Genomic DNA, 478,589 nt, shown 5'->3' with positions numbered 1-478,589 from the left:
TCTGAGGCAACACTGTGTGTGTATATGGGTGGGAATCTTACTTCCCTCATTGTTCCAAAGCCATCACCCTCAGGACTTGAGAGCTTTTCCTGCCAGCTGCCTTAATAATCGTAATGCCTGCACCCAGCTCCAGACTATTTGTGAGGAAAGTAGAGCTGCCTCATCTATCTCCTGTTCCTTTTTTCCTGTTTTTCACCCTGATGTTCTTCTTGCAGCAGCTCTAGATCCACTTGCTTACCCAGGGGATGCTTCTGCAGGCTGCCATGGCCTCTGCAGCCTGCTGTGGAATGGAGAAACACCCTCTGGAGCTACATAGCTGTTTGCTGGAGACCTGTGAGGCTGGTGCTGCTTGTCACTAAGCTTTGCTGAGGGATTTTGTTGGTGACAGTAACAATCCAGGGTCTTCTGGTGGTGGTGAATGAAGCAGATTGACTTTTGTTCTCTAGCAGAGGGGTTGAGACAAGTAGTGCTAGAGGGGAGGGCAGAATGGGCTGCACTCAGCACTGCTGGGATGACACAGGAGTGGACTCCATTTGATAATTCACAAGTGAGTGTTGTGTTCTGTGTGACATTATCCATGGGGATGTGCTGCTTTCAGAGAAAAATGTATTTCCCTGCCATGGAAAACTTGTGGAGCAAATGCTTTCTGCGCTCAGCCTAAGCACCAAGCTCTGGTACAAATGTTCCAACTGACTTCAGCAAGTGTTGCTCCCACACTGGCTGATTTCCTCTTACGTTGAGCTGTGCCATATCCTTACTGCTCTTCAGAGAACTCTTAACCTAGTTTTGGTATTTTCAAGCTAAGTTTACAGCAATCTTCTAATTCTCTCCAAGCTAAGTGGAGTATGCCATCCAGAACTTCTTGCTGTGTTTTGTGAAAATTTATGTTACCCCTGGCTTGGGAAGGTCCTGTTTATCCCCAACATGTTCTTCCAGCAGCATCAGGACACAGCTTTTCCTCATGACTGGCCTTAAACTGCCTCACACTGCTAGGATGCCCTGCAAAGCCATTTTTGGAGTGCTTTATCAGCAGAGAGCGTGTTCCCTCCCATCCCTACACCTGCTTTCAGATCCATTGCAATGCATGGAAGGGAAGCTGTAAAAGTGCCCTGTTCTGAGCAATTTACTTCAAGATTTACTTGAAACTGGAGCAGGTTCCCACTCCTGCAGAAAACACCATGAGGGTCCTAAAGATTTGACTATCCCACTTCTTTTCACTTTAGGTCTAAACAGCTTGGGCAGCTTTGAAGGCCTTCATGCCACTGTTTCTCACCAAATGTGGTGCTGGAGCAGCTGATTTCCCCATGCAGTTGCATTTCAGCAGTGATGTCTGCGCTGGTGGCATGAACACAGTCCTAAGGCTTGGGCTGGAAATGCCAGGACAGTCTGTCTGATCCTAACTGGAAACCTTGCTGGCATATCAATGAGCTCTGCTGCAGTCACAGGCTGTGACTGTGGATTTATAGGGGAAGGGATCAGATTAATTGAGCGGCAGTGGGAGTGTTCAATTACACTGGCTTCTGATTAATCACCCTTTGTTGAGCCATGTCAGCACACGTCCTGCTGCCAAAAGCATTGCCTGAGGTGTGTGGAGCAGCAAGGCCTTTAATTGATGGCAAAGCCATGCACTCCTCAGCACCAGCAGTTCCTCTCCTTCCTTGTTGGTTCTGTGGAGAAATTTGCAAAAGTCTCAGCCAAGAATTTGAAACCATTTTGCTTTTGATTCTAAAAAAGCTGGGGTGATGAAGGAGATCTTTAGGAAATCAGATGGCAACTTGGACTCCTCTCCTTGATAAGGAGACGTAAGCTATCATCAGAGCAACACTGCCAACACTGACACCTGAAAGTGATCCTGCTAGTGTTGGTGTGCTTTCCTTCCACACACATCACCCCAAGGGATGCTGATTTTAGGGGATCTCTGGGGACAACACTAAGCTGGCACCAGAGCCTCTCCAAGATGCTCCATCTCTTCAGCCTGTTTCTCATGGCATCCCTTCCCTTCTTTATAGGGCTGGAAGCGATATAAGCTTGTGTGTTGGGACTAAGGGCTACTTGCCTTTCCCACCTCCAAAGCCATATCCAGATGCCATGAAAAGTTTGGGCTGTTGAGAAGGTTCCATGAAAATTTTGGGCTGTGATTGTTGGAGGGGAGCCTGAAGAAAACATCAGAACACGTTTGTAGGCTCTCTACCCCTTAGTCCATGCAATAACCTCATCTTCCAATGTGAGTATCTCTACTTTTCTCAATGTTATTCCTTGTAATCACACTCCTTCTGAGCCCTCGTGTGTCCAGGTAAATAATCTCAGGCCTTTGGGTGGGAACCTCCCCATTCTTCTTCCAGCTGTGTGCACCAAGGCAAGTCACTGCCTTACACACTGCCCTGGTGCCTCCCTGCTCCACAGAAAGCTCTCAGCTGACTGTGTAGGATTTCTCTGGTATCCTGGTATCTGCAGCCACTAGCTTGCTTCTGTTTATCCAGTCCTTTCCTCCCCCCTAGGAGCAATAGACCAGAGGTCAAGTTTTCACAGCAAAAATTCTAATTGCTCCCTAAGAGCAGGGCTGGCTGCTGTTGACTTTCAGCCCTGTTACATTACTGAGGTGCTCTTTAATATCATGCTTGTGATATTCCTCTTCTAAGTGAGTACTCAGTGTCATCACCAGATCTGACTGCCTGGCTTCTCTTTCTGTCTGGGTCATCAGCTAAAGTGATTTAATTGCTTCCATTCCAATGGAATTTGATTCCATTGTTCCTGCTTTCTCCTCACTTGTTAGATCCTGTCCTGTTAGCCATGACCATGGCATAATTCTGGCTTCTGTGCAGATTCCTCCCAGGGGTTCACATCACCAAAGTTACTTTTCCACAAAATGCGTGTATGGACCAATCTCCTCACAAAAATATACACAAATCTTTCTGTTCCTGGGTGAAAGGGAGAACCTGCCTGGGAATGAGTGTGGGTGGCAGCCCACTGCATAAGCAGTGCTGCTCTTCCAGGCTCTGCAGTAGCTAAAGGATGTGCTTTCCTGTTCTCTAGACTCAGGTTTTACCTTCCTAATATCACGTGCCAATTAAAATAAGCAGATGCCTATAACTTAAGAAATTTTATAAAACTCCATGCCTTTTGCTTTATAACAGGAAATTACATAAACTGTAAGAAAAGTCAGAGATCTCTGTCCTCTTTTCTTCCTAATGTTTGAATATTTTTGCTTTGAGAAGTCCAAATTCCTCCTCCTTTTGATTACCAGTTGATGCCTAAATCACACAGTCCCTATTTGTGCTTCAACTCACACACTTCTCCCTGTCCATGTTGCTTCTGGAACAACAGTTGTCCATGCTCTTCTGTGCCATCCAGTCTGAATACTGACTTCTGCAGGGGAGGGCTTGGTCCATAATCTGGAGGCATTTCCAGCTCTGTTTTACCTCTCATCTCTCTCAGGAGTTAAGACTGAGGCTCCAGGTTTTCCCACTTGCATGAAGCTTCCCAGCAATATGAGGATCCTCAGGGTCTTCACCACCCAGCTTAATTCTGTGCCTGAATCAAGCACTTTCTCTTTTTAGGTTGCACAAGAACAGATGCTGGGCAATCTCGACTTTCCCATCAGATTTTTTGGTCCGGTTCACATCTTTGTTGTGGCACAAGATCTCACATGTCATCTCCTCTTGCCACTGGCACATGTGAGGCAAGCCTCTCCTCTGCCATGGGTGGTTAAGCTCCCCTGAATTGCACAGTATTTTTTGCACAATAAGAACACACACAAACTATTACTGTGACTCCTCATGGTGACTTGCTTCAATGCTTAAAGCCTGTGGCTGCATATGGAAGATTTCCAATGCCACCAGTTACTCACAAACTGCACACAAACAGATCCCTTACGTTATGGTTTTGGAAATATTTCCCTCTTGGGCTTCTTCATTATCAGTTGAAGGCAGCAACAATACAGTTCTATATCTGAATTATGAATGCCAGTCTCTGTCTGCTGCTGTGCAGCCTTTCAGCCTTGCCGGAGCTCCTTAGATGGCTTTAATCTCAAAATGAGTTTTGAGGAATGCTGCCAAACTTCCACAACAGCACCAAAGTCGATGGACTGCCCTTCCCTCCCTACTCTTGTAGCTTTTTATTATTTTTATTTGTCATGTGGTTTTTTTTTCTTCTGTTGAATAATTCAGCTAATAGGCTGGCACTGGAGCACTTGAGAGCTGTTCCCTAATGAGGGAAGCAGCTTGCCAGCTTTTTATCTTTCCAGTCGTTTGACTGCAAACCCAACATTATTAACAAATCACCATGGAAGAGCCGTGGCAATACAGAACAAAATGTTGTCTTAACTTAAGGGCAAGGAAGAAAAAATAAACAAAATAAAAGAAACCCAAGCTCTGGGAAAACAAAGTGTGAAAGTGAAGCGTGCGTGGAAGGAAGTGATGGTAATAGAAATCTCTTTGCAGCCTCATTCTGTCTCAATATCTGCAAGCAGGAAAGCTGGATGGGAGAAGGGATGTTAACTTGCTGAGGAGACCGAATTCAGAGGATGAGTGTAGGTGTAGCTGTTGGCAGCTCTGTTTCTTGCCATGTTTTAATGAATAAAGGTTTGTATGGAAAGCTTTTTATTTTCATTGCCAACTTTATTATTTTTTAGAAAGCTGGATGATTTATGGTCCATGTGATAGAGATGGGACTAAAAAGTAATAAGTATGTGATGCCTTTTTGCACATTGCTGAATCCCCTTTAAAATGACATTTACATCGCTTTGCCCTGAGTTTGTTCAGATAAAGATCCACACTGACATATTTCAGATAAACAATTTAACCTGTCGTCCTCTCTGCATTTGTGCTTTCCTGGTTGCCCAGGGTTCAGCAGCTCTGGGTACCTGAGGAGTCCCACTAGGGAAGACTTCACAAGGTCCCTCATCTCCTTTGCAGGGCAGTAAGTGCCACAAGTGGGGAGCAGGCAGAAAGCCAAGCTGAGGTGGCTCAGATGAGTCCTCTCCCAAGCCAGCAGCTTGTCTGACATCAAAACTCCCATCTCAGACTCCTGCCCAGTGAAATTCTGCAGCAGAGCTAAAATTACACTGAGTGCTGCTTCTGAGTTTGATGTTGTTAATGTTGTGCTGTTTTCTGCCACACAGGGAAGATACTCATCTTAGGTCTTGGGGTCAAATTCTCACCCGTGGATGTAGGATGAGATGCTTAATTTGGTAAGGGGATTTTATCTCAAATCCTGACCCAAAAACGTACATCTGAAAACCTCATAGATGGCAAGGTCCCAGTTATACTGTACAAACATGGGTCCAAGAGATTGTTCTGATCTCAGGAAGTGTGTTCTTCTTTTATCATATCTTTCCTGTTATGTTGCCAGCATTTGCAAAAAATGCAGAACTCTAAGCTGAATGGCACAGCTGGGCAAAATTTGGCAGTTCTGAATTGAGCTAACCTGGCTTGACTGGAAAATAAAATCCCACTCATCTGGCCTGTAATTGCTATTGCAATTTGGTCCTTTGAAGACACAAGGCTGACTTAAATCAACCTTGCTATATGGACATGCAGGGAATTACATCAAATTAGAACGGTTAAAGATCTGACTTGCTGTGTTTGTACTCAAAGCCTGGAGAAGGGAAACTGAGATGAGAAAAAATGATGATGGTAAGGAAAAACAGGGGAAAACAGACAAAAAGAGTGATTGAGAGCTCACGGAGCATTGTTCAAAATGGGCCCTCAGGGAATGCAAACTCACAATTGTTGCTTCTGGAAGACAGATCCCCTTTTGTTTGCATGGATGTATTGCTGAGCACGCTCCCTCTGCTTCTTGCTCGGTTATAATCTGTCTTCTGTTTCACATCAGTCTTGCTCGTGTCTTGGTCCATCCTTCAGCTGTTGGTGGCAGGAGATGAAATACCCTTTGCTTTGCCTGGCAGGGATGTGTGTGATGTGAAGCCAGATGGCTGCCAAGATGAGCTTTTGAGAGTCTCCACATTATTAAGTTGCAGCTGCTGTATTTGCAGTCAGAGGTGATGGGAGGGTTCCCAGCAGCAACCAGGAGCAGATGGACAAAAAGGGACATGTCTTGGTGGGGTGTGATTAAAATCCTCTGGAATGAGGTGTGCTCAGTCCCACTCCAGGCTTAGGCTTTCTGTCAGACAGTGGGATCATAGGAATGGGGGATATTCTTCCTGCCCATAAAGGTGGTGACCAGGAGCTTGCTTTGATGCACCAGTGTGATCCCAGTGTAGCTGGTTGAAGCCAAACTGATTTCTGTTGTTTCTTGCTCTCTTTTCTTTCTTTTCCTCTTACTGCTGCATTACCTTACTAAAAATACCTAAAATAATATCATTTTCTGAGCTGCTTCCTCTGCTTGTTCTTGTTCCAGGCACAAACATCCATCTCTCTCTAAACACCTCTCTCCTCTGCCCAAATTAAGTCATTGCTTCAAAGCAGAACTTCATCTTTAGGAAATCATAGTCCTGACTTGCCTCCTCCTGAGCTAACAGGAGATTTGGCCCTCAAGACAGGGGTCTGGCTTGGTAATAGCTGAAGGGAAGGCTGATAATGCCATCATCCTCACTTCTTGCTGAGAATTAGAGGGGCTGTTTTGGGTCAAGGTGAATCCTATGTAGCTCTGGATCCTTTTTCAGTCAGAGGCCAGGAGCACATGCTGAAAGACAAAACGTAATTACTGTACTTCTGCTGGCAGCCCCCAGCCTTTGGCAATCAGCAGCTTAAGGACTTCGTGTGGGCTGTGCAGTCAGGAAAAGGCAGAGATGTTTGTTGCCTTTATGAAATTTTAAAAAGTCCTCCTATTCCATGTTTCCCTCCTGTCTGATTCCCCCATGGCACAGCCCCTCTGCAGTCTCATGGCTCAGAAGACAGGCTGAATTTTAGCTGATGCTGTTCTTGAATCAGGATGTTTCAGGGTGGGTCCTGTTTTGCTGTGTCCTGTCTCCTGAAGTTGTAAGTTGGCAAGCTGCCCTCTAGATTTGGACTGATAGCAGAGGTGTCAGAATGTGATGTTTTCTGACTGGGAAATTTTCATGGAAACTCCTGCTCTCAGGCAAAAGGGAACTACAACAAACCAAAAGCCAGCTCAAGAGTCATTGTAAAAGGAGCCTTTGATGAAACTAAGTTAATGTAAAACTATGGAGTTTTGTTGATGATGTCATGAAAACGATCTCAGTTCAAAGCAGGAGAGGATCTGGCTTGTCACTTTGGAAGCCAATAGTGGTGACTGTGGCCTAAGGTGGTGCCTGACTGGTGACCACTGTCGTGGTTTAACCCCATTGTGAAGTGAAGTGCAGCTGCTCACTCCCCCTGTACCACTATACCACTATAGGAGACAGAACTGGAGGAGTAGGAGTGAGGAAACTCATGGGTTGAGATAAAAACAGTTCAATAGGCAAAGGAAAAAAAGCCATGTACACAAGCAAAGCAACACGAGTAACATGTTCACCACATCCCATGGGCAGGCAGGTGTTCAGCCATCCCAGGAGAGCAGGGCTCCATCACGTATGATGGTAACTGGGAAAGGCAAACACCATCACCCCAAATATCTCCCCTTCCTTCCTCTTTCTCCAGCTTTATATGCTGATCATGACTCATGAGCATGATGTGGAATGTCCCTCTGGTCACTTGGGGACAGCTGTCCTGACTGTCCCCTCCCAGCTGTGCACCCCCAGCCTCTTTGCTGGTGGGGTGGTAGGGAAAGCAGAAAAGGCCCTGACTTAGTGTAAGCAGTGCTTGGCAACAACTAAAACATCAGTTAGCAACATTATTCTGGTATCAAATCCAAACCACAGCACTACACCAGCTACTTGGAAGAAAATTAACTCTATCCCAGCTGGAGAGAGATACCTGGATCCCAGGGAACATGCTTAAGGGATGATATCAGAGCTCTTGCATTAGGACACAACTGAGTTTTCCCTGTGTTTCTTCTACAAAAGAAGCCTTGTTTCTGGAATGGGATGGAGAATGAGCTGACAGGCAGTTCAGGATGGGGTAAGGTCCTTCTCCAAAAGGAAGGTATGAAATTTGTACACTGTCCTTTCCCTAGGATGTCAATAGGCTCAGTTACACTGCACACGACAGCTGTGCATGGAGCTATCTGTGTTCTGTGTGTCTCTGAGATCACATCAAATTTGGTTCTATTTCCTCAAAAAGTGTATCCTCCATTTTAAAAGGTCTTTTTTTTGACATTGGTTACAGCCACGTATGCGATTGCATGTTTTCCATGCATGTGTTTGCACATACAGTCGCTCTAATTCTGAGCGTAGCTATTTCCTATCTGCTGTGATCTGACTACAGCAAAAATTAAAATAAAGATTAGATTAGTTACCGTGGTAACAGCTACCCTTACTTCATATGACGCACAGATTCTGTGAAGCAAAGGAGCACATATCAATTTGTGCTCTTAATTTTTGGGACACTCGGGGCTCAGCTCTCCCCAGGAGGTTCTCTGATGACAGCAAGTGATATCTTCCCATTCCCAGCAGGCTTATCCTCTTTGACATTCAGCTCATGAAAGCTTCAGAGGTGCTGACACCATCTCTTGGTAGAAACAATCTCATTTTGGTTTCAATTTATTTCTTAAAACAACAACAGCAAAAAGAGCAGGAGGATGAGGGAAGAAGTCTGGCCTAGGGGATAGTGAGGCTGTGAGAGGTGTATTTGCCCCCTGGGAAAGGGAACAGCCAGGATCTCACAGGGCATCAGTGAGGAGGCTGAGAGAGCTCTGTGGCTAATAAGGAATTGTTAATGAGGGGGAGAATTGTCACATAACATCAACGGGCATGAATTAGCAAAGTGTGCGAAAGAGGGGAGCTGTCAGATGCGCTGGGCACGCGGTTCACTTGTTCTCCTGGCTGCACATCAAGGTTTTGAATGTTTCTGCTTTGCATTGAAGAAAAATAAACAGCCTTGAGTGGAGGCAGTCAGACTAATGGTGTCTTGTGGCGTGAGATGTCACTTGTTGCATCTCCCAGCTGTGGGATGTTTGAAGGTGTAGGATGAGATGAATTGTTGGGTCTGCAGGAGAAGAGCACATGAGGAGATAATGCACTGGGCTGCAGTTAATGATTGCTGCTGCGTGTCTGCACACTCCACGGGGATAATGGCTCTTTTTGCTTCTTGCCCATCGGGCACATATTCATGTTGTCTTCCAGCCTGCATCCTTGGTCCTTCCTCAGGATTTATTCCAGAGCTATTTGGTGCCAAGGTTGCATCTTGCAGCGCAAAGGGCACAGCTGTGAGTCTGCTGGTAATGAAAAGGTGAGAAAGGAAGGTCTGGGGGGTGCCTCTGCCTGCGCTCTTCCCACATTTCCTATCCACTGTTCCTTGCCATTTTTGTCTCTGTCACCCTAACAAATGTATTTTAAGTCCCCCACCTCCAGAAAAAAACCTGCTACCCTTGGGGACATTAGGTGTCTTGTCCAAGCACAGATGGAACAACCCACCAACCTAAAAACCCACAGGCCTTGGCAGGGTGTTTTGAAAAGGGGAAGTGGAAAATAAGTTTAATAACTCTTCAGCTCTCTGTGTCTGGCTTGCTCATACAAATCAATCCCTGTTGATCTGTCTAACAATGTGTGAACCTGCCTGATAGCACACCTCAGCCCTCTCAGCTGGAAGCCCAGCTCAGGGCTTCTTGCAGCCTTTTCCAGGGATGCAGACTGTGGCACCTGCTTGTCCACTTCAGGGAGTGGGAAACATCCTGGGGCTCCTCAGCAGCGTGGTCAGGACTGGATCTAACAAGGCTCTTCCTACAGCTGTGATATGGAACCAGAGGCTCTTGTGAAAAAAAAAAAAGCTTTTCAGTCATTCACATAAGGACTTCTAATTCTGATCTTTAAGTTTTGCTTAATTCTCTGTTCTTCAAGACTTTCCCTTGAAGAACATTTAGGAAGAACTTCCTTTGGGCAGTGGCATAATGTGCTGAAAAAGGACAAAGCGTCCCAGCTCACACCACAGAGGCAGCAGTGTAGATTGAGGTGTCTGTGCTGTCACAGCTGTAAGAACAGAATATATTATGAGTGCTAATTATATTAATTAAAGTTGTGCTGCTGTTTGTGGGAACATTTCCAGAGAGGAATGCAGATTTCCCCCATTGTTTTATTTCCAGACAGAAGCTGGAGGCCCGACAGGGGCCGAGTCTGTACAGCACAAGAACATACGTGCTGCGATTTCTGAAATGTAATAAAATACCCAAAATGTTTTGAAAATGCAGTCGCTGAAAGCAGTATTCCTTTCTTTTGGATTGATTCCCTAGAGATTTTGAGGCATGAAGCACGTTTGCTTTCTCTACCACCCTTAACTTGAGCTGTGCATGCTCAAGTCCTGGGAGCTGCTTTGTGCCTCAGTTTACCTCCAGTTTCGAGAGAGGAAATGCGATAATTAATCTCCCTCTTTGTTTTATTTGGGACATCCTCTCTTCAGCGCCTTAGCCTGTGTTTTTACGTAGCCTGTCACAACGGGACTGTCGCTTTTTCACTCTGACAAGGCAATGTCAGCACTAAGGAGGCGCTCCTCTGTACGGTGTGGGAGAGTCTGGCAGCGTGGAGAGCCCCTCCGGCTCCAGGGCTGAGCTGAGATGTTCATTCATGATGCCACGGCCTGGGCTGCCTCAGCTCCGGGCACTTGCACAGCAGCCTCTGACCCGGCCGAGACTCGGTTCCCATCTGGATTCACTTAACAGGAGCCAACTCTTGCCCTTTCTTCAGCAAGAGAATTTCTCCCTCTCTGCCATGCAGCCTGTTTCCTTAAAACCTTGTAAGAGCACAACCTCTCTCCCAGATTGCCTGGGGGTCTAATGAGCTATCACAGAGCCTCGTCCTTTTCTGTTCTGAGCATCTGGATAAGTTAATGCAAAAGGTGAAACTAGTGGAGGGGCCAGATCTAGTAAAACCTGAAAAAAAACCCAATATCTCCAATGTCATTTGTAAGACTGGCAAAGGAGGAAGGAAGATGTGTGTGCTGTGTGCAGGTCAGCAGTGCTTGTGTTTGCCTGGCCTTGAATTGGCATTCCTTCTTTGTCTGACCAGAATGAGAAAACCTGCTCAGCTCCCTCACAGCTTCTGACTTAAGAAACAAGAGCAGAAATAGATTTTGGGACTGGAAAAATGGCTTTGTGAAGACTCTCCTGGAGCCCCAAGGTAAGCTTGGTGCATTATTAGGATCAGCACATGTACTTCTCTACATTACTAGATGCAATAATAGTTTTGTGTCTTTACAAGCTGCAGATACAGATCGATCAGTTGGTATATGGCTTGCTACACAGAGAGAAAATGAGGACTAAGACCTTACCAGTATGATCTGGCTGAGGGAAAATGGTTGGGAAAAGAGCAGTTTTAGTCCTCAGCCCTACTACAGCCAGGTGATGAGATCCAACAAAAGCCATTTCATTTCAGCATGTGAAACAGGGCCAGGGGGATTTCTGTTGTGGCACATCCGAGCTGCCTGTCAGCGCCTCTTGGAGGGACTGGATCCTGTCCTGAGGAGCAGATACAGCTGCACTGACCACACTGCTCGTGCCCACCCCAGGAATCTTTGCAAGGCCTCAATGTGGGACACAGACCATGCTCATCAGAGGCAAGGGAGCGGGTAGCAAGGTGTTTAAGATATCCTACATGTGCTCCCTCACTGCTGCAGCCCCTTGCTTCCACTCCCCCAGCAGCTCTGGCTTAGCAGTGTCTGAAAGATGTAGTGCAGCCACACTCACCACTGCTCTCCCTAATCTTCCCTGTTTCCAGGGACATCCAGCTCTCTCTTTATTTTGCTGCTGTTTGGTATACCAAAGATTTGAGCCTTTCCATCTTTCAGCTTGATACCTTTCTGGGCAAACGTAATCTAATGCTTACAGCAGCTTTTCTGAGGCACAATGTGTTGTCCTCTCAGTACAAGCTGTCTCTGTTGGCTCAAAACTGCAATAACAATTATCTTTAATAGTCTTTCTTGTTCAGCTTGTGTAAGGCAGCTTAACTACAGAAGATGAACTTGAGAATTTTCCTATCCCACATCTGATATGATCCCAGGCTGGCTTCTATTTCCTACCCCTTTGTAATAATTAGTTGTTGGTGAAATCTGAGTAGAAATTGTCTGGGCTCAGAGAGCTGATGCCTGCTTCCTGTGACATATGAAAACAGGAGGACAGTGGGTAAAAAACCCCGGGTCACTCTGCTCTCACAAGACTTAGAGAGACAAACAGCAGCTCATCTTCATCCTGAAATAATCACTTGCAAAGTTAGAGCTTTACAGGTGGGATGTGTCAGCTGCAGTTTTGGCAAGAGTTCCTGACTTCTGAATCAGTGACCAGACAGTTCAGCTCAGCAGGTGATGAATATCTGCTTCCATCTTATGCTTTCTAGTTGCAGTTCTTCACCAAAACCCGTCACAAAGTGTTCCTCTCCCTCGTGGCCCCCTTCCCCAGGCAGCCTTGCTCTGCTCTCACAGCCCAGAGACCCAGGATGGTGTCATCCATGCATGAAGCAGAGGTAGGAGACCAGTGTGGGGTTCTAGGAGGCTGTGGGTGGGGAAGAGAGGAGGGAATCACGCTGGTACCAAAGGCTGATGGAGCCCCTGAGAGCTGGCAGGATGGGCTGGGATGGTGTTCTGGGGTGAATGCTCTTGGTAATGCCAGAACTGTCTCCCCCATCCTCACACCTACAGCTGAAGGGGTTGCTCTGGCTGGAGCTGATGGGAGCTGCTGGCCACAAAACTGTCTTGTGTCATTGAAAATCAGGGAGAAAGAGGCGACAAACAGCATTTCTCACACATCTGGAGAGTGCAGACTCTGGGGACTGCACATGGGCTATGGGAACATCACAGGATCCTGACTGATAAAGGGCTTGCAGGCTGACCACAGGCTGCCTTTACTCCTTTGCTTTCTGTGTGTTCACCTGTGGGTGAGCTGAGCTGTGCTGTTTGACAGAAGTTGTTTCTGACACAGTTTATTTCCCCTCTGGACCCAGGAGACCAGAGAGTGCCCACACAGCAGGGCTGGGGACGGGAGTGCAGCGGGGCTGGGAGCCTGCAGTGCTGGACACGTGGGACTGCACTCCAAAAAGCACAAAAAGCAGCTAAAAGGGATGTCTTTAGAAGGGTCTAAAACACAGTAGTGCTGCCCTGCCAAGGGAATTTTACAGAAAGAAAAAAAACCAACAAGCTTAAGTGTGGGCTTGGGCTCATTTTGCAAACTGGCCTGAAGTCAATCTGTGTCCTTCACATCCCAATGAATCACCCCCAGGCTCTGGGTGTCTCACCTGTAACATTCACTGTGTGTCCAGGGGCACTTGGCAGGGAAAAGAAGGCTTCAGCAGGTGTCAGAGCTGATACCTTTCTGTGGATTCCTTTTCCAAACAAACCGATGGCTGTTCTGGTCTCAGCCATGCTGATTTCCTCCCACCACAAAACATCTAAGCAGCCACACAGATCTTATTTATGTTGGGGGATTGCAGCTCTCCTTGAGAGTCTAAGGCAAGCTTAAAAATCCAATTTTTCTTCAGGATAGAAGACTTCAGCTCGGAGTCATGTTTTTGTGTGAGCTCGATGCTCTCAGGCCTGGTATCTGCTTGGGATGTCTGTGGGTTTTGCAATGAGTGTGGCTTCCTTTAGCAGCTGCTGGAGCCTTTTAGGGGCTGATGCTTCTGTGGGATCTCTGTAGCCATCTCCAGGCTCCGAGGTCTCTGCTGGAAAGCTGGGATCTCTGCCCCGTTTAATCCACATTCCAGCAGGCTGTGGGACATTCCAGCACCTGTGGGTGCCAGTCCTTGGGCAGTCTAGGAGGGGAGCAGGCATCCAGTGTCTGCAAAAAAACCAGCTGAGATTCGTGAGATCCAAGATGTTTTGCATGGTTTTTTTGGTGCAACAAGGGGTTGAAAGGCCTCTGATCAGCTCTGCCTGGTTCTGCTCCTCACATCTCCACCTGGTATCCAGTGCTGCACTGCAAACACAGGGCAGAGAGCTTCCTGCCTTGAAAAACTGGGACTTTCTGGTGTGGCTTGGGCCTTCTGGGTCCCAGGTGGGTCCCCTGTGTGATCTGTATCTCTGCATTGCTCCTGTCACGTTTTAGCTTTGCTCTGTGGACTGTCCTGGCTGCATTGTGATTTTTAATGCTGCTGTTAGCAGCAGGAAGCAAGACACGGCTTATGTTCAGTATTTTCTCAGTGAAATCAGCAGTTTTCCGGGCTGTGCCCCAGTCTGAGTGTTGATATGTTTCTCTCTGCTCCAGGCTAGAAGCAGCACCTGCACAGCAGTCAGCTCTGAGATGATACTTACTGGGCAGCCTGCTTAACAAATTATAGGTTGAGCAAATTAAAAGCAAATGGAAAAGGGATGATAACAGGCAGAAGGGGTGGTTGCTGGCACTTTCTCAGGGTATTTAATTCATGGCTGATTGCTGCTGTTTTCTCCATCTTTCACGCTGTCTTCCCTGTCTCGCTTTGCTGCAGAGGGATCTCTGGGTGCCTGGTGGGGCTGGATGCAGCCGTGCTGGGGCAGGCACCTGGGTGGCCCCTGCTCACTGCAGGGTGAGGAGGAGGCTCAGAGCATCACCTCTCCCTGGTACCATCCCCAGCACACCTGGCTGCTCCTTGATTGCCACAGACCCGTGGTTGTTCTGAAACGAGAGCTCTGAGATGCCCGGGCAGAGACACGTGCCTGTTGCTGGGTCCAGCTGGCAAGGGTATGAATAGGTCTTAATTTGTTTTTGGGCCAGGTTTCCCTCAGAACTGAGTGCTGCTCGTGTGTCTTTGTGTGTCTCCCTGCTTTGCTTTTGTTTCTCTCTCTGTTCATCTCTGCTCTGTGCTGAGGGTGCCCTGCTCCTGCCTTTCCTGCCTCCTGCTCTCACAGGCACTGGGGGTACTGTTGGGAGGGGTCAACTAAAACACTCATTTGACTTCTGCTCAGGAGGGGGAAAAAGCCACATCAAAAGCTGATTCAACGTGTGGGGCAATTCTGCCTGGCCTGGAGGGACCAGCAATCAATCCAAATGCTCTGTACCTAACTGGCATAATGCTAAATCCCACAGAAATTCCTGCCACCCCAAGAGGGGCTTCTCTCCCTTTATTTTTCTCTTCCTGCCTGGAGAGCTGAGAGAGCTTCCAGCCCACCCAAGAGTCTCTCTTCTGGAAATGAGCCTCAGTACTGAGAATATAAAACTTTGCAGCAAGCCTATAAATTCCCATGTAATGTTTCCTATGAATCCTCCTGCATTATACTGCAAGTTTTATTAATGCTTGCTTACAAACCCTCCACTTGTGGTACAAGAAGTCAGCCACACGCTGTCTGGGAAAGTGCATTGCATCAATTTTTGAAATTTCTTTATTTCTCCTGCAGTCAATCTTTCTGCTCTTCCCTCCCCTCACAGACACTTCTGCCACTAAAGGGTATCAGAATCAGCTTTATGTTGTCTATAAAACCAGGTCATTGTCAGTTCAGTCCCTCTGCAGCTGTTTCTCTTCCTCTGGTCATGCTGCAGACTTGGAGCAAGATGCAGAGCAGCAGAGTTTACTGCTGGACAGATGAGCCAGGGAGGTTGAGAGGCTCAAAATATAATTATCCATGTGTTGCAGAAGGGGTGAGCAAGGTGCAGAGAGATCGTGCCATTCCAAAGGTGTGGGATTCAGGGCAGAGGCAGGAAGAAAAGGGCACATCCCCTCACTCCCAAAGTCCCAACAACATTTTCTCAGTCCCTGCCTGGTGCAGGAATCGCTGCTCTGTGCTGCGGGTGGTGTGGAAATCAACAGGAGCTGAGGAAAATCTCCTGACCAGGAAAAACAACCAGAACTCTGTTGTATGATGAGCACAGGGAGGGCTGAGGTTTGCAAATGCCTGTTGGTCCCTGGGCTGCTCCAGAGCCCCTTGAGAGTTTTCCTGCTGGGAGCTGTGGTCATCAGGAGCCCTGGTCCTTGGCTCCCTGTCAGGAGTGGGCTGAGGCTGTACAGGAGCAGATTTGGAGGAAGCACAGCAGTGAGTTGGGTGAGAAAAGCATCTCTGTGTGTGCTACACCCCCTGGATGACCTGCTGGATGATCCCTGGAGGGAGCAAATGAGTGAACTGAACCCAAAATGCCAGAAAACAGCTCTCTGGCTGAGCCAAGGGCTGAACTGTTTCCTTAGCAGCGAGGATGTTGCTGTGTTTTGGGGGATAAATAGTTACACCTGAAATAATGCTCATAGATTTCCAGGCATTGATCTAGCTTGGCTTGCAGGTCTCAGGCCTGGAAAAAATAGGCTCGAATGATTATAAAAGGTATAAATTTCTTTAAATTAATCATTGATTTAATCTGCCTCTCCAGAACCTGGGTTCACCATGCTATTGAATCAGGAATAAGCTGCAGTTGCATAAAGAACTATTTGAAAAATGCACATACTCAGTACTCTGGCTTTCTGCTCTTTCTGTGAAGCACACACCAGTTCCCACTGAGATGAGTAGGTGTTGTACAAGCCCCAGCAGCAAACAGAAAATCTCACAGGGAAGTGCTGGTGCACTTTCAATCCACCCAGCACCAAATTGCACCCGTTTGAACAGGCAGGGGAGCCAGCAGAAGATTCCTCCCAGGTGAGTTAGGGATGGGGGGAGAATTTGCCTCTGATTTTACAAAGTGGGGTTAAATGTGACAAACACCCAGGTGAGTCAGTGATCCTTCTGTGCCTGGGGATGCCCTGACCATCCTCGTGGGTGATATGGTGGTAAAAGCCTGGAGACAGAGAAGATGGGGGGGCCCTTGGTAAGGTGGTAAGGTGGTATTGTCAGGATGCTGGAGGCCTTGGAGACCATCTGATGAGCTTCTTCCCTGCCAAAGCAGTGCTGACTGCTCTTGTGGGCAGCCTGGGAGCTGGGGGAGCAGAGGGGGAAGGCTGGGGACACACAATGAGTCCCCCTGAATAATTCCACTGGGGGAAAGATGACAGCAAGGTGATGGCTAGGCTAGAACACTTGCTAAAGGAGCAGAAAGAAACAATAAGGGAAATGCTTAATAATTTACAGATTTTTGTAAAGATGTGGCAAGTCATTGAGCTACTGCACTTAATGAGGCAGCAGTCATCAGCAGGCTCCTTTCAGCACTGCCTGAGAATGCTCCAGGCCTCTGCCTTGGGTGCAAAGGGAAATACATCAGCTGAAAGCTCTCCCTGAGGCACCTAATGAGCTGCCCCCTTGTTAGCTGAGTCTCCAGAGCTGCCTCTGTGTGTGCTCCCAGCCTGTGCCATGCACAGTGGAACTGATGGATGGTGCTGCTAACACAGCTCAGCCCCTAATTGGGAAGGGATGGGAGTGTGCAGAGTCAGATCCTGAGAAGGGATGAGAAGCAAGTCTGCAGGGAAACCAACAGCAGTCATTAAGAAGGGGGTTTCTTCAGTGGAGAAAAACTCTGCACTGGCTGGGCAGGGGCCACAGGTCAGAACTGCAAATGAACTCTAAGGGAAAACTCAGATCCCCATCCCTGTTTCTGTGGAGGCAGGGAATGTTCTGTCCTCATCTTACCACAAAGCCAGAGGAATGCTTCCATACCCCCTGTACTCTTTTAGAGCAGTGCATCAATTAAAGAGCACATGTGAAGGATGGAAGGGGAATCTCATGTTCAGAGGAGACCTTTTCACTCTTTCTATATAGTCACAGAAACAGTCTTCCAGTGTCTTTTCATCTGTTTGGTTTATTCATTTTTCTTTCTCTTCTTTAATCATGTTTGCAGCATCTCAGGTTTTTCAGAAAATGGCTGGCAAGTTCATCCTGTGTCCAAACACGTTGCAGTATTTTTAGGGCAATCTCTCACTTGCTGGATGTGAGAAATGGGTGCAGTTCTACCCTGGCTTCATTAGGTCCTGCAGATCTTTCCCCAGCAGTTTGCTTTAGCACCTCCCTCAGTCAAACCAGTGCCAGCCAGGCTTTCTCTCCCAGCCCCAGTTTCCCACCCTCAGCTTGACCTGCTGGTTTTTTTCTTTTTTGTTGCACAGTTTGATCTTCCAGATGTTGGATACATGGACTGCTCTTTTCCAATTTGCTTAAAATGGTGGTGGATAAATTCTAGGCTACTTCTACTGCCCAAGGAATAGATGAACAGTGACTCCTCACACAGACATGTCCTTACTTTCTTTTTACAAATGATTTAGTGTGAAAAAGTGTGAAACCCTTTATCTTCTGCCGACCTTAGAGAGTGCTCAGCTGGTGGCTGCCAGTCCCCTTGGCAGTGGGATGGGGTGGGGTGTTCACAGTATCTTTGCAGTTCTGCTGTGTTTCTGGAGGATGCACAAGCTCTGGGAAGCCTCTGCCCCTCGCTTTCCTCCTGTGCCAGTTGTGTGCATCACCATTCCCCTGTGCTCTTTGAGACAGAAATCCCTTACATCCATGTGTTTATGGAGCACTTGGCACACAAACACACATTTGGTCCCTGAGGTGGACCAAAGGTGCTGAGGGAAGGGCAGTGTGGCTGTGACCACATCTGTGCTGCTGGAAAAGTGCTCCTGGTAAACCAACATCTGCTTTCAGTAGCACATTATGATTTCTCAGCTCTACACATCTTGCTAAAGTGTATGCCAGATTTAATCAGAATTTCACGTTATGCTGGAAGTGATGATAGCTGAGCACCCTGTGTTTGATTCTCACCTGGTCTGAATCAGTCTGCAGGGTGAGGAGTTAGCAGAGTCTCACTGATGCTCAAGGCAGATTTCCCCTGCCTGCACTGTCTGCGTGTGGGATGGGAGAGGAAAATAGTGCAATTTACAAAATTAGATAGCACTAAACAGTGTCTGCAGAAAGGTGTCTCTGTCCTGCCCCATCAGTATTCTCTCAGCACTTCCTTGTATCAGCTGGCAGAGTTACAGGCTGGTGGTGCTCATCCAGATCCCTCTGCTCCAAACCCACCTCCTGACAGGTCTCTGAAATGGTGTCACAGGAGAGAGCTGCATTTCCTACCTCACTGCTTTATGGACCCCATCACTCTGTAAGTGGTGTGGTGAAACAGGAACCTCTGCTGTGTTGTTTAAAAAGAGGTGACTGCTCTTTCCAGGATCTGTGACTTGTTTGACTTGGGTTACCTCACCTCTCTCTTCAGCTACTGCAGACAAAACTCTGCAAGAGTTATCACAGTGCTGCTTTCTGCTGAGGATCTGATGCCAAAGCTGAGTTAATCATGTATGAGCTGCCATCATCTTCACAGCACATAATTATTATGGGATTTCTTTTCCTTCTCTGGATCCTGCCCTTGAAGGCTCCAGCTGCACGTCTACCACACGCAGCAAATCCCAAACCTGTGGGAAGCAGTTGCTCCCTATGGACCAGTGGGTGGTTATGGGGACTTGAGGGGGCTGCTCTTCTCTGTGTCTGCTACAGACAAAAACAGGACTTCTGGCCCGTGGTGTCTGAGGCCTGAATTCCCCCCTGACAGCAGGTGCTTGGAGGGAGAGGAGAAGCTGCTCATTGTGTCTGCTGATGACACTGGGAGGGCGATGTAGGAACTGAGAGGCAGAAAAATTAAGTGTATTAGGGGAGAGGCTTTGTGGCAGAGCTAATGAGTTGGAGCCAAGTGCTTTAAACAGATGCTTCCCTGGGCTCTGTGTAAAATAAAACTTGTGCAGGCACAATGGTGCTAGGCAGGGTTTGACGTGATGACCTTATAACCACTTCACTGAAGGATGTGATTAATGACCTGTGCTTTGTCATGGTATAACTTGATAGCCCATATTGAGGTGGCAGACATCTGCTCTCTGCCAGAGGGTACATATTCACAGGACAGCATCCTACAGACCTTGCTCACAGCCTGCTGAAATCACTGCAGCCACCTCCATGAAGTTCTGTGGGATCTGGATAAGCCCCAGAAAGATGTGAACAGTCTGGTTCTTCATGCACCCCGCAGCTGAGGAGATAAGATACTCACTGAAAAGCTTTTCAGTCATTCACATAAGGACTTCTACTTCTGATCTTTAAGTTTTGCTTAATTCTTGCCTATTCTTCTGCATTGAAGAGTCAAGGACTCACCCTTGGGAAGTGTTCTCCTGTTATACTGCAGATCAAGCCATGGGGGCCCAAGAGTTTTTGCAAGCCAAACTTATAAGAGACCACACCTGTGTCCAAGCTGTTAGATATTTTGAAGAGACATGGACTCTATCACCCTGACATTGCTTTTCTGCCTTTATTTCCAGGTCCTGTTCATCCTTGCAGACTCTGGGCTGCCTTGTAAAGCCTCAGCCCTTGGGTGAAGACTGTTGGGCGAGAAACAAAAACGTCAGCGCCCTAAGCAGTGACAGACTGATCAAGGACATGTCTCCTCTTCAGACAGAAACACCATCTGTTCATGATGTTGAGTCTGACATCCCTCAAAGCGAGATTTTCCAGGAATCCAGACTGGAGAGAGTAATGTGATTTGTGCTGCTGGTAATTAGTATCTCTTGTGGTCTGGCATGCTACAAGTTGACCATCAGGTGGATATAACAGGCAGAAATTCGGGGATTTTTTTTTTTTTGTTGGCTCACAAAGCAGCAGCAGATCTGTTCCAAATGGGGTTTGGTCTCCAGGGACAGGTTGGATGTGGAAAGTGATAATCCCTCATTTTACTCATAGTATCTTAGCCTGCTTCCACTGGGAAATCAAGTCTGTTGGTCTAAATCACCGTGTGGCTGCTTTTCCCCACGGGGATGAGGAATGAAGGTGTTTTCATCTGAGGCACCTGAGAGCACGTTTGCAGTCAGGCTCTGATGTTGTCCATGGCTCAACTGGGCAGCAGTGCCTTGCTCAAAGGGGTGCTGGAGTGCCTGGATGGACAGGAATTCTCTGTGGGCAGGACAATGAATCCCTGGGTGGATTTGGTTCCCATGTGGATGATGGACTCAGGTGGTCCATCATCCACAGGCAGAAAGTGGCACGGCTGGCTGACTCTCCCTGTGTGTAGGGCTCAGCCCTGAGAATGGTTATTGCTTTCCCTCAGATTCCATCATCTTTGTTTTTCTCCATCATCAAAATTCCAGGGCTGGTTTGTGATGCCGCCTGGATCCCATCCTCAGGAATGTCCTCAAACTCACCTAAGGCACACTCCCAATAGCAGAGCATAAATCCTCTTGGAAGAGCAGGTCCTTGCTCACATGATGCCTCCTGTTTGGGGCCTGACTCTGCTCCCACATACAGCAGTGGTTCTTGTGGTGATACCCAAATGCAGATCAGATGTGTTGGTGTATTCTTCCTGGAGAAGCAGGGGAAAATAAGGAAAACTGTTCTAATATGTAACATGTAACATCCAATGTGTAATCTCTTAGATGGGAAGCACATTCTGATTTCAGTTTACGAGGAACAAACAGTCAGTCCTTCAACTAAAATCTCTACCAGCACTTCTTTTAAAGAAGATGTAACACTGAAGTGCCTGATGAACAGCATTTGAAATGATGAAGTAGAGCTACTGATGGGCACAGTGTGTGGTTTTGTCTCTTCCAGATCAACTGCACTTTGGTGTGATCTGCCTGGCAGAGATGATGTGACAGAGGAGGATGAAATGGGTGTTTGCCTCCTGGGTGAATAAAACCACATAACTTCAGGCCTTCTCTTCCAGTGGTGCTGCTTGCTAATTAGACTGTCAGTGGGAACCTTTGAGAACTAAACAGAATAGACCCAATCCTCCCTGCAAGGTAATTAAAAATATTTGCCCCTGGCTGATAACTAACCCACTGATTTCCTCCTGTTTGAGAAAGCTTTATGAAAAATTACTAAGCTGTTTGTGTAACAGGACAGCCACTTGCACAGATGCTTCCTGTCCACTAACCTTTCAGTGTCATGAGAAGATGTTATAGGAAGGAGAAACTTGTTTGAAATTCTGGAAGCCTGTTTAATTTGTTTGTTTGTTTGTCTGATGGGGGAAAAAACAATCTCCAGATTATTTAAAAACCCGTAACAAACCACAGAAGTGTTCTGGTAGACCAGCAGATCAGAGGGTGGAGACAAAGCTTTAGTGATGCTGAATGTCAGGCTGGTGGTACCTATTATTCTGCCTCAGTAGCTGTCAGTATCACAGATTAGGAGGACAGTGGCAAACCTAGAGCAGGCTCTTCTCCCCAGATCATTCCCAGTGATAACATTGTGTGCCTGGAGCTGCAGCTGCAGGTCCAGCTGTGTCTGTGTTCTGGGTCTGAGCACATTAATCCTGGTGTTGTCCACAGTAGAGTTCTGTGATTTTAATTACACAATGTACAAGGAGGTGTGTCCTTCATGGGTTTAGATCTTCTGCATAGTAATTTCACAGCTGCCTCTAGGAATGACAAATACTAATTTTTTTGCCTCCTTTTTGAGGCTATAGACACACAAACATTGCAGAAATTGGCCTTTGCCTCTTCTGAATTCCCAGAGGCAGCACAGAGCACAGAACCACGAGCCAGTGAGGATCCTGACGTAGTGCAAACTTTCACACAGGCATGGTGGCATTTAGAGCTGGCTTGGAGCAGCAGCAGGTACAGCCTGGCATTTCCTTCCCTTAAGAGGCAATTAAACTGTAAACTCACAGAGAGGTGCCAGATCTGGAGACCTCATGGAAATCTGCAGGGGGAGGTTGCAGCAGTGACCTTTGTCTAATGATCTTGTTAAGGGACACAAACTCCCTGATGCTGTGTGTCTGTGATGGGCATGGTCCAGCAGGCAGCAGCATGGGCTGTGCACTCTGCTCCTCTTGTGATGAGGGATTGGGCTGCTGGCCTGCTGCTGTTCTCGTGGATGCTGCTTGCATGCCTTCCCTCAGGCATCAAGGCCCAACCAAAATCCTTTGAAACCTCTGTGGAACACTCTCACCCTTCCCACCTTTTTTCAGTCACTCCCACGTGGAGAAAAACCCCTCATAAGCAGTGTAATGTGTAAAGGCTTCGTGCTGTGGCACTCACCTTGCTGACCTGCTCAGGGCAGGACGTGGTGGCACCACTCAGGTGGGATTTCTTAGGGCTGAGACAGATTTCTCAGGGCTGAAACCAGGGTCAGGAACTGACAGTGGGAAAGGACAAGAAGGCAAGGTTCCCTCACATTCAGGAATTTCTGACTTCAGCTAATTCCTGAATCCAGCAAAAGCTGGGAACAGTTTCTCCCAGAGGAATATTATTTCTAGTCCGCACAGGGTTGGGATCTTTCCTCTGAAGAAGGCAGGGCTTCCCAGTTCCTGGCAAGTTTGAAGCTAGAAACCATCACTCTGGCAGAAACCCCTTGGCAAATCATGAATGCTCATGAGCTATCAAAGCTCTGGAAGGAAATGAATCTGCTCTGATTTATACCGGTGGGAAATCTAGCCTTTAATTTTAGTTCTTGAATTAGCAGTTGTTTTAATCACATGGATGCAGTCTGCCAGTTGTCAGGGCCACATATGCCAAGCACAGAATTACTGCTTCAGTGGAGCCCGAAATATGTAACGTTTCAGTAAAGCCTTTTTTGGGGGTTTATGGACCATTAAGAAGAAAAGTGTGATGGAGAGTCATGCCACAGCCAAAAGGAAGCAGGAGCAGCCTTCTTCATGGCTGCTTTGTGCAATTAGGGAACAACTGACAGGTCATTCAGTATTAATTGGCCCCCTTGGAGCCTGAGCTTTATGAATGCTATTACACAGTGTGAGAGCAGTGGGCTCGAATCAATGACCCTGATGGTCTCTTCCCCTCTGACAGACACTGTTCCAGCATAAACATGGCTTATTGGACTGCTCCTGCCGGACTCTGGGGTGTTACACCAGGAATGAGTTCAGCCACTCTGGTTTTCTACCCAGCAACAGTCAGCAAACACTGAATACCAGTTCTGACACACATGGAACTGACTCTCTCAGAGGTGCCAGGGGGGGATTTTCTCCACAAAATCTTTCATTGTCCACTCTCTCATCACTTTTCTGGTAGGGCTGAATACACTGAGCCATTTTGGACTTCATGTTACAGGTCCAGGGAATCCCTAGAAGAGATGCTGTATCCCTGGAAATTGAGATTTCCCAATTATTTCTTTCTATAAGCCCAGGCAGTCAACACATCTGATCAGTGCTGCTTTTCTGATATTCTCCTGCCCTCTTGCTTAAGCCACTGAGTGTGCTCTTGGCGTTGTTCAAGCTAAGGAGAAAACAGAGTTGTCTTCCTCAGCAGAGATTGAACTCCTTTCTGTGAAGTTTGTTTTTACCTGAATTTCCAGGATGACCTGTAAGGTGAAATGCAATATGGTGCAGTAGACGATGCTGCTGTTTTAAGAATCCTCAGGCTGAAGTGGTGCCTGGAGAACCGAGAGAAGTGTTCATTCCTCCTCAGTGATTTCTCTTTTTGACCTTTGTTTTTCACTGCCTCTGTTACCTTTCTCCTCTCTCTCTCATGAAAGCAACAATCTGAAAGAGAGGGGAGCATGATTGATGTTCAGTGAGCTCCAGCCTAGTTCGAAGAGGATTCTTCAGCAATAAATTGGAGAAGAGCCCGTGCCCAGCTGTCACTGGCAGCAGCCAGGCTGGTTACAGCGGAGTGGCCATGGGGAGCAGACGAGGACAGCCGAGTGTCAGCATGTCCTGAGCTCTGGGAGAATGATCTGTGCTCCATCCAGTGCACAGCTCGCAGTTTGCCATGTTTCCTGTGCTCACCAGCTCTGCAAACAGACAGAGCTTGGCCTCTTAATATGGGAGTTAAGATTTGGCCGTGCTTGCAACAGGGTCTAGCATGAGGCGTGGCTTAAGACCAACTACCTCTAAGTGTGCCATAGATCTGATTGTTTCTTTGAAACATTAGTTTTACATCTGGGGACGGTTTTTTTGGGGGTTTTTCAATTTATTTTTTAGCACCTCCCCGCACTCTGGGGGTCCTGTCTCAGCACCTCTCACTGCCGCCCGCCCAGCAAAGCCACCCCGCACGCATCCCTCCGGCATCCACAGCACCGCTTGGATTTGTGGCGTTTTTTATTCGTTACGGGCGTTCCAAACCTCTGAGAGATCCGTGCCTGGCTGCAGCAGCGGCGAGCATCTCTGCATCCCGTTCCCCGGCGTCGGGCGCTGTGTCCGTGCCTGCCCCGCTCCCTTCCCCGCCGGGCGCTCAGCCTCGGGGAGATGCGCTCCCGGGATTTTCCTCTCCCTGGGGGAAAAAGGGGCTGTTCTGCTCCGGGCACCTCTGTCAGCTGAAGGGGGCGGGAGCTGCAGCCTTGAAGTAGAAAAGGAAGAAGGAAAAGCAGCGTGTGAGCGGTGCCGGACAGCGGTGGGCGGCGGGCAGAGCGGGATGCAGGAGAGGATGCGGCGGGGCAGGGATGCTGCGGCTGGACACCCATCTGCCTGAGGAGAGCAACATCGTCCTCCGAGGGGAGGGAAGAAAGTGGTGGGAAAGCGGCGGAGCTCGCACGGAGCCCGCTGAGCTCTGCCGGGGACTGCCCCCCTGACACCCCAGCAAAGTTTCCTGAGCTCGGTGGCAAGAGGGGAGGAGGGATGTGAGATCCTTCTCCCCGCAGAGCACTGCTGCGCTTCCAGACCCCGTTCTAGCCGCGGCTTTGTCATCCCTGACTGAAGGGTGAAGGTGAGACCTGGGACAGCCGATCTCTCCATCACCTTCCCCGGCTCCACGCTCCAGCCCAGGTAAGCGTCCTCCCCTTCCAGACACCGAGGCTTTCTCTGGCCCTGCCAGAGACTTTCCCAGCAGTTTCCCCAGGAAAAAAAAAAGAAAAAGTCTTGTGCTTCTCCTGGTAGCTAGATGTTACGTGCCTGTGTGTTTGTGAGCCTGCCTGTGTGTGGGGTGGTTGTAGCTGTCTGACTGCAATTTCAGTTTGCTGATCACTGTCATTATTTTTCTGTGCCATCACACCTCTGGAAAGGAGACTCATCTGTGGTCTGTCAAATATTTTCATTGTGCTGCTTCACTGAGACGGTGTGGAAGGATGACAGCTCAATTTCTCTCCACTACAACTAAGAGGGAAGCGTGCTTAGCTGTACATGCTGCTGTACATGCTGCTGTGGCTTTAAACAATGCTCCTAAAATGCTGGCTGAATATGTCAGTATGCCCTTTGAGCTCTAGGAACTCTCAGAGATAGGGGTGAAAGTCTGCCTTTGTCCCTCTGAGATTATAAGGGGGGCTGGCTATTCCCCTGGAAGGAATCATTATTGTCACTGGATTTCCATCCTGCCAGCTTGAGTGTGCAGCTTTTATTTTTGCATAGCAGTGCTTGCAGTAGTGCATTTCAAGCTGAAATATTGTTTGGAGAAGAAACCTACACTCTAACTGGTAAGAAAAGAACCTGTTTCAAACAAAGAGCCCAAAGAGAACTTTTTCCACTCCTGATGGAACAGAAGTTGGTCATTTTGAACAGAATCATTTGGTTGAAAAGTTGATAAATTTTTTAGCCATTGATTTCACTGTAGTGAAGAGTAAAAGCTGCCAGATATCCTCAGGCAGGTCAGCAGTGGGAGCTGACCCACGTCAGCCCACCCTTGTGGCTAAGAAGGGGATGGAGAAGCATCAGCCTGTGCTTTAGGAGATGACAGAAGAGCAAAGATGCCTCTGTTGTACATATCAGAATAAACATGGACTTTATGTTGTCATGGGGCCTTGTTAGGTAGAGGATAGCGTAAGGCATTCTGTGGCTTTGGTTTGTGTCTTGCTTTATCCTCCACTGCTCTGCTGGCTTTCTCATCCCCGTGTCCTCTCATCCCTGTCTAACAGGGATCTCTTGTGTATAATCCCTGATGTTTCTTATGGAGATCAAGACAAAAGCAAGCACTGATCTAGTTTCTAAGTGTTCCCAGTCCAAACATTCCTGTGTGCTGTGAGTTACCCTGTGGTGCTGTGGTGTGTGTGCAGATCACATTCTAGCCCTGCAATCTTGACTTCCAAGACTTTCTGCCCCCAGGCTGATGGGAGAGGTTCCAGGCAGGAATCTCCAGTGAGCCCATTGCCTTTTGCAGGGAAAGCACCATTACCCCCTGTAGGTGCTCCAAGCAAAGAGGATTGGAAAGTTTTGCCTTGGACACAGCATGGTCAGAACACTCCTCGTGCAGCTGTAGAGAGAGGGTGTGACACGCTTAAGCCCCTGTGCTCAGGGATCTGAAATGATGAGCAAAGACTGCCAGGCAGAGAAAATGAGCTGTGAGGGACCATGTTGGGTAATATCACTGCAGCCTTGAAAGCAGCCAGAAACCAGCAGGGTCTCCTTGGAGAGCCTACAGGTTCCCACTGACAGATGGGATGGGCAACAGGTTGCAGTTCCTCTTGAAAACCTCAGTGGCAGCCAGACCTCTGGTGATGCCTTGCCTAAGAGCAGAAGCAGCTGGAATGTTTAGTGTCCTGCTAGAGCCCAGCTGGACTCTACCAGGAGGGAGAATTCCTTCAGGCTGGAAGCAGATGAGTGCTGGGAAGCCAGGAGGAAGAAAGCTGATGGAGTGAATCTGTGATGTTTTTTAACCACGAGAAGCCACACAGTTCCCTGGTGGGCACTTTGCAGTGGGAGAATGTGGGGCAAACCAAGGCAAAGAGCCACACTGGGGTGTCTGCAGCCTCTGTGTGCTAAAGGTTTGGACTGGCATCTGCAGGAGCTGGTCTGCAGACACTGGTGCATGTGTGTCTTTAACCTTTAATCTTGCTGCTGGTCCAGGGCTGGTGAAGGAGGCAGAATCAGGGCTCCAGCTCCCATCAGCATGCCAGGGTTCCCAGGCAGAACAAAAGGACACTGCCAGGGAAACATGCATATGTGTCAGCCTGGCTAATGGAGGAAATGCCCTTTCTCTCTCACAGGCTCTCAGTATCCTGAAAAAGCTTTTCCTGCTGAGAGACCCCTTCCCAGTCAGGCATCCTCAGATGAGGAAGGATTTAATCCTCTGATGCACCTGTTCCTGTTGGCTCCAGCTGATGTCTCACTGATCAGAAACTCTGCTGAAAGTTGACTGCTGCACACATTCAGGTCAGCCTAAGCCAAGGAAATGAGATATGACACCCAACAGAGCAGCAGAAAGCTTTGCCTTAGCTGGAGGTGCCAGAAAATTTTATAACCTAGGAAACATGGTGAAAATGCCCAGCTGATCCCACTGGTGTGTTTCAGTGTGATGGGTGATGGCTTATTATTTGTTGTTTGTGTTTATTTGGTTTTGGTTTTTTTAATTTAGTGGCTACAGAGTGTTGATAGCACAACAGAGATTCTTGGCTCTTGCCATAGAAACTGAGTGGTGTCAGTTTTTTGCTGACAACACTTTTGAAAGGGATTTTACAGGAGAGGAGGGAAGAAGCTACAGAGCTAGGCAGGGGAGGGAAGGAAGAGCAGACTGCTATTGTTTGCAATCAGGCTGGGAAGAGAAATGCTCTCCTGCCTGCAAAATCAAAGACATCGCCAGCGAACTGCTGACAAATTGGCTTCTGGCAATTTGACTTCCCAGCAAGTATGGCAAACACAAACCCGGCTCTCATCACATCCAATAATCTCCTCCATGGAGAAGCTGCTACTGTCAGTCAGGGCTGAGTGTTTCTGCCTTGGGTCCTAGACAGATCCCCACACAGGCTGTTTTTCAACTTCAGTGTCTCAGTTTCCATGAGCCTCCATCCTGGAGCCGATACTGCTCATGCTCCAACCTTGCGGAAGTTTGGCTTCACGGTTGCCAAGATTCCCAGTCCCCTTCTGTGGGGTCTCCTGTGATCACACCAAAGATGGTGACAAAGCATGGTCTAGCTGACAAAACAGCCACATTTGCTTCATTTTATTGTAGACTTGTGTGACTGGCAGGGTGTCATTCAGTGTCTGTGGATGGCATTTGTGTCACTGAGCATCCAAGTGTTCCCTTCTCGAGTGATCTCCAGGGTTACCTCTGTAGTCAGCTCCCAGTGTAGACACCTTTTGGGGATGTTCTGGGTCATCTTCTGGGACCTTTTATTCTCCACTGGCTGGAAAGGCAACCTGGATGACTCATTTCAATTATTGGGAAACTGAGACATGGTGGAGCAAAGCATCCCCCCGTCTGTCACAAGTGTGGGCCACTACCTATTCAAAAATACATCATCCTCAGATTGCAGCAAGGGATGTTCAGGGCAGCAGTGGACTCTTGCTTTGGGCAGGTGGTGTGTGGGTGGTGACAAACACTGTGACACCAGCTCAGGCACAGGCTCTGGCCATTGCACGCTCGGATTCACTTGGGCATCGTCCACATGGATAGCAAAGGACACGGAGCACAGCGCTCCAGCCTGAGGGTGACCACGTGTGACCACCACAGTCAGGGGGAGTTCAGCCTTGAAAGCAGCCTTGGATTTGTGCTTGGCAGTCAGCAAACCCCTGGTGCTGAAGAAGATGCCAGGAATGGTGGGGGAAAGGTGCTTTGGTTCATTGCTCTAACAGCTGCTTCTTCATTCCTCTCCAGGATTTCAAGGCAACAGGAGACTGGATACAGCCTTCTCGACACATCATTCACCCTGTGAGCACTGGGGTGACCTCCAAGACTCTTCCCAGCATGTTCAGTGAAAAGAGCAGCGCCTCTTTGTCCCAAAAACCCACCCAGAAGAAGACCCGACCCCAGGGCCTCCCCTCCCCTGCTCTCTGCTGCGCCTGTGGACTCTGCATCATGCTTGCAGGGATCAACATCACCTTAGTGGGAGCATTTGCCTTTGGGACCTTCCTCCCTGTGAACAACCCTCCCATCATCATCGGACCCATCTTGCTGGTGGTGGCCTTCACATTCTTCGGTGCCTGCTGCATCTGCAGCCGGAGGCCCCCAGCCCACGGGGCGCGGAAATCCAAACCAGGTTCTAACATTGGGCTCATCAAACCTGGCAACACAGCCTTTGAAATCGAAACCAGCGAGCACACGGTGCAGGACACCACTGCTGTCCAGCTGAGCCCCACAAATTCCCCCATCTCCTCCAAAAAGTCCACACCGGTTCACGAGAACGCCAAGGCGTGCAAACTCTTCACCATGGAAGGCAACGGGCCAGTGGCCAAATACACCACAGGAGGAGAGGCCATACAGCTCAACCTGCCCAGGGACATGGCCACATCCTAAACCCGGGCAAAGCTTTTGTCAGCAGCCAGCCAAACCCTGCAGTGGGTGGGCTGGAAATGTACCATCAGTCAGAGGTGTGGGGAAGGTGCTTGTGAAAAACCAGCAGACAGCCAGGTCTCTCTGAACCGCTCTAAGGGAGATGGATGAAACAGCAGAAAAAAAAATAGCCCAGATTTTTGCTGAGACATGCCCATTATACAGTTTAAAATGAAAACTGGTAATGATGTTGCTGTGAAAAGATGATCTCAGTTCCTAGAAACACGCTGCCATTTTTGGGGAGCAGATAGGAAGAGGGGAATGAATTAATTTGTCTGCTATAATGTAGAAATGTGTCAGTTGGAAGGAGAGGCTACATGGGACTGACAAATGACAGCTCTTTCTTCTCACAAGTGAAGCAATTCTTGGACATAAAAGAAGCAGGAATGCAGTAAATTACAGCTTGCTGCCACTCAGTCACAAGAAGATTTCAGCATTTTTAGTGCCAGACTTTTTGGCAGTAGGTACAAAGCTGTGTCTTTGCTATTGAAAAAGCAGTAAAGGATTGCAAAGGCTTTGTGTTCTTCTCTGGGTGACTCTGGCTGGGAACACGGTGCTGTGTTGATGGGCTTTGCTCTGACTCCTGTTCACATGTGGGACCTGGGACCAGTGTGGGGAAGGACAGCACTGCTAGGCAGGACCTGTGTGTGGGGAGGCAGCAGCAAGAGAGTGGATTTTGAATAGGAATGGCTGCTCAAGTCCTCTGTTTATGGTCACTCTGTATTTGAAAATGAGATTTTTGGGACTTTGAATGACAAGGAAATCATCTGGACCATACCACATCACTACAATGGCCCAGCTAGCCCAGAATCCAATTTCTGACAAGGCTGAGAGCAAGGTCTGGAGAGGAACATAAAGACAGGATGCTGCTTGCCCAAAGTGCTTTCCCAGCTTCCAATGTGCTATTGCTTAGGAGCTTCCTGAGCTGGAAGTGGTGCCTGTATGTAGTAGCCCTGGATGGATTTCTTCTCCATGAAACAATCCATTTGCTCCTTGACTGTCTGTCAGTTCTGATCATTTGTGATCCTGCAGCAGGGTGTTGCATACTTTGGCTTATTTTCATCCTGCATCCTACTACCTCCCTTTGATGGCCCAAATTTCCCAGTTTAGAAGGGTCAGCAAGCAGTCCATGCCCTCACCACCACTTGGGTTTTCTGAGCTGTTTTCCATGTCATGTTCCCCCCAGTCACCTCTTTCTTACACTACTTTACATCTCTTGTTGCCAGAGGGAGGTAACACTTCCCACCTAGCCCAGCATCAGCTGCTTGCTTGACTGAGGACAACACAGCCCTGAGGTTTTATCCATCAGAAATCCATGTAGAGAGAGGTGGGAGGGCTGAAGGGGAAGTGCTGGAGGAGAGAGAGGGGTTGTGGCATGGCCAAGGCTCCCCTGGGCCACCAGGTAGCTCTGTGTGGCCAGGCTGTGAGAGCCACATGGATGCCGTGCTGTGAGCCACGTGTGGCCGTGTGGGAGCTGGAGAGAAAAGCCATGGTGCTGTACAGGAGGTGTCCTGGTTGCTCTGGGGGGACACTGGGCAGCTGATGGTCCCTGATGAGCTCAGGTAGGGTGAGGTTGAATTGAAATAATTCCTTGACAAGAGGTTAACCAAAGAGTGAGTTCTTGGGTCCTCCTGCAGTTTGCTGTCTTCAACAGCTCCTTCTCCACTGAGGAATTGCATCTTGATTTTATCAGGGCTGGTCTGTACTGGTTAGGAGGAGAAGAGGCAGGTTTGGGAGAAGGATGTTTGTGGAGGGCTGGGTAGATGGGGGTTCAAGTCTTTGGTGCAGCCTCCAGGTCCTGGGCACTTTGTCTTGTGGTGTGAGAGGGCAAACAGCTGCTCCCAGCTGCACAGAAAGCTGCTTTAGAGATGAGCATTGCCAGGGAGCAGGGCTGGTGTTGGCACAGCTGAGAGATTGCTCCGAGGTGGATGGGTCTGTACATCCTGATCCCTCTGTGATTTCCCTTGGAGCTCATTTTCTTGGGGAGCTCTGCCCCCAGCGCTGCCTGCCCTTTGGAATGCAGGATCTGCTGTGCTGAGAAAAAGGCTCCCATGAGTCTTTCCTGCCCATGAGTGCAGTAGCAATTAAGCAGAACAGCTTGCTGATGTAGGTTTGATTCCCAGCTTGCTGGCCTCACTGGCATACAACAGCTTGGAAGTCTTTTAGAGGCATTTCCCATGTGAATATGGTTACTGCAAGACTTTTCTTTGAGCACTTGGAGCCAAAAAATTAGTAAAATCAAGTGATAACCATACAATTCCTTTCTTTGTTCACTGAAGTCTTGAAAGCCAAGTCTGGAGACCATCCTGGAATCACTCCTTATCACAGCTGCCCTGTGAAATGCTACCAGAGATGGATAATACAATGTCTGACCAAGAGATGACAACAGAGATGGCATCAGGGCAGGCAGAGAGGTAGGACCAGGGAGATGCTGATCCCCTGGAGTGGTGGGTGTGCCACCAAGCTGTGACCCCAGCTGCCTGCCCAGCGAGGTGACCATGAGAACTTCCACTGCCCTCCTGCTCTTGCCTTTTTCTGTCTTTTGTAATTTCCATGTCTGTCTGTCTGTTCACCCCCATGACCAGCTGTGCCTGATGTTGTTGTGAACCTCGTGCCTCCTTGTGTAGTGGGAGATAAGGAGTTCCTGGTACTCCAAGTCAGCATTTCTGGTGTGAGTCTTTTTGTTTTTTTAAATTGCTATTTCCGTGTGTGCAATGTGGAATTTGGAAAAGACAGACATATTAAAATAATTGCACTCAGAAATGTCCTGCCTGTTTCTTCCTTCTAACAACCTCCTTTTCCTTTATCCCAGACTGTGTGTGCCCCAATCCTGTCTGTGTTCATTTTGACTCGTGCTCCTCACTCTCCTGCTTGTTTTCCCAGACACTACAAGCAGTTGTAAGGAAAAGGTGTCCCTAAGAATTCACACTGCCTCTCAAATGCCACTTTTCCTTGAAGTCCTGGTTGCCTAAATCCTCGTCCCACTGCAGACTCCCACTGTGATTGCTTTGACTAACATAGCAATAACCAAATTCAGCCTTTTCTGCCTGCATGTGTGTGTTTAACCCCCAGCTGGGTGCCTGAAGAGGACAGATGTGAATTGTGGGTTCTCAGGGACACGGGAGGAGCAGGGCTGTGGGCTGGGATGGGTGAGGACTGTGGGCCTGATTCAGTGTCCCTGGTGATGGAGGACTGGAGTGGATTATTTCAGCTGATCCTGCCCAGTCCTGGGTGGAAATGATAATTAATTTGTGGTGCAGGGGAGGGCTGGGAGCTGTATCTGTGTGTCTGGGATTGGTGCTGTCACCTTCCCGTGCTCGTTCTGGGCTTAGCCCAACATGGTCTCTTGGAGATGAGTCAAGGAGGGATAGCACAGCGAGAATAAAGAGGATTTAAGAGCCTTGCAAATTCACCTCGTCAAAGGGCTTCTCTCCCATGTGCAGCCAAGTGATTTGAGATGAGAGGAAATCTCTCCATTCCAGGCAGCCTGGCTGGTTAAAGACCTGAGAAATGAGCTGGCTAAGAAGGCTCCAGTGACAATGTGTGTAAAATGAAAACCTTTTCCCTCCAGAAAGGATTTTTTTTTTTGGCCATTAGGAAAAGCTCCCAGGAAAGGTTTTTCTTTTTTAAAAGTGGGACCAGAGAGAAAAGCACAGAGGAGGTTTTGCTGAGCATCCACTGCCACCCTCCCGGACTTGCAGCCTGTAGCATTCCTGCCACAGCAGCTGCTCTGCACTAACCTGGGCTCCTCTTTCCATCTGGAAGAATAAACCAGAAACATTATATGAAATGTAATTAGCTTTTTCTAATTTCCAGCCCAAATTTATCTGTGGCTGGTTTATTTCCTTATATCCTTTTACCAACAATGGTTTTTAACCAAGATACCTTTTAACTTCCTGGAAATTTTTATCCCTGAAGCATTTTAGGTTTACTGCAGATCTCCTAGAGCTTTTCTTTTGTTAGACTGAGTTGGCTGACTCCTTCCATTCTTCCCTCCCGTGAAATGCTCACCTTTGCCCAGGAGCCCTACTCTGCTTTATTCCTCTGATTTTGGCTCAGCAGCTCCAGGAATGCTCCTGAACACCCATTCTTTTGCAGGACTCTCAGGTCCACAGCAAAGCACAAACCTCCCAGGTCTGTCTTGTGCAAGAAATTGGGCATTTTCCTTGGATAAGGAAAGGAAGAGGAAAAAATATCCCTGAAAGAGCAAAAATACCCATGAAAATGTGAAATTTCCATTTGCAGAGTCCCTCTGCTAAAAAAAAAAAAGAAAAAAAAAAGAAAAATAAAAGAGAGCTTTTATGTCATTAGTCTCCATTGAATCCATGGCAAATGTGCTCGATTTAAAGGCTGAAAGGCTGTTTTGCTCCAGCTGTCAGATGCTGTCAGCTCAGCTGAGCTTCCAGCAGCCGTGGGAGAGACCCTCAGACTCTGCCAGCAGCCCCACTACAACATGCTCTAGGAGAGGTTTGAGTATTTGTTTAAAACTCCTGGGCTTCAGCCTGATGAGCTCCTCGTTTGGGGTGGCCTCAGAGCGATGTGCAGCCACAGCAGATGTCCATCCTCTCCAGCAGCTCAGCCCTCTGAATGCATCAAGGGCATGGGGCATCTCCCTGCTGCTGTCTTGCACAGTTTGCTCTCACGTTCTTCCTAAGGAAGCCAGGAGCTTGGCTTCTTTAATTTTAAAATGAATTTGAAGGTCTAGGTAACTGACCCCATGCAGTGGAGGCCAGTCTAGAGGTTGGTGGTGTCCCAGCTGCCCCCAGTGCTGCCCCAGAGAGCTCCAGCAAGGAGGTGAGCCCAGCTGAACCCCCCAGGCTGCAGAAGGCAGCTGAGCCATCAGGGCTGGGCAGCAAGGATTGCTCCATACAGGCTCCTTCCCACAGCTCTGTTCCATCTCATTTACAATGCCTGGGCAGAGGAGATTGTGCTGTTTCCAGCAGCAGATCTCCTGCTACTCATCATCACCTTCAGCGTGTCTCTGCAGGACCTGCACACACGGACAGCGTCAGGCCTGGGAGGACAGATGATGTTTGTCAAGGCATCTATGTGCACAGAGTCCCCAGGAGTTTTTCCAGGGAGCCCAAAGTCATCTGGAAATTTTAATTTCTTGAAATTGGCCTGTCCTGAGAATACCCTTGTTCTCATGATGCTTTTGCCAGGAAATAAACTTCCCAGGTTCCCGATGAAATTTCCGATCCAAACACGTGAGCGTTGCTCTATTACTCAATCCTCCAGGCACCCCTAAAAAAAGATCTTGCTGAACTCTGTCTCCACATAGGGACCAGGCTTCAAAGGCAGCTTTGGGACTACAGCTCCTTATCAATCAAATCCAAAAAAACAGATTTCTCCACAACAGTGCTTTTAATGAGCCATGCCTCTGAAGATCTGTGTACCCTCCCCAAACTATCACAGTAGGTCCCTCCTGCTGAAATCTTCGCTGGAGTTTCCTCAGATCCATCTGCTGTGACAGTGAATACAACTCCATACATAGTGCTCTGGCCTGGTGCCAGATGGATATTTGATGAAGTTATAAAGTCAGACAGAAAAATGATTTCTTTTGCTGGCACGCAGGCAGAAAAGATGCTTCTATTGGAGACAAATCCCTCTCTGTTGTTACCTCGGCATGAGAAATCAGTATGATCTATAGTTCATCTTTTTATCTCCAGCTGAGCCAGGCAAACATGATGCTATCATTAGGAGCTGATCCGCCTTCTCCCATGGCAAGCAGCTGGTGCTTTATCCCGTTTGTTGTCTCCAGGTCTCTGTACTCTCCATTTGGAGGCAGATTTTCCACGTGGGAATGACGTGCTGCTGGCAAACCCAGGGGTTCCGGCTTCTGCAGCTCGCTTAGGGGTGGGCACCTCACTGCTGCCTGCACCCCACGGCTGTTTGTGAAAATCAGTAGCCAAATTTGTTTTCTGGGAACCTTTCACAGGGCCATGGAGTTCACTGGATTAAAAGAACCTTTACCTGGCAGCTACAGCTGCACCTGGGAGTGGCAGAGCTGTTTGCTCCAGAGAGGTAAACCCAGAAAACTCCCTGGGGCTTCCTTTTCAGATTCATCCCTCATGGTGGTCTACAAATGGCTTTGCTTTCTTACCCTTTGTCTGAAAACACCAACCTGTCCCCAAACGTTTTCTGCATCCTTGCTGGATAAATGGATTCTTGTGGCCATAAATCTCTGGAAGTCTCTGAGTGTGGTCTGACACCATGTAGATGACTAGCAGCCCCCTCCATGCCCCTGGTGTTTTGTTGTGTGGGTGCAAGTAGAGCAGTCCCTGCTCTGGGTAAAGAGAAAGACAACAGGCAAGAAAGGAAATTGAGACACAGAGCTGAAAAGGGGGAGCTCAGCTTTTCCCAGGGAAAGAATAAAGCCACAATTCTCGACATCTGTAACATTCCAGGGCAAGCACTTCCCTGCCTTAATCCTGTGTTGGGTGGGGATCCACCTGCTCATGTGTGCTGGCTTCCTCTGAAGGAGAGGGAGGAAACACCATCTCTTTTCCTGATTAAACCCCAAATTACACCTTTTGGGTGGGCCAGATTCAGACACTCAATAAATGCATGTAGATCCTCTTGTTCAGGGCAGCAGTTTCTGAGGGTCAGAAACACAGAAGTGGGTTTTCTCTTCAGGGAAATGAGGGATGAAGTGACTGAGTGATCCTACTGGATGTTGTTTTCCTGACTTGATGCATTTCTCTGGCACAAGGCTGAATTTCCCAGCAGCTCTGGGCTACATGTGTTTTCATAGAGCCTCATTAAATACATAGCTTCAGTTCTGAAAATCACATTTGTTCTAAATAAGAGCTGTCTGCTGGGAGAATTAATTCCTCTGACTTAAGTCACCTCCCTGGAAGTGATGCTGTTGTCTTCGATTTCATGGCTTGGATGATTACACTTTTCCAACACGCAAGAATAACGAGATTAGGGAATTTGTGGCAATGAAGGCAAAGAGGAGGGACTGGCTAAGGAAAAGGGAAGAGAAATTGAATTTTCCTGTTAAAAGAAAAGGAAAAGCCTACTTCACAGAAACAGTTTTGCTTTGGGGCATAACAGTGGGGAAAACTCCTTTTGAACCAAAGTCTCCTATTGAACCTATCAGGTTTGTTGCCACATTCAAAAAGCTTTGTGATAATGGAAGTTACCAGCTACCCATCAGCAAGGCTGTGGGTAACCCTCTGTCCCTGTGAAACAGGGAGGAAAATCCAGGAGTGTGTTTTCCCTGAGGATTTAGGCAAGCTAGCAGTGAGCCTGTGGGCTTCTGGCAGGGTGTGGTTGGTGGAGAGGCATTCCAGGATGTAGGGGCACTGGGGGGCTGCCAGACCACACTTAAACTGAATTTGTCAGAGTTTGCTGGTTGGGAGCAAAGGTGTTTGTCAGAGTCACTTTTTACACAGGCAGATAGTGATAGAACAGGGTGGAAGTGGTTTTAAAAGTCTTTTTAAAACTGAAAGAGGAGAGATTTACATATTATTATTTATTTCTTCTTCTTCTTCTTCTTCTTCTTCTTCTTCTTCTTCTTCTTCTTCTTCTTCTTCTTCTTCTTCTTCTTCCTATTACTATTACTATCACTACCACTACCACTATCACTATCACTATTACTATTACTATTACTATTACTATTACTATTACTATTACTATTACTATTACTATAATTAATTCTACATTATTATTAAGAAATTCCTGACTCAGAGAGTGATGAGGAACAAGTTTCCCAGGGAAGCTGTGGATGCCCCATCCCTGGAAGTGCTCGAGGCCAGGTTGGATGGAAGATGGAACCCTGAGCAACCCAGTGGTGGCATCCCTGCACATGGCAGCAGGGTTGGACCTGGATGGTGTTTAATGTCCCCTCCAGGGCTGGAATTGCAGCCCCACAGATTCTATGACTCTATTCTGAAATGGGGATGATCTCTGCCCGTGCACACCCCACACTCCTACTGCCAAAACTCAAAGGACCAGCCAGCTGACGTTCCTCTGTGACGCCAGCAATGGGAAGAAAACAGCCCCTTGGGAGGGACAACTGCTAAAGGGAAAGGCTCTTCTTTGGTGACACTGGGAACACTTTAGCACTCGCAAAATCATTAGGTTTAATGTTTCTGTTATTTTGCTGTCAATTCTCCTAATGGCGCTCCAGCAGCATGCAGTTGAGTGAGTCATAGAAGTAATTATTAACTAGGCAATGGCACTGAAAAGGCATTCAAAGTTCAATTCAGCACCAGCCCCAGTCGATGTGCAGGGTGTACATTCATTAATGAGCAGGTGCTAAGTGCGTTTGCTGAAGAGAGAAAAGGAGAGAGCCCATTCCATATGAAATATTTTACCTCATTATTCCCCACAGGGAGGAAAAGGTAGCAGCAGGTGGAGGGAGTGAATAGGAGTAAGGGCATACATCTTGTTCCTCACATTTTTAAGGGCATTTGAAAGACAGGCACTCTGGGTTTTACTACATCAGTGCTCAGACTGATGCAGGGACCCAGAGGTGTTGGGATCCGTAGGAGCAAAGCACGGCAGGAAGCTGTTCCAACAAAACTTGGGAGTCTGAGTGGAAGTAAACAGGCAAAAGGGATGTTTTGGAGCTTGGGAACTGGATGTACCAGGAGATGAAATGATGTGACTAAGGTCACATAAGGATTTGGAGGCAGAGGAGAAAACACTGCTTAGAGTTAGTGCATCTTGTGACTCACCCACCAGACTTCCCCTTTTCCTAGATGTGCTTTCTGCTGCAGGCACATGGCCACCCTTCCAGACAGACTTGTAGCTGGGGTGACAGAGGTACATCAGCTCCCTCCCAGTCATCTGTCCTTCCTCTGCCCAAGGCTCAGTACCTGCAGGAAAAAAGCAGAGCAAAAGTTCACAGCAACAGTGCCACAGTCTAGCCTGGGAGGCTGGGCTTGTGTAGGACTTCTTTATTCTGGGGTTTTTTTCCGAGTTCTAGGGAAAAGGTTTTGTTTCAGTTTGGAGAGCAGGAGTGATAAAACACATTTCTAAAGGCACGAAGATGATATCTGCTGAGATGAGCAGCAGCTGCCTGGAACAGCAATTACAGACCCTGCAGGTGTGTCATGGGTCTGGCCAGGGCAGGCTCCAAGTTTGCATTTCATGAGCGTGGATCTGTGTGAACAAAAGTGGAGTCACTCAGAGGAGGTGATGGGCTCTCTAGAGTGAGAACAGCAGTGATCTGTGTTCTTTCATGAAGTGTGAAGCAGGGTGATGGTGATGGGATGGAACTTATCTGTATCAAGCCACCAGCAGCTGGACTGAGTCCATCCCCATGGCCACAGCGGGGAGGTGACCAGCTCGTGTGTCCACGGGAGCAGAGCTGTGGCAGACAGCTGTGGCTAGGGCTGGACAGCCTTCTCCAGGGCCTTGGGGATGCTGTGCATTCTACCACAGGGCTCTTGCACATCACCTGGCAGCCAGGGAGGGCCTAAGAGCCTTCTTGCTCTGCCCCTGCAGCAGGTCAGCCTTTGCACTGGAGGTGTCATCAACACAGGTGGGCTCATGGTGAATCCAGATCACATTCACAGATCCCTGATGCTCTCTGGTGCTGTCATGGGGTGAGGGAGCCCTGGGGGAAGGGGATTCACCAAAAGGATGGATTGAAGGATTGAACTGGTTTTTTTTGTTGTTGTTTTTCATATGAGTGAACCACAAAATACCTCAAGCTCAATTGACTGTCACAGTTTCATCATAATCTTCTAACCTTGCCTTTCCCCTCTGTGTCCAATATCCCAGACCAATGATGGTCTTGCAGAAAAAATGTAGTGGAAACCAAGGAGTCTCACCAAATATGTAAGTCTCAGGGAATCAACATATTCTAATGAAACCTGCTTTGGTGATGGGTTCTAGACAAGCTCTGAGCAAGGTTTCACATTTTAGCTTCATGGGTTATTTGGACTGCTGTGATAACTCTGCTTTTAATTGAAAGCAAGCCTGTGTGGGCTCCTCAGATTGTTTCCATTCAGACTGACACCTCCAGTCACCCCTAAAAGCCGAGTTCCAAGGCAGCAAAAAGAGCTTTATAGCCTTGGCTTTAATTAACTCCCTACAGCAAGAGACACTTCGCTGTAACGCGCCAGTGGCTTTCAGATACGCCATTTATCAGCTCCCTAAATGCAATCAGAGCCAGTTTGATCCAATTAGGCAGTGGCAGTACAGGATAGCACCCTGCAGCCTGTGTGCAGCAGCACTCAGCACAAGGAAATGCAATGCACTGCAACCTCCCCATCTAGGACACAGTGCCATCATCCTTCCATGAGATCACATCAATCCCTCTCTGTGATTAAGGTTAAAGTCCTCAAAAAGCACTTCAGTGTTTGCAAAAGGATGAGCATGTAACTCTTGCATGTCATGTAGACAAGCCCATTTGTCTCTTCCAACCTGCAAGGGGGTTTATGGTGCCAAGAAATTTCAAGGATCATCCATATTCAACCCCTTGCCATGAGCAGGGACATTTTCCACTACACCAGGTTGCTCAAAGCCCAATCCAACCTGGTCTTGAGCATTTTCAGGGATGGGGCAGCCACAGCTTCTCTGAGCAACCAGTGCCAGTGCAACCATAACCTTTTCCTATCGCTATCTGCCCATGTAAAGGTCTCTCTTGCTCTGTTTTATAAGCTCTCTTCAAATACTGGAAGGCTGCAGTGAGGTCTCCCCAGAGCCTTCCCTTCTCCAGGCTGAGCCACCCCAACCCTCAGTCTCTCTTCCTACTCTGAGCATCTCCATGGCCTCCTCCAGATTCACCCCAGCAGGTCCCAACACCTGCCCCTTCTGACCTTGAGGACTTACCTGGGGGACATTCTGTGAGCTGGGGAGGGTTTTCTCCTCATCAGCTGAGGCTGCAGTGGGCACACAACAGGTGTTGGAAAGGTCTCATTGGTGCATGGATTCTCCCTGTTGTGTTTTTAATGGTGCCCATGGAGGGACCAGTGAAGCTGCTGTTCCCCCATTTTCTGTGTGCTTTTGTCTGCACAGCTCTTTGCTGGTCTCATTATGGGTTCTGTCTTTTTGCCAGAGTCCAATCTCTACCATCTTAGGCCAAACTTATAGGGCCAAATTGCACCCAGAAACACCCAGCATCACCTCAAATGATGGTGTCACCCCTGAGCATCTGTGGTCACCAAAACTGTCAAACCAAAATTTCCTGCAGCTATTCAAATATAGGAAGCCTTGCACTACCTTAGATAAAGTTGTGCAATTTCCCCTCTTCTTACAAGAAGGAAATCAGCCACCACAGGTCAGATATCTTGCTTCTCTCTTTGGTTTTGGCCCTGGGGAGCTGACTCCATCCTACATCAATCTGTTGGGCTGCTTGCAAGTCCATCCTCTTTAATGCTGAATTAATTTGCATTTCTTTTAAGTGCTTGTGTTTGCTTCAGCAGAGAGGCTATGAGTTATTGCCTGATCTGCTTTTCTGTTCAGGAGGTTACAAGGGCCTCATTAAACAGGACAGAATATGCAAAATGAAAGGTGACTTACCCACTGAGTAATGCTGAAGTTTAGAAGCACCAGGCACCAAGACAAGAGCTCTTGCATCACTGCCTGCAAAGCTTTTTGCCCTGAGTTCAGGGCTTAGATAAAATTATCATTAAGCCGTGAATTTACCTGGAAACTGACAGCCTGAATGACTGACACCCCAGCAGTCAGCACATGAAATAGATCCCACTCAGGTGAGCACCAGCTGTGCAGAAAGTGGGTTTTATCCAGACTGATTGATGAGGAGGTACCAATACCAGGAGCTGTCTTTGATTTGATTGAGGGATGAGGCACCTTAAAGCAGTGGCTTGGTTTTGATGGATGCCAGAGATCAGATTGTGAGGAGCAGAGCAGATCAGGTGGGATCTGGGCAAGGAGAACCTCGATGCTGCAGGAGATGCACTGGCAGAAGAGCTGAGAGCCAGCAGGCACAGCCAAGGGGCTGGAACTGGGGCTGGGGATTAGACCAGAAGGGTTTTCTGCTGCCTCTGATACATCAGGTGGGAAGTGTACCCAAGAGGACCATTTAGGCTGGGTGGTGCCAAGGTCTGCTCTGAGCAGCTTCACCAGAGGTTAAAATCAGATGCACTGAGCACCAGGGGGGCTGGAGTAATTTTGGCACTGGGTGCAGTGGTTCTTGCAGCAGCAAGTGCAGCTACCAGTGCCTGAGAGATGCTGTGAAGGTCCTGGGGCAGTGAAGGCAAACCAGCACAGTGCTGGCATTTGGCAGGAAGAGACAACATTGATTATGAGTCTCTTTTCCCACTGAGTCGCTGCTTCCCACCAGATGAAACCAGATTTATCACCCTTGGAGCTCCTGGGCTATTGGGCTGCTGTCCTGTCAGCCTGGTGAAGCCTGTGCCAGGTCTGTCCCTTCTCTGATGCCCAGAACAAATCCCCAAGTGTCACCTCCTTCTCCTCTGTCCCTGCTTTGTTCCCCTCTGCCCACAGCTCAGGGGACAGGGCAATGAGCTTGTGAACCAGGGAGCTGCTCTCCCACCCCCCACACACCTTTTTTTTTTCTTTTCTTTCTCTTTTATATTCCTCTTTTAGCTTTATCAGGCAGTCTAATAAAATATATTGTCTCTCCCTATAAACCTTGCCTCCAGAGACATAGCCGCACTGAGGTTGCTATAACAACAACCGAGCTCTCTGCCAGCAAGAATTGAAGGGAAAAGGAACTGGGAAAACCAAGGGGGAGTTCAGCAGACAGACCCCCCTGCATGTGTCACTTTACCCCTGCGAGGGGCAGGATGAAGCAGAGGAGCAGGAAGGAGAAGCAGCACCTCTAGGGGAAGAAGGGATTAGAGCCCCAAAATCTGCTGGGGATGTGCTGCAGGAGCCTCCCCACCGAGCACACAGAGCAGATCTCCCGAGTGAATGTCTGCCCTGCTCAGGTGGAAATCCAGGCTCAGGAACACCCTGACATTGGCAGTGCAGGTCCCCGGCCACTGGGCTGCTCCCAGCATCATTCCCAGAGCAAAATCCCCATTCCAGCCAGGAAGGAGGTGGGTGTCAAGGACTCTGATGGGCAAACCAGGCACTTTCAGAGGATAAATGGATGCCACATCCTCCTGCGACTGCAGTTGGCCAGGAAAGGTTTCCCCTGTCCCTGAGCAGGGATGCTGAAGCAGCAGGAGAGGGGCTGCTGTGGTTCCTTGGGCTGAGAAGAGCCAGGGAGGGCTCAGGTGAGGGAGAGGGTGTGGAAGTGGCTGGCAAGGGCATGCAAATGTTTGTAGAGGATGCTTGTCCTAGAAAGTAGTAAATTAAAAGCATGAAAAAAATGGTAGGAAAGCTTATCTGGAGTAGCTACAGATGCCTAAAGGCAGGGACACTCTTCTCCATCATTCTCTGCTATTTTTAGCTGATTGCAAATGCCACAGCGAAGCTCCTCTAACTCCATCAGCCAGGGATTTATTCTAACCAAATCTTAATTTTTCCCTCCCAAGTTATGGATTAGGGGCTCTGAATTGTTAAACATCTGAGGATTGCCAAGAATAGTGAGTTGGTTAAGCGCCCTGAGAGCTGGGCATTAAAGAAAGTTAAGTTATTGTTCTCGGATCCACTGCAGAGATGAATATTTATGGCTCAATCTAGTTTCCCAGAGTCTCATCATTTCTTATGTCAACTGTATTTTATAGAAATGTCCACAGGGAAGGAATTGACTTTTGTCCTGGGCCCAAACCAAACAAGCTAAAGCAGCGATTATTTGGGTTTTGAAACAGTGGGATAATTTAATCTCAACATCTATCGACCTCCTTCTGCACTGGAATCCTATGGTTAAACATCTGCAAGGCAATTAATAGCCTAGAGCACAAATTCATTATGGAGTTATCAATAGATACTGAGTTTTAGACTGAGGAAAAAAAAATATAATCTGATTACTTTGGAGTAAAAAATAATAAAATGCAACTTCACTCAGCTAAAGATACATCTAAGGCCATGAGGGAGCTGCTTAGCAAGGTTTGAAAAGCAGATCCATTTCAAGCCACATGGTTCCCAGTTTGGGACAGACATGGGTAAATCTTTCAGGAAAATAGCTGGTGTTTCCCCCAAAAGTCAAATCTTGATATAATAAATTTAAAAACATAGTTAAAACTTGGGGAAACAGTGGCAAAGCCTGGTGTTGCTGACCCTGATCCCTTTAGCTGGGGACGAGTTTTGTGAGCCCTTCCCTGGCTGAGCTCCCTCCTGGAGGCAGCTGCCTTGGGTGGTGAGCAAAGTGATTCCCATATCAGCTAATTAATTGGTGCAATCTGTTAATGAGCTTTATAATGTACTTTGTGGGCCATCTGGACAAAAGATGATTTCGAGGATGGCTGCAGCATGTCCCTGTCTTTTATTAACTGTAATGGTTAAATAAGGACTAATTAGGGGGGACACACAAACCAGTTGGAAAGGGCTGGGGCTCTCACTGGTGGATCTATCATCAATGAGTGGGAACTGCAGCTAGCAGGGAAATCTGTGCCTTTCTGAGCAGGATGGGGGAATTAATCCATGCTGAGCAGCATGGCAGACCAGACCATGCAGTGGACCCAGGGCAAAGCCCAGGGTGCAGGAGATGCAGGGCAGTGGCAGGACTGCTCCTCCTGGTTTCAGGCACTGTGGATGCTTCACAATCCTCCCCCTCAGCAGCTTCTCGGGATCCTCCTGCCAAAATCTGGCCCATACTTCACTGTTGTGGTTGGAAATCTAAAGGCAGAGGGCTGTCAGTTGTTTAGAGCATTACAGTGCAGTAATACAATAATCACCAGGTGCCTGGAATATTATTTAAATGTACAAAACAAATATTACAGAGTGGGGATGTAAAAAAAGAACAACTGAGAAGAGATAGACCCAGGCAAAGCCAGAGAAATCTCTTCTCTCTGGCCCCTGCCCTTGTCTCAGCCCCGAATAAAGTGATGTTCATCTCATCCCTGTTTGTCAGAGCTCATTTCCATTGCAAGGAAATAAAAAGTGCTCAGCTCTAACATCTAGCAGGGAAATACATGAGTATCTGGAAGGGAATCTTCTCAGTCAATCATGTGCAATGTAAACCCTTGGTGAAAACACCCAGGATCCACTTTGCAAAATGACCCCAATAAATGACAAAACAATATGCATGCACTCTTAAGGAAGTAAGAGATTAAACAAAGACCTAGAGCTTATAATCATTAGTGCTTTGGGGCAGGAATTATTCACAGTAAAAGACACCTGCCTGATGTGTTGTTTAGCAGTTTTGCAAGTTTTCTCATTTCCATTTCCTAGACAATGCTTCAAATTTGTTTGTAACCAGAATAATTTGAAAAAACTGGTCCCTTCTATGTACATCCTCTTCCACTTAGCAGTGAATAGATCTGCATCCACAGCCCATTCAAGCAGAAATGGCTGCAGAATGGTGGCCACCCAAATTAACAACTATTTCTTGCAGTTGTAACCCAAAACCCTCTGAGCTGAGCAACTGGCATCCTCCAGAAGACAGCCCTTTTTAGGACTTGGATTTAAAAGCAGTTTGGCTTGGATTCTTAGTGTCAATATACTCCCCTGAGGAGGAAAAAGCTCAGTAGCCTACTGTCAGATTGGGTGTGGGAAGTGGTATTTGTCAGCAGTGAGAATGCGGACCAACCTGAGTCATGGTCCTGAAACCTTGGGATTGGTGAGATTCCTGCTTCTGGGGGCTCATTCCCTGCAGGAACATCATCTGTATAAAAAAACAGCACCTGCAAGGACTCCACAAATACGAGAGTTCCTGCACCCCTCAGGCTCAGTCTTTGCCTGCCCTCATTCACCGGTTGTTCCCAGTCTCCACCACACAGACTTTCATTCAGCCTCTGAATGATGAGCTGCAAATACAAATTGCATTACACCACAACTCTAATCCCTGTTTTTTATACCTCAGATTCTCACCAGGCTTCCTCTTAAAGCAATAGGGATGCTTAATAGGGGGCTTGATAATTCTGTGTGGGGTGGAGTGATTGGAAATGAGCACCCCTCCCTGTGAAAGCAGCACTTCCAGCTGGTCACTGCCTCTTCCCACTGCCCTGAGAATGAATGGAGCTTTATTTATAGGCAAGGCACAGAGCTGAAGGCCCAGGATGAGAGCTTCCAGCTCCAGAGAATAGAAATAATATCTGTGATTGACCTAAATGTCCAAGGCAACCGCTGACAGCCTAAACAGAGCACAGGAGCAGAGCCTTTAATGAATAAACGGAAGGAAATTTATACCCAAGGCTGCAAGAGAAGTCCTTGGGAAATAAATCCCCTCAGCCTTTCAGCAGCAATTGCTGGAGGTAGATGATCAGATCTCATCCTGCAAACATTCACAAAAAATTACACAAACCTCCCCGAGCAAGGCAGAGCTTCTAGACCAAAGCCTCTGACCTGACAATATGCAAACACCAAAAGAGATCCTGAACTGGCATTTCAGTTCCCAAATTTTGCCTGGGCCAGGTCAGAAATATCTGGGACACGGCACTGGGAGGCTGTGAGCCTTCAGGGTGGCCCCAGCAGCTGGGCACAGCACAGTGGGGAGCTGCCATCAGCCAGGGGAGCCCTAAGCTCAGCCTCTGGTGAGTGATGGGTGATGCCCAAGCATTTGATGCCTCAACAACTTCACGCATCAAGGTGAGAGCCAAACACTGCTGGAAGAATTTTCCTGGAAGCAATTTAGAGCACAGCAATGCAGATCTGGGGATGTCGGGGAGTTTCTAGACTCACAGAACAACCCTGGAGGTCATTTATTTTATGGAGGTCATTTATTTTATGGAGGTCATTTATTCCCCATATCCCACCTTCATCCCTAAAATCCTTCCCCAGACTTGACAAAAAGCAGCACACTCCTGACACCCCCAAGCCAGAGAGCTTTGCTGCAGCTGTGAGGTGGAAAAGCCCCTGGGGCTGAACTGAGACCCTCAGACTCAAATATAACCTTGGCTAAGACCTGATGCTGCATCCTGGGCACGGAGAGCTGTAGGAAATGTGAACCCTCCTCAGAGCAGAGGGAAAGGAGGCAGCTCTCATTGCCTGTGCTACCAGAGGGAGCTGGTAGGTGTCACTAGCCAAAAGCACAACAGAAAAAAGAAGAGCAGGAATGTCCAGTTCAGATTTCCCATCCAAGCCTTCACTGCAGGGTCGGGGTGTGCATTTTTGGCACAGCACAATACTGGGGGAAGCACAGATACTGCACCAGGCAGATTGGGCTCATGATTCAGAGGTGGCCAGAGCACTGTGGTGTCTTTTGTCTCCAGCTAAAGTTACTGTCCACAAATGGTATTTGCTGGTTGCTGAGAGCACAGCTAAAAGCAGAGGGCAGTGGGATGGGTTCTGGTGGCCAGCATTAGGATAAGCAGATGTAACAGCTGTCTTTCAAACTTTGCAGCAAAATGTGAGTGGCTGTGACAGAGTATCTGAGACAGACACACTCTAATCCAGCCCAGCCTGAGCTGACAGGAGCTGGGCCACAGCCTGACAGTCACTTCCAGCTGGTCTTAGTCTGCCCCACTGCCATGAAGAGGGTCCTGCCTCCTCTGTCATAGCTGACCCCTTCCTTCTATCAATACCAGAAACCTCATTCTGGCTGAAAAGTCCCATCTGATCTCCTTTTCTCCCCCAAAAATGTTAATTTCCTGCTGGATCCTTTAATAGCATCCCAGAACCATAGATTACTCTGAGTTGGAAGGGACTCAGAAGGATAATTGAGTTCAACACTTGAATGAAGGCAGCTCCCTGCTCTGTCCCTGCCATGTACATCCACTGAGGAAAACTCCAGCCCTGGCCACCACAGAATCCATCAGGTCTTTTTTATTCCCATTTTTTTTCCCCCTGTGCCATCTCACAAGCTTGGACTTCTGCAGCCTGTGCTCTGAGCCGTGGTTATTGCACACAACTTCCCTCTCAAACACTCTGACAAGTAATAGAATTACCCTCCTTCCCCAGCTCCTCAGCCAGGAGCTCTCCAGCTTTAATGCAGCGCTCAATTCCTGCTCCCTGGAAGAAGAAGGGCAAGAGAGGGGGAGACAGAGCAGAGCAGCCACAAAGAGGGAGCTGATAAAGGCTAATGAATTTATAGGGATTATAGCAATCCTTCAGCCAAAGCCAGGGACCCACATAGCTACACAAGCCCATGTGATCTGCCTGCAAGAAATCACTCAAAACACAGGTTCTTTTTGCTCTAATTATTAAAAGTCATCCTGTCACTCTGCTAATTATGGCTGGCAGCAACAAGAAGACAGGGTAAATATTTCACTTGGCTGCAGGTGGACAGACGTGCTGTGACCCCAATATGCTGTGACCCCAATATGCTGTGACCCCAATATTCTGTGATCCAAATATTCTGTGACCCCAATATTCTGTGATCCCCCACATCTTGAAAGCAGAGGAGCATTTTGCCCAGGCCAGGCTGAGCCCTGCAGCCCCAGCTCCCCAGGGCTGATGCTGGGGGCCAGCAGGGGCTGGGAGAGGCCGTGCTGGTGGCAGTAGGATCCCAGTTAAGATGCTAAAGCTTATGGGATGCAGCGGGTCCTGCTCGGATTTTGGTCTCGAGAGCAAAAGGCTGGGGCTGTGCCTGCTGCTCGCATGGATTTGGGCAGCAGATGGAGCTCGCTCCGCTGCTATGAGCAATTCCTGGCATTTCCTCACCCTGGGCTGGGATTTGGCTGCTCTGAGGCTGTGGGTGCCCTGGCCCTGGCCAGCTGAGGACTGCCAGCTCGCCCACAGCTGGGACAGGGGTGCCACCCCTGCTGCATCTTCTCAATTTGGGTAAATCCCGACCATCTCCGTTTTTACCGTGTTTTTTCGTGGTGTGGTTGCGCTGCCCACTAAGATTGGAGTCCCTGCCCCACTAGGCAAGACCTGAAGGAGATTTGGCTACCCAAATACCTGGCCCAAATGGCAAGCTTGAGGCCAACAGGTTAAAAGCTGAGCTCCAAATGTTCCCATTGAGGTGTCCCACCTGACAGAGGCACTCTGGTCTCCGGCCACCTCTCGAGGACAGGAAAGCTGTGGCCATGGGTGATGGATGTGGCAGTGCTGGAGAAACCCTGGCCTTCTCCTCTGGCCATGAACTCACTTCACCAGCCCTGGGGTTTTGAATCTAATAACTTTTTTTGTGTGTCAGGTCATCATAAAATGCCTTGAGCTTAAAGGGCAAGTTAATCTGTTATTTTGTCTTTTAGTCCAGTGAAATGCTTTTTTTATTATTATTTATTTTTATTTTCACACATTTGCATGAACTTCAAGGCACAAAAAAGCACAAACTTCTTTTTTTCTTTTTCCTTTTTTTTGTTTTTTCTTCTTTTTTCTTCTTTTTTCTCCTCATCTCTGCTGGTTTTGTCTGGGATAGAATTAATTTTCTTCCAAGTAGTTTGGCTGGTGCTCTGTTGTTGGATTTGTGACCAGAGCTGTGGCCAGAGGGGGATGTTGTAGCTATTGCTGGACAGGGCTTACACAGACACAAGGGCTTTCCTGCTTCTGCCACCTCCTTCTGAGGAGCATGGGGGTGCACAAGGGGTTGGGAGGGGACCCAGCCAGGACAGCTGGTGACCACAGTGACCACAGGGGTGACCCTGACCATGTGATGCTGTGCCCAGCAATAAAAGCAGTGTGAAGAAAGAGGAAAGAGGGATGTTTGGAGGGATGGTGCTTGTCTTCCCAAATCACTTTTACACTTGATGGAGCCCAGCTGTCCTGGGGATGCCTCAGCACCTGCCTGCCCATGAGAAGCAGCAAATTAATTCCTTATTTTGCTTTACCTGCACACAAAGGTGTTAAACTGTCTTTATCTCAGCCCCATGAGCTTCCTCACTTTTACCCTTCCAGTTCTCTCTCCCCCATCCCACTGGGAGGTGGTGAGCTGTGGTTAACCCACACAACCTCACATTCTCTGGGAAAAAACAGCCTCCATTCACACCGTTTTCGGAGTTCCTGAGCAGACAGTCGAGTTTCTCCCATCACCACCTGCCCACAAACACCTGCATCCAGAATTCCAGGCCAGCTGCTCCTGGGGGCTGAGCTCCTCCAGGCTTCGTGGCAGTCCCTGGAAGACGCGGTAGATGGCACTCCGAATATGACATTCCGGGCTTAAAACTTCACTCCTGAAGTTAAACTGAAATTAAAAACCTGGAAAAGTTCAGGAGAGCTTTAAGCCTCTTAATTTAAATACAGATGCTGAACGTCTGGAAGAAATTCCTGACACTGGAAGCTGCTTTTCCCACCTTGCTCAATAAGAAAGGTTCCATCCCCCAGTTATCAGCACAGGTTGGGTGTGGGACCCCTGAAGCAGCAGGTAACCAAACAGAGATTTGGGGGGAGGCAGGTGGAGAAAAGGGCATGGCTGATTTCATTATCACTAATAATAATGAGCCCTTCTCTCTAAAAAAAGATCTCATTGCAGAAAAGACCTGATATAAAGCTGGGTGGGGAAATGGCATTGGATGTGGGTGCTTTTCTGGTGGGTTTCAGTGCTGTCTTCAGAGAGGTGCCACATCCCTGACCCATTTCCTTGGCTGGATGGAGGAGTCTTCTGAACACCTCAGCCCCACACAGTCACTGGGACTCTGCTCTGTCCCTCTGCTGAAATGCAGTAGGAGGCATTGCTGGTGATAGAGGTTTGACAAAAAGTAGGCAAATTATGTCTAATTGATTCTTAAATCCTGCTGAGCAGGATCACGAAGGTACAGTGCCATCTCAGGTACTGAAACAGCAGGACAGAGATTCACTTGAGTCAGGGTTAGCTGTTGACTCCAGAAAGAAACTGCTCCCATTGCAAGTGCTCCTCCAGGTATCCTAACTTTTACTGAATTTCCACTTTTTTTTTTTTTTTTTCAGGAGGTGCAGTGATCTTCATGTGTTTCCAACAGTGTAGGTCAACAGACTCTGTTACATATTTTTGGGATGCAAGAGTTAAAACTAGTTGTAGATATTCCTTAGAATGTGACACTTGAGGGTTTTTTAAAGCAAATAAGCTGTTTGTAAATGAAACGAAAGGCAACTATATTTTTTAGTCTGTTACTAAACTCTTTCATCTCAGGGGGAAAAAAATGAGAAAAATACTATTATCCTTGTAGTATTTTGACTTTTTTCTCTACATTTATTTAGCCAAATATCAGGCAAAAGGCATAAAATCATCTGATACTAAGCTTAGGTTCTCTGAAGGTGAATTTTTCCCAGGTAAAATCCCCCAGGAAGCAAGGCAGGGAAAAGTCTCTTTGACTTTGAAGGCTCTCACTTGTTCTTCACACAGGCTGCATTTGGGGAATGTTTTCAGCAATGTCTGGTCCAAGATGGCTTTGAGGTTAGAGGCACCCAAATCCCACTGAAAGGCTTTAAAAAAAAGAAACATGGGAATAGTTTCTTCATGGATAAGCAATATCCTGGTTTGGACAGCTTTCCTTGGATTCCAGCAGAAGAGGAAAGATGCTAAAAAACCATAGGATTTGCATGCTCACACCTTTCCTAGCACTGGTGTCATTGATGCTCCAGCCACCTGAGACCTTTGTGCACATGTTTTCCACAGAGCTGTCCAGCAGAACATTCATTGGTGCCTTTTTGTGGGATCCACCAAGAAAAAAAAAAAAAAAATCCACATTTCTGCATCTCCATCCGAAACATGAGCAGCTAAGCCACGGGGAGAGCAGAGCAGCAGCCCTGCTGCAAAGGTGATGTACAACCTTCAGGTCTGTGCGTGCCTTAGCAGGTCTGAGGGAGGCTGGGTTATAAATGTCTGCTCCTCTCTGTTCTTGCAGGACATTTTATATTCTGCAGGCTGCGCCCTACTTCAGCGAGCCAGGTGCGAGAAACCTGATATTAAGTAAGCTGGGGAACTTGTGTTTCTTTCCTAATGGGATTCCAGCTGTCATTAATCCTTTCCTGAGATGTGTGTTTCCAGAAGAAGGCGTGGGCAATCAGCAAGACTGATGTGCTGCTTCTTGGATGAACTATGCTCAGTTGCCATGGTGTGGAAGGCCCTGCTGGGTTAATTCGCTCTGCAGAGCCAGATCAAGGAGCCATCCCCAGCCCAGAGGTTGTGTGGGGAAGGCAGCATTCCCTCATCCTTTGTCTGGGGGATGGAGGCTCAGGAAGAGCAGGTGACTGGCCAAAAATGCTGTGCTGAAGTAGGCTCTTCAGTGGCACTACATGGAGATGTCCCACTGTCTGATTCATTTCTGATACGTGGGTTTTAGAAAATTAAGATCCTCAGAACAAAGAAGTGAGTATTATTGGGTATTTTTCCCTCTACTGGGCAAAACCCACAGTGAAATTCTTCCTGTGCTGCAGGCCAGGAGTGGTCAGGACAAGAAGAGCCAGTCAATGTGTGAAGGGAGACAGGGCTGTGGCTCATTGCTGACCTCATGCTGTATCCCATTGTCCCAGGAGGACCCAAGCAGGATTTGGCACCCGTGCATGGCCTGGCACAAACCCACCAGGTCCCTCTGTGTCCCCTACACCTTTGTCCCTCCCCTGCCGTGTGGCTCAGCCTCACCTCTGTATAGCAGTTCAGCTCTTCAGGCTGGAGTGAAGGATTACCAGAGGTAAAAGCTGTGTCCTGCCTCTCCCAGCAGCCACTCAGGTGGTCTCTGCAGGTTGCATCCATGTAGGATCCCAGATCTCACATTTGGCCGTGGTGGTGAGCCCTCTGCCGTAGGCAAGGTCAGAGGGGAGGCAGGTGGCTTTTGATCTTCCCTCCTATTTTCTTTCTGAGCCTCGATTTACTGACAGAATGCTTTGTGGTTGTTTTTGGCAGGAAAGGGGTCGTTTTCACTGAAGACAAACCTGCCCACAGGGTTGCAAGCTCTCCAAGACCAGCCTAGCTGGAGAAGAGAGCTCCTACCTGAGTGGGAGGAGGGGAATAACTGGGTTGGGATCTCCCTGGAAGCCCAGGGCACTTGTCAGGTGGCAGCAAGAGCTGGAGATGTTCCTGGGTGCTGCTCAGTGGGTGTCTCTGCTTTTTTTTTTCCTGTATAAACCTGCAGAGTCTTGGGGAGCACAGGTATCTTTCAAAGAGCAGAAAGATTTGCAGTGGCAGAAATCTACTTCACATCCCTTTTATACACATCAGCCTTCTCACAGGGGTTGTTAAGACCTCCCAAAAGCTTCTGTACAGCAGAGTAGCTGCTGAAAAAGCGCTGATATCCAGGAGGGTGACATTTGCACTGAGATGTGCTTACCTCTTCATTGTGTACCAGAGCAGAGAGTAACTAAATCAAACCCACAGCAAAATTCCCAGTGCCACGTACACCATGATCAAGGGGAATTTAGGGGCTTGCTGCACTTCAAATAAGACAACAAACCTGCATGCCCCACATAAAGGTCCTGAATACAAGCACAATAATTTGCTGAAATTCTTCTCCAGCACTCTCATGTTTCAGCCACCACATCAGCAAATATTTAACAAGTCTGGGGAAAAAAAAAAAAAAAAAAAAGACAAGAAAAATTAATAGGATTTAAAAAACATCTTTAAGTACTTAAAGAGCAGCTTACAATCAATTAAAGACCTCATAAACACGAGAATATAAACAATACCAAAAATTTTCTGCACATTATAAAATGATTTGCCATAGAGTGGCTTGCGTGAAGAGATTAGATATGCTTTGCAGCATAAAACATTATTCTGTAAAGGCATTATGTTTCAGCAAATACACCACGCTAATTGTATTAGAGGAAGCTCAGGTGAAGCATAATTCCTGGATTAAAAAATTTGAGACACAGGTTAAACAATATGTGTTGGTCAGGCTGCTTGAAATTTGCTGGCAAGTCTGAAATGGGATTTATTTTTTTTTTTACATTGATTGAATTACTGATATTTTTTTGGTAGTCTCTAGGGTTTGTTTTTTAAGGGTACTACAATTTTGAGCCAATATAATGGAATATATTATGTATATGAAAGCAGGAAAAAAAAAATTGTTCTTATTTCAGTATTTAAGCAATCTTACTAATGATAGAGTTGGAAACAAGTCTTAACATTGCTGTTATTCTAAAAACATTTTCCCACTGGCAAACTCTTTTAATTTACTTAATTATTTCTCAGACCTGAAAATAATTAACACTTTCTACAGTGGACTTAGGAGAAATACAAACCCTACAACCATCCAGAAGAGGTTTTTGGCCAGCAATGGATATGATCCACATCTCAGGGCTGGGGCTGGGTGATGCATCGTCGGTGTCAGTGAATTTTTCAAGCATTGGTGTGTGGCAGTTCACTCATGTGTGCAGAGCAGGTGTTTGCATGTGCTGGCACTCACTCTTAGTGCTTTTAGATGAGCCAGCCTTAGCAAACCACTTTTTAACTAAAACCTCTGCTTCACCCACCCACCTATACTCTAACTTCATCTCAAACTTTCTCAGATGGAACAGGGAAAAAAATCTACAGAGTGAAATAACTTCTTTTTGTTAAGTGATGTGCACTGACTGTAGAAGCTGTGGGATGCAAAGAAATTCATTAGGGTTCCTTCACCCCTATTTTTTGACGGGGAGCACAAGCACAAAAACTCCTCACTGAAAAAAATTTCCAGACTTTGTCTTGTCAAAACGATCCTGAGCTGGTTTTGTATGACAGGAACCCACAATAAATAAAAAAAAAAGACAAAACACAAGAAAGAGAAGAAAAATGGCAGTCACCCTGGGAGGAAGCTTCCCAGCGTATGATAAATTGGAAAATGGACATACAGAACATGCTGACATACATTTTTAATGGCCCAATTGCTCAATTAATTCTTTCCCTTTTCCCTTTTTAATGTGAAAATCGTCATAATTCCTCCCAGATTAGTATAGATACAGGCCGACAGTCTCTCCTGCTCAAGGTATTTGCAGGACATAATTCATTCATAAAGCCGTAATGCACTCATCTATCATCTGAAATATTTCTTTTTTTTTCCTTTCTTCTTTTTTTTTTTTTTTTTTTCCCTTTTCCTTTCCCTCTCTCCCATTTGTGCTTGGGGCTCTCGCTGAGTCTCTGGGCACTGATGTATTAGCTGGCATATGCAAGCTATGAATTATCAACTGAAAGGAGTCAATTATCCACTCTAAAAATGAGTGTCTGGGCACCAATAGCCTGAGGGGCCTTTTTTGTATTTACGAAATGATTTCATGGCAAGTAGAGGTGTGTGTGTGGAAGGGGGATTGAGGGAGGGGGGGGAGAAAGGAAAAGCTTTTTTTTTTTGTTATTTTCCTTTCCTTTTTTTTCCTTGTGTCCACCCCGAGAAAAAAAAAAAAAAAAAAAAAATTAAAATGAAACAAAAAGAACATTTTGAACTTTTAATGCAGTAATCCATTTTTCTACACGGCGACTTTTTAGGTTTCAGCTGGCTGGAAAGGAGCCTCGCCTGGTGGCCATGTTTCCCGGGCTTCTCCTCGTCTATCTGGTCTCAGCTAAGCCTTCAATCAAACCCAGAGCCCTGGCTGACTTCAGCTGCTAATAGACTGGATAGGAAATGGGATATTGGATAGTTTCTTGGTCCCCAGTCTCCGGCTGTGTGCCTTGTCATCTCCGCAGACATTGATTTCTCCCTCTCTCCCCTCCCGCCCCCTGCTCTGCTCAGGGGCTGCGGCCCACCAAGAGGTAACTCCGCATCAGCAAACCTCGTGCCGAGTTCTGCTTAGGGAAATGAGGTCATTAGATGGAATTACAGCGGGTTTTGATAGCTCGGTAATAGGTTTTAATGATGGAATTTAACACAGGACCCCCACTAGGGACAAGGCTGATATACATCCAGACAGGTCACTTAATAAACCTCCACTCAGCACTTGAGTTGAGGAATTTAGGAGGCTCTGAAAACACAGCCCTTCTTAACCAAGCCAATACATCACTGGCAAGTAGTCTCTTTGGAAGGCTTTTTATTATTATTTTTGAGGGGTTTGATTGACTTAAAACATGATGTTCCTTTAAATATGCACATTCATTTCGCCAGACGCATTTTTTGAGGAGGGTTCATTTAGGCAGCAGATGTTTTCCTTAGATGTGAACAGACTGTTGTGCTCTTGGATGCTAAAGAGCCCATCTGATGGTGTGGTAAATTGTTTGGAAGTTTGAAGAGCTTAGCCTGCCTTTTATGTATTTGTTACTGACAGGTAAATTGCAGGTTAAGTGCAAAAGCAGCATTAGCTGAGGAGTCCTGGCTTCCACAAATCTACCTTGGCCTCTAATCTGAATACAAAAGGAAGGAAGGAATTAAATTTGACCCCTCGAATACGCTGTTTGCTCAATCCTAGACTTACTTAGTAAGCTCCTTTAAGGTGCTTTCTGTTTGTTCTGGCCTCATCTCAAGCAGGTACAAGAATGCCCACAAAGGAGGACACTTTACAGGTAGCAGAGTGGATCAAAGGCAGAGCCACTGCTTTGTGTGTCCCAACAATGCCAGAGGGGCAGGCCTGAGGCTCTCCTGGAGAAGGATTCACTCAATTTGTTCTCCAAAGGCTGTGACACCACGGTGGCTGCTGCAGGTCTCCCCAAGCACGGGAGTCCCATGAGAGCCACCAAACCTCATGGAATTACAGAACAGTTTGTGTTGGGAGGGACATTAAACATCAGCCTGTTCCAACCCCCCCTCCATGGGCAGGGACACCTTCCACCAGTCCAGGTTGCTCAGGGCTCTGTCCAACCTGGCCTCGAACAGTTCCAGGGATGAGCATCCAGAGCTTCCCTGGGCAGCCTGTGCCAGGGCCTCCCCACCCTCACAGCCAAGATTTTCTTCCTAACCAGGGGGAGCAGAGGGTGCAGCTGTTGAGCCGTGGTGATGACAGACTTACGGATCAGTCTTTCCTTGTTTGTCTTTGAAGCTGAGCTGCAAACCCCCGGTCAGCAGCAGAGTCCTCCATGCAAAGGGAGTGGAGCACTCCCTAAACAGCAGAGCTAAGAAGAAAGGGTCTGGTGACTGGGGACAGCCTGCTGGGACAACAAAGATGAAGGTTTTATTGACTGCTTCACAGGCAGCTCTGTCTGTTATGGATTGCTCTCCTGAGAAAAACATTTGGAAAGCAACAAGGTGATCTCCTTATGTGGTCTTCATATTTTATGGAAAATCAGAGAGGCTATTCCAGAAGGTACTCTAGAGCCAAAGTAAATATCTATGCATCAATGTCAATGAGAAATGTGTCCTTCATGGTGTTTGATGTCCAATTTAAACTCATTCCAAGGCTTCCTTGACAATCAAGAAGGATGGTTTGATGAAAACTGTGGTGAACTGATCCAAACCCACCTTGAAGAGTGTCCACACTTGACTAAAAATGGAAAACTGGATTATGGTCAGCTGCTAAAGGGTCTTAGCACTCAGTATCTCTTCTAGATTTTTTGCCTAGCAGTGCTACTGGCTCCCAAAGGCAGATCAAGAGTCTTATTTAATGTCTGTGTTACAAGCAGTCAAAGATTCAAATATTTTCTGGGACACCAGCTTGGGGAGCCCAGGCCAAGAAGCTGTGGTGCTTCCCCTCAGCATGCTGGGGTTGGTGTAGTGGAGATGCACATCCCAAAACAATTCCTCAGAAGAGAGGCTGACAAGCTCTGCTCATGGGAAGTCAGTGGATCCAGCAGCAGAAGACCAGGATTGTCCTCACTGCTCTTCTTCAGCCTTCAGCAATCCCAACCACAAGAGGATGACGAGTGCTTTTATGGGTGTTTTGAATTAACTAAATTTGGCTTTGTCTCTCTTGTTGTTACCACCTGCTAGCAACCCTCCCCCCTCCCCCAGCCACAGAGACTCTGATCTTCTCTGTAGTCTAACCTTTTTCTTCTTTCTTCCCGCTTTGCTCGAACAAAGGTGTCATAAGTGATTTGCCAGCTCAGATGATATTTGCTCCAAGTGTGAACTATGTGGGCTGTGGAAAGCTGTCTGTTTAATTTTGAAATCCCTGATGAAGCTAAGAAACAAGGCCTGGAACAAAGAAGAAACTGCCACTTTTTGGCAAGAGTGTGCTGATTTACAAAGGGCATCCTTCAATTATTTAAGGAGCAGTCAGCAGTGCCATAACTTTAAGTATGAATCAAGTGGCATGACTGAAAAATTTGTCACAGTGTGTTAGATCAATGGTAATTACCTTACTGACATGAGTACTGTTATTATTTTACAGGGCTGCAAACAGGATCATGGACGTGAGGAAACACAAACTGCACTGTGATCAATACTCTCTGAAATATGACTCTCCGCGGCCCAAAATGGAGTTTTCGAGCCAGGCAAACCATTATAGCCTGATTCTCTCTCCCTGCCTTTAGATGGATACCCTGAAGTAAAACACAGCAGCAATTGGTCAACTTGTTTCTGGCTTTGAACAGGCAAATAGTCACTTATTATTTTTAAGGACAACTGTGTGCAAATAAAAAGTCTGTGCAACCAAACTGTGGGTGAGAAGAGAGCTTTGGAGGGGGCGTGGGGAAGGAGGGCTCTGGCTCATGCTGTGCCTGGTGTTTAAAACCTAGGACTAATCTGCTGCAGCACACATTTGGCATCAAAGGTTTTCAGGTTCTCCCCTACCTGTGATTCCAAAGGGTCGTGGGGCTCTGATCACTTGGAATCACAGTTGGGATTTGCACATGTACATGGCACAGCCACCCGCCACACAAAGTGTGTACAGCACCTCCTGTACAACCCCTGGAACATGCTTGGACTCTGGAGCTTATTGGGGATGTTCTCTCCAGGCAAATTCTAGTAGTAGGGATGGACTTGCCAAGTCTGTGTGAGAATTTGCCCCTCAGATGTGAAGGAGATGAAGAGGGATTGACAAGAGACAAAATGGACACACATCAAGGCACGGGGATGGCTGGGAAAACACAGCTCCAGGGAGGAGAAGGGGTTAAGTGAAAGGAAGGAAGAGTTTTTCTTGGCCTCTGAAGAATGAGTCATTGTCAGTAACTGAGAAAGGAGCTCACTGAGAGCTCAGCTCTGGAGGTGTGATGGGGAAAACAGCTTTGGCCACAGCTTGGAAATATCCCAAATGTGGTGACGAGGCACTCCCAGAGAGAGGAGAGAACCAAGACCAATGGCAGATCAGAGCTGAGTAGGTAATGTGGGAGTCAAACATCTGGAGATAGCCAAGTGAAGAACTCCTTATGAAGAACTGGAGGAAGGGAAGGCCGGTGGTGAAAGTCACCAACAGAACAGGGGAATGTTGCATCTGATCCAGGGCTTTGAACAGCAATCCTCATGCTAAAACATGAGCACAGGGGAGCCTGATAACAAATAAAGATGCAATACTCCCAGTTTCAGTGCTTTCAACAAGTCAAAGAGTAAACTGATGAAGGACACAAGGAGAGACTTGGTCTCATGCTGCCCAACATCCTAAACATCACCTATAGTACAACAAAAAAAATGAGAAAATTGAGAAGGTTACTTGGGAATATCTGAATTCTGGCATTCCTATTGTTCTGTGGATGCTATTAGGAAATCTTGGTCTTCATAGCAGGAAGACTAGAGCATGTCTTTGGGTTATTTAGTGTCACTTTGTCATGTTATGTTCTTGTTAAATTCCAGAGTTCCCTAAGGAATGAACTGGATACAGGAAAGTTTCATGCCATTAATGGTTTATCCACTTCTCTGTGCATGTGTTGAGAGGATGAAACAGTTGGATGGCACATGATATTAGGACACTGTCTGATGAGAAACAAATATTGAGGGCAGTAGGAAGCAGCAAAAATGAGCAGTGCCTCTTGTGAGGTGAATAGTTCAGAAGTGGCTATGTATTATTTTGGAAAGGGTCACAAATTAAGGTGTAAATTCATGTACACCTTAAGTTGTGACCCCATAAAAATGATCAATGGTTAATGGTGCAGATAACAGGATTCATAAGAGAAATTTATTGGCCACTTTTGGGAAATAAATATATTTATACCATACCAGTGGGAAATAAAAACACATCAATAAATCACATGATATCTACAACTATACTAATAGCATGAGTAGCTGTTATAACCAACATTTTTAGACCTGCAGACACCCCCTCTGGCATGGTACAAATATAATACATGTTAGCAGCAAAATGTGGTTCAGTAAGAGACGGGCATGTATATCCCACTTGTGAGTTATCTAGGCAGGCACCCCTCATGAATTATGGTCCCTCCTCAAAATATGAGCCACAGAACAGCAGAATAGATACTCCACAACCACATAAAATGGGTCAGAAAGCACAGTGGCAGAACAGGGTTGTAATCATAGAATCATTGAACATCTTGAGTTGGAAGGCACCCGTAAGGATCATCGATTCCAGCTCCCATCAAGTCCAACAGTTGCACTTATCTGTTCAAAGCAAGGAGCTTTGAAACAAAGCTCCCCCTGCTTGCTCTAAGCAGGAGGAGATCTGGGCAACAATACCCATTTCACTGCTGGATTTGTATTCTTTTGTTTTTCCAGCCCGCTACCAGCTAGGACAGAGCTCAAGGTAAAATCTTGCAGAGCTGTCCAACAAAAACACGCCCTGGCTGTGTAGGACTCTCCTGTGGTGTCAGGCAGTAGAAGTTCCTATTTCCTGGGAGTTCTCAAGCAATTTTCCCATGTTCCACGGAGCTGCAAGGTTTGCCTGACCTTGCCTTCAGCTTTGACAAAGTCTCCCAAGAGAGACGTTCCCGTTCCAGGAGCAAACCTGAGCCTGCCCTGCTGGCTGCACCCACAAGCCCCATTTGTGCTGAAGTCCAGCAAGGACAGGTTGCACAGTCGAGCCTCCCACATAAACCCCATCCTCTGGTTTCAGGTTGCAATTTCAGCTTCTTCATGGCTTGTCTACAGGGCCTTCATGAGGTTCCCACCTCGCCTTAAAGCTCCTGAAGTTCAGCTCAGCCTTGTTTCATGGCTTGGACCTCTCAGCCGAGAGGTAAAAATGTGCAGTACCATGTGGCTCCCCCGAGGCACCTCCTAAGCAAAACTCTGCTGAAATCCATGCCAAAAAACATAAAGAAAAAATCTTGGCTTCAGCAGACTCTGGAACTGACACATCTGGAGAGCTCAGGTGTTCAATGCCACATTGTTGTATCTCTCCCCAGCACCAATTCGCTTGGAATCAGATCAAATCAAATACTTCTTAGGACTATCTGCATTTTCCAGTGAGCATCAGCTTCTGCCATGATGGCAATAAATTCATGCTGTAAAGTGATGTGTAGCAATATGCTGCATTGGCAGGGTGGAGGCAGGCAGAATTTAAAAAAAAAAACAAACCACAACTCCAAATATAGCCAAAAAATTGTTTGTTTGCATGAATTTGGGAGGCAATTATTCAAACACCAACATGACTGAGTTTATGAAGGGGAAAAAAAAGTCTCTTTTCCACTAGCAGAGAATAATAAATTGTCCTTGTGGCTTTTTGTGTATTTTCAGCTAAGCTGACTCCTTTAAAAAAAAGTAGTTATGAATTTGCTTTCCAAATGTATTTTTCATTGTGTATTTTATCATCTCTAGTCCAATAAAATTTTCTTTAGAAACAACACATTATTGTGTCAGAAGGGGAGGAGGATAAGAATACACCAGGGAACCTTTCAAAAATGTTTAAGTATTAATTTATTTCATGATGAATTTTCCACTGTCATTTTCTTAATAGCATGCACATGAAATAATCATGTCTTAAAATGCTCCATAATTGAAGGACATTTTCATTTCCTGATTACTGAGGGAATCCTTCTTTGAACCTTTATGACTAAATGATGTAAGCACCAGGCTTTCTTTCTATTTTTTTTTTTTTTCATCTTTTAATTTATGTATTTATTACCTCTGCCAGTCGGTTGAGACAGTTCCATTCAGTGATAATTTTCACAAGCATGGACCTCTCCTTTCAGCTGAGAACAGATCCTGGTAAGTCCCTCACTAGTACAGAGTGAGGGCTCAGTGGGAGCTGCCTCTCTTACTGATTTGTATTTTGGTTTACAGGCAATTTTGAGGTCACTTACAGGTAGGTTGGCAGCTTCAACCACTGGATTTTGGATGGTGTAGGCAAAGTTTGCCTGATGGGATCTTCATGGAGTTGTGTATGTCAAGGTCTGGTTCAGGAGTCAGAGCTGGGCCAGAGCCACTTGTCCCAGATGATCTCATTTCTCTGTTGCCCCAAACACTGGCCCAGGCGGCTCTCTGCTAGCCCTGGCACGCTCATGGAACCAAAGATGGGGCCACAGTGAAGCTCTGAGATGAACATGCTGAACACACCCCCCTGTACCACAACTCCCCTCCCTCCCCAGAGGTTAAGGGCCAACCCCAGAACCCTGGAAGCCCCTTTGCACTCCCGGGCTTTGGGAAGTGGATGGCCATCACCACTCGAGAGAGGTGAAACTGAGTCCCCACTCAGCCAGCAGCAGAACTGGGGATGTCAGGGCGGGTGGGAGGCTTTGTAAGCCCCTAGCTCAGAGGTTTTCCCCTGCCAGACCCCTGCCCATCTCAAGGCTTGGCTCCCATCCCCATCCATCTCCCTGCACCCTGAATCCTCCTTTCCTCCCTCTCCCCTCGCACCAGCGTGACAGGAGAGACGGGGGGCTGGGGAGGCAGAGGAAGCACCACTTGCCATGACGAAAAGGAAGATTTATTAGTGTTTATCCAGAAATACCAGCTAGCCTGCTGCTGATCCAACCGAGCCCAGCAGGCTGCCGATTGGGGATTTGCAGCGCGCCCGTTCCGTGCCAGCCCATCCATCACGGCCGGGCCAAGGGCCGGCAGGAGCGGGCTGGGAGCCCCGGGGGCTGCCAGGGAGCGGGGGTGGCGGAGGTGGGGCCGCTCCCCACGCCTTGTGCCCCGCCAGCATCCCCGGCCCCTCCTCTCGCCCCCCTTCCCCTCGCCCCCCATCCCCAGCTGGCTCCGGCCCGCACCGCACAATCATTTTTCTCTCCCGGACTCGCTGAAGCAAGCGAGACGTGTCAGTGCCTGATGAAACCCCATTTTCACTGATTAGCTCCCTTAAAAATATTTCATTTATCAGTGCCAAGATTTAAGTACTTCCCACTTGCAGGCAGCCGAGTGTGTCTTGTTGACTATGTAGCATTGCCATTTACATAGGCGGTGACAACGCCAGAGCAGCGCTAATGTCCCCTCTCCCCCCGCTCCCCCTCCGCCTCCCCCCGCAGCATCTCCGGGCCGAGCTTAGACCTGTTTTATTGCAGACCTGTCCTCCTCATCTGTGGGAAGAAGAGAAAAAAAGGGGGAGGGAGGGGGGGGATAAAAAGACATCTCTGATGTGTGCCTCTCTTTGCTACAGGAGTCATTTGCAAAGTCATAAATTTCAATTTTCTCCCCTGTTCTATTATTACCTGGGTCTCAAACAAGTTTTACATTCATTTATTCCCAAACAGAAATGCAATTTCCCCGGCAAATGATACCTAGCTAGAACTCCATTTGTGCTCCACCAGGAAGACTTATTTTCTTCTTTATATTTCCTCCCTTTCTTTTTTTTTTTCTTTTTCTTTTTTTTTTTTTTTTTTTTCCTTTTTACACCTTTGGGATGGTCCTTCCCAATCCCATCCCCTCCCTTGAGGGCACATAAAGGAGACAAGACATTTTACTTTCTGTCCCAAGCATCTCACCCAAGGTTTCCACTGTTCAGGACCTGAGAGATGGGATTTGGGATGTACATTTTTGTTTGTGAATGACAAAAAATGGTGGAATTTGGGAGAAATAAACAGAATTAAGGACAGCTGTGTGCCTCAGGGTTTCTGGCAGAGCATGTTAAATATTTTTTGAAGCCTCATCTTAGGGGAGAGGCAGCACTTACATCAGGACATCACCTAAACGTTTGTACCTAGTCCCTAAATCCAGTGAGAACAATAAAATGGAAAAAAAACTTTTCACAATGTGGAAAGGACAAAATCTAGTGTGTTGGGAAAATTTAACAAGAAGGGGACAAGATGGATAATCCAAAATTTCCATGGTTCCTGGGAACTGATCCTCCCACTGGAATAGAATGAATTTCACACTGGTTTTTGATCCAGCTACAGTTGTTTAAGTACAGGTCAGCAGAAACAAAAAATGAAATTAAAAAAAGACAAAAAGAAATACCATGGTTGCAAAGGGATAAAAGGTCTGATAGATAAGGCCCCTTCTTTTGTTTTCTTTGGGCCATGTTCTCATAGCAACAATCGTGGCCCAGAGCAGAAGTCACAGAGCCCTGGGAGCTGGTGGCTGAAATGTCTGGGGGAATTGGGTGATCCCAGAGGTACAAGTGGGAGATGAGGGAGATGATGAGGGAGATGAGGGAGATGATGAGGGAGACGATGAAGGAGATGAGGGTCCCGTGGTAGATGACAATTGCTGCACGTATTTGGGGTGTGCAGGTCCTTAGCCAGCTCCCGTGGGCTGGACTGTTGAAGTCAGCTCTGGAAGGGAGAGTTAAGTGTTGCAACTTCAGGAGAACAAACTCAGACCTGTAAAAGACTTTAAAGTGGGTTTAAAGAAAGTATTACCTGTGGGACTGATTAGCTGGACATGAATGGTAGGAACCAGAGAGGTGGAGAACCTGCTGGGAACATGGTAACTGGGTTGGCATACACTGTTGTGTATGAACCAACACATAGAAGAACCTACGGTCTCTGCCTGTCTTGTTGGAAGAAGGAAGATTGCTGCCTCTACAAAACAATTCCCACAACTCCTTTGAGACTTTGGAGGGTGGTGTCTGGAGGGATTATTCAAGATGTTTTTAGAGTCCACATCCCAGCCTTGAGCTGTCTTTTGTTCCCCTTGGACAGACCAGGAGGCTCAGCTGTGTGCCCTGGACAGCCACATCACCTGTGTGAGGGCTCTTACAGCTGCAGCATCAGCTCAGGTGATGCTCCAGACCTTCATGCAACAAATCCCAGTGTGGCAGTTCCCAACTTCACCCTGAGGTAATCAGTTCCTAGGCTGGATTGAGATGCCGCTTGTGTGACTTTGAAGTCACTCCACTGATGTCAGGACATTACCCTGGAGCTACTTCAGCCCAAACAAGGGCCACATCTGGCTTATTCAAAATATTCCCTGTGGATGAGTGACTTGCTGAGGAAGTCTGACTTTCCTGCTAGTGCCAAGGTAGTGGTTTGGCCGTGAATTTGCCTTTGGTTCTGGCTCTGGCTCTGCTTCCTGCTACCCACCAGCTCAGCAAACTTACACAAGTGCAAAACTTGTTTACTGAAGATTTTCTGAAGCAAGGCTTATTCAGCTTTTATTTTTTCCCTATTCATCCCACATTTCACACACTGCTGAAAGTAAGCACTGAAGAAATACCCAAGCTGAGATCCCATCACATTGACATTTTGACTGATTGTGCAAGACCAAAGTCGCACCCAGTGCCACTGCCCATAAAAACACTACATACATATTCTTAGGAAGAGAATAAAGAAAATCAGCCATCCTTTTAACTTCCATCTTCCAGCACTAGATTTCCCATCCCAAGATTAAGAGCCTAGAAATACTAAAGGATAAATGCCAAGGAGATTCCTTTCATTGGCTCATTGGCGTCCTGACATCTCTGCCGAAAACAGAGTGCTCTGATAGAAGAGAACACAAAATGCCCAAGCCAACACAGCAGGGGTGTGAAAACCAATATAGTCTTATAGCTTTTGGCATGTTGCAAGTGACATAGTCAGGCACTTCTCTAATACAGGATAATATTGCTCTATCTGCAAGAACATACGGGGGAAACATTGCATTTAGCGCTGAATTGGCTCCATGCTGGCTCAGCATGGAGAGGTAAATCTGGACGGGGGGATCTCCACCTCAGGTGCTGTAAAAGGGCTCAGGTTACGTGAGGATTTAACTGTGCAGAAGATCTTTGGCTTTTTGAGAGCTGAAGCTGCCCTGGCTGCATTCATGTGGAATGTTGGTGAGACAGGCAGAAAGAGGAGGTGAGCCTTGCAGGTGGCAGTAACACCTTTTATTACACAAATTTAAACTTTATCTGCCTGCTAAGGTGTAATTTTCTTCAGCAATATCAACTCAGCACACAAACAGGCTACACTCATTCTGCAAGCCTGTCTCATTTGACATTTCTGTGATTTGTTTGAATTTTCTGAGCACAGTTGTGTGTGAAGGATTAAACAGCCTCAAAACAAGGCTGGAACAGGGAATAAACAGGACTAATGTATACTGTGTTTGCTTCTCTGCCTCTGCCTGCAGGACACCAGTCCAAAAAGTCCTTCTGGAAAGTTCTGGAGCCAATCTTCAGCAGTGAGATTTCCATGCATAGAGCATATGGTCTGACCTCATTCCCATCATCCCAAAAATGGAGCAGGAGGATGGGGCCAGACTTCATCTTCTCCCCAGGTACCAGTGACCAGCCACAGACAGTGCTTCAGACAGCATGAAGAATATTTGTTTTGTGCAACAGCCCATGCTTCTCCTCTGCTGTAACTGCTTCCATCCTTTCTTTGAAGATGTCCATACAGGAGATGTTCATTAATAAATTCCTCTTCAGCAAAGCCTTGAGTGTCCTGAGCTCCTGCTCTGACTCCTTTACTCCTTGGTGACTCTATTGCATGCAGCACAAGGAGCCTGGCAGACACTGTACAAATAAATACAAAGTGTGTAGATATCAATACAAATAAATACAATGGGTATAGATACTGGACTAGACCAAGCTGGCCATGCTGCATGGGCAGGCTAGATATCTCTGCCATGAGATTGATTCATTCATCTGGCAAAAAAATACCAAAAAATCAGCAGCAAACCCCAAATCCATCAGTCCCATCTTCAGCACTGGCCCTACCTTGGATCTGAAATATTTCAGACAGCCCAGAGCAGTGACTATTTTTCCACTTGTCTCCTAACCTTGCCCCAGCCTCTCCTGGATGAGCACAGCGTTGGTCCATCCCTCACCTCCCCTCTTCAACACCCCTGGCCATTTGATGGTGTAACCATCACACCACTGTGCAGAGATCACTGGTAAAACAAAGGCTGCAGTGCTACTGAGAGAAATTCAGATCGAGTCCAGCTCTCAGCTGCTGTGCTCAGCATCCCCTTCAGCAGCCAGGATGCAGCATCCTGCAGGCAAAGCCACACACACCTCCTAAAAAACCTGTTAGCAACACACAGCTGTGTGCTGGGCCAGCACACAGAGGATTTGGGGCTACCTCAGAGACCGAGGGGCTAAATTCAAGGTGGGGGAACCACAAGATTTGGATAGGAATGGGCTCCATCCCTTCTGTCACTCACAGAGCAGGGAGCTTTGCAGTCTGTGTGGAGGAGGGCGGTAGCTTTAATGTAGTTTTGCACCTATTTGCTTGTCCGTTTGTTTTCAAACTCCCTTAGAAGTCATGATGTTTAGTGTGACACATTTATTTACTAAGCTAGTAACCACAAAAATGAGCTGTGTGGCAGCTCCATTGAGCACAATGCTAATAATTGACAGGGCAGTCCAGATGGTGAAATAGAGGTGAACAGAATGGATTTTGCCAGATATTAAACTTGACCACAGATGTAGGTGGCTATTTTTATTAGTAAGCTCTGAAGGGGAAAAGCCATGCACCCACATTTACACTGCTATAACACTTCTGCTTTTAGCTTCTATGAATCTTATTTTCCTTCCACAGATCTGAAAGGGCTTTATAAAGAAATTGCACCGAGGAACAGAAACCATGTTGCTTAACTCCTAGATCGATGTGCAATCTGTTGAACAACATTTCTCAAACACTTCAGCCATGTTATCTTTCTTGGATCTTGTTGACTTTCTTTCAGTGATGCCTTGGAGTGGCTACCTGGAACGGGCTAGACAAGATTAAGAGAATAAAAGCAGGTATTTATTAAAGGCCTTCAACAGGTGCACCTTGGGCAGTCAGAAACCTCTGACTGAGAGGCTGCACCCGAGATGGAGTCATGAGATTTTTAGACAGAAATAAGTTTGGTCCATTTACATATCAGGGGTTAATCCTCCAATTACAGCTTCAGGTAGTGAAGTCATATATCCCCAGTTTGCTCCCCACCCAACTCACTTTTGTTTATACTTTTCAGGGACTGAAACAGTAAGGTCCTTAAGTTTCAGGCCTAGAGAGGAATTGTTTTGAATAAAGAAGGAGAACAGTAGCTGACAGGCTATGGAGTTTTAGAGTTACACACTAAAGCAGTACAGGACCTGACAAATATAAAAGCTAAATCCTAAGGCATCAACAGGACAGTCTGTATCACAGTTAAATGTTAAGATTTTGCACTGAGGGATGATCCAGGTCCTGAAGGCTTTGATGAAACATTTAGATAGGCATATGGAGGGAAAGTTTGAGAAAACTATGTTAGGCTGCATTTGTTATACTCAGGGTTTTCATGAGTTCATACACTAGGCCTGTATCACTTTAATCTCTTGTCTCTAAGAATTTTCACCTTGACACAGTCACAAACAAAACCAGAAATCAGGTCAACATCCATCCACTTGACAAAGAGGAGAAGTGAACCTGTAGCAGTGCCACCCTCAAGTGGGCAGAGGCTTGCCTGGGGAAGAGGCAGAGCTGCTGTCCCTGCCAGCATCATCGCAGGGACTCTTTATCTGATCCAGCTCCATGCTGTTGGCTGCTGCTGGTTTGACCTCTCTCAAAGCCATGACTTGCTCCATGGCTGGGAAAGTGGGAGCTTCTTGTGAGACATTCCTGTTAACACAGCCTTGGCTATGACTTCATGCTCTTCCTTCTCACAAATATCTGTGAATGTGACATTGCTGGGATGTTCAGGGAACAGCAAAAAAACATCTTCTGGTGTCCCCACAAGGCTAGAGGGTCATACTCCCTCCTTTTCCTCCTCCATTCCATGTTCTCCATTCCTAATCCCTCCTGAAATACCATTTTTTATTCCAATGTCTAAGTAGACTTATTGCCCATGGGTGCTCCATGTCAGCAGGACACACTGCAACCACCAAAGTCCCTCTGCCATACACAGGCACAGCTTCACCAGCAGCACTGCTGGCACAGAAGTCATTAGTGTGGCCAGTGACAGCACTGAGAGATCTCCACACATCCCATGTGAAAATTACTAAGTAGCTGCCCATGGCAAGGAAGTTAAAATAAGGTTGGATGGAGCCCTTGAAAATGATAAGAACTGAGATTTAGCTGATCTCCACTAAATCCCTGTGGGATCTGGGGAGATGTTATTTCCTTCCTCAAATTTTTTTTTCTTCCTTTAAGCTTAAAACCAAAAGTAAATGCTTTCTCTTCTTTTGTTCCCCCTCCTCCTGAAATCCATAATGTTATAATTAAAATGTCAGAGTGAGACCACTCAATATTTATCAAGAGTCGGATGCTGGCAGGTACAGTTTGGGATCCAGATCCAAAGCTAGCATAAACTGGTAGAGCTAATTTACCCTAGAAAACAATCTGGCCTGAGGTTTCACATTTTCTTGCCCATCCCTGAATATATAAACACCGGATCAAAACTGTGTTTTCAAGAAGTTTCCTGTGAGTATTAATTTGAACAAGAGCAATCAAAAATCCCAGGTATTTCATGGAGGCTGCATAGCTGCAGTTTCCCACTGCAGGAGGGCAGTAAGGTTTCATTTGCAGAATCTGTCCTTTTAAATGGAAGAATAATACTTGTCTTCATCTGTTTTTATTTAGCTTACTGCTGTTGTCATCCAGTACTTGCAGATTGTGGCTCACCATTTATTGTTCACCCAACCATTCCACTTAGGCAAAATGCCTCTTAATATGCTCCATAAAGAAACTTTACCCATTTGGCTCATGGTGCTGTTAATTTGCATATCATTACAATCTCATTAGATTTATGGTTCTGATCGAATACTTCCGCCACCCTGTTACTCTGTGCTGGAAATCTACAGGCTTTTGTTAATGCTCTGTATCTCTGAAATGCCTCTTTTCTCTCTGTTTGGCTTCTTTTTTTTTAATTTTTTTTTTTTTTGCTTTTATTATCAGAAGGATTTGTGCAGAAATGCATATTCAAGGCTGGGGAAGTCAGTGCTGTATGCTTATGGGGATAGGAAGAAGATAAAAGAGTCAGGAAAGACAGAAAAAAATGTGTCCAATGATGGTGTGTGGCCCCTTTGAGTTGCAATTTAATAAAGTACCAGCCACATGTAAATTTAATCTCCAGGCCCTCATTTGTCTTTAGGCTTGATCCTTCTTCCAGACATGAACCACACCAAAGGTAATATTTTCGGCTCAGGTATCCTTGAAAAAAAATAACACTACAGAAGGGCAGTGACTGCCACCTCAATGCAAACATGTTCATGCCAGCCAAGCCTGGCAGCCAATATTCCCACTAGTGAACATGTGCTCTTATTTAAAATATTTGCACTCATTTAATTCTTCATGTCTCTGGTGATCACATACAAGTGATTCACACTGCACACTCAGTCCCTGAAGAGCTTGTGATGATCATAATTCAAACAGATCTATTACCTTTTAGCTTTCCAAATGTAATTATAATCCAATTAATTAGGTACTCTCAGTTGATTCTGGGTTTCTTCCTCCAATCTCAGCTGTATGAAACTGATGGCTGTGAGTGCTTAAGATCATTCTCCATTAGTGCTCATTCTGCAGGAGAGGTTAATGATAAAGTCAGGCAGGTATTTGGCAGTCAGTGGCAGGAAGCATTTTTTTAACACAATGCTCAAACAAATTTTGCATCCCATTCCAACTTTCTGTTATTTGATTCAGTTCCCTTTTCTGTGTGAAACGCTTTCTCCAGGAGTTGCAATGGGTTAAGAAGAGGGAAAGAAAGGAAAAAAAGGCTGTTCCATTATGCAGCATCTGTTGATTAACAAAACTCTGTCCCCATTAAACATGCCTCAAAGATAGAATGCTGCAAGCTATGGGAAGAGCAGCATGTGGAATATCAGCTGAGGGCACAGCAAGGCAGGAAATGGTTTCCACTGTAGTGAGAAGGAAGGAATAAGCCCTCATCCCACCTGGGAAGGTGACCCAATTAAAGTAACCAGGAGGTAAAAAAAAAAAAAAAAAAAAAAAGAAAAAAATACAGGAAAAAGGCATTAAAAAATTTATTTCCTTCCTTTGCCTGCTATATCAAAGGTTCGAGGCATCCTTGTCAAAATCCAGGATAAGCCCAGAAGGAAGATCCAGGACTGGTGTGGCCATAGCCATGAGGATGTAACCTTTCTCCTCAAAACCAGGCTGGTCACAAGCACCAATCATCAGTCACAGAGGGTGAATTGTCCCTGGATAAGCTCCCTCCATCTCACCAGGTCCTGGACAAATCTTGCAAACACCTCACTCAGCAACTCCAGGTGCTGCAACAGGGCCTTGCAGCTCACAGAACCAGCATCAGCCAGAGACCAGGACAAGGGAATGTCCTCATGGAACCATCTCTCCACGGGTGACAGGGTCTAACCCTGCAGCTACAGAAATGCACATCTGTAACCTTCTTGAGCCTCAGCAATGTCCCTGCAGTCTTTGAGCCCCTGGGAATGGGTCATCCAGCAGCATTTATTCAGAAATAGTGTGTGAAAATGAAAGGAGGAGCCACGCATCAGCTCAGCTCTGCCTGTGACATTGGACAGCTCACTTTATCCCTACTGCTGTACCCATCATCTCAGTTATCAGTTCTTGTTAGATGTGGAAAATTACCAGTGCTCTGGGACTCTCATTTTCACCTGAAATTTCTGAAGGCTTCAAAACAGAAATTATGAGCATTTAGAATGCTCTGGATTTCACTGAGAATGCTCAGTAAGGTCACTTGCTAATTATAACACATCACACACAGACCTCAACCCAGCCATAACCTTCTGGCAATATCAAGTTTTTAACTGATGGTCCTGGGCTAAAATCATGGACATATTGCAGGCTGTATCTGCATGTGAGAGAATACCTGAACACGGGAAATCTTACTCAAAAATCAAACCACGAGGACCAGAGGAAGAAATTTCCAAGTAGAGCACTCATTATAAAAAGTCTTCTTCTCTTCTCTTCTCTTCTCTTCTCTTCTCTTCTCTTCTCTTCTCTTCTCTTCTCTTCTCTTCTCTTCTCTTCTCTTCTCTTCTCTTCTCTTCTCTTCTCTTCTCTTCTCTTCTCTTCTCTTCTCTTCTCTTCTCTTCTCTTCTCTTCTCTTCTCTTCTCTTCTCTTCTCTTCTCTTCTCTTCTCTTCTCTTCTCTTCTCTTCTCTTCTCTTCTCTTCTCTCTTTTCCCCTTTCTCTTTTCATGTCTTTTCTTTTTGACGCTTGTCTTTTAATCTCTTGTCTTTTTTTCTCTCATCTTTCCTTTCCAACTCTTGCCTTCTTTCCTCTTCTTTTTTACTTTATGTTTTCCTTTTTCCTTTCATCTCCAAAATGCTGCACAAAAGACCTTTAAAAAGTGGGCGGCGGCGGAGGGCAGCAAGAGATAGCTCTGAGGTACATTTCAATCTGCATGGTTCAGGAAGGAAGGAATTTTCAATCTCCTCTCTATCATTTTCGATATCATTAATCCCGAACACTCCATTTTCCATGCTCGCCCGCCCAGGCCCGGAGAGTGAGCGACACATAAAGTGACACATATTCATCACTTGGCATTCAGCGCCGTGAAGGCTGTAATATAATATTAGTGTTGTGTTATCACTGTGTCTCTCTCGCCAGCCTTGGCTGCGGCGACGGTAGATGACATGAATCGATCACCTGTGACATTTTTGATGTGGTGTCACTTTCCCCATTTCTGCCATTTGTTTTGGCAGTTAAGAAGTAATTGTGTGACATTAGCATGGAAAGACTCACTTTCCCAACCCCTCTTCTCAAGCAGGAAGAGGGGGATGAATCTCTTTTGTCTTGTTCCATGGGTTCAGAGAGGCTTGCAAGAGATATGGTATTTGCTGCAGTCTCATTCCCAGGTGGCCCCTTGAAGCCAGCAGGGGATGCAATGTGTGAGCCAGGGATGTCTCCTGCAGAACTCAGGCGAGCTGCTCTCCTGAGCTGGGGAGCGCAGTGGGACAAGGTGGCATAGGACACAAACAAGCCATGGGTTCCTGCTCTGCCACAGGTTTCCCTGGGTGATTTTGGGTATGTCACTTAGTCCTCACTGAGGCTGACACCAGCTCCCCAGGGGCTGCTGCTCACTGAAGGGCACTAAGAGGATCCCCACTCAGGTCAGGCCTGGGGGCTTTGCTCCACTGGAGTCAGAGTGCCTCATCCCTCCAGCTGCAGATGTGCTCCATGTGAGTGAACAACATTAGTAATCAGGGGAGGTATCCATCAATTTGCACTGCAGCCCTGGAATCTCCAGCACCATCACACCTTGGACATTGCAGCATTAGCCTCCCCTTCATACGTACTCAGCTGTGGGAAGTCAGTCACTGCTCTCTCAGATGTCATGAGGGTGTCATGCAAAGGCAAAAGAGGAAGGCCTAAACCATCAGAGTGCTGGGAATGGGCTCCTGAAAACAGGAATATGCTGAGGTTGTCCCTTGAGATTTTAACCAACCAGATATTAGCTGGGACCACTACTACGAGATGAAAAGTGCAATGGGGTGGCAATGGGAGGCCTTGCTGTGACATCTGGGCATTCCCAGCTTAGGGAAGAACCATACTTCAGTGCTGAATCACGTGAGCTGGGCTCACAGCAGCACCTCTACAATGATGGCTTTTAAAAGTTAATGTTTTGCACCAAATCCTTAATTTTTTGTCAGGCAAACTGACGTGCAGAGAAGCCACAGTGTCAGCCAGTAAAACGTTAAGAATCTCAGCCTTTTAATGAGTTTTGTCACGGCAGGTAGGGTGGATGTTAATACCCCCACACCAGGGACCAGAGACATTTGGTTAATTTAGGAAATGCCCTCCCTGAAGGGAGAATCTTTTGTAATTGTCCACTGGGAGCTTTCTTACAAGTTCTGCTAAAGCAGCTTGCACGCAGTCAGAGACAAAAACCTTCTCAGAGCCAGCTGATCTGGTCCCAGGTGAGGCCTTCACGCCACACGTGTGGCACACGGCGTGCTCCCTGTGCCGTGTGTCCCTCGCGTCTCTCAGGGCAAGCTGGGGCTGCACCCCGGCAATTTCACACTTCCAGCTGCTGGGGCAGAAGCTGAGGGGGGAGGCCAGGGGACATCAAATGTTGGGGAAACCCCCGGCTGGTCCCCCCCGACACGGCTTTGGTGAAAACCCCCTCCCTGCAGGAGCCTCCTGCCAGCTGGACCCGTTAACCCAGTCACCAGACAAATTGTTCCACGTGTCAATTTTCCATTTAAAATGCAAACTAGATTTGACAGAGTAAACTGAATAAAGATTTGGATCGGATAATCCAGTAAAAGCTAATTACTAAAACAAAATGAGACACTGAGACGAAATCTCCCCCCTCCCCCCTCTAACGAGGTTCATTTGATGAGTTCTCTGCCTCGAGTATTAGCACTTTCTACCAAGAAACACAAGCTATTAACTCCTTTTAACAATTTATGATGTTCAATAAACTGATTAGGAGCCCATGGTACATAATTTAAAACCATTTGGATGTCCTATGGCCATTAAAGAGAAAGCAATGAGTCTGAACAACCCTGCTAATTATAGGTCTTGATGACTCCTGATTAGAAATCCTAATTAGGTGTCCTAACTAAATCTTTTCTTGTTTTCAAATTTATTGTCTTCATCTCCTCACCTTGTTTACCAGATGATTTAGGAAAGTTAAAAACAGACCTTCCCTAAACTAAAAATTCATTAGCCAAACAGAGAAAGGTTGACAGCATCACCAATAAAAATACCTTAACACAAGCTCCTAAATATTCTGAGTTTGGTTTTATTCTGAAGTGTAAAGCTGGTTACAGAATTTGTGGGCTGGTTTGCTTTCTGTCTTTTATTCTTCAATTTATTGCATAATATTGAAAAGCCCCAATAAATGAAAAGTTAAAAATTGCTTTTCAGTCCTCCTTTTGCTCATCCAATGTGAAGCTTCCCTAGAAAAAAAAAAAAAATTATTATTTTTACTCTAGGTTCAAACTACAAACATTTTTTTTCCCTTGGATTTATGATTCTGTTTTAGAGGTTATGTTTACTGCTGACTCAAAAATCTACCATTTCTTTCATATTAATTAATCTTCAGAATCAGTTCCACTGTGATAAAATTATTTGAAAACCTATAATCAAGTGTGTATTTCTGATGCAAAGCTTAGAAATTACTGTAATCTGAATTTTGCAGCTTGGTTTTTGTGTCCAGCCTCTCCAAGCCTAATTTTGTGCACTGGGATGATCTGCAGGGAAGGAAGCACCAGTGGAAAAAGGAGCTCATGCAAACAGAGGTACAATGTGGAAAGAAACCAAAAAAGATTTCATCTTTCCACAAAGTCCTGTTGCAAACTGTTTTTCCTGGATTCAGGGGAAACAGAAAGTTGGTGCCACCAAGAAGGGAAAAGCAGAGAACCCAATACCTTTGGAATGGTTCATTAATGGATAATCCTCCTCCCTCCCAAAAATCTGTCCTTCATTTCTGCTCTAAATTCATCTGCTTTATCTTCTAACCACTGGGCTTTGTTCAGCTTTTGTCTGCTGGATTAAAAAGCTCTCTGCTACCAGAACTTTGCTTCCTGGGAAAGTATTTATAGATGAAAATCAAGTCACCATTTAACCTTCTCTTTGTTAACTCAAACAGATGAGCTTAATCTAGCTGGAACACTTTTATACAATAGCAGAATGATGAGTGTGGGTGATGATATCCTCCTTGGCATTCAAGAACAGATCTGTGTAGAAGCCTTTCCTAAAATTTCAACCAATAGAGTACCAAAGTTAAAACAACAGGAACACCAATGGTTTTCCAATGACCAGAAAACAGCAAGGGTACATCAACATTTTCAGCAAACCTGGGAAATGGATCCCAGTCCTATCTCCATCCACCCTGTGCAAACACACTGTGGGACCAGGGATGGGTTTAGCCCATCCTTCTGGGGTGGAGAAGCCCAAATTTAGCACAGGTGAGATGCTCTTGCTTAGGTGATCTGGAGGGAGACTACGACAAGACAGGGCTTGGCATCTGGTACCTCAGTGCCCTAGGAGATACCCTGTGCTCAGATACTAAAAAAAAATCACTGAAGCTTTAAATTATTTGATAAACACTGGACAATAGCACAGCAAACACAAGATAGCAATTTAACTGGACTGGTCATTTTCTTTCATTCCTGGCAAGGAATCTGTTGATTATAGGTATAGATAGATACAAGCGTTTATGGACATACCATACAGAACCCTTGTCTGTATAAATTTGACAGCCTGATGGAAAGGCATAGATCCACCCTCTGGGAAAACTGTTGATCAATCAAAAATTTTTGCAGTTACTGAAAATTTTGTGCTTACACTTGCATTTTTTTACAGCAATTGACAGCTGACAAAGAAGCAAAGTATTTACTGCAAGAATAGCAAGTTTAAAACTGGGAGGAAGTATTTCAAATTTGAAAAGAAAAAAAGAAGGCAAGTAAGGGGGGATCAAGAAGAGCTATTTTGGGAGAGAAGTAGCTGTGAAAAAGGTTATTTGACATTTACAGAAATTTCACATCAAATATGCACTGCCTGCACACTTAGGCCTGCTGTGAGCCACCCCACACCTCCTTTCCAAATGACAACGGTCCTCCTCATGGATCCACATCTCTTGGCAAGAAGCAGTGGCCTGTACCTGGTGACAGCCAGCAGAATGCCCCCCCCCAAATGCAGCCCAGGAGAAGGCTGGTCAGAGCCAAAGGCCTGTTGTTTGTGTTGGTTTGACGTGTCAGCCAAGAACATCTCCATCCCTGCCTTGTAAATGCCATCACAGCACGATTGGGAAAGGCAAAATCCTCTTTTAGGATATGATGTTCCATCCTGTACAAAGCCATCACGTGAGTTTTAATCTGAAACTTTGCCCTTTAGTTGTGTTTGACATGAATTTCACTTTCAGTAATACTGACTTAGCACGCAAAAGCCGTAGGTGTTATCGGCATGATCTTTTTTTTTGGGTGATCCACATGTGGAATATGTGACCTTTAACTCTTTTTAATACCCAGCAGAAAGAGGCTGCCTTTCTCCCAGTGATCTGAGCTCTTCATTTGTTATCTCAATCTGGGATTTAGCAGGATTCAAAGCTGATTAATTTAGAAAGCATATGGGCGATGAAAGACATTTTATGTAATGGGTTTACACATCCCATTTGGTAAACAAGCAACCACATTGTTCACTCTGAAGAGTTAATATTTTCATGCTTTTTGTTTTTAGAGTAGAGTTTTTCCACTGTGGGGTATTTTCTCACCCAAGGTGCTGTTGGACTCCAACCAATCCACCTCTCCAGGCAAAGCAGCATCAAAGAGGTTTTCCATTATTTGGTAGCAAGAAACAAAAGAGTTTCATTGGGAACAATGGCCAGTTGTGAATCATTGAAGTGAAATGTTTCTGTGTTCCCTTTTTATCAATTTATTAAGCAGTTTGACAAAACTGACACAATTTCCTAGTCTAATGTTCCTCCAAATCTATACTTTCTTAGAAAAAAAAAGCCAACAAAAATCATCCCTCTTTATTTACATTCTAGACTTGATGATTGCAATAGAAATAATTCAGTATTGATGAGAAATTGACAAATTCAGTCCTCTTAATCATCTACAGGATGAAGTCACAACCACTAAGGCTTGTTTCAGTAATATGGCACAGGACATATTGCTAAAGCAATCCTATTCCTTATTTCCTAGCCTTGTCCTTTAACAGGTGTGGGTGTGATTTTTGTTGTCTGTAGAACACCAGGGTCAAGGTGACGAGTGCAGGATCACTGAGACGTGTGTGGAACAATTGCTCTTTCAGACACATGATTTATGGAGCATCTGACTCATGTGGTCATGGGAGCCTGAGAGGAAGGCAAGGAAGCTGGTTAAGAAGCACTTAGCTCCCCTCTCCAGACCCACATTTGCATCCCATACCCACAGTGGCATTCATCTCACTTGATGGTAGCTGTTTCAAATTTAGGCATTTCATTTAAGCCAGCAGTCAAAGTTCCTTCTCAATCCATGGAGGGATCAGCAGCTGCAGATGATGATTCATCCCTCCTCTATCAGGCACCATCACCTGCCCACAGATAGCCTATCCCACACTCCTAGCAAATGCCTAGAGACAAAACCCCAAGTGCCCATTTAACTTTGGGCCCACACAGCTCTGCCATTCACATTTCCCTGCAGCTCAGCTCACCGTGGTATATCTGAGATGGGACAGGAGCAGGGCTGACCTCACACCAGGAACGTTTTCACCTCTCACCCAGCCTTCTAACACACCCCTGAGAGCAGAGCAGCCCCTCCTGAGGCATCACTAAGGACAATGGCTCCATGTCCAGCTGGAGGCTGGTGACCAGTGCTGTCCCTCAGAGCTGTGTCACAGGACTGGCACTCTTTAATGTTTGCAGGTGACACCAAGATGAGTGGGTGTGTTGACACTCCTGAAGGATGGGATGTCACCAGGGGGACTTGGACAAACTTCAGAAGTGGGTCCAGGGGAAACTGACAAAGTTCAACAAGTCCAGGGGCTGCACCTGAGTCGGGGCAATCCCAGACATGGGAGAGGATGTCATTGAGAGCAGCCCTGTGCAAAAGGACTTGGGGGTTCTCATGGATGAGAAGCTGAACATGATCCAGTGATGCATTCTTGCAGCCCAAAACAACAGGACTGTCCTAGGCTTTCTACCTGTCATTGGGATGATGCTGGCATGGAGATATTGACTGTAACTGGCAGGTGCTGAAATCACCAGCCTACACCCTTCACCTCTGATTTAGGGGAAAATTGTCCTTGCTATAGCTACTACAAAATAGGAATAATGGCCTTTAATTAGCAACCAGAGCTGAACTCTTTCTGCCTGAAAAATGGCCATTGTTCTTAATTAGACTCCCAGGGCACTATCCTGCCATCCTGGTCCCCAACTCTGCTGCTGTCACCAATAAAATACAACAGAAGATCTAAGCAGGTCCTATTCTCTGCATGCAGCTCAACAGCTCTCCCTGTCGTATTCTTCATCTCCAACAAGTTCTGGGCTCTTTGTGGGTTTTTGTTTCTTGCTGGCTTTTTTTTTTTTTACATACCTAAGATGAATATTCAAGGTTTTAGCCCAATTTACACATCTGTAATCTGACAGTGAGAATAAAAGGTTGTCAGACAAAATAAATGTGTGTCTCAAGGTCAGACCAGGTTGAAACCGATAATGGTGCTTAACAGCCACTGCCATGCTTCTGCAATGATCAGCATTGCTCTAATTGACAAATTAGCTGTCCATATGGGCTCAGAGGCAATCATACATCCATAAATCCCAATAAATACAAACATAATCTGATCTAAGTTGGATCAGCCAAATAAGTTAAAGCAAGATTTAACACCTTAAAGGATTGCATTTAAGGAAAATCACTGTTAGACAAGATTCATGTAGCCATATGGTCAGAACAGAGGCCACCAGGGCTCATCCCTACCCTGCCTCTGTCCTTGTCTCCTGCCAGACTGTGTCGAACCAGACATGGACCAAACAGCCTGTGCTTGCCAGGGGCCAATGGGATGGGGGTCCCTCCCCCAGAAATTTGCATGGGAGATTTCTTTGGGACAGGAGAAGAGCCAGCTCTGGATTGGCTGCTGCTTCCCCAGTGGGCTGGCAGTGTCCAGGGGTGGCTGGAGCCTCATGGTTCCATGGGCAGTGCTGTTGGTGGGGGATTAACTGAGGGGAGGAGGAAAGCTGGATGAACCTTGAGATTATCCGTGTTTGTTTCCTCTCATCTGCAAGCAGATGGGGCTGTTCTGCTCACTGCAGTGGGCTCTGTGGGATGCCCATGGAATCTCGTGTGTTGCTGTAGTCACAACTTCCCATGGTTTCCTGAAAAAGAGATCAATGCAATCAGCCAATGTGTGTGTGTGTATCCATCTGTGTTCTTCTCAGCTCCTTCCCCATTTTCCCTCCCCAAACCCCCTCCTGAATCCCTTGGCAATGTCAACCACTGAGGTCTCCAAGAGGTGCTTTTCCTAGACAGCTGCAAATTTCTGGAAATCAGGCAGCCTGGTAGAGCAAAAGGACTTTGGAAGTTCTTTCAGGAGAGAGAGGCTGGGACTGTATTCAACATCCCAGACCCCACACAGGTGAGTGGCAGTGTAGCAGAGATCTCACCTGCTAAACAGGCTTCAGAGTTCATGGTGTAACAGGGGTTCCCAGCACCCAGGACCTAGTAGGTCCAGGCAGATTCCTAAAGCCCCATCCAGGTCTCTGTCCTGGAAGAAGCAAGGCTGCTGGCTATCCTTTGGTGGGACCAAAATGTGTGGTTCCCCTGAAAGCTGAGGATGTTGCTGAAGGCATTGAGAAGAACATTTAACCCTTTATGGTTTTAAAAAACCCTTTCTGCATACTTATCCTGGCTGTTCTTTGAAAAACAGCTTGACTTTTTCTGGGGACATCATCAAAGTGTCCCAGTTTTTGTCACTTTGTCTCTCCCACTCAGGATAACCTCCTGGTGCTTTCTGGGGCCCTGAAGTGCTGGGGGTTTATTCATAACCCCAGAGGCTTGGAGGGTCTCACCTCAGGGACAAGATAGAAAGATGGACCTTGAATTATCCCAGCAGCTGGGGAAGGGTGTAGTAGACTGAGACTGGGTGATGTCATCTTCAATTCCTCTCACTGGGGAGAGGATGAATATTAAAGACAACAGCTGTAATGAGTTCCCCCACTTGGGTAGGAAATGTGGATGTCAAGTACACAAGTTGAAACCTTGGATCTTTCTCAGACCAGATTCAGCTCAAGTCAGCTTCAGCAGAAGGAGAATATCCCCTATCCACCTCACCCCTTCCTGTGGGAATTTCCTGCCAGTCTGTCCCCTCTCTCATGGGACAACAAAAACTTTGACACTGACTGCTTTGCAGACTTTGGAGTCACTGAGGACATGAGAAATCCAGGAGTGGGATGGGAGAGAGAAACATAGAGACATAGATCAAAATAAAAAATAGTGGAAAAGGGCAACAGGAGGTTCATGTCTATAAGTCCCTCCTTCAATAAGTCCTGCCTAAACAGCCTTAGGAGCTGAACTTCTTGATGCCAACCTCCCGACTTCAATTGACTTTGGATGGAGTTCTGAATTAAGCAGTAAATCACAGTGCTCATCCCAGGCACTGGATGGGTGATGCAAGAGTTAGACAGTGATTTATGAGGGATTTGACCCAGGGCCAGGATGTTCACCTTGAAACAGAGCCTTCACCTTTCTGGACTGTCTTATGAAAAGAAACTGAAGTCTCTGGCTTTGCTGGCAGAACGGTTCTTCAGAGGACTTTGTCAGCAAAAAGGTTATCAGAAACACTTGTGGACTGGTGCAGACAGTTTTGGAAGTCCTTTTTTGCTATGTTGTGCTTGCTCAAAAAAGACTGCCAACTGTCCAATGGATTAAGTGGAAATTCACTACAGCACTCTGCCCCTTTCCCTTTGGCATGCACACAAGTACCCCTGTGTGTTATCCACTCATCAAAATTCACCAAGGTTTACACTATTTCAAATGTGAATTCAAATGACTGCACCATTTTTACACCATTCTTTGCTTAGGTGCCTCAATTGCCAGCTCATTATATAGACCTTTCAAAGAGATGGAAACAAAATTATGTAAGATTCAGGGAATTCCTTGTGCTCATATGTTCCTGGGAAGACATCTGAAATTGCTCTTGTATATCTACAAAGTGGCAGGAAGCTCAGAGACAGCAAATAAAGGATGTTTGTTCACTGTCTCTTCCAGTACAAGAAGTAGACATAATCTAATGACACTAACAAACAGGGATCCAAACTAAACACAGTCAGAGCTTGTAAATACATTGAGGAACTCCACAATAAGTGATGGTTTGGATGTAAAGATTTTATTTTACTTCAAAATGCAGCTGAACAAATTTATGAAAAAAAAGAGATGCTCCATTCCAAGATACCACTGCTGGCTCTCTATGTCTGAATGACAAAGTGACAGAGAGTACTCTGGAAAAGTGCTCCCCATTCTTCCACATACCCTCCCTTTTGGGCGGTTTCAGAAATAGGGTCAATACTGTTTCCAGAAGGCGTTTGGCCTGATACTGTACATCCATTCCAGTGCATTTAGATCCTTTTGTTCCTGGGGAAATCCCACTGCATGGTTGGTTATTCTGCTGAGGCTCATTTGGTGACAAAAAGTCTCCTCATACGCTTCCAAGGTGGCTGCACACATGGCCTTCTCCTGGATACAGCCACAGCTCAACAGCTGCTATTGGGTAACCCCTCAGCTCTCTTCTGTTGCTTACTGCTCACATCCAATAGGGTCATTCCAGTGCAGCAGCTTCCTATATTTTGCTATTAGATTAAGGGATTATTGATGATGATTCCCTAAGTAAACACAGACCGCAGCTCTCCTAGCAACAGGCTGATAAACCTCGGTTCCATGTTTTAATTCCTCAAATTCCATTAGAAGACATTCTTACAGTTTAAGGCATAATATGTTTGTTTTTCCAGCTATAATGAGGATTATTAAGTCCAGGGGCTGCAGTAAATATGCTTGTCATTAGCAGTCTTTATATATCCACTTTCCTAGGCTCTCTATCACAAATTTACTACCCTTTAGATCTTTCAGCTTAAAGAGAAACACTAAGATAAGGAATGAAAAAATAAATCTGTGTATGTATGTCCAGACATATATAAAGCTCTCTTTCCTGGACTTATCTTTTTTCTCTGTTTCCATGTGGGGCAGATTCATTGTCAGATGGAGTTTGAAGGCCTAGTCTATTACTCCCATTGACAAAAATGGGCTTTAGCTGAGACTGCCTGAGAATACAAAGAAAGAGAGCTCTGCAATTGATGGGGTGGAAGATGAGAACAGAAAAAGTAGCAAAGAGACATATGGCAAGGGCACAAAGAGACACACAGAGACAAGACAAAGCTGCAGGGTTGAAGTGAGGCTTCAAGTTCGCCTATCATACACACTTCGTATGAAATGACCCATTTAAATTACCCATTAGCTAATCCTCCCAGCCACTTTCAGGCTTTCAGTGAGCATTAGGGCAGAGCATTGTATGGAGAGATGTGAAGCCTGGACCTCAGCCCAGGTAGAGATCCCCCTTAAAGCAGATCAATCTCAGGTTTAACTGAGCGTCTTTGGAACACGGTGGATATTTCTGTTGTTGCAAGAAGGCTTTAGGAAATAACACTGGAAACATCCCCCTGGCAGAAGGGCTCCAAGTCCTTTAATACCATGTGGGAACCCACTAGAATCAGTAGGCAAACATGGGTTAGAAGCCAGAGCCAGGAATATTGGCCTTCTGCTGGTCTGGATGCTTTGAAGACCTTCCAGCTGCAGCAGAAGACCATGGCAGGTGCTGTGGTGGCAGAGCTGTGGTTGGAGAAACACCCTCCAAAAACAACTGGAGGCACCTTTCCACAACAAATGGCCTTGCTATGGGAGCAGACTTCATTTGGTAGCCGTCACACACCTTCACTTGAGCTCTGTCAGCCCCACCCCTGAGCTCACCTGGGATACAAATCCAGGTCCCCACGTGCAGGTCAGGGTGGGCAGAAGCCAGATCTACACTGAGCACAGCTGCAGGCAAAACAAATCCTGAAGGATCTCCTGCAAAGAGGGAGAGTGAGACTCTCCCGCATCTTCTTGGTCAGGGTCAGCCTTCTGCACACTGAGGGGAGCATGGCCAGCAGCCTGGGGTGCTCACTGCAAACACACCTGCTAAAACAAAGGTTTCATTGTAGGCCATCTATATTTTCATGTCATGGCTTCTGTATTTCTCTTCGGACCTCAGAGTGCATGGGGAAGGGGCAAGGGACAAGAAGAAATATAAAGCCCATAGGGACTGTAAGTAATAAAAGGCTGCAGCAGATTTGTTACACTATTTCACTTCTTATTAAATTGAATGGTCTCAGTAGAGAGAGACATAAAAGAAAACACAAATTCAAATACCTCTGAAGTCTGGAAATACTTGGAGATAGCTCTAATTCTTCATTTATCATTATTATATCTATAAGGGAAGAGATGTATTTTTTAATTCACATCCCAAATTATTTTTGAAATACTTATGTTAAACGAACAGAACTGCTGCAAAACAGTTTTTATTTTCTACAACAATCTTTTCATATTGTCCCTATTAATCCTATTTAAAAAAATAAAATGTTCCAGAATAAATATTTTATTATAATTTTTTTGAGCTGTGAGCATTGAAACCTGTAGGTGCTGGAGCTCCCCATGCAGCACAGCTGCACTGATTCTCAAGGTTATGTGCATTTTTTGTGATAGAAGACCAGAGTTTAACTGAGTAAGAATTAGAAATAGAGGAAATTCAGAGGCTTTTTTTTTTTTATATTAAACTCAAAGCTTTCCCAGAGCTGAGTGTTTCACTTCAGCTGGAATTTGCCTGAACTCATTTCTGGATTTGAAAGTGATTTTAGAAACCAAAGCCTAAGTGGGGAGTGATTTACCAAAGAAATACTCACTTCTGTGCAATATTCTTAGCAATAGAAAGGACTATTTTCTTTTCTTTTTAAAATGCCATTAGAAGTCAGATTCCTTATTACTCGTAGTTCCTCCCTGCCCCAAGATCAACCCCATGGAACCAGCTGTACTTACAGCCAGCAGGATATTTCTGCATGAGAACCCAGAGAGTGGTATATTGCAAAAAAAAATAAAAAAATAAAGATGATGTTCCCCAAAATCAAAACTGATAGTCCTGTGTAAGGCAGCTGAACTTGGGCAAGTAAAATGCAAAAAATAAACCGTATAAAAACCCCACTAAACCTGAAAAGCAAAAGAGGTAAAGATAGATCTACAAAATAAACATGAAAAACTATATGGGATTCTCAAAAATGGTCTCTTTCAACATAGCCACGTTGGTATTAGCTGTAATTTGCCAAAACCTTTTCCACCTGAGTCTTGTGATTACAGAGAGGAGTTGTCACTTCACAAGGTGTTGGGCAAACAAATAATCCTGATCCTGACTCCAGGGGAGTCACTGGGACTGGGAGTGGGTGGATCAGCAGGCAGATGCTGGGCGGATGTGACCGGTCGCCCTTCTCTAGAGAAGCAAATAAACAAAATTTCCTTTATTTACCAAAGGTCTTAAATAAAAGCTTGGCTTTCATGGCACCACAGCTGAAAAGAAAATCTTCTGAAATATTTTATTTTTCTACAGGAAAGCACAAGGAATGTGCTTATTTAGCTGAGATAAAATGATAATTCCTAAGAAATCATTGTGGATTAGGGAGCGAAGCGATTAGAGAGAGATGGTATATTTATGAATGTGTGCATAGCCCCGCTGGTTAAAGGGGTATTAATCCCTCTTAGTCTGCAAAAGGACCTTCAGACTGCTCAAGCAAGCAGGGCTTAGGCACTGCAAGCTTCCTAGAAAGTCCTAAATCTTCACATTAGCTCCCTGCGTTTCCTCATCTTAAAGTCTAAGCCGTTTTCTAAAGGATACTTCCATAAACAAGCCCCCTCAGAATCTGCAAGGATTTGGAAATCCGGATTGGTGAAATTTTTTAAATCCAAGGTCCAAGTGGATAGAAGAAGATTAGGTTGCAGTTAAAAAGGCCACCTTTAAAGAGACAGTGCTGTCCTAGATCATTATTTAGGCTGAACTGAAAAAGAAAAAGAAAGAGAAGGGAAAGAAAAGAAGACACAAAGGAAAGAAAGGAAAAAGTGTTGTATCTGTGATCCAGTTGACTCAGAGTCCTGCACGGCCCCAGAGCCTGTCGGGGGGAGAAAATATGTGCATCTGCCAAAAACAACACTGTATTTGTCACACAGTATTCAAATGCCTTTGTGACTGCTCTGCCAGACCTTCCCCAGGGGGTTCAGTGGGGCTCTGTCCTCCTTTTTGTGAGGTGTCCCTGGCTGCCACCAAACCGCTCCTGGAGCTCTCTCTCTGCCGAAGGTGCACGGCACTCGTGGCAGTTCACATCTGCAAATTCCAAGGGCATTCCTCAGGGAAACTGGGGGCATCCTACAGGGACATAAAATAAGCTTCACTTGTCCACAGGGTGGGTGGCTCATGAGACTCACGAGGTTGTCCTGTCTCTTCCTCCCATAAAAGTGCTCTGCTGCAAGGGAGGAGGGACAGTGAATCTACAGGGCAGCCAAGTTCAGAAGAAGACAGTGAATTCCTCTTTCTTCTCACTCTCCAGGACTGATGTCCACCAGATTTCCAGTGGATTTAATTTACAGTCCTGGTTATTCCACCAGAACAGCCAAAGAGCATAGAAGCCCTTCCATACCTGCCCACTTTGCCTTAAGCAGGGAAAAAATCAAGCAGATATTGAAGGGAAAAGGAAACAGATTACATCTGCTGATGACTACAGAAGTAAGAATGACATTTGACACCGAATTGTGGTCCTGGCCGACTCCTTAGCTATAGTTATACTTAGGAATTATAGATAGTCTCATTTCATCTGAAAAAAAATGTGTCCTGACACCAAAATAGGGCTCTGCATCATGTTTGTAGTGTTCAGAGCTGCTCAAAAAACACAGGTCTGGGCTTTGTTTCCTTTCCTCTTAGCAGCTGGTTAAGGTGAATTTTACAGGCCACTTCAGAAGAGGCTCTGCAGCTGAAAATTTGGCAAAGTCTCTCTATAGTGCTGCCAATGTCTCTAAAATTGGCAACAGCTCAGCATGATGGGATTTGCCATTAGTATGTGATTAGACCTCAAAGTGGGAGGATTGGCAGTAAATCCAGAAGAAAAAGTCCTGTGGATGCCTCTGTGAGAGTGAGGAAGATCTTGGAGGTTTTGGGGGCTCTGCTTCATAACATGACCTGTCTGCAGTCGATTGTCTCCAAGTCAAAGATGCCAGGGGTGAGATCTGGGAAAAGATCAATCCATCTGCTCCTGCAGAGAGCAGTGGGGTAGCCAGGGAGCAAAGCCTGAGGGTGGCAAAAGAGCACAGCTCACTGCACTCCATGGTAGGACACCTTGGCTGCTCTCAGGCTCACGAGTGGTGAGAGCCCACTGGAGAGCAGTCATGGCACAGGTGATTCCCAGAGGGAGACTTTATTTTTCCAGTCTTGCTGCAGACTTCCTGGATAATGTGCTCCTCTTTCAACCCAAGGTAGAAAGTCCTGGTTTTGGTCCACAGCTTTCATCTTGTTTGTGAATTTATACTGGGACACTGCAGGCCATCACTGAGGGTTAAACAGTCTCCTCCTTCCACAACCTTCTTCAATCCACATTTCTGCTGTCTTTTCCTATTGGTCTCAAGCTTGGCTTTACATTTAATCTGCTCTCCCCTTCTTTAAGTACACTGATAACACTTATAAATCATATACACCCAGTGTTTTTAAGGCACGAACCCTCCCCTTTTGAGTTGTATTTATCTTGTTACGAGCTTTGTGTGGAACCTACATGTGACATATCAAAAGACAAAAAGACAAATGTAAGGTCTGTCAGGACAATGCAACCCCTCCTCCATCAAATCAGAATAACAAAACATATGAAATGAGATTGTTTAGCATATTTGTGACTCTTGTAATTAGGAAGATGAATGGATTTGTTATGAAGACTAGAGAAAAGGACTCAAGAGGCTTCAGTTCTTGTTCTAGCTTGTCTATAGGGTTCCTGTGGGGTCCCAGACGTATCCCTGAAATGTTCTGTGCCTAAAAAATTCAGAATGAATGTGGCAGTGTTCTTTTGTCACATTTTCAGGAATCACTCTGAAGGATGAACTTTCCAGGGCAGCAGTCTGCTTACAAGCTTGCCTCCATCCTTCCCAATCAAAAAGCAGATTTTGAGTGTTCCCCTCCTGCAAGCAGAGCCCCTGCCTTAAAAAGGAGCATTGTAGGCTTTTATGAGTTTAAGCCCTGGCGCCTCCTTCTCCCAGACAAAGTTGCAGAGCCATGAAATCTTTAAAGTGTTCCAGCATGTCTAGCATCACTTTGCAGACAAATGCTAATGAGATCATAAGCAATTGACCAGAAACAAATAAATAATTCAAAATCTACTGCAAGTGTGAAAAGTATTTAAATGCTATTGATAAACTAATCTACAGACTCCATTAGCAATTCAGTCACACAGCACCTGTATTGATCAGGGAATTTAAGCACACGCAGGAAAACAAACCCCAAAAATACAGAGAGCAAAAGCTAGTTTGTTTGGCAGTTCTTTAGCAAGCAACTCCATTAACATTTAGGAGTTTACTGTGTCATTTGCTCTGGGAGTTTTCTTGCCTTGCTGTTTTACAGGCTGCAGTAATAGCCTGAATACTGTATCTGTGGAGTAATTTTTTATAAGTTTATATATTTATCTGTAAAATGGATTAAAAATCATGTGCTCATTGCTCCTTTTTAGTCACCTACACGTTGCTGGACTAGCCAGTGCCACAGGCCTACCCTCCAAAGTCTGTTTTTGGGTTGCAGACAGCATTGCTTTCTGATGTGCTGGGCTGTTCAGCCTTTTCCCTCGCTCCTGAGAGTGTAACATTGAATTTCCTGCTAAAATACCTCATTTGAGTGGGCCCTTCAGCATCAGCACGGGCTTGCTGCAGGTCTGGATCATCCCACACACTGCAGTGGCAGGGGAAGCCCTTGAGGAGGGCTCAGCACCTGGGACACATCCACGTGGAGCTGCTCAGGGAGCCCCATTTCTGTCTCAGAAAAGTCCCACGTGGCATGGCACACCCTATCAGGCCTTCACCTGGCCCAGTGTCCCTGGTTTTCAGCCCTTGTCACTTGTCCCCCACAGAGGAGGTGAGGGCTGGTGACCCACCAGGACAGCAGGGGTGGGGCAGGACACCCAGCACACCTTGGAGGGGTCTCTTAATTCCCCCCACCTTTCCTAATTGCTGAACACACCGATGTCTTCAACTCAAGGAGCGTTTTGCAGCGTCGGCTTCATTCCTGAAGACGTGGTTGAAGGCTGGAAAAAAGCATCAGGCTCAGCAGTGGTCCTGACAGATGATATTTGCAGCTAGGTCTCCGTCTCCTCAATCCACCCTTAGGCTCAGCCAGACCTGCCAAAGCTCCCTTCTTTGCTCTTTCCTGCTGTCACCCAGCAGCCTGCATCAGGGCAATTACCAAAACAAATCAATCTTCTCTTGACAGTTCATTTACACTGAATTAATTTGGAATTAGAAACTGTTATTGCAATTGGCAGCTCCTGATATTCCCAATACAACACGGCATCTGCAGGGAAAACAACTCTAGACCCCGGCATTTGAATTAAAAAGGACAGTTCTTCTTGATTGAGATATAAAACCAGAAAGGATTTTTTTTTTTTTCCCCCACTCCAAGTTCCTGTTAGTTTTAGGCTGCTGGCAGCAAATCCGGATCTGCAGTGTCCTAAATAAAACTCTCCTTATGGTGGCACAATTTTTCTCACTCAGAGCAATATTTTTGATACTGCTGCATAGGGATAAGACACCTGAGTCCTAATTTGCACCTTCTATGCCACATTGGAGCCGACAGGGGCATGCTGGAAGAGGCAGTCTAAGCAATCTGGTGCCCGTTTCACAGGTGAAGAAACTGAGACACAGAGAGGTTGAGAGGAGAATTTGCCAGATCTGGGTTTTCCCTCTGAGGCTTGCAATCTGAGATGCTCCCATTAACAAAACGTCCTGCTTTTCCTTCTCAAAAAACCAACAAACCAAACCAAACAAAAAAAGAGCCAAAAAACCACCAACCAAACCAAAACAGCTCCACACAAACAAATGACCCCAAAGCCTCATGTTTCATAAGAAAAATTATGAAGTTTCCAAGCAAATATTTCAGAATCCTAAGGCTGATCCCGCAACATCACATTACACTTCTTCATGTTACACTCCCTCAAGGTATTTATTTACACCCCTGTCTGAGGGGATTTGACCCAATATCTCCCACCTACAGGCACTCATGTATTCAGCTCTAGGATAACCTTAACTCTTGGATTTACTTTAAATTTTAGTCAGCCCTGACTTGGTCAGACAGCTGGAATAAATGGTCATTGTAGGTCCCTTCCAAATGAGATATTCTCTTCTCTAACCTATAGCACTTCTTAAAATTGTTTGCCAATTTGCTGGACCAGAGCAAAGGCACACAAATAAAGAGGATAAAAATGGCAGCCATGAGGTTTCCCAGCACTTTCTCTGATCCCTACCACCACCATCACTGTTTGCACTTTGTTTGCCTCTTCGGGAGCTCTCCTTAGCTGAGCTTTGTGGGTGAGGAAGGCTGAGAAGCACCTCAAGGACCAGATAAGGGGCACTGAGCTGCTCAGCCAGGCATGGCAGGGGTGCTCCCAGGAGCAGCCCATCTCTCAGCACCTGGGAATTTTAGCATTGCAAACCAGCACACCAAAAAGATTTAAGGGGCACCCAAGGTCAAGCAGGAGCTGGGTAGTGGTTGGGAGGCTTTACAGCTGGACTGAAGGGCTTAACATGGTAATTGTGAACCTATGGCCCTTCGTGGCTCTAATCCCTGATCTGTTTCCTGCTCCACCTTTGCTAGGGCTGGGCATGCACCAGATTTCTTGGTTTCAGTGGGTTATTCTGTAATTCCAGTATGTCCCTCTACTCTCAAGTAGAGCTGGAAAGTGTCCCATGAAGGGAAAGGAGGAAAAATAACTCTGTGGAGTTTCATACATTGCTTCCTGCTGCTTTATGTTGCCCTATTCCACAGCACATGGGGTGAATGGGATATGTCCTCAAATATTCTGGACCTGCATCCATCCATCTTGCACAAAAATCTGTGCTGTACCCCAATAGTTCCTCCACCCTGTCAATCACGGGCTTGTGAACCAGGAGACACAGATCATCAGCATCCTCCTTGTGCAAATTAAACCTGTACCCCTGTATAGTTTATCCCTGATAAAATTCCATTTTATCATTCTTGCTTGCTGCTACAGAAACCACCAGGGTGAATGCTCATGCCTTCCCTGGATTCCTTTGGATCTTTCTAGAACATGAAATCAAAATGGAAGTAAACAAAATGTTAAATGGGAATATCTGGTGCTGAAACCTACTCATTTTTATGGGGATGAAGTACATGAGCAGGCAAGCAGGAGGGCATCAGAAATTCAGACAACTGCATTTCTGTCCCTATTGGAGACCCACAAACTGGCAAAAAAAAAAGAAGAAAAAAGAAACAACAGCAGAGGACCTGACCAAAATATCCCCTCTAAATTTTCTAGTGATCCTGCCCCCAGTGGGACTTTTTCATTGAAACTCAGTTCAAGGAGGCAGCCTCAAGGATGCTGGTGTTGATGTCACCATGGGCTGCAGGCCCTGCATACACAGGAGCACTTTGGGGGCTCCTCTGCCACGCTCAGCCCAGCACAGGGGTGAATTTTACCCCAGGAGGCATCAGCAGCCCAGCCCAGCCCACTGTGCACACTCAGCCCCAATAGCCCCACACGCTGCAGATGCAGGAGTTTACTCCAGGCAGGGAAAGGAGGGCAGGATGGAGCCCCAGAAGCCTACAGAGACACCAGCAGCATCTCTCTGTGCTTTGGGATCTCACAGGCAGCCCAGCCTTCTGTGCCAGCATCCAAGAGCTCAGAAACACACGGCAAATTTGGGTGAGGGGCTCACATCCCAGCTGCAGATACACTGACTTAAACATCTGCATGTGCCAGAGCAGCTTCCTCGGGCTCTGAGCTCCCAGTGTCTGCTGGGATCTAAGCACTTACATTTCAGCAGATGCCTAAACACTGCCTTTAACAGGGATGCTTTGCTGAATAGGTGGAAAAGCCTCGGCTTTACACCAGCAGAGGATCTGGCCCACGGGCTATCAGGCATATGGCTATCACAACAATGCTGAATTAAGCTATTTAAATTGCCTATGGAATGCCACAGGGTCCACGTGCTTTTTTTTTTTTTTTTTTTTTTTTTCTCCCTTGGTAAAAGTCCTCTTTGTTATTATTCTGATGACCAACTTGGGCTGCTTTGCTTTGTCATTTTTAGTCAGTCCACAAATTCCCTGAGCTATACAATTTATGGTTTTATCACCAGTTCCTAAGCTTTTCTACCCCGTCTCTCCTGCATCTCAAATACTTCTCCCCTTTAAATAAACCTGCTTCATTTTTTTTTCATAACTTTCCAAAGCAGATAAAAAATTCTTGAATTTCTGAAACATGCAAACTGATCACTGTGGCATTAAGAAATCTTAAGAAGACTTATTTTAAGGGGTTTTATTAGGGAAATTCCTGCTCTTTAAGATATCTGTACGGTTGTCAAAAGCAGTCACTTTTGCAGATGTTGGGGCTTTTCTTACACTAATCTCCGAGGAAAGCCTGAGCCTCAGAGATCACTTAGCAATTTTTAGATTTAAGGAGATGAGAAGAAAAAGCCAGGGAGCTGGTCCTTCTTAGGGTCAAGTCTTATTTGAATTCAGATATCTCTTCGTCTAACACGCAACAGTGTCGTTAAGATGACGGCTAATTAATGCGAGATGACTTTGAGATTGCATTGAAAAAAAGGAGAAAAAAAAATAAAAAGGACAAAGAAAAAGTGTAACCTAAAGAAAGCCAAGCCTGGCCCCTCCCTGAGGAGAAGCAATGGCACAAAAACTCTGTTTCCACTGGGTCACCAGTATCAAACCATCAACAAAGCTAAGAGCCAGCAAAAACTCATCTTTCCTTACCCAGATCAAGACTGGGCTGGGTGTAAAATGTTTTTTTGATATGCCTCAGCTCTCAGCTCTTTCTCCCTGGTCAGGCTGCTATCTGTCCATCAATCACAGTAATGCCACCCTTCATTTTTGTCTCTCAGTGTAAAGGAATTAAATAACCATACTTATTTAAGATCTCTATTAGTTCTGTATTTGTAATTTGCCAAGTCCTTAACACCTTTTTAAGCTTGAAGAGCACTAAGCCAGATCTGTTCTTCTCTAATCACATCAGCTTATTTCTGATTTCCAGAAATTACAAGGAACACAGGCAGGGGAAAGGCCAGGGTCTGGTGTAAACACACAAAGCCAGCTCTGCTCCCCTCATCACCACCTTGCAGGAGGTACCTGCCTCCAGTGGGAGCCACCCCGGGGAAGAGAAGGCAGCACCCTGCCCTTCTGATCAAAAGCCATATCCAATGCACTTGATACTCGAGGCACTTGGGAATATCTGCTCCCAACCCAATCCCTGCAAGCAGATGAGCTGCTCAGACTGTCAGATAGCTCACTAACCCCAGCCTCCTCCTCCTCCTCTTCTTTTTTTTTTTTTTTTCCTTTTTAAAGCAACACAGATTAGAGGAAGCGTGTTTCCATGTGGTATCCATTTGCAAATTAGCCACAGTTCTCTAACATTAGTGTTATTAGGTATTTAACTCCTGCCTCTTCCTCTTTTCTTCTTATCCTACCCAATCCAGTTGTTCGAAACAGAACAATAATACACACGTACACACAGTAATTGTATATAGGTACACATAACATTCAAAACCAACCCCAAACTATGCCCAAACGTGTATTTCTCCCTGTCTCACAAGTCCTTTAATATCTGATTAATGTCTATTTTACTCCTTCCCCCCAGAGTATTTAGCGTCTGCCTGTATAAATCTGCATATATTTTGCAGATCCAGTGGAAGAAGTGGGAAAAGCTCCGTTGGTTTAACTGAGGAGACTCACTCAGAGGAGCCAGGTCAGATGATGGGAGGAGCTCCACAGGCAGTGAAGTGCCCATGTCTGGGGCACAACGTCAGAAGTAATTATTAATTAATTAATTCTCATTTATGAGCGCATGAATTTTATTCTGTGACATTAACATAAGTATTTTTTTCCTTTTTCATTTGGAGCAGTGCAGGATTGGCACTTCCTAGTGTGGCTGCAGCTGTGGTACCATTTGGAAGCAGTGATTTCCCAGGACAAACCTGCTACAGCCTGGTGGAATTTGGGTAGAGAGTGATACCCATCTACATGACCCAGTGGTTTCATGGGGAGGCAAAGAGCACTCAGATGGGTGTGCTGACATGTGAAACAACACACATTTGTGAGTCTGCAGGGAATTATTGATTGTAAGGATTTGAATTTTCTTGGGAGTTTGCTGTTTTCAGCATAGATTGTAAAAAAGGTCTTTGCACTCTTGGTGCTTTCATCCTCCCTTAAATATTTGTTCCCTTTGATATTCCTGGTCAGATCCTCTTCTGTCTCAGTTTGGAAAGGCCTGATCAGAAGAGAGAGAAAGGCTTCTCAGGACCACCCTGGGCATTCACATCTCCAGATGTTCTGCTCAGCTACTCTGTCAGTTTGTGCTATTGAGAAATCAGTGGCTACATCAAAAACTTCTTGCTCAGTTTGTCCAGACTGTGAAAAAACTCAGCTCAATGTCCTGGGGAGTACTTACAGACAGAAAATTGCAGAAATTTGGTGTAAAAAAGAAGATCAGGTGTGAACCCATGCTTGGGATGGGAGTGTGAAAATAAGCTGACTCTCTGTTAACATGACTGGTAGTAATTACCAGTCATCCAGTGACAAGCCAGTGTTTTGTTTGAACTCCTCACATAACAAAAAATTCTTGGTTGATCTGAGGCTTTTTTACTCTTGCATCATTGTGATAAGCATAGTTTTAAAAGCTTGCCAGAATGGGGGACTTTGGAGTAAGCAGCACTGGGAATTGGGATGCTGCCATGATAAACACTTAGTGATCACATCACACCATCTTTATTGCTGCTGCTGGATCTGACCTCACTGCAGCTATGGTGTAGTTTCACATTCCCTTTGTTTTATGAAGGCAGACAATGCTGAACTTCCTGCCTTTCCCACAGAAACCTGGTGATCAACAGAGAATTGTTTGGGGTTTTTTTTTAATCAGGGGTAAACAGATATTCAAAATTGATTGTATGTGAAAGAAGGAAAAGTCCTAGGAGCTGTTGATGAAAGAGTTCAGCTTTTGGAATAAAACTGTCATCAGTCTTAATTACCTCTGATGTTTTCTGTAGGAAAATCTTCATAGCACTTCCATGTTCTTCAAACTCTTTCTCCTTTGCCACTGAAGATGAGAGCTGAATAAAAATAAGATGAAATTATGTAATCTGTAGCTTCCTTAGAGGAGAAATAGCACTTTGGAGGAGACGTGAGGACAGCCTTATCATACAAGAGAAGGTTTGGAAGACTGAAATGATCTCAGCTCTGGATAGAGTACAACTGATGAAGAAAAACTTTGGCCCTAGAAAGATGGTGTGTTTGCATGTAAAACCATTCTCCACAAAAACTGGTGCTCCACCTGGTCAATGCAATGTCACACACTGCTAGATCTAATCCTACAGCAATAAATTAGAAAGAATATCTCCAAAATTTTATTGCCAGCAAACCCTAACCTATGGTCTCCACTGAGGTTACTCACTTCATCAATAAAGTTTGAGGTGAAATGAGTTACTTTGGGTATCTATCCTCTTATGGGTGGCTTCAGGGACATTTCCCACTCCCACATCACCCTCATGCCTGTATAAGGGTGGGTTATTGATAGTGTAGAGGTCACTGGCTGCAAACCTTCCCATTGTTTTCAGTCAGGTTCTTCATAGCAAGTGCAGGATTACTTTAGCCATTACAGAGTTTAGATACCTTCTCACTTGTTTCTTGGCCATACTTGGCATACACAAGATAGATAAACTCATTTTTACACAAATGCAAACCAGGATCTCCTTGTATCCATCTGACTCCCAGGCAGGAGGCTTTAAGAATAAATACAGATGTTCAACCAGTGTTGGCAGGCATTAATTCCATACAAAGAAACTTCACTGCTGCCCTTTTCCACTTGTTTGTGCTACACTCCAGAGTGAGAAATTCTGATTGTTTTCCATGACAAATTATGTCTGGCTGTGGTTATTCTGCAGGCATCTCCTTCCAAGGGCAGCACAAACCCTTCACTGACCTGCATGGTCAGGCTCCAGAACACTGACCATCAGTAGAAGAAAACTCCATCAGTTCATGGGTCCTTTTCTTCCAGGACTGAAATCCTGGGGGGAAAAATATCTGCTTCTGTGTCCCCACAGCCCTTCTGCTGCAAGTCTGCAATCAGCTTTTTAATACAGGGCAAGGACTGGTCTGAGAATTACCCTCAAAACTCCCAAATAACTCGACCACCTATAACTCTAAAATCTTTAGACTTTTAATAAGATAATAAAAACAAACAGGGAAAACAAACCACCGGAGGTGAGAGAGGTGGAGGGTGGTGGAGGGTGATTTTACCTGTCACTGCACCAAGCTGGGTGTTGATGAAGTTAAAGTCATACAGAACACCTGATAGATGTACAGAGATAAAATGAGAGAGGAGAGAACACAATGCTGTCAGTTCATCTCTGAGCCAGGATAAATATTAACATTATCAGACTACTGTGAAAAAGCCCAGAGAGGGATTACAACCAGAGATTCCTTAGAAGAAGAACGGGTGAAAAAAGAAAAGAGAGAGATAAATGGATGCCTTTCTGAATGCTCTGAAGGCAGTGAGTATCACTTTCTCTCAACACATTGTCAAGCTCTTTCACAGAGCAAACAGGTCTTTCATTTCACTGCCTCTTCTCCCTACTCAAGGGCCATGGGTAGATCCTGGAAAGAAAGAGGATTTTGGAAACTTGTCAAGTGGCGGGAGGGGTTTTCAATTGGTGTTTGAAAAAGGACTCGGTGAAACCCGATCTCGTGTTATCACAAGCACCACTTTCCTTTCCATCATCCCCCGCACCCGCACGCTCGGGTTTGCTTTCCCCCAAGACCTGGCATCAAAGGGAAGTTCAGGGGAAGTATGTGGGGTGACAGCTTCAGGTGTTGGCAAGATTCTGTAAAGGAGTGAACGAGGTGCCCAGGGGTGAGGACACAGATGATGCACCCCAGCAGCTCCAAAAGGCTTTAGCAGGTGCAGGGGCAGGTCTTTGCCCAAGGATTGCAGTGTCCTGACCCAGGAGCACCTCAGCTGGAAATCCATGCTCCAGCCTAAACAGCTCCCAGACTCTAGCCCTGGCTCTAGAGCTGTGCTTTCATCATTTCTGCAGTGAAAGCTGCTCCCCCTCTTTGCCTCGCTGCAGTTCTCCACCATGGCTGGGCTGGGAACCGAGAAATGAAAAACAGTTTAAAACTGAACCCTTTTCCATAACCATGGGTTATTGTTAACCTGGATCATGTCATGATGGGGAAGAAAAATAAGGGTGAGTAGGACAGGTTTTTTTATTGCTCTCACACTGCAGGATAACTCCACAGTTGCACAACCAAAAGTACAGAATTTCATCAAAAGAATTTGTTTCATCAAAGCACCAAACAGAGACCGGTTGAACATCCAGGAGGTTTATTAGTATTTGAACCAGCTACCAACAGAGAACAGAAGAGTCTCTGTATAAGAAACAGTTTCAGTGACAGGGTTTTCTTATCTCTGGAAGGGAAATTATTGATGAGGAAGTGATAAAAAATAGACTGAAAAAATCAAACAGAAAATAGCTGTTCACCATTTCTCCTTCTAGAAGAGCTGAAAGGCAGCAGCTGAAGCTTGCAGACCAGCTGGAAAAGGAAAAATAATTTTTCACACAAAGCCTGCTTAGTCTGTAGAGCTTTTCACCACTGGATGTTGTGAATGATCAAAGGCAAATGGAGAAATTAATCAAGGAAAGAAATTAGTTTTGGTTCCATTGGAAAGACCCTCAACCACACATCTGGGGCTTGGGAGGCTGTTCTGGTGAAGGATCACTGTGAGTTTGTGGTGTGACATTCCCTCATCAGTGTTCAGTGCTGGCCACAGCTGGAGACAGGATGCTGAGAGGGATCAGCCCTTGTATAGAGATTGGCTGCATTTATTGGCCTTTGAAATGGCCAGTGGAAATGTCACTGTCATTTAGTACAGCACTAACAGATAACACGTTCCTGTTCACCATCCTGCCAGAGCCCAGATTCCTCAGCACTTGTTTTGGGTGATGTTAAAACTACCAGGTCCAAGTTTTCAGCTCAGTGGTGAAGGTAGGGATGGCCAGCCAGAGCCCAGCTCCCAGGCCCTCAGATCCACCATGGGCAATGCACTCCCCACTGATAAGTGGAGATCTGGGCTTCCCACAGCTGCTGTGCTCACACTGATTGTTAATCTGAGCAAAGACCCAGGGCTGATTTTCATAAGTGCTGAGTACAGACAGCCCTGACTTAAGCCAAAAGGAGCTGTGAGCCTTCAGCATCCAAGGCAACGAGGATGAAGCGTCAAAATCTCCTCTGCTCAGAAACTCTGTGGTACTACAGAGTCAGCTCCCAGCGACCTGCTGCCTGCCTGTGACTGGGTTGGGCACGGAGCAGGTGCTGGGGATGGGGTGGGGATGCTCCAGGGACTGGCAGAACTGTGCCACGTTCCTCTGAAAGTGGTGGCAATGCCAAGCTAATCAATCCTATTCCAGCCAGCATCTTGGGAAAGAGGCTGCTTAGCAAAGGAGGGCTTGTGGGACAGTGGGGACTTGCTGTGGGACCTCACAGCCTCACATCTAGGGAGAGTTCTAGTCAGGGTAACATGATGGGAGTGCTCCCCATGAGAAAGAAAGAAAGAAAACAACCCCCTTGCAGTTTGTTTAGCCCTGGACTCTACAGCATTAACCCCACAACACAGGTTTTTCTTCCTTACCTCCAGGCCTCCCTCACACTCCTCCCAGCAAGGAGGGCTGATGGGTGTTTTGTAAAAATCCCCTCCTTCTGTATTTACTTCCTAACCCAAATGCCAGGAGATGGTCGACAGCTGGCTTAAATCTCTTCAGCTCAGGAGATCAGTCCCAAGTCCCCCCACACCACCCCCCCCGCTGCCTTTTCTAATAAAAATTAATTTATTATGATCCAGAGAGTTGAAATTAATCTGCCTCCGGAGAGGCTGTGTCTGGCGAGGCCCAGTGAGGAGGAGGCAGAGGGCTCCGGAGGGCACATTAACAGTATTGTTGTGCTTAATGTTGTGTAGCAGCAACATCTGCTAATTTAATGCACGAGCAGCCAGCTGCCTCCGACAGCTCCTAACAAGGAGCGGGCAGTGGGGAGAGGGGAGGCAAGGGGAGCTTAGCAGGAGGGTGAAGGTATGAGGGGCTGGGCTGCTCTCCAAGCCCCCCCTCTCCAGATCCTGTGTACTGGCAGCATTAGCTGATTAAATCCTTGGGGACCACCCCACGTGTTTCTGCAGGGGTCCAGGTGACAGCCAGGCTCTGCAAAGGCAGTAGTGAGGGGGTCACTGGTGGCTTGAAAGCCCAGTTTCACCCTTCATTTGTTGGGACAAACAGAGCAAGGAGTGGAACAAGTTCTCTGCTTAATCCAGAACGTGCCCAGAGCAAATGGAGTGAAGGATGGACATCAAGCCAAAAACAACATGGAATGGTGTAAGGAAAATCACACCTGTACCCAGCTCGGTGTTAATCCCAAGTGGTTCATCCGAGCACTGGGTTCTTGTGAGCCACTTTAGCAAAAGTTCTTCTTCTGCCAAATGGATGAAGCTTAAAAAGGAAAAAAATAATCCCAACCCTCAGACGACAGGAAAGGATTCCCATTTCTGGGATCATAATCAATGTAAAGCTGTTCAGTAGTGTCATGGAGGCGATGTCGTCATATGGGATTCGTGTGGCTGGCGGGTCTCTGAGCTGGGCACAGTGCATCTGCATTAAATAAATAGATATGGAAATTGCCTGGGTGCTCATGGACCCTGCTCAGCACAGGCAAGGACCTCAGAGGCTCACACTGGTCTCAGACCCGTAGATGGCTCAGAGGTTCAGACAGGACCCAGGACAGAAGCAAGGGCCCCAAGCTGCAAATTTCAATATGCTGGCCCTGAAATGAGCAGGGAGGAGTTTTTCACCCATTATGGCAGTGGGAGAAAGCTGCAAATTTCAGTTTCAGATCTTGCTGGGGGTGGAAGAAAAGGCAGAGGGGAGGTTTTGAATGCTCCTGTACAGAGTTGCTCAAAGAGTGAGTCCATGTTCCTTCCCTAATCACACCCGGTGTTACCTGTGTCCATTCCACATCTCCATCATCAAGGAAAGGCCCAAGGCCTGACTGCATCCCTCCCATCACCAGAGAACCCAGCACACACAGGGGAGTATTGGTCACTGGGGAAGAGGCCAAGGGTGGACAGCAACTCTGACTTCCACTGGGAAACAGAGAAATCCAAAGGGGTTTGAAAACCAGGAGTGAACAAGTGATGGCGTGTTCTCTGATACACAGTGTAGTCACAGCAGAGACCTGGACAGGCCCCTCAAAAGAGGAGGTGATAATTCACAGCTGCTTGCTGTATTGTGGGATTCATGTCCAGTACCTGACATAGGAAACAGTGGTAGCTCCATGGGAAGAGTAGCTGTGAGACCCCAGACATTCAGGCTGTTCATACCTTTTTGGTGAATCCCATAGGAATATGAGGTTCTTGGTCCTAAACTTCTGGGACACCCCCATGTCCCTTGGGCAGAACAATTCAGAGCCATGACAGATCCTGCCTCCAGGCAAACCAAGGGCAACACAAACAGAACGGGAAGAGATACTGCATTGGGATAAAAGAATATGGTAAACCTCTTAGGGAAGGGAATGAAATGATTTTTTCTCAAATAACCAACATAAGGATTTGAAAATGAACATCTCTTAGTATTAATTTAATTAAAGCAGCATGCTGCCGTTACTTATAAAGCTAGAAGAATCAGTCTGTTTAATGGGTTCTCAGCTAATCAAAAATTAATTAAGCGTTTAGTGGGGATTCCAAATCCCTGAATTGGATTTAAAGAAGCCTGTTTCCATGTCTTTTTCAAGTGTTGCTTGTTTTACTATAACAGGAGACGTGTTTGATTGTGCAGACCTCCCATTATCCCTGGCTTGCAGGTGATCAGCCTTGAAATTCATTCTTGTTAGTTGATAGCTGCTCCATTCCCGAAATGACTGTGACAGAGCATCACTAAGTCTCTGCCAGCCCTGAAAGAGGGCTCAGAGTTTTCCTTTGAGCATCTCCTCACTAGTTCACAGGTGATAAAGAGCAAAGAGCAGAGCAGGGCTGAGAATGGGGAAATCTCCCCTTTATTTCTGAGGTTTCTCGGTTATGTTGGGGGAGTGGCAGTGCATTAAATGGGCTCTCTCCTTCCGCAGGTCTGCTTGCAGGTGTCCTACTGCCTTTGTCCTCAGTAAATATTACCTTTTTCACCCTTCTCCCCTCTCTCAACCCCTCTCTCAGCGCTCTGCAAGGCAACATCCAGCTCTGAGTGATGGAGGCCATTCGCTGCAGGCAGCAGCATCCACAGCCCAGTCCTGAGCTGGATGAACACAACTCCCAGCAGAAACGTGTTTAACTCCCAGCAGAAACGTGTTTAACTCCCAGCAGAAACGTGTTTCAGGAATTCCCTTTACCCACACCCATTTCTCCTGCCCCTTTCCTCACCACCGTGCTGTGCATTCTGTCTCCATGCAGAAAACCACCCCAGGGAGCAGATTCAGCTGGAAAACACCCTGTCCGCTGAAAGGCAAAAAATCAAAATAAGACATATTTTAACAGCTAACAGCTCTCCAATCCCTTTGGCAGCGAGAACAGCGAGGTGGGCAGCCAGGCCCTGGGAGGGAAGGTGGTGCACAGGGAGATGTGGTGCTGCTGGAGCTGCCTGCCTGCAATCACTGCTCATCAAACTGCAATGGAAAGCTCAGCCCGAGCCTGCAGCTGGAGACAGCTCCATTTGCCTTTCATCTCCGGAGGTCCCTTTTTTTAGCTATTCTGCATGCTGACAATGTAAATAATACCAATAATATTTTTTAAAAAAAGAAAAAAAAAAATAGCATCAAGTGTCAGGCAGGATGCAAAATTTTTCTGCCTCTTTTTTCGGATGGGGGGTAAGGGGTGGAAACTTAGTAATGCTCTACCTGAACCCCTTAAAGCACAACATCTTTGAAGTAGCAAACTGGCAAATACACTCAATCAATTATAAATGAAATAATCTTCTTAAAATATTAGAGATTTGGGTGCTAAGCAATACTGGAAGATTATGGAGAGAAAATCAGTTTTAGAGCTTCCTAAAGTGACAGAAAGAGAATAATCGGAAGAAATGGTGAGAAGTTTAAAACGATTATGTAGATTTGTGTCAGTGAAAATGTCCCAGCAATCCTTAGCCGATCTCTCGTACGCTGGAAATAGATTACGTTCAATCCTTTCTTAAAGGGGTAGGTTTCTTTCAAGTGTGGGGGTGGTTTAATTTCTATTTTTTTTTTTTTTTTTTTTTTTTTTTTACTTTTCTAAGCACCTTTGTGTTATTTTTAACCTTCAAATGAGGCTGGACCCAAGGGCATGTCTGTGTTTCTTTGCAGTACTGGAGGTGTACGCACTGGAGAAGGAGTTGGGGTGCACTGGTGGGTATGGGGGGCCCTGTCCTCACCTTCGAGCTCTACACCCCACATGGAGCAGCCACCAACTGGAAAGAGACATCAAGCCTCAGATATCCACAAGAGCAGGGCACTCAGTCCTCACTCTGCTTGAACCAGGCAGATACAGAGAGTTGTCATCAAAGCCAATTGGCTTTTTCCCACTGGAAAACCATTCTTCCAGGGAAAAAAGTGTGTCTTGGAAAGGCTGGGGTACCCAAGTTGTTGAGCAAAATTCATTTCCTGTGGCACAAGCAGCTCCAAAAGGAGAGAGAGGCAGCCTGGGAAGGGAACAGAGACACACAAGGGGCAGTTTGACCCAGGTTTTGGTACAAACAGGCCATGGAGAGTCTGCACTGCATTTTCTTTTGTTGCTTTTGGGATTAGGATCCCACCTGATCCTTGTCTGGCTCTGTGTTTCATATTTACAACCTCAGTACAGATCGTTGGGGTAAGTCAGAGCCTACCCTTCACACAGACATACACTTTTTACACAACCTCCAGAGAGATCCCCAGTAGAAAGGACCACACGACCTGGAAAACAGCTTTTCCACACAGTCACCCCCTTTGGTTTCATGAGATTGCTTGAGTTTGAGGTACAAACCATGGGGACTTCATGTCCTCAGGTGAGGTGCTGGCACATGTGTGTGAGGAGGCTCCCAGAGCCAGGAGAGGAGGGCAGGAGCCCATTAATCCCCCAGGATTTCAGTGCTGGTGTTTGCAGTCAGAAGAAAGAGAATAATTCAGAAGGAGAAACTAAAATAGGAGAAAAGGCACGTCAACATCAGGGTTTCTTTTAAAGATGGTGCAATTAAACCGAGAGGTTGGTGAGAGCTGTTGTTAATTGATAGCAAAGGAGAGGAAGCTGTCTCCAGGGAGAGGCAGATAATGCAGGTAATCTTCAGAGAGGATTTGCCTAAAGAGGTTTGGGAATGGAAATTCCTGGAGTCAAGTCGGGGTGGAAGAGGAAGATGAAATCTGGTTTGTCAACAGCCATCAAGGAGATACGTGGACCCACCAAAAATCAGCCAGGCTGTCTAAGATAACACTGCTGCCTTTGCTTAGGAACCACAAATCAGTTCATCTTCTGAGTCATAGGTATTTTCAGTATAGAAAAAAAGCTTTTTTTTAATTTCCAAAATGGATAATTTCAATAGCAAAAAAACCCAGTCTTTTTGATAATGTGGATTTTTTTCCCCCCTAAAACAAGAAAAATTCATCCCTCCATCATTTGCTTATTGGTTTTCCTACCTTTTTTGCTCTTGCTTCTTCTATTCCTGAGGGCCAAAATGAAAAAAGAAAACAAAAATAGGCAGAAAAGGATTTCCAGATGAAAACCTTTCTTAGAGATTCTTGCCAAATCTCTAAGAAATGTCAAAATGCAAAACTTCCATTTAAAATGCTTCAAAAAAATGAAATTGAGTACAAAACATGGAATTTCTTAAAGGTCCTATTTTTCAGTATCTCTGAATACTGGAAGTGTTTTTCTTTGGGTTTGGAGGAATTTGGGGGTTATTCCAAGTTGTGGCCACCCTCTGTGCTGCTCACCCCCTGTATGGCCATGGGTGCTTTGGCCTCATCATCTACAGCAGCTTCCCCAGAACACCTTCATCTAATCCCAGCCCTCCCTGGGGATTCAGACAGAACTGCAGCCCTTACCTGTCGCTGATGGAGGGTAGGCAGAGTGAGCTAATGTTTGTAAAGCTCTCAGCAGATGACAGTGCTGTTGTGTGGTGCTACACCCATATTAAAGCTGGATGCAGCTTGATAGTCAGGCATGGAATCAACTTTTGAATAATGGATATTAAAAACGTCAACTCTGACACCCAGCCATAATGCCTGCCGCGCGCTGAGTGCCTGTATATTGTTTCACACACTTAATATACAGTGGAGGCACTGTAATTACTCCCTGCTAATCCCCACACTTCCTAATCTGCCCGTCCGCAGGAAACCTGGCTGCCTCTTCCCACCTCAGCGCAAAGATTTCAGAGCACAAGCTGCACCTAGCTGTCACTGCTCTAAGACACCTCTCTCTCTCTTTTTATTCCCCCCAAAATATTGTGAGTTGCCAAGCAAAGATTTGCTAATTGCACTTATCCAGATCCCTCGACCTGCTCTGGCAGGCTGCACTCGTTAGCAGCAGTCACTTAGCATCAGTGAACAAGTTGTTTAGCCAGGAAAGGCAAAGGCCCTCAAAGAAATCGTGTTAGGAATTATGCACAAGAGAAATACGTTTATTTGTGGCATAAACTGTGGGAAAAGTGGGTACAGAGGGCTCAGCCTCACTTGGAATTAACCACCTGAAAACTGAACACAAGGTCTAAACAAATCTAGGCAAGCTGTCTTTGTTTGGAGTTCCTTGGACTTTGAGCCAGCTTGTGTTGCCAGTCTTTTCTGCCAGGTTAGGGAGGTTCACCCTTTTTCTGCCAGACCCCTCCACCAACACACATGAGGGATAGGTGTGGTTGAGACTGGGACACTGACTAGCTGGGAAGTGATCATGAACCTCTGCAAACTGGGAAAGAGGAACCTTTTCACAAACAGAAATACCTTGAACCAGTCTTTCCAGTTGGAGCAGAAGGGCCTGAAACAATCAAACCAAGCTTCATGTGCAGCTTGATAGGATAACAATAATTTAGATGGGTATGGACTTGTCCAGCCTCCAGTTCAGCCTCCTGCTGCAAACAGAGACCACTCTGGGGTTAGATCAGCATTGTATCAGGCTGCTAAGAGCCTTGTCCAGCTGAGTTTTGAGTGTTTCCAAGGATGGAGAACCCTCAGCCACTCTGGACCTTTCTAAAGGGTTAACAACAGACTGTACAACATGGGTGATGGGTGGTGGTGAGCAGGAATGGGGTAGGAAGGGGAGAAAGCCCAAAATATTGGTATTCATCTGCTTCTGTCCAGCTCACCTGGCACACCCCACATACACACTCTGTTGCAGGAAAGCAGTTGTGCACATCCCATCCCTCTGGAAATGTCCCAGTCTGTCCTCCCAGTCCATCTCAGTGCCTGCAGGCAGCAGCACAGGCTGCAGAGGACTGCTATTAGGGAATATAGCTTTAATTATTAGATCCATGCCTACTTTTCTCACAGGAGAAGGAAATTACCTGCACTTGAGCTGAGCAGAAAAAGCCTCTTTTCTGCTCCTATTGCACTTTTCATCTCCCCCTCCACCCAGGCGTTTTGTGCTGTGCCAGAACCCCTGTATGGGAAAATCCTGGCTGGTGGCTGGAACTGGGGCACCTCAACACCCCTGAAAATGAGTCAGAAGAAGAAGAACTTAGGTGGGATGATGACTGGATTTTACCCCTCAAATTCTGTCTCTGACAACTCCCCACTCTGTGAAACCTTTAGGCCTTAAATGAGTTGAGATATGCCACCATAGATCAGGCAGAGCCACACTGCTGATGACCTGAGGGCTCAGAAATAAAAGAAAGGTTCCTAGAGGTAATTTTCTCACAGTCACCTTAGACATAAACCCTCTCTGCTTGAGAAAAGCAGCCTCTGTGTGTCTTACACACTATAGAGCTGCTCCTGCATCTCAAAACAAGTCTTTACTTACACATCACAGAGGTAAACTGAGGCATGCAGCAGCAGAGAGAGAAATGTAAGTTGGACCTGTCTACTTTCCTTTTCAGTGGAATTGCTTGGATTTCTGTGTTATATCACTTGGAGATAACTCAAATATAGACCTGGGCCCCAAAATGCTGCATGGTGTCACATAGCAGAAAGCCAAGTGCCTTTCATTCCCCATTCATACTGATAGAGCAGGGGTTAGAGAATGGAAGATCTTTCTCTTTACAAGAAAGCCACAGTTTAAAAATAAAAAAAAAAAATTTACAAGGCTTCACAAAACGTTCTCCTCATTCAGGTGCTGTTCTCTCCATGTTCATCCTCTTTGGAGTCGCTTATGGGTTTAGCCCAGAGCTGCACACTACCAGGCCCTGGTGCACAGCATCTGAGGATCCAATTTGGTTTACTTTAAGCATGGGGAGTGTTGGGGAAACAAAAAGCTAGCAGTTGCAGCGCCGTGGGTCCCCGCACAGCCACAGCAGGGTGGGTGCCAAGCCCCCACGCGCAGCCCGGCGCGGCAGCCCCTGAGCCCTGCACGCAGCCTGAGACAGGCAGCACGCCAGCCTGAGACGGCTCTGAGCCCAGAACTCGATTATTGCTTAACTTTCCTGCCAAGCCTCCAGCTCCCTCCGTGCTAAATCATTCCCCATCGATCCATTCCCATTATAAAGCTCCTGTCTCCCCCACGAGCACGCGACTCCATATGACTCGACTTCCAGCACAATTGAGCTCGGACCCTAAAAATCAATACTGCAGCAACCCAAGGATCAGAGGCCAATGAGGTCTTTAACAAACGTGTCTGGTGCTCTTGACTTGAGTAGGCTTCAGCCTACTTTGAGGTCCTTTCTGATCCATCATGGGTTTGTTCGAGTTGTCATAAAGCAAATTTGCAGTCATTGATCCAGGCAGAATGAAGTTGTGAATATCAGATGGGGGATGGAGGGGGGAGAATAACCCTAGAGAAAGAGTTTTAATAGCTTATAGGCAACACATGTCTGAGCCAGAGAAAAGCAAATTAGGAAAATGCAAACGAAATAAGCTTTTTGTAGTTTGTTTTTTGTTTGGGGTTTTTTTTTTCCCAGCCTTTCTTCCCTCTAGAGAGGGAAGCTGCTCTGGGTCTTAAGAAAAACAAAAGGAAGCAATAAATATTATAAACTATAATACAGGGCAGGGCTTTCTGTAATAGATGAGAGTTATGGCTAGATATACTTGGGATATTAACTGTAGACCATGTTATATAACGATAACTTATAAATATATAGAAAATAACAAGCCAGATTCTTCTTTTCCATGAAACCCTGTGGCTCCTCTGAAGCCAATTCAGCTCCTGCCAGCAGACAGGACCCAGGGAAACTCATTTCAAAGCAAAATAACTGAAGAGGGAGGAAAGTGGCTTTCCATAAAGTGCGATTCTGATGACAAATGACCCAACCACCTGCAAAATGTATTAACGAGGCTTCTCTATGCAACAAATTGCACAAAAGCCAATTGAATTTAATATAAGGGTCATTCATCTCCCTGGCTTTTTGTTACTTTTAATTCAGCTCCAAATCTTTTCAAAACTCATTAAATGAAACATAATCAAAATTCACATTTCTGTACCTTTTCCTTTATTTCCAAATCAAAACCCTACATCCCAACACCCCCAGCTTTGCTCATCTCTGCTTTCAGAGCTACCACCCATCCTCTGCAAGGATAAAACTATTTGAACTTTTGAAGATCACGGAGAAATGGGGGATCCAGGCTGGAATTCTTGTGCAGGAAATTTCCACTTCACATTACATAAAACATTGGTGTGTTCAGAGCAAATACAAGATTTAATGACAGTTCTGGAAAAGGAGAAGTAGCTGGCAAATGAGGGACCTTCCATTGCTCTTCTCCCACAGGCCCTGGGAAGAGAAGCAGTCCCTGCCATCTCCCCACAGTCTTCCCCCGACACTTTCAGCTGGCAGGCCCCAGTTATAACCCCACTGAGCTGTGATGGTTTGCTCCCTGCTGTGCCAAGTTGCTGGATTCGTGGCACCCATCACTCCCACAATGGTGATGCAGCAGCTGAGCTCCAACAGGCGACTCCCTGGGTCACCTGTCCTCTCACTGTCTAGTTCTCCCTCCCTCTCCATCCCTCTGAACACATCAGGAATTGGGCAGCCTCTTCCAAACAGGGCAGAGGCAGGGCCAAGTGAGCAGCTTCCATTTCCATCCATCCATCCATCCATCCATCCATCCATCCATCCATCATCCATCCATCCATCCATCCATCCATCCATCCATCCATCATCCTGGTGGGAGCCACTGAGTACTGAGGAAATTCAGCTGGGTCCTGTGAAGTGGAGAGGGTGTTGGGAAAGGAACCTAGCCAGCACCTCAGAGAATTTTGGGGCTCCCCAAAAGCTTCAACACTGGAGTCACCCTGGGTTGCATCACCAGCAATTCAATTCCCCAGGCCTGTATCTACAGCAGCATGGGGATATTGTGTTCATCAGCCTTCCAGCTCCCTGCTCCATCCCAGGTGAGATTTGAACCCATTTGGTACCACAGAGTGACATGAGCTTGCTCCATCTTCTTGCCTGATCTCTGAGTAGCAGCTTCTGACTGCTCACAGCTTTCCCTGTCATTCAAGATTTGTCCCTTAAGTCCCAGTGAAACTACCCTTGGGTTCACTCATCACTGGTTAGGACCAGAAATCCCAGTCTAAGAAAGATTTTCAACTTTTCTCCCGTCACTCACTGTGGCTGAGGTGACAGGAGTGTCCCTTTTACAGGAAAACCGATGATTTCATTTTCCCTGACAGTCCAAACTGTAATGAAAACAAAAAGTGCTGCAATTTCTCATGCTGCTCTTCCCTGCTGAGTAAAAGTGGCCCAAGGTGGATGAAATTAAGTTTCCTTTCCAATTTTGTTTGCATTTTTCACCAAAGAGTTTTGTGTTTATGTATATTTTTAACCAACACCTGTCCTGTCGCAGTCTGTCCTGTCATTCCTGTGTTAATAAGACTGAAACAGTTTCCCCTTCTGGCCAGTTCTTCTCTAAAACCTTTTGCACTTCTCATATCAACATTATCTGTTGAAAACAGGCTCAGAGAGAAATTTCCAGCTGGGTGTATTTGCATCTTTGCACACTTGGCCATTTCCAGGCATGTCAGTAGGGCAACACAGCAATTTCAGCACCTGTGTGGAGTGGAGCCACAGTACCTACACTGTCCCTATCTCTGTTTTACATTGCAGTGATGGAGGAGCAAACAAAACATCCATTCCTGATGAACAGAGAGAATCAAGGATTGCTTTCACTGCCTTTGATCCATTTGGCTGAGAACATCCTTCCCTCAAATTCATTCCCTTTTAGAGCCATCTTTCTTCAATTGAAATTACTCCTTAATTCCTCCTTTTTCGATCACACCTGCCTACTTGCTTTTCTTCATATCCATCAGCCCTTGTGCTCACCATAAACAGTCTGCCTGAACGTTTGCTCAAATTGCTGCTGCTTCCAAGTGATGCAGCCTCCACCTTGCACTCTCTGCTCCATCTCCATCTATTGCTTCACCCCGCTGCCTGTCTGAGAGCGGCTGCACACACTCCGCCAAAGCGTTATCTCATTATTTCAATTCTATCTGCTAAAGCGTTTGGAGAGACAGTGTATTAAAGACACGATATAAAAATAAATTGAATCGAGAGGAAATCTATATACCTAAAGTTGTAAAAAGGAATAGTCTCCAGTGATGACTCTATTTCCAGCAGCGGCATTGCAACAAGCCAGAGCCCATCTCCCAGCTGAATTTTAAATAGGTCTGCTCAAATTGAGCAGAGCTGCCAGGCTGGCAAGGCTGGGGCTGTGTCCTGGGGAGCAGAGCCTCGGGGAGCCCCGGGAGAGGGGTGCATGGAGCAGGGAATTGGTGCTGCAGCCCAACCTGCTCCCTCCCTGGGCTCCTCCAGACCAGCAGCACTTGGCCAGCTCAGCTGGGAGTTGCAAAGAGGAACAGACTGCCTTTTCCTCAGCTGCTCCCTTGGGCATCATTCCCCCCATTCTGCATTCCCCCCATCACCAAGGCAGCAAGCCCTGGCAGCTGGCCCTGTGCTGGTACAGGGAGCTGACACTGCCCAGATGTCAGACACCCTCACAAGCCTCTCTCCCACTGCCCCCTGCAGCTGGACAGGGGAGAGAAAATATAACAGAGGGTTCATGAGCTGAGATAAGGACCAGGAGATCATTCAGTAGATACCCTCATTGGGAAAACAGGCTTAAATTAGAGCTATCAACTGAATTTATTGCTAACATGATCAGATCATGAGAAGTAAAAGAAAACCTTGAAAACACTTTCTCCTCCACCAGTCCCTCTTTCCCAGCTCCACCTCCTACCCCACGATGCAGGGGAACACAGAGTGGGGGTTATGGTCACTTCATCACCTGTGGCTTCTCCTGCTGCACCGTGAGGTCCCTCCAACAGGAGACAGTTTTCCATGAACTATTCCAACAGGAGACCATTTCACAAGCAGCAGTTCTCCATAACCTTCTCCAGCGTGAGTCCATCCCCCTCAAATTGCTGCAGCATGGGCCACTCTTCAATCAAGGACAGGCTGCTCCAAGGTGGGCTTCTCTCTCCATGGGTCTCCCACAGGCTCACAGCCTCCTCTCAGACACCCCCCTGCTCCCACCTGGGTCTCCTCCACAGGCTGCAGGGGCACAGCTGCTTCACCATGGTCTTCATCGTGGGCTGCAGAGGAATCCCAGCTCTGGTGCCTGGAGCACCTCCTCCTCCTCTTTCTCCACGGGCTTTGGTCTCTGCAGAGTTGTTCGTCTCACACATTCCCACTCCACTCTTCTCTGGCCGCAATTACAACTGCACAACAACTTTTTTTTTCCTTTCTTCTCAAATCTGTTATCACAGAGGCGTTGCCACCACTTCTAATTGGCCCAGCCTTGGCCAGCAGCACGTCCATCTTCTGGAGCCACCAGGGATTGGTTCTGCTGGACATGCAGGAATCTTCTGGCAGCTTCTGACAGAATCCACGCCTGTAGCCCCCCTGCTACCAAAGCTTGGCACAGCCAGTACAGCTGTCAGGGAGACAGCCCAGCCTTCCTCCCTTTGCAGACTGCCTCAGCAAAGGGGTCAGGAACAGTTCTTACACGTGGAAAAGCAAGACAGTGGTGGTTTTGGATCCCACTAAAACCAAAACTAAAATGGGGTTGCCACTCTGCTCAGTGACTGTGAGTCAAGAACTTGTGTGGACAAGGGGTCCAACAGGGACCAGGTGCAGGTTTCTGGGCCACGCTGGCAACCCAGAGCCAAAAGAGGCTGATTTATGTCTAAATGTAAATATTCCTAGCTGGAAGAAATATTCCCTCAGCCTTGCATAGTGACCACCAGCACCCACACAAGGCTGTTGCAAAGGAGGAGAGACCTGTAGCAACCACAGGATGCTTTCTGCACCTCATGCACTCTGCAGCCCTGAGGAGCAATAATTTGACTTGTGTCTAATAATAATTTGATGAGGTGTCCCCAGCATAATTTTTTCTCTCTGTTTTCCCAGGACGTGAACCATGGTGCCAAAAATGTTTTCTTCAACTCTTTCAGGGAGCAACCTGCAACCCAGTATTTAATGAATCAATTTAGTGGCTTTGCTCAGGTGCTGAAATTCAGACCATTCAATTGCTCAAGACTCCTGTATTTTAATAGAAATTAAATCTTTGAAAGGGCAGCAAGGGGAACCAATGGAGTAGGCTATAAGGTGGCAAAACATCTCCCCCCCAAAAAAGCAACCTTTGCAAGTCTTGATCACAGCTATAGAAACAAAACAAAACAACAGAAACAAACAAAACAAAACCAATCTAAAAAGAGCAATAAACCCCCCAAATATCTGGAGGAACTTCTCCATTTCTTCCTCTCTTTCCAGCTCATTATTTCTTTATAAGGCTCATTACTAGCAGGTCTGAGACTCGGGCACTGACCCACGAAGGCCTGGAGGGAGGAAAGCTTTCCAACACTGTCAGAGCCAGTTGGACTGATGGAAGAGAGCTGCAGAGAGGCAAGTGAGATGACAACCAGAGGGCTGAGTTTCCTGGAGCCCTCAGCTGGAAGTGGCAGGATCAGGCTTCACCAGCACCTGCTCAGTTCTGCACGGCTCCAGCATTTCAGCTCCACTGGGAACAATGATTTTACAGTATACCAGATCCTGAATCCAAAAGAGGTTTACTGAAATCCTAGGGGGAAAACTTTAAATGAACAATGTCCAACAAACAGTTTTGTCATTTCTATGACCATTCACCCGCTCAGGAGGGGGTTCTGCCCTAGCTGAAGCCTCCTTTTATCAGGACTGCTGTGCTCTGCTCCCTTTCCCATACTGCAGTTCTGTCTATTCCTGTTGCCCTCCTTGTGCCTCCTTGAGAACTGAAGGAATTGGTCTGGTTGAAAATTAAAAGAGCTGGAGAGGGTGAAAAGGCAGGAAGAGAGAGAAAAACTAAGCATTTTTCCTGAGCAAAACACACTTCCTCTGGGAAACATCACCATGTTAAAGCATCTTGTTTATTGTTTGGGTTCCTCCTGAGCAGGCAAACCCTGGGGGATGGAGCTCAAGCCCTTGCTTTGATACAGTACTGACACAGAGGCTGAATGGCTCTGCAGGTGCCCCTGCAGGACCACTTCTCCATCCTGACATGGGATGCTAGGATTTTTGGTTCTTTTGGGGACAGAAACCTTCTTTGGGTTTTGAAACCTTCCAGGGAGCCTGTGATTGTAGCCTATTTGCATTCTTATTCCTGTGAGAGCTGGAAAGGTTATTTTCCTCATTTTTACTGTCCTTTTTACTAATCTCCAAGATTTTCTGCTGGAGCCTCTACTTCTTTCCCCATTTTCTCTCTAGGCCCATTCCCCCATTTCCTTGGCTGGATTTTCTCTTTCCAGTACATCCCTACCAGCTCATTTCAACCTGTGGTTTTGATTCTCCCTGCAGTGGAGCCTGTATCTGCTTTTTTGCATTCAGTAGCACACCCCAGTCCTTCTTGCATCTGAATTTTGGTTTTGCTAGCAAGTGAGGGGCAGCACTTAACTGAGTTTACAGCTGAATAAGCCTTTCTGCTGCAAACTCCTGGGAGAGAACATTATCTCCTAGTGGTGTGGTGTTTCGGAGAAGGGCCTACAACAAGTTGGTGGAAAAACACGGTAAAAAATTACATGCCTGATGGTCATACCAGGCAAGTGAGGACACCTGACATAGTCAGGGATAATAAAGAGTCACAGCAGGCTTTCAGGAGCATGGGGCTCAGGGAGAGACACAGAGCAACAAGCCAGTGCCGCTGCCAGACTCATTCCTTGCTGCCAGGAGTGAAACAACTTCATTCCAGCTACTGAGAAGTGTTTTCCAGGAGTCTCGGGTATATTCACCAGGGAGAAAATTACCTGTCAAAAGAATGACAAAGCCACAGTGTGCTTTGCTACTGGAATCCATTTGTTCTCCTGGGTGATGGGGAAGAGCTCAGGCTGCATCATGTTCCTCTTCTCAGTCTCTTGCTGCTGAAAGGATGGATGCAGGGGAAAGTATTAAAGAGTAATGTCCACATTTATATCATGGTGAGATGTACCATTGAAACAAATATCCTTTCTAGTGCCATACCTAAGGTTAAACCCGTGTGTTTGCAAGCCTGAACCTGCAAGCAATATGAACTTTGTAAGGGCTGCTGTGGCCCTCGGTGTGGCTGTGACAGGGAAAATGTGTCACACGCACAAACCAAAACATGAGCAGGCATCACTTGTGCTAGGAAAAATCAGGGCAAATCACACCCATTTACACCATGGAGCAGCTCTGTAGATGTCCCTGTCCAAGTGCCCGTGGGCAGCTGGGATGGTTTCATGACGTGGGCCTCCTACTCACAGAAGCTAAGGTGGAAGGCACTTCAAGAGGTCACTTGTTTCTGTGTTTCTGAGCAGTGGTCTAATGTTTCTTACAGCTAACTGGGGGTGTTCAGAAAGACAGCAGGACCAGAGCACTTCTCATCTGAGTGCCAAACAAAGTAAAATGGAGAAATATCCACAAGCTGTGGCTTGGGGGTTCAGGCTGGAGAGCAGGAAACAATTACATACCATGCAGGTGGTGCAGGACTCAGACAGGACACCAGAGGTGGGGGGGTCTCCATCCTTGGAGGTGTTCAAGCCCTGCCACAGCCACAACCAACCTGATTCTACAGGGGAAAATAAACAATGTGAAAATAAAAGCCAAGGCAAAACTCTTGAGAGCAGACAGTAAAAGAGAAAGGAAAATGTTATTGTCATTCTTCCACATGAGAAGAGTGACAAAGGGAGACCTCCATGCCCACCCTTCTGTGTCCTGCCTAGATTTGCCAGCAAGGTCACAGTAATAAGCAACCAGCTGATTGAAATGCCATATTTCAGCCAACCAGGAGAATAAGAGGACTTTCTATCAGGATTCTCCACAACAGAGCACTCATGGTGATAAATGAACTGGGGAAGAAGACAAATGAATATAACCTACTGCTAAGCATGGATTCATCAGCACAGAGAAAGCTTCTGACAGAGACAGAGGGAAGCAAAAGACACTGCACAGGGAGATTTGGGAGGAACAGGGACACAGGAAGGTTGAAATGAGCTCCTGAGAAGCACATGGGTGGGAAGGAGAGACCTCTGTTATGTGCAGAGGTGACCAGAAGGTTATGGGGACAAAGGAGGAGTCTGCTGGTCTGTGGTGGCTCAGAACTGGTGTTGGGCAGAGGGAACCACACCTCTTACACAACGGGTTCTTAATGGGTTTCTAATCTTAACTCCCTGATGTGTGCACATGGATCAGACCAGCCAAGTCAGGGTAGTCCTTGAGCAGGTATAAATATATGAAAAACACCAGCCAATTTCCTGCATGATCCTGCTGTTCTCCAAGGCAGCCTCTGGGATGACAGGACTTCCACCCATGGATATGCCCCTCCTGCTTCCCATGAACCACAGACAGGGTCACAGTCTGTGGTTCCTTCACATGGCATAAAGCGCTTTTTAACCTGGAAGACAAAGACACAGTGACGTCCATTGCTGGCAGCTGAAACCAACAAGGTTCAAACCAGTCAGAGCTTGCAAATCACTGGCAGTCAAGGTAATTAGCCATTGGAATGGATTGCTAGGAGTTGGAAGGAGCCCTCCATCACTTACCTGCTTCATTACTGACAGCCAGGAAACTGGGAGCAGAGGTTTTCTATAAGACACAACTAAGTGTGGCCAAAAAATGCTGCAATAGGTTCAGGAAGGAAGGAGAAACATTTTTTGTGGAGTGACCCTAGAAAATTGCAGCAGGCCTTGCTGGTTCCTTAAATGTAATGCTGGTGACTCCCATTATGCCATTCTGCAGTGTCCAGTCACCAAATGGAGCTAGCAAGGAGCTGGGCTCAACAGAACAGTGTGAGAAGTCATTGAAGTTGCCTCTGTTTCCAGAATTAAACTTTTGTCAGGTGTCTGTTTTTTCAAAAAAAAATTTAAATTCACATCATTGCAGATCTTAGGGTGATTCCCCCCTCCCCTCCCATCCTTACAATGCAAAAATAGCCTGCAATGAGACTTTGTTTAAATCCATGGAGTTAATTTTCTATAATAATTGTTAACAGTTGGAGTTTTTCTTTCTTCAAGCTCAAGGGAGAATCACGGACAGATTTATTAATGGTGTCCCCTGTGTGATTGATGGGCTGTCGAACAGGGAAACTTCACACCTGAAAAAACTTGAAGCAAGAACACTTATACCAAAAATAACAATGTCTGTGCCTGGTAGCTCTGCAGGTCTCTCTGTAGTGACTTGTGGCTGAGCCTTCTGCCATGCCTTAACCCCAGCTGGCAACTCAGCCCCATGCACCACTCACCCACTCCCCACATGGGGTGGGAGAGAGAGTTGGAAGGGTAAAAGTGAAAAAACTCCTGGGTTGAGATAAACACAGTTTAATAGATGATGTGAAAGCCCCATGTGTGAGCAAAGCAAGGAATTAATTCACCACTTCCCATGGACAGCCATCTCCAGGAAAGCTGGGTTCCATCACATACAGCGCTTCAGAAAAGGCAAAGACAATGCCACCTCCCCAAATTCATCCCCTTCATCCTTCTTCCCCCACCTCTATATGCTGAGTATGACGATGCAGGGTCTGAAATGTCCTTCTGGTCAGCTGGGGTCAGCTTGCCCAGCTTATGGCATCACAGATATAGTGATGGATGATGGGAAAGAAGTGAGATTATCTCTCCAAAAGGGGGAGCAAGCAAAGAATAGATTCCCTCTCTCTTCCCAAAAGTGTTTCCTGCAACACAAGTCTCTATCAGAGCAAACAGGACTCACACATATGATTTCCATACATGCACACAGTGATGTATGGGCATATCTGAGGTCTTGAGAACATCCCTTTCCCCATCTTTGATAACAGGCAACACCCAATATCAGCCACTTGGAGATTTCCCAGTAAAACAGATTACACACCTCTGCTCAAGAAACCACCAGCAGCTCTGAGATTAGGCTGGGCAAGTAAAAGTATGAAAGCTCTTGTCTTAGTTGCCTGGCTCAAGCCTTTCCCACTGATCACAATTTCTACTCCAATGACAGAAATAATCTGTTTTAATAATCTTAATAATCTTTCTCTAGTATCCTTTGTCCATATGGCTGGTAATCTGGCTGCTTAGGAATGAATTATAAAAAAATCCTCAAATAGGGATCTGAGGGCTTAGCTCAGAGAATCAAAGAAATTAGAGGCAGAGGAGCCCTAGCTGGCCACTTAGTCTTCCTTACCCTCCAGGCTGCCTTCCCACAGGATTCTACCAGCTGGAGTGACAGTACTGGATCAGACTCATGGGTGGAAATCACATCCTCTTCCAGGATCTTCCCAGGCCTCCCATCACTGCAGCCACTTCTGTCCCACTTACCAAGACCACGTGTTCTTCAGGCCAGTGACTGTCCCTCACAGTGACTTTACACAAATCCCAGAGTGCAGGGACCATGATCAGGGCAGACCCTTCCCATGCTGTGCCAACACTGACAACAAAGTTAAAAATCCTTCTGCAAGAGGATTTTTGTCCTCTTTCAGGGATGGCCAGGGTCTCAGACAGGATCCCACAAACGTTTCTTTCCATTTTGTCTTTAGCATAGGATGTGGGCAAGGAGGGAGCTGGTCCAGCTGCCCTATGGTGCACAGCCAGTGGCTTCACTGGTGTGACCCTGCTCTGATCAGAGGATCTGGCCCAGGCACTTGGTGCTGCTGGAAGGGGGAAGCTCCTACCTCACTTATTTTTACTTGTGAAGATTCGTCCTGACCAAACCAGAGCCACCCTGGCAATACTGACACACAGAGAGTGATACCAGTGTGCAAAGAAGACCTTGGGCAGAAAGCAGGGCCTGCTGGTGGTCTGCAATGGGCTTTTAATTTATTTAACCATTGGTAAACAGATGTAATCAGCACAACCTTCCCCATCTCCTTTGGCACCACATCAGAGCCACAGCCAAGCTCCGCTGGGGACCGGCCGTCACGTTGGGATGAGGCTGCGAAGCCTGGAGGTTATGAGACCACTGCTGTGAGTTTTGCCCAAATCTTTACATGCCCAGTTGGTCTCAGCAAGACACCATTAACTTACAGAGGAAGAAGAAAGGAGCCCCATCTGGAGCTTAGAAAGCACAAATCTGCCATTCTCTCCTCACAGGCTGGGGCCGTCTGAACAGAAGGTAAAGGTTGCAGGGAGATGCTTTCATAGGGAACAATGCATGGGAAACACAGAGACAATACACTTTGCTCTTTCCACCCCCCCAGCTACTTCTCTTGGGGAGCAGGTACCTAAAACCAAGAGCAAGGAAAACTTCAAGCTAGGAACATCAATCCTGCTTTCAACAATTCTTCCCTTGCTCTTCTCTGAGCTAGTAAATATTTGTAGCGTTGTACCAGTGCAGCATTATCGAGTCCTGTGATTGAAGAAAATACAAATCTACCCCTGCTCTGATTTTATATTGCAGCAGCCAAACCCATAAAACAGACCCTGGCCACAGTCACTGCAGGTAGTGAATTACATCAGCTTGCTCTTAGGGGAGCTCCAGGCTCAGGACTTTAAAGGATTTTAAAGAAGAAGACTGTCAGAAATGCTGAAATCTGAGTGTTTTCTTTCCCTTACAGAAGCTGTCCAAACTGACAGTAGTGTTGTTTGTCTGCTCTGCTCCGAATAAATCAGTAAATGAAGTTACTTATTTTTCCCTTTTTATATTTGCATAGGCAATCTCTGTTTTCTGTACTTATTTTTGAAGCATGCAAATTTTTCAGTCACTTCGGAAAACAAGTCGGGTGTTACAAGTCCTTTTTCTCCCTTTCAGCATTTCCAAGGGATGATTGTCCAAGATGTGTAAGAGCTGCTTTGATTCCGAAAGGCAGAGAAAAATTCTCTGTCCAGAAGATGCCCTGATTTCTTCTGTTGTTCTAAATATGGGAGACACAGCCACTCCTTAGGGTTGGCTTAAGGAGTTTCTGCCCCTCCATATCCTCCACACTGATCAGCCAATTGATCTGGGATTAAATCTGTCCTCAAAAAAAACCCCAAAAAACAAACAACAAAAAACCCAAATCCAAAAATTAAAAAAAAAAAATAAAATCCAAAGGAGAAGAGCGTTTTTCAGCTTAATTGTTTTGGTCACTGAGATAACAGCAGTGGCTCAGCACTGACGGGGCAGGAAAAGACAGCAGAGCAGACAGGGAGGAAGGTGACTGCTTCCCAAGCTGTCATGGTGCTGGAGGACAGATTTTGTTAAACAATGGTGTAACTGATGTAATTAGGAAACTAATTATTTCCTCCAAATATTCAGTTCTGGGTAGCCAGGAGTTACCATGTTCTGGCTCACATATCCCATCCCAACCAGGAACCAGCACCAGTGACTTTAGCAGGAGGTGCTGTAACACAGTTTGGTGGCAGACAGACCATGACTACACAGAAATATCCTCACACCTGGAGATCAGTTTAATCCTGAAGCAATCAGGATTTTTTTTCTTAAAAAGAATCAGTTTCATCCCTGAAGCAGGAGGTTTTATGTCCCTTACAAATCACTGACTGTCATTAAGGCTAACCATGAAAATGCCCAGATATCAGCACCACAGACATATGAAGCTCTTCCTTTTAATATCACATTGCAAGGAGGGAAAAAATTTTGCTTCTTATTCTTACTTTTTTTCCTACTTTTTACACCTCCTTCACTGTAATTACAGTCAAAAAATCTCACCCAGTGGTTTCCAGACAGGTATTGGTGTTCAAACTTCACAGCTTGGGCAAACAACCTGAGGTGAGAGATAGCCATTAGCTTGCCCTGAGCTAGCAAGCACATCAACAGAATAACACACTGTACAGTGGGCTGTGCTGCTTCTCTCTGCTGTAAATAAACCTCAGGAAGCCCAGTCTAGCAGTAAATAAAAGCTGGACTGCTGTGTGCTGTGATTCACCAGAGGAACAAAGGAGCTTACCAGTGATGCAAAAAAAAAAAATACAGAAAATCCAGTTGTACTTCCAGAAGGGACTAGAGACCAAAGGGGAAGAGATAATCAGATGGAAGAAACATCTGAAAGCAAATGGTTTTTAATTATCATCATTTCAAGGGAGAACAGAATGACTCCACATGGTCCCTCATGGTTGTAGAGAAAGACCCAGGTCAGGGCAGAGGGCAAACCCAGGGTCAGTTTCTTATTGAAAGCGAAAATTGTTCTTATTGTGCTTAACACCAGCTTTAGGAATATTAAAGAACAATTTGGGTTTTGTCAGTTAATACACTGTGGCCTGTGGTTAATGTGGCACTAAAATAGATTTATTTTTTTTTAAAGGCTATTAATCTAGCAAGATTTTTAAAAGCTCAGCAAATATAATGTGACTCTAAAATACTCCACCTAGAAATTAGCACCAGCCTCTTTCAGCAGTGCAGACAATAATGGTTCTGATGGACAGGTCATGGTCACCGACCACAGAGAGCTTGAAAAGACTGGAGGCAGCTCAGCACCAGTATCTTGTTTATTTATAGGCACTCTCAAAAGTTTTTTCACTTTTACAGCATTGGAAGATGACCAAGGGATCTTTGAGAGCCTCCAACTCTGAACTTTGCTCAGGTCTAGGCTCATCATCCTGTCATTTCTCTGACAGTGGCAGATGGTCTTGTCAAAGGGGTTATATCCAGGTCCAGGACACTCATTTCCCTACTAAACACAGTCCTGTCACATGCTCCTAAAAAGCACCATTAAAAGAGTGTGTGCCATTAAAAGAGTGTGAGGTCATGAAGAAACTGATGCAGTTCTGGTCCAAGATTCCTGGACATGAAATGCATTGGTTTAGTCTCCAGCAGAAGAACACACAGCTTTGCTTCCATGAGGAAAAAAAAACCCAACAAACACCCTACAACACAGTATAACAGTGAAGGAAATATCTCTAAAACAGAGCCAGATTGCCAAAAAGAGTGCATTAACAGAGATTTTGGCTTGAAATTTTACCAGCCTGTCAGTTCTCAGGAGAGAGGCACCATCAGAAGCTGATCTCAACTGGAGAACCCTCCTGGGATTTCTGTGCAGCCCAACATCAATTCAGTTTGTAAAACCATGAAGAGTATGTTTTTATAAACTGAACAGGGCACCATGAAGGGCTGCAGAGAACGTCACTGGTGCCTGATGTGCTGGAGACTCATGTCCTGTGGTGGGAAAGGTGCCCATCCCTCTGCCCCTGCAGTGCAAATTCCCACCTCCTCCCATAAAGGAAGGGAGAGAATGTAGCTGCTAGAGGGATTGATGGGAAAAGGGATTTATCTGCATAGATTTAATTAGGAGATTTTATCCAGTGGCACATTCCTCGCTTCTCCCTGACCCTGTGGAGGCACCTCACACTCCCAAGATGAGAAGGTTCCCTAGGGTGTTTGAAAGCCCCTGAAAAAGACTTGCAAAATGATGTCCATTTTATGATATGGAGTGAGAAATAGAAAAGCCTGGAGGGATCAGCTCCAGCCCCTCTCCCCACTTATATGGTGTTCATGCTACACTATTTTCTCTCTTAATTTCAATTCTCCTCTCTTTCCAGTAGCACCCAAACCCTATCTATAAACTCCCCTGGCCTCATCCCTAGCTGGGGGAACACACCAAAATTATATGGTTTGTGTTACTGGCATCACTGATCCCTTTCTCCTTCCCATCTGGCTTTACTGCCAGATTTTTATTGCCACTGGTTTTTGCTGGGTACACACAGAATCCTTATGGCACATCCGAGTGGCCTTAGAAATAAAGGAATGAGACCTTTCAGCCAGCAAAAACCTGTAAATAAACAGTTTGGGCTGGCAATCAATGGGCAATCTCTCTAAGCCCTGGGATTGTTCAGTTAGATTAAGCCTTTCTAATGAATTCCTCATTGAGCCACTGAACAGAAATGAAGCCTTGTTAGCTCATTATCTTTCTAATTAACCCATTCTAAACCTGCTCCTTCCTCACCAGGAGGTAGCTGTGCTGTTTGGGTTTCACACTGAGGTTTATCAATGACCCCCTGAGAGCCTTTTGTATCAGTAACTGAGATTTATTTGAAATGACTGGGGAAGGCAGCTTCCAGTTTATTCCCTGTGCCAGATGAAGGTCCGAATACTGTGTTATCCTCGGGCTACAATTTCCCAAGGACAAGCCATGTGTTGTGAGCATCTCCAAGCCCTTTTCTGCAGTGATGAATGCTGCCCCCCACCCGCCCTTGTTTGCATGCAGATCGCCGGGCTCCTGAGGCTGATGGAGGGGCTGCCCTCCCTCATGGGGGCAGGAACAGGAGCATTTCAGAGCTGGCACTGGCTGCTCTTGGCTGCTTTCTTGTCTATAGGCAGGGTCCAAACGCAGCAAGGCGTACAATAGATGGAGAGCCCTCTTCCCAAAGGATGACTCCAGCAAAGCCCTTTGTCTGGGCTGCTTTGAAGGGGACCAATAACACCCAGTAGAGATCAGCCAGAAGGATGGAGGGATTGGCCTGATGGGTTCAAGCCTGGTGTCCCCATAGCCCATGTGACAGCAATCTCTGCCTCTTGTCCTCTCTGGGGAAGGCCTCAGCATGCAGCAGCTTCTGGGATCCTGTTCTCAGGTATCTTCACGTGGAGCCTGTCCTTACACTCAGACATGGACTCACATCCTGCTGCTCATGACGCTGTTTAGGGCTCTGTCACCTTCTGTCACCTCTCTCCCTAGGCAGCGGGTGGGACTTCCTCCCCTTTCCCACTCAGCAGCCCCTCTCCCTCTTGGGCTCTCCCTTGGCCTTGTTCCCACCGGGTTCAGGACCTGCCTGACAGCATTTCCAGGTGGGTACCTCAGCTGAGAGCACAGTTTTCCACCCCAGAACACCCAAGACAGCTCACATCCACCATCAGCATCCCTTGGGGGAGTGAGAGAGGCAGAAGGATTCCAACCCTCTCTCAATCCCTTTCTGTATCTCCTCAGCACACACACAGGACCAGGATCTCATGTCCAGGCACATCCCACTGCATTCAACCCAGCTTGGGATGGACAGCCCAAGCCATGAGGCTCCCTGAGCATCACCATTCTATAGCTCAGGGACCAGCAGTGCCATCCCTCCCTCCAGCACCACCTCTTTTTCCACCCTTGCCTTGACCATGTGCCAAGCAGCCCTGGCAGAGCAGCCTCAAGCACTGAAATATGAATTTCAGTCCCAGGTAAAAGCACAGCACACTTTGAAGTGCCCAATGCAGGTTTTCTCAGTAGAACAATACCAGCCTACAAACCGCCCTTAGGGCAGCTTTGGAAACCTTTTTGAAGAAAATGAAAAATTAAATTCTCTGGTTTTCCACTCATTTTGTTATTTTCAGTTCTTTTTTCTCCCCTTACCTTTCTCCTCCCACCCCTACACAGCTCAGGGGGAGCCACAACTCCAGCCAAGCCTGCAAGATTCAGAATGAGCAACATTTTAATAACCCAACCAGCCAGGGATCTCTAAGTCTCTCCTAGGAAAGGAGGCAGGAAGGATATAAACAAAAATATGCTTTGCCTAATTGTTTCTTACTTCGTCACGAGCAATTGAAAACGGCTCCTAGGGCAATATCCATTACATTTTGTAACAAAGGGCTCTAAATGAAGGAAGCCCAGGCGGAACAGCAGAGTCAGAGCTAGAGACAAGCCTGGCATATAAATCTGTGCCAATCTGCCCCCACCACCACCCCAAATGCTCCCACAAGCCCCTAGAAACTGGCACAGCAAGAAAGGAATTCCAGCACGTGCCACACTGGGATCTCTGTCCCAGCAGCTGGGGGAACCCCCTCCTCCCAAGGAGGGCAGCACCCATCTGCCCATTCAGCCACCACACTCAGCATCCACATCTCACAGCTTCCCTAAGGGATTTTCCCAGGAATCCCATCCACCCACTGCCCCCTGGGGCAGGAGCTGGTGTTTTGGCAGGGATACAGCCCAAGAGGTGAATGCTAAGCTGAGATAAGCACCTTTCTGGCTATTTTTTTTTAAAAAAAAGGTAATTTAGACTGCATGGTGTGCCAGATCACTGCCTGGGTCTCTGAAATTGTTTTGATCTGTACTTAGTGCAGAATTCACTTTGTATATATTAGTCCATCCTGCCACCAGCATCTCCCCAGAGAGCAATGAAATGAGACTCCATTTACTGTCCTGTCACATTCTCTGATATATATTGTGTAGAGTATCAGCTGAACTTTAAGGAATCTAACAAGACAGGCACTTTTAAAAAAATTTGAAACAGTAAAAACTGCAGCTATGAGCTCTTCTGTTGAACAGCTTTGTGGAGTTACAGGGAGAAGAAAGCACAGGAGTGTGAAGTGGCCAGACAGAGAGCATCAATCAAGTTTTCTATCCAAGATAATTCATTTTTTCAAGAAATTTCTGAGTTTTAGGCTGATCATTCTTTTTTTAATTTTTTTTTTTTTATCTCCTACTGCAAGTAGCCCAACTTTATGTTTTGAGGACAATATCCCCGCACTCCTGGCTGCTGGATTGGTTCCTGCATGCAGCAGTCTTTACATTTCAGAGGCTGCTTCTGGAGGCAGCTTCCCAATTCCAGACACAGGCAGGCTATTGCAAAGCAAAGTGATTTTCATGCTTTTGTGTGCTCTGCCCGTCATGGGAACTCAGAGGTTTTTTTTCCTTGGAAGGACTCTGCTGTGACTAAAAATTTCTGCTATGAGCTCTTATGATTTGAGTCCTTGGCTCTGATTTCTTCAAATCTCAGCTCCTGTGAGACAGACAATTCAGCTTGCTTGGGATCTACCCCTTTCTTATCCCTTTCCCCTTCCCCTTCCTCTTCCCATTTCCCTTCCCTTTCTTCTTTGTTTTACCTGTGCTTGTCAAAAAGCCTTGCAAACATGACACACACACAAGACAGAGCCTCAGAGTTGGGTGACAAGGCAAAAGAGACCTTACTAAATATTATTTTTATAATCTCAAGATTCATTTTGACAACTCCATGTCACCAGCAGCAGCTCTTTCACCAGAAGTTAGTATTACAAGGGGATACAGGTGTTAAAGTATAAAACTGCTCTTTGTGCACGGAAAAAACCATCAAAACCTCTTAGATCTGCCTTAATATTTTCACTCCCAAACATTTAAAGTCCCATCAATGTCATGAGAGGGATTTCACAAGATTCTTTCATTCTTTAAATGTGGGCTTAGGAGAACAAGATGGTCCTGAACCTCCAGAACCAGGAAGAGTTTAGTTCTCCTTGGGCTCCTCCAAGCTGCCTTTCTACCACCCCTGAGGGTGCTCTAGGGTGGATGGAAACATCATTAAGTTACTTTTTTTCCTTTTTTTTTTTTACCTCTATATAATTTTTGTAGAAGTGTTGGTTCGCCCTCTTGGGAAGGAAAACACCCAGGCCAGCATGGCTCCACATGGAACAGCGTTGATGTGTGTCATTGTTTCTGTGCAAGGAATGAGGCAAAATTAACATAATGCAGCACCACAGCCGAATACTGAGACAGTGCAAAGAAATCAGCACCGTGCTCACTCTTAAAGCACTTCCCTCCCTTCTCTTCTTCCCCTGCTCCCTCCTCCTGAAGGTTCCCCCATCCAGCCCCTCCAGACACATCCAGAGGGATCTTTAAAACTCTATAAAAAACATAAGAAGCTGTTTTCGACTATTAAGAGAGACTGTTGATAACACAGTCCCAATAAAAAAAGTCTATATATGTGCTTTCTACAGCTTCCCTTGGAAAATAATTCATTTCTCCCTGCATTATATTTCATGGCAACCTAGAGACTCAATATGTTCTGGATTACTGCATCCATTTCTGTTTCTGCTCTAATGGCCCACCAGAGTATGAACCTTCCAACCAGAGTCCCCTAAATCTGGTGACTGGGGAGCGAGTTGTACTTTCTTGTTTTCCACTTGATAACTAGCCCCTTCCAGCATTGCTTTTATGGCAGTAATCTTCCTAGGCTGGTTGCAGATTGCTTGTCCTGGCTTTTTTTTTCTTTGCTTGCCTTTTTTTTTTTCTTTTTCCTTGTCCTCCAGCCACTAGAGCCAGTGGTCGCTGTGGACTATAAATCATGTTGTTTTTTATGTCAAACTGGAGTTCCCCAGGTCTGTTTAGTCCTTTTTTTTTTCTTTTTCCTTCCCATCCAAATACCACTGCAGTCTGGCAATTGCTTGTGTCAGTGAACTGCCCCTTCCATTTAGGGAAAGGGATCTGAGATTGCCAATGCTTATCAATAGGCTAAAGATAACTTGGGTTTAATTTTATGGCTCCATATTAAAAATGGTGGGGCAAACAGAGGAGGCTAAGCAAACACCTCTTTCCCCTTACTGCTTCAGAAAGTGAAGGATATTAGAAAAAACATGAAAGGTGTGGAGGAAATAAATTAAATCAAGCCTTGGCTGTCCACAGGCAGCCTTGCTCAGTGCCATGCCCCATGAGCGAGTCCTGGCTGTGTGGTGCAGTTCAGGTGTTGGACCCCAGCCTCCATCCTGCCCCATTTGTATCTGAGATCCAGGCACAGACACAATTCTCATTTCGTTCTTTTTCTTCATTGCTCTGAAAAGCTTCAGTGTTGTGGGGAGGAGTAAATGAGAGTTCAAGAAGCCCTGGTGAAAAGTAAGGGCTAAGCCCTTATTTCTCCCTTCAAGCTCAAATATGAATCCACATGGTACATTTAAAATTCATAGGTAAAATACTTTGTCCCCAAATATGGGATAAAATTATATATAAACTTTTCAGAAAATTAACTCAGAAGCATGCACCTTAGCATTTTTTCTCAAAGGCATTTCTAGGAGAACTATTTCTTCTACAGCTCCTTGTAGCCCACAGATGTCACAAGCCTTTGACAGTCACCACACACACACACACACACACACACACACTGTATTTTTTCACTCTTCTGATCCAGCAATAATTCACATCTGCATTAGTTTTAAGGTCACTTCTCCAGTCTCATAATCCTGGTGCTTTTCCTGCTCAGGACATTTGCACTGGAAATGTTTCTCTGCCTTGCTGCCATTTAATTGTGCCTGTGAGAGAGCAGCAGAGAATCAGCTGAACTCCTCATAGCCTTGCTCATCTGTCCACAGATTTGCCTTCGGGTCCTGCCGAGTTAAAGGTGTGAAAAAGGCCTTTGTGCAGCCTTACCCAAAGCCAATTCCTAAGGTTAGACTGATCTTAGAATCCATTCCATGTTTACAACTTCCATTTTCTAGAACAGGTTGGGTTCATTGGCATTAAAAACTCTCTATAGTGCATCAGTCTTAATCCAATTTTAAAAGGCAAGGCCAGCAACTGTGTTAAAGGGATTAAATCTTATTAAATATAGTGTATTTGAGTAAGCCCTAAGGGAAGGACTCCAGTTGCTCCTGTTTGCATGGATGGAGGCAGCCGTACCAAGTTACATCCCAGGGACCTGGCAGTGAGCTCGAGCTATACATTACATCATATTACAGGAAAGCAATTTGTAAAGCACGGAGGTAATTGGAAAGCTGTGTCCTCGCCAGGCTGTGTAAACATTGAGAACCAAAATCTTCCTCTCCTGTAAATCCACATGGGAGGAAAGAGGCAGGTGAGAAGCTGAAGTGCAGAGAAGCTGCTGCCCAGGTCCCACAGCAGACTGTGAGCAGATGCAGAAACATTAGACTGTTCAAGGCCACAGAGAGGGATAGACCTACATCCTCCAAACTTTGGACATAGGCAATTAACAACCTAAAAGCAGCATTATCCCAAGAAAATGGATTCTAAATGCCTTGACTTCCCTCCTGCCTCCCCACAAGGGATTGACTTTAACGCCAAGGAAAGTAAGGCAGGCAGCATCCCCCACACAACCCACGACCAAGCAGACCAAGGAGACAGAGCCTAAGCCAACCACAAGTCTCAGTGGCTCCTTCCAATCCATTTTGCAATTCCTGCAAGGTCACAAACCTCATGTTCAGGAGATGCTGAGCTGGCCCCCCTTGGCCCCACAAGCTGCCCCATCCACCTTCAGGTGTCTGTAAGGACCCACCCAGGGACAATCCTGCACAGAGGCTGTTCTCTCTTCACAGTGAAGAAGAATTTACAGACCAGACTGGCATTATTTTGGTATGTCCAAGTCTGATGGGAAACAAATTATGTTGATTTAAAGACAACCTAACATTGCCTAAGAAAAATTGACTTGGCAAGCTTGAATGTGGGAAAGCCCCTCTTATCCACCCCACATGGTATAAGCAGCACAAGGGAACAATACTTAGTACCTTCTAAAACAATGGTGAATTTCAGCCCCACTAACAAATCCCTGCTTATTCATTCCTAACGGGAGCAACAGAAGATATACGGATTTGTAAATATTTTAACCCAGCTAACAACTGCTGCCAGGGAGTTTCCAAAATCAAGGTCTTGGAGAATGACCTTAATTCTGATCCAAAAAAAGATAGCAGATTAAAGAGCAACTCGTCATCAGCTATTCCCTGTAATTAGTTTAATATTATCAGCTTTCCATGATAATGAAAGGCAGCATCAGGGCTGCCCAGAGAAAAACTTCCAGTGGATAATAAATACTGACAGATTTCAACCAGATGGCTTTACCAGACTGCAACTTTGCAAGTGATTTTGAAGCTCAAACATTAGTGCTTATTACTTAGGATCAGCCAATAGCCAAGAGAGATCTGCAAATGGTTCCAGCCCCAGGCCAGGAAGGGCAGCTAAGAGCAGCTAAAACATATGGGTAAAGACTTTGATTAAGGGGTAAAAGATCATTTTCGAAAAGTACTTTCAGTGAGCACTCAAAGCCTTGCAAGTACAACACTCTCCTCTTTGGTCTGGCCCTTCTCCTATGTGGTTGTGCTCTTAACTGAGCACCCCAGTCCACTGTCAAAGCCAGGAGGGGTGAGACAAAGCCCAGCAGCATCAGGGCTGGCATCAAAGGGCACCAAGATGTCACTCCTAAACACCTCTACCAGAGAGCTTGGTGTTGCCTTTAGTCCTGGGAAGGACACAAGGAAACGGGGGGACAGAGGAGGGGACATCTCTGAGAGCCTCTTAAGGCAGAGGTGCAGAAGGGAGCACAGTCTGCACAGCAATGCCCTGTGCCTTTGTCCTCACAGAAGACAACATCATATTACCTTGGGGTTTCTCACAGGACAGGGTCACCATGAGAAATAGCCTGCAGGTTCGGTGTCAACAGCAGAGAAAAAGGAGTGTAGGTCCAAAATCAAGGGTATGAGGTCAGTCTTTTGTGCCAGACACAACACAAGGGCTCAGTATGTTTGTCCAGATCTCTGGGGCAGGAGATCACAGAGTCACAGAATATGAGTGGGAAGGGACCCACAGGGATCGACACCAACTACCAGCCCTGCACAAGACCATCTTCAAGAGTCCCACCATGTGGCCAAGAATATTGTCCAAACCCTTCTTGAGCTCTGCCAGGCCCAATGCTGTGACCACTTCTCTACTCCAGCACCCCACCACCCTCTGGTTGAAGAACCTTTTTCTAATATCCAGCCTAAGACCACCTGTACCAGCAGAGAGCTGGAGGCCCTGGAAGACCCACACTGAAGAGGAGAGCAGTCACCTCCCCCTTAGCTCAACCTCAGTTTAACACAAACCAATGCTCAAAGCCACAAGGTGCCACAGCCCACTGAGACAGGTACTGGTGGCCAGTTTCTGGCCAGGGGAAGTCCAGCTGCTTTCCTCCCATAGGAACCTTTGGAAAGAAGTGCTGCTGGGGTGCCCAGGGTGAGATTTGCAGCCATGGGATACCTGCACAACACAGAAAATTAAAAAGGCCAAAGGCAACACTCACTGTGTCCTACCAGCACCAGATGAAGGAGATCCCTCAGACAGAGGAGCACCAAGCCCTCCACCCCTGACCACACCACGGGGACAGCCCCGAGCCACCAGCCCCCTCTGTGCCAGCACGGGGAGATGGATGTGGGCAGGAGGAGGGACACCACAAGAAACCAGTTTTGCCTGCCTGAGTTCAAAGATACATTTCAGCTGTCTACTTACTGCTCCACTCGGGTGAAAGCTCCCGGTGTCTGAAGGGGCTTTCTTGCTTCTCTCGGCTTTATGGCCAAAATATCATTAAGACTTCTGTAGCTGGAACTGAGCTGTCAGTAAGAGAGAGAACTTGACTGAAGGCATTTTTGCAACCAAGGGATTTTAATTTTTCCCCCTTCTTTTGCCTTATCCAAGAGAAAGAAATATAACAAAAAACCAAGACAGGGATTTTTCAGCTGAATTTATTTCTTCCAGCATTTGCTGCAATGGGGACATGTTTGGGTTTGCTGCTTGCTCGCTGTTTGCAGGGGGTTTTATGAGCTATTCTCATCCAATGTTAAGGAAAGCAATAGAAAGTAGAAAAGGCTGAAGGAGAGAGCTGAATGCTCCAGGCTTCAGATTCAAAACCTGGAGCTAAAAGTCAGCTCCCAGTCAATTTTTTAGGGTGAAAAGTAGAAGTGATATCACAGTAGCAGCAGTATCATGAACTCCACAGATTTCAGGTGGGTTCTAGACAGCAAAGAAGAAGATTTTGCAATCTTACAAAATATTTCATCACACTGAATAATTAATTGCATTAAGCCTCAAAATGCTCCCACCAGGTTGTTCAGTGTGCTTTTCCATAGCTTGGACTTTAAAGTCAAGAGATAAAAAAAGAAAAATAAAGCATAATGTCACACATTTCCTTTCTGGTTTTCAGGCTTTTGAAATGATACATAGGTCCCTTCCTGCAGCTTGATTAAAAGTCAAAGTGAAGAACCTAGCAGTATCACATGACTCCTGGACCTGGAGATCTAGGGATGGAGAACAAATGGGGTTGCTCACTAGGCTGCAGGCTTTTGCAACTTTCTTTTCAGTGAACAGATTGATTACCAGCATTGAGATCAAACTGGGTATTCCCACATCCCATCACTTCCCCCTTGAACAAAGAAAAATATAGATTCAAGTCTAAATGTAGGGAAAAAAATATTCCCCACTCCCAGTCACTGCTCAACTTCTGAAAACAAAGGAGATGCCCTCAGCCTACCAGATGCTTTTTGGGATAAGCTTTACCCAAAGAAACTGCTTTTTTTTTTTGCTTTTTTTTTTTTTTTTCTTAATACAGATCAAATCCCTAATACAGATCCCCAGTGCAAATTCCCTGATGCTTGTTTGACTTCATTAGCACAAAAGCAAATGAAGGCGCTTTCCCCATTGTCCTGTTCCAGGGGAAGAGCACTGAAAAGGCAAAGTGCCAGTGACCTGTGGAAACTCTCCCAGGCTGCCCCATCAGAAAGACAGAAAGCATCCCATTACCTCCACAACTCTCAGTAGAGCTCTTTAGAGCCCCTTTACCTATCAGCTTCCCTTGGCTGTTTTGGGAAAGGCAGAATCCCCAGCCTCAGGGCTGCATCCTCCAGGGCCTGTGAAAATCACCATTTTTCCAAAGTCCAGCAGGGAGGAGAAGCATGTTGTGAGAAAAAAATCAAATTAGTGACTTTCAAAAGCTTTGTCCCACCTGGCATTTGATCTCCTGGGCCTGTCTATGGGCTACAAGACCCAACCCTGGCTCATTCCTGTTCTGCAGCATGGGGCTGGGACAGGGATGGGGGGTATATTTACCCTGGTATATTTACCCTGGCTCTGTTCTGAGGTTTGAAATGTTGAAGTTTCCTGATGATCCTCCTTCTCCTTCACTGGGGTTTCCCTATTCCATGCCTGCTGCTGAACACACAGCAAATCAGCAGGTGACACGAGATGCTATAAAGTCAGACTGTTACTGAGCAGTCCAGACCCATGCTGGCCAAACCAAAGGGTGTTTCCAAAAGATCCCAGCTATGTGGCACGACACTTCTGCAGGGTTGTGATTACCTGGTGGAAAACCACTGCTGAGGGGAAAACAGGTCCAGCAAAGTCTCTTTGCACGAGCAGGATGAGGGCCTCAGTCAGCACCCACCAACTCTGCTGCTTTCCCTTCTCCTCAGCTGCCCTAAAGAGGGAAGTGGAAAGCTCCCACCTTGCCTTGGGAGGAAGAAAAAAGAACAGCTTAGCTGTGGAGGGAAAGACAGCTACTATTTGCTATTCAAATCAGGAGTCACTTCTGGGCACAGGTCAATGAGAAAGGGAAACTTTAAGGCTGAAAGGATATGGACTTTGTAGATTTCTGCCCAGAAATGGTGTTTACTGGTTTCATGTGCCGTCCGAGGGCAAACACACCCCGCACCGCCGGGCAGACTTCAAAAGGGCCTTTTCAGTATGGCTGAGCAGAGAGAGGCTGGGGGTCCTGGGGGAGCTTAGCCAAAGATTATACACGTCTCTCTGGCCGAGGACAAAGCTCCCGGGCAGCCGAGGGGCTCGGGAAACACGCTCCTCTCACAGCTGCACAGGGAGTCAAGTGCAGCCAGCGGGTGCAGAGCCAGCACAGGGACCAGGGGGAACATCTGGGAGACCATCAGTGGCTTCCCTCAAAGGTGAAATGGGATCTGTGGCCATGGGTGCAGGCAGGGCTGATCCACAGCGAGAAGGGGTTTGTGGCTCCCCCACCAGCTGGATTTATAGGGAATGTTCCCAGTGAGCCAGGCAGAACCGTTCCCCATCTGACTGCAATCAGACAACACGTGGCAAAAAAGATGTCATGCTTGACAGCCCCTCATGATGGGAGAGCATCCAAAGAATCTGCCCAGAGTTTCCCTGCACACTGAGCTTCGAAACTGCTTCATCTCAGTGAGTTTCCACACAGGGGCAGGGGGAGTTTCCTAGCTTTGTTTAGCTTCTACGTTTATGCTATGCCAAAAGATTCCTACAACTTTGGTTTTATTGAATACAATGTTCGTGCTCCATTCGGTGTTTGCTCATATCCTTTGATGTCAGAACGCCAAAATTATCCACAGATAATTTTGACTTCCTGGTGGAATTTGCACCAAAGCACATTTCAAAGTGCTGGAATTCCATTGGGGACAGAAATGCTATTTTGGGGTTTTTTTTCTGCTCCCCAGCTGGCATGAAGAAAGGATCTGTGATGAGGAAAGGTCCCATCCCCTGTTTGGGACAAGGTCACAAGCATGGGAATAGATGGGTGGGGTTCCATCCCTTCCCACCCAGGTGTGCTGAGGGAACAGAGACCTGCTAATGTCCCCCTCCTCACACCAGCAAGGTGGTCAGGCTGTGTCAAACGTATTGGAAAAATGTGGGTACAGATTCTCCTTTCTCACAGGGAGCAAAGCACGAGTAAGGATGTAAGTGCTGCAGTGACCCCACTCTTCATCCTCCTCATCCTGCAGGCAGATTGCTGAATGCCAGACTAGATGCTGATGGATAATGAAAATTCCTCACAGCAAACCAAGCTGGTTTCCTGCAACACCCAGGGAACAAGATGGGAGTGAGACAGGCACTGCTCACTGCAGAGGCTCAAACCAGCCTGGTCCCCAGGGAACCACAGTGGTTGCCCCTGATTGCTCCAAGCCCAGCATTTTCCCACATCTGAAGCCGAGCAGCGCTAAGCCGCACACACACGCTGAGCCCCCAAGTCAAACCGAAACACTTCGACATCACACAAGGAAAAGCATTTTAAAAAGAAAGGAAAATTCAACACTTGGTTCATGTTTGGAGTGAAAGCTTGGCCTGACTGTTTAAGAGCTTGATTTCTCCTCACTACCATACTTGCACACACCCATCCTGAAATTAATAAAGAACTATCTTTAATGCAATCAAAGTGGTTTAAGATGTGAGCCACTTCCACAGGCCATTATCAGCATCATGTTTGTTTTTCCATATTGACCGTGTGTGTAATATAATCCTTGTTTATGATAATTGATTTTCCTTGGACTGCCTTCCTGGGAATAATATGCACACTTTTTAACTCTCTCTTTAAAGATCAAATGTCATTTGGGCCTGGTGATTTGAATCTGAGTTGGTCAGAGCGTTTAATACAATAAAAGTGAGCTTAAAGGAAAGCAGTTAAACCCTGGATATTTTTCTTATTGCATAGCCTGAAAACCCTTGAATTGAGAGGAAAGTTTGCATCTATTTTCTTGTCGTCTATTTTAAAAGCTGTCAGAGTTGGTTAGTCTCTCTTAAAATTAGTCCTTTGGATCATCTTCTTACTAAAAACAAAATCTGAGCTTTTTTTTTTTTTAAAGCGATAGCGGATTAGGGCAAGAAGCTTTGTTTAGCTAAAGCGAGGGATTAGAGGAGATTTGCCCCCATAAAGTTGTGGTTTGATGGTGCTTTTATCCCTGGATGTTGCTAAAGCTGTGTTGCTTCAGGATTAGGAGCATACAAAGAGTCTCCTTGTGCTGTTTCACAGCCAAGAGAAAGACGGGGGGGAGAGGGAGAGACAGGGGAACACATGCAACAGAACTGGGAATTCCTTGGTCACACAAATCTAAAGTTTAAACCCCCTGACACAAACTCTGCCGGACACGTTGTGAATGCGAGATGGCCAGACCTGCAGTGGGAACGGTGGACGCTGGAGCAGAGGGGGTGAGGCCGCCTGAGCCGCCACCTCCCAGGCTCCTGACACGGCCACTGCTCCAAAATGAGCAAAATTCAGCTGGGGCTGGCAGGAGAAGAGGGAGGGGAAGGCAAGGCCTCACCAGGGCTTGGGCAGCATTTCTCCTGAGGGGAAGGCAAGGCCTCACCAGGGCTTGGGCAGCATTTCTCCTGAGGGGAAGGCAAGGCCTCATCGGGGCTTGGGCAGCATTTCTCCTGAGGGGAAGGCAAGGCCTCATCGGGGCTTGGGCAGCATTTCTCCTGAGGGGAACTTGGGCCTTGACCAGCAAAGCCCGGTGAAAAGAAGCCACAGCACTGCTCCAGACACGCTGGAGGCCAGCACTGAGAGACAAGGGAATCCCATTTATTCAAACACCAGCCAGCTGTGTGAGGGAATGGTGATCTTCAGCCTTCCCAGCTTTGGGAGATGCTTGTATCTTAGCTGGTGAGATGTCCCCATCAGCCAGGCCCAGGTCCTCTGGCAAGAAGCAGAATGAACTGGAAAAGCCCCATGTGATGATATCTTTGCAAAAAAAAAGCTGTAAGTAAAATAGAAATAAATCAAGACCAAGCACCAAGTGATGATGGCACCTCATTTTCTCTGCCAACAGGATTTCCAAGTGTTAGAAGACAGACTGTAGGGATTTTTGGATGGAGATAGAGAACCTCCAAAACCTAAAGGTTTTACAGACATGGGAGATTTACCCCTACCCAAATCAAAGTACCAAGGGGCACTGCACTTGCCAACCCTTCCTGCATGACAAGATCATTTCAAAAACAGGGACAAGGAGTTAGAAAAAGTAAACCCCAATTCAAACCCAGCAAAACCCCTGAATGACAACTTATTTCCATCCTTTGATGATTTATGTATGTCCCCAGCTCTTTCTTTATTTTGAGGGACATGGGGTCATGCCTTGGTACCCAGAGCACTTGTAGCAAAACTGTGAGACTACAGGTGTAATACCATATTGAGCTGCAGGGTCTAAAGAAGCCTCATCCTCCAAACCCCACTGTGTATAACTCTGTGCAGCTGTGCCAGAATGAATAAAAGAAGTAAATGAGTGAGGGAATCCAGCTCTCCCCTCCAAAATAGGAAATTACATTTTACTAAAAAGATAATACCCATAAAAAAGAAACCCTAAAAGCCCTTCTCTTCACAAGTAGGCTATTATATCAGATTTTTCTGGAAAATTAAGTGACTCAGAAGGTATTTGACTTTATCAAAGGACATTCCAGATGATAAATGTTATAGTCTAAAAACTGTAGGTTATACACTTGTGCATGTTTGACAGTGACCACACCGGTATGTGCATATGTACTTTTAAAAGCAAACACCTTTGCTCATTTGATACCAAATGGCTGGTTGAGAAGTTTTGATAAAACCAAAGGGATGATGAGCAAAAAATCTCTTCTGTTTTGCTTTTCCCTTTGCTTTGCAATAAGAAAAGTCCTGTTCCTGCTGGTGGCAGGGAGAATGGGTTGGGAGCAGGACCCTTGGTGGTCTGGCTGACACCAAAGTGAGCCAAAGTGACCACATGACAGGGTCTCACTGGACCAGCAGTTTGCAGAGTGGCCAGAGGTGATGGGATGGGTGGGAAGTGCATCCCAGGGTGGGTCAAAGGTGCTTGGAGAGGTGGTTCTCTGGAGGAAAGGTTTTCCTCATCATTCTTTCTGGTGCCTGGCTGCTCGTCCCCACCTCTACATGGGGGAATTCTCTTCTCCTTGACTCACAGGAGGGTAAATAAAAGCCCAGGCTGATGTAGAGCACAGATGTTCAACTGCTCCTTGCACATCTAAAGTCTGAGTTTGTATCCAAGCAGCCCTCACCTTCATGGACAGAGCAATGTCACTCGCTCCCTCCAAGTCCCAGCTATCAGAGCACATGGACATTCCAGCCTGAGATTATTTCTTTATTGATAAAGTGCTCTATCAGCTGCAAGAGGAGCCACAAACCTGAAGGATAACAGAGCCTTTGTGGCTGGGGAGAAGAGGCAAAAGCCTCTCTCTGCTCTGCACCAGCCCAGGAGCATTTTCCTTTCCTTGTGGGGCATTTGCCAGCAGCAAAGCACTGTGACTCAGGGACAAACCTCCCTAAACAGCAAGCATTTCCTCTCCATCATCTTTGCATCATATGACCTTCAAAACAAATCAGAAGGTAAAATAAACACCTAAAAGCAGCCAGGGTATTTGGCCTGAATGAACTCCATCAGGGCTGTGAAGCTGGAGGAATGCATTATCAGTTCTGAGCAATTTTTGATTTTTCCCCAGTGTGGGACTGCAGAAGTGGCCTTATTGAAAGGCCAGAATTTGCTTCTATTTCAAACAGTGACAGGTACATTTATATTAAGTTGATTCCTCCTTGAAATTATCCAAGTTTAAAGAATTATCTGCAAGGAAAAAAAAAAAAAAAAAGAAAAGAAAAAACCATGCACTAGCAGTGGTTGTTCAGGATGATGATCTGGGTTCAGAAATTACCTGTTTAAGTCAATGAATGGGTTAGGAGGCAGAGAAGGAAGGGAAAGTAGAGTTTGGGGTTTTTAATCATAGCTTCACAGGCTTTAGCTGCTCTCCCACTGTTGAAAAATGTTTCAAAAAGCAAAATAAATGATCTTCTAGTTACTAAAGTATTGATTTTGCCTACATCCAGTAATAAAGAGCAAGTCACCTGTAGGTAAAACTCTTGTAAAATATATTTGATACTATAATAGTCTGGAGATAGAGTTACATGCAGCTGAGAGAGGCAGAGGGATGACAAATCATTTCTAATAAGGTGTTTACCTAACATATTTCATGCCTTGTGTTACACAAAACTGAGCAGGGCTCATTTTCCTTTCCCCTCCCCTGTCACCCCCTCAGAGAAACCCACTGGGGTGGGGTGGCACAGGAGATGGCTCAGCCTTGGCTGGTGCCTGCAGCCAGCACATCCCCAAAACCGGTGCCAGTGCAGGGAAATTGGGTTGAAACACTTCCTCCAGCTGCTCAAACAACCCAGCACAAGGTCTGGAGCCACTGGTGCACAAGTGCTGGTGGAGGTGGCCACTGGGCCATGCTCCTGACCTGGGAGGAAAAGTTCCTTTTCACCAGACCTCTTATGTCCTTGAAATTTCTGCTGCAGAAAATGCAGCCAGCCTGGCTGTGTGCCTGGGAGATGGATTTTATCCCCCAGGAAACGTATCTGTCATTTTGCTCAGAGGTAGGTACAAAATAAATGCAGTCATGCATTTGAGCATCCGTTACCGAAGGACTGAACTTAGTGCTAAATGATGTAAATCTAGATAAATATCATCGCTTTTGAATAAATTACTTGGGGTTTACACCAGCGAAATAGCACTGAACTGCATCCAGCCTCACTGCCAGGACTGGCAGAGCCTGCACTGATGTCCAAGAGATCAACACTTGGGCTTCTTTCTGAAAAGGTGGTTAGGGAGATCCAGCTCTGGGTCTGATCTGCTGGTGAGGGACAAATCCTTGCTCCCAACAGCAAAGCCCTGCTCTGGTTTCAGTGACAGAAAGCTGGGATAACCCAGCTCTCAGTAGAAATCGAGCCTGAGTGCACACTTAGACACAGCCAAGCTGCAAGAGTAATGTCTTTCCTGAGGATAAGGAGAAGCAGCTCTCTGGGGGATAACCCACAGCAGACAGTGATGTTGGATTCAAAGCATCCCACGGCACAGGGCTAGACCTCAGCTAATGGAACAGAGGGCTGATACAACAGGGGCTCACAGGTTCAGGAAAATCAGGGTCAGAAGCGCCTTCATTGCCCCAAACTCGTTATATGACTTGTGCCCACACAGGCAGGTGCATCATGTTGTTCCCAGAGGATGCAGGTCCTCTTATGAATTTGCCTTGTGCTCTTAAAACAGGAAAAAATAAAAATCCCCCCAGCTGTTGACAGCTGCCCAAATCATGGGGTGCTGAAAGGGAAGCCAAGCAGAGGCTGAGCTGCTGCTTAACCACCATTGCTACTCACATGGGAAAGGTCTCCAGCTAGAAAATGCAGTCTCTCTATGCCAAGCCCATGGAGAGGCCCTGAATTTAAGCAACTTTCTGGAGTTTCTTTTCTGCTTGGATAACATTTCCAGCCCTCCAGGAGCTGGAGAACTGGCTCAAGGAGCAGTAACATCCCTATCACAGCCTTCCTCCACATTCACACTTCTTTCCACAAGTCCCATCAGGATCTGAATAACAAACCACAGCACACTGGCCACGTGGAGAGCTCTTCACCTCTCAAACACGCAAGGAAAGGCTTTTCTGGCAAGAAAACACCTGTCAGAGGTGAGGCAGCATCCCACCCTGCATCCCATGAGTGTGGAGAATAGCAGACCAGGCACACCAGAGCCATAAAGGATGTCTGTGAAACTGTGTGGGTGGATATGTTTGGACCAGGTTTCAGTATGACCATTGTAAAACCCTGAGAGATTGTTTCCCCCTAAATTAATCCATGGGTGAGACAGACACAAAAAAAAAAAAAAAATAAAATTGACCCCACCAAGTTGTTCACCCTTCACAAAGGGGATGGGCAGATCAGGCTTCTCCAGTTCCTCCTCCAGCAGCAGCAGATGGGCTGAACTTTCAGCCTGTGCCCAAGCCCTCCTGATCTGTGGACTGTGACTGAAAAGTGCCTTGTTTTCAGATGTTTCGCTGCCTTTTGTCTGTAAAATACAGAAAACTGTAAAAAAGAAAAAACAAGTCAGCAAAATACAAAGGTGAAGGGTCTACAATGACTTTAAGTTGTCATTTTTGCAGCCTTGCTGGGGAGGAAGAACGTTTTTCTCAGGAGACCTAAAATCCAAGGAGCTGCCAGGTCTTTTTGGCCACGTGGTGGCTAATGGAGCAACCTCCCAGCCATGCTGTGTCCCCCACATGGCCTGGCTGATGTCACCTCTCCCACCACTCCATCCTCAAAGAACAAGAGATCTTTCATACCCAAACAACAATTGCACCAGGCCACAGCAGCAGGGTCAGCCCAGAACTGCCCACATTTCTCCCCTGGTTGGATTTTTTTCCAGGCTACTTCATTACTTGGAGGATGCCTTCAAATGCCTGATAAAAACCCAAATCTTCTATTAGTGGGATGTTTTTTAAATCACCTCCACTCATTTACATAACCTTTTTTTAAGCAAGTAATGGCATTTCATTGGCTGTAGACTGATGAGTAAAAACTGCATGAAGATAAGGAGTAGCTTGGGCACTGGATGGCCCCAGACCAGAATAAAGCCACAGATAAAAGGCTCTGAATCCAACCCAGGTGTTAACAAAAAGGCAATTTTGATGCATCAAGACAGAAAATAAATTAGCAACATTTTAAATTAAACGGAACCCTTCTGATATATTATTGCAAAATTTTGATTTAGCTGGTTCTTCCCAGGCAGCCTGTGACAGGACAGGAGGAGACACACCTGTGTCTTTGTGACAGAGCAGAAGTGCAGTGTCCCCAAGGGCAGACAGACCCTGAAATCCCTTTCTCCCAGGAGGGCAGGAGCTCTGCTGAGGGAGGCCTTTCCTCCCGACTCTGCCTCTGCTGGGCACATCCCTCCTCTATTTATTTGCCTTTTCTCATCACCTTTCCTGCTTATCTCTTTTGCCCTGGATGCCCTCCTTCATCTGCAGCTCCTGGGCTGGAAAGGGCCCCCTGTTTGGCAGGAGCCTCTGAACACAGCTGGGATTCACTGAATAAATAAATAAGTAGATCTGCCTGTCATAACTATACTTTAAATTCCCTGCACGGGAGAGACTTCCCCTTTACATTCTCTCAGCTAACACTTTTACCAGGAACCACAGGCTGAAAAAATTGATCTTTTTGGCTGTTTTCACCTAATGCTCTTGGTAGATTCGATTCCTTACAGGTATTTTTTGAAAAATAGGCTAAACTAAGGAATGGTTTATTACAGTTACAATCTGCAGTTAATAGCAAAAAAAAAAAAAAAAAAGAATTCCTTGGCTGCATTTGAGATCAGTGAGGGAATATGAAGTGGTTTTTTTTTTACTCCAAACCATAAAACTAGTTATTATCACAACTAAGAGAAAGCAGAAATGGGAGGAAGAGCTGAGCTTGCTCTGTATTTTGTAATATTCAGCTCACATTCTCCATGAGGGGCAAAAATTATAAACTTGCATGCCTCTGCATTCAAGGTTTAAACTTTAGGTCTAGATGGAAGTGTTCTCTAACTCTTGACAGAGGAATGAAGAGCTGGATGAAGAACTGGAGGAAGTGTAAGAAAGCAAGCTGGAGAGAGAAGGTGTTGGGTTCCCTTTAAAGCAGGTACCTAAATCTGAGGATTTTTTTTTAAAACCCTCTTTAAGATGAAGGCTCTGCTAATAACATGTCCAGAAGATGGCTCCTGGCAAATTGCTTTGTTATTCTTGTCAAAAAAAAAAGTCCCTTGGAAGCAGTCAATTTTAAACCATATATCAAAATGATTAATTGCCCTTAAATGAGCAGATGTTGAAGTACCCTTGAATGGGGCTAACGCTTTTTGGATTGCAAACATAATGTATTCATGGACTTGGAAAAATATCATTAGGGCTATTAATTAGCTATAAGCACCAAAAGCCTTGGTGACTCCAAGGTGTTCACTTTCTTTTTTTTTTTTTCTTTTTTCTTTTCCTTCCTCTTCTTTTTAAGACTTAAGGGGGAACAACTGGTTTTTCTGGAATAAGGTTAGCAGGTATTTTTTTGAATGCAGTGCAGAGAACCTTGTCAAGTAGCTCAAATTGGAAAAACTCTAAGAAATACTGGCTGACCTCTAAATATAGGTAGGAACCAGCCCCAACAGCCAGGACTTAGCTGGGAGGGAGCACTAGTGGGGCAAAGAAAGAGAAAGAAAGGAAGGAATAAAAGAAAGAAACCTGACATTGCAGGAGGCTGCTTAGAATATAATTCTACCCTCAGCCAAAGGAAAATGTGTTAAACCGCAAATAGTGCATGAAGGTTTGAGTCGATTTCAGGGGGAAAAGGTGCTTTGTGTCCTCTTAATTTGGGGAGAAAGAAACTTTTATTGCATACTTGACCCCAGAGGAAAAAAATATAAATTCCTCTTCCCACTAATCTCACTTTCCTCCAAACCTCCAAGAGCAAAAGGAGAAATGTAGCAAGCTGTGGCTTGAGACTTTTTAGTAACAGAAAATCCTTAACTGTGAGCCAACTGTGAGCCTGTTTTGGTCTCTTTTCAAATACTGCATCAAATATATTTTCAATGAATTCATGAAAAAAAAAAAAAAAAGGAGGCAGGGAAGAGAAAAAAAAACTTTTTAAATCTGTTTAAGTTTATAAACAAGATTAAAGAAACAATGTCAAGGGTCTTATGGAAATGGTGATAGTGCCCCTTTAAATAAGAGCAAGTGGAGATTTTCTATATCACTGTGCAGTTTAAATCTTTCTTGATGGACCGGACACTAGTCCTCCTTAAATCCTTCAGAAAGCTGCTTTAAGGAAAAAGGCTGCGAGGAATTTCTTCTCGCTTTAATTGCTTAAGAAACGGTTCCCACAATGAGCTGTGGCCTAGATTTGCCTCTCATTTAAGTTCTGATTTTTAAAAGTTCACAAGTTAATCCCCTTTCGGTCTCACACGAATGCGGTTGGCGTCGGGGGCAAAGTACTGGACAATGTCTGGAACATTTCAAACCCCCAAAAGATGCCCCAAACCAAAAAAATAAAAATAAAAAAAAAGAAGAGAAAGAGGTGGGGGGAAAACCCCAAAACAATCCAAAACAAAACCAAGCAGCAAAGTGGCCTTGATTTAGTTAAGTAGCTATTTTAAGACCTTGTTGCCATTATAATTTGAGGCAAGTAGAAATGTCTTGCACTGTATTTGCCATAGATCCAGGGGTAAGGAGGTTTGTCAGTGTTCTGAGTTTTCTTCCTCGTCCATCTTCCAAAGATGGAGCTTTATTTCTCATTATTCAGCCTAAAATTTAATTTTCACTTCTCTAACACAGTTTACTGTCCTGCAAGAGGTGTTATAAAATTCACACACACATGCAAAAAAAATAAAAAAAAGCCAAACAACCAAAGTACCAAACAAACAAAAAAACACCAAAAAACCACAAAGAGAGAGAGGGAGGGAGTTAATGCATTAGCTGTTTAAAACATAACCAGCTTGGCTTTGATTTTAGTTGTTCTGGAGGAAACAACCACGATTTCTATGCAAATGCAAATACATTATTCTGTGGGGATGGGGATGGAGTGGTTTGTGTTCAATACCTGAGATAGGGAAATTATTTGTATTTTTAAATAAAATGAGAAAACCATAATTTTCTTCCATCATTATACCCTGATCGTTCCACTGTTTGTTTTGTTGTTTGGTTAGGTTTTTGTTTGGGGTTTTTTACCCACAAAATAAGCAGTTTTTCAAATTAAAAGTAGCAGCTGTCCTTCCTGTCATGCAGGTGAGGGAGCTTAGAGCCTACATGGAAACCTGAAATTCACGGTTTACTTAGGAAAGACATAAAAAATGGTCTTTGAAGGGGATTTTTTTGTACATGTATAGACCCAGACAGTTTGCTAAAAATATTACCGTTAATATCATGGAAACTTAAAATGTCCTTACTACGTAGCGAACTAATAAATTCCTCCCACCCTGTCTCGAAGTGCAGGATCATGTCTGGGTGGCAGATTTATTTATTTCCATATTTCATTTTGTTCTGTGAGGCAAAACTCCCAGAGAAAAAATTGCCCGATATCTACCCTCGTTCCGACTATTATTTATTATTTATTGTTATTATTTATTGTTATTATTTTTTATTATTATTATTATTATTATTATTATTATTATTATTATTATTATTATTATTATTATTATTATTATTATTATTATTATTATTATTATTATTATTATTATTATTATTATTTTGGCAGGGGTGGAAAGAACCATTTCTTGCCCAGCCGAGCCGAGGTTTTGTGTCGGAGCCGGTGCCAGACACAAGTTTGAGGAGCCCCGGGGTGGACAGGGAGGCTCATGGGGGGAGCGGGGGTCCCTTCCTGGGGCTGCCTTCCCTCCTCCTGCGCATTCCGCGTCCCTCCCTCGCTTCTCTGTGTTTTGGAGAAGAAACCCCTGTAATGCGGACACGACTGGTGCCGATTCCCTGATGCTTTGCCCCATCGATACCTCGGGGCGGGGGGGAGATGCGATAAATCAGTTCCGCGGACAAACTGGGGTCACTTTCCCGAGCTGCGCTAAATGCGCTGTTTACTCGTTTCTGCCAAGAAGAGCTGAATTAAACGTAATTATTTATTTATGGGGGCTGGTTAAACGGCAGCAATCCCGCCGCTGGAAGATATTATGAAGACAGAGGGAAACTCTTGTTATTTCTTCGAGGGGAAGGGGGGAATTAAAACGGGCTTTTTGGTCGAAGTCATTACAAAATCTCCCGTGCTCTCGGCGAGCAGAGAGCGGGGACAATGGTGACATCGCGGTCGGAGGGGTTGGGAATTCGTGCCTGGCTGCAAAGGACAATTGAGAAAGAGCAGAGAAGAGGCGCTGCCCCCAGCCCGGGCAGGCACAGCCCCACGGGGAACCCCTTCCCCCGGGCACGGAGCGCAGCAGCCCCGCACGGTTTGCCGGCTTTGGAGCAGATTTTTGTCCCCCGGGGTTGATGTTTGTGCCCCAGATCCGCGGGGCTGCTCCCAAGCGGGTTTTGAGGGGCCAGGAGGGGCTCCCAGAGGGGCCGCTGAATTTTGGGAAGCGTCTCCAGCCGGCTCCCGGCCGTCCCCCGCTCCAAATCGTTGTGCTCAGCCAGAAGGGAAGGCGCCGCTGGCAAACACGGGGGGAGGTGGCACTGCTGCTGTCCTCTGCACAGTCACCTCCAAAAACAAGCACGAAGGGCCGCTCAGAGTTGTTTTTGCGGGGAGGTGACCGGGCCAGCCTGGCTCCGGCTCCCCGAAAAACGTGCCCGAAAAGCGGCGGTCGATGCGCCGAGTTCCGCCCAATCGGTTTCCCGGCCAAAAGCGGGTGCTTGGTTCGAGGGTGCCGGGGAAGAACGGGGCGAGGGGCTCTCCTCGCTCCTGGGGGCGAGCGGGACCTCGGAGGGGCGAGGGCAGGAATGGATTTCAATAGCTTCACCCCCTCCGTCTCTTTCCCGAGACGATCACTTGGTACCCCGTAACCTCTGGCATGAAAAAAGGAATAAATATATACAATAAAAATAAATACAAAAAAGTGGCACTTGGAGCTTTCTGGTGTCCCGAGACAGACCGATCCCTTCTTTTTTTTTTTTTCTTTTGGTCAGAATTTGTACAAAATATCAAGCTCAAATTAAAAGGTCCTCTCCCCCCCTCTTATTCTTTCTTGTTCCCTTAATTCCTGTCTAAACGGTTTTGCTCTGGGAGAAGAAATCTTTTCTATAGGAGGGAGAGAGGAAAAAAAAAACCTTCAAGAAGAGAAGGGTATTATTGTTTTAATCCTCTTACCCGCAGTCATTTTAAAACAGGGTGTTTTGGAGCCTGAAATGGCGTCTCGTCTCCCAATCCCATCCTAAATCCTCCTGGGCTGGGAGAGAATCTAAAGGCAAGGAACTGGCATCTATTAGAAATCTCTCTAAAGGCTTTAAACTGCTCTTTCTGCTGCGAAGGCATGGCAAAGCTGAAAAGCAAACACAGCCACCGCTCCAGTTAGTGAGCTCTGCCAGATAACCAGCCCGGCCGCTGGACGGGAAGGTACCTGCGAAAACCCCGCAGAGAGAGTGAAAAGGGAAAGAAAAGGAAATACAAGAAGAGGAAAAGCTGGTTTTCCACTTTTTGCGTACCGAAGGAAAAAGAAAAAAAAAACAAAAAAACTATTTAGGGGAAAAGTATTTAAAAAAACCAAACTAAATCATGAGCGGGGAGATGCGTTAAGTGCTCGTTCCCTCCCCGTCGAAGCTCCGCGGGATCCCCCCTGTCCCGCTGTCCCTCCCTGTCCCTCCCTGTGCCATCCCCGGCTCCCCTGTCCCGGCCGAGCGCTCCCGGCAGCCGCAGCGGAGCTTCCCCGACGGGGCGGCCGGCGAATCCGTCGCCCAAAGCTCCTCTGAGCTCCTTCCACCGCTCCTATTTTATCTCTCCGTCTTGTGACCGTGTCCGTTCCCCCAGCTCCCAATTTTAAAGAGTAGCCGAGGGGTGCAGCGGGCTAAGCTGGGACAGCGAGGAGGGAGGATGGGGGGCCGCGGTCGCTCAGTAATTAAAGTTGGGAGATTATCCCCCACCAGCATCACCACCCAGGGGCCGTCGGGGGAGAGGGAAACTTCGGGGTCTGATCCAGCGCGGTGCTAAGCGAGGGGCGCGGGGAGAGGCACGGCTTCCCTTCTCTGTGCCTTACGGACCACATCATCCCCCCCCCGGTCCTGGCTCCAGCCCTCCTCCCTCCACCGGCATCCCGTCCGCTTCCAGGGATTTAATTAGGCGTTTACACCTCGGCTTGGAGTAAATGACTAGTAAGAAGTGCTGTGGGAGGTGGGGGGTGAGGGGGGGGGGGGGGTGTATCAGCAGCCCCGTTTTGATTGACAGGGTGGAGGACCATTGAAAATGTTGCTGGGTAGCTCCCGGGTCGCTATGAAGCTCCTTTTAAAAATCCTTCTGCAATGCTGCCTCCCGGTAGATGGCAGCTCCGCCGGGCGCGCAGGCAGCGCGGGCGGATGGAGTAGGGCGGGCCGGGGCGCAGCGCCGCGCTCCCACGCGTGTCCCCGCTCCCACGGCGGGCCCAGGCTGCCCCAGCGCCCCAGGTAAGAACCCCCGGGCAGCGCGGGCTGGGAGTGCCGATGGGGAAACAAGAGGACTTTGGGGATCGCTTGCGAGGAGGGGGAATCTGTCCGTGGGAGGGACCGCTGGCAGGGATGCGCGCACCGCCGAGGAGAAGCCCAGCCCGGGCTCCAGCGCAAATTCTCTGTCCTCCTTTCCCTCTTTGTTTCTTTTTTCTCTTTCTTTTTTATTTTTCTTGTTTATTTGGAGCGTACCACACTTCAAAAAACAAAAAAAAAAAATAAATAAATAAAAAAGCCAAACTACCTGGGAAAAAAAAAAAAAAAAATTATTGCAAACTCCCACTAGCAGCTCGAGGTTTCGTTCCCATTGACTCCAGCTGCCAGCCCGCTGCTGTGCGGGTTCGGGCGGGGATGCGAGGGTTGTAACCCGGCTCAGGGAATGGTCGGGGACGCGCATCCCTCCGTCAGCAGGGCTCCGCGGGTGGAGAGCGCAACTTTCCCCCTGTTTACATAATGATGTTTTAGTAAGCTGCGCAGCATGGGGAGAGCTGCCCAGGGCAGAAACAGCCCCGAGCGGGGCCGGGAGCCGGGAACGACGGCGATGGTCCCGCTCGGGGTGGCTGCGGGATGGGTTTTTCTTTCTGGTGCGTCTGGAAGTTGAGTGCAGAAGGGACGGCAAGGGACGGCAAGATGCCGGCAGCGCTAGGAAGCCTTTCTAGGACAAATCACACCCTCGCGTCACCCCGTTGCGAGGTTAGACGGCAAAACGGACGGGGAGCCCCCTGGAAGGAGCTGGCAGGCCGGTCTTTGCGCCCCCCCTCCACGCTCTCCCTCTTTAAGGGGTGTATAAATCCCGGACCTGCGCTGTCAGCTCTTCTTGATAAATTAAGGGTTTCGCAGTCGAAACCTATTTACACCTCCATTATAGGGCTAACCAAATGGGGATCCGCATGCATATTTTTACCGCAAGAGATCTCATACATCTCCGCCAGAGTCGCCCCTCGGGCCATGGGATAACAGATAGGGAAGGGGGGTGGGTTGTGCTCCGCCGCGGCCAGCACTTGAGCGGAAAAAAGTCCGTGTCCCCGAGGGGTGCTGGCTGTCCGGGGCTGCCGGGACCCCTTCCCCTTGCAGGGGACAAGGAGAGGGTGAGCTCCGGGAAGCCTAGCGGGGGACACGGGCTCCTCTGCTCCAAAGCAAGGCCCTGGGGAAATTTCTCCTCCGATTGGGATGGGGTTTGACTGCCACGCTTGCCGCCCCACACTTTATTTGGGGGGAGAAGGGACGAGAGCCCCATACGGAGCCATCCTGTCCCCGGGCTTTTCCCGGCCGCGCTTTCCATTTATTTCCAGCCGGCGACCTCGGGCCCCTCGGGGGGAAAAGGGGTCAGCGCATCCCGGGACAGGTCCTTGGTGTCCCCGAGGGTCGTCTCGGCACGGCTGTCAGCAGAAAGGAGGGAGGGAGCAATATCCCCCGTTTCCCGGTGGGATTCCCGCACCGAGCGCTGCCCGCTCCCTTTCGAAACGAAAGGCGGCCGGAGCGAGGTGGTACCGCAGCCCCAGAGCCGGGCAGGGCTCGGCACAACACCCCTGTCCCTGGCTGGGGCTGTGCAGGCTTGTCCCCGCACCCTCTGCTCCAGCCGGCCGCGCTCCGGCTGTGTCCCGCATTCCGGGCAAAAAGAAATGTCCCCGCTCCGCCTCATCCCGTCCCCTCCGGCGGCACCCTCCAGTTCCACTTGGTTAGCTCAAGTTTTCCATGTAAATGACAGTAATAAATATCTAATCATGTCCCGCAGCTATCGGCGGCTCGCCGAGCAGCCGTCATTAATGAGACATCCAGGGGAAGTGGGGGGAAAGAGAGAGGGGGGGAAATAAAAAGGAAAGTTTTTCCGCTCTCCCTGCAATGGTTTCTAGAGGCGAGGCCCGGCCGAGGTGATGGGGAATGCGAGGAGAGGAGCACCTCGCTTCTCCGGAACCATCCCAACTGTGGGGTCGCGCTTAGGCTCAAACCCGTCCCCTGTAATTAACCCCCTCCCCAAAATCCCAGCAATTCCCCCCGAGGGAGGGGCGAGGCCGCTCGCATCCCCAGGCTGGGGGCTGCTGGCCCGAAAGCCCCGCGGGGACGCGTGTGCCCATCCCCGCCGTGATTCCCAAACAATTCATGGAGCTGCGATGAGCTCTGAATGCTGATGCTGGGCCGAGGGGGGGGACGGCTGAGGCCGAAATTAAACCATGAGAGTTGGATTTGTTCGCCTAACGCTAAACAAATGGACTGATTACCTTCTTTCCAAACGCATCAGTCATACTACATTAAGTAGCAGAGAGCTAATTATCCCAATTAGGAGGCTGATTTATAATTAATGGCTTGGACCAAGTGATAATTGGATGTTAATGGATAACAGTTTTTGTCTGAAGTAGCCTCCCGCTTCCCCAAAGGCAGAGCTGGAGGGTTTGGGGTTTATTTACCCTCTCCCTCCCTCACCTCTGCACGGAACACAAAGCAAAAGAAAAGCGAAATCTGCTCTTAGCTGGGTCGGGTGAGACCCTCCCCAGGCTGGGGGCGCCTCTGGCCGCTTCCCAGCCTGGCCGGGGCCCAGCGAGGAGGGCTGCGGGGGTAACCTTCAGCACCCACCTTCCCCAGCTTTTCGAGCAATATCTGCTGCTTTTTTCCTCTCCTCCCTGAGTTTCCAAGCCGTGGACAAGTGACCCTGCTGGGTACCTCATCCACCTACGGGTCGTGTTCTCGATGAAGGGCAAAGCCCTACAGGGTGCCCTAGTGCAGATGAGGCTGTTCCTCTGCTTTCCCTGTCCTGGGGAGGGCAGGATGGGACTCACCCTGGGGAGGAAAGGTTTTACACCCTCCCTGGCCCACAGCTCCTCACCCCCTCCCGTGCAGTAGCGGGCAGAGTGTAAATCTGCAATTTCTCACTGCTCTGTGTTTCTCCTGACCACATCCCAGACCTGGCTTTGCCGACTGTTTGGCTTCTCTCTTCCACGTTCACTTCTCACCCGTGAGTAAGTTGATGCAAGTCAATCCTACTTCCTTGTTTGCCCCAGCCAGAGAGACTTGGACCTACAACCCTTTGGCTTTTGGATTGTGTTTCTAAGTTCAGTTTTTCCATTCTAACTAAGAACTGCAGTGGACACGAAATTCCTGAAAGGGTAAGAGTGACTTCAACCCTGAGTTACCCCATGACTGATGAGAAGTTGTTAATTAAATTACATCAACATAGTCAATGCAAAAAATGCACCCAAAACTGTATCATCAGTACACAGAAAGTTGGTTTAGACCAGCTTTCCAGCTTTTCCTGCAAATTTACAGAGATGCTGATGTCTAAATGGCAGATTCTCCTCATGCTCACACCCATGAGCAGGGATGTTTTTTGCTGTATCAGGAGGCACAGTTTCACAGAGCTGGTGCAGGTGCTGCTTTTCCTTAGTGCCAATGTCACTGCCTGCCCCAAAGAAACGGAGTCAGAGGAGCTTCCCACAAATCAGAGAGAAGGGCAAGCTTGCCAGGCAAGTTTTGCACAATACACTTGTACAGGGAGTGACTGCAGTGGGTTTTGTTCCCAGTGTCTTTATCCCTTAAAAGAATGTTTTGCTGAGAAAGAAGGAAACAGATGAAAAGAAGTTGGAGCAAACAGTTTCTTTTCCCTCTGTCGTTTTCACAACCAGAGAAGGTCCCAGACCAGCACTTCTGATGCAGCTACCTGCTGCTATTACTGGTGACACTGTGGGGAAACTGTTCACCTAGAAGTAGTTCATGTTTTCTAAGATTCCAATAGTTTTTCAGGGGCATTTCAAAATTCAGCTTGTCAAGTTGAAAATGCTTCTACTGAGGCACTGATGAGTGGCAGCTGGGCTTAAACCCTTACAAAGAGTTGAGTGCTGGTTTCTTCAACTTGTGTCTGAACAGAACATTTGTATCTACCTTGCTCCATTTGGAAAAACCCAGGAGTAGGGAAAATGCTGAAGAACGGGAATTCAATAAATCCCAAATTTTCCAATCCTATAGAGCTATTAATAATCTACTTCAGGGGAATTTCCATCAAAATATGCTGGTGGAGAATTTGGAAATGTAGCCAAATACTCAAGAATTAATTAATGGTGCACTGGGGTTAGCCAAACCTGGGTCTTTCACCAGTTTAGTTCACTCTAAGAGTTATTGAAATTGATTTTTTTTTTTCTTTTTAACTTCATTAGGTTTTGGATCAGACTTCTTCTGTTTCCTAAAGCAGTTCTGGTGGAATTACAGCTCATGGGAAGGAGAGAGCCTCTAAGGGAGGGCTGGGAGCAGGATGGACCAGCAGTTCTCCGAAGGGAGGGAAATAGATATTTACACCAAGAGTTGTGGGTAGCTGGCACAGCTCTCTTAGGACCAACAGCAGCCTCTGTATGGCCAGAGAAAATCCTGACCTGAGAAATGATGCTGCAAAACTGCAAGTGTCAGTGTGATGCTCGGGAGCTCCACTAGGATCTCCCAAAGAAAGAGTGACAATTGCACTGGGGGAGATGAGCTGAGGGATCTCACCAGGGAGAAAATGCTCTTCCCAAGGCAGCTGTGGGAACCTGATGTCTCTAGCCATGCCGAGCGCCGGGCAGGGAACAGCTCAGAGAGCTCTTGGTGTGTGCTGGCACCAGGTGGGCAAACGTGCCTGTGCTGAGGGGCTCCACATCTCCCCATAAAACCCAGCAGACATTTAGCAGCTCTGCCTGCTTTACAGCACACAGCTCTACAGAGCACAGATCACCTGCTGGTGGCCAAAATACATTGCTTGCCTTGGCAGCTGCGCTTAATTCGGTGTGGGGATCCAAAGGCTTACGGGAAAGGAAGCCTTACATGCAGCCGTGGTGCTCCCCAGCCCCTGGCACTGCTGCCACTAACTCCACTTTGGGGCCCTGTTTTAAGGTGGCACAAGTCTTTCCCCCACCCCAGCCCCTCCTTGTAAAAGCCACTGAGCTCAAGCATCTTTTTCAGTGGTAGGACAAAAATTTGTGTTACCATTTGCAAAGAAGAAAAACCTCAAACTTCTGGTTTATTCTTTTAAGGTATTGGAAGTTCCTTACAATTGCATAGAGCTGCCTTTCAGGATTTTTCTTTTTTTTTTTCCTTTTAGACCAAGGTAGGATTGCCTGCCATTCTGCCTTATAAATGATTTAGGTCTGAGCAGAAGCAGTTGCCATTCTGTGTTTTGTGACTATTTGGAGTGCTGCAAGAACCATCTGCAGAGGCAGGGTCCAGCTGAACTTGCAGAAACATCCTGAGTTCAGGCTCTCAACTTCTGTTGCTTTCAAATTTTGCTTGCTTTTTCTATCTCTCAAAATCACCTTTGAGCAGAATTGCACTTGGCATCATAACCTCACAACCCTCCCTCTAACCAGCTAAAAGAGCACCTAGGAAAGTCCTTTTGTGCCAGCAGGGTTAAACTCCAGCAGTGTGGCAGAAACCACTGCATTTCACAAAGAGACACTGCTCCGCTCCTCGTGTACGTACCAACCTCTCTCAGCTTAACACCCAGAACTTACAGCTTCAACTCTTTACTTTCTACTTGATGAGTAGTGGTGGTGGGTGGAGAAATCACCCTCCCTGCATGCCTCATCCCAGTGCCTGCCCATTGAGCCCAGAATCTGGGCTGAGGCATTGCAGCAGGAGTGCCCAGAGCAAGCCTGCACTCCCTCCTGCCAGCCTGGCTGCGGGCTTGCAGCACCTGGGAGCAGCAGGAGAGGAGTTGGCAATGTCTTAAACTGCCTCAGAAAAATCTTTTCAAAGCTTATCTGTGCACTTCTTGCAGTGTTTGATCTCCCTTGTTAGGGCTCAGTGTTAGATTGTCAGATCAGCGTCGTGGTTGTGCTGCTCAGGACAGACACAGGTGTTTGTCACTAAAGGTCACAGGCTTAAAAACATATTTTGACATAGAACTGTAGATCCTTGTCTTCTTAATGAGACTGCCATGGGTAAAATCCTCCAGGATATTGCTCCATCTTTCAGGGATGGGAGATGCCTGAACCAGAAGTCCCAAGGGGCTGCCTTCCAAGACGGTCAGTTTGCTCATGGGAACAATCTGCAATCAAATATGCTGCAGGCAAAAGCTTTTTGGGGGGCAGAGAGCAAGCAGTGAGCCACCCCCATGCTTCCAGCAGCCTTGGGTAGAGTTTGGTTTGGAAAATTCCCTTTGCCAGGATTAGGGAAAACAAAATGATGCTTCTCAAGAAAGCCTTTTTCACAAAAGTGAGGCGGAGAGCTGTACAGGTACTTTGCTGTTTTTCTTTTCACAAGAACACCAAAGATAAACCCTTTAAGCAGTTTGTGAATTCAGTAGTTCGATTGCAGGGTGCTTTAAGGTCACTCCACGTTCTGAATTCAGGGCAGACCAGAGGCAGAGATGCTGTAAGGTGTGGGGAGCAGGTGGGCAGCACAGGAACGCGCGAGGCCAGCTGCAGCAGGATGCGACCGCATTTCACATCCAGGGATGTGCAGCAGCAATGTTGGCAGAGCTGGGCTGTGGGGTTCAGTTTCCATTCTGCTGTTAATGATAAGAAATCTTAAGTGCATGATTTTATTTTTATCACTGCTGACTGATCTGGAAGCAGAATGAGATGAGAAACTCGAAGTGATCTTCGTATCAAGAGCTTTTCTTGTTTACCCAGGAAAATGCACTCCACTTCGATAAAATTTCCAAGAGCTTCCACTGAGGTTTGAGTGCTGCTCTGAAGGGGAGAAGGGAGGTTTGTCCTGGCTTGATCTGTAAGCACTGCTTGTCTGATGTAAATTATGACAAGCAAGGGATTTTGCACCACAGTGATGTTTAGTGATGCCGCTCCTGGCTCTACACTGCGAGCTGCTGGGCTCCAAGCCTTTAAACTTATCCCTCACTCAAAAGCAGATCCTTTAAAGATGTCTTTATTTTCTTTATTTTGGACCTAGCAAGCCTGCCCTCTGAAGAATCTCTCTGCAAGCAGAGGCATTGGAAAGTCTTTTGCCAGGAAGTGTTTAATCGATCACTCGGTTCTGTTATCTTTTGGGTGAAAAATGATGATTTCAAAAAAGCCTTAAATAAAAATCACAGCAGCTGATGAGAGTTACCCCTGCCAGCCAGGGCCTGTTACCTCAGCTGCTCACAACCTGGTGTTGAGAATTTCTAGGGTCCTGCAACAAAACTTCCTTTTTCTCAGCAGGATGCTCTGAGGTTTGTTTCATAAAAATTACAAGCCCTCTCACATCCTATGATGTTTCCAACACAAATAGATGAGCATTACAAACCCAGTTGCTGTGCTCATCATCATCAGCACAGCCTCAAAGAGTCAATTATTTGACAAGGTCTACATAAAAATGGTGACACTGTCCCTAACTGGTAGTATTTCCAGATTTCAGCTCCTAGCAATCCTCCTGGTTTTAAGAAAAAAATCTCTTTATTTATACCAAGGTCACTAGGAATAGCTGAGTGTGAGCTGCAAGAATTGCTGTAATTGGTCAGGTTTTGTTTTCGGTGCATTGTCACTTATTTAACTAGATACTGCTTAATTAAGATCTCTCTCTGCACTTAGAAATTAACTTTATTTAAATCCAGGGATTTTGACAGGTGTAAAAATATTTCAGGGAGATCAGAAATGCAGAGTCCTGGGGGTTTTTTTTGGGAGCTGTTCTCGGTTCCTTATTTCAGTTATAAGGAAATCCTTTTGGAAGCCAGTTTTCATGGTGTGTGCTGCTCTCGGACTTTGACATTTGAATGAGAAACTGTGATGTGTTGCAGTACTTCAAATTATCTATATTTCACCCACTACAAAGGTGAAATTGTTTCCTTAGACATTCAGTAATCTCACGTGAGGAACAAAACTGATTTATAACATGTTGGTTATTATCTTACGTGATTTTGGACCTTTATATATCTAAAAGATTTAGGGATATATATATAAAAAAAAAAAAGATTGAAGAAAACCTCTTGCTAGGATCATTTATTCATAAGCCCCCAGGTATGTAATTCATTTAGTACCAAATACATATAAACCCAATGTCTGTCTATAGAGTGTGCCTATTTTCCTAGAATGTGAGTTATAAATAACAAATCTTTGACTCTGTGTCTTTCTGATTTGAAGTGTTTCTGAATAAGGAATTAAAGCATAAAACCGTAACACAGAACAGCTCCGGGGGAGATGAGGGGGGATATTCTGCTGTGATTCTATTTTCAATGATGATTTTTGCCAGTGGCAATAAGAAGGAAAGGATGTTGCAGCGCAAACCATTTGCTGTTTTTCCCTGTTAGTAATTAACAGAGGGTTCCTGTGCTTTGCGTAAACACCAGCAGTGATTTGTACCACCTTGGCAGGTCCTCAGGCTGAGAACCACAACTTTTCTTTTACCTGACAGTGCTACTCCTATTTTTTTCCATCACCTGCAGAACCCTGAACACCAATCAAGTGCACCAGACTTCAGTTTCATTCTTCATTTTTTTTTTTTTAACTAATCTTTTCCTTGTGCTCAAGCTGTGCCTTACATCAGGGCACAGACCCAAGGCTGTGCCACGTCTTCCAAACTTTAAATGCATCTGTGGTGAACCTCTTCATGAGAAATGAACTTTGGAGAAATTCCCTTCTGAAAGTGACTTTCCAATGTCCAGATTTGATTTTTTTCTATTTTTTTTGTACAGCTTATTTTCCACATAGAGAAGGCCTCATACACCCTCTCTACCAGCCCTTCCATTTTGGGGACAGCTTTGATGAAGTGATAAAGAAACATCCCATGGTGCCAACCAGTCAAAAGCAGACTGGCATCCTCTTCTTGAAACCTCTAGGAATAATTCAGTATTTCTAACTAATAGATTATATTACCTCATTTATTATGATGGCACCTGAGTGTCTTGTGACAATGAATCAATGATCAATGAATTTAGTCTCAGTATTTTGTTGAGTTGGGGATGACTCACTATTTGGAGGGAAATAAGATAATGGTCCAAAGCCCCTGCAAAGCCGCATGTCCTACATCCAGCCTCAGCCTCACCTCACCTGAGAGTGTTTCCTTGAGAAGGGCAAAAGTCTTCTTTGGGATTTTGTTTCGGTGATTTGCTGCTTTGTTTTTTTTTTCCTGATAGAAGGGAAAATATGGTTTTCTTGCCATGTACTTTTCAGAAAACTTCAATTCATTTTGAAATTTTTTCTCAGCACTGTCTCAATTCCACATATACACAAGCCACTAGGAACAGGAGTTTTCACCTGGTGAGGAAATGCGTGTATGTCTCTTAATATCTTCTCTCAGGACAGAATTACAATAAATTATAATAAATTGGTACAATAAATTATACCAATATTAGTTACCAGATTAATAGGGAAACTTAAAGCCTTGTACAAAGCTGAGAATTTAAAAACCCAGCGTCAGATCTCCCCTGCATGTCACACTGTTACGTGGTGCACAATAAATTGCATTACCCTTGTGCTGTACGACTTTATGGGAACCTGAGGTTTCCAAGGCCAGTGCAGGGAAGGGATGGATGGGAGCCACGCAGTGCAGCTCTGGGGTAGCAGGGCTCCTGTTTCTGGCTGGTAAATGTACAGATTGTTTTGCATCAGACTGAACAGCTGAATACAGAGTGATGGGGTCCCTGGATTAGTCTGGGATGGGAAGAACCCTGCATTGCCTGGCCTCAAAGCAATGCAGGAATGGAGAAAGCTGAATTTCTCATAGACAGCAGCAGTTAAAGTTAAGGGGAATCCCATATCCTCTCTGTGAGGCTGGATCCTGGCAGGACACAGCCCCTGAGAAGTCTTCAGGCTTGGGAAGAAGAATAGGTACAGCATCCATGGGTCTTCCATAACAAAAACACAGGTGAGAGGTAAGAGCCATAGGAGGGTTTTTGACACTGAGGTGGCCATGCCAGACCTGTAAAGGGGGAAGGAATGAGAACCCCAGCAGGGTCTGGTGCAGGACGTAGCGAGGAGACCTCACAGCCCTGGGTGCTGGGAAGTGTGGGGAGCCAGGAGAGGGCAGGACTTGGATGCTGGGGGTGGGAGGGCCTCTGCTGCTGCCAGAGGGGTCGTGCTGGAAGGGACCAGAGGCCCCAGGAGGTGCCAGCCCAGGCAGTGCCCAGCAGCACCCACCCCTGTTCTGAGCAAGCGCTGCAGGATCAGCCCACGGCTCCCAGCAGGGTTCTCTCACCTATTGTCTTCCTGCACCTTTCCTCAGCTGCCATCTCCTTTCTTTGCTGCTCCCAACTCTTCAGTGATCTCTGATGCACAAAATCAAGATGAGGAAGCCCCTTTCTTTCAGGATGGACCCTGTTACCCTCCCAGCTCATCCACAGCTGCTCAAGCCCATACCTTTCCATAAAGCAGGAGTTCAAACTTTGCTCTCATCATCTTCCTCCTAGCTGTGGCTGTTCCTGAGGCCCTCCAGCCACGCAGAGACATAAAAGATGCATTTGCAGATTTTGAAAATTAAAACCATCTATACAGCCAGTGGGAAGGGATCAGCTTATTTGGTTGCTTAATGAAATATAAAGATTATTTTAACCAGTGTAAGCACTATTCGACAGCTTGTGAAACACAGCAGTGGCTTGATGAATGGCTTTCTCCATTTAAAAAAATTGCTGCATGATGTCTTTTAAATATTTAATTTATTGGGGTTGGAGTGAGCTCAGAGCTGACAGTTAAACAGGAGCTATTTGTGGTCTCAGTTAACTTTGCTTACCCGGCTGAACCGTCTCGCTCAGTAAATTCCCTCATTTTTTATACAGAATCTGGGATGATACATTTGCTGCACAAGTGAGTAGGAAGTTCTGCCTGTTGTCTGCACTGCAGTGTAACAGGCAGTTATCAAAGCTGTGATGGGCATTGACTCCCATCCTGGGTCCACTCCTATCATAGAAGCCCTTCTCTCTTTTCTTTTTTCTTCCTCTTTTTTAATTTTTTTTATAAATGTACTTTCTTCCAGGCCACCCAAAGATGTCCACATAAAATCATCTTTTAACAATCAAAAACACCAAAATAGTCCTGGAGCAAGTGTTTGGGCTCCAGACACAACACCACTGGCAGTGTCCCTGGAAGACTCTTTAGTATGGGAAAATTCCCCTCCTCTCCCTCTTGGCTTTTCCTGTAACGTGCCAGCTTGCTGCACGGCCGACGCCGTGCAAGGGGGATTAGAAAAGAAAAACAGGCGTTTCTGTGAGCTGGGAGTCAAAGACACTTGGCCTCCCACGTATCTTCTGGCAAGGCTGAGCCCCGGTGTGGATTCTCCAGCCTCTATTAAGGACAGAGGTCTGGCAGCAGCCCAGGGCAGTTAATAGGTTCTGTGTCCTCAAATGGTTTTCACAAAACACACAGGAACTTAATAAGCTTTGAGACCTCCACCCTGCTGGCCAAAGCTGGTGCAGCCAGCCAGCTGGTTCACAAGTGAGGAGGCAGAATGAAGTTGCAAACCTCTGTTTTGCTGCCTGTGCTGGTCAGAAAAGCCAGTCCTGCCCTTATCTGTGAATAACTTTTATTGGGTGGTGTGATGCTCTTGGGAAATGGACCACATCAAGGATGGGGTGAGGCTGAACCACAGGTCAGTCTTTCCCAGGTGATGGGAGATGTCCTCTGTGACCATATCAATGGTACATGTCACTGGGACATGTCCCTGAACACGTCACCAGCAGCAAAACTGTGCAGTCCAAGAAAGCAACACCATAGCTGTAATTTCACCATGAACCCCACTGTGAGGAAAATAGATAAGAATGCCAAAAATCTGTTGGTGTGTGAAGTCCATCACCTTGATCAGAGAGCCAGCAAACAATTTTGTCATTGTTTAAATCTTTGCTGAGCTGCATTAGAGCAGAACTATGGCATTCTTGCGTTTCGGTTGGCACCTGAAATGAAAATGTCCATTTTCACATTTTGTCTTAGAGTCATGGGGAGTCAACCCAGAGTGGGTGAACAGGCAGACGAAGACACATCAGGCTGTGTGTCAGATCTTTGTGGTGTAACCACACCTGGACCTGTCACCCTCCATTGTCACTCAGTGCTGAGATGATGCAGTGGCAGAGCACGAGGGACTTGGGGAAACAGGAACGAAGCAGAGCACTAAATTCCAAAGTTATGGGTTTATAGTTACTGCAGCCTCTTTGAGAAGACAATCCCAAAACCAGAACTCACATTTGTGAGGCTCATCCTTGAGCTGGCACAGTGTTTGACCAAACTCCAGCTGCATGTTTCCCTGCCCTGTTCCTGGGCACCACAGTGCAGGGATGTTTGCGAGGGTGAAGCCATGAGATGCCCCAGGCCCTATTGTGCTAAATTCAGCTGCTCCCGTTTGGTCTCTGGCTGTTACACAAGGTCACTTCATGTTTGTGCTTCTTACATCAAGGTGGAGAGAACAGGAGTTAGAGCAGGAGGGACAGTGGGACCAACTTATTTCCATCTCTCCCTCTTCACCACAGATCTGTCCCTCCATGGTATAAATCATTTACTGGGAAATATGCAGGTCTTTTTGCAGTACAGAAAATACAGCAGATAATTGTTCTTCCAAATTTTTTTCTGTTCAGTGCATCACATTCCTCCTATGGGCATTTTTCCTAAAATCATCACCTCCCTCCAGTGTTTAAATTATTTTCTAAGAGGCTGCCTGAAAAGATGTCTGCTTTCCTTAAGTTAGTCCAGCTGACCCTCTTTCCCTGAACGTTTGTTCATTGCACTGACTTTCCAGATGGTGACTTGCTGATGTAAACGGTGGTTTAAAAAATTTATTTTGTGGCTAATGTTTCACAACTTCCTTTCTGATGTCTTACAAACTGCAGGAACGACATCCTGGAGGCCCTCAGTCATTTACAACAGGGATGAATGAAGCATTGCTCGGCTTTTGAGATCAATATTAGCTCAGTTTTACAGATGGTCTATAAGGAAAAAGAGCTTGAAGTTTCATGCAGAGCCCACACTAGGAAAAAAAAAAAAAAAGCCATTAGTTTTCTGAAATAATTTCCTTGCTATTGAGCTATGAAATGTCGGTATTTATTGCAAACCTTATTCCCTCTTTAGCCATAACATTTTTGGTGCTATTATGCCGCAGATTTATTTTCTTTTACACCACATGCTCTTTTCCCACCCTCCACCCCCCTGTATCATTTGTGTTTTCTTAAGAAGACCAGTTAGAAAAATGAATAATGAATGGAAACAAATTATAAATGAGTGAGTTCAGATGAGAAACATTATTTGACATTCCAGCACCGGGATTACAAATAGTCCACTGTAGGCAGTGATAGGGGGAAAATCCCAGCTAGCCCTGGAGCTAGGACAATGCATTAAAAATCACTCTAATATGATAAACTGTATTGTGGTATGCAAAAAAATTATATTCCCATATTTTGGTCAGCATGAGTGAGATATAGTCAGATTCTGAGCTTTAAGTTTGGAAGCTGGACTGGTGTTGATGGTGCTTCAGGTGTACAGGAGATATTTCCTTTCCTGTCCCAGAACCTGTTGGATTTGAGAGGTCAGACAAGAGCCTTGCATGCAGCACTTTTAACTCTGAGCCCAGCGTTCCCAAAGCTCTGCCGAGACAGCAGGAGGCTGGAGCAGCCCGTCCCTAAGGCCCTGTGTCCTGTGGCTGATGTTTTGCAGGTTTATGTCACCATGCAGCACTATGGAGTGAACGGCTACTCCCTGCACGCCATGAACTCGCTGAGCGCCATGTACAACCTCCACCAGCAGGCAGCTCAGCAGGCCCAGCACGCCCCCGACTACCGGCCCTCCGTGCACGCCCTCACCCTGGCTGAGAGACTGGCTGGTAAGAACAACTCATGGCTTTTGCCCTTGCCTGCCACTAAAAACCCCAAACCAACAGCAGCAGCAACAACAAAATAATCAAAAACCCAGTGCCAAAAAAATACCGATCAGACCCTTGTTGTTTGCGTTGAGCGAGACTCTTCTGGAGTGTGAGAGAGCCAAGGGGCACGGAGTGCTCCTCAGTAGTGTCCCTGTGTCACTCAGGTGACACCTCCAGTGTTTGCTGGCAACTTGCTTCAGACTGGCCTCCGACAGCTGGGAAGCTCAGGGGAGAGATGGGACGTGGTCCCACTATATGGGACTGAAAAGAGAGTTAAAAAGAGACTGAAATGTCTTTTAACAAGTGAACAGAAAACAGCAAAGAATTTCCCTTTCTTGTTAGTAAATAAGGGCAAAATGAACATCATCATGAAGTAAATTGGATTACCCAGCTCAGACACACAGGTTTTGCATTCCCTAGCAGCCCCCTCCTGCCATCCCAGGCCATAGCTCGTTTCTCCACGTTGTCTCTTCATGGAACTGTTTTCCACTTCTTTCCTAAAAAGCACTTTTTCTGTCTGGGAAATTATCTTCATTTGGATCTTATTTGGGTTTCACCTTGACCTATTTCTTTCTGGGGGTCCTAGACCCTGCCTTGGGTGACACTTCCCTGCAGATCCTGCTGCCTTCCATAAAACAGCTTTTTAGCACAAATCAAGTCAGATGTGACTTTACCAGGCAGTGTCATTTACACAGCACTGTTGGTGGTGGGACAGCATGACAGCAGCTGCTGGTCCAGAGCATCTGAGCTGGCTTTCTGTGTTCAGCCATGGTTGTAACAGCACTGCACTGATCCTCTCCTTAATGGGAAGTGCAAAGCCCAGACAGTATTTTATGATTTGGTAGAACTAATTGTTCAAAAATAATGGATGGAGGCCTGAGAATATTTGGTGTGGTAGGGCACATGTATCTGCTCTAAATTTCAGCCTGCCACAAAACATCCAGACCTGGCTGAGATCATCAAAGGCTCCTGCAGTGCAAGTGATCAACAGCTGCAACATCACTGTTTTGGTCTGGGCTTGGATGCAGTGATGCAAAGCAGACCTGACAACCAGAACATGGAAGCTAAAGTAAAAAGTTACCATGCTTGTGATTCTAGAAACTTTCCCAGAATGGAATTACCTCCCCTGAGTGTCTGAAAATGTGTATCTGTTCTAAGATAGTTTTCTAGTTGTCTGACATTGAAAAAAAAAAAAAAAAAAAAAAGAAAAGAAAAAAAATTGTAGAGGGAAATTGTAGAGGGATTCCTTCCAGCCCAGAGTAGGTGGGGAAAATTACCTGTCCTGACAGCTTTGGTGGGCTCAATTTAATAAATAATGGCTTAAGCCAAAATGAGGATGCAGAAGTTTTGGGAAGGTCCTCCCAGGTGGGCAGTCCAGAAAGGCTTGATGATAAAGGTCTTGGGCTTTTTGGATCAGTGAGTCACAGCTGGCTGTCAGATCTTGGTACCAGCACTGTTCCCTTATCCAGCTGTTAGCTGTGACCTTTAAATGGTTCTAAGTGGCCTGTGGGATACTTGGGGTGGCGCAGGGCAGAGCAGGAGTCATCAGTAACCCACCAAAGTGGAATCAAGGAGACCTGGACTCTTCTCTTGGCTCTGCTGCTGGGCTACAGAGTGATGAGGAGAGAGCTGTCCTTGTCCTGGCCATCCATCCCCTTGTTCCCTGCCCCTTTCAGTGGTCAGGTGGTCAGATGGGAGCAGATGGCCCTGAACTCTGCAGTGTACCTTGCAGACCCTGGGTCTCACCATGCCCCTTTTCTAGCTGCAAGGATCTCTTGAAAGATGTTTGTGATCTTTATCTTTTAGAGTAGAGCATGGAGGACTTAACATCTTTGGCCCTAACTAGGCTAAAGCAGAAGAAGATGAAAAAAAAGAATAAAAAATCTATTCTCATATTCTTGACTGGAAAATTCAATTGGTTTCCTGACCTCTTATCTTTAAAATTAATAACCCACCTGGAAGACTTTCCAAATTAAATCTCACAGTCCCCTTGTCTGCTTATCATTGGCAGTGTAGGCATTATATACCTACGAGCTGTTTCCTTTGCAGTTGCCTCACATTCTGTTGCTTCTGAATGTCTTTCAGTGCAGGTTATAGATCTCATTTGCCTTCCAGGGACAGTCAGAATAAAGCAGCACAAAAGCAAATGACCTTAAGTCAGAAAACAGAGGTTTCTGGTGGTAACTGCAAAGCCTCACCTGCAATTTATATTCTCCTTCTTGCACAAAGCCTGAAAACATAGTTAAAACATTAAAATAATTGCTGGTTGCCTCTCGCTGGAGTGGCCAAACTTAATGCATGAGCTGCTGCCTCTGGGGAGCTGGTAGGTCTAACCTCTACTCTAGAAATTTGGGAATATTCCAGCCTGCAGGTAGGGTGTTTAACCAGTGCCCTTTCTCCTGCTTTTGTGTACTTGAAACACAAATGCTGGCTTTTTAAAACGTTTTGGGGAAGCTTCAATTTCATTTCTTGTGCTGGAATATCCCTTCTCCTCACCCGGCTGCCCTGTGAGCTGTGCCCGGATGCACAGGGACGGTCCCTCTGCCTCTGAAGGGGCAGCTTTACCACCAGCATTTGAACTCCCCAAGGAGCTCTGATAGCTCAAATACAAAATTCTCTTGTATGCAACCAGCACTATATTGCTGAAGACCTTTAGCCTGATCACATCTTTGCCAGGTTGCCAAAACCACGCAGCTTTGGCAATCCCCCAGAAGGGCGCTGCGAGTGCTGACCTAGAATGGAACAGCTGGAAGTTTTGGAAGAGGAATGTTTGAGCAGTGCAAAGCTGATTTGCTATGCTCGTTAGCCAGTGGATCTGAGACCTGGCTGTGTGGTGCTGGGGGTGGCCCAACAGCAGGTTTTGGTTTATTGTTTAGATTCATGTCACGACGCTCGTGACAAAAGCGCAAATAAACAGCAGCCAGAGCCTTCATCGGGCTCTGTGCGCTGATAGTGCCAGCTTTTCTCCCTGCTCTGTTGTTTCCTCATGTGTTCATTCCTCCCTTCTACTGGAAGTCACATTCTTAACCGAATTAAAAATGATACCAGACACTGCTCTTTCTGCATTTCCTCTATGAGAGCAAACCTCTTGCCAGACTGTTTCATTCCAGGGCTGTAGCACAGCATGTCCCAACTTGCATAATAAAGGGTGGGTTTTTTTCATTTTCAAGTAACTTATTTTCATTGATTTAAGATCTTTCTACTCCCACTAACTGTTGTGCAATAATAACGCCTCTGGTAAAATAATAAGCCCTTTACTGTTGGCATCAGATTTTCCCCAGTCTGAATTTCTTCTCTGCCCTCAATTTTCCAATTTTCCTTGGTTTGCGAAGTCAGACCTTGTGAGTAGGTGCTCTGCTGAGAAGAGCTCAGCACATGAGCTCTGGGCTTGTAACCAGTGGGGCTGGACGTGGCCCTGGCTGCTGTTTCCACCCCAGATGCTGGAGAGTGTCCGTGCTCAGCAAAGGATGTGCTTTGGAGCAAAATGCACAAAAGCACATGGGATGAAATGCTGTCTGAACTGGAGCCCAGAACAGCTCTCCAATATCATGCCTTGAAGACTGCAGTGAGCTACGCACAAGACATTAAGGAAGTACAAGAGTGAATGTCCCCACATCATTTTTCAGTTGTGTTTTTTAATGGCAGGTGCTCATGCCATGGTGGGGTCTGGACATCCGCGTGTCCTGCCCCTGATGTTGGAGCAGATTGAGTTATTTCAGCCAAATTCAGCACTGGACAATTCACAGCTGTCACGGAAAGAGGTTTTCTCTCCTCCTAAAGAATAGGCTGTTAGAATCATAGAATGGTTTGGGCTGGAAGTGATCTCAAAGGTCATCTAGTTTTAACCCTTCTGCTATGATTTTATCTCTTTGGACACCTCAATTAACCAGTAAAACCCGTATGTATGTGTTTCATTAGCTCTAAAGCAATGGAAAAAACGTTCTGTAGTTTTGTCTGATGTTAGCAAGTGCTTTATTCAACTGTAAGCGTACAAATTCCAATAATTAAATTGGCCACTTTTCTTGTCTTCCAACGGCTGTACATTTCAAGACATCATTTTGGAGGCACGTTATGGGTCCCAGCACCGCAAACAAAGGCGAAGTCGCACGGCCTTCACTGCCCAGCAGCTGGAGGCCCTGGAGAAGACCTTCCAGAAGACTCACTACCCAGATGTGGTGATGAGAGAGCGGCTGGCCATGTGCACAAACCTGCCTGAAGCCAGAGTCCAGGTACTGATATTTCGTGGGTTTGCAAGTGGGGATGTTTAGGAGAACATAGCTGGGTTCCCAGAGGGCTGGCAGCAACCTTGACCTCCCAGGATTCTCCCAGTGGAACCGAAGATTTTGGGGCAATAAAGTTGTCAAAGGCAGGGGCAGGGAGGATAAAATTACCCAAAGTCACACATCTGTTAAAGAAAGTTCTAATCCACGCGCACATTTTTTAAATTTAGGATTGTCTGAAGTGTACGCTGGTTTTCATTTGTTCTTTCACATTTCTTTGGGGGGAATTTTAGAGACGGCAACAGAAGCCTACTTATTTATTTATTTGTGAGGCTTTTCTGGCTTTCTCAGAAAAGTAGAGACCCAAGTAATTCCAGCTGCTCTTTTCCACCAGTGTCAATATTTGTAACATCTCAGGCCAAGGTTTGGGTTTGCTTTTTGTTTTCATTTGTTGTTTTTTTTCGGTTTTTTTCAGTTTCAACTAGTGAAATGTGCTAGTTCATAACCTGCCGGTGAAGAGGTTCTTGTCTTTTAAAAGGCAAATATTCTTCACTGCAAAAAGAAAAAGTAGCTGAAAAAAATTAGTTATTTTATAAAAGTATCAAGGAATTTTGATCTAAAAAATGGTTTGTTTCCTTATCTAACCAACCAAACAACATGAACAAGATTTGCAAATACATTTCTCCTATTCCATGTATCTGATTTAGGTTCAAAAAATAATGGATCCTCTTCTCCTTTCCTAGATGCAGTTCCCAGACAGCAGCCTATGCCTGTAATGAGTACTTTGAGTGTTGCCACCATAGTTTTGATACACTTATAACCAAATGGTTTTAGAAACTTAGCAGACCGTGAGCCAAGGTAATGTCATCAGACATTACAGCTGCTGGACATCCTATTGGATGCAGCTGTCTCACCAATTAGGGGAGAAAAAAACCCTAACAAACCCCAAAAAACATCAGCAGTGGAGCCTGTTAAAGACTCAATATAGAGGCTAGGTATTTTTTAGCCTGTTTGAAATGTTATCTGTAGATTCACTGAAAACAATCAATCTCTAAGGTGCAGCAAAGTGGAATGAATGGTCTTTGGGCACAGTGGGCTTGCAGCACCTCATTACTTGGGGTTCCCCTGAAGCTCCAAGGAGGAATGATGCTGAATTTGGCACTGAGCAGGATTCTCACTGTTTTTTCTCCCTTGCTGTTTGTGGCACTGAAGGTCTGGTTCAAGAACCGGAGAGCCAAATTCCGTAAGAAGCAGCGTAGCCTGCAGAAAGAGCAGCTGCAGAAGCAGAAGGACTGTGAGGGGAGCCACAGTGAGGGAAAGATGGAGCCACCTGTGCTGGAGACCCAGGCTCCCACCCCGGACACTGAGAAGGTCCAGAGCCTCCCAAGCGAGGTTGGCACAGACCTCAACCTGACCCTGTCGGAGCAGTCTGCCAGCGAGTCGGCACCCGAGGACCAGACTGACAGAGAGGAGGAGTTCAAGAGCACCTTGGATGAGGCCAAAGTGGACAAAAGCCCTGGTGTGGACAGCAAGACTTTGAACTGCAAGAGAGCGAGCCCAAAAGCAGGTGAGGGGCAGCATCTTGATGGGGGTTGGTGTCAGGACCCGCCAGTTGGTGGTCAGGACCCCTTTCCAAGGGGAATGCTGGTGGTTGGGTGTAGCCCCATATTCCCTGTGGAGCAGGTGCTCATGGATGGGCTGTGCAGGCTTGTCCTCTTGTCCTCAGCACTGAACAAGCCCCGCAGAGGGCAGGATGTCCATTGCAGCTGGAGCACTGGAAGAGCAAAGGCCTTGTGCTCCAGTTAGATCTTGGGGGAGATCAGTGCCCAGCAGCAGCAGCAGAGAGCTCAGCCCCATTTCTACGCTCTGAGGTGCCAAGTATGGGAAAGGCACACATTTAGCTCTCGTGAGCTGTCACAGCCTCTCCCATTTGCCCTCCAGCGAAAGAGAGAAGCCCATGCTGCTGCCCGAACCTTTCTGGGGTGTGAATAACCTGCATCCAGCCTGTAGGAATAACCCCCATCCCCTCTGTCTCCTGCTACAGAGTCCCCCATCAGCGCAACCGTGACGCCTTCATCCAGCAGCGGCCTGGCTCAGACTCACTCCTACTCCTCCTCGCCCCTGAGCCTCTTCCGCCTGCAGGAGCAGTTCCGCCAGCACATGGCAGCCACCAACAACTTGGTCCATTACTCCTCCTTTGAAATGGGGACACCGTCTGCCATGCCCTACTTGGGCATGAACGTCAACATGGCCCCGCTAAGCTCCCTGCACTGTCAGTCCTATTACCAGTCGCTGTCCCACGCTCAGCAGGTCTGGTCCTCCCCCATCCTGCAGGCCTCCAGCTCCCTGCCAAGCCTGAACAGTAAAACCACGAGCATTGAGAACCTGAGGCTCCGGGCAAAGCAGCACGCGGCGTCCCTGGGGCTGGACACCCTCCCCAACTGACTGCCCCTGGGAAGAGGCACCAGAGGTTGGCACTCCTTGAGACCCCACGCACCCCCACCTCTTCCTGGAGCCAGGTGCTCCCTTGCAGGGAAAACTTTGCATTTATTAACGTCTTCTTAGCACCACGGTTGCGTCAGACATTGCTACTGGCCTGGTCTTCACTAAAATATTTAATGAGGAAGGGGGAGAGGATCTGTGTTTAGGCAGATGAACTGTCCTCTGGACTGCCATGAGTTCAGCCTGTAACATTCAGGAGGAGCCCCTTGTCCTCATCCCCTCGATAAGGTGCCAACTGTGTTATATTCACCTTTTATTTTGTTGTTGTTGCATTCTTTGGGGGAAGAAAGAGTCCTTCTTTGTCTTGTATATAGTTTATAATGTTGACAGCACCCATCATCTGTGTGTTACTGTCAGTGTTACAGAACCGTGACCTCTTTTGCTTTTATTCCCCTTTCCTTTTCGATTTTAGTAGCTAGTATCAGAGTTACAAATCAGCCATCATCTTGACCTCAGCTGGTAGCTAGCTGCTCTTCTTGGGTCAGCATCCTAAAGGTGTTCATGAGGAAGAGAAATGATTGTGCACTTCACCACTCCACTTCTCCCTTCTCTGCTAAAGCTAACTTTTTAACAACTGGGAAATGATCTGAAGGTGAATTTCCTGTTTAAGCACTTCCTAGAAGGCAAGCATTTTTAGTTTTCTTTCTAATAGCACTTGCTCAAAGAGGACAAAATATTGGCTAAATGCTGCTGGCTGGGAGAAAATGAAGGCCAAATTTGCAGGTTATTTTTGATCGATGTTGTTTCCTCTTTGATCTTCAGTGAAGTGTAAACTTTACTTGCAAATTACAGGGTTTTCTTTTTGGAGAGCGTTTTGGTCTTACTTTGACAATAGATAGTAATAAAAATTTTGTATGGACTCCTGGTATGTTCATACACCATGAATTTTATGGTTCTTTGACAAAAAACTTGATTAATGCAAGCTGTGTCTAGAAAAAACCTCTGATAACCAAATTCTATTCTCAAGCCCTCAGTCCAGAAAGTGATTATCAGGTGGAAATGTAACAAGTGAAAAATTATGAACTGCTGGAGGCAAAGCAGGTGTGAGCAGGGGCTTTATATTCTCTTGGGAATTGAGGGGGAATAGATGAACTTGCCAAAAATGCAGGGTTTGAAAGTAACCAAAATTCGCCAGCTTCAGCATTATTGCATTGAACAGTTCCAGTGTCATTTCATTGGAACAACCCATCATTCACCCTTGGGTGGTTTTCCTTGTTGAGAAAAAATGTTTCTGCCAATTTAAATCACTTTTTATTTTTTTTATTTTTTTTTTTGCTTAACCAAATAAACATTTTGGACTCACTGCTATTACCCTGAGCATTAAGGAGGGATGATATTCAGATCTCATCTCCAGTACTGCCTAGGACAGAGAAATCCAGAGTGACTCTGGGGCAGGTGGTGTGTTTGTATCTCAAGAGTGGGGTCTGGCTGTGTCACTAACAGGCTGGGCAGAGCTGTGCTGGCTCTCTGCAAATAATCATAATTGATTTAACACGAAGACCCATAGCCACCCAAGTGGGGCCCCTCTCACTCCCACCTTGCTTCGTACTGGGGCAGCAGCTGGGGGTGGAATTACCTATTTAAACATAGAGGGAAAGAGTGTTTTCAGCTATCACTTCTTGAAAAAGCACCTAACTCACACAAATAAAGATGTAAGAATAGCTGTTTGATGGGAAATAATGGTTTATCCCTCATAAAGTTGTAGCAGGAGCAGACCTCCGGAGGGGGCAGCTCATCAGCTGCACCAGCTTCCAAGGAAAATGGAGTGTCTTCCATAAATATTTCTGTCGTGCCAAACGCTTCAGTTTGGGGCTTTTCTCTCATGCTTTAGTTTTCCTGACTGTGTCAAATCAGCCCCTGTGACCGGCAGAAATCTCAGCTTTGCCAAAACCAAATGTATTTGTAGGAAGCAGATTTTTGGCTGCCCCTTTCAAAGGAGTCTGAGTAAATTAAAACCACCAAAGCACATTTTCTCTGTCCAAAAAGAAAGTCCCAGCTTTCATTTTTTGCTGTCTGTCACCCAAACCAGGGACACCCAAACAGAGCTTTAATTTTCCTCCTCCTTCCTCAAAAGGCTCTATTCACCTATATTTTTTTCTGTGCCCTGCTAACCTCTGCAATGTTCTAGGCTGTGGAGTTGCTTTACCAGAGCAAAGCAAACACAAATTTAGTTAACACCCCTTCTGATGCTGTTCCCTGGTGCCAGTGAACAAGTGAGGTAATTTGGTGTGAGATCAGATCTGCAGTTGATCTCCTTTTTAATTAATAAAAGATGCCCCTGAAACTGCAGCTCATGTCAGAGGGTGTTTCAGGCAGAGAGCAGAGGGTTGCTGTTGTTCTTGCACCTTCCCAGGTAAGACAGGCATCTCTTCTGTGCCCTTGGGGCAGAAAAGGGAGGCACCAGGACACACCAGGGCAGATACAGCCTTACCAGGGTTTGTGATGGATACCACAGCATCTGCCACAGGAAGGTCAGAATGCCTGGATTTATGGGCTGCTCCTGCAAGGAGAGGACAGGCAGCACAGGAGATAAGCTCACTTGATCCAGCACTAGATTTGCCATGATCCTCTGGAGGGAGAGGAGATCTCCCCCACCGAGCCAAGGAGGGAAACTCTTCCTTGTGCCTCAGTGCAAAAATTCATTTTAACATTCACAGCCTTCACATCTCGACAGCCCCTGGAGCCTGACCCCCTTCACCCCTGTGTTTCTGCTGATCTCCTTCCTCACAGAGGCTTGGAGCTGCTACCAGGAACTTCCCCAGTGGAGCATCTCTCACAGCATTAAAAGCCAGCTCTGGGATGAGGCCAGCACGGCTCAGGAGGCAAACTGGGAGAGGAGACATTTGGATTTCCATCAGTCCCTAGGGGCATTTATTCAGCATCATCCTCATCTCCTCTGCGAGGAGCAGCGGTTGACTGAGGTGCAGCTGGTCCTGAGCCAGGGCATGTGAATAATTCCCACCTGGAGATTATTCCTCCCATTCTGAATCAGGATGAAAATATCTAAAATTTAAAAATAAACAGGGGAAAAAAAAGGAGATTGCTTTACGTACAGATGAGTCACTGAATTATTTTATGCAAAGTTTGGGATTTACCTTCTTACAGTCAACCTTAGACATCCATGAGGGGAGTGAGCTGACCTGAAAAGCAAACATTTATTTGTAAATGCAAAAATGCAAGAATTTAGGCTCACAGCTTGCAAAAGTATAATAATTAATTATCTGTCAAAACCCATTCTTTCCTGCATGTTGTTGTAAGGCCTCTAGCTCTTGGGCTATTTCTGACCAAAAGAAAATTATGAAGAAACATAGAGAGAAACTCCCCCTTCAATATAATCCTGTGAATGTATTGGGAAGGCTGAAAGGATTGATTCTGCACCATTCCTCTTTGAACTTGGCAAAGCTGGATGTTTCTCCAGGTGGGAAGAACCCCTGCAAATGTCCTAATCTGGGGTCTGAGATTATCTCCTTTTCTTCCACCAGCCCCAGCTGTTTAGGAAAATGAAGTCACTGATGAGCCTCAGAATCACAACAGATTGAGGTTCCCCTCCTCACTTCCAGACAGAGATCTGACACAACGAACATTTTAGTTGGACATAACGTGGCTTCTTCCATCACAGGCATAAAACACTTGGAGTGTAACACAGAGATCCTACCTCAGCAGGCAACTGAATTATTGTAGGGGAGAAGAAGAGTTCTCCATCCCCTCTGGGTGCTGTGCCAGCCTGGTGCGAGGGCAGGGAGTTCCTGGGACACCTTCACCACGGGGAGGTTAAAGGTAAAAAGGGAAGCAGCGTTTTGTGTTCTGTGAGGCAAATGATCAAGTTGATTTTTTAATGTATGAAAGGAGCACCAAACAAATGTGCAGCATGGCACACAGGCCAGAAAAATAATTTGCCCAATCTTTTAAAAACAATGGTGGGAAATCTGGGAAAATCTCCCTAGTTCCTGTTTGGAGACAGGTTAGAGATCTGGAGATTTCCTCTGCTGGTCTTTTGCCCTTCCAATGGCTTTGTTTGCTTTGCCTCTCCTTGGTGGAGCAGCTACAGCTCCAAACCCTCCTTTAGTGATTTTATAAAGGTTTTATAAAGGTCTTTGCCGGATGAAGGCCCAGAAGAAAATCAGTCATAATACTGAGGGCAAAAGTTTGCGATTAAATGTCTTGTCTATGCCGCAAGAGAAGTCAAATAGATATTAATTAAATTAAAAAAAGGAAATATTTAAACAGTGCAGGAGAAATGCTAAATGAGGAAGTACCCAGTAATGATGCCAGGAAGCTGAAAGGAAACATCTTTTTTTCCTTTTTTTTTTTGTCTGTATAGTTTTTTTGGCTAAGAAGAGGAAATGTCCTTGATGGTAAATATGGGAATAAAGAGAGGTTTGTTTTTTGGGTTTTTTTCCTATATTTCCTCCAATAAAAATTTGCTTTGTAGGAAACACAAAAAATGCTGCAAAATATGAAAATAACCATCAGCAAGCAGATCCCTCAACATCTCCTTTCTCATTTAGATGTTTCACCATGTGAAGAATTTAAAAGAGCTCTAGGTATGTGTTGCCACTGCAGCCAGCCAAAGAGTTGCTTGTTTTTGCTGAAGAAACACCAAAGTAGGTAGACATAGAGGTGGGAACCAATTATTTCTGTCCCTGTGTTCCACATGTGGTATTTCCATTGACATGACAATTTTGAGCAACATCAGGACATTTCTGAAGAATTCATACATAAAGGATTAAATAAACCTCTCTAGAAAAGGAATGCAAATTAAAATTCACCATATTCTATTAGTTTAATTACAGTAGCTATGAAACATAATTCAATTAAGCTTGAAAAAAGTCAATTACAGAACTTTCCTGCTGGTTTTTACAAGCTGTGTTGATTTTTCTATTCCTCCCTTCTTAGCCCTCCATGTGCCCCTTGCTGCTTTTTTATGATCTGTTCTAGAGCAGCATAATACATCTCCTGATCATTTTTTTTTTCTTTTGAGCGAAAAAAAAAAGCTATTTCTCTGCGTGGGTCTGCTCTCAGCCCAAATCCGTAGTGGAAGGATAAGAAGAGGCTGGTGCAATAAACAACAAAAAGAAAAACCCCCAAAAATTTCAGCAATGCAAGATCAAACAAACAAAAAAATCCCCCGCTCTGCGGTGCGGCGGCTGCGACTCTCCCACCGCGTTACACAACAGCCCAGCAATGACTCAGGTTCCCTGCTTTCCACAGACTTTGAGGATGCTGTTCGCTTCCCAGCTGCTCAGGCAGCAGCTTCCACATTGTCCCTGGATTTCCTGGGCTCCTGGAAAAGAGATGCAAAAGCTGAGGTGCACAAATTAGGACTTTCATTGGCACTACGATGCCAGAGGGGAATTATGGCACCAGTTCCACTGGAGCAATGCCTCAGCTGGGAACAGCACTCAACCCCCACATTAATTTGTAAAGAATGTACAGTTTTTCATATACTAAACAAAAAAAAGAAAAAAAAGTGATTATATTTTTAATTGTCTGGGTTCCAGGCTGGAAGTCCTCTTCAAAATCTCTGCAAGACACACAATAAACCCACAGCGAGTTAAATGGTGCAACTGCTGCCCTAGGAATGGCCAAAGCCTTTTCTAACTGCTCTGGCAATTGAGTGGGGCCATCTCATAAGGCAGAACTTTAGATGTGTCTCTGCAACAGAAAATAACTTTTTACTTTATTTTCTCATGCCAGGAGGCAATCAGTTTATTCTTTTTTTTTTTCCCCAGGTTCTGACCCAAGGTGTACAGTTAGCTCCTGAGTGTATCTGTGTTTGTATGTCAAACCCATCTTGCAAAGGAACAAAGGCTTTTAAATTGCAAAAAGGAAATCAAAGTAATATACTGTACAGATTGCTGTAAAATTGAGCTGTAGTGTAAGACCTTGTGCTTTAGAATTCACTATTGAGGAACTCAAATGTGTATCATATTTATTTATTCTGGTAGGTAAAAGAAGAAGAAAAAAAAAAGAGTTTATATTCATTTCTGAAAAGCTGCAGCATGATTCTATGTACCAATTGTGCCAGTCCTGCTTTCTGTAAAATTATTGCCTGTTTTCATACTCCACTAATAAAAAGGGAAAAAAATCAAGAAAAATGCATTGTGTGAAGCATTCATTAACCTGAGGCTGGGACCACACAGAAGAAGCTGCACAAAAAGGTGCTAAATAACAGCTTCTTGCTGTTGGGGTTGACATCTCCAGCTGGGGTGGCAGGTGAGAAGTCCCCCTTGGTCCCAAGACACAGCGGCTGCAGCACCTCTTGTCACCTTCCTGCACAACCCAGGACAGAATTCCTGCCTGGTGAGGTGATGGTAGGAAAGACCCGAGCAGACAGCACATCTAAAGGCAGTGGTGCACAATAAATGAGACCACTCCCAAAAAACTGGGGTTTCCATCTGATTTTGAGGATGTTTCTGTTCTTTTGGTGGAAGATGTGCCCTGCTTTTCCCAGCCATGGAGGGCTGTGCTCCAGGAGATGGCAGAAAAGCTTCTGCAAACTTGTTCCTCTGTCTCCTGTTACTTCAGAGTTAGTTTGAACCTAAAAGGTGAAACTACTTCTTGGTGGTGATTTCATGGGCTTTTCACCTTGGGTATAGGCCAGTGCCTGGTAAAGCAGATGGAAAAAATATTTTTTATCTGTATTTTCCTGAAGTCATCCAATAATGAAGCTCTTTTTAAAAAAATCAAATTATTCCATTTCAGAATGTCATCCCCCATTAATATGATTTCCCAGTGTCTTTTCTCAGCTGTAGAGATAAAGGAAAACGCATAGAAGGGAAAAAGGAATCTGGAGGGAAATGCAAGTCCATTTGTAACAATGATTAATCTCTTTTCAGACATTCTCAAGAAAAGTGACCTTTTCTTAAACCAGGCAGAAAACAGTGGGAATGTGGGCAGAGACTGGGAGCAACCCTGCCTGCAAAAATTTTAGTGCTAGTAATTTTGACCCATTTCCATCAGTGCCTTTGAAGACTGGCTGATCACATTCACCCAAAATACCAGCCAGCCACAACTGTCCTACACTGCAGCCATTGGTATTTTTTTATTATCCACAATAGGGGAAATATTAATCATTAGGTCTCCTTTTCCACTGCAGTTACAGGTCTGCTTTGAATATTAAAACCCCTGTGGGTAAGGAGTGTCTGTGACCATCAAGGACACCAAACTGCACAGTAAATTCCTGCCTTCACAAAGAGGGAAATAAATGGATGAACTATGATCACGTCCTTGTATGTGGTTATCTTCAATTAATAACTCAATTTTTCCCTCTCACAAGGTTGATGATGGTAAAGTCAGCCACCAGCTAAAACTGAAGCCCAAACTTGCAGGAAGTTTAAGGTGGTGTTTTGGCCTTGAAGACCATGTCCTAAAGTTATCAGGAGGTTTGTTCCAGAAAAATACAATGTGAGGGGAAAAATAAGATTTGAAAGAGCTCCAGAGCTCAGTATTAACTGCACATGTGGCATTTTGATCCATTTCCATAAGGCATAACATAATATTTGCTAAAGAAGGAGGAGGAGGAAGGGGAAAAAAAAGACCAGAGTTAATATTCTCCTTCGGATTCCCCATTTGCTGATTACTCTGCAAGCTGTGTAATTGGGTGTCTCTGGCAATATGATGAAATGTGCCACAAACATCAAAAAACGGTGCTATATTAAATCTGCTTTTCATAATCTCTTCTCATTTCCCAGACCTGAGACATTTTATTCAATTTTTCCTGACTAAGTTGATATGTAAAGCCATATAAACATATCAATGCAAATAAATACATATATATTTTTCAAATGCTCATCGGAATGCACTCATTACAAAGATTTGCATCAAGGCTCTCTCACATGACTGGTAGCCAAAGAAACCAATTTTTTTTTTTTAACATTGCATTATTTTTAAGAATAGTTTACAAAGGTTACAGGCTACTTCTTCATATTTCATTAGCAACCCAAACTCTAGCTATCATGTTTCAGCCTAATCTTACCTGATTAGAAAATCGTTTCCCTATTTGCATTAAGGCAAAAAATCTATGCAAAGTCACCATAATGTTATTCAAGCCCCAGAACAGCAGTGAGGATCCTGTTATACACTGGGGCTGTCTCTGTTTCCAGGAGCTGCAAGTCCAGCAGGGACCGTGCTGGTGTTTTATTTTAACCTGCTGCAAGGCACACGTCAGAGAAACCCATCTATTAATGATGCCTAATTGACTTAATTACCTGCAGCTTTTGTCTGTATAGCACTTGGGGCTTTTGCTCACATTTTACCTGGTGTCTCCACGCTTTGTAGCCCCTTTTTTGGATAAAAGCTGGCTTTTAGCTCAGCCCTGGCAAATTATCCAGTGCCAGCCCTCCAGTCTCTGCCACCAGCATCCCCAGGTGAGGATGGGGTATGATGGGGATGATGAATCCCAGCCTCTCCACAGACTGCAGCCTGTTCTGTGCCTTTTGCAGCTGATGGAGGAGAATATTTCCATTCCCACAGTGGTGGGAGAGTGTCCAGCTGCAGAAAAGGCAGGATTGCATCTCGCCTGCACCAGGCTCACCGGATTAGACACAGAGCCTGGGAGGTGCTCAACTCTCTGACTTCCATAAAAATCAGCAGATGTCAGGGGAAACAGTTTTCTCCAAGCCCTGATTTACCAAAGACCCATCCAGGAGGCTCAGCCAAGTCCAGTTAGTCCCAGACTCACATCCACGCTGCAGGACCAGGAGCAGGGTGACTCCATTGCCCCCTTGCAGCCCTAATCCTGCTCCTCTTTCACAAACCTGCACCCCAAGTGGTTTTCCTGCTAGGAGTAGGGCAGTGCTGGGACAAGCCAAGTCCATTTCTCAACTGTGCTTTTCCTGGAAGCCAGCAGAGCAGAGATCATGTTTACAGACCTTTGAGCTTCCAGCAGCATCCACTCTGCACGGCTTTCCAAATCACCTTCCCAACCAGTGCTGAGCAGGGAATGCCTAGAGCAAAGTTAGTTCAGTCACACACGGATGCAAAAAGCAAGGTACAGATTTCCTTCAGCTTGGCTTTCCTTCCAGCACATTCTCTCTGCATTAGTAAGGTGAATCAGTGTGGGACTGCCCCATGTCCACAAGGAAACACACGGGAGCGCGAGGTTATTTCAGCAGAACACACCACCATCAGGAAACCCAGCTGAGGCACCTGTGACTCCCAGGCTGACTTTTATCTATCATTTTTGTACAGTAACCCATGCACCACCCCTTATTTCAAAGGCAGCTGCAAGCAGTTTAGTCTGACATGCAATACTTATGCTAATTTTCCAATTATTTCTTTTTTATGGAGTCAATGAATAGGTCATGAGCATCACAAAGGCTGTGTGAGGTAAGCCAGGTGTCCATGTGGTTTGGTGGCCATGGCCAGTGTGGCTGTTGGGGACAGGAGGCCATCTCTCCAATGACACCATGAAGACAAGCAGAGAAGCACAAAGCAATTTCAAAGCCACCTTAAAATCTCCATGCAGGTCTCCACAGCTGCCCTGGGAAACATGAGGAAAACTGAAATACACTGTGTTACCCTGGAAAAACCTTTGCTGATGGATTTTCATGTGTGCAGTCTCATTCTTTGGTTAAAAAATGAACTTTCCTATAGCAAGATAAATCACTCGCCTGGTGGAAGCTGCTCAGCTCCCTCCAGCTCAGCCTTGTTGAAGGCCAAAAAAAAATACTCAGAAGTTATTTGTCAGCTTTGGTTTTGCTTCATGTCACCAAAAAAAAAAAAAAAATCTTGTCTGATACCTCATGTAGTCCAGTCCTCTCTTCCCCAAGGAGAACTGGAAGCTTTTTAGTGAAAACTTCCTGTGATTCCCTGTGGAGACCACCAGAGGTGAAACTCTTCCCCCAAGAGATTATCTGCTGTAGGGGCAACCACATGTGGAATTAAGGAAATATTTATTGCTGTGTCAAGAGAAGAGAGAAGCATCACAGCTTCCTGAAGACCAACCCTGCTTCACCCCAGCCCTCCCACCCCAGCAAACCATACAACATATTGGCCTCACCTCCCCATAACAGGCACCTTAAGGGAGAAAGAAAAAAAAAAAAAAAAAGGCCTCTGATCCACTCTGAAACATGAGCTATCTCTCAAACCCTCAATAATATCTTAATTTCCTCTCCTTGCTCTCTGTGCTGGAGATGATTACACAGGCAGGAATGTTTCTGAAGACTAAAAAAAAAAAATTACATTAGTAGGGAACAATAGAGGGGAGACCTGCTGGAGCAGAAGTGAATTAGTTTTGCCTTCAGAGACACCCACGGAGAAAAGAAAGGTGTCTGAGTTACCTCCAAGTAATTCCTCTGCACACAGAGCTCCTCTAAACAGCTTAAGCAAAGAGAGATGAGAGATGTGCTTTTGATTTCAGCTCCATTTCCCAAATTTTATTTGTTTGCTTTGCTTCCACCTGTGTTTTTAAGCCCCTGCACCTCCCAGGACGTTTGCAGGGCTGTTACCTGCAGGAATGTGTGGTGTCTGCATCAGGTCCCAGCACAGGAGCCAGGGGTGGCAGGGGGCTTCACCTCTGCCCATTGCACCTTTCAGCAAGAACAATTGCACCTTGCAAATCAAACCTGAGGCCAAACTGACCTGGGGTATCCCAAACCAGCAGGGAGGGCTGCAGGGCCAGCCAGGGAAAACAGGCAGGCGAGGAAAGGAGAGGAGCCTTTCACACAGGGAATCTGGAAGGGCTGAAATCCCAAATAGTTAGAATTTTATCTAGATGCCTGTTAGGTCCAAACACATTATCACATATTTTTCCCCATTTCACTTCATTTTTACTTAAAAAAAAAAAAATAAAAATCAACCAAATACTTCTTTTTTAGCATGAAGTAGAATCTTGGTAGTGGATCATTTTTTTGTTGTTGTTTTAATTTCCCAAAAATACCTGCAAAAATCTCTCTCCCCAAAAAAAAAAAACCAAAACCTGGCTTTTCATTCATCTTTACTTGAAAAAAAATGCTGAGGTTAAGTCCTCAAAGCCTGAATCAAGACCTCAGCTTAGGCCTTCCAGCTGGCCTTTAAAAAACTGCTTTTTTGGCACATTTCTGGGGGCACGAGGGGCTCCTAGCTCTGAACTTTCAGACTGTCAGGCCAAACAAAAGTGAGCACTGCTCTCTTTTTCTTGAGGGTGAAGTGGAGCACACACCAGTCAGGAACCCTCATACATTGAAAAATTCCTGCGCTGTCACACTGAACCAATAAATTATTGAGCTGTGTAAACAGAGCCAGGGATGCTCTTTATTTATTTGTTTGTTGGTTTGTTTGTTTGTTTGTTTGTTTGTTTAAAAGGGGGTGGAATAAAAGGTAGCTTGTCCATAGGTTGCTTGCAAAATGTGTGTCAGGCAGTGGGGGGGAGGAAAAATCAACAACAAAGGAGCTTAAAGAGAAAATATTAAGAATCCCAAATTGGGTGAAAATTGCTTTCTGACAGATATCACCTATTGCAAATGAGACAGAAATACAAGTAATCTTGTAAAATGAAAGCCAAGGACAGACTTGTACCTGCCTTAGATGAATAAGTATCCCATTATCTTGAAGAATGAGGGCCCCAGGCTGTGATTATGCCACTATTGTATTCTAAACAGCATGGTTTGTCAAATGGAATAAATCCTAGCAAAATCAAATAAAAAAATAAAAAAGGGATCCAATTTGAGGGCCAGCACACAATTTATTATTTTGTTTAATGTCGCCCTCTCGATGTTACTGATTATTGGGCACAAAGCACCGTGTTTAAGCATGTGTTTAGAGTCTCCTGTCCCCCCTCACAGGCTCCCAGCTGTCCCCCTGAATGTCACCCAGCACTGGCCAGCTGTTTGCTGCTGCTGCTGAAAAAAGAAAGGAGGTTAAAAGGACCAAACAGGTTCTATATGAGGTGTCCTATGAAATACCTGATATTGCTTTACCTGCTCGAGTCAGGGGGTTCACTGGACATGAACCTGCACAAGGGGAGGGCATTGCTGTAGAACTGGGATTCTGACTATGAAGGAGCCAGATCCAGAATCACAGAATCATTTAGGCTGAGAAAAGGCCTTTAAGATCACTTGGACCAGCCCTTAACTGAGCGCTGCCAAATCCAGCCCTGCTTTGCATTCAGCTGACTTCCAGAAGTCGGGAAAAGTTTCTGAAAGTTGCAAAATTCCTCAGAAAGCTGACCCTGACATCTCCCACTTGCACTCAGAGTGGATGTTCGGGAGAAGGTGGCACAACCACAGGCAAATGCAAACAGGAGGGAAGCCGCTGGGAATATTTCTGGGCAGCAGTTTGCTGAGGAAGGAGCATTCCTGTACCCTGGCTCACTGCGAGGAGTTACTGCAATTTCTTGACTTTTCTTTGACGGGGCTCGGATTTCCTGGGCTGTGAGAGGAAGGTAATCACACTGCCTTTAACTGGCATCATCTATTCACTGTGTATAAACCCTCCAGTGATGTAAAAACCACTGAGCCAGGAGCAGAGTGGGAGCTGGAACATGTAAGTGACCCCTGGGGACCTCAGAGCACCTTTTGCCCAAACAGCCCTTGTGATGATCCCTTCTCCTCCCATAAACCCTTCTCTCCTCCAATTTTCCATGAAGGAGCAGTGGTTATTCTATCCTGGTACTTTAAAGGAAAGTAAAATGTAAGTTTTAAGTGCAATGCAAGTTTTAAGTGCAGAAATGCAGCATTTTGTCAGGTCCTCGGGGAAGGAATATTTAGGGCTTGAAAGTAGATTGCCCTCACACAACAAGGGCTGATTCCAGCAATGAGTGAGCTGACAAAGTCCAGGAATAACAGCAAGAAATGATGGATTTAAAGAGTCAAAAAGAAAGCAGGCATATTTTATTTAGGCAAAGTTACAATTGAAATCAATAAGAACTACAGAATGTTGCCTTGTAATTTGACTTGAAAGCATTATTTGTTAAGGACTATGAAAAACAGAGGAATTTTAAAAGTCTTAACTTATTTTACTTCATTTGTGTGAACTATTTAACTTTCCTGAACCTCATTGCTTCTGGACATGATAATGTCACTCTGTTTCTCTCAAGCTTCATAGTATTGCCAGCCACATGCATAAAGGAAATTACTCTTCAGTTTCTAAAATAATTAATGAGATTTTGTCATGTAGATAAAGGACAACTTGATTTCTGTGGCTGGCTGTCAAATTTCTGTAAACCACAAGGGAAAAACTAATTTAAAAGCAGAGGTGTTTTCACATTTTTTCACTCACAGAGGTGTTTTCACATTCCCAGGTCTCCAGGAGCTGGATTTTAACCTCTTTGGCTTTCACCCCCTCAGTCCCTAAACAGAGAAAGTTCTGGGCAGCGAGTTCCCCTTGCTGGATCTCTACAGCTTCTGCAAAGTTCTTACTCATCAGCAGGTCTCTGACAAAGTTTTCCTGATGCTTTTAATCAGAAAAAGAAAAACACAAATCCTCATTACAGAACAGCTACAGGTAGTCATGATCTGAAAGTTTAAAAGACAGAAGTTTTTCCTTTCCCCAGCTGTTTTGAGCAGCCCAGAAATGACAAAACCTGCAGGACTTCCTTTTCCAACACAAACCAGAAGCAATGGCAAGGTTTCTGTTTGCTTTGTGCAGAACAAGTGAAAAGCATTCCACACCCACAGAGTCAAAGGAAACACAGATTTTCCTAAATGAATCTGAATATTTTACCAGAAACACTTCTTTTCTACTGAAATGTACAGATCTGAGAGGGCTCACACAGGTCCATCCATCAAGTTTCAGGATGGGAAAAGTGAGGACACTGGTCCCTTCAAAATCTTCTCTATCACAAGGTCCTAAACTGTAAAAAGACAAAAACATTCATTCATCTTCCAGGTGGAAACATCAAAAGCCTGCATGTCCTTAGCTCTCTGAAATAAGCACAGAGGGGAATTGGATACTACCTGATTCCATTCTCCAGGGAAGCTCAGTGTGTTTGTGTTTTTGTTTTATATGAATGTAGCTTCAAAACTCTCCAAATTTTTTTCCTCTTTCACAAGTATTTTTGCCCCTTGGTTTTCAAAACATGCTCTGAGTTTTCAAAATACGCTTTCTGATTTATTCCCCCCCTCCCTATTTCAAAATTGTTTTGCTTGTCTAGAACTTCTGTTTCCTATCACCTGGAATGTTCAGAAGCAATCCCCAAATAATTCCAACTAAGCTGCCACCACGATTCCAATTCCACCTTAAAGAAAAAAGGAGAAAAAGGAAAAAAACAAAAACAAAAACAAAAAAAAACCAAACCCAGCTAAAATGCCCAGTGAAAGCCATGAAATCCCAAGCCAGAAAAAAAAAAATAAAAATAAAATAAAAATAAAAAAACAAATGGAAATCAAGAATCAGAGCTTGGGACTTTCAAAAGGGAATATTCCCCTCTTAATATAGAGAATTGCACCTAAAAATCCTCCACCCATTTCAGCATTAATTCAGCATTACCACTGCTTTTTTTATGACTTTTTTTTGGCTTTTTTTTTTTTGCTTTCTTATTTTTCCCAGGCTGCTGTGCTGGCTGCCCATGAGACCCGCAGCACTGGCCTGACCCCCTCTCCCGGCTCCTGTGCCATGGGGCGATGCTCCAGAGCCCACCTCCCCATTCAGGGCCATGATTATGCTTCCCCCAGCACTCTGAAAGGCCTGTGAGGAGGGGAGGGGAAGAGAAGAATCCAAAGGCATTCTGGCACCCCGGGCCGATAAGAAACTTTAGCCCCATTCAGCGACTGACAAGCGCTTGTAGAATATGATCTTAATCCTGTTTCTAACATTCTCTCGCCCTTCGGCCGCCCTATTCCAGCCTGTATTCTTCTTCCAACCGTCGCTCCAGCAAATCCCCCAAAGAGAATTACTGGGGGGAGATAAACATCAAAGGGAAATTCAAGAAATCTACAGTAGGTTCACACAGTGGGGGAAAGAGGGGCAGGTGGGGGCCGGTGGAGAGGGCTGTCTTTCCCCTCGCCCTGGTTGCATTCCTCAGGGCTGGCTCTCTGCAGAGCAGCCCCCCAAACCTGCTCAGCAGACTGCCATTTTTAGGATTTTTTTTTTTTTTTTTTTTTTTTTTTTAATCCTGTTTGAGGCATTTTTTTTTCCCTTGGGAGTAAGAGAGGCTGGTCATGCAGAGCTCTGTGTGTGTGTAAAAAATCACCTCTTCCCCAGAGAGGGGCATCACCTAAATGGAGAAGATGGAGGTGGGAGAAGGAGGCAGCATTTTCCTGGTAGGAAGAAGAAACTGGGAGAACCAGTGGGTTTGGCCAGCAGCACATGAGAAGTCTGCTGTAGAAATTAAATGAGTGAATATCATTTGGGAGCTCCCAGTAATTCCCATCAGGTGCAGGAGCCTTCAGCACCCAGAGACACAGTCCCATGGTATTCCCTAAAGAGCTTCCAGCAGGTTGCCAAGGAGATTTCCTGTGAGCCCAGGGGAAGCCATTCATATTTGTCACAAAACTCTGGGTGTCCTCTGATGTGCAAGCTCCAGGAGTAGGGAAAAGGTGGGATTTTGAGGATGGTGTCAGTCTTTCCATCCTATCTCACTTCAGTCCTCCAGAAATCAGGGCGCTGCTCTCTGGTGAAGAAGGATGAGCTCCTACCACCCCCAGCTTCACATGCTGCCTCCCATGACCGAGGTGACACCTGGACCAGGTCCTCCAAAGACCCTTTCTAACCCAAATTACTGCTGCAAACACTGTGATTCAAGAGGAACTGACTTACAACAGGGCACAAAAAGCCGGGTTGTTAAAGAGAGCGCAGAAAATTGAGACGGCTGACTTATTCCCAGTGCTGCAAAAGCATCCCCTTACAAACTCCCCTGGGATCTCTCCTTCCTGCTGGCCCTAGTTCACAGATGTGTTCACACAAACTCCACCAGCACTTTCTTGCCAGCCCTTTCCAGCAGCTGTGAAACTTGGGTAAACACAGCCTTGACCTGGTGTTGGCAACAGCCGGGCTCCAGGCAGGAGATGGTTTGAGCTGCTCAGAGGTGCCCTAACCCCACCCAAGCGTGTTCCTCAGCTCCCAAATGTTTAAAAAGAGGTTTTATTCTGGGAGAAAAAAAAAAAAAATAAAGCTGTTTCAAAAGGAGCACCCTGAGACTGTGTAGCAGCTTCCAGGAGGTAAAAATCTGATGAGCTATAAAACAATACAGAGACCTAAAAGTAGAGCTCCCACAACCTACTCTAAAGGATTAACTTTCTGTTAGGAAACAGGACAGCCTTGACCTTGAGCAGGGCAGAGATGCCTGGCTTGCTGCTGTTGTCTCTGCTGCCCCAATACATGTGGTTTGGAGAAAAAGTTTCACATTCTTGGTTCTGGTTTTCCTGTTTGTCAAAGGAGGCTGAATATCCTTGTACATTTATCGATGCTGTAGATTCACAGCTAGTCAGATTTACCCCAGATCTCAAGAGCCTACCTGGACTGCGATGAATCATCTCCAGCTAACAGGGGAGGAGCAATGATGGAGTCCTTTCAGCTCTTTTCCCTTGCAATTCTACGTCAAAACCTGTTTTATTTGATGCAGAAAGCCTTTAAATGTAGAAGAGTGATGAAGACATCCACCTTACAATTGTTATTTTGCTTTCTTATAACTCATTTTGTGGTTTTGGCATCTCACCTTTGCAGAGAAAGTTGGGGGCGTGGGTGGGTGGGAGGAGACACATTCCTCATTTCCATCACATTCAACAAGAAAGAAAAAGTCACAAAAGAGTGCTCCATTTCCAGCCTACACAAGCCCTGTCACAGATTTTTGGTGTAACTGCTTGATTAAAGCCATACAACACCCACGAGGTACTCTTACAGCCATGGACAACCCTGAGAGAGGCCATAGGATATGGGAATGCATCTTCTTTCTGCTCTGGTTAAACCTGAGATGGAAAAAACATGCCTGGTTTTGAGAACCAGTTCAAGAAAGATATGTATTAGCTGGAGAGAGTCCAGAGAAAAATAATGAGAGTAACTGGAAAACAGCATCCATAAAGAAATATTAAGATTATTGATGTTGTGTAACCTGGAAAGAGAAAACAAAGGGAGTTTCAGATAAATGGATGTTATCTACATAAAAGTCTGTTAAGGACAGGAACTAGTCCCTTTACCATGTTCTCAAAGAACAGGGCAAGATCCAGGCATAGAAATGCAATCTGTGAATTTTGCTGATCAGAATACACCCAGGGCTTTCCGCCCTGTTAGCATTTCCTAGGTCTCCTATCTCCCTGGGATGCTCTCTCTCTCCCATGTCATTTGATATGTTTGGAACAGTTATTTACTTCTCACACTTTGTGTGGCCTGAGGACTCAGCTATTGCTAGACTGGTCCCCAAACCTCTGTTTCAGCTTCATAATCTAGCGTGTCTGTCTGTCTCTGCACATCACAAGCCAAAGGACCTCAGTGAATTGACTCCCCCTTGAAACAGGGAATCTATCCTCCAGTCTAAAGTCTGCCAACAAGGAGGTACCCCCCACCTCACCTCCAGAAAATAATTACTGTGGTTAATTACCCTCTCAGCCCATGTTAATCTCACTATGAGATCCTGTCTCATCCTAAGGCTCATACCTCCTTCTCGGGTTGCTCGAGATTTCACCCCTGATTGCTGATGGCATCCATGGTCCTGATGGATATGAAAAGATCAGATAGATCAGTTGCACAGGGAGGCTTAAGTGTTTCCAAGACCATAATGAAAATTCCTTTCAGTAGAAACTGTGACCCAGACATGAAACCCAACCCTCAGTGGGAGACTTCTGATTTCACAGGAGACAAAAGCCAAACACGCTAAAAAAAAATTGTCACTCTCTCGGAGAATGAGAATTTATCATTCAGGTGGGAAGTGCTCCATTAGCCTCCACACATTGGTTTACTTAGGGTTGTTTTTCTTGGGATTTATTTTAAATCAACAGAATGGGTCTGGGAATACTTTGTGTTTGGCTTGTGTGGACAACAGAACAAGGAAAACGTTGTGCGGTTTTCAGTGTTCAAGGCTCCTTGAACACAAGGCATCCCACAAGTGTTTATTTGGACTTGAGGACTAGTTTGTTGAAGATCTGGGAGGTGGAGTGGTGGCTACACATCACTCACTGAGATGGTGCCACTAGGCAGAGGAGACAACAGGGGGAAGCTCATCCTTTGCATAGGGATGGGTTTTCCATCCACCTCAGCCTTGGACTCCGTGTGCTGCTGGTCCAATGGCGACTGCATTCACCAGAGTCTGCTCTGTGTGTCCCAGAATCATATCCATGCCTGGCTTGGTGTCAGGATGTAGGAGCCCAGAGCCAGAAATTCCATCACGTGGAAAAGACTAAAGATATCTGGGTATACATGTTGTTATTTGATGTCACCCGTGACAACGTCAGCTCTGATTTAGATTTGATATTCCCACAAAATCTGTGCTTTAGGAAAGAGGAGCCCATGGAAATCCTCATTTCCACCCCCATGGGTTACCATGGTTTTAACAGAGAAAAGAAGAACCCAGTCAAGGGGCATGGTGATGCTCTTCCCATATTGGTACAGCAGCTTTGTGTTTTAGAGTCACAATTCACTTAATTTCCTTGAATTTGTCTCATGAGCTCTCTGCTTTATCCCTCCTCAAGAGGGGCAAGCAGGAATGTGCCTATATTCAAAGTGCTGTAGAAATGGGCTACAAATCTGGGCTTTCCCTGTGTCTGTGCAGAACAAGAGGTGTTTCTCTATGGCCAGGCTCAGGCCTGATCCTGCGTGTTCAGGCTGAGCTTCCATGGCCAGATGAGTGCCAGGATCCCACCATATTCCTGCTCCCCTTTCCCAGGGAGCACAGCTGAAGAGGAGAGCTGGAGGAGCAGGATTTGTGAGCTGCCAAGCGCCCACATGCCACACAATGTGATCACAGCCACAAGGATGTGCTCATGCTGGGGAGGCTCTTGCCCTTTCTCCATGCCAGACCATTGCAAAATCAGCTTCTGGGAGGATTCTGCTTCTCATTTATTTCTCCTGGGTCTGTCCATCCTTCCCCCCATTAGCTTTGCCAAGTTTTAGCTCATTCTGCATTCTGAAAACAGTTCCAATTAAATGGCTTTTCAATCAGTTTGATCACAAGCACACTTGCCAGAAAGTGTGGCATGTCCATGAAATCAGGAATTTCCTGCAGGACAGCTACTCTCTGAAAAAAAATATTTGGATTTTTTCTTGGAAAATGATCAGGTCAGAAACTATTCGGCCTTGTAGCCAACATTTTTCTCTTTATTTCTTCCAGAATTTGGAGTAGATTCTCCCCCTCCCCCTAAAATTTTGTTCTCAACAAAATATTTCATGGACAAAAAACAAACCAAAAGCACTCTGTCCTGGCTCTGAGTTCAAACAAGCAGGAATTTTCACACAGCCCAGACCTGGGGCTTGGAAATACTCTGGCTTCTTGACAAAGCCCATTTGGTAAAGTGGCTCAGAGTGCCCAAGTTTGTCCAAGGCACACCTCCAACCAGTTTAACACTGGAGAGGCCAACCCAGTTTGAATAATGTCTAATACAGACCTGCTGAGACTTCCCTTTCCAGTAAATATTTATTTTTGTTAGCAGCAACTATGCAGGACACATATTTTGGGGTTGGCTTTTTCCCCTTTTCTCAGCTTCTTGAGGACCAAGCCATGCTTTGATGCGTTTTTTCCTCTCTTTCCACACTCTCCAGTCCAGAGGATCGCTGTGATTTATTCAAGAAACAAGAGTGCACCTGGTGGCTATTCCCCAGAGCAGATTGCTGTGAGATAGAAGAGCTGGGCTGTGCTCCCCCCTTGCTCCTGATGAGGAGAGATTAGATGGGGAAGCCTGATAGCCTGGCTCTGGAAGCGAGCAAATGAACAACCCTGAATTCCTCCCTGGACCCGGTGACCGTAAGTCCTTGCCGGTGACTGGTCCTTGTGGGATAATGCCAGGAATAGGCATATTAAGCACATGAATGTCAAGTCCTAATTCATCTCTCTAATGTTGTACAGTAGCAAGACTGTACCCCCCTGCTGTGGTGTAATTTCACGCTGAGGAGTCTGATGGGGCTTCCTGCAGACTGATCCTTTATGGATCAGAAAACTCACTTTCTCTTTGTGTTGGAGGGTCCAGAGATTATCTTATTAACCACATCCATGCCAGCTCTGATAAAACACCAGGCTCTGCCTCTTCTGAGGACTCCTTTTCGTGCTGCTTTTCTCCTCCCGTGGGTTCACATCGCAGAGGGGAAGAACATTAAACCCAAGCCTCCACCTCTGCATCAGCAAATGGAATATTTTGCATTTTCTTGGCTCAGACGCAACACCGACCCAGCTTGAACCCTAAATCAGCTACAGGAGCTTGGTGCATCCACATTAGTGCTCCTGTACCTACTTTCCAGGTTCCTTTTGCCTCTCCTTTCCCCAAAAAAGACAATGTTTAAACTACTTCAGGTGATGCCCTGCAGGTACCACCTCCCCACAGCAGCAAGTTTGAATGCAGGAGTGGGTCCGCCTCAAGGGCTGCTCTCTGTAGGACCTGGCCACCTGGAGGAAGGGCTTCTTCTCTTCCACCATCTCAGTCCACCAGACTCCTTCTTCACCAAGCTCTCCAGACCATGCCATGGGAACAGCAAGGTGTAGCAGTGAGCAGTCAGGATGTTCCTGTGGCCTCTGAAGGTGTCAGGCACTGCACACAGGTCAGGAAAAGGATGCAGGAGGGAAGGCAGGACTGCATACATTCTCAGACACTCCTCAGGATATGGGCTTTTCCAATCTGACAAGACAAAAGCCTTCTGATTTCAACGCCAGACCACGGCTGCCTCCCCAAATGATGCCAGAGGGCCACCCTGTAGCCATGTCCCAGCGTGTAACAGGGGATGATAGTTTATAATCTCATTTTCTGGGCTGGCTGCCCTTCTGGTGCCCCTCATGCTCCATGTAAATCATCTGGAGTCTGATTTCTTTGGCTTGCAGGGCTGTTCTTTCCTTGCCTGCCTCTAGCAGGCTCCTGGCTCAGCAGGGACCTTGCCACTGAAGACAGTACCAGGACATTCACACCAGAAAAACTTCAATTCCGCCTTGCTTGGACAAAATGCTGCAGCCAGGGCCAGGTTCCCATCCACATGCAGTTCCAGCAGGCTGGGGTGGCTCTGGCATACTCACATCTCCTGTCCAATGTGTATGCACCTCCCAATCCAATGGCACCACTTCTTCAATCAAAAATTCCTTTTTGCTTCACCTGATGCACTTTAAAAAAGCAGTTCAACAGAGCCCTCAGTGGATTTCAGTTATTTTTATGATATTGTTCCTATCTGCTCATGTTGTGTCGAGCTACAGACCTGGTGGCAAGCATTGCCACCACCAACAGCCTTTTGCAGCTAATGAAAAATAACCTGCTTTTTATCTGCAGAAAATAGCACCTCCTGGGTCTTACCATGACAAACTATTTAACAGCTCTCCAAGCAAAAAGGTCCTTCCCTGTCTGTAGGGCTGTGTAAGTCTCCTTCCAGCTGTTATCTTGCTGCACTGCTGAGCACCTCAACTTGCAAAGCAGAGCCAAAAACTGCCCCATTTCTAGGCAGGGAGATAGAGTTTCACTTGTTTTTAGAGAAGGGAAAGCCACTGATCCCATCCCAGCAGCTTGCACACAGCCAGAGCATCCTCAGGAGAGCCCAGGGCAGGAGCCCAGCCTGCAGCTGCCTCTCCCTCTGCCACAGTGGTATGGTCAGAAAAAAGAGATCTGTCACAGGGATATTGCTAGGTTAAGGTCTGGTTTTAAGAATTTAATAGGGTGATTGGGTTTTCTAGTGCAGGGAGAGTAGTGAAGAATATGTTTAATTTGTTTAATTGCAATATTCTTCTTGTTCTTATTTTATTTTCCCATAAGGGAAGAAACAAATCCTTCTGTTCTACCCCAGTTTCCCTTTACAGCAATATGGCAAAAGCACAGTAGTAAGAAATATCACAAAATTCTCCAGGAATACTGAAGGGGTTTTTTTGTTTTGTTTTTGTTGTTTGTTTTTTTTTGTGCCAACAACCTACTTAAGAAACACCCTGAGGAAAATGTATATCTTGCTCAAACCCTCTATTTCTGCATTAACAGTTGGGCAACTCTCTCTTTTGCCCACATGAGCTGGACCAGTTTGGCTTGGACTTGGGACATTTAGGCTCTTTCCAGATAAGCCTATGAAGGTGATGGGGAAAGGCTTATGAAGGTGACAGGGAAAGGCTGGGGAAGGTGATGGGAGAAGGTTTATGAGGTGTTTGAGGCTGTGTGGGTCCTGAGATGCCACTGGGTGGGAAGCAGCTACGAGGAAAGCTCTCCTGCTGCAGACGCAGAGCTGAAGCCATCACTAGCAGATCACAGGGGGAGCCAGAAGGGAGGTCCCCAAAGGACATGTCAGAGGGATCTGGTGCATGCAGGGCTGCCCACTTGCTGTGGGACTGGAGCAAAAACCATGGGAGAACTTCTTCCACCCCATGCTGCTGCTGCCCACACAGCTGCAGGCAGAGCTAAGGGGACAGTGGGGATGGAGCATCCCTGTGGCACAGACCAGGGAGAGCCTTCATCCTGCAAAGGGGAAGATTTTCAGCCTGAATAAATGCAAAGCCCCCTATTCTGCCTGGCACAGTAGGTTTCCCTGAGACTCAGCCCATGCCTTACCAAAGGACCTTTCCCAATCCGCGAGCCGGCAGATCCCGGAGCAGAAGGGAGGACTGTTTGTTTAGACCTATGTGGGTTAGGCAGCTCAGACTTTATTCTTGCACTTTGATAGGTTCCTAAATGAAAATCCAATAATATTTTAAGCAGAACGAGTTCCCATGAAAGTCATTTCTAAATCGCCCGGCTCATCCTACCTGTCGGCTGGATTCTCCATCCCCACTGGCCTAAGCCCGGTGTAGCGTCACTGCTGCCAGCACTTTACTCCAGGAGCTGAGTCCAGCCCTGCTGCAGAGAGCAGCGCTGCTGCTGCCTTTAATGAACATGTAAATAGGCAGGAGGCTCCGGAGCACAGTAACCCTGCAGTCAGGAAGTTCTCCAAAGCAGCTCGGGAGAAATAATACTTTATTCCTGGCGGTGCAAATAACTGATAGGGACTGGCTAAGAAGGGTTCATGCAAATACTCCTGAATTAAGCTCCGTCTGAAGTTAGAAAGGAAAGATGATAAACACACCCGGCTTTAAAACTGCAAAATATGCTTTGCAGGCATGAAACCGGAGGAGTAACAAAACTATCTGACATCACATTTAACAGCAAAGCATTTCTTATTCTCAGGAATGCAGTTACCTAAACCAGAGTCCCACTAAAGAGTCCTACCTTTTATTTACATTTCTAAATCTTAAAACCATTAACAAAAGCCACTTAATTCAATTACTTTCCCTGAGCTCCGATGTTATTACATCATTGTCACGAAGGAGAGTTCTGGCTCTGGTTTTCTCTTTCTTTTCCTCCTTTCTTTAAATTCATTCCTCTTTTCTCCACGCCGAGTGCCTCCCCACCACCTCCCCGTCTTTCTCTCCCCCGATGTCATTGTGTAGAACTAATGGGGTAAACTGAAATGGTATCTGTCCTCATTGACAGGTTTATGAGAATTTAATAAAGCGTGGCACGGATAAAATGAGATATTACAAGGCCACACAAAGCTGATTGACTTCTCCACGTCAGCATTTTTATTTGGTTATTTATTTATTTATTTGCTTTCAGCACGGGGGTGATCTCAGCAGTCCTTCGGTGGTGCTGGCCCGGGAGGGATGAGAGGGGAAGGGAAGATGCAGGCAATGGGAGGGGTGTGTGAGGTGTGTGCTGTGAGCACTGCTCCTGCTGCTCTGGGGCTTCCCGGTGCCTCTGGGATGATGACACTGCAGGAGCCACCGAGGGCCTCCCCACCGCTGCCCCTGCACATCTCTGCCCCTCGAGCCTCCACGGAGATGGGGTGAACTCACCAAAACCAGCTTGGCATGGGCGGGGGCCCCCAGCACTGCCCCAGCAGGGGTGTGAAGCAGGGAGCAGCTGCTGGCTGCACAGAACCTGCAGAGATGCTCAGCACGGACGGGACAGGGGCTGTGCTCCTGCTGTGCACTGCGTGTCCCTGGAGAGGTGACACCCGTGCTGATGCTCAAATGCACCCCCAGGGACCCGCCTCAGACTGCAGGGATGTTTGCACTGATCCACACCGAGCAATCCCAACCTGCAATAGGGCCCAGGAGGTCATCACGGAGATGCCACCAGCCACATCCCTCCAGGCATGGTCCTGCCCCGTGCCTCAGTTTGCCCTCCTGCCCAATGCCTACCTTGCTTGTGTAAATGTAAATTACAGGTCAGCTGGGGGGCCTGCACAGATCAAACCTTCCCCCTGGGAAAATCAGTGTGTATATCTAAAGCGTGTTAGCTTCCATCCCAGGGAAGAGGGAGAGCTGGAAATCTGGGCTGGGCTGTAACTGGCTGGCTGTCTCCCTCTCCTGGCCTGTTCAGAAAGCAGGGATCGAAAAAAGGAGAGAGGGAAAGGGAAAGGGAAAGGGAAAGGGAAAGGGAAAGGGAAAGGGAAAGGGAAAGGGAAAGGGAAAGGGAAAGAGAAAGAGAAAGAGAAAGAGAAAGAGAAAGAGAAAGAGAAAGAGAAAGAGAAAGAGAAAGAGAAAGAGAAAGAGAAAGAGAAAGAGAAAGAGAAAGAGAAAGAGAAAGAGAAAGAGAAAGAGAAAGAGAAAGAGAAAGAGAAAGAGAAAGAGAAAGAGAAAGAGAAAGAGAAAGAGAAAGAGAAAGAGAATATGAATGAGAATAAGAATAAGAATAAGAATAAGAATAAGAATAAGAATAAGAATAAGAATAAGAATAGGAATAGGAATAGGAATAGGAATAAGAATAAGAATAAGAATAAGAATAAGAATAAGAATAAGAATAAGAATAAGAATAAGAATAAGAATAAGAATAAGAATAAGAATAAGAATAAGAATAAGAATAAGAATAAGAATAAGAATAAGAATAAGAATGAGAGGAAAAGGGAAGAGGAAGAGGAAGAAGGAAAGGGAGCAGAAGAGGAAAAGGAAAAAGGAAAAGGGAAATTTAAAAATAAAATTAAGAGGAAGAGGAAAATGAAAAAGAAAAAGGAAAAGGAAAAACAAAAAAAGAAAACCTCAGCGTGTGAGTATTTTTTTCCAGGCAAGCAAACCCACAGTGCCAGTGGCCAAGGAGGTTTGGATTCAGCCCAGTCACTCAGAGCTCAGGACCCTGCTATGATCAGGACATTTGAATCCAGACTCCACACTACAGAATTACATCACTTTTGAGGAAGACAGTCAGGCTTAAACTTGGGGCAGTCCCTGTTAGCCTCAAAACTTGGGCCATGGGGCTTCAAACACAAATAATAATCGTGTTTTCCCTTCTGTGCAATGTGCATTCAGAGAGGGTGGAGATGCCCTTGCTCATTCATTTCATTCCAGGGTCAAGCACTGGCACAGGCTGTCCAGAGGAGTGGCTGTGTCACAAAAACTGGAGGCACTTAGAGGTGAGCAGATGTGGCACTCAGGGATGTGGTTTAGTGCTGTACCTGGCAGTGCTGGGTTGAGGCTTGGAGTCAGTGACAGCAGAGGTCCTTTCCAGCCCAAATGATTCCGTGGTTCTCCTCGAAAGGGCAGGCAGCCTGCCAGACCTGAGGCACGGTCCTGGCCACGGCAACAAATCCTGGCAGCAGCAAAGCTGACAATTTGCAGGATCAAGTTCTGCTGGGATGCTCTCCTTAGCAAAAACAACGTGGTCCCAATGGATCAACAGCAGAACTCCCAGCCCTTTATAACAGCACATAAAACCACCTGAAATCAAAGTGCTGCTCCCCACAAAAGCTTGGGCTGTCTCATCACTCAAATAGCCCGAGAAGGGCTTTCTGTTTCGTACAATACTCCAAGTTCAGAGCACATAACACGGGGTTTAGGCTGCAAAAGTCTCCGTGTAGGAGATTGCTGCCAGTCCAGCAGCTCAATCCTGCTCTCTGCTGGCTGCACCCCAAAGGCCGAATGCATCCAGCAGCGATTGCTGGGCGCTGCAAGGAATGCTCACCTGGTGTTACCCCTGCCCTGGCAACGCTCCTTGCCCTTCATTCATTTAGCTGAAGGCTGAGCTCAGAAGGCAGCTGTGCACAAGGAGATGGAGATCACGGAAGGTTTTACGTTCCCTGCTTGAGCAGAGCCTGGGTCCGTCACTGCAGAGGGCCATGGGCTGCACAAAGGAGCAGGAGCCATCAGGCTTCTTTTAAAAGCCCTTCCAAAGCCTTTGTGTCATGGAAAGCATCCTGCTGCTCTGCAGGCACTGCCCACAATCCCTGCCACAGCTTTTCCTGCAGTGCCCCGGCCTGTAAACATTTCCCCCAGTATCGTGTCTCCCTTCAAGGGCCACAGGGTGGGGAGCAATTTCTTCTGCATTTCTTCACCCCACACCATGCCCATGGTCCCAGCCCCACAGAACAGCAGCACAATGGGCTGTCCCAAAGCACAGGGCATGAGCAGATGTCCCTTGGGGACAACACCTCTACCCCTCCCAGCACCACCATCAGTCTCCCAGGGCTGGGCAAAGACTGCCTGTGAGCCCAGGATTGGTTTTATCAATTGATCACACCATGAAGCAGCACCCTACAAAGACTGGACCCATCCCTTGATGTTCTGAGGAGCATTTAATCATCTACTCCATACTGGCTTCACCCTATAAGGTTTTAAACAGAGTTTACCCCCATTCTTCACTCTGTAATGAACACTGAAGAAAAAGGATGTGTGAAACTTGTCCCCCTGCTCACCAGCTTTGCTGGCCTGGCTCTGCTCCCCCCGTTTGAGCTGCTCAGTGTGTAAGTGTGTGTAAATCTGTGGCAGTACACACACCACCCCATCTCCTGCTCTCCTCCTCTGAGCAGACAGAGTAATTACAGTGCAGCAGTGCCAGCACGAGGCATTTCTGCTGATGAATGCACTCAATCTAAGCACAGTTTTATGTATCATTAATTCCTTCAGCGTTCAAAAAATAACTTTTTTGATGGCAGATAATACTGTAATCACTCATGATTGCCAATAAAATTATCTTCATTGAGCTGTGTAAAACAACTACAGGAGTAATTTTACTCACTTAAAATTTCTTCCTTTTTTTTTCTTATTTATTTTTTAATACAAAGCTGTTTGGACTCGGATCCCTGTCACACAGACACTGTTAGAAATAAGTCCCTACTCCCTCATTTATATAGAAAGGAGCTTTTCAGAGGTTGTTGCTTAAGGTGCCTTCAGCAGTATCAGGGATCTCCCAAGGTACCCCTTCCTAGGGATCCCTCTGTTATGATCTCTCCAGCTTTTCCTTCAAGCTATCATGCAACAGCTGCTTTGTACACAAGGAGAAAGAGAGTTTGTGCAAATGTAAGTTGCACATGCAAGTCATGGTTCTCTCCCAGGGCAGCTCCTCCTCCACTCTGCCGGTAAAAAAAATGCATGAGCACTTCCTAATCTGCTTCAGAACAGAGTCCACAAAGCTGGCAACAAACCATGTGTTCAAACTGATTGTGGTAACTCACACACTCCAGCTTGAAAGAGATTTGGGAGCAAGCAGCCCTCACACTGACAGAGCTCTGGGGCACGGGCAGTGAGGAGGACAAGCACTTTTTTGGGGCAGAACTGACTACAAAGTGAATAAAAGCATCTCTGAGTGAGCAACGTGGCTGAAACACACACTTTTCTTGCAGGGACAAAAGAAAGAAATCGCTCCCACATGGCACCAACTCTTGCCCCAGCTGCTGAACTTCCTTGCAGGGGTTAAACTCCAGCTCTGAGTGAAGTTGCTTCACCTTCTTGCAGATGTTGACTAACTCCACTTGACAGTCAGGAACCTACAAGGAGAGGAGAAATGAAGCAAGAAGGATTTGCTGGCTGATGTAAATGTACCTTGGATCTCCTTCCAGAGAGCCAGATGCCAGGAAGAAGGTGACTGGCAATTGGAGGCAGGAGCAGGTTGTTAATTTTGTGGGAAGCAGTCTAAAAGCAGCAGAGTGAAATGGAGGAAGAGTAAAATTCCTAGGTTAATAGCACACAATTTCTTATTTCCTCCTTGGAAATAAGAAGAGTAAATGAAATCAGCTGTGGGACGCTAACAGCTTCCCTACAGCACACGGATAAACATGGATCTCCCTGCTCCAGGATGCTGGGGGTGCCAGAATTGGATTGCTTCACACAAGAAATATCTGTGTGAGCACACAGCTATTAGTCACTCTAACCTCTGGCTTAAGGAACTACAGCATTACGGATGCCAGGAGACAGTGCTAAGGAAAACACTGCTGTGTGTTATCCACGCTCTTGGCACCACTCCAGTGTCAGGTAAACAGGAACTAGCTGGCCCTTCAGCCCCAGCCAGTCTGGCTCTGTGTCTGATTTGTCACAGAAAGAAGATGACAACTTTGTGCCCCTCCTTTGGTAACTGCAGGGTTCCAGCACCTCTGGCATATGGTGGCACCCACCCAGTCACAGCTCTGAGGACACAGGGAGGCATATGAGCAATGGGGAAAGCCTTCAGAGATAAGGGAGGATCCTTTCATCCTCCCTTAGCCAGAGGCTCCAGCCCTGCCAGGCAGTGGAAGAGGAGCAGGAGTAGGATCAGTCCTCAATTCCAGCACTCCAAGACTCAAGCCCCACTTGCAGTAGCATATGGGCAGCCCTATGGACATAACAGCAGAAAAGTGCTCATCCAGCAAAGAGACACCAAAGGAACTTCAGGGTATCACTTGGCCCACAAGCCAGCAGTTGCCATGGGGAACAAGACCAGACCCATTTTACCTCACTTAGCCAGTCCCAGGCACATCGTCCTGGGCAGGGCATCGCCAGCCACCACTGCAGCTCCCCATCATCTGCCCTGTGTCATCCACTGGCCCATCTCTGCTGCCAGCTGGGTCACAGCACAGACCTGCAGGGATCTCCCATGCCCTGAGTCATCCTCCTGGGCCTGGCTGGCCCCAGCAGAGACCCAGGCCTTACCACTGTCCTGACTGATGCTTCAACCCCGCTTGCTCACCCCCACACACTTCTCCAGAAAGGGGAGAAGGAGAGTGCCTGGCAGCAGCTCCTGGAGGTGCAGGTGCTCCAGGCATAACTCTCCTGCTTTGTTTTCTTTCCTTTCACAAACTGAACTGCAGAAGTTGAAAATTGTTCCTGCATGAGAGATTTTAAGCAGCATTTAAATTAGGGGGAAGAAGGCTGGAGAAGTAATTTTGTCTTCCACAAGAACTAGTTTTAAGTTCTGTTTCTCCAGAGTTCCCAACCTTTCTTGTTCTCATGTTGAAAGACCTCAGTGCACACAGTTTTACAGCCTGCAAGGTTTTGGCATCGTGCTGCCATGGGGTGAGATCAGTGCAGGAGCCTGGGACCTCCAGGGTGAGAGAGATAGGAAGAAAGGGGAGGTGGGAGTCACAGACAGCGTGTGCTCTGCCAGCCTTGAGCTGATTACACACTCCTGACTCACGGCAAGGGCACTCCTGCCAACCCACTCCTCTCCTGCGAGCCAACTCCAAATGCCCTTGGGAGTTTGCAATCTTGAATAACTCTCTGAGCCCCACAATCTGAAAAAGGGCAGGGAGGGGGAAGGAAAAAAAGAAGTTAAGAGAAAAAAAAAAACAAAACCAAAAACTGCTGGGAAAACTGCTGCTCTTGCATGTGATTTCCTTTACGCAGATACCAGGCAGCTGCATATTCTCAGAGCAAAAAGGCCATGGAGTTCATGAGGACTGAGTATTTTTGAGGCTTCAGCACTCTTCAGCAAAGAGCCCCAGGACACAAAATGTGTCCAGCACACCCCAGGACATTGTGGATGCACAGCACAGCAGCTCCCTCCAAGGGTGCCAGGCTCTGGCACGAGTGGCTCGGGTGCTGCCAAAGGAGCCCTGAGATGCTGAAGTCTGAAAGAAATAAAGCCAGTATCCTGAGCAGTGATGCCAGGAAAATCGAGTCTGCATTCATCTAGCTCCAACACATTTTCTAGCTCAGCGTCTGCCCACAGGTGACTTGGGAGCAGCTCAAACTGCTGGGAACTGAGAAAACATCCCAGATTCTTCCTGAGCAGGTTTCTCACAATCCTACGGGCAGTATCTAAACTGGATAGCTGGAAATACTTTCTGACGGACTTTGGAAGTCGTGGAGGGTTTTTTTTAAGGATAGAACCCTAGTGGGGCTGGTGATGAAGAAATTACTTTGGAGTTTCCCTCAACACGGGGTGCCAGGCCGCAGAAAGCAGGGATGCCAGCACCGCTGTCAGAAGCCAGAGACAGGTGAACTCCGCCGGGCACAGCCCGCGGCATTTATTGTTTCTTTTTCCCACACAGCCGCCTGGCCCCAGGAAATGCGGACGAGTCGGGTGCCTTTGGGACTCCCCTCCCTGCTGCCTTGGATCCTCCAAGCCGAGACTATTCCCAGAGGGGCTGAAAAATTACGCGGAGATCAAAGCCACCCCGGGCGAAGGGAAAAAAACCACCAAACCTTATCAGACAGAGACCACCCAGCACAGGGAGGGGCGAGCTGTCATCCAGCAGCTTTTCCTGCTGCCGAAGCTCCCCCTCGCCGCGCTGGCACGGCAGCCAGCCGGTGAAATCCCTGTCCGGCCGGGAATCCCGCCCGGGTTTTGGCTCGCTCTGCCCGGGGCGGCTGCCCGGGGCCGGGCGGGGCGGGGCGGGCTGCGGCCGGCTCGGGGTGCCGCCGGCTCGGGGTGCCGCCAGTGCCCCAGCCCGGCCATGCGGCTGCCGCTGCCCGCCCTGCTGGGCGGCTCGGCCCTGCTGCTGCTGCTGCTGCGATGGCGGCGCCGCCGGGCGCTCTGGAGGAAGGTGGCGGAGGCGCAGGAGCGGCAGGAGCGCAGCCTGGTGCGCATGGAGGCGGCGGCGCAGCGCTTTCGGGAGCAGGTGAGCGCCGGCAGCCGCGGTGCTCTCCCCATCCCCCGGAGGAGACCCCTGCCTGAGCCCCATCCCCATCCCCCGGAGGAGACCCCTGCCTGAGCCCCATCCCTTGGAGGGGACCCCTGGCTGATCCCTCTGCCCATGGCCTCGCCGTGCCGCCCTCCCTGCGAGCGAGGGGCAGCTGCTCTCCCGCCTGTCAGGTGCTCTCCCGGCTCCTTGCATGGCCCCGGGGTGTTTGGTGTTGCTGGTGTTATTTGGTGTTATTGTTTTCCCTGCCCAAGCCGCCGTGTGTGCGTGTAGCGCTCAGCGATGGGGACGGAGCGCGGTGTGGGGCAGCGGGAGGTGTCCCGTTATCCCGGGAACCGGCAGCGAGGAGGGGAAATCCCTGTCTGAAGGCTCCCCGCCGCCGTGGTGGGGGGCTCGGGCTGGTTGAGGAGGCAGCAGGAAGAGGCGATAGGCGATACGTGTTATCAGCAGAGGCCAAAGTGCAGCTGCGGGCAGGGATGCGATGGTGCCCGGCCTCGGGCTGGAGCAAAGTCGCTCAGGTTCAGAGTCCAGCTTGGAGGCGTGAGGTTTGATACATTTTTCATGAGGTTTGGTAGCTGGTGAAGAAACCTCTGCTGACCCAAAAAATTACCAGCCCAGGGGCTGTCTGGTTTTTGCATTTCCCTGTGCAAATATCTTACGATGCCAGGAGAAGAACTGGCTCCGGGTCTGGTTTCATTCCTTGATGGAACATTTTTTTATAATCACGAGTCAATTCCCACCGTAATTCAGCAGGAACATTGCACCGAGCTGTTCCCCCAGCCTGGTCATGACCTGTCTGAACAAGGCTGTGTGAAAGGCTTTATTTTAATTAGCAGGTGCTTGGCGTGACTGGTCTGAACAGGAAGAAAGGCTGAGAAAGCCGGGGCTAGTACTGGCCCTGAGGGTGTGACACCATGCTCACTGGTGTCAGGTAGGGCAGGATGTGGTCTTGAGGCAGATACCACCTTCAGCGACTAAATGGCAGATATTTTTTGGGTGAGTTACAGAGGGGACCAAGGAGAAAGGAGGACCCCATCAGCTGAAGTAGAAGTGTGACATTCCCTGTTCAACCTTTCCCGTAGCACCCTTCGGTGAACACGGTCTCCATCCTTTCTCTGCCTTTGCCGGAGCTCTCCAGGAAACTCCGAGCTGGCTCCCTCCCTCCCGACCACGTCTTCTATGCCTATGTGGGCAAGGTGAGCAGCAAGGGCAGTGGGGCAGCAGCTCGCCCACGGTGGGGCTGGCTTTTTTTGGGAGGAGCACAAGACAAGTTTCAGACCTGGCTCAAATGCTGCTGAGCTGTCTCTGCTCACTGGTTAGTGGTGGGCCCTTTTTCTGTGAGTGGTTAGAGAGCTGGGCACTGGCTGCCAGAGCTCTCAACTTGGTTTGGAGGAAAAAGGAGCAGCAAGCAGCATTTGCAGAACCCATGCCTTCCTGGGAGAGCCCACACCTTGCCTAGGGCATGTATACCTGTAGGGAAGTTGCAGAGTGCTGCTGCTGTCTCCCGTCCATCTCCAAATGGGTTGTTAAACCTCAAAAATCAGTGTTCATATTCACTCTCTACTTTTGCCCTAATGTTCTGATCACTTCCTGGGTTCCCTCTTTGGGACTATCGTTTATGCCACCCCAGAAGCTCAAACAAGGGAACAGTCTGTGGTATTCATCTGAGCTGAGTGCCTCCCTTCATCACACACAAGCTGGCACTAAGGCCCTGCTGTGTCCATCTTGCAGTTTGGCTTGAAAAGTAGCAGGAAGGGCTGCCCTGATAACAACTGTGCAGATGGGGAGGAGGAAAAGAGGGAAGAGACAGGTGTCCTTTGCAGAACAGGGGTCATTGTGCAGCCCCATGGGCTGTGACTCACCTGTGGGTTTGTCCTGCTTTCCCCAAGGCCCTCCAAATTGCCACAGAAACCAACTGCATCACGGAGTTTCTGCAGGAAAGCGAGACCCAGCTCCACAGAGCCAAGCTGATGGAGAAGCAAGGTCTGCTCTATGGGGTGCCTGTCAGCATCAAAGACTCCATCGACTGCCAGGTACCACCAGCATAATTCCACATATATCCCAAAATCCCTATGGGCTGGAGTCTGGGGAGGGGGGAGCTTTGACCTCAGCACCTGGATTGATTTTGATGTGGGTGATGTGGAATGGGCTGCCTGGACAGGGGAGGGGCTTTGCTGCCTGTCTCCCATGTAAGCCAACAGAGAAGTGTGGTCAGATTTGCCATCAGCACACCTTTAATGTGTGTGTGATGGGTGGGCTGCTGGAGGTGCGTGTATGCACTTAAATGTGCAGCTAGAACTATGGGAGCAGGGAGAATTGCAGTCCTCCCTCTGAAAACCTCATCATATTCTGTTCCCAGGGTCACGATTCCACGCTGGGGTTCATAAAAAACCTCAATAAACCTGCAGCAGAGGACAGCGTGGTGGTGCAGGTGCTCAAGAGACAGGGGGCAATTCCATTTGTTAAAACCAATGTTCCCCAGTCCCTCATCAGGTAGGTGGGTGCTCTGCTCCCTCAGCATAGCAGCAGTGCTCTCTTCCTCATCTCAAGGGAGGGTTTCTATCTGGTCTCATTCTCATTTCCCACTTCTTTTTATATAACAGCACCTGGTCTCCATTCTCTGTGTCTATAAATTTCACTTTAAAAAGTAAACACATTTAGACTGAGAATAAAAATTTTCTCTAGTTCCACATGAAATAAAGAAGCAGAAGAGGAGGAAGACAGGAGAGAAACTGTTTTTATCTTTCTTTAAATTACCTCTCAGAGATGATCCTAGTAACTCTGAAATGCAAACACATATTCGTGGAAGGGGAAGCTAGTTAAGCTAACGGCCTTAAATTCTTCTGCCCCCAGACCTCCTGCTCTATCTGGCAAGACCACTCTTGGTGTCACTGATATGTGGTGTGCTCTGCTGGACAGCCACCATTCTTGTGTCCCCATGTCCTGAGAAGTGAGCTCTGGCAAAGCTCCTCTGTGGGTGACCATTGCCCAAGCCCTATGAAATGCCTTCCTTAAGATGATGTGGCAGTGACTGACTACAGTTCAGAAAAGCCACACAAAGAGGTTGCCTCAGGGATTATCAGATTTTGCGCCACTTTCTGGGGAAGTCCAGTGTCAGATATCTCTGCAGTTGGCATTTGGCCTGTGCTCAAGCAGGGGCTCAGCTTTGGGTGGCCTTGGCACTCGGCTACCTGAACAGCAAGACTTTCCAGGAGGGTTGGTGTGCTGCCAGAGGTTGTCTCTGGGATAAGTCTAATGTCAGTGAAATAAGATGTCAGTGAATTCAGGTGCTGGGACCTCCAGAAAAAGGCTCAAGGTCTTCATGACTGCAGTAAATTATGTCAGTGCAACAACTATTGCCTGTTGAAAAACAATTACCTGATTGCCTTCTCAAGGTCTTTCAGTAGTGACTGAGCTCCACAGCAGCAGATACCTGAATTCCTCATTTGCAGTATCTCTCTCTCTCTTCAGCTATGACTGCAAGAACTTAATCTTTGGTCAGACCTGCAACCCTCTGCTGTACACCAGAACCCCCGGAGGCTCCTCTGGTGGAGAAGGAGCACTTCTAGGAGGTGGTGGGTCCATCTTGGGCATTGGGACAGATGTAGGAGGGAGCCTACGTTTTCCTGCTGCCTTCTGTGGGATCTGTGCAATCAAACCCACAGGGAACAGGCTCAGGTACTGTGAGAAATGCAGCCACTCGACCAACCACTGTGCTGGGATGCTCCTACTCCTGTGGGCAAGGGAAACTTGGGAGGAGCTGGGAAGAGCTTGTTTATCCCTCCTGCCTGGGCAATATCTGAGGCCTATATGGAGGGAAGCATTGGTTCCCCCAGGATGGAGGTGGGGAAACCTCTTCATCTGCATGCTGAGGGATGGTTCTTCCAGGCTGACATGGCCTAAATCACTTAGACTGTGTCTCTTGAGCTTTCTCTGGGCCCTTCCTTCACCCAGCCTTCACATCTGCAGTTTCAATTAATACTTGCTACTGCTTAAAGCTTTTCCCTTCAATGAAAACTACTCAGCTGCTGTATTTTGTGTGTCTCTTTTCTTTACAGCAAAAGAGGAGTGATGGCTGGAGTCGTTGGGCAGAAGGCAGGTAGGAGTTAATGTCTGTCCCCCAGCAGCAGGGCAGGGGTGAGAAGGACCCTCAGCTGGTTATGGGGGACTTTCTCCATCGCCTTTAGAGAGAAGCAGATTCCCTTTCAGGGATTTTTTCAGAGAGCTGCCCCCATATTGTGATCATTTTTTCACATGAGCTGAGAGGAGCTGTTTGTGTAGCATAAACCACAATACAACCTGTTACCCACAGGGTGTGGCCTGTCTGTCACTGCTTCATGATGGTGGGATTAGCAGTCAAAGGGAGTGTCTGATGTTACCCTCATGTAATAAACAAAGATTTTTTGGTTTGTTTTTTTTTAAAGTCATTAAATGGAGACGTCAGGGTGCAGATTAATGGATAGCAACTCTGAGTCCGTAATGATGGACCTATGGGTGGGAAGACACTTGTGGGTATCCCCTGCCCAATTCTTAAAGAGGAACTGTTGCCAACACTAGATTAAGACAAAACAATGCCAAGAGGTGCTGGTTTTGCAGAACATGCCCTTGAAAGCCCCTCAGCCATGAGTGCTCTCTTGTGGTCTCTTCCAGTGGCTGCAGCAGTGGGACCACTGGCAAAAGACGTGGAGAGCCTGGCGCTGTGCCTGCGGGCGCTCCTGAGCGAGGACATGTTCAGCCTGGACAGCACAGTGCCACCCCTCCCCTTCAATGAAGAGGTACAGCACCTCCAAGGGCCACACATCTCCGGGGAGAGCTGCAGCCTGAAAACCCCTGACCCATGGCTGGGCACCTGGGCAGAGCCAAGTGCTGCTTTCCAGCACGGGTGTGCTGCTGGCTCCACTGGCCCCCTTCCAGCCAGCCTCTCCCTCTCCCTGCAGGTGTATTCCAGCACCAAACCCCTCCGCATAGGCTACTACGAGACTGATTTCTTCACCATGCCCAGCCCGGCCATGAGACGCGCCGTCCGCGAGACCAAGCAGCTCTTGGAGGAGGCTGGCCACACGGTAGGGGCCTTGGGGCTGCTCGCACAGGGGGACAGGCCCATCCCGTGTCTTTTTCCTTGGCAGATGTTGCTCAAAGGGTAAACACGGCTTTCAGGGAAGGATGGAGGTTTTCCTGTGGGCTTGTCAGGAAATCCTCAGCCCAGCTGGGCCCATTTCAAGCCCTCAATGGCTTCTCCCAAAAAGTGCCTGTGCCACTGATTCCCTCCTCTGTTGTCCCTCCAGCTGGTGCCCTTTGAACTCACAAATGTGGACTATGTGATCTTTAACTACTGTGTCAGGGGAATGTTCGCAGATGGAGGGAGCTCCTTTGTCAGGAAATTGTGAGTATGGCCTGGAATGGCTTGGTGGGATTGGAAAACATATTTATATTTATATTTATATTTATATTTATATTTATATTTATATTTATATTTATATTTATATTTATATTTATATTTATATTTATATTTATATTTATATTTATATTTATATTTATATATCTGTATTTGTATTTTATTATTAATATATTATATATATATATATATATAATATTTATATATATATATCTTCCATAGGGTCTGGCTGGACTTGGGTACAGGTAGCAGATCTAGTGGCTGGTAGGCACTGGGTGGGACTTAAGGTTAAGTGATTCAGCTGCACCTTGATTCCCTTTGGGATTGTTACCAGTCTTGGAAGGAGGTGGTATCCTGTAAATGCTGTGAGAGTCAAGTGTTGCCCAGCAGAATGGAGCAAACCTCTTTTTGTCACTTAGATAGAGAGGGGTTGGCCTGGGGAAAGCTGATCTGCTGTGATTGCTTCCTCCCACTGCTCAGCTAAACCCCCTCTCCCTTTCAGCAAAGGGGAGCTGGAGAAAGGCGGCGCGGGGATATTCTTCTGGCTGGCAAAGGCACCACACTGGCTGAAAACTCTCCTCTCCTGGATTTCCAAACCTTTTGTAAGGTCCATTTCTCTCTAGTGTAGACAGAGTTAAGCTGTATGTGAGTAACTTGTCTCCCATAGCAGTGAGGCTTTTTCCTAGAGAAGTCTCTGGCCATTGTTACCTGGCTGTGGTCAAACACATCTCCAAACTGGAGTGATGCTGTTTCTGCTCCTCCTCTCCCCACTTTGGGGAAAATCCCCAAGTCCAGCCTGAACACCAAGGAAACAGCTTCTATTTGTGACTGAGCCATCTCAAGAGGACAGAGCTGGGATTCATATAATTTTTTTTTCACTTTCTCCTGCTCAGGTGCCTCGATTTTCAAGTATCATGAGAAGTATGAAAGAAAAGTGAGTAAATCTGAGCCTGAGCAAATTTGTGAAGATTTGTTTTGCAGCAGTGTTTGCTACATTATTGGTGCTGCTGCAGCTGCATGGGTTTGAGAGAATGCAAGGCTGAAAACGCAAGGGTGGGAGCAAACAGAGCAATTTGTGTCTACACCATAACCCTGCTGGATTTGGAAAACTGTTTGGAAATTGAGGGTGGGAATGAGAGCAGGGTCATAGCCTTTTGCTTGGGAAGAGAATGTAGCTGTGGGGATGACATATGGTGTTGGCTTCAGCACTGGTTAATGCATCCATCATGACAAGCAATAGGGACCCAGAAAGAAGGTGTATGCACAGGGAAGGATGCCTTTCATTGGGTTTGTTTCCTTTTACAGCACAGTAGATGAAGTCTGGGGTCTTCATCATGAAATCCAGGTAAAGTATTCCTGTTTGGGGTTAAATAGTTTTTGTTTGATTTGTCTTTGGGAAGAGGCAGATTCAGCACACACCAAAGTTAAGATATGACCAAGTCTGTGGTGATGGAAGATGGTAACACATCATTGCTCAACAGATCTCACTTGGATGTGCAAGTTCTCAGCACATTTAAAGATGAGGACAACACATAGGCAAGTTCATGATGCCAGACCAGACCTGAATTGTTGACACCTGCATATAAAAATGTAGATCATCAGATTTGCCTTTATTTCCCTTCTGGTTTTCCAAAAAAAAAAGCCCATGTGCCAGGTCACCATGTGCCTATGCACTGTCTTTGCCCACCTCCAGTTTACCAGGGAGACAGTGCTTTTTTGGGATGAATACTGTCCAGGCAGCAAAGCATTGCTGGATTTTAGCAGGATCAGGACTGAAGTAGCCTGTTGGCTGCTCCCAGAGAAGAGCCAAGAGCCCAGCTGGATGCCCAAGGAGAGCCTCAGCCAGCAGCTGTGGGACAGTACAACCACCCCACTGACCACCAGCACATTCCCTCCTCAGGACTTTTGCCACCAGTTCATTGCCCAGTGGAAAAAGCTGAATCTGGACGTCATGCTTTGTCCTATGCTGGGCCCGGCTCTCGGCATCGGCTACCCTGGGAAGCTCTCAGGTAGGGCACTGACAGGGGACCTTTGCCAGTATCCATGAGCAGCCTTCCTCCTCCCCTCACATCCCCAGGGTGCTGGCCAGCAGCAGGAAGAGCTCAGCTCTGGGGACAGCTGCAGCCCAGCCCAGGGGCTGTACCTGGAACAGCCCCCCTGGTGCAGTGGGAGCCAAAGGGATTTCCATCCCCTGAGTTCCCAGTTCCAGTGCCCCGTTAGCTGGAATCTCACACACACAGCGGGGTGAAGGCTTTCCCAGTGCAGGCTGGCACTGCAAGCTCCCCCTCTCCCCCAGTGGCAGTCAGCTACACCATGCTCTACAACGCCTTGGACTTCCCTGCTGGCGTTGTCCCTGTCACGCTGGTGACGGATGAGGACGAGGAGCAGCTGAAGGACTACAAGGGATACTATCAGGACTGGTGGGACCGGACCCTGGTGAAGGTGAGTGGTGCCAGGTTCTCCAGGGTCACGAGCTCCCCCCATCCCTTCCCCTGGACATCCCCAAGCGCTCTCCCTCTCTCTGTGCCGCAGGCTTTTCGCGGTGGTGTGGGGATGCCCGTGGCCGTGCAGTGCGTGGCCTTGCCCTGGCAGGAGGAGCTGTGCCTGCGCTTCATGAAGGAGGTGGAGACCCTCAGCCTGAAGAAGAACAGTTTCCTCTGAGCCCCAGGCGCTGAGCCGGAGCAGGATCCCAGCTAACAGCAGCGTGGGGCACCCTTTGGGCTGACCCACAGGACTCGTGTTCCCTTCAGGGAGGATGCAGTGATGGCTGGGCTGGCTGCTGGCTTTGGGAGCGAGGGGAAAACAAGGCGAGCTCTGATGCGGTGGAGCTCTTCCAATCATTGTCCTAACACAGTACTTTTTATTATCTGAGTCTGTTATTTCAAGTCTGTGTTTGTGTGTGGGGTTGGGGTGGATTTTAATCCCCCCAGGGAAATATAAGAAGATGAGCGTTCTCTTACAGATGGGGAAACTGGGGCACAGGGACTGATTCTGTCTGAGATGCTCAAACTACTACTTGGAGTGCTGTAGGAACAGGGATTTTCCCTTCTGTTCTCAGCTCCCTGAGGATGGAATCTGGTGTTTTCCTTAGCACAGCCCAGCAGTCAGAAGGGAAAGCTGAGCAGACTCTGGCAAGCAGAGATGGAGCTGGCCCACTTCCCACCACAGAGGGCTGCTGGCACCCTGCACAGCATGAAGGAGAAATCATGGAATTACAGAACAGTTTGGGTTGGAAGGGCCCTTAGAGATACCTCCTTCCAATCTCCTTCCACTGGACCAGGCTGCTCAGAGCCCCACCCAAGCAGGTCTTGAACACTGCCAGGAATGAGGCAGCCACAGCTTCTCTGGGCAGCCTGTGCCAGGGCCTCACCACCCCCAGGGAAAGAATTTCTTATCTCTTACCTAAATCCACCCCCTTTCAGTCTGAAGCCTGTGCTGAGCAGCGTGCCAGAGTCAGATGGACAGCGGACAGCCTGCCCTGCACATCTTCTCCTCCCATTTGGCCCATGCCAGGTTTTCCAGCAGGATTTTCCAGCCACTGGCAGCTGCTGGGATTGGCAGCACTGGCTGCTCCCAGCAAGTTTCCAAGGGTGTTCCAGAAAGGAACAGCACAATGCAAAAGTGTTTTCCCAATGCAGGAATGCCTAAAGCAGATTGTTAAAAAGCTCTGGCAGGATTAATGTTTCCTTTTTTTTAATGTATTATTGTAGTTTAAACCATGCAAAAGCCTGGAGTGTTTTCAAGGATAGTGTTTATCACAGCCAAGGAGAAAGTAGCCCCCAGGGATCCCCATTCTTTATCAGCAGGCTTGGGAAACAGGAGGGAGGGAGCTCCAGGCATCCCATGACTGAATACTATGTAAAACCAAGCCCAGAAGAGCCTGTGTGATGTTACAGGTACTTTCTTCCCACACAGAAAATGCTTAATGGGGTTAAATGTTTGTTTTAAAATTCAAGCCTGGAGGACTTGTCCCAGGAAAGGAAGTGCCACCTGGACCCTGCTCCCAGAGCCAAGCACCACATCCCTGTTAGTTTAACCACTCTCCCTCTGGCATGGAGGTGGGCAGGGCGTGGGAGTCCAAACCATGGAGCCACCAGTGAACCTGAACCTGTAATTATTCCTCACTGGAAGCCCTGAGCAAAGTCCTCCAGCAAGCCATGCCCAAGACCATGGGACAGTGCCCCAGGCAGGGCTGGAGCTGCTGGGTGGCTCTGGGGACTTGAGGCTGCCACAAGGGCCAGCTGCAGGCTGCTCCCAGCCCAGCCTGGGCAGCAAGAGGTTGGTGTGCCTGGCAGCACTGAAGCACTTCAGGCTGGTTTGGGGCAATGAAGACCAGTCAGTGAGGAGAGGTTGGTGACATCCACACCGAGTTGTTTGGCTCATTTTGCTGCCCGCCCTGTCCTGATAGGGAGGATCCTCCTCAGTTTTCCTGTCAGCAGTTTCTCTCTCACGTCTTCCTCAAGCTTCCTCCCTGCTGCCACAGGAGTAATCCCACAGGACATGTCTGTAACAAGCAAGAGGGTAACATGATATTATATATCACATGATATAACACACTTAGCACAGCCACTGGCTTCAATCCCCAAAGAAGACCCCTCCACCAGAGAGCAATGGTTACTCTGGATACTCTCCCCTTACAAGCTGTGCTGCCCCTCTGACTGGAGCAGAGCCAGTGTCTCTCCAGATGCAGGGGGGTTGCTTTTCCTCTTGGCAATGAGCTCTCAGAAGCATCCCCTGTCCCTTCCCTGCCAGCTTGCAGGCGCTTGAGAACTGAGAGAAGCTTATTATTTTTTCAGCCTCTCCTTTTCGCACTAAGCCACAGTCCTGAGCAGGGGGAGCAGCCGTGGCAAAGGGCAGCTGGGAAGCCTGCATGGTCCAGCTCCTTTGCATTCTGCTGGCTGGAGGATGGGTTAGAAAGAGGGGAGCAGATCCTGGATCCATCAGAGGGGATTTCCCAAAAGTGCTCGGCCTCTGATTTGGGTTGCCAAAATGCTTTTCAAAGGGGTGTTTCTTGAAAATGATACAGAGCAGTCACTCCCCGAAGGCACCTTCAGAGAGTTCCTTCCCCACTGCATTCCCAGAGTCACTGCTGCACCTTCATTCTCTTGGTTCTGAGCTCCCATCTCTCCACAGGGACACTTTGACTCCCTCCCTACATGAGGTTCCCCAGGACAAGCAGAACTGCATTTTCCCAGGCTCACAGGGCTGCAGCTGATGCTGCCTGAGGGACAGGGATGATGGCTGAGCACTTCTTGTTAATGGGCCTAAGTGTTCATTAATTATTACACGTGGGTATAGCAGGGCCAGCCCAGAGCTGGGCTTTGCTAGCATCCAGCTCTGTGTGTACCCAGGTACAGCCACTGCCTGGGGGAGGCACAGCCTGGGACACCCCTGCCCTGGGGAAACCCCCCAGGCTGAGTAAGCTGAGCACACTGCTTTGCAGCCTGACCCCCAGTGCTGCTCCAGCAGCCAGACCCTCTCAAAGTCCACGGTCTGCAAAGTTCATTCCTGGACTTTGTTAAAGCAGCTCTGCTTCAGAGCCGATCCCGCACAGCAGGCGAGCGCACAGTCTGCGCTCACCAGCCCTCCCAGGAGCAGGTGGGAGAGCCAGGTGTCTGCAGCTGGGATTAAGAGACAGAAATCATGACCCAAGAGCGACTGTGGCAGGTCCTGGATCCATCCTGGGGAGACCTTGGTGCCCTCTCTGCTCTGCTCTGCAGCTCAGCTGCAGCTGTGGTGCTTCTGAAATGGCTGGGAAGGAGGCAGGTCCAGCAGAAGATGGATGAGGCAAGGAGGTCTCGGCATCTGGCCCTGGAGAGAATGGAGAAGGCATCTCACAGGCTTAAGCAAGAGGTAAATTTGAGGTTTATTCAAGGAAGAGATTATAATTTGGATAACCAAAGAAATGGGAGAGCTCTCATCAATCCCTCTGTCAATGGTGGCTGGGGCACAGGCACCATTGGAGCATCACCAACCCAATGTTTTGTCAGGGTCATCACCCCCCATTGCCTCAAAAGGCCCTCCCATAAAAGACAGTGTAAATTAAGTGTTTGTCAATACAGACCCATTGAGGGAATCCTGAGGATTAAAGAAAAGTTGGAGCTTGGGACCTTCCCAGTCAGGTCACTACCCCAGACCTCCCATGCCCATTCTCCTCATCCATCCCTACTGCCAAACCTTTCCTCTCCCATCCTCTTTCCTCTGACCCTCCACAAGGACCTGTCTGCCTCATCATCCTCAAAGTACAAGGGGGTTCCACATCCTTCCAACATCTGCACATCAGAGACCAAAAGCCATTTCCTCCTGCCCATGCCCAGGTAGAGAAGCACCTGGATTTTAGGAGGTCAGGCCTTTGGGATTGTCTTAAACCCAGAAGAAACACCTCCTGCTATCCTTTTCTTAGAAGGGAGGTTGCAAACAGCTCACACCCTTTTTTTTCCCCCTGTTAATGATAAATTTTGTAAAACTTTAGCTGGTTGAACTGCTCTTCAGTGAGTTAGAAGGGGAGTGAAGGCCTGTAAGAGGGTAAACAGAGACAGGTCAAACCACTCTTACAGGTTCATGCAGCTCCAGTCAAGGTGCAGTTTTCTGCCTGTTTTGGTTCTGGTTTTATGAACTAAGACTCAGCAAATTCCCCATCTGTAAATCCCCCACTCAGCACACACAGTGCTCTGTGGGAGGTCTATATGTCTACAGGGCATATAGCCTAAAATTTTCCACTCAAGGTGATTGCTAGGCAGATGTTAAAATTGGGTATTTGCAGCCTAAACCAACGTTTTCTGTCTTTTTCTTCCCTCTGTACCCAATTCTCCACCCTTTGCAGAGCCCAGGCACCCAGACCTCACATATCCTCTCGCTGACAATGGTGGAGCTGGCAGAGAAGCTGAAGGAAGGGTCCCTGTCCCCAGAAAGTGTCCTCTACTCCTACATGGACAAAGTGAGTGACACCTCCAGCATGGCAGAGATGCTGCAGGGCTCTGCTGCAGTGGAACTTTCAAATTAAGAGTCAGCTCATTTGCTGGGAGGACCAGCAATGCTGGGGATTACAATTTTTGGTGCTGTGATGTCTGAAGGGTGGCTTACAGGCATATAAGCAGGACAGAATCCAGGACAGAGAAATATCTCAGAAAGAAACATACAAAATTTATAGGTAAGGTCTCAAAAATGCTGAAGTTTTGAGAAGCTTGATAATTCAATATGTAATGTCTACTTCCATCCATTCATGTGTCTTGCTTCTTCTCTTCTCTGTTCTGGAGAGGCTTTGGAGGTGAATCGGGAGGTGAACTGTGTGACAGATTTCATTCATGGATGTGAGGATCAGCTCCAGAAACTGAAGAAGCAAAAGGAGAAGGGGCTGCTCTATGGCATTCCCATCAGCATCAAGGACCACATTAACTGCAAGGTACATCCCCAGCTCCTCTGCCTTTTGCCTTGGGTCTGGGAGCAGAGGTGCCATCCTCATCAGGACTGGCCAAGAGTTCCCTCAGACAAGGATGTTCTGGATCCAATACTGTGGGACCAGCAAACCTGCCTTTCATATACTTCTACCCTGTTCTGATCTGGTTTTCTCTGGGACAGTCAGGTCCTGTTCTGCCTCTGAGAAAAGTTAGGTGGGAGCTTTGCCACAAGAGGCACCACAAATCAGGTCTGTTTTTGTCACAGCTCCAAACAGCATCTCTCCTGCTCCTAAAGAGCTTTGTTTCCCATCCCCAAGGGCCACGTCTCCTCTGCAGGGATGGTGAAATTTCTGGGCCAAGTGAAGGAAGAAGACAGCGTCATTGTCCAGGTTCTAAAGCACCAGGGGGGGATCCCCTTTGTGAAAACCAACATCCCGCAGACCATGATAAAGTAATGCCATGTTTGCCTTCATGGAAACACTGTGACACATGCCTCTTGCTATCCAAGCTAATCACGCACGCTAATTACCTCCTTACTTCCATCTAAAATTATTTCTCTTGCATTTGTTGCCTCTTTCTTCTTAAATCCAGCTGTCTCAACAAATCTGCTCCATGGCAGTTCTGCCTTAATTCCACACCCATCCCTGCACGGTGCTCTGTGCCCTGTATTTATGGTTTGCAGAGGGTTTTGCCTCACTCACCTGCTGATCTTCCTCTCCCCAGCTACGACTGCAGCAACCCCATCTTTGGCCAGACACTGAACCCTCTCAACCCCCAGAAGAGCCCCGGGGGCTCCTCGGGAGGGGAGGGAGCTCTGATCGCGGGGGGAGGCTCCATCCTGGGCATCGGCTCGGATGTGGCTGGCAGCATCCGCCTGCCCTCCAGCTTCTGCGGGCTCTGCGGCCTCAAACCCACCAGCAACAGGATCAGGTACATCCCAACTTCTGTCCTCCTCTTCCACCCACTGTGGAGGCTGCACGGTGTCCCCCACGGTGCATGGAACTTCCTAGTGCCCGTGGTTTCCTCCAGGGTTAAGTTAGCATTGAGCTTGCTCTGTTAGTAACACAAGATGACTTCAATCTGTATCACAGCAAAGATTTATACAGTTTTTAATAGTGCTGGCCAAGAAGCTGAAAGCAAACACTACAGGATGATCTCCTTTTCAGATGTTTTCCAGCCCTTGCTTTGCTTGTAAGAATTTTCTGTTTATCAGAGGCAGTTTGCCCATAGATAAGGAATTAGTTGCAGCAGGGAAAAGAGATGATAAATACTGTCCCTAGCAGCTTCCAGACCATATAAGTCCTCTTCATAGCCTAGGAAGTGTCGAGTCTTTGCAGGAGCTTTTGACCTCTTAGATGTGGTTGAGGGCAAATGGGAAATTTACAGCTCAGCATGGTGACCTGCCCTACAGCCTGCTGCTAATCTGCTTCTCCCATTATGTTCCCAGCAAACAGGGAGTCGTTTCTCCTCTCATAGGAATGCAATCAGGTAAGTCCATGATGGCATGTTAGTATGCCAAACCTTTGCCTCTTACATCTCCTACTACAGTAATGCCAGTGAGAGTGTTTGCTCTGCTCTGTGCCTCATGGCAAGCCAAAGCAGTGACCCGTGAAAACAGCCTTGTGTTGTGACATTTTGCACCATTTGTTCTGTTGTGTGTGGTGGTGGGTGTTGTCTGAGCCTCAGCAGGATGAAATCAATGCAATCATGTAATGGAACCAGTGGAATCAGGCAGTGCAGTGAGTAGCAGGAGAGGTGTGAGATGTGCATGCCAAAGGCCTGGGATGTCTCACTGGAGATGCTGCCAGGAAACTCTTGACAGCTTCAGCTGCTGCCAGGCAGCATTGGCAGAAAGGCTGCAGCCCTTTCTCCTCAGGACTGCAGAAGCCTGGCCCAGGAAGTCATTAGGCTCATTAGGCTGCCTCTGATCTGAGGCTGACAGATCCTTCCTGCTGGACCTCCATGCTCATTGCACTCATTCCCCACTCCTTTTCCCTGACCTGAGACTCCCCTGTGCTGCAGCCCCAGCAGTAACTGTGCCAGCACCAGCCCACCTGGCTCAGTGACCGCCCCTTTGTGCTCGCAGTGACGGGGATGCTGGGGCCCATGGCGAGGGACGTGGACAGCCTGGCCCTGTGCATGAAGGCGCTGCTGTGCCAGGAGATGTTCCAGCTGGACCCCACCGTGCCCCCCATCCCCTTCGATGAGCAGGTGAGGCTCAGAGGTGCTCCCATGTTTCCATCTGCCCAGCAACAAAGTACGATCTCCGGAGATTCCTGTCCGGTTTCACGTCCAAGATAGCAAAGGATCCAGGGAAACACACATCCCTGTGTGCAGAGGACACCCAGCATGGGTGACCCCAAGGAGCAGCCACACAGCAGGGTTGGCAGGCAGGAGGTGGTGACAAAAAGACCATACCAAGGACCGCCACTGCAGACCCCTGTTCTGGACAGCGCTGCTTTTCACCAGCCCTCTTCCTCCCATCCTTCCCCCAAAGCAGGAGACCTCAGTCAGTGCCTCCCTGGGAACAGTCCATTCTTGCTCCTCTCCTGGATGCAAGTCATGGCTCCTCTTCTCGCAGGTTTACACCAGCTCCAGGCCCCTTCGTGTCGGGTATTACGAAGGAGATGGTTACTTCCAGCCCTCGCCTAGCATGAAACGCGCTCTCCAGCACACAAGGAAGCTCCTCCAGGATGCAGGGCACACGGTGGGTTCCCGTGCCTGTGGTTGCCTGGAGCTGTTACCCTAAAAAAGTCTGGATAAATCACTTTCCATCTCCACTTTTGCTCCCCATAAAAGAGAAAGGAAAATGTAACAGCTTGTTTTCTTAACTGGAGTGGAATTGCTTATATCTCTGGCCTAGCAGATGTGATAAATATGTTCAGATATCTCCAAGTCACCCCAAGCACTGTTTTTTCCCATCATGCTTGGTGTTCCCATAAATATCAAACTCAAAACAGTTTCCATGATCCCTCAGCTGTTAAACACAGTTTACAGACTTCTTAGTGGGTGAGTGGGAAGGGGGTTGGAACAGCTGACCCTCCAGGGACTTCTTTTAGCCTACATTTTGCTGTGATTCCACCAGTGGAGATTTCTATATGGTAGCTTCTCCAATGATGCAAAACAATTTTTAATAAATTTAAAACTCGTGAAGTTTCTAAGAATTCTTCTCTAAGAATGCAGAGGAGTGGAGCCTGTGCCAGGTCCCAGTATGTATCAATACCTTGGATAGGACTACTGGGAAAGGACAGTGGGCAGATGGAAATGAGGCCTTGCTGTCCTAGAGCAGCAAAGGAGGGTGTAAGTTTCCCACTACTTCCCACTGACCACTGGTGAGGCTTTCAGAGGGTTCTGTGAGTCATTTACCTTTGCTGCCTCTTGGACAGGGATGGTTTTCTTGCAGCTTGTTCCCTTTGCCCCACCAAAGATTGACTACGTGGTGGATGAGCTGTTCACCAGAGGGATTTTCTCGGATGGGGCCGCCCACCTGGTGGACTGCTTGTGAGTAAAACCCCACTGCTGTGTGGGCTGTGAAACCTGCAACTGTGAGGCCAGTGGCTGCATCCAGAGCGATTATATCGTGCATGCAAACTGAGCAATGAGCCACAGAGGAGCAGTTTCTGCACGACTTTAGCACGAGCAGCAGGCAGTTCACACACACAGGTACCACGGTGGGTGCCCACCCAGCCCCTCTCTCACCTCAGCATGCCCAGGGCTGTGCATGGCCCCACCACTGCAAAGCCCCCCAGAACTCTTATGGCCCTGATGACACAGGCAGTACTGAATTATCAGTCACTTTTGCAATGAACGTTTACACCTCAGCAACTACTGCTCAGTGTTTTCTATAGAAACAGGCAGATTTTGTCCTCTAGCAGCTCCCCTCCAAGGCAAGCCCCGCCTTGGGAGCAGCACTGCTATTGTTATTATTGCTCTGTGACTTGTCTACAGGTAACTTGTCCTGACTTTTTCACTCTCTGCCCTTCCAGCAAAGGAGACATCGTGGATCCCAACCTGAAATCCCAGTACAATACTTACAGGATTCCTGCTCTGGTGAAAAGGATCTTGGCTATCATTCTGAAACCCGTGGTAAGTGTGTGGCTGGGCCTCAGCTGTGTTGTAGGAGACTTGCAAGGTGGGGAGGTTTCCTTGTGCAGGGAGGTAAACTGTACCACCCAGGAATTCTTGGCTGCTTCATGTTAAGTGCCTGATAGGCATCATAGTGAAATGCATTTATTTTTTAAACCCAAGCTGAACTTATCAAGTGAGTCTGACAGCCTTTTGTGGGAGTTTTGCATGGGGAGGTTAATAATAAGGAAATATGATCCTTTCTCAGGAAACCTGTGAGCATACAGCTCTTCCAGCAATGAGCTCCAGGAGAATGGATATCACTAGTGAGGATACAAACAGCACTCCAGAAGATGCTCTCCAGCACTAGAAGTGTGGTCTAGAGCCTTATTTGTATGAGTTGTAGTGATTAAATGTGTAAATTATTATGGGAGTAAGCCCACTTCACTGGAACTGGCCTGTCCTTCTGAACCACCTCTGCTAGGACAAGACAGATGCCCAAAATGCAGTCACAGGGCAGCCAGCTATTCCAGCTGCATTGTTGCTGACTAATCCCAAGTTTTTCTCTTTCCTCTGGAAGTACCCACGAATTGCTCGGGATCTCAGCGCTCTCTGTGGAGTGGGGTAAGACACACTGAGGTGGCTCTGGAGAAGGGGGATGTGCTTGGCTGTGCCCACCTGTTTGTGCAGGTAGATGCCAGCTGGCTGTGCAAAGCCCTGCCACGGGGCTGGTGGCACAGGCTGAGTGAGGTGAGTGTGTGCCACCCCTGCACAGCCTGGGATCAGCACTGGCTTATCCTTCTCAGCCAGGGGTTGTTTCAAGAGCTTAAGGATCCTCAGAGTGACAGGGTGACTCATGGAGATCAGCACAGGGAGATAAGGGCTGCTTTCCCCATCAGGTGGTACCCAGGGCATCAGGTGCCAAGTTAATGCAGCGGTCTCTGCCTGCACGTGCAGTGTGGTGTCAGGCACCTGTGCCTCCAAAAGAGGCACAGACACACCAAACTGGTAGCAAATGAATTCAGAAGACTGATTTTTAGCCAGGTCTTCTGGCATGCTTTAACAACTGCTCCTTTGATGTACCTGTAAGCATGTGTGCACCAGGGGATCAGCTGGGAGGTGAACCATTGCTTGTTCCCAGAAGGGTCATGCAGTCACTTTAAAAGTGGGCTATCTGTGCATTTTCTTAATTGTTTTCTGTTGCTACAGTCACTCATTAATTCTGCCACCTTTCCAGATCTGCCAAAAACCTCTGGGATCAGCATGGAGCAGTGGCGGTAATGTGACTTTCACTTCATTTTTTTTTACTGTAGTGAGAGGTCTCTGAAGTTTCTAAGCAATTTCTTTGCACCCTGCACTGTCTAAGCAAAAACAGCATAGGAACAGCCAGTGAAGATGAGGCTTCACTTTGTCTTTTCTGTCTCTTGCTGAGAATTCTCCATTTCAGGTATTAGGTGTTACTGTTCTGAGCAAAGGCCATGGTTGAACTATCAAGCAGAGGCATTAGAACTCAAAAATTTTGTATATGAACTCTGTGACTTAGGTGGCTTCCTTATGAACTCATTTGAGATCAGCAACCTCAGACAGGAAGCTTTTTCCTGGACAACTGCATCCAGTGCTGCCACAAGCTGACCAGGTTCCTCTTTTAAACCATCTGAGTTTTATGCTTCAGTTTGGTTTTATTGACTGCCTCCTCTTGTCTCTGCCCTGATGGTTGGAAACCTTCATGTTTCCTGTGCTCTTTACTCCCTTCCAGTTTATCCTTATTTTATTTTTGTCCTTGAGTTTAAATAGCACCTCTCCTCTCTGGTATTTTCCGCTGCCTCTGTCTATTTATAGAGAGTATCCTCTTTCAGCTGGTGTTTTGCAACGCTGAGGAGGCTGTTTTGGTGTCCTCCCACAAGGCAGGATCTGTGTTCCCTGGGACACCCTCACAATCCTTTCTGAGGAGAAACATCCCCCCAGCCTGCACCACCAGCCCCTCTCAGTGCCACTCACTCCATGGATGTGCACTGTGGTCTGACAAATTACAGGGCAGAGGAAAAACTCATAAAAAGCTGCCTGGTCACTGGTGGGAGTATTTGAAATTAAATGGCCATGGGTTTTTTTTAAGGTGAAAACAGATTTCTCTCCCACTCCTGAAAAAAACCCCACAGAAAACCAAACCCAAGAAGTAAACATAAAAAACCAAGACAGACAAACAAACACACACAAAAAAGAGCCACCACAAAAAGAAAAAAAACAAACCAACAACAACAAAAAAAAAACCAACAAAAAACACCAAAAATGCCAAAAAGAAAACACTTTAGAAGATTTTATGGCTTCAAAGATTATTTGAATTGTTGCAGTTCAGTAAAACCATATTCACATGTTTTCATCTACTGCAAACAAGAGCTGATTCAAAACTTTTGGCTAGTGACCAGCTTTTCTCTCAGAAAAAAAAAAAAAAAAGAAAAAGAGAAAAAGAATCAGGTTAGTTGCAGTGACTGTATTTCCTGGAAACACATCTTATTTGTTGAACTTTCAGCAGGAAGGATCTCAGACTGCAGGTGGAAATTGAGGTCAGACTAAAAAATAGCCCCAAGGCCAGGTCTTTTGTGAGAGAGGTGGAAGACTCTTGTAGAGAAAACTTGGTGTGAAAGGGTTGTGCAGGACAGGGGCTGGGCCATGGGACAGATGTGTCCCTGTAGCCAGCAAATGGCTGCAGAAACAACTGCACTGTGGTTCCATCCGTGTCTGTCTGCTAAGACAAAGTGGGCCATCTCTCTGGGGGTGGATTCATTCACTGCCTGATGTTCAGCAAAGCTGTGGTAAACCAGATTACAAATCTGGATCTCTCTTGGAGCTGCAGTGCAATCCTGAAGCTGTGCCTCCTGTGTTGTGGGGGATGTCTTGGAGCTTGCCCAAATGTCTCTTGCTGCTTCCTTTCCTTACCTGTATCCTCATGCAGAATGAAAGAAGGTTTTGTGGAAGTATTTTGGATTAATGTTTTTCAATACTTCTACCAGAATAACCAAAGCTTTTAGGAAATGTGACTTTTTAATCATCCAAACCACTGTTGTCCTCCATTAAATATAACTCTAAAGCAAAGCTGTTTGTGGAAAGGATTGGGTTAATACTCAGATAAATCAGTTCTGAAACACACACCTAGCATTAATGTCTAGGTCTGGGCAGCACATGGTATTCTGACAGGAAACCTAAAAGTGGAAGAACAAAATCCCTTGACCCTTTCACAACACAGCTCAGATTTTATCTTTTTTTTTTTTTTTTTTTCTGCTGTTGTTGTATCCAGGAAGGCTTTCTCCCTCCTTTTCCTCTGTGTCAGCATTGATCTGCCACTGCTGCCCAGCAGACACGCCTGCCATCCCCTCTGCCTTTCCTTCCAGGCTTACCGCACGGAGTTCATCTCCAGATGGAGGGAGCTGAGGCTGGATGTGATCCTTTGTCCCATGCTGGGGCCGGCCTTCAACCACGGCTACGCTGGGAAGCTCTTTGGTAACGTCCCCTGTGTGGTGATGTCCACCCACGGCCGTGTTTGTGGGCAGAGACACACGAGTCCCACGGACTTTCCCCAAACCATGCACTTCCCTCCAGAAAACAGCAAAGGAGAGGCCTCTGGGTGGGTCTGCTCACACCCCCACCTCATCTGAGCTGAAGATGTTTGGGTAATTATGGGGCAGCAATTAGTGGTCCCTCTGTCCCAGTTATTCCTTGGTGAGTTTTCCTTGTTTTCCTGCAGCAGAGAGTGGCAGTGAGGATGGCTGTGGTAGACTTTGGTACAGGATCAGGCTCTTTTGGATGCAGCTGTCTCACATTTCCCAGGACTCTGCAAACAGCAGGAGGGCTCACTGAGTGTGACTTGCAGAAAAAGGCCTTTTTTTATAGCTTCCAGTCAGGGTCCTCCATCCCTCTAGCAATGACCTTTTGGGACCCAAAATCCCCATGATGATGTTACATAACTGGACATCAGGAATATCTTGAGAATACAGTCAGGATTTTCCCCCAGGGATAGATGCAGCCTCTGAATTGGTCCCTCCCAGAGCACATCTAATCTCCACACAAGTGATGGGTGAAGGCACAGGTCACTCTCTGCTCTCTGGCACTCAAATCTCTCCATCAGCAATCCCTTTGAGCAGCATGGCCTCCTCTGGACCAGCAACTCCAGTCTGCAATTCCTGCAACTCAGGTTTGTCGTCTGAAGGCCATTGCTGGCCCAGCACATTAAATTTTGCCATTTTGCACGCTCTGTGTTCCAGCTGCAACCTCCTACACCAATTTGTACAACGTGTTAAACTTCCCTGCCGGGGTGGTGCCGGTCAGCACGGTCACGAGAGCCGACGAAGAAGAACTGAAGCACTACCGAGGGCACTACAGAGACCCCTGGGACCAGAGGCTGAAGGAGGTCAGCAGGAAAAGAGCTCAAGTCTTAGCAGGGTGACACCCCCGGGCCATTGTCCCAAGGCCTGTCTCCATCTCCCAGCGAGAGCAGGAGCTGGTTCAGCGGCCTGGTCTGCACCACTGCTCGGGCAGCGTGCGGCGCAGCAGGGCCGGTGTTTGCCGGCCTGGCAGCCGTGCCCTCGCTTGTCTTCCCCTGCCCTCCCTTCCTGCAGTGTCCTGTGCCTGCCCTGCTTGCCTCAGCACTGTCCTTGACTTCTGCAGGCTGTGGCAGGAGGCGTGGGGCTGCCCGTGGCCGTGCAGTGCGTGGCTCTGCCCTGGCAGGAGGAGCTGTGCCTGCGCTTCATGAAGGAGGTGGAGACCCTCGCCCGTGGCACAAAGACAAACCTGTGATTTCTGGGAGCCAGCCTCCAATGGGATGGCTTTTCATTCCCTGCTCTTCACTCCAGCCGCCTTCTACCTGATATGAAGCAAAGTAGATAGTGAGTTGAGAACTCTGAGCTAATGTTTTAATAAAGTGGCACTAAATTCAGTTTAAAAATAGTCAGCAAAAAGCTTGTCTCTGTCTAAATTGTCCTTCACTGTTAAACTGTGAAAAAAAAAAAGCCAAAGGAGTTAATTCTGGACCAAAGGGATCCAATATCTGAAGTTTAATATTATTTGTTGTATGGTGTAAGACCAAAGAGCTTTACTGCAATATTTTACTTCCAACAGCGGGCAGGAGCAGATGTTTGTGGGAGAGTATAACCTGGCAAGTGCAGGATTCCCTCTCTGGCTGTGCCATAGTTTGGCCAAGAGGCTTTTTGGCAAAAACTTGCAGTCAGCCCATGGATTTAAACAGCTGCCAAAAGAGCTCTCCTCCACAAACTTGAACCCTTCCTGAACTCATTTGCTGCCTAGATCTCCACCCCATGCAGCAGTTGAGCAGTTTAGCTTAATGTTCTCTGTTTAACCATAAGCTGAGAGAAATGTTAACTGGTCTGTCATCGCTCCTGCTCCTCATTATTTCTGCAATGGGAAAAGATGAGGCTTTGTTGCCTACAAACACTTCAGGGAAAAGTGAGGAAGCATTTCTGTGACTACACTTAGGCCATTCCACTGTTTGGTGCTTCCAACAACACCGTGACAATTGTGTGATGTTTCTTGACCCATCCGTCGCTCTCAAGGTGGAAGAAGAGGCTGGAGGACAAAGGGGGAGTGATGAAAGAGATACTTTGAATAAGCAAGTGTGTGTTGAAATAAGACACGATCATTAGCAATGATCATTAGCGTGATTCCTTCCCCAAGCCTGCCAGCACAGAGAAGAGGTGACACCGCCCTTGGTACTCACCTGCCTGCCTGGGGCTGGCAGGGATGCTGCAGTCATCCAGCTGCCTCCCGTGGCCACCAGCAGGTCTGAGTCACACAGGGAGCGTGACAGTCACACAGCCTGACTCACCACCTCTGACCTGGCACTCCCTGCTCCGAGGAGATGCCTCTGCAGGATCCTCTTCAGGATTGCTGCTGGGGGCACCACCACGGGGCAGCCTGTGGAGTGACTGTGACCCTCCCAGACCAGGGGCAAAGGGTCTTTAACTGTCCTCTCTGCTGGAGTCTGAGACACAGAGTGTCTGCCCTTGTCTCTGAGAGCCAGGAGAACACTGAATTTCATATAACATGAAATTTATGGGCATGTTTTCATGGTGTTACATGAAAACAACTGTTAAAGTTAGATAGAAAAGATAAAAGTGTGAGTGTGTAGATTAGAAAGTTTTCTTAAGTCACTGGGTGAAAAAGTTGGAATTTAGAGTTTAAACTAGTTTAGAAAGCAGAAGACAAGATGGAGGATTTAGGGTGTTGTCTCCTTTCCTTCTTCTTTCTTCTTCATGTTCTTCTTCTAGAGGTTTTTGGGTAGTAGTAAGTGATTGGATAGAAAATGCCCCAGTGCAGCACACAGGTGTTGGGTCGTTGGGTCATTAAGAAAAATAATATACATGTCTATTATACATGTCTAATATACGACAATTGGATAAGCATAAAGATAAAAAGGCCACACAGTTTGGGGCCATTTTGTGCCTTCAAGGCCAAAGTGAGCCAAAAGGGCAGGATGAATTGAACTTGAGCAAAAAGTCTGGAAAAGTCTGCCAAGTATTTTGATAACATCCTAATAAAGAAACAAGATCCTGACAGGCTTTGGAGTTTTCTTCCTGACCTGGAGAACTGAGGTAAAAGGAACTCCCTGTGAAGGAGTATTCCAAAGGAGCTTGGCCCAGAAGGGACTGAGAAATCCAGAAGGTGCAAGAAGTACAGAAACAGAAGCAAAACAGAAAAAAAAAAAAAAAGTTTAACTCTCAAAGGGAAGGTTGGAGCTCTCCATTAAACAAGTAATCTGCCCAGGTAGAATTCCTGGCTACACCTGAGCATGCACAGATCTTGTTTTGTGAAGTGTCCTTCACTCCTATACCCTTCCATATCCTTGCAAGGCGGAACCAAGTGAAAAAGTCCAGTTTCTAAAAGGAATTTCTCCAGGCATACTTGTGTTCTGCACTCCAGCTGCTCCTTGTGGATGGTTCTAGATGGGATTTGCTGTTCCTCCTGCTCTCCTCTATCCTGCCTCCAGCCAGCCACCAGATCTCAGGATCCTGCAGCACTCACTCCCAGACCCAACAACCAAAAGGAATTTCTCCCTATGATCCAGCAGATGCTGAAGGGAGAGAACATGGATGCTTGGATAAAACTCTCCCGCCACTGGGGTGGATGAGGTAGAAAAGACATCCAGAAGAAAAGTTGAAAAAGTGTGAGGGAAATAAGATACATGTTCAGACTTGATTTAGGGGTCTGTTGAGGAATTTACAGATCATGCCTCAGCTGGGCAGACAGCAAAGCACCTTCCTGGGTAAAATTTAGGGCCCTTCTCCAGCCAGGTTGTTCATGACATCAGTTGCCATTGCTGCATAAATGCAGGGGAAAGTGGGGAGGGTGATGCTGAGAGCACTCTGGTGAGGTCAGGTGCTGAAACACTCGCAGAGAAACCCATTTAGCAGGGCATACTTCAAGTTTTCAGGAGAGCTCTTCCTCCAGGCCTCCTCCAGTCCGGAGAAAGAATGTCAGCCCCTTCCACACCCACCAGCACAAGTGCTGCAGTCTGCAGCCCTGCTGCAGCTCCTTCCCTTGCCCTTGCAGACCTGCACCGTGTGTTTGCAGAGTGCTTGTCCAGCTGCCCAGCACTGACCAAAGTCCAGGCTTTGGTCTGTCTCACAGAACCATGTGCAAATGCCAAAAGGGCTTTGTTTTTCACTAGTTTCTTTCATCTTCAGCACAATATCCTGGCTGTGGTCTTTGATCATTTTTCCTCCTCTCTCTTGATCTGAATAATTTAAATCTGCCCTCCTTAATCCACATTTCATTCTGTGGCCAGGTAAATAAACAAGCATCAGAAAATCCAGGCTTTTTATTTGTTTTTACTTTATTTTGCAGGACTTTTTCTTTAGTTTGCAGTTCACATTGTTGCCTAATCATAACACCAGGAGCAAATAAAACTCCCTAGAAGGACTTACACCAACAGAACATGAGTGGTTAGAATGGGTCAGTTGTCCCCTTACAGTATCCAAAACACACAAAGCTCTCTATGTAGCAGGCAGTGGCAGAGAAAATTAGGGACACAAACATTCACAAGGATACCAGACATTTGCTTCAAAAAATGGTTCAGGGAAGGTGGTAGTTGAAGAAGCTTAAAGCAAATGTTCAAAAAGTGGGTGAAATTGAACACCTGAACATAACAAGGCTCACCCTTGAAACACACAAAAAAGCAAAAATTAGGGTTGGTACGTCTTTCACTCTGAAACAGCTGTTTCCTGCAAAAATCCTCATCTCTACAAGCATGGTCTCAATCTGTTCTTTTTTTTTCTTTTTCTTTTTCTTTTTTTTTTTTTCTTTCCTGTTACTGTTCTCCAGCTTCCTACATTCCCTGCTTGCCCATGGGAGGCCAGTGACAGCCCAGCTTCCTGCCCTTTGTGCCCAGTCCTGGAGCAGCTGGGAACATCCCAGTCCCTCAGCATCAGGACACTGAAGTCACAGCTGTCACCCCGTGGGGACAGACCTGTGCAAGACACCAGACATGATGGAAGAAGTAGGAATGCTCTTGGGCTTCTGGTGAAGAACAGCTCTCTGCAGCAGCCTTGCTGGACAGGTTCTAAGTAGGATTCATACAACTTGGCTATGAAAAATCTGCAGGAAAATAGTGAAATGCCCACAAAAGTGGGAAAAATGTAGGGATGGTGAGGAGTGAAAGCAGCCCCTGCTGTCAGAGGTCTGAGGGTTGCTATGGGAGTTCTCTCTTCCCATCCTATCACAGCTTATTCCAGAAAAGCCAACAGGGTCCTGGCTGAGCAATGTGAAAAAGGGTTGTTGGAGACAGACCCTCACCTCTCAACTGATATCCTTGGTGTTTGGAAAGTTGCAGCTTAGGTAGGGGAAAGTTTCTTAGCAGCTGTTATGTTCTGTGAGTGCTGGTGGAGTTGGACTGGAATGAGGAAAGTGTTATGCTTCCAATGGATACTCCAGGCTGAAATGAGTCAGAAACTGGAGAGTTCCCAGAAAACATTTATTCAGCCCTCTGAGCCAACTTGAACAAGTTCCCCAGAGGGGTCCAGCCCATTTCACTATTATGTCAGTATTTTGTAAAATGTCTTTAAAATTCTTTCAGAGCAGCATAACATGCCCCATTTTGTAAATAGTTTTAAAAATATCATCAGAGTGTTTGGTTACAAATATGTGAACACAAGACACAAGCTGTCAGGATTTATTATCTGGCATTTTAATTCAAAACGGGGTCAAAGCTGACAAAATGTTTCTTACCAATTTAGAGAGAAAACAGTTCAGTTGTTAGAATTTCAGAAAAAGACACAGCCTGCTTGAGAGATGAACCTGCTGAGAGTGAGTCAGTGGAGTTCTGCTCCTGCAAGCAAAGATGGTGCAGGTCTTGCTGGGGACAGAAGGGACTCTCTGACTTGGCTTAGCTGTCTTTTTCTGGGATGGTCAAAGTGAGGGGCACATTGTGGATGCCACAGTGAAATCCCAGACCAGCTGTTACAGACTGACTCTGCCTGTGAAAAGGGTCATGGCTCTCATCTCCACTAGTGGGTTTGACCTTGGTCTTGGATCAATTCAGGTGACAAAATCAACATGGAGAAGTGGATATTGACCTCTGAGTCAGGCAGGTCTGTCTCCTGTGCTGTGGATTTGAAATTTGGCTTGGGACATCCTTCTACCTCCCTCCTTTAGGTTCCCTTGGATTTGTGGCCTTGTGGTGGCAGGAGGAGTCATACCTGGGATTCATGAGGATGTGGAGGTGCTGGCACATTGATAGAAGGGTTTTCCCCAGCAGCATCCAGCCATCTGGAAATGCAGCTGTGCCTGCTGAAGAACTTGCCCTTTGAAATGCCCAGTGAGCCCAGACACAGCTGTGTCTGTGTCAAACATTTACCAAGTGTCTAAAGGGCAGCATCAGGGCACAGATCCCAGTGCACAGGCAGATGTGGGAGGCCAGTTCCCCGACACTTCCCAGCACAGGGAGAAAACTCTCCCACGTCTACTCAGCCCATCACAGAGGCTGTGGTGCTGTCACACAGGCAAAGAACCCACCTCAGCCTCAGGAAGCGCTTGCATGGATTCCTGGAGGCTGGATGAGGGTTGGGAGAGGGCTGGGCATTGCTGCATGCTGACTCTGCTCACATGCACCACTCTGCACCTTCTGGAAGCTCCTGCTGCAGCCAGCACCATGGAGCAGGAGCAGGGAGAGCTGCTGGCACGTCCCCAAGCTCCTTTCACAGCAGCAGTGCCATAGCTGAGGGGGCATCCCCCAAGGAAGGCTGCCCCTGGAATGGACACAGGAAAAGGCCAGCTCAGTTTGTTACCACACTGCTGCCAGCTCCAGAATGGTTCCTTCAGGACACCAAAGCCAGATTTGTCCAGAGCCCATAAATTTCTGTAGTTAAGAACTAAGATAAGAACATTCCCAGCTGACAAAAATTGTGACAGAAAACAGCAGTAAACTCCTACAACTGCTAAGAATGGACGTGACAATGGGAAACTGAGCACCAGAGGACCACTTAGCCCTGAAGGGAGAGGGCTCTTCAGCCTCCATTCCATATCCAGTTCCACACTCTGCTGGAAGCTTGCAAAGTTTTGTAAGCCACAATCCATAGCTGCCCAGACTCTTTTCCCAAGGAGGGGACACATAGTGAGGATTCACCTTCCAAAAGCACCGGAGGAGATTGCAGACAGACCATAGCTGATGCTGGCTGAGCTGTTGCCTTCAGCTCAGTGTGTGGCTCTTGGTGCTTGCAGTGAGATGCATCTGTGCTGGAAAGATGTCAGACACCAGCCATTCCAGTGTCTGGTGGAAATAGCTCTCTTCTGGCCTGCAAGCCTGTGGGATTTTCCACTCCTAAGGCAATACCAACGTGCTTTGTCACAGGGTGGAACAGCCTCTCCTTCTGGTGCATGAGGACACCACGGCAGTGCCAAAACATCCTCTGGCCACCACGGCAGCAGCAGAAAGGACTTGGTGAACCCAGGGTACAACTATGCATTCCCTCAGCATACCACTCCCCAGCCCTGTGCAGGGGAGCTTTGTTGTTTCAAGCTGTTTTTCCTCTTCTCCCATTGTCCTCTCAGGCTACACAGGAAATAGGAGAGCAGCAATTCCCATGCTTCATTTGTTCAGTTGATCCTACAGTCCTCCCCAGCGGAGAACTTCCCACAGTCCAAAAAGCCCCTATAAACCCAATACCCCAATGAACACAAGGTTCACTGGCCAAACTTAACTCTCTCCATTTTGTGGTTAATCATTTTCACTGCATGCTCCACCTACAGCAGCTTTGCAGGGCTCAGCTTTGGATTGAACTATCTGAACTATTTGCTGCCCCAGGATAGTGGTGCTGGGGGCACGGATGGGCCTGGGGAGCCAGGGGAGGTCTCCTGTACCTGCCTTGCTTTTCTTTCTCGGTGCACCCTCAGAGAGCAGAAATACTCATGATGATCCAGCAGCAGCTGACACAGCTCCTGCCAGAGAGGAAGGTGGACACTTCTGCTGCCCTCACCCTGCTTGGCGGCTCCGTGGCAGCCCTGGTGGTCTGGAAATGGCTGGGCAAAAAGATGATCCAGAAGAAAATGGAAGAGGCTCGGAGGACCCGGGATGAGGGTATGAAGAAAATGGCAAAGGCTGTCCAGCAGTTCAGGGAGCAGGTAACCCATCCTCCTGGGGATCTGAGTCCCATTGGGATGTCTGCAGACGCTGCCCTACAGCTCCTCCTTCCAGCTCATGGCCCTGTAGTGTTCATAAGGAGGAGATGTGCCAGCAGCCCTCAACAAGGGGAAAGGCTGCCTTGGGAGAAAGGGAGATCACTGCCCTCCTCAGGCTGGATGAGATGTGGTGGGAGTCTGCAGCTTGGGGAATGTGAATTACTCACTGAGAAGATGTTTTTGAGCAATGCAGGTGATGATGCTCTGGGTCTTCACTGATCCAAACCCCAATTCTTTCATGATCTGGAAATGCCTCTTGCCAAAAATGGGTAGAAGCAAGAAAGCTTTTTCCTCTACTTAACTCTAAGTTTGCACATCTGTTCACACCCCTATGCCTTTGTCTCTAAAACTTGGCATCTGGACAGCTCAAGGGGTGTCTCCAAAAGCAGCATTCTCAGTCAGTGAGACATCCCATCAGGCTGCCCAGAAGGTGCCTGGTCTAAATTTACCCTAATAAAGGGTTTTCAGTGTCCCCTGGGAGCAACCAGGACATGACATGGGGGTAAATGAGCCAGGCATCCAACCAGCATAGCCCTGAATTCCTACTGCAACCTCATGTCTAACCACCTTTCCTTTCTGCTCCATTCACTTCTGAAGACATACTGGGTAAACCAGCTCATGTTTGTACAGGTACCACACAAACCATACCAGCTACAAGTGAGACATATATCTACAACCTTTTTTCTTAAATACAGAGCTATATAAATGTAAATATGTGGTATAAAACCTCTAAAAACCTGTTGGCACTGAGACCTGCCAGTCTTCTTTACCTGAGTAGACCACCTTTGAGTCCCTGCTGACTTCCTTGCAGTTTGATGGGCTTGAGCTGTTAAATGTTTGTTCTCAGTCTATACATGCACTGCCTCTATCTGTTCTGAGGGCTGAAAGGGCAGCCTGAGACTGGTGTGCAAGGACTTTGGTACCTTCTGCCCTGGGCAGTGTTTGTTCAGCTGAGGTTATGTCTTGGTCAGTGGGTAAGTCCCCCCACGCCAGGAGAAAGGCATTACCATGTCCTCTGCTGCAGTGGATGGACAAAGCCCTTCTACACTTAGGTTACTGGTTTTGATATCCAAACTCAGGATAAAACACTTGGGAGCTCAAGGTCTGAACCCCCACATGCAGAATCTGCTTTTCCAGCACAGTCTGGAATGTTGATAATGTTGACAAAACTTAACAAGCTTAACTTGTTAAGCAAAACTTAACAGCCTTATCCCCTGAGCCAAAGGGTAACTGGAGCTCCCTCATCTTCCCCCTGCAGGTCCCCAGTGTCCAGAGGGATGCCATTCTGTCCCTGCCCCTGCTGGAACTCACTGGAAGACTCCAGGAAGAGTCTCTGTCCCCCAGGACTGTCCTCTACACCTACATAGAGAAGGTGAGTGTCCATCCACACTGAGATGGGCAAAGCAAATCTTTTACATTCTCCATGCCATGGTGTGTGTGCTGGTGGCTGAAAAGGCTCGTTGGAGCTGGATTATGACCAGCCTTTTATATAGCAGATATTAAGAGAAAAACATGTTCTGTTTCCTGGGTCAGATCCATCAGTGGACAGCCCTTTGAGATGGCTTGAGCTGGGAAGCTCTGGGGAGGGGGTTATTTGTGTCATATTTTGTAGATCAAGGTAGCTGCTCAGTGCAGCTGTGTAATGATGCTGTTCTATTCTAACACTTTCTGTCCCTCCACACGTCCAACCAAGGCCCTGGAAGTGACCCAGCAGACAAACTGTGTGCGACACTTTATCCCAGAGTGTGAGGAGCAGCTCCAGGAAATACAACGGCACAAGGAGAAAGGGCTGCTGTATGGAATCCCCGTCAGCATCAAGGATCACATTGGCCACAAGGTTCTTCCCTTTGTGTTTGTGGAGTGTCCCATCGTGGGCTGGGATGGGTGGTGAAGTGGTGGGACATGGAGAATGGGGAAGGGGCCCAATCCCTCCCTCCCACCACAGGAAACCTGGCTGTGTCTGAGGCAGCTGCAACCCAGTGGGCACTCACTCACTCACTCACTCAGTCCACACCCAGTGGGATGTGGGAGAGAGAATGGAAAGGGTAAAAGTGATGAGACTTGTGTATTGAGATAAGGACGGTGTATTAGGTAAACTGTACACAAGCAAAGCAAAACAAGTATCTCATTCACCACATCCCATGGGCAGGCAGGTGTTCAGCCATCCCAGGAGAGCAGGGCTCCATCACGTGTGATGGTAACTGGGAAAGGCAAACACCATCACCCCAAACATCTCCCCTTCCTTCCTCTTCCTCCAGCTTTATATGCTGATCATGACTCACGAGCATGATGTGGAATGTCCCTCTGGTCACTTGGGGTCAGCTGTCCTGACTGTCTCCTCCCAGCTGTGCACCCCCAGCCTGCTCACTGGTGAGGGGGCATGAGGAGCTCTGTGCAAGGCCTGCTCAGTGATAACAATAACTTCCCTGTGTTATCAACACTGTTTACAGCACAAAATCCAAAGCACAGCCCTACAGTGGCTTCTGCAAAGAAAAGCAACTCTACCCCAGCCACAAGCAGCACAAACCTCCATCAGCAGAGAACAACCAGGGGTGAACAGCTGTAGACACAGATGATTTCTCCTCTGATATGTGACACAGTACAGGCTGCACTAAAGTTGAGGGCTTTAAGGCCAAAGCAAGCCCCAAACACCAAGGCTAACTGGAAAAGGCTCACATATTTTGTTTACCTGGGATTATTCCTTCCCTGAACACCCACTGGTGGATTCACTTGGACTACAGGACGCTGGGTTTGATCCTGAGCTAGTGCACCTATGGAGTATGGAGCTGCTTTGGGGTCAGGGGAGAAAAGGAGCAAGGAAAAGAGCAAAGAGAGCTTCAGGAGAAGCTTTAACCCTTGAGTGAGTTCTTGGCAGCCCTCTGCCAAGGATGGAAGGTGAGGGAGTCCTTCGAGCAAGGGCTCGCAACGGAATGGGCTGGTGCCAAATGCACAAACCCCGAAGGAATGCCAGATGATCCTTCCAAAAGAGCAAGGGAACGGCACTGAACGTGTCCCTTGTCACTTCTTCTCTCTGCAGGGACACTTGGCAACCTGTGGGCTTGTGCAGTGCCTGGGCACTCTGATGGAGGAGGACAGTGTCCTGGTCAAGGTCCTGAAGAAACAAGGGGCCATCCCATTTGCGATGACCAATGTGCCACAATCCCTTCTCAGGTGACATACATCATTAAAGCTCTTCCCTCTGGTTGTACTTCTGAGGGAAAATCCCAGCTTGTAGGTCCCTGGACAGGCTCCTTCCTGGCTCCTGAGATATGGCCTGGAGAGTCCCTCTTCCATTATCTGGCAACAATCTCAGCTGAAAGAGCTGTCAGATAAGATAAAGAGGGGAAAAGACCTACCATGAGTTACGAGAAATCGAGTGCACTTGTGCATGGGAGGGAGAGCAGAGGCTCGTGGGAATGAGCTGTGTCCTGAGGGACTTACAGGATGAAAGGATGGGGCTGGTTATGCCACACAGGCTTTCTGCAAGAGAAAGCAAACAAACCCAAGGCGTTTGGCTGTTCCTCACAGCCTCTTTCCTGGCTTTCTTCTCCCCAGCTACGAATGCAGCAACCCCATCTTTGGCCAAACCTTGAATCCCTTCAACCCCCAGAAGTGCCCTGGGGGCTCCTCGGGAGGGGAGGGAGCTCTGATCGCGGGGGGAGGCTCCATCCTGGGCATCGGCTCCGACAGCGGCGGCAGCATCCGCCTGCCCTCCAGCTTCTGCGGGCTCTGCGGCCTCAAACCCACGGCTGAGAGGCTCAGGTGGGTGCTGGGGCTGCCCTTCCAGCCCTGCTCATGGCCAAGCTTGGCCGAAGGGGAAAAGTGCTGGGTGAGTACCTGGAGGGAGGAGAGAGGGTGGCTCTTAGAAGGTGGTTTGCTTTGCTCAAAACCTCTCCCAGGACATGGCATGGTGCAGTTCTGGGGGAAATGGGCGTATTTTCATTGTAAATCTAGCCTGGAGTTAAAAATAAAAGGGAGTTAAAGTGGTTAAATAATGCCAAAATGGAACAGTTTTGGTTAAACCAAAACCAAGATTTGTTGGGGTTCAGGTTTGTTCGTTTGTTTTATTTTGGCCAAAATTTCATGTTTGACACTACTCAATTCAAATTTTTGAAATAATTTCCTTCTGTTTCTGTGTCTGAGCTGGAGACCCCACTATGCTTTTCAAACATATTGTGAATATTTCCCCATTACTGAAATGACAATATGCTTCTTCTTTTCCCACAGCCTGTCTGGAGTGACTGGCCCTGTCAACGGCATCCTGGCAGGTACGTGAATTTTAAGTTCCTTTACCCTATATCCTGTGAAGAGCCTGATGTTCTCCTGTAGGCCAGAAGAAAACCTGAGCCAACAAAGGCCTGTCTGGAGTCCATCTGAAACGTCCCTCGTTGCCTGCTCGCCCCAGCGTGGCTGTGCAGAGGGGTGGGCCGGTGTTTGGCACATCCATCTGCCCAATGTGGGTGTCTGCTCTCATCCCATCCAGTCCCTTGTGCTATGGGGCCCATGGCGAGGGATGTGGACAGCCTGGCCCTGTGCATGAAGGCGCTGCTGTGCCAGGAGATGTTCCAGCTGGACCCCACCGTGCCCCCCATCCCCTTCAATGAGCAGGTGAGGCCCTCACTCAGCAAGCCCCGGTTCCTTCCAGGGTGCCACACACTCTCCTGAAGGGTCCAGTTGTCTTTACAGCACTGGTTTTCAGCAAAATAACTCTCTTTGAGGGCACAATTCATAATTGTCATTTAAAAAAAAATTAAAAATAGAGAAATCAAAAGTTATTCTGTGCGTCTTCTCAGCTGGAATGCAGCTTATTGAAGTGAGAGGATCCAGGAAAGAGTGGGGAAGAAGGCAACACTGGGAGCAAATAGCTGGAGATCTTTAGGGGAAGATGAGACAGGATCAGAAACTGCTCCAGCAAATCTCTTAGCTGAGAGTGTTCCCTTTCTCTCTGCAGCAGACCAGCTTCAGGAGGTTTTTCCACATCCACACTTTTTAGCAGTGGCTGAATCCACTTGTCTAGAGTGGCTGTGCTCCTCCTGAAGGAGGGCCTGGAGAAAAAGGCAGGGGTAGACATTTGGAAAGGGTAACTATAAACAGCAAAACAGAGTATTAGTCACCCCTTAGCATCTGGAACTCTTGCCCCCTTCTGCAGTGGGTGTCAGCATGGGAGCAGACCTACCCCCAGCGGGGTGGGTGCCATGAATGAGTGATTCAGGTCACCCAAAGAATCACTGTCAAAGGCTTTGGGAAAAGCAGGTTTTAATATAAATTTGCAAAAGGGTGACAAAGTTCAGTGACAGGGTTCATTCTGTTACTTATGATGCAGATGGAGCAAGGAAAGCCAGCTTAGTGTCGCTTTGGAATGATTTGCATGGAGAGTGAGGATGCAAAGGACAAGGTGCAAAGGGCAGGGAAGACCCTCCCATTGAGTCACAAGGTTCAGAAAGGAGTCCCTTGCTTTCTAAACTCCTGACAGAGGCTAGGTACAGCTGAGTCCAATCTAGACTGGCTGCTCATATCTAAGTTCATATCTAAGAGATTAATAGGGAAATACAAGGAGAAGGGGAGACCCTTCCCCAGGGTCACAAGGTTCAGGGAGCACCCCCCTTGCTTTCTTGATGTAGTGTGGGTGGGGCTGGATCCAGCCTTAGTCCCACACCTGGCCAATGGTGTATGTCTAAAGGATTTTCACAGCAATCCCATAAGGAATAGGAACACTAAACTGGTGTCTCTTTGCTCCAGGTGTACTCCAGCTCCACTCCCCTGCGGGTCGGGTACTACGACACTGACGGCTACTTCCCGCTGCCCCCCTGCATGAGGAGGGCAGTGAAGGAAACCAGGCGAGCTCTGCAGGCAGCTGGGCACCAGGTGATCACCACCACCCCCTGCTCTTATCCCCAGGGTGTCCCCAGCCTCGCTCCTCGCTGAGGAAATCACCCTTCAGAAACCAGACACAGCTCCCAGGCACATCTGTGGCTAAAACGACCTGGCTGAAGTATGGGATTATGTTATTCCAGCTCCAAACACAGGCAGAGACCCCTCTGCCTAAGGGAGCAGTGCATGGGCAATCAGCAGGAATAAGCTCATGGGGAGATGCCTAGATGGAAAACAGTTGAACTTCTTTGGAAGCCAAGGGCTTCTCTTTGCACATGGAGCCCAGGGAGGTGCTTCTCTGCCTTTGAGGAATACCCACATTCGGGTCTCGGAAATTATTCACATCCCCAGGCTGCCACATAATCTTGTGTTCTGGTGCAGCTGGTGCCCTTCTCTCCTCCTCGGGTCCCCTATGTCATGACTGAACTGTTTATGAAGACGTTTTTTGCTGATGGAGGCCGTGCCTGGTTGGATGTGTTGTAAGTAGGAGCCCTCTGGCAGCAGTGCTGCCAACACCTCCATCCCCACGCCGGGAGCACAGCACAGCCACAATGAGCCCAGCCCTCCCACCCCAAAAAGGCAACACTCAGGTTTCTGAGAAAGAGCAAACAGCATGACCCCATCCTCTTGTCATCTCTCAGCACAGGAGATATTGTAGATCCAGGCTTGAAACCACAGGTGAATTCCTGCAAGATCCCGAGGCTGGTGAAGAAGCTGCTGGCTCTGCTTCTTAAACCTCTGGTGAGTCCCTGTCCCTCAGGACAGGAACAGGGACTTCCCAGGGTGACACAAGTTACTGCAGCCCCATGTCATGTCCCTAAGGAACCTCGTGCCTTTCCAGTTTCCCCGCCTGGCTGACTACCTGGGTGCCTTGGCTGGAATGAGGTAAGATGGCATTGTCCCCAGGGACGTCCATGGAATTGGGTGATACCTTCTCCTCTAGGTGTCCATGGCTGGGGGAGATTGGATTCACAAGAAGCTGTGATCTGCTCTTTGCAGGGGCTGTCCTTCATTCCTGGACACAGTTTCCCTGCCCCTAGCGATAGCCTGACAGGAATGAGGCACTTCAATGGGTAAAGTCATTACAGGAAGCCTGTGGAGGAGATGAGTATTAAATCCAGGGCCATCAGGGAAACCTTCTCTCCAGCACTTCCAGATATTTGCCACTTAATTGCTTGACCAGGTGCCAAAGGAAACTTTAGGGAGATTGTGAAAGCTGTATTGTTTAAACCAATTGCTAAAATCACCAGGGTTTATCAACCCAGAGGACTATTTAAGCAATTCCTCCTCCTCTTAAAGCTTAAAGATGTCGCTATGATTTCCACTTGCAGGTCAGTGAGGGAGATGTGGAATCACCACCATCAAATACAGGTGTGTTTCAAGGATTTTCCTCTCTGGCATCATGCTACAAGTTGAGGCTTTGTGGCAAGTGCCAGGTCAGAGAGTCATTGGTTTGAAAAAAGATTGTGCAGGGGAGGGGGTGCTAGGGAGGAGACAGGATGGGGGGAAAAGCACAAAGAAGGACAGGAAAGGGGTGTGTGGGCTTTTGATGGGCCCAGACAGGACTTCATTGGTTGCCTGCAGTGCTCATGCCCAGGCACAGTGAAGGCTGTCCTGGGAGTGGGGATGGCTAAACTGGGACCTCTCAAATTCCTGGCCACGGTCTGGCCACATGCTGCGGGGGCAAACACACACTCCTCTGCCTCGTCCCTGCCTGCTGCTGCCTCCTCAGGTGTGCCTGGGGAGGCTGAGAGGCTCCAGGCATGGACATGGCTCCACAACAAGCCCCTCTCCTCCCCCAGGTGTACCGCTCCCAGTTCATCAGCCAGTGGAAGGAACTCCAGCTGGACGTTGTGCTGTGCCCTGTCCTGGGGCCTGCCTTCAACACGGGATACCCCAGGAAACTCCTCAGTAAGTGAGTTTGGGGCCTTCCCAGGAGGGCAAAGAACCAACCACAGCAGCTGAGAGTGGAGGGAAACATCCACTACCATGGAGCTTCACCGCCCACCCAAGCATTTTATGGGAATTAGGAAGGAAAAGCAACCACACAGAGCTCTCTGAGCAGGTGGAGACATCCACAGCTCTCAAGGGCTCCAGGGAATATGAAATGTGTAATTCTGAAGTAAGACAGGAGGCTGTGACTGCCTGCATCCTCTCCTTCCTCAGGTGCCATCTCCTCCACGATGCTGTACAACGTCTTGAACTTCCCCGCCGGGGTTGTTCCCGTCAGCAGCGTGACAGAGGCTGATGAGGAAGAGCTAAAGCTTTACAAAGGATGCTGTGATGACCCCTGGGACCGGACACTGAAACAGGTAAGGGAAGTGGTGGAGCAGAGGCTGCTGATGGGAGTTCAGGTAACACTTTCAATGGTATAAAGGGCTCCTAAGTATCTCCAGCAGTATGGGCTCAGTGCAAAAAAAATAATAACTTCTTTATACACCCCTTGCTAATCCCCAAATCCACCTTGAACACACCCATCCCTTTTCTCCCAGGCCCCAAAGGTAAGTCACTAAGCTTTGGGGGGACTAAAGGACCTAGGGCAGACTGGGTGGGCTGAAGTCAGCAAGGAGCCGTGCAGAAAAGCTTCTGGGAGCTTCAGTCATTGCAACAGCCACAGCCCACAGCACCGCATTTTCCTCCTGCTCCATGCTGCCTTCAACCAGGCCCAGGCTGTCAGTGGAGCATGGATCAGGAATGAGGATGATGAAGGAAAAGGGATCTGCCTACAAGACAGCTCAAAGCAGAGCTGGCTGGGGTGTGTGTGTGGGGAGGGGAAAGTGTGTCAAACATGTCACCCAAGGTTTGGCAACCATTTCTACCACAGCAGAGCAAGAGCCTTCCCTCTGCCCAGCCCGCTAACAGGGCTCAAACTCCAACCTCCCCACCCTGCGGGATGAGCCACAGGCCTAAACCAAGTTCCCGAAATCCACTGGAGGTCTGGGCCCCCGGGTGACCCCTCCCTGCTTGTGCCCCGGCTGCAGGCTGTGGCAGGAGGCGTGGGGCTGCCCGTGGCCGTGCAGTGCGTGGCCTTGCCCTGGCAGGAGGAGCTGTGCCTGCGCTTCATGAAGGAGGTGGAGACCCTCAGCCGTGACAAGAGAGTGGCATAGTCACCATGGTCCCCGAGGAGAAGGGACAGTGCTGCAGCACCGCCACCAGCAGTGCAGACTACCCTGTGGAGGGGAGGGGGAAGGAAACGCCACCTCCTGACCCCTCTCCTTGCCAATAAACACAGATCCTGTGCAGGATGCTGCCCTGCAGGACTGGCTCAAGATAGGTTCACACAGTGGTAGATCTAGGAGCTGCAAGGATGGCCATGGCTGTGGGTTCACCCCTCCACCCCCATTTCCATCAGTGCTGCCTCCTGCAGAAGCAGGGTGGTGCAGAGAGGAAAGGATTACAGAAGTTTAATAGTATTTTCGTGCTGGCAACGGAGTAACTTCATGTGGATGTAACTAGGGGTGGCCCCATGAGGAATACAGCCATGTCCATCCCTTTCCACCACTGTGTTTTGCTCATAAAAATAAAAATGTAAGTTACACAACTCTTATTATAAATTCCAGTAATCCTTCAGTGGTGGTGATGATTCTATAAACAAAGTTACTACTCAAAATCATACAAACACCTGCTCACTGGACATTAAATGCCATTTAGCATGGGAACATTCACACTTATCCACAGCCTTCCTAGCTGTGAGGGATGGCAACAGTCACTGGCCTCTCCAGCATCTCAAGCACATTTCCAGCCCCACAGGAGGGGAGCTCTTAGGAACCTCTGGTTTCAGTACCTCAGGCTGCTCTCTCTGAAGGCAGGAGATAAGCAGAGACAGATGCAACTCATTTTATGCAGATGGTGAGATCTGGGACAGAAAGGCTGAGATCCCCAGATGGTGTTTGTTAGCCCAAACCTGCTCATGTGGGATCAAAGCAGTCAGACAGGAGGAAGAGAGCAGGGCCATTTATCCTGTCCCACACAGATGGATAAATCGCTCCCTCTGATAAGACCTCTCTCTCTTTCCGAGATGAAACACCTCAGTCTCAAACAGATAAATATTCAGGAAACAACACAGCAGGTCTTTCTCATTTATTCCCTATGTCTGCAGTAAAAAAGCAGGCTTCCTTTGGGACATTTCAGAAAGAAAAATAAATACAAAGCAGTTCTGCTTTCCCTTAAATACTGGGCTGCTTCCTGACAGCAGACAGAGTCTGCTGCTCCTTCTACATGCGACGTAATTTGCAGAAATACATCGGCCCAAAGTTGGCTGTGAGGTGAGGCAGGACAAGCTCCCCGAGCCGGCAGTCTGAGAAGAAGGAAAACGTGTCCTGGAAGAGCGTCTGGAAGTGGCTGAGGTCCTCAACGTGGACACTGATGTTGAACTGGGCTTCTGCAATGTCCAGCGCCCTCTCAACCACACACTCGTTCTGCAGCGGGGACAGGGAGCACGTGGAATACACCACCTCTCCTCCCGGCTTCGCCGCCAGGATCCCAGCCCTGCAGGAAGGAGAACACACACGTGTCACGGGATGAGCAGGACTCTGAGGGAGGGACACGGGCATTCCCACCCACACAAACTGGGAAACCAACAGGGAACTCGGAGGAAGTGACAGACAAACCCCACTGAACTCCACAGGCTCAGCACTCTGTGTCACTGCAACATGAGGAGGGTTTTGGGCCAGGGAAAAGAGTCAGATAAGTTATAAAGGATTTAACGTGGGAGATGCTACTGGAGAGCAGCTGGAAGGTGTAATCCTGCAGACACATCCAAAGGGATGGGATATATGTACAGGGGAAGAGATTCTTGCAGTTCAAGTGCTGCCATGGGACTCTAATCTGCCACCTTCTTGCCACAGCACACAGTGACAAGCTGTGGCACTTCCCAGCACCACAAGTCCTCCCGTGTGCTGGGATAGCTGAGCACTTGGGAATCCTCCAGGGCTGCCTGCCAGGAGCCAGGAGATCACCACCCAAAACAAATGCACCCATCCCATTCCTCAGACACTTCTCCCTGTATCCTACAGCTACTGCTGGGACAGAAGGACAAGTGATCTGACCAAGAGCATCTGCAATTTCTTACACTTACTGTGATTTGTGTAACAGTTACTGCCAGAAAACTACACATGGTTTCCACATTCCCAGTTGGGGACAGAGTAAGCTTTCAGTGCTTGGAGAGCTGCTCACAGCACCCAGGGAACACAACAAAACCGAGCTGACTCACATCAGCAGCTGCAGCTGCAGCATGGGCAGCATCTGACGCTCCTTGGTTCGCCTCTTGTGGAAGATGTTGTTGTCCTCCTCCATGGCAGAGTGTCTGTCTGTCGTGCAGGGCACATCCACCAGCACCTGCAGCAGCAGAGCTCCCACCTCAGCCCCCTGCACAGGTCAAGCTCAGCAAGTCCCCTTCTGCAGCCAGCCCCATGCCCACCTCCTCCACCCCTGCCAACAGCTCTCAACAGGTGTGCACCACACTGAACTGTGATCATCTGGCTGCTTTGGCATTTTGGGAACATGCAAAAATGGTAGAAAACATCCTGCACTAACTCATGTTCTCATTTAATGTCCCTGCTCTGTGTGTGTCCCTGGCAGAGCTCCTGCAGCACACACGGGCATTGCTGCTGCAGCGACGCCTCCCAGAGTACCAAACCCAGCCCCTGAACACCAAACCCAGCCCCTGCGGCTGGACATGGCTGAGAACCCAAGATTATCTAATCTTTACATTTAACCCCTTCCAGGGATGGACAAGAACAGGATTTCTAAGGGGTATTACACAGGCAAATAAAGGTACAATTCTAGATGCACATATGCACCAGATCCTGCAGGAAGGAATAGAGGGAGGAAATATTACTCCTTATGTGGCTTGGTCCTCCCTCCCTCTTTCTCTGCATTTATGATTACAGAAAACTACAGAGTGGAAGGATAAGCTGCTGTCTTCCTTAAAAAGAAGAGGGAAGTGAACTTGATAGGTTCATCTTCAGTGGCTCCCAAATGCATACCTTATGGAAAGTGCCACCTTTCACCTGGTCCCAGTCCCTTCCATCGTAGGATGTGACACTCACAGTATCCCTGACTTCTCTGGGGACATAGCTGTGGAGAATCTGGTGCAGCCTCTTTGTCCGGGAAACAGAGACATCATTGGCTGCCAGATGTCCTGACAGGACAGAACAGGCACACTGAGAACGTCACTTTTGCAAAAACACACAGAAATTATTAATGGTCAGACACGAATGGGTGCAGTAGACTCCTCCAGCCCTTATTTACACATGGGAACACCCATCCCCACTCACCACAAAACCCAGTCTGCAGCAGAGCCAGAGTCTTCCCACCCGGAGCCGCACAGAGGTCAAGGACAAAGTCATCCGGCTGCACGTTGAGCGCCAGGACAGGCAGGAGAGATGCTGCATCCATGAGGTAATAGTCGAGGAGCCCCAGAGAATCCAGCCTGGAAATCATCAGTTTGCACAACAAAAGCAAATGTTGGAGTGGAAAAGAAAATAAAAGAGCAGTTGGAAGTGAGGACAGGGACACATGGAAGCAGCCCCTGAGGCTGGCAATGACCAGGGTGGTCTGTCAGGGATGTCTCACCGTGCAGGGCGAAAGCGCGTGATGTCACCCCTGGGGAAGGTGTAACACTTGATTTTGGAGCTGATGGAGGCGCAAAGTAGCGGGGACATTTCTGCTTGCATCATCATTTCTGCCTGCATCCCAGTCCTGCCCTCACCAGAGCCCTCCTGGCACCCTCTGGCCGCTTCCCCCACGGCTGCACCCCGCTGCCATTGCTGTGCCTTTTGGAGGGCCTCAGAAACAAAATCGGTGGCATTGAGCAGCTCCAGCTCTTGGGACACATGGTCAGCAGCAGCGAAGTTGTTGAGGAGGGCCCCGTACTTCTGCTGGCAGAGCAGGCCAGCACGGACCGAGGGCCACAGGGCGCCCAGGTGCAGGCTGTAGCTGGTGTCGAAGTGGTGCAGCGCCAGCCGCGTGGACGGGATGCGCGGGGCCGTGGCAGCCTGGCAGGGAAAAAGAGCAGAAGTGTTAAAATACCTCGATACCCCCATACCCAGCCCTCCCACCCAGCCTTCGTGTTTTCCTGGGAGAATCCAGCACTGGGGTCTGTGCTGCCACAGCTCCAGGAAGCCTTTCCAGAGTGTGTGACAGGACACGGGGGAATGGCATGGAGTTGTGACAGGGGGGCTTATGTTGGATAACGGGAAAAGGCTTTTCACCCACGGGGTGGATGGGCACGGAATGAGGCTCTCCAGGGACGCGGTCACAGCACCAAGCCTGAGCTCAAGAAGCACTGGGACAATGCTCAGGCACAGGGCGGGATTGCTGGGAGTGTCCCCTGCAGGGCCGGGAGATGCATCCTGATGCATCCCTTCCAACTCGGCACATTCAGCGATTCCAGGATTGTGTGAATGGCCGATCGTGCCTGGGGAGCGAGAGCTGCAAGGGGGCGATGAGAAGGGGATTTGCAGGGGGGTGCAAAAGGTTAGTGGGGACAAAAGCGGGGTGCAAGCAGCGCCGTGGGGTGCTCTGGTCCCGCCCGGCCCAGCTCACCCACTTCTCCTTGTGCCGGTGCCGGCGGGGCCCCGCTGCCAGGATCGCTCCCGGTGCCGTCCCCGGCCCCCGCCGCAGCAGCGCGGCCGCCGCCCGCCCGCGCCCGCCCAGCGCCGCCATCGCCGCTCGCCTTCCGGGGCGGGCCCGGCAGCGGCTGGGAATCACCGGGAGCAACCGGAGAGCGGCTGGAAATGACCGGGAGCAACCGGAGAGCGGCTGGAAATGACCGGGAGCGGCTGGGAATGACCGGGAGCAACCCGGGAGCGGCTGGGAATGACCGGGAGCAACCGGGGAACCCCGGCCGTGCCCCTGGCGGGGACCGAACTACATCATCTTTAAGGTCCCTTCCAACCTTTTTACGTTTGTCCGGTAATTATTGAGCTGGGTCTGGGCGTCAGCTGCTGAGAAGGATCCGGCAACAAACGCGCTTTGCAGCAGAAATGCACAGGCACAGCTGGACCCTCCTCTGTGCCACAGGAAAAAAGACAAAAACGAACCACACCAGAACACACTGGAATTTACATGGTACGCTTAACCTAATAAAAGTCTGAAATCTGCCAGCAAAAGGACCATGAACTTGGATAAAGAACAGCCAAATTGATAAGGTGCTGGCTTTCATTCCGCTTTGAATAGCCGAGAAATTTTCTGCCCCGTGAGATACCCTGGTTTTCCTCCTCCTGAACATTCCCTCTCACTAAAGGAGCAGGCAGAGCACAGACAGGACAGTCTCAGGGTGAGCAGAATGGGTTGGTAGCTCACACAGAAAGGCTTTAGCCCCCCCCAGGTGACCCTGGCCAGGGCTAGAGCAGGTGAACCACCCCCATGCACCTCCAGAGCCATGTGGCTGGTTTCCTGGGCAAAAAGGCAGAGCTGGCTGCTGCCAGGAGGCTCTTCCAGCTGCTGGCAGAAGCAGGAGACAGTGAGGAACAGGTATCAGCTTTGTCCTGAGGGTGGGGAGGAACTTTTCTCTCCTAGAAAAGGATCAATCCCTTCAGTCTAACCTGGAACACTGACTTGTGTTGTCACTGAACAATATTTAGTGTGAACTCTGTTCTTGTAGGGTTTAGGAATAATCTCTGTGCTCCAACAGATTCTTCCCCATGGGATTGGGCTGCAGCAGCTGTCCATCATGGCAGCACTAAAACAACATCCCCACAAGTGAGGAAAACTCTCCCGCCCCTACCTGGACTCTGACACTCACTGATTTCATCTTAGCCCAGTAAAAGTCAGAAGCATGAGAACGAGGAAATGAACACAGGGCACTTCCACAGGAACTCTCAATGTTTAATATGGAAAATTACAGAACATCAACACGTTTTGTTATTTTTTTTGCACAGCTGCACATCTTCCAGGAGCACAGAGGCAGTGACAGGCTGCCAGGAAGCCGCTTCATTCATGCTCAGCATGGAGGATGGACTGCAGGAAGCAGAAGTGTGATCCAGGAACCGCTGGCACTGGCTGTGGAAGCAGATGGATAACCATGCCCCCCTTCACTTCAGCTTACTGAAAAGCTTGTGAGCAACCTGCAAAGAAAGAGAGCCCTCAGTAACTCATAGTTTAGGGATGAAAATCAGCCAGGTGTCACCATGTGCCTCTTGGGTTTTTGGGCCACGAATGCACACAGCTCCACAGCCCTGGCTTTCATTCTGCAGTAAGTCATTGAAGAAAGCTACTGAGATGCCTTACAAAGCTTTAGCTCAAGTTCAAAAGGTTTAACTTTTAAATGGCAAATACAAGACAGAAACAGCCAAGCTCCCATTTGCAGAGTGCAAACACTGGGTTTAAGTTATTTAATTGTTTAATATGTACCGAATGCCAGCTAGATCTGTTCTAACAAGGAGGAACCAAACATTCAACAAATAAACGGTACTGCACAGCCACCACAGCTCACACTCAACCTGGCAGCAGTGTCAGCAGCGTGGCTGAAGGCGGCTCTGCTCAGTGCCGCAGCACTTACACAGTGGTCCCTGGCGTGCAGGAAGTCGAAGAGCTCCTCTGTGCACTGCTCCTCTGTATCGGAGCGGGAGGACACCCGCGCGTCACACAGCTCCAGCCGCTCCCGGGCCTTGGCGCATTTCTCCGTCTGCTCGCAGTGCTCCCGCAGCGTGGTCAGGGGGTCCTGCGGACACGGGGCTCAGCACGGGGACACCCCGGCACGCCGCGTCCCCCCGAGCCCCAGCGCTTTAGGAGGGAGCCCGCATCCACCCCGCAGCCCGGCCTCCCCACGGGGCTCTGCACCACCGCCACAGCGCGGCCCGCCCGAGCCCCCCGAGCCTGTTCGTCGGCGCTGACGGCCCCTCACGGCTACGAGTCCCCGCCGCGGCTCCCCGTCTTACCACGAGCTCTTCCTCTTCCTCCTGCGGAAAGAAAAGAGAGCACAGCGTTACGGGGCGCCTGCCCGTCCGGGGGTGCCGTGCGGGCCCGGCGGCGCCCCGCGCTCACCTCGGGCTCGCCGCGCTGCCCCATCGCGCTCCCGCCGCACAGAAGGACTCGCCAGGGTCACCCGCCGGAAGCGCCGCTGCCCGGCCCGGCAGCGGAAGCGCTCCCTCCGCGGGGCGGTGCTTCCGCCCGCGGCTCGGCCCTTCCAAACATGGCAGCCGGCAGCGGCCGCGCGTGTGGCCGCGCCGAGACGGCCATTGCTGCGCTCCCGCCTTTCCTCTCCCTTCTTCCCGTGTGTCTCGGCCTCGGAGCCGGCTCGGCCGGGCTGCTACCGCCGGTCTGTCCGCCCCGCTGCTCGACATGACCTCCCCAACATGGCCGCCCGCTCGTGCCACCTCCCAAGATGGCGGCGCGGCGCGGGCGGTCCGCGGCCGGGGCGGTGATGGCGGCCGAGCGGCCCCGCAGCCTGTTCGCGCTGAGCGCGGCCGCCGTGAGCCGCAGCATGGCCTCCCTGGAGCGGGACGTCTGGGGTAAGGCGCGGGCGGCGCGGGGCAGCGGGGCGCGGGTCCTGGGCCTGCCCGCATCCTGCCGCACTCTCCCTCTGGCTCTCCGCAGCGCTGCCCGGGCACCTCCTGCGGGGGCTCCTGCCGCTCCTTACCGTCTTCCATCTCGAGCGGGCCGAGGACGCCGCGCGGAGAGCAGGTGACACCGGCGGGGACACCCCCGGGCGGGAGGGACGGGCCCCTCAATCTGACGGGGTGCGAGGCTGGAGGGATGCCCCCAAACCCGGCGGGAGGAGCCCCCAGCGCAGGGACCCTCCGCTGGAGAGAGCCGCCCGCCCCGGCTGGAATGGGAGCCCCGACACACAGGGGTCCCAGGGACACCGCCCTGTATCCCACACCCGGGCAGGCTCGGGCTGTGCCTCCGGCGTCCCGTCAAGCTCCGGAGCAGGACACTGGGACAGGGAGAGGGGTGAAAGCGCCCGGTTGATGATTCTTCCCCCCAGGCCTCTCAACACAGCCCATCTGGCGCAAGCTGTGGGACGATGTGATGAAAACCAGGCCGCCCAACTCGGAGGTGAGGAAATGCTCTGGTGGGAGAAGGGGCTCGACACAGGTGCCCTGTTTCTGCTGTGTTCCCTGAGCTTTTCTTTCTGGCTACCTCAAATCAGTTCCTGGCACCTGTTCATAAGTGTTCGTAGAGCTCCAGACCAAGGCATGACCCTGGTAATATAAACATTTTAGGAAATGGGATTTATAAAGGAAGCATAGTGCACACCATTCATCTCCCAGCAGTGAGTTTGTCAAAAGAGCAAGTCTTTGTCTACGGATTTTCACTGAAACAGAGGGTAAAACCAGTATCTTATATCACATTTACAGCTACACTGGTAAAAAAAAAATATGTTGATGTTTTAGAAAGCATGAGAAAAGTAGAGAAGACAGTGAGTTTGGAGAATGGTTTTATGTAGAGAAAACTGAAGCAGCTTCGTTGCATCATCATTGTATAAGAGTCATTGACAGCTTAATGACAGCCAGTAAACAGATGCTCTGGAAGAAAATTGCTGGTGACATGCTTTTTAATAGGCAAAAAAAAATGTCCCAGCTTCAAACCACTGAGTGTTTAAATTGGGCAAGAAGGAGGATGAAGAGAGCAATGGGATTCACTCAGGTTTTCAGGGAATACACTGAAGAGGATGCTGAGAACTAGGGAAGTGGTCTCAGTGGAGCAAGCAGGAGGGGTTTTTTGGACACCAGGTTAGCAGACAGCAATAATTTAACTTAAAAAGAATAAGAAAAATAGATGCTGACTTTTTGTTCCTACATCCTGTTGTTCAATTGCAGAGCATAACATGCTGGAGGAAGAAGTTCCTTGAAACCTTCTTCTCCAACGTCCTCCACGGTGTCTTGGACGTTTCCTCTGACTGGCGCCTCAATGACCGTCACTTTTCACCTCTGCTCCATAGCTCCCCACACGTTTCCCAGCTCACCCTGTGCAACATGCTCCAGGGGGCCGTGGAACTCACTGCCGAGCACAACCACAAAGTGCTGGAAAACCTGGCTGGCTCCCTGCGGATCCTGAAGTTCCAGCACCTCCTCTCCTGTGACCAGTCCATCAGGCGCTCGCTGGTTTTGCTCCTTCACCGGTTGATCCACCACGGCTCTGTCAGCCAGGTGTCCATGTATTCCTGGCCTGTTCCCGACACGGTTCTTCTTGTTCTCATCCTGACCATGAGCGCTGGGTTTTGGCGCTCGGGAAATGCCCTCACCTGTCATGGCAGCCCATGTGGCCTTTGCAGAGAGGAGGACAGAGCCCAGAGCCACGAGTCAGCACAGGAGGGAGCAGAGAGGGGCTGTAGTGCTGAGCAGGAGGGGAGCAGTGGTAAGAACCAGAAGACATCCCCAAAAGAGGCTGATGCACGCATGGACTCTGTCCTCTCTGGCCCCAGAAGTCGTCCCCTGCGAAACCCAGCATGTGAGGAGACAAGCAGCGAGGTGCCCTGTGGGCACACCAGCATTCAGGGGGGTTCTTCCCCTAGTTCCAGCTCAGAACAGCTGTCCTGTCACCCCATTCCTCGAAAGACACGCAGGCGGCTGAAGCCTGCACTGGGGAGAAAACGTCGCTGCCTCAGACGGAGCAGGGGACACTATGCTGACCCAGAAGATCTGTATGATTTTGTTTTTACTGTTGCTAGAGAGGATAATTCAGGGTTACTGGATAAAACCAGGACCCTGGAGGCAGAGAATACTGAGAACTGGACTAGTTCCTCCCCAGGATGTCCATGCACTGGCCATGCTGGCTGTAAGAAAAGAGGAGGACCTGCTGGAATCCTTCCTCTGAAAGCTGCTCACCGCTTCCGAAGTGTCTCCACACTGGAACTGTTCTCCATTCCTCTGACTGCGGAGACATGTCGGACTCTGAGTAACCTGCTGAGCTCCTGGGTGTCATTAGAAAACCTGGTTCTGTCCTACAATGGTCAGTGCTCTAAATAGGGCACTTCCTTCTAGCCCTGTTCTAATGGTCTGGCTTCCTGCTTGGGTTTAGCCTGGGTTTTCACTGGAAGGGGCATTGTAGGAATATTGGTGCCCCATCTGGAGAAGGGTGTTGGGTGAGATGTTTAATGAGCGTGGGGACTTGAGGGAGAGAATGGGATCCCTCTGTCCCAGAACAGCCCCTGGCTTTGTGCTTAAACACCCTTGAGAGAGGGCAGAGGGAAGAGCCGGATCTCCATCTCCCATGCACAGAGCGTAGCTTAAGGATGTGTGGATAAAGCAGTCTGTGAGTTTAGCCTTTGACTTTGTCTGCCATTGCCGCAGCTCCAGCTTGGCATGTCAGTGCCTACACACACAGCTGACACTTTTCTGTATAAATGCTGTTCCAGGCCTGAATGCCAACATCTCCTGCATCCTCTCCGGGCTCCGGGCCCTGTCCCGTCACCCAGAGTGCCGCTTCCGCACGCTCCGCGTGAGCGACATGTTCTCCCACATGCCTTGCATGGAGCTCGTTCGCTGCATCCTGAGCGCCCTTCCCCAGCTCCACACACTCTCCATCAGCTTCGACCTCAAAAACCAGCTGGAGGGCAGCAGGCCAGAGGTGAATCCAAGCCGCAGCGAGGAAGAAATCCCAGGTAGGAATCATCATTCTGAGTGATGGCCAGGACTTGGCAGGCAGGTAGAGCTGTAAAGGCTTGGTACAGGCTTCACTCAACACTACTATGGTGGTTTGTTACTAGGCAGTTACAGCCTTACCTTTCTGATTTAGTTGTTGCAGTTTGTCCCTTCCAATCTGAGGTCTGCTGTGGAGCTGTAATCTTGGAGAAAACATCTTATTGCTGTATCCCAGCCTGCTGCAACATCAGCTTTGTACAGGGCTAGTCATAACCTGCTACCTGTGACTGTCCATGGGGAGCCTATCCCACCAGATCTGTAAATTGAGTGGGAGCTTCCACTTTGTCTGTCCCATTGACTGTGAGACTATAAGCCTTAGACACACCCTTAAGCAGAGGAAAAGCATCCTTTGATCATCACAATCTTTGATCATCAAAGTACTGCCCAAGTCTTTGGATTACAGCCTGGGAGCTACATCAGTGTGTGCTCAGCTCACAGGTCTGTTATCACCCCTATTAGCCCCTGAATTGCCAGAAAAGCAGTGAGCAAAGCCTGAGCAAGTGTGGAGTGGGGTCAGGAAAGACCTGTGCTCTGGGAAGACACTGACTGGCTTGTGCATTAAAGGGTGACCTTTTCTCAAGCATTGGTGAGCACAGTAGAAATTGGTGGTCCTGTGGTCTGCCAGAAATCCTAGAGTGAGCTGTAAGTGATTGACATTACCCCAGCTCTGAGCTGCCAGAGCTCCTTAGGGCAGGGCATGATGCACAGGAAGTTTCTACCAACCTAAAGGATGGTGCTGGTGGCCATAGAGGCTTCCTGCTTGCTGTAGCTACACTAAAGGCAGGCACTCCAGAGCAAACTCTTTCCTTGTTTTTCTTCCCTTAGAAAGCTGCCTGGAGGTGCTGGAGATCCGATTCCCCAGGGAACCTCTGCACACTGCGTTCCTGCTGCCGGTGCTCAAGGCGTCAAAGTCCCTCCAGCAACTGTCCCTTGACAGTGCCACACTGCCCTGCCCCCAGGAGCTTGGGCTCCTTTTGCAAGTGCTCAAAGGTACTCTGCTAACCCATAGGCAGCATCACTGGGGCACACACAGTGTAGCCTCCATGCTGTTGTCTTCCATCCTCTAGCATGAAGCTAGCATAGGTGGGTCCATCTCTTCAGCTTGGACATCACTGAAGTCTCCCAAGAAAAGGAAATGGGTGTCAGCCATTCCACATGCCATGGATGATCCTGCACAGCACAGTGGTTCCTTTTAATCATCCACAATCCAGCACATATTACCCACAGTCTAAGTCAGTTTCTGGGTGTTAGCTGGTAGCTGGGTCAGGATCTCTTTGTCCCAAGGAAATGCAGTGCTTTACCTGAGAACTTGTTTTGCTTTTTAGAGTGTACTCCAAATTTGAAGAAACTGAGCTTTCATGATGTGAACCTGGCTGAGCACCACAAAGAAGTTCTGCTTCTGCTTCAGGATCCTGGCCTACAGGGTACAGCCAGCTCCTGGGCACTGTTGCTGGGAAAGGTGCTGCGGGTGGCTGCTTTTGGCTGGCTGGCATTTAAGAGGGGAATCTTTGGATGTGTAATATTTAGCCAGTGTCACGGACATTTGGAACAGATCTGCAAGTGTTGTTAGAGTGGGAACATGCCTGGTTCTCTGTGCCAGTGGAGCAGAGGAGCAGCTGGCAAATCCTGCAGGGAAGTGTCTGCAATCTCAGCTATAAAACAAAGATTTTTAATCTGCAAAGCACATCAGCCTTTGACTGGGTGAGCTGGCAGAGCCACTTGCCTGGATGTGAGCTCTGCTCTCTTCCTGACACAGCAGAAGTGCTGTTATATGCAAGCCACTGCTGGGGGAGCTTTGTTCTTGCATGTGGATTAGGGGCTGGAGCTGTCTGCAGAATGTAGTAATGAAGCACAGGGAGCACTGATGTGTACTGTAAATCCATTTCTTCGCAGAAATCACATTTTCCTTCTGCCGGCTGTTTGAAAGCTCCACTGCTGAGTTTTTGTCCGAAATAATCAATACAGTGAAAAGAAATTCATCGCTGAAGAGCCTCAAACTGCCTGGGAACCGCCTTGGTGCGTAGTCTGTGTGGCTGTGGGGCCTCAGAGCAGCTCTCTGGAGGGAGGTGTGGGGCTGGAGTCAGGACCATTGAGAGCTGCTGACCACAGTGCTGAACTTCCCATATGCAGGAACAGAGTGGGATTTAGTTCACAAAATAAGGAGTACTGGATTAATTTTTAAAGGTAGAATTTCACTTGCATTCAGCAGTATACCAAGGTACTGTGCAGGAATTACGGTCGCTTTTCTCTGCAGCAAATGCAGGTTCCAGCAGATCTCCAGTTTTGACTGAACAGTGATCTGCTTCAGACTTTAAAAAGAACAGATCCAGCATCAGATGCACTGCCTCTGAATCAGAGGCACAGATTTTGCCCAAGTTTGGTCAGTTTGTGTCTTTACACTGTTGGCAGCCACTGGAGGGATGAGAATAAGTAAAGGAAGAATTTGTGTCAAAGTGGAATTGAATTTACAGAAGTGATAGGCTTTTTGAACAACAGGCCAAGTAGAAATGTTTGAGAAATTTGACACAAAACTAATTGCAGATAAATCCAGAATATTGTCTGGTCTTTTAACAAAATAAAACAGGAAAGCTTGGGATAACATGAATATGTGTAATTTCTAAAACAAAGCTGCATCTCGACTTCTCAAACAAAACCATGATTTTTCTAGGGAAACAAACTACCCTGTCAGCAAATGTTTTCCTTGCCTTGAACAGTGTGCTCAGGGGATGAACTCACTTGTCACTGAGGGGGACACACTGAGGGTGCAGAGGTGGGCACTTGGTGTTGCATTCACCTGCTTATAGACTCCTTTTTTGCACTGCTGTCCCAGCCCTATGGCAATTTAATTTTTAAGACCATTTCCAGTTTGCATCTAATACTGCATTTCTCCCTTTCAGGGAATCACAGGCTGGTTGCTCTTGCAGATATTTTCTCTGAAGATTCCTCCTCTTCTCTCTGCCAGCTGGATGTCAGGTATTCTGCTGCTCTAAGCACTGAATTCCTTGTTTTGGGAGGGAATGAGCTGAACTGGGCTCTGACAGCAGGAGAACCTGAGTATAGCTTGTTCCTTGAGAGAATGTGTGCCCAAGAAAAGCTCAGAGAATGCTGCAGTGGGCACATACACCCTCAGGGACCCCCAGGATCTCTGTGACATTTCACCTTTAGAAGGAGTCAAGTTCCATCTTTTAAGCAGCTTTGCTGCTCCCTTGGGAGCCTCATGCAGGTACTCCCTGAGTTGTAGGTTAGGACTAGCAGCCCTACATACTTTTACTCTAAGGCATCAGTGAACAGCTCTGTTGTCACTGCCCCTTCATATCAAGGGAATGCTGTCACTGTTCCTGGCACATCCTGAGAATGAGGAAAAGGAATCCTCTGCATTCCTTTCCTCAGCATAAGTCTTCAGTCAGAACTGCTGCTCTCTTCTTGATCCTGAATAGCCTTACAGATAGGCAGTAGCCTTCATGAAGCACAGGGGTGGCATTTCTGCGATATTAACAACTGCTTTGCTTGATTCTGCCCCCCACTTCTTTCTGATCCTTATGGCTCAGGGTGCTCAAGAGTACATGGGCTTGACAATTTATTTAACCATGGCCACAATCCTTCAGCAGAATTGAAGCCTGACTGCTACTGTGCCTTTGACAAGATTTAAATCCAGCATGCAACTTGATATTTGTTTACACATCTCTGCCTAGGAATTGACCTTTAAATCTCCTAGAAATACCAGGATCTGACACATGCCCTTCAGATCTTCTCAGCAGGAAGAGATAAATGATCATTTACTGCTGAGTCTTGCACTGGAACCTGTAGGTTGGGCCAGGCCCCTTGATCCAGAGTTGACAGCTGCAACATTTTAAGGCACAGCTAGGTCTACTTAAGTCAGTAGTAAGGGGTCTGGATAATGAGTTTAACTTGGCAGCTGTTACCATCTTGGTTTAAAAAGGTTTCCAGCCCTTCATACTCAGTTTTGTTTTTCACGAGAAACACTCGTATTTTGTACTGCTGAAAAAAGGTGCAGCTGGCCTTTAAACATCCTCAGGTACCTACACTGGCAGTTACTAGAAGGAACAGTAATTTAAACCACTCAAATTATAGCCTAGACTCTTAATGGTTTGTTTTTCTTCTGTCCCTGGAAAGCTCAAATTGCATCAAACCTGATGGGCTCCTGGAGTTCACAAAGAAGCTGGAAGGCCACATCCAGCAGAGAGGGGGACAGCTTCCATTCACACAGCTTCGCCTGTTCCAAAATTGGCTGGACCAGGATGCAGAAACAGCACAAGAAGCACTGCGGCGTCTCAAAGCCGTGTGCAGTGTAGTGAACGACGCATGGGATTCCTCCCAGGCCTTTGCTGACTACATCAGTGTCATGTGAGGGACAGGAGCAGGAGGAAACCCATCAGCTTTTGATTTCACAGCACAAGTGGGGGATTCTTCCCCAGCTCAAGCAGTACAGAGTTGTTCTTTTCACTCTGCTGTTCATTTGAAGAAGGGGTGTGACACTGCCATGACACACCAGACCGCGTGGGCCAACAGCTGTATGTCCAGGTGATCTGACTGTGGTATCTTTTTGAGTATTATAAATGGCACATACACCAAATGAGCTTCTGAACAAACAGTTGTTTATGTCACTGGGTGTTGTAACAAATTTCATGTTGTTTCAGCTAATGTCTCACCAGTTACCATCTCCAGAGTGGGAGAGACTCAAAAGCCATCAGGTTCTGGTCCCTGGCAACCAGGTCTAGGTGATCTTGTTTTTGAGAAGGGGTATTAGACCAGTATCAGCTGACATCCAACTTCATCATTCTGTGGTCTGTGAAGTAAGACCTCCTCCCTCCACTAAAGGGAGTAGAAAACAAGCTAACAAAGCCCCCAGGCTTGACCTTTTCCATTCAGAAAGTTGTAATTTATACCAAAAAATTCTTTATGTACCAAGTAGCTTGCTATTTATTTGCAATCACACTGCCCTTTTCCAGTGTCTGGAGTCATTTTACAAAGGTTTTGAATAGTCTGTTATTTTGTAACATTTTTATAATAAAATTATAATTAAGACCCATAGTGTACCAAAGTGAATTTTATTACTGTCATGTAATGGGATCTCATTAAAACACTGCTAGATCAGGGGATCCTGCCCATAACAAAGCAAGTGGTTTTAGAAATGGAGTTACTGGAGTAGAGCCTGATTTCCTACTGCTTGCATGATCTTTCAGGCCAGATACTCAACATGAGCTAAATTTTTTTTCCCCCTGTACAAAATCCTCTTGTTCCCAAGTAATCAGCACAGTTCACATTTCACAGCAAAAATGGATCCTGCAAGTTTTGATCAGCAGCTGTAAGCCAGAGCTGTCAAAAAAAAAAAAAGCCTGACTGCACAGCAAGTGCTGTAAAACTCCTGAAGAAAAAACCTGGCTGAATAAAAGGCACATACACCAAAGGCAAGAGAACCAGTGTTAAATCTCATCAAGCATGCAAGGTCCATTATTCCAAGTTCCAATGGGGCTGTTTTTTAGGCACACAATACAACAGCAGAGAAAAAGCCATGGATTCCTTGCTGCTGCAGCAGACTGAACACTGCCAAGGGCCTTCCAGCCACTCCAGAGCCACGCTTTTCTGCTATCCCACAGCCAACAACAGTCCAGCATGCACAGCTACCCACTGCCCCCTTTCTTTGAAAGGAATCAAAGTGGGGCAGGCTGCCACAGAGCCTGCCCTTGCCCCCACAGGGGACAGTAACCTGTCAGGGAATCCCTCGCTGCTCCTCATGGGAGTGATGATAGAAAGTGAAGGTGACAGCAGCATCCCATGCAGCCTTCAGCACAGAGTCCTGCAGCCCCCGCTTGTCTGCGCAGTGGTGCCACTGGGACAGGTCCGAGGTGCAGTCGGAGCCGTCGGGAGGGGCCCGCACCTGGTGCCCATTCACACAGCGGCGACACTTGATCCTGCAACAAGGTCACTGCAGCATCAGTGCAAGGCTCCTCTGCTGTTTAAAACTGCAGCCCCTAACATCTGGATTAGCTCCCCTGGAGCTGGATATTCAGTTTCTGAATTACTACTGCACGTCATTTAAACTCACAACAACCTTCTGGTTTGTGTGACACGTAAGGACTGACTCACATTTTGAAAACTTGGGGGGTTCTGTTTCCAGTGGCAGTCCCTCTTCCCCTTTAAACATTTGGGAATGGTCCAGCAAGACCCAGAGGAAGTTCAGGAGGAATTTCTCTTGAAAGGTGTGGGATGTTGCTTAAGGCATATCTCAAGTGACTGCTGCTACCACCTTATTAGTATTGCATCAGGACTTCATGCTCCAAAACACTCCAGCCTGGCTCCCACCATAGCCACCAGGTTGTGCTCAGGCTGTTTTGGAGATGCCTCACTGAGCTGCCACTTCAGGAGACAAAAGAGCAGCAGCAGCCAAGCCACCAAGGGCTGTTACCATGCAGAATGGATACCTACACTGAGCTAAGCTTTGATACAGCTTAAAACTAATCCTCTTCACTTCTTGCCTGAATTAAGAGTCTTAATTTTGACAGCAAAGCATTTTTCCTGCGCTCCCTGTCCTCTTTCTGGTGACTATAATATCACAGGTCTCTGGGATGGGGGAGAAGGGCAGACAATGGAGAAGAGTATTTTTTATTCTTTTAGTTGCCAGAACAGCACTTGAGCTGACTTCATGAATTCTTAGCCAATGGAGAAGCCCTAGTAAGGAAGCAACTCAGCATTTGTTCACCAGGAAGAGAGCAGTAAGGAAATACCAAGTTAGGCTCCACCAATTTGAACAGCTCTGATCAGTTTTTCTCTTTTCATTAGCTGCAGTATTTCAGTCTCCAAAACAGGCAGCTACAAGACAGTCTGCCCACTTGTCCAACCAAAACAGCTTTTCTAGACAACAAAAAGGGAGGACAGCAAGGAAGTGCTCATGTCGAGGTGGTTAACAGCTTCAGAAGTGGAAACACTTGAGGCTCACTCTCTGGACTTCCTCCTGCCACCTAGGAGACTCCTGACTTACAAGACCAAACTTTTGCTATCCCAGCCCAGAGTCATTCAGAATACTCACTTGTCATGGGTGTCACTGGTGGTGGTCTCATTCAATGTGAAGAGCTCCTTCAGCTCCCCAAGTGAGAAATGCCTTTCTACATCCTGCTCTTCATCCACCACGCAGCTGCTCAGGGCTTTCTTGTGGGTCTGGCGCTGGAAGATTTTCTCCTCTATGGTCCCTGTCTACAGGGAAGTCAGAGATGAAGCACAGTTGGAACACTGGTGTTAAAGGAGCTCTACATGAGGAAAGTGTCACAGATCAAATGGCACTAAGCTGTCAGGACCACTCAGTGCCTCACCAGTACAGGTGACAGGCAAGTTTTAGTAGCTGCACTCCAACCATGTGTGTTTTGTTGCAGATCTAACCCAACTCTGCTTGTCTTTCCCTGTGGCTGCAGGAGTGGATCTAGTGAAGATATGGATGAGGAAGAGGTGGAACTGCCATTCATGACTAAAGTTCACACACTGCACCAGGTTGTGCTGACAGGAAGGAAGCGAAAGGAGCTGAGCAGCTACAGCTGCTCCCTGTCCAAAAATCCCAATCACAATCTCCCCAGGAAGCAGCAACAAGGTCTAGCCCTGGGTGACATGAGCATCTGCACTATTTTCTGGTTCACCCACACACAGATCAATCACATCCTGCCTGGAGGGAGAGGTCTGCTTCCACAAGAGATGTGTAGAAAGCCCAGCATGCTGTATTTCTAAGGCAAAAATCTAAGAGCAAAATGTCTGTTTTGAAAACAAATGTAATACCAAGGAGGGGGGTGATTAGTCATGATTTGCAGACCGATTTCCTACTTCCAAAAGCAAAGGAGCTCTTTGCTTCCAAGTGCAGCAAGGTCAAAGAACTTCATTAAGAAAAGATGGGCAAAGAATGTCTGCTTTCTCAAAGTATAATAATTAACCAAGGAACCCAAACTTACACAAAAAAAACCCAAACACCAAAAAACACACACAAAAAACAAACAAACAAAAACCCTGTATCTAACAACTTTCCCCCATAACCAGAACAAAAAACCCCACAGTCTGAACTAATGAAAGGCAAACGAGAGCAGAGAAGACACTTCTCAGCAGTAATCACTACTGGCACTGCTGGACAAAGTGTTAGAGCAGCCTGAAAAGAGCAGTCTCCTTCATGGTTTTCCTCTACAGAGCAGCCATCCCATCTGCTCACTGGCAGCTCCACCACAAATGCTGCTGGTAATTCCAGGAACGTACCCGTACTTGCTGTTTCTAAAGTACATGTACACCCAACTAAAACAGAACGCAGCCTGACTGAAAAACAGCAACTTCTGTATCAGACACCCCATGAAATTAAAGAAGTCAGATGCCTAAATGACTTCAAAGGAACATCTTATCTGCAAAGCCACAGTTGTTTCTATTTTTCAGAAGCCAGCCACTGCTAGAAACCAAGGGCTGCAGTAATGACCCTCCAGCTAGAACCTTCATGGTTTTCCATGGCAACACATCTAAGGGTAGGAAGCAGCTAAGTTCCAATCAATTCTGGTCACCAACACAGAAGAGTTCTTTCCCTTCTGGCCCCAATCACAGCAGCTGCAGTCTGGGCTGGCACCCAGAGCTCCATGCTGAGGAGGGAGAGGAGAGTGGCTCACCGAGAGCAGTCGGTAGATGTAGCACAGCTTCTTCTGGCCGTCCCGCCACACGCGAGCCATGGCCTGCTCATCGTTGGCTGGGTTCCAGTCGGGGTCGAACATCACCAGTCTGTTGGCTCCAATCAGGTTCAAACCACAGCCACCGGCTTTGCTGCTTAACATGAAGATGAACTCAGGGCTCTGGAAAAAGGCAGGCTTGGATTAGACTGCAGAGGCAGCCATGCTTTTACTCACAGCACTCAGAGCTGGCAGAAGAGCTGCTCATGTCTGGCAGGTTCTACTCACTGAGGGGCTGTTGAATCGCTCCACGATCTTTGCTCTCTTTTTAATGGACATGGTGCCATCCAGCCGGACATACAAATACCTGGAACATACAGCACTTACTACAATCAGACTGCTACCATCTTTAGAGCATCCCAATTAAAAGAGAAAAATCTGTCACCATCAGCCTTGTAACAACAGAATGGGCTTTAGAAATGATAGCAGAGGGCCAGAGATTTTCTGCTGGGTGACCCCAGCAGACAAAGCACAAGTTATATTAGTTCCAATTCAGGAACACCTGAGCTAAAAGACAGATCACAAGTTCCTGCTGATAAAAGGTGTAGAAAGAGCCAGTTCTTTTACAGCACAGGCAACAAGTACAGTCTAGCAGGATTAAACCAGCAAAACCCAAAGACAAACCTTCTGTTCCTGCAGAGCTTTTCAAATAGATCCAGTGTCTGAGTGTAGTTAGACACTAAAACCACCTTGTCATTACTGGTGCTTTTGGTAACAGCAAGGATGTAATCCAAAACCAGCATCTTTCCTGGATAAAAAAGGAAAGAAAGAAAAAGCTAGAGCAGAATTCCCAAATTCCAGACCCTGGAGGGTTAAGATGCTAAATACAGTCTCATAGTTGCCTGTGTTAGGCAGCACATCTATACTGGTGAGTTCCACCATACCTGAAAGCTGGGGCTCCACAGATTTGGTGCTGTAGCCAGAAGGGAACAAGCCCAGAGCTCCCATAAATCCTTCTTCCTCTTCCACACACTTATCATAGATAAGAGCAGGATCTGGAGAATAATCAGAGCTCAGAGACTGTGGAGTGCACAAGGGAGACCCCAAAAAGCTCTACCAACAGTGCAAAACCCAAACCCATGTGAACAACTCACGATTACAGAGCTTCTTCAAAGATGTGATGGAAGAGAGAGATGACACACTGATTTTTCCCTCCTTCAGCTCCTCCACTGGCTTTGCTTGCTTCAGGAAGTTCTTGTACAGCTCAGCCTGCAGAGGTGTCAGTCTGAAACACAACAACAGCTCTGCAGTCCCAGCCTGCAGTCAAACAAAAGCCCTGCTCTTTCTACATAGGGTGTGCCTTTCAGCTCAGTTTTTCTAGCTATAGCACAGACAGCCTAGAACTGCCCTCAAGAGTATTACTAGAGTATTGCCATCTTCCAGAGCTGGAAGAGAAGCTTGCAAGAGACTGCACAGGGCTGTATGGTATATGGCTGCCCAGAGCTCACCAGCTGGCTGGCAGGACCACCAGTTGTGGGTTGTGACTTCAGGAGGAAAAGCAACATATTGCCAATGGCTACTACATCATTCCTAGAGGGAAGCAGTCACCACAAGAATTGAAGCAGTCCTTCCTGTTGCTCCCGCTATTTCCCAGACACAGCAGATGCTTTTTGGTACCTGCAGCAGACCACCTGTTCAATCTTCACTGGCAGGTATTTGGACAGGATGTCTGAAGTTCTCCGAATTAAACACCTGCAGAGAGAGAAATTAAGATCAGATGCTTGGATGACTCTTGGACCACTTCTACTGATAAAACTCTGGTTTATCACTGTTATTCCTCATTGTTCAACAGACAGTCCCTTTGATGTTTTCTCTCCAAAGGTCTGTGACAGTCCACCACACGGCAGACACCCACAGTCCACATGAAGCCATATTACGGAGCCCCATATAACCCACTGTCTTTGCAAGGCTTCCAATGTGCTTCACGAGATTTGGAAGGATCAGACATGATTCCACCTACACAAGAGTCTGCTCTTCCTCAGACTACCAACAGCACTTGCAATTTGATCTACAACAGACCAGCAGCATGGACAGCAAAGCGCAGGGATTGACTACCACAAACTGTGGGCACAACCCAAAGTAGAGGCAGGCAACTCCACATTTAATAACTCAGTAGGCATCCTCACCCCAGATGGGCTCATGGCCTGGCCCAAGGTTTCAGCAGAGGACATATCCTTTGGCCTCTGGAAATGCCCCATGGAGCAGTTGTGCCACTCTTCAGAAAAGGTGGAATGGACTAGAAAAAGTGCTGAGCTGAGCAACCAGAGTAAGAGGCGCAGAAACCCAGTTCTGCCAGGAAGCATCAAGAACATGTTACAAAACCTATAGAAGAAAGACAGCAGGGATATATGACAGCCCCAAAATCAGTCAAAGGCTGGTAAATAAAGGAATAATCTGGTCTCTGAACCCATAAGCAGCAGGATGAAAAGTAATAGGCTTAAACTGCAGTAAGGAAGATTTGTGTTACACATTGAGAGCATTTTCTAACTGCAAAGACAGCAGTGCCCTGGAAAAGGTGTCCTAGGAAAACTGCAAGGTCTCCAGTGCTGGGTGGGGGTTAAGAGATGGTTTAGGTCTAACACCTTCTACCTTAGGACAGCAAGACTGATTAGATGCCTTCTCCAGGGCCCTTCCAGCCTTACCTCTATGATTCCCTATGTCTTTGCATCTCTGTCCCATTTGCAATTCCTACCAAATTCAACAGATTCATCTGTTGTTACTTTTGTGCTTTGTCTTCCCTATTTGTGTATCGTGACTGTTGCACAATAAAGCAAAGGACATAGACCTCAACAGAGCCAGGCACAGGCATTCCTGAACACACTTTTACATCCATTTTTCATCAACTATAAAAAGAAATAAATCTTTCCTAAAAAATGAATAAGCTTTTCTCCTCCAAACCTTTCCTTTTTCTTAGCTTTCTGCAAGCTGATCTGAGTCAAGGTCAGGACTGTCTCTATGGAGTGACTCTATTTAGTGTGAAATTTAATTTACCATGACTGTGAACTGCAGGATTGTATTTGTGATGGCTGAAAAAGATCAGATTAAAAAACTGAAACAAACCAAGCAATCAAAAACCACCAAACAAAACCCACAAACAAACAAAAAACAATGAGAAAAAACCCTGAAGACACCAGCAATACTGAGAATTCAAGAGTCTTTTCTAGAAAGTTCTTAAAAAGAGCTAAGTAATTGCCAGCAGATGTGGATAAATTTGCTATATTTATGGAGAAAAGCCAGATTTAAACAAGTACCACAAATCAACCAAAGGTTAATAAGACAGCACTTCGCATCACAGAGGTGCCTCTTGGGGACCAGAAGTCCCATCTCTGAGACTTGCAGACTCTCCTATCAGCCTTACAGAGCTAACAAAACTGTGGAAGTGTGAGCTGGACTCTTCTGTGACCTGAGCAATCAACAGCAGAATTGAGTGACATTCCTCATACTCCTGCTCCTCAACATCTGGGCTGGATGGATCTCAAGTCTGATCCAGACCGCATTTGTAGACAACATAAATAAAAGGATGCTGCCTGATTATTCAGGATTCTATATCTCAGGAGAAAACAGAAACATAGGAGTCAAATAATAATTCAGTACCTGAGAGTACCTGGGTGACTGCAGCTGACTGTGCCATGTCAGTTCCATTTATCAGACTAAAGCTCCATGCTATGTGGATTTCTTAGGCAATAAATATTTGCACAATCACTTGCTGAATAGACGTAACAGGCAAGAGAATTCATTACAGCTACAACTGTAATTTGGAAAGATAGCAGGGCTTATGCAAAGGGCTTATGCAAAAGCTCTGCAAAGAGAAGAGGGATGAAGTTCACCTGTTCACAATACTGATCAGCTCTTTAAGCCTCTCTTCCCCCTTGTGTCGCTCAGCTTCACTTGCATCTGCATCTCTTCCTTTCAAGATGGGCATTTCAAAATGTCTTTTAAATTCCTGTGCAGTTCCTATATAAAACAGAAGTGAAAAGGTGACAACTGCTACTAAAGAACCTTTGATCAGCATCCAACAGCCCCAGTTACCACACCCCAAACACCAAGCCCAGCAGATAAAACAAACCCTCATCCCATCCATAAGATTGTTTTTTTTCTAGCCAAGGAAGACTCACACAAGGCAGACTAATCAGTACAACAGATAATAATTTTGTACTCTAACAACAGTGCAAAGCCAAAGATAATAGAATTTTACTTAAGCAGTCACACACATACTGCTTTTGCTCACATTCCAGCTATACTTTTATTCCCAGATTTTGTCCTTGCAAACAACAGCACAGGCATTATCTGTGCCTACTCCAAAATTATCTGTAATCAGTTGCTTATTACTGGCCACAGGCTGAAAGTGGGAAAAATGCCTACTGAGTGCATGCAGCTTTGCTGCAGTAGTTACACCATTAACCTCATCTCAGAAAGAATGAACTGTAAGTACAGGGAGAGTAATCTTGCCCAAAGTACAGGTCAAGGGGGGCAGGTGAAATCCTATCAGATCCCTGTAATAACTACCAAAATTGAAGCACGCGGAAAAAGCAGATGTAGAACATCTATCACCCCATTCCATCCTTTCTTTGAGAATTCCTGGGGGTAAAACAGCTGAACAGACAAAGACACAACCCAAATTCTGCTTGCAAGACTAAGAATCTAATGTATTGTGTTTAACTAGAGTTATGCATGCACTACAGTTAATGAGAAGCCTCTTGGACTGGATGCCCAATGACCTGAAACAATTATGGGTGATGAAAAAAGAAATCATTTACAGTAGCATTCAATTTCACGTATTCATTTTTCCTTAATTGATTCCCCTTCCAAAATACCTGTTCAACTGGTGTACTTTGCATTAGAATGTTGTTGAAACAGAGCTCAGATGATACATAGCCTCTAGAACAGGGCACCCTGACCTATACAAACTTAAAGAGACTAAGTTTCATAGAATTACAGAATGGTCTGAGGTGGAAAAGATCTTAAGAGATCATGAAGTTATAAGCCTCCGACATGATTTTTCACCAACATCTCAGTTGTTGCTTTTGTTGCCCTTGAGGGAAGCCAAGCCTGGCCAGAACCTTCCCCTCCCTCCCCTCTCCACACATCTCTTACCCAGGATGCCCGAATTGACAAAGTGCACCAGGCTGAAATACTCCAGCAGGTCATTCTGAATAGGGGTGCCTGAGATAAGGACCCGTCGAGGTGTGTTTAAGCTGTTGAGAGCCTGGTAAGTTTGGTTTTCAGAGTTCTTCAGTCTATGGCCCTGTAAAAAGAGAAAAGAAATAAGGCTGATAAATCCAGTGTCCCTGTTAGGAAGCAGCTTGGAGAGCCACATCAGCACTGATAAAAGGCATCACTTTTCAGCTCCACCCAGGCAAGAAAGTCTGCCATGAAAATAACAATCATCACACAATATAACTCTTAAGAACTGTTTCCTGTTCTAAGATGGGAATGTTTTCAGCTATCAACACAAGCACTGATTTCTAGACCAGTAAAATTGCTTCACTCAAGGTAAAGACCACAAGCCAATCAGACCACCTATACAGAGAATTGCCAGACCTTTGTACACTAATAAAGAGGTTCTTCACCTCTTACAGGGCTCATCTGAGTATAGGTCCCTTTTCTCATGCCTGGGAAAAGCAACTTTATTAGCATCTGAGTGATAAGTGATCAAGATCAAGTGATAAGACACTTCTCATGAGTGCCAGACTGCAGCAGAGGTGAGTACTTACAGGAAATGTATAAAAGGCCAAGGATGTGGGTTCCCAGACTCTCATAGGTGCTGGCCCCATTTCAGGAGCACTGAGAGGTGTGCACAATTGTAGATAAAAGATTTATGGGAACTACACTCCTGAGGACACTCACTGTTTTTAAGTCGCTCTTGGCACTGTTCTGGCAAATACAGAGCCAAACCACTGGGTGGCACCGCTATTTAATAAATTCCTTCTACACAGCAGCAGAGGACACCTAAACCCCTGCCAAGCCCAAGCTCCAGCCTGATCATTTCAACAAAGCAGAGGATGCTTGTTTTATTTTGCCCTTCAAAGCATCTTCAGATCTCCCTACCTATAACCACAAATAGGAAATGACAAATGAAAAAACAACTCAATTTCAGCCATGTGAAAGCAGAGCTTGACATACACCAATGCATGAAAACCAATAAGCCAGGGCACTACCAACAGAGACAGGCATGGATCTCCTTTCTGGTACATATTTCACATGGAGAGGGCCGTGGTAGTGACCCATCAGGGACCTACAAGTGGATGCAGTTACCACCATTTGGATTTTCTTCATATCTTGGCTCATAAAGACACCTCTCCTGTTCAGGCTCACACAGTATGGCTGATCTTACTTAGAGCATCTGAAACACCAGAATGGGTGCTGCCCACAGCTAAGTCTTGCATCCCATTGTCCATTCTCCTTTTAAGAAAGCAGATCCAGTTTCACCCAGATGTTGAGAAAACACCAGGAATGGATTCCCCTTAGGGGTGCCCCCATACCTCATCACATATGACCAGCCCAACACTGCCCCTCTGCAGCACCTCGGCGTGCAGTCGGAAGGTCTCATAGGAGATAATCAGGATGGGTGAAGGCACTCGCAGGCCACGCTGGTTCATAAAGCCAACTGCAGATGGGAAGGGGAAAAGGGGGAAAATAAAGGGAAAAAAGAAAAAAAAGATGAGGAAAAGTAATAGAAAATAGGTCAAATGGTCAAACCATTTGCCTTAAAAATTTAGGAAAACCTTTCCAACCATATATACCCATTCTCCTTTCCCCACAACTGTTCCCATTTCCATGTCCCTTCTGCCTCCTTTCCTGCTTTCTGGCTAGAGCAAAGTAAGAGCATTGGGACTACCCTAACACTTGACTAGATTTGGATTATGGCAAAAGATCAACTACTACCAAACATGCAAGGGTCAGATCTAAACACATAAGTGGAGAGATAGCAATTAGTCTGCAGAGATCCAGTGACTGCTTAGAGATGTTCACATGAGCTGCTGCAGCCTTCTTCCAATGCAAGATTTTGACCCCAACCAGCTGAACACCCAGACTGTAAATATTTCTGTACCTAGTTTACGGTCAATCTCTTCTTTGGAGCCTCCATCAATGGCCAGCGGCTGGATTCTTCCCCCCAGCCATTTCTCTACTTCATTGTACCAGTTTCTCACCAGGCTGGAGGGAGACACCACCACGGCTTTCTCGATTTCAGGCTTGCAGTCCGGGCTTTGCCGGAGAAGCGTCCACATGAGCGTGATGCACTGGAGAGTTTTGCCCAGCCCCATTTCATCTGCCATGATACAGCCATGGCTCCCAGGGATCCGCCGGCTTGTCACACAGTCCCAGAGGAATTTCACCCCCTGCCAAAAAACCGTTCTCTCAGAGCAGAATGGGGACATCAGCACAGTGACAACGTCATTACCACAATGCACAGGACGGACAGCACAACAAACAGCAGATCTGTGTAGTACACACATCCTTGGGGACATGCAGTGCTCTAATGAGACAGAGGGAAATCACCAGACACAGCTAAAATGCTGTCACATCTGGAGTGAAACAGCACTACTTGTGCTAACATGTACCTCACCACATGCACAAAGTCTTGCTACATTTTACTTGTACAATTCTAACCAGCGTCCTAACATGAATTCCCAGAAATTTCTATCCTTGGCTGCATTAGACAGGGCCTGGCCATGAACTAACATGCATCATCATTTCAAAGAGGCTTATCATCTTAACACCACCCAATCAGGTAATTTTAAAGAATCAAAGTGAGTAGAGTTGTTTCTGCTGCCCGAATAATTCCCAGAACACCATCATCAGCCCTCATCATTTCTGCCTAGAAGCGGTGACTCACCTGGGGGCTCAAGGTCCAAAGCAGATTTAGCTTTAGAGAAGACACAGGACTGAGGTTATAACCCACGTCACATGGTGGGAGAAGAGCTCAGCCCTGCATTAGGCTCTGACACATCACTGAGACAGATAAAAGTAGGGGGGGAAGAGACAAACTTCAAAATGTTCCTGGTACCATGTGATGAAAAGAGAGTCAAAGAAAACCAGGGCATTGTGCTGGCAATGTACAAGCTAAACACACCTGCAAGGATTCATTCTCTCTACTCCACTACTTAGGACTTGAAGATAGAGCACTTCGACCTGTACTTTCAAGTCCTTTTCTTTCTTAGGCTTTTAGTAACAGGCTAATGGAATTTATTTAAGCCAGTACGATTATGAAGTACATTACTGACTATAAGACTGCATTTTGTTGCAGAAACAGCACCTGAACAAAAGTCACAACAAAGCTGAAGCAGAGCTGTACAACTATGTAGGAGCATCAGCTGAATAAAGCACCATAGCAGGCAGAGACTTACTAGTCAGCCTAGAGCAGAAACTGCTTTACCATTGACATTTACCTGCCAAAAAACAGTGTGCCTAGGACACCAACAGAACTTCAATTACTTGACAAAAGCACCAGCAGGCAGCAGCTTACCCAAAACCAGAGTGCCTCCAGCTATGTAGCCAGAGATGAGCATTACACTGGGTCACAGGTTCATTACCAGATCTGAGACAAAACTAAGCCTACAATGCTCTCAGAGCCATCTGAAGATCTCCCATGCAGGGACACATGTAGCTTGACCAGCTTAGCCTGAAAGATCAGCAATCACAGCTCCCATCTGTGCTCCCTCCAGGCTTAAATGGTAATATACTGCATCTGGGATGAACTTTGAACCGTCCAGAAGCCTATGTGAGATATTTGGAGAGTTGTATCCACTGCTGCCACATTACAATGTTGCACCTATTTGCAACATAAAATGTTTTTTTGGCAGCCTCCACTGTCAAATTTCAAGTTTGCATAGGTCAGGCACAGCTCACAGCTACCAAGGGCAGCCTCCAAACAAAGCAAACTGAAGTAGGAACCTACCCTACACTTTGTTTGGAGCCATAGTACCAGAAATTGGAGCCTCTGTGTTTGCTGGCTCAGGGACTGCAGATCCAATCAATTCTGCTGAGCAGTTAAACAGTGGTGGCAAGTCTGCCCTGCCTGACTCAAAACTGAGCTGCAATATAGTTTATTGTAACTACATTCCATCATCCTCCACATTTTATTCCACCCTACATCTCCAGACTTCAAGAAAAGTAAAAGCAGGACTTTCAGCCCTCTCTGCTTGAAAACAGACAGGGAGTATCATCAGCATTTGGGCCTCTCAGAAGAAGCTTAAAACAAATGTTTGACTTGATACTTGCAACAGACTTGAGTCTGTTAGACTGTCAGTCTGAGACATTTATGCAGTCCTGCAGAGGAAATGCAGCTTTTTGAAATGGAGCAAATCCTCCAGCCACACCCTCAGGTCCCAATGGAAAACTTACTTCTCTCTGATGGGGTCGTAAAACACGGCTGAGGACAGGATCCACCACAACATGGACAGGTGCCTTGTCCCTGCAGGAGGCAGTCAAGGAGGAAGAGAGTATGATTAAGGAATTTGGCGCACATTTCGGTTTTGTTAAATCTCCCCTGTGGCACAGGGGAAGCACCTTCAAACAAGAAAGTGAAAAATGGATTTATTCAGCCTTGAGAATGAAGTTAGAGACCTACCCACAATCTGAAACATCAGTGAAACCATGTATGTGGTGGAAACAAGGGCAGAATGTGGTTTAGAGACACTGTTAAAATGTCAGTATTGTTTTTCTTGTTTCTATAACAGTATCATAACTAAATTTCTAGAGAGAGAAACCCCTTCCTCTGCCCATGAAAATCCAGTTGTGTCAGACATTTTAAGTTATGACAACAGCACAGAAGAAACTGCTTCAGAATAAAAACAGTAGTCAGCCTAATATTTGACAATTGTCTTCCTTTGCTTGTCCTTAGCTGCTGGTGCTTCCTGACTAATGATTAAGCCATGAGATTTTCTAAGCAATTTTTTCAAGTGTGTATGCTCATTCCCTGCAACAGGTTTAAATTTTTGATGCATGAGAGATGGAACAGCCAGTGAAAGAACACTGAAATCCAGCATGGGTACATTCCTTCTTTGGTTGTAACCATACCTGAACCAATCCAGGCAGAATACTTGGAATTAAACTCTCCTTGATGTTCAGACCCCAGCTGAACACACTTGGGAGACAAGCACATAAACCTACACCCAGAGAGATCAGAGCTGCAGCATTCATGCCAGGTGATGACTCACTTGTCCATTTTCAGCTGCTCATGGGCACTCAGCACTGGGGGCTCGTACAGAACCAGAGCTCCTTCCTCAAATGGGTCATGGAGAGGACCCCTCAGTCCTGCCCGTTTGACACCCAGCGAGCGCAAGCCCAGGGGCCCTGAAAGCAAACAAAGGCACAGCTCAAACAACAACATCTTCCTGGAAGCAAGCAGAGCCTCACAGCAGAGTGATTACACTTAGGAACAGTGAATTAATTGGGTTCTGGAGTGGAGGTGCACGCACAGCTGGTGCAGACAGCAACCCTAAGCAGGGCTGTTGTTTGGCAGCGCTCTGGCAGCACACAGTGGGAAGCTCTGCAGCAGGAAAAAAATGAAATGAAGGAACAGAGGCCAAGATGGAACAATGGAACTGCTCACCCAAGGCAGCTGTTCTAGTTTTTTGAAAGCTGAGGAGGATTCCAGAATCTCAACAAACACACTCCTACATACAGAATATGCTGGGTTAAATCCTCTTCTGCAGTCACCTAACCCAGACGTAGCCAGAGTTGTATCTTAGATGTAAGGTCAGGAACTCATCTTTAGCACTGACAAAGTTCTACAGCTTATTGTCACTACCTGCTCTGGGGTATTATTTTCTCTCTCCTGAGCAATAGTAGATGTTTGGCCTTAGAGCCAATTTCTGTGAAAAGCAGAAACCAAGCATGAGTCCCTTTTCCTAGAACTGTATTTTGATGTCAAAGTTTTGAAATGGAGATGAACACAAGAACATACAAAAAACTTTCCCATCAAAACTCAGGCAACTGTGCTCCCAGGATTGATTCTGCTTGAAAAAGATTCAATCAGTCTATTTGTCCACTGTTTACTAAAGCTCCTTGCAAAACAGGAGCATATTACAAGCTGAGGCAGCAATGCACACACAAGAAAGAAGGAGCACAAGGAACAGTCACTTTTCCCAATTAAGAGAGCAAGGTAAGAGCCACAGAAAGCAGCTTTCCCAGTCACAGGTCTGTTTGAGCCTCCTGACAAATCAGCTTCTCCAGAAGCAAGCTTTACTAAACTCTTTTGGGGCTTGTCATTCCATATTCAGTGGCTGCTTATAGACATTTTAATATTTTGAGTGAAACTAGTTGATCTGCATTCGAGTTTTTCAGCTGGAGGGTGAAGGGGAAGCAGGGGACATAAACAGGCCCATTTGTTTCTGAGATCTTATGTTTCACTGATTTAAACCAGCTGAGGCTTTGAACTTCAAAACAACCTCATTTTGAAGATCACCTTGAGGCTCAACACACCAAGCCAAGTAGAAATAAAACTGGCACATACAATCTTTTTCACCTCAGCCTTCTGTCTGTTAGCATCATTATTTAAATGATAAACCTTCGTGGCTTGGAATTCATTTTGCTTTTGTATTTGTGATACGGTGTAAAATCTCCTGGCACTACATCAAATACATAACAGTAAGACTACAAAATCCAATTCTGAAATGTAGGATTATCCAAACTAAACACTAGTAAGAAATATGAAGACTTTGCTAATATGCCAGTACTTCTCTTTCAAAATTAAGTCAGGATTTCTGGAACATATGCATCAGTGCAAAAAATAATAATAATCCCCACAGATATATTTGACAGGCCTAAGTATCATCTGTTTTACCCAAGTCAGCCAACACAGACAAACCTTAAACCTCCTCATCTTACCTTTATAATTTGGAATGGGGACTTTGAAGGGTTTGGACAAAATACTGCGGATAAAAGCCTCCTAGGAATTCAGAAAGAAAACACATTTCAGAAGTCTGAAATCAGAGATTGCTCAAGAAAGCAAGTCCAGGACATTTCTTGAGAACTCAAGTTTTGCCAAGTACTCAGAGTCCCTCAATTTAATCTACTCAAGCTTCAACTCCAACTACTTTCAAGACTATCCAAAAGGAAAAAAGTAACAATTCAGCACAATTTCCTCCACCACTTCTGCTTTTCAAAACTATTTTCCTTTGGGTTTTCTAATACATGAAATTGATTTTTCATAGCTCCCATCTTCCTAAATCCACTGGCTTTATTCACTTCTTTAAAACTTATTGCTTCCCCCTGCCTTGGTAATTCAGTCAGGCAACTCATTTCCTGTAAAGGAGCTGGGTTACCACTGCAGGAACATCCATGCTGGATCAGCAAGCACTCAGCTAGTCCAGCATCTGGTCTCCAGCAGTGGAAGCCCAGAGAGAACTGGGCAGGCAGACAGCATTTGACCCACTGGGTGGAAAGCAACTCACATCCCTTCACCTGGGCCTCACATAACTCCCTCATTCAGGATTTCCACTACAGCAAGTTCTCCCACCACAGGTCCTTCAACATTAAAGGGCTGGAGCTGACAGAAAGCCTCTTCAAACGACTTTGTCTGCATGGCACTTCCATAACACCTCAGTCTGAAATGGGGCCTGGAGGCATTTGGACTTCCTTGCTGAGTGGTCTGTGTACCAGCAGCAACCCCACTCACGTGCTGACTGCTGTCCAGGCAGTGGGGTCTGTTGGTCAGCTGAGCCAAGGGTTTGCGGAAAGGCGATCTGTAGCATTCTCCACTCTCCGTCTCACCGGCTGCCTTCTGCCTCTTCCGACTCTGGAAAACAGAACCGGGGCCAAACACTTCAGGGGCAGCTGGGGAGAGCAGAAGATGCTCTGCAGTCACACTCAGTAAGCACCAAAGCACACAGACCATTGCCCAGGCAGCCAAGCAGCTCTGAGCGCACACAGCCAGCACTCACCCCTGCTGCCACACGACTCGCACAGCAAGGTCACGCACCCTGAAGTTTAACTTACACGAAGCTCAAAACATTCTCCTAGTTAAGAAAATAACTACCACTTTCTAACTTCTAAAAGAGCAAGTTTATCCACACTTAGATTTGCCTGGTTCCACCACCCAAAAAAATAAAAAAAATAGCAGAATTAAGAAAAGGAAGGGTCAGTAGCATGGAACAAACTACATCAAAGTCCCCAGAGGCTCCATGGCACCTGGTGTTATGCAGGTGCAAGGCCTCACACTGAACCCTACATTTCAAACACTTAGAAAAGCATGAAAATAAATAAGTTATTGAACTCTTTCCTGATTTAACACAGTCCTCTTCAGCATGAGGCACGGTTTCAAACACCTGCTGACACAGAAAAATGAATTTGACCAAGAAAACATTATGTGAGCTTCCTTAATCTGTATGATATAGAACATAACTGTAAATTAAGATTAGGGCTGGGATTCGTGTCATTATGAATGGCTAAACGAGGTCCTTACAGTCTCTTACAGATAATCGGTGAAACTGATCCTCCCATGTCCTGTTACAAAAATATGTAACATTCTGTCTTAAACAGCCTATTCCTAGTTGCCCAGTTAGCCTTCCTTTCACACAGCACTTGAAGCTCTCACAGGGTTAAGTTTTTCCATAACCACGAAGCACCGTCTGTACACAATGAAGTTCTTCCACCAACCACAACCCGATACACCAAGTTTTACGGCAGCGCAAACCGGGGGCGCGATGCCCAGAGGATGAGCAGGCTCGAGCACCGGGGAGTGACCTGGATGCAGCACCGCCCCGCATCCCCCTGCCCACGGCTGCGGGCTCACACAGGGCCACGTCCCGGGGCCCCTCGCTCACCGCCGGGGGCTGCCAGTCCTCCTCCTCCTCTTCCTCATCTTCATCGCCCGCCTTCCTCTTGGCCAGCTGGCTGGGGGCCAGGCTCCTCCTCTGGAATAGAGGCACAACACACACGGTGAGGGACTGGGAGATTCCTGGCACTGGCACTGGCACAGACCTAGACCTAGATCCAGATCCACACCCAAACCCAAACCCAGACCCAGACCCAGACCCCTGGCCTGGCCCGATCCACCCGCCCCCCTCCCCGCACCCACCATCGCCTCACGGGAGCGCGCGGACGCGGTAACGGCCCGCGCGCGCCGCTGGCGGGAAAACCGCCGGGCCGGCTCCGCCCCGCGCTCACAGGCGTGGCCAAGCGAGCGCCGAGCAGGACAGAGCCGCATCGATCCGCTCGGGGCTCGGCGGAGGGAGGGTATGACGAAGAAATACAATCCACTGCTTTTATATATATATATATATATATATATATATATATATATGTAGCGATTAGAGGACTTGAGAATTTCTGTGTCAAGTAGAGATGTTCAAAGGGGGACTGGAGAGGACAAGGAAGAAACAAAAGCTGAATTTTTTTCTGTCCAAGGAAAGGTCCTGCCGGGTCTGCTCCCCTCAAGCAGGAGCAGTGCTGGCCTACAGAAGCTGCGCCACGGAGTCAGGGTGTAAGACTGTATTGGAGAAATCAGTACAGGGGAATAAGCAATGGAGACATTTCTTTTGGCTCTTCAGCAGCTCGGGTGCCGGCAGGGAGGTGAAGGGAGCCATCTCCACACAAAGGTGTGAAGACGAGAGCAGAGGCGTGGCTGCAGTAGGAATTACAATAGCAGGAATTACAGCCCTGGCTGTTGTGATGGGCAGGCAGGTGACCCTTGGCGCCCAGAAAAGAGAAGTGCAGAGAGGGAAGCTGTCCCTTTACAATTTTGTCTCGATTTGGCACAATCTTAGGTTATTTTGTGAGCTTAGCCGTTCTGACAGGTCTGACATTACCTATACTGTGTATGACATTATGGCTGACCCAAAATCTCTGATTATGGGCCAGCATTGTTCTCTGCACCCATGGAAGAAAGACAAAATCCCTTTGGAGCTCCCTAAAGGGTATTTGTGAGGGTTCAGGGCGAAAAAGGAAACTCAGGGCAGCAGCAATTTCAGCGTAGATTTGTTTTCCTTCAAGAAAGAGAAGGGCAGGCTAGTCCTCAGGAAAGAGCGAGGCTGTTGCTGTTCCATGGATCACAGCTGACATGATAAATGAGGGCTGGTGCTCACCAAGCAATTTAAAGGACAGACGTTTTACAGGGCGCAAGACCGAAGCATTTCGAAGACACACAGCTAAATTATCCTTCTGGCTGCACAGGGAAAACCCCAGACAACTTGGTGAAAAGAGCCAAGTCCTCTGACACATGCAGTTAACTCTTCCATTGTCAGACAGGAAAGGCAACCTCCTCAGAATGAGATTCCCACCCAGCTTGTGGGGAAGAGGTGCCACTCACAGGCCTTGGAGCACATTCCCCAGAGCCTGAGGGTTCCTGGAGGCTTCAGTAGCTGACAGCATTAATAGATCTTGGAAAACCTGACAAATCTCCAGACATTGTCCATGGATCACCTTGGGGACAGGCAGGGAGTGAAACATGGCCTTTAGTGCAGTCCAGCAGAGCAAACATATTCAACCCCCTGCAGCTCTTGAAAGAACTTAATCTTTTCTTCCTCCTCCAAGGAGGAAAAGAAGAAAGAGGAAGATGGATTTCCCCTTTGTTGGTTGTTTCACTGGTTAACCTGGGAAATAAATGCAAGAACTTACGTATGCCACAGTTGCCCAGCTGACCTTCTTAAACATGAAGAAAGCACCTTTGGCACTGTCCCCAACTCACTATTTCACTATTCAGTTTATTAAACATCTACATTGATACAGTTATGTAACTTTAAAACATAAAGTAGAGTGAATATAAGACAAAGCCAAATTCTTGCATCTGTAGGACTTGAGGTGTAAGTGTGCATAGATTCCTTGCAGGCATTTTACACCCCCTAATATCTAGTGCCTTAACTTTACTTTTTTTCCCCTGTCTTTTTCAAGTCCATCCATTTGCCAGTATTTTATTCCCAAAGCACTTTCAGAGCTCCATGATGAATGTTAGATGTTGCAATTACTGGCTCACTGGGCAGAGAGTGGTTCTATGGGAAGGTAATTGGCTATTTTTCCTGGCATGAATTATATTCACAATAATAGCCTCCCTCTCTGTGGCTCTGAGAGCAGTTCTGCTGTGTGCTTTTTTTTCCCAGCAATGGGAACAGACACACTTTATGGCCCAGGCCAGGCTGGGTCAATAATAAAGGGAAGGGGAGGCAAAATTCCTGCTCCATGTAAAGCAACAGGAAAGATCTTAGTCATCTTACACCCAACACAGAACTGCTGTGGGTTCCATCCTGCAATGGCTTTTCTCTTCTAAGCATTCATGACAAATCCCAGAGGGAAATTTGGGGTGATGCCAATGTCTGAGTGCAGCCAGTCCCCTCATAAGGCAACCACACTGCAGGCCTGGGGCAAGGTGGACACGCAACAGAGACTTTGTTCACAAAAAAAACCTGGTCAAGAGTTCCAGCAGAAGGAAATATTTCATTCTTTCTCCAGAAGGGAGGATCAAAGGGCTTGCACAGAGCAACAGGAGCAGCCAGGGACCAGGTCAGCTCTTTCCAGGGCTGTGAGTTCCAGAACAGACACTGCTCAGCATTCTCTTTTCCACTTTCCTCTCCAAACCAGCACCTTCAGGCAGAGGTTAAGTTCTTCCCTCTTCCCCCTCTCTAATTACACAATTTACTCCTTTTCTACTGTAATCAGCTCCCATTTGTACAGCCCTGAGAGATCACAGGATAATCACCATGGGGAATAATCCTGTCATTTCCCTTGCTGTCTCTGCAGGATACTGAGTCCCTCCAGTACAAGCAAGGAGAGGGGAGGATGCCAAACATCTTCCTCAGGGACTATAGAATTAGGCAAAAAAAAGCAGTCCAAAAATATTTATTGTTTATATTGTTTGTCCACATCAAACAGAGCCTGTCTTCCAGTCACCACCATGGTGTGAGCTCATGGCACTCCCTGGGTGTCAACCACCACCCCATTTCCCTGGGACCACTGTTGCAATCAGACCCTGTGGATGCTCTGGCTCTCCACTGACAGCCCTGACTCGTGGGATCTCCCTTCTTTTACACACTCCTCATTTTTTAATTTTCATTTTAAGGCTCCTTCCTTTTCTGTGGAATGCAGACCTTCCCCAGTTCCCCACAGAAACTTTTAAGAAATGTTTTAAAAGAACTGGAGCCTCTTATCCAGTCCTTCACAGACAAGAGAACTTGTGATCTTTGTAGCAGGCAGAAAACAGCACAAGGGAGAGATAATGTAAGAAAATATCTCCTAATGGAAGGACTCCTCAGACCTTGTCCAACAGCTCCAGCCATTCTGCAATGGAAAGGTGAGGCAAAAATCTGTGATTATGACCAGAAGGGCAGAACTACAGCTTTAACAAAATTCATCAGTGCCACCTGGATCTTCTCAGGTGAAGCTCAGAAGGGACCAGAACTACAGGACGCACCAGCACAGCTTGACCATATTCACCTGAGAAAGTAATTGAATATCCTTCCAGTTAATTCCTTTGCAAACCACGAGAGGGAAACTGACTATGATCATCCCACTTTACTGCCAGCTGGAGTTGTGATCCCGTCTCATCACCACCTGAGACAGCTCATCTGCCCTTCCAACAGAGCCACTCACTGAGAGGGGAAACACTGAGTGCTTTGAAAATGTTAATTTCAGGGTGAAAAATCCTTTTCCTTTCTGGGGGCCAGGTGCCATTCTACATGCAGCCAGGTCACAGGCTGGAAGGAGACAGGAGATCGGCAGCAGAGATCCCAGCACTGCTGCTGCTCTTGGCACGTTTGCATGATTAGCACCCAAAAGAACACAGTCACGAGCCCAGAGCGATGTGAGTCAGGCGCTGATCCACATCCCACCCCCGGCCGTCTGGATGCTGAGCTGGCACAGCCTCCAGCTCTTACAGCTGTGCCTGGCAGGGAAGGGCTGAGGGGGCTGACCCTCATCCCCTCCATCACCCACTGCAACCTGAGCACACCCAGGGCACAGCTCTGTGTCCCTCGACAAAGTGGCAGAGCTGGGTGACTGAGTCACGCTGGGGGTCCTTCACCTTCAAACATTGCATATGAGGTTTCAGTTTCTTTTGGTTCATTTGACTGCTGTCCCTTTGCCTCCAGTGGTACCTAATCCTTATTACTATTAGAAAAGATGCTATTTCTTTAAAGCAGCAAAGGCAAAAGGAGCAGGGAAAAATCCTCCCAGGTGAGCTCTGAGCCCCAGAAATGCTGCAAGCTCACTTTCCTCCTCATGGGTTTGCTGCATCCCTCTCCAAATACCTCCTTGTCCCTGTGCTGGAAATCGAGGACAGAGATCTGCACACAATTCAGGCCATGGCTTGAGAGTCAAGAGATGGAGAAGGGACCAGTGGCACAGAGACAGGAGGAGAATGTGGGAGCAGTGGGATATCAGGAGGAGGGATGGCTTCCAGGTAATGCAACAACCTCCTCCAAAGGCAAAGCCCTGCGCTTTCTCCTTCTACATTGCTCCTGCATTCACTATTAATCACAGTCTCTGGCACTAATTTCACATTAATCAGCTAATTCCTCTTCAGGCTCCTGGCACTGTCTGAAAAGTACCCATAAACAGAGGCTTGCCCACCAAGTGATATCCCCCCACTCTGAGAAAAGCCATCAGCAGCTTGAGTACTTCAGGCATTTTCCCACTAATCAGGACTGCTTTCGGGAGCCAGCCCTTCATTCGAGAAAGGTAACCCCCACAGGGTATTTTCCCCTGCACCACCTTTGCATCTAATTTAATTCTTTTTTTGCCAGAATGTTTTTAAACATGCATAAGTCTGACTCAGCAACCCAAAATATTTCATTTGATGCAAAGCAAAATGTTCTATTTTGTTTACAAGCTAATTAGCCAGTCTTATCTCGCTCACCTTTATATGCACATGCAAGCCAACAGCACAACTGTGAATATGAGAAAGCCTGGATTTAGGAAACATCAGAGTCAAGCTATATTGGCACTTCCAAAAACACATCCCTCATTTCTTATGGGGAGGATGGGAGGCTGAAATGACTTCCCAAATTCAGCTTGATTTTGCAAATTGATTTAGCCCTGCTGAAGGTCCATTTTTGCAAGAAATTTACAATCAGTTACAATTTTCCTTGGCAAGCTCAGGCACTTAGAGAACACTCAGAGAGCTGCAGAGCAAATCCAAGAGCAGATCTCAGCCTCATGGACCATGGACAGCCCTGATCCTGCTGGGTCCTCAGCAGGTAACAAGGGATGTGTCACCTCTAACCATGTGGGACTGCTCTCCCTAACCCCTTTGTCTTTGGTTAGAGTCCTCCCTCTGGCACGAGGCATAATATTATTCTCTCTGCCCCTGATTAAATCTCAATATAAAAATAAAAGAAAATCTGGCTTTTATAAGTAATGGCTCAGGACAGAGGAAACATCATTTCAGTGGGGCAATTAGAGCAGTCTAATTAAACCCAAGTCTTCCGATCAGGCTCTGCTGATTAAGTGGGTTACAGGCACTCTGGATTATATTAACAAAATGAATCAGTTAATTATATGACAATCAATAAGAAGCAAAAAGTAGGACAAGCAATTTGCCTTTAAATGACCATCTAAATTCATCAACATGATATATGTTTGTAAGTGTTAAGGGAAGGGGCAGACATGACAGATCTCTTAGGCATTAAGACAATAATTTCTGATAGCTGCAATTCCTGAAAAGCAAAGAACGGACAGCATCTCCCTGAAAAAAAAAGATTGCTGTTTTATAATATCTTGCAAAACAAACAGGGCATCAGTGAACAAAGCTACTAGGGAAAAAATAAGAAAAAACACCATCAAACTTAGGGCTTTAATAAACTGAAAGTCTTAGTTTGTAGCTGTGAGCTCAAATGGTCAGCACAGCTTTGAACCAGAGACATTGTGGTCTTGAATGATTATCTGACTTAGAGCTCCCATCCAAATTGAAAACCTCAGTGAAGTGGGAGCTGGAAAATGACATTGTTAAAGAGGCAATTTTTGCCCTGGAAAGCTCACAGCTGAATGGAAAGACTAAAAAAAAAAATACAGGGGAAGAAGTATTTAGTGAAAAATACAGAACTATATGTTGTTCTCATTTTGCTGGGCTCAAAACAGGCAGACTGAGGGGTTTTTCAGCATTTGTAATGAAGGCTTTTAATCATTTGGGGTTTTTAAAAAAACAACAGAAAATGTTATCAAGATGGCTATGAGAGGTTCTCTCTGAAAGCAGGGTTTTCAGTCAAGCTAAAAAGCAATAACATTTTCAGGAAAAAAAAAATCAGTAAAAATGTCATAAAAAATGAAATGTCTGACAAGCACAACAATCTTTCCAGCCTTGAAAAAAGGGATTGGGTGTTTTATTTTTCACTTTCTGCTTTATGATTTCAGCTGGATGGGTAATGCAGAATCAGGAAGGTGACTTTCGCTTTACTGGAGATGGAGACCTCAGGACCAGAAGGATGAGTTTTACCCCAAACCATGCCCACAGTCACAGACTCATTTAGGTAAAGAGGAACCTCTGGCAGTCTCTGGTCTGACTTCATGTTCCAGTTTCCAAGGCCTAGCTTCCAAGATTAAATCAGTTTGCTCTGGGCATTTTCTGGTCAAGCTTTGAAGATCTCTGAGGATGGGCACGCCAACACTTTGTCCCACTCACACTAACTCAAGTTTTCAGCCTTTTGGTTCAGTGCCCTGGTGAAAAATGTCCTAATGCCTCTCAGTGCCCTGGGATTGTCATGGAGGGATATCTGGGATGTGCAGTGGCATCTACAGTCATGGGGGAAGTAGCCTCTGAAAGGAAGAGATGTGGGCCAGAACTTTTTGAAACCTTCTGTCCACAGCAGGGACATGAATAATTGAGTGTAGGTGCCTCCTTCCAAGGCAGCCGAGCTGGACACACTGAGCCCCACCACAACACAGACTTCAGCATGTACTCTAAACCTCTAGAACTTGCTTATCATCCTTGTTTTCTCCACCTGTATGAGAACGTTTATGAGTCTCTGCAGCTAAAAATAAAACTAAAAAGGAAAAACCTCAATGCCCTGGACTGCCAGGCAAGGAATTGGCTGTGATTGTGGGCAATCACTTGCCATCTTGCACAGGAAGTGGATCAAGCTACTGGGGGACAGCTCAAAGAAAACACTATAAAAAAACTGAAACTGCCAGGAAGCAGGGGAAAGAGGATTGCAGTGAGATGGCTTCGCTGTCTCAGCAGCAGGTTTTACTGACAGTAAGAGCTCCGGGCTCCTGGAATTGCTTTCCCAAATTCTCTCCAGCTGGCTGCCAAGTTAGAGCCTACAGAGAGTGAAGGCAAATACCTTTCATCTTTTTTAAGCTTTATTTTTGAAAGAAGCAGAATTATTCTGCTGTTCTCTTTTTTTTTTTTTTTTTTTTCCCCCTAATAACTTTTAAATCCTTTGGCTGCTTGCACCAAATTTTTCACAGGGGAACGAGGCATGCCATTCTGACAGGTCTGGAGTAAACAGGCAGCTGGGGAGAGGAGAAAGAAACTCTGCTAGTGCAAAATGCCTCTTGACAGTCACACCAGAGCATGAAACATCTCATTTACAGGACACCATGGACTCCAAGCAGAACTCAGCCTTCAGGAACAACTTCTTGGGAAATGGGCTGTGCTCAGATCAGCCCACATGTCTCCCAAGTAACTTGTCCTGCTTTTCAGCAGGGTTTTGCAGTTTGCTCTGAGCAATACCTGTGTGCAAGCAGCAATAATTTCTAGCATGGATGGATGTTGTGCTCAGGGTTCCTTCAGTCCTCAGCTGCTGGAGCCACCACATGTGCAGCTGTTAAAGAGCTTTGCTGCTGGAGTGTATCATCAGGCATAAACCATCAGATGTCACAGCATCCTTTCCCTCAACACTGCAATTCCGTGCCCAGTTTTGGGTACCCAGTCTCGGTGTGTCAGGAGGTGAGAAGCGACCAGCATTATCAAAGCCCTTGAAAATAGGAAGTGCAGAGGGAAACTGAAAAGGATATGATTTTTTTTAATCTCAGGAAAGAGGAATATGAGATCAGCCTGCAAATTTATAAGAAGTTCTTGCAAAGTAGGGCATCTTCTCTGTGATGAGAAGTAAGAAAGGAAAGTGTTAGGCTCCAGTTGCAGCTCAAGAGGATATGTATGGGTCAGAAATTAGGGAGAACCTTGTCTGGGTCAGAATGACCTTCCACCACTGCATTTTTTTAGAGCAGGCAGTACACCCTTCAGCTGGGTTTATGCTTTGGATGAAAGTGAGCCCTAGACCTCCCTCTTGACTTAATTTGTAGTTTTCCATAAGAAACGGTCATCTCTGAAGAGACGTCAGAGCAGCTTAATGCTCTGCTTGAAACAGATGGGCGGGATACAAATCTTAAAAGAGAGGATGTCATTTTTTCAGCTTGCCTGGTGTTCTCAGTGCTGCACAAAGCCCAAGGACAACTCCTGCCCCATTGCTAAATACAATAAGGATGCTGCAAATTCCAGGTTATCATTCATGCCTAAATGTCTTACAAGTATTCAGGAAAACCTTAGGACTTTCCTCCACACCACAACTAAACTATAGTGAATTGTCATTTTAAAAGCTCCACTGAATACATATTCGGTAAGAACTATGTGATTGTTGCCAATTTAAACTCAAATTACTATCCTGCTAAATAGTGGTCAGGATCTGGACATTGGCATTTCTGTCCAGGACATTTAGCTGTCTGCAGTAGATCAGCTTGAATTGCAAAACATCACACACACAGGAGGCACCTATCACACAGCCCCCAAATCTCTGCACTCGCAGGAGCACAGAAGCCACTGCACACATCCAGGATATGTGGGCAGTGCATATGAATGCTCATGCTGGACACTCCTGTTATAAATGCAAAGGCAATTTCGGGTTATATAAAAGAGAAAATTTATTATCAAACAATAATAAATTCGAACAAAGAGAAAAAACCACAATAAAATAAGCAGCGCAGCGCTGGGTGGACAGGGTCTATACGCAAGGTATAGATGCTCCCAAATCCACGCCTGAGAGTCCTTTGGCCTGGGTTTTTATAGGAAGTTTGTGTCCCGAGGCCAAATTCCAAGCAGGCACCCTTTGCTAAGAGGTTCTTGATTGTTTGAAGAATAGATTTCCTGGCACTGGAGAATAGAGTCAATAGACGTTGGGCAGAGGCTCCTCATATGTAAAGAGGTCCAGGATGTCTTTTTGATATCATTTTGGTCCGGGCCTTTAGGGTGGAGTGGTGGCACCCATCCTGGAGCCGATGGCTATCTCGGCTGGCTCCTCTTCCTTTGTCTAGTTTCTCCATTTCTCTAGCACAGGTGGTCAGGGCGGAGATGCTCGGTTCGGCGATATCTCGTCCGGGCCCGTTCTTTTGTTCGTTTGATGGCCCGTGTCCTGCCCATTCTTTCTGGGCTGATGTGCCTGCTTGCGATTGTTATCTGGGTGCTTGGCTGCAATCTGTTGCTTTGGAAGAGAAATCCTGCCTCGACTTGGAGGAGGATTTCTCAATCCATATTTTCATCATTTACAATCACATATACTTTATTTAAACCTTTTCTTTCGAATTTTTATTCATCCAATTCTTTATTACAGTCCCCCACTTAATAATTTGACTACATTAAAAATTCGTATTATTTTATTCAATCTTACAGAGGGATGAGTGTGAGATTAACCACATTCACTTTTCTCTCAGTCTGATATTTTGCTTTTAGGATTTAACTCGTCTTCATCTCTGGAGAAACAGAATACTTGGTCAAATTGTAAACATACCCGGTTAACTTCACTTTTTAACAAATCTAAAATTATTGGTTCATTATTGAAGGAAGCTTTTGTTTCATGTTTTAAATTTCTATCTTCTTAATACATTTTTCCACTTATAGTACACGTTTTCAAGTTCGCTTTATTGTAACATAGGATTGATTTTGAAATATGCTACAAAGGTGGATTGTCTTTTTCTTCTGATCTAGATGGTCTTATTACATTGACTATAAATTGAAATCGGAGGAATCCCTCCCACTTCTCTCTTGTACCTGAAGTGGGTAGTTTTGATCTTTTGTCTTTCAGGAGTTTGAAACTGCCCGTCTTTAAAACTTGCCTCTGAGTGGTAACATCAGACCTCCCCCTTTAATTTACAGATCTTATACTGAGTGCTGTTGGAAAAACACATCCCCTTTTGCAGTTCTGGAGGACAGTCAATCTTTCGTCCGGTTTCTGTGGCAGTCTGACACTGCTCACACTTCTCCAGGGACTCTCCCCCTGGAGGTACCTCGGGACTCATTCCCTCGGCCAAGCACACGGCTAGACTCAGGACTATCAGGATTCCCCACCATTGCATCCCTCTGCCTTGCCCTTCGCCCGTATAGGAACATACGGCGGGGATTATCATCTTCTCGGCAGCAGGGACTGTCTTCAGGGGCCCTGGTAGTCCTTAAGGCGTGCCCTTTTTTTTTTTTTTTTTGAAAGTAGCTCACCGAGACGATTTAGTTGGGTCTGTCCTACACAGTACTTTAAACTTTAATTGTTTTTCGGCCCTCGATTTCTAAAGCCTTGGCTTTGGAATCTAACTGGCCTCTTAACCCTTTTTGGAACAATAGGAACCACTCAGGAGAGTTTAGTTCCAAGGACCCCGCCCGGGTGGCAAGTGTTAAGAAACGGCTAGTCTCCTCCTGTTCTTTCTCTAGACACTTTGTGCACAATCCTTTAGGTTTGTACCCTCTTAAACAGTGGGCTACCCAAATCTGTTTACAATAAGCACACTCGAAGTGGATAAATGGAAAACAATTACAATCAGGATTAATACAACTTATCTGGTCGTCACTTGTCATTTGTGATGACGCCGGCGTTTGATTTTCAGCTCTCTCGGAGGTGTGGTGACTTTCCACTCGGAGGAGTTGTAATCTGTTACTTTTTTTCACTCGAGGTGAGTGTGTCCAGCCCCTTTCTGCAGTCCGGACAGCTGTGTCTGTGGTCAGGAGGACGAGAAACGGTCCTTCCCAGTGAGGGTTGAGGGGGAGCTCTTTCTAAGCTTTGATCAGGACTTTATCCCCAGGCTGCATTTGGTGTATGGCAAATCCCAGTGTTGTGCTTTGGGGAATCAGTCCTTTTTTCTGCAGATTGGTTAACAAAGCCGCTCGTTTTGCCTTTTTGTCTGCCAGGTTGTTACCTCGGGTGTGGAACTGCCATCCCGTTTGGTGTCCTTTTACATGGACAACTGATATTTCTTTTGGTTCTCTGACAGCCTGTAGAATTTGTCGAATGATTTCCCTATGGATTAACTCTTTTCTTTTCGTATTTATCAGACTTCTTTTTCTCAAATTTTCTTAAAAGTATGTACTACTTTAAAAGCATACCGCGAATTTGTATAGATGATCCCCCTCTTTCCTTTTAACCCCTGGAGGGCTCTCAGGAGAGCATAAAGCTCGCAAGCTTGTGCAGACCAGCTTGCTTTCAGGGGGCCTGATTTCACAATGCTTCCTGATATGCCATTCACTATAGCATATCCTGACTTTCTTTTTCTCTCAACAACTTTTGAGGATCCATCTATAAACTACTTTTCTCTTCTTTCTAACTCCTGATTTTCTAAATCTGGTCTAACTTTAGTTTGCAATTACACAGTTTCAATGCAATTGTGTAATAGTTTCTCTGTTGGTTCTCCAAACAGGAACTGCGCAGGATTCTGCACAGTAGTGGTTCTTAATTCTAAACCAGGCGAGCTGATTAAGATGGCTTTATATTTCAGAAGCCTCAAATCAGTCAACCACTTTTCTGCTTTTTGTTGTAAGATATTTCTTACATCATGTAGACTATCAAGGGAGCTCCGAAAGTTACCCTTTTTTTTTTTTTTTTTTTTTTTTTTTTTTTTTTTTTTTTTCTTACTAATAAATCCACTGTCACAATTGCTTGCAAACAAGTAGGCCAACCCCAACTAACCGGGTCTAAAAATTTTGAGAGAAACCTTATGGGCTTCTTTTTTCTGCCCACTCTTGGGTCAGAACTCTTTGTGCTGCTTGTCTATTCACATCTACGAATAATTGAAATTCTTATTGGTATCCGGTAAAGTTAGTACGGGGGCAGTTATGAGTGCATCCTTTAATTTCTGAAAATTAAATTCATTTTGCTCAGTCTATTTCAACTTATCAGTGTTTAACCTTTCATACAGAAATTTTACTTTTTCACTAAATCCTTTAATTCATTGTTTGCAATATCCCAGGAGCCCCAAAAATTGTCTTATCTGTCTTTTTTGTTTTTGGGGCAGGGAGTGCAAGAATCCCTGCTACTCTCTCAGGGTCTAATTTCTTTTTCCCTTGAGATATCCAATGACCAAGGTATTTTACTTCGGGCTCTGTGAATTGCAATTTGGATTTAGATACTTTTAACCCCTTCTGTCTCAAGAAATTCAGTAAAGAAATCGTGCTTTTCTTCACCTTTTCTTCCGTCGTTCCGGCAATTAACAAGTCATCTACATATTGTAACAATTTTGTCCCCTCCTCTGGAATGAATTGGGTGAGTAGTTGTTCCAGAGCCTGTCCGAACAGATTTGGGGATTCTACAAACCCCTGTGGGAGGACCGTCCATCTCAGCTGTTGCTTTCGGTTTGTGTCCGGGTCCTCCCACTGAAAGGCGAAGAAATTTCTACTCTTTTCATCTACAGGGCAAGTTCAAAAGCATCTTTTAAATCGATTACACTATACCATACATCTTTAGGTGAGAGCCTGTTCAGTAAAGTGTAAGGACTGGCCACCACCAGGAATCTGGTTCGGGTTCTAACATTTACAGCTCTGAGGTCCTGAACTAATCGTAAACTGCTATCTGTTTTTCTTACAGCCAGGATGGGGGTGTTATGCTGAGACATACAGGGTTTCAGGGTACCCCTTTAAGGAGGTCGTCAATTACTTGTTTTAATCCCCTTCTCCCTCCCATCGGGATGGGATATTGTTTGATCCTTATAGGGTCTTCAGGGTCCTCGTTTTCTATTTTAATAGGCTTGATATCTAATTTCCCTATTTCTCCTTTTGAGTGCCACACTCTAGGGTTAATTTCTTCTTCGTCTTTGGGAGTCAGTTTGAATATTTTTACTACTAATTCAGAGTTTTTAACAACGATATTAATTCTTAATGCAACAATCATGTCTCTTCTTAATAAATTATAATCTGCTTTTTCTACAAGCAATAAATTTCTTAAACAAATTTTATTTTCCGATTCTATTCCTACATCTCTATTACAGATACTTTGAAAGGATCCCCCTTGATTCTAATTACAAAAACTTTTTCTTTGCTTGTCACACACCCCTCTGGCAATTTCTGCAGAGTACCTCTCTGTTCCAGTGTCCACTAAAAAGCTTACTTCCTGCCATTGGGGACTCACTTTTAATTTTATCAAGGGCTCCTTGGATGTTCTTGTCCCCAAATTAAAGAGCCCCTGACAGCCCTAATCTTCTTGAAAAATCTTTTCATTTTTTTTTTTTTTTTTTTTCTTTGCCTGCAATCCTGCTGAATGTGTCTTACTTTCTTACAGTAGTAACATTTGGGGAGCTCTCTCTGTGGGGTAGGGGCTGCCTTGTGAGTGCTTTTCTGTTTTCTAGGTAGTGTTTTAAACTTACCTTGTGTTTGTTCTTGCTTTTGGACTTCTTTGACCGCAGCTACCAAAACCTTAGCTTACAATCTCTGTTTTTCATCCTCCCTTCTCATATATACTTTTTGAGCTTCCCTCAGAAGCTCTTGGAGGCTTTTATCTTGTTACCTGTCAATATTTTCTAATTTCCTCCTAATGTCTTCTCAGGATTTGGCAACAAATTGTGTTTTTAGTAAGACCTCCCCCACGGGAGAGTTCGGGTCAGTTCCAGAGTAGATCTGAAAACTTCGCCGTAACCTCTCTACTCATTCCGTGGGCGATTTCTCCCTCCCTTGGCATTCCCCGAACACTTTACTAATGTTTTGACCTCGGGGAACTGCCTCTCTTATTCCCTGAACAATCATGTTTCTTAAATCCACCATGCTCTGCCTGCCCTCCTCCCTGGGCATTCCAGCTCGGGCTCACGCTAGGCCATTTCTGGTCACCTGGTGTCCCCTGTGGACTGCGTCGGTCCCAGTCTCTGATACCGGCTTGTTTAATCATTTCTCTTTCCTCTTGATTAAACAGGCGATCTCAGGATGGCTATAAGATCATCGTATGTGTAAATACTACTTCCTAAAAAGTTATCCAGCTTTTCAGCCACACCAAAGGATCGTCTAACAATCGCCCCATCTCCTTTTTAAACGCTCGCACATCCCCGGAGTTAAGGGGAACATTCACAAATCCAATCACTCCCGGGGCTGTCGGTACTTCCCTGAGAGGGAACAACCGGTGCTCATTCTCACTGCTCTCTCCCCCCTCCTCGCCCATCATTTTTGCTTTCAAACGAGTTCTACTTGCAGGAGGGGAACTGAGGTTTGTGGGGGTTTTCCCTTTTGTTGATTGTGGGAACTCCCCTGCCACCCGGTTACCGGTAGGGACCCCTTCAGTTAAGTGTGAGGGTCCCGGCTGTGGCGGCCGGACCGGCAAGGACGGATAGAGCTGTCCCCAGCCTTGTGCCGGAGAAACCTCTGAAGAGACTCCTGTGGTTATGGTGTTTGCAGGCGGGGAAAGGGGAAGGGCTGCTGGCATCGCTGCCAGCACCGAGTCTCCCGCTTGAGACACATGCATCTCAGTGGGTTGGTCTCGGGGGCCCGAAGGTGCTGAAGGCACCACTTGATCTGGGGACGACGGCCCAGCCAGTCCATGGTACGGGGGAGGTAAGTGGTCAAGGGGTTCCCAAGATTCAGTTTTCGACTCACGTTTTTCTTTTTGTTTCATTGGGAACAGCTCTACCCTGGCGTTTAACCAGAGCTTAGCATATTCCTTCTCCTCGGGGTCCGAGGGGTCCTTGTTCTCCACATAGGAGAACAACTTATTACAGGTCTATTTTTTCAGATGTGCCTAACACTGGCTAAGTAAGGTGACTTCTCAACTCCTGTCTTCCCCAAACTTCTATACAATAATGTATTAATTTTTCTTTCGATTTCCCTTTCCTCAGGGGACAATCTTCCCAGTGTTTTAACATTTACTTCAAGGGACTTTCCAGCGGGATGTCTGGTGATCTCTCCTCCGGATTGGAGGGATTTTTCCCTGTGCTCTTCCTTTGTAGCTTACTTTTTCTCTGCTCTATACTTCGCAAATATACTCGTTACACGTCCACCTTTCAAATGTGCCCACCACAGGCTAAGTGAGGTGGTTTCTCAGTTCTTGCCCTCCCCAGACCTCGGCACAATACCAGATCATTTTTGCCTTAGATTTCTTTTTTTCTCTCAGGGCAATTTTCCCAATATTTTAACATCCATCCCAAGGGACTTTCCGGTGGGATGTCTAGTGATCCCTTCTCTCTCTCAGAGGGACCCTTTTCATTACCCTTTTTCTGCATCTTACTTTTTCTTTGTCTCATATTGAAAAATATCTTACCTTTCTTGCGTTGTGTTCGTTCCGCCTTTACCAGATGAATCAAAGTCTTTGCTAATACTCACCTCGCAGTTAGCTGTACTGGAGTCTCTTGTATTCAGCACTTCGATTCTCTCTTGGACCTTTGCCTAGGCCCGCTGACTGAAAGGGTTTACTAATTCCCGAGCTCGACAGGACGTCCTCTTCCCCTTTCAGCCTCCTGTGATCGGTCCCCCAGGACCTCCTTCGTCCCAGGTTTTTACAATCGTGTAAAGAGAGACCTTTCTCACACCGAATCGCTTCCTTCTTGGCCGGCCAATTCCCTCGCGGGAGGATGGAACCGCGACCTTGAAGTCCGCACTCGCTCCGTGATCAGATCACGTCTCACACAATCGCCCAATCACCAGCTCAACCTCACAATACTTACAGCTATTTTCCTGCGAGGGTGTCTTCGTGCACAGATGACTTTTTATGAGCTACCAAGCCGCGGCTTTCTCGAAGGCTCCTTGCCTTCCCGAGCTCTCTGGATCCTTTCTCCCTTTTTATTGTGGTTTTTCCTTAGCCTAAATTTGGTTCGGATATAGGAATGTGCTGCGGAGGTTCTCGGCTCACCAGGCCGCTAAAATCAGCGGGGGTACCCGTCCTGGGTAGCGAGATTCTCCTGCAATTTCTCTTATCCGAGTCACGGCACCAATCTGTTATAAATGCAAAGGCAATTTCGGGTTATATAAAAGAGAAAATTTATTATCAAACAATAATAAATTCGAACAAAGAGAAAAAACCACAATAAAATAAGCAGCGCAGCGCTGGGTGGACAGGGTCTATACGCAAGGTATAGATGCTCCCAAATCCACACCTGAGAGTCCTTTGGCCTGGGTTTTTATAGGAAGTTTGTGTCCCGAGGCCAAATTCCAAGCAGGCACCCTTTGCTAAGAGGTTCTTGATTGTTTGAAGAATAGATTTCCTGGCACTGGAGAATAGAGTCAATAGACGTTGGGCAGAGGCTCCTCATATGTAAAGAGGTCCAGGATGTCTTTTTGATATCATTTTGGTCCGGGCCTTTAGGGTGGAGTGGTGGCACCCATCCTGGAGCCGATGGCTATCTCGGCTGGCTCCTCTTCCTTTGTCTAGTTTCTCCATTTCTCTAGCACAGGTGGTCAGGGCGGAGATGCTCGGTTCGGCGATATCTCGTCCGGGCCCGTTCTTTTGTTCGTTTGATGGCCCGTGTCCTGCCCATTCTTTCTGGGCTGATGTGCCTGCTTGCGATTGTTATCTGGGTGCTTGGCTGCAATCTGTTGCTTTGGAAGAGAAATCCTGCCTCGACTTGGAGGAGGATTTCTCAATCCATATTTTCATCATTTACAATCACATATACTTTATTTAAACCTTTTCTTTCGAATTTTTATTCATCCAATTCTTTATTACACTCCTGATGCCCCTCTGAAGATTAGGAAGAAAGCTTTTCCCCTTCAAAGGCCACTTACTAACTTGTTCTCTTGGAGGGTCTCTTTGAAGGCGCCAGGGCTCTGATTGTGCCACACACAGTCTCATCAGCAAACCTGGCACGTCTCTGTGCAGGAAAGGAAATAAAAACCAACTTGATCACTTGCCTTTTACCTTAACCAAGCCTTCCTTGATCTCACAAAACCCAGGGTGCTTGGAGTACAGAGGCACAAGTTCAAAGAGACAGCAAGAAGTTAATCTAAAAGCAAAAGGTGCTCTTCAGGCAGGTGGGAAGAAGTAATTAGAAAGCACAGCTATTCCAAAGCTTCGATAAATGACATCAAGGCAGCCATTATACACTCACTAAAGCATGAGGGTCCTTCACTCTTGTCAATCAAGGAAAAAAAATGCACAAAACTGTTGACATATGGGCCAGACTGCAAAGGCAGGAGCTCTATGGCTCCTCATCACCCTGCTCTGCTTGAGGCAGAGACTCTGCAGGAAACAAGCAGCATCAGGAGGCCTGCACCTTTCAAGACTTTTATTTAGTTTAGTTGTGCTTCTCCTATCCCCTCCACCATCAATATTTACTCTGCTCCATGAGTTCTGTGGAGCTCCATGAGGTTCAGCTTTCCATGGGCAATGTCCCATTTGTTGTTACCCATCAAGATGTGCTGTTTTTTCACCTGAGCATTTTAGTTAATATTTCATTCAGAAGCTGTAGCCTGTCCCACTCTGAAGCCTGGTAGCAAATCAAAGGGCACTTATACATCTGAGACTCCCAGCCCCAGGCAAATGTAAGCCTGAATTCAGGATCCTGTTGCTTCAAAACTGCAGTTGCAGAGGGAAATTCCTTCTTCCATCTCTAGCTCCTTGCCTGTAAAACACAGCTGATCACTGCCAGCTTTTGTCTGTGTAGGCTGTGAGCTCTTGGGGGTTGTCCAAGGACACTGCAGGCCAGCAGCCCCTCTGTCAGACAACATGAGCTCAACACAGGCAGGTTGGCAGAGAGAGATTGCATCTTTTATCAGAAAAATTGATTCACAAAAGCCAAGAGGAGCAGTTTTCTCTCTGTGAGCAACATCAATACACACATATGGATCCACAGTTAGTGTTTTTCCAAAGCATTTCACCGCCCCTTTCCAACATCCCTTTCTGTCCCTGACTGACATTCAGACAACTGCTTCCCAACCCAAGCTTTTCACACCCCACAGCTAGGCCTGAATCCCACATGGCAGTGATGCAGACCCAAACCCTCTGTTCTACACCAGATGTGTGCCAGCTGCAGCAGAGCAGCACGAGCTGCCATCCTCTGCTCAGCTGCCTCTGGCTGAAGGAGCAGGCGGAGGTTGTGGTACCCAGCTGCTGCCAAAGGGAAGCGGTGCCACTGGGCAGCACAGCACATCCCTTCTGCAGGCCAGCAGCTCCTCCCTCCTTCTCCCCCAGGCCCAGGAGGCCACATTAAACAACATGATGCTGCTTCTGGTCCTCAAGGGCTCAGGGAATTGCCTGGACACTGAGTCCTGCTGGACTTGGGAAGGTGCCCACGTGAGTCTGTGATTCCACCTTCTGCTGTCAGCTCTGCTCACAGGCAGATCCCTCTAAGCCACCCAAGGCCCTGTGGAGCTGGGGCTGCCAGCAGCAGTAGGAGCCCTTTCCCATGCTGTAAGCACTGATCCCTCCTAAAACCTGAAGTGATCACATTAATCAGTTTGCTTCGAAGTAGGCCATGTGAAATGTGTTTGAGCCTGGCTGATAAAATGGGGAGAGGAAGAAGTGCAAGGAGATTAGAAAGGAATCGTGCTTAATTTGGGAACATCTCTGAAGATTTATTCCAAAGCATGAAAGCCATGGAGAATGCTCCCGCCCAGAGATTAAAGATGCTGTGACTCACATCTCTGAGGCCTGACAATAGCTTATTCAGAAGAGCTGCCTGTAGCCACGAGACAGAGGATACAGTTTTCCTAAGGCATTTCAATTTTCAAGAGGAAAAAGAAGATTAGACTTCATTAATTTCACCAAATAACATGAGACACCATCGGCCCCATCTCTCCTAAATGGTCTGTGGATCTCTAAGGTTTTGTCACCCTGAGAAAAACCAGAGCCACCAGTTGGAGATGACTTCCACCTTCTGGTATTTCCTATTGCATTTGGCCTCCAAACAAAAGCAGAAAGAAGAAGCCAGTGCAAGGCCCTTGCCACTCATGGAAGGAATGCAGCAACCATTGCTTGCTTACATCTCCTTCTTTCACAGAAATCAAATCCAGGGGCCAAAGGTGTTCAGCTGTTCTGTCATGTTCTACCTGTTGCACATCCAGCTGTGAGGATCACACAGCTCCTGAGCAGGTGTCCCCGTTCTGTGGAGTGGCCCTCTAAACACTGGCTGAGTGGATGGTGCCAGGACCTCAGCATCTCTGCCCACACACTCATGATGGTCCCACTGTCCCTGCCAACTCCAGGTGAGCCTTCAAAGGAAAGGTGGCACCTGCAAGAGGGTGTGTGTAGGAGTTAGTCTTGTGGTTTCTGCTTTGCTTCTCTCATTAGGTGCAGAAGGGAAGGGGATGGTGAGTTTGGGAGAGGGGAGATGGCAGGCATAGGGAAGAGTGGCAGAGCACTGCGTTGCTGGGGCACAAGAGGTTCCTCTGCATCGCTGTGCAGCAGATCATCTTTGGTACAGCATTACAGATGGTCCTTGCTGAGTAGCTGCCACTGCTGCTCCTTGTTCTGTTCTTCAAGATAGCAGGAGCAGAGACAAGCCCAGCCCCATAAGGGGCTTTGCAGACTTTGTTTTGATCTTCCTGCTGATGGGGAAGGACAGGCAGAGTCTGCTGAGCCTAAAAGGCTGTGTACCAGCTTTAGGCATGCAGGTAATTGTACTCATCTCCCATATATCATCCTGGGAATAGCAGCCTCTCTTGCCAGATCTAATGCCTTTTATGCCATTTCTTTTGTGGAACCAGCTTGAAATAGATTTTGAAACAGAAGCAAGAGGCTGTATCAGTTTTCCCCTTGGAGGTGTGACAGCCTGCCTGCTTTCTGCCAGGTTAGGTTATTTCTGTTCTCTGCTGTATGTGTGTGTGTTCCCCTGGCTCTGTTCATTGAGACAGGGAAAAGGATCCCATCTTCCCCAAGATAGGCTGGTGGGGACATCATGACTGATGACATGACATAGCAGAATGACAGCCAGCCCCTCACTTCACACTGTGTCCATCTCCTGCATTTTGTTTGACAGGAGAAGGGTCCAAGGCAGAGATCTGAGGGACATCTATTCTCTACAGCTTATTCACACCTTTCCAAATCCATCTGCCAAGCTGTGGAAGAAAAGTGAGCTGAAGGGCTAATGCACAAGGTTGCCTTACCTGTGGCAAGAAGATGCCATCAAAAGGCATTCCCATATTTCTAAGCAGTGCAAGGTCATAGGATTGCTTCTTTATGTCTATTTTTTTGAGATTTCTGCTTGAGAATTTGTCTCTCTAACTCAAACCTGTAGCACCAAGAACATGGAAAGAGGTGAAAGCCATGCCACCAGTGCCCCTCTTCTTCTGTAGCTGTGCAGCAACATTACAATCTTCTGACTGGAGATGGAGTTGCAGAAGAAAACTCAAAATCAGAAAGAGTGTGGAACTGTTTCTTTTTTTTTTTTTTCCCAGCTCTTTCCAAAGCTTTCAGTTTAAATATTAACAAAGCAGTCAAGATTTCCCCCATTCTTAAGCAAAAATCTTCTAGCACCATCTGTTCTTGAAGATTCCTATTAACAGCACAGTGTCACTGAGCAAATGCAGCTGGTCCAGTGGCAGTCAGAGACACTGCCAGCTGGTGTAGACCTTGTGTGAAGATCCTCTCAACCACAGCCAGAGCCCAGGCAGGACTGGGGGAGCCTTTACAAGGCTATTCCATCCTCCTAAGCGAGTCTGAACATGTGTTTGTTTGACCTTCCCTTTAAGACCTCCTCAGAATGACACAGTTGCAGAATGGTTGAGACTGACAGGGACTGAAGGTCAGCTTGTCTGCATGGCTCAGGCAGGGCCAGCTGAAGCTGTTTGCCCAGGACCATGTCCAGTCAACTTTTGAATATCTCCAAGGATGGAGACTCTCCTCTGGGCAGCCTGTACCAGTGCTGAACCACCAGAGCGTACTGGTGGTGCCTGGGGCAGTTCCTCAGGCACAGGACTTTTTACTCTTGCTGAACCTCATGAGGTTCCTGTCAGCCTATTTCTCCAGCATGTCAAAGTCCCTCTCAGCTCAACCCTCGGTTGTATCAGGGTATATTGGGGGTATGACTCCTGCTGGTCTTGTATGATCAGCAAACTCACTGGGGATACACTCTCATGCCATCGTCCACACTGGTAATGAAGATGTTGAACAGGATTGGGTCCAGTACTGAGCCCTGGGACACATTGTTACCTACTGGACTCCAACCAGACCTTGTGCTGATGATGACCACCCCCTGGAATGGCCCTCCAGACAGTTTTCAGTGCATTTCACTCTCTGTTCAACACAGAGATCTTGTTTTTGTCTGCAAATCTGTTATTATGCTTCACTATTCTCCCTCCTGGCACTTTTTCCTTCCTCAATGCCTTTTGAAGGTGACTTTCAAACAGTGCCTCCTTGCACCTGGCTAAGCATTGGTGCCACATGCAGGGGCAGGTGGGAGAGATGCTGCTCTTCAAAATATGCTCTGTCACTGGAGTGGCCCTGGTTTGTAGCACATCCAGCAATGTTTCATGTCTGTGCATCTGAGCCTCTTGTTTTCAGATTACTCCGGGGCTGGTTTTATTAGTGGTTGATTGAGTGGTCTCAGCATGGCTCTTGTGGAATACCCACATTTTCCACTCACCATGGAGCAGATGGAAATGTTCTCAGTGAGACACTCATGCATGTGCATTATCTACAGAGGAAATATCCACATCTCGGGTCTTATTGCTGCTGCCAACAATGCCCCCTGTCAGCTTCTGGGGAAATTTGACTGATATTTATTTGGGCACTATCAGAACAAAGCACTGGAAGAAAATTCTCCAAGTCATGTAAAAATGCCATTGATTCTCCTGGTAGAAAATCTTCAAATGCTGTAAATACCATATTGAAATTGGGGTTTTTTGTTGCTGTGTGTTGAAATCTTGACAAAAACCTTGCAAAAAAAAGTTCCTTATGAATGTTTTGACCACCATTTCAAAAAGAGTGTGATTAATAAACACAATGGCCTTTTTTTTTTTCTTTTTCACTTGAGCAGGTCTTTATACCTGCTGGAGTCTTCTGGGTGGGCAAGATTAAGGTATGAAAGACTTCAGGAAGCAAAACCACCAACAGATCTGGAAAAGATAGAGCATTAAAAGGGGCACCAGACACCCCCATTCTGGGGTATTCTGGAACTGACATTAAGCCATTTTTATGCTGCCCAGGGGTTATATGGCTAAAAAAGGACATACAAAGCAGTCCCATGATTGGAGTTGTAATTTTGTCACCCTCATGTTAGGAGGATCAAGGGAGCAAGGAAACAAGTGGAACTGTGCTCTCAGCAGTTGGAAATGGATGATGTGGCTGATGCACCTGCACAGCACATTCAGATTTCTATGTATGGCTGAGTGAATGATGACCCTGCATATTCCTCCTTGGCTGCAGTACAACAAACCATCTTTTCTCTCCCACCTACCATTCTTAATTATTGTTGGTTTGGGATTTTTAATGTTAAAAAGAGTCATGCTTTTCTTCAGTCATGTCCATTCTCTAACCATTGTCCTGGATCCAGATTGTCCCTCCCCTGACCACAAATATCCTACAGCCAAAACTCCAATGTTCTCAACAAAACACAAAAGGTATAAATGTTTCATATTAGTAGAAACTGAGTTTTTCTTGATCCCTCACATGTAGACGCAGGTTTCTATAAATTCTATCCTGAATCCTGTGAAATGCTGAGTGGCAGAAACAGTGAGGCACCAGGCTCAGGCCATGCTTACATTGATTAGCTGAGCCCCAGCTGATGTGTGGATGTTTTATGCTTTGTTCACTAATGTACCTTCAGCAGCACTAATAAAATTTCCTTTGAACAAGCAGGAACAGGTGATCACACAATTATGTGTGTCTTGTCTGTCTGGATGATTCAGCCTCATGTTGTTGTCATAGCAGCATGTCCCCATCGTGGGCTTGCACATCGAGGTAGGTCTGGTTTGCAATTTCCAAATAATAAACAAAGCCTGGTGCCCTGATTTGATAGAAGAGAATTTGTTGTGTTGTTGGGACTGAGACTGTGGGAGGAAAAGTGGAACTGATTGTCAACACCCTTGGGACACCCCTGTAAGGATTTCCAAGGATGCAAACTCAGCTCCAACTGGGACACAGTACCAGGCTGAGACAGTGCATGGGAAGAAGTTAAGTGAGTGTCACACACACCTCCTGAGAGCCAGCAGGTCCAGGGGGTCACAGAGAGAGTACCTCTGCTAGGCAAGTCTCTTGTTACTGCTTTTGAAGGAGCAGCTCTGCTTGCAGCTGATCCTTGCAAGTTTAAAGAGACAAACACAGAGGCAGATTCTCAGTCAGCATGGATCACCATCTGACTAACGCAACTTGTTTCATACAGAGCGAGCCTGAGCGACTGCAAGTCCATTTGAGGTTGATTTTAACCAGTTGTGGTTTGGGGTATGTGTTCAAACACCACAAAAAGCCAACACACTTGCACACAGATGGGTAAGGAAGAGGAGAGTGGAGATCCTGAAAGAAGCCTGCCTAGGACCAGTCTGAGTGCCACTAATTTTCCTTCTGTTTTTTTTCCTCTGCCAGACAGAGCACAACATGATTCAAGTGCCTAAGGAAATATTCAATCATACTGAGAGAGAGAGGAAGCTACAAAATGGGATGGGATTGCTCTGCAATGCTGTGACCCGTGTGCACCCAGAGCTCTGCCTCAAATTGGAAGAAAAGTGCCAATTAATCTGACACTGAGGAAGGCATAGACAACAAAACCATTTCATGTCTGCTCATTTCCCCCCATGACATGTAGTCCTCTCCACCTTGCTAATTGGAGAAAGCTTGCTAACAGCAATCTGATGTGGGTTTAATTAAATATCTTTTGAATGCCTCTGAGCGGTGGGAAAAGCTGGTGGAGTCATTCCAAGTCTGACACACTTAGGAAGGGCTTCAAATCTGGAGCTTGTGGCTTCATCGATGAGCAAATGCAGAGGCTGTGGGAGCACTGGAGGATCTCTAACTACAGGCTGACAACATCTGGCTGCAAAAAGCAGGATCTTCCATATCCTGTAGTTCTTATAGTACCGCAGAGAAGATGCTTGGTCATCCTGCGGCAAAAGAAGGGCACTGAGGGAGGGGGACAGCTCTGCAAGGGACATGTGCAGGGTGAGGATGCTGCTGTTGTGTCCTGGGGAGAAGCAGGCCTGTAAAGAGGGTGAAGCAGTAAAGGGTGCAGGAGAAAAGAGGAAGATGTGCTCTGGCACAGGGAGAGAGGAGCAGTAAGCACCAGATGTGTTGGGGCACAGTTCTGTCCCAAGTCCACAAGAAACACTTTGGCTGGTCTGTTCCGTGGGTGCTGGGTGCTCCAGGTGAAGAGAAGGATTCCTGCCTGGGAATCGGGGCTGACATGTGATGAGATCATTTGTACCCTAAATAGGAGAAGTCATTTTATGAAGGAGGAATTTGGGCACGTGTGGATAAAGGAGGAGCACACCATGGGAATCAGGTAGGCTGTGGGCAGGTAGATGCCCTTGTAGAAAAGTCAGACCCCAAGCCAAAGCCTCAGCTATGCCATAATTTTTCCCATTTCTTTAAAAAAAATCCATATTCCACCTCCCCATCCTGGAAGGAGGCTGGGAGTGCTGCGTACAGGCTGAGTGCTGCAGGAGAGTGCTTGCAAATAATCTGAGAGCAACAGAAAAAATTTCAACAAGACCTTGAAAGAGTCTATTTAGCTTATCAGAAAGGAGGTCAAGAGGTGATTTGATTACAGCGCCTAAGTGCCGTCAGCAGAAGAAAACACCAGTTTCTAGAGAGCTTTTTAATCTATCAGAGAAAGCCAGAACAAGAGCCAGTGGCTGGGAGATGAAGGCAGACAAATGCAAATAAGACACAGGGAGCATATCTTTAGCAGGGGGGAGATAAATGGGAAGAGCAAACTCAAGGAGAATGGCCTCAGTATCTCTGGGTGCCTCCATGTGGGAGCTGGATAACTTGCTCAAGCCAGAGAGGAGCCAGGCTGGTTCCAAGGTGGCATTTAGGAGCAAGAAAATCCAAGTTCCTTGGTCTTGTCAGGACAGAAAAACGTTTGAGCACAGGCTTTGAGCAAAACTTGGTTTGGTCACCAGGAAGAACTCAGCTCAGTGTTTATGGTTTCTAAGTCAAAATTGATTCCTGGGGGCCTGGGCTTCCAAAGGTGGGGTGAGCTGTTCCTCCTAGCATTGGCCACATGCTGGTGAGAAATTTCAGTCTAGTGGAAGAAAAAGCTGTCATGGGTAGGAATTAAGTCACTGCCAATGAAAAGCATAAACCAAAAAACACTACCAGAAGTCCATGTGATCCTGCCCTGGTAGGGAATTCTAGCAGGGGGTAGTTTAAAATTAAGAAAACTCAAGTTTGGAGTGATTTTTCCTTGGAATTTCTTCCTTCTTTAAGGCAAGTTATGACTGATGGACTCCTGAAGTGGACATTGACACAGAGCTATTAACAGGCCCTGGTGCTTCTCCCATGAAAACTTCAGGCTGGTTTTGGGTCTATTACATTTTTGCCTGGAGCAATAACATTCATCACTAAATAACTCAGTGTGGGGAAAAGTATATATTTTTTGCTTGTCTCAAATCCTCTGATTCTCACTGGCACCCTTTATTTTTTGATGTGAGAAGCATGATATATTTACTAATTGCCATTTCTTTGTGCTACTGAAGATTGTTGAGGTTTCTCTCCCACCATTTTGTATATACAAATACTACATGAGAAAATGCTGTTATTTGGTATTTTTCTTATCTTGGATTGGCCAGGAAAATTCTTATTTTTTACTTTTAATTTGACCTATTTCTAATTCAAACATCTTTGTGCATCTCTGGAGAACAGACACTAAGCTCAAGCAAAAGAACTAAGCAGTAATTTCTGTGTTTCTCATCTGAATCCCTCCTGCTTGGTGATAAGAGAAGGTTTCTAAGTCTGGATTCTCTTGGGATGTCTGGGCAGCTCCCTCTTTGCTATTGCTGTGTTTTCTCCTTTTTTTCTCTGAACAGCTATGTTCAATAAAAGAAAACTACTAACAGATAAATAAACCAAGCAAGTCCTTTCTGGCCCAGGGGCTGTTTGCTGCTGAAAGCAGTATTTAAATATTTGCCACCTGAATGTGAAGGAATTTCCTGGGTTGTGCTGTCTAGTAAATAAGGCAGATTTTTCAACATCCAGTTAAAGTTCTGGTGAAGTGTAGGAAATAATTTCCTTTCAGTAATGGGTGTTTACCAGCAAGTAAGTGAATTCTACTGTAATTGGACCCATCTTCTTTCTCCTTAATTCCATGAGCTGCTGTAGTGAGGATCCATCTAGAGGTGGGAGAAATGGGCCAAAGATGGATCACCCTGCCAAATGTTTGCCAAACCCTGCCAAAGGCAGCTATTTTGTCTGAAAAAAACAAGCAAACAAAAAAATCCAAACAACAACAAAAACCCACAAAAAAACAAAAAAAAAAAACAAAAAACCAACACAAAAACACAAAACCAAAAAACAAAAAAAAACCAAACCAAAAAAGCACTCTGATTCATTGCACATTCTTTCTTTATATGGCTATAGAAATTTAAAAAAAAAATCCAGTTTCATACTTTTAAAAAAAATATTCATCTTTTTAACTTAATTTAATTTATAAAATTAAAGTTCAAATAAAGTTTAACTATCAAAAAATAGAATAAAATATATTGGAATATCTAAAAGAAATATATTATTTGACCCATGCTGAGGGTTAAGTAGTTTGGTAGTGTAACAAAAGTCAATGTTCAGCTTTCCAGCCCAGCCCATGCATAGAAAGTTTTTTTCAGCTCTTGAAAGGTATTTTAGTTGTGACAGCTGTTTCCTCTGTTTGTTTGGGTGGGAAACCTGAGTGAATAATCCTGCCTATTCCAGTCATTAGGGACATATGGGAATTCTCTTCACTGTTTGCTACAAAACAGCATGTGCCCAGTTTCCATCAGAAAATTAGCCCAACAATTCCCAGCTGGACAAGCTAGGAGGTAATCTAGATGTGGAAGTGTTTGCAGTGTAAATACACAGACCACAGATTGTTAGCCCTGCTTTATCAAGTCCATAGTAAAGGCCAGAGCCTTAAAATCTGGAATTTGATAATTCCAGTAAGGGCTAGAGCGTCTGCACAGAACTTAACTTTGACTTTCTGAATTTGTTCCTTGTTTTGAGTGGATCACAAGGGAAAAATCTTGCCCAAAACATCCCTTAACAGCATGAACTTTTTTCTCAAGTACCTCCTGAGGGATGAGGTAAACACACTGTTAAATGTGGCTTTTCCAGTTGCATTTAATCACTCCTATTGCTTGGAAGCCACGTGAGCATATACACATGTGACAGCAGCCATCTGGAGATGATTCTGGTCCAGACAGACTGTCCCTGTTGTCACTCACAGCTGTGCCACCTTTCCAGGGTGTGGCAGGGATGGCATGAGGTCCTGAGCACATGCTGGAGTCATTCCTGTTGGGATGCACATCGGGCTGTTTGCTCAGAACCAGTGGTGCTGCTTTTCCAAAGAGCTGGAGTGACAAATCCTGGCCTGATACACATTCACAGCATCCCAGCCCCACAGCACTCCTGCCAGGGACACCATCCCTGTGGGCAGTGGCAGGATGATTAAATAAACAATATTTTGTATTAAAGCCCCCAAGGTACAGGCTTGTCCTGCTCTGGATAAAGGAATAACCAATCTTGAGTTCACCCCTTTTCCTCACCCCACACAATGAATTTCAAAGGTTCAAAAAGCACATGCATGGCTTCAAAACATAATAATCAACTTTGCTCAATTTTTCTTTTTTTCTCTGAGTCTTTTGGGGACATCTGACCACCTTTCTCAATTTGGGATTTCATCTCATCACTGCAAAGCTCTAAAACCCCAATTAGAAAGGCAAGGTGGGATCCTCAGCTCACCCTGTGGCTCCTCAAGCGCTGGTTTTTAGGAGGCTCATGCTACAGCTCTCTAGGAAGACAATGCCAGCAGCCACAACATGATAGCATCCAAATGCCATTCATCAAGCCAGCATGCTTTGCTTTCAGCTGCTTTTAATCTTTCCCAGTCTCTCTGAGGGAACAGCTTGGATCCTTCTGTGAACTGGAGAGTTCAGTCTCCCTCAGCAGACCCCAGACATGGGCAGTTAACAGCAAAAGGCTTTTCAGCAGCCACAAAATAAAGGGCTGGATTTTTATATTTTTTTAATGGATGCTATTAGTGTTCTGGGAAGAGCCTGGACCCATGCTCATTAAGTCAGCAGTTTCCAAAGTATTTCTAGAGAGGAAAAGAGCATAACTGGTTGAATTTCTTATTGTTGTAGCAAATGATCAGTGCACTTACTCACAGGGCCTCAGTGTCTGTGATTAATTCATAGCCAGAAATAACAGTGGAGGACCTGCTGTGATGCCATTACCTTATCTCTGCCTCACTGGTTGATCCTCAGGTACAACTGAAAACAATCCTTAATTACTTGGTTAAAAACCCATCAGCCACTGGAGAACAAATGAACCGATACAGCCACCTCTGCCACCACCCTTCAGAGCTCCCAGAGATAACTGGATGGAAGGAAATGCACTGCAAAGTCCTCCAAGAGCCAGCACTGAGAGGAAATACCGGAGTGTGCCCAGAGGAACAGCCAGTGACCAGGGAACAGCCAGCTGCAGGGATGGCCTGCCCTGGGAGCACTCTTCCCACTGCTGGAGGGCTGGCTTATTCCTGTGCTGCTTTCAGGGACACCTTCACCATCCCATTCAGGTGACTCTCACCAGTTTTACACTCATCAGTGCTGCTCTTTTTTTTTAGAGAGAAGTTGATTCCTACAGATCTATCACCCAGACAGCAAAGCTCAAAGGTGGCCAGTCAGCACACCTCTAGAGCTAGGGACAGCTCTGTCCAGTCAGGGCTTGAATATCTCTAAGGACTAAGGCTCACCTCCTTCCTGGATCCCTGTCCCAAATGTTTGACCATCCCAAGGGTGAATTTCTCTCCTAATCTAATGTCTGATTGGAATTTCACTGGCCACAAATTGCATCCATTGCTCTCTTCCTTTCACTTGGGATCTCCAAGAACAGTCTTGCTCCACCTTCTGACCCCAATCAGCAGCCCTGTTCTCAAAATTAATTTTCAGCCTCTTTCCCGTGCTGCCTTGCTGGCCATGCCAGCAGCAGAAGAGCCATCTCACATGGAGATGTGCCTGCACTGTGGTTCTTCAGGTGGATTAGGGCATCCTCTTAGAGTCCAGGCTTCCAGGGCCATGTAAATATGTAGCAGACATTCAGATGTCCTTTTCAGGGGCAAACAGACAGGCTTGTTCCTGCTGCAGTAGGATAGATCAGTGCTTCTGAGCCACTCTCTTTAAGGACACAGGCAAATAAAAATGCAGGAGAAAACCCACCACTTTACATGGTGATGCTTTTAATTGCCTTGGCTAAATGGGAAATTAAACGCTGGAAACTTCAAGTCCTGTTTGATGTTCAGCATCCCTGCTCCAAGAGCTCGGGTTCTCCAGGCACGGCTTTGGTATGCCCAAGGAGCGTGAAATCACTCCCAAATTGCTCCACGTGTAAGGTAATTGGCCTCCATTGCCTGAAACATTCCAGCTGCAGGCTCAGGGAGCAGGCAGCACCTCCCAGGTGGAGCAAACTCAGAGATCCCTCGGAGGCTGTGTACGTGGCACTGAGAGCTCCTGGTCCAACTGCTGCAGGGACCATCTCCTGCCTCTCTGGAGGAGCTTGGTGTGTGGCAAGGTTGGGAAAATCAGTTCCCAGAGAGAGATCAAAAGGGACATGTCCTATCATCACCCCTGTGCTATGCGTTTTCCATTTCCTCCTCATTTTGCTCAATCAAGGCACATTTGCTTTCATATTAGTAGCATCAGGAAAGAGAAAAGATCAAAAAAAGAAAGAGAAAAGGTTAAAGCATGTTTCTGCTCCAAGACTAAACAGTCCTGCCCCCTCTGTCCTTTGCCCAGACACCTCACACACTGGTGGCCATCCTTGCTGCCTCTCCCAGTCCTGACATGCCTTTGGACCTGAGGACTTTGGGGCGTGAGGAGGAAGCCAAATCTTCAAGATTCTCGCTCATGAATTTGTACAGTGGCTCAGAGGCATTCCCTGCTCTCTTTTGTCCTTTCCTAATAACTCCTTGCAGTAACAGGAGAGGTCACAAGAGTGCTTTGCAAACCTGTGCAACTCTCCAGGACCATGGAGTGGGGCTGAGATCCAGTTCCAAGCCCATGACCAAGCTTCAGAAGAAGCCCTACACTTTCAGGACCTTCTCCTCACAGCTTCTGTAATCTCCAGAAGCCCAGACACCCCCCCCAGGGAATGTGCAGCATCTCCCAACTTTCCACACTTGTAGAAGCTGTTTCATTAGCAATATTCCTGGGCATGATCTGCTGCCAGATTGCAGGAAATCTTGGCAGGCTCGTGGGATGTCAGGGCTGGGGAACCAGCACAGCAGTTCCTTTCCATACACACCATCCCTATGGTCTGATGCTGCTGGCCTCTCCTGTTCACTGCCCATATATTTAGATGTTAGGACCAGAGGATCAGGAGACAACCTGCAAGATTCATGTACAGCTCTGAGTGTTCTGGGGCAGGTGGCCTTGAGAGGAGTTACTTTCCTCCAATTGAAGGAAAGAGACAAAGTGGTATTTGTAATCTTGTTGGTTTTTTGTTTGCTTTGTTTTGTTTTTATTTTTTCTTCTTTTTTTGGTTTTGGTTTGGATTTGGGTTTGTTTGGGTTTTGGAGGTTTTTTGTGTGTGTTTCTGGGTTTTTGTTTGTTTTGTTGTTAATGTTTTTTTTGTCCCACTCCAGACACAAAAGGCCAGACTGGTATAAATAGTTGAAGCTATGTTAAAACCTATTTATAGCTGCTGAAAAATGTCATGTCTTCAGATTATTGCTTTTAATGGTTAATTATTGGTCATTTGGGGAACGGGGGAAGGATCTTTGTATGAGTGCACTGAAGAAAGCAAGGGGAGAAAACATCCTGAGAGATCACCTGACCAAAACCAAGTTCCAAAACTTTCAGATAAGGCATTTCCACCTCTTCCCCCAGGAGATAAGAGGCATCAGTATCACAGTGCTGCTGGGAAAATAGAGGTTAACAGGGAAAAATAAAACCCTGCTGCCAAGGGAGGGGGACAGCCATTGGCAGCACCAGGGAGGTATCAGGAGCAGAGATGCTTCTCAGGACACCACACAATCAATGTGTAAATTGCTTTTGCTGGCCAGCAGGAGAGACAGGAGGGTTTGCCCGGTTTTTCTCCTGCACAAGAGATAGACCCAGCTGATTTCAGCACTGACAAAGATCACCTCATTGTCTCCTACAAAGACCACACAATTGCAGAGTGTCTCTGATAGGAGTGGTGATGAACACCAACATGAGCTCACCTCCTCCATTCACTCACTCCTTTGTTTGGGAGGTTTCTTAATATGCCAAGAGGAAGAGAAACCACTGCTAATCCACCCCCCCCAAGAAGGATCTTGGCCGGGAAAGAGGAGTTGTCATCACCACCACATCCCTTTAGCCAGACACTAGAGATCAACAGCTGTGATAGTGCACGGAAACTCCCCACAGCAGCTCCTGGCATCAGCATCTCCTCCGTGCAGTCCTGCTCCTTGCCTGCCTCCCTGTAGCCAAACCATCTCGGTCCCTTCCTGCCAGCCGAGTGCCACCAGCAACTGGCAGGTCCTGGAAGGGCTCTGGTGACACCAGTGCTTGGTGCTGCCCTCTCCACCCACTCTGCTCTCTCTTCCCAACCTGAATCCTTTCAAGAACAGGTGGGTGGATCTTCTCAAAGCCCCCAGGATTTACACAGCTGATCCAGCACGCAGCTGGCAGGGGGCACATCCATCACACATTTCCAAAAGCCCGCAGAGCTTTTCTTCTCCCGGCTTTCTTCCTCCTCTTCCTTTTATTTTTTATATTCTCAGGTGAACACAGAATATTTCAAAGAGATCTCTGCCAGCATTGAAGCTTTGAAGCCAGCTGGTGGAGCAACCTCAGGTGACATGGAGAAGGAGCAGGGCCCAGCTGGGTGTCTTCCCAGGAGAACTGAATCAAAGCCAGAAGAAATGACAGCACAAGCTGATCCGACTCAGTCTGTCTGGGCTTTCTCCCTCCCTCCATTGAGCCCAGCCCAATAGCCCTTCCTGGTTTAAAATTAGCAAAACCTTCACTAAGCTTCAGATTAAGATCCTGGGTTACCAGCAGAGATAGCCTGTAGCAAAGCCCTGGATTTTATCTTTAATTATCGGCAGGAATATTATATTCTTGCAGAAACTGAGCTGAGAAGAAGCCAGCATCTGTGATCCCTGCTGCAGAGCTGAGCATCTGCTTGAGGGAGGGCTGGTAATCAGAAGGAGAGGGGTCAACAGAAAATGATCTTCTAAGTCTTCCTCTATAGACTGAATCTCTAATATATTTACTTAGCCAGATGCAAATCCTTTTCACAAACTCATGGCACTGCTCAGCACAAGCATGCACAGAAAATTAACAAAGCTGGAGCATCAATTCCTCATCTATCACTGGCATAAGATTCCTGGTGATTGCACGGGAGGAAGGAAAATGTGCTCTTTCCAGTGTCTGGGGAAACAAAGCTGAGTTCCAAGGAGCGTTCAGTTCATAACCAAGAAACCCATCCAGCACCTCACTGCTTTCCTCTCTCTCCTGGCTGCTCTCCTTCCCTGATCTGCTCCTGGGCTACTCCTTCCCTGGGTCCCCAGGGCTTGAGTCTTGCCATTGTCCACAGCAGCAGTTTGCCCATGGCCAGTGAACTAAGGCAGGAGAACCTCAAAACACAGGAATGTCATGAAATGCAGGGCGAGCAGTTGGACTTCAGTGATCCTTGTGGGTTCCTTTCAGTTCAGGATATTCTATGATTATATGGTCTCCACGTGTGCTCAGAAGCAGATGGAAGAGTACTGCAGCAGCCTGGGATACAGACCCCTCACCTGGGCACCTGCTGAAGACAATCCTGCTTCCTCCTGCCTGCTGGTTGGAGGCTGTTTTCCTTGACAATAACTAGAGAAGCATCCTAGTGACCACACTGCTGGAGTAGAAACCTGTCATGGCCACCTTATTTCTTGCTGGGGCAAGGACAAAGTGTCACTTGGATGGTGGGGACACTGCATTTGTCTGTTCAAATATATCTGGTCTATGCTGGAGGAGCAGGAGGAACTGGAGGCCAGGCTATGAATTATTACATGGTTGTGGAGCCACCAGAAATTCCCTGTGTAGCATCCTGGACTGGACTGGAAAGGATGCACTGGCTGGAGAGGAGGCATGGGCAGGAAAGGCCAGGAAGGCTGCACAGCGTGGGCTGAGCTACTCACAGCATGGATGGCCCTGGCTTGGGGCAGGTCAGTGTATCTGCAGCTCATCTTTTCACAATTCCTTCTTTTCTCTTCTCTTAACAAAACATGCTCAGGTGTATATGTGGTGTGCCTAAGGTTCAAGGTCACCTTGTATTCAGCCCAGCACAATGAAATCTTAAAGGAATGGGGTATAACAAAAGAGCTGTGTGGCTTTGAGCCTCTCAAGGAGCGAAGGGACTTGAAATAGATCACAGCTACCTGGAGCTTAGAAAGCCCTCTGTCCACTGCCTTCACTGGCTGCTTTGTGAGACATCCTGCTCCTGTAGTGCAGAGGTCTGGGGATCCCCTCTGAGCTGGTGGTGACAGCTGAGGAGGAATGAGACTGGCTGAAGCAGAGCCTGTGTAACGCCATTCCAACCCAGCCAGCCAGGTCAATTAAAAAATAAAGACAAAGGCTCTTGGTGCGGGTCTGCCATCCCTATCAAACTCATTATCTCCCCCCACCAACAGAAAGAGGGCAACTGTTCACGTAAGGCACAGCTAATAATATCTGAGTACAGGACATTGCTGCTAAATTATAGGGAGGGCTTGGGAAGGGAAATTAGTGTCATTTGCAAGCCCAATAATAGGGGCTGTGCAGCATGAATGCCGATGCAGGAGCGGGCTGGAGGACAGAGAGTGGCTTATGCAACCGTCCCTGTCCTCCTGTGGTGGCACAGCCAGGCTGGCAGCAGGCACAGTGCAGGGCTCAGGAGCAGGAGAGCACAGGAGAAGTGGGCTTGAAAGCCAAAGGCAGGTAAAAACAGAAGGCAAAGCAGATGGTTGTGTGTGAGGATGAAGGCATCGGAAGCTTCTCTTAGGGAAGAAGGCTCAGCCCTTCCCTTCCAGCTGAGCTTTGGCACAAAAGACCCAGAGCAGAGCTTAGGGGCCTCACAGTTTAGTGTTTCCCCCCAGGGCACCAGCTACAAGGAGTGGAAGCTCTGGTGGTTTCAGCTGAAGGGACACTTACTGAGCAACTTCTAGGAACAATCAAATCCAGTGGGGAAACTGAGGCACAGAGAGACTGCACAGTCTGTGCTGTGGCTTGAACCCAAAGGCAATTCTTGAGCACTTCTCAGTGATGTGAAATGTGGTGCTGCTCCCTGGGACAGTTGCATTCCTGCAGCATTAGCATTAGGCATAGCATAAAGCAAAGCATTACCCATTTCTGAGTACAGACACATCTTGAGCAAAAATCATAGAATCATTGAATGTTTTGGGTTGGAAGGGACTTTAAGAATCATCCAGTTCAAACTCCCATGCCATGGACAGAAACACTTGCCACTTGAGCAGGTTGCTCAGAGCCCCATCCAGTGCAGCTTTGAACACTTCCAGGGATGGGGAATCCCCAACTTCTCTGGGAAACCTGTTCCAGTACCTCACCACCCTCACAGTAAAAAACTTCTTAATATCTAATCTAAACCTGCTCTCTGAAGTCTGAAGCCATTCCCCCTTGTCCTGTCACTCCTTGTAAATAGTCCCTGTCCAGCTTCCTTGTAGGATTCCTTCAGGTACTGGAAGGCTGCAATTAGGCCACCCTGAAGCCTTCCCTTCTCCAGGCTGAACAATCCCAATTCTCTCAGCCTTTCCTCATAGGAGAGGTTCTGATCCATCAACACCCTCAAGTCCTTCTCAGCAGGGCTGCTCTCAATCCCCTCATCCCCCAGCCTGGATTTATACCAGGGATTGCCCCAACCCACATGCAGCACTCTACACTTGGTCTTGTTAAACCTCATGGGATTTCCATGGTCCCTGTGGATGGCATCCCATCCTTCAGGTGTGTCACCTGCAAACTTGCTGAGGGTGCGCTCAGTCCCTTCATCTGTGTCCTTACAGAAGATGTTAAATTACACCATCCCCTGAGGGACATCACTTGTCACTGATGTCCATCATGACTCTGAGCCATTGACCAGCACCCTCTGGATGTGACCTCAGACCAAGGTGTTACAGAGAAGCAGAGGCACTCTCTGACCAAATGCTCTCAAATCTACCAAAACTAAAGGGTACCTAAATAAACAACAGCAAAAAAAAAAAGAAATGGAGCTGTGTCCAGCTCCTGCAAAGACCAGTGTCCCCTTTCTGCCTGCTGAGTTATTTTTCAAATTCTTTGACCTTGGACCCCTCTCAGGGCCTCTCCTGTAGCTGATTAGGAAGTTCTCCATTCCTGATGAACAGGTGAAGCTGTGATTATACTAATCAGCTGCTCATTAGTGTTGCTTGGCTTCAGCTGATAAAACACCAGCCCCATGGTGTATGGCCAGCTCTGTCATTCAGGGGTGTCAAAGATGCTCAGCTTTGTTGTTGTCCCCACTTGGTTTTGCTCCCAGATGGGGAAGGGCTCTCCAGGACACAGCTGGAATCTGGCAAGCAAATCTCATCCCAGCAGCTGTGAGCCTCCTTCAGGCTCTGGATTGATCAGAGAGGCACAACCACAGAGCCGTGCCTCTGGCTCTCACACAGGGAATTTTGGATGCTGAGAGACCTGACCACTCAGGTGGAGGTAGCAGGGACCCTCAGTCCTGGAGGTACCAGCAGAGGTTGGTTCAAACTCCTTCCCATGTTCCTATGGATGTGGCAGCTCCAAGAGCCAGGCCCTGGGCAGGCAGAAGAGTCACTGTTGATTTCATCCCACCTCCTTCACAGCTGTGACATGGGACCGAAATCCCCCTGGGCTACCTGCAGTCTCTGGAGACTTCCTGAAGAAACTACTGCTCTTCTTTTTGGGTCTGTCATCCTGACAGCTGTCCCCAGGGAGATCTCAAAACCAAGACCCCAGCACGGCAGCGTGCCACAGAAACACACACCACTGTGCTCTGGCAAACCTCAGCCTCCTCCAGCCCTCCTCACCAAACGATGGGGACACAGCCTTGCTCTTCCCTTTCTCTTTCTTCCTTTGTTCCATCCTCTCAATCAGGCTCTGGCTCAGAAAGGTTTCATTGCACAACAGCTACACTGGCCTTAGAAAGATGCAATTAAGATGAAACCCACTTATTTAAAGCAGCTCCTCTCCCAGCACTGCTCTAATGTCACCTTTGATCACTGAAACCAACCCAGCTCACAGACTGCCAGGGACATGTCCTTTCATTTCTCCCTTCCCTCCTCGCTCCATTCAGACAAAACTGGTTTCTTTCTTCCTGCTGGTGCTCCGAGCATTTTGCAGAGCAAAAGATGAACATTTTGCATTGGCAAGCAGGAAAAAAGAGAGTGAAATGCCCTGGCTGTGGGCCACGAAGGCTGGAAAGGTCACATAGATCATGCTGCATTTTGGGCTCAGGTAGCTTGGGCAGGGGTCCCTCTACAAATGATTCTAAAAGGAAGTATCCTGAATTTATTGGACCATTTCCCCCATTTAGGACAGTCAGTTCAGCTCAAACCATCACTTAGGCATGGCTTAGCTTTAAACTCCCTTGCAGATCCTGCTTTCACCTGCACACAGGAGCTGCTGGATCAAGACTCTGCTCAGCAGCCTCTATCCATACACACTCACACATTTGATTGTCAGGCACTGATACCCCAGATTTCCTTGTCATTAATGCATCCATCAGGTAGCATTTTCTATTAGACTGGAGGTTTCCTGGTTGTCAGTGCTTCCACCCACACAGGCAGGTGTCTTCTGAACTCCATCTCTCTGCCTCCAAACCTCACTGCATCACATTTTCCTTGGAAATGGGGAGCAAATACACGTGTATCCCTTTGTTCTCCCAGGGAAATGGCAGAGCAATTTGCAGGGTTCCCTGGGTGGACAGGGACTGTTACTTCAGTCTATTTTATTTTGATCTGCAGGAGAGATATCTCCTCCTGAGGGTGTAGAGAAGAGCAAGAAGCTGCCCTGTTACAAAACACCAGTGATTTGCAATTCATCACCAGCCCAGGGCCAGGTGCACTTCTCACTGCCATCTCAGGGGGACATTTTTTTCTAATTCTTAGAAGTGGACGTTGGCATGCCAAAAGTCTCAGAACTGGCATTACAGATTCCTTCTGATCTCTCCAAATATCTCTGATGTAGCAGCTTCTGAGGATTTCTGAGCACAGAGCAGATTTCCACCCTACCAAGGTGACAGCCCATCCTGTGTATCAGTGAGTGCTGGAGTGACACTACAGCAAGGGACCCCAGCCCCTGGTTCAGTTAAAATCATTTGGTCACCCCTGACAGGGGGAAATTTGTCAACTCTCAGCAAAAGATACAGTTTTAGAGGCATCCAACTCCATCAGACTGCTGTGGGGGCTGCACACTCCATTCCTGCTTTGATTGGGAGCTGTGGGCAGCAGGGCTCGGATGCGCCCTCTCCTCCTCCTAATCTGTGATGCCAGCTGAGCTAAAGCTGGCTCCCAAGAGCTTGGTGCTTCAAGAGACAGGTGCCAGTGATGGCTCTGGGGAGGACGGCAAAGAAACCAGCCCAGGTGCTGCTTCTGCCTGCGAATCAGTCCAGATGGGCCATGGCTGACCTGCTGAGAGCCCAGTGCTCTTCCAGGCAGCTTGGACACAGATGGGGTGTCAGGCATGGCAGGGCTCCCACAGCACACCCTGCTCAGAGCAGCCAAGGAGGGTGAAGCACAAAGCAAGTGGCTTCTTGGGAACACTGAGATCTCCACAGCACATCCTGCTCTGCCCACAGTCACGGAGCTTAAACAGCCACTGCCTGAGAGACTGTGCCTGCCTCCTCCAGGTCTCTCCTCCTGCCTTCCACCTCCATGGAGACCGGCTTTTGGCACTTAAAGGTGTGATCAGGAAATGGAGGGCTTTTAAAAACACTGCTATTAAGAGCAATAAAAATAATAGTGCAGGAACATATGTCTCTCCACAGGGCCATCACCTTCTGCTCACTTGGATTGAAGTGTTTTACCATCAGAGCATGACAGCACGCTGAAACCTCACCAGAGCAACAAAGCTGAAGGCTTTATTACTGTTATTAACCTGGTTTTCTGAAGAAAGGCAACAGAACACCACGTGTACCCATCAGTGTGTCAGCCCACCCTGGTGACTCCTTAATCGGTCAGCTAATTTCAACCCACAGGGCTCAAAGGGTGGGGGCTGCCAGAAGCCTCAGTCTGTGCACGTGCCACTGGGACAGACAGAGGGACAGGCAGAGCCACAGTGAGCACCCAGCAGGACAGCCTGTGGGGACAGATCAGCCCCTTAGCAGAAACCAGAGAGCACCCTGAGAAAGCATGCAATCCCCACCTGTTACCTTTTAAACCCCAGAGAAACACAGAAAGACAGGGTGTGGGCTTTTCAAAGCCCTTGTTGGTTCCCTGATCCAGGATGGAGCCAGCACCAAGATACAGGACCCAGAGGAGGCTGGGCCTGAGCTCTTTGTTCCCATTTGTCCTGTCACAGCACTGCCAGCAGGCAGTTCCCCGAGCCTTGGTTTGATACGGGCACTGACAAATCCCATGTCCCAGAGAGAGTCCCAAGGGGTTTTCAGGCCCTCCAGGCTGGGCAGGCTGAACTGGGATAACTGGACACCCCAACCCAAGCTCAGCAGCTGCACAGGACTCCTCTCAAGGCAGCCAGACCTGGTTTGAGCAATCAGCCATCCCTATTCATATATCCCTATATCATTCCTGCAACCCCCACAACAGCCCTGCTGCTAACACCACGCTTCCCAGTCAGTGTTTGGGCACTGGCTCTCAAAACCTTTCCATTTCATCCCTCCATACCTTCCATACTCCTCCAGAGAGGTCAGAGCTGCCCATGTCTTTCAAGAGCCGTGGGGAAGAGCAGGAAATCTGAGTCTCCACTCACAACAACAGGCAATGCCACGTGCCCAGGAGCACAGCACCAAGGTTTTGTTGCCTGGGTGACATCCAAGCCACCATCCATCACCCAGGCACAGACCCAGGCAAGCAGCCAGACTGGCAAGGAAGGCAGGGTTTCCCATGGAAAACTGAAGTCAGTCCAAGCCACAGGCACAATTCAGCCAAGAGTCCTCACTCCTCACACTCCCTGAGGAGCAGGGAGAGCACTCCATCCATTTTCTGGAGCTCACATGTCTTGGTCTATCACTTGAGCCCACTCCCACACAGCTGTGACCGGGCTGCTCACTCTGTTTAGCAGCTCATGTGCACAGGCTAAACAGCAGGTCTGGAGCAGTTTGGTTTTGCTCATATTTTCTTCCTTCATTACTGAGGCAAATAATCTGTTTTGGTAGGCAGAGGGGCATTGCTCTTGCTGCTTTACATGCTGCTGGTTGAAAGCAAGGTTGCCCTGATGTCTGAGCGAGGCAGATTAAGGCCTCCACAACTGCCCTTTCTCTGGTAAAATCTCAGTTGTTGCTGCCATGACTGAAGTTCTCCTCTCCCCTCAGTGGTGGCAGGAAGGAACCATTTCCCCCTGCCCAGCAGTTTAATCCCTGACCCACACCAAATTGCTGAGTGTTGTACACAAATAACACTGTTCAAGGGGTGACCAACTTCCTTACCGTGAGAAACCCCAAGGGCCTAAATCACCTCTGGGGTGAAGCAGGTCTCAGCACCAGGCTGTTTGGACTGGCAAAAAGCAGCTGTAAAGAAAAAGAAAAAGGAATGAGAACTAAAGGTCAATCTACACCAAGGACTTAAAGCTGAGCTGAATTTCTGGCCCAGGTTTAAACTGCACAGCAGCACGCCCTTGGAGTAAAGCAGCAAAATAAATGAAGTCACCGAAACAAACACACTCCCTGCATCTTTAAGGTCAGCATTTTCACACCACCCTCTCTCCTGTGTTTTGGCTTTCAGAGTCTGCTCTTCACAGGTACAGAGTCGCAAGTCTGTGAGGGGGGGAAAAACCACAACAAAACCAGCAAAGCAGGGAAGTGACTTTTACCGTTGTCATTTTCCCTGTCTCCCAGCAACAACCGTGTCTTCTCCACCTTGCTCCCCTTCCAGCACCTCACAGCTGGCAGAGATCTTATGAACAAACAAGGCTCCCTGCAGCGAGGGCTGCCTGGCAAGGGCTGATGCTTCAGTCTAGCATGAGGACGATCTTTTCACCTGCAGAGGTGACAGCTCCTGGTTTATGTCTAACCATCAGTTCTCATCCTCCATCTGCAAAGATTCCCAACCCCATTCCAGGGCTGAACAGATGGTGACAGTGTCTGGGCTGATGCCCAGGTGTCAACAAGACAGCTTCTTGTTTCCTCTTGTTTCCACAGATTTACCCCTGGGAAGGGAAGTGGGGAAAAAAGCATGTGATAAGACACTGCCACCTCACCCTGTCTAAACAGTCACACTAACCCCAGGACAAGTTCTGTGGGTTTGTACTATTAATGTTCCTCCTCTTAGGCTGAGGGAGGGCTTCCCAGGGTGTGGATTTTGCTCCAAGACACCTTCCTGTGCCAGTCTCAGGAGGGGAATTAGCAATCAGAGCCTCCTCCAGAGCTTTTTTCCCAATTAATACATGAATAATCAGCATAATTTCATGCCAATTGTTTTGTGTTTTGACACCACAGTTATTCTGTGTTCCTCTGCTACCCAACTCCTCAGCTCCTTTTAATGGAATTGATTAAGTGCTAAACCACGACTTCCTCAGAATCATTCACACAACTGGTGGTGTGACAGAGCTGGGCACAGGCAGAAACACACCCTCAGAAGGATGTATCATTGGCACACCAAAGTCAAGCACAGCCAGTGTTTGAGGACTTTGAGGGCAAAGTTGTTGAGAAGAGGCCGGGTACCTCTTCTGAGGTGGCTCTGAAAGGATCTCATCAATTTACCCACATGTGGTCAGCCATGCCTGCCTGGGGACAGCAGAATTTGACACCTCTATAGATGTGACATTTTCATCATCAAACACTGATTTCAGCTTCCAGATGGCTCAGAATGCTGCATGCTGGGGAAAATTGGTTGCTCTGTACTGCCTCGTGAAGCCCATTCTGGAAACACATTGTGGGTGTCCATCCACTGCTTACTGGTCTTAGTGGTGATGGGAGACCAGAAAACTTTCTTTCAGATCACTCATGAGGAATTTACACTGCTCCTTTGTCTATCCCAGGCAGGAGATGGGACTGCGTTCTCTCTGAGCCATGAAATTTCCTCTAGAAAATTTCAGGACAAGAATCCACAGGCAAGGGTAGAAAAACAGCAGCTAAAATCCATAAGGCCATTTAGGAACTCAAGGATCCCACCATGGCCAAAGGCAAGATGAATCTCTGTATCCCTGAGGACAGACCTGTCTGATCTGCTGTTTCTACTGCCACCAACCTTGGTGCCTTTCTGTGCCATCACAGACACATTAAAACAGTAACAGTATGAGCAAGTGCATTCAGCATTTCAGCACTTCAGATTCAGGATCACTGGGGAGCTTGGGAGCACCAGCAAAGCTGTGTTCAGAGGAATTGTGATCCATGCTGGATTTATGCAGGGGAGCAACAAGGATTTATGGTCCATCACAAATATAGGACCATATTTGAATTTGCTAACGCTGTTTCCATTCCAGTGGCACATTGTGCTCGGATTCACAATCTCCCAGGCAAAGCAGGCTGGGCCCTGCTCATATCACATGTGGGCTACCCCTATTAAAATTCAAAGGAATATCTTCTTTGCTGTCCAGGAATGCTGGACCAAGGCTTCCTTACATGGAGGGCTGCCAGGAGGAGACCAGGGACTGTGAGCCATGAAGGTCCTCTGGTAGCCCAGAGCCACAGCTGCTTTCAGCACCACAGGCCTCCTCCTAACCCTTTTCCTCTGAGTGCAGAGCAGCAGCAGAGTTATTAAAGCACCACCTGGGCTGGCAGAAATAAATCTTTCCAATCTGCCTGCAAAACCAGAGTGGCAGAAGATGACACTTGACTTCCTCTTGGGTGCCCCTGTGGGCTCTGGGGCACCTGCCATCCTCCCTCCTGCAGGTTTGTGGGCATATCCTCAAGCTGTGTTTACAAAGGGATTTCAGGCTCCTTTAGGATAAGACGTTGCTATAGAAACAGCAGAAAGGAGACTGAGCTCACTGGGAGAAGGCCTGGACTCTATTGGCTCAAACAACAGGAAAGCCCATGAGGGGAATGCAATTGTCTGGAGATTGAGCAGGAGGCAGGGTCTGTTTTAATGAACACATCCTCCTTTTGGGAAAAGTAGGAAACTGAGTTTCCACAGGTTTCTACAAGACCAAAAAGTTTCCAGTGCAGGAAGAATGTGCCCGACACAGGCAACACCACGAGACATTTTCCAGCCTTGAGGTGGGATCTCAAGCTCAACCATCCTGCCAGGAAACTTCTACCCAGCTGGAGCTTGAGCTCATAGCACTGCTGTCATCACTGCGTGGTGCCTCTGCCTGGCAGATGGGAGTGTGACTGGTACAGGAAATGCAGAGGACCAGAGATGCAGTTGGGTAATTGAAACCTCTTACAACAGATGAGCTCTGAATAAACCTGCAACAGAATCGTTAAGAAGGTAACCAACTCTGATCCAGGTAAAAGCCATATCAAAATGCAAGCTACAAGACAAGAAATCACTAAGTCATCCCCAGGGTCACAGCTGCTAAAAGAAGAATCTGACCATGGAAGTCAAGCTAAGATATTTGGCTGCAGGTCGATGCTTGCCCCTTTTCTTGCTTCTCCTGCAGCCTTTGACAGGATAAGGAATAGAAAAACACATAATACATACACGCCCAAAAAATCAAAACCAAACCAACCCACACCACCTGGAATAAAAACCTTCCAAAGAAAAAACCTCTGCGCCAAGCTCAGCCAGGGCTCATCAGCAAAGGGCCATCATTAACTGCTGAAGTAGCAGGGTGTTTCCTTTTCCAAAGGCAGAGCTACCACACAGCCCTGAGAACACCTCCTCACAATCAGCCTGTGTTGAAACAAACCCAATCAGTGAGACACTGAGAACGAGTGTCCCTCCATGGTTCCCTGCAGGGAGCTGATCTGATTACAGAGTGAGCTGGAGGGGGACCAGAAAGCACCCAGTGGGGGGTGGTGGAGAGGAAAATCAGAGCAAAGTCTCAGAGCTGAGAGCCTGTGAGCAATAAACTCCACTGGGTGCAAATAAGAGACGCTGGGGGAGAGGCTGCCTTGAAAATGCTGCAGCTCCACAGCTGCAGCAGCCTCTAGTGAAGTGGTCAGCTGGGAACAGGAGAGCACAGATTGTGATTTCCACATTGGCCTGAGTGGCCTGAACAGCTGAGAACAGAAAGGAGGAAAGCTCCAGCCCTGTTAAAGCCTGGTGACCAGGAGGAGAATCTTTCTGTGCCTACAAGCCACACCACAAAGGCTGCAGAGCCATGAAGCACACCCTGGGTGGCTGGAACCTTGGCATGGGCACAGAGTGGAGGTGAGATTTCCTCACCCTCAGGAGCAGGCAGGGTAGGGCTAACAGCTGTTCCCTGGGGATGTGTCCCCAGTCAGGCTGTGAGGTCATCTCATTTCCTGGCAGGTGACAGGGCACAGATGTGGTGTCAGCAGTCCATGCCTCACCAGCATCTCTGATGTCAGCTCCAGGGAGATGCTTTTAGAATGAATTTGCCCCCATGATGCACAGAAACCAGCATGCCACCAGCTGCCCCTAACATGAACACCCTGGCACTTCTTGTATGCTGTCATTTGTCATCTGCCTCTCCACAGGACTGTTTCCCAGAATTTGCCTTCCCTAACAGCTAGATCACCTAAACACTGCCAAAAGTCCTGTTTCCCCTCCCCCAAATAAAAACCTGCTGGCAGTGGGGTCTAAACTCAAACACAAATCCCAGGAGATGCCTAGGTCTCCTCAAAAGCCTTTGGAATCCTCTGCCTAGAGCTAAGCTCCTGCATGGTGCTTAGGATCAAGCCCTCTCTTTCCTCGTGTCAGACACCCCAAACAGCAGAAAGGGCCTGGAGCTGGTGACCCTGAGCCCCCTGACTGTCGGGTGGCACCCCACAGTGCACAGTCCCTCCTGTCACACTGCGAGCTGGGGGCTATGGAGAACCTTATGAGACAGGCACCAGAGGGAAGATGTGAAATATCATCTGCAAACCAGATGCAAATCTAATAATATTGCCAGCTCCCCAAAGGGAGTGAGGAAGTGAAGCAACCTGGAACAACTGTCAAAATAATAAACTCCCCAGTGTGGATGGGAATGGGCTTCTCACTAGGTGCCAGTCACTGGTTTAACCTTTCTGTTCACCCCTGTCTTCTCACTTTAAAGTAAAATGCTTATTTAACACCAAGGAAAAAAAAAAGAGCAGAATAGAGAGTCAGAGCATCCCCTGGAAGTGGGGATAAAAGGACACTGGAGGACAGAAATAGACCTGAGAGAAAGGCAGGTGCTTTGGGGAGGAATGTGTGCTCTGCTCTGGGTCAGAACACCCTCCCCTTGGCCAGATCCTGTTACAGGCAGCAGGGTTTGGATATACACGGAGAAATACAGAGATACAGCGATGGTAACTGAACAAATCCCGCTGGAGTCAGGCAGGAGCTTTTCCCCCTGTTACTTCTGGAGTCTCAGACAAGGTCCCAGCCAACAGACTCTTAAGTGGAGCAAGAGACCCTGTAACACACTGAAAGACTTGGGTATGTCTACAGCACATTCATCTTTCTACTGATGCATCCACCCCTTCATTCATCTTCCAGCTCCTCTAGATCTTCCAGATCTACCCACATCTCTCTGATTTACACACCCATGCATTCAGAGCAGCACTGGAGCTGTTTGGCACAGTAACATCAAAACTCAGAAAAAATTCCTTTCTGAGCCAAGAGGACTCATCCAGCCTCCAAACATTCAGGGAACAAGGCATTCCAATTCTCCAAGTCCTGCATTTGGGAAAAATCAACTTTCCCAGAGGAGAAATCAATGTCAGGGCCCTTGGAGAAAGTGAGGTGTCTATGGCTTTCCCTAGGATCATCCATCTGCAGGCCATGGGAGCATGATCCTGTTGTAATTAAGAATATTCTTCAATGCTAATGGCACCCACAGGACACAGATGGAAGAAGCTCTGTTATACTGACACCAGTCCTCCAGGAGAATCTCTTGGCTGAGACCAGCTCAGTTTGCTTTTCACACAGGGGACAGATTGGGAAGTTTTATTTGAGGAAAAACACAATTCAGGTTTGTGTCAGGAGGAAGATAAAAACACACTTGTTCTTTCAGCTCCCAAGGAAGAATAGCCAGCTTTGGAGGTCAAGGTCCAGGTCCTGCTCTCAGGTGAGGGGCAGGACAGCACCCATTTAACTGGTGAGAGGGGCTTAACTGGAGCTATAACAGGTAATGGGATAGAAGTAACCAAAAAAAGAGGAGGTGGAAGGACACTTAATCCCTTCAGTAAATAGTCACACTGATATCTATGTTTGTGCATTTGCTGATCACAGTTCAGCTGGAAACAAAAGCAGACTGAGTGGCAGAAAGCACCAAGAGCTTGGATGGTCCTGAGGGAAAGCGAGCTGGGAGCAGAGGTGGAGGGAGCCTGGCTCCTGAACAGGAGGAGTACAGCAGGTGCTGATGTCAGGTCCATTGACAACCCAGTTAAGGCAAAGTGATAACTCAGGCCCAGAGAGACAAGTAAAAATAAATCTGAAGTACCAAGGGGTGTTTCCAGATTTTTTTTTTTTTCCCATGTCTTATTGCCTGCCAGGAATAAGAGCGAGGGAAGAATTCACTTCTTATCATACCTTCTCAGAGGTGCTGAGTAGGGTAATGAAATAGAAAATCTGTTTCCAAGGTACATTCAGCCCTGAAATGTGAACATATTTTCCTGGATGGTTGGAAAGGGAAAAAGAAATAAATTATAACTGTGGTCTCCCAAAGTCATGGCAAAAATGGAGGTGTTCACTCAAAAAAAAAAATAAAATAAAATAAAAAAATAAAAAAGAGGGATGTGTTTCTGGAAGAATACCTCAATAGAACTGGTCATTCTGATATTTGCCAGGCAAATTCAGCCCAGGGCATGCCATGGCAATGAGTAACTAGAGATTCACTGTGGCTTAGCCAGTGTTTGAAACAAAACACTGGATTTGGGGATTCAGGACAACCCTTTCTCCCAGCTGCATTAAAAACCAATGTTCAGATGCTCCCAGTGGGCCCTGTCTTGGACAGACTGTGTAGGCAAAACACACTGCTTGTCTGCTGAGCTTGGTACGAGCAGCAAACACAGCATCTGACTGGGAGTATCCAGGGAACATTGCCTTCACAGTCCTCTTGCCTTTCACCTCGCAGCTGAGGCTGTGGATTGGGGAAGCAGGTGCAGACCCTGGGGACAGCACCTTGCACTGCCCTGCAAGGACAGTTCAGAACTGGAGCTTGGGGTGCTCAAAGCCACCAGACCTGCAGACTGGAACAAAGCTCCCAAAGGAGCACCTGAAGATAAGGAAGGTATTATTGAGCCCACGTGGGAGTGAGTTAATCCCAGTCCTTTTGCTGGTTATGTTAGCAAGAAACCAAGATATTCATGAGCAGATCTTTACACTCTGAAAATCCCTTCCTGCTACTCCCATCCCCAAAGAGGGCAGGGAGACTCTGTACCCCAGCCCAGAAGCACTGCCCAAACATCCTCACCCTCCTTACACAAACCTAGCTAAAATTTATCATATTTTGAGCTCCATCCAGCCCAATTCCTGCCAACCTCTTCATAAGAAGAGATCAAACAGCCTCTTTGGGCCCCTGTTGACCGCAGGGGCACTGTGGTGCCCTGTCCCCCTTGGACAGATCTTCACCCTCTGGTGCTTCTCTCCCTTTTCATGCCATATTGCAGGTTATTCTCCTGATGAAACATGCTGAAAAGCCCATCTGTCTGCCTGCAGGACAGGCAGCTCCTGACAGATGTGTTGCCAGTGTCCACACTTCTCCATCACTTTCCTGTCTGCCACCGCCTCTTGGATATTAAAAATCACCTGGAGCAATGATTCCTCATTGCTCTGTGCTCCCTCCTCCAGTCTGTCACCGTGTAAGCCACTTGACAGGTGATTACTCGGTCACTGAAGCCAGGGAAGCCGGGCTGCAGGAAATTAGCGTCTCCTTAAATAAACACAGCCGGTTTGGAGAGGGTTTCTCACCGGACTAGCGGGATATTTTGGGATCGCACCACTAAGCTGCATTATGGCTTTGTGGACAGACTGGCTGGGAGCAGCTGCCCTGCTGGCCTTTTGCACCCCTTGTTCCTCCCCTCAGGCGCTGCTTGGCCTGAGCCATGGCCCATGTCCCTGGTTTTTCCTTGCCTCTTGGTCACGCTGGGCTCTTCTCCCTGCACAGTCACTGACTCGCTGTCCCTCTTCCAGGAAACACCACCGTCCCCTCCGTTATGTAAGATGAATAATAAACAGCTTCATTTCCTTGGACATGCACTGTGTTGTTCTGATTAAGGCAATGCACTTTTTGGCTTTAGGAGCTCGTTTGTGCAGCGTTAGTGTCTGGTGGTCTGCCATCCCAGCTGGAGACAGCTCTGCTCCCTGCCTCAGGCTGAGTTTACACCTGAGCAGAAGATCCCTAGATCAAAAGCAGTGTGGAGCCATCCCTGTGGCTGCTGAGTATTTATCACCTTCAAAACAGTCATGAGGAACCATGCAAAAGCCATGTCTCCTTCCAGTTCTTTGCTTAATGACCCCTCCAAACAAGGTTTCAGTGGGAGACAAATACTGATTATGCTTTATACAAGCCCCTTTACATTCCTGGCTGTCCTTGCTTTGGGGTAGGGCACCATCTTCATCACTATCCCTCAGAAAACCAGTGGGATGGAAGTGAAAATGTTACTTATAACACTGTCCACCAGCTGATTGGATTCGAATTATCATCCCCTTTTGCATTCGTTTTCCATCTATACTTTTATTTGGTAGTTGGAGAACCAGCCTACACTTTCCACTAGCTGAAATTCACACTTCCTTGGGCTTCCATTTGCTGGGAGTACTTGGAACAGCTTGAGGCATTTCCTCTCATTCTATCACTTATTACTTGGAAAGAGAGATCAACACCCACCTCACCTTCTTTCAGGAAAAAAATGAGGATATTTTGCATGGCGTGAATGTTAGAGACAGGGGTTGATTTTCTTGCTTACCAACACCAGCCCATTAGTTTTCCTGAGACCAAACCTCCCAGGAACTGCTGGGAGATAACCTCTGTCCTTCAGCATGAGCATACAGCAAAGCCTGGGCATGGTCAGAGCCCTGCAAGCCCCCTTTGAGCACTGCTGACTGTTTAATCCCTGCCCACCGTGGCTCCTCTGCCAGGTGAGCACCCTCCAGTCTAAGCTTGGTCAGTCATGGCCCAGCTCCTGGAATCACTCATGTGTCAGCTTTTCCACTGAACATGTACAGAACACCTTCAACTGGGCCTTGAGTAATTTTGTACTCTCCCTCCTATCTGCATCTGGAGTATTTGTTCTCCCTGCAGGTACAGTCTCCAGAGCAGTCCAAAGGGAATTTGCTCTGCCTAGAGGAGCTGCTCTGTGGATGGACTCAGGATGGATTTCTGCTCTGCCCAGAGCTGCCACTTCTGCAAAAATATATTAAAAGTTATATGAAAGTGAGCTTCTGATTTGAAAACCCTTTCCACAGAGACACTGTGGTGTGCCACCAGAGTTCAGATCAAATGTGATCTATTTTCAAGTGGAAAAGATGGCTCTTTTGCTCATATTGCTGATCACACCGGGCTCCTCTTGGGTCGGGTCATTGAATTCCCATGACCCAAATGGCTGCTGAAGTTTGCATTGTTTGCAAATGAAGGGAGACATTGGTACTGCAGCTGAAGCTTCTTGAACACCTGATCTGAACATTTCCACATCAGCCACAGTCAAACAACCAGTTGCTTTTCACTCATCATCCGCCTGCTGTCAACCAAGGCAAAATGGAAACGAGCCCACCCCCATTCATCACCTTAATAAAAGCCATCACTTAACATCATCCCTGACACAAAGATCTCCTCATCCCCAGAGCTGGTGCACTGGTCTCCAGGCAAGCTGCAGGAGCAATTCTATCAGCAGCAGCAGTGGGAGGTTTTGAAGTGGGGTGTGAGCTGGGCATCCAGGCATGAAGCACAGCAGCAAGTCCCCTGAACTCACTCTGTGTCACATCACCCCCCAGTACTCTCAGCCTGCTTGAACCTGACGAGTTGGTTCCACTGTTTTCTGTGCTGTTGGTTGTTTTCTCTTCTCATGAGCATTTCCCTGTTTGATGAAAATATTTTGCTACTTTCCAAATGATTGGGGTTTCTGGAAATAATCATCTGTGCCCCAGACAGAAGAACTAGTAGCCAGGATTAAGGAATAGGGAAGGGAAAAAAAACAAGGTCATTCACAGTTTGATACTATGACCTGCTTCTCCTCAGCTGTCTGCCTGTCATCCTCCTCCTGGCCTCCTAAGTTAGATAAACTTTGCTCTGCTGCTGCTATGCAGTCAAAAATAGTCTTTATTTCCTCTGTCAAATTTGCCTTCTTGAAAACTGGTAGAAATCAGCCAGGAAATCAGAGGGAAATGGAATAATCAGCACTGTTTTCCAGGCTGGGGAGATCAAGGCTCAGAAAACAGAAAGTGAGTTTCCAGAGGTCACAGGGACTGTCGGTGGCAGAGAGGAAAGGGACCATGGGACTGTGTCCTTCTAACACCTTGGCTGTATCTCACAGCCCCTAGAGACAGACTTGGAGCATAACACATTTCTCTGGCCCTCTTACAAAGCATTTGCCTGCCAGCAGCTCACTTCTCAGGGAGGGAGTCCCAGAGATGAACCCACAGCAGCATTGGGAAGCTGTGTGACAGCAGGACTGGTTCGCTGTCCCATGGTTTAGCCAGTCCCTGGGGACAGGTTCCCCTCATCACACAGCCCTTCCTCTCCCCCTCTGATCTTCCCATTCATCTCCCCTCTCCCTCTTCATCCCCAGATAATCCCATTGCTTAAGCTGATGTCAAGCTTCTGCTAAGCAGTGTCACCTCTGCCCCTGGCTGGGCTACAAGCTGCCCCAAGCACAGGACACTCAAGAGGATGCTCATACTGGTATGGGCACTGCTGGAGTCAATCATTTGGCTTGGAAGCTTCCCTCTGGGGCTATGAGGGTTTGGATATGTGACCTTGAGTCGTCACCTCACAGAGAGACCTCCAGAATTTGAAAGAAATTGTCTGAAAGCAACCGAGGAAATACAAAGCTCTGCTTCAAGGAGAAAGCCCTCTGGGGTCAGGGCAGTTTGGTCTCAGGTGAAGAGCAGATTCATGAGGACCACATGGGTTAGTTTTTAATTAGGGGCACTAGTTTTTAATGGGACAGGTTTGTGGCTGTGAGCTCCTGGCCCACAAGCTGCAAGCTCACGTGCTGCCCGCAGCCCCTCCCCAGCTGGCTGCACATCCCCAGGCCAGTGCCAGCTCCCTGAGCAGACCTGGAAGAGAAGAGACACCACATAAAAGGCAAAAAGGGCTACAGGGGGAGAACATGAAAATGAAACATTTAGAGCTGCCTCTTTCCGTTGTGTCTTCCCCCACACTGTCAGCCTGGCCTTTCCTTGCTCAGCGCTGTGGGGGTGATCAATTGCCCTTTATTTCCACATTAAGTGAAGCAGTTGGGGGATGAATATCTCCCTCTGCCATGCAGCCCCATGCATAATTTTTGTTAAAAGGTTGTTAACTTGCCCTTTTTGTTGTTATTATTATTATTTCCTCCTTCCAAAGTCTTTGTTTCTACGTGCCATTTAGAGAACCATAGGAAAGAATTTTAAGAGTTATGAAATGCCAAATTATGCTAAATAGATTCTGGATGACCTTAGCAGAAAGCTGGCATGTTGACAGACCTGCTATACCACCCATTGTGTCCAATATCAAGTCAAAGTCCTATCTGAATCTCCTCCAGGAGTGCCACATGGAATCCCACCAGCTCAAGGAATGATCCCACCTGAAATTCCCCAATGGATATCCCGTGCACTAAGATCAGGTGCTCAAGGAACCAGACACCTCTCTGCTGCAGCTACCCAGCTCTCCTGACACTCCAGCACAGGACATCTGCACCAAACACCGCTCTACAGACCTGACTTTGGTCTGCCAGGTGTCTGCCCACGTGCTGGGGCTGGTGGGCTTTCCCTCCAGAGAATTAGGCTGCTTCCATCCCTGGAAAGAGCCACATCTTGTACCACCCCATGGCAGAGGAGTGCAGGACAGCACAGAGCTCCTGCGACTGCCTCCAGGGAAGATCCCTTCACTGCCGGCTCCCTGGCTAATCAGAACTCTCAGAGTGGGCTGTGGAACACAAATATCTGCCCCTCAGCATGCCTGAGCGCTCTCCCTCACCAAGGAAGGCTCAGCATCCAGATGAGCTGCGTGTTTACATCTGCCACGCTCGCCCCCAGAGCTGCGCTGCACACACTTGGATGGGTACGACAAAAGGTCATCTGGTCCCGCTGCACAGGGACTCTGCTCTCCCTCCTGCCTGAGCCTGGCAGGGAGATGGGCAGGCACCTGCAGGGGGAAGGGCAAGACAGGCTTTTATCTGCTTTTCCCACAGAGGAAACTGCAACAGCAACCTTAGAGATCCAGGTTAGGAACCTTTCAGGGGACAACACGGTTTCTTCCACACACCTGCCTGCTACACTGGGAGATGTCACCTGCCAGCAGAGCAGCTGAAAGAGAGGTGTGCACAGGCTTCATTCAGGTCACCTGTGAGTGTCTTTGCTTGCAAGACAACAGAGAGCTGCTGTTCTTATTTAGCTGGAGGAGAGGGAGCTTTACTGAGCCCAGCAACAGGCAAAGACGCCAAGGCTTTCTTCCAGGTACTAGTGCTGGTAAAAGGGTTTACTTCACAAAGCTCCTGGAGATTTCTTTTTTCCTCTCCTGTTCCAGCTGAAGATCAAAATCCCAAGCTCCTGTGAAACTAAACAGAAATAAAGCCACCTGGTTTGGGTCAATTAAAATGTTTTGTTTCAGTAGCTTCTGAACATGCTGGTAATAATCAGCTTTAATTTCAGAACAAGGGCATTTCAAATTAGAAAACTAAAAATCTTGGTTGTCAAAGAAGGACTTTTCAAGAATTTGAGGGCTCTTTTTTAAATCAAGGCATTTGTCAAAGCTGTTCTTTTTTTACTCAAAAAAAAAAAAAAGTTTCCACTTCAATAGATCTGCTACCTTTTAGACACAAACAGAGACAAGGAGAGAGAAAGGTAAGGCCCAAAGCTGGTTGGAAACCAAGGTCATAGCCAAGGTCACTCACTAAATCACCATCACATGAAAGGTTTGAAACTATAGGATGAGTTCTGTATTCCTCACTAGCATCTGCTATTGCCTTTTATAATACCAGGATTTCACTAATGACTTAAAATCTCCAGCCCATCTTTCATCCTCAGGCATTACATGGGAGCTACATTACCTCCTCAGGAGATTAATGGGACTGTATTGCACAGGAACTGGTGGTTCCCTCCTCACCCACACTCTGATCCAGCATGTTTTATGATCACCCCGCCTGGGCAGCTTAGACATGACTGAAGTGATAAATAACCACCTTGCTTTGTGTGCAGGAAGAGAGAGCCCCTCAGCACTGGTTCAATTGCTAAGGCAGAGCAGAAGACCATGTTGTTCTTCACAGCAATGGCTTGGAGCCCCAAGAAACACATTTACTAATGATGCTTTGTCACCTGAGTTATTGCCAGTGGCTTCAGGCATTGCCAGATTCCCGAGCAAGCAGCAGATCCGCGGTCACTAAGGAACAGGAGAGAGAACCGTGCAGCTCAGAGGGCTCCACAAAGGCAGTGGTGACAAGAACACAGCCAGGAAATAGTTGCCAGTGTGTTTCACACAAGCACACTTCCACACAAGAATTAGCAGAGGAAAACAAGAGTTAGCAGAGATAAAAAAAGGCAGTTTGGCTCCATGGAGCCACCTTGGCCACTTCCCCATGCCAGTATTGAGAAAACAGCCTCAAAAAGATGAGTGAAGGGGGAAGGGAATCTAGTAAAACAGCAAAAAGTGATTTTTAGAATTCCTAGAAAACATCCAGGCAGAATTCTTATAAAGAAAATAATTTCCTAGATTCCCTAGATTTTTTCCTAGAAGAAACTGGGAAAATATTTGCAAAGTTCCTGATAAGCACTCAAGGATATTTCTAGAAAGCAAAACAAAAAATGGCTTGAATACAACACTGATATGCAAAAGCAAAGGGGAGATTTCTACCAAGCAATATGGAAATTTCTGGGAAGAAACATAAGAAATCATGGAAAGTAATACGAGAATTTCTAGAAATCATATGAAGATATTTCTTGGAAGGAGCCCAAAAAATTCCTTGGAAGCATCCTGATAAAATTCAAAAGAAATCAAAGGAGAAATTTCAGGAAAAGGAAAATTATTGGAAAACATACTGGGACATTTCTAGGAAACAGAGAAGAAATTTCTGGAAAGTAACTCCTGTGGTAAAATGTCTAGAAAACATAAGGGAAGTTTCTAAAGTCAAATATGAAATTCCTGGAAAGCAGCTGGGGACAATCCTAGAAGGCTAGGATAAAATGCCTGGAAAAAAACCTGAGAACTTTCCAGAAAGCAACATAGAGCTTCCTAGAAAGAGAATTCAGAGAAAACCTATGGAAACTCCGGAAAATTCAGAGCAAACTTATGATGTGCTCCCAAAAAGCACTGCAGAGCACTCAGAAGAAAATAAAGCAGTTTCCTAGAAAGAAAAAATTGGTTTTGAAATTGCTTTGAAATTTCTAGAAGTCAATGGGGCATTCCTGGAAAATGTGCTGGGACATTCCTAGAAAGCAATGTGGAAATTCCTGGAAAGAAATGAGGAAAATTCCTCAAAAGAACTCAGGATAATGTCAAGAAAGGAAGTACAAAGTACTGGGAATGTTGCTAGAAAGCGCTGGCAATGCTGATTTTGAAGGGGAAGAACAAGTGAGGTGGCAGCAGACCTGGAGAGAGGATCAGGGGAGTTTGAGAAAGGCGTGATATCCCCAAGATGCCAAGAGTGCTGAAGGTGAAAGGCAGAGGAGCAGCACTCCACCTTGGGCAGGTCCAGCTGGGTGCTGGGGTGGCAGGAGACCAGGAATGTCACCTCAGAGACCAAGGCTCACACATGAAGGCACACAAGGTCACATCAAGTCTGCCCACATGGTCCTGATCCACTTTCTGCTAGTCTGCTCCTAGAAATCTCCAGTGTTGAATAAAAGCCCTTTTCCATATCAAGGCATCTCTGCATTTACCTTCCCATACTTCTGGAAGGGCTTGCTTTGGTGTACAGCCTCAATCTCTGAACCTCCCCTTTCCCTGTGCCCTTGGACACTGAGAAACTTGTGTTCCTAAGGCCACAGGATAGTTTGAGTGGAAAGGGAGCTTAAGTCTTTCTTCCAGCACAAAGCAAGGTCAGCTCTGAGGTGAACCAGGTTGTTCAGGGCTTTGTCTGCTCAGGGCTTAAAATCCTCCAAAGGCTGAGACTTCACAGCCCTTCTGGGCACCTGTCCCACTGCTTGACTGCCCTCACATGAAAAGTTAGTGTTGCATAAGGAGGATGTATATATAACCTAAGGAGGATTTATACATGACCAGCCTGAACCTCTTTTGTTCCACAGGATGTCCATTGCTGCTCACTCCACTGCAAAGAGCCCAAATCTGACTTCCCCACCAATTCCTTTCAAAAGCCTCCTGAGCACATCCATGGCTGCTCACACTGCCCAGACAGCCCTCCCTTCCTCTCTGGCAGATGAGGGGCCCATCTGCCCAACTCCCTTAAGACCAACTTTGTATTTTCCCCATAGCTTCCTCAGAGGCTGCTTTTCAGACCATTTCTGCTCAGGGAGAAGAAGAGATCACAGAGGAATTGGTGACATCACTTCTGTGTTGTTCCTCTCCCCAGCTGACTCAGCTGTCTGGGAGAGAGCCTAGCAATTATCTCCAGCAGGCCTCTGCTCATCTGATTGACTTGTCTTTGCTTTCATGCCTGGCACTTCAAACATCAGGGACAGCAACGCAGGGGGAGAATTTTCCTAATGGGATGAAAAAAGGGCTCCAAAAATTACAGCTGCCTCATCTGGAAAGCAGAGCATGTCTCAGGCTCCCCAGTGTGCTGAGGTTATCACCCACATGCCCAGGCTGAACAGCACTGACAGCAATCATTTGTAAACAATTGATTGTGGAAGTGGAACAGGTAGCACCCACATCACTTGCTGAAAGACAGCATGAAATATGACCTCAGAAGGTGAAATACACTCTTGGAGGTTCCTGTTAGGTGTGGAGAGGGATGTGACACATCCTCAAAAGCTTGAGCTCCTACTTCTGCCACTGACTCCAAGCAAGTCCTTTAACTGGTTTGTGCCTCAGTTTCTCCAGTTTCACCTGGCAATGGCTCCCACTGTGCAGGAGGAGAGTATCCAGCACAACAGCCCCTTGATCTGTAGCTACCCAAACAAAACAGGCCAGGTTCTGGTCACTGGCCAGTGGCCATGCTACAGCCCACATCCGAGGGCTGTATCTCATCCAAAAGCTCTCCTCAGGGCCAGGTGACTTCAGCCATGGAAGGGGTCCTGGCCTGCCTGTCCCCATAGCTGGGCCAAGTCACTGGCCAGAGGAAGTTAAGTGGGAGGGTGTTAATGATGGAAGAGGGCAGACCACTGTGGGCCAGTGCCCTGGCTCTCCCAGGCCTAGCGTAGGCATGGCCCCCACGGCCCCTCTGGGGCAATCTCTGCACCTCGGGTAAAAGGAGATTCTTCCTGTCCCCACTGTTCAGCTGCAGCTCAGGTTGCAGGTGTCCAGCTCGGGCTCAGGAAGAGCTGAGTTGGAGGCAGCTCTGAGGGAAATGGTTTCAGCATGGCTGTGTTCAGCCTCTCCCACACCACCTGGGCATCTCCAAGGGGTGGTGGCTGCTCTCCAAGGGAATTCCTGCTCCAGCAGAGTGCGGGTACTGCCTGTGAGATGACAGCTGCTGCTGGGGCAGAGCCACACACCCACATGCTGTCTGAATAATGAAAACAAAAATGCCTTTCTCCCACTGGATGCTGTTTTATTGCCTGACTGGTGGTTGCTGCCATGTGAGTCACTTCCAGGGGAGGCCACGAGGCTCTTCTTGCAAAAAGGAGAAATGATGCAGAGTCCAAGATGCTGTGCACTTGGGAAAGCAGATCAATACACGATCAGCAGATCAATTACTGTCTTGGGCGAGGGAATTCTAGCTGGAAAGGCTCTCCTGCTTTTTCTGGGTCATTAGAAGAGCCCCCTATTCTAAAGCAGGGCCTCCATCTAACAACAGCGCTCCACTTGATTAATGCTGATTAGCCTTGCTTTGCTTGGTACGTTGATTAAAAAGCAAGGTTCATTTCCCAGGTTTCCTTCCCAATCACATTCCCTAATTTCTTTTGGCACTGCCACAACCTCTTAATTCTTCAGTCCTTCAAGAAGCTCATCAGACAAGGACAATGCTGAGGCAGTAGCAGACAAAGGTCAGATGTGGATTGTATCCAAAGGGAAGCTCTCTCCTGGGCTGTGTTACTCTAGGCAGTGGCCTGGCTAGTGGCATTGTCACCTTCAAATGTTGCTCATGACAACTGTGAAGGCAGATAAAAACCCATCACCGCTCCGGATGTTCCAGATACTGTTCTCCTCAGACACATCTGCTTGATTCCCAGCAGCTGTAGAAGCAAAAGGCTCCATGTTGCCTCTTCTTCAAATTATCAGCTAAATTGCTGTAGAAATGGCTTTATGGCTTAGCCCAATGGCCCACCCAGCTTGTTCAGTGGCTGCAGCAGATGCAAAGAAATCAAGGGGAACAGGGCACATACAAAGTGGTCTTGGCTCAGTCTTTGGTGGTCTGTGGTTCAAGGGTCTTCATCAGTTCAACGCCACATTCAGTTTATGGGGTTTAACATCCACCACTGCATTGTCTATCACACTCCATGGACATGCAAAAGGAATGGCTTCTGTCTGTATCAAATCCACTGCTTGCCTGCTTTCAGAAACACCTATTTACAAGGAAAGAGCAGCAATCCTTCCCTCACAGCTCCCTGCTCCCCATGATATGAGAGGTCTCTGTCACTGTCCCTTTGGGCACATCTTTTGTTCTAGCCAGGGGGTCCTCCCTTCACACAGAACCAATTTTGCAGCTTATTAGAAGTTGTTTTGATAAAACACCCAGGGCTTAAGGAAACAAACATCCCATTACTGCCTCTTTCACAATAAGAAAGTGGAAATCCAGAGTATCTTTAAAACACAACCAAGTAAATAACAATTTGAAGCCGAGAGCAATGAGTTAATCTGACATCTGAATATTCACTGCTATTAAGATGAAGACTTGCCTCCTTCAGCTCTTATGTAAATAGAACTCATCTGCGATGCAGATTTTATTAATTAACTGGCAAATCGAGAAAACCCCAATAGGCTGTAATTGAACTTCTTGTTGATGATAGATGAGGAGACACTTACAGGCCATCCACTGTGTATACTCAGCCACTCCTGGATCTGCTGCCACCCCTACCCATCCTCACAGCAGAGGGGCTGCCCCATCCTGAGCAAAATCAGCAATATCTGAGGGGCAAATGCCTGGAGCTGATGGGTTGCCTGGAGCTGATGAGATACCTGGCACATACCCTTCCTGAAGCACCCTCTGGCTCATCACATTGCTTTTGTTCACATTTTCTGCAGCTCCCAGATGCTCTCAGGAAGCAGGCACTAGCTGAGGCTCCAACAGGACTGAGGATACTCAAAGCTTTGGGGGGACATAATCACCCCTAACATGAAGAAGGGACACTTGTTAATGCTGTGGAGAGCTGGGCTGCTCAGATGTCCCCAGAAGTCCTGGATAACCTGGGAAATGTAACATTTCCCTATACCTGGGGATGGTATACCCCAGTGATGACATGCCCTATAGAAACACACCCCAAACCAAGACCTTAGGTGAAGAACAGAGCAGTCAGATTTATGTGTGCCCCAGTGGTGCCTCCCTGCTGGGTAACATGGATAGTGGCAGAGCAGGCTGTGTGTGGAAAAGGCAGCCCTAAAGCCCTGCAGGAGCACCATGCTGCCCTTCTCCATCGAGGCAGCAGCACGCAGCAGAGCCCAGCGGGAAGGAGATTAAGGCATTATTGATGTAGGAGGAGAAGGGATGAATGAAGCAACCCCCTGCACGGGTGCTTTGCAGTTCTTGGAGGGGAACTAATTTTGCTTTTATTTTGCTAGAGAAACATCGAGGCAGCAGCAAGGAGCCCACCCTCGGAGCTGCTGAAGCCTGGGTTCTTCTCAGTGCTGGAAGAGGAAGTGGCATTTGAAGCACTGAGATGTGAGAAGAGTTTCATTATTGCTCTAGATGGCCCCTTCATTAGAGGAAAACACAGTATTTAATGAAGGGGAAAGAAAACTGGAGCTCCCTGCTGCATCCAGAAAGCTGTCTCTTTTCAGCTCTGTTTCTTTCCCTTTATTTACAGGAGTGAGGGAAGCTTGACCAATCCATCCCTGTAGCAGCCCATCCCAGGGTCTCATGAGAGATGCTCCAAGGCCACCCCAAGTGAAGATCTCCCTGCAGACAGGGACCCACAAGCACAGTCCCTGCTGGACTCCCCAGCTCTGGGGTAACTCCCTGTGCCTACACCCAGGTGGGAAGAGGCTGCTGCCCTGGGTGCAGATATGGGATACCAAGATCTACCCCCCTCCAACCACATCCACACCCCCAGGAGCTCTACACTAGAAATTCAGAGCTATTAAGGAGAAACCAAGGCACAGCGGACGTGTTACACACACCTATGAAAACCATGCTTGGTAAAAAGGCACAGGGAATGCTCTCCCCATGGCTGCCTTGCAAAGTGTGTTCCAGGGAAGGACTTGGTTTCTCATGACTGGCTTAACAAACCCAACATGGGATTCACATGTCAAGCTAATTCTTCCCAGCTGGCACCAATTATTTGCCAAGGCAGTTTTGATCTCTCAATTACACCCCATGAAGTTTTCAGCATGGAAAAGCAGAATATCTTTTCTTTTTCTTTTCTCCTCTCCTAATAATTGGGGTTTTTTATAGCAACATGTCAACAGACATCAGGAGTAGAACCGGCTCACATTCCCTTTGCTGGGACAACTCTAGCTCTGCTAGGAATTGAGATAAAAGGAAGCTTGCTTTCATCCCAGCATAAGCAGGCAAGAAGTGGAGCATGAACAGAGAGAAGACAAGCAGAGAAGCAAGCACTGTGATTTTATTCTGAGTCTCTGCACCTAAAGCTGTCCTTAATCACCACTCATGACTCATAGCCATTTCTTTCACTGGGAGCTCCAGACAGGGTAATTTGGTTTCAGAGGCTCAGAGGCACATTGGCTGCAAGGGACTTCTGGATGTCTCCCATTCAACCACTCATAATTTGCTCTTGGAATTTTCTTGGGTTCTTTCATGACCTCTCCTTTTCCCAAAGCGATGAGCTTTGAATGTGTCCTGAGGTGAGAAAGCTTCCTGCAGCAGAGAACATGTTGGAGGAAGAAAGTTTCAACAGTTGTCTGCTCTCTTGGCTGCTCTGGAAAACTTCCCAGTCCCCCTCACCAAGCCAGCTGTGCCAGATGGACTCTGGGACCTGTGTGGGTCTGGGTTCTTGGAAGACAGCAGGAGGAGGGAATCCATAGGATCACAGGAGACTGAGAAAAACAAAAGGACAGGGGACACAGCTTGCAGGAAGCAGTGAGGTTCAGGATAAGGTCAGGAGCTGGAGAGGGGCTGTGTGTGTGAAGGCTGGATAACCACAGACTGTCAAACCCAGCCATCATCTGACATTAATCATTTTTTCCTGCTTGATTCTCAGCTGCATCTGGAAGCTGGACTGAGGTTTGACTGGAGCCAGGATCAGAATCTGCCTGGTCTGCCTGCTTCAGAGACAAACTCCTTCATCCTGGGCCTTCCTGCATTATTTACAGAGACCAGGGCCCCTTTTCAGTACCATCCCCAGGACATTCCAGTGATTTCCAAGCAAAAGAGCAAGTTTCTTGAAAATTACATTTCCGGCAAGCATCTCTGCTAATTAAAGATTATGAAATGAATTTACCATTGCGTCAATTAAAATCCATTCACAGCTAATACCTTCCTCTTTTTCAGCGTCATTTATTTATTGAGGGTGGGGAAGGAAGGAACCGTGCTCGGATTCTCCAGAAGTTCTCTGGATTTGGAACAGACTTGGCTCTGCCTCGTTACATGGAATAGGTCCCTGGAGAATGCAGACTGATTGCAATCTAATTTATGGCATTCATCAACATATGAATTAATGCTGGGGTCTCAGATATGAGATCTCTCTATTTGCCTCCACCTCCTCGCACAGGCTCAGCAGCTCAGTTCCACTGCCATGCTTCCTTCCCCCCCAGTACTGCAACTTTCCTGCATTAAAGAAACGGCCTTGGTTTTGGTTAGGAAAGCTTGTTTATCATGAACAAACTGGGAATCTCACCTAAATTTCTGGGAATTGAAGTCAACTGAAACCAAGGAGAATTTAATCCCTGTTTTGAATGAGTTTGGGCTCTGGTGCTCAGCTGCCATGCACCTCAGCTTCTCCATCTGTGACACAGGGACACTGTTCCCAGCCTCCCTCTGAAAGCCACAGGGAGAATAAAAATACACTTGTGCTTTGGAGCCCTGCAGAGAAGTTTGCAGAGGGCTTTTGTGTGTTTTACTATCGCTTCTCTGTATTGTTCTTGGCTTTGACCTTGGACTGAGCTGAACCAAAAAAAAATCAAACAAAGCACTTACATTTCAGGTGCATGTTGGACACTTGTTAAAGAAGGCCTAAAACTGCAAAGTCTTCTGGTAGCAGCCATTAACCCATGTGGTGACTGGAAGCCCTGGAGGTGCTGGCAGGGTAATAAATCATGCAAGTGGTGGATGAAGGGCTGCTTGTCTGCTCTCTGCCGAGAGGCTGGCACAGACAAAACACGACAGCAAAACAAACCTGGGGACAGAAAGGCGGTGTGCAGGATGCCTCAGGGCAGGGAAGACAGGTCAGGGAATAGGAGATGTGCAGAGGAGCAGAGAGCATTCAGCTATTGCAAGGGGAGGGCTCTGCCTTGTTGGCATAAGCAAGCAGTAGTTGCACAGGGTAACTGAAAGCAAGCTTAGGATGGGAGCTATAGGATGTCTGTCTGCTGGGGTCAGGCTTCCTTTCCTTGGGGCACAACTCCACAGACAGAACTTGTTTTGGGACAGAAACTTCAGCATTTGGGCTCTCTCACTGCTCAGATCCCAAGGTCACCTTCAGCAGAGTTCATTTCTGGAGAAAAGGTCTGGTGCAATGTCATTGAAGCTCAGCATCTCCATGAATTGCTGTTCCATCGCTCACCTGCTCCTCCTGAATTGTCTGAATGTGCATAGACTTAGTGGATGTGGCTTAGATTTTTGCTCTTCTCTCTGATGAAAGAAATAAAGCATGTAAAGTAATTTTTAGATTTATCTATAGATTGCTCTGTCCATCAAAAGTATCAGAGACTGCTCCGGGGAAGAAGGAAATATGAAACTCCCTGTGCTTGATGGGACAAAGATGTGGATTCCCATTGCAGTGAAGAAGACTCAAGCTGGATTCACCAGGAAAACCCATAACTCAACACTGAAGGACAGGAACCAAGTGCAAAGCTCCTCACTGATGGGAGACCTCCTTCATCTGGGGAACAGCAGGTTCAGACAGAAGAACACACCATGCAACCAACATTTAAAAACCCAAGAGTTCTGGTGAGCTATGGACAATTTCATGTAGCATTAGTAGACATTTAATACTTTAGTAGCAGTAAAGTGCAGGAGTCAAAGGATTCTGTCTCCGTGTAGTTAACAGCCTATGCCAAAAAAAATCCTGCCCTTCTCATTAGGAATGCCACCTTCACTCTTAATTACAGACATTTCCTGGGGATTCAGCTCAAACTCCAAGTGAACCTTTCCCTGGATAAATTACTCTTTGGTAGCAGTGGGCAGGCAGATTGGTAAAAAAACAACAACATGCAGCACTTCCATCACAAAATAAAAAGATGGAAGGGATGCAATCCCACCTTTGGCTACTCGTGGGTTAAAAGTGGTCTCCATACTTGTTGAGAACATTTTTTTTCTTTTCCTGGTTCAGCTCCTGAGTTTATCCTATCCCAAAGTAATCAAGCGTTTTGCTGCCACTGCCAATCACAGCAGCCTGCTGCTGACAAGAGAAGCTTGCTGCTAGAGCTGGAGCACCACGGGATGCTCGAGGCAATGCCCCTGCTGGGATGCAGCAGAGCTCAGTCCAGACTGGAGCTGTTTCACGCTCCTGTCACTCAGTCCAGGGCTCCCACAGTTCACCAGGAGCTGGCTGACCTTGCCAGACCTGAACGGGGAAAAGGGATGCTCTCACCCAATGTCAGCCTTCCATCCAGGAGGGCTGTGCCCACTTCTTGCCTCTATTCCAGCAGCCACAGTAGCTGGATGTTCCCATCCTGGATCTGCCATCTGCACACATTGCTTTGGAGCAGGGGAAAAGGAGGGTTATCCACTCCCATCCAGGACACAGGCAAGTGTTCCAGTCACCCTCTGCCATCAGTTCCTTTAATGTGAGCGTGCCTGTCGTGGCAGGGATGGCCAGGACGTGGCCTCAGGGCTCCTTTCCTACCTGTGAGGTTGGGATCAGTCTGCAGACACAGTTAGAACCTGGGCAGGCAGCAACACAGGGCTCAGGCATGCAATGGATGCACTGTGATACACCGAATGAGTGCCTGGGAAACAGCAGGTGAGGGTTCTGAAAGGTGGTGGGGAAAGGGCACGGCGGGAGCACAATCTGCAATGCAGAAGAGAGCACTGCATCACCTCTCGTGTGAGGTGGCAGATTAATCAGGAGTCACAGAGTGCATTTGTAACCTGCCTGGCAACCCAGCAGCGCTTCTCAACCCTACCCAGCTCTCTCTCCACACCTGAAAATCCAGCAGAACTTTACATGTCACTTGTTAGAAACAGGTCCTGCTCTGGGAGGAGGAAATACTGGAGCAAGGACTTGGTGAGGGCCAGGCAGCAGAGCCCCTCTTGTGTGAGTCTGTAGGGAATGAGGACTGGCATCCGGAGAGGTCTCTGCTCCCGTACCTCTGCCTGCAATCAGGGGGATATTTCAGGGAAGGAGGTAAGTTTTCCTGTTTGCCTTGCTCGATTCCTTCATTTCTTCCTTTCCTCTACCATTGTTGACACAAAGTTTCCTCCCGAAGCCCAGATATCAGCAGGTGGACAGGCACCTCACTCCTGTCCTTTCAAGCTCTCTGAAAACTCCAACAGGTTTGCATCCAGACAGTTTTTTCTCCATTTTGCTTGAAAGAAACAGCAGGTGAGGGGGTTTCTTTTGGATCTACATAACCAGCTTAGATGGCAGAGAAGATAGAAAATGTAGAGACTGCCAGCTTCTCCCTCCAGATCCCTTTGAGAGGCTTTGGGAGGTGTCAGATGCACACAGCCTGGCTCACCTTCTCACTGGATTTCATGTTAGCAAAGCTGTGAGTGGAAAGAGCTGTGGAAAAACAGTACCTTCCCACATGTTGGGATGAGGCCTTTCTGTACTGCTTTGTCTCAGACTTACCCACAGATAACCCCTACAAGTGCTTTTCATCTCTTTTTACCTATTTTCTGGCCAAGCAGCACTTTCTATGATGATGCAAACAAAACATGTAATTCATTCTTCCCACTTCATCTCCACTGCAACTACTCCTGTTGCCCTGGATTTGTTTATTTGGGAAACATTCCCCTTTCTTTCATGAAGCAAGCTTTTCATGCTGGATAATTTTGTGCTTGCCTTCAGCCTCTCAAGTCCTTAGAATAAGCCAAGCTGTCCATGAGATGGTGCCACACGCAGAGTTAAAACCCTACTTTGCTTACCAGAGACAGCAGATAGGGAACAATCTTCCTAGGCACTGATTTTAGTATGGCATATTTATTATGTCTATTATTATTATAATCTGGACTTCTTCAGCTTTGGGTACATGAATAATACAGCACAAAAAAAAAAAAAAGTTTTTAAAAAGGTGTTTTTATATATAGATAGATAAAGATAGCTCACTCTGATTCATCTGCTAAAAATTGCTGCTGCTCCTTGTTTGTTTGTTTTGTTCAAGCAGAAATCGCTGGGCAAGATGAATGCCAGGAATGGGGAATACAGGATAAGCCTAAATTTCACACCTTCTTGTCATGCTAGAAGGTTGCTGTCAAAACTTTGGTACAGGTCTGGAATTTGCTTAGAAATGAAGTCTCTGCTCCGGGGTGTGGTGCAGCAGCCCAGCAGAGCCAGGCAGGGAGGAGCATCTGGCCCATCCAGGGATGAATGAAGGTCAGCGCTCCTCGTCTGGGGGAGGGCTGCAGGGACTGGAACAGGAGCTGTGCAGCCCCCAAGAGCCAGCATCTGGACAGGAATGCCACCCTGCAAAGCTAAAATCTGAGTGGTTTGAAGGACTCCTGTTTTACCTTGTGCTGTGTGAGGGTGTGAATCATTGTGCCTGCTCTCCTGACCAGGTGCAGTGGTTTCTCTGGTGGGGATAGGGGTTTTGGAGCCGGCAGCCAGCGCAGAAAAGAGACACAAAAAAACCCTTCAGGCTGTAAAAATGGCCCTTGGGCAGACAAATGTCTCACTCAAAAGTACAGATGGAGGTATTGCTGCTGGAGCTGCTGCTCCTGAATACATTTTCAGCCAACTTCTGCCTAGCTCTGAGCCAGGGAGAGACACAAAGCCTTCCCAAGCCGTGGCACAGCACACAGCAATAAACTTCAGCTCTGCTCTCCACCCCTGGAGCTCTGTTTGCACCTGACAGGTGCTGCCACATCCACAGCCGGTGGCCTCCATGTCCCCCACATGTCACAATGCAGCCAGCACTGTGGAAGTGGGAGCAGCATCAGATCTCCAGGTACGGTGCAGAACCTGGGCTTCACCTTCTGTAGAGATCCTGGGATCTGGTCCCAGTCACAGACGGGAATCCAGACTGCTCTGGGCATTGCTAGTGATGTGTCAGAGTGGTTTTTCAGCTCTGCATGGACACAACCATTATCAAAGTTGTGTCCCAGTAGTCAGCTGGATCCTGCCTGGGTGGAAATAGAACACCAGTGCTTTGGCTGTAGCTTCGCAGAGGGTAAGCCATCAAATAAAAACACTAAGAAAATAGTTGTAACAAACACTTGACATCCATCATGAGGGACAAGATCTGTCCTGACCCACTAAAACATTATTTGTTCTTTTTCCCAGGGGCCAAAACACCACTCTTCTGCGTGAGATATATGTGTCATTGGATATGTGTGTATACCTAAATTTAATTTGTCCAATTGCATTAGGACAAGCAGCTAATTCCAAAATTCATTTTGTTCCCATAATCAACACCTCTGCCAAATGGCATTTGGGTGGAATTGTGGAGATTGTGATTTTTATTTAAAGTGATTTATTGAAATCATTAGCAATGTTCCCTAAGTGGAATCCATGGCAATCCTTTTAATCTTCCCCCCATCACAGTAAATGCAAACATATTTTTTAATAACAGAGAATTAAAATATAAGGTTATTAAAATCCACACTTGTGTTTTTCTCCATGCTCTCTCCCTCTGTAATGGGTTGGAGACCATGATTGTGGAAATAAAGCCTCCCTTTCAGACCGGAGATGCAGAGTGTATAATGAACAGTTAAGCATCTATTTAGTCACTTTGAATTGATAAGGGTGTTAATGAAAATGAAAGGAGCTGACTTTATTTCCGCTGCAGGGAAATACAAAAGGTGGGGGACTATTTTTTTGGTATTGTCCTAACCCTCTTTAATGGGGTGAGTGTCTTCAGCAGAACTCAGAGCTTCCCCAAGTGCTTTTCCAGCCTCTTCCCACAAGTACTCAGTGGAGATCTAGGAAGCTGAGGGGGTTTGCCCTGTGTCCCACTAGAGGTCTGGGCTGCTGTCACCAGCTGTCCCTAGGCACACAGAGAGCTGCCCCTGTTGCCCTCAGCTCTGATTAATCTCCCCAGGTACAGACCCCTTTGCAAATCCTTTGCCTCAAATCATTCAGCTCCATCCCCTCCTGGGAATGAAGGGGTAGGACAGGGTGGGAGCCTGCCTGGGACAGTCGCAGCTGAAGCCAGGCACAGGGATGGGTCAGCCCTACACTAGACACTCTCCTGATCCCTCTGGCTGATGCACTGGTTCCATGGCAACTGCTAACACCAAACAACTGTGGTGAAAGTGCAGCTTCAGTCCCCAGTGACCAGTGGCCATGCCCTGGGGTTGCTCTTTCCTCCTAAGAACCCCAGGCAGAGGATGTGCCTTTGAGCAGAGGAAAGACAGGCTGCACTGTGCCACCCCTGCACAGAGCCCAAAACTCACTTCACACTGAAAAGGTCTCAAGAAAAATAATCTTGGCATATTTTCCATCTTGGAAGGATAAAATCTGGTGTGGGAGGACTGAGAATCTGGCAGAGGAGCCATCTGCCCTTAGCTCCTGACTCCGGCCCTGGCCCTCAAAGCATCTCTGCAGCTCCACGCTCTGGAGGCAGAGTAACAGCTCCAACTCTGGACATCAAGATGCTGGGGCAGGGGGACATCAGGACTTATCCCATTGCAGGATATGTATCCATGCAACTGCCCAGATATCCTTCTGTCACAGCTCTGTCACTTGTGAGAAGAAATTTTAAGATGCTGTTCAATGATCCTGGGCACCAGAAGTGACTGTGGCATGGTCCATGCAGATTCCAGGGAGGGCAGAAAAGCTCTTTCCTCCACATTTTATTTGCTCCTGGGCTGCTACAATCTGTCCATCACCAACCCAAACCCTGGTGATATTATTGTACAGGAGATGTTGCCATTTTAATCTATACTTTTCCAACCCCCAGGCAGGGGGTTTGCTGGATTTGCAGGATTTCTGCTGGCCGGTAGCACGCACACACACACACACACAAAGTTAATCTTTTGCTCTTATTTCTCAGAAGCTCCATTTGGCTGCTTTCAGGCCTAATGTGGTGATTTCCTTGCCCCCATGACAGCTGTTTCTTACATGCGGAAGCAGAAAAAAAAAAATAGAAATAAATAAAATAAAATTTAAAAAAGTGAAAACTGGGGCTGTGATTTATTTTCACCTCCAAATATAGAAAGACAACTTCCCCCTCTCTAAGATTTCCTCTTCCTCCTCTTTAAATATGTCCCACTGCCTTCAAAGCAAGCCAGCAGCACGGTGATCCCAGAGATCCCACCACCAAGGCTGATGAGGAGATGTATTTGTAGGGAACACGAACCAGTTTAAGACCATTATCAAGGTGACCAAGGACAGGCTGGCTCTCACCAGTCGGCACAGACAGCTTAGCAGGGAAGGGAGACGGCGAGGGAGCTCAGCCTCAAACCCTCCGTGCTTTCTGCAAACCAGTCATCCCTCCAGTGCCAAAACTTTGCTGGGCGGAGGCTGCCGGGGAAGGAGCGGGGCTGTGGGGAGCATCACTCCTGCGGGATGCTGCGGGTGGGATGGATGATCCCGGCGCCATGTGATTCCTGCCTGCCGGCGGCTCCGCTCCCAGACAAAGGCTGAGCTCAGCGCCCGCGGGCGGCTGGACCCGGGCTACCCACGCTCCGGCTGCTCCCCACCTTCCTTCCCCTGCACCTCCCCGGGAGCATCCAGCAGCCGGATCAGAGCTCATCTCTTGCCATCGAAAGGATTAACTCCCCGGGGAGCAGCGGCGGAGGCTGAGCCTCCGCTCCCGCCACGCATCGCCTGCTTCCCGGCACGCTCAGGAGTTTCGGAGCCAAGCTCCCGGCAGCTAATCCCCCTCGCTGCCGGAGCCGGGGAGGCTGGGAAGAGCCGGCAGGTGAAGGGACAGGAGGGCAGAGAACGGGAGGAGTGTCCGCACACACACTCGGGCAGCAGCACCCCGCACACGGCGTCGGGCAGCGGCGAGCTCCGCAGGGAGCCCAGCCCTCAATAAAACCAGCTGGAGCGTCAGGAGAGAGGATCTGCCGGCTTGGAAAAGTCTTTAAGGTAAAACCCGAGACCGGCCGCTTCTGGGCTGGGCTGGGGGCCGGCTGCTGGGCTCTCTGCCGGCGCGCTCCTTCTCTCTGACTCGGTTCTGGTTTTAAAGGAACCCAGCGGGAGATGCCGGTAAAAGAAGTTGCTGAAAGCCAAGCTGGAATGGCCTGGAGCTGCCGCCGCCGGCCCCGTCACACACCGGGAGCAGCTGAACTTTGTGGGGTCTGAAGATTTTTCATCTCTGCGAACGCTCTGGGCAGCGCCACGGCACAGCCAGGACGGCACCGCACACCTTGTGCCTGCCCCAGCCCGGGACAGAGCCAGGAGGGGATCTCTGCCTCCCCAAGGACCATCGCCTCTGAAAAATAAAAGCTGGAGGAGGGTAATTTATCTTTCTTTTCCAGATGACTGAAAATACCTACAGGATCCTGTCTCTCCGGTTTTCATCAGTGAGTAGCATAAGGGAGAGGTGGCTGCGGAACAAAAATGATATCGGTCAAAATCATTCCAGAGCCTACTTTTTCCTAAGGAACTTCGTGCCCATAGGGTTTTTCTGCGGGCATTTCCAGGAGTGAGACCGAGGTACCACAGATGCATCCCTACAGGATCATGTAAGAATTTGCAAATGAGAAACGAACCCCATCCAGACCTTCTCTGCCCGCTTTGCAGTACATGGTTTGGTGTAAGCACAGCAATTCTCACCTCTTTCTCTCCCTTTTAAGTCTCTTGAGCTTGGAGACCTCTTTCCTCATTGCAATTATGATTATTTGCAACATCAGTGCCATCAAAGATTGGAGCACTTTCCTTTCCCAAATCCTCCCCAGCGTTAACAAGACTCTGAACTTGGTACAGCAAGTGGAAGCCACCACCAGCTCGGTGGTAAGTGTCCTCCAGGACCCCGAGCAGGACAGCTACCTGTCCAATAGCCAGTCCATGAACTCCAGCAACTTCACAGCTGGCCTGGACCACTTGTTCCAGTACTCATACTCGGACAATGACCAGCTCTACAAGGAGTACAAACCCCCTCCTCGAGATGCCATTCCTCTGCCCAAGGCTGTCCTCTACCTTCTCATGGCAGCCCTGGTGGTGGTGGCAGTGGCATACGCCATCGTCGGCCATCTCATCAAGGACCTCATTTACGACTTTGTAGGTGAGTGTGGGCTTCACGCGCTGTGTGCTTGTGGCCAAAACCAGCCTGGTGCCAAGCCTGGACGTGCTGCCTTGCATCTCTCCTTTGATTTGGGTGGGGTTTAGACCAAGCCTTGACCCTTTCACGTTTGCAAGAGCGTTAGTTTATTTAATGTGCTGGGTTCTCCAAGTTGAGTTCTGTGTTGACCATCTTCCCAGAGGAAATCCTTGGGTTTAGCCCCCTTCCTAAAGGAGCAGCCTGTGTGCCTGTGTATAAATGTGTGTGCGTGAGGCTGTGTTGCCAAATGGCTGTAAAATCCCTTGGCCAGTTTCAACTGAGCTTGGATTAGAGGTCTCCAATATGAAAAGTTTCATGGCAACAGACACCTGAGCTCAGGATAACAGCCCACTAGTGCATAGTGAGAGAAAATCTGCCATATGAGCTTAACCCCTTATTAGGCACCAGTGAGTCCACAAACTCCTAGGAAACACAGCTCAGCAGTCTGGTTCTCTTGTTACCTCAGAACAGCCATCACAGCCCCTGCAACAAATGCATGCAATGACAGCCCAAAGAGGGTGCATTGTTTTGAGATCTGGCTTCCTCCTCTTTGGTTTAATCCTGTTGCTGATGGACTCTGTCCCTCGCCATCAGAGCCACAAACACTGCTGGCTGCTGTGGTCAGGCAGAGTGCAGGCAGAGGTGCTTGGCTGCTTATAACAAACCCTCAGTGATACTCTTTCTTGCTCTTTGCCCTATCATTTGTAAGGCTGGTCGTGCTGGGGAGTGCAAATGTGCCCAATTCCCACCTGAACCTCTGATTCTTTTGGCCCCTACACCATGGCAGCCATCATGTCCTTTTGGGGGTCAGGGTCTTGCTTCAGCATGCTGGTGACAGTTTTCCAGCTTGGATAGGGAGCCAGAAGGGATCCCCAGAGGGATTTAAGCTCCTGGCTCCTGCAGATGTGCACACCCCCCCAAAAGCTCTGGGAACAAAGCCCTGCACAGGGAAGCGAGGCTGAAATCCCTCTGCACAGCCTTGCTCTGAGCCTGACCCTCAGTCAGGGTTGAAGCCCTGCAGGCTCCATCTCTGCAGGGGGAGGAAGGTCACACTCATCTGGAACAAAATCCACGTGTTCATTCATGATTCTGCTTTATATCCCTGCTCCTGGGACACAGGAGGCACACACCAGCCAAAACTCCAACCAGTGCTGAGGTGAAGGCAAGCCAAGTCCTTTGGGCAGAGGGTCATGACCGGGCAAGGGCCAGCAGATCCAGGACACAGGGATTTAGAGAGGAGCGATTTGGGACAAGAAAGGTCAAACCTCCTGGCAGGGAGCAGTACTTGGGGTCTCACATGAGGCTGAGCCTGGAAAACAGCAGGGAGCTGCTGCTGGGGAGTTTTTCTTTGCTCCAGATGGAAGGGAACAGATATATTGTCTTAAAGTGTTAAATTTAACACTTAATCAGCAGCTTGCTGGGGCTGTAACATCATCTGGCTCTGTCTGATTCAGTGCTGCCTTCCCCAGAAAGGTAGGCAGCGGGGTCAGCACCTAAAAATATACCCACTTCTGTCCCAGGATGCTGAAAGGACCAGTTCAGGCCAGGTTAGAAAGTCCCCTGAGGCAGGGCCAGTCCACTCCCAGTGCCCGCAGAGCAGACACCCCTGCCGCCGTGGCTGAGGTCCCTGATGCAGGAGAGCACAGATGGGGGTGCTCAAAACCCCCCCTTGGGTGGGTACTGCAAAGCAGGGCAAAATCCACAGAAATGCCATGCCCCTCCAGGCACACAGGGGGACACAGCTGTGCTCAGGGGGCCCCAGATGTGCTGCTTCCAACTCGGCACCAACATTCCCTGGTGACCTTTAACTTCAGCCTCTGCGTGGGACGAGGTCAGCAGGGTGCCCCTTCTCTGGCAAAGCCCTTTGCAAAGGGACTCCACAGCCTTACACAGCACCGGGCCATGCCAGGGCTGGACAAGCACAGGGACAAAACTGGGGTCTGCCTGCTTCCTGGCACTTTGGAGCAAAGTGGCCACTATTGCCACTTTTCCCAGTTCAACACCCCTTGCTGATGGCAAAGCGTCCTCCCTGCCCTGGGTGGAGGCAATATCTCTCCAAGTTAGGGTCAGAAATCCAGATGTGAGCTTCCTCCCCCTCCAGGCACAGAGGAGAAGGCATTTCCCAAACTCCAGCAGCACCCCTGAGTGCCAAAGGCTGCCTCCAGCTCATCCTAGTTAGCACTCCAGGCCCATCTTCCCACAGTTTATACCCTCAAAATGAGCCAGTCCTCGGAAGAGAGCGGACGAGAGCGTGTTTGTTAACACTGCCAAGGAACAGCCTTTAAAGAGAAGGTTTCATTTGAATGAGTTTGCATAAAATTACTTCAGGGACAGGACAGAGAGACCAAGGGATAGTAAATAAGAAGCTGCTCTATTAGCTCCCTTAACACAATGCCTGGATTTATATACTCGGCAGCAGCTCCAGCCTCTGCTATCAGCGTTTCTGCACTAATCATGTTCAGAAATATAGAGGGAGAGATGGAAATAAGATGCCAAAGGGCTGGAGCCTGTTTCAGGGAGATTAAAGTGGGAATAGTTAATCGCTGCTTTAAACAGTCACTCGGAGGCATCAGGGATGATTATGACTCCTCAATAACAGCTTGTCGGACACAGACTGGGGAGTTGAAGCATCACCCAGCCCCCTGCACTCCCAGGAACAGTGAGAAGCAGGTGCTGGGCTCAGTTTCGGATGGTGAAGGGGTTCTCGGGATGCTGCCAAGGTTTTTTCCCTGCAAAATCGAAACGGGTATTTGAGACACTGACACTTCTCTTGCAGATGCTTCTTGAAAAATCAATTAGAGTTTGCCCAGGCATCCCCAGGGGCACACGAGCACTGTGGGCCAGGGAGGAGTGAGAATGGGAGGCTGCATTGGAGAAGGAGGAAAGATGCAATGTTGGAGAGTGGGAAGGCAGAGCACTTGGATATGGATAAGTGGGCTCTGAAAGAGCCCCTCTTCAGCTCTTCCTGGCCCAGGAGAGCCCACCACCTTCATTTCTCTCCAGTCCCTCCTGCTTGCTCCGAGCTGACCAAGTCTCAATTTGGCTTGCCCAAAACTCATCAGATGTCCCTGCCTGGGGTTGGACTCAAGCCGAGGAGGGTGGGAGGGAGCCTCCTGCGTGAGCACAGCTCAAACCCCACCACCAGTTCAGGCAAATTGGGTCGAAGCGTTTGGAAAGCTGCTTAACTCGGAAGCGCTGGAGAGCTGCCAGAGCCGGCGCTGCGGCGAAGAGCTGGCTTGGCAAATGACAAGCCTGTCACCAACGTACGAGGCTCCTAATTACTGCAATCCTTGGGAATCAGCCCGCCCTCCCTCCTCCGTCCCCAGCAGCTCGCTGAATATCGCTCCTATTTAAACATTAAAAAAAAAAAAAAATGAGGAAAAGGGGGAAAAAATAAAAAGTTTGACGGGAAACAAAGCTGTTGCCATGGAGACTGCACGCGTGTGGTCGCCGGGAAAGGGAGAGCATCTCGCTCCTGCATGGGAACCACACGGGAAGGGTCTGATGGTTTGCGTGGGAGCAATGCCTTGCAGGGAGACCTTGGCTGGTGTCACCTGGTTCAGCCAAGGTCTCCTCTGGGCTGCTGGTCTCCAGAGGAGACCTTGGAGGAAACTTTTCCCTTGGGAATGTGCCCAAGGCAGATGCTCAGCTGGGGCAAGGCAGGGCAGGTCACTGACACTGTGCTGGTCAATGGCTTTGGGACTGCCCAAAACCCTACACCATCCTTGGAGGAGGGTCTTTCTTTTCTTTGCCCTTTTGACCCACCAGCCATATTTTTATTTTTCAGCCTTATCTCCAACAGCCACATTTCAGGCTTCTTTAGGAAACGGTCTCCTTGAGCAGAGGAACTGTGCATAAATGTAGCATTGCTGAAAATAGCTGCTGGGTGATCCTGCAGGGACACGGGATCCACTTTTAATTGTTCCACACAGAACCACAGGGCTCTGAGGATAATTCAGCCCACGGCAGGGATTGCAGGCAGCGTCTTAGGCCCATCAGAGAGAACTTACATATCTTCTTTTCAAAGTCTGTTTTGAGGATAGTTCCTTTTCCTCTCAAAGTTGTGGGAAGAAACCACATTAGGCTCCCTTCTGCTTTTCCATGGGTGCTAACCCACCTCTGACAGTGATCCCCTGCCTGTATCCCTTCTGGTGCTTGGGGGTGCATCAGGAGTTCCTTAGGCGTTGTTTAGGGAAGCAGTGGCTGCTGTAGGATAATTCACCACTCCCACTCGCAGGCTGGGGCTGTTGGCCAGACAATGAGCCTGGCCCAGCAAGAAGGGCCCGCTCCAGGACAGCTGCATTTGCAGCCAAACCTTTGGAGCTCAGAGCTGGAGGAGAGGGATGGCTCCCAGCACACATCAGGCATTGACCGAGGCCTCAGGGATGCGCCATCCCACAGCAGCCTTCCCATTCCTGCTACCTCCATCCAGGGATGGGCTGTGTCAGGTCCTTGGGATGAGGGCTGTGTCAGGTCCTTGGGATGAGGGCTGTGTTTGTCTACTGCCCTGCAAGCACTGGTCTGCCCTGAGCTGAGACCAAGCAGGGCTCCTCACTCTCTGGTCACCTTCACTCTGCCTCCGGAAGATATGGATAGCACATATCCACCCTCAGGAGCATCCCTGCCTCCCACCTGCCACACCTGAGTCACCACCTCTCAGACACCCATCCTCTGGAGCTGCAATGCTGCCTGATGGATGGGATCGAATGCAGGGTTGCTCTGGTGCAGAGAAGCTGTTTTTAAGAGAATATCGTAATTAATTGAATGCCTTTTCCATGTCACCCCTTTTCCCACCAGATGCTTCATGCTGGTGACAGCTCTGCAGAGGAACAGTGTCCTTACCTGTCCATCAGCAAAGCAGAGTGCTCATGCTGTTTGGGGTGCAGGACAATTCTGACTCAGCCAGAACATCAAAGCTGAGAAATTTCTGCAAAACAGGGAAGGAAGAACAAACCCCAGCATCAAATTCATCTAGAAAGAAGTGAATCTGAGGGGGAAGGGGGGTTTCTAACAAATTACTGTTGCCAGGGGCAGACATAGATTTTCCATCAGAACAAACCTGGGAGTTTTCTGCTGATTTTGCTAATGAATAAGTAGAGCCTGTCCTGCAAATGAGACAGATACAACGTCCAGCTGTGACTGCTGCATCATGTCAAAGACATGAGGGATACCCTTGAACTCATCCGTCGGGAATGCTCCGGCCAGAGCTGGCCCTGCCTTGCTGCAGAGCACAATGTGATTGCTGGGTCAGGACTTGTTTCAAAGAAAGAGGTGCTTCTGCTCCTGCTGATGGGAAAAAGAGCTTTTTTAGCAGCTGCTTTCACACCCAGCTCCATTTAAAGCAAAACTAGAGCACGAGTTTGATTGTTCATCGAACATGTTGCCCCTTCCCTTCCTGTTTCCATCTCTACAGGGACTGTGAATGTCTCACTCACCAGACTGCATTTAAATTTCAGCCCTTTCTCCCACCCCCTTCTGCTCTTCTTTGGGATGTCTCTTTATCAGCAGCTGAAGTGCCTCACAGACATCCCACCCTGCCACCAATGAATGGAGGGGACAGGGCCACCCTCCTGGGGTGACAGTGGGCACCGAGCAACCTTGTGCCCCTCTGCAGCCAGACAACAGGAGGCTGCTGCCTGCACTGTCAGGGGTTCCTGAGCAAGGACCAGCCCTCATGCTGCTGGTACGAGGAGGGCACACTGTGCCATCTGGGCAGCCACAGTGCTTTTCTGTCCCCAAAAATATGGTATATCCCAGGGGTCCTGCTTCCAGGGGTGCTGTCAAAGAGGTGGACAGAGCCAGGGAGATGTGGGCGCATTTTGTGCCACATCACACTGCTACTTGGGGATAATAATAATAATAATAATAATAATAATAATAATAACAACAACAACAACAACAGACTTGCTATTCCACGGCTCCTGATCTGCCCAGTCTGCTCTATCTCCTCTCTCCAGCTGCTTTGGATCAATGGCTCCATATCGATCTCACCCCATTTCAGCACTTCCCACCTCTCCATTGGCCCTGCAGACCCCAGCAGGCACACTGAGCCTTGGCAGCACCTGATGAGCAGGAAGAAGTGTCTCTGGGCTAGATGCTGCTCCCCAGCCTGGCTGAGAAAGTCACTTTGTCCCTCTCTTTTATCCAAGACATTCACATACACACCGTGTGCATGCCCTGCATTTTGCAGCATGTGTTATGAGCTCCTTCCTGAGGCTGGGTAGGGGCAGAAAATGCTTTTCCTTATCTCCAAAGCGTGACTGTCCTGGGTGTGGACGTGCCACTAGCCCAGGAGCACACTGTGATCCTTGCTCACCTCAGGCCTGCCCTCACCTGTCCCAGGCCCATTAGATGTCATTATGGTCAGCCCAGCTTTGCTCACCTTCTGGCTGGAGATCGTTTGAACCCACATGTGGACTTAGATCCAAAAGAGGATTTTGTTTTCCTCGCAGTGTGTATTTTTTGTGGCTCATGCATTCCCTCTGCCAGCTGTAAGGGATGGAGAGAGAAGCACCTGACATGGTGCTGAGGCTGCAGCTCCCTTCAGCTGGTCAGCACCACTCCTTGGCTCCCAGCCCTCGGCCACCCCCCTTACCCGATTATGCCCCCCTGCAGGGTTCATTATCCAAGGTTTCCAGCCTGTGTTGGCTCATGACATGAGGCTGTGCCTCACATCCCCTGCAAAGTTCCTTCCGCATCAGCGCGAGGTTTAATCCCATTGACGCCAAAGATGTGCAGGTCTCCTCTCTCTTCTCCTTCATCCCTACCCAGACATGCTGTGGGTGACCCTGGGAGACCTTGGCTTCTCACCCACAAACTGAGAAGAGCCAGTGGGAGAAACAGGGGAGGACTGAGCATGGCTGGGACGGAGCTGGTGCTGGCTGGCAGGGGACATGAGGGCGCTGACATTTTTATGGTTGTTTCTCCGGGGTCCTGCTGGCAGGAGATCCTCTGCCAGCTCCACGGGGCCGCACTCCCCTCTTCCACACATGGCAACACGCTGAAGTTACAGGCCATAAATGGCCACAAATAACATGTAATTGTGTAATTACTTCACTCCTTACTTACACAGTCAAATCATAAAGGCATCGAAGTAAATACCCTCTAATGACAGCCTAATTACATCTTCCTGCAGATTACTGGGTAATTAGATCCAGCAGGCTCCAGAAATAATTCCCAGGGAAGCAGTGGTTGGGATTAGCACGCACAATCCAGCCTGCTCTTACCCAGGAGTCAGACTACAGCAGCCTCACACGAGCCACCTTCCCCGGCCACCCCGGCCAGCCACATCCCCTTGGGTGACAATGCACTGTGACACTTTTCCCATACAAATGGCTTTTGCTGGTGCCCTTGGTGCTCTCCAAAACACCCATCCCCTGCACTTCTGCCTTTACCACAGTGCCTCATCCAGCTCTTGATTCTTTTTCTGCCCACAAATGTCACCAGGGGTCCATCATCTGGCCACCAAATGGCACTTACCCCATCACAGGCATGCAACCCTTTTTGCTTCCTGTTGCACGCAGCAATCCTTATCCAGTGGCTCCCGGGATATTTTATCACCCCTTTTTCTGCAGGTTATTCCCCTTCTTCCCTGCTGCTCCCACTGCAGTTTTACAGCTGACGTCAAGGAAAGCAAGCTGAGAACTTTAATAGTATTTGTAGGAAGCAATCTTGTTACTGCTTCGGATTCTCCTCACAGCAAGCAGCTGTGTGGGGGCTGGAGGAGCCTGCAAGGTCTTGGGGGCAAGAGGCTCTGTCTGGGATGGACCAGACAGGGCCAGACCAGGAAGAAGGGAGTGTTTGGCCTTTAGTCTAAACCCAGTAAAACCAAGCAAAATCAAAGCTATAAAGGAAAAAAGCCCTAAATGAGCCTTCTGGGCTTGGCTGATTTTCCTTGGGGAAGGGTTAGGATGGGGAGCCCAGTCTCTGGTGGGGGCTGTGGGTTGTGCAAGTGAAGGCTAAATGTCCTGGTTGGGACCCGGGGCAGATGCAGGGCTCCCCAAAAACCTTTGGACCAATTTTTGCTGAGTTTCCCAACCACTCTTGCCAACACTGCAGTGGCTGAGGGAAATGTGCTGGTTCTTCTGCCTTGCCTGTTGAACAACCAGCAAACCCTGCTAGCACAGTGATGACAGTGAAGACAATTGGAAAACCAAGGAAAAAGAGTCACTCTCTGGGCATGCTGCCTGTGCCCAGTGTGGTGGGAGCTTTACCCTCTGTGGAGACAGCCCCCTCCTCCAGCCAGCCCCTGCTGGCATTGGGGCACAACCACCTCCACTCCCTGTCTGGCAGGGTGGTCACCTACCCTGGCTCCAGAGCATGAGCATCATCCTGAAAGTCAGGTTCTGCTCTCTTGGGGATGGTGTGGCCACATGGCTTCAGGCTGGAGAAAAAAATTCAAATATTGCATTGCAAAAACTGCAAAACTTTTGGCTTTTCTTAAAAGTAAAAAAAAAAAAAAAGAAAAAGAAAAAAAAAAATATAAAAAAAAAAAATAAAAAAAAAAAAGAGAGGGAAAAAAAAAAAAGGGAGACGCTTTGGGGCTCTCAAAAAAGCCCCAGATTTGACCTGCAGTTTGCACACTGAGCACAGGGTGGCCCACAGGTCATTCGTGTCTCTGCTCACACCTGAAGAAATGTCTGGACACCACTGGTGAGCCAAGAAATGAGATCTTCCACTCACTTCACACCTGTCATCCCACCCTGGCATTTGCCATCATTCAGTCCCAGTTTTACTGCAAAACTTTTCCACAGCCCATGAGAAAGACCTCATGGTCTTCATCACCTCACTGGGATGGCATTTCTGTGTCCCTGCTCCATCAGGAAGCCTGTCCTCTGCTGAAGAGTCATAACTGGAATGTCCTGTGGGGACAGAAAATACCCCACTCAGCAAAGGAGATAAATTGCATTTTGTGACATCCAGTGGCGAATAAGCAGAGTTCCTCAGGAACAACAAAACCAGGCTGGTCCGTTTTTCTGCCTCCTGACAGCAAAGCCACCTCTGCTTTGTTTTTGGTAGCAGAGCTAGGAAATACATTGCTAGAGACCCCAGGTGCACACGTCACTTTGGAGGCACCTCACTCTCATTTTGGGGATTAACAGCATGATTTGATCTGCCTAAACCAGGAGGGCTTCCAGAAACCAGCAGCCTGAAGACCAGCCCAGAGCTGGGCAGAGCAGAGACCTCAACACCAGGGGAGTGGAGGGAGCTAAAGGGGCAGGGGTGGGCAAGGGACACTCCTGGAGGGGTGAGCACCCAGAGCTAGAGGTAGGGTGCAGCGGGAGGCAACAATTTTTGAGCCACCTTGAACCCTTGGAACAGCCAGAGGTAACCAGGGCCTTGTTTTGTGCTTTTCCCTTCCCCAGACTGGATCTTTGGCCCCAGCCCGGATGACAACAGCAACAAGAGCGACATCAACTGCATCAGCAACAGCGTCAACGAGATGAGCGAGCTGCCCGAGGCTCCGCGGCACCGGGAGCGCCAGCCCCAGGACGTGGTCATTGCCATCAGCGAGACTTGCCACTTGCCACAGCAGACGTGACCGGCACCACGGCCGGGCCGGGCGGCACGGAGCAGCGGGATGGAGCAGCAGGATGGAGGGGAGGGATGGAGCAGAGGGATGGAGCCCAAGGATGGAGCAGTGAAACAGTGCAGCAGCCGCCTTGCAGGACCGGGTGGGGAGAGGAAGGGATGGGCAGAGCCGGCGCCGTGGAGCAAAGCCCTTCTCCCCCTGGTTTTACCGTCCTCTGTGGACCTTGCCGGGGTGGGTGCCATCACCCCTTCTCCCAGGCTTGTCAGCCCTGTCCTGACATCTGCCCTTGGGTTTGTGACCCCCTCTTTGTTCCCTGTGAATAGCAAAAAAGAAAAAGCAAATGCAAAATACACCCACCAAGCAAAGCTTGCAAGAGAAATGAGCTGGAGAGAGGCCGGGCGGTCCTTTGGCGTGGGAATGGAGTGGGGAAAAGGGCAAAGGAGACAAGGAGGCTGCAGAGAAATGCGGGTGTCTGCATTTCTGGGGACAGGCCCAGGACACAGCAGGGAGCTGGGAGCTGCAGAAAGGCACAGAAAGGTCAGCAGGGGCCAAATGCCCCAGTACATTGGTGATCTGCCTGGGCCATCGCTCCTGCCTTCAGTTTCGCAGCCCCAGCTCACAGCCCTTTTCAGCAGGTGTGTCCTGTGGCTCTGGGACAGCAGGGTGACAGCCCAGACTTCTCAGGGAGCCTTATTCCTCTATGCCTGTAGCCAAGCCAGGGCCATCACATTCCCTCTGCCACATCTCTGTTCGAGCTCAGCACCCCCTGACAGGGAGCAGCCCTGTTGGGACCGGGTACAACCCCTTTTTCTGAGGAATGTTGCTGGAGAGGAGGACAGGGACCCATATGCATGGAATCCAAACTCTTCATGGGGGAAAATAGCCCATATATGTCTGCATCCTTCAGACTCCTCCCAGCATGACCACCTCCCACATCACCCCCAAACTTCCTGCCACCCCAAGGGCTGCTGGCTCTGTACTGGGGACAGCCCCACACGCGTTGATGGAGCAGGGAGAACTCCCTCTTCTCCCTGGATGCCTTCCTCTTCCCAGCCAGAGCACCACCAACCAAAGCTGCCCTTCTCTCTGCCCAAAGACATCCTTTCCCATTTGTAACTCCAGGCAGATCCCTGCTCCTCCCTGTTTAAGGGATCAGGGGAAACCAGCAAAATGTGAGGGGCAAGCTCCCAAACCGTGTGGGAAAAGGAGCATCCTGATGGTTTCATTGCTATTTTAAGGTCAGCTCTTACCCCACTAAGGGTTTTAAACCAGGATCCATGATTTCTCTATATAGCAGACGGGAGGCACTGGGACCAAGCTCATTCCTTGTGCCTCCCCCTTATGAAGATCCCTTTACTCTCCACATCTTCCCTGAACTTAAAAGAAAAGGTTATGCTGACGTGCCACAGAGAACAGGCCATGGTCCAGACTTCTGCCTCTTCATTCAGGGAGACAAGTCCTGCCTTTTCCCAGCCTGCAGTACCCAGCACACCACAAACAGCAGGGGCCAGAACAGCATTTTCCCCTTCTGAAAATGGTTAAGGAAAATGGATGTGGTTTCAAACTCCTGCTCCAATGGCTTTAATGAGAGCCATTACCAGCAGTCCCACGCTGGGGCTTTGTCGGCTTTTCAGCAAGCAAAGGCAGAGGACAGTACTCAGTTACCTCTCCCCATAATTAACCATTTCCAATCAGACAGTGCTCTGCCACCATCATTTTTCTGTTTTTTTTTTTGAATCTGAGGTTTGTAGCGTGGCTGCTCTGGCACCTGCCAGGCTTGCTCTGTGCTGCTGGGGCTGTGGAGGGGAGCTGGACAGTGATGTCCCGGCAGCACGGGGGGGATGCTGGGGCACAATCCCACCAGTGTCTGCCAACTCCTGGGAATAAGGTTGCAGCACCAGAGCTGGCTGTGGGCTGGAGAAACTGGGAAGGTCCAAATCCCTGGGGGACAGGAGGTTGTACAGGGAGGGGCTGGTTTGCTTGCTCCCCTGCTCTTTCAGCATCAGCAGGCCAGACACCAGGGGTCTCTGGCCACCGCTTGGGAGGGACAGTGGGACCCTGTGTCCCACACTGGCACTGCCCACAGACTGGTCCTTGCCCTGGGGACATGTCAATCACTGGTGGCACTCACAACTGGTGCCCCCCACAGCTGCAGCAACAGCCCAGTGACTTCTCTGCACTGCAGCCCCATCACCCATCAGCTGCGGGGAATAAGGTGGAGGCTTCCCTGAGCACGGAGGCAGCCACCTCCTCCTGCTCCCTTCCTGAGACACCTGGGGTACCACATGAGGTGGTTTGACCCCAGGAGATGCTCCTGCACCAAGCAGCAAGTCTCACCCAGGGCTGGCGTGGCTGTCACCCACCCGAGGCCACCATCCTGTGAGCAGGAGCAGAAGGAAGGAGCCCAGCTCCCTCCTGTGGCCACCTGCACCGGGGTCTGCCAGACTGCGCCATTCTGGGAAGGGGCTGGCGAGGAAGAGCCCTCAGCCCCCTCCCCTCAGCCTCTTTGAAGCCCCTCAATTTTAGGGCTGCAGGAGGGATCCTGGTGTCCATCTCCAGGACTGACCAAGCGCTGGGTGATGTTACAGCAGTGTCTGTGGTGAGGGGAAACACCAACCACCTCCCTGAGCTGCGGGGTCACACCTGGTCAGCCCAGGAGCCAGGGCTGGCACCAGAGCTCTGCAGGACCCCGTGGCTGCTTCTGGAACTGACCCCACTGGACCCTGCCACCAACGGGGGAACACCACAGAGGACAGCTGTTTCCCACACCACCTTCCTTCATGTGCCCCATCCCTGCATCATTGCCATCATCTGGCACCTGCCCTCCCCTGCTTTGTCCCCAGACGTGTCACCAGACCCCACACCAGTGCTGAGCTCCGAGGCTGGCTGTGGGCCTGTCAGAGAGCCCCAAGACCACGGAGCCGTTTTGCATCCAGACACTGGAGGCAGAACATGGCTTTTAGCTGCAACAACCCCTGTCCCTCCAAGAATTCAGTGTTTTTCTGACTGCTGACTGCATTTTGGAGGACATCTCCAGTACCCTCAGAGGACTTTTGAAGCAGGGTGCCAGGACAGGACCAGGATGATGGGTGAGGCTGTGAGGATGGGGGAGTGCTGGACATTTTTTGTTTGAGGTGTGCAAACAGTACAGCATCCTCATGTGCTCTTCTCACCCACCAAGACCCCCCCTCCAAGGCTCAGCTGTCCCACTCAGCCCTCTTCTTGCCCCCCACAACCTCTGAGCAGGGGACAAGTTTCTGGTGATCCAACAGCAGGGATCCAGGAGGAGCATGGAGGGGCTTCTTTGCCCAGGGGAGGATTTTCGGGGATGCTGAGGAGGAAGGCACCTCACGAGTGTGCCAAGCTATTCTGACTGCTCCCATCCCTGCACCTCTTCAGTGCAGGAGGTTGCTCTTTAATTCCCTCCTTCCTCCCCTAAGCGCCTTAGGGAGCAGAGACGAGAGATGCTGGTGCTTTTTATAGCAGCCGTAATCCCTGCTGCCCCGAGACACAGGCTGAGCCTCCAAAATGGGGGCTGCTGCCCAAAAACTGCCTCAAAACCCTTTGGCTCCCAGCACTGCCTCTCTCCCAGTGCACAGACCCCAGCTGGGGGTGGTTCTGGACTCAAGACCCCTTTGCAGAAGGTGTGGGACAGTCACAGGTGCTGCACTCTGACAAGGAGGGACAGGCAGACAGACATACAGAGACACATGGATGAGCACCACAACAACTGCCTGGTCTTCCTGCTCTCCTCCAAGACTTGTGGAACAGGAACCAACCCCACAGTACTGCCACAAGAAAGTCCTCAGGCACAGGGGGAGACTTTTTCTTTCTTTTCTATCTCCCCCAACTTTACAAAAGGGAAGCTGAGGCAGGGAGGGAGCAGGGAAGAGGCTCCTGATCCTTCAGCCCAGGAGCAGAGTCCTACACAGGGCAGCTGATGAGCTTTAAAGGTAGATGAAGCCTTTCCTTGGATATAAGCCCCAGGACATGAGCTTCAGCATTTTGTCGGGATCATTTGGTGCTGGGGTGCCTGGTTTCCCTCACCCAGCCTGTGCCTGTGGAGCCACAGATGGCATTTGAGCCATCCTGGCTTCATCCCTGGGCGTGGAGGGGACTGAGGAAAAGGGATGTGAAGTGGGGCAGTGGAAGGTTTGGTGTGGGGCAGGAGCAGATTCTGTTTCCCCTCCTGTCCCTGTCCTGGTGGTCAGTGCTGTCCTTCCACCCAGCCCCAGTCCCTGTCACCAGCCCAGGACCACAGCCACCACGGGAGGGCATGAGCAGCTGCTTTGTTCCCATTGCCATTTCTCTCTCCAGCAGCTCTGACTTTACTTCTCTCCAGCCAGAAGTTTTCCCCCTGACTTTGCACCCTGCCAGGAGGAACCCAACACAGCTCTTGAACTTTTACTCTTTCTGTTTTACTGCCTGTGGTTGGGCAGATGAAGTTTTCTCTGCCCACCCACCCCAGATCAGAGGATCTCGCAGGAGAGGGCAAATCCTGGCAAAATCCTGCCTAAAACCATTCCTGCCTGCCCACTTTGCCCTGCTGGAGCTCTGGCCCCTGTCTCCCACAGCTTCTTTGCAATACATTTGCTGTAATTTTCCCTTTAAACACCCCACAGGGGAGAAAATAAAACCAACCAGGGGTGGAGGGGGGGGGTGGTGATGGTTCTTCTAGGTCAGGCTGGGCTGAGACAGGGAAAGAAGATTAATTTCTCAGAAGAGCGATTCAGATTTTTCTGTTGCTCCCCGCTGGGGATGGAGGCAGAGCTGGTGGCAGGAGCACACTCACCTCCTGGGCACACAGGGGTTTTGGTTGTCACCCCTGGGGTGGCACTGAGCAGGACATCCCCAGACCCAAGTCCTGCGTGGGAGGTGCAGGGGGATTCTTGCCCAGAGATGGATGATGGAAGTGGGAAGAAGGTGGCATATCAGGGATGCTGATGGGCTGGGGGGGTGCCCAGCACCCAGGAGGAGGAAGGGGAGAGATGTGCCACCACTTCCTCCCAGCCCCCTGGCTGGGCTGGAACAGGCAGGGAATGAAGCCCTGAGCCTGTCCTTGTCACCCACCCATGCCCACGCACCCACGAGGCCCTGGGCAGTCACACTTGTTTTTCACTCCCAAGGAGTGCTGGGAAGCTCTAAAGCCAGCGGATTATTCTCCAAAGCAAAGGCCTGGCCTGCTGCCATCCCCTGGCAGGCAGCAAACAGCCTGGGGAGGCGTTTCCCAAAGGCTCAGCTCCTTCCTGGTTCACGCTCTGACTTTGTACCCCCATTCAGCAGCCTCACAGTCACCCAGCTGCAGACACCAGCAATCTCAGGAGGGGGTTCCCAAAGGTGGAGAGGAAGCAGAAGGTTACCAGGAGACCCCACTTGGTGTCTGGCAGAGCATCCCCTGTCCTGTGTGGCTTCTCCAGAGTGTAATAGAGGTTCAGCAGAACGAGCAGGGGGATGTCTCTTGTTCTCCTCTTTGCACAAAACCTGTAGGAGGTTCTTTGGAAACCTGTGAGCCCGGGGCAGTGGGAAGGAAAAGCTGGAAGTTGTCTGGAAACTCAGGACACAGGAATCCTACACTGGGCTGATTTAACCCAGTACTGGGGGTTCCTGGGCACTGTGGGGAGCAGGCTGGGTGAGGGGTGCTGGCTGGAGGAGAGCTGGATGATGGGGCCAGCCTGGGTACCACGCCCCAAAGGAGTGGACTGAAGTCAATTGCCCTAAATTGGAGGCAGCTTTGGCATCAGGGAGCTCTTCCTGGGGATCTGGGGACCACCACTTTGCTGCAACCAGCACCATCACAATATCCCCCCCACTGCCAAAACAGGGCGGGCTGAGAGCAGGGGTTGGGGGCTACACTTGGCCTTTCCTGTGCCTTTTGTTGGCCTCTCCTGCCCCACACTGTCTGCAGTGGGTCAGGCAGCACAAAACCAGAGCTCTGCTCACAGCGCTGCTCCCCAGAAAGGGATAACCGGGAGCTGCACAGGGAACAGCACAAGGGGCAGCAGGGAGCATCGATCTCCAGATAAGATAAGGGTGGGGGGTGCTGTGATCCAGCCCCACAGGCTGTGCTTGCACCCACACACCCCCTGCACCCACCCCCAGGGTTGCCCCACAGTGATGCTCCCCATACCAGCGAGCCCACAGGGGGGTGTGGGGCCACAGGGCTGCCAGACCAAAGGCCACGGAGTTTGGCCACCTCCCTTCTGACCATAGGGACCGTGCTCTTTTTCCCCTGAGAAAAGGATATTTTCACACTTCCTCCCCATAGGAACTAACAGAAATTGGTTAAATGGCTGCGTTGCTCTGGGGACAGGCCCTTTTGGAGCTGAGCTACATGCAGGGAAGGGAAAGCCCAGGGGACATTTTAATAAGAAGCAAGGAGAGCTATTGAAGTGTTTTACTGCCTCGTTAAGGCAGTCTAATCTCTGTGTATATCTGGAAAAAAAAAAATTGGCTTGCTGGTGTTTTTATTGTAGCAGAGGTGGGTGTTTTCTGGCACGGCTGGGATCCCGCCTGCTATATCTGCTTGTTTTCTTACCTGATACCAGTAGTGAACAGCCCAAGAGCAGCTCAAGGGCAGCAGCAGGAAGGGTGAGGGCCAGGCAGACCAGGAGGGAGGCTGTAGATCCGTGCTCTGGGGTTTTTCCCACCCACAGGTGCTCTGCACCCCATTGCTGCACCCACCTTTCAGCCAGACACGGGTCCCCAGGGTGTTTCCCCAGTGGAGATTTGTGACTTTGGCTGGGCAAAGCCCAAAGGTGGGTGATCCTTCATCCAGGCAGCCCAGAGTCACAGCAGGGAGACAACCACTGCATCCCATCCACCCCTCCAGCTCCAGGGGCTGGGATTTGGGGGGATACACAGATTTTGGGACTATGGGCACCTTGGGCTGATGTAAGCCAGGCTGAAAAGTCCATGCCCAGGGAACCCCCAGCAAAAATTCTTCTGCAGCAATACAGGGTTATCCAACTGCTGAGGTCTACATTTGTAAGAGGAATAGGCTGGGCATTTTATTTCTAAGGTTTTCTTCAGGAATTTTTTTACCTCAGCCCAGCAGAAACTGGGGAAATCCTGCTGAGTCCTGCTGGCTCCAGCATCCAATTCCCCATTTGCAAAAGCTCCCGGTGTCAAAGCCGTGAGCCGGAAGGGATGCTGAGCCTGGGATGGCAGGGCTGGATAAGCCGATTGCATTTGCTTTGGAAAAGCTGATGTTTGCATGAGCACTGGCTCTAGTGGTTTTAAAGGGATCCACCCAGGAGCAAATCCCAACAGCCTGATATCAGAGCTGTGCTGCTCCCACCCCAGCTGGGCTGGGGAAGTCTCTGCCCTACACCCAGATCCACGCTGCACCTCCTGGGTGGAGGAAGCCACAGGAGCCAAAGCTGCCACTGCAGAACACAGAAGCAAAGACTCCAGCACAGCTAACAGGGCTGGCAAACACCTAAAATGGAAATATGGGGCAGGAAGGCTGAAGGTGCTGTTTGACACATAGTCCAGACGAGATCAGTAGAGTCACCCTTGCTCCAAGCAGATGTGCCGTGGTACCCAGCTGCTTCAGGAAAAGTGACTTTTATCACTGATGTGAAAGGGATAGGTGCCCAGACACCTGGACTGTGCCTGTTTCAGGGCTGGGCCTAAACCAGCCCTTCTGCAGGGCTGCCCAAGGCTCCAGGGCATTCCATCCCAGAGCCTCTCCCCTTTCCCTAGAAACACCGGTGAGCTCAGCAAAGCACCCACAGCGTGGCCTGGGAAAAACACAAACATTTATTAAACCAGCTATTTTTTTTTTTTTGTTGTTGAGAATGACTTTAACAGTGCTGAAGGACTTACCCTGTCTCCCCCAGGGACCCTCAGCTGATTCATTGCATGCAGGGTTAGCAGGAAAGCAGGGGACAGCCAGCCTTGGGGACATGGTGGCTCAGTGTCAGCAGCACAGCTACACAGGAAGCCACAAGCTACTCACAGGCAATGGCAAGCCAAGCACAGCTGCTGCAGGGCAGGCAGATGGATGCTTGTTGCATAGGGCAACCCACTCCCAGTTTGCTGGGATTCACCCAAGTCCTCAGCAGGTACCATCTCTGAGAATTTTGGGTATTGTCCTGCTCTCCACATCCATCCAGGGAAGTTCTGAGGATCTGCAGGGGAAGGGAGCATGCTCGGGGCTCTCAGAACAGAGGGTAATTTCCACTGAAGGTGCTGCTTCAGAGACACCAAACCAAACCTGTTGTGCACCAGATCACCTTCTTAACCACAGCCAGCTCACATCTCACATCTGAAAAGTCACAGCCAGTCACCTCCCCCTCTCTCAGCTTCCCACTGACATCACGAGACAATGTCCTCACTCCTACCATCCCAGCACAGACAGATCCAAGCTGTGACCCACGCAGCCAAGGGAACAGCAGCACGATGGTGAGAGCAAAGCCGTCACAGCACTCAGCTGGGGACAGATGCACCCATGGGTTCTGAAGTCAGGACACTCCAGGCTTGTCCACAAATGTGGAAGAGCTTGGCTCCTTGAATCAGGATGCTCAGGTCCTTTTCTGCATCATCTGGTGAAGGCAGAGGGTCCTGCCCAAGCTCTCACACAGCTCCAGCTGCAAGCCATGCTCTACAAGCTGGTGAGGGGCGTGCTGGGAGGCGTGGTGGGGACAGCAAAAGGCACGGGCAGAAGCCAAGGTTAAAAAGACAGAGAAGTCTCCAGGGCAGAGTCACTGCAGATCCACCCTGACAGAGCAGCCTCATGTGTCTGGTTGCTGGTAGGAGGCAGAGACCTGGCACCATTCATCACACAGAGAAACCCAGCCTTCACCACCCTTACACCGTGTCAGGGGAGAGCAGGAGCCTCTCTGAGTCTGAGCCCTGCAGGCTCTGCCAGGCTGCCTGTGTGCTGCCACATCCCAGGAATTCTGCAGGACTGCTCCCAAGGTGGAGGACAGTCCAGGAACAAACGGGGAGAACTGGATTTCCATTTCCCACCCAGTGCTTCATCGTTCTCATGTTATTACATCGGGAAGCACCACCATCCTTCCTCTGCAGAGCACGGACAGAGGCTCCCCAGCCCCACCTCAGATTGGCTTCACAGAGGCATCTAAACCAGGCAGGGCTTCACCCACAGGGAAAGGTTTTTTAGCATTCATCATGTGCTGGGGCCAAACCCTAGGTCTGCTCTGCCCTGGATGGACACTGGCCTTGAAGACAATGATGGAAATGAGCAGATCCAAGAGGGATGCCCTGCTGATGGTCCTGCCCCACACTGAGCATGCTGGTGCCACCAAGCTGTGGATGCATGGTAGTGCCTCCTTGCCCTCTCAGGGTAGTCATTTTGGGTGAAGGATCCCCAGTTTTTGCACACAGGAAGCTGAGGATTAGAGGGAGAGATCCCAGGAACACCACTGTCCCAGGTTTCCCTACCACCACCACCACCACCAAAGACAACAGAGGGGTGTCCAGCCACCTGCAAGCAACACCCTAGAGCAAAGGATTGAATCTACCAGGAATCACCTCATCCCTCCTCTCCCAGAAATGTGCTGCAGGGCAGGCACCCAGTCCCTTATGGCTGCGTCATCAAATGCTGTTAGGACCATCAGAGGAACAGTGCAACACCACCAAGCTAGCCTGGCCCCCCCTCTCCAGCCATCCCAACTCTCCCAGGCACAGACAAGTGAAGCAGAGTGGGCAGCTGGGAGAGCTGGACTGGGAAGGCAAAGCCACGGGCTATAAGAATGTCACATCATCCTGTGACTGGAGCCAGCGCCAGTGGGCATCGTACTCCAGGTGCAGTTTGCTGTTGAGTTTGCAGTTCTCAAGGTCAGCCTCAGCTTTCCAAGCCTTCCCATCTGGATTTCCCTTCCCCAGCCTCTCCCCGGTCCCTGGTGGTGATTTGGTGTCTCTATCTGGTTCCAGAGAGGGGGACTGCTGCCCCAAATACCCATTGGCCACCTGGGGCTCCTTATCAAACCGGTGATCCTGGGGCAGCCCAGGTGGGGAGAGGTCCACGTGGGGCCACTCATGCTCCTCTTTGTCCTTCTCTTGCTTTGCAAGACCCCTCTCGGGGTCGATCCTGACCCAATCCTGCTCTGCCCTGGGCAGGGCTCTGCCCGATGTGGACGCAGCGGCGGTTTCAGCAGCGTTGTGGGAGTACTCATCCATGTCATCAGCCAAGGTGTCCAGGTAGCTGCCAACGGAGATGCTGTCCAGCCTGTCGTTGGGGTCCTGCAGGCTGTCCCAGCTGCCCCGCCGTGAGGCCTCCTGGCTCTCCACCAGGCTGTACTGGCTGCTGGCCAGGCTGCTGCAGCGGCTGGTCAGGGTGCTCCGCTCCTCCAGCAGCCACTTCACTGCCTCGATGCCCTCGTTCACCACCACCAGCTGCTGCAGGATCTTCACGTCCACCGCTCGCAGGTAAGCCTGGAGGGGAGACAGAGAGCACAGGGGGGTTGAGGTGACCATGGGGCCCCATGTCTCAGCCCAGCCCAGCAGAGGTGTCACTGTGCTGGCCACAGGTCTCCTAAACTGTTTGATGAAGAGCCTGGTATGGAACAACACCCTGCAGGGAACTCGGCCCCAGGGCCCAGACCATGTCCAAGACGTGGGGACATGGCCATCAGCGACCAGCAACTTACGGTTCCACCAGCCACCAACCTCCTCAGGGAAATAAACCCAGGGCACTTGTGTTCCTATTTTCTACGGGAACAAGGAGGAAGCAAGGAACTGGAGGTACTGGATGCAGACCTGATCCCAGAGCATCCTCCAAGACCTGTGAGGTTGCTGGCAGTGCAAGAGGGTCAGGCATTCCTCAGTGCAAGTGTCTGGCTGGACCACCAGCACTTCCTCAGGCTGGTCCCTTCATGCCTTTACTTGTCACCTTCTAGGGTTTGAACCAAGCCTGGTGCCAATGTCACATAGCAGGATTTGGAGACGCAAATCACTCCCCAAAGGGGAGGACAAGGAAGACAGGCATTGCTGATCACACCACTCGCTTCATCGACTCCTGTCCCTCCGAGCCTGGGGAAGCTCTTCACAAACCTCAGTTGCTGCAGAAACATCTGTTTTCCTAATGGAAAGCCCCGTGTGCCAAGACATTCCTGTCTGTATGATACTGGCCGCCAAAAGCCACTGGATTTCCCCTACACAGGACGCAAATATTTTGCCAGGAAAGGAAATAAGGCCACGATGGGGGGAAAAGGGAGAAAACCCACTGCAAGGCACGTACAGGCATCCTGCAGGCTGCAGATGCCCACGGACTCCTTCACAAACACATCCTGTGCCCAGCATCAGCAGGCTGTGACAGAAATCCATGCGCTCCCCAGGGATCATTTTTAAGCACAGCGCCCGATCCTCAGCATCCGGTGCCCCGGAGAGTCACTTGCCCGCCCACGGGTGACCCCACAGTCTCCTGAGACCCCTGTCTCCGGTCCCACAGCCAGCACAGCCATAGAAGCATCTGAGGAAGGAGCCTGGGAAAACTCCAGCCAGGATTTCAGCATGTGACACCTCTCACTCCAGACGACAGAAAAAAAAAAAAAGGGTCAAAGATTTGTAAAGACACAGCACCAGCCTTCCCATCCCCTCCTCAGGCTCCTAAAGCTGGATTTAGATAAAAAATAGCAGGGATGTACCCGGATTGGGGCAGGAGCCAGCTTCCAAGTGCAGAAATTTCCTTTCTAGGCAAGTTATTTTAAAAACTGCCTACAATGGACTTTTCTGCACGCACTGCTAAAGCATCTGGCCTTGGCAGGGAGATGACGAAGGAGGAGGGCTGGAAACCCCTGGTGGGGGGTTCCCCATTTTTCTCTGCCTCGTGCAGAACTGCAGCTGTCAGAGATGCCAGGGGAGCCAACCCAAAAGCAGAAGGTGGGATAACACTCCCTGCTTTCCACGCTGCTTGCTGCTAAGAGTTACCCATGAATTTGCTGCTAGTTCACGCCAGCCTGACCTCCCCACTGCACTCCAAGAAACCCCCTCTCCAGCAAGACAAGTACTGTGGGAGGAGACTCAGCGCAGGCTGCTCTCTATTACTCCTCCAGATGCACTGAAGTTCACTGCACGACCTCGCACCAAGGACAGCTGTACAGAGGACTGTCACACTCCTCCTCAGGCTCTCCATGGGCAGATACAGCCCTGCTCCCCTCCCCAGCACTGAGAAATCTCAGGCGCCTTCTCCTTTCAAGATATCTAGCTCTAGGCATAAATCTTCCTCCTCAGATCAGGAGGCGAGAGTGGGAATTTGCTAAACTCTCCTCCCACCGCCCACTCCCAGGCCAGCTTATCCTCTCTGAGCATTGGGTTTGCTGGTTTCCTGCTGCTTGGGGCAGGGGGGGGAAATCCTGCTCCCTGCTCTTGGGGATGGGGAGATGAGGGGAGCCCTGCGCTGGGTTTTGGCACCTGGGTTCCGATCTCAAGCTGCTGCTCTGGGTGTGAGGTGTCCCCGCTTCCTCACCGGGCAGCAAGAAGAGCCAGGGCAGGGCAAGGAAATGTCTTTCTGAGCCAAGGTGAATAATGCCCGGTCCAAGCCAGGCCTTGCTGGCCATAGGCTGAGGCTGCCTGCACCTGGGCAGGGCAAACACCGCACTGCCCCAGAGACCTTTCTCCTCCGGTCAGGGTGCAGCCTGCAAGCCGGTGCGGAGGGAGGATGAAAGCAGAGGGAGGATGAAAGCTCCTGCACCGCTGGGAATACTGAATCAGCCAAAGCGGAGGGCTCAGGCTGGATAGTGCTCCAACCCCCAGGGGGCATGCGGGGATGCGGGCGAATTTAGCTCGTTTCCCTATGGAAACAACGCTCATTCCCACCCGCTCGGCATGTTCATGCGTGGGAGAGTCCCTTCCCCCAGCTGCACTTGAACCCATTGCCCAACCTCGCCACGTTTCCCGGAGGCGCAAGCATCGCCGGTATTTGCTCCCTCCACGAAAGACGGAGGCGAGAGAGCCGCCACCGGCAGTCCCCGCTCCCCGGGCTAGGCTGCCACCGCAGCACAGCCCTTTACGAGCCACCCGAGAAGCCCCCGCAGGAACCGAGCCTCGGGAAAGCTCCCAGCCATGCCTGTGCCTTGTCACCCTGGGGGTCACACCCGGGGGGAGAGAAGCTCCACCGCCGTGCCCTTGGCGAAGGTCCCTGCCCTTAATTCTCATCTCGGACACCACGATCCCCGACGGAGCCGGCGTCCGGGGGTGCGAGGGGGGCAGCACGGAGGTGGCCGAGGGGGACCCCGGGGGAGGGATGCTGCGTGGGCCGGGGGCAGAGAGCGGCATTACGAGCCGGGGGCTGTTAACCCCTACTCGGAGGAGCAAAGGGGTTCGCCAAAATGCGGGCAGAGCGCGGGCACTATCCGGGACCGTCACCGGGGGAGGCAAGCGGCCGCCCGAGGTGGCTGCGGGTCGGGACGGTCAGTTACCGGGGGCCGGCCGGCAGCGCTCCCGGTACCGCGGCACTCACCAGCTCGAGGCGGAGCGTCCGGAGGCGTTCGGCGAGCGGCGGGTGGGCACCGCGGGCCGGTGCGGGTGTCGCGGGCGGCGCGGGCGGCGCGGGGGCGGTGTCGGCCCGCAGCCCCCGCAGCAGCACGGCGGGCGGGCGCCGTCCCACCTTGCCCGCCAGGTCCCGCAGGTCCGCGGGCAGCGCCTCCCCGCCGCCCTCCATGCGGGTGGGGCAGCGGCGGCCGCGCTGTCACCGCGGCCCGCGCTCGGCCCCGCCCCCGCCGCGGCCCCGCCCCCGCCGCCACCTGCCCGCGCACCAGCGAGGTCCGCCGGGGCGCGCGGAGCGGCGCGGGGCGGGGCCGGGGGCGGGGCCAGCGCCGGCCGCGCCCCCGCGGTGTCGCTGCGGCGCCGGAAGCGGCGCGGAGGGTGCTCGGGGCGGCGGCGGCACCGCCGAGCCGGGACCGGCCCTGCCCGCCCCGCCCGCCCCGCCTCAGCCTCCCCGTGAGTAGCGCGGCCGGCACACGCCTTCCGGCCCTCCCCGGACTCCCCGCGGTCCCGAAGCGCCTGGGTCCCCCTCTCCCCGCCGCCGCTCGTTGCCGCCCTCAGACACCCGCCTCTCCCGCCCCGCCCGGAGCGCCTGGGCGCCCTTCGCCACCTCCTCCCCCTGAGTGCCTCCGGGCCCCTCGGCGCTCCTCTCCCCGCCCTGCCTGGCCTTGCTGGGGCACGCTGTGCTCCGGACAGGTCCCTGGCTCTGCCGGGGCTCCACATCCCGGCCAGGCCCAGCGCTTTGCTCCCCGCAGGGCGCCCGGCCTCCCGCTGGCACAGCTCCTCTGCCCGGGGTGCCCCGAGCTCCAGCAGGGCGCTGGCCCGGGGCTGCTCCCCGTGTCCGGCTGGCTGCACCCCCATAGCGGGGACGGGGCTGTTAGCGGGGAGCGTGTCTCTCCAGCAAGGACCCCGCTGGCACTTACGGCCAATGATGGCCCATTCCGTAACAATCGATGGTCCGGGATTTATTGTCTGCTTGTGACTTTGGGCTGCTTCTCTTTCCCAGAGCGTGGGAGCGGGCCCCGGGCACTGCAGCAGCCTCGCCGAGGGGTTGGCCTGGAGCAGAGGCAGTCTCTGTCCGATGGGTTCAGGGGCTTCCCCTCACTCTGCAGCAAAGCCTGGCCTCCTGCATTGCTCCCAGCGGGAGTTCCGGCAGGCAGGGAGGCTCCAAAGGGCTTTTGCCCATGGCACATCAGTGCTGTCCACAGCCAATGCTTGTGCCAGGCTCTGTCTTTACTGGGGAGAGGGTTTGAAGGCACCTCCATCACCTTCACCCCTCCTGGCAGGGAGCCCCGATGGACACGAGAGGAGAGCAGCACACGTCCTGACCCCCGCCCCACACGGCTGCCCCCGTGCCGGCCACCGGGACTATGGACGAGTGGAAACCCAACCCCACTGTGAAGCCCCACAAGAAGCGGAGCTGGTACCTTGCCTGGAAGTACAAGCTGATGAACCAGCGTGCGCTGCGGAAGCTGTGTCAGGTGAGTCACCCGCGGCCCTGCAGTAGATTAGGAAGGATAATCTACAGGATTTACAAGTTTATGGAGCGGCTGCATGGGTGGAAGCATATCTGCTGGCAGTCTGGGTGACCTAACATGCTGAAGAAGCCTAACTTGTTCCCCAAGAAGCTCCTTCCAAGTGCCTGCATGTGGAAGGGTCTGCCAGGTGTAGCAGCTCCTTTCAGTGGCCAGCAGACCTGTTGAGTGGCCATGAGAGATACAAGTATCTAAGTGGCCTTGGGAAGTTTTTAGCTAGAAACAAACTGGTTGCTCCCATTCTGGCTCTGGACCCATGCTGAGTGCTGCAGGGTTCAGCCTTTAGTTGTTTGATTTGCAAACCAAGCCTGGTATAAGGCACAACAGGTGGACACAGAAAATAGGGCTTGGTAACAGGATCTTATGCCCCAGAGGCAGCTGGTGTCTGGGAAAGCCTCAGGCTTAGTTGCTTGTACTGTAAAACAGCTAATCCTTGGTGGAGACAGTGTCCTGGGGGGTACCTGAGGTTTTAAGGACAGGAAGATTTGGTCTCATGGCAGCAAAACACAGCACAGGAGCCTTTCCTCAGAGGAGCTTGTGAGATCTAGCAGTTGGTTGCTGTGGAAGGGAGCAGGAGAGGGCCTTGCATTACTCACCATACTGGAGCAATGGGCTAGAGCCTGCACACATCTCTGTACTTTGCAGCATTGCTTAAAACACAGATGAAAATTTGGCTTAAAATGCGTAGACCAGAGCTGCACGTATGGAATAGCCAGGTCTACAGCAGCCAAACATTCATCAGTTGGGTTTGACTAAGCCAGCTCTGCTAGATCTGGCTGCTGGTCTTGCTTAATTCTTATTCCTAATTGTCTTATTCACTTTGGTCACCAGGGCTGTTCCCTCATGTCCCCAGTGCTGATCAGGGCAGAAGGTCTGGGCAGGTTGGTGAGGTGGCCTTGCTGCCTCTCCATGAGCCCATGGCTCTGTTCATGCTTAATTAAAAGCTTTCTGTGCACAGATCCCAAAAGGTGTTCATAGTCCTGAGTCAACAGCAAATTAACAAGCCAAAATGCCATAGCGACATTTATAGCGTCCTGTTGCCTTATTGCTGGTTTTCAATTTTCCTCAGTTACTCCTTGAACCTGCTTGGCAGAGGTAGCAGCAACACAGAGCTTTGAGGCAGTAGCTGGACAGATAGGGCAGGAATCCTTTTACTGCCACTCACTGAGGACAGGCCAGTGTGTGATCCCAGCCCCATCAATGACCTCAGAGAATCAAGGGTCTGTTCCACAGCCCCCAGACCTTCCCAAGCCCAATGTGTCAGCATCCACAAGGGTTGCAGTTGAAGTTTGCTGCAGACAGTAAGCTGCAGGCTGGTCTCTGCAGCCTGTGGTAAAGTGCAGTTTCCTGAAATCAGACCTCAGCTTCTTCCCTTTGTTTGATTCAGCTGCACAGCATCTCCTCTCTGCTGAATACCCTGAGTGCATCCTCTGGTTCCAGAGGGACAGATGAGAGCAGTGATGCTGCAGCAGAGGCAGAAGTTAAGGTTACCTTGGGAGCTGTAACTGAATTACCAAACTATTTGCCTGCAGGGCCCCTCAACCTTGATGCAATAATTTAGCAGGAATCTGCTCACAGATCTGGAAGCAGGGATACATTGGAGGTGGGTTAATTCTTACATGTCAAGGAGTCAGTGCTCTCCAGCTGAAGAATGCATTTCATCATGAAACTCAGTCACCAGTATTTCTTTCTCTTTGCTTTCCTCAGAAAAAATCAGGGGAAATGTTAGATGTTTGTGATCCCATGCAAGATCTTCTTGGGATGCCCTGCAGCCCATGCCAAGGCAGGCTGGTTTTTGGATTGTTACCTACAAATTTCTAACATGAAACATCCTGCATTGCAGACAGGTGCTGTCCTCTTCCTGCTTGTGACCGTAATTGTGAACATCAAGCTGATCTTGGACACCAGGAGAGCTGCTTATGAGGAGGAAGAGGAGTCTGCACAGGACTATGGTGAGGGGCAGCATTCTGTTGTGCTTTGAAAGAAAGGAAAGCGGAGGGTTTCTTTAAGTCAGGGCTAACTTATGACCAGCTACATCACGAAAAACAGGTCTGTGCATGTGGGTTTTACAAAAATTAATAGAAAATGCTGCTCCCTTCCTAGTCTGTCTACTGAAGACTTTAGCACATTTGGCTGCAGAGGTCTCTGTGGGGTCAGCTGAGGCCAGAGCTGTTGTCATTTGGTGTTTCCCCTTACCTACCATCCCTGTAAATTCCAACCCATGACTCCTTGGGCTGGGGTGCCTTCTGGAGGTTTGGCTGGGTTAACAGGGACAAGCTAGAGGTGCCTTGACTGATTGAAACTGAATTTCTCTGCTGTAGATGACGAGATGCTGAATGTGGAGGTCCCCAGGCACCCTGTCAACAACAAGAAGGTCCTGGATGTGGAGGTGTACTCCAGCCGGTCGAAGGTCTATGTGGCCGTGGATGGGACGACGGTGAGTGGCAGGTGCTGGCTGTCCTGTGAGCAGAGGGTGGACAGGGCTGGATGGGTGAAGCCACAAACAACAGTGGTGAGAGCACTTCAGCGGCTGGCAAGAAGTTCTGCTTCCAGGACTTCTACTCTGGCACCCATCACTGCCACAAGCAAAGCCAAAGAGATTTGCCTCTTGTCTGGGGGCTCTGCTGTGCAGAACGGGCAGGGAATAAGAAGAAGTCTTGGCATATGATTCTCATCATTTATCCACTTGCAGGTCCTGGAAGATGAGGCTCGGGAGCAGGGAAGAGGGATCCATGTCATCGTCTTAAATCAGGCCACGGTAAAACATCCTCATGTCTTACTGGGCAGTTTGTCCTTGCTTCTGGGCTGTTGGGTACCTGAGGCCAGGGGCAGCCAGGAGGGAAGTCCCTGATTGCTTTTTGTTTGCAGTTTGCACAGCATGGCACAGTCACCTAGAGAGTCCCTGCAGGGTTTGCTTGTGCTGCCTGCTGTTCTCGGGGAGTGGGCAGGGGAGGAGTTGTGAGGTTGGGTGATGCTTCCCATGAACATCATGATGCTTCCCATGCAGAAAGGCCTGAGGGCTGAGCTTGCCTGGGAGCTAACTCTGGGGACTAACTCCCTGGCATACCGGAAAAGCCACTCCCTGTGTTGCTCAAGGAATGAGGCTTCCAGGGCAGATTTCCATAATTCTATGTGTCCATACCATGTAGTATTTAAGATCCATCTGACGTTTGAATACCAACAGGGTCACGTGATGGCCAAGAGGGTCTTTGACACCTATTCCCCCCATGAAGATGAAGCCATGGTACTTTTCCTCAACATGGTTGCCCGGGGCCGGATCCTGATATTTACCATTAAGGTATGTGACCCTAATATCAAAAAAAGTCATCTTGAGTCAAGATGTCCTGAAGCTCATCTGGGCAGTAGCCTCCTGAATGTCATCAGGCATTCCCAGGATTAAATGTCACATCCCCATGGGGCTGTGACTCCCTGTCTGGATCACCTCCCTTGTCCTCTTGCTCTCCCTTCTTGCTGCAGGTACTGCTATGCCCAGCAAAGCAGGAGAACAAAAAGTAGATGTGTCAGAGCCCACAGCAATAGACAAGGGGTTAGGTGGAGAATGGACATGAGGAAATACGAGGATGTGGTGGGATCCTTCTGGGTCCCAGTTCCAGGCTTTACAAGGGCCCTGTGGACTGTGCTAGGTCTGGGCTGCTGTGCAAGCAGCACTGTGCTGCTTCAAGGTATCACGTTTAGCTGTCTGAAGTGTTACTTAACACATGGCCCTGCTTGAAAACAACAAGGAAACAGGAGTTCATGATTCCTCTGACCACCCTGTGGGTCATCACAAAGCCACTGACAGCTTTAGTGGCACATAGGCCCTGAAGGTTTCTGGCTTAACTGGTTCAAGGGTAGGAGTGGGCCCTGTACCCCTTCAGTACTGATGGGAGACTTTTCCCTGTCAGGAGCCAGACCTCAGCTGCAGGGTTGTGCTTTGTTCCAGGACGAAGGTTCCTTTCACCTCAAGGAGACAGCCAAGAATGTCCTGAAAAGCCTGGGGAGCCAAGTTGCACCATTTCTGAGCTGGAGAGACATGTGGACATTTGTGGGGAAGAAGGGGGGTGAGTCTTGCACAGGCTGGGAGAGGGTTTGTGGCTCCTTTCTTTGGGAGAAACCAGGTAAGGACAAACCCAGCCCATCCCCAACAGGCTCTATGAGCAGGGAGCAAGTCACAGAGTGGCAACTCCATTCCTGGGGGTGAGGGAAGGTATGGAGGCAGAGCATGTTCCTTCACCAGTTCTCCAGAGGCCAGTGGGAAAAGGTGTCAGGCTGTCCCCCAGGCTGACAGCCCCTGGTCATGCCTTGACAAAGTGGGGCTGGGCCCTTGCAGGCAGTCCTGACCCTGTGTTCCTGCTCCAGGAGAAGTGTATGGGGAGAAGCACGCCAAGTCACCTGCCCTCTCAACATGGGGTGATCCCGTTCTGCTGAAGACAGAAGTTCACCTGACATCTGTGGAAGGTAGGAAGTACAGTCTGCTCTGTGGTGTCTCTGGGAGACATCTCCCTGCTGCCTGATTTTAAGTCAAAGGCATGGGCCCGGATTTAAGGCTTTTTGAGATGATGATGATGGTAACTTTTAAAATGGGCTTAGCTCCCTTTCTTCCTGCTTCCATGGCAATTCCTGGCATGGTTGTTGAGAAAGGTGAAGATGGAGAAGAGGAAACATTGCCAATTGCCACCTCTCCAAATTAGACCTGGTCTGTTTTTTGACTGTTGGCCTTGGACAACCCACTGCTGCTCAGAGAGGCCAGAGGTGGGGTTTGGCTCTGCATGGCTCCTGGGATCCATGATCCATGGATCTGGTCCAGAGTGTTCCTTGTTCATTGCAGAGGACTGGCTTGCTGACTCAGCCCAGGGAGAGCCATGTGTGTGGTATCCCAGCCTGGAGCACTCAGGGTGGGTCTGTGGGGGTGACAGGTCTGTTTTTGCTCCTTGCACTCCAGATGCTGAGTGCCATTGGCCCGACACAGAGCTGAACCGGCGCCGCAAGAGGTTCTGCAGCAAAGTGGAAGGTTACGGCAGCGTCTGCAGCTGCAAAGACCCCACACCCATTGAGTTCAACCCTGACCCCGTGAGTGCAGGGGCAGAGTGTTCAGGGAGGCTCCAGGAGGGAGGGCTGGGCTGGACCAGGTGTGTTTTGCAACTGATGCAGAGCACTGTCCTTAAGCACCAACTGAGTGATGCAAACTGCCCCTGGGCAAGCCCTTGGCCCCAGCAAAGGTGAGGTGAATACTTGGGGGCAGGTCATGCTTGGGCAGGGGAATTCCTTTGCTCTGAGTTGCCAGGAATAGTTACCTTATTCTAGGGGTATCAGTGTAAGCAGCAGAGCCTGAACATCTAGAGACAGAGCAGCTATTGTGACTTTTGGACTTGTCCTTGGCACGGTGCTGAAGGGTTAAGACACAGGTCTCTGAGTGAATGCAAAGTGGGATTTTGGAGCTGGGTCAGAGGTGAGGTGAGATGAGATGAGGTGAGGTGAAGTGAAGTGAAGAAGGGAAGCTGGCAGGGTCTCCAGTAGTGCTGAGGGCATCCTGGTTGGTTGGTGTGGCCCTGAGCCAAGAGGTAGGGCTATGCAGCTCTGCTGTCCTAACAATGGTCCCTACCCCTTGGATCCTCTTCTCAGTGGTGTAAAAGCATAGCATCATTTTAGTTTGCATGGACTCTCCCACCCTCACTCACGTTGTTCTCTTCCAGCTCAAAGACAATAAAGTCTTTGACGTGCCAGTAGCTGTCATTGCAGGGAACCGCCCCAACTACCTGTACAGGTAAGCACTCCCAGAGGGCACAGCTCCTCTGCTCTGTGCCACAAGACCAGGCACGGCCCAGGCCCTTCCCTTTCTCCTGCTGGCAGGATCCAGCCTCCTCCTGGAGTTGCATGAGCACCAAGGGCAGACCCTGGGGGAGGGAAAGAGAAGGTGTAGGTGGGTCCTGTTCCCCTAATCATGCACACTTTCCCCCATCCCAAGGGATCCATACCCCTGTGCTGCAGGGCCTGTGCCCACTGGGGCTGTGCTGCGCTCAGGCCCCTCCGTCTCTCCTCAGGATGCTGCGTTCCTTGCTGTCGGCTCAGGGCGTCAATCCACAGATGATCACAGTCTTCATCGATGGGTACTACGAGGTGAGGGCATTGCCAGAGATCCCTGTGGCCAGCTCTGTGCTCCCCCAGCCCAGTGCTGGCCCAGTCCTTGGAGGGTGGCAAGTTGAGAGCCTCACCACCTTCCTCCTGCTGTGTGTCACACTGCTCCTCACCTCCTCCTACACAAAGTCAGCCAAAGTCACCCAAGCCATGGGTGTGGATAAAACTGCCTTGGCCTTTCCCAAAGCCCAAGGCTGACCATGTCAGGAGGGGGGTTGGTGTGCAGGAATGGCACATGGTGGTTATGTTGGGCTCTCCCCATCCCTTTTTCTCACTTGATGAGTTTTGCCAGCCCCTTGAGCAGGCACAGGGTGTAGCACCACTTGTCCAGTTGCTTCACATGGAGAGGAACAAACCAGTCCAGCCATGTCTGTCCAGCTCCATTCTCAGAAAGAGGTGAAGAGACACAGTATATTTTCCTAAGGCTCAAAGCTTGGCGTTCCTGAAAGCTGGGGTCAGGTGAAGGAGAACTGGCCCTTTAGAGGCAAAGACCTTCCTCTCACTCAACCTTGTATAGCCCTGGAGGGTCCCACTGAAAGCCCTGTCTCTCTGGCAATGGAATGTACTCTGGGACAGGCATGTGAGATCGTAGTAGATCTCAGGAGCTAGGCCTCATCTCTGCAGCATCCAGTGAGGTTGCCCTGGGATGGAGACAACTGTTCCCTTGCAGGTGTCTCCCACCACTGCCACACTGTGGGGCTGGGGGAGCTGGCTTGTTTATGCAGGCTCTTGCTGCACCACATCAGAGCAGTTAAAGATAGCAGCATCCATTGCCATGGCAACTGGAGCAGCATCCCTTAGCTACAAGGGGGCAGCCTGGATGCTCGAGCTGCCATGGTGGATACCAGGGAAAGGGGGAAGGATTGGTACAATGGGAGCTCCTTCTCTTTTTTGTGGCTAGGGGGTGGGATATACAGTAAGGGCATGGAGAAGACATTGGTGGCTCCTTCTTGGGGCAGAGATATGTCAGCCCAAATTTGGATTACTTCTGACCCCTGTACTTGGTCAGAAAGGTCCTTCTCTTGGCAACCATGAGAGAAAATTGAGTTGATTGTGGTCTTGCCATTAAGCAGCTGCTAGGTGGTCCTGGCTATACCTGTTTTCTTTCTGCACTGTCTTTGGAGGGCTGGGAATCTGGGACCTCTCACATATTCTTGGACACAGCTTTGGGTCTGCAAAATGAGCTAACAAAGTCATGGTGGCATTGAAGGGCCACAAGGGTTTGGCAAGTTCTGTGCTGCAGGGTCTATATTGAGCCTCATTGGTCTCTAAGAAGACAGCCACATGCAGGGGATGTTCCTCTTGGCCTGGGGAGCTGACACTGGCAGGGGAGAGGAGCATGACCCACACGTTTGATGAGCTTTGTACTTTTCCCTTGCAGGAGCCGATGGATGTCGTGGAGCTGTTTGGCCTCTCAGGAATACAGCACACTCCCATCAGCATTAAAAATGCCAGAGTTTCCCAGGTGAGAGAGCTTTCCAAACCCTGAGACAGTTATTTCAGGGACCTCGGATAGCATTTGAGGGAGGCAGGCTTAGCCCCCGATCTGTGCCAGGCTGATGCTAACACAGGCAATGATTGTCTTTTCTTGTAGCACTACAAAGCCAGTCTGACTGCAACCTTCAACCTTTTCCCGGTGAGTGAGACCTGCTACAGTACATCCTTCCCCTGGCATTTGTGATCCCAGTCCCACAGGAGATGGGATTAGTCCTCCAGGGCAAGGAACTGCACAGACACAGCACACTTCTTCTGTCTTTGCTCTGTCCTGTTCATCTCCATCCTTCTGATGTTCTCCTTGCCCTACAGGATGCTAAATTTGCTGTGGTTCTGGAGGAAGACCTTGACATTTCTGTTGACTTCTTCAGGTAAAGTTGGGGGTTCCTGTGTGGGATCATTTTCTGGAAGCTCTCTGGATGCTCAGGGGTGGCCAGATCCATGCCTGCTGTAGCTCACTTATCTGAGGCTGAGCAGACCCCAGGCAAAAGCCGTAACTGAGATCTGCCTTCAGAGTCTGAGGCCACTGTCCTGGCAATCAGTGCAGGGTGACTTCAAGGTTGGAGATCTCTTCCTGGTTGGCTTTTTGGGGACACTGATCCATTCACATGGTTGGAGCTGCCCCATAGCCAAAGGACAGGGGCAGTGTCTAATGAGGCTCCTGTTTCCTCTTAAGGAAAAGAGACTGATGGGCAGGAGACAGTGCTGTCCTTTCCCCATGGTGAGATGCAGCTTAGCTTGTTTGGGTGTTCCTCCCCTGCTCTCCCAGCAGCATCAGCTATCTCAGGCCAAAAAGTGGTTCCAGCAGTTGGGGGTGGCTCATTCTTGGTGGAGGGTTTACCTTGGTTTGCATGGTAGAAGGGTGTTTGACTAGGGTCAACTCTTTCCTCAGCTTTCTGAGCCAGTCAATACACCTTCTGGAGGAGGATGAGAGCCTGTACTGCATCTCTGCTTGGAATGACCAGGTGGGTCAGGGAAGGATGGTGGAGCAGGGCCACCTCTGCCCTGTGTTGTTTCCATGTCAGACTGGGGTCCAGGTTCCATCTTTGAAGCAGAGTGTGTGTCCCCACTGTCATCCTAAGTGAGTCTGTCTCCCCAGCCCTGGACTCTTCAGAAGTGCCCCTGCAAATCACCCTCCTGTCCCTGCCATGTGCTTCCCAGTGGCTGTTCCCTTCTTGCCATGATAAGAAACTCAATGGAGCACAATGCTTGCCTTTTTTTGGTGGGGGGCAGTTGCATTCAGTGTGCTGAGCACTCGCCATAACCCTGCAGGGCTATGAGCACACAGCTGAGGACCCCTCACTCCTGTACCGTGTGGAAACCATGCCAGGCCTGGGATGGGTGCTCCGGAAGAGCCTGTACAAGGACGAGCTGGAGCCAAAGTGGCCAACCCCTGAGAAGGTAAGTACCTTGGAAGGATCCTTTCTTCTACGCCCCCATCTCTGCCCATCAGCGATCCCTGATCTTCACCCAGTTTCTGGGTGTACAGCTCCTGGATAGGCTATCCCTGTGCTTATACTGGGAAGGATTCTGCCCAAGCAGAATGGATTTGGGACAGGCAGTGACTTGAGGAGGCACATAACCATCCACAGAGCTGGGGCCAAAGGGGCTTGACCTGGTGTGGGCACCCAGAAAGGTCCCTGGACAGCCACACTGCCAAAGTCTGTCCCTGGAGTTGAGTGTGAGTAGCATTTTCCCCTCCCCAGCTCTGGGACTGGGACATGTGGATGCGGATGCCTGAGCAGCGGAAGGGTCGGGAGTGCATCATCCCGGACATCTCGCGCTCATACCACTTCGGCATTGTGGGGCTCAACATGAATGGCTACTTCCACGTGAGTGACCTCCCACAGCCCCCAAGCACTGTCCTGGTGCTGAGCTCTGACTCAGACACCTCCCCAGGTAGTGGGGATGCTTGAGGTCATCTCCAGGTATTGCTGACCCATGATCAAACCTGGTTTTCCTTTCCTGCCCTCTCCCTTTCTCCCAGGAAGCCTATTTCAAGAAGCACAAGTTCAACACAGTTCCAAATGTCCAGCTTAAAAATGTGGAGAGGTAAGTGCTGGTCACAATGAGACCTTGATGAAACAGTTGCTTGGTCTGACCCTTGTCTCCTTTTGCTGGAATCATCTCCCATCTGGAGTGGCCATAACCTCCTGCATCAGCACACTGGCCTCTGCTGGGGAGTCCTGGCAGTGGTTTTTGCAAGGCTGGGTTTGGCTCCCCTGTGCTTCAGGGGGACATGTTGAGGGGTCATGGTTTTGCTGCCACATCTCAAGAATGTGTGTCAGTCCCTGCTCTCCATTTATTGGTTCCAGCTTTCTTTAGTGTTACACTGGGGCAGTCCTAAATTTGGATCAAACTGTCTGACTGTCTCCTGATCTCCATGTTCTCTCTTCCTCCAACAGCTTGAGGAAGGATAACTACGAGACTGAAATTCATCGGCTCCTGGGGTGAGTGCCTGCTGGAAGGCTGAGAGACCACAACACACACTGGGTGAACCAACCAGAACAGAAGGAAGGGTGGAGGTGGCCCTGGTGGCCCCAGCCGCGTCTTGCACATCTGAAGTACTCTGCAGTGGGAAAAGGGAGAAGATGGGTGAAGATCCCTCTCACTCTTTTTTCTGTTTCCACAGTGAGGCTGAGGTCTTGGACCACAGCAAGAACCCCTGTGAGGACTCCTTTGTGCCCGACACTGAGGGCAGGGTCTATGTCATGTTCATCAGGATGGAGCAGGAAGCGGATTTCACCACCTGGACTCAACTTGCCAAGGTGAGGGCCCGGACATGGCGTGTCCTCAGCCCTGGACTGGTCTCTGTGTCGCTGAGAAACACCTGGCTGTTGTTCTTTGGTTTTCCCATGGCATTGACACAGCTCACCAAACGGGTTCTTGCTGTCCCTAGGGGATGTTGAAGCTCTTGGTGTGGCTGGAGGGATGCAGCCCTGTGCCACCCCAGGCTTGGGGTGCAGCCTTCTCTGCTATGCCTCAGTGAGGGCAGGCATTGTTGTTCTTCCCACGCCAGGGGACACCTGGCCCTGATGTCCATCCCCAGGCTCTGATGCCTTTTCCTCCCTCCCCACCATCCTAGTGCCTCCACATCTGGGACCTGGACGTCCGCGGGAACCACAAGGGGCTGTGGCGGCTCTTCCGCAAGAAGAACCACTTCCTTGTGGTGGGGGTCCCTGCCTCCCCCTACTCGTGAGTATCAGAGACACGAAGGGCTGAGCAATGCCCCATCCTTACAGCACTGTCCTCTGGCTGGCACACACCAGCAGCCACTTCTGTCCCAGCCCAATCCTCAGGGGACACCACCTTCACTCCTTAACCAGTGTGGTGGAAGGGGGGGACGGGAGGGTTCCCAGGGTTGGAGGATGTCCCAGTGGGAAGGAGATCATGCCAGGCAGTGCTGTTGGAAATTGGGGTCCTGAGGGGGAACCACCAGCTATGCCTGCTCCCATCCAGCCCCCTCACCTGCAGGTCCAAGAAGCCCTCGTCGGTGACACCAATCTACATGGAGCCCCCTGCCAAGGAGGAGGGGGCGGGGGCAGTGCCAGCGGTTGCAGCAGCAGAGCAGACGTGAGGCTGGCAGCTGGAAGCAGAGGGGACCGGGGGAGCATAGTGACCCCCACGGTGCAGAGACAGAGTTGGCAGCAGCTCTCGGAGGCTGGTGACTGGATACAGAATCCTGTTTTGGGCTGCAAAAGCAGATGTTGGGCTCCCTCCAGCTCCCTGTTGTGGTCTCCCTTTCCCTTGCACAGGACAGGGTCCTTCCCTGTAGATATGCCACCCCATCCCATGAACTTGTTTTTTTTAACACAGACACTCTACTAACGCTGCTCCTTTTGCCCCCTGGCTGGGCAAGGCTGGAGGAAGGAGATGCTCAACTGGAGGCTAGAGGGGGCCTCAAAAAACACCTCTGCTCTCCTTTTTGGCCCTGAAGTCCTGAGAAAGCAGCATGGTGTGAGTGCTGCAGCCTGCCAGCTGGGTGTTATTTATTAACTCTTGCCTGCTGGCTTTGTGCCCCATGGTGAACACAGTGCTGAAGAGGGGATATTCCAGCATCTCTCCTGTTACCTGCACAATGGATGCACCTTGAAGACTGTGTGCTGGGTTGGATCTTCCTGCACACTGGCTCTGCTCCATAGGCTGCAGGTACTGGTGCAGCCCAGCTCTCAGAAAAGGGAATGCTGGAGAGGAGCTGGATTTGCTGCAGACACGGAGGGGACACCCCACACCCAGCACAAGGACGGTCAGTTCTGGAAGCTGGAGATGATTGTAGGTGGAAGTGGACCAGGCTGTGTGCTCTGGCTCAGGCTGTCCTCACCAACCTTCTCTGTGGGGAACAGCCCTGCCCCTGGGTCGTGGGAGAGGGGGTGAAAGTGCCTTGCAGAGCGAGATGGGAGCAGCCAGCAGGTATCATCCACTGGGTGTAGGGGCAGGGTGAGCCAGGGTCATCTAGAGCGAGAGATGCTGCACTGTGGTCCTTGCCTGTGGTACTGTACCCTGTCTCCATCTTCCCTGCCCTGGTATCCTCTGCTTTTGGTGAAGGCAGGGGGAGTTCTTTCTCCTGAATCCCCACCCTTAGTTTCTGGCAGGGAAGGTATGAGCTGGTCTGGGATGGGCAGCTTGGCCCTCCCATTGTGGTACATCCCTCGTGCAGAGGGAGAGGGAGGGGGTTCCGTGCCTTAGGAAGGATCCCAGGGCCCCCTCCCACCCCCAGCCATTTGGTACTAGTGTCCCTGCACCCAGGGGTCAGTCCTGGGCCCCTTGCTCAGTACAGCTCCTCCTCTCATCCGTGCAGCTAGAGATCCATTCTCTGCTCTGCCCTTTCCCTGAGGTAACAGGGGCTCTTCCCCTTCATTTTCTCACTGTGAACTGAGCATCGGGGTCTACACTACACTAACTTATTTATTTATTGTTCCTGGGAAGGGGTGGATAACAGGAAGCAGCATGGAGGGCTGGCAGCCCCCACCCTGCACAGGAACAGTCATGGGAGGTTTGTCTCTCGTCCCCCTGGCTATACCCTCTGTTCCCTGCTTTCCTCCCTTGCCCAGAATAGGAATGAAAACTTGTGAACCAGGAAACTCGTCTTGGCCAAGATTATCCCAGTGTGGATGCAGCACAGCCCTAGCATGGCTGTGGGGACTCTGACCCTCACAGTCCCTTGCATGCCTGCCCCAGCAGCAGGGATGGGATGGATGCAGGAGGGGAACCAGAAGGTGCAGTGACACCCTTGAGGCTGCAGTACCAGTCTGGGGCTCAGCCCTGCCCTCCCCAGCGCCCGCAGTGCTGCCCTTCCTGGCTCTGGCAGCCAGTGGGCAGGTGGCCCCTGTGCTGGCCCTCAGGGTAAGGCACATCTTTTATGAGGGTGGAAAAGGGACTTCTTTCTGAGGAAAAGTAGCTTGCTCCCCATGGCCTACTTTGGAAGAACTTCCAAATGGCTCTCCATTGCTCTTCCTTGGCACCTCTGTTCCCAAGGCTCAGTTTCTTTTCCCCTTAAAACTAAATGCATCCTCTCTCCCTTCTCAGCTAGGGCTCAGGCTTGGCTTCTTCCCAGCTCCTCTTGAGGCTGGGGAAGGTGATCCTAGGGTAGGGGATGGCTAAACATGAGTTCCCCTCTCCTCCCCTGCCAACCAGGGCTCTGTGGCTCCCTGCTCTCAATGATAGCAAGACTCAACTGGTGGGCTTTAGGCTCCCCCTTCTCCACACACTAGGCCAGGCCCACAGGGTGCTGTTCTCTGTCCCTCCCTGTCCCCCAGCTAGGCTCCAGAGTGGCAGCCATGGCAGGGCTGGGCGCGTGGCATCATCAGGGTTTGACGCTTTCTGAATTGAATTATTTTTTCAAGAGTAAACATTGCAAAGCTGTTGAGCCTTGTGTGTTTCATAGTTGGCCCTGTGCAGGGGACAGGGCCGGGGTCCCTGGCTCTGGGGTCCTGCCTGGAAAGGACAGACCCCTGTCCTCTGGTGTCTTACTCTGCCCAGGCTGCACAGGCCTGGCCATGGGCTAATGGTGGCCCCAGGCCTGTGCCAGCAGAGGTCCTCTGTGTGGTGCTATGCAGTGCCAGCAGGGCTGGCACAGGTTTGTGAGCTGTTTCCTCCTCAAGCTTTATCACTTTTATCTTCAGCTCAGCAAGTGATGGAAACTCTGACGAGCTGCCTGGTAACTCCCCTGTCTTCCTCCTGGCACCTCCAGCTGCTGGGTCCTGAGAAATACAGCCTTGTCACCCTCTTGACCATTCCAAATTTCTGCCTATGTGGAGCAGGGAACCCTGAGGGCTGGAGATGCACCCATTTCTGGGGCAGAGACAACTGAAATAAAGTGGTACTTGGGAGAGTGTCAGCCACCAGCATGGACCAGCTGCAACCTGCACCCCCAGCCTGCTGCCTCCTGCTCCCCTGCCTGATCCCTGCAGCCAGGCTGGGCTGACAGCCCCTCCCCAGGACCAAGCACAGCTTTCTGGCAGGGCGACCCCTTAGCAGAAGTTTTTTACATAGTCCCAAGGGCTTGGTGAGGGCTCTCACCTCCTGGCGAGCCAAACCTTGCAGCACCAAGCCTCTGCCAGGGCTCCATGGGCGAGAGGGGGATCCATCTGTTGAGTCTGAGGGCCAGGGGCAGAGCTCTGCAGAGTGATGTGGGCTCAGGTCCCACAGCCTGCATGTCGTGGCCACCTCAGGGAGTCAGCATGTGCAAACTGATGCGTTTATAGGAGCCTCCCCTCCTGAAACAGGGATGAGAGTAGAAGCAAGTTAACCCCTTGAAGGAGAGAAGCTGTGCCAGGCTGGTGGACAGCCTCAGCTTGTGACCCCCAGGTGCTGGTGCTGCCAGGGTTCAGTACCCAGGGGTTTCAGTCCCTGGGATGCTCGTTAGATGAGTCCTTGCTCATCATCCTGCCCTTTTGGGGGGTCTCGCTCACTGCCTGCTGCATCCTGCTGGTGCTGGAGCATTCACCGCTGTCCCAGGAGCTGGCTGGGCAGCTGTCCCCTCTCCTGCCTGTCCTGGAAGTCCGATCCAGTGGTGGCAGAGCTCAGCCCCGTGTGGCAGCAGCTGTAGCACGTGCTGCCGGAGCCGCAGTTCTCACCCAGCCCTTGCAGCACCCCCGGCCCGGCCTCCCTGGCTTTGTGCAGCCGCACAAAGGAGAACCTGTCCGGGCTGCTCCACCTCCCAGGAGCTGGCTGATAATTAAACAAAAGCAAAATAGCGTTGGCATGAAACTTGACCTTTCCAGAGCTTGTGGGGGGTGGGGAATTTTGCATAATTTCTGGTGGTGTTTACTTTTATGCGTTACAGTTTTTTGTTGGAGATCTCTGTGCTGGGGGAACAGGAAGTCCCTGTGCTCCGATGACAGGCTGGTATGTGGGAGACAAGGTCCAGGCTGACCCTTCCCATGGCACATGGGTTCCTCTGTGCCCCACAGATGGAGAAAAGAGTCCTCTGGCATAACACACCCAGTCCTCTTGAATGGAGAGATCTCAGCACCAGAAGGATGCTCTGTGTGCTGGCCCCATCTCCTTCCCTGCGTGGGAGGGAGTCAGTGATGCCCTGTCCAGCCACTTGTATCCCAGCCCAGGGAACTGATCCTAAATTTTCAGCACCCTCTGCTTCATAAAAAGTCATAAACACCAAAAGCATTTATGAATAAAAATTCATAAGTGCCAAGGTGCCCAAACTGCTCCCAGGATGGGGCTCTGCTTGGCTTCTCCCTTTGTTGCTGGCTGTGAGGGGGGTCCTTTCCCTGCACCCAGCCCATCCCATGGCTGTGCCTGCTCCGTGCTGTTCCTGCAGACACAGGGCTGCCACCTCCTGTGGCACATCTAACGTAGGTGGCAAATTAATCTTCAACTGACTATCTAGGATTGCCGCGCCAGTTATTGTGGCGTTCCTGCCCAGTGCGGCATTAATGATTAACACGCCAGGTGCAATGTCAGCTCCAGCCTGCTGCCTTTTGAATAGCCTTGCATCGCCTCCTCTGATAGCCCAACAAAATAATTAGGGCAGGGAGCCGCCTTGAAAGCACTGCTGGGGTTAGGCTGGCACTCAGGATGGTTTATCTCTGAGAAAGAGGAGAAGGGGAGTCAAGCAGGCAGTCTGTGCCAGGGAAAGTGTGCATTGCCTCACTTCTCTCCCTGGACCACCCTGTCCCTTCAAGGATATCCTCTTCTCCCCAGTCTGGGAACACCCTGACCCAGCTGTTACAGCAGGCAGGGGAAATTCCCCACAGCAGGCACTCCTTGGGCAGCTGATGCTGGATGAGTTTGCTTTTGCTTCTTATTTACCCCCTTTATCAGCACAAACTCAAAGAGGTGCAGTTCCTCCTTCTTTTCATGTTCTTGTTCCCATCAATGCTAATTCCCAGGAAGGAGGGGGCGGCTCCTTTCCTAAATTGCCGATCAGTGCCCACTCCCTGCCAGCACAGACGCCTGCACCACGCAGGGTTTCGCCTGCAGTGCCCCGGGGCAAGTGATGCTGATGGAGAGTGCACCCTACAAACCTCCGGGAATTTTGGTCTGTGTGCGGCTCCCATCATGGCACTGGCTGCTTGCCCGACACCCCTGCAGGGAGAGTGCCCTCAGGCCTTCCCTCACCCTGTATCCCCGGTGGAAAAGAAGAACCCCCACTTTGGCACGCACCCAGATGTGCCAGGTGCTCGAGCCATCTCCTGCCGTCTTCCCGGGGCAATAAGGAAGTTTCTGTTTGCCACCACAAGCCCTCAGGCACCTTTCGGCATCGTGCTCTCAGTTTCTGATCGCCCCAGCGTGCCAGTCTGGGAGAACTGGGCGAGTCTAAGGGATACAAAAGGTGCCAGGGGTACCTGGAGGCACCCACATGAGCTGGTGGGGGTGGGCGGTGGGCTGGGATGCGCCACGGGGCTTGTGGGGAAGCAGCTGGAACGGGATCTCCTTGGAGAGCCCAAAGGCTGTGGCCGTGCTTGGGCACAGTGGGAGCACAGGAGGCTGTGCCAGTCCCGTTTACCCCCCACTGCTCTGATTTTGGCTGCCAGGGCAGCCAAGAGCCGCGAAGGGCAATTGGGAGGAATCGCATCCGCGAGGAGAAACTGGTCCTTCAAGTTTTCCCAGCAGGTGGAGGGGAGGAACCAAGCCAGTGGGTGCAGGGTTATTTACAAAACTCGGTGCCACAGAAACTGCCTCTTCTGCCCCACGGAAACCCCATGGCTAGGAGGAGCTGCAAAGGTGGAAGCCAGCAGCTGGCCGGGCATCGCCCCTGATCCTGCTCCACCCCACAGGGGCGATGGTGAGAGGGTGTGTGTCAGGAGCCACCTCTGCAAAGCATCCCAGAAACAGGGGGCAGAAGAGGACAGCACTAGGTGTGCCCAGCTCTGTGCCAACTGGTTTCTGGGCACTATAACTCCTCCAGGAAGGGCTTCCTGGCAACTCCTGCATCCTTGGAGAGGGAAAAGAGGCATAGAAGCCCTGACACCACCCATGGGGTGACACCAGTTTATGGTAGAACTGGGACTCACCCATCCAGGAAAGACAAGGCTATTTTCTGGCAGCTTCCTCCCACACCTTGCCATGGGGCAGGGCCAAATCCCATGTCCCCAGGGCTGAGTAACCCGGTGTGGGGACTGGGTCCCATGCCTGCCTCACTGTTCCCTGCCTGCTCCTGCCAGTGTGGCAGGTACTGGATGGCACCAGGGAGATGCCAGACCACGGCAGTGCTGCCACGTACCCGGGCAGGAGCCGATAAGGGGGTGCCACAGCAGGCACAGAGCGAGGCGGCACCTGGGGAAGATGTTTGCACACTGGCATCCTGCCACCCCCCCTGCCCCACACCATGGCCAAAACAGGGTGAAGGAGCCCTTGGGAGCACCCACCCTGGCTGTGCTTTTGAATGGAGAAACTGAGGCAAAGAGAGGGAGGAGCAGCGGGGAAAGAGGGTGTCTGGAAACTCCCCCAGCCCACATGCCTCCCACATCCCCACACGGAGAGGGAGGGCAGGTGCATCACACACAGGTGGTGCGGGACAATGCTGGGGTGGTGTTCAGAGCTGGGGCTGGCAGGATCCATCCTTCCTCACCACCCCATTCCAGGTTCTTGCAGCTGAGGGGTGAAGAGGGTGAACAGGAGCCCCCCAGCCAGCCCTGCCTTTCAAGCCAAGCTCTTGCTCAGTCCCTGACTGGGTGTTGTGACAGCAGTGGCTGCCGCAGAGGGAGGGGGTTGTAAGGGCGGTGGCCCCCTGTACCCTGTCTGTTATGCAAACACGGGGCTGCTCTGTTTCCAAGCACCTGAACAGGTGAGGAGCCACAGGCAAGGAGGGCAGGCAGGCTGTGGGCAGGGCTGAGTTGCCTGCAAAGACCCGGGAGGGAAGGTGAGAGGGAGGCAAGGCAGCCCCCAGCCCTGCCACCCCCCCAGCAGAGGGTATTTATTAAAGGCAGCACCAAGATCAACTCAAGAAAATAATTTGTATCCAAGATGAAAAATTTATTTGCATTTCTTTACAGCATGGGGAGGGGTTTAGGCACAAAATGACAGGGGGTATAGGGCAGCCTCAGTCCCTGCAGAGCCAGGGGCCACCAGGGCTGTCTTCATGCCAGGGAAGGGGCAGAGACCAGCCAGCCCCTCTTTCAGGGGACCACATGGCAACAAGGCCAGGGCTGGCAGAAAATGGGTGAGGAGTAGATACATCCCCAGTGAGGATGTAGTTACCACCTCAAACTGATGCAGGGGGACGCGGCAGGGACAGTGTGAGAGCGGTGCAGCAGCCGCCTGCAGGAGTTCATCAAGACATCACTGTGCCATTGCCAGATCAGCAGCCCTGAACAGCCCCTGTGCTGCTTTATCTCCTGCTGGCATCAGCCAAACAGACCAAGCAGTTTCTCCCAACACCCCCCTCCCCAATCAAAAAACACCCCAAATCTCTATGTACAGACTCCATATGCCATATCAGTACAAAAATATACACAAACTCTACAGATCCCAGCTCAGTAGATCAAAATACAGCTACAAATCACAGTGCACAGAAGAGCATCAGACCCAGGGAGGGATGGGGTCCCCCTGAGAGCATGGCACACCACGGGTGCACCCCAGCATGGGGGGGTGGCAGGTCATCCTCCTGCCTCGGGGGTCACTTCTCATCCAGCCGACAGTACAGGTACATGGAAACTGCCATGGCCGCAATCTGGGGGTGCCAAGATGCAAATCAGCTCCCTTAAACGTGCACCCTCCCTCTCCTTCCCAACATGGCTTTGGGTCACAGCCCACCATCCCCAGTGCCCAGAGGGGAGCGCTGGGTGTGCCCAGGGAAGAAGGCTCAGTAGCCTGGAGCTGCAGCTGGTCCTTGGAGCTGCACCAGCCCCCAGGGCCCCCCAGGCTGGTCCCAGCCCCACATCCAGGCACAGGGAGGAGGCAGCAGTGCTCAGGCACTCACCTCCAAGGCAGCGATGCCAGCTGCCACGCCACCCGCCACTCCTGCATTGGTCCTGATTTCTTCCAAGATCTGTTTGAAACAGCCCTGCAGGAGGCAACCACACAGGTGAGGATGGCAAGAAGTGGCGATACCCCAGCTGCCAGGGCACAGAATCCCCCAGAAAGGGAGGTACTGCTTCTCCAACCTAGAGCACACAGCCATGGAGAAAGTCTGAGGCTTTCAGGACAACTCAGCCACTTGTCAGACCAAATATTGGGTAGGAAGCAAGGAAAGGAAGAGAAGAAGCAGAGAAATCACCCAAAAAGGCAGAATGGTGCCTGGATCCATGCCCAGCACCAGGCAAGCCACTCTATTCCCTTTAGGACCAGAGCAACATAACAGCTTTACTTGTTTCTACCAGGGACAAGCCGAGGCCACCACAGCATTCCCCCAGAACCGAAAGCCTGTGGGACCACCAAGTGCAGAGCTGGGGCTGGAGCTACAGGAGAGATCTCCCTCCCCATGTCCAGGCACACCCTAAGTCAGGCTCTGCCAGTGGGCAAGAGCCACCAGCACGTCCGTACCTCGACAGCCATTTCTGCGGCCAGCGTGCCATTGCAGGGCTCCCGCGTGTCACAGCACTGCCTGGGGTAGCTGTTGTGTGTCTCGTAGTAGTAGGAGTTGTTGAAGTCTGTGTAGTTATTCAGGCCACAGCAGTGAACCTAAGAGGGAGAGAGAGGAAGGGATGGGAAGAGCATTCTACAGGTCTCCCTCCATGCTCCAACACCATCCGGACCCCGCTGGCTCATGGAGGGTGTCACCCAGCTCAACCCTGCTTCAGTGGGCTGCTCTGTAGTCACCCTGGCACCAGGATTTTGCCCCACACATTACCACATACATCTCTCACCCCACTAGGTCCCAAGCAGGTAGTTCCCAGGAACATGGGAAACTGAGGAGGCAGTGACAGCTCAGGACACCAGGATTGTGATGTGTGCCCACTTTCATCTCACTGTCCCACCCAGATGTGCGCCTAGCCCATGCTGGGGGGGATCCTGACCCACAGGAGAGGTCCACAGGGCCCAGCACACCTCTGTCATGGTGACATTCCAGATCTCTGTGAATGTTTTATCCACCCCATACTTCTCCTTCAGGAGCGGGGTCACCAGGCCTGTCAGCAACGTCTCTGCCTGGAAGAAAGGAAAGGAAAACACCATCAGAGAAGCTCCTGGGGAGCACCACAGAGCTGAGCATCCCCATACTGGGCTCAGCTTATGGAAAGGAAGCCCAAAAGACCCAGCATGGCCAGAAGCCACGTCATGTCCATTTGACCCACCTAGAGTTTTTCCCCTTCCCCACTAACCAGTGCTTTATGGCACCAAGGTCACTTATGCCCAGTGAGTCATCTGATAAGCTGCACTGAGGGAGCCAGGAATGACGTTCACCCTGTGGTTGACTTCTCCAGTGCCTAATGAGGCAGTCACCTTTGTCCCCAGGTGGTTTCTCACGTGCCTAATAAGGGGGTGAGTTTGCTCAGCATGAGGCAATAGGGATTCCCCCCCAGTGGCTCCTACCCTCAGAGATGGGGAGGTGTCAAGCCTAAGCTGGTTAGGGACTGAGGGGCTTGACAGAAAGAAGTCGGCAAAACTTGTCCTAAAATAACGAGCGTTATGATAGAACAGGAACCCCTGTTCCACCACCCCAGGCTACACCAGCCTGCCCACGTAGCTGGTGCCAGCAGTGACCAGCACCCCTTCCTCCTGCAGCACTGGCCACTACACAGCTTCCACACCCACGGGCAGCGCTGCCAGCCCACGTCTCCTTTTTCCCAAGGGGTAGGGCAGGTCCCAGATCAGCCCAACCCAAGCCTCAGCTATTGCACTCACAAGACCCGTGAAGACCAGAGCCACCACGGCAGCAGCAACTTCAGCAATGAAGATGATCAGCACCAGTGAGAAGAACTAGGACACAGCAAGGGGAGGGAGGTCAAACCAACAGTCAGAATCCTCAGGCGCCCCTGGAACTCGTCTGCTTCCCCAGGGCTCCAGCCCTCCTCCCTCACTGCCTTCAGCTCTGCTCCTGGGCAGGAGCAGTACAACCCTGGGGTCCTCCAGCCCTCCACCTGCATGGGCTGAGCTCTCTGGACACACTCCAAGAGTGACCTCAGCTTAGCCCCCACTCCTGCCTCCTCTCCTTTCCTGGGGCAGAGACTGAGTCCAGCATTGCCTTTCCAAGGGCCATCCAGACTGCCACCACATGGAAACATCATGGGCAGAGAAACCTGCCCATCAGGTCTCCCCCACCACAGACCCAGCTCAAATGAAGCTTGATAAGGTCAGGCAGGTCCATACCATTATCAGGAGACATTTGCTCTCCTTCTGGGCACCATAGCACCCGAGGAAGCCGATCACCAGCAGGATGGCACCGATGACGATGAGGAGATAGCCCACGTTCACAACCTGCAGGATGCTAGACGAGAGCGCCCCAAATATATTCACGAATGACTCTCCATCCACTTTGACCCAGATGCCAACTCCCAGGAGGGTCCCGCCACCGAGCTGGGAGGAGAAAGGCAATGTCAGCTTCCAGATAGGCACGAGATTTAGTATTTGGGGAAGGCCCTGGCACAGGTGTTTCTCCCCTCAACAGTTTTTCACCACACCAAGCAAGACTTTGCAGCACTGCAGGCAGCTCAAGGCATTGCCAGACAGGTCAGCACCCTGAAACACACCCCACCACCAGCACATCCCCTGGGCAGTGTCACAGCTGCCCCCCTCCCCAGCCTGAGGGGTTTCAGTGCCAGCAGTGGAGCAGCCAAGCCAGCAGTGCCACCTGCCTCGCCATGGCCAGTGTGGACACTGGCCATCACTCTGCCACAAGTTCCCCCATACAGGGCGGCTGCCTGCCCACCCAGAGGAGAAGCTGAGCAGCCCCAGATAGTCACGTACTCCTGGGCAAGCCCAACTCTGGGCTGCCTGCAGTGTGTGCCAGCCCTCCCCTCTGCCTGCTCGACCTTCCTCACCACACTCAAATCCTGGCAGGAGCTTTACAGAGGGAGCGTTTCAGCAGAGTGAAAGGCTGTATCCCACCACACACCCCTTCCAGGTGTCTCCTGCAGGGCCAGGGCAGCTCTTGCGAGCTCCACTCCTTGCCCTGGGTGGGAGTAGAGCCTGCTCTGAATTCCCGATATCCAGGAACCCCAAAGCCACAGTCACACAAGGGGGTAGAGCCCCCAGGCAGGGACACAGCAAACCCCCTGTTCCGGGGCACTCAGCACCTTCCCAAGCTTCAGCACAGCGAGGGACAAGGGCAGCTGATGCAACAGCCGCTGCCCCCAGAGCACGGCACAGCCCTCTGGGCTTTGCAAGTCCCACCTACACCCACCTGCCCACACTCTCCACCTCATCGCCCATAGAAAGGAGCCCGCAGGGGCAGGACAGCCCAGCCGGACCCACCCCACACCCGCTCCGGGGGCTCCCCGGGACCCCCTCCCGCACATCCCGGCCTCCGGGCGCACTTACGAAGATGGCCAGGTTGAAAAGGATCATCATGACCTTGACAAAGGTGAAGCACCCCATCTTTGCACCTGGGGAGAGTAGAGAGGTTACCGGGGGAACCCTCAGGCAGTACAGCTGCCGCCGTCCCGGGAGCCCAGCGCCCCTCCAGAGGAAACCCGGGGGTCCCCAGGGGCGGGGAGGGACAGAACCCAACTTACCTGACGGGAGAGCAGAGCCCAGCGTCCCGTCCTGCCCCAGCCCGCTCTGCCTCCGCCGCCCCGCCGGTGCCGCCTTTAACGGGGCGCGGCCCCGGGGCCGCCCCCGCCGCCGGAGCCCCCCGCCCCGTCCGGCCCCGCCGGGGCCACCCCTCGGTGCGGCGGGGACCCGGAGCCCTGCTGCCCTCTGCTGCTGGCCGCCTCCGTGGGACGCGCTGCCCGCTCCCTGCTGTGTCCCCGCGGGGTCCCTCCTGCCCTGGGGACATCGGGGGGACATCGGGGGGACATCGGGGGGACATCGGGGGGCCGCGGTTCCGGCCCCGGGGCTGTTCCAGCCTGTGCCGGAGGCTGCAGCTCTGGGGGTACCACCCCGCCGCCCTCCTCCGCACCCCAGCACTCACAGCCTCCCTCTGCCAGCCAAGGCTGAGCCGCCCCATCCTCCCGGGCTGGTTCTGGGGGTGACCTGCCGGTCCCCCTTCTCGCCGCCACTCAGGCAGGGACCCCTCCAAAACCCGAATTTCCATTATCCCGGGCCAAAAGAGAAGCTGGCAAAGGAGGGCGCAGGGGAACGGCCGCACGAGCCGCTTTGCGAAGGAGAAGCCGGAGCCGCACGGGCCGGCCCCAGCTGCTGCGACACAACAGGGTGACGGCAGGAGGGGACAGGGACAGCCGTGACAGATGCCAGCACTGGAGCAGTCAGCGGAGACCTGCCATTGCCTAAGGGCTGCCAAAAGTGATTTTCTTTGGAAAGACGCTTTGAAACAGGGCTGGTTTCCCACAGAGGAGGGCTGCAAGAGAGCCACACCACACAGGAGGGATGCTGCCTCCACAGGTCTGACCCTGGCAGTGGTTCTTGCCCATCCAGAGCGCTTTTGGGGCGGGAGCTTGTGCTGGTCCCCTCGCCTATAGCCACAGTGAGTCCCTTCAACTTGTCATCAAACCACAGAGTGATGCAGGAGGCAGGGGAGACCTCACCCTGCAGGAAGCCAGGCTCTGTGTGCTCGGCACGCTCCACCCCACACACAGCTCCCCCAAAACCCCACAGCACATTCCCTGCCTGGCTGTAATGATACATTTCGGCAGCATGAAGTCAGCCCCACTGGGCTCCAGCCAAATCACAGTGGTATTTGGGGAAAGCCTCTCAGGCACCCTGGCTACCAACACACCCCCTGCTGCAGCTGGGGGCTGTAGCCCTCGCCCCCTCACTGCCTGTAGCCTCAGCCCTTTTCCTGCAGCAGCTGCCAGGAAGCTGCTCAGAGTCAGGGCCAAGCTTTCATTCCTCTCCCAAAGGGGGACAGCTGCTCCAAAACCCCCTCTCATATTGCCCCTCTCCCAAAAGTTGCCCCATCCCAGCCTGGCCCTGTTTACTGCACACAATCCCCCACCCCAAAAGTAATTTTTGGCAAGTACGTGAATACTTGCTCTTCTTCCCAATCATTGCCAGCCACAGGGAAAAACAAGGACAAGTTATGGACTGTTCCCCTCACCTCCTCCAGCACCTGGTGCTGCAGCCTGGGGTTCAGCTGCTCCCCAGCATCACCCACCTGAGCCCCATTAGGGAGCCAGAGCTGGATTTTCTGGTTCTCTGGGAAGGCCTGACCTGACCACAGAAGGACGAGTCCAGTGACATTCCCATGTCCCTCCTGCCCAGCAAGGCCACGCCATGTCCCTGCTGTCCCCGTCCTCTCCCACAGGCCAGCTGCTGAGCATCCTCTTCCCTGCAGCATGGGGATGCCTCTCACCAGGGCATGGGCAGCAAAGCTCCTCCAAGCAGCCCACCCTGGGAGACTGAGAGCAGGGAAGTGGCCTCAGTTTCCCTCCTGGTAAAGCACTGGGTAAGAAGCCCCAGGCATCACCAGCCATGGAGACCAGCCAAGTCTGTGACTGGTAGGATTTTGGGATATCCCAAACCAGGTGAGTCCCTTGCAAAGGGTTCTCACATGTCTGTTTTGGGCTGGCAGCATCTACCCAGCTGTCTGTCCAGCATCCAGACACCTGGGCAGCCAGGACGGGCAGACACACTGCAATGTGCCAGCGATGCACCCGACTTTGGATCTGCAGATGGAAGTTCCTGAATGTTGCAAATTTGTGCTGAATTCATCACTTCCCACCTCCTGATGCGGAGAAATAAATATCTACATCAGCCAAAAGTTTTTGATGTCTTGAAATATTTCAGTTCTTGGCTTTGAAAGGACTCAAAGCATTTTGGCTGGAGAGCTGGGGAAATCCCAGTTCCCCCACCTTGGGAGGGACCAGTCAGTGGGACCACACCGATTTCCCTGTGGCTGCACGGGGGAGTGCTCCCCATTTCTGTGGCTATGTGCAAAACCACGGCTTGAGTCCCAAAGGCAGGAGCTGCCCCATCTGGTGCTGCTCCCTCTGCCATGTGGGGCCCGGGCTGTAAATCCAGGGGTGATAGGGGGCTGCCAGTGTGTGCCAGCAGCGCATCGCCCTGAGCGTGTCCCTCGGGGGGAGGATCTGTCCCTGTGCTCAGTCACGGTGCTGTCCCAGCTGTGTGCTGATAACGCAGCCAGCCAGGGGCTCGGTGACAGCGTCCCTCCCTGGTACCGGGCTGAGCTTCCTGCCGTGCATGTCCCCACCTCAGCCAGCCCCGAGCCTGCCCACCGCCCCAGATCACATTTCCTTCTTCCTCACGCGTGTCCAGGCCGGCAAATCCCTCTCGCATTAATGACCCAGAGGCAGGCCGGGGCGGCAGCTGCCGAGCCGGGCGGGCTCGGGGATGCGGGGATGCGGGGATGCGCGCCGGGGTCACACCAGGACAGCTCCGTGCCCAGCGCCGGCACTCGGGGGCTGCGCAGCCTCCAGCGCCCTCTCGCCAGCCACCAGGGCTGGGGGGCTGCTGCAGCTTTGTCCCCACGTCGGGCTGTGGGAGCTGGCCCAGCTCTGCTCCTGGGGTGTGCTGTGCCCGCTGCCCGGAGAGGCGGCACTGAGGGGCCCCGGGGTGCCCTGCGCACCCCCTCCAGCAGCTCCCGGCAGCTGCCGTGCTGAGAAGCTTCAGCCCTGCGGAGAGGCACAGGAAAGAGCCCCAGCAGGACCTCCAGTCTTTCCTTATGTTCCTCGGGCTCTCCCTCCCCAGCCCCGGGGCAGCCCCAGCCCAGCAGGCAGTTTGGTGGCGCTGGCACAGCTCGCCTGTGGCAGCAAGTGGCCAGAGGTTGTCCATGGATGCCACACTGGGACGTTGTTTGAAGAGGCACTTGGCTCTCCCTAAACCAAAATCCACAGGAGCCAGAGCTCAATACTGGGCACTCTGGAAGAAAACCAAGAGACAGAGAGTTTTCCTGCTCCTAAAGAGAAAGCAAAGCAAGACCCATTCCAAATTGTGGAAACAGTAGCGATACCAAAATTCTCTATGTTTTTTTCTGGCTGGGAAGGGCTCAGCCCGGTTCTGCAGCCTCACTTTCTCCAGCCGGGCATGTTAACAGCTCTATTTATGCTCTATTTATTCACAGCCATGTGGCCAACTTCCCTGGACGCAAGCGTGGCAGCCCCCAAAAGCAAAGAGGGGAGCAGTGGGACCCCTGTCACTTCAGAATGGCCAGGACAGGCAGCCAAGGTGGATGCTGAGCATTCCCTGGAGATGGTCCCACCAAGGGTTATCCCTCCAGCCAGGGGAGGAGAGAAGCTGCAGAAGGGCATGGTGACCCCTCCTCCCCACAGAGCCATCCTGGGCTGCCCTGACAGGGAGCAGAGGGCAGCCTGAAAGGAGCTGTGGGGTGCAGGGAGCAAGGACAGCTCCTCCTGCTCTCTCCACAGAACAGTCAAGGCCAGGCAAGCCAAGGCAAAGCTCTCATTGCCATGAGTGCTGCTCATTAATCCAGAGAGGATGGATTAATCAGGGCCTGACAAGCAGCTCCTCTGGCTCAATCAATATCAGTAAAGGCCTGAAGCACCTCTTGCAGCCTTCACAGGGTGCTCTCTGAGGGCCCTCTGCCCACCTTGGGAGATGTGCCAAACTCTGGGCTGGAGTGGTGTGGGGGTTTGAATTAACCAGGTAGGGGTGGCAGAGGGTGAGGGGCAGCAGAGTTTTGGGAATGATCCTTGTGCAGTGCAGCTGGAATGGGGTGTAAGGGCTGCTCTGGGGGTTCTTGGGGCAGGAGCCAGCCAGTGAGAGCTGGGGTGATGCTCATCCCCATCCAGACATTGCAGGGTTGGGGCAGTGGATCTTGGCTCAAGCAGGAAATGGTGCCATTGTGTTTGGGGACCTCAAGGGTTCATCAGGAGGGAAAGATATCTGCACTGGGAAGGAGGGATCCCACTCAGCATCCTGGGAAGGGGAGGATATGGATGTCATGCCAGGTTGTTCCCCTGCCCCTGAGCTGCAGGGCTGGGTTGATTCCTGGCCTGTGTATTGGATTGATGCTAGGACAGGATGGGCAGAAACACTGGACAGTGATGCACCCACCAGCCTCCCCAGCTCGGACCCTGTCCCAGGAGGAAAACACCTCCTTGCCTTTCCCCAGGCAGCCCCCAGGGCACTGGCACTGTGCTCAGCCTGGTTAACCTCACAGCCCCGTGGGACACACTGGGGAGACCAGGCAGGGCTTTAGGCACTCAGCAAAACCTCTTCACCCCTGGTGGGGCACAGGGAACATGACTGGGGAAGCATGACTGGAGAGAGGGCAGCATCTGGCTGTTCACAGCCAGCTCTGACTCTGTCCCACCAGCAGCAACAGCAGCATGGTGCCAGCAGAAATGGGATGAGGGAGAGAAAAATCCATTGTTCTCCCAAGGACCAGCAGCTGGGCTGGATCCAGCTGAGGAGTGGGGCAGAGGGGGCTGTGTGCTGCCCAAGGAAGTGCAGCTGGGGAGGAATCCCCCAGGATGCTGCTGCCCTGCACCATCAGGCCATGCACTACAGGGAAAGGAGGGGGGGTTCGCTGAAATTCTGGATGAGAAGGGTCATACATCTCCTGCATTGCTCTGCTGGCCTCGGTGTCTGTTTCCTCAGTTTTCTCAGAACTTGGGATTCCTCCTTGGACTTCATGCCACCCCTGCACTGCTGCCTGCAGTGGCTTGGATTCAGCCAGCGTGCATTTCCCAGAGCCCGTGTTTTAGGTACCATCTATTTTTAGGATGTCCAACCTGCAGCAAAGACAAGGAGCCACAACCATTTCAGAGAAGTCAGCGTGAGAAGCAAGGATTTAGGAAAAAAAAACACAAACAATAACCAAAGCAAGCCTTTGAGCCTTTGGGAACATCACATCCACCTCTCTGTGCCTCACAGACAGACATATACTGGGATAGCTTGTCCAAGCTCAGGAGGAGAGCGAGGAACCAGAGCATCCCTGAGCTGGGATTCTCCATGACATCTCCTGCCTGTCCTGTGCGTGTTTTTTAGCCTGGTTAAGGGATGGGATTCTATGTGTGTGTGTGTGTTTGAGAGCTGGCTGGCATAAGGGGGGTGTCCATGGGGTGCTGGTCCTCTCCTGTCCTTTAGCACCCCTAAGGATGGATGGAGACCCACAGATGGGAGATCTCCATCCTACAGAGGATGCAATTTGGGAGCAGAGATGCTGCATCTGGGAATGAAGTCATCCACCTACTCCTACAATTCTCCCTCCTCCTGTTCGGTAGCCGGGTGCCCCCCGCCCCCCGACGCGCTGCGGCGGGGGGGCCGCCCGGCTACCGAGCAGGAGGAGGAGGAGGAGGAGGAGGGACGCTGACATCACCGCCGGAGCGCGGCTCGGCGGGGCCGGGAGCCGGCTCCGCTCCGCTCCCGTTCTCCGCTCCCGCCGGTGGAGCCACCGCGCCCGGTAAGGCTGGAGGGGCGGCGGGAGGGCTCTGGGAGGCGGGTGCATGGATGGACAGACAGACGGCTGCTGCTCATCATCCCTCCATCCCTCTTCCACGGGATCCTGCTGGAAGCTGGGGGGCAGTGGGTCGGCAGCAGCACAGTCTTTCCCCCTAGGGATGATGTCACTCCTGGAGGAATATATAAAAATGCACCAAAAAAAAAAAAAAAAAAAAAAAAAGGAAAAAAAATACCAAACCCACATGAAAAACCTACATCTTCATTTGCCAGCTCCGTGCAGCAATGCCAGGCTGGAGCTGCCGGAGGGGAGCTGCGTGCGGCAGGAGGTTTCTCAGCACATATGTCTATTTTAAAAACCCGTGGCGTGATCTCTTGCCCTACTTTCCAGACTCTTGCCGGTACTTTCCTTGCGTGCAGTGGCCGAGCCCTGCTGGCGGGAGCTCCCTGGGAAGCAGGAGCCGAGCGAGCCGCTGGGCTCTCCCTGCTGCCGGGAGGCCGGGATGGGGGACGGGCACGACGCTGAGGTCAAGGCAGAGGTTTGGTCACTAACGCGCTGCCTTTCTCTCCGGCAGAGGAGGGATGTCCCCAGCACGGTGCGGATGAGGCCAGGCTAACGAGGACCCTCGATTGTCCCCTCTACCCCCATTAGCCTCGTTCGCTCCCCTCCGCTGAAGAAACAGCTCCTTACCCACGGCTCCTGAGCCAACGAGCCCCGGGCGCTCGTGTGGCTCCACAGCAATTCCAGCCTTGGAGGGTCAGGAGCCGCTCTCCATCTCACAGATTTTCCAACACCGAGGTTTCCACCGTGGTGTGCAGGGAAGGGAGCGCTCCCAGCCCCACCCTGCCCGAGCGCAGCCACCGCTGTCCCTGCGGCCACCGCGGGCCCCCCATGCCCGGCCGGGGCTGGCCGTGACCCCCGGCACGCCATGGCCTCCTCGGACGGGCTGCAGTACCGGGCTCTCTACGAGTACCAGAAGGACCGGGAGGAGGACCTGGCGCTGTGCCCCGGGGATGTGCTGACGGTCAGCAGGGCCGGGCTGCTCAGCAGCCCCAACTACAAGGACGGGGACGAGCGCAGCCCCCAGGGTTGGCTGCACGGCGTCAACGAGCGCACCAAGGAGCGCGGAGACTTCCCCGGCACCTACGTGGAGTACCTGGGTCCCACCCGCATCGCCACCGCCGCCACCAAGGCCAGGCCGCGGCCCTTGCCCCTGCCACCCGCCGGGACCCCCGCGCCCTGGGGTGAGTGAGGGGGGCAGGAAGGCGGGAGCCCACGGGCGGGTGTCCCCTGCAAGATGGAGAGGGTGGCGTGGAGCCGGGGAGGATGCTTGCAGCTGAGGTGACTTGGTGGGAAACCGCGCTCGGGATGGGGATCCAGCCCCAGAAAAAGAAGTTGTCCTGGGAATTATTTGCCCTGGTGTATGGAGGCTGCCTCAGGAGGCAGGGGATGCCCAGAGTGTCGCTGCCCCCCAGGCAAACATGCTGCAGGGATTGCTCCTCACCAGCATCCCGGGCTGGCTGCTGTGCTGGCACGGGGTGTCCAAGGGGATCCACATCCATGAGAACACAGGAGAAGATGCAAGACCCCTTTGGCCCCTCAGAGAGGAGCAGAAAGGCCCAAGGTGGTCCCAGGGGACCTTTTTTCCAGCAGCTCCTCTCCCCACCACTGCGGCACCTGATTCAGGCTGCTCTCAGTGCCCAGGCGAGTGCTGGCCCTCGGCCAGCTCCCAGCCTCACTGTCACTTTGTGCAAGCTGGGACAGGGGACAATCTTGGCAAGCGGTGTGGTCACTCCCTGGGGGTCTCCTCTGTCCCTGGGGGCTGCAGCAGAGCGCTGGGGGGGACATTTGGCAGGATCTTCCTGGCACAGGGGCCTCCGGACATTTCTCTGCCTGGATCTGCCAAGCTTGTGCAGCCGGCTCTGCCCTCGCCACTCACCGTGGCCGAGCGTGTTTGGGCCAGGAGGGATTTCACAGCAGTTCACAATGTACACGAGCTAAACAAAAAAAAAACCCCAAAGTTAGAATCCCCCCTTCCAGCCAGGCACATCCCGGTGACCCCAGTCTAAGCCATGGTGCTCTCCTGCTCTGGGAGCAGAAATGGCTGTCCGTGCTGGCCTGGGGCTGGGAGAGCGGCATTGCCTTCAGCCATGGCAGGAAAACCTGCCCAGCCACTGCTCTGGCACCTCAGACACCCTCCTCGGCCACTTTGGGACCAGTGTGGTAACCAAAGGCGCAGCCCCTGTGCTGGCTGGGCGTTGGGTGTGCCTTGGTCTGGGTTTGGCGGGGCACTCACTGATGAGGAGCCTGTCTCCCTTCAAAACACGGTGCAGGACCCCCTTGTCGCCGTGATTTGAGGTGGGGACCGCCTGGCTCCGGGGCTGAGCACGGCACCAGCCATGTCCATGTGTGGGGCTGCCATGAGGGTCCTGACGTGCAGCCCCACGAGCGCACGGGAAGGACAGCGGGCCCCCCCTCACCTCCCCTCACCAAAATGCAGGTGCTCCTCCCCGACCAGTGCGCCAAGGCAGCCGCAGTCCCAGCAGCACTGGTGAGGCTCCGTCAGCAGCTACGTGCTGGATTTGCAGGAGGGTGGAGGCCACTTTTTGGGGGTGTTTATCCTGCCAGACAAGGGGGTTTGAGCCCCCTGCCCAGTCCAGCTCAGTGGTGAGCCCTCTGACTGTTGAGAAGGCAGAGCTCTGGAAAACTCAGGGCTGTGTGGAGATTTTGGGGCAGGCAGGAGCAGACCCCAGGGCTCTCCAGCCCTGCTCACCGGGAAGGCAAAGCCACCTTCTTGTTTCTGCCTTCGCTGCCCCTCACGCAGGGGGTGCCACGGGCTCCTCTCCGAGGGAGATGTGCCCAGGGACCCCTGCCCACAGGTGCTGAGGATGTGGAGATTCCCTACAATCCCTAATTCCCTACAAATCAAGGAATGTCCGCAGCAGGAAGATTGTCCTGGCCGGAGAGCCTGGCCCATGTGGAAGGTCTCAGTGTAGGCACCTCAGCCCTGCGTGCACTCAGGTGAAAGGATAACAGAATTTTAAAAAATGTAAAACCCATAGTTTTTAGTAGGGAAAAAAGCCCTCAAGCCGGGTTTTGGGGTAGGTTGGGGAGGGCGCTGCTGTCTGCAGGACGTGCTCTGGCCATGGCCAGGTGTCCAGCCCTGCTGTCCAGGGGGACACTGGGTGCTGCCTTCCCAGTGCTGTGCCATGGGGTGTCCCTCCATGGGGTGCCTTTCCTGGGGTGATGCCAAGGCGTGCAGGCACCTCAGTCGGGGACGTTCTGTCCCACAGCCACGTCTTTCTGCGGCACAGGAGCAGTGTGTGCCATTTTGTGTCAGTTTAAACCCAAACCTCCCAGCTCACAGGGTTCCCCTTAGAGTAAAAATCTCTGACATCCTCTTGGAAGAGAAGGTACTTTTGTTTTGGTTTGGGATTTTTTGGTTTGGTTTTATTTTCGAAAATTCTTCCCATTCTGATTCCATTTCCAGACGGAGGTTGAGGGATGTTTTTCTGGCAAAAAAGCCCTCATTTATATTTCTGTGATGACAGCATACCCCCACCCCCCCCAGCCCCGAGTGCCCTCAGTTCCCACCGAGCCCTGGTGCCACACAGGGACCCTGAGCTGGCTCAGGCTGTGGAGGAAGTCCTGAATGACAGACACTGCATGTCCCAGCCATGCCTTCGAGCCAGGGCTGCCTCTGCAGGGAGGAATGGTCCTTTTTTTAATTAAATAAGGTCCCAAAAATGGCTCTGCAGCAGATCCGGGTCCCAGGGGACTTCCAGGATCTTGCTGGTTGTTTTGCCCCTGACTTGGTGTCCTGGGCAGCACCACTGCCTCGAGGCATCGCCTCCACTTCCCTGGGGCTGGAGTCGAGTGGGGCATCAGGATGCTGGGGCCCAGTCTGGCACAGCTTGGGGCTATTCCTGCCATTCCCAGCATGGAGAAAGTTATTTTTTTGCAGTCACCACCTTTGCCATTGATTTGGAGGCGAAGCCCCGTTTCCCTAATTACAAAACCACTCATGCAGTGGGGACATTTTTGCATGAGATTCCAACGATGCACTTTGCTTTTAAGCCTGAAATCTTCCCTGATCCCACCCAAGGCACCAACACACCCTCACTGGATGGCAGAGGGGACACCCTGGCTGTGCCTGGGGGTTGTGGCCATGCCTGGGGACTGGAGCAGCCACCCACGAGTGGCAGGTTTGCATCTTTATCTGTTCTCCAGGGAGCACCAGGGCATCACCACAGTGAGGATCAGAGCCTGGATCTACCTGTTGCAGCCAGGTTGTGTTTTTTGCAAAAGATTGAAGGCAGCGTGGCCCTGCCCAAAGTCCCTCTTCTATTTTTTTTTTTTATTTTTTTTTTTAGCCTTTCCACATGCTGTCCGTGCTGCAGCAGTCGCACACAGCCCTGGTGTGCCGCAGCCAGTGACACCCCTGGCAGCCCCCCTGCCTTTCTGGGGGTCTCAAGGCCACTAAAGAGAGAGCAGGGAGAAATGCCAGCACTGCCTGCCAAGGTCTCCTTTGGGTTTAACCCACACAGGAAGGGTTTATCAGCTGGGGTGAGAAAGAGGGATGGATGGATGGATGGATGGACGGACACAACATGCCCTGGGATAAGGACAGCTGCCCTCCTGCCTGCCAAGGGGTTTGCTCCTCTCTGTTATGGTCTGGAGATGGGTGTCCTGGTCCTGACCCAGGAGTCAGGAGCACATGGGGATTTTGCTGTGGGAACCCTGACCCCTGTTTGGCTGAAGGGCTCTTCATGGGCTGAGGGAGACGTACAGCAGCCAAGGGGAGACTGAGTCGTCCCTGGGCCCGTGCTCAGCCCTGCTGTGCACACCTGAGAAGCCAGGCAGGTGAGAGCTGCAGAGAGAAGTGTCTGTGGCGGGCATGGATCTGAGTCCCCAGCTCCTGCCTGGTGTCACTATGGGCTGTGGGTGATGAGAGGGACAGTCTGAGTGCCGTGGGAAGAGAGGTGGGGAAGGGGTTTTTAGCTTGGAGGATCTCCATGCCCAGGATGGGATGCTCCCCACGGGTAGGGCACATGCCTGAGCAGGTCTTTGCATCTCAGCAAGCAGCTGAGCCCCCAGCGGTGACTCTTACTGCAAAAAGAGGATAAAATAAAGGGAGAAGTGCTCCAAAATTAGACATGCATGAGCCAAAGCGTTGGTTGTGGCTGTGCCAAAGCAGCAGCTTGATCCTGTCCTGGGGCAGCTGAGGAAAGTGGAATTCCTGCAGGCAGGAATTTCCAAACCCCACTCTCCCCTTCTTTTCCCCACAGGACTCCCCGGGCAGGCAGAGCTCGCCGAGCACCCGGCTCTCCCCGAGCAGGCGCTGCCGACCGTGGCCAGGCTCATCGAGGCTCTGGAAAAACAAGGTAGGGAGAAGCAGGGCCCCGAGCCGCCGGGCACAGCCGGGGGCACACACAGCCACCCTCTGCCCGCTTCAGAGCGCCCCAAGAGCATGGCCGGAGCCAGAGCTGTCCCCATGCCCCCGGTCCCCGCGGGCTGCCCCCGGCTCGGGAAGGAGGAGGTGGGCTCAGCACTAACCCCGCTCTCCCCTCTGTGTCCCAGGGCTCGACAGCGAGGTGCTCTACAGGCCGGGCCCCGGCGTGCTGGGGGATGCCGAGCTGAAACAGGCCCTCCTGGCTGGTGAGTCCCGCATCCCCGCCGTGCTCCCAGCAGGGAGGGGGCTGTGGAGGTGATGCTGCCCTGGCAGGGACGGGTTACGGCACCAACATCATCACAGCCCTAATCCCAGCTCGCCTGCATGCGGACCCCCCTCTTCTCCCCGTGTGATGCAGCTGAAAGTGATGCAGGTGCAGGGCAAGGGCGCTTCAGTAGATATTTTTATTTTTATTTTTATTTTTATTTTTATTTTTATTTTTATTTTTATTTTTATTTTTATTTTTATTTTTATTTTTATTTTTTTTGGGGGGTAGGGGGGGAGAAAAATACTTGAGTTTTTAAATCTCTGGGGTTTGTGTCTAAGCAGCAGGGCACGGAGAAAGCCTCTTGTGGATAGGGAAAAAGAAAGAGGAAAGGGAAAGGTTTTTATTTACAAGAACGGGAAGCTGTTTGCAGGACTTAGGGGCAAGAACAGGGTGGGGGGGAAGGGGAAAACCATCTCCCCATACCTGCTTCTAAATCCACGGCTGGGGTAGGATGGCACACGGCGGGGAGCGGTGGGGCCGCGATGGATCCAGCGTGCCGCTCAAATCTGGGCTATTTTTGGGGGTGGGGGGTGCGTGGAGCACCCCCATCCTCCGGCCGCGGTGCCCAGAGGGCGGCACTGTGACACCAGGCACGGCTGGCCCCACACAGCCCCGGGCTGGCCCCGCATCCCAGCGCATCCCGGGCGCTGCCGGCCGGGGGGCGGCGGGAGCCGGGCGGTGTTGCTGGGGAGAAGGGCTGTGATGAAATCGCTATATTAAGCACCATGACCTCATCGCTTCCCGCGCACCGGGAGCCGAGTCCCGCCGGGCGGGGAAGGAGGGATGCAGGAGAGGAGAGCTAGAGCTCGCAGGGATGCTCCTTCCCCTCTGCCCGAAGAGGGCTGCGCTCCCCGTGGAGCCACGCAGCTGGGGCCACCCCACCGCCCCGCTCTTCTCCCCCAGCTGCGGGATGAGGAAGCCCGGAGCAGTGGGTGCTCTTCCTCACAGCCTTGTATCCCGGGCCAGATTTACTGGCTGAGCTCTGGAGGAGGTGAGGGCATCCGAGAGCAATCCTCTGAACTGCCCTGGGTGCTGGTGCCTAGGCTGGGCATGGGCAGCAATACCAGCATGAGAAGGATGTTTTGTTTTCCAAGCACGCAAGAGTTATGGGTCCTCCGTTCTTCCCGTGTAGTTGGGGCAGCATCCCAGGCAGGTCCAGGGCTCCCCACAGAGCAGCAGCACAGCAGTTACTGCCAAAATCCTGCTCAGCCTTAGGAGATTCCCCCAGCCCAGGGGCAAACCCTCTGGCTTGGCCAGAGCTCTGGGCACTTGGTGGGTCTGTCCAGGTCTGTCCATCTCCCATAGCACAGCCCAGCACTGGTCAGAGAAATGCCATTGTGGTTTTCAAAACATTTGAAAACCCTTAAAAATCACCAGCAGCCCTGGGAGACATGATACTCCCAAGTCCACACCTCCTCTGAGACCAAAATCTTTAATTTGGCACCTCAGGGGACTGCCCCATGTGCTCAGCAACATTGAGCTGGGCAAAGTCAGAGCTCCCCAGAGTTGGAGGGGGTAGGACAAGTCTCACACTTATTAGCTCTCAGCTGAAGGGGCTGATGCTCAGCCATGCCAGAGGGATGCTCTGCAACAGGGTGGGAATGACGTCCCTGCCAGAGTCAGGCATCCCAGCAGAGGCCAAGCTTGGCAGCCTGCTCCTACTGCAACCTCCTGCAGAACCAGTGGTGCTTCCCCGGGACACTGCCTGAGCCCATTCTGGGCTGGGGAGGGCAGGAGAGCATCTCTGCTTTGTCTCCCCTACCAGCCCTCTCATTGCACTTGGCAGCACAGAACAGCCCTGCTGGAACACTGGAGTTTGCTTGCCCCACGTGTGAGAAGACAGAGGTGACAGTCACATTTCCCTTCCTCCCGTGCTCCTGGTGGTTCGCCCCTCCAGCGTCCCATCTCTGCCAGCAGCCTGTCTGCAAAAGCCAAGCCTCATCCTGGGGAATGGGGAGAAATCAGAGCCAGGGTTGGTGGTCGCTGGAACCAAACCACGTCTCAGCTGGGGAGAAAACCAGGCTCCCACCGAGGGTTTCAGCTTCCCTGTGAATACCCAAATTGCACTGGTGTTTGGCAGTGGTGGCAGGAGAACCGCTAGAGAGTGCAAGGAAAAGGAGCAAGGGCTGGAAAAGTTCAGATGTTGGTTTTCTAACCCCCACATCTCAATGTGTCAGAGAACTCAGCATGTTTTCTGCACTGAAAGAGCATCTGAACTTGCAGAGGGAAGAAAGAGAAGGACCTTGGGAGACAAGGGAACAAGTCAGAGCAGCCCTGGCTGTGCCTAGGAGCCCGTGGGTACTGTGCTCCCAGGGCTGGCAGCGCAGGCACTCGTCTGAGTTGTGCTGATTGAACCCCTTCCCCATCCCTGGCCCTTTTAGAGCCCTTACCATGGGGGATCTTAGCTGTGGGCAGTCCCTGAGCTGAACATCAGCCAGGTTTGGGATGAGGGTATCCCATCCTCATGACAGCATTGGACAGAGTGGCTCCACACAGCTCTACAGTCTGAGCTGAGCCTGTCCCCTTCCTGGCACTGGTGACATTCTGCAGGTCGGTGGCATCTGACTGCTGTCTAGAGCCCGAGAACCAAAATTGGTATTTCTGTGATGGATGGTGCAAGAACAATTAAGAGAGGCAAGGGGGGCATGCAGCATCACTGAACATGAGATTCACAGTCACATGGTGGCACCAAAAAGGGACTTACAGAAAAGCTGCAGCTTCACAGGGGCTGGGGGGAGCTCACCAAAGGGTGGGAGGTGATCAGCAGGAGCCCTGATGCAGTGTCAGGGAAAGAGTATGGGCTGAAAAAGAGGAATAAAGCAGAGTGTCACCCTGCTGCCCCCAACACTCCCTGCAGTGCTTGGATGGGGGCTGCTTCACACCCTGGGATGTTTCTGTCGTGTGGGGCCACACACTGACCCCAAGGGTTTCCAGCTCCCAGTGCTCCTGCTGTCCCCTGTGTGCAGCTCAGGGGCTGTTTGGAGCACAAGGGATGGGGCAAATCACCCACTAATTCCACAGTGCCTGGGGACATGAGGTGTTCGAACCCCTTCAGTGCCCGGACCTGATGTCTTCTCCCCCCCAGAAGCTTGCTCAGGGCTCTGTCCACTCTTCTCTCTGCCTGGGATGTGGCCGGCAGCCTTCTCACAGCTGCTGCTGGAAACTTGGGGCATTCTCTGGGTGACAGCAGCAGAGCTGTGGGTGCGCTGGTGGGTGCTGGAGCCCTTCAGAGCTGAGGGACCCGAGCTGGGGGAGGTTTAGCTTGGGAATGGCTGCAAAGTCCTGTGTGCAATGTCCGGGCAGTGCTTTGCTCAGTAGGGAAGGTCCGCATCCTCATCCCTCCTCCCCGGGGGGGGGACAGTGCACAGAGATCTTGCAGGGTGCTCACCCCGGGGCTCCGTGGGTGCTCCCTATGGCTCAGATGGGACCGGACCCTTCCGGGATGGCGGCGAAGCGCTGAAACCACCCCCGCACTTTGGAAAAGCCCTGCTCCCATCGGGGCTCTGGAGTCCAGCTGCAGACGTAAACAGCGAGACCCTTGCCCAGATACAAGCGCAGCAATGGGAAGAGGCTCCGCTGTTGTCAGGGCCAGGAGGAGCCGGCTCGGGTGCCGGGGAGAAGGCAGAGCGAGGCGGATTGGAGCCGGTGTCTCCGGGCGTGCCGGGGCTGCGCTGCCATCCTGCGCTTCCATCTGCGGCCCGGGCGCGGAGCAGTCTGCCTGGAGACACGCTCACGTGCCCGGGAATTAGGTCAGGTCTCGGTGGGGATTAGCGAGCAATGGTGGGTCCCGGGGCTTCACTGGGGCTGCCAGGAGCTGCTGCTAGGCAGGAAGGGTCGGGGAGTGAGGAGCGGCTTTGGGGGGCCTCACGCCGCTCCCCCCATCACCGCGGTGTGGATGCACAAGGAGAGAGAGAGAGCATCCTCATCCTCATCCCTGGGATGCCACAGGGGATCGGAGGCCCCCGAGGGCTTTGCTTTCCCCTGGCCAAGCTCATTCCATCAGGATGACTTTCCTCCCGAGCGTGAGGCGCCCCGGTGCCTGCGGCACTGCTTTTTATTTATACCTGCAGTGGAAATAAACCCCGTGTCGTCAGAGCCTGGTGAGAGGCATGAGCTCATCTCTTATATTTGGTGGTGATGAAAGAAGGGTAAATAAACGGCAGCAGCAGAGACATCCCTGCCAGACCCATCAGAAAGAACTGGGGGTGAGTTTTTGCCATCCCCTCCCATAGCTGCTGGGAAAACTGAGGAAGGGGATTGCCTTAGGGAAGGTGAGGTGGGGGAAGGCAGTCTCAGTGGGCACCCTCAAAGGGGATCGCAGCACCCCTACCCTGGCTGAGTGCAAGCCAAGGGTACGGCGGGGTGAAACCCAGCTGGGAGAGTGTTTGGGGCTGGCAGGAGCTCCTGTGCATGGGCAGGGGGTGTCCTGGCAGCTGCCAAGTCCCCAGCACAAGGTACCAGCAAGCTGGCTGGGAGATGTTACAACGATGCTGAGTCAAAGCTGGGAAATATTCCCTGATCTGGTGCACAGTTTCCCAGTAAAACCTCACTGTGAGATGCCCAGGAGCTTGAATGCCTGGTCAGTATCCGTGCAGATGGGAACATACAGCCCCCACAACTGGACAAGGACATCTCTCTGGCACCCACTGACAACTCATACTAAAAGGTCTGGAAGGGGTAGGGAAAATCCCAAGTCGGTATTTCAGTCAGCTACAGCATGGTTTGGGTGCTCCTCTGTCACAGGGACCACACACCTGAGAGCATCTCACTGCAGCAGCGCTCGGCGGCCAAGGTCCAGCTTAACCTGCTGGGAGAGGGGCCCTGGGTGCTGGGCAGGGTCTGCATCCTGTCACCCACGAGCTGCTCAGGGCTGTGGGAGCAGCTGTCACCTGTGGCCACATGCAGGGGACAGCTGGTTACCAGGACCCGCTCAAGCCTCTCCTCCAAAACAACCCCCACCTCCCCCGCAGCCCCTCCTGGCTAAACATCCTCCGCGTTTACCGAAACTCGGGGCTTACTCACGCCTCCCCGCCTGGCTGCAGCTCCGGGAGAGGTCCTGGAGTTTCCTGCCCAGCCTGACTCAGCCCAAAGCTCCAGCACCTTTCTGCCTCTGCTGGGATGTGGGCTCTGGAATCGCAGTGGGAGGAGGCTGGGAGTCTTTCCCTCTGGGCCAGCGGTCATCCCACGCACCCTGTCCCCAGACCCAAATTTATTCCTCCTTTTCACCCCTCCATGGGCAAGGCATGCTCACCGCTGGTCCCCGGATGCTTGCTCTGCCAGCAGGTCAGCAAGCAGGTTGTGTGTTGGAATGGGTTGGTATGGGGTCGAGGTTGGGGTTTTGGGGTGTTTTCCTTCTATTTATGGCAGGCAGATGGAATCCCTCCGTCATTCCTCCATCATTCCCCTGGGGAAAGGATGGGAACATCTGGAGAGCAGCAGGAGAGCATTGACTCATCCTGCAGCTTCATTAACTTCTTATAGCTGGTTATCATCTCCCTCAGATAAGAAGAGAGCAGCATCCGTGGGGTCAGGCCGGTGGTAATTGTCTGGGAAGGCTCTGGGGTTAACCCTTCCCCAGCTGCCGGCTGAGCCTCCCCGAGCAGCCGGGGCACAGCCGGTGCTGGGGAACAGCTCAGAGCAGCCCCCAGTTGTGCTCTCAGTCTGACGGGGAGCCCAGCTCACCAGGGCAGCTCCTGGGGCAGGAGAATGCTGCTGCATTTCCAGGAGGATGAGGACAACAGGCTAAATGGCTACTTCTAGTCGAGGTGCCACGGAGAACGGTGCCATCAGCAATCAGGCCCTGTCAGCACGGTGTGAATCCCCCCGGTCTCCCCATCACGCCTCTCTCTGGGTGTAAAGATGTTTTTGAATTTCGCTTTGAAACCGGCTGAGCCTTCTCTTTGAACAACCCCCAGGCTCATGCCTAACGAGGCAAACAAGCTAATTAGGCCACGGTGGAGCCCAGGGCTGATCGCCTGGGGCCAGCGCCCGGCAGCGGCCCCTTCCCTGCGCAGGAACAGCTTGTGGCTGCTCCCCTCAATCCGTGCCAGCATCCTTAAGGCGAGTGACAGGTCCCTGCAGAAACCCTCGTGGCGGATGGGAAGGGCTTTGGGGCTTGCTCGGTGCATTCCACTGATGGGGAAAGCTCTCTGCAATGCAATGAGGCCCTGGGACGCCCCAGCAGCATCCCTGGGTTTTAGCCATGCACTAAAGTGAGTATTCAGCCAAAAACAGGTGTTGGAGCATCTTGTGGGATGCCTGACCCCACTCTCCTCCACCTGCCCAGCTCGAGACAATGTGCCAGCTCACATCTCCAGGGCAAGTGCTAGCAAAAATGGGGAACTGACTGTCATGCCCCCACAAAGCCTGGCAAAAATAACCCTTCTGGCCAGCCAAGAAGGTCTAGAAGTGTGGCTGGGAGATGGGAGCATGAACACAGACCAGAATGGGGCCAGGGTGCAGCCGGCACAGCCCTGCCCACCTCCAGGATGCCAAGGGCAGAGCGGTCCATGGGACGACGCTGTGACTTTGTGGGGACAGAAGTTCTGGTGTGCCAGGAAGGCAGCACCCCATTTGTGCTGGGTCACTTTGGCCACGCTGGATGGCTGCCTACCCCAGCGTGGTGGCATCTGTCCCAGCTGTCCCCACACTGCCCTGGGACACAGTTCTCAGCCTTGCTCCTGACAATGAGGTAGCGTCTCCAACAGCTGGGTTAAAGGCTTTGCTTTGGGCATTGGCCAATCTGTTTTCTCTCCGTCTGGGAGCCAAATGGAAGGCACTGGCCATAAGGGACCCACTGCAGCTTGGTGTTCCCACGCAGGCAGACTGGCTCCCAGGCTGCCTGGTCCACAGCAGGGACACTCCAACGAGAGGAGATCAAGGTCAAGGTGCTCAACAACAGCTTTTCCCAGCTGTTCCCCATCCCAGCCCTGCTGAATGTGTGCCTCTAAGCCTTGCCCTAGGAAAGAGAGTTTCTCCCTTCTTTGGGGTTTATTGCCCCAGAAGGAAGCATAGCTGGAGTGGTTGGAGACTGTCGACATTTTCTGCTGGAAAATGCTGATCTGGGAGACGGAGCATCTCCCAAAAATGGCACCAATTTCACTGAAGCTGCATCTGGGCGAGGGGAGTGGAAGGGGGCTCAGAGCAGGGCAAGCCCACAGTCTTCTCTGTCACTCCAGGCCATTTGGGGCCTGACCCAGCATCTTTAAGAAAATAACAAATTTTATTTTCTTTTTTTAAATTAACCATTTCAAACCATCTCAAGTATGTTCACCTTTTTTATTATTCCCAACCTCCTGCACCCCTCACCCTCCAAATTCTCCAACAAGGAGAATTTCAAAACATTGCATTTGGGTCCAATTTGAATCAAAGCCAGATTTTGAAACCTTCAGATCTTTGCAAAAGGCACCATCACCCTCCAGACAGCCAGCACCCAGCCCAGCCAGGATGGGAGACCTCCAAGACAAACACATGAGGCAATAGCAAAGGATGCTGAAAGGCTTCTTCCCCCTGGAGAAGCAATTGGTGAAGACATTGGTGAAGCAATGTCCCTGTGCTGGCCTGGCCATGGGGCTCAGACAGACATATCCCACCCTCTGTCTTCTGACAGACCGTGGGACATTTCTGCTCCTAGCACTGCCTCTGTCTTGAGCCAGAGCTCCTGAGCCCAGGCTGTGTGGCCTCAGACCCCCTGTGTGCTTTCCCCCATTCCTGGAGCATCCTTCACCACCTCCCCAGGGCAGCCACCTTTCAGGGCTGGGAGAGGTGATGCCAATTGGGGCACATTCACAGCATTTCAGGGTCACTGGGGGTCACATGGGCCTTTAGCAACTTGAATTGCCTGGGAACCATAACCCCATTCCACAGATACATTTTCCAAGCAGTTCCTGCTGGGCTGGGTTTGGCACATGACACCTGGCCCTGAAAACTGGAAGGTTCCTGGGGCAGTTGCTCAGTTCTTCCCATGGTTCTATCCTGCAGTGGGATCCCGAGGAAAGGTGAGGCTCCCTGTGCCATGCACTGGATGTACAGTTTACTCAAAGCAGAGATGCTGCCTCGTGCTCCCCCTGGGCTCGTGCAACTCAGGGTCAGTGGAAATTGGGACAGGAATATTTTCTAGGGGAGTGGTGGCAGTGAAATCATGCACTGCCCCACTGGGGAGATGGGGGCATGGGCAAAGAGATCAGCCCCCATGTCTGGAGGAAGGCCCACAGGGATGGAAGAGCCCCAAGCTCTGTGCCAGAGGGGAAGAACCACATGCTCAGGATTCCCTCTGTCTGTCTCCCTGCAGATGCCTCAGCTGTGGACATGGACCTGTACGAGGCCCAGACACTGGCAGATGCCCTGAAGTGGTACCTCCAGGAGCTCCCCACACCCCTCATCCCTCCAGCTCTCTACAGTGACCTGGTCCACATGGCTCAGGGTAAGCACACATGGGCTCCCCCCACACCTGGGACCTCTGTGGGGCTGGAGAAACTTTGGAAGCCCATAGAAAGGCTTCCCAACACCTCCAGGGTGGCTCTGGCCCCATCCCCTGCCCAATGCTTCACTAAGGGCAGATTCTAAGAAGGGCCATTGGGAACACCACCTGTGCTGGAGCAGCACGGCAGCATTTGGGAGATGCTCTGGGAAAGAAGGGAGACCCAGGGGGCTGCTTTGCCCCCACCACAGCATGGTCTTTTCCCTCTGCAGTGCCCAGAGGAGGAGGTGCTGCCTGCCAGGACAGGCAGCTGCCAAGGCTGGGTGATGCTGGCCCCAGAAGAAAGCGTTATTATAATATTTTGGCTCTGCTGCCTGGGAATTTTTCCTGTAATCTCATTAACTTCTGGCTTTATATGGGCACAAAAAATTCTCAGCTTTTTCAGCTTAGTGCCATTAGGAAGTGCCTTTAGATCCCTGCAAGCTCTTGAGGCTCTGTACAAATGTATAAGACCATCAGGGTTTTGGTTTTACTTGATTTCCTTTCAAATAAACAGAGCAGAGCTCATACCCAGGTCAGCAGAGCCCACAGTCCATCCCAACAGTGAGCCTGGACCAAAACCCATTTCAAGTGAGTCCTCATAGACCTGCTCAAGCCCTCCCAGCCTGGGGGCCTGTGGGCATCACCAGGCACACAGGAAACCCTTGCCCACTGTGTTCAACAGGACCTGAACATCTTACTGCTTATGAAACCAGGATTTCTTTCCCTTCCACAGCAGCTCTCATCTCGCTGCCAGTTGCTGCAGTACCCTCCATCCCTGAGCATCACCTCCCCATCCTAAGCCAGATTAGTGCTTGGGCAGATCATATTCTTGGCTGCCTTAAGAGGCACTTAAAGATCACCTGTGGCCAGAACAGCGTGGCCTTTCCCTACCATGTGCTGTTGGGAAAAGGCCACGGGCTCTTTGTGGCCTCCAGCAAGGCAGGAGGGACGCACGGAGAAGGTGAGGGATAGCTCACACCCCATCCTCCCTGCCCTTCGCTGAGACACAGAGCCAGAAGAAATACCCCTGGGGCTGGTGGCACAGAGAAGCTGCCTTCCCCTCACCCGGCAGAGGAGAAATCAAAGGCTGCCTCCCTTCCAAGGATAAAAACGCAATTAGGAAGCAATTAGCTGGGTTGCCTCGTTAAGCAACTTCAAAGGAAAGCGCCTTTCCCTGCAGCCTGTGCTGCAGCGGGCTCTGCTCCTGGCACAACAGGGGCAGGAGGAGGAGGGGGCAGAACGGTGGAGAAACCAATGGGAAGAGGATTTCTCTGGGGCTTAAAAGAAAAAATTAAAATATAAGTCTTTGAGGAGACGGTGCTGGGTTTTGGCAGCCTGCCCTGCAAGGCTCCTCTGCCCTGCTTGAGGCTGAGAGCTGGGAAAGCAGTAAGATGACCACCTTCAAAAGGGAAAAACATCCCCAAATTCCCCCTTTGGCTGTGAGCCTTCTCCTGCAGAATCCTCTAGGAGCAAAAAGGTGCAAAAAAAGCAGGAATTGCGGCAGGGAGCCCTGGAGCAAAGCTAAACATCCCTCAGCAGCAGCTTGTGGGATACAAGTGCTCACCAACACCCCACTGCCAACACAGCTGGGTTGCAGCCCTGTTTTGGAGGGCATCCCAGACCCCTGCCCCTCTGGCTCTGATGCACCCTGGCCCCAAGGATGGATACTGGGAGGTGGCTGGGCATTGGCCAAGTCCTGGTGCAAAGAGCCACGGGGAGCTGAGTCAGCCCCCGGCCCAGCCGGGCTTTGAAGCTGGCTGAGAGCAGCCCAGCCCCGGGGACTTCCCTGTCCCCAGAAGATAAAAGGGCTGGGACGAGGCAGGAATGGAGGATGGCTGGAGAGTGGCTGTTTCCTGTGCCTGGGGCAGCATCGCAGTCCCAGGGTGCTGAGCTCACAGCTCACAAGACCAGGGAGCCCCGGCCAAAGCTGCCAGAGGGCACTGGGGACATGGTGGGAACTCGTGGGCTGTGGGCTGCTCAGGGCACCCGTGACATTGGTTTTGGCAGCACCTCTGTGATGTGCAATGCCATTAAGTGCCAGATTTTATTCATATGGGCGATGCAAGTATCACTGGAAGCAGCTGCAGCCCCGTCAGCCCTCCCTGTGCTGTGTTTCATGGGATGTGAGACCATGACGCAGGGGCTGCAGGAGCCTCACTGCAGCCCCACCTGCAGCCCAAATGCACATTCTTTTTTCTCCCTAAAAACCCTTTTCCCTCCCAGCTTGCTGTTTCTGCAGGGGAGGGCTGAGCCCTTAAATTCAGCAGATCTTCAAGCTGGTGCCCATTTTCCCACCTCTGCTTTGTTCTGCTTTTACTATGGCTTTGCTGTGCCCCAGGGCAAGGCTCTCACTGTTCTCCATTCCAGCAGCAGTGAGGGATTTTGAGGTGAAGCCCCTACCAAGTGAGCAGCTCAGCCCTCTGAACTCCCTCCCTGGATATGCTGACAGGGGGAATGTGCTAAAGGCACTTGACAACCTGATTTGGGGTGGTGTGAGTAAATGGGGCAGGCAAACCCCAGAAAGAAGTGGCCAAGACCCTGAAGAAATCATCTCTGTGGACCCTGGGATATCCACGAGTCCCATGGCTTATCTGGGAAGGGATGGGCTGCAAAGAAATCGTGGTGGGAGAGGTTGAGGTCAGGGGTTTTTTGGGTCTTTGGGGGGAGTAGAGAATGACCACAGTGTGCTGGTAGGTGCTGGACTCCCATGAGAGGCATGGGGATGCCCCTGACCTCCCAAACTGACCATTTTTCCCCTGTGTCCCCTCTGCTACAGAAACCCCAGGCCTGGAGGAGTGTGGCCAGCGAGCCAGAGCCCTGCTGGCCCCCCCAGCCCTGCCGCAGCCACAGGCACTGCTCCTGCGCCAGCTCGCCCGCCACTTCTGTCACCTCTGCCAGGCCAGCCACCGCAGCCGCCTCTCACCCCGAATCCTCGGGGAGCTCTTCGGGGAGCTGCTTCTGCGCCCTGTGGCAGCCAGGTGAGGTCCCCTGCCATGCATGGGACAGGGTGGGTGAGAGGAGGGTGCCCATGGACATGCTGTCCCAACCAAGCTGGTTTTGCTGTATGGCAGCCCACCAGTGCCCCAGGCACAGGGTTCTCCCAAGGGCGAGGCCAGATCTGGAAGCTGCCACTCCAGCTGTGATGCTCAGACATGACACCCGTTCCCAAAGTGACCAGGCACAATGCACACACGAGACTGGGATCCACAGCATTGCCTCAGTCCCATAGCAGATGCATTGGGGTAGCTGGCTGCTGTTCCAGGGAGTTGGGGGTCTCCAGGGAGGTTGAACTGCTGGTGTCCTCACACACCCCTCCTTCTCCTCTCAGCACCGAGGCAGGCCCTGAGCTCCGTGCAAGGATCCTCGAGTCCTTCATCATGGCCAGCGAGGTGGCAGAGCTGCCAACAGCTCCTGGTAAGAGACATCTGGCTGGAGGGGGACAGCGGGTGTGACATTCAGAGCAGTGATAGCTGCAAGTCATGGGGCAGTTTCAGTGGCTGGTGCAGTGATGAGAAGGTGCTTATGTCCCTGTGGCAGTGCCCAGGCTGTGCTGGCTTCCTGTCCCATTCCCCTCTCTCCTTTCTCCTCAGAGACACTGATTTGGGGGCATTTCCTTGCAGCCCCTCAGAAGGTTTGCAGCTGTTTTCTGGCTTCATGTCTCTGTCATTGCACTCTGGTCCCTGGGTTTGTGATGCAGACAGGTTCTGCTCCCCCACCTTGGGAGTTCGGTATGACTTGGGGGAGTCTTGCTGGGGGGCTCATGTGCAGCTTTTTTTGGAGAGCAGGGATCTGGATATAATCTTGGAGGGAAAAAAAATAGCAGCATGACCATAAAATGGCAGAATGGTACTTGCTACAGGATCCAATCAGAGTTTATGATTTTTGACTTGCATTTAGTCCACCTGTGTGCAGAATCACGCTGCATCACTGCTGCTTCCCCCACAGGGCATCCCCAGGGTGGGGATGAGGACAGGCACTTGCCCTCCACCTCTCCATGCATAGATAGCAGCCAGGAGAATGGTTTTTTCTGCAGATGTTAATGAACCTCACCCCAGGGCTGCAGTCCTGCCCCTTTCATTGCCAACAGCAGTGTTTGTCTCCAGCACCTCCTTGCTCTTTTGCTCTGCTGGCCACCTTCTCTTGCCATGTCCCTCTTGCTGGGTGGCAGCTTGTGATCCCATCAGTGTCCAAAACTGAAGCCCATGCTTCCTGTGCCCTCTGCAGTGCTCCAAGGATGGGGGGCAACCTGGACGGTTGGGGGTCCAAGGAGGGGGGTCCATCCAAGCAGGGATGGGAGGAAGAGAGGGTGCTCAGGAGAGCATAAACCTCAGACCCTGAGGACCACAGAGACCCATCCTTGTGGGATCCCATCTCCAGGCTTTCAGTGAGACCCATCTATTCCCCCACACCAAGCTGCCCAGATGCCTGAGAGACACAATTGCTTCCAGCCCTCCTGCTTGGAGATATATTGGCGCTGGCCCCAGTGAATCCTGTTGGTTTGTGATGTCTCTGGGTCCTTGTCACCACCCTGCCTCCCTGGGGGATGGCTAGGCCAGGCAGGATTACGACTCTTAATATTCCTCATAAATCAGCCCTTTCAGACCTGTCATCTCATTTATTGCTCTCCCCCAAGCTCTCACCCATGAGTTTGTCAGGATGCATCTGTCTCTTCCACCTGCTGATCCAGCTGATGGGCAGCTGCAGCCCAGCAGTCCCTGGGGTCACTGCTGCCGTCCCCAGACTTTGTAGTGTCATCGGTTGTCACCACCCTAAACTGAGGAGAGGGGCTGGGCAGGATCTTGAAGTTCTCATCCCCTTTCTGAGTCAAAATCTCCCCCGTGGTCATCCCACAAGTGTGGGGCAGGACACCTGGACTTGCTGTGTGACTTCAGGCAAGTCCTGCCACCTCCCCTCTCTTTGTACCTAAAAGTGAGGATATTATTACTTGGCTGTCATCACATTAGGATGTTGGGAAGCTTAATTAAATGCCTGCAAAGCGATTTTGAGAGCTGCAGATGAAAGGGGCTATATATAAAGTGCAAAGAATTATTATTAGCGGTGCGCTCCATGCCCTGGTCCTGCTCCCATCACCCTGGCCCCACTCCCCTGCATCCCGGCACCGGGATTATTTTTGTGCGTGTGTGGAGTTGTGGTTTTATAATTATACATGTAAAATAGCTATAAATACCCGGCAATAACACGGCGGCTGTGTGCGCATAGCACAGGAATAGGAGTCGGTAGCTGACATAAGGAAACCATGGTGTGACCTCATTCTGACTCAGATGTAAATATACCTCATGTGAGGGGGCAGCTGGGGGGCTTGGAGCTGCTTGGGGCTGCAGGGACAGCAGCCTCCCCAGCAGGGAGAGGTCTGAGCAGAGATCTGAAGCTGTCTGCTAATTCCAGGGAGGCTCCTGCAGGGCCAGGATCCTTCCTCTCCCATGTGTCCTGGTACCGACGGGGGAGTTTTTGAGTCTTGGATGTTAAAATCTTAAAGAATAAAAATGTAAATTATGGTATTCGGTTCCTGGAGGGGCTTCTCTGGGTGAACTTGCTGTTGTTGGGTTTGCAGTGTCCCTTCCTCTGGGCACTCCTGGGGGGGTCTCTTTAGCTGCCCATTTTATGAGCTGCAGAGGAGAAAATGGGTTTGTGATGGCTCCTGAAAGCTATTCCTAGGATGCAGAGCTGGTGTCATGCTGGAGGCACTGGTTTGCATAGAGCCATGCTCTGGTTTGCATAGGGCAATGCCACAGATCCGTGGGGAAGCTGACATCGAGCCTGGGGCCAAGTGACTGCATTCAGGCCACCTCACTGTGATCTCCAGCAAGTCCCCAGCACTGAGCAGACACCCCAGGGGGACATTTCTCAGCTCCATGGGCCCCAGAGTGGCATACAGAGCTCACAGCAGGATCCCTGTGTCTGGGAACGACTATTTCCCGAGCAGGGTGAGGGGGCAGGGGAAGGCAAAGGGAAGGAGTGATGCAAATACCAGCTCAGCTGAAGGAAGATGACTTCATCTCCTTTTCCTCTCCTGGTGCTATTTATAGTCACTTTAATTTACTCCCTTTTGCTTTATTATCTCTCCAACAAGCCGTTAGCCCTCAGACAGCAGGATGCCTTTACTCACCATGCAGCCAAAAGTTCTGGAAAAAACCCTCAACCCATCACCAAAAAAACCCAAAAGTGGGGGCAGGAGGCAGAGTAAGGCGGCAGAGCGCTTGGGCAGGAGCATCGCTGCCCTGTGACGTAGCTTTCTGAAAAAAACGAAGGGATTTTTGGCTCCTTTTGGAGAAAGGAGTGAGAACTGGGCAAGGAAGATGTCCACTTCCTCCTTCAGAGCAGTGGCTGGAGGGGACAGGACCGGTGGTGCCAGGGTTTCCTGCTCACCCTAGGACGAGGGCCACTGTTTTGCTGGGCTCTGCTGAGGCAGACACCTCCTGCTTCCCCCCAGGAGCCCCAGCCCTCCCTGCTTCACGTGGGGCAGTGGTTTCATGGCAGGAGATGGGGATCAGCACCACCCCACATGCCTTGAAAACACCTTCCCAACAAGAAGATTTAGCAGCCCTGGGCCATGGAGAAACTGAGGCACGGCCTCCCCATGGCATCACCTTTCCAGTGGCTTTAAAGCCAGTCCCTGGGAAGGTTGGTGCCCAGCCCCAAGCTGAGCTCTGTGGCACCCCATCCCCAGTGCTCAGCAGGGCTGCAGTGGTGGCAGTGGTGGGTGACAATCCCATGAACATGGGACGTGATGTGACACTCTGGGCACTTCCCAGCCCAAGCCCCATGCAGGCACCTCTGGGACAGCATCGACACTGAGCAGGACTGCTGTGTTAAGACAAATTAGAAGGATCTGGCTTTGAAGTTTTTAATTAACTTTTTCCCTGTTTGCTTTCTTCTGGATCCAAGGGAAAAGCCCAGCCTCCCGCTCTCCCCAGCTTGTGTGGCACGGGGGAGGTTGCAGACTCGGATGTGCAGGGGCTCAGGAGGGAGCAGGGGGCATTGCATTTAATCCAGCACAGAGGGTGCAGCTGGGAGCTGTGCCCAGGCACTGCCCTGCCTCCACAGGAACATCTCTGCACAGCCTCCCAGGTGGGAGAATGTGAACATCCTGGCACGCTGGCCACAGGGAACCTCAAATTTGCATTACACCTTGGTGTTTCATCCCCTCAGAGCTGCTGGAGTGGGTTTAAAATAGCCAGGAGAAAACCCAACCAAAACCCTGGGTGGAAAGCAGCGTGAAGAAGCCATGGCTGAGTGGTCCCCTGTGCCAAAACACCTCGTTCTGCCTCCCCAAATCTGCAAATAATACAGAGAAAACAAATTAACGCTGAGGAAGGGGAGGGAAAAGAGCCAGAGCTGAGCTAGCAACATGAGGTAGGGAGAGTGGCTAAAAATAACAGATCCCTGAAGGCATGGGGAAGAACATGACGGGGATCCACACTCCTGCCATCCCAAAAGGCAGCCTTGTGCCTTCCCAGCTGCTCCTCATACCACAGCCCTGCCCGGTGAATCCAGAGAGGGAAAAGCCTCCGAGAAGGGCGGCAGCAGGGAGGTGAGAGGTGCAGAGCTGTGCCACAGAGCCAGGAGTGATGCTCCCACCTTCAGCAGAGCATGGGGGTCCCCCAAGCACCCAGGGTGCCCAGCTGGGAGAGAGCTGCTGCCTGACCCACTTGCAGGCAGCCGGCGGGCAGTGGGATGCTGCTGGGAGACCCCAGGGGTGCTGCATCCGCAGCTAATTTTAGCCTGTGTTCAATTAATCATGGAACGGGAGGGGATCGCAGCAAGCTCAGCCTTTGCCAGTGCCTCCCCCAGCTCCCCTTTCCACCCCGTGTGTGCTGCTGCAGGGCTTGGAGGAGCAGGGGCCAGGCATTCCCTGATCCTGCAGGTTTGGACTAAGGAACTAGGAGCGATTCTGTGCCAAAGTCCTCTTCCTCCAATCAGCTTTAAAAGGCTGGGGCAGCCCTGGGAAGGATGTTATCTCCTCATGCCTCAGTTTCCCCCCTGTGGCTGGCACTGGTGACCTTTGCTGTGGAATTTCTCAGGGTGCCTGTATAGCTCTGAGCAGGCACTTTCCTGGCGTGCCAGAGCTCTGGAATGCCTCCCTGGGATGGGGAGCTGTGACCCCCAGCAAAGGATGTCTCAGCCAGCCCAGACCTCTACTGCATGCCCTAATGGCAGCCCCTTTCCTGGGACTCAGCAGCTCTGGGCAGGAACAGCTGCATTGCTTGGAGACAGGCAGCTTTCCTAGCACAAAGGAGAGAGCCTAGCAATGTTTTTGGGGTACAGCATGAGAGCCCTGTAGTCCTGCTCTCCCCACAGCCCAGCTTCACTGGTCCCCACATCAAAAGCACAGCACAGCCCAGCCCTCCCCCGTGACAGAGGGAATGGTTCCTTACGGAAACAGAGCTCGGCTGGGATTGAAACCCTTTTCCTGCCTGCACTGCATGGCCAGAGCTGATAAGGCCTGGATAACCCCAAGCATTGTATGTTCTGCCGGCCCATGACCCGCCAGCATGAGAGGAAATGCTGCTGCTCGGCCAGCCAGGATTCAGGAGGAGATTGTGTGCTGGTGGTGGGGTGCTGGAGAGCCCTGCTGCCTGGCCAGCCTGCTTTCCCTTTGGCCAGCATCTGAAGCTTTGGGATAGCTCGGTCAGACCGTCACTGGTGCCAGCCCAGGTTGCTGTGTCAGCACACGCTGGCCCAGCTCTCGGCTATATGGTCATGAAAGAAAGCTGCCAGCTTGGCACCCTCTCGGGATGGAGCTTTGAACCTGGGACACCTCTGCTTGTTCCACAGGGCAGCTCCCAGAGGCCAGACTGGCTGAGCAAAACCTTGCCAACCCAGAGGGAGCCACCAGCTTTTCTGTCCCACAGTGGTCAGGGCTGGCTCACTCCCTGTGCCGGCGGCTGGCCAAGCCAGACTGCGGGAATGTGTGTGCCAGTGCGCGTGTCCTCCCGGCTCCTGCCCTCTGACGCTGTCTGGGCTGGCGTCACCCTTTCTGCTGCAGTGGCTCTGGCTAAACACCATGGGAATCCTCACAAAAGATGGCAAGGGTGACAAAGTGCCAGCCACACCGCCAGCCACAGCCAATTGTCCAGCTTGGCACCAAAGCCAGGAGCATCTTCTACTGTGCAGTGGCATTTCCATCCCCTGCTTTCTGCCTGGCAGTGGGTCCCCCCGCTGCCCTTTCAGCCAGGTGCCGGAAAAGGGCAATGCTTCCCATGGGGAATTTCATGCTGGAGTAGGGAAGCTGATCCCACTGTGATCCCACCAGCACTCCTGGACCCTGCCTCTCTCTCGAGGACGCCATCTCTGCTCCAAAGGGGTGGGAGGAGGCAGGCTACTCAACACAGACATATGAGCAACTCTGGGGAAAGGCAGGATTTGTGCTTCCAGGAGGGAAAATGAGTCACAGGGGGATGACAGGGCTGTGCCAGCAGCGGAGCGCGGGACTGGGGTAAGCGGTGGCTGTCGGCTGCTATCCGGGAGGTCAGGCAGAAATGCTCTTACAGGCCTTGCCTGGCTTTAAAATCTATTAACGTCATTTTGCTGTTCGAGCCGAGAGCCGCACAGGCAGCAGAAACGTTCGGGCATGGCTCAGATCAGAGCAGGATTTCAATTACAGTAATCAAAGGTGACACAGATAAGAAACCCCTGGTCTATGGAGCCACGACAGCTGTCCTCTGGCTCCAACCGGCACCCATCCAGAGCAGCTCCATCAAAATCACTGAAGTGGTACTAGGGTAAAATTGGATTGGAATCCATTTTCATCTGCCGTGGTGGAAAATGCTTTCCCTGCACTCCTTGGGGAGGAAAACCACCTTCTCAGGGACAGCAAGGAAGGAAGGTGCCAGGCATGGAGGAGGGGACAATGTCCCCAGCAACAGCACTGATGGCTGTTTTTGGATGATGGAGGCAGCAGAAGGAACAGCTGGGATGCTGGAGCATCAAGGCTCTGCCTCCTGCTTTTCCCTCTCCATTTCAGCCTAGCCCCACAGTGACTGTCGTGGGTGAGGCAGGGATGTGCTCAGCTCTGTGTCAGGCTCCCTGGAGGAATGGGCATCCCTCTGAGCCCCGTCTGTGGCCAGAGCATCCCAGGATGTGTTGCAGGATGGATCCCCAGCCAAGGAAAATCTGGGGAGAGGGTTAGGAGGTTGGAGGAGAAGACCCCAAGGGGCAGGAGCTGGCACTCTTCTCTCATCCTTGGAAATGGCAAGGGGATGCACAGGGAAAGCTGCCTCCTGCTCCTGCCTCTGCCACCACTTGCATGTGCCCCTAGTCAATTGTCCCCGCTGCTTTTGTGACTTTTTGCAAATCTTTTGGATGTTAGCAGGGCATCCTTCCCTCTGCCTCCCTCACCCCCCTTTGGGCTCCCACTCCAAGGAGCCAGTGGTGCCCACTGCCACAGCCTGGTGGGACCCTGTTTGCAGCCAGGCCATGGGGGCATCCCTGGGTCCCATGCACACAAGGGGTCCTTTCTGCCCCTGCCCCTGAACGTCAGGATCTTGTCAAAACACAGCATCTCTTTCTGTGCCCACTGGCCCCACTCCAGCCTGGCCAGGTGTCAACTGCCCGGCCGCAGCGTGTCCCCCCCGGAGCTCCGCCGGGGGCAGGAGCCCTCTCCCAAACACTGGAGATCTGTGCGGGGCGGCGGGGCTGAATGGCAGGTCTGTGTTGCCGGGAATGCCGGGGGGCGGGGGAGGGAAGTTGAGCCGCTTGTTTCATCTGTTTACCTGGAAGTGGAGATCACGGCCAGGCCCAGCTGCCGCAGTGGCGGTACTTTCATGCCAGCGCTAACGGGATGGGGAGTGCCGTGCTGCAGCCGACCCCGAGCAGCCTGCGGCATGACAACGATGGGGACACAGCAGGGACTTGGCAGGGCTCTCCTCCCTCCGTGTGCCTGCACAGTGCTGAACCCTCCTGCTCGCTGCAGCTGGAGAGCCGGAGCCTAGGCAGGGAAGTGGAGATGACCCCAAGCCATCACAGAGGTGGGTGATACTGCAGGTCATCCTTTGTCCTGCAGGATCACTATGTCCCAAGGCTCTACAGAGTCCCCCTGCTCGTGTCCCCATCCTGGCTGTGTTCCTCATACAGTTGGCAGTCTCCATCCCGGCTGCACATCCCTGTCCCATCCACAGCTCTCTGTACAGGCTGTGGGGTCCCACACTGGCTGTGGATGCCTGTACCAGCCCCATCCCTGTGTGGGTTGTGCATCCCTGCACTGGCTGTCCCCCTGTACCAGCAGCAACCCCATGGGAGCCACTTAGCAGCTCTGGGAGAGAGGGGCCACCCATGCAAGCGCCGGGTTTTGTCCTTTCGTGAGGCAGGACTGACAGCCACACATAAGCTGCTGGGGAGAGAAGGGGGATGATAGCATCTTCGTCAGCGCCTGGATGCACAGGGATTAATGAAGCTGGCTCGCCTTCCCCAGGATTCAGGTTGCCTTATCTGTGTCTATCTGTTCTTACCCAGGCACTGCTAGAGCTGCTCTCGATGTGAACAGCTAATCCCAGAGGCTGGCAGATAGGGCAGGGACCGCTGCCTCCACCCACACCCTGCCCCTGCCCGCAGGGCCAGGGGAGCTGGGCCATGACCTGTCCTGCCCCAGGCCAGATGATGCTGGAGATAACCAGAGACACAGGGCAAAGGCAGGCACTGGCATTGCCTCTGATCCTGATTTTGAGGCCTCTTCACCTTCCAGTTCTCCCTTCCAGGCCTCCCAGAAAAGCTGTGTCTGCCCTGTTCATCTCTATTCATCTTTCAACTCAAAAAAGTTACTGCCCCATGGAACTGTCCCTGGGAACTTATGGCCACTCTTTGGTTAAGTAGATTTCTCCATCTTTTGGATACTTCTGGCACTTGGGGAGGGTTGCAGGTGGTGAAGAGGCTGGGGTACCCTCAGAGGCTGGCACCTCACTGAGCAGCCTGGCACCATGTCATGCTCAGGAGAGAGGGAGCAAGGGCTAGATCATTTCACCTTACACCACACAGATGTGGCTGCCACATCCCTGGCCCTTCCCAAGTACCTGGAGGACCCACAAGCCCTGACTGCCCATCCCTGGTACCATCAGGAGAGTGTCTTCCCTCTGGCTTCTGGCACTTCTTTCTCCATTCTGTGTTGGCTCTTCATACCCTGGGACAGGAGGAGCATCCGAGGCCGTGCTTCGGCACCATCCCAAATTTCCGACCTGGCGTGCACAGTGCCATGGCAACACTTCATTTTTTCAGCTGCTTCCCTGTTTTATTTGCAATTGGGCTGTCTCACTGGGTGATGGTGATCACAGGGGCTATTTGGGCAGGGTTCAGCATGCTGCTGTGCAAGCAGCTTGTAGCACGGTGCCTCGTGGTGGCCTGCCCTGCCATGTGCCCCACGCCTCACATGGCTCTGATTCTCCCTAGCCACAGTGCAGAGGGGGAAACATCACCTGGGCTTGGGAGCGACTGCTCAGCTCTGCACACTTCAAAGTTGCCCTGGGACCTCAAAGCTGCCCATTTCCCATGGGCTGTATAGCTCCAGGTACCACAGACATGGGCTCTTCAGACTGATGTCCCCAAGGCCACCAATGCCACAAGAGTTCTGTGTCTGTGACAAAATGGTGCTGAGCATGGTGAAGTGGGTGCCCAGCATGGCTGGCACTACTCTTGCTCCCACAACAGTCCCTTCCCGTGTTCCCAGCCTGTGGCTCCTCCAGAGCATCTTTCCTGTTATCTCCTGACCCTGCTATGGTGGGGTTTAAAACTATAAGGGGGGTGGCCTGGAGTAGGCTTTGTAAAATACCAGTGGGGAACCACAGCAAAGGAAAGCATGCCAGGGGGGAGAATGGGGTCAGGAGAGCACAAGCCCCCAGGACCCCTGTGTGAACAGGGATTGGAGGTCAGTGACAGAAGTTTGGTAATGCAGAGACCACAATCAAGAGCTGGCCCTGACCAAACAGCCTCCCTGGGCAGTTTCAGGAACAGTCACAACCACTGAGTGGCTGAAGGAAGTTCTGCTCTGCAGCTTCTGACAGCTGCTTCTGCAAGAGCCTTAAATTGAACACTGGGAGTGTTTCAGAAAGAGAAACCTGAGTGTTTTAGGGACCAGAACAATTCAAAGGATCCTAGACAAATTCACAAGCCATCAGTCTTGACAGGAATCTGGTTTTTTCAGCAAGACAAAAGTCTTTGTCCAAGTCATTTCCACCTAGCTTTTAGTGGGATTAGAATTGCAGTGTCCTGTGCTGGCAGGCATGCTCCAGGCCAAGCACAGTCAGCCCCTGAAATCACTTTGTGCAGGCCCCAGAGTCCATCTCAGCATCCTGGCACTTGCTGCTGCCATCACTTCCAATTTGGACCTGCTCATGGCAGAGACCAATATAGAAGCACTTTGCAGGATGGCACTTCCCCTCCCCAGGGAGCCAACGCTAGCACTTTGCTCTTGCTGCTCACCAGCTCCAACGAAGACTGAGTAGCTTGAATTACTTTTTTCCAAGAAAGGTGGATTTGGTTTGCAGAAAGATAAGGACTGAGGAACAGTTGTTCTGCCCTGTTGAGCCTTTCTGCCATCTGGAACAGCTTTTGGTTTCCTTCTGGATACCTCTTCCATGAGATGGCAGAAAAGGGAGAGGGGCAAGGACATCACTAGGACCCCCAAGGAGAGTAAGGATGAAGAGATGGAGTCAGGGGACACACAGGTCTGTCTCTATGGGCCCTCTTCACAGGGGTGGGTGAAAGTCAGCCCAGGCAAGTGGAGAGCTGGTTTAGGGAAGGGCCTGGAACAAATCTCACTGTGGAAGGTTGTAGAAGCCCACAGTCAGCCTGCCCATGGCACGTGCCCACTCTGCCAGTCCCCTTGCCAGGGTGGTGGCCATGAGATCCTGCAGCTGCTGCTTCTCACTCCACATTCTCCAGCCCAGGGATGGAGAAAACCTCATTGTCTCCATCTTCCCTCTTTTCTTCCTGAGGAAAAACAAAAGCAACGTCATCACATCAGGGCTGGATTACTCAGTGACTGAAGACAGGAGAGCACTTCCAAGGCAGTGGGCACTGCTAACCCCAGGCTAGAAACCCTAGCTGAGGTTTCTAGTGTCTGGTAAGGAGTTGGTGCTCCTGCAGGTTTATCCTCAGTAAAGCCATAAAAAATGTATCCCATTCCTCCAATTGCCTGTTCTTACAAAAACTGGGGCAGAACTGGGTCTCTTGGACATGATCCTCCTCACAGTTGGAATACACCCCATAGAGTTTTTCCAGGGACCGGACACCAGCTCCTGTTGGCCCTGCATGGCTCTGAGCCACATGTCCATGCCACATATTGGAGTCCTCGGGTCCCTCCAAAGTGCTCTGTGCCAAACACTTCCTGTGTGGTGGATTTGATTTGGTGTCTTTGAGGTTGACACTCAGCTCAGGACCATGCTGCCACTGCCCAGGCAGCCTGTGCTGTCCTCAGCATCCAGTGCTTGAAACCACAACCTCATGGTGAGCATCCTCCCCGGAGAGGCTGCTCTCTGCAATTAATCCGGGCATGGTTTATGCTAACGACTCTCCCCACTTTAAATTATAAATGGCCCTTGGCATGTGTGCACACAAACACACGTGTGTGCGCAGAGATCCTTTAAGGCCATCATTAGCTGTAATTAGCGGGATCTGTCACTCATCTTTGGCAGTTAACGATGAGCCCTGAGTCAGAGGAATCCAGCGGCAGATAAAATAAACACGATTTCAAACAGTTTGGAAATAACAAGCCCTCATTAATCAGACAAGCCCCAAAGGGAAACGCTTGGAAAAGTAGCAGCTTCTTTGCCATTGCTGAGAGTGGGGCTGGGTGGGCACCAGGACAGCCCCTGTGCTCCCCAAACCCCCGCTCCAGTGGGAATGGGAGGCAGGATATTCTCTCTTGGCTGACTTCATGGCAGGACTGAGGTGACAGAGCCAATCAACTTGGGCAAAAACCTGAACACTGGCAAAACCCACCCCAAAAGGGCTCCTGCATGGCCCTTCTCTGGGTGAAAGCAGCTGAGGCATTACCTGGCCCTGAGGTGCAGGTGGGGATGATGCTGGTGCAGGGCTCAGCTCTGGGGAGAGATGAAGCAGCTCTGGGGCACCACATCCTACAGCCATCACTCACCCCAAAAGCTTGAAGGTTGTGTGGACGGGAGCATCCCCAGGATCCAGCAGCACAGAGGGAAGAGGATTTGGGGAAGGGACTGGTACAAGGGATGTTTCCTAGGGAGAAGGGGAACTGGGGAGACTTCTAGCTGTCACAGCTGCAGCTAAATTACAGCAAATAGGAGGGGAATGGGACACATGAGGCTGGTTTATATTACAAAGGAGCAGTCCATCATGGGGTATTTAAAATAATCCGCTTAGATGCACAGTAGCAGATTTGGAGTGCTAAGGGAATTGAAGGCGCTGTGGCTTTGCAAGACTGGATCAGATCTAGTTAAGATGCCACTTAGGACAGTACATCCCATCCTGCCTCGCTGCCCCAGGGGACAGGCACAGCACCTGCAGCCCCTGCAAGGCCACTCCCATCCCACCAGGGAGGCGCCCAAGGTGACACTGGCCACATCTGGATGGGTGACAATATCCTGCGGCAGCTCCTTGGGACTGGCGACAGGTTTGGGCAGCATAGCCACAGTCTGGGTTAGGCACAGGACAGGGGATTCCCATGAGGGGTCAAGCCTTTGGACTGGTGGAGGAGGTGTAACTGGTGCTTGGGGTCCAGGGGCACCTTCATGCTGAACACAGGTGCCTGGTAAAGAGCTGGGACCAGGGGATGCTGAAGAGAGAGCTGTACCCACACTGCCAGGGGTGGGAACCTCTTCTAAGGGAATCCATGTGGCATTTCCTGCTCAGCTGGGGCCGGGAACAGGGACCTGGTGTGGGGTCCTGGTAGGCCTGGACCAGGTGCTTCAGGGGAAGAGCTGAAGCTGCTCTGCCTTTCCACAGCCTTGCAAGCCCCCCAGCATGGCCAGTGGGGTGGCTCCTAATGCCACAAGCTAGAGGGTCTTCTGCTGGTGTCTGGGCTCAGTCTGGGATCTGTGTGAGTAGGAACATGGACTGTCTGAGCATCCCTGAGCATCCTCACACTGCTCCTCTAAGCCAGGCTGAAAGCTCAGCCACAGGGAAGCCAATTTATCCTGAGTGAGTGATTTCATCCCAGAGGCTTCATTACAGGCAGATATTCCCCCAGAAGAGTATCCTTCCAAGGGCAGATGGTTTCCACCTTGGGCAGGCTCAAGGGGTTCAGCCTGCAGTGGCCCTGCAGAGCCAGAGCAGCAGCAGCCTCTCAGAGACAGGCAGCATAGCCACAAGTGACCCTGTCACAGAGCTAGTCCTCACACTGCCCATGCCTTTGCTCCCAGGAAGGGCAGGGCCCAGGAACTTGCCCACAAAATCTGAGGCTGCATGTCAGACTAGGCCACAGGACTGCCTGCACCACTTCTTGTCCTAAACCCGTGCCCTCTGTCCCCCTCCGACCCCAGTACAGGGCTGCGCTCAACACGAGGGCTCACTCTGGCAGGTTTAAACACTGTCCCCAGCTCCCCTAAGCATTAATCCAAGGGAGGATTAAGGTTACCAAGCTCCTGGAGCCACCCAGCTCTCACGTCTCCCACAATGGACCCCTCTGTCCTGGCCCCAGAGAGAGCACAGGGCTCTGCTGTCTTCCTGGGACTTGCTGCTGCCCCCCCCCAAGCCTCCCAAGCTCTCCTCCACCAGCAGGCACCCCACTGGGGTTGTGCAGCAGCTGTTCACCTCTGCGAACTGAGGACCAGAGATCATCTCTGGGGCTTTGGGGGCTTCCAAGCCTCTGTGACCAACTTCCCCCTGCTCCCTGCAAGCCCTGGGGTGGGTTCTGGGATGAGCATGAGCTTCTCCCTGTCTTCTTCCCTGTCCCCCAGGTGCTGTGCTCTGGGTCTGCTCTGGGTTCGTGACAACTAGTTTAAATGCATGGAAAATACCTTAATCCCGGTAAGACCCTGATCCCTGCCTGCTCATACTTCCCGTGAAAGCCCCCCACTTCATCCATAATCCCAGGGACAGGTCATCTGTGCACCCTCCATTTGTGGGAGCCAGGGACTCTCTCCAGGGCACCCACAAACTCCTGGGGCTGGCACACAGGCTCCTGGCTAGTACCGCCTGGGGAGTCCTGTCACCTGCAGGGGACAGTAGGGATACAGATGCTCCTGCCACATGGCCAGTGGCTCCTGCCACCTTCTTGTGCCCCCTTAGGGCCACCAGCTCCAGAAGTTTTCAAAGAGAACCAAGTAAATGTAAACTATTTTTACGTACTTGTGGTCATTTTTCATTTCTGTTTTGAGTTACTATATACTCCACAGTGAGCAGAGCTCCTAGCTTCCCAGTCCCTATCCCGTCACAGCTCCTGCTCCATCCCATCCAGATGGCTCCCCAGGGCATGGGATTAGAGGAACTTCTGGCTTGTGGGGACAAAGAGGGCTCTGGATCTGTCCCCAGTCCCATTTCCCCAACATCAGGAGCTTCTGCTGCCTTTACCTGCCCTGACCTGTGGCCCTACGAGCTGTAATCCCCCTCCTGCTGCACCCACAGGATCAGAGGCTGCCAGTGTCCAACCTGTCCCAGAGAAAGGAGGGCACTGGGGGTTGGTAATAAATCCTAATGATATCCTGGGGAGAGGGGTAGAACAACAGGTTCTCACCACACCCTTGCGTGGCAATAGGAAAAGCATGTGCTTGCAGAACTGTCTCTTTTATTTATAAGAAGCAAGGACAATGCTGGGATAGAGGCTGAGCTGAGCTTTTAACCAGCCAGATTACACTTAGCAGGAGCATTTACCTCTGCCTCTAATCCGCCTGCCACAAAGACTTGCTAACTCCTTCCCGGATTTAACTGGAAGGCTTCAAATCTTCCTGCAGAGGAGAGAGTTAAGCCCGAGTTGGTGCTGGAGGGCTGTACAGGTCAGGGTCAGCGCTCCTCCTTCTCAGGCACATCAGGTTTGGGCCGGACATTTAAGTCCCAGGCTCTGTTTTTTTCCTGGCAACAGGCCCTACAGTCAGGACAGCCAGGGGATGGGAAGGTGCCAGAAGCCCTTCAGTCCTTGGGAGCTCAGAATCAGAGCCTATGCAGAGCAAAGATTTGGACATCCTTGAGCAAAAATCACTGCTGCTTAAATACAGAGCAGAGGCAAAAGCTCGGGAGAAGCCGCTTGGTTGGAATAGTCCCTTGTTTTTAGCTGGATTTCTTGTAAGAACAGAAAACATCTGTAGCCAGTGCTGGGTGGCTGGTCAAGGTTGGGATGGCTGCTGTAGGATGTAATCATGCTCCTGACACCCAGTGTTGCCTGACACATGGCCGGTGTCCCATGACTCCCCCATCCCAAGCTGGAGCAGCCACATTCTCTGCTGCCTGCACAATCCAGGCCCATCGATCCTCAGAGCCCAGGACACCTATGTCCACTGGTGGGCACCAGCTCTGTGGCTCACGCCAACAAAATCCCTCCCTTTATGGGCATTCCCTCACAGGATGCTTTGCACCCATGCCAGGAAGCGGAGAGACCAAACTCGTGGCCCGTGGCCCTGCAGCACACCCCTACGGCACCCCCAGGACCGTGACCCCACTGCCAGGCGTCACGGTGCCTCAGGAGGGGATTTTGGTTGAAGCTTTGGGGCAGGGGGACAGGAACATGGCACGCGCTGATGTCACCGAGCTGGCTGGCATTGGGCGCCGTGGGAGACCCACCAGCAAAGATGGTCTGACTGGGAGAGCGGCCAGGAGAAGGGCTGGAGCTCTGTGGCCGGCTCCACACAGCCCAGCCCGACGGGCTGCCCACCCTCGGCCTCACCCCACGCCGCTGGCACTAAGCCTCGCATGCCAGGGTCACGGGCTGAGCCGGGAAAGACGCGTGAGCTGAGATAGCAGAGCCAGGGATGAAAACCTCCCCTGACTTCTGGGAAGCCTGCAGTATGGGAAATCTCCCTCCCAGCACAGCCGCGTGGGAGGGGACGGCGAGTCCCCTCAGGCAGACCTTGCGTGGTGTCCCGCCATCCGGCAGCACCCCTCGGGCCGCAGGGAGCCGCCAGCCTGCACGGCGGCCCGGGCCGGGATGACATGATGGCAGCCGTCCCACTGCCACCGCCCCGCCACCGGCTCCCTCACAAAGGCCGGAAGCTGGGTGCAGCCGGGGGCTTTCCCGGCTCTGCCGTGGCCCCAAGTGCCCCAGGGATGAGCTGGCTGCCAGCCAGCGGCACCCAGCCCGGCCTCCGAGTCCCTTTGCCGTGCTGCTTAAGGGGCTTCTGCCACAGTCAGGAATTCCCTGCCTTTCTTCCAGCTGCCCCAGTGCCGGGGCAGTGGAATCATAAGGGGGGGCTTTATCCACAGCATCACCCCCTCCTGACGCTGGGTGCAGAAAACACCTGGCAAGAGAAAATCCACCTCAAGTGTCCCTGAACGAGACTCTGGGGCCTGCAGCAGGCAGAGGGTGCGGGGCTGAGGGTGCTGTGCCGGGGCAGGGCTGCAGAGCCCCCCCGCTCCCCTCCTCCAGCCTGCTGGGCAAGGGGCCAGCTTGGCTTCCGCAGGCCATTCTGCAGGCAGGGCTGGTATGTTCACCACAAGCTATGGACGGCCCGGCTGTCGCTTACAGTAAATCTGAGCGAGTTGTTTAGGGCAGGGCATTGGCAGTCCCGCAGGCAGCAAACCGGCCGTGTCCTGGCACCGTCGTCTGCCGCAGGAGTCTCCTTTTCCAGAGCACCCCTTGGCTTTCCCAGCACTGACCCACTGCGTGTCACACCCCGGCATCAGCACGGAGCCACTGGCAAAGGGTTCCCCCACCTTCCCGGTAACAGGCAGTGTCTGCGGGAGGGGACAAGCATCTGCCATCGCCCCCCTGCTTTGGCTCCGGGTGCCCAGGAAAGCTGGTGAGGAACGATACTGTGATGCCAGCACAGTCCCACAAACTGCTGCCCAACCACCCTCCTGCTGCTGCTTTCTGCCATTTCTGCCCTCTGGCCATCAGTTTCAATCTCCAGCGGAGGGACTGGGGGATTTTTCTGCTTGCTTGGGACAGTGTGAAGTCTTTGTCCCTGTAGTGGCCAGCAGATGAACCTGAAGTATTTTCTTTAGGGCTTAACTGGGATTTATGGGGTGAAGAAGCCTCCTCCAGCCCTCTTCACGGATGGGTAACTTCAAGCATTGAGAAAAGGCAAGATTTGGCTTAACCAACAGAGTTTCGCTGAGCTCTCAGGATCATATGTTGCATTTCCTTATCCACAAGTATTTTCTCCCTACCCACCTTTTAAGTGAAAATCACTGAGGGGTGCATGTTACCCAAGACTGCGAGGCTTGGGGCTGCAAGGACTGTCCCACACTTCACTTCGCATCTGTACCCCAAGTCCAGAGGAGGTACACATTAGCAAAATTTAATTCTATTGAATGACCAAGAAGCAGAAGATAAGCGAGGCACTAAGTCGCCCAAGGACAGACCACCTCCCAGGGGCTAAGCCCTGCCTGGGGACATTGTCCTAGAGCAGCTTTGCCTGCTCTGTGATGCCTTCTGCATTTGGCTCAACCTTTCCCAGCATGGGAAAGGATGCACAGCAGACACAGGCAAGGGATTTTCCAGGGTGGAAGCTTGCTCCTGGTCTGGTTTTACAGAAACAGACTGCAAGCTTGTGAATTGGAGGTATTTGTCAAGTTGGTTCCTGCAGTGGAAATGATCAAATAATTGTTCATACACCCGTCTGGCCCAATGGCTCGTGCTCACAGAGCAGAAACTGGCTGTCAGGCTGCAGGACTGTGGTTCCCCCGTGATGCTGTGGCATGTTTGTAAGAGGAAGATGCTGAGGCTGCAGGTGCCTTTCCAAGGCAGAGCTATACCATGCTCCAGGCATGCTGCCAGCCCATCGCTCGGCTGGATTTGTGCTGCCTCTCTCTCAGAGAGTCTCAGGGAGGGCTGTACTTCACAGCAGGCTTTTCCCATTCCACTTGCCCAGCAGAGTGCTTCCAGCATCTTCTCTATCCCCCCCTCTCTCCTCACTCTTCTCACCAGTTTGCAGTTCTGACAGCCCATCCTTGACTATCCCCTCTTCCCCGTGCCCAAGTCTGCTGCTCTGAGTGAGGATAGAGGACATGCATTCCTATGGAAAGTCAGGCTCTTACAGCAGCAGCCTCTTCCAGCCCCTAAAGTGACAGTGACCTGAACATTTCTATTCAGACCAACTATTTTTTCAGGCATTTTTAACCTCCTCTTATGTATTTTTCTTTTTCCTTTGGGGTTGAAATTATTCTGGCTTTGTGCAAAAACCAACTCTGAAGTGCTTGGGGAGTGGAAACCTCCCATTATACTTTTGAAAAATAATATTAATCTTCCCTCTCTTTTTATGAAGAGTTCTCTCCCCAATGGCTCAGGACTGGAGGTAGGCATTTGATGTGGAAATAGCCCTTGCTGGAAGAGCCCTTTGATGTTTGATTTTCACACGGCCAACTCCTAACTAACCATGGGGGGCACAGGGTGCTGGCAGGGTTGGGCTCCAAAGGGTGCCCAGGAAGGACACAGAACAAAGGGGAGGTGCTGCCAGACCCTTATCCTGCCTGCCTTGTTTCCCTGAGCAACAAGCAGGTGTTTCCAGGCTTCAAAGACAATAAAACCAGGGGGATTTCCATTCGTGAAAACTGCCCTTGGCGTGATTCAGCTCCAGGACCTAAGGCAGGTGCCCAGCCTGCACTGAGCCAGTGTTCCTTTGCCCAGGGCAAGACCTGGCATCTCCCATCAACCAAAGAGAACAGAGGGGAGAGCAAGAAGACGGATTTGGCCTCAGCTGCAGAAAGAAATGTCAAAGGGAAGGCAAGGACACACTGTCTGATACCATCACCTGCTGGGCTCCCCAAAATGCCTGTGCTGAAGCACACCCACTGCAGAGAGATGGGGCCAGGAGGCCATACTATGAGGATGAGGTGCCTGAACTTGGTGTGTGGGGAGCTGGAGGCTGGAGCACCACAGACCTGGGCAGCATCTGCAAGCAACAGCACCCCCAACCTTGTTGCAGGGACATAGGGGACAGTGAAGTGAATTCCCGCTTTGGGACTGAGACACTGACATGAGGTGCCTCTGGTGGCAGGGAGCTGGGTCACACATTTGCTTCTTTCAGTCTGACATAGATCCCAGCTCCTTATTTAGTGGGTTTAGTGTCCACAGACTTCGCCTCCTGTAGTGCAATAGCAAGTTTTTCTCCACTTCCCCTCCCTCTCCCTCTCCTACTGTTTTCACCCATTTAATTCCTCAAAGCACTTCTAAGAGACCGTTCATCTGGGAGGTATCGCCCAAAACAAAGCTCTATTGTGTACTCGTGGTCAAAGCAAGATAAGAGCTTCCCAGCGACAGGGGACTAAAGGTGCTTCTTCAGGTGCTGGCAGCTCTCACAGGGCACAGTGTTTGGGATGTGTCAACCCACCTGCTGGGATTTGCATAGGTACGATATCCCTCTTCACTTTCTGGCACTCTGGAAACTGTTGTATTAAACCTTAGTTCAGTGTTTCAGCCTGGTAATCAGCATCACACGATTTACTTTGTTTCTCCCCTTTTTCTGTTCGGAGACAATATACATTTTATGCTTTGTCAGCAGAAGGCAGGGCAGAGCTCACCCTTCAGAACATTCCACTCCTGGGAGCTCCAGCAGCTGATGGCTGTGTCTGCTCTCCACAAAGAGCTCATGTCCAACACATTCATGGCACCAGGAAACAAAAGGTTTTCCACTCAGCTCTCTACTAACCTATGTGTTGTGAGAGAGATTTGGCTGCCTTTTTATCCAAAAGCTTTGTCCATAGTAAAATCTGAAGATGTTGCAAGTTTTGTGTGATCCTTGAGGAACAGATGAACTGCTGGACATCTGGAAACCCTGGACACAAGCACCCTGCCGGCACAACTCAGCCCTAAGGCACGTGCTGAGCAAGATCAGTGATGCCAGGACACAGATGAACATGTGCTGTGCAGTCCCCTCTGTGCAGGGGCTGTAAAGCTCATGCTTTCCAAAAACCTTGGATTTGTTGCATGTTTGGGGGCATCTGTGCAGCATAGGCACTGATGGGCTCAGGATTCCAGCAAATGGCCCAAAGATTAACTGGTGTGCTGGGAAGCTGAACTTCATGCTGCAGTGGCTGGTCTGCTAGCCTGTGCCCACCATGTGCTATGACAGTGTAGTCAGGACTTAGTGAACGTGAGAAATTTTGGGGCTTGATGGATAGATAAAGTCTGGTCTAGTGGCAAAAAGTAGTGTGCTGGTTTGCAGGTATAAGGGAGGTGTTTTCCTGCATGTTTCTAGAGGACACCTAGGATTCCACAAGGCAGGCATGGCAGCAGAACATGGACTGAGTTCTCGGTGCCCCTAAGTCCCATCTGTCCTCCAGGGAAATAATACTCTTCTCTTGGGAACACAGAGAAGCAATTCAACACATTCAACCAAATTGTTCGTGAATCTTCAGCAGGGAAAGAACCTTTATACAATGGACACACAAAAAAAGGTCTTCATGAACCTGATCTGCAAGTTGCCCTTGCTCAAACCTTCAGTGCACATCACCTTGGCTGGAAAAGGAAGGCATTGCATTCACATGCTGGATTTTAAATGCTCACGCGCTGTTTGTTTTATTTCTCCACTCAGCGTTCAGAGGCTCTTCTTCTTATGCTTATTTACTGTAAAGCAGAGAAAGCCAGGGAAAATGATCTCCAAAGCAAATAGAGCCATGTTTCCATTTGGGAAAACTTAGAGGGAAAGCGCGTGTAGCTAAGCAACAATGCATGATGGTAAATGGGTCATTTTCCAAGGCATGAATTGCATGTGGATAACTGCAAGGAAAACAGCCCCAGCCAACACACTGCCAACACTTGAGTTCTTGGCCTAAGTGATTAATAAGAAATGAGAGGACTTTTCAATACTCCCGAGAGCTCTCTGAGTTGTTATGGGGGATTTTCTCCTCTTTTGATCTCTACCCCAAATCTGGGATGGGAAGTCTCCATTCCTGCAGCTGGGCAGAGCTCCAAATGTGGATGTGCTGCAGTGAGGTTCCCTGGACACAGAGAAATTGATTGGTCAGTTCCATCAAATCCCAGGGAAAGCAATGGGGGCAAAGGAGCTGCATGGCAGGACTGGGGACTCAGCCTTGAGAAATTTCCTTCTGTTTTGGGCCAGAGGGAAGCCAGCATTCCCTGGTGCATTAGGACTGAAGTTTGATCTCAGCCTCCTCCAGCACTGCCCTGCGATTCCCTCCCTGTGAAACCAGATGATCTCCACTGCAAGGAAAGGGAGGAGGTTATTACATGTTGCGGACTTAGGAGGGTTCTGCTACCAGGATAAGACTGGCAGAGGGATGGTAAAATTGTTTGGGAGGCCAGGAATGGGAGAGTTTTCTGAAAGATAAACAGGTGATGCCACACTGGGTTGGGGGCATAATGTCTACATCACATAGCTGCTGCATCATGGGGGACCATGCTTCATTCAGCCAAAGGTGAAGGGTTAGGAAACACTTCAGTTTTGCGTCCTAGGGTAGGGAAATTATTATGCTGGGGTTTTTTTTTTCATACTAATAACAAATCTACAGAGCTCAAGTTTTGCTTTTGCGGAAGTGAAAAGTCCTCTGGGCTTTTCAGAATTCCTCTTACTGGGAATGGTGCCACCTTCAAACCCATGCTGGCAATCCAGCCTGAAGGTCACCAAGTGGGATGTCAGCAAAGCAGGGCTGAGCCCTCACTTTTCCTAGAGGTGCTGTTGATTTCCTCTTCCTGCTGCTTGCATCACTGGCTGGGGTCAAAACATACACTGCCATGTTTATTGAAAAGAGTTACTGCAGGAAGGTATTGGGATTATTTCTTTCCTCCATGAATAAAGCTCTACAGTACCTCTTAAAATCAGACCTGAGGAATTTACAGAGTGGTTATTGTACATTCCTTGAGGGGGGGAGGAAATCTTAGCAAGTAGTTCCAGTGCATTAAAGCAATGAATAGAGGAAGTGAAAAATATTTTAAATTCCTATACAGTGTTACATTTTAAAAGTGTCCTGGTTTAGGACATTAGAATCAGAGAAGGAGCTTTTCTCTCTTTCTTTTCCCCCCTCTAATTTCTCTGAACTTGTTACAAGTCTCCTTCCATTTTGCTCACCATTTCCAAGCAACTAAATAGAGAGAGGCCTGGAACGATGACAGAGATGCGAAGTGCACAAAGGGACCAGAGTGTGGTCCGATAATTCTGTAATTGGAGCTGCTCGAGGCGAAATTTTTTTTCAAGCTGGCTTAAATGGGGATCGCTGAAACCCTTAACAATCGGTCTGTCAGGCTGCTTCTTTAATGGATTGCTCTGTTTAACTCTCTCTGTTTGTCACTGGCAAGATGACAAGAGAAATTAGTGTACTGGAAAATATAAGGTAACTGGCAGTTCCCCAGCCCGGTTCCACCACAGCCCCGCAGACCCCGGGGTGCTGCAGCGCTAGAGCCCGGCTCACCTCCACAGGAGGAGGAGGAGGAAGAGGAGGAGGGGAGCTTACAACCTCCTGCCCTTCTGAGGGGTAGGAAGACCTGCAAAAATATCCCGTGGCTGCGGGACTGACCTAGTGAAGAGAATGCAGAGAAAAGCGGTGCCCCCATGGCTGGCTGCATGCCAGGACTGGGGTGGGAGAGCACCCAAGTGTCCTCCCAAGTTGCAAACCTTTCATCAGCTGCTTTGTCGCCTGCATTTACACCACGAATACTCTTTTTTAAAGCGCTGCGGGTTAATGTCGGTTTTCTGGGCGCAGTCACTATTAGAGAAGATGCTTCCAGGGTGTGTGTGAGTGTGCGTGAGCACATGTGAGTGCGTGCAAGGGTGCATCGCTTTGGAGATGCTCCGACACCTCCATTGTTTGCAGCCAGACCCTGAAACTTGGCAGCAATGATGCCCCGAGGCTAGAGATGTACCTTTCACTTTTCCCATGAAATTCCATTCTGGTTTGGCTGAGTTATAAAAAAAAAAGTTTGAAAATCACCATTTCCCTTCTGCTGCCTGCATTCCTCAGGAAAACTTTGGCAGCCTGTCAAAACAATAACTGAACGTGAACTTTCTAAAGAGCTGGCCCGGTGCTGTCTGCCAAAGCAGCAATTCAGCACAGCTCAGTGCAGTGTGTCCTTTCCCTCACCCCCCCATGCCCACCCCCTCGTCCATCCCTGGGCACCCTCCAGGTGCAGATGTGTCCACCTCAGACACCCATGTGCAGAGCACAAGGTTGGCATTCACTGTCCAGCTGCAAAAGCCACGCACACCTCCTCTCCCCTTGCAGGAGAGCAGCTTTCTGGTTCCATTCTGGACCATTACTCCTGCAATTTTTTGGGCAGAAGCCTCTGGTGCAGTGAGGAAAGGCCAGTGCTAGCCTTCTTGAGGAATACCTTAGGTCCAGCTGCAACAACCTACATTGCAGACATTTATTTAAAAGATCTTTATTTTTTTTAAAAATGTTATTTCCTATGTTAAAAGAATGTTGTTTACAATGCAAAGCCAAGTGCTTTTAAGTTAGGAAATGCCTAATGTATGATTCCTCACAAACTCAGCTCTATGTGCATGCTTTGTGTCCCGACCTTTATGGACATGAGCCCCTATTTCAAACTCTTTCCTTACCCAGCAGACAGGGGAGGGAAAAGGGCACAAGCTTCTCTCATTGCTGTAAATAAGACACTTCCTAACACTGAAGTGTTTCATTTGAATGTTTTTTGCAGACCGCATATTATTCTTTAATACAGGTTTTTAATGCAATGTATAATTTTCAAACCGAAGCACCCGACTTCAGCACACTTGCCAGAGTTTTTCCTCACCACAGAAATGTGGCTGCATCTGGGGTGGAGTGAGGCAACAGTTTTGCAGCCTGTTAGGACATAAAATGACTATAAAGCAGAGAGAGGAAGCACAGTCCTTGTTGAAAACACCCATTACATTTCACATGAAGGTTCTGGAAGATGCAGGGAAGCAAACTGCTGCTGCTTCACCTCTGCAGGGATTAATATGCTTAATCTTGTGGCAAATGCTTTGTGGTCTGTGGTACTTTTGGGGCTCAGACTGTACAGCTGAAGGGGAAGATGGTGCTTGCACTGTCCCCTTGGTTCAGAAAGGCAGGATAAACCTCTGCCACTCCCAACACCTCTTCTCCTGCCAGCAAGCCCCAGGGTTGGTTTGTGGTGTACTGAGTCACACTGAGACCCCCAATGGCAGCACCTAAGCCAAAGCAGACAAACCCTCCTGCCTTCCCTCGTCTCCTCATCACCAGGAGCTGAGAAACAGGCAGGAAGAATCCGTTAACTAAATCAAACTGCCATAACTGGTTGTTCTTGTGTTGTTCCTTGCAAGGTGTGGCTGCCCCTGTGGGAAGTCACAGCACATTCTCCAAAAATTCCCGGTGTCTATGCAGCAAAAGGCCAGCAATTTCATATAGCATCTACTGATGGCCAGGCAATTGTCCTTGCTGATGTGAATGCAGTTCTACCTTCCCCAACCTCCCCTCCAGGACGCCCTGAGCTTGTGCTAACAGTGCAACTAATATCTGGATCTCGGGAGTGGCCAGTAGTCTCCAGCCTGCCCCAAAAGCCTCTCATCATTTTTGTGCATTTGGCTGGCAGCACTGTAGATTCAGCCCCCCTCCTTCTTCCAGCCCTCCAACTATAAAAGCCTGTTGTGGCCTACATTCAGCTGTCGGATATCACATTATCATGGCTCGGCAAAGAGGAAACCAAGCAGTTTGGCACAAATGGCTTTTCTGTGTTCAGTCTGTTCCAGCACAGGTCTGTTCAGCTCCTCCTGAAGCACATGGAAGCGCTCAAAACTTCAATATTTAATCTTGCCTTGAAATGCAAATTGTCAGATCCAAGGAAAGGAAAGTGAGCAAATGTACAGCCGTTGACATGGGATGTCAGGAAGGCAGCAGGCACTGGGCTCACTTCTTGTCTTTCAGTTGTAGCGTGGGGTACCAGGGCCCCTCCTCCAGCACTTTGACCCCTGCTTAGGCATTCCCAAATCACCATTATTTTCTTTCAGTGTTTGAATGTAGCTTTTCCTGTCTTGGGGTGATGTATTGGGTTTGCATGGCCAGGTTTTGGCAGTGGCAGTGCTCCCAGACCTTGAGCATACCCCAAGCCCTCAGCATTCTCCCAGTTTCTGTGCTCTCTAATGCTCAGACCTTGTGCCTGTGGAGGAGAGGCACAGGCAGAGGGGGTTTAGCAGTGTGTAAGGCAGTACATGTGCCTCCCTCTCCCCCCTGGGCACACACATGCACACCATGCTCATCCCTGGTGCAAGGGAAGCAGTGTGGTAGGAAAGGGAGCACCCCATACGTGTGTTTTGGGAGCCAAGCAATCTTGGGTAAATTATAAGCACAGTTTTGAGAAATAAAAACACATTAATATTCTGTTCTCTCAAGGCATTATCCTACTGTTTACCATTACACACAATCCTCTGCTTTAAATTGCATCTTTGATTAAAGCAGCAATGAGAGAAACCAGTGCTAATAACAAAATGTATTCTGCTTTAAATCACTAAAGTGAAAACATCAATAAGCTGTAACCATCAGTGCCGCCATGAAAATGAAGGCAACCACCATGGGAAACAGCAAGGATGAAATCCACTTTGCCAGCATAAAAGCCAAGTAATTAGGTCTTATGTGGGTGGAACTTATAATGAGGTGCAGGAAGGGGGAAAATGAATTTCAACCTGAGTCTGCCTCCTCCCCCCTCTCTGCCAGAGCTGCTAATCTGAGTTTGGGGGCTGCCATAGGGACCACAGCCCCACTTTTTAGCTCTGCAGGGCCTGCAAAGTAGCATCCACTTCTGCACCTCCACCCATGCCCAACCCTTGTGGGATGCCCCACACCCTGCCAGGGGGCAGCCAATGGCTTGGGCCCAAAGCACCAAGTTAAATTTCACTGGGGGAGCCAGCTGTGCTTCCAAAGAGGGCATTTCCCTTTGAAGAAGTTGGAGCTGATACATGGTATCAGCTCAATAATTTAATTTAAAAATTAGAAAAAGGAATCGTATCTGGTTATCGTGGATTAATCAGAGTTTGCAGATGGGTTTATAAAATTAATTTATATACAGTGAGTGACTTGAATCAAAGCCCTGTGCTCTTCTGCAGCTGTCCATCCCTCAAGGAGCTCTGTTCCTGGAGCAGGCTGCTCTAAATTGCTTGCTGTGGAAGTTGTGATACATCAGCAAACTTCAGATCTTCCCTCATAATCTTCCATCGGGTACAGCCTTTCAGTTATCCAATGTCGCAGTCACCCTAAGGTTCAGCCAAGCCAGGAGGGCATTTTCAGGAGCTGCTACCTAGTGCCAGAGCAGGACAAATTATTCGTCACTTGCTCTTCTACACTTTGAAGTGCAAATAAAGAAGACAACTTCAGTGCTGGGTTTTCCAACACCCCCTGATATTTCCACAGCAGATCAAAGTGTTGTCCATCCTTGTGCCTCTGACACTGGTTGTGAGTGTCAGGAAAGGACTTTTACTTAATTTCTCAGCAGTAGCCTTTCCTCTAAGGATGCTTCACCGCGCCAAAACCGAGGCTGAGTGCCGAGCTGGCTTCACTTCTGCCTCCCGCCGGTGCCTGCGGGCTGTGGCTGCCCATCGGGAGGTGGCTGCCAGGCAGGCTGAGGTTCCATCTCGGGTGTGTTTGCAGCTCAGACTTATCCCAAACCTGGTGAGAGACAGACATCCAGTTTGGTGCCTTTTCTTGTGGTTTTTTTTTTGGTGGGTTTTTGTTTTTTGGGTATTTTTCCCCCGCTGGTTATGTCACCAGAAAGTGCGCCGGGTTTTTTCTCGAGGGTCACACTCGTTAGTTACGGTGCCCTCTGAGATGGGCAGGTTATTACGTGGATTACGTGGCTCACACAGCAGGCAGCTGCCAGGGCCCTGCAGAGGAGGGAGGAGAGCCCATGTCTGTGGCCAGTGCAGGGCTGAGGGGTCAGCCAGGACAGGCTCCCGCCGGGGATGTGGCCAGCGACTCTATCTGCACAGGGTGCCCTGTGCCCGCGTCTCCCGCAGGCCCCATTCCCACACGGCGGCCGGCCCGGGCTGGAGGGTGGCAGGTAGCCCCGGCGCTGCGGCGCACCGGTTCGGGGCGGGGGCAGCCCCGCCGGCGGTACGGGCAGAAGGCGTTTGCCCAGGGCCAGAGCTAGGGCCGGCGGTGTCGGGGAGCTGCCCGGCCGCGACGCGGAGCCGGGATGCGGGGCCGGGTCACCCCGCGCCCCCCGAGCCCCGCTCTCGCCTCAGCGCTCGCCTTCCTTTGTCCCGCTTAGTAACCGGCGCTCGCGGCCAATCGCCATCGAGCCGGCCGGCCCCGCCGCGCGCTGATTGGCTGAGCCGCCCGCAGCCCTCTGCCAATCCAGGCGCTCGCTGCTCCCTCAGACAAAGGCAGCAGCTCTGGCAACTGCGCTCCGCTCCCCCGCCCCCCGCGCGTGCTCCGCGGCAGCGGCCCCTTGGCGGCCGGCCAGCCAGGGGACCTACCACCTCCACTGCGCGCCTCAGCACGGGGGGGGCACTACGAAAAGGCGTCGAGAAACCTGGCGAAAGCGAGCCGGGTAAAAGTTAGAAAAGAGAGGAAAAATACTTTTTGATCTGTGCGAAGCTTTCTGTATAGGGCTCCCTCCTCAGCGCCAAGAAGGAAGTGTCCTCTTTATGTCTTTTTTGGTTTTGCCCACCCCTCCCTCCGCCTCGTAGAAGCGCCGGCTCACACACACCCCCGTTCACTTCCAAGGGGTTAAAAAGCCGGCTCGAAGCTCCGCCCCCTGGCGCCGGGGGGGCGTGGCCCGGTCCCCGGCAAGAGGCGGGTGGCGGCGGCCGGGCCCCTCAGAGCCGCTTAAAATGTCACCGAGCGCGGCCGCTCCTAGCCCGGCCCCGCCGCCCGCCGCTACCGCCGCCCGCCGCCCCGCTCCGCCAGCAGGGTACGGCGGGCCCCGCCGCGGGCCGCCCGCCCGCCGCTGAGTCCCGCGCAGCCAGCGCCGCCGGCGCGCTCCGCACCGCGGGCACAGCGCCGCCCGCCCCGCTCGGGCTCCGCGCCTGCCCGTATTGTTGCCCGCCGCCGCTGCCTCCTTTCTCGTCCTCCGCCGGCGGAAAGAATTCATCCAAAGACTGAAATCGCCCCTTTTTATCCGCTGCTTCCCACCATTCCCCCGGCTTTCCTGTGTGGGTCTTGTTTGGCTTGTGTTTTAAAAAAAAACCCGAAAACGGCGATTTTTTGAGAGAATTCAGGAAAGTGGCTTTTCTGTGGAAAGGTGTTTTTTCAAACAAAAAGAAGCACTCTATATATATTATATATATAACTACCTATCTTTAGTTCCTGCAGGGCAGCTGCTGAGGTGACTTGCGTGGAGGCTTTTTTTTTTTTTTTTAAGTTTAATTTTGCGATTTTTAATTAATTTTTTTTTTCTTTTTGCTAAAAGTGTTATTTTAGAGCGAGGTAAATTCTTCTCGGCTTTGTTTTCTTTTTATTTTTTTTTTTTATCCCTTTTTTTTTTTACCTCTCGATTAAAAGCCGAGCTATCCAACCTCTTATTTCTAACCCTGCCGGGACTTGGCTGTCGCGATGTACAACACGGTGTGGGATATGGACCGCGATGACACGGACTGGAGGGAAGTGATGATGCCCTATTCCACTGAGCTGATATTTTACATTGAAATGGACCCTCCAGGTAGGGAGCCGAAGCCGGCGAGCTGCCCCCGCACCCCTGGCAGCGGGTCGGGGACTGCCGTCCATCCCTGCCCTCCCTCCTCCTGCAGACTTTTCCCTTTTAAAATAAAAGGAGGAGGGAGGGGGGGGGGTTGTGAAAATTAATATCTGTAGTTAAACTTTGTGTAAACTTCCCAGGGACTTGAGCTCGCTGTCTCCTGGGCAAAAGTGGTTTAATACTGGGGGTTTTCGTGGGGGAGGTGGGAAGATAAGAACAATTTATGGTTCCTTTTGGGAGATGGAAGGAGGCAGGAGGAGGAGAGCTGCTCGCAGCCCCTCTCGCATGTCTCCTTTTTTGAAAACCTTTATTGAAAAGCGTATATTTCAGCTGTATTCGCTCCTAGAGGAACGCTTTTATTATCCTCTTCACCTGTGTGCCTTTATGTGCCTGTAACACTTTGATGGTGGTGATTTACCCACCTCTATTCAGTTCCAGTTTAATCGCTTTTACAGTCTTCAAGACCCTTTTCTCCCCAGCTCTCTTCCAGCCCTGACAGATGAGGTGTGTGTTGTCGCTGGGTTTTGGTGATGGGGGGGGATAATACTTGGGAACAGGCTGGAATCCTTCCCTGGAGGCACAGTTACTTTGATAACACTTAATAACCTTGTTCAAAAGGATTTGATGCACTTTTTCTTCCCTTCCCCCTCCATGGATTGCTAGTGCTGAAGATGGGGAAATGTATTATCCCTTGCTTGCCTGAAGTTTTTAATGGGGCAGAAAGTTTCTTTTGTGTCTGAAGAGGGAGGGAAGGCTTGTGAGGAGTAGAGGTTGAGTCTTTCTTTGGTAAATGAATTAAAGTGAGCAGAAATGTGTACTGGTGAAACTGTATCTATACCTGTAAGAGTCAAACAGGCTGAAGCAGTATGGTAATTGAAGGGCCTTTATCTTCTCATGTCTCTGATCTGTACAGCCAGAAGGTACAGTAAAATATTTACCCAAACTCTTAGCCTGCAGAGAAATTGATAGCAAATAAGTACTTCGAAGTGCTGTCTTTTATGGGGTGCGTACTTTCAGAATGTGCTTTTCAACCTGTGCCTGAATCGTGGCATGTATCTGCAAGTGTGGTTTATTCTCTTTGTTTCAGCACAGTGAGCTGTATTTTTCTCTCTGGAGGTATGTGGTACTTTAATTAAAACAGGAGGAGGTGATCATCCTGAGATTTTTGGATCTCAGGGATCGGTACTTCTTTTGGTAATTCTGATGCTTTAAAAATTGGACCGATCTCTCAGACACACAGCAATGGCCACTACTCATTAAATTCTTGCATAGCTGACACAACCTATTTTTAGATGTTACTCCTGAAAGCCTGAAGTTCAGTCACATCACTTTGCTCCTGTGAATTTTAAAGGATATCTTTCTTGTAAACGCTTTTGATTTTTTACTATTCACGAGGTAAGTATTTGTGTGTGCTTGTATCAAGTGAACAAAAACCCAAGTCCCATTGTAGGTGACTTAAAGCAATTAGTGTGAGGCTTTCATTTAAAAGAAAATAAAGCCCCTTGAATGGCTTATTACAAGGAGGCTGCTAAAAGGGGCTGGACAAACTGAACTGGTCAGAAAACAACTTTCCAGTGTTTCTGCAGGAATTTGGCCATGCAAAATTCTTAGGAAGCCTTTCAAAGTTTACAGTAAGAAGCAGCTCTTCTATCATTAATAATGCCAATGCTTCCATCATTGGAGCCTTCTTGTCAGGGATCAAGGATCTGCACAGTCCAAACACCAGTTAGGAAAAGGACTTTGTGTTACAGTCTGATTCCTGAAGTGTTCAGTAACTTTATCTTTCATATTTTTAAACTAGATGAGCCAGAGCTGGAAATGATGCACGGGATAATCCCCATGTGTATGTCCTGGTTTTGTGGAACTGTAACTTTTAAATTGCAGGGGGAAGGAGGGAGAGCGTGGCAGAGGGGGGTCTGCATTCTCCCTGTCCAGAGGCAGGGTGGGAAAGCATTTTCTGGCCTGGGCTGATAGGTCATCCCTAAGGGGAGTGTGGAGGAATTTATTTGGAAGGCTTAAACACTCTTCATGCCTTGGGATAAAGTCACTGCGTTTGCACCCGGTAACAACCACAGCTCCATTTGGCCCACTTCCAACAAAAATTCGCGAAGGTTTTCGGTGCAGCGTTCCCAGCGCGGTGGCCGGAGCTGCTGGGAGGCTGAGTGGTGGCAGCCCCCAGAGCAGGGACGTGCAGCCCCACTGCCGAGCGCTCTTTTGTTCCCACAACTTGAGCCCAGAGATCCCCGCTTGGGTTTTGTGCCGCAGCACCGGGCACTGGCGCATCCCGGGGGCCAAGTGTCTGGGCTCACGCATGGCTGCTCCTGATTACATTTTACTGCATCTAAACTTGAAGCAGAAGACAAAAGCAAGGTGAACATAATGTGCGGTGTCACCCGTAACCTGCGAGCCGAGGGTGGGGATACTGTTTCTCGTTAAGGGCCAGCAGACCTTTAATTTATCTTGGCAGGCTGTCTTAATACCCACCTTAGCCTTGCCCAATAATAATGCAGAAATAAAATCTGGTGATGGCAGGCAGCCTGCAGCGCAGCCGGAGCTTCTGTCAGGCCTCAGTGCACCTGCACCAGCTTATCAGTGTGCTTGTGTTTGCTGTTCGGGGCTGTAGGTGTAAATGGATGTTCAGAGCAGGTCCTGGAGCCTCTCTGCTACAAGGTTTGCTCTGAAGTTCAGAAATAAAAGTAATAACGACCCTCTCTCTCACTCAAGTTTTTCTCTCGAGCAGAGGCAATCAGGCAACAAGGAACTGCAAGCTTTCTGCTAGGCTTTAATCCATTTTAAACACAGGAGTGGGACAGTTTTCCCAAACAGTGGTGGGAGTAGGGATGCAGCTCTGCCAGTCTCACAAAGCATAATTTAGAGCAGTACAACTAACACAGGAGCCACAGTGGTGAGAACCAGAAGGGTGACTCCTGTTACCTCATGCTGTTTCCTCCTCCTTACATTTTATTTTGCATTTATACAGGCATCAGTGGCATAAGGAAGGATCTCTTTATGGCAAATAATACTACATGCAGCCAGTAACTTTCAGTGTCTAAAGACACAACTGGGGCCATCACTTGCATATAGCTAACATAGCAGCTTCTCAACTTTCTAATGATGGATTAAGTTAGAGTATTGTGGCTGTAGCAGCATCATGTGCTGGCTCTGGCATTAGGAAGCTATCAGGGGTTCGCTCATATGTTTGTTGTTCCTGTGGGTCTTGCTATGTGAAAAGACAAGAAAATAGGTTCTGGGTTGAATTTAGTTTATTTGACAACACCAGTTCAGGTCTGCAAAAAGTTATTTCTGCCAAAAGTTTTTGAACAGAGGATTTCAAATTGGCTGCAAAAGTTACCAGAGTATCTAAAGCATCTCTACCTATATATTGCCTCGCTTCTATTTAGAAGGGCTAAGTAATGTCTTTCCCTCTGTAGATCTGGGATACATTATCAGTCGTGTTGGTGATAAAATGTGTAATCACTGAATACATTTTGTCACAGTTGGATGAAAATCAGTAAGAGTGTTCCACTGGGATTTCTGATACAGATGTCAGCAAAGGTATTTGGCTCAACTACAAATTAGAGGTTCGTTTCCTTTGTGTGGGTTATAAAGAATACCACAAGTTTAAGTTTAAGGCTTCCTAATGCAGAATGGGCTCTTATGAACAGATAGTACAAAAACTCTTTGACCTAAAGCTATATGGAAGCTACCTGTTTGAACCCAGAAATATGACCAACTACATTTATAACTTGATTCAGTGTCTTTTTCAAGAACAGTACTTTGCCTTTCCTCATGTGCTGTAACAATGCTGCTGCTACAAAATCTTTTGGTAGTTAAGTGGGGGTGAAATAATCTGTGGGCTACTTAGTTTAGTCAGCTTTATAGAAGCAGCACTGCCAAAGTATGAGTGAGACAAGTATTCAAGGGAAAAACCGTGTTTATTCATTATAGTTTCTATTTTCTTCTCATATATAATTTGACAACCCTTATTTTAGGGGAGCGATACTGTAATTGTAATTTGGAAAACACAGGGTTCCGAGCTCAAGGGCAGTGTTTACTGGGATACCAGGCATGCTGTATCATTATCAGTGTTATAGTGGAAGCTGAATGTGGCTTCTCAAATTGGGTTTGTGGTATGCAGTAGCCAGATGTAGGTGAACACTGCCTGTCTATGCCTGACTAGTTTTCCAGTGGGAGAACAGATGCAAATTTGAATAGCATTGTCAGTGGTGTCCTTCAGCTTATCTGACTCCAGAAGCTTATCAAAGAAAAGTTCTGTTCTTGCACATCTAAAAAAAAAAAAAATAGTTCTACTAGTACATGTATTCAATACAACAGCACTGTAGCTTCAACTGTATTTTTTTGCAAATTTAGGTCTTGCTGGAAATCTTTTTTCAAAAAAAGCAGATGTTTGGGATTCAGAGTTTCCCTGTTACAGAAGGGAAGTTTGTGCAGGCTGATATGAGTTAGAGGAGGGTGTAAATATGGCTCAGTCACTGTATTCTGCATATCTGGGAACATTGTTTGGATTGGAGTCTCAGCTTCTATGAGGACAGTGGTGTGAAATGCTTATATTCTATTCTTTCACCTAGAGTTCTCTACTGACCTTTTTATTTAATGACTTCTGTAACCATTCTTTTATTTCTGATTGCATTTTTAGGCTTGCTTTTGCATTCCTTGCATTTCATTTTCATCTTGATGGCTCTGTTAAAGAATATCACTCATCAGCTTTCAATTAAAGACATGACCACAAAAAATAGCATCATTAATAGAAAGTGAAATGCTGTTTTGCTTGAGATGAGAGAGCCTGCCTTAAAAGGCTGACATTTGTGTTTATCACTAGGTTTTCAGATTATGTAGAAATAGTTGGGGAGGCAAAACTTGCTAAAGGGAGTTTTTCAGCTCTATGTTCTTCAAGCTATAGGCTTATCCAAACTAAAACATGAGGGGACATTCTGAGAAGAAACCAAGTTCCTCAACATGTGCTTTTGCAGAAAATGTTATTTCTGCAATTGTTGTTCCAAACAGTTTTGTGTATTGCATGATTTCTGTACCTGATGGGAATTAATCATGGTGTTCCTTCTGTCTCACATGTCTAAAAGGAGAAAACTCTTCCTGCAGTTTTCTGTGGGGGCTATTGCTCTCCCAAGCAGCAGAGTTGACTTCTGTCTTTGCCATTGCCTGCATGATTATCTTATTCCAGACTGAAGCTATTTGTGCTTATCTTTGCTTTACAGCTTGGGAAAACAGAGGCATAGCTGGTCATACACATCTGTGCCCAGGACTGAACACAGTTGGGTGCCTTACATCACCTCATATTGGTTGTTTAGTGAGTCACTTTTTGGGCAGAGAGCTAGAAAGGAATAAAGAATACTTTTATCAGCATGTCCTGTGTGTTTTAAAGCTTAGGCTTTATTATTGTCAGAAAGACTGTTAACTGTGTTGAAACAGGTTGCTGTAAAACTTCAGTCCCATTAAAGCAATAAGTGTGTTCTAGCTGGATTTTTTGGAAAACGCATTTTTGTAAAGTAGGTTGCTGAGTAATGCTTAAGGAACAATCTCTGCTCATATACTAAGTGCCCCTATGGAAATGAGTCAGATTTTCTTTTTTTCTTCTGCTTTTTATCTCATTTCTTCTGACAGGTTAAAGTCTGCACAATAGCTAAGTAAGCAAGAATTCACTTCTCCACATAATATAAACTACAGCAATGAGCTGATGCTGGGTCCCCAAACAGTGTGAGTGGATGTAACTTCTTTGGAAGATATTTTTATTGTCCTTCATGTTTGCCATGTCCTCCACTCAACAAAGATCCTGCAATGTTCCAATGAATATATTCCAGTATCTTAAATTTTTCTAGTTCTGAAGGAAAGTGTCCATATACAGGGAGCTTTACAAGGATTCAGACAGTACAAAATAAAGGCAAAGTGCAGGTGGTGTAGTCCTTTCCAAAAAAGGACTCCAGCTGCCCTGCTGAACACCAACCAGCTGCCTGGTGAATCCTGGTGCTGAAGCCCAAGGAGCTCTGAAGCTTTCCTGTGGCTGAACAGGATCCAGGATCTTCACTGGCTTTGAGTGCAGCAGCACACTCAAGATGGATACCTTCCATCTAGAGCACTTTGAAAAAGGAGATTAAATACTTCAGCTGCTTCAGCCTGTGTCTGCTTCTAGCACTCACCCAGACTCTACCAGTTTTTGTGATTTTTAGTGGTAGCTCATAGGAATGTTACTTCTAAAAGCAAATATCCCTGAAAATGACACATAGTTACCTAGAAATGGCTTCAAAAACATCACATTTCTCTGCACAAAAGTTGGTGAGTTTGGAAGAATTATAAAAATACCAATTTACTCCTTAATATTGTTTGTTGGTTTGCTACAGGATAACTTGACTTTTAGTTCAGTGTCACTTTGTGACTCTTGTACCTTGGGTCAATTTTCTCCTTCCAAACATAATCCTTTCTTTTTATTAACTACTGCTTACTCTCTGTTAGTCTCTTCCTCTAACCCTTGAAAGAAGAATACTGGAGCCATTTTTTGAGGTTTTACCTTCTGTAGCCTCATCCTAACTTTGTCTCTGGAGTCCCTAAAATCTGATGCTGCACACAATCATCTTTTCTTTTTGGAGGAAGTCTTTCCTTCCTTGCATGTATCCCCTTTAAAAACCCAAACAAAACCCCTGAAGGCACAGCTGCTGCAATGTTCAAGAAAATTTACTGTAATGGGAGAGAATTTGGCTCACTTTTGACATGTAGGGCTTTTTGAACGTGGGCAGTGGGGCTTGCACTCAACTCCTGTCCCAGGAAAATGTCTTAGAAGTAAAATGGATAAGAAGTTCATTGACAATGTTATGCCTGTAAGTTCTGTTGTCTATTACAACCTGAATTTGTACTTGGCAATAGAATTTCCCAGGCTGTCAGTATTCCTGCTGCTCTGCCCTGTGTAGTTGTCCTGGGGACATTGTCAGAATCTACATTGTTGGCCCTCAAGGAACTGCTCCCAAGTGTCAAATTAGAAGTCTTTGGTGGTTTTGGCTTCCTTACCCTGATTCATCTCCTGTCTCCAAGAATATCTCTTGAAGGATACAAGGCAGCTTAAATCAATGAGTGTTTAAGACCGTTTCAGTTTTGAAGGGTACAGTACAGTCTCACGGATAAGTTTTGGGGCAGTGAGAGAAGTCAAGCTGCTGCTCTGAAATGGATTTCATTAAAATACTCTAAAGATCACCATGTACTGAGTAGGGAGATTTGAAACTGAGTGTGAGCAATGGCCAGGCCTGGCTCTTCCATGTCTGCTCTGAACCTCCCCTTCTGCTGCAGGCACTGCGTGGGATCCCACGGACTGGGACTTCTGCCTCAGTGGAGCTTCTTTCAAGGTCAAGGTTCTTAAAAAAAAAGATGAGTCATGACAAAGTGTACAATAGATTCCTTCTGAATACTTTTTTACCTTTAAATTTCTTCTGGAGTCTTGATTTAGAAATGTGCCTTTTGATCTTGATTTAGATGGCTCACTCTTAGCAATTTAGGCAGTGTTAAAATATTTGTGCTTTGGTAACTAGAAAATGGTTTGACATAGCACAAGGACAGGTACTGTATATGGAACAGTTTTACCTACTTCTCTGAAAGATTGGAGCTAGTGGTAAGCTGAAATAAAATGCTACTTAGAACAGCAAGAATCATATGTATTTGCAGCTGTATTATTATTATTATTAAATAGCCTTTTTTGCAGCAAACTTTTCAGTAGCACCAATTATTTCTGTGAATTGGATCCCCTGTGAGGTTTGTACCTGACATCTGGATGACGTTTAGTCTTTGAAATACCTGGGGGAAACAGCCTTGGCCTGTTTTTATTTAAATTATTTATTATTTAAAATCAGTTGTTATTTAAAAGATCTTTTTCTTTTGGGTTTGGTATGTCTCCTAGCCATAGCTGTCACTGCTTGGCTCTGACTTCATTCCCTCTCTTCCACAATGAAAAGCCAGTTTTTAATTCTCAATCAATGTAGTTCTTTGCTTAGCTGAATTTTGTGGTTTTCTTGCTCTTGTCAAAAAACTTATTCTTGCATATTGACCAAAGAGTACTTTTAATAATGTTTTGAAGACTCTGCCTGTGGAGGAATAGGAAACATTGTGATGTTTCTCCTGTGAAGGCAGATGAGGAGCTCCTTTAGTTAGAAAGCAAAAAGGGAAACTCCTTGCTCCCTGCACTTTACATTTACTTTTGCTGTATAGTCTTCTCGACCTGACATCTGATACTGTAAAGTACAGCATTCTTGTTGGATATCTGAAATTTTAATGGCAATAAAATACCTGTCACAGACTTTCATCCAGTGCTGGCAAAAGCCTGGGCCTGCTGTCTGCATGATAAAATTATTCCTTCCTTGTGTGGGCCAGGCATGTGATGCTGGGTGGTAATAATCTTTGAGTGATGAAACATGGCAAAAGTTCTAAAACCTCTCCAGTTCATTAGGAGTGTGCTAATTATGCCTGGTAGGTGAAAGAGGACTTACCCTTTTTATCCTCCTCATGTTAATTTTGGGACAGTCACCTCAACCCTGTTGATCATGGAACCTCTGACACTGCTGTAGCTTTGCAGCAGTTACACTGGGCTCTGGGTTGGAAGGAAAACAGTTTTTCTTTGGGCAGTGAAAATAATTGGGAAACTGAGGTTTTTTTGGCTTTGCATCTTCATGCAAAGGCTGGAATGAAGGGGATGAGCTGTGTTTTGGTACAGAAATCAAAGATGCCCATGTCATTTATCTGACTCTGAACATCTTCCATTTCTTATGTCTCAGCCTGTGAAGTAATAGGGCTTGCAAAGCAGTTAGAGATGCTTTTGAAATGCCAAAAGGAATGCTGAATTTAATGCAGCCTCTTCACACACTGTTGTTGTCCCCTGTTCTGCAGGTGTCCCAGAGCAGATAACACTTTAACCTGTGCAGTAGCTGTGGATGCTCATGAGGAACAGAGTGCAGCAGAAGCCTGTCAGGCTGTAGGAGGTGAAACAGTGATTGGGAGGTGTGGGAGAGAGCTGGATATCTGGGGAGTTTTCAAACAAAACAGATCTTTATCAAAAAAGCCAATTAATAAAAACTGAAATATTTCTTAAAGGTGTTGTTTTTTATGGAAGTTCATAGAAACACAAGCAAAGCTATAATGGGAGTGTTTTCATTGGAAGCCTGCCTGGCTTTCAGCCAACTTGTCTGCTGTTTTCTGTAATGAGATATTGAAAGACTTCAAATCTTTGAATATGTCTTACTCTTTGGCATCTCGCCTATTTTGGGGGAGGAGGGTGAAAATGTGAGCATGCCTGAGGTTCTGTGGCCAGCAATAATTCCATCAAGGAGCTTCCTTCCCCATTCCCAGAGCAGTTCTCCGTGCACATTAGCTGCCCTTTGAGGAAGGGCAGCTTTGAAGGGCATCGGTGCTCAATGCTCTGCAAAAGGGGTCTTGGCAGGAGAGCTGAGATGTGGAGCTGCCAAGATCATTTACCTGCCAGTGCTGGGGAATGAGCTGCTGTCAGCAGGTGCACACGACCCTCCCCTTTGACAGCTGGAAAACCTCTACAGAAGCCTCTGCTTTTTTCACAGATATCTTTGAGGGGTTCTCATGCAGCAGGGACGAGTACAGGACTCCTGAGGGAGGGGAAGATTTTGAGGCTTTGCCTGAAATGTGTTGGAGAAATTGAGAAGAGTGTTTGAGAAACTGAGTAAGGCAGCGGAGAGCAGTTAAGGATTGGGGAGAATTTTTCTCTTCAACAAAGCTAGCCTACATTTTCATTCCAAGTCTTCATCTATATCTCCAAAGGGAAAACCCTTCTCTCCTCAAGGACTATGTCATTAAAATGTTAGCTGGCCTAACCACAGATTAGTTGCATGTTTCCATAGCAATGACACTTTGTAGAGCTTTATATTACAGTTTGCAGGGTATCTACTGTACATCAGCCTTTTTGAAGCTGAGTAACTGTCTTGGAAATCCTCTGATCTGTTTTCTGCTTGTCACAACGTGGAGAGAGAGTAGATTGAGAGCATCAGAAAGAAGGCTAGTAAACAAGCCCTTGGAAGTGCTAAGGGACTTAAAATTGACTTTATCAGAGTACTTGGTAGTTGTGATTATTTGTAACAGTAAGGTAGACTGAATGCTGCATTTAGACTTGCTATGCTTTTAAGTGGCTTTTGAAGCTCTTGGAAAATACTGGAAGAAATAAGTGGTGGAGCCATTCTTAGATTAAGTGGCATCTGCCTTAAAACTGAAGATTAGAGTTTAATTAACTGGCAGGTTGATTTTGTACGCAAATACTGCAGCCAAAGAAGGAACAGCCTGCTTGACTGGATACTGCATGGAATATAGCACTTGGATAACCCAGGCATTCTTCCTGTTTTACTCCTGAGTCAGTGCCATTGAAAACCCTCACACATAGGGCTCGGTGGCTCTTAGATCATGTAAACTTGTAAAATTTTTTATTCAAAACCTGACTGGGGAATGTGTGTATCTCATTGAAGTCACGGCCTACTTCACTGCAGTTAAATTCAGGATTAATATAGCCGGTGATTTTTTTACGAGAGACTTTAAAAGAAGTACAGCGGCGTTGGACTTCAGACTCTTGCCAGCTTTCCTGCTTGCCTTGGTGTTGGAGGCACCTTGAATTTCAGAGTCGACTCAGTTAAAGTCATGAGTCGTCCTTTCGAAAAAACAATTCTGCACTGTCCAGAAAGCATCCCAAAGCATCTTTTGGCAAGGCCCAGTCCATGGGCTTTTCTCTCTGAGGCACAGTGGCTGTGGGAGCAGCACAGCTGAAGGTACCTGCTGGAAATGGCACAGCAGCCTTCGGGGCCTGACGTCAGCAACATCCGATCCTGCATCCCGGCACACATTGGCTGCCATCCCTCTGCTCCATCACCAGCTCATTTTTATTTCCCCCTTATAAGTGACACTGAGCTGGGATTGGGATTTAGCTCAAGCTTGTCTGCCTGGGAAAGTTAGAAAGAAGGAACTAGAGTTGCTGAAGAAATTAAAACCAGATATGCCTGTGAATGCATGAGAGAGAGCCAGGCTGCTCTCATTGCTAGGCGGTCACTGAGGGCTGAACCTGATCTTTGGAATGTTCTCATGTGGGAGTGAAGGGTACAACTGAGCTGTCACCTTTCGGTGTTTGGAAAGAGCTGTGCTCTAAAGCTGTCCTAGAGACATGGGAGGGGAAGGATGCTTGTGTATCTGGGGCAAAGAGAAAGTTCTTTATTAGAACAGATAGACGCGTTGTGCTGTTAATCACTTGTGATCAGTGTTTCTCTCCCAGGAAAAAGGAGGCAAGAAACCATCAGGATCATTCACTTTAATCAGAGCTGGTTTTGAGATAAAGTAAAATTGTGCCTATGGCTAGATGAGAATTGGACTCAGTGACATGGAAAGAAACACGTCTGCTGTTGAAAGCATTTCTGTTGACTTCAAGCCAGCCTTGTCTTACTTTACTCTAGGATTTTAGCTCTCTAATATTTGTTGACTAAGGTATATAAAACTGGATTATTTTGAATTGAAAATCAAAATCTGTGGACACTTTGAGGCTCTCTGTAGCTTCTCATAGAAACAGCACAGGATTTCTTCTAGCAGGCTTGTTAGTACCATATAGGTACTAAGCAAAAACTTTAAGATGCCTCCTCTGGCAACCTATTGGCCCAGTGTGATGAGAGCAGCAGTGTGGTGGATGCTGCTCTGTTGCAGACTTGCCACGCTATTACAAAATATTCCCCTTTGTCACCACAGGGACTCGGCTGTTTTTAAACTACCTTTGTGAATGTTCTCCATTTTTACAGACTAAAGTCTCTGGGCTGAGAGGGTAGCCAAGAAATTCTGGAATAGATGGGCATGTTGGCCTTTGGGGTAAAGCAGGAACAAGGGCCTGGTTCTGTATCCAGTACAGGGGAAAATCTCTTATGACTCAAATAGCTCAAAGCATTGAAAGTAAAGAATTAGATACACAGCTCTCTGGAAACAGGATCCACCCTTGCAAATAGTTTTGTATTTTTGAAATGTGCAAGCTATTAAAAAGCATTTTTCAGAAGTCTATTGTGTAAAGGACTTTCTTCCGTGAGTCAGGTTTTACAGGAACTGGTCAAAGCCTTATTCTTCTCCCTGAAAGAATTTCCTTCCAGTTTTTCTCATGAAGAATGAAGTTCTGTAGGCAAGCCCCTGATAGAACTGATATCTGCCTGTTAAGGGAAACTCCCACCTGTAGTAGGGACACTTGGTGCAATGTCTGGTGCTCTGTGTCCAAACTCCCATTCTCTACACCTTTCTGGTCTTTGTTCATTTACTTTTCTGTCCCCAGTGCTTTGGAGTAAGCCCTAACAAAGCTGTCAAATAATCCCAGAGTGTACAAAGGAGCAAGACTTTGTAAGCAATCTTACAGGGGGGTCTAGAGAAGTATTGAAGTATTCTAGAGAACACTTGAAAGCCCCTTCTGGAAAGCCCCTACTACCAGTGCAAAACAGGCTTTTTACACTGTAAAATACCTTGAAGCTGTTGATATGTCCAAGCCTTAATTTCAAAGTCCCACTGAAATAATTGCAGGTGCTGGTAAAGTTTTCTAAGAACTCTCTGCACTTTTGTGTGTTTTTTATGTAAAACTTAATATGCTTTCTGATGACTCATAGCCTACAAAAGATACTGGAGTGAATCTACAGGTTTTCTGAACTCAGATTTGCTGCAGTGTGCAGACACTGACGAGACTCAGAACTGCTGCTGCTCTCCTGGCCCAGATGTGATGCTGGAACGGGGAGCACCTGATGACATCTTTTAATTCAGGAGTGTTGAATGGGGGGAAATGGAACAGCACAGTGAATACAATTGATTCCACAGACTAAGCCTGGGTATGAGTTCCTCTGATCCTGGATGGGGCTGGGAGCTTCAAGCACAGTAGGTTTGGAGCCATGTCTCACTCTCAATGGTGCTTTGTGCAAACACTAGTGCACTACACAAACAACCGTAGTAGTTGAGCTAGGAATAACTGAAGCTTCGTAACCAGGAAGCTACTTCACTGAATCCGAAGGTTTTCACCTTCCTTTTACAACAAGACCTGTTATTGCCTCACTGGATGTGTGCACACCTGAAAGTTCCCAGCTCACCCCATAAAAAGAACCTGTATGCTACGGTTTAATGCTCGGTCCCGCAGAATGAATGCTGCTATCTGAATCAGGTGTTTGGTCAGCAACCCCAGGGTGCAAACGTCTGGGTCAAGGTTCAGATTTAGTTTAGATTGGCTCAATTAAAGCATCTACTGGTTTGTCTGAGAACAGTGAAGTTACTGTGTTGAATATTCAGCATGAAATGGTATTTGGAACTGCAGTTGGAAGCCTGTTTTCTCTTCTTTAATGTGGGAGGTGTGGCTCAGAGGTGAGCAGCTGGATGGTGCCAAGTAGCACACCTCTCAGTGCTAAGCCATTCCGTGCTGAAGCTGGAGATCAAAATCTTCTTTCTGCTGCTTTTATTTGTGTTTCTGTGTGTACATGGGGATTGTGCATCTGAAAGATGGCTGCTGTCACTGTGTCATGCCTGCTTGCTGGTGCTTGTGTAATCTGATGGCGAGGGCACGGGGCTGGGAGCACAGATGTTCAGGGTCTGACTTAGAAATGTGCTAGCAGCAAATCAATGTGTACAGCTGCTTTCTTACTCTGAATGTGAATGTGACCTGTCCCTCTGTAAAACACTCTTATGAAATGCCTAAAAAATGCTCATTTTCAGTGGCAATGTTCTTGATGAAGCATCCAGTCTTTGCAAAACAGGAGAGCATTCAGGACACCTTTCCCAAAGAAAATAAGAAAGAAAATGTGTCATTCGTTTCTGCACACAGACCAGTATCTCCCAGTACATGAACATGCCTGTGGCAGCTAAATTACTGATTCATGGCTTACCATTAGATTCATGATAAAGTTGTTTGAGCAAAAAGTGAACAAACAGAAACAGCTTTGGTGTCTTGTATGCCCTTACATTGTGTATTCTATTTTGAGAATGGAAGTAAAAGCCTGTTTGCCATGGATTCAGGATAGAGGAATTCTGGGCAGGTGTGCACCAGCCCTGCAGGTGTGCAGTTCTGCCTGTCTGTTGGGCATCTGCAGCATCCCCTTTCCTGTGGTAAACACTTCAGCTATGCAAAGCAGTGCAGGCACTCTAAGTTATCTAACGTCCCCTGTCCCCTTCCCTTACCACCTCATGTCCTGTAGTACTCAAGGAGTCACAGGCTTTGTTCCAATCAGGAGCCTAAGTGACAAACCCAGTGTGAAACATGAACCTTGGGTCTATGACAGATGCAGCCCTGCCCAGCCACCGCTGCTCTCTAGCAGAGTTTTTCCCTCTGAAGAGTTCACCTGTTTGCTCTTGTGGGTTGGCTTCAGGACTGCTGATGCCTGGAGTTTTTCCACAGTGGTGCCCAGCGCTCTCCAGGCTCTGGCTTTCAAACACAATACACCTTTGTCATTTGTTTGGAGCTTTAGGCGGCACCTGCCCTTGTAGTTGTGCCTGCACCAGTCTTCTTTTAACAAAAACTCACATTTCCTCATACTCCTTACTTTTCCCCTCCCTCAAGCGTTTGATACTAAAAAATCTCGGATCACAGTGGAACAGTTGACTTCAGACTTCCTTTAAGATTACAAGTTCCATTCGGTTTGAGAGAGCTTGAAAGCTGAGTTCAAGATGCACATTTTCTCTTGTTTTTTTACTGTCATACTTCATTAACAGATTAGTGATTATTTTCTCCTGTTTACCTTTTGTTAATCTGTTTTTCATTTTCAGCTCTTCCTCCAAAGCCCCCCAAACCAATGACTCCAGTCAATACAAATGGAATAAAGGACAATTCCAGTTTCTCTCTGCAGGAAGCAGAGTGGTACTGGGGGGACATCTCAAGGTAAGCAATATTGCTAGAATATATCAATGAGAATGTATTAATATATATTGTTAAAAGGATAAGCCTGCTAGAATTCAAGACAAAAAGATCATGCCTGTTTCAGGAAGCATTTTAATGGAGGAGAATGCTTTAGGACTATGCTTGGCAAAGCACCTAAGTGAAAGTATTCAGCTGGATTCAGAATACTTAAGTTGTTGCTCTTCTGGTACAGATATTGCCAGTCTTGGTGACAGTACATTTTGAGTTTCTAAATTTTCCCACATATACAATCTTTAAAAAGAAGATAAATGCTTCTGAATCTGATATTTAATAAAGTGTTGTAAGCTTGCAATCCTGGAATGCATGCAGTTCAGCAAAATTTCGGTATAAAAATAATACTCATTCTTATTTTTATATCAGATATATGTTATATCTGCATTCTTACTTTTGGTTTCTTTAACGTTTGTTTAAAAATTCAGCTATATTAATTTCTATTACATGGTGATATGAAAAACAGCTCTTACAAATGTTAAACATCACTCAGCTATACTGAGCAGATGATAGAGACACATACCAAACAAATTAAGTTTTGCCTCTTAAGAAAAACTTTTTCTATGCACTTGAGAAAATAGATGGCTTAGGTTAGGTTCAGAAAATGAAAGACCTATTTTTATATACTTAATTGCATAAAAAGACTGTAATGTTCAGTCATCTCTTACCCTCTTAAAGCACTTCTGAAGAGTCTAGAATCTGGAGCTGTAAGAGGACAGGCGGGCTGTCTGGGAGTGTGATCAGGAATTGCTCAAACTTGTGCACATAATACTTTGAAGCACTTTTGCAGATAGAGGCATGAAGAAAGTGTTTGCCACATGAGCTTACTGACGTTCTGAGAAGGGAAATAAAGTTTTCATATCTTTATTATACCACCCTTATCTTTTTATAAGGCAAACCTTCACAGATCTTGCTTTTGAAGGGCTTTGGCAGAGATATTTTTCTGTTAATTTTAAGCTGAAACGGGGTGGCAAAACCTGATCACAAAACCCACTATACACAGTTTGTTTAAAACTGCTTAATATTTGTATCAGTTTATTGACTGTGGATTTATCCCTCAATTACCAGTGCACATGATGGCAGGAGCTAATGCACTGCAAATCGCATTGGAGTGGCTTTATTAGATTAAAACTTGATACACGCTCATGGAAAGATGGAATTGTTTATGACCCTGGTTTGGCAGCCAGCAGGTACAGGCTGTATCAGGCTAGCAGGGCAGGAGCAATGTTCTTCAGTCAAGAACTTGTGCTGAAAATTCAGTCATGAGCTCCAGGGTGCAACTTGCAGGACCAAACCTGTAGGTCATATCTGTCCATTCAAAAAGGAGTTAACTGGGTCCAATCTGTAAAATAGTCCAAGAGGAGTAAATGAATATGAGCATGTGATACTCAGTAGGAGTCAGTTTTACTAACAGAATAGTTTTCAGGTAGCTAAATCAAAGCTAGGGCTATTCTTTTGTTATTCTTTTGAATACTTCTGTTCCTTAGTATTTGAACAAAAAGAAACCCAAATGTTGTTGATGTTTCTTCATAAGATTCAGCTATGCTTCCTACAGCAACTAAGGAATGTTGAGGCTACCTGAGAAACTTCAGTTTCCAAATGATTGTATTAAAAAGTGCTTAGGGCTTCTAAAACCTTTGAGGGAGCTGTTATAAACTGAGATACATAATCTGGGTGAAATGCTCATAAGCAAGATGCATATCTGTTCAGCTGAAATAATTTTCTTAATGCTTACAGGTACTCACTTTCACTAAAAGATTTCTTGGTTTAGCTTAAAGCTCTGGACTGAGTATCCTTCTGCCTCAGTTGTAAGTAAGGAAAAGTTGCACTGGGGCTAGCAAGGTTGTAGTGGTTTAAAAGGGCTGTAAATAAGATCAGAGTTAAGCCAATAAGAAGCCTCTTGAGACTAAAACTGTGCTAAACTCTAGGCACCTTTGAGCTGTGATTCTAGGGACCATGTCTTAAGAGGTCAGGACTGGCTTCTCAAAGGGCACCTGTTCCAGTGTGGACTTTAAAACCTGAGCAGATTAAAGGGAAAGGTTGTGAACTGAGTCACAGCTGCTACTGTTGTTTAAACAGAGACTCCTTCCTAAGTGGCAGTTGACTGCGGCTTCTTTTCTTGAGTACAGCTACACAAGTTGAGACTTGCTTTAGGTGGCCTAAAAAGCTGGAGAGCCTGAGCGTGACAGAAGACTGAACTCTGCAGACATTGGTATTGCTGGGTCTGATGTTTTACCTGTGGCAAAGGTGATCATGTCCTTAGCACTTCTAATTTTCCTCTCTTTCCATTCTCCAGGGAAGAAGTCAATGACAAATTACGAGACATGCCAGATGGAACATTCCTGGTGCGCGACGCATCGACCAAGATGCAGGGAGACTACACTCTGACCCTGCGGTGAGCACAGGGAACTTGTGGTCCCCTCAGCAAAACCCTGAGGAGCTGTTGCCATACCATTGACAGCCCTGACTGTGTAAAGCTCATGTGGCTCAAGCTGAGAGACATTCCCAGTTCTGCACATTACAGAACAAGCAAATAAAGAGCCAGGTCTGACAGTCAGTTCTGCTCTGTGCATTGAGTCCTGTCCCTCACTAAACACTACCCTAAGGATCTCTGTGTAGATGAGATGGGACTCAGGGAAGAGAGCTGCTCCCGAGTGTTCCATAGTTTCAGAACTGCTAAGGTAAAAGGTGTTTGCAACCGAGGCCTTTGATTAATGAGAGAGTGTTGAATACCTCATCAGTGTGCAGCTCTAGAGAGCTGAACACAAGCTCTTGGTAAAAAAGAGTATCTTGTGCTTTCTGACCTAAAGTTTAGGAAATATTGACTTGCAGCCATGTTATTTTCTTCATTAAAATCATCTGCAAGTGGCAGGTTTCCCAGAGCTGCCCCAGCCCTGTCTGCTGCAGTTGGGCAGAAACCTCATGTGACTGGCTCTGGTGCCTTGCCCAGCCTGCCCAGCCACTTGCGTCTGACGGGCTCCCAAAGCTGATTGTTAGGGACAAGCAGGTGAGGCACAGAAGCCACAGCCTTTGTAGCACACCCTTGGGAGTTACTGTGATACAGCAGGTACTTGATCCTGCCGTGAAATTCCATTGCCTTAGTGGTAGGTTTGATCCCAAGGGTGTAGTTAAAATTCGGCTTTAACTTCTGCCTCCAAGTTTGCAGCCTGTGTGCTAAGGTTTGGCATGATTTAGTCATTTTACTGAATGCAGCTGTCTTTAGGAGGCAAAATTGTAAATGCAGGAGAAATACAGGACAGTGTTTAAACAGTCTGTTGTTGGGAAAAAAAAAAAAGGAAGAAATAAGCACTATATTTGTGAAACCACCAGAATGTATAAATCTGGATAACTAATTTTACAACCATCTTGTAATCCTCAAAGGATTTTGTATGTTAATGTATCCTGTATTAGCACCCATAACTCAAAAAGATTCATTAATAATTGCATAAATCTGTACTCTGTTTTATACTATTAGTGACCCTGAGTTGCAGGAAATTATGGGTTTGGGTTTTCTTATGTCTCCTTTATTCAGCCTTCAGCATCCTCCTTTTCCCTCACAAAACTTCTGGCAAAGCTAGGACTTAAATACCATAAGCTGGCTCCAGAATGAACACATAGGAAGAGATTTACTTTGGGCTTTGCTCCTGTTCAAATAATCTGATGATAATTCTGTGTGTATTGACTCTAGAACTACTTAATACTGCTGCTGTGTAAAGAATCACTGTGAAGGTGTGCGGTGTGGGAGCCACTTGCCCAGGAATTTCACTGGTGTCTGTTAGCAGTGCTGGTGAGGGATGGGAGGGACTCAGTAAAACCTCTGAATGACTGTTCTTTACAGGAAGGGTGGCAACAACAAACTGATAAAGATCTATCATCGGGATGGAAAATACGGCTTTTCTGATCCACTGACATTTAATTCCGTGGTGGAACTCATTAACCACTACCGCAATGAGTCCCTGGCTCAGTACAACCCAAAGCTCGATGTGAAATTGATGTATCCCGTGTCCCGGTACCAGCAGGTAAGATTTTCATCAGACCCCAGTAGCTTTTAGTGCAGACAAGAAAAAAATTGCAGATGTGTGTATAATTTTGAGGTTTCTCTATGAATAGCATGATTTTTGAAAATTTTATTTTTTATTATCATTATTTAATTTTTTTACTCTATTTTTACTTTTTTATTATTTTTATTTTCTTTTTATATTATTTTTATTTTTTCCTTATTTAAATTTTTATTCTATTTTATTTTTAATTTTAATTTTTATTTTATTATTTTTATTATGATTATATTTATTTTTATTTACTTTTTAAAATTTCTATTTTTTTATTATCATTTTTTCCTTTTTTTTTTAAAGCAGGGAAAAAAGGGTGAATTTTCATATTTGGCCTCACTTGAATCTTTGAAATTATCTAACCATCTAAGCTGCTCCATTTTATCAGGTTTCCAGTCTCCATCTGAGCCAAATAGAGAATTGAAACCTTGACAGGCAGCAGAGCTGAACCTCTGAGACTTTTTAATTTCTCCTTGGACCCTTGTGAACCCACTGAGTGCTGTTCTAGCCAGCGCTGCCCATAAGAGCTGTGCAGCTGCTCACTCTGTGCATAGCCATCTAAATTTTTCAGGGACATTTTTTAAACTTTTATTCAGTAGCCCTAAACACATTCTTGAATTAAGGAAAAAGAACTGCAGAGCTTTTTAGAAAATTTTTAAAAAAACAACTTTGGTCTTTAACTGGAGATTCTAAGCAATTTGCTTCCTTCTTTCTTGAACCCAGGATAGCAATCCTGAAAGTAAGGTGTGGTGTGTTTTTGGAAGTTAGTATTTTGGCACGGCTCTTGGTGTCCCATAGTTCCAGTTCCTCATGTCTGTAAACTGTGGAATATGTTGCGCAAAGGAAGGCAGATTTAGACACAGTGATCTCTAGAAACTGGATTATAAATCATGGTGCTAATATCTGTAAAATACAAATGTGCATAAGTGGACAAATGAATGCTCTTAAGGAAAAGCTGCTTTGCTTGAAGACTTAATAGCTCTTTGTATGTGCAGGATCAGTTGGTGAAAGAAGATAATATAGATGCAGTAGGTAAAAAGCTTCAAGAATACCATGCTCAGTATCAGGAAAAGAGCAAAGAGTATGACAAATTGTATGAAGAATATACCAGAACATCCCAGGTTGGTGCTGCTTTGGCTCTTTTTAGTGTGTGTTGTTTAAAAAGCAAAGAAAATTGTTTTAACCTGTAAAGGTTAACAAAAGCAATATAAGGGAAAATGTTAGTAAATTGTGGAACAGAGCAAGGAAGTTTCATATTTGATAGAAACAGCGAATATTGCTTACTGCTGATAGTCCTAGAGGTATGGTGGGGGGCAAGGAAGAAAGAGAAGCTGAACTTTTTAGTATGCACTAAAGCTGTGGAGAAGGCCAGCACTTAAAAGCTTTACAGTGCAGGCTTCTTCCTTGGCTGCTGAGTATTTCCAGCTGCCACATGCTGCAGGGAGAGTTGTAGAGGGGTTTGTCCAGGTTTTTTGTGAAATCCCGTGCGAGTCAGTTACCAGATATTATGCGTTAAGGAAGTGTGAATGCAGTATTTGGACTGTTTCTTGTAAAATAAGATAGTTCATACGTGAGGAGGAGGTTTGCTGGCAATCTTCCTGCAAACTAAGATGGAAAATATGACTAAAATGTTTGAGGGGTTTGCAGCCTAATAGAGAGCATCACGTAGGGGAGGAGGGTAGACTTACAGGGAGTAAGTCTGCTCAGTTCTTCCCTGACCCTACTAAGACATTTGACTGAATTTAAAGCTGATTAATCCTATTTTAACTTAGTTGGGGGGAAGAAAGATCATCTTCTCAGTCAGTTTAGGGAACATAATCAAGTCTTGTATTGTCATGTGTATTATGAACAAATGATGAAGGACTCTTTCCTTACACAGGAAATTCAGATGAAGAGAACTGCAATCGAAGCATTTAATGAAACAATTAAGATATTTGAGGAACAGTGCCACTCACAAGAGCGATACAGCAAAGAATACATCGAGCGATTCCGCCGGGAGGGGAACGACAAAGAAATTGAACGGTGAGCTCTCAGGTTTTGTGTTTGCTTACCTGGAAAAAGTGGTGTCCACACTGACACTGCCATTACAGCGTCCTATAAACCACTTCTGTATCTCAGTGTTTTCTGAGACCTTCCCTCAAGGTATCTCAGCCTTCAGTAAAGCTCTCTTCTCTCAAGGAATTGCAGAGCTGGGAAATCTCTGGATTGTCCTCTCTTAATTTCAGTAAATAAAGATACTGTGATGAGGACCAGGAAAAAGCAGGAAATAATGATTTAATTTGCTTATCCCATTTCTATTTGGATTTGCTCAAAATATAATTTAGAGAACTCTGTACTTGCAAACTGTGAAATGTACATAAATCTGGTAAATCCCATTGTCCATATTTGGTTTTAGCCACTTTCAAAGAAGATCAATGTTTAGGAGCTGTGATCTAACAAATTTGGTGAGTGCATTGTTTGAAACTGCCCTTCCAAGAGGGTATTAGCAGAAAGTGTCTGGATCTGGGCCTTTGAAGAAAGGCCAGGTATAATGCCTCACTTGATATAGTGCTTTATGAACCACCTTAAGGAGGTTTTTGGACCTGAAACAGTTAACTGTAACAATCTCACTGTGCACTTGGCATGCTTCAAGCTGTAAAGACAATTAACAAGCAAAAGATATAATTTTCCTGAGTCACACAAAGCCTGCAAACTAATCTTGAATGAAGAGACAGGCAGCATTACTTCCAGGTAGCTCTTGATAGTAATTGAAGCTTGCATTTGAGATCTTGCTATTGCTGATACCTGTGGTGGGCTCGCATAATTGATAAAACAAAAACTAAACCTGACAGTGAAGGAGGAATCTGTTTCAGCTTGCCTTCCTACAGAGAACTTCTTCCTGTATCTCTGCCTGAAGGAAATAATAATATTAAGGTAAAGTGAATGTTGCAGACCCTCTGGCAAGGTCACTTGTACAGTAATTTTCATGTAAGGATGAGGTGGTCAGAGGGAAGAGTTGCTGTTATGGTAGTTCTGTGATACTCTTCTGTAAGTGCTACCAGCAGGTTCAATCCTTTTGGGCTGGTTTGACCTCTTCTCTCATTTGCAGGATAATGATGAACTATGAAAAATTAAAATCACGCCTGGGTGAGATCCATGACAGTAAAATGCGCCTGGAACAAGACTTGAAGAAACAAGCTCTGGACAACAGGGAGACTGATAAGAAAATGAACAGTATCAAGCCTGACCTAATTCAGCTCCGCAAAATCAGAGATCAGTATCTTGTGTAAGTAAGCCTGACCCATACCTCAGAATAGTGTCTCTGATGAATCTGATTAATGGCTGTTTCCATCAAGATAATGAGAGTTTAATTTTCTTTTCATAACCAAAGTTCTGTTGGTGTTAAGGTGCTACATTCTGGCAGGGGGTGTCTGAGAGCTGATTGGCCTCTTCATGACTTCATTATTTAAAGAGCCAGCCACAATTAGGTGCACATTCTGAAGCTCCTGTAAATAAAGAATTTAAGAAAAAATTAGTTATAAACAAAACCTGTGGTTGCTAATACAACAGATGGTAGTCCTTTTTTTTTTTTGTTAGGTGTCTCAGATCTTGCTTTTACCCACACTTGATTTCACCGCCACTGTTATCCAGCTCCTAAAGTCCCCAGGCTGGACACAGACTCTTTCTCTTGTGTCTGAGCTTCAGTTTGCTCACTAAGAAAACCCATACACATGCTCTGAAGTAATGTATTAATGTTCTCTTCTTCTGGCAGATGGCTCAATCACAAGGGGGTGAGACAGAAGCGAATAAATGACTGGCTGGGGATCAAAAATGAAAATATTGATGAGTAAGTGTCACTATACATATGATTTTATTGTGAAGTGTTCCGTTAATAAGTGTTTTCTCTTGTGGGGTTGGTAACAAAAACCACCAGTTTCTCAATAAAGGACTGGAGTCATGTGATGTCATGTGAGGCAGCAACTCTGCTGAAACATGTAGGATTAAAATTAAGATCTAAGTGGAAGCCTTTAATATATGTTCGTTAGGAGCCCGACCTCCCCAATTTGGGCAATTTTGGTATTTCTTTGTATAATTTCTGTGAAAATAACTCTGCTTATTAACTCCTTTTCTGATCACTGGTTAACGATTTTATCCTCTTAGCACATACTTTGTGAATGAAGAAGATGAAAACCTGCCACATCATGATGAGAAAACTTGGTTTGTTGGGGATCTCAACCGTATCCAAGCGGAAGACTTGCTCTGTGGGAAACCTGACGGAGCATTTTTAATTCGTGAGAGTAGCAAGAAAGGATGTTATGCTTGTTCTGTGGTGTAAGTCTGTTTTCCTTTTTGTTCTAACTACTCAATTCATAAATCTCTACCAAAGCTCTTTATTTTGGAGAACAAAAGCCAGGCCTAGCTTAGGCCTACCCATTGGAATGTGTTCATGTTTGCAGGAAGACCGGCATGGTAAAAGCTTTGTAACAAAAATGTGCTTTGAATGTACAATAACTGTAGTCCTGCAGCCTCTGCAGTTCCCACACTAGTTAGTACAAAATTCTGAAGTATCCCAACTTGAAACTCTGTAGTAAGAGCCTAAGTTAGGGCCTAATTCTCCTATATTCTTCCCTGCTAAGGGACACTTGGGAAGAAATAAAGCAGGCCTGTAAAGGTGTGGCATCCTCCATTCTCATTTTCAGACATGCCCAACTCTAGATCTTTTTCTTGTATGTGTAAGGTAATGATGATGCTTCAGGATTATTTGTGAGCAGTAGTTTTGATGACATTCACACAGCCTTGCATTGATTTCTTGTATTTCGCTTCATTTTATGCTGGTGTAATGAAGGTCAGAAATACTCCAACTCCATTATCTAAAAATCCTTCAAGCTTGTCCTGGAGTCCAAAATGGCTTTCACTGATTTATTTCACATGAGGTTAATTGCTTCTGAGCACAAGTCTGAGAAATGAATATATGAAGGTTTAGCACCTCAAGGTAACTGAAGACTGTAGTATCTGCTGTGCTCAATGTTCTGTTCACTGCAGTCACTCGAGTGTTGGGTTCATCAGACGCTTTTGTTAGGTTGGGATCATGCTACAGGCTCGCAAAGGGGTGGCACAAAGTAACCTGTTCCTACATGTGACTGGGATTGTAACAGGCTCCAGTACAGGGATTACATAACACCTGATCTTTCTGGCAGATAAGTTTTTCTAGCAGCTTTGGAATTGCTGTGCTCCAGTAGCTGCTTTGCCAAGTTAGAGACTCGGTCTCTATGGCTTCAGATAATGAATCAGCTTGAACCCGTCCCATGCTTAACATTAAAAAATGCACACAGAAGGTTAGCACCGTGTTTCATGGAATACTTTGTAGGTCCTGATAATTTGTGGGTTTTGATTTCTTTGCTTAGTGGAAAGGTTTCTAGGTGAGTTGAGCACAAAGTCATGCACAAAGCTGACTTTGGGTGCTTATCTTCTTGGTTCAGTTCCTGACTTTTTTCCCAAGGACCATTTGGAGAACAGTGCAGTAGGGAATTGTACTGCTGGGGTGGAAGAGCCCTCTTATGTAGATTATTATGCAAGAGTGTTTAATCGCATGCCCTGAGGCACTGTTTCTTCACAGACTACATTAATCTCCTCCACTTGCACCTACTGGGTCCTCCATTTTGTAATTCAGGGACTGCTGGAGTTGCTGCATTAGTTAATTGTTAATAGACTGTCACTTTGTGTTTGTCCTTCTGTGTTAAACTCTCCTCTTTCCTTTCCTTGCAGAGCTGATGGAGAGGTGAAACACTGTGTGATCTACAGCACTCCGAGAGGTTATGGGTTTGCAGAACCATACAACCTGTACAGCACACTTAAGGATTTGGTTCTTCATTACCAGCAGACATCCCTTGTCCAACACAATGATTCCCTAAATGTCAGGCTTGCCTATCCTGTCTACGCACAGATGCCCCCCTCTCTCTGCAGGTAAATTTTGGGGAGGAGGAAAGCGTTGGCTTATCTTGGATTCTTTTCTACGATTTTTATTAGAACTTGGAGGGCATTCTTTCTCCTTAGACTGCTTGTTTTGCACAAGAAGTGATTCTGTGAATGTGAATCAAAAAGAGGCCTAGCAGCAACAAGACGACAACTTGGGTGTAGGTGTCCTGGTGCTACCTTAAAAGCTCAGCTGTGCTTTTACACCGATACTTTTGTTTCCTTATGAGGGGAATAAACTCAACGCAACGCATACAAAAATACTGGAAGCAGAGCATCATTTTATGGAGATGATTTTTTGCCAGGCACCTTCAGTGGAACTTCTAATTGGATTTTGTTTTCTCTTGTTCTAGTAGACACAATTTGAAGCCTCTACCCGAGGCACTGGTAATGTCTTTCAGTCTTAAACTCCCAACAAACTAGGGGAAAACTCTGCCACAGCAATTCTTCTCTGCTAATTTTAGCAGCTTCACTGCGATTCAGCCGGACTTCCAAAAGAGGGCTTGTCTTGAGGTAGCATGGAATTTGGTGAGAGAAGACCAAAGGAATTATGGGAAAGCTTCAGGTTTTTATTTAAATGGAAAAACGCTTGTAAAAGGAAAGTTGCTTTATTTTTTTTGCCAACAGTAACAAAAGTTTTGGTTTCAATGGCACTACAGGTCTTCGCTTAAAGGAAAAATAACCAAACTGAGCACGCCAAAACTTTGTTCGTTGCTAGATCGAGCACTTACAGGGGAGGTTGCATTAGCATCCGCACATACTTTCTGCACCAAAACTTGAAACAAATAAAAGGAAAAGCTAAACATTGTGTGGCTTCAAAACACTAAATTTGTCTGATCTGATGTAATCGCTCACTCTCCTCTTTCTTCACCCCCTCTCCCTCCTGTTCCTCAGCCTGGGATTCTGTTTTCAGAGTTTTAATGATACTGTGCTTCAGAATGTAAACCAGAATGAAGCTTGCACTGACCTGCTGCAGGTCTCTTGCTGAACAGTGACAGACTTGTCACTTGTAACACTTGATTTTGGTACAGAAGAGGTCGGTGTAATCAAATGCTCCTGGATGGCTTATTGTAGCCAGTGCTTTGGTGGGGTATAGTTACTTCCAGTTGTAAGAAGTGAGCATGCTAATCCTAGATCTCCTCTGACTTGTTCTTTGCGAGCTGGGTTCTGAACTCTCACACCACTGCAGCCAAGCAAGATTTTACTCTGGTATTATCTAAATTCCCTTGTAGTTATTTTAGACACGATGCAAAACACAGGAAGGGATGAGAGCCATACTCCTCAGTTATTGGATGTCTGGTACCATCCTTTGGCAGGGGCTGCTGTCAAATACTGGAGTGGGTAGTCCTGGGCTTCATCAACTACAGCAATCATCAAATAAATCCCCTCCCTGGAAAGTGTACAAAGCAGCTTATTTCCATTCCTTAAGCTTCTAAAATGAAAAAGAGCTAAGTTTGGCAAACTGAACCACTTGGCATCAAAGCACAACTGGCAAAGCAATTGTTCAGTGTGCAACCTTGAAAGTTACTTTTGTTCCCATTACTGGAAGCGTTTCCCTTGCAATGCACCCATTGTGAAGGACAGGAAGCAGACAGTCATGCAGGTCTGAGAATGCTGGAGACCCATTTCTGACCCTGGGGCTGATTTCCTGTTCAAATGGCTTTTTTCTGTAATGCCTGGGCAGTAGTGCCAGGCTTGTTGATGTATATTGTTTACACTAGAAGTATTATTTCACTGAATGTCTTGAATTGGCAGGTAGGGAAGTGACAAGGCTGGAGCACTGACAGCCATTGTAGGAAGGGTAGTCTGGTTGTCTGGCATGCCATGACATTTTTTATTTTGCACTAATGACCCTGACACATCCCAGACACTTCCTAATTGGCCAGAGTGCAGTCTTCAGGCAAGGAATTCTGTAGATGCCACTTTTCTCATTTAAATGATACCCTACAAAGCTTAACCAAAACTCAAAACCGTGTGAGAGAGGAATAAAAGGCACATAAGCTGCTATGTCAGAATGAACCACATCTGTTTGTGTGTCCCTTCTACTTCCCCAGGAAAAAAGGAAAAATGAGACATAGCCTTTGCTGTTAGTGGAAATCTTGAATGGTTTCCTCAGTGGTCTGTGGACATGGAATTTTTTCCTTGGCTAATTTGCAGTTCTAATCTGGTAGCTGTACAGCTGCCATTCTCACACCTCTCAGGCATCTAGCATTCCCTTGATGCTGGGCTGAGACCAAATGCTCACTGAAGGAAATCAGTTCAAAGGCATAAATGATAGCCAGGTGCCTCACGCCTGTAGAAAAACCTGTGTGAGAGGAGTGTCTGATTTTTCCCTGCCCTTGTGATCTCTCTGCACTCTCTTACTGACAGTGTTAAAATCTGAGGCTGATGAGGCCCATATTTCTGATCGCTGCTTTTGTGACAGAGGTAACCTGGCCAAAGTGTTTCACATCTGCCCCAGTTTCAGGTAGGGCTCAGTTTTGTTTTAAACAGGCACAGATCTACTTCCAGGCTCATAAATCCTGGCACACCCTCGCAGTCCTGACAGCAGCAGGATAGCAGAGCAGAGCTGTCTGAAGTCTCCCTGTAGTGGAATCTGATTGATCCTGTGAGGTCTTGGTCCAGGCTCCAGCCCTGGCTCTGCCAAGGTAAATACAGTGTAATTCCATTAGCATCTGTGAAGGTAGCTTGGCTTTATCGTGGTGTGAGTGAGTTGGGACTCTTGGCCCTTTGCTCCCCGAGCTCTTTTTGCTGATCACAGGTGATGTATTTGCTGTGAATGATGCACCCAGAGCCAATAAGCCATCCTGGAGTGTTCTTTGAAGGTCTGTTTTGCCCAAACTTTCAGAGCAGGGCTAGGGCAGACGGAGCCTGCATTCCTTGTACTGGCTCCATTATTCTGAGCGGTCTCCTGAGGCTGTTTTGCCATGGTCTCTCTCTGAGTTGGGTTTAGGCACCTGAAATCCCAGCTGCTGCCGTGGCTCCCCATTGATTCACACGTGCTATTGCACAGGTTCTTATTGTAACTATTTTGCACTCACAGAGCAAATGAAAATTGGTATAAAATCAACTGACACATATAGCTGGTGTGATCTGTGGGGCAAGGGCTTGGTCCTGCACCTCTTATTGTGTTTGGCCTAATTCTGTTTGCTCAGTAGCATTAGACCTGTGAGAAAACCCACAGCTTCCAGGAGCTGTTCTACACTTGCATGACTGAGAAATCAGAAATGGGCCTGTGAGGTGCAGGATTACACCCCAGGATGAAAAGCAGCTGTTAAGCCTGAAACAAATACAGGAAATGTGAACACAAAGGCAAAACAAAGAAACTCAAGTTCTTTTAAAGCAGTAAGATGTGAGAAGGTTTTAATTTTAAGAGTCAGAACATGAGGAGGAAAGGGGGAAGTAGCCTCACTGTCGTAGCAGCCATCTGGTACCAGGCTGAAGTTAGAGGAGCATTGATCTCACTGACCCATATTGTATTAAATATATATGTAGAGTAAAATAAATAACTTTTGCACAGTGTTAAATGGGGGAGGGGGGGAAGGGATGCTGAAACTCGAATATGCAGTTTCTTCTAATCTGTTTTGAAGTATATTTGCAGGGAATTAGGGGTGATTCAGTATTTTGTATTGGTATGGATGGAAATCAGGTCTGCTTCCACAGTTGCCATTGGCCCCATTGTGTCAGCCATGAGTGCCATGTTTTTGAAGTTAGTAAGTTATAAATCTTTTCCCACAAGTTTGTTTGTTGATTACAAGTAATCTGGGCATGGGAAGAAACAACCTAGAAACAGAGGGATGTCCCAACAGATGCTTCACTAGTGTGTAAAGCAGTAATGTGCAATTGTCCACCCTCTGATGCTGGACTGCTCTAGTTCTGGGGGTTTGTCTTTGGGTTTTTATTTCATTCTCATCAGCAGTGAAGTGAGTTGCTGCTTTGCACCATTGGTTGTTGCAATCTAGAGTTATATCCAGTACAGCCCTTTGTCTTATGCCAAAAGTAAAATGCTCTTTCCACACTCATCTCTCCTGAGGTGGCAGATGTTCAAGAAGTTTTCCATTTAATCTGGTGGGCCTGATTCTTTTCTCGCTGACACTGGTGTTAGCAAGACTTCCACAACCAAAAGCCATTCCCAGGAAAAAAAACTTGCATTTAATCACAGCTGAATTCTAGTCACAGCAGGGCAAAAATCAAAGTTTTTCCCTCTCAAAGCCAAGCAACTGTAATGGGACTGTGGAAATGAATGCTGACACTTAGTGCTGTTTTGGGGAGGACAGGAGAAGGATGAGGGTCTTGGTTGCCCCAAATCCTGGGCTCTCTGCAGGCTTAGGTGGCACCATGTCTGTAACTGAATGCTGTGACTGTTTAAAACAGCAGAATTGCTATAGGAGTGTCACACTTTAAGTTTGGAAAAGCCCCTTATTTGGTACTTGAACAATCTCGCTTCTGTTTTTGAATGTCTGTTTATTTTTTATTTTTTGTTACACTAACAGGGAATAAAAATCTGAAATGTTAGTGAGTCTTGTATGCTTGCTGCATTGTGCAGACATGAAACAGGTACTGCTTGTGGATCAGGAGGGGTAAGAGACAGGTTCAAAATGCAGTTTTATAAAGCACTAAGATGGGTTGGGGGTTGTTTCAGTTAGACCATGTTTATAATCAAGTTTCCTTATGTGTAGTTTCCTTATTGTTGATTTGCAACCTCCGCTTTTGCAATAGCAAAACCAAAATAACATTCCCGAAGAACAAAAATTCTGTTAGGGGAGGGGGGTCAAGCTTGCTCAAATCAGCATTCAAAGCAAATAGCTTTAGTGGAGAGGAAGGATCAGCACCCTAAAGCATCCCTCTGGTTGTAGTTTGATGAAGCAGAAGACAGACCGTGAAGCAGAAACCTCTGCCTGGAACCACGAAATAAGAGGAGATGCCAGAGCAGACCCTTCCCTTTGGAATAACCAGTTGTACTCTCCTTAAAAGCACATGCAGGAGAGGGTTAGGGAATTGATACAAGTCCTAGAGGAGCTGCTGCCCTTTCTGCATGGGAAGGGAACTTGCACTGCTGATCCCCTTGTTTCCCTTGGCACACGAGCAGCTGGGAGAAGGGAAGGACCAGCCCAAAGAAGCACCGGCCTGTTCCTCAGGAGGCTGGGCCAGTTCAGCACTACGTGAGCAGCAGCTTTGGATGAGGTTACATGAAGTTTGGCCAACATTTTTGTGAATCTTGCATTCTGTGGGCAGAAATACTTTCCACCAAATGGGAAGGGGGAAAAAAAAATCTAAAAAAAAAATCTCTCTTGAAATCTTTTCAGTTCCTTCCTGTTTGTTCAAAGGGGCAGAGTGGGAGCTTTAGCTTGTTAACTCTTTAGATGATGACAGTGCTTGAAGTGCTGCTCTTTGGGGCTGGCTCCATACAATTAATGCAGAATTTGCATTTTTAAAATTGCTATTGGCATAGACTCACCGTATTTTATGACTAGACTCACCATTTGTTCTAAAGTTCGCCTTCAAAAAACGTAATATGAGCTTCAGAGGCAAGTAAAAAAAAAGTGAGACGGGCCCTTTTTGATAGGAAAAAAAACTGCTTCGTTGATCAACCCGTGTTAGAGAAAGCAGCTTTAATTTGATGCCCCCCTCCGCCACCTTCCCTTGGGATTGCTTCTGTGGGATCAACGTTGGCAAATGAGGGGAGGGACATTTCCCCCTGTATCCAGCAACGCCGTTCCCATGCACTTCCCAAGTGCTTGTAGCAAGAGGCTCGGGATGGTTTGGAGAAAGTTACTGCATCCAAAGACAAAAGAAAAGGTCTCTAAGGGTGACTGTCACCCCCCAGCAGGGGCTTGTAGGACGCTGGGGCCGGCCCGAGCTGCCCCGGGTCTCTGTTGGCTGCAGGGGGGGGCTCACGTTCACTCAGCTGGGTCGGGGTTTGGATCTGTTTTGTTTTCGTGAGTGACTTCTACATCCAGCAAAGATCTGTTTGATGAAAACCTGTTAATTTTGTATATCTGGCTGTTTATTGCACCATGGGATTGTAATGGTCTGCATCATCCGTGTGTGTGTGTGCGCGTGCGTGTGTGTGTATATGTACTGTATGTATATAGATATATGTAAAATATATTCACGTACACATTTATAAGCATTAGCTGTAAGTGGCACTGCCCCTTAAAAATAAAACAAAACTCACTGTTAGCACATTCTGCCACGTGTTTAGGCAGAATTGGGTTGGTTTTTTTGTCAAACGAAAAGGAGTTTATTGTGTTCATCTTGCATATGTGCTTCTGAAATGCTGAACTCTGGATTTCCTCAGGGGGGTTGCTACTATATTTGTAAACAGAGTTGATTTGGGGTGTTATTTACTCTGGGACAAAGCATTCAACCGTGTCCCAAGCAAAGGCTTGGCAAAAGAAACCCCTCTTGCTCTCCTGTGAGACGCAGTGATTGTTTGCACGTTCAGTGGCCCCTCAGTGTCCCCTGTCCAGAGCTGATGTGCAATGGGTGGTGTTGGTGCGTGTCCCTTTGTGAGTGGACTCTTTGTACAAGGTGTGGTTCAATGTAAAGCATGAGTGGGTGTTTGATCTTGTGTCGAGGGCTGAAATAACAGCACACTCCTTTGTACAACCTTTGCATCAATGTTTCTGCTTTTCTTTGACTTCTATTTTCTTTAAGGGAAACTGCATCTGTTAAGAACCTGCTTCTCCAGAAGCTATTGAATTATTTTGTTTTCCAGATGAATTCCAGCATGTAACTTTGGTACTCTTGTTTGTTATTTGTGTAAAATCTGTTCTTCTGTCGTTTATGGTGTAGTCGGGGAGGGGGGTGGGGGGAAGAAAAGAAAAAAAAAAAGGAATTCATGTAGTTTAACTTTTAAAGAAAAGAAACAAACTGCTTCATAAGGAAACCAAGTGTATGTTAGTGTTTTCTGACAAGTCATCCTGTAGTTTCTAGCTCAGTAATGCAACACTGTACTTGTCACCGGGTGTGTTACAATTTTGCTGTACTTTCTTTTACTAGATGGTTGGGCTTTTAAATCCCAGACACTAAGCATCCTGGGCCTACTTGCTCTAGATCAAAAAAAAAAAAATGCAATAAAAAAAAAAATTGCAATAAAGCACATTGACATGTAATGTTTTAGAAGGATGTACTGACAGCTGTTTCTAATAAATTCCGAACTGCAGCGTGGTCGGGCTGCCGTGGTGTAGCTGTGTCTGTCTCCCAGCCGAGGCCACGGGCATCATCTTTAAAATAAGCTTTAAAAAAAAAAAAAAAAGACTTGCAGAGGTCTGATTTCCTCTAGGCTGGAGAGAAAGCCCCTCCTGGGGCTGGCAGGAGGGAGGAATACACGTAGCACACGCGCGTTCCTTAATGGAGCCGTCCCTGTGTTCCTTCCACAGCGTCTTCTGCGGGAGCAGGAGCCATCAGCAGTGTTCTTGCATGGCTCACTGCTTCCTCTGCCATCAGGGAAAAACAGGTTTGGTGATGCCACTGTTGGTGCTGGGGGGAGAGCAGGGGATGCACCACTTGAGCAGACTTAGGGAAGACACGGCTCAGCTGCATTCACTTAGATTTTGCAGGAGTTTGGGAAATCACTGCTTTCCCAGTTCCTTGATGAGCACCAGGCATTGGAACCACTGAAAAGTCAGTGAGTTTGGGGGTAGTGCTGCTGATCCTCTTTCATTACAAACACAGGTGATGGATGGAGGGCAAAGCTGGGGGGATGTTTTTCCCCTTAAAGCTGGCAGTCGGATGGGATGCCACCCTAGCACCCTCAGAAATTCAGGGCAGGGGCGGTGGCTGTGCCTGTGCGTGGCTCAGTGTTTTCACAGCCCCATGAGCGACCTTTTTGCCGACTAACGAGCAGCATTTTCCCAACCTCCTGAGTCAACCATTTTCTTTAAAAATGCTGTGTCAGCATTTTTACCCAGCCGAGTAAGCCTTTCCAGCTGCTGAGTCAGCATTCCCTCCATCACCCGCACCAGAGGCCCCTCCACCAGCAGGCAGGGAGTGCCCAACTGGGCAGAAAAGTCCCTGATCATGGTTCAGGGGAGCTGGGAGCACCCAAATGGACCCTGAGGCCTCACTGGGGCATCTGTCATTGCACTCAGCAAGGAGCTCACCCCATGGTGCAGCACCTCAGGGTGCTCCCTGCTGTCCCTCAGCCCTGGAGGGATGCAGCCCTTTAGAAACATCACCTGGAGCAGCAGAAGCCACCTGGTACCCAATGGATGAGCCATGGGCCCTGTGGGCCCGTGCTCACTGCATTGGCACCCCCAGGCAAGAGGAGAGCAATGGGGAAACATCAGCAAGAAACCGAGAGGACTCTGCAAGGTGCTCCGGGGGCCCGGCTCTTTTTTTATTTTTGTTTGATTTATTTCTTTTTAATAAGGGCTAATGAGATAGAATTGCAGGAAAGATGTAAGTCACTAATTGGCGAATAGTTTTTCAGGGCTTTGCCAGGCTGTTGGTCGTGTTATGAAAACATCACGGCCAGAGCCGGCGTAGGAAATTTCCAAGCGGCTGTGCTGACTGGATGGAAAGAAAAACACCTCCCAGCTCAGATGTCTTCTCAGAGAAAGGGCAGATCCCAGGGATTTTTCCATCCTCAGCAATTCCACAGAGCTTCCTGCAAGTCCCCTTTGTTCCCCCCACTCACACACAGGACCCTTCCCAGGGGCAGGCAATGGCCTGGCACCCCCAGGCGTGGCACCACAGGGCAGGGGTGCAGGATGGATGGGCAGAAGTCCCCAGGCTGCTTTCACAAGATTTCTCTTCCCAGCCCCCATGCAGGAACCCACTGTAGTGGGAGACTCGTGTGAGGATCTTGCCCATGAGAAAAAAAAAAATCTGTCAGGAAAATCCCAAACGCCTCCAAAAGCTCATCCCCCACCCCAGCCAAAATGCCTTGATGTAAGGGATGAAGGTTTGGTTTGAGACCCAGGGCTTGTTGCAGCAACCAAGCTGCTCCATTTTTCCTCCTTGGTTTCATCTCTCAAAACAGACTTATTTTAGTCTAATAGTTTAGTTTAATAGACACTGTGTTGCTTGGCAGCAGGAGCAACACAACCACAGCCATAGCTGAGTACCACAGTCATAAATAAAGGGCAGGGTGGTGAGTGTGCTGCACAGCACCTTGAGAAGCCCAAAATCCGTGAGGGATGTGCTTGCTTGTCCATCCCACCCCAAAGTCCACAGCCGGAATGTGGGATCCATCAGGTGCCTCTGCCATGAATGAGGCACCTGAGCCTGGAAACACAGCTGGGGCAGCTGCTTCTCCCACCAGCCCCACTGGGTTTGGGGTTTGGGGTTGGGGTGAATGCAAAGGTACCCAAGATTGAGGGAGCTGCCCAAATCCCCTGGGGACAGGACCCCTCCCAAGGATGTACAACCTGGCTAGCCCCAGGGAGACACAAGGAATGGGGGTTCACCCTGGTCATGGGCCACAATTCATCCCTGTGAGACAGGAGATGCAGAATTTCCCTCCTTGGAGCATCAAGTCCAAGCTTGGAGCAGCAGTCAGCAGCTTCCAAGTGAACTGGTGGGATTAGGGTTGGCCAGGGACCCAGAATCCCCACTTCATGGGAAATCTCATCATCTTGCTTGCCAGGCTTCATCCAAATAGGAACAAAATGGTAATGTACAAAATTTGACTCTGGAAAATACTTTCAAGGCAGGGATAAACGCCCCACACTGATTTTTGTTGAGCTGGCACAGTCCCACACCGGCATTAGCCTTTCTAGATCAACATTATCCATGGGCCCAGAAGGGTTGGAAGAACAGAGCCTTCACTCTGAACAACATAACCCACTTCCCTGGCTACTGTTTCCTCCAAATTTTCTCTTGACTGCTATTTTCATCAAATCTGTCCTTTCTGATGGCAAACCTTTCTTGCTGAGATCTAATTGGCTTTGTAGAGAAGTGGTGGGTACGGGACAAAATGCCAGGGCACCCTCTGCATGATGTCCCTTTGCTCCCTGGGCAGAAGTTGTGGTGGAGGAAGAAGAAAAGGCTGCAGAGCACCAGCCTGGGTTGCTGCCCACTCTCCTGACTCCAAACCCATTCCTGGTGGTGGGGGTGGCTCCTGGGAAACACCTTGGCCACCTCTGCCCAGTCACTGGCACTTTTCAGGGCAGAACCCAGTGCTGGTTGCCCCAGGCCCCAGCTCTCCTGTGCACAGCCATCTGCCCAGAGCCCTTCCCCTCCCTGGCCCCACCAGACCCAAGCCATCTCCCTGGGACAAGGGGCAAAGCCCTGATCTCTCCCTTGGAGCAGGAGGAGGCAGCTCCTCACATCAGCCTGGCTGATCAGCCTGTCTCAGCCTCCCAGCCTTGATGCAAACTAGAGCAACTCAGGGTCTGGTTCCCAGAAGAGGGCTTGGGAGCAGGAAGAGGAGCATGAGCTGTCACAAGGCTTTGGGGGCACGCAGAGGCATCTCTCATGGTGGAGCATCTTCAGGCAGACTAGGATGCCAGGAGGGCAGGGGCCAGGATGAGCTCCCCCATCCCAAAAACCTTTCCCTGTGCTCCTGCATGGGCTTCTGGGCAAGACCCCGGCTTTCCCGGCTGCTGCCACAGGTCTGTGCCCAGACCAATAGTCACAAGCCTGCTTCAAGCAGAACTGAGGCTGGAGCATTTCCCAAGCTTTCCCTTTGCTCCCACTTTCAAGGGAAGGGCTGAGAGCAGAGCAAGGGCCCTGGGCAGGTGCTGTGCACGCTCCCGCGGCCGCTCTGCCAAAGGAAACACAAACATCCTACCCAAAGAAAGCACTTTTCATCGGCAACACAAGTTCCCATTTTTGCACAGGGCTGGTCTGTTCCGGGCAGCTTTCCCCACCACACTGAGCAAGGCTGAGCCCGGCCGAGCTTCCCGGGCTGGGCTCCGGCCAGAGCCGCCCTTCCTGCCCCACGTTAGACCCACAGAAACCAGGCAACGTGACCACGTCCGGCACCTGGAGAGGATTCAGGCTGCCCTGATGTGAGACACCTCAGAGTTAAAGGGGCTTAGTCAGCCTCAGAGTCCCTCCTGCACTTGAGATGTGGCATTTGGGGATGTAGGACCCTGGAGATTGGAGACCTAGAGGCTGTAGGACTTCGCTTCTCCTTACTTCTGGCCAGGGGAATTTTGGCCAAACATGACTGTCCCAGCACTGCAGACAGAGGTGGTGAGGTCACATAACCTAGGAGGAACTGTGGAAGGGAAATTCCAGTGTCATGTAATGGTGCAGCTCAACAGCAATCCAGGACAACAAACACAGACTATTAAAAAGAAATAAATAAAAGAGAAAAAGAGAGAGAGACACTAAAAAAGTAAAAGATAAGTGTTACTTTGGCCTAAAGTTTGTGAAGACCTGAGAACAGAGAATTCAGGGTGGAAGAGGGGGTGAGGAGGAGTGTAAGGGCACTTGGATGCACATCACTCATGGAATAAACAGCTCTGGGTATTTTATACCTGCCCTCAGCATCCGGTGGGGAGAGGAGAAGCTGGGGCTCCTCATCCTGCTCCTCTGCCCCCATCAAAGCACTGCTGCTGAGGCAGAGCCAGATCCAGCACCTGCTGGATCCCTGGTCCCAGCACCTGCCCCTCCTCACCTGCCCCTCCTCACCTTCCCATCTTCACCTGCCCTACTTCACCTTCCCCTCCTCACCTACCCCGCCTCACCTTCCCAGCCTCCCCTTCCCAGCCTCACCTGCCCAGCCACCGGTGAGAGCGAAGTCCACAGCGGGAAAAGCGAGGCTGAGGCCTCAGGAACAAAGCAGCCTTTCACAGCAGTGGCTTGGCCAGAGGAACCAGGGAATATTCCTGTCCAAGGGCTCCCAAACGGCTCCCAGCTTTGATCCCAGGCACAGGGCGGGTTGTTGGCATTTTTCCTTTCCCTCTTTGTGTTACTCTTTATTTTTTTTTCCTTCCTACTTCATGGTGTTATTTTTGTGTGTGTCTACGATTTCTAGGAGAATTTTCTTGCCACTCTAGGAAGAGAAACCTTCTGCTGGGAGCAAGATGCAGACGCTGCACACCCCTTCCACCTGTCCCCTGGGGGAGAAAAATCCCTCCTCCAGGATTCACTGGAGGCACAAGGTGTTCATCACCGTCACTTTCAGTTCAGAGGTTGTTTTCTGAACATGTCTGAAAAATCCCAGTCTCACTCAGGATGGGAAACAGGACTAGCTCCACAGCTGTGTACCTTCCTCCCAAACCACATCCCTTCCAGAGGACTCACTGGCTTGCGTGCTCCAGTGGCCTTTCAGACTCCTCAGGTGATGGGGACAAGCATCTTCCTCCTGAGCACCCCCAAACCTGCTGGCTTCCAGCCAGTTCTGTCACCTGTCTAAAGCCTGCTCCCCCACCCCAAATGCAGAGGGAGGGGATGCACCAACCCGCCTTCCCCAGCCCAGGGCTCTCCCCTCCTGCAGCACAGGGAATGGTTCCCCACCAGCCTGTTCACTCACACAGTGTGGAGCACACCTGACACCCCTGGCAGGCCAGGCCAAGCCTCCCCTGCCCACATCCCAAATATTTTTAGGCTGCTGCCAGCCTTCCATGCAGGGATGGGAGGAGACAGATGGGATGGAGAAATTGAGTCAGCCCTGAGAGGTCACTATGGCAGCCAAGGGAATAAAACCATCCCCCTCCTCTTCCTCCTTCTCCTTTTGCTCCTCATCCTTCTCTCCTGGTCCCACCACCCGCCTTCTGACGGATGTTGTCTTTGGACCAGACCTCTTGCAGTCCAGCTGCCGAAAAAACGCTGTGGTGAGCCCTGTGTGCCCGTGGGCCGTCTGGAATCCATCACTGTCTGTGCACAGGGACACCAGCCAAGCCCTGCTCCTGCCTGCTGCTGGCAGCTCTTGGCTTTCCAGGGGAGCACCTGTGGGTGCACAGGGGTCCCCCCACTTCCCAGCACTGGAATTCAGCTGGAGAATCCACGGTACCACCACCAGTGGCTGGGAAGAGGAGCAGCCACCCCACAGCCCCACGGGAGCCCCAAACCAGCTGATGGGGGCCAGTCCCATGCTGGGGAAATGGTGCTTTTTCTCCCCTGACAAGGTCTGGGTTGGCATCTCCAAAGTGTGGAGGTGCCATGGAGGATGTCCCTTGCCAGCCCAGTGTGCAGGGCTCCAGGTGCATTCCCAGATCCTTGGGAACATCCCTTCAGCCCTCCCCATGAGGCTCAACACTCTTTGGGGTTCATCCCCCTCTCCCCGAGCAGCAAATGCCCCATCCTGCAAACAGACCCCAAAGGAGCTTTTCTGTTCCCATGGGTGCAGCACCTGCCCAAAATGTCCCTGGTGGTTCCTATCTGCACCCCTATCAGGATAAGCCACTCCTGGAGCTTCACCAATACCTGGCCACTGCACCCTCAGAGGTCTGCAGCAGCTCTGCTGCCTCACTCCCCTGAGAGCAGGAATTGGAGAAGGATGGAGTGGATTGCCCTGTGCATGTCCTTCCCCTGGGCAGGAAGGCCCCAGCAGGCAGGAAGAAAAAGGAATTCCAGCCCAACTCCAGATGCAATCTCACACCAGCTCAAGCAGACAAACCCCAAAGACCCCCAAAAATTCAGATTTGGTCTCCAACTGATCTGATTCGTGTCCCAGCGCCAGCACCCGCTTCTCCAGCACAAGGTCAGAGAAGCAGGGCTGGAATGTGTGTGTCCCATGGAAGGGTTTTCCTGGGTGCTGGGTCAGGAGTTTAACATAAACCAGAAGGTCTCATAGCACTGGCTGCATGGGCAGCACTGGCCTGAATCCCAGAGCTGGAAATTTCCTGGGGGAAAGCGGGGCCTTCATCCAGCTGCAAAACAGATGGGTGGGCTGCCCATAATGCAGGCAGGGCAGGGGCTCAGCTGCTCCCCAGCACTGCTCCACCAGCGTTCCCTTGAATTTGGAGGCTCACATCCCCAAAGAGGGGACAGCAGCCACAGCCCCACAGGTTTCTGCTGGACATCGTTGCATCCAGCTGAAGGTTGGGGAAAGAGGCAAGGAGGAGAATGTTCCTCCTTGCCCAAAGTCCTTCATGGCTAAGGCAGCCAGGAAAGTATGGAATGCATGGAAATGCAAGGAATGGAGGGACAGGAAGGGGCCCTGCTTCCCTCCTCGTGCTCTAAACATCCTCGTGTTCTAACAAGTGAGAGGGAACGTGGGCAGTGCTGGGGAGCACTTGGAGTGTTGGAGCTCCCACTGCTCTGGGAATGTGCACCTCTGAGCAGCCCCATGGACAAACCCAACAGCACCTGCAGGATTAAGGAGCACCCTCATCAATGGCAGCTCCAAAGTTAACAAGCTGGCTCCACCACCCACAGCAACTTCTAAAAAGCCAGGGGAGGGTGGGAGGGAGGTAACAGGAGCCAGCTGCTTAACAGTGATCCTGTTAAGATCACTGGTGAGCAATCAAGCAGGAAAGTGGCCTGGGGTGTCACACCAGCGACCAGGGGCTGGAAAGCTTTAAAATCTCATTTTAAACTCCACCTTCTCATCTCCAGCAAAGCAACCATGGCTGCCAGGGGATGAGAGGATGAGCACAGGAATTGTTTATTGGGGAATGCCACCTTCTGCTGCAGTAACCTGGGAGGGCAGCACCTTTCCCAGGGACTTCAGGATTAATAGGGGTGCCCAGAGCAAAGCCCAGACTTACAGAGCAGTGAGTCCCCATGTCCTCGCTGCCAGCAGCAGGGATGGCTTGGTCTTACACTCTGAGGGAATCCAAAGGAAAACCCTTTGGGGTGCTGCCCCACTGTGATGCTCACAGAGTTTCCCAAAAACCAGTTTTAGGGGAAATCCAGCTTTTTAGGAAAGCAGAAGAGCTATCTACTGACCAGAGAAAAGTTTGCAGCCACAGGGCCCATAGGTTTAGCTCATCCTCTCCTGCATCCCTTCCTGATAGCATCGAGCACCCTTGCAAGGGGGCAAACCAGAAAGAGTTATTTATATGTCTGTATTAGAAATAGAAGAAGATGCTAAAACCAGCAGCTGTGGTGGTTCAGAGCTCGATGAAGCTGCGATGGGTTAAAGAGCTGCCTGAGCCGCTGCCTCGGGCGAGCACCGCGGAGAGCCCAGGGATGCTCCCGCTGAGACCCGGGCGAGGAGGGAACTCTCCCAGCCTGACCCCACCGAGCTCACAGAGCAGCTCCCCAGGCAGCGCCATGGGAGAGCACCCTCTGCCAGAGGGATTCCCAGCCCATAGCATCCCCATTCCCGACACACCCCAGCACCGGCAGGGAGATGCCCCCGCCTCACCCCGACCCTCCTCACTCTGCTGTAAACCCTGTGTCGTGCCACCCTCGCACGCCAGGAGCCACGGCGGGGCTCGGCGGGCAGGGATGCTCGGCGGGCAGGGATGCTCGGTGCCCGGGCAGGGATGCTCGGTGCCCGGGCAGGGATGCTCGGCGGGCAGGGATGCTCGGTGCCCGGGCAGGGATTCTCGGTGCCCGGGCAGGGATTCTCGGTGCCCGGGCAGGGATGCTCGGCGGGCAGGGATGCTCGGTGCCCGGGCAGGGATGCTCGGCGGGCAGGGATGCTCGGTGCCCGGGCAGGGATGCTCGGTGCCCGGGCTCAGGGAGGCTCTGGGGGAGCCCCGTGACGCGGGCGCAGCTCAGCGGGATTAGCGGGCGGACGGACGTGACTGCCAGGCAGTCGCCTGCTGCTAATTAAAGAAGGGATATATTTAGGCACCCGGTTATCCCCTGCATTTCACTTATTTTTAGCTCCCGGTCTGCCAGGCTGGGCTGGCACATGGGGAAGGGCACGGACGCGAAGCAGGATGGATCCAGCCCCAGCAGCAAGGAGGTCACAGCCACATGTCCTGGCCAACATGAGCCCCTGGGGGAAAGAAACCTCTGTCCAAACTGGCTGCAAAAGAAGAGAAATATTTCATTTTTTTCCCCAGAAAGGCAGGAAAATGGGTTTCAGGGAGCAATAGGAGCATCCCTGCTCAGTCCTTGCCCCAGATCCATCCAGCCCCATACCCAGGAGTTGAAAATGGCCCTTTTTGGAATCACCCAGCAAAAAGCACAGCTGTGCCCAGGGCAGAGGCAGCTCCCTCATTCTCAGAGGCCCATCCCTCTGCAGTGGCACTGGCCTGGCAGCAATGCCACTGCTCCCCATGCCTTCTCTCTTTCCAGCACAGCCAGAGCGTGTCCTTGGCACAACTGAGCACCCCATCCCCGTGGGCCACCAGCAGGTGTGCAGGAGCTTACTCGGGTCTTAAGTACCCTGAAAAGTGTGGAGAAACAGCAGGAAGGACAATGCCCAGCATCCCTGTGTCCCTCCTGGGCCAGGACAGCACATCAGTCCCATTCATTTCCCCCTTTGCTTCATTCCCACAAGCGCTCTGGGGTTTCATATTTGGGGGTTTGGGGGTTTTTTCCCCTTTCCAGTGTGAAATATTGATCAGGTCTCTGCTACCCTCCCACCCCACCACACCTCCTGGCTGCCTTGCTTTCCTCATGGAGTGGAGTGTGGGGTGTGGTAGAAAATCAAAATAATGGGATAATTAATGACCCAGGGAGCTGAAACCCAGCCAAAAGCCAGGCAGCTCTGGCTGGCCTGGGAGGAGGCTTCCCAGCAGGGAAGGTTTGGTTTGAGGGTATTTTTTGGAGCTGAACAGCATCCAGGGGTTGGCCAAATTTCTTCTTAGGTGGCCCATCAGGTAAAGCCTCTCCCAAAACAGTGAGACTGGGAAGTTCAGAAACTCCATAAATCTGAGATGGGAAAAAAAATCCACCCCTATTTCTTTACTTTTTTCAATCCTTTGACTCCAGGAGCAGGTGTCTGCACCCTCCAGTCTGTGGAGAGTGGCCAGGGCCGTGTGGGGTTGTGAGCTCCCATCACCTGGGCTGCAGCTTGCCCTGGTTCCCTGCTGCCCATCAGAATTAGGCAGCCCGTTAGAGCAGGTTTACGATAATCATCAAATAACTCGTTCATTGACAGCTGAGAAGACTGACTGAGCCCTCGTTTGCTGATTGCTAATTAGCTTAACATTCCTAATCCCTCATTAGTGACTATGAAGTAAGCTCTGAAATATGAGGTCAGCCCTAATCAGCATTTAAAATATAAAGCCCATTGGCACATGATGGAGGCTGGGGAGGGGGTGGCTGCAGGCCAGCCCTGGGTGCTTCCATGGTCACAGGGAATGAGGCTGCACAGAGCAGGGGCAGATAGGAAGAGTTAAACCCTGTGGAGCCATGGATATCTGCACATCCCCCCAGAGCTCAGCTCCTGCACTCAGTGCCCAGCCTGGATCCACACCAGGAACAGGCAGCAATGAGGGCCCCCGGGTTCCTTCAAGTCCCCAGTGCATCCAACAGCAATTCCAGCTGTGGCTTCCATTCTGGGCAGAATGTTTACAGAATCACAGAATATTCTGAGTTGGAAGGGATTCACAAGGATCATGAGTCCAGATGTTAAGTGAATAGCTCATACAGGGATCAAACTCACCAGCACCATGCTCTGACCAACAGTGGGGGCCAAACATTCTGGCTTTCCCCCCAGTTCCCATCTTGAAGATTCCAGGTTAACTGCAGACAGCCAGGCTGTTGGCAGTGGGACTTTCCCCAGAGAATCACCCAACACCCTGATCCTGGGGGAAGGAGTCAAATCCCAGCATTGGCAAGTGGGCACCAAAGTGCACTGGGCTGCCACTTCCACACCATCCATGTGGGAGGAAAAACTGGCCCTTAGTTGTTGTGGCTAAATCCTCTGGAAGAATAAACTGTTGTGGACTGAGAGTTACTAATTGAGGCTGAGGAACCTTCTACAGAAGGGCTGTGGACATTAAAATAACCCTAATTAAACTCCAGCTAGTGAGCCTTAAAAAATGAGAAAAATACCTGTTTCCATGAAAATGTAATTTGAAAAGCCCTTGCAGCACAGCTCTGCTCATCCAGGGCGATGCTCCCACCTCAGGCCCTGTGCTGCTGGAGATGATGCTCTGGATTTGGGCTGTGGGGCAGGGCCAGCACACCAGGAGCAGGGAGCCTTTGCCACGACAGACAGGTGGGTTATTATTGCAGGAGAGGCACCGCTCGGTGTGGGCAGGAGCATCTCTGTTTCGTGAGCCCACGTCAGCGACACGGCGAGCGGCGCTGCAAATCTCCTGCGGACTGCCGAGCTTCGGCCCCGATCCCTGCTCCCTCGCTCCTCCAGAGCACGGAGACACGGGGTATTTTGAGCATCCCTGGCAGCAGCCAGTGAGGATTAGTCCAATCCCCCCAGACATGAGCGTCTCCTCAGCTCTATTTCCAAGGACAGGAATAGTCTTTGAAGGCTTTTCCACGTGGAGGGCATGCACCTGCAAATGTTGAAAGCGAAGATCTGTTTCTGGAAAGGTTTTGGGTGGTGCAGCATCAAGGCTGCCTAAATAAGTGGGAGACAAAGTGGCCCTGTAGCACCTGCTGGCTCTCACTCCATGGCTAATCCAAGTCAATGCCAAGTCCCTGCCCTTGGGATTTTATTGTGCATCCAATTCCTGATGGTTAAACCTGATGGTTCAATTCCTGAACCCATCAGGTTTAGTGTGTGGTTGTGGCCAGTCACATCCTCATCTTGCTCAGCCAA

At 48.9% G+C, this 478,589-nt stretch overlaps 14 protein-coding genes and 8 long non-coding RNA genes across 32 annotated transcripts; 13 read left to right on the top strand and 9 right to left on the bottom strand.

The window, feature by feature from the left end:
- The first annotated feature begins 24,695 nt into the window (after positions 1-24,695).
- Positions 24,696-32,854, top strand: TMEM275 (transmembrane protein 275). Of its 4 annotated transcripts, none has more exons than XM_086841853.1 (3): positions 24,696-25,500; positions 27,651-27,816; positions 29,258-32,854. In XM_086841853.1, exon 3 carries the CDS (start codon positions 29,348-29,350, stop codon positions 29,894-29,896), a length of 549 nt encoding a protein of 182 aa, XP_086697979.1. In that variant the 5' UTR covers positions 24,696-25,500; positions 27,651-27,816; positions 29,258-29,347; the 3' UTR covers positions 29,897-32,854. The 4 variants fall into 4 exon arrangements, with proteins under 4 accessions (XP_086697979.1, XP_086697978.1, XP_086697977.1 ...); XM_086841851.1 differs by lacking the exon at positions 24,696-25,500 and adding an exon at positions 25,512-27,345; XM_086841850.1 differs by lacking the exon at positions 24,696-25,500 and adding an exon at positions 25,512-27,428.
- A 17,463-nt stretch (positions 32,855-50,317) lies between these two features.
- On the top strand, positions 50,318-53,395 carry LOC147651723 (uncharacterized). The gene is made up of 3 exons (XR_015273652.1): positions 50,318-50,666; positions 51,402-51,543; positions 51,631-53,395. It is a non-coding gene; the product is annotated as an uncharacterized LOC147651723 (long non-coding RNA).
- A 56,293-nt stretch (positions 53,396-109,688) lies between these two features.
- On the bottom strand, positions 109,689-133,535 carry LOC147651722 (uncharacterized). The gene is made up of 6 exons (XR_015273676.1): positions 130,480-133,535; positions 128,873-128,973; positions 124,222-124,324; positions 113,520-113,617; positions 112,839-112,952; positions 109,689-111,025 (listed from the first exon to the last, which is right to left on the bottom strand). It is a non-coding gene; the product is annotated as an uncharacterized LOC147651722 (long non-coding RNA).
- Positions 133,536-133,738: 203 nt separating this feature from the next.
- On the bottom strand, positions 133,739-144,760 carry LOC147651721 (uncharacterized). The gene is made up of 4 exons (XR_015273677.1): positions 144,718-144,760; positions 143,742-143,913; positions 138,260-138,376; positions 133,739-138,002 (listed from the first exon to the last, which is right to left on the bottom strand). It is a non-coding gene; the product is annotated as an uncharacterized LOC147651721 (long non-coding RNA).
- Positions 144,761-144,854: 94 nt separating this feature from the next.
- DMBX1 (diencephalon/mesencephalon homeobox 1) lies at positions 144,855-168,568 on the top strand. Its single transcript, XM_086841570.1, has 5 exons — positions 144,855-145,027; positions 158,590-158,755; positions 162,845-163,023; positions 164,227-164,581; positions 165,059-168,568. The coding sequence occupies exons 2-5, from the start codon at positions 158,602-158,604 to the stop codon at positions 165,457-165,459; spliced, it is 1,089 nt and encodes a 362-aa protein (XP_086697696.1). The 5' UTR covers positions 144,855-145,027; positions 158,590-158,601; the 3' UTR covers positions 165,460-168,568.
- A 27,493-nt stretch (positions 168,569-196,061) lies between these two features.
- Positions 196,062-204,601, top strand: LOC111933094 (fatty-acid amide hydrolase 1-like). The gene is made up of 15 exons (XM_086841916.1): positions 196,062-196,314; positions 197,418-197,531; positions 198,225-198,368; positions 198,695-198,828; positions 199,807-200,013; positions 200,394-200,434; positions 200,986-201,110; positions 201,273-201,398; positions 201,621-201,718; positions 202,233-202,332; positions 202,624-202,664; positions 203,036-203,075; positions 203,631-203,739; positions 204,027-204,172; positions 204,263-204,601. Exons 1-15 carry the CDS (start codon positions 196,150-196,152, stop codon positions 204,389-204,391), a joined length of 1,719 nt encoding a protein of 572 aa, XP_086698042.1. The 5' UTR covers positions 196,062-196,149; the 3' UTR covers positions 204,392-204,601.
- A 2,772-nt stretch (positions 204,602-207,373) lies between these two features.
- On the top strand, positions 207,374-218,141 carry LOC111933093 (vitamin D3 hydroxylase-associated protein). 2 transcript variants are annotated; one of them, XR_015273796.1, is made up of 15 exons: positions 207,374-207,583; positions 208,554-208,667; positions 208,989-209,132; positions 209,445-209,578; positions 209,851-210,057; positions 210,575-210,615; positions 211,214-211,338; positions 211,709-211,834; positions 212,531-212,628; positions 213,114-213,213; positions 213,773-213,816; positions 214,430-214,469; positions 216,485-216,687; positions 217,449-217,594; positions 217,852-218,141. XR_015273796.1 is itself a non-coding variant. In XM_023932481.2 (15 exons), exons 1-15 carry the CDS (start codon positions 207,374-207,376, stop codon positions 217,978-217,980), a joined length of 1,767 nt encoding a protein of 588 aa, XP_023788249.2. In that variant the 3' UTR covers positions 217,981-218,141. The 2 variants fall into 2 exon arrangements, 1 of the variants encoding a protein (XP_023788249.2); XM_023932481.2 differs by having other exon boundaries at positions 216,579-216,687.
- A 6,365-nt stretch (positions 218,142-224,506) lies between these two features.
- On the top strand, positions 224,507-234,312 carry LOC111933095 (vitamin D3 hydroxylase-associated protein-like). Its single transcript, XM_023932483.2, has 15 exons — positions 224,507-224,814; positions 226,130-226,243; positions 226,565-226,708; positions 227,909-228,042; positions 228,427-228,633; positions 229,099-229,139; positions 229,355-229,479; positions 230,611-230,736; positions 231,124-231,221; positions 231,384-231,483; positions 231,584-231,627; positions 232,074-232,113; positions 232,545-232,653; positions 232,909-233,054; positions 233,724-234,312. The coding sequence occupies exons 1-15, from the start codon at positions 224,602-224,604 to the stop codon at positions 233,847-233,849; spliced, it is 1,767 nt and encodes a 588-aa protein (XP_023788251.2). The 5' UTR covers positions 224,507-224,601; the 3' UTR covers positions 233,850-234,312.
- Positions 234,313-234,807: 495 nt separating this feature from the next.
- Positions 234,808-238,446, bottom strand: NSUN4 (NOP2/Sun RNA methyltransferase 4). The gene is made up of 6 exons (XM_086841917.1): positions 238,291-238,446; positions 237,319-237,740; positions 237,021-237,175; positions 236,730-236,884; positions 235,955-236,079; positions 234,808-235,230 (listed from the first exon to the last, which is right to left on the bottom strand). The coding sequence occupies exons 1-6, from the start codon at positions 238,408-238,410 to the stop codon at positions 234,957-234,959; spliced, it is 1,251 nt and encodes a 416-aa protein (XP_086698043.1). The 5' UTR covers positions 238,411-238,446; the 3' UTR covers positions 234,808-234,956.
- A 1,107-nt stretch (positions 238,447-239,553) lies between these two features.
- UQCRH (ubiquinol-cytochrome c reductase hinge protein) lies at positions 239,554-240,825 on the bottom strand. Its single transcript, XM_086841918.1, has 4 exons — positions 240,733-240,825; positions 240,627-240,647; positions 240,248-240,409; positions 239,554-239,813 (listed from the first exon to the last, which is right to left on the bottom strand). The coding sequence occupies exons 1-4, from the start codon at positions 240,754-240,756 to the stop codon at positions 239,781-239,783; spliced, it is 240 nt and encodes a 79-aa protein (XP_086698044.1). The 5' UTR covers positions 240,757-240,825; the 3' UTR covers positions 239,554-239,780.
- Positions 240,733-249,384, top strand: LRRC41 (leucine rich repeat containing 41). Of its 3 annotated transcripts, none has more exons than XR_015273795.1 (10): positions 240,733-241,199; positions 241,285-241,371; positions 241,676-241,746; positions 242,511-243,642; positions 244,049-244,294; positions 245,160-245,566; positions 245,660-245,758; positions 246,228-246,350; positions 247,232-247,307; positions 248,469-249,384. XR_015273795.1 is itself a non-coding variant. In XM_086841913.1 (10 exons), the coding sequence occupies exons 1-10, from the start codon at positions 241,073-241,075 to the stop codon at positions 248,701-248,703; spliced, it is 2,361 nt and encodes a 786-aa protein (XP_086698039.1). In that variant the 5' UTR covers positions 240,733-241,072; the 3' UTR covers positions 248,704-249,384. The 3 variants fall into 3 exon arrangements, 2 of the variants coding, with proteins under 2 accessions (XP_086698039.1, XP_086698041.1); XM_086841913.1 differs by having other exon boundaries at positions 245,160-245,324; XM_086841915.1 differs by lacking the exon at positions 241,676-241,746 and having other exon boundaries at positions 241,081-241,199; positions 245,160-245,324.
- Positions 249,252-306,349, bottom strand: RAD54L (RAD54 like). Of its 2 annotated transcripts, none has more exons than XM_023932484.2 (18): positions 306,032-306,349; positions 266,803-266,892; positions 265,656-265,775; positions 264,866-264,926; positions 263,194-263,329; positions 262,379-262,448; positions 260,085-260,373; positions 259,516-259,640; positions 258,128-258,278; positions 256,861-256,987; positions 254,651-254,725; positions 254,128-254,258; positions 253,918-254,028; positions 253,658-253,781; positions 253,262-253,340; positions 252,977-253,156; positions 251,383-251,546; positions 249,252-250,267 (listed from the first exon to the last, which is right to left on the bottom strand). In XM_023932484.2, exons 1-18 carry the CDS (start codon positions 306,065-306,067, stop codon positions 250,066-250,068), a joined length of 2,271 nt encoding a protein of 756 aa, XP_023788252.1. In that variant the 5' UTR covers positions 306,068-306,349; the 3' UTR covers positions 249,252-250,065. The 2 variants fall into 2 exon arrangements, with proteins under 2 accessions (XP_023788252.1, XP_023788253.2); XM_023932485.2 differs by lacking the exon at positions 306,032-306,349 and adding an exon at positions 267,057-267,233.
- Positions 268,263-273,712, top strand: LOC147651720 (uncharacterized). The gene is made up of 3 exons (XR_015273797.1): positions 268,263-271,367; positions 271,491-271,645; positions 273,317-273,712. It is a non-coding gene; the product is annotated as an uncharacterized LOC147651720 (long non-coding RNA).
- Positions 302,608-306,775, top strand: LOC111933099 (uncharacterized). The gene is made up of 2 exons (XR_002866518.2): positions 302,608-302,907; positions 303,014-306,775. It is a non-coding gene; the product is annotated as an uncharacterized LOC111933099 (long non-coding RNA).
- Positions 306,776-332,034: 25,259 nt separating this feature from the next.
- Positions 332,035-332,693, top strand: LOC147651719 (uncharacterized). Its single transcript, XR_015274181.1, has 2 exons — positions 332,035-332,261; positions 332,375-332,693. It is a non-coding gene; the product is annotated as an uncharacterized LOC147651719 (long non-coding RNA).
- Positions 332,694-334,403: 1,710 nt separating this feature from the next.
- On the top strand, positions 334,404-346,213 carry LOC111933100 (uncharacterized). The gene is made up of 3 exons (XM_023932489.2): positions 334,404-335,125; positions 335,226-336,263; positions 345,665-346,213. The coding sequence occupies exons 2-3, from the start codon at positions 335,786-335,788 to the stop codon at positions 345,838-345,840; spliced, it is 654 nt and encodes a 217-aa protein (XP_023788257.2). The 5' UTR covers positions 334,404-335,125; positions 335,226-335,785; the 3' UTR covers positions 345,841-346,213.
- A 7,361-nt stretch (positions 346,214-353,574) lies between these two features.
- On the bottom strand, positions 353,575-359,473 carry LURAP1 (leucine rich adaptor protein 1). Its single transcript, XM_086842976.1, has 2 exons — positions 359,258-359,473; positions 353,575-356,232 (listed from the first exon to the last, which is right to left on the bottom strand). Exons 1-2 carry the CDS (start codon positions 359,456-359,458, stop codon positions 355,543-355,545), a joined length of 891 nt encoding a protein of 296 aa, XP_086699102.1. The 5' UTR covers positions 359,459-359,473; the 3' UTR covers positions 353,575-355,542.
- Positions 359,474-359,608: 135 nt separating this feature from the next.
- On the top strand, positions 359,609-374,310 carry POMGNT1 (protein O-linked mannose N-acetylglucosaminyltransferase 1 (beta 1,2-)). Its single transcript, XM_086842975.1, has 22 exons — positions 359,609-359,736; positions 360,567-360,761; positions 362,659-362,767; positions 363,137-363,252; positions 363,508-363,573; positions 364,000-364,113; positions 364,759-364,876; positions 365,175-365,273; positions 365,758-365,885; positions 366,509-366,579; positions 366,857-366,932; positions 368,332-368,415; positions 368,545-368,586; positions 368,757-368,815; positions 369,337-369,409; positions 369,717-369,845; positions 370,151-370,276; positions 370,432-370,496; positions 370,850-370,894; positions 371,077-371,212; positions 371,530-371,639; positions 371,919-374,310. Exons 2-22 carry the CDS (start codon positions 360,651-360,653, stop codon positions 372,019-372,021), a joined length of 1,980 nt encoding a protein of 659 aa, XP_086699101.1. The 5' UTR covers positions 359,609-359,736; positions 360,567-360,650; the 3' UTR covers positions 372,022-374,310.
- A 4,550-nt stretch (positions 374,311-378,860) lies between these two features.
- Positions 378,861-383,600, bottom strand: TSPAN1 (tetraspanin 1). The gene is made up of 8 exons (XM_023932493.2): positions 383,519-383,600; positions 383,325-383,389; positions 382,155-382,361; positions 381,690-381,764; positions 380,895-380,993; positions 380,391-380,528; positions 379,828-379,911; positions 378,861-379,578 (listed from the first exon to the last, which is right to left on the bottom strand). The coding sequence occupies exons 2-8, from the start codon at positions 383,379-383,381 to the stop codon at positions 379,525-379,527; spliced, it is 714 nt and encodes a 237-aa protein (XP_023788261.1). The 5' UTR covers positions 383,382-383,389; positions 383,519-383,600; the 3' UTR covers positions 378,861-379,524.
- A 5,597-nt stretch (positions 383,601-389,197) lies between these two features.
- On the top strand, positions 389,198-467,230 carry PIK3R3 (phosphoinositide-3-kinase regulatory subunit 3). Of its 3 annotated transcripts, XM_086901528.1 has the most exons (16): positions 389,198-389,289; positions 389,861-390,530; positions 394,575-394,670; positions 394,867-394,944; positions 403,297-403,428; positions 406,244-406,445; positions 406,796-406,881; positions 449,915-450,026; positions 452,353-452,451; positions 453,895-454,075; positions 455,101-455,226; positions 455,985-456,127; positions 457,194-457,370; positions 457,857-457,931; positions 458,246-458,416; positions 459,851-467,230. In XM_086901528.1, exons 2-16 carry the CDS (start codon positions 390,215-390,217, stop codon positions 460,050-460,052), a joined length of 2,196 nt encoding a protein of 731 aa, XP_086757654.1. In that variant the 5' UTR covers positions 389,198-389,289; positions 389,861-390,214; the 3' UTR covers positions 460,053-467,230. The 3 variants fall into 3 exon arrangements, with proteins under 3 accessions (XP_086757654.1, XP_023788262.1, XP_086757655.1); XM_086901529.1 differs by lacking the exons at positions 389,198-389,289; positions 389,861-390,530; positions 394,575-394,670; ... (2 more) ...; positions 406,244-406,445; positions 406,796-406,881 and adding exons at positions 434,896-435,103; positions 444,038-444,129; XM_023932494.2 differs by lacking the exons at positions 389,198-389,289; positions 389,861-390,530; positions 394,575-394,670; ... (2 more) ...; positions 406,244-406,445; positions 406,796-406,881 and adding an exon at positions 434,147-435,103.
- LOC147651718 (uncharacterized) lies at positions 395,596-400,882 on the bottom strand. Its single transcript, XR_015290349.1, has 3 exons — positions 400,689-400,882; positions 400,029-400,133; positions 395,596-399,070 (listed from the first exon to the last, which is right to left on the bottom strand). It is a non-coding gene; the product is annotated as an uncharacterized LOC147651718 (long non-coding RNA).
- Positions 429,859-434,156, bottom strand: LOC147651717 (uncharacterized). 2 transcript variants are annotated; one of them, XR_015290347.1, is made up of 2 exons: positions 433,920-434,156; positions 429,859-433,110 (listed from the first exon to the last, which is right to left on the bottom strand). It is a non-coding gene; the product is annotated as an uncharacterized LOC147651717 (long non-coding RNA). The 2 variants fall into 2 exon arrangements; XR_015290346.1 differs by having other exon boundaries at positions 434,023-434,156.
- Positions 467,231-478,589: the final 11,359 nt, after the last annotated feature.

The sequence above is a fragment of the Cyanistes caeruleus genome, chromosome 9, assembly GCF_971803275.1.
Source record: "Cyanistes caeruleus chromosome 9, bCyaCae1.hap1.1, whole genome shotgun sequence".
In the NCBI taxonomy this organism is placed as follows: Eukaryota; Metazoa; Chordata; class Aves; order Passeriformes; family Paridae; genus Cyanistes; species Cyanistes caeruleus.
The sequence above is the reverse complement of the archived record's forward strand: the minus strand, read 5'-3'. Positions and strand labels throughout refer to the sequence as shown.

Coding starts and splice junctions, on each gene's coding strand:
- RAD54L (XM_023932485.2), bottom strand. CDS start 267,185: ATGCGGCTCTGTCCTGCTCGGCGCTCGCTTGGCCACGCCTGTGAGCGC. Junction 253,341..253,657: donor AAGCTCTGCAGGAACAGAAG/GTTTGTCTTTGG, acceptor TGTATGTTCCAG/GTATTTGTATGTCCGGCTGG. Junction 250,268..251,382: donor ACCAGTGACACCCATGACAA/GTGAGTATTCTG, acceptor ACCTTGTTGCAG/GATCAAGTGTCGCCGCTGTG.
- POMGNT1 (XM_086842975.1), top strand. CDS start 360,651: ATGGACGAGTGGAAACCCAACCCCACTGTGAAGCCCCACAAGAAGCGG. Junction 364,114..364,758: donor TCCTGATATTTACCATTAAG/GTATGTGACCCT, acceptor GCTTTGTTCCAG/GACGAAGGTTCCTTTCACCT. Junction 368,816..369,336: donor ATTTCTGTTGACTTCTTCAG/GTAAAGTTGGGG, acceptor CTCTTTCCTCAG/CTTTCTGAGCCAGTCAATAC.
- LOC111933100 (XM_023932489.2), top strand. CDS start 335,786: ATGGTTTGGTGTAAGCACAGCAATTCTCACCTCTTTCTCTCCCTTTTA. Junction 336,264..345,664: donor CCTCATTTACGACTTTGTAG/GTGAGTGTGGGC, acceptor TCCCTTCCCCAG/ACTGGATCTTTGGCCCCAGC.
- TMEM275 (XM_086841852.1), top strand. CDS start 29,348: ATGTTCAGTGAAAAGAGCAGCGCCTCTTTGTCCCAAAAACCCACCCAG.
- LRRC41 (XM_086841913.1), top strand. CDS start 241,073: ATGGCGGCGCGGCGCGGGCGGTCCGCGGCCGGGGCGGTGATGGCGGCC. Junction 241,200..241,284: donor CCTGGAGCGGGACGTCTGGG/GTAAGGCGCGGG, acceptor GGCTCTCCGCAG/CGCTGCCCGGGCACCTCCTG. Junction 243,643..244,048: donor CCTGGTTCTGTCCTACAATG/GTCAGTGCTCTA, acceptor ATGCTGTTCCAG/GCCTGAATGCCAACATCTCC.
- LOC111933095 (XM_023932483.2), top strand. CDS start 224,602: ATGATGATCCAGCAGCAGCTGACACAGCTCCTGCCAGAGAGGAAGGTG. Junction 228,043..228,426: donor GTGCCACAATCCCTTCTCAG/GTGACATACATC, acceptor TCTTCTCCCCAG/CTACGAATGCAGCAACCCCA. Junction 229,140..229,354: donor TGTCAACGGCATCCTGGCAG/GTACGTGAATTT, acceptor CATCCCATCCAG/TCCCTTGTGCTATGGGGCCC.
- LURAP1 (XM_086842976.1), bottom strand. CDS start 359,458: ATGGAGGGCGGCGGGGAGGCGCTGCCCGCGGACCTGCGGGACCTGGCG. Junction 356,233..359,257: donor GGACGCTCCGCCTCGAGCTG/GTGAGTGCCGCG, acceptor TCTCCCCTCCAG/GCTTACCTGCGAGCGGTGGA.
- DMBX1 (XM_086841570.1), top strand. CDS start 158,602: ATGCAGCACTATGGAGTGAACGGCTACTCCCTGCACGCCATGAACTCG. Junction 163,024..164,226: donor TGCCTGAAGCCAGAGTCCAG/GTACTGATATTT, acceptor GTGGCACTGAAG/GTCTGGTTCAAGAACCGGAG. Junction 164,582..165,058: donor GAGAGCGAGCCCAAAAGCAG/GTGAGGGGCAGC, acceptor CTCCTGCTACAG/AGTCCCCCATCAGCGCAACC.
- LOC111933093 (XM_023932481.2), top strand. CDS start 207,374: ATGACCCAAGAGCGACTGTGGCAGGTCCTGGATCCATCCTGGGGAGAC. Junction 211,339..211,708: donor CCATCCCCTTCGATGAGCAG/GTGAGGCTCAGA, acceptor CTCTTCTCGCAG/GTTTACACCAGCTCCAGGCC. Junction 214,470..216,578: donor ATCAGCATGGAGCAGTGGCG/GTAATGTGACTT, acceptor CTTTCCTTCCAG/GCTTACCGCACGGAGTTCAT.
- TSPAN1 (XM_023932493.2), bottom strand. CDS start 383,381: ATGGGGTGCTTCACCTTTGTCAAGGTCATGATGATCCTTTTCAACCTG. Junction 381,765..382,154: donor GCAAATGTCTCCTGATAATG/GTATGGACCTGC, acceptor GCTGTGTCCTAG/TTCTTCTCACTGGTGCTGAT. Junction 380,994..381,689: donor CTCTGGTCTTCACGGGTCTT/GTGAGTGCAATA, acceptor CCTTTCTTCCAG/GCAGAGACGTTGCTGACAGG.
- UQCRH (XM_086841918.1), bottom strand. CDS start 240,756: ATGGGGCAGCGCGGCGAGCCCGAG. Junction 240,410..240,626: donor AGGAAGAGGAAGAGCTCGTG/GTAAGACGGGGA, acceptor CCGTGTCCGCAG/GACCCCCTGACCACGCTGCG. Junction 239,814..240,247: donor TGCACGCCAGGGACCACTGT/GTAAGTGCTGCG, acceptor CTTTCTTTGCAG/GTTGCTCACAAGCTTTTCAG.
- NSUN4 (XM_086841917.1), bottom strand. CDS start 238,410: ATGGCGGCGCTGGGCGGGCGCGGGCGGGCGGCGGCCGCGCTGCTGCGG. Junction 237,741..238,290: donor ACCGGCACAAGGAGAAGTGG/GTGAGCTGGGCC, acceptor TTTCCCTGCCAG/GCTGCCACGGCCCCGCGCAT. Junction 235,231..235,954: donor CTGCAGCTGCAGCTGCTGAT/GTGAGTCAGCTC, acceptor TCCTTCCTGCAG/GGCTGGGATCCTGGCGGCGA.
- PIK3R3 (XM_086901528.1), top strand. CDS start 390,215: ATGGCCTCCTCGGACGGGCTGCAGTACCGGGCTCTCTACGAGTACCAG. Junction 394,945..403,296: donor GAAACAGGCCCTCCTGGCTG/GTGAGTCCCGCA, acceptor GTCTCCCTGCAG/ATGCCTCAGCTGTGGACATG. Junction 406,882..449,914: donor AGAGCTGCCAACAGCTCCTG/GTAAGAGACATC, acceptor TTTCATTTTCAG/CTCTTCCTCCAAAGCCCCCC.
- LOC111933094 (XM_086841916.1), top strand. CDS start 196,150: ATGCGGCTGCCGCTGCCCGCCCTGCTGGGCGGCTCGGCCCTGCTGCTG. Junction 200,014..200,393: donor CCCACAGGGAACAGGCTCAG/GTACTGTGAGAA, acceptor TTTTCTTTACAG/CAAAAGAGGAGTGATGGCTG. Junction 202,333..202,623: donor CCTGGATTTCCAAACCTTTT/GTAAGGTCCATT, acceptor TCTCCTGCTCAG/GTGCCTCGATTTTCAAGTAT.